Below are 576716 nucleotides of genomic sequence, written 5' to 3'. Positions count from 1 at the left end.
TATGTATTTGTATATAAAAAATGTTTTTGACTGTAGTTTTACTATTTGGTCACAAGATAGCCACAGTAAATTTTTGTGAATGGTCCTGTAAGCGTAGTAAGTACGCTTACAGGAAGTGTAGTGTGGATGGGAAACGTTTTTTCTTACACAATGATCGCGCAGCTTCTCCTGGAAGCAGCCCATCATTGCTGCAGGGACTTAGATCAAGAACGGGTGTGTTCCCGTTCATTGATCTCCGGGCAAGCAACTCTATGTGCCAACATTTTTATTGATCTGACATGATTTGACAATCTCTGGCTAACAGCAGTGTGGTGCGGGGACTACAGTTAGTAGCGCTCGGCTATAGTTTAGCTGAGCCCCATTTGGGTATAGTGGTGGGGGATCGGCTGTGTATTGGCTATGTATGCTTCACTGTATGCATCGCATCACATATGTAACACACATGGGGTTGATGCATTAACTGCCAGCAATATTCCCTTGCACAGGCAGCTTTCGGCAATATTACAGTCACTATTGCCAGCAGTGTACTGTGTGTTACGCTATTAGCACGACCCATGGTACATGGTTAATGAGAGCGTTACTATGGTAATGCACATTACGCAAATAGAATAATACACAATACTGTAGCAATGCTTGCATTAATCATGAACCATGGGTCGTGCTAATAGCGTAACATGTGGTACACTGCCTGCGCACGGCAATATTACCGATGGTTAGTGCATGGACCCCCTAGTGCTTTCCCTCTTCATTGCATTGCAAACCTGTTTTTACAAGGTAAGGAATGCCCCAATGTGAGGATAGCCAAAGGGCCGGTTCACAAGAGCTTCTCTCGGAGTGTCAGTCAAATGCTTTTCTGCAAGCAGCTTTCGTGGCTTGCAGCATTTTCACCCCCACAGGGGGACAAAGAGACGACACACAATCGACACTGGAAGTGGCATGTTGCTTTCAGGGTCATCTGAAATGATGGTAAAAACTGGGATTGCAACTCGGTGTTCGCGCAAATGTTGATAAACGATGGTACAGACTGCTGCAAACTGACTTGAATAGGCAGCACTTTAACAGTGAGTGCCGCGGGTGGTGGTACACATTACGCAATCGCTGTGTGAACTGGCCCTTATAAAAAATGTAGCTCCTCCTGCCATTCAGTACCTATTCTCATGTAAAATACAAAACACTATATACATTTACAAATATTTATGGAACATGCACATTCCTAGGATTGCACACACAAACTATGTACCTGATTTTGACTACATTGTATTGCATTGTATTTAAGAATCTGTGTATGAGCATACTGTCAACCATACAATTAATAGAAGACGTATTGGAAAACCCAGAGCCATTGTAACATACAATTTTGTGAAATAACCATTTACAAAGATGTTTTTTGTGGTATTTAACTCTTTGATTATAATCAAACCAGATCATTTAGCACTAATCTTAATTAACACAGCTGCTATGCCAAATGCCACATTATAAATAATATTGTATGTAATTGGGTTACATACTACTGTACTGTGCTGTACTTTTCGTTATGAACTGAGATTGAAGTTGGTACTTTTAGTGTATTATAGTTTATATGTAGTACACACCTTATAAATGTGTTGTTGGTTCAGAAGCACATATTCATATTATATAGTATTGAGAGGTCATAATCCCCTCCTGGTGGTTTTATTTAGATATATACATGGATGCATGCTAGATGGAGGGGCTTCTATGTTGTTCAATCATAGTCTTAGCCATGCATGTGCCAACATTAGTGTTCAAGTCATTCAGAGGAGGTTTACCTTAAAGCCATTTCATGCCACTCAAAGGCCCAATAATGTGCAAGGGCTACACTTCTTTAAAGCAGCTGCAGGCTAGTGTTGGGCGAACACCTAGATGTTCGGGTTCGCGAACGTTCGCCGAACATCGCCGCGATGTTCGGGTGTTCGACCCGAACTCCGAACATAATGGAAGTCAATGGGAACCCAAACTTTCGTGCTTTGTAAAGCTTCCTTACATGCTACATACCCCAAATTTGCAGGGTATGTGCACCTTGGGAGTGGGTACAAGAGGAAAAAATTTTTTAGCAAAAAGAGCTTATAGTTTTTGAGAAAATCGATTTTAAAGTTTCAAAGGCAAAACTGTCTTTTAAATGCGGGAAATGTCTGTTTTCTTTGCACAGGTAACATGCTTTTTGTCGGCATGCAGTCATAAATGTAATACATATAAGAGGTTCCAGGAAAAGGGACCAGTAACGCTAACCCAGCAGCAGCACACGTGATGGAACAGGAGGAGGGTGGCGCAGGAGGAGAAGGCCACGCTTTGAGACACAACAACCCAGGCCTTGCATGAGGACAAGAAGCATGCGGATAGCAATTTGTGTTTTGTCGCCATGCAGTCATAAATTTAATACATATGAGAGGTTCAATAAACAGGGACCGGAAACGCTAACCCATCACAGATGTTCATTGTTCATGTTACTTGGTTGGGGTCCGGGAGTGTTGCGTAGTCGTTTCCAATCCAGGATTGATTCATTTTAATTTGAGTCAGACGGTCTGCATTTTCTGTGGAGAGGCGGATACGCCGATCTGTGACGATGCCTCCGGCAGCACTAAAACAGCGTTCCGACATAACGCTGGGTGCCGGGCAAGCCAGCACCTCTATTGCGTACATTGCCAGTTTGTGCCAGGTGTCTAGCTTCGATACCCAATAGTTGAAGGGTGCAGATGGATTGTTCAACACAGCTATGCCATCTGACATGTAGTCCTTGACCATCTTCTCCAGGCGATCGGTGTTGGAGGTGGATCTGCACGCTTGCTGTTCTGTGTGCTGCTGCATGGGTGTCAGGAAATGTTCCCACTCCAAGGACACTGCCGATACCATTCCCTTTTGGGCACTAGCTGCGGCTTGTGTTGTTTGCTGCCATCCTGGTCGTCCTGGGTTTGCGGAAGTCAGTCTGTCGGCGTACAACTGGCTAGAGGAGGGGGAGGATGTCAATCTCCTCTTTAAAGTCTCCACAAGGGCCTGCTGGTATTCTTCCATTTTGACCTGTCGGACTCTTTCTTCAAGCAGTTTTGGAACATTGTGTTTGTACCGTGGATCCAGAAGGGTATAAACCCAGTAATTGGTGTTGTCCAGAATGCGCACAATGCGTGGGTCGCGTTCAATGCAGTCCTAGGCCGAAGAGGTCATAGCCTAGGGTCACAAAAACCTGTTTATTTGGGCTATTTCAATGGTAGTGATGGTGACGAACATAAATCTCAGCCATGGCCGTTAGCAACGTCTGAATTTCACGAAATGTCTCATGCAGGTAGAAGACATATTGTTAGACTTGGATTCCAAAGATGGGGTCCCTACATCTCTGCAAACCAGAGTTACAGGGGTCCAAAATTGGTAAAATCCCCCATAGACTTTCATTGCCTCCCTATTTCACTTTCCAAAATCTCACATCTTTTCAAAGGGCAATGGCTCAGCAGTACCAAATTTTCTAGCATTGTAGGGACCCTTAGGGGGAACATGACTGGTGAGTTTCGGGCCCCTAGGCCAAAGAGGTCATAGCCTAGGGTCACAAAAACCTGTTTATTTGGGCTATTTCAATGGTAGTGATGGTGACGTACATAAATCTCAGCTATGGCCGTTAGCAACGTCTGAATTTCACGAAATGTCTCATGCAGGTAGAAGACATATTGTTAGACTTGGATTCCAAAGATGGGGTCCCTACATCTCTGCAAACCAGAGTTACAGGGGTCCAAAATTGGTAAAATCCCCCATAGACTTTCATTGCCTCCCTATTTCACTTTCCAAAATCTCACATCTTTTCAAAGGGCAATGGCTCAGCAGTACCACATTTTCTAGCATTGTAGGGACCCTTAGGGGGAACATGACTGGTGAGTTTCGGGCCCCTAGGCCAAAGAGGTCATAGCCTAGGGTCACAAAAACCTGTTTATTTGGGCTATTTCAATGGTAGTGATGGTGACGTACATAAATCTCAGCTATGGCCGTTAGCAACGTCTGAATTTCACGAAATGTCTCATGCAGGTAGAAGACATATTGTTAGACTTGGATTCCAAAGATGGGGTCCCTACATCTCTGCAAACCAGAGTTACAGGGGTCCAAAATTGGTAAAATCCCCCATAGGCTTTCATTGGGTCTACTATTTACCGTTCCAAAATCTCACACCATTTCAAAGGGCAATGGCTCAGCAGTGGCAAAACTCATCAGTCATGATCCCCCTAAGGGTCCCTACAATGCTAGAAAATTTGGTACTGCTGAGCCATTGCCCTTTGAAAAGATGTGAGATTTTGGAAAGTGAAATAGGGAGGCAATGAAAGTCTATGGGGGATTTTACCAATTTTGGACCCCTGTAACTCTGGTTTGCAGAGATGTAGGGACCCCATCTTTGGAATCCAAGTCTAACAATATGTCTTCTACCTGCATGAGACATTTCGTGAAATTCAGACGTTGCTAACGGCCATAGCTGAGATTTATGTACGTCACCATCACTACCATTGAAATAGCCCAAATAAACAGGTTTTTGTGACCCTAGGCTATGACCTCTTTGGCCTAGGGGCCCGAAACTCACCAGTCATGTTCCCCCTAAGGGTCCCTACAATGCTAGAAAATTTGGTACTGCTGAGCCATTGCCCTTTGAAAAGATGTGAGATTTTGGAAAGTGAAATAGGGAGGCAATGAAAGTCTATGGGGGATTTTACCAATTTTGGACCCCTGTAACTCTGGTTTGCAGAGATGTAGGGACCCCATCTTTGGAATCCAAGTCTAACAATATGTCTTCTACCTGCATGAGACATTTCGTGAAATTCAGACGTTGCTAACGGCCATGGCTGAGATTTATGTACGTCACCATCACTACCATTGAAATAGCCCAAATAAACAGGTTTTTGTGACCCTAGGCTATGACCTCTTTGGCCTAGGGGCCCGAAACTCACCAGTCATGTTCCCCCTAAGGGTCCCTACAATGCTAGAAAATGTGGTACTGCTGAGCCATTGCCCTTTGAAAAGATGTGAGATTTTGGAAAGTGAAATAGGGAGGCAATGAAAGTCTATGGGGGATTTTACCAATTTTGGACCCCTGTAACTCTGGTTTGCAGAGATGTAGGGACCCCATCTTTGGAATCCAAGTCTAACAATATGTCTTCTACCTGCATGAGACATTTCGTGAAATTCAGACGTTGCTAACGGCCATGGCTGAGATTTATGTACGTCACCATCACTACCATTGAAATAGCCCAAATAAACAGGTTTTTGTGACCCTAGGCAATGACCTCTTTGGCCTAGGGGCCCGAAACTCACCAGTCATGTTCCCCCTAAGGGTCCCTACAATGCTAGAAAATTTGGTACTGCTGAGCCATTGCCCTTTGAAAAGATGTGAGATTTTGGAAAGTGAAATAGGGAGGCAATGAAAGTCTATGAGGGATTTTACCAATTTTGGACCCCTGTAACTCTGGTTTGCAGAGATGTAGGGACCCCATCTTTGGAATCCAAGTCTAACAATATGTCTTCTACCTGCATGAGACATTTCGTGAAATTCAGACGTTGCTAACGGCCATGGCTGAGATTTATGTACGTCACCATCACTACCATTGAAATAGCCCAAATAAACAGGTTTTTGTGACCCTAGGCTATGACCTCTTTGGCCTAGGGGCCCGAAACTCACCAGTCATGTTCCCCCTAAGGGTCCCTACAATGCTAGAAAATTTGGTACTGCTGAGCCATTGCCCTTTGAAAAGATGTGAGATTTTGGAAAGTGAAATAGGGAGGCAATGAAAGTCTATGAGGGATTTTACCAATTTTGGACCCCTGTAACTCTGGTTTGCAGAGATGTAGGGACCCCATCTTTGGAATCCAAGTCTAACAATATGTCTTCTACCTGCATGAGACATTTCGTGAAATTCAGACGTTGCTAACGGCCATGGCTGAGATTTATGTACGTCACCATCACTACCATTGAAATAGCCCAAATAAACAGGTTTTTGTGACCCCAGGCTATGACCTCTTCGGCCTAGGACTGCATTGAACGCGACCCACGCATTGTGCGCATTCTGGACAACACCAATTACTGGGTTTATACCCTTCTGGATCCACGGTACAAACACAATGTTCCAAAACTGCTTGAAGAAAGAGTCCGACAGGTCAAAATGAAAGAATACCAGCAGGCCCTTGTGGAGACTTTAAAGAAGAGATTGACATCCTCCCCCTCCTCTAGCCAGTTGTACGCCGACAGACTGACTTCCGCAAACCCAGGACGACCAGGAGGGCAGCAAACAACACAAGCCGCAGCTAGTGCCCAAAAGGGAATGGTATCGGCAGTGTCCTTGGAGTGGGAAAATTTTCTGACACCCATGCAGCAGCACACAGAACAGCAAGCGTGCAGATCCACCTCCAACACCGATCGCCTGGAGAAGATGGTCAAGGACTACATGTCAGATGGCATAGCTGTGTTGAACAATCCATCTGCACCCTTCAACTATTGGGTATCGAAGCTAGACACCTGGCACAAACTGGCAATGTACGCAATAGAGGTGCTGGCTTGCCCGGCAGCCAGCGTTATGTCGGAACGCTGTTTCAGTGCTGCCGGAGGCATCGTCACAGATCGGCGTATCCGCCTCTCCACAGAAAATGCAGACCGTCTGACTCAAATTAAAATGAATCAATCCTGGATTGGAAACGACTACGCAACACTCCCGGACCCCAACCAAGTAACATGAACAATGAACATCTGTGATGGGTTAGCGTTTCCGGTCCTTGTTTATTGAACCTCTCATCTGTATTACATTTATGACTGCATGGCGACAAAACGCAAATTGCTATCCGCACGCTTCTTGTCCTCATGCAAGGCCTGGGTTGTTGTGTCTCAAAGCGTGGCCTTCTCCTCCTGCGCCACCCTCCTCCTGTTCCATCACGTGTGCTGCTGCTGGGTTAGCGTTACCGGTCCCTTTTCCTGGAACCTCTTATATGTATTACATTTATGACTGCATGCCGACAAAAAGCATGTTACCTGTGCAAAGAAAACAGACATTTCCCGCATCTAAAAGACAGTTTTCCCTTTGAAACTTTAAAATCGATTTTCTCAAAAACTATAAGCACTTTTTGCTAAATTTTTTTTCCTCTTGTACCCACTCCCAAGGTGCACATACCCTGTAAATTTGGGGTATGTAGCATATAAGGAGGCTTTACAAAGCACGAAAGTTCGGGTCCCCATTGACTTCCATTATGTTCGGAGTTCGGCTCGAACACCCGAACATCGCGGCCATGTTCGGCCCGAACCCGAACATCTAGATGTTCGCCCAACACTACACGTGACCCGTTCGGCCAATCACAGCGCTAGCCGAACGTTCGGGTAACGTTCGGCCATGCGCTCTTAGTTCGGCCATATGGCCGAACAGTTTGGCCGAACACCATCAGGTGTTCGGCCGAACTCGAACATCCCCCGAACAGGGTGATGTTCTGCAGAACCCGAACAGTGGCGAACACTGTTCGCACAACACTACTGCAGGCCTTATATACATTTTATAATGTCTTATATGCAAGGCAGTGAGGCAAATTGCTATTCCATAGTTCTGTTTCTCAAATGATCAGAAAACTGACAAAATTTATTTTAAAAATATTTAGGGAGATCTGCAAATCATAATTTTGAATGTATCACCTTTCTATATCTTCTGTATCTTCTGATCTGCTTGAGTCTCTGCTAACTGGGGATTGGTTTAATCTCCACTATTGTGCAATATAACAATCACACCATTATATCACATATAGTAAGCATCTAAGAGCAACTGAATACGCATACTCTGAACCACCTCTGATAAAAGTTTGTTTTGCTGGCATTAACATGACTGTGAGCTTTACAATAAATCAGCTGTGTGATGGTAAACTAAATTGACACATAGGACCACAAGGGACAGTGTTTCAGATCATCTGACCTTAAGCAAATGTCTTGCCGAGCAAAATCTGACATGTTGCAAAAAGCATTTTACCAACTCTGTGTCTTGCAAAGATCTTTTCAATTTTCCTTCAAAGCTACCCTAGAGCAAGAGCTGGAGAATAGAGCTACCTCCCTATCTGCAGTGCGTCCCGAGGCTTCTGGATTCAAATTCAAAACAAGAAAACTCTTCCTAGACAAAAGACAATGACACAATAGATGGTTCTTATTGGCTTTATATACCAAGGTGATTCATTATCGTTGTACCTTTTCCATAGTAGATGACTAAATTAACATTATTTTTAAGTGGTGTTATAGGAGAAGTAGAATCATAGTATAAAGTTACCAAATTACATCTAAATATCTCCAGTTCCAATGCAACTTCCCTAAGTGAGAAATCCCAGGATGAATATTGTACACATCTCTGTTATCTGCCTTAACTCAGGATTTATATATCTATTTAATTAAGGGACGCTTAAGTGACATGTGACATGATGAGATAGACATGTGTATATACGGTGCCAAGCATACAAATACATATGCTGTGGTGCTTTTATTCTTTCTCTGCCTAAAAGAGTAAGGGCCCGTTCAGACTGCACGCGTTTCCAGCCGCGTTTTGGAAACGCGTGCAGGAGGCCGACACGCACGACATCAGACAGTGCATAGAGTGCACTGTCTGATGTTCAGACTGCATGCGTTCCGGACCAGTGCGGTCCGGGAACGCATGCTGCACGCAGATTTAGCAAAAACGTGCGGCTGTCCCATTCACTTTTCAGTGATGGGATCAGCCACGCAACGCATACAAACGCGGATGGTGTGCGTTCGTACGCGTTGCGTTCCGCATGCGTGGCCATCCGCGTTTGTAATGTGAACCGGCCCTTAATCGTCAGCTATGCAACTGACAGTTTTTTCTCCAGTTGGGATCCAGTCAAACTACTGATAAGTAATTACAGCCATAAAATACTTTTCTCTAGGAAGCCCAATTCTCTGCCAGGAGAGGATAGATAAAACAGTTCATATATTTGAGCACACTGACACCCAGAAAGACTGTTACATTCAGCTGAGACAAAACAATAAATCTGCTTTTTTTAAAGTTTTAAAAAAACAAAACATACAACTGTGGGGTATTTAAAAGTCATTTTTAGGAGTAGGTGTATAGACACAATTGTTTATCTCTTCACTTTGTTTTGATTTAAGTTACACTTTAACATGTCTTTTGAGTTTTCATCCAGGATATCAGGTTACATTTACAAAATACCTTTAGCATCTAAAAATTTAAAAAGTAGGTACAAAAGCAATTTTAAACATATTTGGAGTATTTCCTTGCTTGATGTGAGTTTAAAGGGTATTTTACTGTGTGAAATCATTTACTGTAAATTAATATAAGAAAAATGTAATTGATGAGGAGACAATTAACATGGCCTGAACTGGAATTTGAAGTGGATTAGGCTAATTCAAAGCAAATAGATTTTTACTTTGGATCCCTGATCCATCTTTGGGGGAAATTATTTTCTCAACGAACTGATCAGAATTTTGTCATTTTGTCATTTCTTTAATGGCAAAAGGTATTTTGATTGGACTTGTCTAGCAAAAATGATATGTTGGCAGACATCCACTAGATAAGGTAGGCATCCCTTTGCCCAGGTCCCCTGGATTCTTCATTTATGTTGAAAAATGCTAAATGTTATAAACCTAGCCCTAGCATGGCTACCAGGGACCGGGAGATCCCAGTCAGCCATCTAGATAATGTTACTGTCCATATATGGGCATAGGCTGCTGACATCCTGCCTGTAAAGGAAAATTACGGCATTTAGTGTCAGGAGTGCAAAAGGTGCAGGCACTTGTCTGAGGGCTTTAATCAGGGTGGAAATGATACTTGTGTGGAATCATTAATTAAAGGTAAGTATTTATTGTTAATTAAGATTATTAAATTACTTTTTCCTACATTCTGGCTTTAAACCTTTGTGGAAATGAGTACCCATATACCCATTTCATCTGGGGGCGGACATCTGGGCCCCCTTGATCTTAAAACGTTTTCTACCCGATTCCACCTGAAGCCTACATCCACAAGCATGGGGTACCTACCTGAGCATGAAGGGGGGAGAGGGGAAGGCTTTGCCACTCCTCTCTTACAGTCCACCATATTAAGTACCATGTGGGCTGCTGGTATAGCTCAGGACAACATGGTCCGGACTACGAGTTCTGGCATTACCAGTTTGCATAGGGGAATAGGGGTTAAGGAGGCCTTAGAAGGGGGACCCCAAACTATCCGTTTTATTTAAACATAATAAAATCAAATGTATACAACACCTGGCACATGGACTACTACTGTACTACAGCAAAATGTATGAGGATCTATTCTGGGCATTTGGCAGCTATGCAAATGCTGCTGGTAAAGGGAAGGTTTTATAAGTTCACTTATCCTTCAAAAAATACAGTGACAGCATCCACCGCCACACAGTGCAAAAAGTCTGAATCAAGACAGCTATTCCAAGAGGCGGGAGCACATTAACTGCATGTCGTATAATTTCCGCATGAGTATGAAAAACAATACCACAAAGTGAAAAGTAAAATCTGCTCCATATATTTTACCGTGGTTGTGGCAGTTGAGGTTGTGCTGCTACGTGAACCCCACATCTGTTGGAACTGCACTCGGATTTCAGCAAAAGTCTCAATAATCACAGCAATGAAGACATTCTGCAAAACATCATTTGTCAGCGTTAAGGTGAGCTTTTACTTAAGGCTAATTTTAAAAGATGGGCACATTCCAGACACTATAATATTCAGTACCTTCACAAGCCAAGCAAGGAAGAAAATGAGAGTAATAAAATAGAAATAAGAGCGCCATCTGGGGAAACTGTCAATTGCTCTGTACATAAGGAAAACCCATCCTTCCTGAGATGCAGCTTCATATACAGTAAATATGCTTGTTCCTGTAAAAAGAGAGAGAGAGAGAGAGAGAGAGACCTTCAGATTTCTAGATGTGGTATCTAGGATACAATGTACTAATGCATTTTCCTTTCAAAGAATCATGCATTATGAGTCAGAAGCAAGATAAGTAATTCAATGCACTGTTTCATAAACATATGGTGGAGAACCACAGAGTTTTAACTTTACTTCTGAAGGATCAAGAAAAGATACCTTAAAATCCTGATGTTAAAAGACTGCAGAAAGAAAATCACCATATAGTAAGAAATGTTTTCTGAAATGTGCCTCTACTCTATTAACGCCTTCCAAAACCCTTTTTATTTCAACTATTTTAAAGCAGACCTGAACTCAGAATTTACTCTCAGCTTTAAAAGATACACAACAGCATAATAACCCGTTAAAGAAAAACATCTTTATTAAAGCTGATATAAATCCTGCAATAAATCTGCAGTGTATCTACGTCCTGCTTTCATGGAAGCAGACATATTGTTAACATCCTGTGTTTACAAATTAGCTGCTCTGCTATGGCAGAGAATATTGCTGAGCCGACACAACTGAAAAATCAACTTACAGTTCACAGATGAGGGGGAATTAGAAAGGCTAAACTCTCTAAATACATACAGGGTGCATTTCTCTCTGATTTCCTTCTGTCCTGTGCAAGAGTTCAGGTCCACTTTAACCACTTAGGTCAATCTGGACGTATATATCCGTCCAGATAGTGTGCCCTGCTGCTGCTGCACCGGGCGCATGATCACGTGTGCTCCCACTGCCTTCCATTAGCCCCGAGATCAATGAATGGGAACATTGATCTAAGTCCCTGGCAGAAAAAACGACAGCCTCTTAGCAGAGGCCATGGTCTTTCTGCACAAAAAAAAATCCCGTCCTCTTTATGGTTCCTGGAAGCAAGAGCGTTCACTTCCAGGACAACATTTTTTTTTTACTGTGGCCATCTTGTGGCCAAATAGTAAAACTACATCCACATACATTTGTTTTAGTAAATAAACACATATTATTACATTTAAAATTAACTGTTTACCTCCCACACCAAAACTTACTCAAATAAAATTTGTAATAATAAAAAAAAAATTACAATACAAAAAAAACAACATAAATAGTTACCTAAGGGTCTGAACTTTTTTAATATGCATGTCAAGAGAGTATATTACTATAATTGTTTTAATTATAAGCTTGTAAATAGTGATGGACGCAAATTGAAAAATGCACCTTAATTTCCAAATAAAATATTGGTGCCATACATTGTGATAGGGACATAATTTAAATGGTGTAATAACCGGGACAAATGGGCAAATAAAATACATGGGTTTTAATTACGGTAGCATGTATTCATTTCAAACTATAATGGCCAAAAACTGAGAAATAATTACTTTTTTAAATTTCTTTCTTAATCTTTCTGTTAAAATGGATTTAGAATAAAATAATTCTTAGCAAAATGTACCACCCAAAGAAAGCCTAAATGGTGGCGAAAAAAACAAGATATAGATCATTTCAGAGTGATAAGTAGTGGTGAAGTTATTGAATTATGAATGGGAGGTGAAAGTTGCTCGGATGCATAAGGTGAACAACATTGTAGGCTGAAGTGGTTAAAGAGGCACAACAATGACACATAGAAGATTGTACTAAATTATTCAGGATATTCAGGGTTTAACATTAATTATCCAGGTTTCTGCATCAGAAACTTTTCCGTTCTCTATATATTGCTGTATATTGGTACAGTATGTAATACTGCCCTTCTAGTGATGATTAGCCTAGGCTATAATGTCACAAATCCTCTTTCTCCCAGTGCACTCTGGGAGGCCAGGTATTGTTTCTACTAACTTTAGAATACACAACAAACAAACATTCTGTAGTGTTGCACCTAGTCAGCAGTATGATGTCACCACTGGTGCTAAATTTAGGAATGTAAATCACGGTAAGGAAAAATTTTACAGTGGGCAATCACTGATTAAATAATGTCTAAAGTAATATTGTAAAAAATAAGCAATTCTATTAATTAAGTTATATTCAGTAAAGTTTCTCGAAAGTGAACCCGAGGTGAGAGGTATATGGAGGCTGTCATATTTATTTACTTTGAAACAATACCAGTTGCCTGGCTATCCTGCTGATCCTCTGCCTCTAACACTTTCAGCCATAAACCCTGAACAAGCATATGTAGATCAGGTGTTTCTGACAATATTGTCAGAACTGACAAGATTAGCTGCATGCTTGTTTCTAGTAAAGCGTTCCCCATACACCTATCGACTTGGTGGCCGATTCACCATCTGATTTAATAATTATTATAGAATCGGATGAAAATCGCTGCTGCCAAGTGCATGCCCGATCGACAATGCAATTTCAGCATGAAATTGATCGGGAAGCGACCTGCAGTGTACGGACAGCCGACAGGTCTCTCTAATCGTATTCCATTAAATAGAGAGATTTGCCACTTGGTTGAATATGCCCATCATCACTAGATGTATGGCTACCTTAATTCAGACACTACTGTGGCTAAATAGATCAACAGGGTTGCCAGGCAACTGGTATTGTTTAAAAGGAAATAAATATGGCAACCTCCATATACCTCTCATCTCAGGTTCACTTTAAATTCAACTATATATGAAAACTAAGGTCACTGAGTCATATGCATTACGCAAGTTAAACAATATAAAAATTGTAATACAAAAAAAATAGCCTGCAAATAGTATGGGAGGCACAAACATATTGGCGGCCATCTGTGTTGAGATTCTGGTTTCTATGATTTAAAGGGAACCTAAACAGAGGGATATGGATGCTTCCTTTTAAAGAGGTACAGACTAACCAGCAAGCTCATGGTGAACCAGAACTCATTGGAGTGTGTGAGGGGCTACAATGGTCCTAAAAGCCCCCTTACTAAAATACTAAGGAAAACAAGAGGTTGCTTTCTTAAAACAGAAAGAATTTGCAATAATTCAGGTTGGAGTGAGTTCTGCTTGTTAATTTGTACAGAGCCATAATAGTCCAACATGCATACAGACTGTTTCAGATTGTTTGATCCTCATCAGTGCATGGCATGGATTAATTTGGCTCTATGGAATAGGGCTTGTAACACCGAGAGGTACAGACTAACCAGTAAGCTCATGGTGAACCAGAATTCATTGGAGTGTGTGAGGGGCTACAATGGTTCTAAAAGCCCCCTTACTAAAATACTAAGGGAAACAAGAGTTTGCTTTCTAGATTTTTTAGAAAGCAAACTCTTGTTTTCCTTTTAAAGAGAATCTGAAGTGATTCTAAAGTGTCTTTTATAACCTGTATTCATGTTAAGACCCATAAGCCCAGCTAAACTGCCACTATCCCGCTGCAAATCTAGGTGTTAATACCCCCAAATCCCCTCCGAGGTGCCCGGGGAGCACTTCCTGATTGAGGCAGAGCTACAGCCATAAGCTCTGCCTCAAGTGCGTCAATCCCCGTTGATCGCCGCCTCTCCCCCGCCCCTCTCAGTCTTCCTTCACAGAGAGGAGCGGGGAGAGGCGGAGATCCGTGCGGTGATTGACGCGCATGGAGGCAGAGCTGCAGCTCATAGCTCTGCCTCCATTAGCAGCAAAATCCACGACCAAGAAAGTCGTGGATTTTGCAGAAGGGATTTGGGGGGTGTTAACCCCTCATTTTGCCGCGGGATAGCAGCGGTTTAGCTGGGCTTATGGGGCTTAACATGAATACAGGTTAAAAAAGACAATTTAGACTCGCTTCAGAGTCTCTTTAAACAATACTAGTTGCCTGGCAGTCCTGCTGAACGCTTTGGCTGCGGAAGTGGCTGAATCACACACCTGAAAAAAGCATGCAGCTACAGCATTAGCAGGAGAGTCAGGCAACTGGTATTATTTTAAAAGGAAAAATATATATTCTTCTCACTTTAGGTTCCCTTTAAATATGTCAGGAATGTTCTGCTTGTGTGGTGATATGCGAAGTACTTGGATACAAAAATAGTGGTTTAGGCACAACCATGGCATATGATCTATGACTGTATAGATTGTAACATGCAATTGACATTTAACTGAATTTGCCATCTGTCCTTACTGAGATTTGATCAGTGCTGATTACATGCTGATTAATAATGATAGTCCTTTCACAATTTGTGGCAGGTTTAGATTATTATAATTGGACTTCAAGTTGCAGAATAATTAGACATTATTATAGATGCAATATTTATTTTTTACGGTGTGAGAATAATTTTAAATTTATTAAGATAATAAATTTGTACATCTATACTAATGAATGAATAATGAAAATTGACTAAATTGCTCAAAAACTATTATAAGCAAGTATGCAGTTATTTTACGCACAGTAGTTTAATCCCGAATATTGGTATCCGCCAATTGAATATTTGGCAATTATTCAGCCTTTTACCACCTTGGAAAAAATTATAATACATTTTCGTTGTCTTATTAAACAGAACTAGATTGTACATGAGTGGTACTGTATTTAGCAACAGAAAGGTACAAGGGTTCCATGCTCATCCTGTTTTGTCAGCAATACACAAATGTAAGAATTATGATTTTCACTAAATATTTAGCATTTTGCTGAATGCTGCTGTGAAACCAAATGAATTATTGCGTACTGTTGATATGTTGACATTACAGCAGTTTTGAACTGGTACAAAGGTGGGGAAATCCATACATGGCCAGGTTCTTTGAACCCTGAATTCTCTGCACCGTGTATTTTCAGAGCTGAAGTGTCAGTAAAAAGCTGAAGCTGCTAATTACAGGGCAGCACTGCGCCGATGATTTGGGTGCTGGCGCTGCCTGACTACATTGGGCACTAGAAGTTTCAGCAGGGTGCTGTGCAAATTAGCAAAAAAAGGTACCGGTAATTTTCCCGCTGCCAATAGCCAGTGCTCAGATTACGTGTCCCTTCAAATTGCTACAACTCGCATTACCAATACTCGCAACACCATTACACTCCACAAACCTCAGACAAGAAGAAGGTAACTCCTAGGAAGCTCCCCAGGGGAGCTCAGCTATATCTAATTAAATTTCACAAATCATAAAAAAGAAAACACTGGTTTGCAGGTGATCTAAAAGATGTTATGATGTATAGTTACTGCTGTGCTCTCCAGACCTGCAACACATATAAGCTCCACATAGGGTAATAACGTTCATGCAAGCTAATGCAGTCCCAACTTTTACTGTCACAAGTGCCACGTGCTCCCAGGTGACAATCACTTCAAATGCCCTAGTCCCCTATGTCTAGATGCTCACCAGATCTGAGCCACCTCAGCTCTCAGGTGGGTCTTAGGCAATGTTAATGATCCACTCGCTTGAATCTGCAAAAAAATGAACTCCACATAGGGAAATATTGTTCAGGTGTCACAAACTCTATGCTTGAAATCACCGTGCCATCTACAGTATCACCATGTGAATAGGCCACTTCACACTCTGCATGCCACACTTCTCACCAGACATGGCCCACCTCTAGCTGCAGGTGGATAATGCGTTTTATGATGATAACCAAACAAAGGCCACAACTCTTCTCTTGTTAAAAATACCTCTCTCAAGGTTTCTCCTTTTTTAATCCAGTAAAATATCTCAAAAGACACATAAAAATGGCAACATAGCATAATACTGTTACATAATAACCTCTGTGCGCTAAGGGAATTGCACTTACGCCTCCAGAGTTTGATTGAGCATATCACAAGTCTCGAGTACCAGTGCCCATCCGCTGGATGCCGCTCGGGTGTCCTGCAGTACGTACGACGTCAGACGCTAAGCTCCGCGGGGTTCGTGTCCGTGCGGAGCTTAGCGTCTGATGTCGTACGCACTGCAGGAAGCGAATTGACTGGCCGGTCGAGACTAGGAGCGTGCACAGACGCGAACCCCGCGGAGCTTAGAGTCTGACGTCGTACGCACTGCAGGAAGTGAATTGAACTGCCGGTCGAGACTCTGAGTGCGAGCGGACACGAACCCTGCGGAGCTTAGCGTCTGACGTCGTACGCACTGCAGGAAGCGAATTGACCAGCCGGTCGAGACTAGGAGTGCGCACGGACACGAACCCCGCAGAGCTTAGCGTTTGACGTCGTACGCACTGCAGGAAGCGAATTGACCGGCCGGTCGAGACTAGGAGTGCGCACGGACACGAACCCCGCGGCTGAAGGTGGAAGTGCTTAGGCAATGTTAATGAACCCCGCGACTGAGCTACTACGGACACCCGAGCGGCATCCAGCGGATGGGCACTGGTACTCGAGACTTATGATATGCTCAATCAAACTCTGGAGGCGTAAGTGCAATTCCCTTAGCGCACAGAGGTTATTATGTAACAGTATTATGCTATGTTGACATTTTTATGTTTCTTTTGAGATATTTTACTGGATTAAAAAGGAGAAACCTTGAGAGAGGTATTTTTAATAAGAGAAGACTTGTGGCCTTTGATTGGTTATCATCATAAAACGCATTATCCACCTGCAGCTAGAGGTGGGCCATGTCTGGTGAGAAGGCCCTGAGGAAGCGTCTGATGACGCGAAATGCATCGGCAGGTGGGGCCATCTACTTCCGTGCAGAACTGCACGTGACCCGCTAGGCCGTCCGAGACCTCCATGCTGGATAGAGTGAAGCTGAGCCACACATACCAGCAAAGAAGCCTGGAAGCCCACAAACCAGTGATGGACAACCTTGAGCATCCTCCTCCACCTCTTGAGAAAGAAAGCTGTGGCCTGCTCATTAGGAGAATGGAGTAAAGCGTCTACCTGTATGCAGAGGATTGCAAGTATAACACTGACACAGTAACTGTCTGTTTGTGGCTTGGCTTGCTGGCCTGCTTCATGCTTTATGCTATTTGCTCTGCTGCTAATCCATCTAAGCCTGCAAACAAGTCAACATTGGCTAAGAGGAGAGATTGGTCTTTTGATATGCTAGCAAAAATCCATATTTCTGCATATAACAAATGGACTTAATCCCTGCTAGCAGGGAGGCAGCTGCTGTTTGAGTGTACCAGCATGTGTGTATGATTGTGACACTAGGAGGTGGATGCTTGACTACAGGGACGTTTTGAATCTGGATGATCGCCGTCCCTGTAAGCAAGTATAGCCTAAACCGGAGATTGATGGCCCCATGTGGTTTTTATTGCTTTCTGCGCAGAAAATTATTTCAATATATGTACTGTGGCTGGCTCTGCTTAGAGAGTAACTTTGAGAATTATATATGTGCAATAAAACTTTTTCACTCTTTATTACCAAAACGAGAAGTGCATAGACCAAATTTGTTGTAGTGTGTTATGAAGTTGAAAGTACGGTTGTACTAAAAGAGTAATATTGAGAGTTACATATACCAAAAGAGCACTATCTATATGGATGGTGACCGTGTGACTGCTAAAGTGTCTTTTTCTGAGAAGTGTGGCATGCAGAGTGTGAAGTGGCCTATTCACATGGTGATACTGTAGATGGCACGGTGATTTCAAGCATAGAGTTTGTGACACCTGAACAATATTACCCTATGTGGAGTTCATTTTTTTGCAGATTCAAGCGAGTGGATCATTAACATTGTCTAAGACCCACCTGAGAGCTGAGGTGGCTTAGATCTGGTGAGCATCTAGACATAGGGGACTAGGGCATTTGAAGTGATTGTCACCTGTGGAGCACGTGGCACTTGTGACAGTAAAAGTTGAGACTGCATTAGCTTGCATGAACGTTATTACCTTATGTGGAGCTTATATGTGTTGCAGGTCTGGAGAGCGCAGTAGTCAGGGGCAAACCCAGGATTTTCAAGGGGGGGGGGGGGGATTCCTGAAAGCTCTCCATCAGCCATTCACAATACAATATAATAATATGGTACATCATGCTGGGTACACATAATGCAATTTCGCGTCCCACTGACAGGATCTGAAAATTATTTCCTAAATGTCCGATCTGCTTCCGATCGACAACGGGATCGATCAGGAGCAGTTTGGAAACAGATAATAATGAGGACAGCTGACATTGCTAATGAAGGGGAAAGTGAAGAATTCACACAGCAGGGCACAGGGCTCGGCTCATACCTGGCTCTGTTACGTTTCCCAGAGCTGCTCCATGCTCTGTACACATGCTGCTGCTCCATCTAAAGTCAACTGTAGCCAGGAAAGAAAGGGGGCGGCACATAGTGTAGGCAGCAGCACGGTGCTGTGAGCTAAAGTATGCCTGCAGATATTCTGGTGTCTCAACATGTGCCTGTCCCCAGACACTGCACCGGCCCTGGTCTGAGGGGGGATTCTGGGCAGCTGTAATCCCCCCTGCGTTTGCCTATGGCAGTAACTATACATCATATCATCCTTAAATTGGACTTTCTGGTGCGATCCCAGGAACTGGTGAAAGAAATTTTGTTTATCACTCATTGTGGACTGTGGCGCAGTGTTTTATATTGATCTAAAAGATGTGTACCACATCTATCAAGAAACAAAAGAGATCAAAAAGACAGAACTCACTTTGTGCATCAAAGAGCATCAAATAAGGCAGCGTGACAGCTCACCTTGTGCATCGTTTGATATGGTCGTATGACTGTATCAGCATTCAAGTGTTAGAATTGTTGAGCTTGAATAGCACTTAAAGGGATACTGTACGGGGTGTCGGGGGAAAATGAGTTGAACTTACCCGGGGCTTCTAATGGTCCCCCACAGACATCCTGTGTTGGCGCAGCCACTCCCCAATGCTCCGGCCCCGCCTCCGGTTCACTTCTGGAATTTCAGACTTTAAAGTCTTAAAACCACTGCGCCTGCGTTGCCGTGTCCTCGATCCCGCTGATGTCATCAAGAACGCACAGCGCAGGCCCAGTATGGTCTGTGTCTGCGCAGTAAACTCCCGGTGACATCAGCGGGAGCGAGGACACGGGCGTGCAGGCGCAGTGGTTTTGTGACTTTAAAGTCAGAAATTCCAGAAGTAAACTGGAGGCGGGGCCGGAGCATCGGTGAGTGGCTGCGCCAACACAGGATGTCTGCGGGGGACCATTAGAAGCCCCGGGTAAGTTCAGCTCATTTTCCCCCGACCCCTTACAGTATCCCTTTAAGGTCTGGTCTGGATGGACAGATCGATCAGTCTTGGCAGTGCTCCCTCCAGAGCCAGCAGTTTGACATGGGGCTGTCTGATAGTACCCCAGATTCTGCTTAATTAAAGGCAGAACTGCTGCTAAAATCTTAAAATTTAAAACACATACAAATAAGAAGTACATTTCTTCCAGAGTAAAATGAGCCATAAATTACTTTTCTCCTATGTTCCTGTCACTTACAATAAGAAGTAGAAATCTGACATTACCGACAGATTTTGGACAAGCCCATATTCTCATAGGGGGTTCTCAGGGTTTTCTTTATTTTTAAAAGCACTAAGTGAATGGCAGTTGCTCCGTCCAACTGCCAAAATAGTGTGCAGCGAGCAGGGAGCCTGGCCAGCATCTTTGTATAAATCTTTTTCAGGGAATGTCTTTATATATAATGAAGGCCATGCTGAGACTCCCCTATGGAGAGATGGACTAGCCCAAAACCTGTCGGTAATGTCAGATTTCTACTACCTACTGTGAGTGACAGCAACATAGAAGAAAAGTAATGTATGACTCATTTTACTCTGGGAGGAATGTACTTCTTATTTGTATGTGTTTTAAATTTTAAGATTTTCGCAACAGTTCCTCTTTAAGAAGCACAAACTGAAGATGACGTTTTTGAAAATGGTGTCATTCCAAATACATTTCTAAAACTTTATCTCCAGTAAATAATTGGGTAGTATTTTTGCCAATGCACATTAAGCCTCTCAACCAAATAGTATTCACCTTGGTAAACAGTTTAATCAAGATGTTCTGAGTTAATAACACTACTGTATCTTTATTTAAAACAGTACTTGTTGGTTCTCAAGTTTTATTCTGGTCCAGCTTACTTTCCAGTCTAGGTATTGTCATAAAATAAAAATACATTTATCAAAAATGTCCAGAAATATCTGTTTCTAACGATTGCTCGTTACTTACCTTGCCTTGCAGCCTGCGCCAGCTCCTGTTAGGACAGTGGAGGGTAACGCGCCTCTCCTCCTTATGTGCAGTACTGCCCTCTGCCTAATTGAGAGCAAGGGTATTTAAACCCTGTGCTCTCACAGATGGATATTTCTGTTGCATCCATGGTCGCCGTTCCACCCTTCCCTTCTTGACTTGGTTCCCTCTCCAGGAACCCTTTGGCATTCCCTAGCTGTCATTTCCTGTTGGCTTCCCTATTGCTGCTATCTAGCTTGCCTGAGCCTGTTACACTGCATTGCCTGCCTATAACCAGGATCCCTGCCTGTCAGTCCTAGCCTGCCAGCCAGCCTGCATTGCCTACCCTTGATCCCTGCCTGTCTGATCCCTTCTTGGGATTTCTCCCCACAGTCACTGCCCTGTCAGTCATCTGCCTCCAGCCACTTCTCTGCCAGTCTCCCTGCAGTCACTTCCCTGGCCTGCCAGTCACCCTGCAGTCATCTCTCTTGTCAGTAACCCGCTAGTTATTACCCTCCCGGGAATTTCCCCAGCCTGCCAGACCCCTTTCTGGGAACTCCTCCTGTCATCCGCAGCTTCCCGGGGATACTTCCAGCTGTCCGCTTCCTTCCTGGGAGCCTCTACAGTCAGCTCCCCTCCCGAAGATTCCTTCTGCTGCCCACTTCCCTTCTGTTAGCCTCTACAGCCAGCTCCCTTCCCTGGGATTCCTATAGTCTGTCTGTTCCCCTCCTGGGATACCCGCAGTCTGCTCCCTTCCCGGGATTACCTTGCCTGTCTGTTCCCCTCCTGGGAACTCCTCCTGTCAGTACCCTTCCTGGGATTCCTATAGGTAAGGCCTTCCTGCCCACCAAGCCTGTCCTGGCCTGGTAGCTCTACAGCCTGCTCTGCTCGAAATCCCGTCAGGTACCCTCTGTTCTCCCCATCACTGGTGCGGTAGTCCTGGGGTTTGTGACCTGGCAAGCGGCAGGCAGAAATGTAATCCAACACCCACCAGTGGTGGTGACCCATCATCCCTTGCAAGGTGCACTGGTGAAGACCCGTGCTTAATTAGAGCCCGCACCCTGGGGCTGCTCGCCCGTTGATACCAGTGACAGTATCAACAGAACCCCGATGATTCACAAGAACCCTGACACTATTTCCTGCCTAGCAGAATAGTTATATAGACCATGTAATAAGACAATGAATAGAGACAACAAAAGCAGAGTATAAAGCTTCAAATGTTCGAAGTATTTTTGCTGATAATTGACTGTCTTGCATTTACTTGGGGAGGTAAGTGCACCACTTCCTCTTTGCTTAAATGGATTTTAAGCTTTTTACTCTGCTTTTGGTGCCTCTGTTCATTGTCGTATCACATGGTCTAGTCCACCCTTGGTGGAGGGGTGTTATGCCATTTTTCCTGTCTACAGAGTGTGACTTTTAAACCCGAGTGGGATCAAGTCAATCTCCCCGCCTGCTGTTTCAGTGGTTGCTTTAGTGGTAACCTGCTTTTGTGAGTACCCATCTTTACTTTACATTTTGTTGTACCTAAGATACGACACTATTAAGGGCTCTCAATTATCTTTGTTTTTGTTTTACAAATTATATAGACCATGCTGCTTTCTTTTCCAAATGGATTGACAAGTTCACCTTTGCTCTCTCCATAAAGCTTGCCATCCAATCCATGCCTTCACCAACACACATTACATCTTTGCCATGGACTGTGCTAGGGTTAAGTATCAGCTTGGCCATTCTCCCCTCCTGCATACTGATGGAGAAGGATAGTAAGAAAACAACTGCATTCTTACCTTATTTCACTACTTGGAGGGGAGAACAAGACAAGAGTTTTACATTTCACTCATGTGACTAGAACATATCTAAGATCAAATACTTCATCCAGTTAGAAGACAAGGTATCTGGCTTCAATTGTAGCTCTGAAGGCTGGTATGCCCATGTATTTCCATGAAACAAGAGTAATTTATTCCTATTCCTTTTCATCCCAATTCCTCTTTTTATGCAGCCCAACATTTTCACCCATCTAATGATGATGTTTTGGTCATACATAATGCTGTTGCTATAGGTAACTGGCATTGCTGCTACTCTGTTTACTGTACTGATACTGTTACAGTATTCAATTCAATACAATCTGCACTTCTCTAGAATATCTACGTTGACATATTCAAAAACACATTGAAACATAAAAAAAAAACTTATCCTGAAAGACAATATGATATAGGCTCCAAAACTGGAACAACAGACCATGACAATTGATTTCCAGTCTTCACATAACATTTCACATGTATATATGTATTTGAAAACATGTTTTAACAAAGATTCTGATAGGGAGTGTAGTGGCTGTGTTGCTGGAAATCAACAGTCTGTTACAGTCAGACTGGCAAGACTTTCCATAAAGCAATCGGGCTTGAAAGGATTCAAAATGAAAGCACTAAAAAATGTTTTTGCCACCTTTGATAAAAGAGTACATAGTGCAAGTATTTTTTTTTATACACTAACGACTTATTAAGGTTTACAAATGTGTTCCCATTTCACTACCATTTAGACGGATCATCTCTTTAAAACTAACATACGAGTAAAAAGAAAGAACAAGTAGACCAGTTCAAGTTTGTCTATCTACAATGATTAGCAGAGCTTGACTTAATACTTTAAAATCCATCAAATCATATAATTTAAAGCTTATAAACAACTCCTGTGGTTTGAAAAGGAATAATACAGACAGATTGCTTAGGGACTGCAATTATCTATATTCCTTGGCACACGAACACAACATATGCAAAGCAAAAAAATAAAAAATGAAATGATAGATTAAACTGAAGAAAATGCATGTAATATTTTATGGGTAGTTACACAAGGCTGCATTGAAAGAGCAAAAGATTGCTCTCGAAGTACTTTATTATTTAATTCTTACATAAACTAGAAAAGGTGAAACATTTTGAATGTGTAATAAAATGAAATAACACTTTTGTAAAAAAGGAAAAATTGCTATGACATACAGTACATCAACACTACACATATAATGTTGCACCTGATAATTTGGGTGCTGACATAGGCCACTGTGAAAATTGCAGTTATGGTGGTGCTGACAAGGTTATTTGGGTGCTGGAGTTCAGCGATAGTATAGCTAAACTTCAGCTACTACAGTTAGCGGCAATAGCAGCATGATTTAGCAGTGGGAGTGGTGGATATTTGCTCCAGAGTTCAGCTACTATGTAGCTAAACTCTGGTTCACAGCGGTAGCTTGCGTTAGAGTTAGCTTGGGAGTCAAGATAGCAGCAATGGATAGTAGCTAGGACTAGGGGGTAGATTAGTGTTAGGTATAGGTGGGGGTGGTTAGTGTGGTGTAGGTGGGGGTGGAGGTATTGTTTGGCATTGGTAGGGAAGGGGTAATGTAAGAATTAGGTCAAGGAAACCGATAGCAGAATATCCACATTATTGATATTCTACTAACAGAACAGGAGGTAGTAGAATATTAGTTACTTTACTAATACTCTACTGTCAGGTAGAACTAAACCCATTTTAACATACTTAAAAGGACACATGAGCTCACACAGTAAGCATCAATACATCAATCAAAAAAATCAATACATTTTGGTGCACTCTTTAAAGGAACACTATCGATTAACATGTTTTTTTAACCTGGAATTTAGAGAGTTCCTGAAGTGTTGATAAATAATGGTGTATACATTTCATTTGCTTATCTGTTTTGTTTACTGTAACAAATTCCTTTCCCTCTGAACTGATGGCAAGTCTGCTCTAATCTGACGGCAGAGTGAGCCATGAGGGGAGGGGGAATTCCCACACAGTGCATCTGTTAACCCTGTGTATGAGAGAAAGTCCTGTGTCTCTGGCTGAAGTGTCTGAAGAGAGCAGATGAAATGTAACTTGTTATAAACATTTGTGATGGTCTGTGATACCACAGCTTTTTTATAAGTTTTTGCTTTCAGAGAAAAATACTCTGTAGTCTGATATGCAAAAAAACAACACTGTGGCTGTGCATTGAAGCAGACACTCCTTTTGAGAATGATTTGTCCCAATAGAGCTAAATTCTACACACAATGAATTAAAGCTTTTGGCTCTGATATTTAACATGAAAAGTAGGAAAATGTTTACACAGCTACTTAGACATTATTTGTACATTGTCATTTTAGAACACTTGGTTTGATAGTGTTCTTTTAATTTACAGCCTGCCCAATAACACCCGAGTAACTCCCCTCTTTAGCTGCACTGAGCTTTTATCAGCATTGTGAGATTGAGGAAAGTGAGGAGAATGAAATACACTGTGACTCTAATGGAAGAAAATGGTTTTGTTATTCTCAACCTCAGTTGGTGAATTATCTTACCAATGTATAAGAATGAACATGGGTGTTAAATCACATATACCACACACCAGAAAACTAAAATTACAAGTTACCAAACCCCTCAAAGTTCTGGTTCCAGATCCTAATTAGTGTTGTTTGACGAGCTCTGTGTTTCAATTCCCTGGCCATTTGATCAAACTGGCAGAGATTTTCAGGTTGATCAAATGACCAAATTCAAATTGCATTGAAGTCAGAGGGGCTGACAATGGTTATTAGGTAAGCCCCCAAACATGCTAGAATCACAAATGTTATATATTGATATAAACAATTGTATCTATTCTCCTTCCCCTAGAAAATAACTATTTTTTTAGATATCCCATAGATTTTTTTTTTATTTCTGAATTACTTTTTACTGTTCCATTGTCTTTGCTCAATGACACATACAATACAATACAATACAATAACATTTGTAAAGCGCTTTTCTCCCATAGGACTCAAAGCGCATAGTTGTGTCTCAGATTAATACAGGGTTGCAGGCTGGGTTGTGTTGCAGAGGAGATAGTCAGCTGTTCATGAATGCCAGACTGAAGAGGTAGGTTTTCAGTTTAGACTTAAATGCTTCCAGGGATGGAGCTGTCCTGATTGAGTGTGGCAGGGAGTTCCAAAGTGTAGGGGCAGCATGACAAAAGGCTCTGTCTCCAAAGGTTTTGAGGTGGACTCTGGGGGTGACCAAGGTGTTACGTCCTTTTGATCTAAGATTGTGGGGGGTGTGATGCAGTTGCAACAAATCCTTCAGGTATCCAGGGCCCAGATTGCGCAAGGATTTGAATGTCAGTAAGCCAATCTTAAACAGAATTCTCCATTTTATCGGTAGCCAGTGGAGTGAGCACAGGGTTGGTGTTATGTGGCAATGACGGGGTTGGCTCGTCAACAGCCTTGCGGCGGCATTCTGTACTAATTGCAGGTGGCCTAAGTCTTTCTTATGCAGGCCTGTGTAGAGGACGTTGCAGTAGTCTAACCTTGATGTGACGAAGGCATGAACTAGGGTTGGAAGATCCTCTGAAGGAATTAGATATTTAATCCCTGCAGTATTCCTTAGATGAAAGAAGGAATGTTTCACAACAGCTGAGATTTGATTCCTGAAGCTTAATTTCCCATCAATCAGCACTCCCAGGCTGCGCACACAGTCTGAGTTGTTCAGGTCTGAGCTCCCTATCCTTAGCGGTGTTGGTTAAGACTGGGGCTGCTTTGCTGTTGAGCCCTGGCCCTCGATAACAAGAACCTCAGTTTTGTCAGCATTAAGTTTTAGACAATTATTATTCATCCACTCCTGAAGCTCAGCTAAGCATGCGTTTATTTGTGGAGTAGGGTCTGTGACGTCAGGTTTGAATGACAAGTGCATTTGAATGAAAAGTGCATTGAAGAAAGCCAGAACTAAAATCTACAAACTATTGACCCTTTTTATCATGCTCTCTGAACATTTTTCTGCCATGAAACTGTTTTATGGCTGTAATTCCTTTTCAGCAAAGGTTATGCTATATTCCCACCCGGTCCTGACTGGACAGAACCTGCCACTTGCATCCCCATAGTTACATAGTTACATAGTTATTTTGGTTGAAAAAAGACATACGTCCATCGAGTTCAACCAGTACAAAGTACAACTCCAGCCTGCTCCCTCACATATCCCTGTTGATCCAGAGGAAGGCGAAAAAACCCTTACAAGGCATGGTCCAATTAGCCCCAAAAGGGAAAAATTCCTTCCCGACTCCAGATGGCAATCAGATAAAATCCCTGGATCAACATCATTCTGCCTTACCTAGTAATTGTAGCCATGGATGTCATTCAACTCAAGGAAAGCATCTAAGCCCCCTTTAAATGCAGGTATAGAGTTTGCCATAACGACTTCCTGTGGCAATGCATTCCACATCTTAATCACTCTTACTGTAAAGAACCCTTTCCTAAATAAATGGCTAAAACGTTTTTCCTCCATGCGCAGATCATGTCCTCTAGTCCTTTGAGAAGGCCTAGGGACAAAAAGCTCATCCGTCAAGCTATTATATTGCCCTCTGATGTATTTATACATGTTAATTAGATCTCCTCTAAGGCGTCTTTTCTCTAGACTAAATAAACCCAGTTTATCTAACCTTTCTTGGTAAGTGAGACCTTCCATCCCACGTATCAATTTTGTTGCTCGTCTCTGCACCTGCTCTAAAACTGCAATATCATTTTTTGTAATGTGGTGCCCAGAACTGAATTCCATATTCCAGATGTGGCCTTACTAGAGAGTTAAACAGGGGCAATATTATGCTCGCATCTCGAGTTTTTATTTCCCTTTTAATGCATCCCAAAATTTTGTTAGCTTTAGCTGCAGCGGCTTGGCATTGAGTACGATTATTTAACTTGTTGTCGATGAGTACTCCTAAGTCCTTCTCCAAGTTTGATGTCCCCAACTGTCTCCCATTTATTTTGTATGGAGCTAGACCATTGGTACGACCAAAATGCATGACTTTACATTTTTCAACATTGAATTTCATCTGCCATTTATGTGCCCATATAGCCATCCTATCCAGATCCTGTTGCAATATGACACTATCTTCCTGAGAGTTGATGATTCTGCACAATTTTGTATCATCTGCAAAAATGGCAACATTGCTCACTACTGCATCCACTAGGTCATTAATAAATAAATTGAAGAGCACTGGACCCAGTACAGACCCCTGTGGTACCCCACTGCTAACAGTCTCCCATTTTGAGTATGATCCATTGACCACAACTCTTTGTTTTCTGTCCATTAGCCAGTTCCCTATCCAAGCACACAGACTCTTCCCCAGTCCTTGCATCCCCAACTTTTGCACCAGACTTTTGTGGGGAACAGTGTCGAAGGCCTTAGCAAAGTCCAAGTATATCACATCTACAGCATTCCCAATATCCATATTAGCATTCACTACCTCATAAAAGCTGAGCATGTTAGTCAAACAGGACCTGTCTTTAGTAAACCCATGTTGATGAGAAATAAGATTATTTTCTACTATGAAGTCATGTATAGTATCTCTTAGTAACCCCTCAAATAGTTTGCATACAACTGATGTTAAGCTTACAGGTCTATAATTTCCTGGATCTGATTTTTTGCCCTTCTTAAATAATGGGAAAACGTGGGCTGTACGCCAATCCACTGGGACTCTGCCAGTTGAAAGAGAGTCACAATGTAAGGCTTGGTGGTGTATTCTCCACAGTCAGCATGCAACGCATGAGCTGACGGGGAGGAGGTACACACACTAGCACAAGGAAACAGGCTATCCCTAGTATAGTGGAGGGGAGGACTGACTCCAATAGGAGATTGTGGCGCACAGAGCCGGTGCAGATCTGACAGCCACAAACAATGCTTTCGTTATAACGTCTCAGCGCAAAGTAGCGCTGAGCGCATAAACCAGAACTGAGGAGATCAGGACAGGTAAACAGAATGAACGCTTGCTTAACTAGCCACTACTTAGTGACAGCAAGCGTCCACAATAACACAGACTGGAATGAGGCAGCCAATGCGTTGCGGCGATGGCGTGCCTCACAAAGACAGGACAGGATAGTCAGGAAATAGCAGGATCAAGATAGATGAACGTAACACAGACAAATATACAATAAGTATGTTTTCCTAGCGTATTACAATTACAGCTATCAATGAAACTATTTGTAACGTCTGACTAACATATGTATATATCGGCAATGAACCGATATATGACATAAGCAGGAACGCTGACTAGGACTGGAGTAATACAGGGAACAGGACTCAGAAGGATTCGCTATCTCTTCGCAGAGATGAACGCAATCCACAAACGGTAACAGAACAGGATTCAGAAGGATTCGTTATCTCTTCGCAGAGATGAACGCAATCCACAAACAGTAACAGAACAGGATTCAGAAGGATTCGTTATCTCTTCGCAGAGATGAACGCAATCCACAAACGGTAACAGAACAGGATTCAGAAGGATTCGTTATCTCTTCGCAGAGATGAACGCAATCCACAAACAGAACCAGGAGCAGGGTAACTACCTCAGCACGGGTGGTCACGGTACGCGCAACCTACCAAAACGTGCTGGAAAGCTGACTAACTGCACACAGGATATAAACAGTTCGTGTACGTATACATCAGCGACACTGATGTATCAACGTAACACAAATACAAGGAAAATAATAAACGTGCTGGTATGCATATATATTGGCAATGAACCAATATATGATGCAAAGACCAGCAATGTATCTTTAGAACAAGAAACACGATCGAGGGCTGAAGCGACAGCAAGACAGGCTTAAACTGAAGCTATGAAAACCCAAGGAAACCCTGCAGGAAGCAGATCTTTATACTGAGGTCATCCAATGGGAGCAGACATGCAGATTCCCACACAGGTGAATGGTAATCAGTCACAAGCTGACAGCAGGGAAAGGCAGACAAAGCTATGCAGCTTGCATGGAAAGAGATCAGAACTGCCTGAGCTGCAGCACTACTACTTCCAGCAATATCTGCTGCAGCAGCGATCATTACAGTACCCCCGCCCTTAAAAGCGGATTCCAGACGCTTTTCAAAACTGAAATTCCCAACAAAACAGTCTGACTGATAATTCATGATGACCGGGACCGCCTGGCAAGACCAAATTCCAGAATCAGTCCCCACAAGACTGGACCCATCAGAACCAGAACCTACAGAACCATGCCCATCAGTACTACAAGCCCCAGTGTGACACCCATCAGAACCATGATTTCCAGAAGAAAGCCCTCCGAAACTCCCTGAGCGATACCCACCGCCTTCCAGGAACCGTTCAAAAACGCCAAAGCCTTTGCAATGCCCACCGGGACTGTCTTTACCAACACAAAACCCACTGTTGAACCAGTCCAAGGCACCAGGACAAGTTTTCTCAGAGACCTCCCAGAACACCTTGAAGCTCCAAAGAGATCCCCATAGGTCAGAACGCCCCTTAGGCTCACATGGAGAACTATCAAGAACCCCTATGGAACCTAGGGCAATTCCCGAGTCAGGGCCACAAGGACAAACATCAAGTTCAGGGCTTTCAGGGACCAGAACCATCTCTGGGCATGCAGGCAGACTGGCAACATCAGAACATGTTCCCACTAAGGAAGCATCAGAGCACGCTAACACCTTAGACACACTTGGGCATTCTGGCACACAAAGAACATCTGGGCACACTGGCACAAGAGAAACCTCTGGGCATGTCAAGGAACTGTGAGCCTCAGGGTCAGCCAAGACAGGACCAAAACCAGGACTGGCCAAAAAAAAATCATCATGACTAGACTTCGCAACTACTGGACTTTTACACGAGAATGCAGGATCAGACTTAGATGTCGCTGATTCCAGCAAAGTCAGTAACAAATCAGATTCAGGGGCACTAACAAGACAGGACAAATCTTCTGATGTATGCACTGAACCAGATAGGGACTCCACAACTACCTCTGGACTGGACAGAGACTCATCTAATACACTGGATTGGAGCTCATGAGGCGCTGCAGAACAAGTCAGTATTGCAGCAGCCCCCACTGGACTAGGCAAAACTGAGGAGTTCCCTGGACAGGAAGGGGACTCTGGAACCTCTGCCACAGCGGCCAGAGAACCAGAATCTTTCAGGATACAGGGCTGGGTTTCAGGAACACTCATCAGACCGGACTGAAATTCTGAGATTTCTATTATTTTGACCAGAGAATCAGAATTATCCATGTTACAGGGCAAGACTTCTGAAACATTCAGAGGACAGGGCTGGAGTTCCTCGGCTGTTACAACACTGGAGAGGGACTCAACAACATTGGTTAAATCAGACTGTATACAGGGCAAGGTATCTAACACACTTGCTGACGAGGACAGTATTTCAATGGCTTCTGCTTTGCTGGGCAGAAATTCATCAAGTTTTATTAGAGCAGACTGTAATTCCAAAACAGCTGCTAGACAAGTGAATATTACTGCAACACCAACTGAGGTAAGCAGTGCCTCAGACTCCTCTGCTAGAGGGTTTGAAGTATCCAAAGTACTGGGTGAAGCATAAGACTCTGCGACCACAGCTTCACTGGACAGGATCACTGAACAGTCCATATTGCAGGGCAAAACCATGGAAGCACCTGCTGGACAGCATAATGATTCTGTGACCTGAGTTTCATTTGAGAGATCTACTGCACAATTCATGGTACAGGGCAAATTTACTGGAACATTTTCTGAACAAGGTAATCATTCTGCGATTTCAGGTTCACATAGCAGATGCTCTGAGCTATTCACGAAACTAGAGCGAGGTGTAGAAACAGGAAGATCAAGACACAATGTTTGCGCATCTGAATCACCATTCATTTGTAAAATTGGAAAATTCAGATGCTGGGGTTCTGAGGTTTCTAGACAGGATTGCTGGGACTCGGAAACTGATGTAGTGCATCTATTGGCATCTGCTGGATCAGACAGGAGTTGAACTTTATTAACACAGGTAATTTCTGCAGAAGTGTTTGCAGAGGCAGGCAAGATTTTTCTGGTGTCTGTTTCACTGAACAAAGAGTCATGGGTACTGGCTAGGCTGGACTCGGAAGTCAGCAGGACCTCTGGATTCTCTGCTGAGAAATTTGCGCAGGGCAAGGTTAAGAATGTATCAGTGGCTTCTGTTTTACTGGTAAGTAACACTGAGTTATCCATGGTACAGGGTGGAATTGCAGAAACTTCAATTTCACACAAAAAGAGCTCCGAATCACCTGCTGAATCAGCCAAAGGTGCTGAAGCAGGCGGGTCAGAACGCCAAATTTGCGAATTCGGAGTCACATAAAAATCATCCAAAATCAGTTCCCACACATCAATCAATGGAGCCACAAAGTCATACCCACACACACCAGTTTTTATTAGGTTATAGGCAGACTTAATGCATGCATTCAATACTAATTCACTTTTTGCACTGTAAAATTGACAAAATGAACTTGAATCATTCTTCCATTCATTGACCAGAGCTTCCATCTCTCCTTTCTCAAATGGAGGATTCCAAGCATACTTAACAGGCAGATCATGGTTTGCAGATATGATTGTAGCAGGGACATATATTGGGTTAATTAGCAGGTGATTGGCAGATCCCTTATTCCTAAGAATCTCCAATACCTGTAGCAAGTGCTGAACTGTAGTGTATGCAAACTTTCCTTGCTTCACAAATAAGTTGATTTGTTCAATACTCTGTAATATCTCCTCATAATCATACTCAGATAATTCTTTTAAACAAAAATCTTTATTTTCCCTAGCCAGGGAGGAAAGTTCATTAGTAGTTTCATAAGTCCATTTAACTCCCCTGAAAGATAATTGCATTTCATTATCTGTTAATGGCAGAATCTCATTATAGGTCTCAGTCGCTAAGGATAACGACTCTGCAGATCGGACACGTTTCTTAGAACGTTTGCGTTTTGCCTTAGACCCTGCTGTTTTTGGTGATTTATTCAAGGCTGCAGGAAAATTATCAGTAACACTTTCTGCTTGCTGAACATTTTTGCAAGCAATTGAAGGAGTAGCTGATTGGCCTTCTGCCAGGAGTTCATTAAGAGGAAAAGGCAATGGATCTATGCGCAACCAGTTATGGATCACAAACGCTAGAAATTCCAGCGGTCTCTCTTTCAAATCGGAATGATTGAGAACATCAAATGCCCACTGGAATAATTCCCCTTTAAACAAAATATAACTTAGTTGGAGTGCCCAGGTTGAAACAGGAGTCGCTTGGAGATCAGGATTGGCCAGGAACCTGGCACATTCAGAGAAAAACTCATTTTCTGTTTCAGAGCTAAGTTCTTCAAATTTCTTAAAGGAACAGGAACCATAATTAACAGTGTCATACTTTCTGGGAATCCCCCCCACAATGGGGATTGGTAATGGGGTTTTCATAATGTAAGGCTTGGTGGTGTATTCTCCACAGTCAGCATTCAACGCATGAGCTGACGTGGAGGAGGTACACACACTAGCACAAGGAAACAGCCTATCCCTAGTAGGGCTGCACGATTTTAGGGGAAAATCGAAATTGCGATTTTTCTCTCAGAAATCGCAATTTCGATTTTCCCCCGATTTTTTCAAATCCTGCTTTTTGCACTTCAGGGGGGGGGGTTGTTCACGGTCCGCAATGCCTGCCCGGTCCGCTGTCTAACTTGCTTCTGGCCCCGCTGTGCGCTGATTGGCCAGAAGCAGTGAATATGCATAAGTGTTAATGAGCGGGCGGGGGGGGGGGCGGATCCACTCGAGCGAGCGGCGGGCACATGCAGCATTACTAATCACTGGCTAGCGATGGAATGACGGCAGCGGTAGGCGGAGCTGTATGCTCTGTACAGCTCCGCCTACCGCTGCCATCGTTCCATCGCTAGCCAGTGATTAATGAAATGCTGTATGTGCCCGGCCGCTCTCTCGAGTGGATCCGCCCCCCGCTCATTAACACTTATGCATATTCACTGCTTCTGGCCAATCCGCGCACAGCGGGGCCAGAAGCCGTGATCCTCAACACTAGCGGCTTAACTAACAACATTAAGCTCGACTGAGATTTTCAGCTTGTGCTGCAAGGAGGGCACGTCTGAGTCAAGCGCAGATAGTACCAGACTGGTACTAGCGCTTGACTCAGACGTGCCCTCCTTGCAGCACAAGCTGAAAATCTCAGTCGAGCTTAATGTTGTTAGTTAAGCCGCTAGTGTTGAGGATCACGGCTTCTGGCCCCGCTGTGCGCGGATTGGCCAGAAGCAGTGAATATGCAGAAGTGTTAATGAGCGGGGGGCGGATCCACTCGAGAGAGCGGCCGGGCACATACAGCATTTCATTAATCACTGGCTAGCGATGGAACGATGGCAGCGGTAGACGGAGCTGTACAGAGCATACAGCTCCGCCTACCGCTGCCGTCATTCCATCGCTAGTCAGTGATTAGTAATGCTGCATGTGCCCGCCGCTCGCTCGAGTGGATCCGCCCCCCCCCGCCCGCTCATTAACACTTATGCATATTCACTGCTTCTGGCCAATCAGCGCACAGCGGGGCCAGAAGCAAGTTAGACAGCGGACCGAAAAACCGAAGGCACTGACGATCAGCAGATCGTCTTGCCTCGAACCGCGGTTTCGGTTTTGAACCGAAAAACCGTGCAGCCCTAATCCCTAGTATAGTGGAGGGGAGGACTGACTCCAATAGGAGATTGTGGCGCACAGAGCCGGTGCAGATCTGACAGCCACAAACAATGCTTTCGTTATAACGTCTCAGCGCAAAGTAGCGCTGAGCGCATAAACCAGAACTGAGGAGATCAGGACAGGTAAACAGAATGAACGCTTGCTTAACTAGCCACTACTTAGTGACAGCAAGCGTCCACAATAACACAGACTGGAATGAGGCAGCCAATGCGTTGCGGCGATGGCATGCCTCACAAAGACAGGACAGGATAGTCAGGAAATAGCAGGATCAAGATAGATGAACGTAACACAGACAAATACACAATAAGTATGTTTTCCTAGCGTATTACAATTACAGCAATCAATTAAACTATTTGTAACGTCTGACTAACATATGTATATATCGGCAATGAACCGATATATGACATAAGCAGGAACGCTGACTAGGACTGGAGTAATATAGGGAACAGGACTCAGAAGGATTCGCTATCTCTTCGCAGAGATGAACGCAATCCACAAACGGTAACAGAACAGGATTCAGAAGGATTCGTTATCTCTTCGCAGAGATGAACGCAATCCACAAACAGTAACAGAACAGGATTCAGAAGGATTCGTTATCTCTTCGCAGAGATGAACGCAATCCACAAACGGTAACAGGACAGGATTCAGAAGGATTCGTTATCTCCTCGCAGAGATGAACGCAATCCACAAACGGTAACAGAACAGGATTCAGAAGGATTCGTTATCTCTTCGCAGAGATGAACGCAATCCACAAACAGAACCAGGAGCAGGGTAACTACCTCAGCACGGGTGGTCACGGTACGCGCAACCTACCAAAACGTGCTGGAAAGCTGACTAACTGCACACAGGATATAAACAGTTCGTGTACGTATACATCAGCGACACTGATGTATCAACGTAACACAAATACAAGGAAAATAATAAACGTGCTGGTATGCATATATATTGGCAATGAACCAATATATGATGCAAAGACCAGCAAAGTATCTTTAGAACAAGAAACACGATCGAGGGCTGAAGCGACAGCAAGACAGGCTTAAACTGAAGCTATGAAAACCCAAGGAAACCCTGCAGGAAGCAGATCTTTATACTGAGGTCATCCAATGGGAGCAGACATGCAGATTCCCACACAGGTGAATGGTAATCAGTCACAAGCTGACAGCAGGGAAAGGCAGACAAAGCTATGCAGCTTGCATGGAAAGAGATCAGAACTGCCTGAGCTGCAGCACTACTACTTCCAGCAATATCTGCTGCAGCAGCGATCATTACACACAAAAGATAAGATAAAGGGGTTTATCTATAACTGAACTTAATTCCCTTAGGACCCGAGGATGCATGCCATCCGGGCCAGGTGCCCTGTCTATTTTTAATTTATTTAGTCTTGCCTTCACTTCTTCCTGCGTTAAGTATTTAATATTACAGTTAGAAGATTGAGACTCTTCTGCCTCTGTAATTTGCAACAGTGCTGTTTCCTTTGTGAAGACAGAAGCAAAAAAAGCATTTAATAACTCTGCCTTACCTTGGTCATCCACCATTGAGTTCCCACCCTCATCCTTTAGGAGTCCTATACAGTCAACCTTTCTTTTTTTAGAGTTGATGTACTTGTAAAACTTTTTTGGGTTAGATTTGATATCCCTAGCGATTTGATTTTCAGCTTCGATCTTTGCCAGCCTAATTTCTTTTTTACAATTTTTATTGCACTCCTTATAATTGCTGAGTGCAGCCTCGGTCCCCTCCTGTTTTAGGACCTTATAGGCATTCTTTTTCCTCTTCATTTTATCTCTAACCTTTCTATTCATCCATAGAGGCCTTTTTTATTCCTAGACATTTTGTTTCCATATGGGATATACATACTACAATATTGATTGAGAATACGTTTAAAAGCTTGCCATTTCTCTTCAGTGTCCTCCCCTTGTAGTACATTATCCCAGTTCACCAAACTTAGTGCCTGCCTAATTTGATTGAACTTTGCTTTTCTAAAATTCATAGTTTTAGTGGTCCCGCTGCCCCGTGGCCTATCAGTCACCAGATCAAACGTTATCATGTTGTGATCACTATTTCCCAAATGTTCTTGAACCTGCACATTTGATACATTATCTGGTCTATTAGAAATGATCAGATCCAGTAACGCATTCCCCCTAGTTGGTTCCGTTACCATTTGAGTCAAGTAATTGTCCTGTAGTGCTGCCAGAAATCTGCTGCTTTTACCAGAATGGGAAGCCTCAATACCCCAGTCAATGTCTGGAAAGTTGAAGTCGCCCATAACTATGACCCAGTTTTTAACTCTTTCAGGCAGAGAAAGAAAAAAAAGGAACATTGCATAGCTACTTGTATACTTGGCACTGGGCATACATATGTCTATCTCATCATGTCAAATGTCACCTCATGTATCCTTTAAGGAGAATAGTGGGGGCAAAAGGCTTTTTTTTTTTTAAAATAATTGTAAAGAAGGTATATTTCTTCCCTTCCCTATTAAAACAAAAATAGAAATCTGAAGCCAGCCAAGCCCCATAACAAGGCAGCCACTCATTTAACTACACATCATATTTCAGCCTTGTGGGCCACTTATAACAGATATTGCCACCGTGAAGCCCTGCCTCCATAACAACCTACAACCCCCCAACCTTAACAAATGGGGTCACCATGACACCTCTCTTCTCCTCTCCATATTAATGACCACTACCCTCCCCACCATGAACCCCCCCCCCTTCCCATAACAACTACAGCCACCATGAATTCCTCCCTCCCCCACTTCCCATAACAACTGCAGGCACCATGAAACCCTTCTCCACCTCTTCCCATAACAAGTGCAATCACCATTAAACAATTCCTTCCTACTTCTCATAACAAGCACAGTCACCATGAAACCCTTCCTCTACTCTTTCCTAAACTGGTGCACCCTTGATGAGCCCTCTTCCCCCATGCACAGTAATGCAGTGATGCTTGAAGTACATTACTTCCTTGAGCATTAAGTTCTTCTCTGCAGCCTCCTGCTGTCATTTACTTCTGTTCTGGCCCAAGTGTTCTCACTTGTCATGCAATGTAACTAAGCATGTAAGAAGACTAGGAATGGCATGGAGGTGAGTAGCAATGGAAGGCTGTACTAAAAAGATCCATCTGATGTGGGAAGAGATAATGTACATCCACTAATGCTGTGCAACCAGTGGCTACCAGTAGAGTACAGGGTGTGCATTGTTTCTGAGAAAAGTAGGATATAAATACTCCCCTTCATGGCTTCAAGCCACCCAGTAGTCATGCTGCTGTAAATAGTATACTTGCGTTCTCATATAGAGAAGATGGAGGCAAGAGGATTTCTACTGTATTTTTTCAGATTTCCGTGTAAGTCAGAACATAAGTGTTACAGAGTTCCTTGAAATTCAGTAACTATCTGTCACGAACAAAAACACTATTAATAACCATAAAACAAAAAGCTAGTACATTTTTCTGTACAGTGCAGTTGCTAAGACATTAATTTCCTGTGTCACATTGTTCATTCAAACAAGCTGAATAGTGTTAAGGTAACAAATTGTTTACTGCTTAAAGAAAATCACCAGAATGATTTGCCTGTGATTTGGTTCTACAGTAATGGCTCCAATCAGCTAACAGTACTGCACAGCATATAATTCCTGTACTTGTAAAGAGCTCAGCATGAGAAAAAAACCAAGCAATCATGAACACTTGAATGTACTGTAAAAATCCCATAGTGTAATTGTGTAACATGTCTGCGATCACCTTTTAAAATGAACTTGCAATTAGATAATTTTAACCGTATAGGAAACCAGATGTATCCAATTTTCTAGGTACTCAGAGAAATTAAGGCTTACATTTAATATCAACTGCATCATTACATAAAGCCACTAGCGCTCTGGTTCCCAATTCTGCTAGCTGCCTGCTCTGATCTCTGCCTGCTTCTTATTACTATGGTCTTCCACCTGGCTCAACCCTCTGCCTAAAATGTAACCCGGGTACCTTGCTGCCATGCCTCACTTGTGGCATGTTTTAACTACTCTGATTCTTGTTGACTGCCCTCACTTTTTGGTGACCATCCTAATTGTTCTCAGAGTAGGGACACCAAGAGCCAAATAAAGTGTAATATGTACTGTTAGTTGAACTGAAGTATGATAGAGCAATAAGCTATACTCAAAAGCAAGGTTACCTCAAAAGCAACCACTGTATAGGAAGGTGGGGAGATTAGACCTAACCCCACTCAGGATTAAGAAGTCGCTCTCCGTAGATGAGGAAAAAGGGGGTAACACCCCTCCACCAGGGGTGGACTTGCTCGATTTGCCAATCGTCCCCTTCAAGCCACCTCACAGACCTGGCATAGGAAGCCAGTAACGCCGCCCGCGTTGCTAGCAACGGCTCTCTAATCCCGACCGGATGAGATCTGATACAAGTGCCATCATAGTTTGCAGGGGTGTGTCCAGGCTGGAAACTTTGCTCCCTACCAGGCGCTGGCAATGATGCAGGTATGCACTCGGGGCCATGCAACAGTCAGTCCGCATACCTAAACATATATGACTTGCATATAAGCCGAGAGGGGGACTTTTGAAAACATTTTTTGTACTCAAAAATTTGACTTATATGCAAGTATATACAGTATATGAAGCTAAATATCTTGATCTAAACTGGAGCTTAACCTATAAGGTTCTGATTTCACAGTACCCTGTACCATGTGCTCTGCTGAAAATATTAGTGGCAAAAGGTTTATTACACCTCTGGAAAGCAGAATCTCAGAGAGACTTTACACACCCAACCAGCAATTTCTATATTCTGCTGTGGCCATGCACCACTCACCTCTTCACTAGCCCCAGTCAGGACTTGCCTGGTGAACACCAAGCTCTTCTTAACTTCTTAACCCTATCTGGACAAGTATTCTCATCCAGATAGGTGCCGCTTAAGTCTATCTGGATGCATATCCATGTCCAGTGTTTAAGGGGTGATACCCCAGCATTTTTCTGTTTCAGCAGTTGAGGAAGGGAAACTGCAAACCAATCGCAGTGCCTGTAATGAATGGACATGACCCTGATCAAGGGCCATGTCCATTAATAAGTCAGAACTTAAATGAACATAAAAAAAAGACAAAACACTTCCTGTTAAACCAGGGTGTGTCTAGAGCACCATCTAGTGGTGGAAAATTAAATTATGTGTGAAGAGTAGTGATAAAGTTATTGGCGAATGAATGGGAGGAGTGCTGACAGGGGAAAATTGCTTTGGTTCGAAAGGTGAAAACACCTGTAGGCTGAAGTGGGTAAAGTGTAGCTGAGCCGAAGCGTTGGTATAAAATATGATACTTACCTAAAGAGAGGGAAGCCTCATGATCCTATTGAGGCTTCCCTCGCTGCTCTGATGTTCCTCGTCAATGAGCGCTCGTGCCACGCGCATGCGCAGTAAGCGGGAGCCGAAGGCTGCGTGCTACTGTGCATGCATGGGCAGGCTTGCGTGTCTACTGTGCAGCCATGAATCAGGAAGAGGCGCTAGGTAGCCCTGATGTGGAGGAGGGCCGGACTCATCAACAGGGGTACTGTGGATCACCAAGGGAAGCCTCAATAGGATCCTGAGGCTTCCCTCTCTTCAGGGTAATGGCCTTTTTTGAACCCGAGCTTTGGCTCGGAATGACTTTAATGCTGTAAAAGCTCTTTAGTGTTGTAAGCCACTGCATTAGCTCTTTGATCTCAGCTACATATCCTCGAGTGGCTGCTCCAGGCATGCATACATTACATGAGGCGAACATTTACCTGCTTTGTTCAGCATAGCACCCACAATTTTATATAAATAGGAATGGCATAGAAAGCTGCAGTTAAGTAATATGTGGATGTAAAGATGCTAGTTACAACCACACTGCATCTTTTGCTGTTCTGCCTATCGTCTGTGTTCTAATGTTTATGTGTAATGCATTTACCCAATATATTTTGACTCACTTAAAGAGATAACCATAATGTGAGAAAGATCAGAGCTTAGGTGTTTCAGATTCATTTAAATCATCAGTTAAAGATAACCTCTTTTGGGTAGATATCAGACGTTCCTGGACACCTTTATTGGGATGCTGGCCATCATCAGGCCAATTTAATAACGGGAGCTAGGTTTACAGTGACTTGTGCCACTCTCAGGTGTGCATGCCCACTCCCCAGCTTTGCGCGTGAGTATGCCCGACCACACGTGTGTGCACGCCAGGTCCCTGCAATGCACGTGTACGCCCATGGCAATGCGGCCTTGTGCTCTGTGTCTGCGGAGTTGGGTCATGGCACACACGGATGCAGGTGGACACAGACACCTGGTGTTTTATTAGGTAGGATTGTTACACACTTCAAACAGAATGTACCAAACATATTGTGTGTACCCCACATGAAAAGGTAATGTCCATTCCTTCATAGAACATTATGGTCCAAACAAATGAGTTCAGAGATAATATACAAAATAATAAAATCCCATCTCCATACATTGCTCTACAGAAATGGAGCTGTGCATGTCACAATGTACAGAAACATGAAGAGACATTTTTCACCCCCAACTGAATTCTACTAGTGTCCTTTTTGTTACAAAAATGGAACCAGCATACTGTCACACAGGTCTGCCCTCTTGGGCAGTTTCAAGTCCATTGTACTGTTAAACTACAGCCCAGTTTATTCCATTAATACATTGTCGCTGTTTCTGTCGCTTTCTACATCACTGCACCAATGTGATTGGCTCACAGTGATCACAGAGTCAGGAGATAATGAAATCAGTTCCTGACTGACCCCCGGAGCTCTGCTGTCATAGCGATGGCAGAACGGGTGGGTTGCAGTGGCTGAAGAGCAGCACGATAGGCGTGTCTGTGCAGTGTGGTAATTAAAATCTACCCCCTTGCAGGGATAACAGGTCCCAAACAGGGCATATTAGACTGGTCCAGAAGCAGTTAAGAAAATGAACATTAAGTTGTATTTTAGTCTTGCTGAAGCTAAATAAACAAGAACAGCACACTGTCTGAGCTTACAAATGTTTCTAGGCAATTATTTGAAACTGTGCACATGGTCCCAGAATATTAAAGTAGCAGATGGCTTCAGTTTATTAGAAGCAGGAAGGAAGCTGCACATGTCAAGATCTTACATTTGAATTTTCACCTTGGGGAGTTGAAGAGTTAAATATGCTGATATGAATAATTTACCAGGCAATAAAAATTCTAAAAATGTCAGCCTTTGAAACTAAAGACTAGCACATTTTCAGAAGTTAGGGGATAGTGGCACTGGAGAGTCGTTTGTAAACAATAGTCAACAAGGGCCTTCTAAAGGTACGTACACACATTCTGATTTTCCGCCCAACTTGTTGTCCGACTTGTCATTTGAACGACAAGTTGGACGTGTGTACGCGCAGTCAAGCGACTCATAACAGCTGGTTTGCCCGATCCGCTTGGCGGATCAGTTGGACCAACTGTCGTTCAAACGAATGTCAGGTCCGTACGTGTGTACAAATGACTTCTAGTCATTAGTCCAACTAATAGACGTTCAAACATATAGTCGTTTGATCAGTCTTTTAATCTAGTCCATTGTTCTATCCAGTCCATTGCCCATTATCAAGTTGGTTAAACGACATGTAAATTAGGATATCAGCCACTTTAAAGGACACCCGGGGCAAAAAATAAACGAATTAAATAAACGATTGTCTCTATCTTCCTTCTCCTAAAAATGACCTTTTAAGATATTCCACAGTTTTATTTTATGTTTAAATCTACTTTTTCAGTTTTAACTGTTTTATTGTTTTTGCTCAATGACAAATTCATTGAAGTATGCCAGAGCTAAAATCTATGAACTATTGACACTTTTTATCTCTTGCTCCTGCTCTCAGAAGCCATTTTCTGCTAGGAAAGTGTTTTATAGTTGGAATTTCTTATCAGTGATGGTCACACTGTAGTCACTTCCTGTTTGAGTCAGAACTGAGTCAGCCACTTACATACCTGATATTTAACTCTTTCAGGCAGAGAAAGAAAAAAAAGGAACACATCATAGTTATTTGTGTGCTAGGCACTCTACATACCCATGTCTATCTCATCATGTCACATGTCACCTCGGGTATCCTTTAATGGTCAGTGTGTACAGGATGTTTTAACGACTTGTAGTTTGCACTTCAAGTCGTTCAAACAACCAGTTTCAATGACAATCAGGCGTAAAATTGGACGTGTGTACACAACTTTAGATCTAGAGATGAGGGAAATAATTGATAGCGTCCTGATATTGATCAATTACCAGCTTGTAATCTGATTTAGTATCCCTCTCGCTCTCTCCCTGCAGCAGCCACAAGCTTTGTACTGCTCACTGCAGTGCAAAAGCTATGTAGACTTGCTCTTACCTCACTCCTGCCTGTGGGTTTACTTCCCCCATTCCCTTTGGGCTTCTGCTCATTAGAGTTGGGCCGAACCTCCGATTTTAGGTCCGCGAACCTGGTTCGCGAACTTCCGCGGAAGGTTCGGTTCGCGTTAAAGTTCGCGAACCGCAATAGACTTCAATGGGGATGCGAACTTTGGAAAAAAAAATTATTATGCTGGCCACAAAAGTGATGGAAAAGATGTTTCAAGGGGTCTAACACCTGGAGGGGGGCATGGCGGAGTGGGATACATGCCAAAAGTCCCCGGGAAAAATCTGGATTTGACGCAAAGCAGCGTTTTAAGGGCAGAAATCACATTGAATGCTAAATGACAGGCCTAAAGTGCTTTAAAACATCTTGCATGTGTATACATCAATCAGGTAGTGTAATTAAGGTACTGCTTCACACTGACACACCAAACTCACCGTGTAACGCACCGCAAACAGCTGTTTGTGTAGTGACGGCCGTGCTGGACTGGTGCGCACCATGGCGAGAGTGCAGGTTTTGGTGGCTTTACAGCCCATATGGTCGCCTGGCTGATGTAGCTGAATGACAGAACAGTGACTGTCCAGCTGATCAAATTTGGTCTGACCACAATGAAGCAACGACCTTATTATCTTTTGTGTGCCCCCCGAGACACTCATCTAGGCGCCGGTCATTGCTTCATTGTGATACGCAAGCCCCTTCACCACGGCAAGGTAATGATCACGAAGGGGAATGGGCGCATGTACATGCCTTTTGTTGTTGCAGCTGCCCGCAGTGCAGCCAGAAAAATTAGGCAGTCATGTACACGCACCAGAAAAATTATTACAGCGGCCGCTGCTAGCAGCGGCCTAAAAAATTCAGCAATCCGCCTGGAGTCCCGGACCCTGTTGGTGGTGGCGGAGAAGGTAGTCAAGCGGCCTGCAGGCGAACATGCTGTGTGGAGGGACTGGGAGCGACTTAGTCTTCTTGGGGCAGGCCAGGCAGCCAGTCACACGGCGTGCAGGCAGAGATGCTGTGTGTGCGGGGACTGACTTAGTCTTGGGGCGGGCAGCAGCCCTCCGGGATCCAAGCCTCATTCATTTTGATAAAGGTGAGGTACTTAACACTTTTGTGACTTAGGCGACTTCTCTTCTCTGTGACAATGCCTCCAGCTGCGCTGAAGGTCCTTTCTGACAGGACGCTTGCGGCAGGGCAGGAGAGAAGTTGGATGGCAAATTGGGACAGCTCTGGCCACAGGTCAAGCCTGCGCACCCAGTAGTTCAAGGGTTCCTCATCGCTGTTCACAGCAGTGTCTACATCCACACTTAAGGCCAGGTAGTCGGCTACCTGCCGTTCCAGGCGTTGGTGGAGGGTGGATCCGGAAGGGCTACGGCGAGGCGTTGGACTAAAGAACGTCCGCATGTCCGACATCACCATGAGATCGCTGGAGCGTCCTGTCTTTGACTGCGTGGACACGGGAGGAGGATTAGTGGCAGTGGTACCTTGCTGGCGTTGTGCTGTCACATCACCCTTAAAGGCATTGTAAAGCATAGTTGACAGCTGGTTCTGCATGTGCTGCATCCTTTCCACCTTCCGGTGAGTTGGTAACAGGTCCGCCACTTTGTGCCTGTACCGAGGGTCTAGTAGTGTGGCCACCCAGTACAGCTCATTCCCCTTGAGGTTTTTTATACGGGGGTCCCTCAACAGGCAGGACAGCATAAAAGACGACATCTGCACAAAGTCGGATCCAGTACCCTCCATCTCCTCTTGCTCTTCCTCAGTGACGTCAGGTAAGTCAACCTCCTCCCCCCAGCCGCGAACAATACCACGGGAAGGTTGAGCAGCACAAGCCCCTTGCGACGCCTGCTGCGGTTGTTCTCCTGCCGCTGTCCCCTCCTCCTCCTCCCCCAAAGAAACACCTTGCTCATCATCCTCTGAGTCTGACTCATCTTCTGCACACGACTTCTCTTCTTCCTCCTCCTCCCCCCTCTGTGCTGCCGCAGGTGTTGAGGAAACAGCTGGGTCTGATAAAAATTGGTCCCATGCCTGTTCCTGCCGTAACGGTTCCTGGTCACGCTCATTCACAGCTTCATCCGCCACTCTACGCACAGCACGCTCCAAGAAGTAAGCGTAGGGAATTAAGTCGCTGATGGTGCCCTCACTGCGGCTCACCAGGTTGGTCACCTCCTCAAACGGCCGCATGAGCCTGCATGCATTTTTCATCAGTGTCCAGTTGTCGGGCCAGAACATCCCCATCTTCCCAGACTGTTTCATTCTACTGTAGTTGTAGAGGTAGTGGGTCACGGCTTTCTTCTGTTCTAGCAGGCGGGAGAACATGAGCAGGGTCGAGTTCCAGCGAGTCGGGCTATCGCAAATGAGGCGTCTCACCGGCATGTTGTTTTTGTGCTGAATTTCCGCAAAGCGTGCCATGGCTGTGTAAGACCGCCTCAAATGCCCACAGAACTTCCTGGCCTGCTTCAGGACATTCGCTAAGCCAGGGTACTTTGCCACAAATCTTTGAACCACTAGATTCATGACATGTGCCATGCAGGGTATGTGTGTCAGCTTCCCCATATGCAAAGCGGCAAGCAGATTGCTGCCGTTGTTGCACACCACGTTGCCTATCTCCAGGTGGTGCGGGGTCAGCCACTCATCCACCTGTTTCTTAAGAGCAGCCAGGAGAGCTGCTCCAGTGTGACTCTCCGCTTTGAGACAAGACATGTCTAAGATGGCGTGACACCGTCTTACCTGGCATGCAGCATAGGCCCTGCGGAGCTGGGGCTGTGTAGCTGGAGAGGAGAACTGCCACTCAGCCAAGGAGGAGGAGGACAGCGAAGAGCATGTAGCAGGAGGAGAGGAGGTGGCAGGAGGCCTGCCTGCAAGCCGTGGAGGTGTCACAATTTGGTCCGCTGCGCCCTGCTTGCCATCGTTCACCACCAGGTTCACCCAATGGGCTGTGTACGTAATGTAGCGGCCCTGCCCGTGCTTGGCAGACCAGACATCCGTGGTCAGGTGTACCCTTGACCCAACGCTCTTCGCAAGAGATGACACCACTTGCCTCTCAACTTCACGGTGCAGTTGGGGTATGGCCTTTCTCGAAAAATAAGTGCGGCCTGGCATCTTCCACTGCGGTGTTCCGATGGCCACAAATTTACGGAAGGCCTCAGAGTCCACCAGCCGGTATGGTAACAGCTGCCGAGCTAACAGTTCCGCCACGCCAGCTGTCAGACGCCGGGCAAGGGGGTGACTGGCCGAAATTGGCTTCTTCCGCTCAAACATTTCCTTCACGGACACCTGACTGCTGCTGTGGGCAGAGGAGCAGGAACCGCTCAAGGGCAGAGGCGGAGTGGAGGAGGGTGCCTGTGAAGGTGGAAGGGAGAAAGCGGCAGAAGCAGATAATGCACCTGATGGAGGAGGAAGAGGAGAAGGAGGGTGGCTTTGCTTTTGTGTGCTGCTGCTGCTTTTGCTCAGGTGGCCATCCCATTGCTGTTTGTGCCTTTTCTCCAGGTGCCTTCGTAAGGCACTTGTCCCTACGTGAGTGTTGGCCTTTCCACGGCTCAATTTTTGTTGGCAGAGCGAACAGATGGCTTTGGTCCGATCTGAGGCACACACATTAAAAAATGTCCACACCGCTGAGCCACCCTGGGATGTGGGCACTATGGGGACCTCAGCAGCTGATGCTGAAGGGCAAGTTGGCTGGCTGTACATAGGTGGCGATACATGGTGCCGGACTCTGCCACCAGCTGTTTCTGACGAAGAGCTGCCCCAGCTTCTTTCAGCAACTTCTCTCCTCCTACTACTCTCTGACTCCCCCTCTGAACTGTCCCCCTCTTCATCTCCTCTATTGGGAACATACAGAGGATCCCTATCATCGTCATCATCGTAGTCATCCTACCCAGCTTCGCTTGACTCAGAAAAATCCAAACATGCACCATCAGTAGGTCCTTCATCCTCCTTACACGTTACATCCATAGTGTTGCCGCGTAACGCAGACATATGAGCTGGTGAAAATTCATCTGGCTGTAACAACAATGGCTGTGCATCAGTGATTTCACCACTAAATAATTCTTGCGAAGTGTCAAATGCAGCGGAAGTGGTGCTAGTAGTAGCGCTGGTGGCTGAGCAAGATGAGGTGTTCTGTGTCGCTAAATACTCAACCACGTCCTGACAATCTTGGGACGTGATGGGACGTGCCTTCTTCCGAGCACTGTACTGTGGGCCAGGTCCACACGAAATTACATTTACACGACCTCGCGCAGACCTGCCGGGTGGCCTTCCTTTGGCTCTGGCACTACCTCTTCCTCTACCTGTTTTGTCCATATCGGGTATGCACGGAGTGGTATATCACACTGCGTGCACTCACGTAGGTAGGTGGGTTCACTTAACTGCACAGGTATGCGCACTGATGCGGTGGGTTCACTGAACAGAACAGGTATACAGTGGCGGGTCCACTGAACAGAACAGGTATGCAGTGTCGGGTTCACTGAACACAACAGGTATGCAGTGGCGGGTTCACAGAACAGGTATGCAGTGGCAGGTTCACTGAACACAACAGGTATGCAGTGGTGGGTTCACTAAACAGTACAGGTATACAGTGGCGGGTTCACTGAACAGAACAGGTATGCAGTGGCGGGTTCACTAAACAGTACAGGTATACAGTGGCGGGTTCACTGAACACAACAGGTATGCAGTGGCGGGTTCACTGAACAGGTATACAGTGGCGGGTTCACTGAACAGAACAGGTATGCAGTGGCGGGGTCACTAAACAGGTATACAGTGGCGGGTCCACTGAACAGAACAGGTATGCAGTGGCGGGTTCACTGAACACAACAGGTAAGCAGTGGTGGGTTCACTGAACAGGTATGCAGTGGTGGGTTCACAGAACAGGTATGCAGTGGTGGGTTCACAGCACAGGTATGCAGTGGTGGGTTCACTGAACAGGTATACAGTGGCGGATCCACTGAACAGAACAGGTATGCAGTGGCGGGTTCACTGAACAGAACAGGTATACAGTGGCGGGTTCACAGAACAGGTATGCAGTGGCAGGTTCACTGAACACAACAGGTATGCAGTGGCGGGGTCACTAAACAGGTATACAGTGGTGGGTCCACTGAACAGAACAGGTATGCATTGGCGGGTTCACTGAACACAACAGGTATGCAGTGGCGGGTTCACAGAACAGGTATGCAGTGGTGGGTTCACAGAACAGGTATGCAGTGGTGGGTTCACAGCACAGGTATGCAGTGGTGGGTTCACTGAACAGGTATGCAGTGGTGGGTTCACAGCACAGGTATGCAGTGGTGGGTTCACAGCACAGGTATGCAGTGGTGGGTTCACTGAACAGGTATGCAGTGGTGGGTTCACAGAACAGGTATGCAGTGGCAGGTTCACTGAACAGGTATGCAGTGGTGGGTTCACTGAACAGGTATGCAGTGGTGGGTTCACTGAACAGGTATGCAGTGGTGGGTTCACAGAACAGGTATGCAGTGGCAGGTTCACTGAACAGGTATGCAGTGGTGGGTTCACAGCACAGGTATGCAGTGGTGGGTTCACTGAACAGGTATGCAGTGGTGGGTTCACAGCACAGGTATGCAGTGGTGGGTTCACAGAACAGGTATGCAGTGGTGGGTTCACAGCACAGGTATGCAGTGGTGGGTTCACAGCACAGGTATGCAGTGGTGGGTTCACAGCACAGGTATGCAGTGGTGGGTTCACAGCACAGGTATGCAGTGGTGGGTTCACAGAACAGGTATGCAGCCAGACAGGAACAAGTTAAGCCTAACTAATCTTTCCCTGAGAGACAGTCTGCAGCAGCTCGCCCTACTCTCACTAACGCAGGCAGCACACGAGTGACCGTAATGGCCGCCGATGCCTGCCTTATATAAGGGGGGGTGGGGCTCCAGGGGCTAGTGTAGCCTAATTGGCTACACTGGGCCTGCTGACTGTGATGTAGAGGGTCAAAGTTGACCCTCCATGTGCATTATGGGGCGAACCGAACTTCCGCAAAGGTTCGCCTGCGGGACGCGAACGCGAACCACTGAAGTTCGCATGGAACCGTTCGCAGGCGAACCGTTCGGCCCAACTCTACTGCTCATTCAGTGCCCTAAACAACAGCCTTTCATGATCAATGCTGAATCGACAATGTTTTGATGTACATGAAAGGAGCCTTCTCTTTTAAAAGACTTTCATTACATTTGATGTTCATATCAAATCTAAGGTCTAATCTATTCAAGAGGTACTGAAGTGGAATTAAGTAAATTATTCAGGATACCCAAGTTTATGGTAATTTTCCTGGGTTCTGCATCAGAAACACTTCCTATGTTTATATATAGCTGTATACTGGTATGTAGCCCTGCCATCCCAGTGATGCTTAGCCTAGGCTGTTTAGCTATGCTAAATTATCTTTCCAAAGCATTGTGGGAGAGCAGGCATTATTTTCATTGGCTCCAGAATTCTTAGAAACAAACATACAGCAAAGCTGCACCTGACAGGACTAAAACTGTTGCCACCTGTGATACATTTCAGAATATAAATCAGGGAGAGGAAAGGTTTTATAATAGGCAAACACTGACTAAATAATTTATGAAGGATATTGTATAAAAAAAATAAAAAAATAATTATGGTATTTTCACTGCAGTTCCTCTTTAAAAACATCTTTTAATGTGTGCCTAGCTTAAAACTTCCCTTTCCGCACAATTTTCTATATAAACATTATTAGAGGATTTAAATGCTTCTACACTGTATATTTTTTAATTATAACAATATATGGAAAAGGATACAGATTTGTAAAATGAATAAAGAAAGTAAACTCTGAATATTTTAAAAGAGTGGTCAAATAAAATATTTTGATAGAAGATTTAAATAAGCAAATCAGTAACATTACAACATTCCTTTTTTGTCTTCATGTCATTTTTCATCAGATCACTAATAATGACCTTGGTAATTTATATGAGAAAATAAGCAGCATGGTAGCATTTTTCTTGGACGATAACCACCGGTCAACATTAGTCGCTGGTAATTTAGAATTTCAGCGAGTAGTTTATCAAAAAGAGAAATGTGTCAAAGAAGACAACCTGTGGGACCCCCACTCCATATGCCTCTCATAAATGAACAGATAATGTGACCTAAAGGGAAATACAGGCCTTCACACCAGGATGTGATACAGGATTGTGCTAGCCCCTTTACATCTTGATGTCATGTAGCATAATGTGCAGATAAAAACACATCTGTCAAAAGCCTTCATAATAGATGATAGATCTTAAAACTCATCGCACATTACATGGAGTATAAGAAGGGATTTAAAAGAATATGCATGTTTTTCTGGGAACAAAACGATACATATCACTTTTTGCTAGCAGCGTATAAAATGTATTTTTGATCCACTAGTCACAAAAAAGTTAAAGTATTGCCACCAACATTTTTCCATACTTTTCTTCTCCTGAATTTACAAAAGGCAAATTTTAAGTGATTCATCCCTCACTCCCCCACCACCCAATGCACACACAAAATAACACCCAAAGTAGGACTGCAGCTCCTTACCCTGTTGGTGCCATTGTTGTAGATGTGTGCATCCATTGTAAACAACGGCCATATTGGTTTACCTTAAAATGAACCTGTTTAGGTCTCACCACAGTGGCCACTATGCAGACTTATCATGACCTCTGTTCTATGGAGGAGTGAGGAAGAACATATGAGACATCTTGCTGTGGAAATTACAGTAGATTTATAATAGCTTTCATTACAGTGGAGTGCAACATGGGGGGGGGGGGGGTCACTAACATCGTTATGAACAATGTTATGGAACATATTGTATGTACTCACACTAGATTTTAACTCTATGTAATCAGGAATAAATGTCTTAAGCAACAATAGGGTTGTATGTGTATATAGCTTAAACAATTGCTTAAAAAGTGTTGTTTTAAAGGGAGTCAGAGATGAACGATTCACACAAAATAAACATATCAGTCGATAGCTTGTAAAGAAGAAATGCTCTACCTGATAATTTTGCCACTATGGTGTGCCTTCTTGAGTGTTTTTTTATCCATTATTGCTCCAGGAAAAATCCAATATGGCCGCCAGCTCATATCCCTTCTGCTTCCAGGTTATGAGCTGTTCTGGATGTGCTGTCTCTATGAGACTATAAACAAACAGGGCTGCTGCTGCTGCATTCATTATCTGGTATGCTGTGCAGCTGCCTGTAGGAAGTGTCTCTCACATCATAAAAATGAAATTGCATGATGACTGCACAGTCAGTGCATACAGATCACACAGCCACACTTGTCTGTTGTTTGAGAGCTTCTTTCTCCGGAGCAGCAGCTTCTCCCAGTCATCAGATGTCTGAGTATGCAAATCAGGAAAGCTGAGCCAAGAGGGGGCAGGCTTGGGCTTGAAAAGACTTCACAGAAGACTGACTCAGCTATAATGATTCCAGGTCAAACCTAGACTGAATGCTCAGTCGGGGATTCTTATCACAGTTGATAACAGACAGATTAAGCAGAGAAGAATGAAACTAAAAGCAGGGTAGGTGTTTACTGTCATGTTCCCACTGATAAATGTAATAAAATACATGAGGGTGCTTGGTCTCTGGTTCTCTTTAAATCTTGGCCAAAATAGCAATACTCTTCCAACTAACAAATGCTCTCTTGGGAGTTCATACAGCACTCTCATTCAGAATGCAATTAACTAAATACCTAATCCTCCTCCTTCACAAATGCAAATGCACAAATAGTGAAAGAGTGACCAAAAAAGAAATGAGTTAGTGGCACTAGTACAATGAGAAAAAAGTGGGCACATAAATAATATGATAAGTGGCATAGACAGGAGACAACTATAGATGGCACAAATATTTAAGGGGCATGTACAGAACATGCAGTACTGACAGCAAGTATTGCTGTGTGGGTAAGAGTAAAATTCTCTCCAAATATTGTTCAGTTTTTAGTTATTCTGTGAGTCTATCAACTACATTATTTAATAAAGTATTGAAATTACTACACTGTTGTGGCCCCTTTCTCTGCCTAATGTATTCAGCAGAACTACAAGCTGTGGAGGGACATCTAGTGGCACTTGCAGGATGCTGGAAAAGAGAGAGAGAAAGAGGAAAACTGGCTGAGAGAGTCTGAAAGATTCTCCTTCTAAACACTGATGTTTTTTTTGAGACACCTTATCTTTATGTTGCTTTGTTTGCTTAGTTTGGAATGGCAAAATTGATCAGTATTTTGTGTGATTTTCTGTGGTGCAAATTTTTTGGGGGGGAGGGGATCCAAAAATACGCAAAACTCTGAGGGAGATTTGATTATAATCTGCGTTTTTGTATTATGTGTAACCAGGTCCTGTGTGTAGGTGAACATTTTGCTGTTCAACATCATCAGCATTGCTTTATGCTTTGGGGCTTATTTTACTACATTTTAAACGGTGACACATTAGGCAAGACATTGAGTAACAATGCTGCTTGTCTGCACACTATAGCCAAAAATTGCTTTGTTTTGTGGGGTTTATTCTACAATATTTGCAACTGCAGCATATTAGACCAGGGACTGAACAGCAATGATGCTTGCCAGCTTACCGTCTTTCCCCGAAAATAAGACAGTGTCTTATATTAATTTTTGCTCTAAAAGAGGTGGCTAGGGCTTATTTTCAGGGGATGTCTTATATTTCTATTAGGAAGTGTCTCTCAGCAGAACATTTCCTGTTCCTGTGTAGAGATGTGGCAAACGGTTCCCGAACCGTTCGCCGGCGAACATCTCCAAATCCCTGGGGCTCTTACTACTTCCGGGTTCACACTGACCCGGAGTAGTACGCCTGCGCTGCCCGGCGGAGCGCATCCCAGATCGCGCTCCTGTTGCCGGGCACTTCCTGCGCGTGTGCGTGACGTCATGAAGGACATCACGCTCATGCGCAGAGAGTGCTCGGCTACAGGAACGCGATCGAGGACGCGCTCCGCCGGGCAGCGCAGGCGTACTACTCCGGGTCAGTGCGACCCGGAAGTAGTATGAGCTCCAGAGATGTTCGCCGGGCGAACAGTTCGCCGCATCTCTATTCCTGTGTACTGTGATGTTCATGGATTTGAAAGTATGCTACTTTACTGATCAGGCACCTGTCATGTCATCCCTTCACACAGCTGATAACCTTGCTGTGTGCTGGGATGACAGGATCAGTGCCGGATTGGCACTGCACCACTGTGTCCCCACTTACTGGCTGCCTCTTCCTCCTCTTTAACTTCCGCTAGGGCTTATTTTTGGAATAGGGCTTATATTTCAAGCATGCTCAAAATTCCAGCTAGGGCTTATTTTCAGGGTAGGACTTATTTTCAGGGAAAGAGGGTAGTATAACTGTGAACTACTTTTACTGTTCATCATTGCATTCACACTCACAGCATAATAGTGTTGCTTGTAAACAACTCTCACAGTTCCTCATTGTTGTTTTGCTCTGTGGAGTTTGTGCTTCATTTGCAACTCCAGCCTATTAGACATTGAGTACTAGTGCTGTTTGTTTGCAAAATATAGCTATAAACTATCTTTATTGTTTATCATCCTTACTTTGAGCTCTAGGGTTTAGAAGTTAGAAATTACTGGCTGCAGTCGGAAATGAGGCATTTGAGCAAAATAGCGTTAGTGGATTTCCACTGCAGGGACAATGGACGGCGTGTGCAACGAGCAGTTATATAGCTTCTTGCTGAGATTAGTAGTGCACCACTCTTTGGCTACACTGTAGCTAAACTCCAGGATTTTTTGGTCAACACATTGGCCGTGGGATGGTTAATTTCTGGGCTTAGTGTTAGAAGTAGGTGGGGGGATGTTAGTGTTAGGCAAAGATAGGGAAGGGTTAGTGTGGAAATTAAGAGTATACAACTTGATAGAATATAGGTTTAATATCCAATATTTCACTATAGGGGATAGTAAAATGGTAATTATTCTGATATTCTATGATCGGTGCAACATGGTGCCGATTTTTTCTCATGCCTTTATTGAATGTACAGCAGTGGGCAGTGGAGCTTCTGGGCAGTGGAGTTCTAAGCTAATGACTCCTGCATAGACATTGACTCTATTTAATCTCTATCCAACCTGGACCTTTAAAGCCACAGTGAGAAACTTGGCCCAAGAAAGCACTTATCCCTGGGTTCCATCAATTAATATAATAAATAGGTAGATAAGAAAAACAAAATTGCATCAATTAATTAATGCAACTATAGATAAAATAATATTTTCTTAATTATAATGAACATTTTCAAACTACATTTATTTATTTTTTGATACCACTTTAGGAGTCACCTTCAATTGGAACCTTATTTTAAAGAAGACCCACCCAAAAAACCTTCTCAGATCCATACTGCACGATCAAAATAGTTGTTTGGACCCTAATCAGATGGAAGACAAAATGCAACATTACAGGGTTTGTAAGATGCTTGTCCAAACCCTTTCCACCATCACCAACAGTAAGTTTGTAACACAGGAATTGCAAACTTCCTTTAATAATAATAATTATAATAATAATTCTAACATTTGTATAGCGCTTTTCTCCTGTCGGACTGAAAGTGCTTGAGAGCTGCAGCTACTAAGGGCCTGCTCAGTGGGTCATCCTGCAGGGAGTCTTTTTAAGAATGAACCAAGCTTGGATCTTTAACAACCGCCTGAAGTATTAATCCGATCATCATCATCTTTGATTGAGATGGAGCACAAACATGTAGCTTTGTTTGTTATAAAGCACATAATTCCAAAACAGCACACACTGTTCCTAATACATGGTGATGCTACTGGCGACCCCACTACACCTTATCTGAAATAATTTAAATTCATAAATGAATGGTGCAGGCCACCATGCCCAGGACCAATCTAGCCATTTACAGGTTTATGATTCCAACTCACTGCAATTTTCTCCTATGAAACAAACTTATTAAATATTTAAATAGATAAAAATTACAGTGAAATTAATTAAAAAAAACCTGACTTTATATATTTTTCCACTTTTCTTATGGAAGACACTTTCACGGTAAAGTTGGATCTTAGATCGCAATTTTAATTGTGGCTACAGAAGCACCCAGTGCATAATTTGGGTGCCAAAAGCGCAGGAGTTGGCTATTATATTGTCAAACTCTGGCTAATATTAAAGGAAGCAGCGTACCAGAGCATGGATTCCGACTTCATTGTAGCCAAACTCCAGATAGTGGCAGAGGGACTTGTAAAGCAGTACCCAGAATTTGGCAGGAGTAATTGATATGGTCCCTGAGGTTCGGCTATTATGTGGTCAGATCCCACATTAGCACTGATAGTGTTTTGGCATGTTTTGCATGTTTGATATTATTCAATAGTAGAATATAGGTAACATGCCTTTTAAAGAGAAACTCCAACCTAGAATTGAACTTTATCCCAATCAGTAGCTAATACCCCCTTTTACATGAGAAATATAATGATTTTCACAAACAGACCATCAAGGGGCGCTGTATGACTGATTTTGTGCTGAAACCCCTCCCACAAGAAGCTCTGAGTACCACGGTACTCTGGGCAAACTGCCACAATGTAACAATGTTCACAGACAGGAATTAGCTGTTTACAGCTGTCTCTAACAGCCAAAACAGCTAGGAGCAGCTACATAACCTGCCCACAGTAACAATGTCACCATGTAATACATGTCAGAATGTGAATCTGGGAGAGGAAAGATTTTACAATGAGCAAACACTGACTAAATCATTTATACATAATTATGGTAAAAATGAAGCACTTTTTTTACTACATTATTTTAACTGGAGTTCCTCTTTAAGGGCCTTCTTTTTCCATCTTTGAAGATTGACTTTGCTTTTTGCTTACCCGGTTTGCAATAATTAAGAAATTTAAAACATAAATAAATTCCTCACAGCCAATTTTGAAAATAAAAGGGAACATGAACTGAGTAAAATTATTTAAAATAAAGACATGATGTAGCTGCAAATGAATATTACATACTTACCTCACCATCAGTTCATCTCAGAAGCTCACCATTTTCTTATTTTAGTGATCCCTTCCAGTTCTGACAATATTTTGTCAGAACTGAAATATACCAGTTGCAGTCAGTTATATATCAGCAGCTGTCAGTTACAACTGAATGTGCAAGGTAATGCCCATGTTTCCCTATGGCTCAAGTGGGCAATATTACAGTTTAACAGTGTGCTGACCAGGAAGTTTTTATGGGGTAATGGCCATTTTCAAAATGGAGGACAGAGAATTCCATTGATCACTGTGGACAAACAGGACGTAGTGTTGGGCGAACAGTGTTCGCCACTGTTCGGGTTCTGCAGAACATCACCCTGTTCGGGTGATGTTCGAGTTCGACCGAACACCTGATGGTGTTCGGCCAAACCGTTCGGCCATATGGCCGAACTAAGAGCGCATGGCCGAACGTTCGGCTAGCGCTGTGATTGGCCGAACGGGTCACGTGGTTCGGACCCAAACGCGCTCTGATTGGCCGAACGGGTCACGTGGTTCGGGTAAATAAATACCCGATCCACGTCATTTCTCCACCATTTGTCTGTGGGTTTAGCTTTGGGTAGGCAGGCAGGGTAGTTCTCTCTCCAGCCAGGCTAGCCAGGGTCCCCCCAGTCATTGTGTCGCTGCTGGGAACAGTAGTACACCGCTCACCCACACTATATAGCATTGTGTTTACTGCCACTCTGTGTACACCGCTCACCCACCACTGTATAGCATTGTGTTTACTGCCACTCTGTGTCTCTGCTGGGAACAGTAGTACACCGCTCACCCGCCACTGTATAGCATTGTGCTCTGTGCCGCTGCTGGGAATAGTAGTACACCGCTCACCCACCACTGTATAGCATTGTGCTCTGTGTCGCTGCTGGGAACAGTAGTACACCGCTCACCCACCACTGTATAGCATTGTGCTCTGTGTCGCTGCTGGGAATAGTAGTACACCGCTCACCCACCACTGTACAATCAATTTTCTCAAAAACTATAAGCTCTTTTTCAAATATTTTTTTTCCTCTTGTACCCACTCCCAAGGTGCACATGCCCTGCAAATTTGGGGTATTTCGCATGTAAGGAAGCTTTACAAAGCACGAAAGTTCGGGTCCCCATTGACTTCCATTATGTTCGGAGTTCGGCGCGAACACCCGAACATCGCGGCCATGTTCGGTGAACGTTCGCGAACCCGAACATCCAGGTGTTCGCCCAACACTAACAGGACGTAGGAAAGGTGAAAGAGATTGATGAGCACACTACATGGGAGGTAAGTATGACCTGTGTATGTTTATTTTCACTTTTTATTTTCAGTTCAGGTTCTCTTTAAGGAGGGTTTTGAGGGGCAGACCAAGACACATCTAATACTGTATGCTAAACTGACAACAGTAAAGGTTCATACTAAAAATAGCACTTAAATAGCAATATGCTCCTTTAACCATGTTGTTACATCTGGCTTCTGTAGTTGCCCCTCTCTGACACTCACTCACGGCTACCAAAATTGAACTCCAGAGTATGTGGAGCGGGGAAGACGGGAGGGCAGCAGGTGCCAGGTCAGGTAAATCAGCCTTCAACTAAAGGAGTAATGGACACAACTCACCACTTGAACAGAAACCATACCTCACCATCATCACCTGCTTGGACTGGTCTAGTCGCTATGCATCTTCCGGGATCTCCACACTTGGCTGAGCTAGGCTGTGCTGGCGTATTTAGCGTTGATAACCCTGCAAACAGCACCGGGAATCGCTGGCAGAAAAAGCGTGCACACTAATAAAAAAAACTCCTTGGAGTGCAGGGACCAATCAGACTGCTCGATGACGTCACAGGGTATGGCCCCGCCTATCTACACATTGCGCCCGCCCATTGCGAGCTTCAACAGTCTCTACTCTAGATAAGTTCTCAAATACTGTTGGCCACAGGTACAAGCCTACTCTGCCTGGTAGGGTCACAATACCGTGAGCTGTACTGGTGTAGAAATTGTTCTGGCTAACTTTAAGAACTATGTAGGGTAAGAACTTAAAAGTACTGCATCTAGGTGCAATATTGTTATGGTAAATATACAAGTGTAGAGTACAAATAAAAAAGTATACTCTGATATAGCAATAGATGACAAAGAATAAACATTTATTATTCATAAGCAGTGAATTAACTCAAATAAATTGGGTCTAATGGACATACTCAGATTTACAGGTTTGCTGACAGTCCTGAACTCAACAGTTAAAAAAAATGAAAACACATTTTATGCACTTAATAAATATGTAGACAGAAGTGACTTTCTGAAAATAGATGTATGATGTTCTCTGAACTAACGCCTCCTGGGGCCATGTCTCCTTCAAATGCAAATAACTGTGTTGTTTACTACTCCTTCGCTCAATCTGCTTAATTTATATTGCCCAAAGGAGATCATGCTACACCAGTCTCAGTTTACCTCTTGGCCATTTGTCCCTACTCTTTCGGCAATTCTGGCAAGCACCAGTTACTTCTGTTGCATCATATCGTGCTTTCTTAAGCATTGCTGCTAGTGGATAAAATATAAAAGTAACTAACGTTGAAGCTGCCAAATGGGGATCTGCCAATAAAGTCTGAGGTAGCGAATCTGAATTACTAGGCTGAAGGATCACTCTCTTCACATCAGAAACTGTTGCCTTTTTTAAGTATGGTATTTATTCCAGTTTTTACTGTGATTTTTGTTCTTTTCAATGTGCAGAAATGGGTAAGGGTATAAATGAATTCTGTACACATTTCCTGAGAGTGGTGAACATCTGTCTCCCAGGAGCTACTCCACCTCCTTTTAAACACTTTTGTGTTTATTTTGAATGTTAAAGGAAACCCGATTTGAGAGTGATATGGAGGCTACCATATTTATTTCCTTTTTAAAAATACCAGCTGCCTGACTGTGCTCCTGAACCTGTGTCTCTAATACTTTTAGCCATGGACCCTGAACAAGCATGCAGCAGATCAGGTACCGACTCAGCTGAGAATAAACTGGAAAACCTTGCAAAGTTATCCAGTTTATTCTCTTTCAAATTCAGGTGTGTGTAATTTACTTAGCTGACTCCAGTTTTACTGGAGTAGCCATATGCTTGTTCCAGGGTTTTGACTCAAACGCTACGTATACCAGAAAATCATCAGGACTGCCAGGCTACTGGCATTGCTTACAAGGAAATCAATATGGCATCCTCTATTCACTCTCACCTCGGGTATCCTTTAAACAATGCCGCGCAAATTAAAATCTGAACTGAGTTAGTTAATAAAATTGTCAGGTCTTTAAAATTGCCACAATTAGCAGCAGGCAAGTTGTTTTTACTCAGACATGTAGAATAATATTCACTCATCACTATATTTCCTAATTACATCAGGCAATTTTTTTCCTTAATATTTGGCTTCTGCAGCAACTGATAGCACGTTATGCTAGTGAAGTTGGAATAGAATCAGGCCCCAAGGTGGGAAGGCTCACATAAGGAATAGTTCCCATATTTTACAGCATGAAAAATATATGAAACAACATTTAAAAAACAATTCTCTCCCATGGGACTTAAAGCTCATATATAAATCTCAAATCAAAATCTCCTTGCTTGAGAAGAACAGTATACCGGTACTTTTCTTTTAAAATGTTGGTCTAAACATCTCATGGCATTTCATCATGAATTGTGTTGAACCTGAGTCCTGGTTGTAGGTAGGTAGCCTGGGGACGGTTTAGGAAGATATTTGAGACTTCTTTATGTTATGTTGTTCTTAGCATCCATTGTATGTTTCCTTTACACCACGTGACACCCTGAATCTCTGCTCTGTAGACATGTAGCCTTCTAAAGCTTTGCTGCTGCCATACATGACAATTGATTGTAATACATAATATTCTAATGTAAAACATAATCTAGCAACTGTGTGAACTGTTTGCGACAGATCCTGCAGGCAGGGATGACAGTTCAAATACTCTCTCCGCATGTATGCAAGGGTGTACCTTTCTGCAACAGCTGCAACACAGTGGGGAAATGGAGCCAAGCTTAGTGGGGAAATGCAAGGCAGTTTGTCACTGACACTCCTGCACATTATTAGAAATTTGGTGGACATTTGACTTGTGCTTAGGAGAGAAAGGAGAGAAGCTCCACTACAAGCTAAGCAAAACAAATATTCGGGATACAGAATTTTACTTTAATTATCCTGGTTTCAGCATCAGAAATGCTTCTTATTCTATAGATTTCTATATATTGGTATCTACCCCCCACTTTCACAGTGATGTTTAGCCTAGGCTATGATGTAATGCAGCCTTCTCCCCCAGAGCACTCTGAGAGATCATGTGATGTTCCTGCTTTTTTTCACACAGGGGCAAAAAAACATTCCACAGTGATTTACCTTGCCAGCAGGAAAGATACTGGTATCTCTGTTCAATTTAAGAATGAAGATTAGGGTTATGTAAGATTTTACAATGGGCAAACAGATCATTTCTAAATGAACATAGTACAAATAAGCAATTTTATTCATTAAACTACAGTGGTGTGAAAAACTATTTGCCCCCTTCCTGATTTCTTATTCTTTTGCATGTTTGTCACACTTAAATGTTTCTGCTCATCAAAAACCGTTAACTATTAGTCAAAGATAACATAATTGAACACAAAATGCAGTTTTAAATGATGGTTTTTATTATTTAGTAAGAAAAAAAACTCAAAACCTACATGGCCCTGTGTGCAAAAGAAATTGCCCCCTGAACCTGATAACTGTTTGGGCCACCCTTAGCAGCAATAACTGCAATCAAGCGTTTGCGATAACTTGCAACGAGTCTTTTACAGCGCTCTGGAGGAATTTTGGCCCACTCATCTTTGCAGAATTGTTGTAATTCAGCTTTATTTGAGGGTTTTCTAGCATGAACCACCTTTTTAAGGTCATGCCACAACATCTCAATAGGATTCAGGTCAGGACTTTGACTAGGCCACTCCAAAGTCTTCATTTTGTTTTTCTTCAGCCATTCAGAGGTGGATTTGCTGGTGTGTTTTGGGTCATTGTCCTGCTGCAGCACCCAAGATCGCTTCAGCTTGAGTTGACGAACAGATGGCCGGACATACTCCTTCAGGATTTTTTGGTAGACAGTAGAATTCATGGTTCCATCTATCACAGCAAGCCTTCCAGGTCCTGAAGCAGCAAAACAACCCCAGACCATCACACTACCGCCACCATATTTTACTGTTGGTATGATGTTCTTTTGCTGAAATGCTGTGTTACTTCTACGTCAGATGTAACAGGACACGCACCTTCCAAAAAGTTAAACTTTTGTCTCGTCGGTCCATAAGGTATTTTCCCAAAAGTCTTGGCAATCATTGAGATGTTTTTTAGCAAAATTAAGACGAGCCTTAATGTTCTTTTTGCTTAAAAGTGGTTTGCGCCTTGGATATCTGCCATGCAGGCTGTTTTTGCCCAGTCTCTTTCTTATGGTGGAGTCGTGAACACTGACCTTAATTGAGGCAAGTGAGGCCTGCAGTTCTTTAGATGTTGTCCTGGGGTCTTTTGTGGCCTCTCAGATGAGTTTTCTCTGTGCTCTTGGGGTAATATTGGTCGGCTGGTCACTCCTGGGAAGGTTCATCACTGTTCCATGTTTTTGCCATTTGTGGATAATGGCTCTCACTGTGGTTCGCTGGAGTCCCAAAGCTTTAGAAATGGCTTTATAACCTTTTCCAGACTGATAGATCTCAATTACAGTACTTTTGTTCTCATTTTTTCCTGAATTTCTTTGGATCTTGGCATGATGTCTAGCTTTTGAGGTGCTTTTGGTCTACTTCTCAGTGTCAGATAGCTCCTATTTAAGTGATTTCTTGATTGAAACAGGTGTGGCAGTAATCAGGCCTGGGGGTGACTACAGAAATTGAACTCGGGTGTGATAAACCACAGTTAAGTTATTTTTTAACAAGGAGGGCAATAACTTTTTCACACAGGGCCATGTAGATTTGGAGTTTTTTCCCTCACAAAATAATAAAAACCATCATTTAAAACTGCATTTTGTGTTCAGTTATGTTATCTTTGACTAATAGTTAACGGTTTTTGATGAGCAGAAACATTTAAGTGTGACAAACATGCAAAAGAATAAGAAATCAGGAAGGGGGCAAATAGTTTTTCACACCACTGTATGTATAGTAATTTCAGTTTGAAGAGGATTTCAGAGATTATTCAGTTTTCAGCCATTCAGAACCTCTTCTTTTAGCACATACGACTAGCAATAGTGCTGTGTTTAAAAAAATACTTTATGTACTGAATTTCAGTTACAAAGTTAGTTTGGTTAAAAAAGGCATTTGTCCATCAGGTTCAAACGCAAAAATAAAAAAAATATGACTGCCCAACCCATATCCCAGTTAATCCAGAGGAAGGGAAAAAAAACCTTACAAGGCTTGGAACAATTAGCCTGAAAAATCCTTCCTAATTCCAGACGGGAGTGAGAAAAAATACTTGGATCAAAACCACTGGGAATTACCTAGGAATTACAGCCAGGAAAGCATCCAAGCCGAGAATTTGCCTGAACTGCTTCCTGTGGTAAGATATTCCACTTTTGAACCACGCTTACTGTAAATAGCCTGATTTTAAATACTGCTATTTCTTAGTGCTACTCTTCTGGAGAACTGGATGGACAAGCCAGGTCCAGCAATCCCATACTCTAGATGATGTGCTCTCACATCAGGTACTATCGGAGATGGGCCACTAGTGGTACACGTCTCCTACACTGTCGAGAGGAGAAGAACCAGTGGCACTAAAATCAAGTGACTGCTGAATACAACTTAAAGGGAACCTAAACTGAGAGGGATATGGATGTTTCCTTTTAAACAATACCGATTGCCTGGTAGTCCTGCTGATCTCTTTGCTGCAATAGTGGCTGGATCACACACCTGAAACAAGCATGCAGCTAATCCAGTCTGACTTCAGTCAGAGCACCTGATCTGCATGCTTGTTCAGGGGCTGTGGCTGAAAGTATTAGAGACACAGGATCAGCAGGACAGTCAGGTAACTGGTATTATTTTAAAAGGAAAAATACATGTCCTTCTCAGTTTAGGTTCCCTTTAAGGAAAAATGTATTAATAGCATTTTTAAAACAAAGCACCATGGGCGTAGCAATCACTCCTGCGACCCGTGCCATCGCAGGGGGGCCCAGAGGCTTTGGGGGCCACTCCTCCTCCCTCTCCCCAACCGCAAATGCAGCCAATTAGCAGAAAAACCTCCCTGTTCGCTCACAAAAAACATGTGTAGGAGCATGCGTCATTTTTTTTCTGCTTCCAGATGCTGCTTCACAGCAGAACACTCTCTGCTGCCTTACGCCGATCATGTTACCCGCATGAGGTTCGGGGACCAAGGAGGCACTATGCTATCATTTTGCAGGAGGACCCTATTAAGTCTAGCTATGTCCCTGCATAGCACTATTTTTAATTAAGGTAAGAGAAGGATGTGAGGGGGATACCGGAAAGCTGTAGGGGTTGATTCACTAAGACAAATAGCATGCCTTATCAGTTAACATGCTTTATCGGAGTTGACATGTCTTATCAGAGTTAACGCGCCTTATCAGAGTTAACGCGCCTTATCAGGGTAGCATAGCGAGCGCTACAAACGTATGCCTGCTAACTGGCAATGATGAGAGCTTCACTTGTCCTGCCCTGACCCCCTGCGGGTCCATTAACTTTAAAGGACATTATCTCCGCACTTCAATTGGCACAATAGGCTGCCTGTCAAGTTTCCTGTCAAGTGACAGGCAGCCTATTGATCAGGAGTGTTAACTCTGATAAGGCGTGCTAACTCTGATAAGGCGTGCTGTTTGTCTTAGTGAATCAAGCCCGTAGAATCTCAAAAAACTGACTTTAAATTGAAAACGTCAAATTACCTGACATAACTGGATGTAAATGGACTATGAAAGACTTTTATGGTCTGTGGCTAGTTCTACCTCAGTTCCAATTCTTATCCAACAGGTATTCCTACAGCCCTCACTCTTTTCAACTGGATTTCAGTTTTGTTTCCTTATGTTCCTAATCACTTAGAGTATTTTCCTATTCACTTCATTAGGGAGTGGGAACTATCTACTATGTACTACTAATCAATTAATTAATCAATCTACTGATTAATATAGAAAATGCACCAGGAGCCTCCTCTCAGCCACTGTTTAATGCTGGGAATACACGGTTCGTTTTTGCCTTCGTTTAAACCTTCGTTTCGATTGTGCCTTTTGTCCTTTTCGATCCCGAAATAATCGGTCATACGGTTAATATCACCACCCACGGTTTCGGGTTTTTTTTCGATTCTGATGGTTTCGTTTTTCCAATGATCGAAGGCTGCAAAGAAACGAAACGAAAATCCCTTTTTACAGGGACGGACTAGCATAAACGAATATATAATCGATCTGAACAGCCATCAAGCCTACCAATGGCTCGATTAGATGGATAAAGAGAGATAATTTCAAACATGTTCGATCACTAGTCGTTCGTTTTTGGGGTCTATTAATCGAAACTATAATGAGATTATGACTATTTTCACATACGTTTTCAACACTCGATTCGTTTACCGAACGAATCGAAGGTTTAAACGAAGGCAAAAACGAACCGTGTATTCCCAGCATAACACTATTTATTAGCCAGTTTTTTGCCAGCATTTTTGGCTGCACTTAACAGACCTAAAACTTGGCAAAACTCCCTAAAATCATTTTCTGAAAACCGAGGATCTATAAAATGTAAATATAGCATTGTAAAGGGTGTGTGTGTCATTACATTTGCCCAAATATTTATGTTAATAATGTTTTTACATACAGTAAACTTATTATTAGCACACACTTACACAAAGTTTAATATTTAAGATAAGGCTAGGTAAAGAAGAAAATAGCTAATGAATATGTTTAGATTTACCATAATGTTTTTTTTACAATTTCAAACATTGGCAATGTACAAAATGGCAAATAAAGCACTGCACTACATAAAAGCCTAACTATTTTGCTTACTTAGATTTATAATGAAATACTTTTTTTTATTACTGTCACTATGGACAGAAATAACAGTGTATGTAAAAAAAAAAAAAAAAAAAGATCTCAACTGAGACATCAGAAGCCTCATTAGATCTGTGTTGCATCCAGTGTAGGGCACAGACACTCTGGTATAGGATTATGATGAGCTTTTGTTGCCTAGCATCAAAGTCTGCTGCCATGACTCCATCGACTAGAAATGATCAGGCGTAATCATGTCCTGGTTATGTTTCTAGCTGACAAGGCATAGTGTATTACAAGAGTTCAGCTCATGTTCAGAATTCAGAATCTCAGAAGGTTTTAGGATGGATGAGAAGTCATAAAGGGGTGGCAACAGGTGGAAAGTGGTGTGTGTGTGTGGGAGGCGTTTTTATTCTGGAGTATGCTATAGTTTGGATTTCAGCAGTAAATGTAGCTAATACTGTATGCTTTTGGTTGATATTGCAGATGCAAGTCTGCTTTAAATGGAACACTGTCATGATAAATGTATTAGTGTGCAGTGATCATTACAAACAACTGCCTAATATTGTGCTGCTAAATAAGCTCTGACCCATCTGAACCTCTGAAAGAGTCCTGTGGTATGTGCAACTAAGATGTTCAGAAGAAAAGTCCTTTAAGTAGTGAGATGGGCTTCCATGAAGAATTATGTCGCCTATTCATGGTTTAGGCTGACAGCAGGACACTGCTGTATAGTCTGCAGCTTATGCCTGCACTTACCATTTGGCAGTTCTTGTTCTGTTGCTTTTCTGTTGTATTTCAACTTGTTAAATGATCTTCCTTGCTCTCAGCCTGCTCAAACCTTTGAGTTTTGCTTGTGATCAGAACTATGATTGACTTTACCTGCCAAACTTCAGCTACTTTGACTACCCTTCTCTCAAAAGAAGCCTCCAACTACCCACCAGCTCATAACCTATGACTATGCAACCTTTTTTCTGTCACCTGTGGAAAAAACCCAGGGGCCATGACCTGGTGGCTATATACAGCGAAGTAATCCGATAGCCACTTACACTCCACATGTTGTGGAATGCTTTGCTTACCACTTACTATCCTTTCATGACCCATAAAGATAAATGTGGGTTAGGTGTTCAGCCATGATGGTGCAGATTCCTGTCACTTCATGCAGGGGCATACCAACAAATAATGGGACCCCCAAGCTAAACTTTGGTGCCCCCTACATAGTAAACCCTCTAGCTCTGGGCCCATCTGCCAAGGGTCATAAAACAAGTAAGGCCGCAGTGATCCCTTCCCATAATGATGCAAGCATCATGACTCCCTCCACTCATATCAAGTATGACCATACCAACACCTGTTATGGATAGTGGTCCCTGTATCAGAGGAAGAGTGAGAAGTCCCCCCCCCCTACCCCCCCCCCACACACACAGCCTTGGGATCCCCTGCAGCTCTAGGGGCTGCCCCTCTATTTTTTAAGTTCAACTTCAGAAAAAAAAATATTTTAGTTTTGGATAGTGAGAAAACTTCTTTTTAGTCTTTCTTGCTTTCTGTATCAACATCTGGAGGAATCCCATGCGCTTCCTGCTTCCTGTACTGACAGGAAATGGGTACATTGCAACAGCATTAACAGTAATGAAGAGTAAGAAGGTCTTTCAAATTATTATTGCAAAGCTTAATTTCAAGTTCTTGTTTCAGTCTCATTAAAACTATTTCAATGGAGGTTCCAGTAGCAGGAAATGAAGTAAAATCTCAGTGGGGACACAGACAATAGTTAATAAATAAATGAGGCTCTAACTTTTTCCAAAAGCTAAAATATTCTTTTTCTGGAATTAAGCGTTCTGACAAGTTGCATTTATGTGCTTAGCAATGCTAAAACCATTTGTTTGTTTTATTTGCAAAAACAATCATTACAAATGATGCTCTGAACATATTCAGTATTTTGTGCACACTATTGATAAGAAAGAAGAATATTTAATAGCATCTTATTTACAGCATATGTCTTCCTCTGGGAATACACTGTTGAGACCGCTTTTTATTAAGCAATCTAGCCTTTCTAGAGTCTTGGTGCAAACAGTAAAATCCTCTTATGAGTATTAAGCTGCTCAGATCAAGGCTTGCTGTCTAGAGACCGAAGGGTTGGGCTCAGAAACAACTTACACATATGCTTATTCAACCTATCATTTCAACTGGGCAAAATAATGGATGCAAATTGAAATTAATGATTCAATTGTAGGTAATGCCAAAAGGTAATGTGGCAACTGCAAACAGTATTCAGAGCTGTGTTACACTGTGATGTTAGAATACAAAGTATTTAACCCTACTCTTGCAGTTGTTGGTTTCTGGTGCAGTTATTTTGGTCCTTGGGCATTTTTATCGCCCAAATTTCCAGCTGTAGCTGCTATGAGTTGTTTTTTTTTTTAATATGGCACATTTTAAGTTTTAGGTATAGGTAGGGAAGGGTTAGTATTAGGAGTATGTGTTTGTGTGTAGGTGTGTGTGAGTGGGGGGGTGGGTTAGTTTTAGGCATAGATTGGTGAGGGTTAGTGTTAGGAGTAAGGACTACTGATAAAATTGCCATTCACTATTTTACCAGTACAAGTGACGTAGCACACACTGTGCAGATAGCGCTACCAGTGTTATGCACACAACCATTAGTGCAATGCATGTTATAGAAGCAATGCACACATTTGTGTACATAACTGAGGTTATGGTATTTGCACAGCATGCTATGTCACTTCCGTAAGTACATGCAATTCCTGAATATGCCCAACAGCTCCTTCAGGGCTTCTTTGCATACAGGTCCTGGCTCTTTCTTTATATTTAACTTTTCTCATTACAAACACGTTATACACTAGTTGTTTAAAGGTTTGTATAGACCTAGGTCTGTCATTAGCAGTCATTTATTTATTTATTTTGTAAATGGAGACACCATGGGATAAGGGTACAAGTGTTTCTTACCAGTATATAATAGCCTAAGCACATACTGTATTCATGAAACAACAGATTGTGGCTATTATGGCTGCTATTCCTGTGTTAAAGCATTCAACCATTGGCTAAATACAGGGATATTCTAATAAGCAAATTTCATGAAGAATGAAGTTGGGATGAAACTCTCCATAACTGTAAGCAGCTGAACAGTGCCTTAAAGAGAAACTCCAACCAAGAATTGAACTTTTTCCCAATCAGTAGCTGATACCCCATTTTACATGAGAAAGACAATGATTTTCACAAACAGACCATCAGGGGGCGCTGTGTGACTGATTTTGTGCTGAAACCCCTCCCACAAGAGGCTCTGAATACCGCGGTACTGCTGGCAAACTGCCACAATGTAACAATGTTCAGAGACAGGAAATAGCTGTTATTAGCTGTCTGTAACAGACAGAGCAGCTAGAAACAGCTAAATAACCTGCCCACAGTAACAATGTCACCATGTAATAAATGTCAGAATGTTAATCTGGGAGAGGAAAGATTTTACAATGAGCAAACACTGACTAAATCATTTACACATAATTATGGTAAAAAATGAAGCACTTTTTTTACTACATTATTTTCACTGGAGTTCCTCTTTAAAGAGACTCTGAAGTCTCAATGTTTACACGTTTTTATAATTTAATCCTTTTCATCATTATAGCCTAAGTTAAACCACTGCAATATCACAAAATGAGGTTTATTCATAGAGAAAAAGCCCTGAAAAGCTCCCAGGCTCACAGGGCCTTACTTCCTTGAAGAAGCAGAGCTTTAAGATGTAGCAGAGGTGGAGATCTGTGGATATTGATTGAGGAGAGGCAGAGCTACAGCTCAAAGCTCTGCCTCTCCAGGGCAGCACAATCTGCGACCTGCAAAGTCCTGGAACTTTACAGGTCGTTTTCTCTATAAATAAACCCTCGTTTTGTGGCGGGATTGCAGCGGTTTAACTTAGGCTATAATGCTGAAGAGGATTAAATTATAAAAGTGTGTAAAGATTGAGACTTCAGAGTCTCTTTAAGGCTTATACACACCTACCAACAATCTGTCCAACTATCTTTCAAACTTGTCTGTTGGAAAATAAGTTGGGTGTGTGTACAGCTGACAAACAACCAGATGACCAACTGAAAACAAGTTGTTTGCCAGATCCAACTAGTGGATCAATCTGACCAATTATCAGGCAGGCTGGAATGTGTGTACAAGTCTTTTCAATAACTTTAATGTTTTTGAATGCAGACATGTTGTAAAGTTTGTCATTTAGCTTGCACGCATAGTATTTAAATGAGTTGGTTGGCGTGTGTGTACGTACTTATCAGGTAAACAACTTGTTGTGTGGTTGGCCATGTTGTGCTTTTTTTGTGCATTACATTGGACATGTGTATGAGCCTTTCATTTGTCAGAATTTTACTGCTGACACGCAGGGCCGGCGCTACCATTAAGGCAAAGGAGGCAGCTGCCCCAGGGCCCCAGAGCTTGTAGGGGCCCCCAGTGGCTACAAGAGGAAAAAAAATTTTTCAAATCGGCCTTATAGTTTTTGAGAAAATCGATTTTGAAGTTTCAAAGGAAAAAAAACACATTTAAAAACCGCCCGACTTTAATGGTTAATAGCAAATCCACCTTAAATGCTAGAAACCCTAAATTTGCAGGATATTTTAAGGAGATCATTAGGAATAAGAGGAAAAAACAATTTTTCAAAAAGACCTTATAGTTTTTGAGAAAATCGATTTTAAAGTTTAGAAGGAAAAAAGTAGTTTTAAATGTGGTAAATGTAACTTAGTAGTAGCTACTCAGTAGCAAACCTAACGGTAGTGTAATTTTAAATGCATCAAACAAAAACGCAATAAATTTCCTGACGGGGTTTCCAGGGGGTCTATACACAGCCGCAGTGCTTTGGCCAGGGATCGCTATACAGCCGCAATATGGCTGTATGAAGATCCCTGGCATTTTTTCCTATTTTCCCAATTTTTTTTTGTTTAGAGTGTGGGAATTTTTTTTTTTTTAAATTATGTGCGGTCCCCCCTCCTGAAACTTTTTAACCCCTTGTCCCCCATGCAGGCTGGGATAGCCAGAATGTGGAGCTCTGACCGATTGGGACTTCACACCCTGACTATACCAGCTGCAAAATAGGTCCCTAATGCCGATTTTTGTTCCGGGGTATATGTTGGGGGGGCCCCCCAGGTTTATTTTGCCCTGGGGCCCCATTGTTGCTTAAACCGGCCCTGCTGACACGCAAAGGGAAAATAACTGTTTCATCATGGTATAAATGCTGTACAGCTAGCTGTTTCCTTGACAAAATTAACTCATCAGGAAGTCCCTGAATATAGTCCCCCCCCCCCCCCACACCCCCTGATTATATAGGATAGAGGTAAGTGTCTGCCCTATTTAATAGAGTAGAAGAGTTCCATCTGAGTTTTGATCCCAATACCAAAAGCGTATCAGGATGTATCTGCTTCTGATCAGTAACTAAGTGGTTTGACAATGCAAATGCAGCTATGCTAAAAAGGATTTGTTGGGTCGCTAATCTAATTTTATTTTACTATGTGTTGGTAACTAATAGGCGTACATTTACTATGTATATATTTTCTTCGATAGATAAACAAATGGTTTATGGGGTTCAGTTGTTGTAGTATTAGAGACTTGATTCACATGGTAGTAAACTAAGGCCTCAATTCACGGAGCTTTATCAAACACTTTATCAAACGTTTGATAATTTACCTCATGGATAAAATCTAATTTTGAATTCACTAAGGTGTTATATATTAATTGAATGTTTTACCGATAAAACGTTCAATAAATCTATAACACCTTAGTGAATTCAAAATTAGATTTTACCCATGAGGTAAATTATGAAACGTTTGATAAAATGTTTGATAAAGCTCCGTGAATTGAGGCCTAAGAAACTTTTCTACTTAAAAAATTGCCATCACATTAGCCGGTCAAGTGCAACATTGTTTTGTAAAATATCCTATTTTTTCTTATTAAAAAAAATTATAAAATGTAATCTTAGGACTAAAATAATAAATGAATAAGTATACATGATATCCATTTCCTTTATGGTATACCTGCTACAAACTGAGCAAGTTATGAAAACACATATTCTTACTAAAGAGATAAATCTATTGTCTGATTTGTTGAAATAGCTTATTAAAATGTTTACAAAAATTCGCCATCAGTGAACTAACATTATTATATTTAGGCCATTGTCTGCTGAGCTGCCTGCAGGAGTTTCAGATACAAATGCCTTACTGATTTATTCATAATGTATGTGGAGATTTTCATCAAGATTGTAAATAAGGCAGTTTCCTAAAACATGTAGGTATGTGTCCAAAAACACGCATTAATTGACCAACAGGGATGCTGCATCAAACACAAAAGCAGCACTAACATCATTCTCTTGCCAATTACAGAGGATTATTGTTATAGACTAAAGGCTTACATCAGCTTTGTTATCATCAGAAAACACAAGGCCACTGTCTCTGCCCATACTGCCTTGTATGACCAGACTTTCTGCTACCTGCTCAAAGCTTTCTTCCTAATTCAGTCAGCTGTGTAATACACCACATGCACCAGCACCGTGACATGCTCACACGTTTCTCTAAAGAAACGTGGTGGAAAATCTCTGTAACAAGTGTTTCCAAAGCAAGAATTTGTTGCTGACCTTTAGTTAACCTTGGTTATCAGTTCCTTGGTTTCAAAGTTTCCTGATCATCTCTATTTTTTAAGGAATTAGAGCTGTTAAGTTTTAGTCGTATAATATTTTTATTTGTTTTTCATTATTTTATATAAAACCATTAAATGTGCTATTTCACAGACCTGTGCCTACAAAGATGCAATTGTAAATGTAATGGAAACATTTAGTTTCCCAGCCAAATAACACTGAATTATATACTGTATGTTTTGAGATGCTGCAGTACTTACCAATGCCTGTTCACTGGTTAACAACCCCAACTAAGTGCAAACTCACAGCAGCAGCTCTGGAGTACCAAGCATACAGAACAGGGGTGTAACTAGAAATCACTGGGCCCCCCCTTTGAAACTTTGGAGCCAGGGCAGTGGTCAAGGAGACCCGTGGCTCACCTATAGGTTAGAGCCACACTGTTATGTAGTGAGGAGGAGATCCACACGGTCCTTTCTTCTATTGATGTCGGTCTGACGTCTTTTGGTGCTGGACGCCTTTGCGTCCCGTTGCCATGGTGACACGCCTGCCTTTTCTCCACCTCCTTCCCTACGTCAGACAGCTTTCCTCCCGTGATTAGCTTGATGAGGGAGGGCTATAGGTGGAGGAATCCACAAATCTCTGATTGGACCAACCACCCCCTCTGTCACTCCCTGCTTGAGGAGGAAATGCCCTGATACAGGAAGGATCTGCATTGGCATTACGTCCTACACTATAATCATGCAGGTGGGGAGTGTTATACTATTTACATGTGTGTATATAAAGTTATATGATTTAATGTACATTCATTCTACTGCCTCAGAAGAAGCGACAGGTTAGCAGCTGTCAGGCTTCCCTTTAAACCCCCCCCCCCCCCCCCCCCCGCTGTCTTTTGTATCTACCCAAGCCGCAATATAAGGTTTTTAAGGAATGATGCCTTCACTCTTTTTCTTTGTTTTGCATTGCAATTGTTAACTGAAGAGCACGCATGATGCGACCCTAGCGGCTTCTGCTATCTCCTCCCATCTGCATTTGGTGCCAGTCTGCTGCCTTTCTCTGCTTATTAGCCAGGTCTATAGGAGCCCCCAGTATAGGTTAGCCAGGCATAGGTACCCTCAGTATTGGTAGCAAGCTATAGGTGCCCCCAGTATAAGTAGCCAGGCACAGGTGCCCCCAGGATAGCTAGCCAGGTGTAGGTGCCCTCAGCATAGGTTAGCCAGCTATAGGTGCCCCAGTATAGATTAGCAAGGTGTAAGGATCCCTCCTGTAGCATATTCTGTCTGTTGCAGTGGAGCTGCAAACGGACAGTTCTGGCTTATCTGCTTGCATTTGGTTGTGCATTTGCAATGGGTCTCATTGTCATTTGCAATCATTCTGCAGTTCTGGGCAGCTCAGGATGCTGTCATCATTCCACCAATTGCTTGTTGCAGCTGAGCTGCGGCCAGATAGCCCTGGATTTCCTGCATGTATGTTGTTACATAATTCTGCATGTATTTCTTATGGGGGTCCTTTGCATTCACAGCCAGCTAGCAAATGGCAATCAAGCCAGCTCAGGATCGAGTGATTACCATCCAGCTGTATGGAGATTTGCATACCTGCATCCACTGGCTGATGCCAGCATAAAAGTCTGCCTCCCATTTCATACCCTGCCCGTCATAGTGGTCAGTACACTGATCTACTGGACACCTTGTTACTCTGTATAATTCTGTTGTTGTAGTTCTATGCAACCTTATTACTTGTGCTTTAGCTAGTTCTTGATAAATATATATACAGACTTGCTAATATATATGTATCCGTTAGTTGAGCTGTTTGTTATTTTTCGTATCATTGTGTATTGCCTAGTTCCATGCTTGATTGACGTTCGCTATATCCACGGTGCATCAGTGAATTCCATTATCCAGATAGCTTGGATTCTGCCATCACCACGTTGGTGACTGGTAGTATTCCTGCTACTCTAGTTTCTGGAAACGTAACTATAGGCTGCAGTTGCTATTAGTTACGTTCTATCCTGTAGTCTTGCCTGGGTGGATGCTTGCTGGTGACTGTTGTTACCCAGCTTGCTCTGCTTCTGCGGACGTGCCTGTGAGCTGCGGTTGCTACTAGTTACGCTCCAATCTATAGTCCTGTCTTGTACCTGTCTGAATACTTGCTATCGCTAAGGCAGTACAGTGCAAACTAAGGCAGCGCAACATCGCACTATGATGCCATTGTGTCTTATTTGTAGCGATATCGGATGCCCAGAGCTGCCGTTGCTCTGGGCAGCCTGTGTAACCTCTTCCATTATCCAGCTCTTAGCCTTGTTATGCTGGGTGGTCAGAAAGTATGACCCCCCAGCATTACACAAGGTCTAAATGTGTCCCCAGTATAGGTTAGCCAGGTCTATAGGTGCTCCCAGTATAGGTAGCCTGGAGGTGGAAACAACAGGCACACAGTGGTGGAGTGGGACCTTCCCACCAACTTGGGCCCTCACTTTAACGCTTCCTACTCACCCTTCCAGAAATGAGTGCAGTGGCAGTGAACTCACCTCTTCCTGGTACCTAGCAGTGATGGAGCTCTGTGTGCCTCCGTCTTCTATGTCTCCAATGCTGCTGACTCTACTTCCTGATTAGCGGCGTTGGAGACATAGAAGACGGAGGCATGTAGAGCTCAATAAGGTCAAAGTAGAAATCAGCACACAGGCTTTGTCAGGAACAGAGTAACATTTATTGTACTATCACACACATACAATCATCTGACCATACACCAATGCTCATTTGGGGGCCGATCTGGTCCCCTTTGTTAAGGCTAGGACAGACAACATGTCTGTCCTAGCCTTGACAGAGGGGACCTGATTGGCTCTGAAACAATCGTCAGTGTACAATCAGATGACTGTAAGTGTGTGATGGGACAACAAATAATGCATTGTCCCTGACAAAGACTGTGCACAGATCTCTACTTTGATGTTGATTACACATTGCGTTGGGATCCTGCACCAGCATTCGCTAGACAAAGGTATGCGATACTTCTCTACTGCACACAGAGCTCCATCGCTGCCTGTAAAAAGAGAGAGGTGAGTTCTCCGCCCGCTGCTATCATTTTTGGAGGGGGGAGCCGGGAGTGCTGAAAGGGGGTACGAGGTGAGGGAGGGGGGAGTAGCACCCCCTCCCTGCCGCTGTGCGCACATTGCCCCCATCCTGCGCTGTGTCCTCTTCAGCTGCTGAAACCTCTCTTGACACCCCCTCCTGCCACCCCAATCAAGCTTCATCCCTTGTAGGGGCTATTGTTATGCCCCTGATTCCGAATGTGATTACAGCTACTATAGGCCAGGTAGGTAATTTAGTTACATAGTTATTTTGGTTCAAAAAAAGACATACGTCCATCGAGTTCAAACAGTATAAAGTACAACACCAGCCTGCTCCCTCACATATCCCTGTTGATCCAGAGGAAGGCGAAAAAACCCTTACAAGGCATGGTCCAATTAGCCCCTAAAGGGAAAAATTCCTTCCCGACTCCAGATGGCAATCAGATAAAATCCCTGGATCAACATCATTAGGCATTACCTAGTAATTGTAGCCATGGATGTCTTTCAACGCAAGGAAAGCATCTAAGCCCCCTTTAAATGCAGGTATAGAGTTTGCCATAACGACTTCCTGTGGCAATGCATTCCACATCTTAATCACTCTTACTGTAAAGAACCCTTTCCTAAATAAATGGTTAAAACGTTTTTCCTCCATGCGCAGATCATGTCCTCTAGTCCTTTGAGAAGGCCTAGGGACAAAAAGCTCATCCGCCAAGGTATTATATTGCCCTCTGATGTATTTATACATGTTAATTAGATCCCCTCTAAGGCGTCTTTTCTCTAGACTAAATAAACCCAGTTTATCTAACCTTTCTCGATAAGTGAGACCTTCCATCCCACGCATCAATTTTGTTGCTCGTCTCTGCACCTGCTCTAAAACTGCAATATCTTTTTTGTAATGTGGTGCCCAGAACTGAATTCCATATTCCAGATGTGGCCTTACTAGAGAGTTAAACAGGGGCAATATTATGCTAGCATCTCGAGTTTTTATTTCCCTTTTAATGCATCCCAAAATTTTGTTAGCTTTAGCTGCAGCTGCTTGGCATTGAGTACGATTATTTAACTTGTTGTCAATGAGTACTCCTAAGTCCTTCTCCAAGTTTGATGTCCCCAACTGTATCCCATTTATTTTGTATGGTGCTAGACCATTAGTACATCCAAAATGCATGACCTTACATTTGTCAACATTGAATTTCATCTGCCATGTATGTGCCCATATAGCCATCCTATCCAGATCCTGTTGCAATATGACACTATCTTCCTGAGAGTTGATGATTCTGCACAATTTTGTATCATCTGCAAAAATAGCAACATTGCTCACTACTGCATCTACTAGGTCATTAATAAATAAATTGAAGAGCACTGGACCCAGAACAGACCCCTGTGGGACCCCACTGCTAACAGTCTCCCATTTTGAGTACGATCCATTGACCACAACTCTTTGTTTTCTGTCCATTAGCCAGTTCCCTATCCATGAACACAGACTCTTCCCCAGTCCTTGCATCCTCAACTTTTGCACCAGACTTTTGTGGGGAACAGTGTCGAAGGCCTTTGCAAAGTCCAAGTATATCACATCTACAGCATTCCCAATATCCATATTAGCATTCACTACCTCATAAAAGCTGAGCATGTTAGTCAAACAGGACCTGTCTTTAGTAAACCCATGTTGATGCAGAGAAATAAGATTATTTTCTACTATGAAGTCATGTATAGTATCTCTTAGTAACCCCTCAAATAGTTTGCATACAACTGATGTTAAACTTACAGGTCTATAATTTCCTGGATCAGATTTTTTGCCCTTCTTAAATAATGGGAAAACGTGGGCTGTACGCCAATCCACTGGGACTCTGCCAGTTGCAAGAGAGTCACAAAAGATAAGATAAAGGGGTTTATCTATAACTGAACTTAATTCCCTTAGGACCCGAGGATGCATGCCATCCGGGCCAGGTGCCTTGTCTATTTTTAATTTATTTAGTCTTGCCTTCACTTCTTCCTGCGTTAAGTATTTAATATTACAGTTAGAAGATTGAGACTCTTCTGCCTCTGTAGTTTGCAACAGTGCTGTTTTTTTTGTGAAGACAGAAGCAAAGAAAGCATTTAATAACTCTGCCTTACCTTGGTCATCCACCATTGAGTTCCCATCCTCATCCTTTAGGAGTCCTATACAGTCAACCTTTCTTTTTTTAGAGTTAATGTACTTGTAAAACTTTTTTGGGTTAGATTTGATATCCTTAGCGATTTGTTTTTCAGCTTCAATCTTTGCCTGCCTAATTTCTTTTTTACAATTTTTATTGCACTCCTTATAATTGCTTAGTGCAGCCTCGGTCCCCTCCTGTTTTAAGACCTTATAGGCATTCTTTTTCCTCTTCATTTTATCTTTAACCTTTCTATTCATCCATAAAGGCCTTTTTTTTTTCCTAGACATTTTGTTTCCATATGGGATATACATACTACAGTATTGATTGAGTATAAGTTTAAAAGCTTGCCATTTCCCTTCAGTGTCTTCCCCTTGTAGTACATTATCCCAGTTCACCAAACTTAGTGCCTGCCTAATTTGAGTGAACTTTGCTTTTCTAAAATTCATAGTTTTAGTGGTCCCGCTGCCCCGTGGCCTATCAGTCACCAGATCAAACGTTATCATGTTGTGATCACTATTTCCCAAATGTTCTTGAACCTGCACATTTGATACATTATCTGGTCTATTAGAAATGATCAGATCCAGTAACGCATGCCCCCTAGTTGGTTCAGTTACCATTTGAGTCAAGTAATTGTCCTGTAGTGCTGCCAGAAATCTGCTGCTTTTACCAGAATGGGTAGCCTCAATACTCCAGTCAATGTCTGGAAAGTTGAAGTCGCCCATAATTATGACCTCATTTTTACCTGCAGCTTTTTCAATCTGCTGTAGTAATCACAGTTCTGCAGCTTCATTAATAAGAGGTGGCCTGTAGCATACCCCAATAAGCAATTGGCAACTTTTATTTCCACCATGAATATTTACCCAAACGGACTCCACATCTTCGCAATCTTCCTCCATCTCATCGTTGAGGACAGCTGTAAGAGAATTCTTAACAAAGAGACAAACCCCTCCACCTTTTTTCCCTGTTCTATTCCTCCTAAACACATTGTATCCTTTTAAATTAGCTATCCAGTCATGGCTTTCATCCATCCATGTCTCGGTTATTCCCACAATGTCATAGCCTTTGTCATTCAGAATGAACTCTAGTTCGTCTATTTTATTTGCAAGGCTCCGAGCATTGGTTACCATGCACTTTATATTTTTACCACCACATTTACCAATTTTGTTTACATGAAATTGGCTACTTGAATTTTTACCAACCTCCTTAATCTTTACACTGTCCCCACCCCCCTCTCCACCCTCCATAATGATAGGTTCCCACTGTCTTTTTACCTCATCTTGTCTACGTATTGAGACTTTATCCTCCCGCCTCCCCCCAGATCCTAGTTTAAAATCTCCTCCAACTGTTTAGCCATCTTCTCCCCCAATGCAGCTGCACCCTCCCCATTAAGGTGCAGCCCATCCCTGCTGTAGAACCTGTAGCCGACTGCAAAGTCTGCCCAGTTCTCCAGGAACCCAAACCCTTCCTTCCTACACCAATTTCTCAGCCACTTATTTAACTCCCTAAGCTCCCTCTGTCTCTCAGATGTAGCACGTGGCACTGGCAGTATTTCAGAAAACACCACCTTGGAGGTCCTTGCTTTAAGTTTATCTCCAAGTACCTGAAAATCCTTTTTGAGGACCTTCCATCTCCCACTAACTTTGTCATTGGTGCCAATGTGTACCATGACAGCCGGGTCTTCCCCAGCCCCACCCAGTAATCTGTCAATTCTTTCCGCTACATGCCGAACCCGAGCACCCGGGAGGCAACAGACTGTACGGCATTCGCGGTTTCTTCGACAGATTACCCTATCTGTGCGCCTAATAATTGAATCCCCTACCACCAGTACCTGTCTAGCCTTAGCTGCACTCCTATTCCCTTTCTCGTTACAGCAGTCTGCCCCTTGGTTGCTAAGGAGCACATCCTGCTGCAGCATTGCTACTCCTGAATCATCCTCCCCAATATTACGCAAACAAGCATACTTATTAGTGAGGGACAACTCGGGACTAGCCTCCCTGCCACTTTTTCCCCTACCCCTTCTAACTGTGACCCAACTAGCGGCTGCCTCTGCTTCTTGGTCCGGCTGTACTCCACCCTCCTCATCTTCAACGGTTCCATCCAGTGTCTGGATCGTGAGATCCAAGCTCTTCTCCATGTTGTGTATGCTTCTCAGTGTTGCGAGATGCTTATTTAGCTCTGCGACTTCCGCCTCTAACTGAGCAACACGCATACACCCAGGGCAACAGTAAACACCCTCAATCCGCTGATCAAGGCATGCATACATGTTGCAGGATGTACACTGCACAGCATCGTCCAACATGATGACTTTTGTGTGGGGGAAAATTATTTAAAGTAAACTGTGGCGGTAAAAGATGAAACGGGAGATTGAGTGTAGCTGGGGAGGAGGAGAGGGAGAGTAAGTAAAGTTGGGGAGTGTGGGGAGTGAGGGGAGGAGAAGGGGGGGAGGGGGGAGGAGGGAGGAAGAGGGGCGGGAGGGGTGGAGGAGTGGAGGTGGAGTGAGTGAAGTTGGGGTGGAGTCCTCAAAATTTAAAGACTACACCACAGCGTGCCTAGCACATTCTAACCAATGCAAAAAACCGCAATATTGATTGAAGGTTTTTTTTTTTGTTTTTTTTTTTTTAGTCCTTACCTACTTCCTCTCACCACTCTCTTTGTGCCTGTGTTGTAACGCCTGTTTTTAACGCCTATGCCACTTGTGTCGCAGCCACTTAGTGAGCAAGCCACAGACTGAGCAAGCTCAGTACTGAGTCCTGAAGCTGACCAAATACCTCCTGTTGCAGCTAGTCCCTCCCCCTAGCCAATTGCCTGCTGCAAAACAAACTAGAGGGAAAAGAAAAAAAAATTGTACTTTTAAAAGCTGACACTTGCTGCTTAATATCAGATGAACCACAACAGACAATCCACCAGATATTGCAGCAGCAAAAAACAATATACAAACAGCAATGTAATATAATTAGTGCTCACAATTCCCAGCAGTGAAGTGAAGCAGCCCTTCACCAAGATTAGAGGTTTGGCCTACACTTCCTGTTTAATTTAACACCTGTGTTGCAGCTAGACCCTCCCCCTAGCCAATTGCCTGCTGCAAAACAAACTAGAGGGAAAAGAAAAAAAAAATTGTACTTTTAAAAGCTGACACTTGCTGCTTAATATCAGATGAACCACAACAGACAATCCACCAGATATTGCAGCAGCAAAAAACAATATACAAACAGCAATGTAATATAATTAGTGCTCACAATTCCCAAAGAAAAGAGAAGAAAAAAGAGGTGCTTAGGCAGACATGGCTACTTACAGGAGACTTGGCTCTAGACTAAAGGGCTAAGTCTCCTATGTGTGCCAGTGTAGCTGCATAGGATGGCTGAAGTGTAGGCAGCAGCTGGCCTGCCTGATCTCTCACAGATGAACTGCTTTAAAAATGGCTGACTTTTCAGCCAGCTGTTATGTACCTAAAGTCCCACCACTGGATATTCACATACAACCCAAAGGATCAAAAAGTTATACATTGCAATACAATGTTCTGCAGGTAGTATTTTAGGGCTATTTAGATTAAATTCAAACTCCAGGCAAAACATTATTTACCTACTAGGCAGAGTCTTGGGGTTTGTTTTTTTTCAACAAAAGATTTTATTGAACAAAATAGAAAGATACAGAAATGCCATACAACTGTATACAAGTCAATGAACATTTTAAGCTGTGTGCAAGAAAATGATAATTCAGACACCAGCCAGAGTTAGTTTTTATCTGTGTTTAATCTCCTTAATAAACTAATGTGAAATAGATTACTTTGAATTAGGTGGTCAGGATCCCTCCAATAGCTACTTACTACACCCCAGACTTCTGCACAAAACTTAACATGATGTCTGTTTTAAATGTGAGGAATCAATGTGGGTGTCTCAAAGGAGAACTTAGAACAAGAGAAAGCCTTAATGTAATATACTTTTTTAGTACGTATCCTTAATGCGCTTGAATTCACTAAAGCGTGATGACTGCTATCATAGCAGTTATCATGCGCTCTGCTGCTCGCAAAAGTTTACACGCGAACAGCATTAGTTCAAGTGATAAACAAAGGTTATCGTGAGATCACGTGCGCTTTTTACGTGAAACTCCCACATGATCGTGCACAAACTTTCGTTTATCGGGCTTGATTCACTAAACCGTGATAAGACAAATATCACACCTTATCAAAGTTATCACACGCTATCAAAAGTTATCACACGTTATCAAAGTTACCATGCCTTATCAGAGTAGCATAGTGAGCGCTACGAACCAACTGGGGCTCATGGCAGGACGAGTGCCATTGCCAATTAGCAGGCATACTTCGTAGCACTCGCTATGCTACTCTTATAAGGCATGTTAACTTTGATAAAGGGCTTGATTCACTAAACCATGATAACTCATATCACGGCCGCCCTAGCGTTTTCCCGCACGTTTTTGCGTGATCGCAAATTTTCTCGCGCAATCGTGGAAAGTGCGAGTGCAAAAATGCGTACGGCAGTGATATGAGTTATCACGCTTTAGTAAATCAAGCCCAACGTGTGATAACTTTGGTAACATGTGATATCCTTGATAATGATATTTGTCCTATCACAGTTTAGTGAATCAAGCCCATCATGTGAAGTGATGCTTTTCATGTGAAAACGTTGTGATAGCAGTTATCACGTGATAACTGCTGTGATAGCAGTTATTACACTTTAGTGACTCAAGCCCATCTCATGATAACTGCTGTAATAGTAGTTATCACGTGATAACTGCTGTTATCACGCTTTAGTGAATCAAGCCCATCACGTGATAACTGCTGTGATAGCAGTTATCACGCTTTAGTGAATCAAGCCCAATGTGTGCAATCAATGTCTCTTTTTTGTGCAAGAGATAGGTACTGTATATATTGAATTTGGCATTCCTGCCATGGTTATGCTGTAATACTTTCTCACAGTCTCTGTCTTTAAATTCCTGACTGGCCAAGTCTTTAGCCATACACGAGCATGGTAATAGTTGGAATATTTGGTTTGAGCGCCTGTTATTTCTGAGCTTTGTACACATGCATGATTAAACTCGGCTGAGGTGGCCAATAACAACTACCTCAGCTGATAATCTGACAAGTGTACAGTGGTCCCAATTAGCAATAATGGCTCTGCCAGCAATCCACCAGGTTGATCAACTCAACTGAGTGACAACCCATTGCTTTTTCCTCATGCTCACCCAAGCCACTGCATAACATCACATCTGCCTACTTGCATTGAAACAGATAGTGTAGTTAGCCTACAGGCTGACTATGCGTCTGTACAGCCTCGGTCCAGTGATTTCGCCTGAGAGATTGGGTTCCTGTTCCCCGATCAGTGTGTATGGGCCTTAAGTCTGTTTACCACAGACTTGCACAATGCATATTTCAAGTTTCTATCAAAGGGCTGTCTGTGCTCCGCCCCTTTGCAGTCCCAGAAGCACGATGATTAGGGATGGTCACCGAGATGCAAATATTTAGTTGAGCTGATGCAGGATTATTGATGCAAATCTGTAATGCAAATTCATATAGCCTGAAAAGAGACCAGTTGAATAAAACTGGGTTTGGATTCAATTTATCCACTTGCAAACTGCATAAATATGCATTACAAATTAAAACAGAAATATTTTAAAAATAAAAATTAAAGATGCCCTAGTCATTGTACAAAACTAGCTTTGCTAGTCAGAAAGCATTAATTACATTTCCAGTTTAACCTTGAGACTGAGCCCTAGTATGCTACAGATCTACAGAGAGGAAACAAATCAAAACCATATTACCAGGCCCAACAAATAATAATTTGATAAGTCCAAGTTGTCCATTTTATCCTTGTCTGCTGTCACTGCTTTAATTACATTTTCCTATCAAAGGCAGCAGCAGATCGTGAATTGACAGCTGGTACCCTGTGTAATTTTGAACAGATTTTTTTTCTCAAGTAATAAAACAAGTAATAAATATGAATTGGTGACTTTTTCTGGTCTATAAATAGCGAGTGTTTACCATGGAAAGCCTCACACTGCCACCCGAAAGTGAAATTTCCCCTTGAGACATAGACCTGTTGGCACAACTGCATACTATTCCTTAGCTGTGCCAAATCAATAATGTGTGAAAACATAATTTTCTTTCTATAAGGGCTGCACCACCGCCTTGTTGATAAGAAATAAACAATTTACTTTTATTGAGGATGACAAAAATGTGTTCTGATGAATGCCAGAATTGTGTTTCTTCAGGTTATCCCTGGTTCTAGTTAAACAATCCAATACCAATCTGGTGGGATGTGGATCTGCCTTTTCAGGAATATCAGAAATATGGATATATAGAAAATTCAGTGAAGGTTTTGAGGTCCGTAGATAATTTTCAAATATTATAAAACATAACTTTTCATTACAATCTTAGTAGATGAACAGATAAGAATTTCATGTTGGGGTTTCCTGGTGGTGGTACACAATGCGTAATGACCACCTGGAAACATTGTGGAACTGGCAATCCTTTGACCAAGGATCGCTGTACAGCCGCAATATTGCTGTATAAGGATACTTGGCAAATATACCTATTGTTAGCCCTATTAAAAGTAATAAAAAAAATGATGTGGAGTCCCTCCTAAAGCCTCTTTCACCCCTTGTCACCCATGCAGGCTGGTATTGCCAGAATGCAGAGGCCGGACCGTGTGGGGCTCTGCAGCCTGAGCTATACCTGACCGCATGGTTCATAGTATGGGAGGCTCTGGAAGAGAGGGGTGGCGATCTTCCCCCGAGCTGTTGTCCAATTCATGGACAAGGGGCTCATCCCCACCTCCAGTGCCCAAGAGCAGAGTGGAGTAACTACTTCCAAGCCTGTGGGTGTAGGCCCTGGGGAGGTTCCTGAAGGCAGCTGGGGGGCATAGGTTTATGTTGCTGCCGGTGAGTTGAGTGCAGGGTGAGCCGAATGATGTTGTAGCAATTTGGAAGGAGTAGTAATTTGGGGTTTTGGCGTTTCGTGCTGTTATACCAGTGCTCAATTCAGGTGCTACGCAGCCAGCACATGTTACTGAAACCATTTGCTTCGATCTGGCGGTCCCCTTTAACAAGGGAACCCCCAGATGCCCTCCCCCTCCCAAGGTGAAATAAGTATAGGGATACTGATGTACCTTTTACCCATTTCCACAAAGAGGATTAGTGGAAATGTAGTATGCCATCCTGATGTCATCCTCTGGCTTCTGCATGCATGCAGGACTGTCAAAGCCTTTGATACCCTTGATGAATGAGGTAGTGTTGTTCGGTTGAGTTTTATGCAGCCTTACAACTTGTTTCATATTTTTAAGGTGAGATCTAAATTTTTTTTTTTTACAACATTGCATCAATATAACTGTTTTATAAAACAACATCAGAATCCGGATAATAATGTCTATTTTTTCAGTTGTCAAGTTTTTCTGTCCTAGTTTAAACACTGGAAGCAGCACTCCAGCAGGCACTAATTGTGACTGTATAAAGACTTCACTGGCACTTATGCCTAAATGGAATTTTACTAATGCTAGCTCGCATCTGACATTATGGCAAGTCGCTTCAGCAAGTCCAATGTTATTGTACTCTGCTGAACTAGAAAAAGCAAGAGCAAAATATGTAAATTGTACATTATTATAAAAGATCAAGTAAAGGAAATCACATCAAAAGATCTATGCATTTACATTCATTCTTCATATTCTTCAAGGCATGTGAAATGTTCAAGCTGTTTTCTGTTTTTAGCAATAATGCATTTGCATAATAAGAAAATCTACATAATTCACACAGAGTCACCAGGAGGATTTTATGTTGTATTCTTGTATCCTGGTTTTCATGATTAGTTTTTCAGAGTACCATAACTGTTATTTGTGGTCAGCAGTTTGCTAGTCTATGCAGGTGACTCCCTGCAGCACTGTGGGAAAGTGGAAATGTGGAGGGAGGGACCTAAAAACATCCATCCTAGTATATTACAGCATACAAAAAATCATACGTGTTCCATAATCATCAGAATCAGAAATTGTTTTATCCACCAAGTACGACAGGACGTACCCGGAATTCATTTTAGCACATACAAGATTTAAAGTAGGAAGTGAAGATAATAATCAACAACAGCAAGTAGCAGAAAAGCAATAAATCAATAACAAGAAATAGTACATAAATAACAACATGCAAATAAAAACAAAAACAAAGAAACAACCTCACCTAATCTATCACTAGTCACTAATTTTATACGAAAACTTAATTTTAATTATCTGATCAAATCAAATCAAATCAAACTTATAGACACAACACAACATTTAAAATGAACACCTAACATTGCTCAAAGTCAAATTACGTTAAAAATGTGTTAAAACAGAAGCATGTATAGACATAATGGGGCTGGTTTACCAAGCTAAAGGATTGTAATTCACAATTCTACTGTACGTGGTGATGCAGCCATGATGTGCAGAAACTGCAGACTCTCACGGCTTTCTACGCATCAAGAGCTGAGACAGTTTTTTCCTTATTCATTGTTGATCATTACAATGCTTGGCTGTCAGGCCACACACTATGCATTTTTATCTTGGATGAGGGTACTTAGCTTATTAGGAGAATGTATGTTCATCACTATGGTATATCAAGCAGAGAAAGTTCAGGGTGCCATAGTGTCCTTTCACAATCTACAGACTTTTAAAAATAACTGGCCTTGATTTTATAGTCTAGAATCAATTTTGGGGAGCCAATAATGCTTCTAACCCAAAATATTTTTATAGGAGAATAAAAACTGGAGCACCTGGGGAAATCCATACAGACACAGGAAGTATGTCCAAATTCAATGCAGAGAGCATCCCAACTGGGGACAGAACCCAGTACATTGCAGCTGCTAACCCAAAGTGCTAACCATTTAAACTACAGAGCTCATATGCATGTTCAAGCAATTTTTGCTATGAAAGCTTACTTCCGTTATTAAAATCCATGTTACTGAAAATTTGTATCAGAGTCAATAAAAAACACCAATAGGCTAGTCATGTTCTTTTTCACATGAAGGCAAAACCAAGGTGTGTTTTAATTTCTTGTCTGTAACTATTCTCATATGCCAAACCAAAACTGTAATTTTTATATATTGAAGTAACTATTTAAGTGTGTAAAATGATGGGTATATAAGCTTTCTGTAGGAAGCCAAGATTGTGACAAGTGTGTGCCAATTCTCTGACTGGATTCACACTTGTCTATCATGTCAACATTGTGTCTAAAGTCTGAAACCAGCCTGAGGCACCAAGAAAGTTAATGGCACTATAATTATAAACATAATAATAAAAGGCTTGCATGAATAGATGTGGAAGGATTATAGTATAAACCAGTAAAAAAGTAGTGAGTATATATATATATATATATATATATATATATATATATATATATATATATATATATTGTAATTGTACATACCAATTTCATTAAAGCCGCTATATCCAAGCTCCTGTCTGGTCAGACCAAGGGTTTCCAAGTCCATACACTTAAAGCCTCGAGGACACTGGTAACCTTCTCCATCTGGTGAACAATGTGTATCAGGAATGGCAAGATTATTCCAAGTCACATTCCTGGAGTAATCACAAGAAAGTAAAGAATGCATTAGAGCTGAAACATAGTTCATGTGGTCTGTTGCATCTGGTGTCCTTGCCATACATTTTAAAAAGCAAAATTGATGCAGATGGTCAGAGTTACATAATAAAACATAAATGTTCAATATTAATATTTAGATTTATTTCAGGTCAATTTTTGAAAAGAAGCCTGTTTATTTACCCGCATGATATCTCCAAGGATGCCAAGTGGACGCCAGCTGCATTAAGATTTCAGTGCTTACAGTTAGCATGTTAATCAGACTGGGACAAGTTTTAACTTGAGAAATTGAGGAAAAAAGGGAAGCCTTCTCGATCTCCAGATTAAATCTTTGTGGTTCACTTGGATTTAATGCTCAAAGTATATGAAAATGTAAAAAAAATGTGCTAAATACATGTTTCTATTTAAATTACTTAATTGATTTTTAAAGTGGTACAAAAGTTTGCCAGCAAGGCAGCACTGCAGATACCACTTCATACCATTTGGAAATACATTGGGACCAATCCAATTCACTTTTCCTCCTACGTGATATTTTTAACTTGTCAATAAATAATTATGCCACCAGCAAGTAAGAAAATACTCAGAATAATTGTAAAGTGCTGGAAAGTTATTTTTTTTTATACACAGAACATGAAAAATTATCTCCTAGGAGAAAACTTAAGAGAAAAAGTGAAATGCATTGGGTCCTGTAAGGAAACGCGAAAGAGCCGCCGCCATGAGTCGGCGGGAGGCGGCTCTTTCCGCACACAGCATGGTGGAGCGCGGAGAGGCAGCCGCCTCCACTCAGTGTGTCTCCATACGGGGCATGGCGGAGCGCGGAGAAACCGCTGCGTTGGACGCGGCGGTTAGCGCGCATGGCCCCATTGCTGAGGCACCACAGAGCGGTGCTGGTGTGGCTGGGACACGCAGTCCCTCTGGGCTTAGAGTGACGCGCGCGCGCTCACTGAGGCAGGGATTATATGACAGCCAGAAGTGAGTCAGCTGACCAGGCTGGTCAGCTGACACTGGCTCCACATCTCATTGGTCCAGCACTTAGGGAGGTGCTGGAGAGATGCCTGTGTATATATACTGCTGGCTGTTCAGTTGCTGGTTGTCTGGCGTTGCGATCACAATGTGGGAGCACTCAGACCTGAGTCAGATCCGAAAGTGTGCCGGGACCAGCTGGAGCTGTAATCCTACACTTAGCTAGATTCTATTGATAGTCTAAAGTACTAGTTTGATTGTGATTATTTGTTATGACCCTTTGCTTGCCTGACTTCTCTTCTGAACTCTGATCCTGTACCTTGCCATTCTGATACTCTGTTGCTGAACCTCGGCTCGTCCTTAGATCCTGCATCTGCCTCCTGATTTTGTACCTCGATATTTATGATACCCTGTTGCCGAACCCTGCCTGTACTTTAGACTCCGCCTTTGCCTCCTGAATCTGTACTTTGTCTGTCCGTGTGTGTATGACCTGGCTTGTCCGACCTCGAGAACCGACCTTACTGTTAGAGGCGGTTCCCAGTCCTGGTAGTGACACTCCCTCTTGAGTGTCACTCTCGTTCTGTCGTTCCTTCTCTCAGCCTGACTCCTCCTCCCGGGAGAGTCCAGAAGGAATCAGGCAGTACTCTTTATTGTTTTGAGGCCTAGTCCTCTATATATTACTGTTTGCACCAAACCCTCTTACTTTACTCAGGTTTCCAGAGGTTAGCTAGTATATCGGATTATCGGTGATACTGCAGATCATCTATAATCTTGTATATATCTGTACTCCCAGTGATACTGCAGATCACCGGTAATCGGGTCCTCTCTGTGTTACACCGATTGTTACAGGTCCACTGGGTTCTAGCTGTAGTGAAGGATATTTTTGCAATTTATTTGTGATGCCTAAAGCTGGGCTTATAGTCTTGCTTGCTTTCATTTAGAAGATACCCAAAAGGTGCATAGAAATGCAGATGCAGCCATTTTTGGCTGCCTTGGCTGAGAATTGAGTGTGTGTACAGATGTCCTCCAAGATTAATTAATATTTCAGAATGCAGAATCAATGACAGTAATCCCAATGACAGTAATCTTTCAATGACAGTAATCCCCAAGCACATTTTTCTCCTCCCTACCCTTCCCGGCAGAAGCTGTTTCATCATGCGCCATGCATCATCTCCTCCCCACTATATAGCAACAGATGCGCTGCTCTGCTATGACAGAGTGAGGCATCTGTACAGTGCTTGGTTCCCAAACTGTCACACAGGGTTCCTGATCCCTTCAAGTGACAACAGTGTGTACACATATCACTTCTATGCATGATACTTCAGTCTACTAAGTAATGCTAAGGCAATATTAGCTGGTTTGGATAAGCATCTGCTGCACAAAAGATCTTCCTTTATCAGAATAAAGCATATTTTATAATTTGACTGAATGGACTCCATTCAGCCATACATCACACTGCTGGCCAAAGTTTATTTTATGTTAAAAGAAAAGCTCTGCAGTATCTGGGGATCAGTCTACAGAAGGTACGATAGCTGTAGGAGCTATTCATGCCACAATCTACTAAAGTTTCAAGTATGTAACATGTTGGTGCTTTATAAATACAAGAAATAAATATGTGTCCACCTTTTGGCTGCGCTTGGGCTGCAGAGAGTGTAAAGAAGGGTAAAGCATTGTCTGTTGAATCAGACATTGCCCCGCAGACATTTCCTGGATGTCAGACATCTGCAGCAAATTTGATATTTTGCATGGTGATACAGTGGATAGGACTCTCATATTAAAGTTCAATGGCCCCAAGTTTAAATTTTCTGTTATGTATATATGGTCAAGGTATATGTTAATCCAGTGCATGCTTTGGTCTCCATTGGGCACTATGTAATCCACCTACGTATAAAAAGCACAATAGTGGAAGGTTAACTGGCTTTACTCCACATTGGCTGAGGGAGGTAACTGTCTATACCCTGACAAATGCTCAAATCCCTTGGGAAAGTGATGCAAATGTTAGGTAGCTGTAAACAGAGTAGTTGATTATGGAAATGCATGGAAATGTGTTACTCTTAATGTATACCTTACCTTACCTGAGGCAAAGTAGAGGTATGTTCAAACTGGATCCACTTACTGTATCTCTGTGTGTTGTCCGTGTCTCTCCTAATTCTCCCAGGTCCCCTTAGGCAGGAAACACACTTGGCTTTCAGTTTTTCCGCGCGCGTTTTTCTGCATACTTTTTCTGCACACTAAGTGTGTTTCCATACAGGAAAACGTGCACGTTTTTTCACAGCAGCTGATGTAATTGATACAGAAAACTGCCAAAATGTGCAGAATCAGGATGCAGAATGTCAGTTTTTTTTCTGCACGTGAACAACACAGTAAGTGTGTACTAGCACATTGATTAACATGCGTTCTCAGTTTTTCTGTGCAGAAAACGCGCACGAAAACAGCCAAGTGTGTTCCCTGCCTCAGCCTTTGAAAAATCTGACTTGGCTAAAGTCAAATTTTCAGACAGGAAGAGGCAAACTTGTGACAATGTTTCCGCCTATCACCCTCCCATTTCCCCTCTTCCACTTGCCTTTTACAAATTTTCATACTTGCACAAGAAATGAAAGCGGCTGTTGAACTACTGGGTTTTCAAAAATGCATTAGCTGATGTGAAATGGCTATTAGGTCCATAAGCACCATTTGCACATCTGTTATGTAAACATCCCCCTCAGTCAGTCCAATTATTCTCTTTCTGGCTATTCATGAGCTGAAACATAAAGAGAACATAAAATAAAAGTGAAGTGAACTGGAAAGTCCATGTACACTATCCCTCAACAATGTTTTTTTTGTGCAAACCTCACACTTGGGCTGCTGTAGATCAGCTGTGCAGTAATTCTAATATGAATAGGTGTAATCACATGTTCATGACCATACCAGGATGCTGAATCAAAAACACGTTAGAAATTCTATCACTTATATATACAACTCTATTTCTGGCCAATGGCTTTAGTTCTCATCACCTGCTAGTACTGTATCTGTGCAGACTTCCACTACATTACCTGCATTAAATAAACAAGTCTTGACAAAAATGCTCAATTTAACTACCTAAGGCCCTTAAGGACCAAATCAATTACAATTCTAACCATGTGATCACTATAATGTACTGACAGTATTCACAGTCATGTCAGAAGCCAATGAAACTGGCTCCTGATCCTTACATAAAACCCACCCAGGGCCAGTTCTCTCATGAAGCAAGGTAAAACATTTGCACCATGCGCAGAGAATACAGGGGCAGCATGTTTTTTCTGGGTTAACACTTACAGCATGCAGTCAGAGTAGGAGGAGAAGCCAGAGGAGAGCAAGGTGTATATCATAAAAATGCAAGCCAAGCCATGTTACAATGATATGGAAATAGATAAAAGACAAAGACACCATTTTACACGTGTGTGTGTGTGTGTGTGGTGTGTGTGTGTGTGTGTGTGTGTGTGTGTGTGTGTGTGGTGTGTGTGTGTGTGTGTGTATGTGTGGGGTGTGTGTGTGTGTGTGTGTGTGTGTGTGTGTGTGTGTGTGTGTGTGTGTGTGTGTGTGTGTGTGTGTGTGTGTGTGCGTGTTTGTGTTCAGGGTGTCATATTATGCCACTAGCATAAAACTGTGGAGCCCAGCTGAGCTTAGTTAACATCTGTCATCTACAAATAAGTTATTAAGTCAATCACATAATCAGGCCTAGGGCTTTATATTTAAAACTATATTTAACAGAGGCTCAGTTGGAAACAAGAGTAGTATTTAAATAAATGTATAATATATTCAAGTCAAAAACTATCACTCTCCTCTCATATTATGGCAGCATGTTCAAATCAATCTCTACTGCTCTTTGAACGACTATTGCAATAAAAATGACAAAATCAGCTGGGAGGCATTGACCTTTTTCTGTCTAGAAATAGCACATGGTTTTGCTACTCTTTTTCCACGCACAAAGTTCAGTAGAAACCAGCCACTGACATTTTACAACGCCTTTAAAATTTGCCAATTTGCTATAAAATACCAGGTAGTGTAATCCTTTGCTATAGTATTTCACAGCATTTTATAAGTCGTTTCACAGTAATTGGTTTCCATAGTTCATATATATATATATATATATATATTTGTTTTGTTGTTTTTTGTTGTTTTTTTTTAGGTTTATTTACTAACAAAATGAGCAATCAGCAAACTTCTAATTACAATTAAGGAATTAAACTGCATGGATAAGACATCAGTATTTCAAGTTCAACTCCAGGTAGCTTTCTAATATAACCAACATCCTACTTTTATGAGATGAATGCACTGCACAAGTGTTACTGTTTGGGTATTAAATGAGGGTTCTGCAGTAAATAATCCTGTATTAAAAATCTGACCTAAAGCTCACCATTTGAAGGAGTAAACATCAGGTTCTCTGGGCTGGTCGTCATCATCATGCTACTTAAACTATGCTTAAGATACTGCTATTTAACCACTTGAGGACCGTGGGCTTTACCCCCCTTAAAGAGACTCCGTAACAAAAATTGCGTCCTGTTTTTTATCATCCTACAAGTTCCAAAAGCTATTCTAATGTGTTCTGGCTTACTGCAGTACGTTCTACTATCACCATCTCTGTAATAAATCAACTTATCTCTCTCTTGTCAGACTTGTCAGACTGTGTCTGAAAGGCTGCCAAGTTCTTCAGTGTTGTGGTTCTGTGATGCATCTCCCCCCTCCAGGCCCCTTTCTGCACACTGCCTGTGTTATTTAGATTAGGGCAGCTTCTCTCTGCTCTATTATCTTTTACAAGCTGGATAAATCGTCCTTTGAGCTGGCTGGGCTTTCACATACTGATGAATTACATACAGGCAGAGCTGTCTGCACTCTGCAGTAAGAAACAGCCTGACACTTCAGTGGAAGATAGCTGCAGGGGGAAAGAAACACACAAATGATCTCTTGAGATTCAAAAGGAAGGGTGTATACAGCCTGATTGTGTATGGATGTATTTTCTATGTGTGGACATACTGTACATCAACCTACTTCCTGTTTTGGTGGCCATTTTGTTTGTTTATAAACAAACTTTTAAAAACTGTTTTTAACCACTTTTAATGCGGCGGGGAGCGGCGAAATTGTGACAGAGTGTAATAGGAGATGTCCCCTAACACACTGGTACATTTACTTTTGTGCGATTTTAACAATACAGATTCTCTTTAAGGACCGGCCACTTTTTTTCCATTCAGACCACTGCAGCTTTCACGGTTTATTGCTCGCTCATACAACCTACCACCTAAATGAATTTTGGCTCCTTTTCTTGTCACTAATAAAGCTTTCTTTTGGTGCTATTTGATTGCTCCTGCGATTTTTACTTTTTATTATATTCATCAAAAAAGACATGAATTTTGGCAAAAAAATGATTTTTTTAACTTTCTGTGCTGACATTTTTCAAATAAAGTAAAATTTCTGTATACATGCAGCGCGAAAAATGTGGACAAACATGTTTTTGATTTAAAAAAACCCCATTCAGCCTATATTTATTGGTTTGGGTAAAAGTTATAGCGTTTACAAACTATGGTGCAAAGAGTGAATTTTCCCATTTTCAAGCATCTATGACTTTTCTGACCACCTGACATGTTTCATGAGGGGCTAGAATTCCAGGATAGTATAAATACCCCCCAAATGACCCCATTTTGGAAAGAAGACATCCCAAAGTATTCACTGAGAGGCATAGTGAGTTCATAGAAGCTATTAATTTTTGTCACAAGTAAGCGGAAAATGACACTTTGTGACAAAAAAAAAAAAAGTTTCCATTTCTTCTAACTTGCGACAAAAAAAAAATGAAATCTGCCACGGACTCACCATGCCCCTCTCTGAATACCTTGAAGTGTCTACTTTCTAAAATGGGGTCATTTGTGGGGTGTGTTTACTGTCCTCGCATTTTGGGGGGTGCTAATTTGTAAGCACCCCTGTAAAGCCTAAAGGTGCTCATTGGACTTTGGGCCCCTTAGCGCAGTTAGGCTGCAAAAAAGTGCCACACATGTGGTATTGCCGTACTCAGGAGAAGTAGTATAATGTGTTTTGGGGTGTATTTTTACACATACCGATGCTGGGTGGGAGAAATATCTCTGTAAATTATCTCTGTAAATTACACACAATTGTCCATTTACAGAGATCTTTCTCCCACTCAGCATGGGTATGTGTAAAAATACACCCCAAAACAAATTATACTACTTCTCCTGAGTACGGCGATACCACATGTGTGGCACTTTTTTGCACCCTAACTGCGCTAAGGGGCCCAAAGTCCAATGAGTACCTTTAGGATTTCACAGGTCATTTTGAGAAATTTCGTTTCAAGACTACTCCTCACGGTTTAGGGCCCCTAAAATGCCAGGACAGTATAGGAACCCCACAAATGACCCCATTTTAGAAAGAAGACACCCCAAGGTAGTCCGTTAGTAGTACGGTGAGTTCATAGAAGATTTTATTTTTTGTCACAAGTTAGCGGAAAATGACACTGTGAAAAAAACCAATAAAAATCAATTTCCGCTAACTTGTGACAAAAAATAAAATCTTCTATGAACTCACCGTACTACTAACAGAATACCTTGGGGTGTCTTCTTTCTAAAATGGAGTCATTTGTGGGGTTCCTATACTGTCCTGGCATTTTAGGGGCCCTAAACCGTGAGGAGTAGTCTTGAAACAAAATTTCTCAAAATGACCTGTGAAATCCTAAAGGTACTCATTGGACTTTGGGCCCCTTAGCGCAGTTAGGGTGCAAAAAAGTGCCACACATGTGGTATTGCCGTACTCAGGAGAAGGAGTACAATGTGTTTTGGGGTGTATATTTACACATACCCATGCTGGGTGGGAGAAATAACTCTGTAAATGGACAATTGTGTGTAAACAAATCAAAAGATTGTCATTTACAGAGGTATTTCTCCCACCCAGCATGGGTATGTGTAAAAATACACCCCAAAACACATTATACTACTTCTCCCGGGTACGGCGATACCACATGATTGGCACTTTTTTGCAGCCTAACTGCGCTAAGGGGCCCAAAGTCCAATGAGTACCTTTAGGATTTCACAGGTCATTTTTGTTTCAAGACTACTCCTCACGGTTTAGGGCCCCTAAAATGCCAGGGCAGTATAGGAACCCTACTAATGACCCCATTTTAGAAAGAAGACACCCCAAGGTATTCCGTTAGGAGTATGGTGAGTTCATAGAAGTTTTTATTTTTTTGTCACAAGTTAGCAGAAATTGATTTTAATTGTTTTTTTTTTCACAAAGTGTCATTTTCCGCTAACTTGTGACAAAAAATAAAATCTTCTATGAACTCACCATACTCCTAACGGAATACCTTTGGGTGTCTTCTTTCTAGAATGGGGTCATTTGTGGGGCTCCTATACTGCCCTGGCATTTTAGGGGCCCTAAACCGTGAGGAGTAGTCTTGAAACCAACAATGTCGCAAAATGACCTGTGAAATCCTAAAGGTACTCATTGGACTTTGGGCCCCTTAGCGTACTTAGGGTGTAAAAAAGTGCCACATATGTGGTACCGCCGTACTCAGGAGAAGTAGTATAATGTGTTTTGGGGTGTATTTTTACACATACCCATGCTGGGTGGGAGAAATATCTCTGTAAATGACAATTGTTTGATTTTTTTTACACACAATTGTCCATTTACAGAGAGGTTTCTCCCACCCAGCATGGGTATGTGTAAAAATACACCCCAAAACACATTATACTGCTTCTCGGCGATACCACATGTGTGACATGTGTGACACTTTTTTGCAGCCTAGGTGCGCTAAGGGGCCCAACGTCCTAATCACAGGTCATTTTGAGGCATTTGTTTTCTAGACTACTTCTCACGGTTTAGGGCCCCTAAAATGCCAGGGCAGTATAGGAACCCCACAAGTGACCCCATTTTAGAAAGAAGACACCCCAAGGTATTCCGTTAGGTGTATGGCGTGTTCATAGAAGATTTTATTTTGTGTCACAAGTTAGTGAAAAATGACACTGGGAAAAAAAAAAATCAATTTCCGCTAACTTTTGACAAAAAATAAAATCTTCTATGAACTCGTCATACACCTAACAGAATACATTGGGGTGTCTTTTTTCTAAAATGGGGTCAGTTTGTGGGGTTCCTATACCGCCCTGGCATTTTACGGGCCCAAAACCGTGAGTAGTCTGGAAACCAAATGTCTCAAAATGACTGTTCAGGGGTATAAGCATCTGCAAATTTTGATGACAGGTGGTCTATGAGGGGGCGAATTTTGTGGAACCGATTATAAGCAGCGTGGCCTTTTAGATGACAGGTTGTATTGGGCCTGATCTGATGGATAGGAGTGCTAGGGGGTGACAGGAGGTGATTGATGGGTGTCTCAGGGGGTGGTTAGAGGGGAAAATAGATGCAATCAATGCACTGGGGAGGTGATCGGAAGGGGGTCTGAGGGGGATCTGAGGGTTTGGCCGAGTGATCAGGAGCCCACACGGGGCAAATTAGGGCCTTATCTGATGGGTAGGTGTGCTAGGGGGTGACAGGAGGTGATTGATGGGTGTCTCAAGGTGTGATTAGAGGGGGGAATAGATGCAAGCAATGCACTGGTGAGGTGATCAGGGCTGGGGCCTGAGGGCATTCTGAGGGTGTGGGCGGGTGATTGAGTGCCCTAGGGGCAGATAGGGGTCTAATCTGATAGGTAGCAGTGACAGGGGGTGATTGATGGGTAATTAGTGGGTGTTTAGGGTAGAGAACAGATATAAACACTGCACTTGGGAGGTGATCTGACGTCGGATCTGCGGTCGATCTATTGGTGTGGGTGGGTGATCAGATTGCCCGCAAGGGGCAGGTTAGGGGCTGATTGATGGGTGGCAGTGACAGGGGGTGATTGATGGGTGGCAGTGACAGGGGGTGATTGATGGGTGATTGACAGGTGATTGACAGGTGATCAGTGGGTTATTACAGGGAAGCACAGATGTAAATATTGCACTGGCGAATTGATAAGGGAGGGTCTGAGGGCAATCTGAGCGTGTAGGCGGGTGATTGGGTTCCCGCAAGGGGCAGATTAGGGTCTGATCTGATGGGTAACAGTGACAGGTGGTGAAAGGGGGTGATTGATGGGTGATTGATGGGTAATTAGTGGGTGTTTAGAGGAGAGAATCGATGTAAACACTGCGCTTGGGTGGTGATCTGATGTCGGATCTGCGGGCAATCTATTGGTGTGGGTGGGTGATCAGATTGCCCGCAAGGGGCAGGTTAGGGGCTGATTGATGGGTGGCAGTGACAGGGGGTGATTGATGGGTGGCAGTGACAGGGGGTGATTGATGGGTGATTGACAGGTGATCAGTGGGTTATTACAGGGAAGGACAGATGTAAATAATGGGTGATTGACAGGTGATCAGGGGGGATAGATGCATACAGTACACAGGGGGGGGGGGTCTGGGGAGAATCTGAGGGGTGGGGGGTTGATCAGGAGAGGGCAGGGGGCAGGGGGGGGGGGTAAAAAAAAATAGAGTTGACAGATAGTGACAGGGAGTGATTGATGGGTGATTAGGGGGGTGATTGGGTGCAAATAGGGGTCTGGGGGGTGGGCAGGAGGGGGGGTATGAGGGGTGCTGTGGGCGATCTGGGGCAGGGGGGGAGAAATCAGTGTGCTTGGGTGCGACATAGGGTGGCTGCAGCCTGCCCTGGTGGTCCCTCGGACACTGGGACCACCAGGGCAGGAGGCAGCCTGTATAATACATTTTGTAAACATTACAAAGTGTATTATACACTTTGTATGCGGCGATCGTCGGGTTAACATCCCGCCGGCGCTTCCGTATGGCCGGCGGGATGTTGCGGCGGGTATGCGGAGACAGGCGCCGGCGGAGGATCGCGTCACGGATGACGCGATCGCTCCGCCCATGCCCCTACAAGGACCGCCGCCATTTGTCTATACGGCGGTCCTTGCGGGGTCCACTTCCCGGCCGCCAATTGTCAATACGGCGGTCGGGAAGTGGTTAAGCAGAGTGTAGCCTTGGTAGCTGGTGCAGAGTCTCTCAAATCATATACCTTGAATGTGATGTTTAAGGTGCTTTTATGCACATTAAAGCATGCTCCTGTGTAATTTATTTAACAAAGATAAAGCCAAAGGTGAGTTTGGTACTCTGATTCTGTTGTGATGTGAACATTGCAAAAGATTTAATAACTAGAGTTTTCTGGCAATACACCCATTGCAATGCATGGTACCACCACCACCAGTCATTTGTAAGTAGTGTACAGTTCAGCTAGCATTTTTACGATGAAATCCAATGCACTGCAAAGCCAACACGAGGATATGAAAGGCCCACTGTGGGACCATTGCAGCATGTTGTTGAGAGATATAATAGTGTACAGTATAACACACTACGAGGCTCACAGTCCCAAGGGATGAAGCCACGTGCGATAAACTAAGTCCACCTCATGATTCAATTATTGGTACAACCACCTTTAACAGCAAAATCTTAATGGAACTGTACAGAATTACAGAATATAGAGTATTAAGTGTTGGAAATACAAAAAAAGGAAAAATTTAAAATTAAAAAAAGAAAGTAGCACCAGTTGTATATAAAAAAAAATGTATTCATTAAAAACGATGAGCAGAAAATTCTCAGTAAACACACACTCACTGAGAGTCCCCTTCATATAAAGTCTGGATCCACAAGAAAATGTTAGAGAAAACTCCAGATATAACTATAGAGCAAAAAATATTTTTTCCTTCAGACTGTTGCTGTTTGTGTCAAAAGGTTATAAGGATTTCCCCCAGTGTTAGGAGCAAGTCATTCCCCTCTGACCATTAGGGCTCTTTCACATTAGGGCAGATTTTCTGCGTTTCAATGCAAAGGGTAAAGTTTGCGTTACCCAAGGTGAAATAAATGTCCATAGACTTTCATTTTAGCTTTCACATATAACGCAGCCTTTTTGTGCGTTGCGTTACACTGCACCCAGGCGCAGTTTTTCGGCCGACGCTAGCTTTATGCGTTACAATGTTAGTCAATGTAAAACGCACACTATGCTCATTTTTAATCCGTTAACGCAGGCAATCAGTCCCAGAATGCAACAGAGGAACAATGTAGAAAGTTGAAAACTAAAAGGAAAAAAAATTACCTGCGTTTTTCTATGTGCTGTAACGCATTGAAAACGGATTAAAAACGCACACTCACTGCAGTGCAACGCATATCAAAACGCATTAAAACGCATACAACAAAACATATGCTTTGAGCGTTCTCCAACGCAAGCTCTGATGTGAAAGAGCTCTTAGAGCTTACCTATTGTTCATTTGATACAATAGGAATCTTCACTGTATTCCCAGGAAGTGCAGGAGGTGAACTCACATTGCCACTTCCCTTATTAAGTCTATTCCAATCTCTGTAGTTACTGACATTTTAGTCATGCAGTATTCTCTTAATTATGTAGCTTTTCATTACATAGTCGTCTCTATTACCTGAGTTGGCTTCAAAATGACTAGGATGTTAAAAATGTGGTTTACATGTAGCAGGGGAAATGGCTTTATAAAACTTTATTGGCTTTACTTTGAAGATTGTCAAGGCAGCTAGCATCTCAGGCTAACACTTATCTTCCACTTGATAGGTGCTCAGTTATGATATATCGCTATATCTTTTTTAGACAGCGCTGGATGTGACTAATATTTACCTTGGATTTTGAACTGTCAGCAGGGTAGGAGAGGTTTTTTCATTATATCTGAAATGATGAACTATATTTGTGGTGAAAATGAGACTGTATTAGTGTGATTTTCTGCTATGTATATGTGTACGGTATCCTTTATAGTGCTCTTCTTGCAGTATGCCAGGGCTTATAGAAATCCTCATCAGCTTTGTCTCCCTGACACCCATCTAGCTGACTTGTGTTCACCCACGTTTTGAACAAAGTACGGATAAATGCTGATCTGAAACATTTTCTTTCCCTATTTATCTGCCTCTGTCAAATCAGCAAGTGAATCACCCTTATCTGGCTGATTAGACGAAAAGGCTCTATGGACATGGTGAAAGGAATATGTAAGTCCATTAATTTTACTAAGCAATTCAGTATGGTTAAATCCATACAAAACGGCTACTGTCTCCAGCCAGCCCAATTTGCCTTTATATGTTTTGTCAATGTAATAAATGAATATTGTGAATTATACAGAATCTAACACAGTATTTCTTCAGCTTATTTGTCATAGTTTGTTATACTATTTTGGCAAAGAAAAAAATTTCCATTAAAAAAAATAAGGTAGTTTTTTTAATGTGACAAATGTCTCAGTCTATAATTCAAGATCCCATACCAATATCTTCTTGAAAGGTCCCACTTCAATATCTTCTCATCACTCCATGCTGCTGGAAATCGCTATATATAGCAAGCCCAAGCAAAGCATCTTTAAATGTTCCTCCGGGACTCTACATTGGTCCTTTACCAGGTCAATGGTAATCTTCTCAATTCGCAAAAGTGCTTCAGCGAAAATTCATGGTACTTCCCACAGTTTGTGGAAATTCTTGTGAGACAGGTGTTCTCACTCATCCCTACTTCCAACTACTGAGGTAAGTATCTAACTTTATTTCTGTCTTCAGGAAATCAGGATAGCAACTTTAGGCAATAAAATGAATAATGCAACAATGGTTTACCACAACCTTCCTCCTTTTGAAACTGTTTTTAACATTTTTTATATATACTTTTTAGATGCTTCCTATGTAACAGTAGTTTGTGTAACCACCCATGGTGGTGGTGTGGGGTCAAGTAATGTCTCTCCACCTACTCTGTGTCTGGTAGCCTCTCAGGTAACCTGTGCCTTGTGAGTACCCTCTTCTCACGCTATATATTTAATTGATCTCTGATTTATACAGAAAGCAGGCTCCTGGATTTGTTTTTTGTTTGTTTTTTTGTCTTTGCTTTTTCCAATGCATTGAAGAATGACTATGCCACACATAAGTTAGGTTCTAAGTGAGAATACAGACCAAATCACTTACCCTGTTTGTGTATCATTTGTAACACAGTGATAAGTAAAAGTTCCAAACATCTGAACTCCAAGAATTCCATAGAGAAGCAGAAAAAACAGTAAAAATATTGAAACACTCCAAATCTGTTCTCCTGAACGCCTGTAAAGAAATAAATATATATCTTCTCAGATCAACATATCAGTAGAAAATAGGTTTGTTGCCAAGGCAGCATACATTTGACCAGAGAAGTGCGAGATAAGATTGGTAAGAAATAATTAGGCTTTATTTGAATACATTATATAAACTGCAAATTATTATGGGTTAGTAAACTCTGAGCATCAATGCTTTTTGAAATGCAAAAGATGTGTTCTTCTAATTCTGACACACACATGACAAGACAAATAACATTTATATTTTCTCCTGTTGGGCTCAACGCGCCAGAGCTGCAGTCACTAGAGTGCACTGTATAGACAGTAGGAGTGTTAGGTAGTCTTGCTTAAGGTCTCCTACCGAATAGGTGCTGGCTTACTTAACAGGAGGAGCCAAGATATGAACCCAGGTCTCCTGTGTCAGACTTGGACCATTGTGGGATAGCTGAAAGGTTAGAAAATTAGACATTTGTTTGATTGCAATTTCATGTACCTGTACAAAGTAAAAGGTTTTTCTTTCACACACCTTTCAGCAACCCTCGCTACAATATGACAGGATCAAAGAGAGGGTGAAAAAATCATACTGTATAGCAACTAGCAACTGTTGAATTCTGCATTTGTTGGACAAAAGAGGCAATATATGCACTTTAGCTGTATAAATTACATGGATTAGGATATGATATCTTATCAGTGCCTCAAACAGGGAGGTAGGGGTATCAATAAGTGCTGCCAGTCTATTGACAATAAGAAACATTGACTCCTGCTTTGTATAGGTAATTATTCATACTGCAAGGAAAACCTGTCTTCCAAACCGAGTACTGTTGCCATGGTTGCAATGAAGAGCAACTTGAACTTACTGACAGCTAAGAGAATTACTAGCTAACTATAAATTTTAATGAAAGATGGATTTTAATAACATTAAAGAGATTTATTCAACACCTGTCATCACTTATGGCAGCAAAAGGACATGTTCCTTTAGCTACATCCTCAGTTTTTATTGTTTTTGTTATTTGAATCATACATTCCCTGAATGTACCTAGGGTGCACGGTTGCATTTTCCTGACCTGGTTTTGCACAAGAATAGTATCTAGCTTATATGGCTTTGCCTGACAGCTACCACCATATTTATTTATACTAAACCAGTAATGTCTTACTTTAGAAATAATTCTCAATAAATAAAAGTAAAGATCTACAGTGAACAGATACATTTGAAATTCCAGTTCTATAAGTGCTTCCTATTGTTGTATGTTTTGCATGTTGTACGGCACCATGGAATATGTTGGTGCTCTATAAATAAAAATAATAATAATATAACATTTCTAATTTGATAATTATCTTAAAGAAATGAATTGTGTAATTAACAAACAATCTATCGATGGTTGTATCAACACTGAGGATACAATCTTATATGGTAATTAGCTTGGGTGTATCTCAAGGCACATTTTTAATCAAAATTACATTTTAATTAGCTGAATGCAAATCAGGAAATTAAGTTTCAGACCTTTAAGTAATTTTAGGGAATTTTAATAAGCAAGCTGACAAGTGACAGGTTTACATTCGAGGAAACAAAATCTAATGAAAAAGTAATTCTTCAACATGCTATTTGCAGATCTTCTCGAGAGGTGGATATATGACAAAACGTACACATTCAAATTGTATTTTTTTTTTTGTTATACTTTTTTTTATTGATTTCCATCTTATCAATAAAAGTGTCATACAAGCTTTTAACATGGGTAGAAAAGTAATAAAACATGTTTCCAACAAATGTCATGATAACAACATATATAACATTATAGTAAGAGTGACAGTGATGCTTTGTAGTATCAACGAAAAGGGATCAGATCAAGCTTGAAATAGTTTGTTTAGATGATCTCAGGAAGGAAACACCCATCAAACAGATAGCAAAAAAGGTCCAGTATGATTGGGAATGTATCCTTGGTGTCGGTGAGTTTTAAATGCTGTTCCCAACCTGGATACTGTTAGCAGGTACTAAATCTGATGTCTATAAAACACTTAACCTGTTGAAAAGGAACCATATTTTATTCTACTTTATCGAAGATTATATCAGTCCCTATAAGAGGGAAGTAAGCTATTACAGCTAAGAGAGAAATTGTAGGAGGAAGCACATGAGGGATGTGAAGGGAAACCAGATGGGGTAGAGAAAACATGGCAGTGCTTCTTGCGGCCAGGGTCATAGAAGAGAGGAAAAGATAGAAAAAAGAAGGAAGAAAGAAAAGAAGGGTTGTCCAGTGCCTTTGGTTTAGGATTAGGGCCCAATGTTGTTCTATGGTATGATTAGATAAGATAATACCTCTCTGGTGTCATGAGATCTCTTTGGATCCAAAAATAGACCTGCAACTGTAACTTTAAGGGGGTTGATAGATTGGGGATGCGTAAGGCCATGAGTCCCAGATTTTATGAAAATTATTTTCTGTATCTCTCAGGGAAGCTGTCAATTGTTCCATTGATCTAGTCCAATTGACTTTAAGGATTACCTCAGAGATGTCCGGTGGGGCTATTTTCTTCCAGGAGGAGGCTATGGCCAACCTAGTTGCTGTTGTTATATGGGTAATTAGGCGATTTGTGTGTTTGTTTGTCTTTGGAATAGGTTTGCCTAGAAGCATATGAAGAGGCTCCAGAGGTATCATGACACCAGTAGTGCTATGAATCAGGTCTTGTATCTTGGTCCAAAGAGGGGTGAGAAGAGGGCAAAACCAGAAAATGTGTTCTAGAGTGCCTTTGTTATTGCATCCTCTCCAACATAAATCAGATGAGCCAGGATAGGCTTTTGATAAAATTTCCGGTGTAAGATACCAACGGAATAAAATTTTGTATATATTTTCCCTAATTTGGATACACATTGAGGAGTGCTTAGCATTATCCCATATGTCAGACCAGTCATCTAGAGATATAGGTGTGGAGATTGCAGACGACCATTTTGCCATATAAGAATGGTCTGGAGACCAGGATCCAGATTTAGTCAGTAACAGAATATAGATTTGGGAAATCAGGCCTTTCTGATGTCCTGCACTATCACATAATCGCTCAAAAGGAGAAAAATGTAGCGTAATTTCAGGTGTATGGATAATTGAATTGATAAAGTGGGTAATTTGGTTATGCTCCATTATCCGTTGAGGAGTGAAGGAAATTTTGTTTTCAAGTTGAGTTCTAGTATATGGTTTACTTGTGAGGGGATGTATCCAATCCTTAAGGTTGAAGTAACCCCATTTATACCAAGTGCTCATGAAGGACTCAGAAAGGCCTGGTTTAAAGGAAGGGTTGCCCAGTATTGGTAATAATGGTGAAGGGGAGGACCTCAACCCGGCCATAGAAGCGGTAATACGCCAGATATGTAATGTGAATTTAATTGTGGGGAGTATAGGTTGCTGTTGTTGTATTTTAGGTACAGATTTTGCCCAAATTAAGGAGGCTAATGAAACCGGGAGCATACTTGTTGCTTCTATAAGGCCCCATTTTGTATATACTTTTAATTCGGACCATTCAGATAACTGACGTAGATGAGCAGCATAGTAGTAGTAGCGTATATGTGGTAGCCCCAAACCTCCTTGTTCTCTAGGAGAGAGGAGGATGTTTTTGTGGACTCTTGGCCTTCTATGATTCCAGACAAATTTGTGGAAGGCCGTTTGTAGGGCTGTCAATTGGGAGGATGGGATCAATACTGGGAGGGTTTCAAAAAGATATAGAAGACGGGGCAGAATGTTCATTTTTAAGGCGTATATTCGTCCTAGCCAGGAAATCTTGTAGGCAGTCCATTTGTGTAGATCTTGCATGATTCGCTGTATAAGAGATGGGAAGTTACACTTATATATAGTACTATAGGTAGGTGTGAGGTGGATTCCTAGATATTTTAAGGAGTGGGTTTGCCATTTATAGGGAAAGCTACTTTGTAAGGAAGTAAGGAGATCTGGGGGAATTTTTATGGGTAAGGCCTCAGTTTTATCCTGATTCAATTTGAAACCCGATAAGGATTCAAATAAAGATAAGGTGTTATGCAGGGCTGGCAATGAGGTAAGTGGGTTTACAATAGTCAATAGAATGTCGTCTGCGAATAAGGAGATCTTATACTCGTGTCTACCATGGTTAACTCCCTTTATGTTGACATTTTGTCTAATTGCTTCTGCGAGAGGCTCAATGCTAAGGGCAAATAAGAGTGGGGAGAGGGGGCAGCCCTGTCTCGTGCCATTGAAAATTTGAAAGGGGTTAGAGGGGGCAAATGGTAGTTTGATTGAGGCTATTGGGCTCGAATATAGAAACTTAATCAGGTGCATGAAAGGACCTGTAAAGCCTTGGTGCTCCAGTACTTTGAAAAGGAATGACCAATTCAGTCGGTCAAAGGCCTTCTCTGCATCCAAACTTAGGAGCAGAGAGGGCCTGCTGGTTCTACTCATTATGGATATTAAGTTTATGGCTCTACGTGTATTATCGCCCGCTTGGCGGCCTTGGATGAAACCCACCTGATCATTATTTATGAGTCTAATTAATATGGGATTAAGGCGATTGGCTATAGTTTTAGTAATGATTTTTAAATCCGAGTTTAGAAGGGAAATAGGTCTATAGCTTTGAGGGAGTTGGGGGTCTTTTCCATCCTTAGGGATAACTGTGATAAGTGAGTTAAGAATTGTAGAGGGTGGGAGTTCGCCTTTCATAATTTTATTGGCCATATCAGTTAAGTGTGGTATGAGAACTGATTGAAAGTGCTTGTAATATGAGTAGGGAAGGCCATCTGGACCTGGGGATTTAGAAGAGGGCAGTTTTTTAAGGACGTCTAGTATCTCGGTTGTAGTGATAGGGGTGTTTAGGGTGGTACAGTCTTGATCTGTTAGTTTGGGGAGGTGGAGCTGCTCCAAGAAACTTGATATTTTTACAGAGAAGTGTGGGTTGGTGGATGGGTCCGGTAAGTTATAGAGTTGTTTGTAGAAAGAGGAAAATATACTTGCAATCTTAGTTGGGTCATAGTGGGTGGTGCCCTGGGAATCTTTCATTGCATAGATTGTATGTTGGGAATTTTGCGGGTTAAGCTTTCGGGCTAAAATAGTGTGTGGTTTATTACCTCTCTCAAAAAACAGCTGTCTAGTCCATTTGAGGCTTTTCTCAAGTTGAGAAGATTGAAGAGTGCGAATATCTAGTTTAAGTTGCTGAATAGCAGAGTAGTTCTCTTGCGTAGGTTGTTGTTTGTATGTATTAAGTGCTTTTGCAAGGGAGTTATTTAATTCTTTGAGTTTGTTTGAGGTAAAGTGTTTTTTTCTAGAGCCCTGTGCGATAAAAAAGCCCCTAATGAAAGCTTTATGAGATTCCCAAATTAAGCCTAGGGATGAAACCGAGCCGATATTTGTATCAAAAAATGCTTGTAACTCCTCTAGGCATTCTGAGGTGACCCTTTTGTCTTTTAATAGGGATTCGTTTAACCTCCAATGCATTGGCTTGTGTGGGTTGGACCCCCAATCTATATCCAGTAGCACTGCTTGGTGATCAGACCAGGCGGTAGGAATTATGGAAGCGTCAGCTAAAATGGGAAGGAGTTGGGCTTTGGCAAAAAAGTAGTCAATCCGTGAGTGTGAAGCATGGGGGGGAGAGAAGAATGTGAAGTCGGTCGTAGTTGGGTTGACTATTCTCCATAGGTCTAGTAAGCCAAACTTTCTGAGAAGAATACGGAATTTACGGGAGTTTCGGTCATGTGAAGCGAATGAGGATGAGGAGATATTTTTGCTTCTATCTTTGATGGAGGAAAAGGCCAGGTTAAAGTCCCCTCCTAGAATAATTGTACCCTTAGCATTTTTTTGCAGTTTGTTGAGGAAAGAGGACAAAAAGGGAATTTGTTGTGTGTTTGGAACATATACATTTGCTAATGTAACTGGTTTGCCTGCAAGGGAACCCAGTAAAATCAAGAAGTGTCCTTTATCATCACGTATTATTTTTTCTACCTGTAGGGGAAGTCCTTTCTTGCAGATTAATGCTACCCCAGCTCTTACATTCAAATTGTATTTTAATGAGCAACCATTTTATTCTAACATCCTTTTTTATTTGCTTTAGTAGACCTGACAAACTTTGCAGGTTTGTAATGATCTGTGCCTGTGTCATCCTGCTGGTGGCAGCACTAAGGAACTTGAGGTGGACTTCTGCTGTCTACCAGCAGATGGCTCTCATATTGCTGGGAGCAGTGCAATTCCTCGGCTCACCAGCAGATGGAACTGTGAAAGATTCTGGTCAGTCACCTGAGCAATGTGCTGCCTATTTAAGGCCGGACTTCCTAGCAGCACATTGCTAGGTCATTTTGCTTGATTCCTTGCAGGGTTGTGACTCTGGCCAACCTTCCTGTGCTCCTGAACTCTGTTCTTATATTCTGAACTCCTGGTTTTGATCCTTGCTAGTCTGACGATTCTTCTGTTTGCTGATTGTGCTGAGACATGTCTGTATATATTGTATTATTGTATTTATTCTCATATTGTGTGTGTTGCTGTATATATTTGTATAGATAGATAGATAGATAGTCAGGGTTCTGGTATTTGTGGTGCACCACGCGTTGTTTGATTGTACGATTGCATGTGTATGGTGTTCTGCATTTGTACACTTGCATTATTGTAATAAACACATTTATTATTCTGCTCTGTTGTGCAGACGGCAGTATTTCAATTGTGATCTTCTGGTTTTGTTTAAACCAAAACGATTGCCATGCAGAGATCGTGGATCTGCCAGTCTGGTTCCAGTCACGACCACGGTCTGTATGGCCAATCGTTACAAGGTTATATTTAACCACTAAAACTTGTAAATATTTGTTTTTTAATATGCCATTGGTTTATGGTTATAAAAATAAGTACACATATATTTTAAACATGTTGTTTGCATGGCATTGATTATTCTGTATTCTGAGAACTCTTAAGTGGAAAAGTGGCCTAATAAGGACATAATTGCTTTGGTTTCCACCAGTGAATCATTAAAATAACTGCCACATGTTCTCAATAAAACCCCCACAGTTAAGGGATCATTATGCAGATTTAGAATGTGAGGGACGGCTGTGAAAATCAACACTAAGAGGGTATTAAAGAATTCAGACACAATAAATATTAATGCATCACTTACAAAAAGATATACAAAACCTAAATCAGAGACTTCTGAGTGAATCCAGAGGAAGCTTAACTATCACTTCAAGAAGTTGCAGAATTCAGTAAACTGGTATAAAGAACCAGCACTTAACCACCATATCAAGTGATCCACATAACACCTTACTGTATTGGGGGGGGGGGGGGGGAGGAACCATTTATATCTCTTATACAGCTTGCCAAAAAATTGTGAGAAACAATTTACTTTCTGGTAGAGGTTTCAAAAGTTCAAACGATAATGTTTTGGCCAAAAGAAAGCTTTAATTGATATTCATCCCTAACACGATTCATATTACTAGGATCCCCTGAAATGTTTGTTAAATCTATAAAGTCATGGTAAATATGTAGTACTGTACTAATATCCATGGATGGCATTGATTTACATAGCATAGTATTATCTCGGGTAAGCTCTGTAGCTGAGAGTTTAGATAGCTGATGGGCACATTATGGCATTACGCTCACAATTTTTTTTTTGATGCAGCTGTTCCAGAGATATTCCCTTTGGAAGAGACAGAACCAGAGATCCCTTACAAGACTTTCAGCTGCTAGGAGAGTGGTTGTTCCCCAGTGAGTAAACACGGCTCTCATGACTATGCTGATCTGTAGCTGTGAGACAAAGCTCAGCAGTGGGAGCATCAGGTGATCATCTCCGTGGTGCCTCCTCCCATTACTGCTTTGAAAATGTATATTCTTCAGTTTCAGGTTTCATGCAAACAGTGTTTTTAAATATATATACTGTATATATTTTACGCAGAATATGCCAAACAAAAAACTTACTTTAAAATGTTCGTTATTCTACTCCTTGGTAGTTCAAAACGGAAATAGATGCGGAAAGCTCGAATCATTATCAAAGGACGAGGAATCCTCAACATTCCCCATGGAGACATCTGATCTACTATTTCTGCTATTTCAAAAACCTGGATTGTGTAAATGAAACCACAAAAACTCAATCAATGACTATGTAGCTTTCACAAAAAGTAAAATGACCAAATGCATAGCATTTCCAGCATTACATTCCTGGGAAGCGTGATTATAAAAAATATGTGAGCCATGGCTTAAAGCAGGGGGTGGCTAGATATCATAGGGCCCCTTAGAAAAATTTTGATTAGCCCCCCCCCCCCTCTTTTATACCCCAGGTCACCCCCAGTATAGGGAAATTGCCCAGGGACCCAAATATATTAGGGGTCCCACAAGTCTGGGATTGTAAATGTCTTAAGTTTGTTGACAGTACAGCATGACAATACAAGAGGTGGGTCAAGTGACCTTGATGGGAAAAATGCGCACAAAGAAAATCAGGAGCTCAATATAGTGTAGTATGTCAGAATACGTGTAGTGATGGGTAGAAAAACGAGGTACTCATAAACCAGGGTTGCTAGATATCAACCACCTTCAGTGCATGTTGGGAACACCCATACTGCACTCGGGTTAGTGGATGGCTTCTCGATGGGTAGGTCACTCTCTTCAAAAAGGTGAAAAGGATGTCTCTGGCCTCCAAGTAGGATAACACAATTGTACTTCGAGAGGCAAGAGGTGCACAATAGTATAAAATGATTAAAATCAATAAAATAAGGTGAGAAACTGCTTACCTAAAGACCAATGTTTAACCTTGCATGCCCAAAATAGTTCTTTATTGTGCAATAAACATTCTTTTTGAGCATACAAGCTTAGACATTCATATTTAGGTAAGCAGTTTCTTACCTTATTTTATTGATTTTAATAATTTCATATTAATGGGCGCCTCTTACCTCCCTAACTACGGTATGAAAACGTAAAGGAACCCACATTCATATTTGCCCAAGGCTCCATTATACCTTAAAACTATCCCTGAGAAGGACTGAAGAGTTAAAACTTTTAGATTAAACAGTACATAGCCCTGTATACATTTTAAATTGCCACATACAGTATCTGTACAGTAAACCATCAGTATACATTTTCAATCGCACTTATGTTTGGAACATTATTTTCCATAACCCGTCTTTGTCTCCCGTGTTTTGCCTGTTTTGACAAATGCCAAATTTGCCCTTCATTTTACTCCTCCAGAGAATTATACACTATCTATTGACAGACAAATATTGATACATATGAGAAAGTATCTAGTATCTGTGTATATAAAAGAACATAGCTATAATATGAAAGCAAGTTTTTTCTGACCTTTCACTGTCTGAACAGTTAGAGTTATTTTGGGAACACTTTTCCTGCTGTTATTTTTAACAGAGAATGATATAGGTTTAGACGATTGTTAAGAATTAAGCAGTGTGTCAGACTGAACAAATGTGTTTGTTATAGTAACATTTTTATGTATCTATGTGACCTCAGATTGACATTACCCCACCTGTGCCTTAAAGGCCAACTTCAATCACACATTGCCATGTGTAGGCACTCAGGAACCCGGGGAAGATCTTGTTTTCATCTGTGAAACTCCTTGACTAGCTGATGGCAAATAACTCATTTTAAAGCCCATCTGAGGTCAACGTAAAAAAAAAAACCCCTCAGAATCACCACACTTATTAATTCACACAGCACTTGATTTCATAGGTAGTTATGGGTGAGGTTTTATCTTCCCCACAATAATGACTTTCAGTTCCAGTTTAAAAAATGCATAGCTGGTTCACTTTTGCTGGTTCTCCATATACTAAAGGTGGACATACAGAATTCAACCAAAGTGTTTGATTTTTCCAATTTATTTGATAAAAACTATCAATTGTATATGAAAAGCAAATTTAATTAATTATCTATCAGTCATGGTTGACTGTATGGTGGATTGGCTTGATTTTTTAAAGTAAAACAGTCAATCAAGAATACAGTGGGTTGCAAAAGTATTCAGCCCCCTTGAAGTTTTCCACATTTTGTCATATTACTGCCACATTAGAAAGGAGAGAAAAAAGCACCCAATATAAGCAGCACCAGACCACTCAATAGTATTCCAAAATATTGCAAACTTTATTGGTAAACAGTAACCAGATTAAAAATTTATAAAAATCACCTGGTGAGGTGATAGCAGCTGTGTACAGGATAATAATACAATAATATAATAATCACAGAAGTAACAAAATCTCACAGAACCTCAGTACAAAGCCAAGTAGAGACCAGACCTAAATACACAATTAATAATGAGGTAATTCCCACTTCCAACACATATATCATATATTTAATAATTTATCCCCAAAGCTGTGAAAAATAAAAATGACAACAAAGCCTAACAAGGGGCAGAAATAAATTGCACAAATCCCAAATATAAAGATTACACAGTAAGCACCAAGGTGCCTGAGAGGAGAGACTGCACCAAATAGTCTTACAATTAGAAAAGGTAGCAAAGTATCAGTGTGTCAAACAGTGAATGGCCACAGAACGTGTGGAAAATAGATAAGTATTAGGTAGGGTACTGGAAACTTACATGGCAAGGTAGGAGAGATGTACAGGTAACAGCCGCTCGCCTTAATGCAATGCGCAGGCTCAACCCGCTTCAGAAGGAGGCCAAATTACTGCCACAAACATGAAACAATTTTATTGGAATTCCACATGAAAGACCAACACAAAGTGGTGTACACATGAGAAGTGGAACGAAAATCATACATGATTCCAAACATTTTTTTTTTACAAATAAATAACTGCAAAGTGGTGTGTGCATAATTATTCGGCCCCCTTTGATCTGAGTGCAGTCAGTTGCCTATATACATTGCCTGACGAGTGCTAATGACTAAATAGAGTGCACCTGTGTGTAATCTAATGTCAGTACAAATACAGCTGCTCTGTGAGGGCCTCAGAGGTTGTCTAAGAGAATATTGGGAGCAACAACACCGTGAAGTCCAAAGAACACACCAGACAGGTCAGGGATACAGTTATTGAGAAATTTAAAGCAGGCTTAGGCTACAAAAAGATTTCCAAAGCCTTGAACATCCCACGGAGCACTGTTCAAGCAATCATTCAGAAATGGAAGGAGTATGGCACAACTGTAAACCTACCAAGACAAGGCCATCCACCTAAACTCACAGGCCGAACAAGGAGAGCACTGATCACAAATGCAGTCAAGAGGCCCATGGTGACTCTGGACGAGCTGCAGCGATCTACAGCCCAGGTGGGAGACTCTGTCCATAGGACAACTATTAGTCATGCACTGTACAAAGTTGGCCCTTATGGAAGAGTGGCAAGAAGAAAGGCATTGTTAACAGAAAGCATAAGAAGTCCCGTTTGCAGTTTGCCACAAGCTTTGTGGGGGACACAGCAACCATGTGGAAGAAAGTGCTCTGGTCAGATGAGACCAAAATGGCACTTCTTAGCCAAAATGCAAAACGCTATGTGTGGCGGAAAACTAACTCTGCACATCACTCTGAACACACCATCCCCACTGTCAAATATGGTGGTGGCAGCATCATGCTCGGGGGGTGCATCTCTTCAGCAGGGACAGGGAAGCTGGTCAGAGTTGATGGGAAGATGGAAGGAGCCAAATACAGGGCAATCTTGGAAGAAAACCTCTTGGAGTCTGCAAAAGACTTGAGACTGGGGCGGAGGTTCACCTTCCAGCAGGACAACGCCCCTAAACATAAAGCCAGGGCAACAATGGAATGGTTTAAAACAAAACATATCTATGTGTTAGAATGGCCCAGTCAAAGTCCAGATCTAAATCCAATCGAGAATCTGTGGCAAGATCTGAAAACTGCTGTTCAAAACGCTGTTCATCTAATCTGACTGAGCTGGAGCAGTTTTGCAAAGAAGAATGGACAAGGATTTCAGTCTCTAGATGTGCAAAGCTGGTAGAGACATACCCTAAAAGACTGGCAGCTGTAATTGCAGAAAAAGGTGGTTCTACAAAGTATTGACTCAGGGGGCCGAATAATTACGCACACACCACTTTGCAGTTATTTATTTGTAAAAAATGTTTGGAATGATGTATGATCCACTTCTCACATGTACACCACTTTGTGTTGTTCTTTCACGTGGAATTCCAATAAAATTGATGCATGTTTGTGGCAGTAATGTGACAAAATGTGGAAAATTTCAAGGGGGCCGAATACTTTTGCAAGCCACCATATTGACTACATTTACATTATCTAAAAAAGAGTAAAAAAAAAAACCTGAATGGTGAATGGCCACTTTTTAAGTAATTTGCACACACAGGCTAATGTGCAACCGAGTTTTAGTCTGTGGGGAGCAAGGACCACAGCTGTGTGGATCTCAGCTCTAAAGATGAAAGCTGCTACTAATAAGAATATAAGGCTTGCACTACTAAGACAAAAAAGTGCTAGCCATTGCTATTTCATTGGTGTGTGTGTGTGTGTGTGTGGGGGGGGGGGTCACATGTAAAATGACAAAACTGGTTGGGAGGAGCCTCTGGTGGCATCACAGAAGTTCATGTTACATGTGGGGAGAAGGCGAGGAGAGTCAGGGGGATGCCAGCATGAGCAGTCAGACCAGGAGACAGTGTAAGGGAGAGCCCTCTAGCACAATCTAGGTTATCTAGGATATGTAAGTGTATTTTATGGATAAAAGTGTTGATTTTAACAAACATATTGCGCTATGAACCCAATTATTATTTTGAAGCAGAACAGTCTATTACATCTATTGCTGTTGGAATTGGAGTTATAGTAAGGCAGGGATAGCCCATTTATTGCCCCACAAGCGTTTATCCATCAAAACTGTTTATCCATGTCCATCAAAACTGTAATTTATGGCAGTAGGAAAAGCCAGTCAAATGTGGTCAACACTCGATGATAAGTATACTCAAAACTGTGCTCAGGGTAAGGGTCATCTTTCATTCGTAATGCCACCTTCACAAATTTTTAACGTATGACTAAATAAAACAAGAAACATGTATTGTTACATCAGCACAAAAAAGGCATTTTTTTTGTTCCTTTGATTTAAACAGGGTAGTTGTGAATAAAAGATTACCTGAAGCACTAAGGAAACCCATAGACAAAACACCATGAAACCATCAAAAACACACCATCGGTCCTTCACATAAGACGTATCTCCCTGAAAAAGAACACAAACATTTCAAAAAAATCCTTTATGTACAATAGCTCACACGCCATCATTTTCCTGAGAGATTACAGAATGAAGTACAGGTACATGGAAACTTGTAACTTTGCCATTAATTAATTATAAATATTTAGATAAGTATTGATTACAAAACAGATGTCTATAGCTTCTGTAAGGCCTGGCAGATCTCTCGTCTTCCTTCAGCCTCTATACCCCAATCTAACACAGTCTTCAACTTGTGTAGCGCGTTCCCGCTTGTACAGGAGACAGAGCAACATCTACTTGACTTCGGTTACACCCAGGCCTTCATGTGCAAGCTATAGAGACTGATGCAGTGAAGACAAGAGTAATACCAGAACCCACTGCACAAGCTAAACGTTCAATGGATGATATGAGGAAATAGTGCATGATGCACTGTGGACAACATAGATCACAACAGGAATAGGAGACTAAAGAGAAAGAGGAAGGCTGCTCAAAGCGACTGCAGCTCTGAACTTCCGATAACCGCCAAAATAATCCACAATGGTTGGAGCTCTGAGCTACTGGTGTCCGCCACAATGGATAAGACAAGGACAAACAGACAGTAATGTTTGCCAATCTAATCACTACCACAGCAATGGCAAACATCCACACAGGCACAAATAAGACATAACAGATAGGAGCGTAACTAATAGCAACCCCTGCTATAGTCACGTCCACAGAAGCAGGACTAGCAGGACCGCTTGCTAGTCACTATCACAGTGATGACTGAGTCCAGATTAGCTGGACTAGAAGGGACTTTGCTGTTTGCCCATGCAAGAACAGCAACCGCTGAACTGCAGAGTGACTGCAGATAGAAATAACACTCATTGCAAATGCTAGCAAAACTAAGCAACTGTATGCATGCAGAGAAATCAGAACTGCCTGGGTGCAGTGCAGCTGCAACCAATAAGACATGCTATGGATGAGATCATGATAGCTTCCCAATATTTGTTCATAAAATAATTGAGAAACATATAGTATAGGTTCCAAAGTAGCTAACTAGAATATAAGTATAAGGCCCGGTTCACATTAGCGGTTGTTTGCCAAACGGACCGGATGACCTGACCGGATCCGGACCGGATCCGGATCGGAACCGTACGGTTCTGATCCGGATCCGATCCGGATCCGGTCAGGTTGCATCAGGTGTCCATCAGGATGCGATCCGGATCCGTTTGGCAAAAGTAACGTTAAAAACAAAAAAAATGTTGGGGTCTGGGAGGTCAGCAGAAGGGGGACCTGTGGAATCAGGCCCTCTGCTGTTTAGCACTCACCTCCACCTCCGACATGCTGCCAACATCTCCGGATCCGGATCCAGCTGTGCTGCTCCACTCCAAAATGCTTGCCCATGTGTCCCCATCCAATATCGCCGCAACAATCCCCATAGGAAGTGGGGTAGAACATCCGGATTTCTCAGCCAGTGTGTTGTGCGCTCTCCGGTTCCCATTGGTTTGTATTGGCCGGATGGTGCAGTCCGGCTCCGCCCCGGATACGGCTGCCGGAGGAGCCGGATGAAAAAATAGCGCATGTTGGAACGGAGGCCGGAGTCCGGATCCGGCCCGGATCCGGTCCGGCTCCGGTTCGGCAGAACGGACGCATGTGAACGGACGCATAGGCTTTCATTGCTATGCCGTGCGTCCGTTCCGTCCGTTCTGCAAGCGGTGCGGCTCCGGCACGGCGATTCCGGAGGGCCACCGCAAGTGTGAACCGGGCCTTACATTTCACTTATCCTGATACATCTTGCTTGTTCATGTGAAAAAAAAAGAAGATAGCCTTATCATGTCCTCCGACCGATACTCTGTCATTGGGCCCTACTGTTGCTGGTGTTTTTCATTTTGGTAAAAATGTCTAGATGTTCTGACCACAAGAGGGCATTTTGAATATAGGTAGGCTACCTCTCCATTACAGTAAAGCAAGAATGAGCCTTCTATAGAAGAATGATAGAAGAAGGAGTCTTCTATTCTGAGCTTGTGGTAACTATTTTCTCTTTCTTTTTTTCTCTTTCTTTCTTGGTCAGTATTGCTGTTTTCTTTTTTGTAACAGGTACACAGGCCAATTAAGTAAAGTTATGTATGCTACATTCAGGAAAATTGTCTGAATTATTAACATTTTGTATCTTCAAGTTGAACTCTAGGCAAATGACCAGTTACCATTTAATCAAGGTATGTACTCAGTAAAGCATGGTTACACACATGCACTTGTATGATTTCATTGTTCATATAAATCATCTTATCCCATTTAACGACATTCAGCTAGAAGATAAGAAAGCTAGTCAGGCGCTACTGCATTGCCCTGTGTTGTCACCACAGTTTACCACTGTTGGTTACTATGCAGGCTCCGAGAAATCCTGTTGCTTTATCTTGCATAAGGTAACTGCCACTTTAGAGAAAGCTGAATATAGGCTTAACAGATTTAAAAATCTTTTGATGGGTGAAACAGGTCAAATTAATGATACTTTGTCTGTGTATTTAATGGCTTATCGGAAGTTTAGCTTAAAAAAATATGTTTAAACGTGTGTTTGGGAGGTCAGAAAAACATATGAATTAAATTCCACATTTCAAGCAGCACATTATCTGTATATTTTTTTTCTTTAGCGCAAATGGGTCCTGTTGAAAAGCTGTACCTTTTTAATTTTTGACCTTTGAACAAAAAGGACAGTAAAAGCTATGTCGAACTAGAAAAGGATGTAGTATAAGTGCAGCTGTGCTAACTTAATAGGGTAGTACAAAACTTCAATGATGATGTACAAATACAGACGCTATAAAAGAAGATTCACCCCTTTCAAAATATTCACATTTTGTTGCTTAGTAGCTTTAAAGTGTAATAGTCAGGCATAAAATCAAAAATCCATTTTTTATTTGTATCTGGTAAACCAGTAATAAGGGTGCTAACCAGGCAATCCAAAAGTTAAAAATCACTCTTTTCTTCTCCATAAAACATTATTCCCCAGTTTCCCTGGCTCTCATTTGATACATCTGCCGCACAAAGGAAGTTGCAGGGCATGCTGGGTTTTCTTTTTTTCTTCTTTACTTTTCCCTCAGACATAGCTAATGCAGCTTATTGGCTAAAGCCTCTTTCCCTCTCATTTCCCCTCCCACACCTCTGTTCCTCTCTGATTGGCCAATATTTCTCATGCTGAGACAATGCACTTTCTACTGCAGAGGTGGGAGTGTCTGAAAATAGGGAGGAGGGCGGGCAATGGTACACAGACAGAGTAAGGGAGGAAATTATGTCAGGATTGGCTTCAAGATAGACACAGTCAAAATGGAAAATCCTAAAAAGGATTTTCCCTTTTTTTTACTTTAGAAAATTCCCTAATCTCAAAATGTGGACAGTGCAATTCATATGTTATGTAAGTAGAGAAAGTATTTACCTACTTATATATGTGATTTATATATATGTGAGTAAGGCTGACAGCTCCTCTTTAAATGAAGGCAAGCAAAAAAAATGTAATTTGCCAGCTGCATTAACGGTACTCAATGATATATATTAAAAAAAAAAAAAAAAAAGTAAGGTGAAAGATATAATAACAACGGTTCAGAGAAAAAAAAATCTGAGATGGACATGGGACCACCTTACTCCTAAAAATACTTGTACACTCCATGAGTCACAACTAATCATCAAGCTAAAACCTTCAACCTGTGGTCAACCTTAGTCAAACAACAATCAGAGTCAACCCACAGAGTCAACCTTTAGTGTGGTCTAAATGATGTGTGAGAGCCAGGCACCTGGAACATTTTGAAAGAGAATACATCCAATCCAAGGTTTATTCAGAGAAAAGTTGGAAAAGCCGCTCACTCTACTCCAGGACAGTGCCAGGACCAGGACAGCTAATCCAATTTGCAGACAGGTACAGAAAATAGCCCGCACGATGTCCGTAAAATCAAGTTCCTCTATTGTGGACGTACCCAAAAGTCATCACACATCACCAACTGACATGTTTGGGACCGATGGTCCTTAATCATAGCTGTGTTTATTCTTAATCATAGCAAGGTTTATTCACCTGATTGCATTCTGGCATTGACTGGGGCTAGGAAGCAAGGTAAAGGCTGCTGAGTTAAATATACATTGTTGTGCCATAATGTTTTCTTTCTTAGCTAGTAATCTTGAGACATCTAGATTTAACAGGACTTTAGCAGGGTAATGCTTAGTGTGGACTTGTTATATTCTTGATTAGCTTAAATGATGGTAAAATGCTTTATTATGTATATCATAATTGCAAGAAATAATGCAGTATGCAGAAAGTGATCACCTATTGCTAAACAGATTAGAAAACTGTATCCAGCATCCATGGATCATACTACCGTATATGATTGTACTTGAAACTATTCCACTCCATACTTATAGGGTCCTTTTACACTATATAAGTTGGACTCTGTACCGTTAGGGTCCTTTTACACTACATCAGTTGCTGTCAGTTGTAACTGAAAGGACACCTGATGTGCAGTCCAGTGTCCATGTTTCCCTATGCCCTCTTTCACACTATACGCTGAAAAACTGAAGCTTTTTCAGAATGCACTGCTATGGAGAAGAAAAAACACATGCATAGCAACGCATTAAAACGCATTAAAGCGGAATATAACCCTGCATTTCAACTTTGCTCTAAAACATTATTTACAGTATATTATATGCAACCAGCATTTTTTTTTTACTAGACCAGCATTGGAAGGGTTACACAGGGCTTTAAAGTTCCTTTAGATTTCTGCAGACGCATCCGAAGCTGAAATAGATACATTTTGTTTACATAATGTATCTAAGTGTTGAATGTGACTCATCTCTCTCACTAAGAAGGAGCTTGGATGACAGCCAAAGAGTGTGTAACTGTTTATCAATAGATACATGTAACTAAATAGAATGTATCTATCTGAACTTCTGCATATCTCTCCAGGACCTTTAAACCTCTGTGTTTAACCCTTCCAATGCTGGTCTAGTAAAAAAAAAATGCTTTTTGCATATAATATGCTGTAAATAATATTTTAGAGCAACGTTGAAATGCAGGGTTATATTCCGCTTTAAGTGTAAAAGAGCCCCTAACCTTCTATACTCTAAAAATAATTGTCTGCATAAAAAAAATGAAATTGTGTCACGTCACTCTTAATTTTTCACACTTCATGTAGCTTAAAAAATGGACACTCAAGTCTGTTATTTACTTGGAAAATAAATAATTCAAAAGACCAGCTGTTATATTCATTGTTAAACAAAAACACTAAATGAAGTTTGATATAAATATGAATTAAGTTGATTGCCAAGTATTTCTACAGTGATAATGGTAAAATGTGTATTTAGAGATATTTTCTTTGCTTTAAGTAAGTAAAAGAAATCGTTTTTACTTCTAGTGGTGTAACATAGCCATCAGCGTCAGTGGAAAATACACATAGCTAGTGACATTAAACTGATTCTTTCATCTGTACCTTTCTTTAACCTATTTTGGTTCCTGGACGTAGTCTCTACGTCCAGGAACCATGCGCGCTACCGCGCGCTCCCGCGGCCGATCGCGCGCGTGCATGCGCACTCCCGGCCGCGGATTCGGTAGCCAGGGAATCAATGTATCGGGCTATGGTGCCCGATCATTGATTCCTCTCCCCCGCTGAAAAAGCGACAGCTTCTCTCGGAAGCTGCGCCTTTTCTGGCCGTTCCCTTCCCGATGCTTCACTGTAAGCGTATGTTACGCTTAGAGTGACGTCATGAAAACAAACTCATGGCCGCCATCTTGTGGCCAAAAAGTAATACTACACCTGTAAAAAAAAAAAAAATTAAAATTAACACACATTTACATTATAAATCTATTGTTTACCTCCCACCCTCCCAAAACTACCCAAATAAAATGTTTACTATAAAAAAAAAAAAACCATTACAATAAAAAAAACAAAAAACATGTAAATATTTACCTAAGGGTCTAAACTTTTTAAATATCAATGTAAAGATGAAATATTTCTATATTTTTTTTATTTTAAACTTGTAAATAGTGATAGATGCAAAATGGAAAAAATGCACCTTTATTTCCAAATAAAATATTGTCGCCATACATTGTGTTAGGGACATAATTTTAACGGTGTAATAACCGGGACATATGGGCAAATACAATACGTGAGTTTTAATTATGGAGGCATGTATTATTTTAAAACTATAATGGCTGAAAACTGAAAAATAATGAATTTTTTCTTATTCTTGCTGTTAAAATGCATTTACAGTAAAGTGGCTCTTAGCAAAATGTACCCCCCAAAGAAAGCCTAATTGGTGGCGGAAAAAACAAGATATAGATCAGTGCATTGTGATAAGTAGTGATAAAAGTTATAGGCTAATGAATAGGAGGTGAACATTTCTCACGTGAAAACGACGGAACCTGAATGGGTTAATGTTGTAATAGAGACCTCATATCTTCTGCCTTTTTTGCTAGTCTTTAATATTTTTTTCTATATATAACCCCTTTGTTGAAATTTGCAAGCTGTGTGTGTTGCATTTTCTTCAACTGATGCCTGGATATTCAGTGAAAAGACAAGGTCTGTTGGCTATGGACATAAATACTGTCCTTTGCTGACATCAATTACCAAATGCTGATCAACTGATTGCTAAATCTTCTAGTGGTGTAACATAGCCATTAGCGTCAGTGCAAAATTAACACTGGACTCTCTTCAATCCAGAACACCAAAATATGCCTTCCTTTTATGTGTGTAAGAGAGGTATAAGCTAGGTGTGTTGGGCCAGTATGATAATGGGATAAGTAGGTATTGAAGTATGCAATTGTCCATCATGACTTTGTGATGATATTAATCTTTCACTAGGTTCAAAGAGAAGGAAGGGAGAAGAAATACAGTAAATGTACTAAAATACATAATCATCCAGTAGGCTGATCATCCCTAAAATATATTTATTTTTCATTCAAAACCACACTTCGTAATCCTGTGAGAAGCATTCAAATCTTCATAATCTTAAGGCACAGAAACCTTAGTGCACTAAATCCTACCTATTAGAATAAACCATACTTTAGTCATGCAACTTTATTGTTCGTTTAAAATAAAACACACAAACAAAATTATGCTGAAAATGTACTAACTGTAAAAAGATGAACTGCAAAAATTAATATGAAACAATACAGATACGTGAAACTAAAAAATTCTGCTTAGAGTAGGTGTTTTGTTTATCAGCTGGCTTCATATTTGTTGACCTGGGGATCTTTTATTGGCTGATATTTAAAAAAAGAATGTAAAACCTCCCTTCCAGGTGTCATACAGCTACTTAGCAGGTAAAATCCCAATTTACTAAATTATATAAAGGTGCGATCACCAAAACCTAGTGCACTTTGTGGCCTGGCTGTTGGTGATGGCAGAAGCCCTAAATGGAGGGTAAGGCTGCTGTGTATATATACTTACTATATGGTATACATTTTTACCAACATTTTTGTCAGTAAAAAGTTGTTCACTTATTTTTAAAAAAAATGTATATAAAAAAATCAAAAAACATGCTTCCTCACCCCAAACTTTTTTTTACCCTTGTAGCCAATGTAGACCAGTATTCCCAGAAATGAGAATGTCAAAACGTTTTTATGTATGTACAGAAAACATTATAATACTGTCATTGCTGCTGATAAGGCGGGAATTCATCAGGTAGCAAATGTAGAGAAATCATGTGGGATGGTTCTAACAATCAAGGATGGATATTTTTAGGCCCAAACCTATTATTATTATTATTAATTTATATAGCGCCAGCATCTTCCGTGGTGCTGTACAATAGCATACAGGGTATAACAATACAAAGTATACAATACAACAGTTGATACAGAACAAGAGGGTATAACAGCTAAAGCAGTGAACAAATTAACTACATATTTTACACAGGGGTGAGAGGTATGTGCACCCAGCACCCAGTACACAGCATTGTGAGACAAAAGGGGAAGAAAGCCCTGGCCAAAAGGCCTTACTGTCTAAACGTTAAAAGTATAGGACAGTAGGTAAAGGGAAGCTGTGTGTGAAGTGGTAGAAATGGTGGTTAGTGGGCAGTGTCCTAGGTAGGAGAGTGTGCTTGCCTGAAGAGGTGAGTTTTCAGATTGCGCCTAAAATAGTAAGTGGATGAGTGACGGATGTGTTGAGCGAGAGTGTTCCAGAGGAGGGGAGAGGTCTTGTAAGTGGGAGTGGGAAGAGGTGATCAGGGAAGATGACAGAAGGATATCGTTAGCAGAGTTGAAATTGCATGCAGGGTGGTATCTGGAAATAAGTTGATTAAGATAGGAAGGAGCTATGCTGTGGAGAGCTTTGGTGGCGAGAGTAAGGATAGTGAAGGCACTGACAGAGGGGGATCGGGCTGGAGAAGCGGGAGAAGAAGTGGATGAGTCGTGCAGCAGAGTTTATGATAGACTGTAGCGGGGCTAAACAGTTGGCAGGGAGGCCGCAGAGCAGAGGGTTGCAAAAGTCTAGTCAGGAAATAATCCAGGCATGCACCAGAAGTTTGGTAGTGTCCTGTGTTAGAAAAGGGCAGATGCGGGAGATGTTTTTAGGTGTAGGTGACAAGAGGAGGATGGTTTGTCAATGTGTGGTTTGAATGAGAGATTTGAGTCCAAAATTAGACAGCGAGCCTGGGGTCAGGTGTTATGGAAGTGCCATCAACAGAAATAGTGATGTCTGGCAGGGGCATTGAGTTGTACGGTGGGAAAACTACTATTTCAGTCTTGTCCATACTGAGTTTTAGAAAACGGGAGGACATGAAGGAGGCGATTGCATTTAAACAGTGCAGGACATCAGCTTTTAAGGTATCCAAGTCAGGTGCTGAAATGTAGATCTGGGTATCGTCAGTGTATAGGTTATATTGGAAACCAAAGGAGCTGATGAGCTGACCAAGACCATATGTGCAGATAGAGAAAAGGAGAGGTCCGAGGACTGAGCCTTGGGGAACTCCAACAGTGAGGGGACGTGGAGAGGAGGTGGTGCCGGAGTAGGCAACTCTGAAAGTCCCATCTGAGAGGTAGGAGGAAAGCCAGGAGAGAGCAAGACCCTGAATGCCCATGGATGAGAGGATTTGGAGAAGTAGGGGGTGGTCCACTGTGTCAAAAGCAGAAGAGAGGTCTAGGAGGATAAGAATAGAGTAGAGGCCTTTAGATTTAGCAGTTGCTAGGTCGTTGGTTAATATAAGTAGGGCAGTTTCGGTTGGGTGGCTGGGGTGGAATCCAGATTGGAGGTCATCAAACAGAGAATTGGCAGTGAGGTGATGGACTAAGTCAGTATAGACGTGGCGCTTAAGTAGTTTTGAAGAGAAGGGGAGGAGAGAAATAGGTTGGTAGTTGGGCAGGGAAGAGGGGTCAAGAGAAGGTTTTTCAGTATAGGTGTTATAAGGGCTTGTTTGAAGGACGATGGAACTATGCCTCTGGTGAGAGAAAAGTCGAAGAGGGATGTTAAGGCAGGTGAAATGGTAGAGGATAAGTGAGTAATGAGGTGAGGGGGCATGGGGTCAAGGGGACATGTAGTGGGACGTGATTTAGAGATGAGAGAGGAGACAGTGAGTTCTGTTAGTGGTGAGAAGGTTGTCAGGGAAGATGTAAGGTTTGGGTTATGTATGGAAGTAGGAGGCTGCTGTTGGATGTGTCAAAGAGTAGTTTAGGGTTGTGGGAGTGTGAGGAGATTAGTGAGGAGAAGTATGAATGTATGACTGCTGTGAGGGCCTGTCTGAGTGTGTGCAAAGCCTCTTACCACAGCACAAAAGAACAAGAAAACCCATACCACAGCACAAAAGAACAAAAAAACAAAAACAAATCACAGGTAAAAAATGATCTACCCTACACTAATGAAAAACCTCTTGGAGTCTGCAAAAGACTTGAGCCTGTGGCGGAGGTTCACCTTCCAGCAGGACAACGACCCTCAACATAAAACCAGGGCAACAATGGAATGGATTAAAACAAAACATATCCAAGTGTTAGAATGGCCCAGTCAAAGTCCAGATCTAAATCCAATCGAGAATCTGTGACAAGATCTGAAAACTGCTGTTCACAAACACTGTCCATCTAATCTGACTGAGCTGGAGCCATTTTGCAGAGAAGAATGCTCAAGGATTTCAGTCTCTAGATGTACAAAGCTTGGTAGAGACATGCCCTAAAAGACTGGCAGCTGTAATCGCAGCAAAAGGTGGTTCTACAAAGTATTGACTCAGGGGGCTGAATAATTATGCACACCCCACTTTGCAGTTATTTATTTGTAAAAAAAATGTTTGGAATCATGTATGATTTTCGTACCACTTCTCATGTGCACACCACTTTGTATTGGTCTTTCATGTGGAATTCCATTAAAATTGATTCATGTTTGTGGCAGCAATATGACAAAATGTGGAAACCTTCAAGGGGGCTGAATACTTTTGCAAGCCCCTATATATAGCTTATTGCTTATTCTTATTTTTTCTCTCCCAATTTCTGCAAGCAACCTGTCCACTGCTATTTCATAGGGTGATATGCTAAAACATTTTAAATGATAGGAGGGAACTAGGACTATAATATGATTTGGACATGCACAGGAGTTTGGATAAACTCCTGATTCACTATGCATTCTATTTCTGTTTGTTTGAAGCATCAGCACAATTACTAGTGTTGAGATAGTTACATTAACTGGAATTAAAAGCCAAGCACATTGCAAGGGAGGATAAAACCTTTTCTCTAAAATTTAAATTTTCACAAATTGATCTGCTAAAACTTGTCATTCCTTTGTACGACCTGCCAACTATTTAACACAGATATTTTAATAGCTGGTGACATTAAACTGATTCTTTCATCTGTACCTTTCTTTAATGTTGTAATAGAGACCTCATATCTTCTGCCTTTTTTGCTAGTCTTTTATATTTTTGTCTATATATAACCCCTTTGTTGAAATTTGCAAGCTGTGTGTATTGCATTTTCTTCAACTGATGCCTGGATATTCGGTGAAAAGACAAGGTCTGTTGGCTATGGACATAAATACTGTCCTTTGCTGACATCAATTACCATATGCTGATCAACTGATTGCTAGATCTTGAAAGAGAGCTTGTTCTGGGATGCCCTAGATACAAACGTCTCTGGCTAGTGATAAATATTCTGCATTTTAACACCTATTTAGCAATCAAATAGCCAGAATTTGATATTTCTGAATGAAAACTATTTTTAATGTATTTGTTAAATGAACAAAAATGCTTATACAGTATATGTTAATGGTCACTGATTCTTGATTACATTCTTGTTATGTCTTTACGGCTATAAGTTTTATGGATAATGTCTTAGACTGCAATATAAATAACTGTATCAGTGTAAGTACAGGTAGCATGAAACCAAAAAGATACAGAGACTGGGCACCGTCCTGTTGCTGCATTTATTCACTGTCCGCAGCCAAATGACATATAGTATTTGAATATAAGCATCAAACCTGTCAGCAGTCTTGCATCAGGCCCGGATACGCACGTGAGCAAGCGCTACAAAGCGCGAAACGGCTGTTGTGCACATCCATCACCCCCTGGTCACCACACCTTCCCACAGGCCTCACTGGATGTATCGATGATTTTTTGATGCAAGACTGCTGACAGGTTTGATGCTTATATTCAAATACTATATGTCATTTGGCTGCGGACAGTGAATAAATGCAGCAACAGGACGGTGCCCAGTCTCTGTATCTTTTTGGTTTCATGTAACATTGGGAACTTTCTTCCTTTCTCTCCACTGGTAGCACGTCACTGTGCATGTCATGTTGCGGCCATAGAAGTGAGGACCTGCATATGCTACACTGGAGCAGGCGTTGCTCACCCTCATTACTGCCGGGTGCCCAGCTCCCACCCCTCGTTTTTCCCTGTAAGTACAGGTAGGCAATGTGGAAATGCTCCTGATATTGAGTTGAGGCTGAAATGAGAATTGGAGTTTGTGTGGTACAGTAGCTTAATAATCTAATTTTTCACTGACAGCTACAGGTCTATTTATCAAGATCATCTAAAGGCACTACCTTTAGGGGCAAACCCAGGCTTTTCAAGGGGGAGATTCCTGAAAGGTCTCTCTCAGCCATGCACAATATACTAATTGAGTATGCCTATGGCAGGATTAAACTGTGATCTCCTCTGAGGACAGCCAGTGACTTGCGTATGTACTCTGTAAAGCACTGCAGAAGATCTCAATGCTATATAAATACATAATAATAATACAAAGGTAAGACATTAGACTATGACTACGGTAGAGATTATATAGTAAGCCCCTCTGAGGACAGTCAGTGACATGACTATGTACTCTGTAAAGTGCTGCAGAATATGTCAGTGGCAGTGCTATAATAGTAGATAGAATGAGTCAATGTTGATCAAATTTAATTTTTTTTTTTGGGGGGGGGGGGTGATGTTAAGACAGGAGATAGGGAAAAAGAGATAAACGAGAGTGGGGGAAAGTTAGAGAGAGGAAAGTGAAGGACAGGAAAGGGGGAAGAGACATGAGTGTCAGCATGTGTGTGGAGAAGAAGAGAGTGGAGAAAGAAAGAGAGGAGAGTGGAACAGTGAACAGGACAGGACAATGTCAGTGACAGGAATGGGGAAGACAGAGAGACAAACGTTGAATGGATTGTTGAATAGAAACGTGTGTTCCCAAAGCCAATCAAAGTCCCGAATGAATGATCATTCATTACAACTTCTGCCAGTAGCAGTGCACATTCATTGTAAACACAACAAACTATCACTTCCTGCTAACTCAGAATAGTGTAATTCAGCATTCAAAGTATACCGGATGAAGTGTGTGGGGAAATCTAGTAAATACAAAATAATTCCATTAAAAACACATCCCATACCTTTTGCTCCCATCCCTGCCCACATAGTTACCAAAATAAATCACTTGTAAAAAACAAAAAAGAGCCAAAGCAGTGGCATTTAAAAACGAATACATAATAGTAACCTTAGGGACTAAGCTTTTTAGATATGTATGTCATGAGGGTAAATTACTGTTAGGCCAGATAGCACCAAAACCCACCATTCAGTTACACCCACCTCCTTGGATCACACAGATGTAGGTAAAAGCTTCCTACATTTAACACCGGACAAGGGTGCTTTGCTTAGCTGCCCCCTTGTAAATTGCGTTCCCAAAGTTGAATGTCATGTGTGTTGATACTGATCAAAAGGTTCTGCTCCATGTTCTCTGGCTCTACTCTTTTGGCCACGATGAGTGCCAGGTTAATAATGGGTAAAGAAGCTTTGGGGGAAGGGGAGGACTACACTGTGCTTTGCTTTTTTTAGTAAAAAAAAATGAATGCAAAATGTATTTAATCAAAGATGTATGATTAAGATTGTTGCTATCAAAGGGCTTGATTCACTAAGACAAATAGCATGCCTTATCAAAGTTAACACACCTTGTCAAAGTTAACATGCCTTATCAGAGTAGGATAGCAAGTGCTACAAACTTATGCCTGCTAATTGGCAATGATGAGAGCTCCACTCGTCCTGCCCTGAGCCCCTGTGGGTTCGTATGCTACTCTGATAAGGTGTATTAACTTTGATAAGGCATTCTATTTGTCTTTAGTGAATCAAGCCCAAAATGTTTAAAAGCAGTATCACCAACCTTTAGCTGGCAATCGCTACATCCATTACCTGAAATATAAAGCTGTGTAGCAATGGCCAAGGATCACTTTCTTTCTGAATGTCTGAGGTGCCGTCATGGGTAGCTTGGATTTCTATGCACAGAACTTGTTTTTCTTTTATAAATCTGTGATCAGGATTTTTCCCTAACTTCAGGGCATAGCCATAGCATTTGTAAAGCCGCCAACTATTTTCCTCATTTCTGTCATGTTCCATAGCAATAAATGAGCTTGTTATACATATAAGATAACACTAATATCATTAAAATGCAATTAGACTGTTCATAAATTGTGATTTAACACAACAGGCCTACTTTTTCTCTTAAGTCTTCTCCTAAGAAATAATTTCACACCTTCTGTTTAACTTTTTAGTACTCTGTAATTGAAAAAGTAACAAAAAGTAGGTGAGCAAGTACTGTCAAAATTATGCTTGTTGGTGGCTTAAAAAGAATTTTATTGACAAAGTGTAAAAATATCACCTAGGAGAAAACTCAGGAGAAAAAGGTACTGTATTTTTGGACTATAAGACTCACCTTTTCTCCTCCAAAAGTGGGTAAAAAAAGTCACTGCGTCTTATAGTCCAAATACAGGGAGTTCCTGACTTGTGAATGCCTGCCAATACAAACCACAGAAACGGACGTAGAGGAGGACAGAAGGGGGACACAAAGAGGCATTGAGAGGACGGAAGCGGGACAGAGGAGGACACATGGAGACACAAGAGGTACAAGGGAGCATGGGGTGCAAAGGGGCCGTAATCCACACAATGCCCCATACGCCATGGATGCATCAGGTTTAGTATATTTTTTTTCCTATGGTTTTTGTCCTCTAAACCTAGGTGCGTGTTATGGTCAGGAGCGTCTTATAGTCCGAAAAATACGGTAATTGCATATGGGCCACAATATTTTTGGTACATAAGCCACTGTGAAAGTTAATGTGTTTACACACAACTTTACCACTTTAATTATTACAGTAATATGCTATGTGTTTCTCTTCTTTGCACCCATGGCGACAATATAATGTTTGGCGTTGAGAATGCTCCCAAATCTCTTTCTTCCTGCATTTGTAATTAGCAGCATAGAGAATGAAGTAAAATATCCCAGTTATTATCTTTAGGTTTAATGTGGTATGCTATGCTAGTTACCGTACTGGATTAGCCACGTGCTTATTTCAGGTATGGCTGCAGCCAAATAGATCCGCAGGACTGACAGACAACTGGTATAATTTAAAATTAAAGAAATATGGCAGCGTTCATATTCCTCTCAGTTCAGGTGTCCTTTAACATACTGTATACCCAGATGCCTAGTCTCTACTTACAAAACTAAAATTAATCAAGTGGTTACAGTAAACTGTTAGGAACTCTGTGTCATATCATCTCTCATGCACAACAAAAAAGACTTTAAATATGCGATTCTATTTGCTAGAATCTGGCTACTGATATACAGAAATTTCCCTTAACATGCAAATATCGTCTGATGTAGAAAGAAAAAGAAATAAGCCAATCAAGCCAGGAGCTGCTGATTACAGAGGACTTAAACTCACATTATACATTTTTATCTAAGGATCCATTTGACTGCCAACTAGGTAATATTATTTTCAGAGTGTTCATTTTCTTACCCGAAACACAATTACTCTATCTAATCCAGGCACTCCCATGACTACAATCAAGTGTACAGCACGTTTAGCTAAGATTTGCTGAAAAGAGAGCCAGTTTGTTCCGTCCCAGAGCTACAGAGAAGCAAATAGTAGCAGAAGCAAATAGTAGCAAAATTACAGAATTAAAATCAATTAACAATTAGTGCTGCTGCTTGCTACTGTTCTGTGCAATGTTTACTTCTTGTGTTCACGCCCATATCAATTAGCTAGCAGTTTAACTTAATTTCCTCCCGGGGTCAGTTTTTTTTTCTCCCGGGGGTGGGGTGGGGTAAATCCCCTTCAATAGACTATTGACTATAGACATGTGCATGTCTTTGGGTAAACTGGTGTCTGTTTGACATGAACCTACTTGGCATTTGGTTAAACAACAACAACAACAACAACAAATAACATTTGTAAAGCGCTTTTCTCCCGTGGGACTCAAAGCGCATAAGCATGGCTCCGACCATCGTGGTACAGAGGAAGAATTTTATAAATCTGGAAATGCCAGGCTAAACAGGTGGCTTTTCAGTCTGGATTTGAATAGCTCCAGGGATGGTGCTGTCTTTACTGGGTGTGGTAGGGAGTTCCAAAGAGTAGGGGCAGCATGACAGAAGGCTCTGTCTCCAGATTTTTTGAGGTGCACTCTGGGAGTGACCAAGTTTATAGAACTTGCTGATCTGAGGTTGTGAGAGGTGTGGTGCAGCTTCAGCAAGTCCTTCATGTATCCAGGGCCCAGATTGTGCAGGGATTTGAATGTCAGCAGTCCAATCTTGAAGAGTATTCTCCATTCTACTGGTAGCCAGTGCAGTGAGCGAAGGATCGGTGTAATGTGACAGTGGCGAGGCTGGTTTGTTAGCAATCTGGCAGCAGCATTCTGCACTAATTGCAGGCGACGCAGGTCCTTTTTGGGGAGGCCAGCATAAAGGGCATTGCAGTAGTCCAGCCGTGATGTGATGAAGGCGTGGACTAGGGTTTGAAGATCCTCTGGGGGAATCAGATGTTTAATCTTTGCAATGTTCTTCAGATGAAAGAAGGAAGATTTAACTACAGATGAAATTTGGTTTCTGAAACTCAATTCCCCATTGATTAGTACGCCAAGGCTGCGCACAAGGTTGGAGCTGTTTATGTCTGAATTCCCAATCCTGATTGGTGTTGCTTTAGGATAGAGCTGTTTTGATGGCGGGCACTGGCTTTGGACAAACAGGACCTCAGTTTTGTCAGCATTCAGTTTCAACCAGTTATCATTCATCCATGCCTGAAGCTCAGCTAAGCAAGAGTTTATTTTTGGGGTAGGGTCTGTTCCACCAGGTTTGAAGGACAGGTATAGCTGTGTGTCATCGGCGTAGCAGTGGTACGTCAGGCCATGTCGTTGGATAAGTGTACCGAGTGGCAACATGTAGATTGCAAACAGCAGAGGGGATAGGATTGATCCTTGTGGCACTCCGAATTGTAGAGGTGCAGGTTTGGACATTATAGGTCCTAGGCATACTCTCTGTGTTCTGTCAGTCAGGAATGATCTGAACCACTGGAGGACTGATCCACTGATGCCACAGTACTCCTGCAGTCTGTTAAGCAGGATTTCATGGTCAACTGTATCAAAAGCAAAAAGAAATGGTCCGCACTTGTCAATGAAGGTTTCCTTTATTGTTGGACATATCCAAAACATCTGAGGCAAACATCAGATAGCTGACATGTTTCGGACTAACTGTCCTTAATCATAGCTAACAGAGTAATGACCATCTGGACATATAAATAGTGTCTGCACAAGGTTACCGCCCCCAGGTCCCACCCGCATGGGCGGAGTCACCTGAGCAGGTGCAGAATAAAAACACATATGCAAATATACAAAAATAAAATTACATGAAATGTAAAGTGAAAACTATTTATAAAACAAGGAACAGCGTTCTCAGATTTAAGACAAACAAATAATAAGGGGTATACATGCAGAGAGCAAGGAGAGAGAAAAAAAAAAAAAAAAATCATGTAATAGTGGTGAGGTCCCATCTGGCATTTAAGCCATGTGGGATTCTAGTATTTAGTTCAAATATCCACTCGGCTTCTCTCCGTAATAATTTTTTGCGCAGGTCGCCGCCTCTTGTGGACGGCATGACTCTCTCTATACCACAATATGAAAAATTAGTCATATCCCCCCTGTGGACTTCCCGAAAATGTTTCGCCACATTACTGATGTGAGAGGTATGCCAACCTGCACCCAAGTAATGTTCCGCTATCCTCTCCCTCAAGGGCCGGGTGGTGCACCCCACATACTGCAGGGAACAAACCCCACAGGTAATGAGGTACACCACATATCTAGTACCACAGTTAATGAACTGTTTGATGTTGTAACTTCGGCCCGTTGAGAGAGAGACGGCGACTTTGGCACTGCCATGTACACGACAATATCTGCAGGTCGGCACACCACATCTGAAGGAGCCGACAGTTGACAACCACGTTCTACAGGTGGACCCAGAGTTAAATAGACTAGGGGACAACATCTGTCCCAAAGTTGGCGCTCTTCTACTAGAAAACCTGACTCCGTTTTGTAAAACTGGTGTGAGGCCACTGTCCGCCTGTAAGACCGGAAGGTATCTAGCAACTATATCAACAACTTTCTTGTATTCAGATGAATACATTGTGACAAAGGTGGGTCTGGAGGGTTCTAATTGATGGGGATCTGGAGTATTAACTAAGTCGATTCTAGATCTCCTGTCCACTCTGGATCTACCCCGTTTAATGCACCATCCTGGATACCTCCTTTCCTTAAGGCGAGCTTCCACCACATTCAATTCGTGTTCTAAATTGCAAGAGTCGGAACAATTCCGCTTCGCTCTTACAAATTCGCCCACAGGTATGCCACGTATGGTGTGGGCAGGATGGCAACTGTCTGCCCTCAAAACAGTGTTACCACTACATGGCTTTCTGTAGGTAGTAGTCACAATTACGCCCTGAATGGGGTCACCTCTAAGAGTCAAATCAAGATAGCTAATGGAATCCTCACCCACGGAGTAAGTAAACTGTAAGTTCTGGTTGTTGCTACCAAAATATTCAACCAGAGACCTGACCTCCGCACTATTGCCATTCCATATGATTAACAGGTCGTCGATGTACCTCCCGTACCACACAACACTTTCCAGCAGACGACAGGCTCCCCCAAACAAATAGCGCTCCTCCCACCATCCCATGTAAAGATTAGCAAGGGACGGTGAGAATTTGGCGCCCATGGAGGCGCCTTGCCTCTGGAGGAAGAACCTGCCGTCAAACATGAAGTAATTGTGGGCCAGGAGGTACTCGACGGCCATCAAAATGCATGTGCAGAGGTCAGCTGGATAATCTGCATAACGGGTAAGATGGAACTCCAGGGATTGAAGTGCCAGGTCATGTGGGATACAAGAATACAAGGACTTTACATCAATGGTTACCCACGAGTAATTGTCCTGCCATTGGAAATCTTCCAAGCTGGCTAGTAAATGTTTTGTATCCTTCACATAACCCGGCAATCGCCTAACAAGGGGCTGTAGCAGAGAGTCGACCCAACAACCCAGGCGCTCGCCCAGAGAGCCAATGCCCGCCACTATGGGTCTCCCCTCTGGAGGATAGCCCGGCTTGTGGATCTTTGGCAAGTGGTGAAAGATGGGCACAACAGGAGATTTAACCCCCAAATATTCCGACATTTTATGATCAAATATTCCCATACTTTCACCACAAGATAGGAGGCTGAATAGCTTCTGCTGGAAATCAACAGTGGGGTTGGTCTTCAAGACCATATATGTGTCACTGTCCTCCAATTGCCTTAAAGCCTCATTTCTATACATATCACTGTCGAGAACGACCACCGATCCCCCCTTGTCTGCGTTTCTGATGACAATTTTGTCATTCTTCTGCAGACTCCTGAGGGCTAGTCGCTCCGCAACAGTGATATTAGATGGACCTGCACCAGTCAAGTTGCCAGCCAAATCAAGGAGATCTTTCTCCACCAAATCTTGGAAATTCTCCACATGCAAAGACCTCTCTGAAATCGGATAAAAATCCGGGTTTCTTATGCCGACTGGTTTGACATCATTCAGAGTCACCATACCCGCGCTATCAGACGACAAAGCGTCTAATGTCCACCTAGCGCGGGTATTGCTGAAGTCCCCGATTTGGGGGATGTCAAAAGTCCGCAGAGAGGGCTGAGCCTGTGAGGAGTCATCCCCCTGATCAAAATGCTTCCTGAGTAACAATGATCTAACAAATTTATTGACATCCAAAAGAGTTTCGAAAACATTCAAGTGGCAAGTAGGTGCAAAAGACAAGCCCTTGGAAAGGATCTTTATTTCAATATCACTTAATACATGTTTAGATAAATTCACCACATTATTGGATTGATCTCCATCATGAGAAGAGGTGGGTAATTTACCACGATTTCTCATACCTGCTCTCCGCGTTTTCCTCCTCTGCCCCCTCCCCTCTTCCTGTGAAACTTGTGCCTCCTGTAATAGGATGGCTGACCCTGCAAGTTTTTTGACCCTGACAGTTGCTCCACATGCTGGCTCCCTGACTGCGGCTGCACCCCTGACTGGGGGTCACCAGCAGGAGCCGCTGGTGCCTCCTGAACAACTGTTGCCTCAGGGGAACTAAAACTGACCTTGCGTTTATTGTGTTTATCACGGGATCGTGATCTCGGTCGATGTGACCCAGGCGATCTTGGGGTACCCTCCCAGCGTCCCCACTCATAAACTACATTTTTAGCGTAGTCCCTAGTATCTCTCATGTATTTTGTGCGTTTTAAATCTGTAATCATGATTTCTAATTTCGCTATGTTATCTAGCATTTTCTTATTCAGAACATTATACATTCCCATATCGTGTGGTTTACTAATGGTACTCTTAATATCATCTACTTTCAATTTTAAATCCATAAGTTTGTTTTCTTCATAAGATATAATAAGGCGCATTAATTTTAACGAACAGTCAGTCAGTATTTCATTCCATTCAATAACAAATTGATCTGAGTACACAGTAGTCGGGACTTTTTTAATTCGGAGTCCTCGAGGGATTATCCCCTCTGCCACATACTGTTTCAAACTAGATAAGTCCCACCATACTTTGGTCTCCTTTGCCAGAGTGTCCTCTAGTTTCAGAAAGGCAGTCCGCAAATGTAAATCAGGATCCAAAACTGACAAATTAGTGTTCCTAGAAAACACTGTAGCAAATTTGTGGCAGCGATCTTGATCGTAGGCAAGACTTCCCAGGGGAATGATATGTTCCTCCCTATTGTTGCTGTTAACCTGGGTGTTACTGCAACTAATGCCAGGCAAGGGTTTCCCAGTGTGTGGGCTGCTAGCTATGGCAAGAGATTGTTCTGGGTAAGCTGGGGAAAAAGACCCATCGTTGATTGTCAGGTCTGTTGTAGGGGGTACATGGGAGGGGGGGACACAGGCAGAGCCACCAAGATCCAAGTTCTCCAGGCAAGGAGCAGTGGTCGCTGCAGCAGAACAGAGTAGAAGATCCCTTACCATCTCTCTGCAGTGCGGCTGGAGTAGTCCATGGATTTCCCCAGACGCCATCGGCATGCTGTGTAGCTGGGGGCAGCGATCCGGTGGGCGTGTCCCAGAATCTGACGTCACTTCCCCCCATGCTGAGTGACCGGCCCAGGAGCCAATGGAGTGTCGGCGGGCGGCCTCTGCTCCGGCGCCGCTGTGTTGCGTTCCCCTCTCCCCCTGCAGCTGTGACCATGCCCTCAAGACAACAGAGGGCCCGGTGCGCGTCTGAGTGGGCTCAGTCGGCGTTCCTCCGCCGCTACGTTCCTCAGCCAGATAATGCAGTTGAGGAGATGGAGAGACGCTGGGGTTCACTTTAGGTCTGTCCGTGGCCGCAGAGGCCTGTTGTGCCACCTGTGTGGAGGTGACCTGGACGACATCAGCACCCACAACTGTCAGATCTTTGGTGGTTTTCGGAGGTCCCTTATGAGAGGCATGAGGTAAGGCAGATGCAGGAGTGTTGCTCCTGAGGGAACGCTGTTCCTTGGTAGCCATAAGAACATACAGATGTTGCGCCCCAATATGATGTAGGAAGTCCTCTCGGAACGTGAGAGAGCAGGTGTGAAGCTTGATACAGGAACTATATGTAGAGTGAACACCGCTACATCTCACCACACTCCACGACAGTGCACGACCTGGTCAGCAAGTCCAATAATTATGAGCAAAAAGAAATGGTCCGCACTTGTCAATGAAGGTTTCCTTTATTGTTGGACATATCCAAAACATCTGAGGCAAACATCAGATAGCTGACATGTTTCGGACTAACTGTCCTTAATCATAGCTAACAGAGTAATGACCATCTGGACATATAAATAGTGTCTGCACAAGGTTACCGCCCCCAGGTCCCACCCGCACGGGCGGAGTCACCTGAGCAGGTGCAGAATAAAAACACATATGCAAATATACAAAAATAAAATTACATGAAATGTAAAGTGAAAACTATTTATAAAACAAGGAACAGCGTTCTCAGATTTAAGACAAACAAATAATAAGGGGTATACATGCAGAGAGCAAGGAGAGAGAAAAAAAAAAAAAAAAATCATGTAATAGTGGTGAGGTCCCATCTGGCATTTAAGCCATGTGGGATTCTAGTATTTAGTTCAAATATCCACTCGGCTTCTCTCCGTAATAATTTTTTGCGCAGGTCGCCGCCTCTTGTGGACGGCATGACTCTCTCTATACCACAATATGAAAAATTAGTCATATCCCCCCTGTGGACTTCCCGAAAATGTTTCGCCACATTACTGATGTGAGAGGTATGCCAACCTGCACCCAAGTAATGTTCCGCTATCCTCTCCCTCAAGGGCCGGGTGGTGCACCCCACATACTGCAGGGAACAAACCCCACAGGTAATGAGGTACACCACATATCTAGTACCACAGTTAATGAACTGTTTGATGTTGTAACTTCGGCCCGTTGAGAGAGAGACGGCGACTTTGGCACTGCCATGTACACGACAATATCTGCAGGTCGGCACACCACATCTGAAGGAGCCGACAGTTGACAACCACGTTCTACAGGTGGACCCAGAGTTAAATAGACTAGGGGACAACATCTGTCCCAAAGTTGGCGCTCTTCTACTAGAAAACCTGACTCCGTTTTGTAAAACTGGTGTGAGGCCACTGTCCGCCTGTAAGACCGGAAGGTATCTAGCAACTATATCAACAACTTTCTTGTATTCAGATGAATACATTGTGACAAAGGTGGGTCTGGAGGGTTCTAATTGATGGGGATCTGGAGTATTAACTAAGTCGATTCTAGATCTCCTGTCCACTCTGGATCTACCCCGTTTAATGCACCATCCTGGATACCTCCTTTCCTTAAGGCGAGCTTCCACCACATTCAATTCGTGTTCTAAATTGCAAGAGTCGGAACAATTCCGCTTCGCTCTTACAAATTCGCCCACAGGTATGCCACGTATGGTGTGGGCAGGATGGCAACTGTCTGCCCTCAAAACAGTGTTACCACTACATGGCTTTCTGTAGGTAGTAGTCACAATTACGCCCTGAATGGGGTCACCTCTAAGAGTCAAATCAAGATAGCTAATGGAATCCTCACCCACGGAGTAAGTAAACTGTAAGTTCTGGTTGTTGCTACCAAAATATTCAACCAGAGACCTGACCTCCGCACTATTGCCATTCCATATGATTAACAGGTCGTCGATGTACCTCCCGTACCACACAACACTTTCCAGCAGACGACAGGCTCCCCCAAACAAATAGCGCTCCTCCCACCATCCCATGTAAAGATTAGCAAGGGACGGTGAGAATTTGGCGCCCATGGAGGCGCCTTGCCTCTGGAGGAAGAACCTGCCGTCAAACATGAAGTAATTGTGGGCCAGGAGGTACTCGACGGCCATCAAAATGAATGTGCAGAGGTCGGCTGGATAATCTGCATAACGGGTAAGATGGAACTCCAGGGATTGAAGTGCCAGGTCATGTGGGATACAAGAATACAAGGACTTTACATCAATGGTTACCCACGAGTAATTGTCCTGCCATTGGAAATCTTCCAAGCTGGCTAGTAAATGTTTTGTATCCTTCACATAACCCGGCAATCGCCTAACAAGGGGCTGTAGCAGAGAGTCGACCCAACAACCCAGGCGCTCGCCCAGAGAGCCAATGCCCGCCACTATGGGTCTCCCCTCTGGAGGATAGCCCGGCTTGTGGATCTTTGGCAAGTGGTGAAAGATGGGCACAACAGGAGATTTAACCCCCAAATATTCCGACATTTTATGATCAAATATTCCCATACTTTCACCACAAGATAGGAGGCTGAATAGCTTCTGCTGGAAATCAACAGTGGGGTTGGTCTTCAAGACCATATATGTGTCACTGTCCTCCAATTGCCTTAAAGCCTCATTTCTATACATATCACTGTCGAGAACGACCACCGATCCCCCCTTGTCTGCGTTTCTGATGACAATTTTGTCATTCTTCTGCAGACTCCTGAGGGCTAGTCGCTCCGCAGCAGTGATATTGACTCTTAGAGGTGACCCCATTCAGGGCGTAATTGTGACTACTACCTACAGAAAGCCATGTAGTGGTAACACTGTTTTGAGGGCAGACAGTTGCCATCCTGCCCACACCATACGTGGCATACCTGTGGGCGAATTTGTAAGAGCGAAGCGGAATTGTTCCGACTCTTGCAATTTAGAACACGAATTGAATGTGGTGGAAGCTCGCCTTAAGGAAAGGAGGTATCCAGGATGGTGCATTAAACGGGGTAGATCCAGAGTGGACAGGAGATCTAGAATCGACTTAGTTAATACTCCAGATCCCCATCAATTAGAACCCTCCAGACCCACCTTTGTCACAATGTATTCATCTGAATACAAGAAAGTTGTTGATATAGTTGCTAGATACCTTCCGGTCTTACAGGCGGACAGTGGCCTCACACCAGTTTTACAAAACGGAGTCAGGTTTTCTAGTAGAAGAGCGCCAACTTTGGGACAGATGTTGTCCCCTAGTCTATTTAACTCTGGGTCCACCTGTAGAACGTGGTTGTCAACTGTCGGCTCCTTCAGATGTGGTGTGCCGACCTGCAGATATTGTCGTGTACATGGCAGTGCCAAAGTCGCCGTCTCTCTCTCAACGGGCCGAAGTTACAACATCAAACAGTTCATTAACTGTGGTACTAGATATGTGGTGTACCTCATTACCTGTGGGGTTTGTTCCCTGCAGTATGTGGGGTGCACCACCCGGCCCTTGAGGGAGAGGATAGCGGAACATTACTTGGGTGCAGGTTGGCATACCTCTCACATCAGTAATGTGGCGAAACATTTTCGGGAAGTCCACAGGGGGGATATGACTAATTTTTCATATTGTGGTATAGAGAGAGTCATGCCGTCCACAAGAGGCGGCGACCTGCGCAAAAAATTATTACGGAGAGAAGCCGAGTGGATATTTGAACTAAATACTAGAATCCCACATGGCTTAAATGCCAGATGGGACCTCACCACTATTACATGATTTTTTTTTTTTTTTTTCTCTCCTTGCTCTCTGCATGTATACCCCTTATTATTTGTTTGTCTTAAATCTGAGAACGCTGTTCCTTGTTTTATAAATAGTTTTCACTTTACATTTCATGTAATTTTATTTTTGTATATTTGCATATGTGTTTTTATTCTGCACCTGCTCAGGTGACTCCGCCCGTGCGGGTGGGACCTGGGGGCGGTAACCTTGTGCAGACACTATTTATATGTCCAGATGGTCATTACTCTGTTAGCTATGATTAAGGACAGTTAGTCCGAAACATGTCAGCTATCTGATGTTTGCCTCAGATGTTTTGGATATGTCCAACAATAAAGGAAACCTTCATTGACAAGTGCGGACCATTTCTTTTTGCTCATAATTATTGGACTTGCTGACCAGGTCGTGCACTGTCGTGGAGTGTGGTGAGATGTAGCGGTGTTCACTCTACATATAGTTCCTGTATCAAGCTTCACACCTGCTCTCTCACGTTCCGAGAGGACTTCCTACATCATATTGGGGCGCAACATCTGTATGTTCTTATGGCTACCAAGGAACAGCGTTCCCTCAGGAGCAACACTCCTGCATCTGCCTTACCTCATGCCTCTCATAAGGGACCTCCGAAAACCACCAAAGATCTGACAGTTGTGGGTGCTGATGTCGTCCAGGTCACCTCCACACAGGTGGCACAACAGGCCTCTGCGGCCACGGACAGACCTAAAGTGAACCCCAGCGTCTCTCCATCTCCTCAACTGCATTATCTGGCTGAGGAACGTAGCGGCGGAGGAACGCCGACTGAGCCCACTCAGACGCGCACCGGGCCCTCTGTTGTCTTGAGGGCATGGTCACAGCTGCAGGGGGAGAGGGGAACGCAACACAGCGGCGCCGGAGCAGAGGCCGCCCGCCGACACTCCATTGGCTCCTGGGCCGGTCACTCAGCATGGGGGGAAGTGACGTCAGATTCTGGGACACGCCCACCGGATCGCTGCCCCCAGCTACACAGCATGCCGATGGCGTCTGGGGAAATCCATGGACTACTCCAGCCGCACTGCAGAGAGATGGTAAGGGATCTTCTACTCTGTTCTGCTGCAGCGACCACTGCTCCTTGCCTGGAGAACTTGGATCTTGGTGGCTCTGCCTGTGTCCCCCCCTCCCATGTACCCCCTACAACAGACCTGACAATCAACGATGGGTCTTTTTCCCCAGCTTACCCAGAACAATCTCTTGCCATAGCTAGCAGCCCACACACTGGGAAACCCTTGCCTGGCATTAGTTGCAGTAACACCCAGGTTAACAGCAACAATAGGGAGGAACATATCATTCCCCTGGGAAGTCTTGCCTACGATCAAGATCGCTGCCACAAATTTGCTACAGTGTTTTCTAGGAACACTAATTTGTCAGTTTTGGATCCTGATTTACATTTGCGGACTGCCTTTCTGAAACTAGAGGACACTCTGGCAAAGGAGACCAAAGTATGGTGGGACTTATCTAGTTTGAAACAGTATGTGGCAGAGGGGATAATCCCTCGAGGACTCCGAATTAAAAAAGTCCCGACTACTGTGTACTCAGATCAATTTGTTATTGAATGGAATGAAATACTGACTGACTGTTCGTTAAAATTAATGCGCCTTATTATATCTTATGAAGAAAACAAACTTATGGATTTAAAATTGAAAGTAGATGATATTAAGAGTACCATTAGTAAACCACACGATATGGGAATGTATAATGTTCTGAATAAGAAAATGCTGGATAACATAGCGAAATTAGAAATCATGATTACAGATTTAAAACGCACAAAATACATGAGAGATACTAGGGACTACGCTAAAAATGTAGTTTATGAGTGGGGACGCTGGGAGGGTACCCCAAGATCGCCTGGGTCACATCGACCGAGATCACGATCCCGTGATAAACACAATAAACGCAAGGTCAGTTTTAGTTCCCCTGAGGCAACAGTTGTTCAGGAGGCACCAGCGGCTCCTGCTGGTGACCCCCAGTCAGGGGTGCAGCCGCAGTCAGGGAGCCAGCATGTGGAGCAACTGTCAGGGTCAAAAAACTTGCAGGGTCAGCCATCCTAATACAGGAGGCACAAGTTTCACAGGAAGAGGGGAGGGGGCAGAGGAGGAAAACGCGGAGAGCAGGTATGAGAAATCGTGGTAAATTACCCACCTCTTCTCATGATGGAGATCAATCCAATAATGTGGTGAATTTATCTAAACATGTATTAAGTGATATTGAAATAAAGATCCTTTCCAAGGGCTTGTCTTTTGCACCTACTTGCCACTTGAATGTTTTCGAAACTCTTTTGGATGTCAATAAATTTGTTAGATCATTGTTACTCAGGAAGCATTTTGATCAGGGGGATGACTCCTCACAGGCTCAGCCCTCTCTGCGGACTTTTGACATCCCCCAAATCGGGGACTTCAGCAATACCCGCGCTAGGTGGACATTAGACGCTTTGTCGTCTGATAGCGCGGGTATGGTGACTCTGAATGATGTCAAACCAGTCGGCATAAGAAACCCGGATTTTTATCCGATTTCAGAGAGGTCTTTGCATGTGGAGAATTTCCAAGATTTGGTGGAGAAAGATCTCCTTGATTTGGCTGGCAACTTGACTGGTGCAGGTCCATCTAATATCACTGCTGCGGAGCGACTAGCCCTCAGGAGTCTGCAGAAGAATGACAAAATTGTCATCAGAAACGCAGACAAGGGGGGATCGGTGGTCGTTCTCGACAGTGATATGTATAGAAATGAGGCTTTAAGGCAATTGGAGGACAGTGACACATATATGGTCTTGAAGACCAACCCCACTGTTGATTTCCAGCAGAAGCTATTCAGCCTCCTATCTTGTGGTGAAAGTATGGGAATATTTGATCATAAAATGTCGGAATATTTGGGGGTTAAATCTCCTGTTGTGCCCATCTTTCACCACTTGCCAAAGATCCACAAGCCGGGCTATCCTCCAGAGGGGAGACCCATAGTGGCGGGCATTGGCTCTCTGGGCGAGCGCCTGGGTTGTTGGGTCGACTCTCTGCTACAGCCCCTTGTTAGGCGATTGCCGGGTTATGTGAAGGATACAAAACATTTACTAGCCAGCTTGGAAGATTTCCAATGGCAGGACAATTACTCGTGGGTAACCATTGATGTAAAGTCCTTGTATTCTTGTATCCCACATGACCTGGCACTTCAATCCCTGGAGTTCCATCTTACCCGTTATGCAGATTATCCAGCCGACCTCTGCACATTCATTTTGATGGCCGTCGAGTACCTCCTGGCCCACAATTACTTCATGTTTGACGGCAGGTTCTTCCTCCAGAGGCAAGGCGCCTCCATGGGCGCCAAATTCTCACCGTCCCTTGCTAATCTTTACATGGGATGGTGGGAGGAGCGCTATTTGTTTGGGGGAGCCTGTCGTCTGCTGGAAAGTGTTGTGTGGTACGGGAGGTACATCGACGACCTGTTAATCATATGGAATGGCAATAGTGCGGAGGTCAGGTCTCTGGTTGAATATTTTGGTAGCAACAACCAGAACTTACAGTTTACTTACTCCGTGGGTGAGGATTCCATTAGCTATCTTGATTTGACTCTTAGAGGTGACCCCATTCAGGGCGTAATTGTGACTACTACCTACAGAAAGCCATGTAGTGGTAACACTGTTTTGAGGGCAGACAGTTGCCATCCTGCCCACACCATACGTGGCATACCTGTGGGCGAATTTGTAAGAGCGAAGCGGAATTGTTCCGACTCTTGCAATTTAGAACACGAATTGAATGTGGTGGAAGCTCGCCTTAAGGAAAGGAGGTATCCAGGATGGTGCATTAAACGGGGTAGATCCAGAGTGGACAGGAGATCTAGAATCGACTTAGTTAATACTCCAGATCCCCATCAATTAGAACCCTCCAGACCCACCTTTGTCACAATGTATTCATCTGAATACAAGAAAGTTGTTGATATAGTTGCTAGATACCTTCCGGTCTTACAGGCGGACAGTGGCCTCACACCAGTTTTACAAAACGGAGTCAGGTTTTCTAGTAGAAGAGCGCCAACTTTGGGACAGATGTTGTCCCCTAGTCTATTTAACTCTGGGTCCACCTGTAGAACGTGGTTGTCAACTGTCGGCTCCTTCAGATGTGGTGTGCCGACCTGCAGATATTGTCGTGTACATGGCAGTGCCAAAGTCGCCGTCTCTCTCTCAACGGGCCGAAGTTACAACATCAAACAGTTCATTAACTGTGGTACTAGATATGTGGTGTACCTCATTACCTGTGGGGTTTGTTCCCTGCAGTATGTGGGGTGCACCACCCGGCCCTTGAGGGAGAGGATAGCGGAACATTACTTGGGTGCAGGTTGGCATACCTCTCACATCAGTAATGTGGCGAAACATTTTCGGGAAGTCCACAGGGGGGATATGACTAATTTTTCATATTGTGGTATAGAGAGAGTCATGCCGTCCACAAGAGGCGGCGACCTGCGCAAAAAATTATTACGGAGAGAAGCCGAGTGGATATTTGAACTAAATACTAGAATCCCACATGGCTTAAATGCCAGATGGGACCTCACCACTATTACATGATTTTTTTTTTTTTTTTTCTCTCCTTGCTCTCTGCATGTATACCCCTTATTATTTGTTTGTCTTAAATCTGAGAACGCTGTTCCTTGTTTTATAAATAGTTTTCACTTTACATTTCATGTAATTTTATTTTTGTATATTTGCATATGTGTTTTTATTCTGCACCTGCTCAGGTGACTCCGCCCGTGCGGGTGGGACCTGGGGGCGGTAACCTTGTGCAGACACTATTTATATGTCCAGATGGTCATTACTCTGTTAGCTATGATTAAGGACAGTTAGTCCGAAACATGTCAGCTATCTGATGTTTGCCTCAGATGTTTTGGATATGTCCAACAATAAAGGAAACCTTCATTGACAAGTGCGGACCATTTCTTTTTGCTCATAATTATTGGACTTGCTGACCAGGTCGTGCACTGTCGTGGAGTGTGGTGAGATGTAGCGGTGTTCACTCTACATATAGTTCCTGTATCAAAAGCAGCTGAGAGATCCAACAGGATTAGGATGGAGCATTCCCCTCTGTCCCTTGCCATGAGCAGATCGTTGCAGACTTGGATGAGGGCTGTTTCACAGCTGTGGTGTTTCTTAAAGCCAGATTGTAGAGGGTCCAGGATGTTGTTTACTGACAGCCTGGTTTCAAGTTGCAGATAGACAGCCTTTTCAATAACTTTACCTAAGAAGGGGAGGTTGGAGACAGGTCTGTAGCTGCTCATAGCATCTGGATCCATGGAAGGTTTTTTAAGAAGGGGCTTGATGATTCCTTCTTTTAGAGAGGTAGGAAACCTCCCTGCTTGCAGAGAGCAATTTACTATTTTGTGAAATGCTGGACCAAGCAGGTCAGGACATTTCAGCATATGTTTAGTTGGTCCAGGGTCCAGGTCGCAGGTTGTCTGGCGGAGGCGACGGAGGATGTCTGAGATCTCTTCCTCACTAATACTTTTGAAGTCAGTCCAGGGTGTTAGGCTCTTTTTGCAGCTATTTCCATTAGTTGCATGAGTCTTGGGTGCTGTGGACTGAATGAGAGACCGAATAGAAGATACTTTGTCAGCAAAGTAGCAAGCAAATTTCTCGCATAGCTCCTTTGAGGGAGTTATAGTAGGTTTTAGACAGGATGGATTACATAGTCTATCAACTGTGCGGAATAGTTGGGCTGGTCTGTTGGCGGCCTTTGCGATCTCCTGTGATAGGTAGGAGGATTTTTTCTTGGTGATCGCATTTTGGTAGCTTTCCAGGTGAGAGACAAGGGTGTGTTTATCTTTTGAATTCTAAGATTTTCGCCACTTCCTTTCTAGTCTGCGCACTTCTTTCTTTAGGTCCTTTAGTGAGCTGTCAAACCACCGTGCATGGTGAAGTGGTGTAGACCGTTTGATGCGAACTGGAGCGAGGGCGTCATAGGCAGATGACACTGCATGGTTGTATATCAGGACCATGGAGTCTGGGTCTGCGCAATGATTGGTTAATGCGTCGAAGTTGAGGATATTCTGAACGTGCTGGGGTGAGACATCTTTCAGTGAACGGTATCTTATGAGTTCTTTCCCTCTGTGTTTTATCGCTGGTGCTGTCAGAGAGAAGTGGATGGTGTGGTGGTCTGACCATACCACTGGGTTTATATCCATGTGTGATATTAAAAGTCCGGAATGAAATATAAGATCCAGGGTGTGCCCTTTCGTGTGGGTGGGGAGGTTGACAGCCTGAGAGAGACCCAGTTCACTCATTATGAGAAGTAGTTCAAACTGTTATATTTGAATAAAATTGTCATTGCATTACAAAAGGACAATTTGGAGAAGGTGAGAAACATTTTCTTTCAGCTGAGGATGTAATCAGGCTCACCCAGGCGTATATTCCATTTACCTCCGCAAAGATAAGTTATGATGAACTTCACTACTATTCAGTTTTAAAAGGTATCTAAACGGACATTTGACATGATGAAATATACATGTGTATGCACAGTGCCATTTCTGCTTATAACTAGGCTGTGTTAATTTTTTTCTTTTCTCACTGAAAGAGTTAATCATTAAGGTATGCAAATGACAGTTTATCTCTGGGCCTACCTGGACTATAGTGTAACCCTCATTGATAACGTATTACAACCATAAAACTCTTGCCTGGCAGAAAACAGCTTCTGAGTGTAGGGAATAGATAAAACAGGTCAATAGTTCATAAATTGTAGCTCTTGGACACTAAAAGATTGTATCATTCAGCTGAGACAGTAACCCATTAAATCTATTTTTTTAGCTTTCAAACAGAGAATAAAATATGGGATTCTAAAACAATTGTCATTTTAATAGTAGGAGGATAGATATAATCAATCAAAGTTTATCTATCATCAGTTTATTTTTACTTCAGGTTTGCTTTAAGTAATGGTAACATAATATTCTACACCCATGCTGTGTTTTTCTAAAGCTACACATTTGCTTTCATTTTAAATTATAAATGTTACCTTATGTGTTTATTTCTCAAGCCAGTACATTGCACACTTGCACTCACTATTTAAAGTTATTTTATTTCAAATTAGTGGATTTGTAGTGGAAAAAAATAAAATTAAAAACTCTCCTGCTTCTCACAGGCATAAAATACATACCATTATTTATTTCTAGACCTGCAGCCATCCAGTAAGTAATGTGTTCTGTGCTTGTGACATAAATATGAATAATAAATCTGCTGAGATGATATGAAAGGGTTTCCCCATTTTTTTATCACAGCGGGAAAGCTCTGTCTATTCATATCTCATTCCCTGGGGTCATTTCATTTCCATCTCAGCCATCTGCTTGCAGATTCATTTTTGTGGGAATCCCTTTATGCAGAGATTTTTTATCTCTGGCTTACATGGCATATGATATTCTACTCTTGCAAGTTTAATTTTTCAATTAGAAGATGTATGCTGGAAAATATAATTGCAATATATCAAACACAGTACATGCACTCTATCTTTATTAAGCAGGCTCAAACTTTCTTTTTAACACGTTTTTTATTTTTCCATCAAATTAAAATGAAACTCCACTTTTACTTAAATGAGCAGTGTATCGTGTATTTTTGTAATTTAGTATTATTAGTATTACTTTATTTTCTTTGTAAAGTCCCCAAACAAGCTTACAATCTAGCTGAAGAGGACATAGTATACAGCAGGTAAAAGAAATAATACAACGGCTACCATCTGTATTTGCGTACAAATGGAGAGTTTTGGACCAAAATATGGTCCGATAGACAGTATGTCAAATACATCAAATCTAGGTTTATATTCGAGCCAATGCCTAGTTTGCAGAGAATGGGATCCTGTAGCCTATTTTTGACCTATTGCTGTCTCCCAATTCACAGCATCTGGCCCATCTATCCCTCCCTTACTTCTGCCAGTCTCTCTATACAGTCACTCACACTCTCTACCTATTTTGCAAAGTATATGCAATGGAGCGTTCAGGAGAAAGGTTATTGTAACTATTTATCCTGCAATTCCAGCCACTGGCACCTTTCTTCAGCCTCCAACTCCTACTTTCTGCTATTTTCTCCAGGACCACCAAGCTGCAGTTTTTCTGGGTCCCCACTCTGTAATCAAATCCTTCCAGTCTGCATACTAGGTAAAAGAAATAAACATTTGCATAGAAGGTTTGGCAGAGGATGAACAGATGGGGTAGACTTCCCTTTTGCCCTCTGTGTACATGATGCATTAGGAGACATGAGTAGCTGCAGATAAGAGACAGGACACTTCAATGTGCACACTCCACATTTTCTTTCTGCTGGTTAACACTGGTAGCTGAGTGCCAGAGTGTCAGTATGAGCATTGAGCAATGGTAGTGCACTCTGCAGTGGAGAGGGCAAAACAGGACCTATAGCACTGACTATGCACTGGACTGGCAGGGACCGGGATGGCAGACTATGGACTGGACAATCAGGAACAAGGATGACAAACTGCAGACTGTGTTAGGCAGCCAGATGATCAACAATGGAAACTATGATGACTGACTGTGCACAGGACAGTCAGTGTGGACAGTTGGCAGAGCAGCATGCTGCAGCCGTAAAGAGAAACATGACTGAATGCTGTTTAACCAGGGTTTAAATGAATAACTCTGGCTTATGTGACAATGATGTGCCCCCATTCCCTACCGGACCCCACTGAAACATCAAACATCACCCTGCTCGTCCACGAACCTACAATTCCTGGCTCTGCTCAAGGGAAGAAATATATCAGCTGAGATGAATGGTAGCAGCAGATCATTGTAGTGTTTACAAAATGAAACACTGCAGGTGGTCTCCACCTGCCCTGCCGCTTCCTGTTTCTAGAGAAGCATGCATGATATTACAGTGTCCATTCATTTGAAAGATCCATAATACCTGGAATATACTTTGCAAACTTGTCTGTATGGTATATCAGTACACTGATTCAATTTCACATGCAGAGCACATTTACCAAAAAGTGACAGAAAGAGTTCAAAAAGGACAGGCCTGCTTTCAGAATATTCATAAGAACCTGAAATTCCACTCAGACATATTATTACTAAAATCAATTCAGGTGGCTCCATGCTTTTCGTTGTTGCGGTTGCGACCACATTCATTTATAATGGACGGAATTGTACCACAAATGTACAGGAATGCATGCAAACTTGCAACCATGTGTTGCGAATACATAGTGAATCATAATGCATAGATGGGGATATCAGACAGTGCAGTCTAAGCACTTCTGATGCCCCTGCAGATCACCTCACTGTGCGTTGCTGAAAACACAATCAGCAATGCACAAGTGGAAACTAGGCCTTACTTTCCAAGCACCCTTGTCTTGTTGGGGCCCATGCTACATATCAAAGAGGAAAGATATATAGGGGCAGAAACCTACAGGAAATCTATACAGATCAGTACCTCTATGTTCTCTCCCACCACACACTGAAACACAACTTCAGTGTTATTACAAACCTACACTGCTGGGTAGACATTAAAATTGGCAGCTCAGAGAATAAACAACACAAACAGCTCAGGCTGGACCTTCATAAAAACAGCATAAACTTGTATTGGACCTTCATTGTAAACATAAAACCCACACTATCAGCACAGGCAGTGGATTGTTATAACAGAGTAGTAAAAAAAAAAATGTCTAAAAACTGACCCCTTGTGCCAAAAATCCAGGTTTTGTTGGTTAGCCACAGCTCAAACTCAAATGTTTACTGCATTTATGGACAGTATTTCCATTAAAAAAAAGAATAGTTAATAATGTTACATAAAATGGTCTGCATGATCATTGTAAAAGATGCGTTTTGCAATTCTAATAACATAAAATATGAAAAGATATAAATATAAATGGAATAAATAGAAGTTGATTTCAGCATTCTAATCAACTTTATACACTGGCAACTGTAAACACTTCTGTGAACCTACATTGCACATACTGACCATGGGTTTGCAACACAGACAAAGAGTGAAGCAGGAAAGGGACAAAAAAAATGGCATGCTATAACATTATAAAATGTTTGTCTCACCTTGACAATCCCTCTTATGTGCATTTTTGCAATCATCTCTGCAGTGTAAAGAAACATCAATAGTGTATCAAGGGCAATTGTCACATACTGAAGAGGAGGATAATGCTCAAAGGTCTTTGGGGTGTTCATACAAACGGAAATGACACTGATAATTGCACAGATGCGGAGTAATGAGTGCACCCACTGAAAGAGAAGAGAACATTTTATTATATACTTTCTTTCCGCAAGCAGCTGAGGCTATATGACAAGCATAATTACACTACACAGGCAAGCCTATGTGCACAAATCTTCCAAAAATTATGAATCTTTTCAGCATTAGCATGGTTGTTTCAAACTGTGCACTGTTTTTCCATTATTAACATGTAACTGCGGTAACTCTTATATCAAGGATGACTTAAAGATCCATACCTATGCTAGATTTTTATCACTGGAGCATCATTATAGACATAATTTGTCACCATTTCATGCAAAAATTCAGCATCCGTGCAGCTGATCCACATTGTTTAACCACTTATTTAATTAGTGGCTTGTTAGTTCTCCAGGCCAATCTATTGTGAGTAACAGCAACTCAGCCACACATTTTCAGAGTACAGCAAAATAATTAAGGTGGAAAAGGTAGAGACGTAGCTGTGTAGCATGCGGACGCGCTTTACGGCTCTTTACGACGAGGAATGCGGAAGAAGAGGACGCTTTGCCCGAGGGCGACTGGCAGTCGTCCGAAAACGAAACTTAGCGGCGGAGGGAGACCGGAGGGCACCGAAGGACCGGCGCGGGCACAGGACGGCTGCAGGAGGCTTGGGAAAGCCCCCGGGTAAGTGAATTTATTTTTCCCCGCCAGTTAAGGTTCCCTTTAAGGACGTATCCCAAATAAAAGCAAAGCAATTCACCAGTGTTACTGGGAGGGGGGGGGGGAGGTATATCAAAATATCAATAAATGAAAGAATAAATCATCACACAGTGCCAATGAGGATGGATATACACATCAAGGCAAATCACATACAAACATCATGTGACCAACTATAAACAACAACACCTCCTGAGTAAAGCCATCACAAAACATATGAATAACGCGGCTGTTGATAGTGAAAATCAAACATCAGCTAATATCCTCACCGTTCCAATGCACTGCCCCTCTCAGCATCCGCCGGCGAATGAGACTTCACATGTATCGCACCTCCTACGGTGCTTCTTCGGAGAACATTCTCCAACTCCCAATCACATCATGTAATGTGATCAGGATCCAGAAGATCCCAGGAGGAAGGGGAGACCCGATGCAGCAACCAGATCAAGTAAATATCCAAGTACTCCCTACACTTCTCTGCATGGGAGGGCAGGATGAGTAAAGGCATCTGCAGCTCTGCTGAGTTATCTTAAATACAACATTCATGGCAGTCAAAAGGTTAATGATCCATCTGGGTAGGAACCATTCAGTGGCTAAACCACAACCAATGAAGGGTGCTGTTGTATTGTTCTTCCTGCTATGGGGCACTGCTCATTTATCTTATGCTTGTCATCCCTTTACGCTCTTCAGAAATTTCCAGCTATGGCGGTGCTGCTGTGGTAATTTGGGCAAGGGTTATAAGCGGCTACGGTAGGTGCTGGAGTTTCGCTATACTATGGCAGAACTCCGGCTTTGAAGGTTTAGTGACAGTAGTGGAACTTCGGGTTAGTCTTAAGCACAGGTGGGAGTTGGGTTAGATGTAGGCAGAGCTGGCAGTTAGGTGTACATAGGGGAGGTCTCATGTGAGAGTGAGGTTAGGGTTAAATCAAAGTACAATATCAGTAAATGTACCAATATTTTACTATAAGTAAAATAAGACAGTAGAATATTGGTAAATGTATTGATATTTGACTAACTGCCAACAAAATGTATGATAATTTAGAGAGAAGGTTAGGTTTAAAAAGACACATAAAAACCATAGAAAAAAATAAGACGACAAAGAAGAACAAGAAAGAATACAATAAAAAAACAAAAAAAAAACAATGAAGAAAACAAATAAAAGAGAAAAAGGAAGAAGAAAGCAAAGAAAAAACAAGTGGAACTTACTGGCTTATTGATCCAGAGAATGTCTGCATTATCGGACAGCGATTCATCAGGGCCAAAATCTGTCACTGGTTGGGCCTCTACTCTGGAACTTTGCTTTCGCTTTAACATACTGTTGTCACTTTTGGTTTTCTAATATTGAAAAGAAAAAGAATTAAACAGCTATGACATTTTATTGCATTGTTTACAGTATTATAGGCATCAGATCAATTAACATAGTTATGTTGAACAATGCTGTTCTGTTCAGAAACTGATTTCTAATGTAAGTAAGTGTAACTAGCAAAGCAACAGGCAGAGCTGAGTGGAGCCAAAACTGAAGTGTTGCTACAAAATGAAAAAGTGGCAAATTAGACGAAAAACTGAATTACTAACCTCTGCTAATACATGGCTACTATTACCTCCACTGACCACAAACCATGTAGTGGGGGGAAAAGGACTCTGTATCACTTATTCAAACGGGGACAGGATACTGGCAAAACAATTAGTACCGATTCCCGAGAACTGATGAGGGGAGTGAGACGCCCATATGCTAATGCAATGAGTTTTTGTTAGTGTAATGGGAAAAAAGTATCGTATATAGTATGCAATCTTTTTTTAAGCTAAACTATTGACATCTTTACAACAATATTTCTTCAAATGATGTGCTGTAGTTTCTGCTTTCCTGTTGATTTTTTAGTTTAGAAGCTTATTAACATAATGAGGTAGTGTTTCTAGCTGGATTTTCTAACCCATTCCTTTATAGCATGTTAAGTTAACGATATGCTGTGGATAATCTACCACCGAATCATCACAAAGCTGCTTTTTATTATGACCCAGAAAAAAAATTAACTCTATAAAAATATGCACTGCCATCATTTGAATCTGAAAATGATGTTTTTGGAAGAATACTTTTTGCTTAAACAAACTCATAGTAATTTACACAGTTTACCCTAAAACTACTCTTCTTTATAGGATTAAATACTGCCCTCATTTTGCAGTTGGGATCTTTCAGCATGCATGAGCTCCTTGTTACGGTTTATACACAGTTTATACAATGCTGACAGATGTGCCTGCTGATCATACAAGCAGCCATTTTTTGGGGCCTTAAAAGTACTGATATCATAAATGGATCACATTACAAAAATACTTCTTCTATATCTTTTTTTATTTTAAATCTATACTTCTGATGATCTGAATTCAGTTTCACAAACTCATCGTGTTGCATAATTATTGGAATTATTATTAAGATGAATAACTTAATTGTACATGCATGGTAATAGTTAGGCACTGTTTTATGGGCAACTCAGCACCCTTATTGGGCTCTGATGCCCTCTAAACAGTAATTGGTCACGCATTACTAAAAATGTATCGGATTCCATAACTATCGGTCTATTATCAGTTTTGCTTTCACGTCCACAAGATATTTGTATACTTTGTACTTTATATATATAAATATATATATATATATATATATATATATATATATATATATATATATATATATATATATATATATATACTTTATATACTTTATATATACACACACACATATATATATATATATATACTCTATATATACACACACATATATATATGTATATATATTTATATATATATATATATATATATATATATATATATATACATACACTCTCTCTCTCTCTCTCTCTCTCTCTCTCTCTCTCTCTCTCTCTCTCTCTCTCTCTCTCTCTCTCTATATATATATATATATATATATATAAATATACATTTTTATAATTTGTTTTTTGTTGTTTGATAACTAGTTCTGCTACTGACTTTGGGTTCAGTTTCCATTTTTCTTAGATTTAAACTGGACATAGTCAACTTGAAAACACAAAGGGCTTCATCGTAAACAGATAGGATCTGTTGTGCAGGGAACTGATAAAAATTAGGTTTACTATTCTGGAAAAATCAGTGTTGCAGTAAATGTTAAGGCAATTTCACTAATGGACATGTTTAGTCGTTTAGCCAGGTAGTTTTTATATTCCCCAACTGACTCCAACATTGATTTTATAGTTGTTGTTTTTTAACATTAAAAGTCTATATGTTTGTATTTCTGCTGACTTTTCTATGCTATTTAGACATAATATATTTATTTATTGTTTTTTACTGAGCATAGAAAAATAAAGTAAGACAAGAATAAAAACTTTCCATGGAAAATTGGTGCCTTTTATAGTTTTAAACCAGAAGAATGTTATAGTAAAGCAAGTAAATCAATCCATTTCAAAAACGTAAAAAAAATGGATGAATGGAAAGACTGTGCTAGGACACTGTATATAATTTGACAAAATATAGAATTCAAGAAAAAAATCTGTTATCACCTTACTGTATGCAAATTAAGCTTACGCATAATACAAGCCCATAGCCAAGGTAATATATAAACTCACAAAGTACAAATGTTCATCTCACTACACCTCATTAGCCCATATGCAATTAACTTTTTTCTTCTGAATTAAATGCCTTTTAAACCACAAGCAAACAAGAAAATACTCAAAATAATTTCTAAAGGACCTTTTTTTTTTTACATACTTTCTGGTGCTTTTTCGATTACAGAGTGGTGACAAATCATTTTAAAGAGAAGATGAAAAAGTATCTAGGAGATACTTTTTCATCTTCTCTTTAAAATAATTTGGACCTAGAAGAAAACTGCATATGGGCCCTTGTATCATAAACATGAGCTGTGTGAAAATCACATGCTTATTGGACTGGATATATTTGGATTGGATATATTTGATCAAACCAACAACTATTGACCATTCCGTGTCAGGTCTTTCATAGTCACAAAGATACATGTAACTAGTATAGCCTGTTTACTATTCTGGAGTGTATTTATAAAGATTATATCAGAGTTCACCACTCAATGGCAATTACATTCATGAAATTCTGCAATGCAAAATAAATATAAGGAGAATTAAGAATGGTAAAACATTTATTTAAATGTGGGAAACATTTTTATGAAAGGAGCCCCCAAATACCACCATAAACCGCCCCCCACCCTCTTACCGCACTCAAGGGGTTGTTACCCCCAACTTCTACTGGGCATCGAGACATCAAGACAGTTAATTTGGGGGTTGTGTCTCGATTGAGAAATTATGCAACACTATGGACCGCAATGTAAATTTTGGCTATGGCACACCTGGTGAAGAAACTGGGCGTGGTTATACAGCCAAACTCTGCCTATCATGCGGTATGGTGATGAATCAGAGCTGGTGTTTGGCTATTATATAACTGAAGTCCCGCTATCATGCACCAAGACGACAATCAGAGTCGGGGTGCGGCTATTATTATAAATATATATATATATATATACTGTATGGATTCAGAAAAGAATGGCTCATTAGCACCACTTGTTGTATAAATATATAACAATATTAGGTCAACAAAATCAAACATATATAAAATCATGTAAAATGACGATAAACCGTATCCTCCTGATATATAATTGGTATAACTTAATAGAAAGTAAATACCTCTATATATTTATGTACTTTGGATAAGGCAGAGGAACAGGGGGTAAAAAAGGGGAGGAACAGGGGGGTGAAAAAAAACCCTATGTCAGGCTCCACATGCATTGGTAATTACAGTGACAAATGTAACATGGTAAATAAAATGTACAACAAATGAATAACAAGCTATACTGGTTAGTGTTAGGCATGGATATGGGGGAGTTGAGTATTAGGCATAGGTGGGGGTTAGTGCTAGGCTTAGGTATGGGGGAAAGTTGTTGTTGAGTGCAGTTGTTGGGTTAAATGTGCAGTATAGGTAATGGAAGCTGGTAGTAGAATTACAGCATCCTTAACATGGAGAAGGGACTTAGGGGAGAGGGGCTGGTTTTGATACAGCACCAAAGGTCTGCTGCCCCCCCCCCCCTCCACCCAAAAATATCATTGACCCTCAGCTGGGTTGAAAACTTCTGAGCAAGTGCAGGTGCAGCGTGTGCCTCTTGTGAGTTCTGCACTTATGCAGTTGAACGGTGCAAGCGCAGAATGCTCCAAGCAATGGAAGTGCGATCATGAGACACACGCACCATGCATGCACAGAAGCTCACAGCGCAACCAGGGTCGGCGAACATATGGAGGGGACAGCAGCAGCCGGGAGGACAGCTGAACTTCAGGTAGATTTCTAGCGTCTGGAAGAAGCCCCAGGTAAGTAAAGCTTACCTTTTCTTCATTCATATATCCTTTAAGTGACAGGAGTAGAAATGTTGATTTCTCCCTGAAAGTTGGCTAGGATTCATGATGATTATGCTGCCTTTGTAAAAGGTTAAAAGCCCAACATGTGATTCCAATAAGGTTCAATTATGATTTATCATATCACATATCACATCTTGCCGCTCATGCAATTTACTTTTTCTTTTGCGTTTTCTCCTAGGTGATATTTTTTACACCTTGTGATAAAATGCCTTTTAAGCAACCAGCAAGCAAAATCATTTTGACAATACTTTTTTATCAACTTTGAAGTAATTTTCCAATTGTAAAATGATTAAAAGTTATTTTAAAGAAAAGATGAAAATTATCTCATTGGAGATAACTCAAGAGAAAAAAGTTATTTGCCCATATGCAATAAATGAGTTATCTCCTTATGTATTGCTCTACCTTCTCCCTATTCCTTTACATTGTAATGATTTTCTCCATTTTGTGTCTTGAAAGTTGCTGTAGGTTTTGTTAATCCCAATATTGTAGTTACTGTAACAATTATGTTGTTTACCAAAACTGTATTATGTGCCAATGTCTGTTCTTTTACGTAAAAATATTTGTTTCTTACAGCGTGGACAATGTTGTCACTATACAAATTATTGATAGCAATAATAAAGACATACGTGGATTTTGAAAAGTAATTACACATAAATTAATTCAGGTTCTGGTTTACAAATCTGACTTGAAAACAGAACCTTTCAGAAATACAGAATCCTCTATTTGGAATGCTCCTACTTTCTTTTGTATATTGCAGAAAAGGACTCTCACAATGGACAGGGAGATAATGAAGCAACAATGTGCACTGGTAGTGATACAAATAGAAAATAGAGGTAGGGGTCTGTCTCTTGCTAGTCTGTAGCAATTTATTTTTAATGCTTTTATTATTTTACTTGTGTGAGCATCAAATTCATAGTTATTTAAAAGAAAAGAAAAGCTGGGCAATAAGAAAAAAATGAAACGCCCCTCAGTGCAGTTCTGTTATGCCTAAAAACTTTGAATATATTTTAAATTGTGTTGATGTTGTCTTTACAAACGTCTAAAATGTGTAGCTGCAATCTTTCTAAATGTGTTTGTTGCTTCTAAGCAAATACCTATAATCTCAAATCAGAGGTGTGGGACCATAACTACTTTAGATGAATTTTATAATACCATAAATCATAAAAGGGGTACGCTCAAAGTGGCAGGGATCTCCGGCCTGTGCTTCCAGTTTCTTTATATTTTATCAAATGGACATGTACCAGTATTGGTGATGTTTTCAAACACATCAATTGTCTGTATTTGTACTAGTGTCACTGGACGTCCTGATTGTACAGTGCGTTGAACTGTGCATGGTACGTGCACAGTTCAACGCACTGTACAATCAGGACGCCCAGTCCAATAATGCTCATTATTGTATGTTTTGTATTATGTACATTGCTATGGAAAATGTTGGTGATGTATAAATACAAAATAAGTTCAGTCCAAGTACTCCCTGGGTAAACACATTTTTCAGAACAATGGGGCTAATTCTACAGGTCAGAACAGCAGTCTTTCTACAGTTCATGCAGAAATTACATTCCTTGATAGTGAGATGGGAATTTGGACAGAGACAAAAATCAGTAGTGTGAAAAAGGCTATTTATGTCAAACTGGAACAACCATCTTAAGGCTGGGATGAAATCTTCAACATCACTCATCAATAACATAAAGTTGTATTAGAAAATCCTTACCCACGCATTTACCAACACACACGCCTTCTTTCATGTAACTTAAACAATTAACAACTGAATAATCAATTTGGAGGTCATGTTTAGTGATTTCCTATTGAATCCAATCTAAAGGTGGCGCACCACCATACAATGTTTTATTTCTCTCGATTAGAGAATTACGATAAATTTTTCCAATTAATTGTTATTTTTTAACCATTTGCCGACCGCGCACTCATACCGCGCGTCGGCAAAATGGCAGCTGCAGGACCAGCGACGCAGATCTGCGTCGCCGCCTGCAGGCTAATTAATCAGGAAGCAGCCGCTCGCGCGAGCGGCTGCTTCCTGTCAATTCACGGCGGGGGGCTCCGTGAATAGCCTGCGGGCCTCTCTCTCTAAAACTGAGATACATCTCTTTTGACTCTTTAGCAAAAGTTTCATCTGAGCCACAATTCCTCCTTAAACGCTGGAATTCACCAATGGGAATGGACCCAATTTGACACTGGGGATGACAACTAGTCGCATGTAGGACAGTATTACCAGCTGTTGGTTTTCTATAGCTGGAGGAGACCAGTCTGTCCTCAATTAAATTTATTCTAAGATCCCAAAAATTTAATCCCACATCACTCACATCAAAGGTGAGCTTGATGTTAAAGGGATTCACATTTAGATCCCCGAGAAAAGACTGGAGTTCTCTCAAGCTACCTGTCCAGACCATCATGATGTCGTCAATATATCTTATCCACAGGGGGGCGTGCTCCTGCCAAAGCGGATGTTGGTACACCACCCTACGCTCCCAATAGCCCAGGTGTAGATTCGCATAGGCAGGAGCACATGCCGCCCCCATATCTGTTGGTAAAATTGCCCATCAAACAAAAAGCAATTAAATCCAAGAATGAATTCCAGCATTTCCGCCACAAACTCATTGTGACAACGGTACCCGGGATATGCATCTCGAAGGAAGAAGCGGGTGGCCCCGACCCCCTCTCATGCGGGATCAAAGTGTACAAAGATTCCACATCGATCCCCACGAGAAGGGAGCCGGGGGGCACCACGACCCCCTCAATCACTCCAAGGACCTCCGTTGTATCCCGTACATAGGAGGGCAAGTGAATCACAAGATCCTTTAACTTCTGATCGACAAATTTGCCAACTCTCTCCAAAAGGCCATTAACTGCTGAGATTATGGGGCGGCCAGGGGGGCTGACCGGATTTTTGTGTACTTTTGGTAATATATAGATAGTGGGAATGGTGTATTCAGTGATCACCATATATTCCCACTCCTCTTTGGTCAGAACCCCCTGGTCGTATCCCGAATCCAACAGTGAGTTAAGATTGTTCTTAATAAGTTCAAAAGGATTGTGTTTAAGTTTCCTATATGTCTCGGAATCCGAGAGCTGTCGTTTAATTTCCCCCAGATAGTCATCCTCTTTCAAGAGGACTACATTGCCCCCCAGCACATCACCCCCCTAGTGGGGAAAAAAGGGAGGCGATCTGGTCGCTCTGCCTGGTGTTTGATCTGTGCTGGGGGCTGTAGAGCCCACCCAGCACAGATCAGCAAATACAGCGCTGGTCCTTAAGGGGGGGTAAAGGCTGGGTCATCAGGTGGTTAAGCATGTATCACGCATGTGTTAGATTTTTCCCTAACTATAAAAAAATAAAAAATAAAAACTCTGAAAAAAATTGATTCAGTGTATTAACCATTTCCGCCGCCCGGACGTGAAGGTCACGTCCGGGTGGCAGCTCTGCAGCGCCTCCACGCTTGGGCGCGCTCCCGCCCGCGTTCGCGCTCCCGTGTCCCAGTTGTGTCCCCCGGTAGCCCTGGGATCAGTGAAAGGGAACATGGTTCCCGATCACCGATCCCTTTCCCCCGCAGAAAAACCGAAGCGCTCACCTGTGAGGCTTCAGTTCTTCTGCCCGGACAGATTTCCGCATCCCCCTTTAACTTCCACTTAGCGAGAAGTACAAGGAGTTTAAACAAAAATGAAGGTGGCCATCTTGTGGCCAAATAGTAAAACTACATCTACAATTTTTTACATTACAATTTACACATAAAGCAACATTAAAAATGTACTGTTTATGTCTCACACCAAAATATTACCCAAATAAAATTTTTAATAGAAAAAAAAATTACAATAAAAAAAAAGAATAAAATACATAAATAGTTACCTAAGGGTCTGAACTTTTTAGTTTCAAAAAGTTTTTATTGAACAGTATGCTCATTAGTACAGAACAGGCTTTTCATGCAATCCCCCAACATGGGGTAAGGGCATAACGTTATAACTTGGTAGAATACAAAACATATCTTGTTTTAGTTCCACAAAAATATAAAATAATAGAACATCATTGGGTACACAGGGGATGCACAGTAAACATTCTCTTGGATTCTCTTATTTATTGTTGATCCATCTTATTCGCCTAGAGGTTAGGGAGTCAAAACCAAGGTGCGGAATCCGGGGTTATCTATGTATTCCAGCCAAGGCTGCCAAGTTTTAGTGAATACACGCAGTGTATCGTTCACTGTGGCAATTAATCTTTCCGAAGTGAGAATATCATTAATTATAGTGATAGTCATTTCGACAGAGAGTGTAGGCTTTTGCCACATTCTAGCTATATGAAGCTTGGCTGCCTTAGCTAGATGTTGTGCCAACCTATGCATTTATTTCCAACCCCTGGGTTTGTCACCCAACAGGAGCATAAACGGATCAGGTGCAAGGTCTCTTTCAAGTATAGAGCTTATCAGGGAAGTAATTGATGCCCAATAGGCTTTAGCCTTAGGGCAGTACCACCAGATATGTGAATCGTTACCCTCTCGGCCACAGTTCCTAAAACATGTTTTGGGCCTGCTGCTATCAATTCCGTGAATTATATGTGGAGTGATGTGAGTTCTGTGTAGAACTTTTAGACTTGTTTCTATATGAGAGTAATAGCTACGTCCCTTGTTTATCGACAGACAGCATTTTGACCATTGGGAGATAGTCCTAGTGGTGTTGAAATCGGCTTCCCATTGAAGCATTGGCTTCATCTTATATGGTTCTAGGGGTTGGGATAGCACGGAGTATAAATGTGATATGAGGCCCCCTGTCAGGGGGGAATGCTCACACCATCTTTCAAAATGGGTGACAGCAGCAGGCCCCTTAGCAACTCCCGGGATGGACCTGAGAAAGTGGTATATCTGAAGGGCCCTAAAGAATTCGATTGGAGGAAATTTAATAGCATTATTGAATTGCTCCCAGCTAGGGAAATTATCTTTTAGTAGATAATGCCGGAGCATTGTATGATTATTGTTTTTCCACCATTGGAAAGATTGCGGGTCCATCCCTGGAGGGAATGCTGGGTTGTTGAATACCTGCATAAGTGGAGAGAGTTTGGATTGAAGTCTCTTGATGTACCTTGGTCTATACCACAAAGAGAGAGAGTGATAAGCGACTGGGGAGACAGTTTTAAGGGTTGCAATTTTTGTATTAGTTGACCATATGAGGGAGGGCAGGCTGACAGGGGTCAAAAGGTCATTTTCAATCTGGACCCACAATGGAGGGTTACATTTTGCAAAAACTGGAGCAAGTTGGGCTATCCTTGCAGCGCGGCAATGATTGAATAGGTCAGGGAGGCCAAGCCCTCCTCTGTCCCTATTCCAAAACATTATTTTTTTTTAGAAATTCTACTGCGCTTGTTAGCCCAAACAAATCTAAAAATTAGCCTCTGGAGTTCGGATAGTGATTTTTGGGTAACTGGTATTGGGAGTGACCTAAAAAGATATAGCATCTTGGGTAGCAATGTCATGCGAACAGCATGTATCCTGCCTGTCCAGGATGAACTTTTTAAATATGCATTTGAAGGGGGTATACTACGAACATTTTTTAAATTATAAGCTTGTAAATAGTGATGGACGCAAAATGGAAACAATGCACCTTTATTTCCAAATAAAATATTGGCGCCATACATTGTGATAGGGACAAAATTTAAATGGTATAATAACCGAGACATACGGGCAAATAAAATACATAGGTTTTAATTATGGTAGCATGGATTATTTTAAAGCTATAATGGCCGAAAACTGTGAAATAATGATTTTTTCCATTTTTTTCTTATTAATCCTGTTAAAATGCATTTACGGTAAAGTGGCTCTTAGCAAAATGTACCACCCACAGAAAGCCTAATTAGTGGCGGAAAAAACAAGATATAGATCAATAAATTGTGATAAGTAGTGATAAAGTTATTAGCGAATGAATGGGAGGTGAAAATTGCTCCGATGCATTAAGTGAAAAATCCCCGCGGGCTGAAATGGTTAATCAAAAATTGACAATCTATCCTACACCATTAACTACACCATTACATTTCCTCAACAAAATTATCAGACATTTCTACCACTCCTGATCGATGTGCATGGAAAAAAAAAGCTGGAAATTTGATAACAGCACTGGGCAAGGAATGGGGTAGCTACAGGAAGCCCCACATGGTATTTTGGAGGGTCAAGAACAGCACAACAAGGAGAGTAAGGGGTACTACTATGCCCCATCACTGTCCAAAGACCAGTACTACAGATTAGCCCTGTAGGTTAATGTCAGACGTTGAAAAGACTGCCAGAGATAAATCACGGCTACTAATTGCTTATGTCCAATAATCTTCTGTTGCAAATGCTTTTCTAGTCTGCTACATATCTATAAAAAGAAAAGTGAAGCTGAATTGCTTGGTATCTATCACTATCAATCAGCAGCATAAAAGCTCAGGTGTTCTGTTGCTCAATGACACTGGCATTTGTCATCTATAATTATTTTTTTCCTAGTAGTTTACATTTAAACCAGAAGAGATCCAGAAATATATAAATTGGCAGTTATTCAAACTGATGTTCTATCTGTGTAGGTAAGACATGACCGTTGCTAAAGCTTATAAAGGTAGAAGACACTAAAAGGTGCCTATCAATGATACAATCTTGTGTACAAGATACAGAGGCGCCAAAAGAATAAAAGGTAATTAAATGAACTTAAAAAACCAACTGGTTAAACAGAGGAGGCAGCGGTGGTCTTACCCCCTCCAAACAGACACAGGCAAGGACTGCGATTCAGACAGTCAACAATTTATTCGGAACTCCAAAAAACAATGCAACGCGTTTCACGGGCCATACATCCCGCTTCCTCAGGCAAAATACAGTAGGAGTCACAGCATCTGTATTATATCAGCGAGCTCGGCGCCGAGCTCGCTGATATAATACAGATGCTGTGACTCCTACTGTATTTTGCCTGAGGAAGCGGGATGTATGGCCCGTGAAACGCGTTGCATTGTTTTTTGGAGTTCCGAATAAATTGTTGACTGTCTGAATCGCAGTCCTTGCCTGTGTCTGTTTGGAGGGGGTAAGACCACCGCTGCCTCCTCTGTTTAACCAGTTGGTTTTTTAAGTTCATTTAATTACCTTTTATTCTTTTGGCGCCTCTGTATCTTGTACACTACATTGAGTCCACCCTGGGTGGAGGGTTGTTACCCTATTTTCCTGTCTACAGAGAGCGACTTTTTATTCCTGAGTGGGGTCAGGATTGTCCTCCCCACCTGCCTATACAGTGGTTGCCTATTGGTAACCCTGGTTTGTGAGTATAATTTTAACTTCTCATTTATTTTGTTGTCCCCAAGATGAATTACACTATTGGGGCTCTTGGTGTCCCTCTGCTTTAATGATACAATCTTGATTGCATAATCTTACCAGATCAATATAATATAATGGTAAACTTACGCTGTGTACTCATCGCCCAACGGCTCCTGCGAGGTCCCCTTGACAACAGTCATCAGCGACGCCTCTTCCTGTTGGCAGGTTAAGTGCAAGGTCATGCGACGTACATGGCGGCGCAAGCGAGCGAGACTTTCAGCGACCACGGTACTTTGCGCGGTGTCAGGGATCTTAAAGATCCGATCTGCCATGTCAGTCTATAGTCATCGGCGCGACGCTAAGTGACATTCGCATCGTGGTTCTGTACCCACCTGGTGACGTCATGTAGAAATCGCGGGTCATCGTAAAAATTGTCGGGAAAATTACCAGGTGGGTTCACAGCTTAAAGGGATACTTAAGTAAAAATAAAATGATTTTTACTCACCTGGGGCATCCCTCAGCCCCCTGAAGCTGTTTGGTGCCATCGCAGCCTCGCTCCGATCCTCCTGTCCCCGCCGGCGGCTACTTCCGGGTTCGGCGACAGCCGGCGACAGGCTGGGAACGCGAGTGATTCTCCGCGTTCCCAGCCGCTATATCACCCTCTATGCTGCTATAGCGTATATGTTATACGCTATAGACGCTATAGCAGCATAGAGGGTGATATAGCAGCTGGCAACGCGGAGAATCACTCGTGTTCCCAGCCTGTCGGAACAGTATCCCTTTAAGTGAATGTACTTTAAATGGATACTTTACTTAATCCCTCATATCACAAGGAAGGGGTAAGAGTGAAACAGAGGTAAGGCGGTAAGGAGATGAAAATTATTATTTCAAGGCATAATTTAAAGCTCCCTGATCTAAGAACAAAGGTATGTTCATGCTAGGTCCACATACCTCTGTGTGTTGTCCATTCCATCTTCATTCCCCCAGTCTCTGTAATCCCTCCTTGAAAAATGTGACTTTCAGCTAAAATCAAATTTTCAGACAGGACAAGGCAGGCTTGCTGTAATGTTCTCTCCTATCACCCTCACATTCCCTTCTCATCCCTGCCTCATTTACTTCGCTTAAAAGGAACCAGAGACGAACGCATTTTACAAATGAAGAAATATGTTATACATACCTGGGGCTTCCTCCAGCCCCATAAGCTTGGATCGCTCCTAAGCCGCCGTCCTCCGCTCCCTCTATCGCCCGTACCAGGTCCCGTCACTTCCGCCAGATGCAGCCAATCTTCCGCATGCCCAGGGGCTCCCTCCGGCTCTGTACGCATGCACCTGCGCAGTACGGAGGGAGCGCACTGCTCTTGCGTCGACTGGCTGGACTGGCCAAAATGACGGGACCTGGTACCGGCGGACAGAGGCAGCAGAGAAAGGTGGCGTGGGAGAGATCCAGGCTGATGGGGCTGGAGGAAGCCCCAGGTATGTATAAATATGTTATTTTATTGTCTCTGGTTCTCTTTAAGGAGAGGGAACAAATGGGAGGATAATAGAAGAGAACTTTGGAGCATGCTTGCCTCTTCCTGTTTGACAATTTGACAAATTCTTCAAATAGTGATTATGGGGACTGAGAAAGGAAGGGGGGGGGGGGGATGAGGAGAGGAATGGGCAATGCTCAGAGGTATGTGGTTCCAGCATAAACTTACCTTTGGTATCTTTGCCGCGGGTCAAGTATCCTTTAACCACTTCAGCCTTCAGTCGTTTTCACTTTATGCATCCGAGCAATGTTCACTTCCCATTCATTAGCCTATAACTTTATTACTACTTATCACAATGAACTGATCTATATCTTGTTTTTTACGCCACCAATTAGGCTTTCTTTGGGCTGCTAAGAGCTACTTTACTGTAAATGCATTTTAACAGGAAGTATAAGAAAAAAACAGAAACAATTCATTATTTCTCAGTTCTCGGCCATTATAGTTATAAAATAATACATGCCTCCATAAATAAAACCCACGTATTGTATTTGCCTAATAGTCCCGGGTATTACACCATTTAAATTATGTCCCTATCACAATCTATGGTGACAATATTTTATTTGGAAATAAAAGTGCATTTTTTTCCGTTTTGCATCCATCACTATTTGCAAGCTTACAATAAAAAAATTGAAATATTTCATCTTTACATGCATATTTAAAAAGTTTAGACCCTTAGATAAATATTTACTTTTTTTTATTGTAATTTTTTTTTTAATTAAACATTTTATTTGGGTATTTTTGGGAGGGTGGGATGTAAATTGCAATTTTCTTATGTAAATATGTGTATTTTTTTTTTTTTACATGTCGTTGTAGTTTTAATATTTGGCCACAAGATGGCAGCCGTGAGTTTGTTTACAATTATGTCACTCTAAGCATAACATGTGTACGCTTAGAGGGACGTAGGGGGACTTAAGAGGCAGAAAAAGCGAGGCTTCCGAGAGAAGCCGTCGCTTTTTCTGCAGGGGAAAGGGATCACTGATCAGGCACTTTGGCCCGATTCATTGATCCCTCAGCTATCGAACCTTGGGCCGGGAGTGCGTGTGCATGCGTGCAATCGGCCGTGGGAGCACGGGGAGAACACATGGGCTTCTGGAAATAGCCTCTACGAAGGCTTAATGGTTAAACACAAAGCCCATATTAAATATTTAATATTAAAATGTGGATTTTAAAACTTGGTGACTTTCACTATAGTGGTTTCCTTACAAGTAGTTTCCAGTTCTATACTAAGACAGGCCCTATAAAGCAGCACCCACAAATTCAAATATTATGCACCCTTTCATTGCGTGGAACAGTCCCCAACTTTCTTGTATCAATGGGGATGGGTTGGGCTGTGGTGGTGGTCTGTGGTGAATTGGAATTATGTCAGGGTAATAGACTGGGGAAGGGGAGTGTGGGGTCTGTGGTTTGGAGAAAAGTTCAGGAAGGAACAGAGAAAAACCACAAGGGCCCTCTAACCACAAACAGACACATTTTAAATGGAGCATTGTCTCCTCAACCAGCCCCAAAATCTCCCCCCAGAAAAATATGTCCAGTTATGCAGATAAATCATGTCTCCAAGGAGTGACAAACTGTACTACTCACGCCATTAGATAACTGGGCCGTGTTACAGAAAGCTACAGCCTGCAGTCAGACCATAAAGGCTGCTAAATCATACATATCGCCATGATCATCCTGCTAGGTATAGGGTTTTAAGGGAAAGGCAGTAACAGAAGGGGGTGGCCAATTTACAAACAATCATTAAGCAATCAACTCGTTTTGGAAGCTAATATCCTTTTGCAACAGAATAAAACTTTGCAGCCTAGGTGTTTTTATTGCTACTAGAGTTCCAGCTTGCTGAGAGTGTGAATTGAGTGTAGATGGTTATTTATTGTTTGTATGTAAATTGAGCTGCAGACTAGAAACGTGTCTGTATGGCGTCGACCAAAAACTTTTGCCCGAGGAATTGAGTCACAAGCAGAAGGTGATAGTAGAAGAATGTTGAAGACGACCTTAAAAGATAAACCGTAAGAAGCTAGGAAAGACAGTTGTTGGGGAAATGCCAGAAAAATTGAGAATCAGGCCAAAATCTAGTGCACACATTTTCTTCTTGCCTGTCAATATCTAGACTCATTCAAATAGATGAGTCAGCCAGTTGGCTAGAGAGGGTAGTTAATAAGGTAAATATTTTTTAGTTAAGACGTCAAGGAGTTCTCCCTTTACCAGGTGTTTTTAGAATGTGTGTTTTTCGAATACGCACTGTTTGGCATTTCCACTAATGCATTGTGATATTGATACCACACAGCATGATGCATTTCTATCTGACATAGGATTGTTTTAAATCATCAGCACCACCCCACATGTGCAAACCAAGCTACAGCAATGATAAACAAAAGAGAAAGAAACAGTAAGCTGAAAAAGGCTGTACAGTGTACATCATAAGGTATATAATGCATCCTTATTTCAGAGCAGAAAACTAGATTTACAAAAAATAAGGGCCATACCCCTATAAATCTATAATAAGTACAAGTATCAATCAAGTTAAGAAGCAAAGCTCACTTCCAACAAGCTATTGTAATGAATATATTCCCAGACATAAATATTTAGTCTAATAAATCTGAAAAGTCTGCAACCCCCCCCCCCCCCCCCCCCTTTTGTGTGTTAAAAAAATGCTTGTGTTAAATCTGAAAATATTGCACCAATCCAAAAAGGTGAATGAAACATGCCTAGTGCTTTAAAGTTTTCTTATCTTAGCAACCTATAGTTGCTAAAGTACAAAACAAACACAGAGCACTGTGCTCTGTGTTTATTTAGCTAGATCAAAGGATCCAATTAACTCATATCAGCAGCTGTGAATCAGAGCACCATGGTTCTCTGCCTGTACAGGAGACTCCAGAGTTGATGCACAATATCACAGTAATAATGCTGTGTTCAAACATCACACAGCAGTATTAAGGCGCGTACACACGCCATACTGTAGTAAACAACGGGTCCGTCAGACTCTCCCGCTGGGCGGACTTTCTGCCAACAGTAGCATGTGTGTACACACTGTTGCCATACTGATAAGGGATCTGTCAGAAACAGTCTTATCAGTCTGCCGACAGCGTGCACACACACGTGCTACTGTCGACAGAAAGTCTGCCCAGCAGGAGGGTCTGACAGACCCGTCATTCACTACAGTATGGCGTGTGTACGTGTCTTAACCCTTATTTCTGGCAGCAAGTACTGCGAGTTACGCTATAAGCGAGACTGGCAGTACTCGATTAGTGCAACCGTTGATATGGTAACACACATTTCTAGCATATATGACAGTATTACTGCGGTGTTGTGCATCAACCACATTGAGGCTTAACCCTTTCAGTGCTCCCAGGAAAGTTATACCAAGTTAAAACTTCAGGTTTTTTTTTTTAGGATTTCCATAAATTGCAATTAATATTTTTCCCCTAAAGGTTATCATGCTGTTTTTAATCTTTTAGAGCAGAGAGGAAGTTCTGAGTTTAGATTCACTTCAGGTTATTTGAGTAAATTAATATATACCGGTACATAGATAATGCTATACACAAAGAGAGGCCAGTTATTATAAATGATATCTCCCCAGCTAATCTAGGGAGCAGTGCTCACTACATCACAAGAGAAATATTGTTTATAAGCCTCTCAGTGTTTCTGGTCATGAACTTTATATGTACCCGTACATTCTCCTCACTAGTGCACTAGGCACTTTTCTTTTGAACTGGTGCAATACACACAGGTTTTTTGCCCAAGACATTCGTGTGTAATTTTCTATGTATTTTAACCAGAAACACCTGGAAGCTCCTGAGAAGTAACACACTTCTGAGGAAAAAATAAATGGGAAAAATGGGTTCACACTGAGGACCTAATTGTACAGGTCTGAGGCACATTTCTTTAAAAATTTGTATTTATTCAAAGCTTCTTCCAGTAACTAACAAGTCACAATGCAGTGTATTTTACATGTTTTAGAATAAATCATAAACTATAACAAACATGTGGCATAAAATGTCATCACAAATATAGCATCAGGAAAATTGTCGAGTCAGCTAGAGAAGTAATTAAATGCTTACTCGGTTTTTGGGCCTTCAATTGATAGCCTGCAGCATAATTAATTCCCTTCAACAGTCTTCCCATACTATTTGCCAACCCAATTACCATTGTATCCCCCTCCCACCATCTCCCTCCTCCTCCAAATGGAACTTCCAGCACTCCCAAATATTCTATTGTAATTCATAGGCTCTCTTGGCAGCCTCTCCGGTGGCTCCGTTAAGTAGCAATTCCCTCCGTTATAATGGACGGCTGCGCTCTCCTGCACATGTGTGGCTCGGCCCCACGTGCACCCTCCGTCGCGCTCCCAGGGACAGTAGTGTGGCAGGGGAGCACACATTACCGAGCCGCTTGTGTGCTGAAGGGGCACATCTGTCCAGAATACCGGAGGGGATTGGTACTGAACGGAGCCACCGGAGAGGACGCAGAGAGAGCCCAAGGACCTCATGGGGCTGGAAGAAGCCCCAGGCAAGTATAAATACTAGAATATAGCCTGTCTTAGGTACACTTAAAGGTAACATACAATCTCCACTAATGGTGTCATTGTTTGTATTATTTGGTCCCTTGAGAATGTTTTCTCTATAAACTGTCTCCATACCTTAAAACCTTTTTTTTTTTTACCAGAATTCTCATTATGCTTCTCCAAATGTAGTCTTTCAATGTGTAAAAGGTAACCTAATAGTTACTTAACCAGAATTATAGATGGCGGCTTGTCATCCAGCCGGTGTTTCAATAGTGCTGGACTATTGAAAAGACAAAATAGAAGTTCCTTATTTCTAGACCTTTGCTGAATTGTGTTCAGAAACTCAATGACCTTGTCCCAAAATTCCTAGATTTAAAGACACTGACACAACATGTGGTTCAGGTCTGGGGATGAGTCTTGACACTTAGGAAAGGTATGCAACAGTTTAGAAGGATCATGTCTGTAAGGACCTTTTATAGGGATATAGCCCCTATAAACAATTTTTAATTGCATCTCTGTCCATCCTCACATGGAATGCTTTTTCTGACTGCCATCCATCCCTATCTGGCTGATACTTTAAATTCTTCCACTGTAATACCTGCTAGGGTGGCCCAATTCTGATTTTTGTTTTATGTTGTACGATGCAAACCAGCTTCTCAGGTAAATGAATATAACCACAATAAAGATTATTTCCCTTTAGGATCTACCAGGAGATCATGAAACTGAGGGTTACATTACCAGAATGCCACTCGCATAGCTATGTAGTTGTCTATAAAAGTTGAGGTGTCCATTTGGGATGCCTTTCTTAGTATTGGCTCTTGAAAGGACATAAGCTTGCCATGTTCATCCAGATCCCCCAAGGTTGTGATCCCCAAGTTAGACCATACTGGAAATGCCTTGTTGGATAAGCATTTTTGCAGACAGAAGACCTGGCAAAACAACACTTTTCCCAGGTTTCCCTCCATGTAACAATAGTATCCCAGAGCATGATATTATGCCTAATGGAAACAGGTAGGGATTGCAGGATCATTATATTTTATTGTATATCTCAAGCCACAGATCACAGTTACTTTTACTAGTGATCCACACTTTCATTTTTACCTCAGAGGAATCCAAGGCACATTTATCTAGACTGAAATTCCAAAATCTCACGCTGTGTACTTCAACTGCCTTTGTATTATATGAAGTACAGCATCCTTCCCTCTCTGGCACCTGTTGGTTGGGTCAAGCTAGTTGAGCCTCTAAAAATAGGTTGGGTGTAAACTGGTAGTTGCCAGAGTTGGTATGAAGAAATACATTGCAGTACATTATAAAAAAGGATACTGGGCAGTACTGAAAGTGTCAACACTAGCCCCATTATGCTAGGTTTGATAGGAGGGCTAATCTGTGCATTGGCATGGCTGTTAGTAAGGGAATGCAGCTGGCCAAGACACATTATGATCTCAAACCAACTTGTCTGAAAAATACTGGAGTCACTGCATCTGTCATAGGACTCCATGTCTACATACAAGAATTAATAGTCAGGCAGACACAGAACATTTATATCACATTTTTCGCCTGGTGGACTCAAAGTGCCAGAGCTGCAGCTCCACTAGGACATGCTCTGTAGGCAGTAGCAGTGTTGCCCAAGGTCTCCTACTGAATAGGTGTTGGCTTACTGAACATGAAAAGCCAAGATACAACCCCTGGTCTCGTGTGTCAGAGGCAGAGCCCTTAACCATTACACCACATCCATTGTCAAAAGAATATGGAACATTAAATGTTTTTAACTGAAAATTGGCCTCCATTAAGTGTATGGCTCATCATTTGCCCCCACAGAATTGGGAAAGTTGTGGTTTGCCCAGAATTGATGGCTGATCTCTTTCCATTTTGCCCTCACTGGGAAAGGCAAAAATTGTGGCTGTAATTTTTTCCAAACAACAATCCTTCCAGATCCAAAATTCATAGAGTAGGGAAGCAAAGGTGTATGTAGTTGCTAGGAGTCTCTGTGGAGAGAAAAAAATGTAATGAAAGAGTGATTTTTTTGTTTTTTGCTTTCACAATGTAAGATCTAACAACTAGATAGAGATAAAGACACAAGCAAGGGAAGCTGTGCTCATCCTATGGAGGGCCCAGAGTTTCCAGTTTGAGAGCGTGAAATGTTAGTTTGCTTGACTTCACTGATCAGTTTGGGTAGCATAGGGCCCTTTCAACCTGGACGGACCTCATTGGAGTGAAAGGGTCGAGTATGAAATAATTTTGCATGCAAACTATTTTGGAATCAAACATCCTCTATTAGCGCAACTGAATGCCAATTTTACTGTATGCAAGTTATTTTTATCATTACTAGTGTTCCTGCTTAATAGGAATTCATGAGTGCAGAGAGTTAATCAATGTTTGTATGTAAACTGACCACTCCCCTTAGCACCTCCTTTCCCATTTAAATTCTGGACCCTCCATAGGAAGAGAACAAGACAAGACAAGACAAATAACATTTATATTGCGCTTTTCTCCTGGCGGACTCAAAGCGCCAGAGCAGAGCAGCAGCCACTAGGGCGCGCTCTATAGGCAGTAGCAGTGTTAGGGAGACTTACCTAAGGTCTCCTACTGAATAGGTGCTGGCTTACTGAACAGGCAGAGCCGAGATTCGAACCCTGGTCTCCTGCGTCAGAGGCAGAGCCCTTAACCATTACACCATCCAGCCACCAAGCTTTGCTTGCTTGTGTGTACATTACAGCAACCAATGTGGTCTGGCTGCATGCTGCAGCTCTCCTGCTCCTTTGCCAGTGCAGCCCATTTACAAATTATTATTGAACGCTGCTGAAAGTTATCACACATTTTTACTGTTTTTTAAGACTATATGCACTTCAGCTAACCAGATTAATTGTATTTGCAGCTGTTAGTACTTTAACCTTGGTGGTTAAAAAAAGTACTCAAAGTAAACATGATGTGAGGTTCAAAGTATTAAACTAAGGAAGGCTCCAATCAGTAGAGTGTCTATATTTGCATTCCCCCTTATGCTTTTCTTTTTTAGTATAACCGAGCTATCCCAATGAAGCAATCCAATAAACAGACAGCACACAACGGGTATAGCAACCTTGCTGTATTAGAGTACATCTAGAAAGTGCACAACTAGTTTCGGGTGGAGCTTTCATTAGTGACTTAACTTCACTTAAGGTTTACTTTAAGTTGAATGATATGATTACTGTATTTATGACCTACTAATGTTCTATATTATCTATATTACATAGTTTACAATTTGTGTATAAAGGCACTCAGCAGCCCCTAACATCCTCCACCAGTATGTGGCCATAGTGTATGGAACATGCTACTGAACATTTGCATGCCATTGTTTGCATGTCCCTTACACTGTGGAGCACACATTGTAAACTGTATGATATGCATAGTAAATATTATAAGGTTTCCCCGCAACCTGCTATTTTATATATGTGGGCCGCATATAACATTTTATATGAAGGTACTCCATGTGAAAATAAAATCTTCAACCTAAGTAATACGCTTGAAGTGTGATTATCGTGATCATAGGTTGCAAAAATCTCTCAATGTTCCTGCAGAGGTTGAAAAACCCCTGATCTTACCTCAGCATGATCAGCAGCCATTCCATACTCTTTTTGAATAGGGTATTTTGTTTCCTCATCCCACTCTGCAGTCGGCCAAGCGGAATATCACAACTGCAAAACAACAAAATATAATATTAAGAAAAAACAGCATTTTTTTACTTTGAGGTTTGCAATATAAAAAAGGTTTCAATAATAGTTTTGAAGGTAATGCAAGCACTTTCACAGTGTGGTAAAAAATATGGGTTATGGAGATGCTGCCAAGTAGGCAATTTTTTGCTAATTTTTTCCAAACCTCTGTGCATTCCATCTGCATGTACACATAGATGTCACTACCTTCCCAAAAATCTGAAAATTGTACACTGACCTGACTGTAATTTTATTTTCCCAATGTATATACAGTATGTCAACACACACTCTACCACGTAGGGCCTAGTAATGCATACATTTAGGTTAAGGGACTACCCCTCCCAGTCGAAGAAGAAGAGAGAGAAATCCCTGCGATGTATGTACACGTCGCAGATAACTTGGGCGTTGAGAGAACCAAATGATGGCTCTCCCTGCTGCCGCAAAACTCCCCGGCGGCGTTAAATACTATTCTTCCTGTGAGTTGTCGCAAGTTGGAGGGAGATGTAATTTAAGGTCTAGCAAAGGTCCCCAAAGTACCCTTACGTGCCCTGCACAGCATAACATTGCTGCTATGGGGCGCCTTGTTTCAGCGCCCGACGGTGAGCTCTGTGCGCCGAAACCACCTGTTTCAAAATCCTTGTGCTGACGTATGCATCAGGAAAGGAAAATTACCATTAGGTAAGTATACAATTTTCTGTTTTTCCAATTCATCAATATCAGCACATATGGAATTTAGGGCCGGTTCACACGGACGCTTGGCGGCGTCTACCGTCAAGCGTTCGGGACCCATCGGCTAAACTCTCCCATTCAAGTGAATGGGAGCGTTTAGCATTGTGCGGTTACCGTCGATTACTGTCGATTGCATAAACACGGCGTTCTGATCCCGATTTAACGCATCGTTTCAGCCGTCCCTAGAAGCCGCATGCAACGTCCAGGGACGGCTAGCCGGCGCGGCTTCATGTCCCCCTGTGGGGATGAGAAACACCGATCGCGACGATCTCCATACTGCCGCCATCGAACGAGACGTCACAGGACGAAGCAACTTCCTGGCCGCCCCAACGCTGCCTGCCGCCCGTGTAAACCGGCCCTTAATTAGAAATTATAAGAACTGAGGGAGGGAGATAAAGTGCTTGTGCAATAGCATTATTTAATTCTGATTACAGCGAACGTGCAGAAAGTACTGTACTGCTAAAGTCAATAGTGAAATTAGCTGCAGAATACACTCTACAGTGTCATATGAAAGTATGGATTGATGACCAGTTGGCCACCTAGCAATTTTTTTTGTAGACACCCTGTATAAAGCTGCCCAGAAAGTAGCCACACTGCGTGTAGATTGTGCCTAATCTTTAATATGTCCTTGATAAAATAGTTTCCCCAAAGGATGGAGTGCCCATTTTTTACCCGATAAAGCAAACAGAGCTGAAATCTGCACCTTTATGGTGTGGTAGGCAAGCCCCTTGTCTAGGCCAGTCTGAACAAAAGCCAACATTTGTTGGGGTTCTGGAGAAAGAGGATCAAAGTTTCCTGTTTTTGCTATTTAATAGTATGACTTTCCTTCAGATTCTATGCTACCATTTGTGGTTGTGGTTGTATGGTTACATATGTGGTTGGTTTTCTTGTTTGAAGAATGGTTTTGATTAACCACTTAAGGACCAGCTAACGCCCATAGGCGTCAGCAGGTCTTAAGTGGGTTACCATGGTTTTCCATGTCAGTTCACGGAGGGTGTCTCCGTGAACAGCCGGAGAGCCGCCGATCGCGGCTCGCTGGCAAAATGTAAACACGCGGGGTTTACATCATACGGCGCTGCTGCGCCTCTGATTGGCCGGGGATCGCCGTCATTTGATAGGCTGAAGCCTATCCTTCAATGCGCAGGACGGATATCCGTCCTGCGCTGCTCACAGGTGGAGGGAGAGGGAGGGAGAGAGCGCCAAAAACGCTGCGGACGGGGGCTTTGAAGAGCCATCCCCGCAATGCGCAGCAAGCCGGCGGCGATCAGACCCCCCCAGGAGGACATCCCCCTAGTGGGGAAAAAAGGGGGTAAGTCTGATCACCCTGGCTATTTCCTGATCGGTGCTGCGGGCTGGAGAGTCCACGCAGCACCGATCAGAAGAAAATCCCCTGGTCCTTCTCCAAGTACTTTAACAAGTGAAGTGTGGTCCGGTGTTAGTTGAGGATTACTTCACCACAAGTACAATAACCTTAGTTTTTGCCCCTCAACAGGCCAACAATTTCAGAAGAGGTTTGGAATTTAGTTCTCTACAGGATAGGAAACCAGGGATGACTCAGAATGATATAATTGCTATTAGCACAACCGACTCCTGGCTGGATAATGTACTGGTTTAGGGCAACGCCTTTGGCGTGGGAGACCAGAGTCCAAATCCTGGCTAGCTATTCAGTAAGGAGTTCAAAGCAAGACTCCTTAACACTGCAGGGTGGCCTCTTGAACGCGTCCCAGTGGCTCTTCAGCGCTTTGAGAAAAAGACTAGTACTATACAAATGTTCAGATTATAATAACCTGTGAAACAGTGTTTGAAGGATTGCATACCCTAGTCAGAAATTCCACTCTGCCGTGACAGCATCTTCTGCTACAGCTTTTGGGCAGTAAAATATGGTGGTAAATTTCCTGTACTTTGCGTGAGGGGGGGTCACCACCAGTGATGTACTTCCTGCCCAGCAGGGAGTACATCACCAGCTGGGGGGCGGCACTATGCATGTGACCCTGTCGACACAAGGTGGCAGGCACATCACACCACACCTGCACACCCTAAGTGCAAAACCAGCCTAAAGGTTACCAAATTTTCTTGAGGGTGAAACATGTCTGGAGGCTGACATATTTATTTCCTTTTAAACAATGCACATTTCATGGCTGTTCTGCTGATTTACTGCCTCTAATAGTTTTAGCCATAGGCCAAGCAATGCTTGTTTCAGGTGTGTGATTCAGTCACTAGTGACCAGAAAGATTAGCCGACTGCCAGTGTTTAAGAGGAAATAAATATGGCAGCCTCCATATGTCTCTCAGTTCAGGTTTCTTTAAACCTGTGAGCACGAAAGCTGATATGGGAAACAGCTTGTGAGTATCGTGGGGAAAAAATGGCAGCACTCCTGATCAGGCTGCATCTGAAATGACTACCAACAGAGTCATACAAAGAGCTCTAGAGGCAAATGCACACCTTGGGCTTGATTCCCAAAAGAGTGCTAACTCTTAGCACGGCCGTTTTCGCGCGAATTTTCTCATTGCGCGCAATCACGAATTTTCACGCGAAACGATAACGTTTTTGTGCGCAAACGCGAATTTCCGCACGAAAGCAATATTGTTTTTGAGCAAAAATTCGCGTTTGCGCGTGAAAACGTTATTGTTTTGCGCAAAAAATCGCAATGCGAAAATTCGCGCGAAAATGGCCGTGCTAAGAGTTAGCACTCTTTTGTGAATCAAGCCCCTTGTATTCAAAACAGATGCAAACTGTACCATAAACTCTAAACTCAGATTAAAATGGAATGCAAACTTGAAGTAACAAATGGGTGCAGCTAGCCATGAGCCAAGCTGTTTGTGTAGTGACGGCCGTGCTGGACTGGTGTGCACCATAGCCAGAGTGCAGGCCGTGGCGGTTTTCAAGCCCATATGGTCGCCGGGCTGTGGTAGCTCAATGATAGAATAACAGTGACTGTCAGGTAGGTATATGCAGTAAAGGGTATTATAATGTGCACCTGTCACACACAGACAGGTGCCGAACAGGCACAGTGACACTGCATGCGCTCACGTAGGTAGGTGGGTGCACTGAAGTGAACAACAGGTAGTAGGTATATGCAGTGATGGGTATTGCAATGTGCACCTGTCACACAAAGACAGGTACCGGACAGGCACAGTGACACTGCGTGCGCTCACGTAGGTAGGTGGGTGCACTGACTAAAGTGAACAGGTAGGTATATGCAGTGATGGGTTTTACAATGTGCACCTGTCACACACACATGTAGTCACTGAATGTGCTGGGCCTGACAGTGGCACACACAGTAGGAATTACCAAGGCTGTCTATGCAACACAAGTGTCAGTGGGACACACACACATAAAAAAAATAGATCAGAAGAACAAGATTAGCTCTCAAAAGAGCTGTTAAGGGGTGCTTTTTCTAGCAATAAGAATCAGCAAGGAGTAAGCTAAGAAGCCTACAAGAGCCTAACTTAGCTTTCCCTATGAGAGTCTGCAGCAGCTTTCCCTTATCTAATTAATGCAGGCACACGAGTGAGTCCATTGCCTGACACTGCCTGCCTTTTATAAGTGGGGGGGGGGGTCCAGGTGGGAGTGTAGACTGATTGGCTACAATGTGCCTGCTGACTGTGATGTTGAGGGTCACAGCTGGCCCTCATGATGCACAATGGGGGCGAACCGAACTTCCGGAAAAGTTTGCATACGCTGGCGAATGAGTACCACCGAAGTTCGCCAGGACCGTTCGCTGGCGAACCGTTCGGGCCATCTCTAGTCCTCGCTTTGTTCGCACAACTTTTTATTCTAATTGTAGTAGGCACAGCTGGCAGAAAGGTGGGTAACCTGAGTTTCCAACCCGAAGCCCAGCAAGTAAAGCGAGCAGGTGAGGGTCCTGGTGTGCAATCTCCACAGTCCAAAAGAACAGTTAGAATAAAAAGTTGCCTAGGGTCAACCCTGCAGCCCAGCGAGCGAAACAAGCAGGCAAGGGAACAATGATTCCAGTGAAGTGGGTACGTTTATTAAATGTCGTTTATTATCAGGGGGCGGCCTCATTAGTCCATCTAGTGGACTGGTACCGGCATTCCAGAGAAAAGATGGGTTCAGGTGGAAAAGGGCCTTATTGGCACTAACTTTTCTGCTTTTCACTGGTCCTCTCTGTTAATGCCTCACTGAAGGCCTTCTCTAAATGTTGTCATCTCCAGGAGATTTCCCCTTGGCCAGTACCTTGGTCAATTTCATGTCGATCACTCCTTCCAGTTACTGGACCAATGGAGTTATATGCAATTCAGACACTTTTACACACAGTGGGTACTAAGGATCCATCATCGTGGCTTCTCATTCAGTTTGAAACCTTTTGCATGGGCACAACACCTACCTTGATTTACCAAATGCTTGTGTCAGATAATGCTTGGTCAGAAGACCTTAACTATAAATGGGAGTCTGATCTTAACTATCCGTTTTCTGAGGAAAGGTGGCAGAAGAGTCTCATACTGAATAAAAAAGCCTCTGTTCCCTAAAGAATAGAGTCAAAATTTTAAATTCTGAATAAGTAGTATCTTACTCCCAGGTTACACAGAATGTTTCCCAACATTAGGCCCTTGTGCTGGGGATGTGGCACAGGAATTGGAACTTTGCTGCAACTTTTTTTGGAACTGTCCCATTGTTAGGCTGGCTTGAGGTTCAGAAGTTCATAAAGATTCTCACTGATGGGGAGCCTGCAAGTGATCCTTTTCTTTTTTTTTTTTTTGCTTCATAGCACTGACAAAACCCTAAAGAAATTCAAATGATTGCTGACAAATCACTTATTGAAGTAACTTATTTTACTAAATCTATGTAGTATAAGGGTAAACTGAGTGAATACTGTATATAGAATGGATAATTTAGGCAGTTCCCTTATATTACATAGAAATGGTTAGAGTTGGGCCGAACCTCCGATTTTCGGTTCGCGAACCGGGTTCGCGAACTTTCGCGAAAGGTTCGGTTCGCGTTAAAGTTCGCGAACCGCAATAGACTTCAATGGGGATGCGAACTTTGAAAAAAAAAAAAAATTATGCTGGCCACAAAAGTGATGGAAAAGATGTTTCAAGGGGTCTAACACCTGGAGGGGGGGATGGCGGAGTGGGATACATGCCAAAAGTCCCCGGGAAAAATCTGGATTTGACGCAAAGCAGCGTTTTAAGGGCAGAAATCACATTGAATGCTAAATGACAGGCCTAAAGTGCTTTCAAACATCTTGCATGTGTATACATCAATCAGGTAGTGTAATTAAGGTACTGCTTCACACTGACACACCAAACTCATCGTGTAACGCACCGCAAACAGCTGTTTGTGTAGTGACGGCCGTGCTTTACTGGTGCGCACCATGGCGAGAGTGCAGGGACGGATCAAGACCAAGTTGCGCCTGGGGCAAGGTCAGGTTTTGGCGCCTAAAGGTCAGGTTTTGGCGCCTAAACTGCCTTTTATTTTGCTGCCTTTTTAAGAATTCAACAAACTGCGCCAGGGGCAAGATACCCGCTTGCCCCCCCCTAGATCCGTCCCTGCGAGAGCGCAGGTTTTGGTGGCTTTACAGCCCATATGGTCACCTGGCTGATGTAGCTGAATGACAGAACAGTGACTGTCCAGCTGATCAAATTTGGTCTGACCACAATGAGGCAACGACCTTATTATCGTGGGTGTGCCCCCCGAGACACTCATCTAGGCGCCGGTCATTGCTCCATTGTGATACGCAAGCCCCTTCACCACGGCAAGGTAATGATCATGAAGGGGAATGGGCGCATGTACATGCCTTTTCTTTTGTTGTTGCAGCTGCCCGCAGTGCAGCCAGAAATATTAGGCAGTCATGTACACGCACCCGAAAAATTATTACAGCGGCCGCTGCTAGCAGCGGCCTAAAAAATTCAGCAATCCGCCTGGAGTCCCGGACCCTGTTGGTGGTGGCGGAGAAGGTAGTCAAGCGGCCTGCAGGCAGACATGCTGTGTGGAGGGACTGGGAGCGACTTAGTCTTCTTGGGGCAGGCCAGGCAGCCAGTCACACGGCGTGCAGGCAGAGATGCTGTATGTGCGGGGACTGACTTAGTCTTGGGGCGGGCAGCAGCCCTCCGGGATCCATGCCTCATTCATTTTGATAAAGGTGAGGTACTTAACACTTTTGTGACTTAGGCGACTTCTCTTCTCTGTGACAATGCCTCCAGCTGCGCTGAAGGTCCTTTCTGAGAGGACGCTTGCGGCAGGGCAGGAGAGAAGTTGGATGGCAAATTGGGACAGCTCTGGCCACAGGTCAAGCCTGCGCACCCAGTAGTTCAAGGGTTCCTCATCGCTGTTCACAGCAGTGTCTACATCCACACTTAAGGCCAGGTAGTCGGCTACCTGCCGTTCCAGGCGTTGGTGGAGGGTGGATCCGGAAGGGCTACGGCGAGGCGTTGGACTAAAGAACGTCCGCATGTCCGACATCACCATGAGATCGCTGGAGCGTCCTGTCTTTGACTGCGTGGACACGGGAGGAGGATTAGTGGCAGTGGTACCTTGCTGGCGTTGTGCCGTCACATCACCCTTAAAGGCATTGTAAAGCATAGTTGACAGCTGGTTCTGCATGTGCTGCATCCTTTCCACCTTCCGGTGAGTTGGTAACAGGTCCGCCACTTTGTGCCTGTACCGAGGGTCTAGTAGTGTGGCCACCCAGTACAGCTCATTCCCCTTGAGGTTTTTTATACGGGGGTCCCTCAACAGGCAGGACAGCATAAAAGACGACATCTGCACAAAGTCGGATCCAGTACCCTCCATCTCCTCTTGCTCTTCCTCAGTGACGTCAGGTAAGTCAACCTCCTCCCCCCAGCCGCGAACAATACCACGGGAAGGTTGAGCAGCACAAGCCCCTTGCGATGCCTGCTGAGGTTGTTCTCCTGCCGCTGTCCCCTCCTCCTCCTCCTCCTCCTCCCCCAAAGAAACACCTTGCTCATCATCCTCTGAGTCTGATTCGTCTTCTGCACACGACTTCTCTTCTTCCTCCTCCTCCCCCCTCTGTGCTGCCGCAGGTGTTGAGGAAACAGCTGGGTCTGATGAAAATTGGTCCCATGCCTGTTCCTGCCGTAACGGTTCCTGGTCACGCTCATTCACAGCTTCATCCGCCACTCTACGCACAGCACGCTCCAAGAAGTAAGCGTAGGGAATTAAGTCGCTGATGGTGCCCTCACTGCGGCTCACCAGGTTGGTCACCTCCTCAAACGGCCGCATGAGCCTGCATGCATTCTCCATCAGTGTCCAGTTGTCGGGCCAGAACATCCCCATCTTCCCAGACTGTTTCATTCTACTGTAGTTGTAGAGGTAGTGGGTCACGGCTTTCTTCTGTTCTAGCAGGCGGGAGAACATGAGCAGGGTCGAGTTCCAGCGAGTCGGGCTATCGCAAATGAGGCGTCTCACCGGCATGTTGTTTTTGCGCTGAATTTCCGCAAAGCGTGCCATGGCTGTGTAAGACCGCCTCAAATGCCCACAGAACTTCCTGGCCTGCTTCAGGACATTCGCTAAGCCAGGGTACTTTGCCACAAATCTTTGAACCACTAGATTCATGACATGTGCCATGCAGGGTATGTGTGTCAGCTTCCCCATATGCAAAGCGGCAAGCAGATTGCTGCCGTTGTCGCACACCACGTTGCCTATCTCCAGGTGGTGCGGGGTCAGCCACTCATCCACCTGTTTCTTAAGAGCAGCCAGGAGAGCTGCTCCAGTGTGACTCTCCGCTTTGAGACAAGCCATGTCTAAGATGGCGTGACACCGTCGTACCTGGCATGCAGCATAGGCCCTGCGGAGCTGGGGCTGTGTAGCTGGAGAGGAGAACTGCCACTCAGCCAAGGAGGAGGAGGACAGCGAAGAGCATGTAGCAGGAGGAGAGGAGGTGGCAGGAGGCCTGCCTGCAAGCCGTGGAGGTGTCACAATTTGGTCCGCTGCGCCCTGCTTGCCATCGTTCACCACCAGGTTCACCCAATGGGCTGTGTAGGTAATGTAGCGGCCCTGCCCGTGCTTGGCAGACCAGGCATCCGTGGTCAGGTGTACCCTTGACCCAACGCTCTTCGCAAGAGATGACACCACTTGCCTCTCAACTTCACGGTGCAGTTGGGGTATGGCCTTTCTCGAAAAATAAGTGCGGCCTGGCATCTTCCACTGCGGTGTTCCGATGGCCACAAATTTACGGAAGGCCTCAGAGTCCACCAGCCGGTATGGTAACAGCTGCCGAGCTAACAGTTCCGCCACGCCAGCTGTCAGACGCCGGGCAAGGGGGTGACTGGCCGAAATTGGCTTCTTCCGCTCAAACATTTCCTTCACGGACACCTGACTGCTGCTGTGGGCAGAGGAGCAGGAACCGCTCAAGGGCAGAGGCGGAGTGGAGGAGGGCGCCTGTGAAGGTGGAAGGGAGAAAGCGGCAGAAGCAGATAATGCACCTGATGGAGGAGGAAGAGGAGAAGGAGGGTGGCTTTGCTTTTGTGTGCTGCTGCTGCTTTTGCTCAGGTGGCCATCCCATTGCTGTTTGTGCCTTTTCTCCAGGTGCCTTCGTAAGGCACTTGTCCCTACGTGAGTGTTGGCCTTTCCACGGCTCAATTTTTGTTGGCAGAGCGAACAGATGACTTTGGTCCGATCTGAGGCACACACATTAAAAAATTTCCACACCGCTGAGCCACCCTGGGATGTGGGCACTATGGGGACCTCAGCAGCTGATGCTGAAGGGCAAGTTGGCTGGCTGTACATAGGTGGCAATACATGGTGCCGGACACTGCCACCAGCTGTTTCTGACGAAGAGCTGCCCCAGCTTCTTTCAGCAACTTCTCTCCTCCTCCTACTCTCTGACTCCCCCTCTGAACTGTCCCCCTCTTCATCTCCTCTGTTGGGTACATACAGAGGATCCCTATCATCGTCATCATCGTAATCATCCTGCCCAGCTTCGCTTGCCTCAGACAAATCCAAACATGCACCAACATCAGTAGGTCCTTCATCCTCCTTACACGTTACATCCATAATGTTGCCGCGTAACTCAGACATATGAGCTGGTGAAAATTCATCTGGCTGTAACAACAATGGCTGTGCATCAGTGATTTCACCACTAAATAATTCTTGCGAAGTGTCAAATGCAGCGGAAGTGGTGCTAGTAGTAGCACTGGTGGCTGAGCAAGATGAGGTGTTCTGTGTCGCTAAATACTCAACCACGTCCTGACAATCTTGGGAGGTGATGGGACGTGCCTTCTTCCGAGCACTGTACTGTGGGCCAGGTCCACACGAAATTACATTTTCACGACCTCGCGCAGACCTGCCGGGTGGCCTTCCTCTGGCTCTGCCACTACCTGTTTTGTCCATATCGGGTATGCACGGAGTGGTATATCACACTGCGTGCACTCACGTAGGTAAGTGGGTTCACTTAACTGCACAGGTATGCGCACTGATGCGGTGGGTTCACTGAACAGAACAGGTATGCAGTGGCGGGTTCACTAAACAGAACAGGTATACAGTGGCGGTTCACTAAACAGAACAGGTATGCAGTGGCGGGTCCACTGAACAGAACAGGTATGCAGTGGCGGGTTCACTAAACAGAACAGGTATGCAGTGGCGGGTCCACTGAACAGAACAGGTATGCAGTGGCGGGTTCACTAAACAGAACAGGTATGCAGTGGCGGGTCCACTGAACAGAACAGGTATGCAGTGGCGGGTTCACTTAACTGCACAGGTATGCGCACTGATGCGGTGGGTTCACTGAACAGAACAGGTATACAGTGGCGGGTTCACAGCACAGGTATGCAGTGGCGGGTCCACTGAACAGAACAGGTATGCAGTGGCGGGTTCACTAAACAGAACAGGTATACAGTGGCGGTTCACTAAACAGAACAGGTATGCAGTGGCGGGTCCACTGAACAGAACAGGTATGCAGTGGCGGGTTCACTTAACTGCACAGGTATGCGCACTGATGCGGTGGGTTCACTGAACAGAACAGGTATACAGTGGCGGGTTCACAGAACAGGTATGCAGTGGCGGGTCCACTGAACAGAACAGGTATGCAGTGGCGGGTTCACTAAACAGAACAGGTATACAGTGGCGGTTCACTAAACAGAACAGGTATGCAGTGGCGGGTCCACTGAACAGAACAGGTATGCAGTGGCGGGTCCACTGAACAGAACAGGTATGCAGTGGCGGGTTCACTAAACAGAACAGGTATGCAGTGGCTGGTCCACTGAACAGAACAGGTATGCAGTGGCGGGTTCACTAAACAGAACAGGTATACAGTGGCGGTTCACTAAACAGAACAGGTATGCAGTGGCGGGTCCACTGAACAGAACAGGTATGCAGTGGCGGGTTCACTAAACAGAACAGGTATGCAGTGGCGGGTCCACTGAACAGAACAGGTATGCAGTGGCGGGTTCACTTAACTGCACAGGTATGCGCACTGATGCGGTGGGTTCACTGAACAGAACAGGTATACAGTGGCGGGTTCACAGCACAGGTATGCAGTGGCGGGTCCACTGAACAGAACAGGTATGCAGTGGCGGGTTCACTAAACAGAACAGGTATACAGTGGCGGTTCACTAAACAGAACAGGTATGCAGTGGCGGGTCCACTGAACAGAACAGGTATGCAGTGGCGGGTTCACTAAACAGAACAGGTATGCAGTGGCGGGTCCACTGAACAGAACAGGTATGCAGTGGCGGGTTCACTAAACAGAACAGGTATACAGTGGCGGTTCACTAAACAGAACAGGTATGCAGTGGCGGGTCCACTGAACAGAACAGGTATGCAGTGGCGGGTTCACTAAACAGAACAGGTATGCAGTGGCGGGTCCACTTAACAGAACAGGTATGCAGTGGCGGGTTCACTAAACAGAACAGGTATACAGTGGCGGTTCACTAAACAGAACAGGTATGCAGTGGCGGGTCCACTGAACAGAACAGGTATGCAGTGGCGGGTTCACTTAACTGCACAGGTATGCGCACTGATGCGGTGGGTTCACTGAACAGAACAGGTATGCAGTGGCGGGTTCACTAAACAGAACAGGTATACAGTGGCAGTTCACTAAACAGAACAGGTATGCAGTGGCGGGTCCACTGAACAGAACAGGTATGCAGTGGCGGGTTCACTTAACTGCACAGGTATGCGCACTGATGCGGTGGGTTCACTGAACAGAACAGGTATACAGTGGCGGGTTCACAGAACAGGTATGCAGTGGCGGGTCCACTGAACAGAACAGGTATGCAGTGGCGGGTTCACTAAACAGAACAGGTATACAGTGGCGGTTCACTAAACAGAATAGGTATGCAGTGGCGGGTCCACTGAACAGAACAGGTATACAGTGGCGGTTCACTAAACAGAACAGGTATGCAGTGGCGGGTCCACTGAACAGAACAGGTATGCAGTGGCGGGTTCACTTAACTGCACAGGTATGCGCACTGATGCGGTGGGTTCACTGAACAGAACAGGTATACAGTGGCGGTTCACTAAACAGAACAGGTATGCAGTGGCGGGTCCACTGAACAGAACAGGTATGCAGTGGCGGGTTCACTTAACTGCACAGGTATGCGCACTGATGCGGTGGGTTCACTGAACAGAACAGGTATACAGTGGTGGGTTCACAGAACAGGTATGCAGTGGCGGGTCCACTGAACAGAACAGGTATGCAGTGGCGGGTTCACTAAACAGAACAGGTATACAGTGGCGGTTCACTAAACAGAACAGGTATGCAGTGGCGGGTCCACTGAACAGAACAGGTATGCAGTGGCGGGTTCACTAAACAGAACAGGTATGCAGTGGCGGGTCCACTGAACAGAACAGGTATGCAGTGGCGGGTTCACTAAACAGAACAGGTATACAGTGGCGGTTCACTAAACAGAACAAGTATGCAGTGGCGGGTCCACTGAACAGAACAGGTATGCAGTGGTGGGTTCACAGCACAGGTATGCAGTGGTGGGTTCACAGCACAGGTATGCAGTGGTGGGTTCACAGAACAGGTATGCAGCCAGACAGGAACAAGCTAAGCCTAACTAATCTTTCCCTGAGAGACAGTCTGCAGCAGCTCGCCCTACTCTGACTAATGCAGGCACACGAGTGGCCGTAATGGCCGCCGCTGCCTGCCTTATATAAGGGGGGGTGGGGCTCCAGGGGCTAGTGTAGCCTAATTGGCTACACTGGGCCTGCTGACTGTGATGTAGAGGGTCAAAGTTGACCCTCCATGTGCATTATGGGGCGAACCGAACTTCCGCAAAGGTTCGCCTGCGGGACGCGAACGCGAACCACTGAAGTTCGCATGGAACCGTTCGCAGGCGAACCGTTCGGCCCAACTCTAGAAATGGTAAGATTGAATGAAATGAATTGGAACATTGGTGGCCACCAATAAGCGTATTAGTCACAGGGATGTACCTGCTGCCTTCCAATTCTTTTCCCTTGTTATCCTCAAAACATTACATGTCAGAAGTGGGGCGGTTTGGGTGATCACGAGATACATGATCTTTTCTTACCACTTCAGTTCTCACATATTCTACTTTCCTTGGGTTCTCCGGGGTTCCCAGAAAGGTCTGCCACTCTTTCTGCTCTCTTTTCCTAAAGGCATTTAATGGAACATATACTTAGCCGCTGCTTACAGTAGTTGAGTGATCTGGATGTGGGATGTATTTTATGCTTGTCCCTCTTTGATCATGCACTTCAATTATAAGCATTTGCTTGAGTAATTTGTGTGCAAATGTAAATTTATTCAATTTAATGGCTCTTACTTGAATAAATGTGTTGTTTTGTGCAGTTTGCTGCGCTAGTCTACAGGAATTCCCGCTGGCTCCCCTAAGCTATACTAGCGCCAAAAAGTCTAGCCCTGGATGAAGATTGAAAAGCAGCAGTATCATTTTTTTGAAGAGGAGGAGAAATTCATAATAATGGTGCAAAAGAGGGGACAGCATTCACAAAGAAAAAAAAATGAAATTAACTTACTTTTTGAATATAAATCCAGGTGTATGTGAAGAATCTGTCCGGAAATTCTCACAGATTCTTACAAAGGGTTTTAAACTTCGTTTTTCTCTTCTCTTCTCTGTTGTGGTTGATGTACCAGAATCTCCAGGTGTAGGATCTGCTGTATCTCAGTGCTGCTAGCAGCAAGAGTAACACAGCAAACAAGTCTCCAAAATACGAAAAATCACATCGTAAAAATAACTGAAAAAAATGCAGCAGGACATGCTGCATTTTCACATGAGCATTTGCATTTTATGCCTGGAATGGGCCATATTGTTGAGACCCATATTGTGGGCAGCGTAGTCACATAATCCTGTTCTGAAATTAATTGGCACTTGAATCTCAGGACTTACACTACACTACCGGGTATACTTACTACAAATTGTGTGCTGTTAGGTGACTAAAGTTTGCAATTCTAACTTGGGTCAAAATGTACAATAAATGACTGTTACTGAAAAGGTAGTGTATACTTATTTGTGCAATTGCACTCACAATTTATAACTGTGCAAAAAAAATTACTTTTATGCATGCTTAAAGAGAATCTGTAACGTCAAAACGTCCCCTGGGGGGGGGGTACTCACCTCGGGTGGGGGAAGCCTCAGGATCCTAATGAGGCTTCCCACACCGTCCTCCGTCCCTCAGGGGTCTCGCTGCAGCCCTCCGTACAGCGGTGACATCAATATTTACCTTCCCGGCTCCTGCGCAGGCGCTCTGACGGCTGTCGGCTCCGAAGTAGGCGGAAATACCCGATCGCTGTCGAGTCTGCTCTATTGCGCAGGCGCAAGTCTCTGGCGCCTGCGCAGTAGAGCGGACCCGACTGAGATCGGATATTTCCGTCTACTTCGGAGCCGAAAGCAGCCACAGCGCCCCCGCTGGAGCCAGCAAAGGTAAATATTGAATTGACAGTCGGGTCTGTCGCCGGCTGTCCGGAGGGCTGCAGTGAGACCCCCGTGGGACAGAGGACCAGGTGCGAAGCCTCATTAGGATCCCGAGGATTCCCCCACCCGAGGTGAGTACCCCCCAGGGGATATTTTTGATGTTACAGTGTCTCTTTAAATTTTACCACATTGGCGCAACTGCTCAGTGTTCTCCCCAGGCTCTTTTAGCCGGGTGCTCCACCCGGCTAGATTTGGTGACCACCCGGCTGTCATCGGCTCACCTCCTCACATCCTCCTATGCTGTAAGCAGAGTTGCCCTGCATTTCCATCTCAACCCACCCGGCTACTTTTTCATGCCACCCGGCTACTTTTTCATGCCACCCAGCTGGAAAAAAATTCTGGGGAGAACACTGCTGCTAATTTACTATCCTTTCAGCAACCCTTCATAATATATGGTACAAAACTTGAGCATTAGTTGCAAATGTATACCACCTGACAACAGGCATTATGTTTAACCTTAAGACAGTTCTTGGTCCTGGAGGATCAATGTAGGGCTTTTAGCGATGTGGTCATTCCAATGGATCACCATAGGGCACTGTATTAAGAGAATATGGAGCTCAGAGGCACATAAATGCTGAGCTAATACAACAGAACCAGAATAGTTAATTATATATCATTGGTGTAAGGTGGGCATAGATATGTTAATTATAATTTTATAAGGACAGGAAGCTTTCTTTATGCTGTAACATTTGCTGATGTGATGAGTCTTTATTAGAGATTAATGTATTTATTCAGTGTGGACATGATACACAGATAGTACACAGTAGCTGGCCCTTAGGGCTTGAATGGAGAAAACTATGCTCAGTTAGGAAGTCAGTGTTGTTGTAATATCTATGAGGGGTTTACCAGAGAAAACGTAGAGGATTATGGAGATCAGATGCGTTCTATAAAATCTTCCCTACCAGGCATATTTCACTCGTCTGTCAATCAACCCCAAAAGATTAGCTGAACAATGCATATTGGCAAGGTTTATCAGCCTTCAAAGTGAAACTAATCTTGCTTTGTGAGGTGCATAGTTTAAAATAACCCAATATACCAGACCAGCCATGTTATTTGCATTTTATGAATCATTAAGAATATAATGTGTTATGGGATTGGGCTGAGGAGTTGGGGAGAAGCAATGATACACAAGGCAAGAAGGTCTTGCATCTCATGTAAGACTCCCTGACGCATGGTGCACTGCATACATCTGAGCAGGAGTCTGTCTCTGCTATATGAAGAGTGCTGGCAATGAAAGCTAAATCAGGGTAGGCAAGTTATAATATAATTATAGACATTTTCACTGCAGTGTGAATTTGTTTAAATTATGCAAAACCTAAATTACAACTATGTTTTTAGCATCCAAATGGAATCTGAGAAGTCCCTGTACAGAATATGTGCAGGTTCCTTCCTTACACCATATAAGATGTTAAAGAGGTCATATCCGGTGACCCAGTGTTTTTTTTTTTGTGTGTGTGTGCAGATTAATTACTCTAATCCAGAAGGATATTATATACACACACAAAAATCAGATTTCACTATTCTACTTATTCAGAGATATGAACTGGAAAGGTGTAAACTGATAAAGGAGTAATTTTATTTTTAGGATTTAATTTTATTTCCATTTTTTATGTAAAACAAGATCTTTACAATATGCAGAACAACGCTATATACTTTTGAAAAATATCGCAAAGTAAAAAATGGACATCTAGTAATCATTATTTAAAAAAGAGGCTATGCTGAGAAGAATTTTTTTTAATCACTCATAAATCTTTATTAGTTCAGGAATTAATTAATATTTTGAAAGACTTCAGAATGCTGAATTATGACTGTGTCTAGTTATTAAAAAAAGGCTAGCAGGTAAGGGATTTTTTTTTTAAATGAATGAGAAGAGCCATATTTTTGAAAGCCAAGCAGTAACAATCTTTTTTTTTTTTTCCAAGTAGCTGAATCTTAATAGAATGACGCAGCTATATTTTCTCAAAATAATATATCTCACCACCAAACTGTCAGGTTGAATACGCTTGAGGCCGGTTTCACACCAGTAACCACTATTGTAGTTGTTCTAAGTGAGGCTTTTTAGCGCTCACTTCCTGTGGCAAAAATACACATTGCAAGCAAGTGTACTGGAAAAAGTTGTTACCGCACATTAAAATATCTGCGGGGCCATTGACTTACATGACTTCCGATCAACGCACATTGCCGCGGATGTGGGCCCATAATGCACTGCTTTCGCATCGGATTCGATACTTCCCGCACATCCCATTGCACAGGTATACTGTATGTCCCATAATCTTTCATTGCTTTAGCATTACTGTGCAGTAAAAAGGTGTGTAAGGAGCCTCAAATGAACTTCATTTATTAGGCAAAGGAAAAATTCAGTTTTGTATCTCTGCTTAAAGGTGAACAATAACTGAGCTACAGAATTTGGACTAATGACCTCTCTATTATAAACACAGTTTGACTATACTGTCACTAATGTCACTGTACGGAGGAAAATAATCACAGAAAATTCCTGAAAAATAATCACAGAAAAATCCTTATCGCAGATATGCTATACAGAACATTAACAAGAAGGAAGGCATGTGACCAGCCATATCACTTTAAGGGTTCACCAGTGATTCTGAGCCACCACTGAGGAGGAGTTTTATGCTCCAGGAGGTGGTTGCTATGACTAGCTGGTGTTGTCTGGGAAAAAAGTTCACTGAACATCCCTACAATTGTAAATAGATAGATGTATTAATATTTGAACATGATTTTTAAACCTACTCATGCTATTACCTCATCTTATTTTTAAAACTTACAAAGGCAGAGAAGAGACCCTTGTCCTTAACATTAGGACATGGGTACTCTGCAAGAGAAGTACAGTAGATGTTCTTCTTCCCCCCACCCTAAAGGTGCTCTTCCAATGATAAAAGATAGTTGCACAGGTACTGATTACTTCAATGGCCTCAGTAAGCATTACCGCAATAGGTAATGCTAAAAACAGCTGATTTTACAAATCACATTCCCAATTCACTAAACCTATTTCTGTACAGAAAATTAAAATTACAGACTAGTGAGGTCAATTACTGACTTTTGCAGTAAATGCCTCAGGAAATGGCAAAAAAAATGCAATTCAGAATGATTTATGCATTCGGTAAATCGTGCAAAAGTGTTCAATATCTTTCTCTAGCTCATAGCAGCCGATAACTCACTTTTTCCATGCTCTCTCTGTGCAGTAACTTTGACAGACAGCCTTTAGGGAGAGCCACACAGCCCTGCTTCTCACCCTGATTTGATGCGACAGGGTATCAACCGAGTCTCTCACAGAGCAGAGGAAGGTGACATTTTTTTAGGCTTTTCTGCATCCCTTTAGATGTGAACATTTGTATTATGGCATACAGAAAAGCTATCCTTTGTGGCTGCAGCACATCTGAAGAGATGTCAGAGATGCACTGGACTGAAAACCCCAAGTCATACACACAGCTCCCTGCCTCACCGCTGACCTGTTACATGGCTGGTAAGTGAGACCTACCTAGCAGGGCTTAGTGAATTGAGGCATGTTTGTTCAGTAATTTACCAAACGTCTGCCTCATGTGGAAGATCTTTAGTGAATTTGGGAAAAAAGTATAAAATACCGAATGCGGTGTTTTACCAACCTAAATGATTTTACCAAACTGCCCTTAGTGAATTGAGGCCACTGTCTTTGCCTCCCTGTCCACTCATCCTGTCCCACTTTTCACACACTGTACATGGGCACATGAATGTGTGCACAGTCTTTTGAAAATTAAAGGGGCACTATGGCGAAAAATTGTAAAATGTAAAATATGTGCAAACATATACAAATAAGAAGTATGTTTTTTCCAGAGTAAAATGAGCCATAAATTACTTTTCTTCTATGTTGCTGTCATTTACAGTAGGTTGTAGAAATCTGACAGAAGCGACAGGTTTTGGACTAGTCCATCTCTTCATGGGGGTATTCTCAGGGATTTATATATTATCAAAAGTACTTAGTGAATGGCAGTTGCTCTGTCCAACTTCCAAAAAACTGTGTAGCGAGCAGAAAAGCTGGCCAGCATCATTGTTTAAATCCTGTTTAGTGAGTATCTTAATAAAAAATAAAAGCATTGCTGAGAATCCCGTATGAAGAGATGGACTAGTCCAAAAACCTGTCGCTTCTGTCAGATTTCTACTGCCTACTGTAAGTGACAGCAACATAGGAGAAAAGTAATTTATGGTTCATTTTACTCTGGAAAAAAACGTACTTCTTATTTGTCTGTTTGCACATATTGTAAATTTTACAATTTTTCACATAGGGCCCCTTTAAATTCAGCAGATGTTAGAGTGTATTCAGCACAGTCCCCATCAGAATTTGCTAGCAGTTAGCAATGCAGAAAATAAAAGGAGCTATTAGAAAACATGTAAAATAAAATGAAAAAAAAAACAACAGGAAAAGATAATACTGGTAAAAGGAAAATAGCTTTGGGACTTTGCTGGATGCACATTAACAAGAAGCGAGCAGTATATTAATGAATAATTGAGAAAAGGGAATGAATACCCGTTTTCTTCTGTTAGATATCTATTAACATTTAAAGTATGAAGAACTCAAATTGATCAGTAAGCTTTCCAATTAGCATTTTTGAAACAATGTAAAACACTACAGGTGTGTAGGCGGGAGGAAGCTACTGTTTCCTATTAAACTGTTGAATCCTTTATTTTTTCTTTTAGCCTGAAAAAAAAACAACTAATGTTTGGTGGAGGACTGGGACTGATCAAATTGTGCTCATACTACGGGTTGATTGACATATCTCTTTACTAAGATGTATTTCTCCTTATCTACATAAAATCTTTTAAGTGTAGTAAAATAAGGCAAGAAACGCTGGCATTCAGTTAATCAGGATTTTTTTTTTCTGTTAAAAAAGCTTATTTTAAAAGTAATGTAGGAAACGGGGAAGGGGGACAATATTTGTGGAATTTCAATCCTCTTAATGTAGTGCAGTCTTATCACCACTGCCCTGGCTCCTCATTCATTCACATGCTTCCATCCACAACTAGAATAAAAATTCTGGCCAGCCACATTTTGACACACTGGAAAGATGAACCTCATTCACGCACACTAAATGGGCCGCTGTAAGCGCCGGTCTTGTCAACCTTGGTATACTAAGCTCTTCTCTATGTTTGAATTGCAGTGTGTAAGTGGGGCAAAATCTTTCATCCACAAACAGGAGAAAGGGTGCAGATTCACAGCAGATTCTCTTGCATATGTGGTTCACGCCCCTGTGGGCTTATGTATATTGGAAAGATTATTAGGGCTGTGCACCAGCCCATACAAGGGCAAAACAGTAGCATTTCCAAATTGGCTGAGGGCGAATGAGTACAGAATTCAACTGTTGCCCATAATTTTAAGAACTCTGCTCATAATGTTTTGCAACTTAGGTGGTGTGCCCTGGACTGGGTCCCCCCATTAAACAGGGGAGAAGCAGGCAAGGTGGATCATTAAAATAGGGACCCTACCCAGCTGGAATTAATTAATGCATTACTTTGATTTTTTATTTTTTTTGTAAGCTTGGGTAAGCGCTGTGCTCAGTTGATTTTATTCTCTTCATACAGGTCCGTTTTTGGATAGACATAATCTGGAGTGCCCTATTTGCAACAAGATATTTTCTATTTTTGTATGCACTGTGGTCACATTGAGTGACACATTAATATGGATATTAAAGGATTAACCTTGAAATCATGTGATCTTGTTTGTAGAGTGTCGATTGTTTTGTCTTTATCCAACCCCTGGCAAAAAAATATGTAAGGTAATCATTACTCTTGGAGGATGTTCAGTCGGTTGTTTTACTTTGTAGTCAAAAAGCCAAATCTCAGATGCGACACAAAACTATTTTATCTAACAAATGAACATTCTGAAATTGCTAAACATATTTCAAGTAGAGGGGAAAAAATTAAAAACAAATTGCAATAAGTACTTTGCTGTACCTTCTCTGGCTACTATGACAACTTAAACTCTTTAAAGAATGGACTTGACGGATGAAAAACAATATTGTTCATCAATCAGGCACCAACATTCTCGTATGGCAGTTGACACATCAGCTTTTCGGGATGGAGCCTGTCATGCACCATTTTTTTAAATTTCCATCATAAATTTGCAATTGGATTGAGATTGTTTGCTGGTTGTGTCATTGAGTTGATATACCTTTCCTGAAGAACAGTTTAAAGGCTCTTTGCTCGTGGCAAGATTATTATCCTGAAAAATGACCATCATTACAAAACTCGCTTTCAATTGATAGTATGAAAAAAGTGTCTAACATTTAATGCCCACCTGTGGATTTAGTGCAAAGGTAATAACTGCCCTCTTCCACAGTCTTTACCTGACAAGCAGCACCCAAATGATCAATGATTGTGGATATTTGCCTGTTTATTTCAGACAGGTGTCTTTTTATGTTTCATTAAGAAATGTTCCAGCATCATCTTCTTGGTCAATGCATATTCAGGATTTATCACTGAATACCACTTTCATTACATCATCCCCCGTCCATGGCTGCTTTTCTTGACCCTCTATAACCTTACTTTCTTCTGTTAAGTTGTTAATGAAGGCTTTTTTTCCTGTCCCTAAATCTCATGCTGCACACTTACAGTACAAAAAGAGGAGAAAGCCAGGTACAGGTACATAAAAGCCCTTTATTGTGGCTGGGTAGACACAGTGGTAGACAGCTGGGGGGAAGAAAGGCCTGACAGCTGTTTCGCAAGGATTAACCTTACTTCATCATTGGCAGTAGCATGATCTCTTACAATTTAGTAACAAATATTGGCTCCTGTTTCTGCCCATTGGTCTTTCTTTTCTTTTGTTGTGCGCTTTCTATTTTCAGGCACATTTCTTTAAGTTTTCAGTCCTGACGCTTTGAAGAATTCCTTATTCTGCCTGTATGTATCCCTTTTGCAACCTTCCATTTTGTTTGTAGTCATTCCAAATTTTAGACAAAGCGGAATGGAAACAGCCAACATTTTTTTGCCCCATACTATGTTGATTTACCTTCTTGCAAAAATGTTAATATCTTTTCCATTGTTTCAACTGACAGCTCTCTTCTTGGGGCCATGTTTCCTGTCAATCAGTCAGGAGCAACAGCTCATTAAAGCGGGATTAATCTCTGTTCTTCTCATACTAACAAATGAATTGTGCATTAATTAAAATGTATATAAATCATTCCGCCCCCAATAAATAATTATTAGACACCTGATTGAACCTATAGTCCCTTATTTCCAAAGCTGAGAAAGAAGAAGTCGTTTTTTCAGCGATTGATTTGGGGAGCGATTGCAATTTTGGAAGCCTTTTTGGGAGTGATTGCGATTTTTGGAACAATTTTTAGAGCAATTACGAAGACCTTGCGTTTTTTTTATATGTAGAAGTGAGCTCAAGATGAATGTTGTCCCAGGATGAATATAAACAACAGAAAAGTATTTACTATAGTGCTAGGCTTTGGACACAGGAAAAGGTGTAACAGGTACAGCACATTTATTCTGAGGGTGCCAAATAATGTTTTGGGGTTTTGTGTATTCACAGTGTATAGATTTTAATCCCATTTTAAGGTCTACAAGTGCTCTCTTTTAACTGCAAACTAATTTGCCTAATTAGACTTGTCATAGCTGCAATTTCTTTCAATTACTACAAAAGTAAACTAACCTCCAAAACAACAAAGCCTGAACATCATCCAAAGGTAGTGATTCCATATCATTTGCCAGTGGTGGTACTTATGTAGTGTTGTCTAGTGCATATTACTCCTGATGAACGCTCAATAGGTCTGTAACATGTAGTGTGCAGTTCTACTGCCATTATAAGCAATTCTTTGCAGCCAGTGGTTTGTTAACTCTTACTACTGGAGACAGGAGTTCTCCATGTGCCTTGTTGGATGATTATCTACCTACGCAACCTAATTTAGTGAGTACTGTGCACCTACTCTTGCTCCATTTTCAGTACACACTACACTATACAGGCTTGTTTCTATGTATATTTTTTAAGGTACAGCCTCAAGTTGATCTTGTAGCAATGCTTTATTGACCAGTTTTGAAGCTTAAGTGTCCATAGCAGATGTTCACTGGTTCAACATGTCTTTAGCTAGACAATCACTTACACAGTACGGGGTCATGTGCTGTGTATTCTGAGACCTTCCTCTCATGGTTAGGATTAGGTCTTTCAGCCATCTGTCATATTAGCACTTCTGTGGGATTGGACCATTTAGCTAGGCCATACACACTTCAATCAGACTAAGGCACAAAGGATCCTATCATCAGTTCACTGGTTTTTCTTTATTTGGGCACTTTTGGTAGGTATGTCACTAATCACTAGGTCTGCCATTCTGAAGGTGCTATGCTCCAGCTGCGTTGCCATAACTAATAGGCCCTTGTCAATGTCTCTAAGATCCTCGTGCATGTTCACTTTTTACTTGCAACAAAATAACATCACAAACTTACTATTCAGTTGCAGCCTAATGTACCCCACGCACAAGCTATACTACATTGCCAGCCAAAACTTACTATTAAATATTGATAATGTTCAATTTTTTTAAAGTTGCATATGCAGACCTGACCGTTCTATACAAAAAAAGTAAAAAGGCAGCTTTGAAAAGAATGGGTTACTGTGAAATCAACAGGTTGGCATTTCCCTGTCAAAGGGTATGCACTATCCTTTGAAGGTTACAGAAAAGCATGAAATAAATAAAAGCAAGATAAAACAGCAATTTAAATCAGTCAGTATTAAACAGCAATATTGTTAATAAAAACTAAAATAAATGTTCAACACATGGCAGAATCAGCCAAAAGCTTAAAACCTTCAGCCCTATGAAACATGTGTACAAATATTGAAATGGAAGGCACATATCAGTGCCCCGGCACATACCATGCTTCCTTGTTTCTGACGCTCTTCTCTAGGTTTTCCTCTTATAGAACGCAGGTCCGTCTGGCTTTGCCTGGTTTCTTCCTGTGATGGCTTGCAGGGGTCGTAAGATTACAGAAGCAGCAGCCAGCCCAGTTCCATGCTCTGTAGCTGACATGAAGGTAGGGAGTGGGCATTGTTCACAGGTGCTGCTGACCTCCCATAACCACTTAGCCTCCCACCCCAGTTAGCACAATAAGCAAGTACACAACAATAACAACCACAACCCCAATTACTTTCCCAACACATATATATGATGAAATGGCAAACATCTAAGATTTCCACAGGCAAAACAAGTGACAGTACAAGCTTTACAATGATTCAAATGTTTAATCGGTTGCTACAGTAACATTACACATGAACTGTTATGGTCGATGAGTACTACTATCCACACAAAGCTTACCATTTGAAAACCTAGACATTAGACTGGCCCTACACAGGTAGGTAAAGATAAGGTGATTAACAAGATTCCTGTACTACAAAATCTTTTCTCCTGACTCACTCAAGTATTCTTATCCCCTAAGCTGCAATCAAAACTTGTGTGTATGTTCAGTCTACTGGGAAATATCAGGCCAAATTTGACAGCTTTTTTCTGTATCCAAAACATGTACTACACAAGGATTGTACAGAACAGTCCCTCAATTTTGTGCTGTAATACAGCCTAAGCGAAAGAGGAGCAGCAGCAGGCAGACATGCGATCAACCCTACTACTGCCATGTAGGGCTTCAGTGATATAATTAGGGATACAGTTGTGTGCACAAGACCCTATACATTGCTGGCCATCACAACACTACAATGGCAAACTACCTGCACATGTATCAAATAAATGTAAGACAGGTTGGGCAGTACAATGCCCGGTGCTGCTACTTTTCAAAGCACTATGCACGTTTGTGACTGATCATGTGTGATGTTTCAAACATGAGACTTTTCTTTTTTTTAAGAATTATACTTAAAGAGGAACTCCAGTGAAAATAATTTAATAAAAAAAAAGTGCTTCATTTTCACAATAATTATGTATACCGTATATACTCGCAAGCAAGCCGACCCGCATATAAGCCGACCCCCCAACTTCTTCCTGAAAAACCAGGAAAAAATGATTGACCCTCATATAAGCCGGGGGTAGGAAATGCTGGCCGTGTGATCCCCCCAGTGTGTCCCAGTATAGTTAGTATAGTGCCCAGTATGGGTAGGTAGTGCCCAGTATAGCTAATATAGTGCCCAGTATAGCTAGTATAGTGCTCAGTATAGCCAGTATAGTGCCCCTGTATAGCTAGTATAGTGCCCAGTATAGCTAGTATAGTGCCCCAGTATAGCTAGTATAGTGCCCCAGTATAGCTAGTATAGTGCCCCAGTATAGCTAGTATAGTGCTCATTATAGCTAGTATAGTGCCCCAGTATAGCTAGTATATTGCCCAGTATAGCTAGTATAGTGCTCAGTATAGCTAGTATAGTGCTCAGTATAGCTAGTATAGTGCTCAGTATAGCTAGTATAGTGCCCCAGTATAGCTAGTATATTGCCCAGTATAGTTAGTATAGTGCCCAGTATAGCTAGTATAGTGCCCCCATAGCTAGTATAGTGCCCCATTATAGCTAGTTTAGTGCCCCCCATAGCTAGTATAGTGCCCAGTATAGTGCCCCCCTATAGCTAGTATAGTGCCCCATTATAGCGAGTTTAGTGCCCCCATAGCTAGTATAGTGCCCCCCATAGTTAGTATAGTGCCCAGTATAGCTAGTATAGTTTCCCCCATAGCTAGTATAGTGCCCAGTATAGCTAGTATATTGCCCTCCATAGCTAGTATAGTGCCCAGTATAGCTAGTATAGTGCCCCCCATGGCTAGTATAGTGCCCCCCATAGCTAGTATAGAGCCCCCATAGTATAGTCCCCCCGCCTCAAGCAACCCCTATCCCCCGCGGCCGCCACTGCTATTAGCTTACCCTGCGGCTGCCGGCTTCCAATAGTCCCCTCTCCGTCTCCCGGGCATGTAAATAGATCACAGCAGCTCACTCCACGGCGGCTGCTGTGTGATGACAGGAAGCTGTAGGGAGAGCGGCTTCCTGTAACGGCGATGTGTATCGCCGTTGCTATGGAAACCGCTCTCCCTACAGCTTCCTGTCATCACACAGCAGCCGCCGTGGAGCGAGCTGCTGTGATCTATTTACATGCCCGGGAGACGGAGAGCGGACTATTGGAAGCCGGCAGCCGCAGGGTAAGCTAATAGCAGCGGCTGCCGCGGGGAGGGGGGTGGGCGGGGGAGCGCACTACGACCACCGACCAACGTGACTCGCAAGCAAGCCGACCCCCCAACTTTTGGCCCACTTTTGGGGGGTCAAAAATTCGGCTTGCTTGCGAGTATATACGGTAAATGATTTAGTCAGTGTTTGCTCATTGTAAAATCTTTCCTCTCCCAGATTCACATTCTGACATGTATTACATGGTGACATTGTTACTGTGGGCAAGTTATGTAGCTGTTTCTAGCTGCTCTGGCTGTTACAGACAGCTTTAAACAGCCATTTCCTGTCTGTGAACATTGTTACATTGTGGCAGTTTGCCCAGAGTACCGCGGTATTCAGAGCCTCTTGTGGGAGGGGTTTCAGCACAAAATTAGTCACACAGCGCCCCCTGATGGTCTGTTTGTGAAAATCATTCTATTTCTCATGTAAAAGGGTGTATCAGCTACTGATTGGGATAAAGTTCAATTCTTGGTTGGAGTTTCTCTTTAAAAAAACAACATGGCTCTTCTCTCAAGCATCCTTTAGCCCCTGCTTAATGTACACTGGTATAGCCCAGGAAATACAGAACCTGTAAAACTAGGCATCCAGGATGGTCCATAAGACTGGAAAGCAATCTGCAAAAGAGGAAAGGGTATGCAAGCAATCCAACTCTCCTTTCAAATTGCTCTTGGTCGAAATTATGTACAAGGGCTCATTTCATGGTAAGGGAGGTGTGGGTAACTGCTCCACATATGTGTGGGTAGGCCATGAAGGGCTTATTGCATAGTCTGAAATTCCCTTTTAATAAAAAAGGGGACCTCCAGATGTCTTCTCCACCCAGGTATATAAGTAAAGTGGGTCATTTTTGTCTCCCTAACTATTCGTTAGAAAGTAATGTAAAACATTTTTTTTACTGAAATAAAGAAATAAATATGTATTAAAACTAATATACTTGAGTATAAGCCTAATTCTTGGGCCCAAAAAAGTGGCCGAAAAGTGGGGGTCTTGGCTTATACTCGAGTCACTACTCTTTGAGTAACCCCTACAGTGCCCCCACTATATGCACAGTGGTGCATCAACTGAGAGAGACCACACGTTTGACAGGTCCCAGCTAACCTCATCTTGAGTTGTAGCTAGTGTTGGGCGAACAGTGTTCGCCACTGTTCGGGTTCTGCAGAACATCACCCTGTTCGGGTGATGTTCGAGTTCGGCCGAACACCTGACGGTGCTCGGCCAAACCGTTCGGCCGCATGGCCGAACTAAGAGCGCATGGCCGAACGTTCCCCGAACGTTCGGCTAGCGCTGTGATTGGCCGAACGGGTCACGTGGTTCGGGCCCGAACGCGCTCTGATTGGCCGAACGGTCACGTGGTTCGGGTAAATAAATACCCGAACCACGTCATATCTCCGCCATTTGTCTGTGGGTTTAGCTTTGGGTAGGCAGGCAGGGTAGTTCGCTCTCCAGCCACGCTAGCCAGGGTCCCCCCCAGTCATTGTGTGTCGCTGCTGGGAACAGTAGTACACCGCTCGCTCAGCCACACTATATATAGCATTGTTTACTGCCACTGTGTACCTCGCTCAGCCACGCTATATATATAGCATTGTGTTTTCTGACACTCTGTGTACACGGCTTAGCCTGACTAATATAGCATTGTGTGTACTGCCACTGTGCACCTCGCTCAGCCACGCTATATATATAGCATTGTGTGTACTGCCACTGTGCACCTCGCTCAGCCACGCTATATATAGCATTGTGTGTACTGCCACTGTGCACCTCGCTCAGCCACGCTATATATATAGCATTGTGTTTTCTGACACTCTGTGTACACGGCTTAGCCTGACTAATATAGCATTGTGTGTACTGCCACTGTGCACCTCGCTCAGCCACGCTATATATAGCATTGTGTGTACTGCCACTGTGCACCTCGCTCAGCCACGCTATATATAGCATTGTGTTTTCTGACACTCTGTGTACACGGCTTAGCCTGACTAATATAGCATTGTGTGTACTGCCACTGTGCACCTCGCTCAGCCACGCTATATATAGCATTGTGTTTTCTGACACTCTGTGTACACGGCTTAGCCTGGCTATATATCATTGTGTGTACTGCCACTGTGCACCTCGCTCAGACACGCTATATATAGCATTGTGTTTACTGCCACTCTGTGTACACCGCTCAGCCAGACTATATACCGTTGTTTACTGACACTCTGTGTACACCGCTCAGCCAGACTATATACCATTGTTTACTGACACTCTGTGTACACGGCTCAGCCTGACTATAAAGCATTGTGTGTACTGCCACTGTGCACCTCGCTCAGCCACGCTATATATAGCATTGTGTTTTCTGACACTCTGTGTACACGGCTTAGCCTGACTATATAGCATTGTGTGTACTGCCACTGTGCACCTCGCTCAGCCACGCTATATATAGCATTGTGTTTTCTGACACTCTGTGTACACGGCTTAGCCTGACTATATAGCATTGTGTGTACTGCCACTGTGCACCTCGCTCAGCCACGCTATATATAGCATTGTGTTTTCTGACACTCTGTGTACACGGCTTAGCCTGACTATATAGCATTGTGTGTACTGCCACTGTGCACCTCGCTCAGCCACGCTATATATAGCATTGTGTTTTCTGACACTCTGTGTACACGGCTTAGCCAGACTATATAGCATTGTGTGTACTGCCACTCTGTGTACACCGCTCAGCCAGACTATATAGCATTGTGTTTACTTCCACTCTGTGTCTGCTGGGCCTGGGAACAGTAGTACACCGCTCACCCGCCACTGTATAGCATTGTGCTCTGTGTCGCTGCTGGGAATAGTGGTACACCGCTCACCCGCCACTGTATAGCATTGTGCTCTGTGTCGCTGCTGGGAATAGTGGTACTGTATAGCATTTCTGTACTGCCACTGTACTGCTGCCAGTCAGCGTGTACTGTAAGGATAAGTGAAATGAGGAAGAAATCCGGTGAAAGAGGAAGGGGCAAGGGAAGAGGTGTTTCCCCTGACGGTTCACGTACAGGCCACAGGGGAGCACCCAAGAAAACCCACTCAATACCGCCCATGTTGTCCAGGACAACAACCCTCACAAATCCAAAAGAACAGGACCAGATAATTACTTGGATGACCTCTCAAGCGTCCAGCAGTGGGTTAAGCAGCACCAGCACATCACGCACGAGGTCCGAGTCCTCAGCCAGTTACAAGGAGCCAGTGGGCACAAAGCTGACACAACCGGCAGCGACACCACGCACACAACTGCCAGATAACCAGTCCTATGAATTACCTCAGGACACAATGGGGTATTCGCAGGAGCTATTCCCAGCCCAACAAACTTCCACCTATGAAAGGTCAATGGAGGAACAGCCAGAAATGTTGTGCCCGGATTCACAACCATTAACTGTGGGAAATGCACCGCGCACTGAAATACAAGGCGAGTCCGAGGAGGACTCGGAAACCCAAATCCCAGAGCAAGTTGGGCAGGAGGGGTTGCAATTGCAGGAGGTCGGCCGACAAGATCTGGAAGACGACGTTGGAGTGAGCTGCGCAGAGCTTGTTCTGGGGAGCTCTACTCCACGGCGGCGGCCCCCCACAATGACATATGACGAGTTTGAGGAGATGGAAGAGGAGGGTATGGACAATGTGGACAGAGACCCAGATTTTATTTGTGAACGAGAACATCGCCGTCGTAGCAGCAGCACAGATGAGTCTGTTGAAGAACCCACTGCTGCACGAGTTCGCCTTGTGCCACAAGGTAGGCGGCGCGCAATTTCAGGCACCACAAGCGTGGAAGTTCAAGTGAGAGGCAAAAGAGGAGGAAACAGAAATCGCCAGCAAGGAGGCAGGTGCTCCAAAGTCTGGGCTTTCTTTGAAGACTGCACTGAGGATGTTACCATGGCGATTTGCAAGGTGTGCAAGACTCGCCTGAGCAGGGGGAAAAGTATTAACAACCTCTCCACCACCAGCATGAGCCGCCACATGCTATCCAAACATCCCACTCTGTGGGCAAACGCGGCAGGACAGGGTACCAGCAACACTGCCTCCCTTGGGTTCACCAGACTCACCACCAGACCCGCCTCAGCAGCAGCAGTAGCCCAGCCATTGCGTGGTTCACAACATTCACAAACATCAGACGATGCTGACACTGTCACTTTCCGGAGTAGTGCTCTTGAGGTCTCCCAGTGTTCTTTAAACACAACAACCAACAGCCCTTCCGTGTGCAGCGCTACGGTTCAGTTGTCTGTGTCGGAGATGTTTGAGCGCAAGAGGAAATTGCCAGCAAATGACCCCCGGGCCGTGGCAGTAACAGCCAGCATAGCCAAGCTTCTGGCCTGCGAAATGCTGCCATATCGAGTGGTGGAGACAAACAGCTTCAAGGGCATGATGTCAGTGGCCATCCCACGTTACGTGGTTCCCAGCCGCTACCACTTTGCGCGCTCTGCAGTGCCTGAGTTGCATGAGCACGTGGTCAGCAAAATAACCCGAAGCTTGAAGAATGCCGTTGCCTGCAAGGTTCACCTCACCACTGACACTTGGACGAGTGCGTTCGGCCAGGGTCGATACATCTCCCTTACCGCGCACTGGGTGAACCTTGTGGAGCCTGGCAGCGATTCCTCACCTGCTACGGCGCGGGTGTTGCCCACGCCGCAAACAGCTGCACCGCCGTCCCTCCCACTGGATAACAACAGCAGCACCTACCTCTCTGACTCCTTCTCCTCCAACGCATCTCAAAGCTGTACCTCATCCGGAAACGCTAACCCAGCAGCAGTAGGATCGTGGAAGCAGTGCAGCACAGCTGTTGGCATGCGTCAGCAAGCGTTGCTGAAGCTGATCTGCCTTGGGGATAAGCAGCACACAGGGGAGGAAATTTGGAAGGGAATAAAGGAACAGACGGATTTGTGGCTGGCACCGCTGGACTTGAAACCGGGCATGGTTGTGTGTGATAATGGGAGTAATCTCATTCGCGCTTTAAGGTTGGCTAAGCTGACACACATCCCTTGCCTGGCGCACGTGATGAACCTAGTAGTTCAGCGGTTCCTGAGGACATACCCAGGCATGGCCGATCTTCTGTTGAAGGTGCGTCGAGTGGCCAAACATTGTAGAAATTCCAGTACTGCTTCGGGGGCACTCGCCAAGATGCAGGAGCGCTTCAATCTCCCCCACCATCGCTTGTTGTGTGATGTCCCTACGCGCTGGAATTCTACGCTGCACATGCTAGCACGCTTTTGTGAGCAGAAGAGTGCAGTGGTCCAGTACATGACGGCGCAGTACCGAGGCGCATCCGGACAGCTGCCAAGCTTCTGTGGATCCGATTGGGCCAACATGTTGGACCTCTGCCAAGTACTCCAAAATTTTGAGCAATCCACGTTGCTTGTGAGCAGTGACAACTCTTCAGTCAGCATTACCATACCACTGCTGTGTTTACTGAAGAGGTCAATGTTGAAAATCAAGGAAACAGCTGTCATGATGCAACTGGGGGAATCTGAAGGAGAAAACGATCAGCGTGATGGTACCAACATCAGGCCATCCGCCTCAGGGAACGCTGGCCCCAGCAGCTATGACGAAGAAGAGGAGGAGGAACAGCTGGAGTTGGAGCAGGAATTTCATGCCACCACTGACGAGGGCCAGAGCGGTGCACGTTGGACTTCCACAATTCAACGCGAATGGTCAGCAGAAGCAGACCAGGAGGAAGGTGACGACTATGATGCATCACAACAACTATCACAACGCTCACAAGAGGATGATGAGGATTCTGGTAGGACTCTGGCACACATGGCTCAATTCATGCTAGACTGCATTGAATGTGACCCACGCATTGTGCGCATTCTGGACAACACCAATTACTGGGTTTATACCCTTCTGGATCCACGGTACAAACACAATGTTCCAAAACTGCTTGAAGAAAGAGTCAGACAGGTCAAAATGGAAGAATACCAGCAGGCCCTTGTGGAGACTTTAGAGAGGAGATTGACATCCTCCCCCTCCTCTAGCCAGTTGTACGCAGACAGACTGACTTCCGCAAACCCAGGACGACCAGGAGGGCAGCAAACAACGCAAGCCGCAGCTAGTGCCCAAAAGGGAATGGTATCGGCAGTGTCCTTGGAGTGGGAAAATTTTCTGACACCCATGCAGCAGCAGCCCACTGAACAGCAAGCGTGCAGATCCACCTCCAACACCGATCGCCTGGAGAAGATGGTCAAGGACTACATGTCAGATGACGTAGCTGTGTCGAACAATCCATCTGCACCCTTCAACTATTGGGTATCGAAGCTAGACACCTGGCACGAACTGGCAATGTACGCAATAGAGGTGCTGGCTTGCCCGGCAGCCAGCGTTATGTCGGAACGTTGTTTCAGTGCTGCCGGAGGCATCGTCACAGATCGGCGTATCCGCCTCTCCACAGAAAATGCAGACCGTCTGACTCAAATTAAAATGAATCAATCCTGGATTGGAAATGACTACGCAACACTCCAGGACCCCAACCAAGTAACATGACCAATGAACATCTGGGATGGTGTAGCATTTCCGGTCCCTGTTTATTGAACCTCTCATCTGTATTACATTTATGACTGCATGGCGGCAAAAAGCATTGCTGCTATATCCGCACGCTTTTTGTCCTCATGCAAGGCCTAGGTTGTTGTGTCTCAAAAACCGTGGCCTTCTCCTCCTGCGCCTGCTCCTGTTCCATCACGTCTGCTGCTGCTGGGTTAGCGTTGCCGCGTGGTCCCTGTTTATTGAACCACTTATCTTTATTACATTTATGACTGCATGGCGGTACAAAGCATGCTATCCGCACGCTTCTTGCCCTCATGCAAGGCCTGGGTTGTTGTGTCTCACAAAGCGTGGCCTTCTCCTCCTGCGCCTCCTCCTGTTCCATCACGTGTGCTGCTGCTGGGTTAGCGTTACCGGTCCCTTTTCCTGGAACCTCTTATATGTATTACATTTATGACTGCAAAAAACATGTTACCTGTGCAAAGAAAACAGACATTTCCCGCATTTAAAAGACAGTTTTCCCTTTGAAACTTTAAAATCGATTTTCTCAAAAACTATAAGCTCTTTTTGCTAATTTTTTTTCCTCTTGTACCCACTCCCAAGGTGCACATACCCTGTAAATTTGGGGTATGTAGCATGTAAGGAGGCTTTACAAACCACAAAAGTTCGGGTCCCCATTGACTTCCATTATGTTCGGAGTTCGGGTCGAACACCCGAACATCGCGGCCATGTTCGGCCTGTTCGGCCCGAACCCGAACATCTAGATGTTCGCCCAACACTAGTTGTAGCCTTGGAAGGCATACAAGGACAGTGTCTACTGAGTGGTGAGAATCCTTGCATTCCTATATCAAGTTTTAGATACATGACTATGTGGCTCTGCATTCCTTACTTTATCTTTATGCCAACTAAAACTTTGCAACAGGAGTTCTTTGCATGTCCATCTCCATTGTAGGCCTATGTTCTGGCTTATTATTGCAATCTCCTGAATTTATGCTGCTTTTCTAATATATGGTAGTGCCCGGTCATGGCTGTGAGTGGTGTTGTGGTTGTGGCTTTTGCCACCCCTACCTTATACTTGGGTCAACCATTTTTCCAGTTGTTATAGGGTAAAGGTTGAGGATGTCGGCTTATACTCAGGTTGGCTCATAGTCGATTATATACAGTACTTTTATTTCTCCTTTATCAGTATAATTGTATTTTCTCTCTATTTCTATCATTTTTTTCTGTATTCTTCTTTCTTCTACTGTATACTTACCTGTCTTATGTATAGTCTTCTTCTAGCATTTTACTTTAGAAAATTGCTTTCTTCTTCTTTGATTTTGCATTTTTGTTAAAGTGATACTGTAGGGGGGTCAGGGGAAAATGAGTTGAACTTACCCGGAGCTTCTAACGGTCCCCCGCAGACATCCTGTGTTGGCGCAGCCACTCACCGATGCTCCGGCTCCGCCACCAGTTCACTTCTGGAATTTCAGACTTTAAAGTCTGAAAACCACTGCGCCTGCATTGCCGTGTCCTCGATCCCGCTGATGTCACCAAGAGTGCACAGCGCAGGCCCAGTATGGTCTGTGTCTGCGCAGTACACTCCTGGTGACATCAGCGGGAGTGAGGACATGGCAACGCAGGCGCAGTGGTTTTCTGACTTTAAAGTCAGAAATTCCAGAAGTGAACTGGAGGCGGGGCCGGAGCATCGGTGAGTGGTTGCGCCAACACAGGATGTCTGCGGGGGACCATTAGAAGCCCCGGGTAAGTTCAACTCATTTTCCCCCGACCCCCCTACAGTATCCCTTTAAGTCTTTTGTCCTGCTATTCTAGCAGTTTTGTTTTTTCTTCTCTCTTCTTTTTTTTCAGCAAGATTGCAAGCACTACATGTTAACCATCATTCTTGTCACTACCTATCGCTTCAATGATCAGAAGCCTGTCAACAGGAATTTACTATAGACCAATAGGAAGCTAGATTTTAAGTCAGTGAGTAAATTCAAATAAGCCCCACATCTGGAATTTAATATTTCAATTAGCTACTGGGGATTCTTATTGGTCCATATATTTGACAATTTGCCAAGGGCGAGGCTTCACTTACCCCACCCCTATTGCAGACTGGTCCCCAGTCTTATGGACTTTGTGGGTTTGTGTAGCTTAAGGGCACCAGTAGTTACAGTGGATGGAAGCAAGGGTCACGCTCCCTTTTTAATAATATTTTCATAAAAAAAAAAACTATTTCATTTTTAGAAACTGTAGCTAGACAAAGTAATTAATCATTGAAGGGAAATGTCTAAACCACATCCCAGCATACTGTAAATGCATCAGTGCAGCAGCTTTGCCTGCTATTGAGCAGGTGAGGGCTTAACCACTGCAGCTGCCTAGGAATCAAATTACAGACTTCCCATACAGAAAGGTATAATTAAATACATATATGCCAGTTGGTGTCATATACACTTGTAAGCTGCAGGTCACGTTCCCACCATAGGCAGTGTAAAGTGATACTCGCTACTTCACAACCCCTTATATCTGCTGCTACTTGGGTTCTGGCAGTGGCGTAATAATAGGGGTGCAGAGGTTGCAACTGCATTGGGGCCCATGGCCGCAGTATTAGCTCTATATTTGTCCTGTGCTGGTAATAATCCCTTCTATATTAGCTTTGAATAGTAGTAATCATTAACAGTTTCCCATCCCTTTCTTGCACATTGACACTGTGGATGTCTTTGGCAAGTTTTGGTGCGCCCTACCAATCGTTATGTAGAAAGTGCTTGGGGGGGGGCCCAATGTACCACTTGCACTGGGGCCCATAGCTACACCACTGGGTTCTGCTTTAATTACAGTGGTGTAGTTCACAACAATTACAGTGGGATACAAAACAGTATAGAAAATGTGTCCTGGCACATTATCAAGTGGTGGAAATTGGCAGCTTCATTCCCTTTTATTGAATGGGTCTGGAGCACTCCATACTCCACCACGGGAGCCTTCCTGAGGTCTGTTCACTGCTCAGTACTGCTGCCTCTATGGACTGGCCATTATGGTGCTACAGTTAATTACCCTCAATCAGACTATCATTCAAAATACTTGGGCCCTTGGTATTGCTAGACATAAGTAGCTATGATCCGGCTGATCACATGATCATTTCTTACAGCTTCACAGTGTAAGTGCCAAGTAATAAAACAGCCTGAGTAAAGGAATAATTTAACAGAAATCTATTTTGCCTGTTACAGCTGTTCTACTTACACACACAACACAATGGTATAAATTAAACTTTTCTTTCATTGTACCTGAATCAATTGACAGCTGCTTAAAGACTATATTAGTCTTCCCATGATGTCCACCAATCAATAGTTCGTTGATTGTGCCATTTATGTTGTCACCACTACCCTGGTGCTATTTACATCCACAGCTGTTTATCAAGCTGTTAAGCAGTATAAAACTGTATTCTTTGGGTTAGTGTGTTGTTATTGGTAAAAATATGCAATTAACATTGAAAGCTCTCCACTAATGCTCCGAAAGTAGCAATTACAGTGTCACTTGGCAAATGCACAAATCAAATTTCCATGGCTTAGATAATATGTGTGATTAGCAAAGGTTTGGAAAGTCTGGTCCAATGCATGCTGCAACTTTTAGCTCAACTTTTATGAATAAAAAATGTCAGTATTTTTTTCGCCTTATTTTAACTTCGTCACATCACCCCACATAAAATATTCACAGATACAGAATAGACTAAAACATGACTGCACACAGCCAGATAGTTAGTCATGAAATTTTATTTTTGGAAAACATTACTCCGTACTTAAAGAACACCCAACCTCAAACCTTTTTTTGTGTTTGGATAAAACAAGGAAGTTGTGAAACCTCTGTTAGGTATTCAGAAGAATTTCACTCACTTACTGATGCTCTCAATTGAACTCGATTACCCATATGGAAAACCGAGGTAACGTAATTGCCCTGGGCAGATGTGTCAGTGAAGAGTGGAGAAGTGGATAACCCTTACATTTTTCTCCACACTGCATTGCGAGCACCGCTGACTTCCTATGACTTGAGGTTCAAACTGAGGGGCACCTCTGGCTACCTAATACAAGGGGCACCTCTGGCTATCTAATATTGGGCAGCACGGTGGTGTAGTGGTTAGCACTCTTATCTTGCAGCCCTATGTCCCTGGTTCAAATCCTAGCCAGGGCACTATCTGCACAGAGCTTGTATGTTCTTCCCATGTCTGTGTGGATTTCTTACGGGCACTCCGGTTTACTCCCACATCCCAAAAATAAGCAGATAAGTTATTTAGCTTCCCCCTAAAATTGGCCCTAGACTACAATATAGGGTTTTTTCTTTGGTGATTCTTGTAGGGGCCAAGAATACCGAGGTGAGAAGTAGGGAGAGACCGGGAGCCCAATGGTGCAGTATCATCAGGTATAGGGAGGATACATTTATATAGATATATACTCACAAAAGTGGGTTGCAGTTCCTGCAAGCACCGCATAAGCCTACAGGGAATGAACTGTCCCTGCTCAATCCTCCAGGTCCTGCTGGATACTGGATGGCTACTCTCCTGTATGATAGACTTTCCAGAAAAACTGCAAAGCTATTACCTCCAAAGGAGGTCTGACTGGTAATGGGTAGGATGAAGGCACCCAATGTGTGTTCTATTTTAGTATTTTAAAGAGGAACTCCAGTGAAAATTATGTAATAAAAAAGTGCTTCATTTTTACAATAATGATGTATAAATGATTTAGTCAGTGTTTGCCCATTGTAAAAGCTTTCCTCTCCCTGATTTACATTCTGACATTTATCTCATGGTGACAATTTTACTGCTGGGAGGTGATATAGCTGCTGCTTGCTTTTTTGGCAGTTGGAAACAGCTCTAAACAGCTATTTCCCACAATCCAACGAGGTTCACAGAGAGGAAACTGCCAGGAAAATGGTCCTCACAGTCTCCTGTGGGAGGGGTTCACCACAATATCAGTCATACAAAGGCCCCTAATGATCCATTTGTGAAAAGGAATAGATTTCTCATGTAAAATGGGGTATCAGCTACTGGTTGGGATGAAGTTCAATTCTTGGTCATGGTTTCTTTTTAAAATATATATTAAAAAATATTATAAAAAGAGAGGTAATCGCTTACCTCTCCAGAAGACACCAGTTCAACTGGAAAAAAAAGTTTATTATTCAAAAAGCAATCTGACAAGGCATTTCACGGATCATGACCTGCTTCCTAAGGTCAAAACAAACTGCCTTGATAGCATACGGGATAGAGTGTAGGTGCCTCTAATACCTCTACTACTTTAGTATTAGAGGCGCCTACACTCTATCCCCTATGCTATCAAGGCATTTTGTATTGACATGAGGAAGCGGGCCAAGCCAAGTGAAATGTGTTGTCAACAGAGATGGGCTCTTGAGCAATTCAAATGCTAATGACACACTGATTAACTGCTTGCCGACCGCGTCACGCCAATGGGCATGGCCGCGGCGGCAGCCCTAGGACCGCCTAACGCCGACCGGCGTAAAGTCCTTGGGGCTCGCAGTGCAGGAGATCGCACGCAGGCTGCGCGCACATCTCCTGTTCGGGGGGCGGAGCTCCGCCCCTCCTTCAGTCCTCCTGTACAGCGTTGTGATCCGCAGCAGCGCTGTACTGGGGACAGCTATGTGACATGGCTGTCCCCCGGGACACTGGAGCACGATTGGCTCTCATAGGCAGAAGCCTATGACAGCCGATCGCCATGATTGGCTGGCTGTGGGGAGGGAGCGAGGGAAAATATTTAAAGAAACACTCTTTTTTATAAAAAATAAAAAAAATATGTGTATAAACAAAAATAAACATGGGGGAGCGATCAGACCCCACCAACAGAGAGCTCTGTTGGTGGGGAGAAAAGGGGGGGAATCACTTGTGTGCTGTGTTGTGCGTACCTGCAGCTTGGCCTTAAAGATGCAGTGGCCTATTTTACTGAAAATGGCCTGGTCACTAGCGGGGTTTAGCACTGCGGTCCTCAAGAGGTTAAACAGGTGTGACCACATGATATGGGGGGTTACCTAGAAGTCTTTGAGATCCTCTGCGCTGCATTCCGCATAAATAGGCGAACTGTTGGCCGCATTCCATGACTCACTACCGTGCTTCCTCCTTCAAGCCAGAAGGAGGACACGCGATAGTGAGTCGTGGAACGCAGCAACCAGTTCTGCTATGATGTGGAATGGAGCGCAGACGATCTTGAAGACTTCTAGGTAAGTTAACCGCCATATCCTGTGGTCACACCTGTTTAATCAGTGGAAATCTGCAAAAATCTATTAACCCTTCGCTCTCTCGCATGCAAATGTTCAAACAAATGCATTCACAGATTCACTCATCTAGGCACCACTGTTATCCCCACAGCTAAGTTAAAAGCCGGGGTCTTCATTCACAGTAGAATGCATTCTTATGCTTAGTCACCTACACTGCGCAGAAGTACCCAGGTAAATGTAGGTGTCCTAACTCTGGCCCTGTAACATGCAAACATTCATTGCATCAAACCTATCTTGTTTTTTTATTGTTTAATCAGTGGGTCATTAGCATTTCAATTCCGAGTAGCTTGCTACTCGGAATTGCTCAAAAGCCCATCTCTGGTTGTCAGATTGCTTTTTGAATAAAACATTTTTTTCCAGTTGAATTGGTGTCTATATCTTCTGGAGATGTAAGCGATTGCCTCTGTTTTTATTATATTTCTTTTATTTATATTTTAAAATACTAAAATAGAACACACATTGGGCATCTCCATCATACCCATTACTAGACTACGATACATACACTACATAATGCATACATAGACATATGACTATGGTAGGGATTGGATTGTGAGCCTCTTTGAGTGCCTACCTAATACTGGGGGCACGTCTGGCTACCTAATATAATTGTGAGGCAACATATGTCTACCTAATATTATTTTGGGGTATATATCACTACTTAATACTATTTTGGGAGCATATCTGGCTACCTAATACCAAATCACATCATTTTGGTGCCCGCTCAGGTGCCACACTACGTCGGATTTGGGCACCGCCATAGGCCGTAATGTTAATCATGGCTATTGCAGCACAGCCCATATTGAGTAGTATGTTCCGTAATTTAGGTGCTAACGATAGCTGGACCCTGAATTACGCAGCCGGAAGAAAAAAATTGGTAATCAGTGGCGGAATATTTTTTTATATTCCTTCGAGATTACCTGGTGCAGGGAGAGCTGCCTTTCAGCTTCTTCCTGTGCCCAAATTACAAGCGGCCAGAACATACGTACATATGTAGTTTCTAATACTGCTAATTGGCAGGACTTACAAAAATACATAATGCTGCTAATGGCAGGACACAATTTTGAAAACTAGGGTCACATCTGGCTACCTAATACTACTACCTGAGGGGGGGGGGGTCATACATGGCTTCCTAATACTGCTATCTGGGGGACTAACAGGGCTAAATAAAACTACAAACTGGCTGGGGGCACTTCTAGCTTCCCAATACCGATATCTAGGGGCACATGGCTACTTAATTATTTTATCTGGCGCTATATGGCTACTTAATTACTGTATATGAGGGAAGCCTGGCTACTTAATTCTTTAATTTTGAGGCACCTACCTACTTAATTATTGGATCTGGAAGCCTGTTATTACTTCTTTCATCATGAGGCAAGAGACTGCTTAATTATTTTATCTGAAGGCTTGTGACAATTAAATTCTGGTGTCTGGGGAACCCAGCTGCCTAGGTATGGTATCTGTTGCTGGCTGGTAGTGGTAGTAACCACTTTCAAACAATTAAGAGTCGGGCTTTGGGAAATGTATCGCTCTAGAGTGAGGATGGGCTAAGACCTGTTAGTTTTTTGTTTTTTTTCAGCCTGTGACCCTATTGAGGGAATTTCCACTATTTCCTTTCCCATTTAAGAGAGTCATACAAAAATGGAAAATAGAGAACATGTCCTCTATTTGTGATACAGACAGCGATAACACACTGAAGTGATAAACCCTTCTCAACTATCCAAAACAGACTTTTGTTTAGTTTTACTAGGACTAGGATAAGACCTATCAAATAATGTGACTGGAGTCTTTTGGGTTGTATAAGTACATGCAGCCATGCAGAACATGGTATCGATGTACATAACAGAGATTTACCTCTGCCAAGTAACTAGCGTAATGGGATCTGCAAAAATTTGGTTATACCAATTCAAAATAATGTATATATGTATTTGACATGAAATGCGGCTACAATGAGCACATTTAAATATTGGTTAAATTACCAGGTGCCTAAATACGGTTATATCAGTTAATTTGTTTAAATCAGTTCAAAATAACATATATGTTTGACATGAAATGCGGCAAAGATTAGGCACCACCATGGGGAATTAAGGTTTGCCACCACCAAGGGGGGTTAGACTTAGGCACCACTAAGGGGGTTCTTAGGGTTAGGCACCACCAGGGAGGGACTTAGGCTTAGGGCCTATCAGTGAGTCTAAGGGTTAGGCACCACCAGGGGGGGTCTTTGGGTTAGGCAATCACAAGGAGGGTCTTAGGGTTAGGCACCACCAGGGGGGTCTAAGGGTTAGGCACCACCAGCTGAGTCTTAGGGTAAGGCACCACCAGGGGGGGCTTAGGGTTAGGCACCCCCCAGGGAGTCTTAGGGTTAGGCACTAAAGGGGGGGTCTTAGGGTTAGGCACCACCAGGGGGGGGGGGGTCTTCAGGTTAGGCACCACCAGGGGGGTCTTAGGGTTAAGCACTACCAGGGGAGGGTTCTGTGTGAGAGTAGGGAGAAGTTAAATCATAGTAATCACTTAAATCATACCACAGAGAGATCTGTGGCAACTCTGCACTTCACTCACCTCCCCTGGATCCAGCACTGCAATTCTCCCTCCATCCACTGGGTGACGCTCTACCCCTATAGTGAGATCGCTGTTGTCATGATGACAGGTGGTAATATTACCCAAGGGACAAACAGCTACTACTATTCAAACTTCCTGCCGGGACAGGAAGATGTGAAGCCTGCCGGACTTGGAGCCCAGCACGGAGAAGAAGCAGCTGTGACAGCGGGGACTCGCGCCGGCCGGATCGGGTAATGTATTGCCGCTAACATCGGTCGTCGGGCATTCGAACGCCGCTATCGATGCACTCCCGACCCGCCGGCGATCGAGCGAAATCTTTCGCATGGACAGGAACGACGGGAATTGACGGTAACAATCGATTTCAGACGGAAGTCGATTGTTCGGTCAGCGTTTGTGCAACAATTTTATATCAGGGGGAAAATCGGTAAGTGTATGGGCCCCTTTAGACCCAAAACATCTCACTGTAGGTTGAAAGCTGCCATTGTGCACCCGTGTGTACGCAACCAGTCCCGCGATGATCAGATGCGACCACCCATGAATGTCATCCTAGAGATCACATCCGATCACTACAGATGCACATTATTTTATATGGGAAGAGCCAAATAATATATTTTGAGGTGTTTTATAACTGTGGGACTTGTCTTGTGAAAATTACAAAGGGTGAAAAATAAGAAGGGCTGGATTGTCCTGTTTTTTTTTTTTTTTTTTCAGGACAATCCAGCCTTTCTCTGGATTGTCCAGAGAAAGGCTGGTTTGTCCTGAAAAAAATATATATATCACTTATATTAACTAATTAAAAAGGTTTTGCTGTATAGACAGCGACAATTAAAATGCTTCTGAAAGCGGGGGGGGGGGGGGGGGGGGGGGCTGGAAGCGTGTTTGAATGAAACCCATGGTATGCTAGATTATATCCTAGTTAGTCTCCTGGTGCTGTTCGTTGTCATCTTTGGGAGCCCTCCCATTCCCCGTCCCCAGTCCTCTAAGTATTCAACTGGATGCCCCCATGAATTGCTTTTTTGGAAGTTCCCCCAAGCAGCACGGAGCAATTTAGAACTGCGCAGGTGCGAGTTCCAAACTATGCAACTGAGGAACTTCCAGTAGGCTGGGAAGAGAAGAAGACTGGGCACAGGGAATGGAATAGACCCCGAGGACAATTCAGGAGGAGGTAATCTAGCCCGACATTAAGTATGTTCTTTTTAGACTCAGGGGTACTTTCAGCGGTAAATGGAATGTGAACAGGTTAAAAAAAAAAAAACCTTGGGGCGCCATCTGTCACTGCCAGCTTCCATCCACACAGGTACTGGTTATGAGCAGGGAAGGTCATGTGTCACAGACATAACCCTATCACATATACAAATACATGCACAGCTGGCAGATCAGGTGGACATCACTGCTCAAAGTTAGAAGATCATGGCCTATATGCAATTCAATTTTTCTCCTGACATCTCCTAGGAGATCCTTTTTAACCACTTTACCCCCGGCGGTACGAATTTCTCCGTCCCTTTTTCCATTCTTTCACCCCCAGGGACGGAGAAAAAATCCGTACCTTCCGCGCTACCGCCGCTGTCCGCGCTACCGCCGCTCATGCACGCTGTCGCCCGCTCGCCCGGAGATCAATGAACGGGAAAATCCATTCCCGTTCGTTGATCTAAGCCCCCGCAATGATACGCTGCTTCTATTAGAAACAGCACGATCATTGTGATTCTCCCAGCCTCCTACTGCTTCCTGTAAGCGTCCTTCCGGACGCTTACAGGTCGCATGTAAACAGACTCACTGTGGCCATCTTGTGGCCAAATAGTAAACTACACCCTAAAGCATTTTACACATACAATTACATTGGATTACACAATAAATTAACTCATTACCTCCCACACTCCCCAATTATTTTTTTTTGTAATTTAAAAAAAACAAAACAAAAATACAATAAAAAAAACCATAAATAGTTACCTTAGGGACTGAACTTTTTAAATATTTATGTCAAGAGGGTATAACACTGTTACTTTATAAACTATGGGCTTGTAATTAGGGATGGACGCAAAACTGAAAAATGCACCTTTATTTCCAAATAAAATATTGGCGCCAAACATTGTGATAGGGACATAATTTAAACGGTTTTATAACCAGGACAAATGGGCAAATACATTTCATGGGTTTTAATTACAGTAGCATGCATTATGTAAAAACTATAATGGCCGAAAACTGAAAAATAATATTTTTTTCCCACATGTTTTCTTATTTTCCCATTAAAACACATTTAGAATAAAATAATTCTTGGCATAATGTCCCACCTAAAGAAAGCCTAATTGGTGGCGAAAAAAACAAGATATAGTTCATTTAATTGCGATAAGTAATAATAAAGTTATAGACGAATGAATGGATGGAGCGCTGAAAGGTGAAAATTGCTCTAGTGTTCAAGGGGTAAAACCTCTTAGTGGTGAAGTGGTTAATCTTCTCTGTTCAGCATTCTGCAATTGAAAAAAGTACTAAAAGTTAGGTAAAAAGGTACTGTTAAAATTATTTTGAGTGTTTTCTTGCTTGCTGGTGGCTTAAAAGGCATTTTATTGAAACTTACTTCCTCCCCGTCCCGCTGGCGGCGGCTGTTGTCCGCATTTTACCGGGAGTGTCCTTCTGTTCTGTGTCTTTAAGGGCCCTCGCTTGATGAGGTCATCAAGAGAGGACCCTTTCAATACAGGAGAATGCCAACGGTAAAGTGCAGATGAAAGCCGCTGCCAGCGAATTGGGGAGGAAGTAAGGTTTGCTGTCCCCGCATCTTACATGTTACATCTGAGGAAGGGATGGAGACCAGCAGAGCAGAACACTTCTGTATAGAACGGGGCCCTGGCATGCAATCTAGTAGACAGTAGTGATCCGAGCCGAGAGGGGGTCATTCTTGGGACACCTGGCTGCAATGGAAGGGGGGAGGAGAAGGGCAGGGGACATGTGTGTTGCAGGGTGAGTGAAAGCCACTGCCTGAAAGGCTATACCCGAAGAGAGAACAGGGAGTGTGATGCTGCAACTCACAGCTGGGGAGCACGGACATGACAAGGCTGTGGTGAAGATTTTTTTTCCCTTACAACTTGCTGCCTGAGTGTGTGTGTGTGTGTTTATGTGTATATAGTGTGTGTGTGTTTATGTGTATATAGTGTGTGTTTGTGTGTGTTTATGTGTATATAGTGTGTGTGTGTGTGTGTGTGTGTGTGTGTGTGTGTGTGTGTGTGTGTGTGTGTGTGTGTGTGTGTGTGTGTTTATGTGTATATAGTGTGTGTGTGTGTGTGTTTATGTGTATATAGTGTGTGTGTGTGTGTGTGTGTGTGTGTGTGTGTGTGTGTGTGTGTGTGTGTGTGTGTGTGTGTGTGTGTGTGTGTTTTTATGTGTATATATAGTGTGTGTGTGTGTGTGTGTGTGTTTATGTGTATATAGTGTGTGTGTGTTTATGTGTATATAGTGTGCGTGTGTGTTTATGTGTATATAGTGTGTCTTTGTGTGTGTGTGTGTCTTTGTTTATGTGTATAGTGTGTGTATGTGTAGCATGTGTCTTTGTGTGGGGTGTGTGTCGGTGTGTCTTTATATATATATATATATGTGTGTGTGTGTGTATGTATACTGTGTGTAAACAGTGCGTGTGTGAATGTACAGTGTGTGTGTGAATGTACAGTGTATGTGTTTTAGGGCCCATTTCCACTGAGGTGCATAATCTGTCTCCAAATCATACACAGCACCCGTGCTGCTGCAAAGCCGCTGCTGATTCACTTAGCCATGCAACGGCTATAGGGATTCAGATGTATGCTGCAGGAAATTTCAGCATGCAGCCCAGAACCGCATCGGCATGCAATTCGGACGGCATGCCCATTGATCAAATAGGCAGCTTTCCTACCGAATCGAATGTGGGGAAACACTGTAAATCCGGAATAGATTCAGCCCTACTGGAAACGAGCCCTTGTTAAAAAGGCATGCTGTATGTGGTGAGCGGGGTGGGTGTGGAATGGTTATTGCCCAGGCTGCAGTCTGCCTGGGGGAGGGTTTTATCTAGGCGAGGGGCAGCTTGGGAGAAGTAAGGGGGGGCCTACACACCTTTAATGGATATAACTTGTCATGGATCAGGACCTGATCCTCTAGGGCGACATCGCTGGGCTGGGGTCTGTGTAGAAGGTGTGACTGAGGGACGACGAGTGGTGAGTGTTTGACATCACACAGTGGGCGGGGTAGTGGCTGATCAATGGGATCAGCGGGGAATTGGCGTGATTGGGGGTGAGTAGATCTGCTAGGAGGATTACTACAGGTTGGGGGTCGGGTGCTGCGACACACACGTCTAATTATTGGCTGAAGTGGTCGTTATTGGCCACCTCAGCCAACTTAAGTCAGGTGTGTATGGGCCTCTAGGGCAGGTTTACAGTGCAGGCGCTGGTCCCCCATGCACCTCTTGCTCAATCCTTGCTGCGCGTGCCATCTCCAGTTTTATTAAAGTCTGTGTTACTTGTATTTTTTGCTGTATGTGTAAGTGAAGGCAATACAGGCTTTAAGAGAGGATACACAGCAGGGATAGAGCAAGAGGCACATGAGGACAGTCCAGCCAGCATTTGCCTGTATACTTGCATTCCTGACAGGCAGCTGGGCCAGTCTTTCGTGCACCACCCTGTACTTCATAAAGGCAGGGCAGTGGGTTGATGTCTAGGCCACAGTCAGGCATTATAAGGGGCAGAGTTCATCTAGGCCACAGGCAGGCAAAGGTGTAACGATAGCCTCCCAGTACTGCAGTGACTGCAGAAGGGCCTGGGGACTTAAGGGAGCACATCTCTCTTCCACCATCTGAATAGCGGAGCAGAAATACCAACTCTGGCTCTGTGTCTTCCTGTCTCTTCTGCACTCCTGCCTTTTAGCATGCAGCAGTGTTCTGAATGCATATCATGCTACATTGGAAGCCTCTGTAAGAACATTGCTGCATGCTGAATGTTTGCAGTGCAGAGGAGACCAAAGAACCTGGATTTCTAATAGGTATTTGTGCTCCGCTGCTCTGCTGTTCAGATGGTGGGAAGAGGCCACACTCGCATGAAAAGTGCGTGTAATTTGGGGGCGTGGCCTGAACGGAGGGGCGGAGTTTAGGGCGCCATAACTTCCGTGCCTATAGGCTCCTGAGCTGTAAATCCGGCCCTGACTATGGAAGAAGACTTTCAATCAAGATTATTATTATTATTATTAAGTATTTATATAGCGCCGACATATTACGCAGCGCTGTGCAGTGTATATATATATATATTGTCTTGTCACTAACTAAGATGAAAAGATTCTCCAATCAAGATGGTGTTTATAAACAAAAACTCTAAAGATTCTGATCAACATAAAGAAGAATACAATAATAGAACATTTGTTGTCGGTGTGTGTATTACACTGATATACACTACAAACCAGATGGTTAGAAATGTGGTAGAAAACCTCTGTGCATATTGGCCAAGGCAGGTGTTCTTATTTGATTGCTTCTTTATTGTAACAATCAGAAAGCACAATAGCCCCTTGCCCTTTCATTATGAGACATCCTTACTGAGTAAAGTGCTGCTGCTATCTTCCCATCCAGCTGCCACCCCATGCATTCTGCATCAGCGCAAATGGGATTGTGGCTGCAAGTGGAGACTTCTTCAGCTCTTTATAATGAATCACAGAGGTGGAAAGCTTGCACCTGTCAGCAGGGGAAGACCTCACTGAATGAAGTTGTAAGGAACCTGCTGGGACTACCACAGTGGAGGAAAAGGAAGACATTTCCTTTGAAACCAAGGGTTTCTGATTATTTTTTTCCCCAAGAGTTACAATTTTAGTCTGTTGCACGTATTTCAGTTAGATACATATAATTGCAGTTTTGCAAAAGCTTGAGGGAACACACTTGACTTTCAGTTTTCCGCACACGTTTTTCTGCATACTTTTTCTGCACACCAAGTGTGTTTCCATGCAGGAAAACGTGTGTGTTTTTTCACAGCAGCTGATATAATTGATAGAGAAAACTGCCAAAATGTGCAGAATCAGGAGGCAGAATGTCAGTTTTTTTTTCTGCGTGCGAACAACACAGTAAGTGTGTACTAGCCCATTGATTAACATGAGCTCTCAGTTTTTCTGTGCAGAAAATGCACACAAAAACAGTCAAGTGTGTTCACTGACTGACAAATGTTCCAAATAACTCCCTCTCTCATTAACGATAAAATGAGCATGTGACTTAAAGTGAACCTTAAGCCAGGATCGTTTTTCAAAATGGAGATATTACCTAAATCTTCCTTCCCAGCCCTGCAATTTCGCTTGTGTAGCGCCGCTCTGGAGCCTTTAGTTACATTGTTACTGGCAGGGTGATTGATTATAATTTATTCAAAATGGAGCTGCTGGCCGGAACTATTTCCGGGTCAGCCAGCGCTTGTTAGCTTCCTGCGTCTCCTGCCTCCTAGCTACGCTCGCTCATGCACTGCTTCTAGGCAATGCAAATCGCGCCGTGCACGCGCGCCCCCGCGCCGTGCACGCGCGCGCACGCTTCTAATGTTCAGGCACTCGCACAGCTCATTACAGGCAGCGGCGCCGGCGGCAGAAGGACCCAGCGAGGAAGGAATGATTGACGTGTTTACTATCCTGGGTCATTCGCCGTCAGGCGCCGACAGGGCTGGCTGTCAGGGCGGATTTATGGGAAACAGAGGACCAGATAAGAAAACAAACACTGCGGTAAGACTCTTATCTGGCTCCTCTACTGTGCACACTGTCAGGTTTAAAAAAAAAGGTTGGCTTAAGTGCCTCTTTAACTGAACTTTATTACATACTTCGCCATCAGATGAAAAGTGGCTGTTTGTTCCAATGTAAGAAGTACTCCTAGTCGGTAGCCGTAATAATGACGCCTATTAAAAAGGGCACCTCGTTCACATCAATACAAATATTTTCTCTATTGGCGCCATGTGTAAAAAAAGGGTGCCGTGTTAATATAAAACAATTATATTGTTTGTAAAAGGGAACTGCGAAAATATAAAACAATATATGCCTTGTTATTTTTTACTTTAATTATATACCAAATGTATTGATTACAATAACCTATTATTTAACAATTAATCGTTTCTAAAACTGTATAATTGTTTCCAAAACGGTTCCCTAGGCTTTCTCAGAAAAAAATTGTTTCCATTTCACCGCACCACAACGAGCAGCTTCCGCTATTGTCACCTATGTTACAAATTATCGTTTTTCAACGAACTTACTTAAACTTATATATAACTTTAAGAAATGTTTATTTTTAAATTTTGACACCTCAATTATTTTTTTTTTATTCTATATTACATAAAACCATAAACAATAATATCAGCAGCACTGAAAAGGCTTGGTGTTTCTTTAATAGTTTCACAGCATCAGAGCTTTGTTTTTCTTAACCAAGCCTCATTTTTAGCTGCACAGAAGAAATCTGCCTGGGCATTTTTCCCCTGATGCTGTGCAAAGCATGATGGGATTTCTGATGTTGATGTTTTCCTTCTGCTGGTTTGGAGCACATTTTTCTTTTTTAAATTTTGAATTTGAGATTTGAAGCCTAGCGCGCGCAGCTGGGAGGGGTGATCAGGACACAGGACAGTTGGAACTGTCTCATGCTCACTGTCACCTCCTTTCAACCAAAAATATGGCTGCCCCCATGAAAAAGATGGCTGCCTCCATGAAGTCACAAACATTTGCCTGTTCTTTTAAAAAAGGGTGGGTAAGAGATTATATTATCTATCTATTTTAATTACCATAACTAATGTAACGAAATGACAATATGTTTGTGAAGTTCTGAAGTTCCCCTTTAAGCACCTCCAGGGGGTCTTAGGGTTAGGCACCATTGGGGGGGGGTCTTAGGGTTAGGTACCACCAAGGGTGTCTTGGGGTTAGGCCCCACCAGGGGGATCTTAGGGTTAGGCACCACCAGAGGGGTCTTATGATTAGGCACCACCGAGGGGGGGGGGAGGGGTAGGGCTGAACGATTTTCGGTTTTAAACCAAAAATCGTGATCAAGGGTAAGACGATCTTGAGATCATCAGAGCTGCGGTTTCTTGCGGTTTTCTCTGCCGCTGGTACATTGCTCTGCTCCCTCTCAGTTGCGTGTGTAAACATAACAAACATTCCCCCATAGGTGCTGGAGAGGAGGACCATGCCCCCTCCCCTCTCAGGATGACACTCAGCCAGACTGGTGAATGGGAAGACGGGGGAAGGACGGCTGGTTCCGCCCCTACCCCGGAAGATGAAAAGAGCCGAAGACGCGGCGCTGCCCAGGGAGCCATTAACACAGTAATTAACTAAACTTCTGTCCGCTCTCTACCTGGCGGGGGACAGTCTGTCACAACTACTATTACTGCGGTCCCCTCTCTGCCTTTCCTGTGTGTGTGAGCTGCTGCCTGGCTGGGGAGTGACAGTGACTAACACTGAAAAAACATCACCTCCCTGCTGCTGGCTGGACAGCTTCTACTAATCACCCAACCACTGGCTAATTCACACAACTATTACACTCATCATCTCTCCTGAGCACTGATAGGTTACATGGGGAGTCACTGCTGTCATGTCAGACAGTACTGAGCTGTGTATAGATAGGAAGGCAGCTAGATAAATTATGTATAGTTAGGGGAATATATATATTCATATTCCCCTACCTCTACATATATCTAGCTGACTCCCTACTGCTACTACTGACTTCCTATCTGTACACTGCTCAGTACTGTCTGACATGACAGCAGTGACTCCCCATGTAACCTATCAGTGCTCAGGAGAGATGATGAGTGTAATAGTTGTGTGAAAAAGCCAGTGGTTGGGTGATTAGTAGAAGGTGTCCAGCAAGCAGCAGGGAGGTGATGTTTTTCAGTGTTAATCACTGTCACTCCCCAACCAGCAGCACACACAGGAAAGGCAGAGAGGGGACTGCAGTAATAGTAGTTGTCGCAGACTGTCCCCTGCCAGGTAGAGAGCGACTGGATGGTTTGAGCGATCTGATCCATTCGAAATCGCAATATCTGTCAAAAATCGTGCAATTCAATCTTTTCCTAAAATCGTTCAGGACTAGGGAGGGGGGAGGGGGTCTTAGGGTTAGGCATCACCAGGGGAGGGTTCTGTGTGGGTGGGGAGAGGTTAAGTCATAGTAAAATATTGGTAAGTATTAACCTCCTTGCCGGTTATCCTCGGGGTAACCTGCGCAGGAGGATTTTCTCAGGCCCTGCTGAGCCGATTTGCATAATTTTTTTTGTTACAAGCAGCTAGCACTTTGCTAGCTGCTTGTAACTTCTGATCGTCGCCGATCCGCCGCGCCGAGCCGCCTCCCCCCCCCCCCCCCCAGACCCCTGCGCAGCCTGGCCAATCAGGACCAGGCAGCGCTGAGGGGTGGATCGGGAAGCCAAGCAGGAAATCTCGTTCTGAACGGGATTTCCTGCTTACTCCGATTGCCAGAAGCGATCGGAGCGGCTATCATGTAGCGAGCCCTGGGCTCGCTACATGATTTAAAAAAAAAAAAAAATTAAAAAAAAGTGCTGTGCTGCCTCCTTGCTGGGGGAATTAGACCGGCAAGGAGGTTAAAGATAGTTTACTATCCTAATGAAGTAGTACAGTATCAGCAGTTTAAACAATATTTTATCACTTTTACTGGTCCTCATTTTAGTAAATGTAAAAATAGAGGTTACAGCAGGGAATATTAGAATATCAGTATAGTAAACAATATTTTACATCTTATCCTGGCGCCTTTTTACGAAACGATAACTTCAATATCGATTATATCCGGCGCCCTTTGTAACCGGAGCCTTTAATATTTGCACGCCTCCTAGTTACTGATGTAAGGTCTACGCTGTGAGAATTCTACAAAACAGGATTACTACAGGTTACGGATGATCAGCATGAGTTTCAACTTTTTAAATAATATTTAATTACATTTTTGCTGATGCTCTGCATTAACCACCCTGGCGTTCTATTAAGATCGCCAGGGTGGCTGCGGGAGGGTTTTTTTTAAATAAAAAAAAACCTATTTCATGCAGCCAACTGAAAGCTGGCTGCATGAAAGCCCACTAGAGGGCGCTCCGGAGGCGTTCTTCTAATCGCCTCCGGCGGCCAAAAGTAACACGGAAGGCCGCAATGAGCGGCCTTCTGTGTTTTGTTTACTTCGTCGCCATGGCGACGAGCGGAGTGACGTCATGGACGTCAGCAGACGTCCTGACGTCAGCCGCCTCCGATCCAGCCCTTAGCGCTGACCGGAACTATTTGTTCCGGCTGCGCAGGGCTCAGGCGGCTGGGGGGACCCTCTTTCGCCGCTGCTCGCGTCGGATCGCCGCAGAGCGGCGGCGATCAGGCAGCACACGCGGCTGGCAAAGTGCCGGCTGCGTGTGCTGCACTTTATTTCATTAAAATCGGCCCAGCAGGGCCTGAGCGGCACCCTCTGGCGGTAATGGACGAGCTGAGCTCGTCCATACCGCTAAAGTGGTTAAACACCATTTAAGTTTAGCTTTGGAGAGTAAGGAAATTGAGTGGAAGCCTGACTTTCTATGCTGTCTTTATACGTGCTGGAACTCCTAGTAGCTTTTTGGTTAGTAAGTAAGAAAGGTTTTGTGTGTACTCATTGGTTTCTCTTCACTTCTAACAGATGTTCTCTCACAAAGTAATGGAAACTTCCACCAATGAAAGCTGTCACTGGAACATGCATTCTGTTTAGATATTTTCACTAAATCCAATTAGAAAGACATCAGTACAATTTTGGCATTCATTTTTGTTTCTGCCCCAGTTTGAAATATCCAGTTAACATCCTCATTACAAATTCTAATCAGCCTTAGTAGACTAAAAGACAAGGGCTTACTCACACTTTGTGTGTTGTTGTCAGTTATGAGGCACTGCACATTGTGTGCGACCCTCATAGTAACATGAAAGTTCCTTGACTTTAACGTTACCACTCACAGTACAAGAGTGTTCCTGCATATTGCTATGTAACGCATCTCAGGACATTTTATCCCACAGTGCTCTTGATTGCTCATCAGTTGTACAGTATTGCAGCCATTGGGGTCCGTGTCATAGTGTATGTTGCCACGCATGCCGTGCATCGGAAAAAGCATGCGCAAAATTACATTTTTTTGCATAGGTTTTCTAGTGTTAATAAGCCCTAAGGGCTGAGAAAAAGACATGTTTCTACAGCCAGACCCTTCATACACGAGACCTAAGGCATGAGGGTAAGCTTTTTAAAGGACCTCTAGCGCTAAAATCATAACATTTAAAATACATGTAAGCACACACAAATAAGAAATAAGTTTCTTCCAGAGTAAAATGAGCCATAAATTACTTTTCTCCTGTGTTGCTGTCACTTACAGTAGGTTGTATAAATCTGACATTACTGACAGGTTTTGGCCTAGTCCAGCTCTTCATGGGGGATTCTCAGCAAGGCTTTTATTTTTTATAAAGACACTCCCTGAAAAGGATTTATACAATGATGCTGGTCAGCCTCCCTGCTCACTGCACACTTTTTTGACAGTTGAACAGAGCAAATGCCATTCACGAAGTGCTTTTGAAGATGAACAAAAAACACAAGAGGAGATGGGCTAGTCCAAAACCTGTGGGTTCTGTCAGATTTCTATTACCTCCTGTAAGTGACCTAAGTGACCTAAACATAGAAGAAAAGTAATTTATGGATCATTTTACTCCGCCAGAAATGTACTTATTTGTCTATGTTTACATGTATTTTACATTTTACAATTTTCGCGATAGTGATCCTTTAATGTGGAAACAGACATCAAAATTATAACAGACGTTCAAACCCTTTATTGTATTAACTAAAACTAAATTGCTACATCTTCCCTCCAGTGATGCATGGCAGAGGGAGGATTGTATCCAGTAATGGAGAAAAACACAGTCTCCAATTTCTTTGGTTATATCACAGACTAGCACAAATGCTCTCTGAATGAACAAATGTACCGGTAAGTGGTTCAAAGAAGCCATTTTTCTCTTCATTTGACTGAAATGATTTTTGTTCTTTACATTTTGTGAAAAAAATATAGGGAAAATAAATAATTAAGCTAGTTTATCTGCGCCTATCTGACCTGGAGGTTTGGATCAATCCTGTAGATCAAATTGACATCTAGTGGAGAAAATATTAACGGATTTGATCATCTCCGCTCCTACATTAACCTAGTTCTTGTCAGGCTGCTCCATATTCATGCTGTTATGATGACTACTGTAACAGCATTACATAAGGTATGTGCTTTTGAAAGAAAGTCAGCTATTATTTACAATATTTCTAATTAAAATCAGAATATCTAAGACTGAAATGCATGTTATGCCTCAACCTAAGTCCACGAACTACCATGAGTCATTCATTATTATTTATTTGTACAGCGCTGACACATTTTGTACAGCACAATTCCCACCACTTACTGAACCACAGTATAGCTCACCATGTAATGCCGCTATAACTTTCCAGGGCTAATTTGGAAGTAAATTATTTAACTTACCAGTACCTGAAGGAAAGCCACAAAAACATGGGGAGAACTTGAAGGCAATGTATTAGGCAGGATTTAAAGAGACTCCGACCAGTACTGCAAAGTTCTTAAAGGTGCATACCTTGCGCTCTCCTCTTTCATTTGATGCCTGAATCGCCATTCTACACCAAATAGTTTTCGTTCAATTTCAATTTAAAAGCCGTGACTGCCATCTTGTCTATGTTATAACTTCCGGGTCACCCCTGTTTTCTCTGTTAGAGAAGTGCATCACTGAATGAAGCAGGAAAAGGAAGTGACACACATGGCGATTGCAAGAGGCTCCTCCAGAGAGGTCATAGCACGATTTTGTTGGAAGTCGTCTGGCTTAAAGGCATACCCATGAGGGGGTGCTCGGAGTCCCTTTAATTCTGGTGCTTACTGCTTAGCTAACATGACAACACAAAAACCAAGAATGCGCATCTTCAGGAAAAAATATCCATCTGTAAACTCACTCTGTTTCAGATATGAACATACAGTATTTCATATTTTGTATGTTTATTTATGGATCAAAAACAGGAAAGGGGAGAAAAAGGCAGCCTGGCATTTGCTAAATATAATGTGAAGGGGGGTAGACATGTGACCATTAACACTTATTGCTGCAGAGGGGGAGATGTGAAGTACTTGCAGCCAAAATACAAAGTCTGGTCTAAAGCCATACTCAGGTCTGGTCTAAAGCCATACTCAGGTCTGGTCTAAAGCCATACTCAGGTCTGGTCTAAAGCCATACTCAGGTCTGGTCTAAAGCCATACTCAGGTCTGGTCTAAAGCCATACTCAGGTCTGGTCTAAAGCCATACTCAGGTCTGGTCTAAAGCCATACTCAGGTCTGGTCTAAAGCCAAACTCGGCTGAAACACACCAATGCATCTGACAATCATCCATTTAAATGTATTGGCAGATGCAAAGAAACAGGATTTGTCTCCTACATTGTCAACAATATAATAGGGACATGGGTCAATGTGATCTGCAGTCAAATGACTGCTTACATGGGTTCAGATTCAAAATTATAAATGCGTCATAAAAGGTCTCAGGTAAAGTGTTAGTGGCCACGGCATTCTTTAATGCCAAGAAGCTCCATCAGCAATGCATATTACCAACAGCTGTACTGTAAGCTTCTAGCTGAATGTCATATCCAGGGCTAGGATCTTCTTTGCCAGGGCTGCTCCACCCCCTGCAGCTCCCTGCATGCCCCCATAAAGGCATCAAAGTGCCCAGTATGGCAGCACTACAGCACCACAGCCTTTGAGGCAACACAGCTGACTCTGCCTGGGAACATCTGGGGGAACCTGAGAATAGATCAGGGGCACGTGACACTGATCTTTGGGGCTAGCAATACAATATACAATACAATAACATTTCTATAGCGCTTTTCTCCCATAGGACTCAAAGCGCTTAGGCTCTCTCAGATTCAGTAATTAGTAGGATGAAGTATTCACACAACAAAAGTTATATTTCTGCAAATGCCAAACTGAACAGGTGGGTTTTCAGTCTGGATTTAAACACGTCCAGGGATAGAGCTGTCCTGATCTGTTGAGGTAAGGAGTTCCAAAACGTAGGGGCAGCATGACAGAAGGCTCTGGGACCAAAAGTTTCCAAGTGGACTCTGGGTATGACTAGATTATTAGAACCTGTTGATCTGAGCAACGCCCCTGTCACTTAAATCACTACTCCAGCCTTGACTTCTTTTATTTATACAATGAGGGGGCCAAATACCTGTCAATACGGGTGTCCTATAGGGTTTGTGGCATCCACACATCAAGAGGTAAACAACAACAATTATTAAACTGTTTGAGTGGTTTCGCTGTATATGTGCATAATGGAGGTGTACGTACCACATCTATTAACTCCACATATAAAGTTTCCTACCAATCCCCCAGCAAATGTTCTATCATGTTTTCTAACTCCAATGTTGCTAGGACCAATCTGTTATTGTATGGATCTGGCATTCTTATAAATAATATATGGATGATTAGGAAGGAGCTGTTTTAGGATTGGGTCAGAAAGGAGTATACCCCAATTACGGCTCAGGATACTGTTAATAGCCCTAGCCTTGCTGCAATATGTAGTTTTACATTTTGGTCCTTGATGTTCAGTGTTTGGAATAACATGGGCCTCTTATGGGGGTTTCCTATATAATTCACATTGTGCTGAGGCGCCAGTACTAAGCTGGAATTGTAACCTTTTTCAGAGAATTTTGCAACTAAGCCATGACTCTGCTGCTCATAATCCTCACCTTTTGTACAGTTTTGTCTAAGCTGATGTAGAAACACATCGTCATTATGACTCAGCACACAGAGCTTGCATGGACTCCAGACCTACTACGTACCCTTGTTGATGTCCCCTGCTGGTCATGATTGCTGTCCGAGAAGTGGAACATTGGCCATGTGAGATATACTTGCACATTTTTGAGATCTTGTACGTATATTTATTTTGCAATTTGCAAACGGAATTAAAGGTATTGCACCATAGAAGTACTCTCTTCTCTCTTCTTTATCTTATACTTTCTATCTGGCAGTTGTAAAATCAACCAAAATGAAAAGCAACATGCTTTATTTATTTTCCATTTAAATATTACCTATGAAAAACTAATTACTGTACATGTAAATCACTTGTGAAGAATTTGAATAAAAGTGATTAGCTATGCCCACCTTCGTAGTATACTTCAAGCATCACACATATTAAATGATTAAGATAGGTAATTAATATCATAGCAGGAGTGAATTTAATGCAACTACACTTTTGACAATTTGCTAAAGGACTTTATACTCATGAAATTGGAATAATAGACTTGCTTGCAAGTGATTAAAAACCCAACTCCTAAACAAACATGCATAATTTTCTGTATGTGGTCAATTATGAAATCTAGTCTTCACCCCTACTGCACAGACAGCACATTCAAGTGAAAGAAGAAGGGAATGAAGAAATACTGCTGCTATCGCTCTCTGAATGCAGCGATCAAGCAGCTGCTGGCATTATGCCGCTAAAGAGGGGCAACTAATAGAATAGGGCATCCCTGACCCTGCCAGAAGCAACATATTTTCTGTGACTGTGAGGCAGAGATAAGGAGGTGGAAGTGGTGCTAAGGCTCAGACACAAGCCCCAACAATCTGCCCAATTATCTTTCAAACGTGGTCTGTTAGAAAATAGTTGGGCGTGTAAACGGCAACATTGGATCTGGCAAACAACCAGACGATCAACTGATAACAGGCTATTTGCCAGATCCAAGCGGTGAAACTACCCAACTATCATGCAGGTTGGAAAATGTGTACAAGTCTTATGAACAACTTTGTTGTTTTTGAATGCAGACATGTTGTGCAGTTTGTCATTTAGCTTGTGCACATAGTACTGTATTTAAGTGAGTTGGTTGTTTAGTTGGTTGTCGCGTGTGTACATACTTGTTGTGTAAACAACTTGTTGTATGGTTGGTCATGTTGTGCGGTTGGTTGCGCATTAAATTGGACGTGTGTATGAGCCTCTATGCAGTAGAGTGGCCAGCATTATTCTAGAACATGCTGCATGAAATTTCATACAGATTTTAGCTGGGCCCTGATATTTAGAGTTGAATTACTCATGGTAGAGGAGTACTTATTGTACCTCTTTAATGGCAGCCCTGGACAAGGTCTTGGGGTCTCTTAGGGGTAGGCTAAGATTGCTGGTTGGGGTTAGAGAAATTTGTTAGGTACATTTAAGGCTAGAGAGGGTGGATGTATTAAAAGAATTGGACTTTAACATGGAGCTATTGCCAAACACTTCTGTGAAGTTTATCCATGTAATGGTTTATCCAAAGTAAAATAAAGTGGCTTCAACTGCACAACTTTTTGCTCTAGAAGATGTTACGTCACTTATGTATAGTAACTTGCATGGCAATCCATCCCAAAACAGGGTAAAAGGCTTATAAGCATACATACAAAAACAGTTCCGGGAAATTTGGGAGCAGGGTAAAAAACTTCTCAGCCTGCCCCTGCAAAAGTCCCGGTGGTATTAATTACTATTCCCTCTCCAGGCCGCCATGGACTCAGGAGGAAAGACATAATTCAGTCTTTTGAAAGTAAGTAAGTGTGAGTTAGTGTTTTTAAAGCAGACCTGAACTCAGAATGTCCTCTCTGCTCTAAAAGATATGCAACAGCATAACATTTAAATAAAAACATTAAAAACATTTCTTTGTTACCGCTGATACAAATCTTTAAATAAATCTGCAGTGTTTCTACTTCCTGCTTTCATGGAAGCAGATATATTGTTAACATCCAGTGCTTTCAAATGAGCTTATTTGACACAGGGGAGAGATCAAATTACAACTTGTGATTAGACACAAATGAGGGGGAATTAGACAAGCTAAGCTCTCTAAATACATACAGGGTGCATTTCTCTATGTTTTCCTTTTGTCCTGTGGAAGAGTTCAGGTCCACTTTACAGTAATTTGGGCTCCGTCTTTTGTCGGTGCCCAAATTACAGTGCACCTACATTTCCTGGCACTGTTCTGCTCTGTTTCAGGCTTATGACACCATATCATCAACATACAATCCTATTTTATCATCACTTAGACATTTTATTGTACGACCCCTTAGGCAGTCACTTAAAGGAAACCAGAGCCGAGCTGTAATAAAACTCCTTAAAGGCCTTAATCACCCTAAAATCCCTGGTCAAAAATCTACGACTTTCCAGCTCTGCTTACAGTCGCATCAATCTCCGCGGATCTCCGCCTCCTCCCGCCCCTCTCAGTAAAAGAAGACTGAGAGGGGCGGGAGGAGGCGGAGATCCGTGGGTATTGATGCGAGTAGAGGCAGAGCTACTGCACAAAGCTCTGCTTCTTCCAGGAAGGAGCCCCGAAGTTTGCCCCGGGGATTTTGGGGTGATTAAGGCCTCGTTTTGCAGCAGGAATGCAGTGTTTCACCTATGTCATTAATGCTGAAGAGGTCTGCCTATTAAAAACAGGTAATTTTTTAGGCTTCAGACTCTCTTTAAAACTGTTAATTATAAAATTTACCAGGGGCTTCTTCCCGCACCTTGTCTTGGCATCCTCTGCATCCATTATGGTTCTCCCACTAGCAGCTTTGTAAGATCTACAACTGCAGTCACGCATACTGCGCATGTGCCTCACACCCTTCTTGATCGTACTTCCTTTGCCGGGAGCATTCTGTACATGCATGGTTCATTTTCATGAGAACTGTGCATGCACAGATTGGAGCTACAGGGGAGTGATCGGGAAGAGCATGAGGAAGAAACTATACGTGCACAGTTCTAGTCTCAGATGATATGGAGCTGCCAGTGGGAGAACAGAGGAGACCCAAAGGACGTCAAGGGACCTGACACACTATGGGGGCTGGAATCAGCCCCAGGTAAGTTGAAATTGACAATTTTGAATCCATTTCAGGTGTGCTTTAAACATTTAGCATCTAAATAATAAGAGCCAGTTATTTCGTCATTAAATTGAAGAGGTGATTCTGTGATATACTACCAAGCAACAGAGCAACCTATGCAAAATCATCCACCACGCCTCCCTTGAGAAAGCTGGCCGCCTGCAATACTGGGTAATGTAAGCCCCCCCCCCCCCCCCCCTTCCCCCACTTCCCTGTCAATCCTCTACAAAACTACTAAAATCTGGAGCTGTCAACAGTAGTCACTTCATATTTGCCATCTGTTCATCAGTTTAAATATTCTCCCGATGGGTGTGGGGCCTCAGTTGCTTGATTTCATCATGGTATGTAGCTGAATAACCATAATACGTAGTATTAGGCTGTGGCTGGGCATGTCATGTGTGACAGTAAAACCGTGCTGAATTTCAGTTAAAATGCCTTATTTGATTGGCAAACCACACTGTTCATAAAGAAGGCGTAATGAAAAAATTATACACCTGTGACAGTTATGGTTTAGTTGGGGTTCCCTATTTATGTTTCCTTGAAAGAATATCTGACAGGATAGAAATACAGTAGCTGCAAATTAACTGAAATGAATAGTTCTAATTGGCACATGCTATGGAGGTTCAAAAGGACCAAAGGCCTTTGAACACGGCTTCAGGTAGGAGAGACTGACTAGAGAAACAATATTAAATAGGAGTGAGAAGACGCTATTGAGCATTAACTGTAAGGCTTGGGCACATTCTATAGCTGACACAAGGCATTCATTTGCATGTTAGCAAACTGTATTGCTCATTACCAGCAGTTTATTTATGAAGATGTGTAATGAGTACACTTTGCCTAAACCAACAGTTACAGTATATTATACACCATCTACTATATCCTAGCAGTAACCAGTAGGTTTGCGTTATAGTGTACATTTCCCTCTGCTGTTCCCATAATTTTTATTTTTCCCCGGGTCACGTGTGTGTGCAAAACGCAATAGAAAATGCATTCGAACACAAGAAAAACGCATGCGTTTTTCAACTTGCGTTTCTTTTAATTTATACGCGTTCTACAAACGCTGACAGTCTGAACAGGGCCGTAAGGCTGTGAGACAGCTGAACAAAGAAAAATACAGAGATATCCTCTTAAAATCCTGCTCCAGAGCACTTCAGAACACAGAGTCAAAAGTTCCCCTTTCAAAAGAAATTTATTCAAATGGCCATTTCCAGACTGGACTTGAATCCAATCAGACACCTTTGGAGAGACATCTGAAAATAACTGTCCACCCATGGTCTCCATCCAGCCTGGTAGAGCTTGTAAAGATCTGCAGAAAAGAGCAGCAGAAACTCACCAAATCCAGGTTTGTCGTTAGCAGTTGGCCATGTTATACCCAAGAAAACTCAATACTGCAATCACTGCCAAAAGTGTTTAAACTAGGCAATGAGTAAAACATAACAATTATTTTGTCAATGTGATGTGTTAGTTTTCGAATCCCTTTTAAATAGCAAAAATAGCTAATACATTGTTGGCTTAATGATGGTTAAATAAATTTACATGACTTCAACAATGAGGTCACAACAACACGCCAAAAACGAAATCTCAAGACTTTCTGAATACACCATATGCAGCTACAGTAATTGGTATATGGAGAAGCTTACTGAATAAGTGACCTGCCAAATCTTACAAATAATTGCCAAATGATTGGTTAGAATCACGATACATATGAACCATTAGCCTAAAGGCAGATCAATAACATAAGGGCAACTCCAACAGCAATCTTCAACTAAAATAATAATAGTTTTAGCCCGCTGACATACTAAAATATGTTGTTACAAGGTGTTCTACAAACATCACATGTTTATTGATCATTTAAAAGGAAAATCAACATACAGTGGAAAAGGCCATAAGAAGTACTTATGGAAACTACAATCACCCATTGATTTCCAATTAGAGCAGTGTACTCAGAACAGATATCTATAGTTATCACTGGAGGACTGTGGGTCAGGGAGAGTGTCTTATGTGTTCTGTACTTAAAAACACTTCCTCAGAAGACTAAGGGTGCCCTATTAATGGTATCATTTTAAAGGCGCGCACACACACTGTACTTTTGCAAACAACGGGTCCGTCAATCCCTCCCGCGGGGCGGTCGTTCTGCCAATAGTTGCATGTGAGTACAAGCTGTCGTGTACTCACGTGCAACTGTCGGCAGAACGACCGCCCCGCGGGAGGGTCTGACGGACCCGTCATTTGCAAATGTACGCCGTTATTGATTGTTTCCTTAAATCGTTTCCTTAAAAGACTGGATGATCGGCGTGTCAGATTTCTTTAACAGATACAATCGGCTGGCTTTGAATTTGGTAAAAGTATGGATTCTTTAAAGATGTAGATCTGTTAAATAGAATAGGTTCTTACAATTTGAATGATCTAAATGAAAATATGATCATTTGGTTAAAAGAAAAAGCAGTAGGATTAGCCATACTATGCCAGGGGAAAAACACATATATAAGTAGATAAATACATGATCTACTTACATAACACATGTATTGTACTGTCCACGTTTTGATTTCAGTGAATATTATATAGTAATTGAAGAGAATCCTGTTCCTGGTGGGTACCATATATTTTGCCCACAGTTTAGGCTAAATCCTGATGTCATTTCTGCCCTTTACTTTTTTTCTTTTCTCCTCCAATCGCTGAGTCACCTCAGCCTTGCTTGTAAACACAAGTGAGCAGGGGATCGTGTTTCAGATTGGCAGATAGGCAGGGAAGTAAATGGAAGCGGAGGAATATATTATAAACAAAAAGAACCCCCAGCATGCAACTGTTTGGCACTGACTACTAAAAGGCCAGTGCTCCTTAAGCATGTGATAACTCCAAATTATAACAGCAGAAAAAGTTTTGAAAGTTTTGAATGCAGGATTAGCATCTTTATCACTTAATACATTCAGACCAGTTGCTGTTGAAATTTGATTTTTATGGTGACAATCTCGCTTTAATGGACACTTTAAAGAGACACTGTAACATCAAAACGTTCCCCTGGGGGCACTCACCTCGGGAGGGGGAAGCCTCAGCATCCCAATGAGGCTTCCCACGCCGTCCTCTGTCCCACGGGGGTCTCGCTGAAGCCCTCCGAACAGCGGCCCGACAGATCTGACAGCTTGTTCAATATTTACCTTTCCAGGCTCCAGCGGGGGCGCTGTTGCGGCCTTCGGCTCCGAAGTAGACGGAAATACCCGATCTCAGTCGGGTCCGCTCTACTGCGCAGGCGTCGGAGACTTGCGCCTGCGCAGTAGAGCAGACCCGACGGCGATTGGGTATTTCCGCCTATTTCGGAGCCGAGAGCCGCCACAGCGCCTGCGCAGGAGCCGGGAAGGTAAATATTTACATCACTGCTGTTCGGAGGGCTGCAGCGAGACCCCTGAGGGACGGAAGACAACGTGGGAAGCCTCATTGGGACCCTGAGGCTTCCCCCTCCCGAGGTGAGTACCCCCCAGGGGAACTTTTTGATGTTGCAGGTTTTCTTTAAAAAGAACCCGAGGTGGTGCTGGGGGGGGGGGGGGGCAGATGGGACACAGAGACATGTTCCCTGCCTCATGACATACCTCTGTCATCCCTCCACGCCGCTCTCTGCCCCCTCACCGCCACATTATAGCCCCCGAAATTAGCGACAATGATTATCACTATTTTGGAGGGTAAAGGGAGGAGAAAGGTTTTGCCTGCTCAAAAGCCTACTTGGGGCGTTCCTGCAGACTTTCCGCCAGGTGCTATTGGGAAGCTCTCTCTCCCTGGCCACGTCCCCTGCTGATCCCCCACCTCCCTGCATGCTGGGAGAGAATCTCTCTCTCCTTTCAGCGGCGTGATCCCAGAGGTCACAAAAATAAAAGCCAGCCATAGCAGGCCAACAGAGTGGCAGAGAGCGGCGTAGATGGTGGCTACCTGATCCATCCAGCCCTCCATATCAGGTAGCATAGTTTTTTTTTATAATTATATGTACCCCCCTCAGACTCTCTTTAACAGCCTGTGCAGCCTGTGATGTTGCTGAGCAGATTTCAGCAATATGTATCAGTGTGAAATGCACATGTATGCGCTGCACAGTTCTTATGCGTTGTACAGTAGCGCATTTAGACAATGCACTGCTGCATGCAATTTGTGCACAATGCAGATTTATCCTATCCAGTGTAGTAGTTGAATGTGGTCAGCTCTACAACAGTTTTGTAAAACCAGTGTTGAAGCGCAACATGAGTCATGATAGTGTACCCAAGCCCTTACAGACTGAGAAAAAGTGGGCCAAACATAAAAGAAGCAGCCAACAGCTTATCGATATGAATTATTAATGATCAAGAAATTCAAGAAGTAAACATTTATAGTAAACCTCAGTATGATATAGGACCAATCAACATAAATTAATAGAGGGCATTCATCCCATTCAAGTGAGAAGTACAGCATGTCTAGCAGGGTAACTGCAAATTCAGTATGTGATGAAGTGGAGTGGTCTGCTTTTTGCTGGAGCAACACAACATATAATCTGGAAGTCAAATAGACTGATTTAACATTATCATCTTCAGGCACAGGTCTACATATACCACCTGATGAACATGAGTCCTAAATGTTAGTTTCTCTCACTTTTCAAAGCCTGCAGCTGAACTTAAAAAGTAGTCATTTTAGTTGAATAAGGTCTTTCAAGTGAATAAGGACAGGTTCACATGGGCATTTAACATGCGGTCGCAGCAGCGTTTGTCGCTCAAGCGCAGTCCATTCGAAAGAATGGCTTTTTAAACATCACAACTGTCATTTCCTGTTGTCTGCACAAACCCTGTGCTTAAACCCATCATCTCATCTCTGCGGGGGCCAAATGCAACGCAACAACTAAAACCATGTCAAGCACCCCAAAGGTTGCCAAATGCTTTTCTGCTCGCTAGCAGAAATGCATTTGACAGCATCTAAACGAGACGCCGCCACTGAATTAAGAGAGATATAGAGTCTGCCATATTTATTATGTTTTAAACAATATTAGTTGCCTGGCAGTCTATCTTTCATGCATTAGTATTATCTGAAACACACACCTGGAACAAGCTTGTGGTTAATGTACACAAACTACAGCCTGCATGCTTGTTCAGGAGCTATGGCTAAAAGTATTAAAGGCAGAGGATCAGCAGAAAAGCCCAGGAATTTGCATTGTTTAAGCGAAAATAAATATGGCAGCCTTCATTATATACATACAGTACCTCTCACTTCAGGGGTATTTAACCCTGTAATAATTAGCCCCACTATGTGTAAACTTAGAATTGAACCAATATACATTACTTATTACATTCTGAAAACAGAGACATACCATTTACAACTGTATTTTTCTCTGGCTGGTAAAATGTTAAGTGCTTGATTTCTCTTACATTTTATAGAGTACAATTATTGCATGCAAAGCCATACAAAAAGAGGGTTGAATACAAAGGAGTCACTACGCCAGTATAGCTACAGTATGATTGCATGATATAAGCAGGACCTGAGCTACAAACTAAGAAGAAAAAATATTGCTAGCGAATGGATGGTGAAAATAGTTTCCTTATAGGTATCTGACGTTGCAGTGAACAGGCTGCCAGATCATAAGGAAGAATGAATATATATATATATATATATATATATACACAGTATATATACATATACATATATACACACATTATATATGTATATATATATATATATATATATATATATATATATATATATATATATATATATATATATATAATGTACATTTCTATCAGTCATTATGTACACGTATAGTAATATCAACATGTTTCCTCAGAATAACTGCACTGCCATTTCAGTTCCTAAATTGCTGTATTTAATTGCTATCCACTCTAAATAAGCAGAGAATGCCCTCCCATGGCGTTTGCTAGCTTTTACTGTGTACATGTGAACCTTGGACTCCCTTTTGCCTGCCTTTCCTCTCGTCCTCATTCATAGGGAGGATGCTGATCGCAGCTCCATCACCATGGCAACCCTCAGTCATTTGGGGGAGGGGACCAGCGCACTGTACGCTGCGCCTGTATACGTTGTGCTCACACATATTATCTTAACCAAAGAGATGGAGATATATATATACGCCACACAAAATGGACACACGAGCTAAATGCTGATGTGGGTTAATGTGCATGTTGATGTGCTTCACCGAGACGGGCTGGAATCTACTGCATATAATGTAGACGTAAAGCATCACAAAGACCACACAAATGTAACACAGGGCCTGCCTGGCTGCTTCGTTGCTACCCCGACTTCACGACTGACCCCACGCAATGAAGCAGCAGCCACTGTGTAGCAGATGCCCAGCAGCAGCAAATGGGGAGACGTAGCAAGAGTGTGCATAGAAAACAGATGACGAGCAATACAACAACACCGAGGAGTGAGCAGATCACAACCTACCTATTGCACTGCCTTTGCCTCCTTTTGCATGGAAGTTTAGCCTGCACCTCTAGCTTTTATTCTTTCTCAGGGGTGACTGTGGTGAGTGCGGAGAGGATGGAGATGAGTATTTGTGCTGCTCCTTCCTCCTAGAGGTGGCAGATGAGGAAGACACAGCGGCAGGCACACACACAGGAAGAGCAGCACACACTCAGGGAAACAGGCAGCTGGCTCTGTGATGGAGAAGCCTGCGATGCTGCTAGTACTGCTGCTATAGGCTCCTTCCTGCTTCCCTGTCATCATCAGCAGCACAACAGTGCTGTGTTATGGAGGGACGTTAGGGACATAATTCTCTTCTCTTTGCAAAGCACCATCACCACGCTATACAAGACAAGGCAAGCATAATCCAGGAATCAGGATCCAGACTTTTATAGGTGATGACCTTGTCAACATAAGCATGACATTTGTTTGTCAAAAGCTTGTAGATGGCTAACGCATGTGCAGTAGCATGGACCAGATCGGGCTCAGCTTTTTCTACCAAAGCGGGTCCATGCCACTGCGCAGGCACAGTGCGGCAAGCTTCGGGAGGACACATCACTGGAATAACGAGGTGGGAGGGAGATGGGAAGCTTCTGAAGGATCCAGAGGCTTTCCTTTTATGAGATAAGTATATAAAGCCTGGTACACACTTTCAATTTTAATTGGCCAATTACTGACCAGTTTTATCACTTCCATGTAGTATGTGAGCTTACCTACACAATCTGCTCATAGTATTTACAATCTTTTGGTCCTACTTCATAAAGCACTTCTGCACTGGGCATGCAGGAATATGGTCTGAGCATGCAGTGCAGTTTCTAGGCTAAATTGCACCCAGGTCACCCCCCGTGGAGCTGGGTATAGGTGCCCGCTGTATAGGTTAGCCAGGTCTAGTTGCACCGAGTATAGGTAGCCAGCTATAGGTTCCCCCAGTAAAGGTAGCCAGTATAATTGCCCCGGTATAGGTTAGCCAGGTAGGTTCCTTCAGTATAGGTAGCCAGTATAGTTGCCCCCAGTATAGGTTAGATAGGAAGGTGTGCCTGGTATAGCCCCCAGTAAAGGTTTGCTAGGTGGGAGCCTCCAATATAGGAAGCCAATATAGTTTCCCCCAGTATAGGTTAGATAGGTAGGTGCCCCCAGTGTAGGTTAGCTAGGTAGGTGCCTCCGATATAGATAGCCAGTTTAGTTGCCACCAGTACAGGTTAGATAGGTAGGTGCCACCACTATAGGCTAGATAGGTAGGAGCACCCAGTATAGGTTAGCTAGGTAAGTGCCCGCAGTATAGGTTAGATAAGTAAGTACCCCCAATATAGGTTAGATAGGTAGATACCCCCAGTATAGGTTAGATAGGTAGGAGCCCCCAGTATAGGTTAGATAGGTCGGAGCCCCCAGTATAGGTTAGATAGGTCCCCCAGTATAGGTTAGATAGGTAGAAGCCCCCAGTATAGGTTAGACAGGTAGGTGCCCTGAGAATAGGTAGGTAGGAGCACCCAGTATAGGTTAGCTAGTTAAGTGCCTGCAGTTTAGGTTAGATAGGTAGACACTCCCCTAGAAACAGGGCTGTAAGCATGACCAGTAGGACAAAACCACTCCTGTATGGAGGACAAAGCGATGCACGAGTGGCTTTGTTCTACTGGGCATGTGTGGGACCATACTTGTGTAAGTGCAGTACGGATGGGCTCGTACAGGGATGGAAACGCATCTACAAAGAAGAGGTGAAGCAGGTGGTTTTGGGCGTAGTGCCGAGCACCAAAGCTGGGCGCCGCTATAGCAGTAATGCTATGGTGTAAGGGGGTAGTTTGGTGACTTGGAAGAGAAATAGTATTTAATGCCATCAGGAATTTATGTGGCAGCAGGGTGAACAGTTATTTGGCTCACCCTGCGCCCAGCTCACCGGCGGCATACCTATGTGTATGCGGAAAAGGATCCTGGCCAGCACCAGTGAGCGTCAGGAGGATCTGGGAGGCCTCTGGACCATCCCAGTAGTAACATATGGCTGTAAAAGTTGGTCTATAAATAAGGTCATGTGTAGAAAAATTTATGCTTTTAAATTGTGGGCTTGGCGAAAGCTACTGAGATTTCCCTGGACTGCCAGAAGATCAAACCAGTCAATACTTAAAGAGTAACTGTCAGGCTGCAGAAGCTAATTTAAACCTCTATTCTCCTGTGTTAAACAGTTTAGAAGGAAGCTCAAAAGCCATTAGTGAAGATAAACATTTCAGTTACCTTTGATGTGTGCTTATCTTAGTCTGTTATAGACCCATAAAGAAGCAAGCCGCAGCTAAACTGCAAAGCATTCTGGGGCCCTCCCCTCGGCTGCTAATGAGACGGTACAGCAGCTTGTGTAATCAGTCCAGAGCGTAGCACTGATAAATCTCCGGGCAGACTACACTGCAGGAGTCAGCTATTGTTCCTAGCCACATGGCTCATTAATATTCACTGCACACCGTGTTGTTCAAGAACGAGCTTATCTGTGACCAGAAGCAGGCAGGACATGACGACACATTTGGCTTCACAAACATGGAGCCTGCCATGAGCTGTCAGGAGCATCTATCTCTGCATATACTATATACAAATTCTGTGAAATCCAAACGTGGACAGTGAAATGCATATGTAATGTAAGTACAGCCAATCTTTAGCTACTGATATATGTGTTTATTTTCTCTGAGACCCTATACCTAACAGCTCCTCTTTAAAGGAAACCAGAGACCATAGAATATAAAAGTTTTATAAATACCTGGGGCTTCCTCCAGCCTCATGCACACGGATCGCTCCCACGCCGCCGTCCTCAGCCTTCTCCAGCTCCGGTACCAGGTCCTGTAACTTCAGCCAGTCGCGGCCAGTCTATGTATTTCTCTGGAGATATATAGTTTAGTTGACCCTTGGGCTTTTGGCATGGTTCCCACTAGAACGCTGATCAAAACTGGCATTTTTGCATGGTTAGAGTAGGACTCACCAGATTGGGGACACTTTGGCGCAGTTGGTGAGCTTAAACATGTTAAAAGCGTAACCAAAAGCTCCTGTCCTGTTGTGTGCTGCAGCCCCTATATATATATATATATATATATAGATATATATATAGATATATAGATATATAGATATATATATATATATATATATATATATATATATATATATAGATCTGGGTCCAGATGGAGGATCAAACAGGCTAAACTCTCTATATTCGTACAGGGTGCATTGTTTTCCTTCTGCCCTGTGCATAAGCTCGGGTCCACTTTAATTTTTTTACCAGCCCCCGATGACGACACCACCGCTCGACCCGTCCTGATTGGCCGTCGGGATCCCTGGAAAGAGATGGAAGAAAAGGGAATCTCAGTGCCGGGGGGAGAAGTCAGGAAAACAATGCTCGCTGAGGTTTTCAGCTCGGGCTTACCGCTCTTAGCATATTTATCTCAGCCCAAGCTCAGCTCAGGATTACTGCCAGGGGGGTTAAGCATCCACCTTATATGCCACATGGTTCATATACTTAAGTGTGTGCATATGTGTTTTTTGGATGCTTGCCACACAAATTTTTGCCTGGAGTAACAAAAAGGGTAGAAACGGCCGTGCTCGCTGTAGTTCCATTTTCCCCCAGGGTCCAACTATCAGGCCCATAATGACAGGCTGCCGAGTCAGTGGCTTTTGCACATGCGCAGGTGCCTCTCGCAATCACGCTCCCATGGCTAGGAACATTCTGTGCATGCTTAATGGCACTGCGCATGAGCAGACTGCTCCTGGTCATGGGAGTGAGATTGCACGCATGCGCAGAAGCTACCAACCCAGCCGCCAATCATTACAGGCCTGAAAGCATGACCCAGGAGGAAGACGGAACTGCAGCGAGGGACCAGAGAGACTTCAAGTTGCTGGAACAATCTCCAAGTAAGTAAAGTTCAATGGCGTCAATTCATCAAAGGCTGAAAGATTAAAAAAAAAAAAACAAGTAGGGAAAAAAACGCAAACGGTATTTTAGACTTTTTTTTTGCTAATTCGTCAATATTTTTACAGGTGCGGTAGAAGTTCGGTAAGTTACTAAAATACTGTGCTTTAATTCACAAAAACCTGTTCGGTAACAGCAGAAGAGGATCTATCTCTGTGTTTTTACAAGCTGCTCTGTGCATTGAGGGCATTACAATAGTAGGAGGCATCCCCATATCCCTTTAGAATGTACATGTCTGCTATACTGCCTCTGCTCTCTCAATCTGTCTATTAGTTTTTCTTAACATTTAATTTAATTGCCAGAGCTTAGATGAACTCCAAGTGACAGTACACATGCCATGCTTACGTGATTTCCCCACTAACTCCTCTGCATCTTGAAACAGGAACCTAAGGGGTTACACGGCCGCAGGGGAAGCCTCTTTTGTTCCAATCACTCTGCTCGCTTCCTGAGGGGTAGAAAAACTGGACCCTCGGGAGAAGGCATTGAGTCCTATCACAGGAGACAGGCTGTTCCTATTGGCACTCTGCTCCTGTCAATCATGGGGATATCCACACGGAAGGCATCAAAGCTGGTTTTCGACAGATAAGAGATGCCAGTAATTAGCAAACATGTTCCTGGGCTTTACTGCATGCTCTGATCTTCATGAATTGACATTTGCTGACAGTTGGAGGTGTTTACCGCACAAGTCGGTAATTTACCTCACTGCTTGGTTATTTCAGCTTTTTATGCAGTAACAGCCTTGATGAATTGACATTTTACTAAATGCTCGTAAACTCAGCTATTTCCAGCATTACCGAATGCAGTAATGCTTGATGAATTGACGCCTATGTGTTTTAAATACTTTAATGATTAAGTTGTACAGAGAACAGTTCTGAAACGGAACAAAAGTCTGAAACTCCAAAACTAGGTTCGGGCGCACCAAGGGGACCTTGGCTTCTTGTGGGGGCCTAATCTTCATTGCTGCTTTACACAATTTGCATGCCCTTCCTATTTGTCAAACATCTACTGTAAATTTTAATGGAATCGCATTTTCTCTGCATTTTTATGCGTTTTGCAATTTTTCTGTGTTTTAAAAAATTTGATACATTTTAATGTAAATTAACTTCACTGATATGCATAGTAAAATCAACATCAGTGCACAAGCACTGCGAATACAAGGGAAATCCAAAATGTTCACATTACCATTGACTTGCATTGCTTCCGGCTCTGCACAGAGTGCTGGACAAAGCACTACAGCCTCTGCATCAGCCAGACCACTTCCGGTGCATCGCAAGAACTGTAACATTTTCCATTGACTGTAGTGGCCATTGCGGCAAGATGCGGTAGGAGGAGGTGACGCAACACCACGCAATGTGGTTAGTGTAAGAAGGAGTTTAAACATAGTCCACCAACTCTCTCTCTTCTGCATGATATCAGAATTAGGATGTTCCCAAGAATGCATGTATCCATTTTTATAGTAAATACATTTTGGGGCCCACTACCAAAATGCATTTATTTTGTACTAGCTGATGGCCCAGCGTTGCCCGGGTATGTATTTGGCTGGTGTTGGCTCCGTCCACTTTTTCTAACCCTAATACAATTACTCAATGACTTAGTTTGTGAGCTTTGCGGTCTTTGGCATCAATAATGAAACAAATCTGAATGGCTGTGACTCCATCCCCTTTTTTTGAAAAGTATCCCCCTTGAAAATCAATAGGTGAATTTTGATTGGCTTTTGTAGGCTCCACCCACTTTTCAGAATATTAATCCCAGTCAACCAGTGACCAACTGTGCAGAACTCTACCGTAAACAGTGTAAGAATGGCTGAAGTTTACATTTTCCCAGCAAAATTTGTATTTTTCTCCGCCCACTGATGACCCGGCATTGCCTGGGTATGTATTTGGCTGGTGTTGGCTGCACCCCCTTTTTCTAACCCTAACACACAATTATTCAATGACCAAGTTTGTGAGCATTGTGGTCTTTTGTATCAATAATTTGCATTGAAATTAAACAAATCTGATTGGCTGTTTGTGGCTCCACCCCTTCTCTGAATTTGAATCCCAGTTACCTAATGACCAACTGTACCAGGTTTGAGGCTTGTGACATTTAAGGGAACCTTAGCTGAGAGGGATATGGATGTTTCCTGTTAAACAATAACAGTTGCTTGGCAGTCCTGCTGATCTCTTTGGCTGTAGCAGTGGCTGAATCACACACCTGAAACAAGCATGCAGCTAATCCAGTCTGACTTCAGTCAGTGCACCTGATCTACATGCTTGTTGAGGCGCTGTGGATAAAAGTATTAGAGACACAGGATCAGCAGGAGAGTCAGGCAACTGGTATTAATTTAAAAGGAAAAATCCATATCCTCCTTGGTTTAGGGTCCCTTTAACAATGCAAGAATGGCCGCAATTTAATATTCCCCTTGAAAATCACTAGGTGAATTTTGATTGGCTTTTGTAGGCTCCACCCACTTTTCTGAATATTAATCCCAGTCACCAATTGTGCAAAGTTTTAGAATCCTACCATTAACAGTGTAAGAATGGCTGCAGTTTCCATTTTCCTAGTGAAATGTGTATTTGTCTCCGCCCACTTTTTAGTTATGGTGATAAAAAGTACCCTATATGTTATTCCTGGTAATGTACTATGTGTGTGCAAAATGTCATTCAAATCCGTTGAATCCGCAGCCATTGTTGCATGATTGAGTAATAAACTTCCAAACTTTCGCATTTATAATATTAGTGAGATATGATTTTAACCTACTATATTTTATTTATTTATTTTTCCAAAAAATGTTAACACTTTTTGAAATGAAAATGTTCCTTGTTTTTATATATTCATGTTTCCACTTTTATTTAGATATGCAGTACACATTTTATTTTTATATACTGGTACTTTATTTATTCTTTAACTTTCAGAACTGAATTATCTAATATTGATCAGACAGCTTCAGGTGCTAGCTTTGTACTATAGTGCAAAGCTATGAGACATGTCGATTGCCCGCTCTCTCCCACATACACACACACACTGTTGGATCTTTAATCCGTCATTATATCTATCAAAATACTGATTACAAATGTCCTAGTTTCAATAGATCTTTGTTAGATTTTATGATTTATTTTTAAATCTAACATCAAACCTGGTAAAAAAAAAATTGCACAGTGTACTGCCAGCCTAATGTAGGCCCTTCAGTCCAAAGCTTTCTTTCTAACCTTCTTACCACCCACCCGTTCATGAGACCAAGTACAGATAACACACACATGCAAACTTGGATGTGAGCTCTGTGTCCTAGCCTTGGGTGCCTTAATGACCAAAGTGTTAATCTATTCCATATTAAACATTTAAAAGGCTTTAAAATTTGAAAATAAATAACATCTGTACTGAGGCAAGTCTTATAGCTGTGGCAATAAAAATAAATTACTTGATTTATATTAAATAATACATCATTGCTTTTATTTTTTTATGGGTTAAGTCTCCCTTTGTTTGACTTTTGACTTACGAATTATGATAACTATCTGTCAAAAATAGCTCTAAAGCATACAATATGTAAATACAGTATATACATAAAAATAATGAATAAAAAATAAATGCAATACATTTTACATATACAAATGTTTTATTAAACTCCACGAGAGAGGTGATGCTGCAGTGTGGCCAAAATAAATCTATGGCCCATATGCTACAGTCATCCACATAAAGTGCAACCCATAACTTGCAATATAAATAACTAAAGTAAATACAGTGAGGAAAATCTCAATGTGAATATCTGTTGATGGGTGCCACCTGCAACAAGAGCTCTAGCTGTTTTGCTCATAACAGGACTGTCATGAAAACTGTCTAATATTGATTGGCAATCAGATGCAAATAATTCAAGTGGATGTAAATCTGTAAGCTACACACATTTATACAGCTTGAAAGTGGATTATTAAATGCCTCAACAACAACATTTGATTTGTCTGTTTTCAAGATGCATCCATTTCACCCACATGATATTAGCATACATACAGTATTTGCAATAGCTCAGAATTATTTGCATTTCATTGACTATCGCTACCTACTGACTAATAATCATAATATTGGAAATAAAACTCTGTGGTTTCCTGATTGGCAAATAACTCTGGTGATTGGTCAACAGCTTTGTTTACTTCACAGTGGCAAACCGTTGTTTGTTTTCAGACTCACTACTTTATTAGGCCTGCTCAGGTGAGACAACAAGGATGGGACTGATGCACACGTACGATGTACTGCAGCGCCTAGTGTGCCTAGGATTCATTACGTATTAGTTGGGGTCTACACTGTGTGTTTTGCATAACGTATGCATTATAATGTGTGTCTACTGCAATGGACACTGCGTTCATTATAACACACACTTTATTTCAAAGTGTGGTCAATGTCTATGCCAGGGGTGCCCAATAGGTCGATCTCGATCTACTGGTAGATCGCGACCGCCTATTTGGTAGATCGCGGCCGCGTCATGTAAAATTTTGCGGCCGGTGTTCCGACGAGATAACCTACACGTCGAATTAGCCTACATCCACTATCAAACGTATACCAGGAGGGTTAGGGTTAGAGTTGGGGGAGGGGAGGGGATAGTAAAATTCTATGGGATGTAGGTTAGTTCGACAGTGTAGGTTAGATTGTTGGAGCACCGGCAGCTGTCAGAATCTGCTGCCAGCCGCTGGCCAATCGGAAGAGGCGGAGAGGAGAGGGGCGGTACAGCGGGATAGGAGGACGCCGCCGCGATGTCATAGCTGGGGAGTGGCGCTGGGCCTGTGCACAATGCGTCAATGCACGCTGCCCGCCGCCCCCTTCGCTTGCCGAACTCCGGAGCCTTCATTAGAGTGCCCATCTGCACTCGCAGTGCGGCTGAAGGAGGGGAGACCAGGAGGAGCCCCAGACACAGCCGCTAGAATGGGAGGGAGGTGAGTGGCACCTACGCCTACCTACACTATACCTGGCTAACTATCCTGAAGGCACCACACCTACCTACACTATACCTGGCTAACTATACTGAAGGCCCCTACACCTAACTACACTATACCTGGCTAACTATACTGAAGCCACCTACACCTAACTACACTATACCTGGCTAACTATCCTGAAGCCACCTACACCTAACTACAGTATACCTGGCTAACTATACTGAAGCCACCCACGCCTAACTACACTATACCTGGGTAACTATCCTGAAGCCACCTACACCTATCTACACTATACCTGGCTAACTATGCTGAAGGCACCTACACCTAACTACACTATACCTGGCTAACTATACTGAAGCCACCCACACCTAACTACACTATACCTGGCTAACTATCCTGAAGCCACCTACACCTAACTACACTATACCTGGCTATCCTGAAGGCACCTACACCTAACTACACTATACCTGGCTAACTATCCTGAAGCCACCCACACCTAACTACACTATACCTGGCTATCTATTCTGAAGCCACCCACACCTAACTACACTATACCTGGCTAACTATCCTGAAGCCACCCACACCTAACTACACTATACCTGGCTAACTATCCTGAAGGCACCACACCTAACTACACTATACCTGGCTAACTATACTGAAGCCACCTGCACCTAACTACACTATACCTGGCTAACTATCCTGAGGCCACCCACACCTAACTACACTAAACCTGGATAACTATCCTGAAGCCACCCACACCTAACTACACTATACCTGGCTAACTATCCTGAAGCCACCTACACCTAACTACACTATACCTGGCTAACTATCCTGAAGGCACCACACCTAACTACACTATACCTGGCTAACTATACTGAAGCCACCCACACCTAGCTTCTGTCAGAATCTGCTGCCAGCCGCTGGCTAATCAGAAGAGGTGGAGAGGAGAGGGGCGGTACAGCGGGAGAGGAGGACGCCGCCTCGACGTCATAGCTGGGGGCGGCGCTGGGCCTGGGAATAATGCGTCAATGCACGCTGCCCGCCGCCCCCTTCGCTTGCCGAACTCCGGAGCCTTCATTAGAGTGCCCATCTGCATTTGAACTACACTATACCTGGCTAGCTATACTGAAGCCACCTACACCTAACTACACTATACCTAGCTAACTATGCTAAAGCCACCCACACCTAACTACACTATACCTTGCTAACTATCCTGAAGCCACCTACACCTAACTACACTATACCTGGCTAACTATCCTGAAGGCACTAAATCTAACTACACTATACCTGGCTAACTATACTGAAGCCACCCACACCTAACTACACTATACCTGGCTAACTATACTGAAGCCATCTACACCTAACTACACTATACCTGGCTAACTATCCTGAAGCCACCTACACCTAACTACACTATACCTGGCTAACTATACTGAAGCCACCCACACCTAACTACACTATACCTGGCTAACTATCCTGAAGGCACCTACACCTAACTACACTATACCTGGCTAACTATACTGAAGCCACCCACACCTAACTACACTATACCTGGCTAACTATACTGAAGGCATCTACACCTAACTACACTATACCTGGCTAACTGGCTAACTATTCTGAAGCCACCTACACCTAACTACACTGTACCTGGCTAACTATCCTGAAGCAACCTACACCTAACTACACTATACCTGGCTAACTATACTGAAGCCACCCACACCTAACCACACTATGCCTGGCTAACTATCCTGAAGCCACCTACACCTAACTACATTATACCTGGCTAACTATCCTGAAGACACCTACACCTAACTACACTATACCTGGCTAGCTATACTGAAGCCACCCACACCTAACTACACTATACCTGGCTAACTATACTGAAGGCATCTACACCTAACTACACTATACCTGGCTAACTATTCTGAAGCCACCTACACCTAACTACACTGTACCTGGCTAACTATCCTGAAGCAACCTACACCTAACTACACTATACCTGGCTAACTATACTGAAGCCACCCACACCTAACCACACTATGCCTGGCTAACTATCCCGAAGCCACCTACACCTAACTACATTATACCTGGCTAACTATCCTGAAGGCACCTACACCTAACTACACTATACCTGGTTAGCTATACTGAAGCCACCCACACCTAACTACACTATACCTGGCTAACTATCCTGAAGCCACCTACACCTAACTACACTATACCTGGCTAACTATCCTGAAGGGACCTACACCTAACTACACTATACCTGGCTAACTATCCTGAAGGCACCACACATAACTACACTATACCTGGCTAACTATACTGAAGCCACCCACACCTAACTACACTATACCTGGCTAACTATCCTGAAGGCACCACACCTAACTACATTATACCTGGCTAACTGTACTGAAGCCACCCACACCTAACTACACTATAGCTGGCTAACTATCCTGAAGCCATCTACACCTAACTACACTATACCTGGCTAACTATACTGAAGCCACCCACACCTAACCACACTATACCTGGCTAACTATACTGAAGCCACCTACACCTAAATACACTATACCTGGCTACCTATGATGAAGGCCCCTATACCTATCTACCTATACTGAAGACACGTATACCTGCTACCTAAATGTTGGTAGATCTCCTTGACTCGGCAAATTTTAAAGTAGCTTGCGAGCTGAAAAAGTGTGGGTACCCCTGGTCTATGCAGTTTGCACATATTTACAAGTTATCCAGAAAAATATTGCATACAGCGAGGTAGGATAACACGATCCGTTACATCACAGAAGTGTGAACGTGCCCATACATTTTTATGTGCAGTGAGTTCACATGCAGGATTATTGCACAATGCAACATATTGTGAAGTCACCCTAACTGTGGGATTGCATACGCTTTATAGGTAAGGCAATTATAAAATACTTTTTCTTTTGTAATTAGCTTTCATGTGCTTTTAAAGAAAATCTGTAACAAAAAAAAACCTCCCCTGGGGGGTTACTCACCTCAGGTGGGAGAAGCCTCCGGATCCTATTGAGGCTTCCCCCGTCCTCCTCGGTCCCACGGTGGCGGCGAAAATCCTCCCGGAGTGACAGCAATGTAAATATTTACCTTTTGGATCCAGCGCAGGTGCAGTATCCGCTCCTTCCCACTGAGATAGGCGTAAATAGCCGATCTCCGTCGGGCTGCTCTACTGCGCAGGCGCAAGTCTCCTGCGCCTGCGCAGTAGAGTGGACCCGTTGGAGATCGGCTATTTCCGCCTATCTCCTTCAGAAGAGCTGCAACAGCGCCCCCGCTGGAGCCTGGAAAGGTAAATATTGAACAGGCTGTCGGGTCTGTCGTGCCGCTGTTCGGAGGGCTGCAGCGAGACCCCCGTGGAACAGAGGAGGATGGGGGAAGCCTCATTAGGATCCGGAGGCTTCCCCCTCCCGAGGTGAGTACCCCCCAGGGGACGTTTTTATTGTTACAGTGTCTCTTTAAAGGGACACCAGAAAGGAAATGGTCTCTCTGGAGAGAGTTCTCTATTTCCTGATTGGACAGCTATGGAAATTCTGATAGATGTGGATGCAGAACGGCAATAAAAATTCAAAATAGGTTCTAGCCCCTTATCATCTTTTCCAAAACTAAAATATAAATGTTTCCTACAACTGGTCTTAAAGGGATACTAAAGCCTTGCATAAAAAAATCCGTTTTACTCACCTGGAGCTTCTACCAGCCCCCTGCAGCCGTCCCGTGCCCTTGCAGTCACTCGTGGATCCTCCTGTCCCCTGCCGCCAGCTAGTTTAGTTTTCGGCCGACAGGCTCACTGCACCTGCGCAGGCCTAGTCACGCTTCTCCTTCTTCGCAATCCCGTCCGCAATAGCATCCTTGCAAAGAAGGCTATGGGCTTGATTCACTAAAGGGTCCTAACAGCTCAGTGAAAAGCCCCTTAGCGTGTGCAAAGTGACTTTGCACGCGCTAATATGCGCACAAAAGTTTGCGTGCGCAAAGTTTAGCGGTGCGCCCGAAACATTGCACCTTCCACATGCAAAATAGCCTGAAAAGCTATTTTGCACGCGGATGGTGCGACATTTCACGTGCACGGGTGCAACGTTTCGCACGCACTGGTGCGACGTTTCGGGCACACCGCATCACACGATCAGTAACAGCTTTGCCCGTGCAAACTACTTAGCACCCTAGTTTGAACGTGCAAAGCTTTTAGCTCTTTTAGCACACTTTAGTGAATCAAGCTCTATGTGTGGCCAGGCCTGTCGGGCCTGTCGGCGAAACAAAACTAGCTGGCAGCGGGGGACCCATGGATCCACGAGTGACTGCAAGGGCACGGGATGGCTGCAGGGGGCTGGTAGAAGCCCCAGGTGAGTAAAACAGATTTTTATGCCAGGCTTAAGTATCCCTTTAAGACTCTATCTGGTATTTCCTGAAATGTCATGTTTAATCCTCATGTGAACTTCAATGCATTTTGTTTTTGTAAAGAGCCAAGATGTTTATTGGCAAAAGCTTTTTTTTTTTTTCCCACAAAAGCAATATCGAGACGAGAGACACCAATTTCATGTCTAGCTGTTATGTGGAAAAAAACAAAATGAAAAGATACAGATTTGAGATATAAAGTATGTCAAGAGCTTGTACTTCAGCATAAGGAAACATGGTGAATAATAAATAACCCCAAAAAGGGCCAGGACAAGGTCCTCCTTTGCCCAAGGCAGCGATGCTAATACAGTATGTGCCTGAACCCCTCTCAGACCTTGATTACTTGGCCATAGATCGCCTCCCTCCCCCCACCTCAACTACTTGCTCATATTGATATCAGACTTTGCATGCAGCTTGCTGGTTTACACAGTCAAGCTGAGAGAAGTGCTCCCCATTTAACTCCCCACGCCCACAGTAAATGGTAAAGGTACTTTTTTCCCCTTGAGACACTAGAAAAATAGTTTGACTCGAGTATAGACCTAGGGTAAAAACCCAGGCCACAACTTTTAACATCCCCATATCACATACAGTGTTACTGGTAACTAGTGGACCCCCTATTTCCCCCATAGATTGTTCCCTGGTAGTCTTGTGGCCCCTCTCCTTCCTTGTATACTCTAATAGTACCTGATCCAGGATCGGACGACTCTGCACCTGGACTTGCCGAGTCTTCTATTGCGTTGGCCTTTAGCCTCTGAACTTTCTCTCTGCATACCAGAAGAGAGAGTTGCAGGGGCCAAATGGAATGGAAGACACCAATAAAATGTTAAGAGACCTCGGCTTAAAACTCAAAGATAGCCAGCGGCTAACTCAACATCCCAAAATAAACAAGATTGTTGTTGCCACATATCTAACAGGCATGTGGGTTAAGCCCTTCTGCCGGCGTCAAGGCCAATCTCCTAGAGGGGTCCCTATGCTAACGGTAGATGCATCCACATTCAACACATACAATGAGCATATCCATCAATTAGATATATGTCTGATATAGGATAAAAAGCCTGAGAACAAATTTACCTGAGGCTGCCCACAGGGCGATGAGCCGTCACATGCTTGTAGGGTGCAGTCTAACATCAGGGAGGGACCACCAGCAGATTCCCCCTGTGCTTTTGCACACACCAAACAGTACACTGCATAAGACACGGTAGTTGCTTAACCACTTTGGTACCAGCAGCCTCTGCCCCCTTAAGGACCAGAGGCTGCTGGTACACTAAAACGCCGCTTCCCGGCGAATTGCCGCAAAAATCCGCCGGTCACGTCTCTATGACGGCAGAGCGCTGTGCGCCGGTCAGGGGCCGCTTTCATTGGCTCCTGACCATGTCAATCAATGTAGGCCAATGGGATTGGCTTACAGTGATGACAGGGCCAGGAGCCAATGAAAACGGCTCCTGACCTGCACACAGTGCTCTGCCATCATAGAGACGGCAGGACGAGCGAATTGCGGCGGGATCAAAACGGCGAGATAAGCGGGGATGCACGGTTAATGGGACGTTGAACCTATGTCCAGTCAGGGCCTCAGTGCCACCTGCTGGAGGTAGATTCAACCTACGTCGGTCCGGATCTGGTTAATCATGCTAATAACCATTAGCAAGGCTAAACAGAGCAAAATTTAAAGAGACCTGAGTTTAAAACTCACAACTAGCCAGCGGCTAACACAACTACCCATAATAAACTAGAGTACCTGTGAAGGGAGAGGGGCCACAAGTCACCAGCTAATTCTATATGGGGGAGGGAGGAAAGATGTTGGGCCCTCTGTTCCCTGCTTTGCTCCAAGTATAAACCGAGATTTTGTTTTGGGGCATTGTAGGAGTGAAAAATCTCAGTTTATATATAGAATACTTTTATGCATTCGTTGTTCCATAAATAATACACAAGGGCCTGCGCATGCGCAGAAGAGCCTGACTGGCGTTGCTGAGCCAGTTACCGGGACCAAAAGCCTGGGAAAACGGAGGCACTCGTGAGGACGGCAAGGGACTCAGTGGTGCTTATGGGGCTGGAGGAAGCCCCGGGTAGGTATAAAATCTTTCTTTCTTCTCAGGTTCACTTTAACATAGGAAATCATCTATGATACACTCCACTGAGGAAGCTTTGTATGATGAGATGGCAGACATTGATTTTACTGTAATATCCATTGTTTGGGCAAGACTGTTTCTTTGCTGGAGAAGTCTGATTGTTTCATACCCTACATTATAAATATGTTGTTCTAGGACACAGCCTTGTCACTGACTGCACTCATTGGAGCCCACAATCTAATCCCTATTATAGTCATTGTCTAATGTCTTACAATGGGCGGAGCTAGGACGCACGCTGCTCGTTACTGAAACTGGATGAGATGGTCTTGCTGCCGGGGATGCGGATACACACTGGAGTGTGTCAGTGGCAGTAAGAGATACCATTACATGCTATTCAACAAGTGTATATTGTGTACATAGCTTTTTAGCAGGGTTTTACTCTTTTAATAAACAGTTTTATACTATGAAAGTCTTTGTATTGATCCCAGGATACCTGTTATTGAAGGCAATGGCTGCCTATGTATGCGGTAACTAAAACATCCTGCAGGTAAGCAGGCACTCTGAGGGGGGTGACTGGCTCCTATTAACTATCCTTGGTGATGGCACCTCATTAGGCTGTGTGATGTGGCACTAAGGGTGTGTGTTGTGCATACGTTACACCCTATGTTCTGCATTTTTCAGTTTTTTTCCCCCTTATATGTCATCCTGGATCTCCTCTTATCTCTCTGGACGCTCTTACACTGTGTCCTTCTCTAACACCAATTCCTCCCCACGCCCATTGTCTGTTGGTGTTCCTCAAGGCTCTGTTCTTGGGCCACTTCTTTTCTCAGTCTACACTCGTGGCCTGGGACAACTAATTAACTCTTTTGGCTTCCAGTATCTCCTCTATGCGGATGACACCCAAATCTATCTCTCAGCTCCTGATCTGTCATACTACTATCTAGAGTCCCCGACTGTCTACGTGCTGTTTCTGCATTTATGTCCTCCCGCTTCCTCAAACTCAACATCAGTAAAACGGAAATTGTGATTTTTCCACCATCGCTATTTACACCTCCACCAATTGCAACCATAATGATAGACAACACCCCAATAACCTCAACCACTAAGGCCCGATGCTTGGGGGTTATACTTGACTCAGCGCTCTCCTTTAAAACTCACATTGCCTCATTAACCACCACCTGCTATTTCCAGCTCAAAAATATATTCCGTATCCATACCTTCCTCACACAAGAGGCCACCAAAATGCTTGTACATGCCTTAATCATCTCCCGCCTAGACTACTGCAACACCCTGCTCTGTGGCCTACCAAAAAACAGGCTAGCACCTCTCCAATCCCTTCTAAATTCAGCAGCCCGCCTCATTCACCTCTCCACACGCTCTTCCGATACAGCCCCACTGTGCCGCTCTCTCCACTGGTCACCCATTACCCAGAGGATCCAGTTCAAACTCCTGACTCTAACATACAAAGACCTCCATGAGTTGTGCCCTCCATACATCTCCTCACTAATCTCAAGATATTGTCCCTCCCGAAACCTCCGCTCTTCCCAAGAAATTCTCCTGGCCTCTAAGCTGATCACCTCCTCTCATGCTCGCATCCAAGAGTTTACACGAGCATCATCCCTTATCTGGAACTCTCTTCCACAGCCTGTATGTCATGCTCCAAACCTGGAAATCTTCAAACGTACTCTTAAAACACACCTTTTCAGACAAGCTTATAACATTCTATAGCCCTTATTTACTTATCTGTCACAATGTAATCAGAGGCAAAGAATCACTGCCTCATCCATCCTCCACCCCCTTACCTAATGTGTCCCCCACTACCCATTAGATTGTAAGCTCGCAAGGGCAGGGTCCTCCTCCTAATGTTTACTGTTTTTGTCACAATATTTGTGCTGCTTAGAACTCTGTTGTACATTTTGTTAGTGTATCTATGTTCCCCTTGTCGTCTTCTTGTGCTTTGTAAAGTGCTGCAGAATATGTTGGCGCTATATAAATAAAAAATAATAATAATAATAATCCTGGACCTTTGAATGTGAGGAGCCAAGTGAAAGATTGACTGCATTGAACTGTGTGGAGCACAGCAGGATATATTAAAAGTAATGTCTTGCACTGCAATACTATTATTATGTATTGATACAGTATAGCACTGCCGTCTTCTGCAGCACTTTACAGAGTACATCGTCGTGTGAATGTATTATTAAATAACACAAGAAAAAGAGCAAACTGCCCCCGACTAGGATAAGTGCCATGGACATGTTGCTAACTAACACAAGAAGAAGTATCCATCTAGGCAAAAGGTAATTCAAAGTCAAATAACTGCCTCAAAAGCAATATGCAGTGTGAGAAAACGCAGAAAAGCCGCCACGAGTACTCAGAGTAAGGCGGCTGATTCCGCGTTCAACATGGCAGCTTGCGCGCATGGACCTGCATCCACTAGCCTGCCGGAGCTCGGAGAAACCGCCGCATGCCCAGTGAACAAGGCGGCGGATTCCGCGTCCGACGCGGCAGTTTGCACGCATGGGCTTACCACTAGCAGTATGGCTGAACGCGGGGAAACCGCCGCATGCTCTGACAGCGGTGCGGGTGGCCCCGCGTTCAAGCCAACAGATGCATTACAACACATGTCTGGTGTGGCTGGGACTGATAGTCCACACAGGTTCAGAAGGACGCGCGCGCGCGCTGAGAGGCAGAGCCTTTATGGCAGTCAGAATGGTGTCAGCTGATCCAGCCGATCAGCTGACAATTCTATCAGGTTTCATTGGTCCAGCACTTAGGGGAGGCGCTGGAGAGCGCTTGTGTATATATACTGGGTGCTGGTCATTTCTCTGGTGTCTGGCGTTGCGATCACTACGTGGTAGCACTCAGACCTTGTCAGTATCTGTGATATTATCTGTGTTATTATCTAGACCAGTTCCAGGGTGTTGATGATCAAGGACCTCACACCTCAGTCTAGGGAAAACTGTATATTATCTGTGTTAATATTTAGACCAGTGCCTAGGTGTTGATGACCAGGGACCTCACACCTCAGACTAGGAATTAGCTTTACCATCTAGTTATACTCAGACCAGTTCCAGGGTGTTGATGATTAAGGAGCTCACACCCAAGACTAGGCATTGTTGATTATTTGTTATGACCTTCTGCTTTCCTGACTACTCTTCTGATCTCTGATTAGGTACTTCGCTATATCTGATACTCTGTTGCTGAACTCTGTTTGTCTTAGGATTCCGCATCTGTCTCTTGTCTCTGTCCCTGATCTGTCTGTCTGTTGCCGACCCGGCTTGCCCGACCTCAAGAGCAATCTCCTCAGTTTAGAGATAGCTCACAGTCCTGGGAGTGACACCCTTCCTTGGTGTCACTCACACTCTGTCCTTCCTACTCCTAGCCTGACCCCTCCCTCGGGAGAGTCTCTGGCTTGCAGAAGGAACGTGTTACTGTACAGTACTCCTTACTGCTGTGCACCTGCTCCTCAGGTGCAGTCCTCAAAGTATTCCTGTTGCACCAAACACTCTTATTACCCAGGTATCCAGAGGTTAGAGATATATCTGATTATCGGTGATACAGCAGATCATCAATAATCGGGTATATATCTGTATTCTCGGTGATACTTCAGATCACCGGTAATCAGACCCTCTCTGTGGTACACCGATCGTTACATGCAGTAGTCAAATTTTATTGAGGAACATATTCAAACAAAGCATAAATAAAACCCCTTGGGTGGGCGAGCACTTTCTAATAGACAAGAAGAATTTTGGCATACAGTATTACATATCAAAAAGCATCAAAAAGTACACATTAACCACTTCCCGACCGCCGTATAGACAAATGGCGGCCGGGAAGTGGACGCCGCAAGGACCGCCGTATTGACAAAATGCGGCGGTCCTTGTATGGGCATGGGCGGAGCGATCGCGTCATCCGTGACGCGATCCTCCGCCGGGAGTCGGAAGCCCGGCATTTTGCCTCCGCTCGCCGGCCACTTAGCAGAGCCGGCGAGCGGAGGAATCCGCATAATCAGCCAATCCCTGAGTATAAGGCACTTTGTTAGGTAAACAAAGTGCCTTATACGTGCTTCCTCCTCGCCTCGTGGTCTCATTGTTGCAGAGACCACCAGCGAGGAGGAAGCCTTTTGTGAGTACTACAGCACACGTGTTTTTTTGACCTACAGCCCCCCTGATCTCCCACCCCAGGCCTCATACCCCCCCTGATCACCCCAGCAGACCCCTGCCCAGCACCCTTGCACCCCTGTAAAACCCCCAACCCCCCCACCTATCACTAACTTTAAACGCTATCCCCTGCGTTAGGTCCCTAACTGCCTCCTAGTCACCCCTGATCCCCCCCCCTACCTTTAGATCACCCCCAGACCCCATCCCAGACTACCCCCCTGTATACTGTATACATCTGTATACAGCTACCTTACCCCCTGATCCCCCTCTGATCACCTGTCTATCACCTGTCCATCACCCCTCAGCACCCCCACCCATCAGAGCAGACCCTAACTGCCCCGCGGGGGTAACAGATCACCTGCCCAGGCCCTCGATTGCCCTCATACCCCCCTTCTGATTACATCCCCTGCTCTTTGTTTACATCTGTCCTCCCCAGCAATCACTAACTGATCTGCGATCAGTAACCCCCTGTGTCTGCCTCTCATCAGATCAGGACTCAGTCTGCCCCGTGCAGGCTCCTGATCAACCCCCCACCCCCTCAAATCGCCCTCAGACCCCCCCCCCTAATCACCGTCCAAGTGCATTGTATTTGACTGTGCTGCGCTTGTATTCGATTGTGCTGCGCTTGTATTTGATTGTGCTGCGATTGTATTTGATTGTCCCGTGATCTGCTTCGATTGTCCCGTGATTGTTTGATTGCCTGAGACCCCACTTCCCACCACACCCAACCCCACCCTCCCCCCCCACCACACCCAACCCCACCCTCCCCCCCACCACCTCCAAAGACCACCTTCCGAGTGCATCAGATTTGCTTGTGCTGTGATTGGAGTCGATTGTGCTGTAATTGTATTTGATTGTCCCGTGATCGACTTCGATTGTCCCGTGATTGTTTGATTGCCCGAGACCCCACTTCCCGCCACACCCAATCCCACCCTCCCCCCATCACCTTCCAAGTGCATCAGATTTGATTGGGCTGTGATTGGATTCGATTGTGCTGTAATTGTATTTGATTGTCCCGTGATCGGCTTCGATTGCCCCGTGATTGTTTGATTGCCTGAGACCCCACTTCCTGCCACACCCAATCCCACCCTCCCCCCATCACCTTCCGAGTGCATCAGATTTGATTGGGCTGTGATTGGAGTCAATTGTGCTGTAATTGTATTTGATTGTCCCGTGATTGTTTGATTGCCTCTGAGACCCCACTTCCAACCAACCCCAATACCTCTCAAATACTCCCTTTTTGCTAGGTAGGTTCTCTTTTTTTCTGGGTAGTCTCGGAGGAAAACCCCATAAATTTAGCAATCCAAAATGGCAAGAAGGGGGCTTTCCGATGACGAGGTATACAGGTACATGGACCAGTCGGATGAGTTCTTTTGGGAAGAATCATCCGTCGAATCTTCCGGGTCCGAATTTGAACCTGTAGAAAGCAGTGGTTCCCTGACCGAAAGTGATGACGAGGCTATGGTCCCGGCTAGAGCCAGGCGTACCAGACCCTAAGTCGTTAGACCGCAGGTGGCGCAGGATCCTCCTCAAGGGCAGCAGGGTGGTGCTAGCGCTGTTGATAGTTTTCTTGGTGAGGCAGGCACCAGCAGCGCAGCATCTCCTGGACTTGGTACCAGTACTTCTGTAGACCCTGGCGAAGTGGTGAGCGTCAGCATGGAAGTCGAAACTGGTACGGTGGCAAGTGCAGTAGTACCCCTGTCGCAGCCACCAAGAAGAAGACGGGCCCGTAGTACCCATAGACTCCCAGAGGTGCTGGCACAACCAGATTGGCAATCCCCTGATTTTGCCGCACCCGTAGTGCCCCCTTTCACCGCCCAGTCTGGAGTCCAGGTGGCGACAGCTCATCTAGGAACGGCCCTAGACTTTTTGCAGCTGTTCATCACCCAGGTTCTCTTGGACTTAATTGTGGTTGAGACCAACCGTAAAGCCACACAATTCATCACCGAGCACCCGGAGAGCATGTATGCCCAGCCTTTCGGGTGGAAACCAGTCCAAGTTTCCGACATTAAAATCTTTTTGGCCCTTATCCTTCACTTGGGACTGATGAAACAGAATGTATTGCGGTCGTATTGGTCTACGAACCCAGTACATCATGTTCCCTTGTACCCTGCTGCCATGTCCAGGACACGATTTGAGTCCATCCTGCGCTTCCTGCACTTCAACGACGACGAAACCTGTCATGAAAGGGGAGACCCTGCTTATGACCGGCTCCACAAAATTCGGCCCCTCATAGACCACCTGTCCTCAACATTTGCAGATGCTTATATCCCTGAACAGAACATCTGCGTAGACGAGTCCCTCTTACGCTTTACCGGGCGCCTTGGCATCAAACAGTACATCCCAAGCAAGCGCGCCCGGTATGGGGTGAAACTGTATAAGCTCTGTGAAAGGGCCACAGGCTATACATGTCGTTTTAGGGTCTATGAGGGAAAAGACTCAAAATTGGAGCCGGTCGGATGCCCTGACTACCTGGGGAGCAGTGGAAAGGTTGTGTGGGACTTGGTGTCACCCTTGTTCCAGAAGGGGTACCATCTTTTTGTGGACAATTATTACACAAGTGTGGCCCTCTTTCAGCACTTAAAGTTAGAAGGAATCCGATGCTGTGGCACTGCGCGGCCTAGTCGCCAGGGCTTCCCCCAACGGCTCATTACCACCAAACTTGAACGGGGGCAGAGGGACGCCTTGCGTACTGAAGACCTGCTCGCGGTGAAATGGAGGGACAAGAGGGACGTTTACTTTCTGTCCACCATTCACACAGACACAACAGTCCAAATTCAACGGGCAACTAAGGTCATTGTAAAGCCCCTTGTCGTCCACGAATATAATGTCAACATGGGAGGGGTGGACTTCAATGACCAGAGGTTAGCGCCCTATTTAATTACCCGGAAAACAAGACGCTGGTATAAGAAAGTGTCTTTTTATCTGATTCAATTGGCAGTTTACAACAGCTTTGTTCTCTACAGTAAGGCTGGGAGAACTGGATCTTTCCTCCAATTTCAGGAACAGATCATTCTGGACATCCTGTATCCAGGAGGTGCCAGGCCCCCCCCCCCCCAGATGCAACTAGCCGACTGCATGGTAGGCATTACGCCTATCAGATTCCGTGTGCCCCAGGTCAACGCATCAGAAGAAAACGTTGTCGTGTCTGCAGCAGGACTGGAAGAAGGAATGACACCAGTTTTTATTGTCCCCGCTGTCCTGATCAGCCTGGCCTATGCGTAGGGCCGTGTTTTGAGAGGTACCATGAGCAGGTACACTATTAGAACCTAGGGAACTCCAGACACAGGAGTAGGCACACACTCAGTGGTCTTTTGCACATTGTCGCAGGGAGAGGAGAGGTAAGCTTGAAAACCAAACGGGTAAGCATAAAAGTGGCAAGAAGGATCGGTTTCCATGCTTGATATTGCTGATCTGTCCTGGGTTGGCGATATAAGACGGCATGTTTGAATTTCCCTTGAGTGTGGACACCCCCGGTTTATATGTGATTTTGGGCCTATGATGATGCTTTAATGCCACACAGAGTCATCTCTATTGGCAGGCATATTGCTGTATCCTACAGGCATAATGCTGTATACTAAAGTTCTGAGGCCCAGTCACATAAGTTGGTGGCTCACCCTGAGTGCAGGGTGGCACGGGGTGTCTCTCTCCTGAGGTTATCACTGCCATTGATGTGGAGGAAGATCTGCCATTGATGTGGAGCAAGGTATGTTTGCCGTTCATTTTTCCTTTCAGCTCAGAGTGCATTACTTGTATACCCAATATAAGGAGTATAGCAGAAACTCCTAATACTGGCCATATATGTAATGATTGCAGCGACCCTAAAATGCCAGGACAGACACCACAAATGACCCCATTTTGGAAAGAGGACACCCTAAAGTATTATGTGAGGTGCACGGTGAGTTCATAAAAGATTTTAGTTTTTGTCACAAGTTAGCAGAATTTTTTTTTTTTTTTTTTAACAAAGTGTCATTTTCCGTTTACTTGTGACAAAAAATACAATTTTCAATGACCTCACCATTACCCTCATGGAATACCTTGTTGTGTATTCTTTCCAAAATGGGGTCATTTGTGGGGTTTGTTAACTGTCCTGGCAAGTGGGCGGGGTGCTAAATTGTGAGCACCCCTGTAAAGCCTAAAGGTACTCATTGGACTCTGGGCCCCTTAGCGCAGTTAGGGTGCAAAAAAGTGCCACACATGTGGTATCGCCGTACTCGGGAGAAGTAGTATAATGTGTTTTGGGGTGTATTTTTACACATACCCATGCTGGGTGGGAGAAATACCTCTGTAAATGACAATCTTTTGATTTTTTTTACACACAATTGTCCATTTACAGAGTTATTTCTCCCACCCAGCATGGGTATGTGTAAAAATACACCCCAAAACACATTGTACTACTTCTCCCGAGTACGGCGATACCACATGTGTGGCACTTTTTTGCACCCTAACTGCGCTAAAGGGCCTAAAGTCCAATGAGTACCTTTAGGATTTCACAGGTCATTTTGCGTAATTTGATTTCCAGACTACTCCTCACGGTTTAGGGCCCCTAAAATGCCAGGGCAGTATAGGAACCCCACAAATGACCCCATTTTAGAAAGAAGACACCCCAAGATATTCCGTTAGGAGTATGGTGAGTTCATAGAAGATTTTATTTTTTGTCACAAGTTAGTGGAAAATGACACTTTGTGAAAAAAACAATAAAAATCAATTTTCCGCTAACTTTTGACAAAAAAAAAAATCTTCTATGAACTTACCATACTCCTAACAGAATACCTTGGGGTGTCTTCTTTCTAAAATGGGGTCATTTGTGGGGTTCCTATACTGCCCTGGCATTTTAGGGGCCCTAAACCGTGAGGAGTAGTCTGGAAATCAAATTCCGCAAAATGACCTGTGAAATCCTAAAGGTACTCATTGGACTTTGGGCCCTTTAGCGCAGTTAGGGTGCAAAAAAATGCCACACATGTGGTATTGCCGTACTCGGGAGAAGTAGTACAATGTGTTTTGGGGTGTATTTTTACACATACCCATGCTGGGTGGGAGAAATAACTCTGTAAATGGACAATTGTGTGTAAAAAAATCAAAAGATTGTCCATTTACAGAGGTATTTCTCCCACCCAGCATGGGTATGTGTAAAAATACACCCCAAAACACATTGTACTACTTCTCCCGAGTACGGCAATACCACATGTGTGGCACTTTTTTGCACCCTAACTGCGCTAAAGGGCCCAAAGTCCAATGAGTACCTTTAGGATTTCACAGGTCATTTTGCGGAATTTGATTTCCAGACTACTCCTCACGGTTTAGGGCCCCTAAAATGCCAGGGCAGTATAGGAACCCCACAAATGACCCCATTTTAGAAAGAAGACACCCCAAGGTATTCTGTTAGGAGTATGGTAAGTTCATAGAAGATTTTATTTTTTGTCACAAGTTAGTGGAAAATGACACTTTGTGAAAAAAACAATAAAAATCAATTTTCCGCTAACTTTTGTCAAAAAAAAAAATCTTCTATGAACTCACCATACTCCTAACGGAATACCTTGGGGTGTCTTCTTTCTAAAATGGGGTCATTTGTGGGGTTCCTATACTGCCCTGGCATTTTAGGGGCCCTAAACCGTGAGGAGTAGTCTGGAAATCAAATTCCGCAAAATGACCTGTGAAATCCTAAAGGTACTCATTGGACTTTGGGCCCTTTAGCGCAGTTAGGGTGCAAAAAAGTGCCACACATGTGGTATCGCCGTACTCGGGAGAAGTAGTACAATGTGTTTTGGGGTGTATTTTTACACATACCCATGCTGGGTGGGAGAAATACCTCTGTAAATGACAATCTTTTGATTTTTTTACACACAATTGTCCATTTACAGAGTTATTTCTCCCACCCAGCATGGGTATGTGTAAAAATACACCCCAAAACACATTGTACTACTTCTCCCGAGTACGGCGATACCACATGTGTGGCACTTTTTTGCACCCTAACTGCGCTAAAGGGCCCAAAGTCCAATGAGTACCTTTAGGATTTCACAGGTCATTTTGCGGAATTTGATTTCCAGACTACTCCTCACGGTTTAGGGCCCCTAAAATGCCAGGGCAGTATAGGAACCCCACAAATGACCCCATTTTAGAAAGAAGACACCCCAAGGTATTCTGTTAGGAGTATGGTGAGTTCATAGAAGATTTTATTTTTTGTCACAAGTTAGTGGAAAATGACACTTTGTGAAAAAAACAATAAAAATCAATTTTCCGCTAATTTTTGTCAAAAAATAAAATCTTCTATGAACTCACCATACTCCTAACGGAATACCTTGGGGTGTCTTCTTTCTAAAATAGGGTCATTTGTGGGGTTCCTATACTGCCCTGGCATTTTAGGGGCCCTAAACCGTGAGGAGTAGTCTGGAAATCAAATTCCGCAAAATGACCTGTGAAATCCTAAAGGTACTCATTGGACTTTGGGCCCCTTAGCGTACTTGGGGTGTAAAAAAGTGCCACACATGTGGTACCGCCATACTCGGGAGAAGTAGTATAATGTGTTTTGGGGTGTATTTTTACACATACCCATGCTGGGTGGGAGAAATAACTCTGTAAATGGACAATTGTGTGTAAAAAAAAATTAAACAATTATCATTTATAGAGATATTTCTCCCACCCAGCATGGGTATGTGTAAAAATACACCCCAAAACACATTATACTACTTCTCCTGAGTACGGCAATACCACATGTGTGGCACTTTTTTTGCAGCCTAACTGCGCTAAGGGGTCCAAAGTCCAATGAGCACCTTTAGGCTTTACAGGGGTGCTTACAATTTAGCACCCCCCAAAATGTCAGGACAGTAAACACACCCCACAAATGACCCCATTTTGGAAAGTAGACCCTTCAAGGTATTCAGAGAGGGGCATGGTGAGTCCGTGGCAGATTTCATTTTTTTTTGTTGCAAGTTAGAAGAAATGGAAACTTTTTTTTTTTTTTTTTTTTTTTTCACAAAGTGTCATTTTCCGCTTATTTGTGACAAAAAATAATATCTTCTATGAACTCACTATGCCTCTCAGTGAATACTTTGGGATGTCTTCTTTCCAAAATGGGGTCATTTGGGGGGTATTTATACTATCCTGGAATTCTAGCCCCTCATGAAACATGACAGGGGGTCAGAAAAGTCATAGATGCTTGAAAATGGGAAAATTCACTTTTTGCACCATAGTTTGTAAACGCTATAACTTTTACCCAAACCAATAAATATGCGCTGAATGGGTTTTTTTTAATCAAAAACATGTTTGTCCACATTTTTCGCGCTGCATGTATACAGAAATTTTACTTTATTTGAAAACTGTCAGCACAGAAAGTTAAAAAAATCATTTTTTTGCCAAAATTCATGTCTTTTTTGATGAATATAATAAAAAGTAAAAATCGCAGGAGCAATCAAATAGCACCAAAAGAAAGCTTTATTAGTGACAAGAAAAGGAGCCAAAATTCATTTAGGTGGTAGGTTGTATGAGCGAGCAATAAACCGTGAAAGCTGCAGTGGTCTGAATGGAAAAAAAGTGGCCGGTCCTTAAGGGGTAGAAAGCCCTAGGTCCTCAAGTGGTTAATCCAGGAGAGAAGATGGTTGACAATCCATAAACATCGCTAGCAGCCAGATGGGGAATTACCTCTGTATAGTGTACAATATAGTCTAACACTGCAATGTTGGAGATAAACTGCAATCAAAACATTTTTTAAAATCAATGTATTTCAAAATAAAGGAAAGCATTTTACCTAATCTTGCAATCACCTATACAGGAAGCGCTGCCCCTCTATGCCCTTTCACGCGTTCCGTTCCATCCACTGCGTAAATCTAAACCGCCCAATGGAGATATATATAAGACGGAACGAGTCCCACTCACATTGCCTTCTGGAGAAGAGAAGTGACCTGGTGTCACGGAACGCGTGAAAGGGCATAGAGGGGCAGCGCTTCCTGTATAGGTGATTGCAAGATTAAGTAAAATGCTTTCCTTTATTTTGAAATACATTGATTTTAAAAAATGTTTTGATTGCAGTTTATTTCCAACATTGCAGTGTTAGACTATATTGTACACTATACAGAGGTAATCTTTTAATAGCCACTGATACTTAGCAGAGTTTGTGATAGGAAAGATTTAAAGAGACCATCTGGTGAGCAGGGAAGAGAGGGGGGGCAGGGGCGTGTCATCTCCCTTTATTTATGGTGGAAGTTATCTCACACAGTGTGTGATATGCACAAGGGTGTACTGTTGGTGTACTCGCCATGATAGGGTCCCTCTCTGTCTCTATTGTTTGTAGGGTAATGGAGCAGTGGATTGGTGGACTGACCTTTTGCACGACTATTGTATTGTAATATATATCTCGCCCCTTGTCTAATTAAGTTCACAATCCGTTTATTTTTAACTTATTTGAGCCAAATGAATCCAAGAACTGAGTGGAACATTCAACCAGCTCACAGACTGGGCAGTGGCTACAGAACATTCCTTTTAGTTTCTGAAGCTCTCCCAACTAATGTTTTGCCAAGCTTCTTCCACCCAACACTAAAATGTGGAGGCACGTTTTTCAATGGAGGTGGTGGAGGTGGTTGGTGACTAAATAAATATTTTTTATTCAGAAAGTATTAAAATGTAATTAAGTGAACTTTATAACAGCAAACCACCATAAGATAAGATAGGAGATAGGAGATAAGAGATCTTATTAAATTAGAAAACAGGAAATACATTATTCTCATTCTATGGCATGGCTTTGCTGTCATAAAATCTTTTTTTTTTTTAAACTGACAGCAATGCATAATGACTCAATTCTGTCACAGTTATGTACATGTTTGGCCCATGCAGCTGCAACAAACAAGCTTCCATGCAGATTACAGAAGCATAATTTCATCATTTTTTATTAAGTGTTATCATCTACCATGGCACTTTACCAAGCGCAGTATAGACAACAGTGGGAGCCATAAATATGTACATACACATATTCACACACAGAGCAATCAGAACATCTACCAACAACACACAGTTCATGCGTGGTATGAAACTATCCAACAATGTAGGTACATCTTCATTTGACAGAATAAAAAAAATACACCGATGAGAGACAAAAGGGTTAAGATTTAGTTAGTTATATGTTTACTAAAATTGTATTTACAATTTAAAGGACAACTGTTGGAAAAATGTAAAGTCTAGTCTAAAAAATATGTTTGTGGAAGATCTTGAACAGTCTTTGATTTTGGACAATGCTCAATTTGGCAGGCATGTGCAATGTTTTTGTGGTTTTATCGATGACTATTTCTTTCCTGAAGCAGAATTATGTGGTTTTGATTGAATAGCAACACAAGCGTATTAAATTCACAACTGATTATAACAGCAAATGTCCTCACTTTTTAGGTGTAGAAATAAACATTGGAATATGGTAGAATCATGACAGATGTGTATAGGAAACCAACAGATAAAAACAGATCTTTGCTTGCTAGTAGCTGTCAACCTCAACAAATGATACAGTAAGAGGTCTGCCAATAATCTGATATATTCATGCAACACACATTACTTTTAGTTGTTAACTGTACAGGAAAGAAGATGAGTGCATGTGATTTTGTGCACAAGGGCTTATTCAAGAAAAAAACTGAATCTGTGAGCCAATTCAGGTGCAGCTCAAAGAGTATACGTTTTTACGGCAGGATAATTGGGAAAGCTGTTGCTGAAACATTGGAAGTTAATTGAAAGGGCCCTATCGTTATCAAAGATTTTTCAGTGTAGCCCTTTTTTGCTTATAGAAACAGTAAATCTATTTGAAACCTTTTTTTTTTGGTATGGGCATGGTCATTCTAAAAATAGGACTTTTCCATGTTTCAGTTGTTAAATTTGTTCTGCTGTGATAAAAGGGGAGTCCATACACCCTCAAATTCAGGGATCCGGGGGGCTGGGTGGATCAGGTAGCCGCCAAAACCACAGCTCCCATGGCCCGCACTACCTTACTTTGGTTTTCGTGACCTCTGGGTCACGACGCTTGAAGGAGAGAGATCTCTCTTAAAGCAGTGTGCAGGGAGGCGGGGGAGCGGCAGGGGGTGTGGCCAGGGAGAGCAGCCCAATATTTGCATATAAAATGCATAGAAAATAAAGTAATTACTGAAAACAAGTATCGCCCACAAAAGCTTAATTTGTGGCAAAAAAAGATACAGATCATTTACGTGTGATGAGTAGTGATAAAGTTATTCGCAAATGAATGTTTTTCAAGACATACTAGGCATTCATTGGGGGGTATTTGGTCCCAAGAAAAATGTTTTTTCTATGCTTTTTATCTTTAAAATGCATTATTTCTCAATTTTTAACAATTCATGTTTAAAAATAAAAACTGCTACTGTGATAAAAACCATGCCACCAGTTTTATGTCCCCCAGTGTAGATAGCGAGATGTGTCCCCAGTATAAACCCCGCCCCCAGTATAGCCAGGTGTGTCCCCAATATCAGCCCAGATGTGTCCCCTGTGTTTGACACCCAGTATAGATAGACAGATGCGCCGCCTCTATAGCCAGATGTATCCCTGGGATCAACGTTCCCCCATTATAACCAGATGTGCCCCAAGGATTAGCGCCATACCCGCCATTATAGCCAGATGCGCCCCCAGTATAAGGTTATCCCCCAGGTTCACAGATCTGCCACATAATGAACCCCCTCCCCCACCAGTTACTCAGATTTCCCTAGTGTGATCAACACCACCCCCTTTAAATATCCTCCACACCCCCCCCCCCTCGAATCAATAGCCAGATGCCTCCCCCCAATCAGGCAGCCCTCTCCATGCACAGATCGTTGAAAAACCATCAGCAAGCAGCCTCTCTCACCTTACCTCGTTACTGCGATCAGCCTGTAGCTCGAGCCTCCGATCCCTGCTGTGCACTCAGCCGTGTAATGCCGACTATCAAGTCCCAGATATTCAGTATCATGCGGCTGAGTGCATAGTGGGAATCGGAGGCTCGAGCTGCAGGCTGATCGCAGTAATGAGGTAAGGTTAGAGAGGCTGCTTGCTGATGTTTTCTTTTTATGATTTGTGCACGGAGGGGGACAGATGAAGGATCGCTGCATCGTTCATCGGGGGGGGGGGGGGGAGAGAATAATTGGCTATAAGGGACATGTTCCCTTTCGCCAGTTAGTACTGCAGCTGACAGTGCCGGGGGTGCGCTCAGGAGCGCGCCTGATCAGGCACAGCTCTGAAATTTACCATTGTATATCTACGTCCTCGTGGCTTTGATGAAGTCACAGAGGACGTAGATATACTGTACTTGTGGAATAAGTGGTTAAATGAACATCACAGCTCCATCTACACATTCCATCCTAAACGGTTTATTGGTCACATATTATCTCTTGTTTTGATATTATATATTTGCAAATTTCAAATCAAATGTATTAAACAAAAAAGAAGGGAAGGCAACAAGATGTAATTAGTTGCAGAGAATCTTGCATCAATGATAGTCGTTATGGTTTGATAAATTGATCAGGTCCGGATTTACCATAAGGCACTGTAGGCACATGTCTACAGGCGCCTGATGATGGAAAGGCAGCTCCTCAAGGGCCTCCTCCCTCTTTCCCTATGCAGAGTCCCGAGCAGAGCGTAAATGAGAGATTACTCACCCTGCTCTCGGCATTCCACTGATGAGATCTCCCTTTGGTTGGGGCACTTTTAGCTACTTAATATTGAGGATACTTCTGGTTACCTAATACTAAGGGGTACTCAGCTACCTATGACGGGCAAGGGAAGTAAGGGAGAAGTGACAGCTGGGACAGCCAACACACTTGCTATGCGGTTCGGTGGGCTTTGTATGTTAATGGAGGAAGGAGTCTAGGGTGCCAGGACATCTGTGCCTATAAGCTCCTGTGATGTAAGTCTGGGCCTGAAATTGATCATGACAAATGCAGTCTAATATATTATTGTATGCTTGTATTGTGGTCTGGAGCACCTGCTTTAGTGATAGTTGAAGTATATAAGTTTAAGATTGTGCCCACACCTTTTTGCGTGTGTTGAACTTGCTCATGATTGATGTACCGTATGTATAGCTGTGCATCTCACTACTTGTAAGAACTTGATAAAGGGCTGATTGCCTGAAACATTGTGTCTGCGTTGGAATCAAATGCTCACTGTTTAATAAAGGATATGTCCTTTAAGTATGAGTTTCAGTCAAAGAGTTTCTTCATGTTGCTAGAGGAATGGCCCTGCCCTTGAGAGCTTACAATCTAGAAGTGGATGGAGACAATATGTAAGGCGATGATTGTCTCTAGTATCAAACAAACAATAGAGATGAACATAAAAAATTAGATATTTACATTTCCATATTAAAAATTTGTAGCTGTACAAATTGGACTCACTGTAGCCCAATTTCTGAAAAAAAAAAAAAAAAAATATATATGTATATATATATATATATATATATATATATATATATATATATATATATATATATATATATATATACATATAACACTGCATAACGTTGTGACAATTTCAGCAACATATTTGAGCTCATCAGAGGCAGTTTTGAAAGGTGGTGCAAAATTATTTTTGATCAATAGAGGGGGTGATCTGCAAAAGAAGCTGAAACTAAATTTGACAAAACTGCATATTCCCTTTGTTTTTTATGAGTTCTGTCTTCAACATTATTGTTAAATAGTCACGTTGTATGCTTCCCTTAGTGTGCCTCTGCAGTCCTCTGGAGTCATAGCTACTGTCAATAAATCTCAAACAAGCAATTCATAACTGAGCAGGGCTGCTGTCTGATTGTGTCATGCTAATGGTTCTTATGACCAGATTGTCTTCCCAGGAGCCTCTCAGTACATTTGATTCAAAGATGATCAAAAAATCTTTATCATCGACCATTCTAACTTCATTAGCTTTGTTGGAGGACTCATAGACACCCATGCTAGTAGAACATACAACCTCATCAAATCCACAGCATCCAACTGCATGATCAATATATTCATCATTTTTTTCCAGTGGTTTATCTTGGGTCTAATGCTACAGATCGTCTTTAGTGCTGAGTCAATATTTGACACTGGTGTCCAGCTGAGCACTAATTGAAGGCAGGCTAAAAACAAGGCTGGCAGTAAGAGCAAACTCTAAGTGCAAGAATAATAAATAATCTTGCAGTATTATTTATTTGCAAATTACTTTACCTGTTGTTTTGATTTTTTTCTCACCAATGAACATCTGAGTGATTTGATGCAATATTAGTTTCCACGTACACTGTCATCAGCAGAGGTCTTCTATGCATATCTATCCATGATATAATAAACAGCTGAGTAACAATTTGATGCTTTTTATTCAGACAGCGCAAACTGATGGTCGGTTGGTAGGTTTAAAAGATAGCACTCACAAAACTGGCCTTGGTTTGACCCATGTCTATTATTCTTGTCACAGTCCATTAGAATGTTCATGTTTCTTTCTGTTACATAAGATAAGTTTGCAGAGGTTTGTTTATGCTTCTTGTATCTACCATTTGGAAACTCCAGGTGGGGCAAGACTTCTTTCACAGAGTGCAAGGTGAGCATGCAACAAAGCATATTTTTGTTTGCTAGGGAAGAGCTGTTGTTATTTTACATGAGTCAATGTCATATTTGCTAAGGTAATGATATGCAAAGTGAATGGCCACAGCTCACACTGTGAAGTCTAAGAATAAATACATTCATAATTTTGCTTTCAATTCAAACTTTTTCTTCTTTTTTTGTAACAGACATAATTTGGCTAAAATGCTTTTATTTCAGAACAATTAATGTTATGTTGAATTGCACTTAGGATAGCAGCCACAAGAGCAAACAACTTAAAAAAACAAGCATATTCTTTTGCAGCCCCTAAACTTGTATGTTACATACATGGATGAGCAGAAAAAAAATATTTTAATATAAAAATATCCACACAATCAGTGGCTTTTCTTTGGACCACAGAAAAATGGAAACCAGGGCCAGGCCAAGGTAGAGGCAAGAGAGGCTTCAGCCTCAGGGCGCAGTGTAGGAGGGGGTGCACAACTCCCAGAGCTATCATTCCCCTATTATGTTTGAAACTGAGATAAATAAGAAAAGGGGATACATGGCAATGACTGCAAGCCAGATTACTAGAAAGGTGTCGGGGGGGGAGGGGGTTGGGGTTTCTCTGCGCCTCTTAGGCTAATAGCAATAAGTGTGTGGGGTGGAAGGGATAAAGGGGTGCACTTTGGTGTCTCAGCCTTGGGTGCTGGAGAACCTTGTCCCGGCTCTTATAGAAACTATGTAGAAATTATACAAGTAAACTCTGTCTGGCTCTTGAAGCTTGAATAAAGGCAAAAACAAACAGTTCTGTATAGCGCTGCATGTCATCACCCTCACCCCAATCTCTGCAGGGTTTGGACCATGGTTCTGTTTCTCCTTTCAATGGTTTTAACTTCCACTCACTATTTCTAGACAGTGTTTGCACATTTGTGCCACCACCTGGTGTTACTCTATGCAAAGCTAGGACTGGCAGGATTAGGAGTAAAGACACATTCCTAGCCAACATATCAGAATCAGAATCAGAATCATTTTTATTCGCCAAGTACAACAGGAGCCATACTCAGAATTATTTGTGGTACACATGGCATAGCCAAACTACATAAGACTGGCAAACAGATCCGCAAGACAGACATTTACAGGTGTGCTGTGGTACATATAACAATTACATTTCCAGGAGGTCATTGTGGCCTACAAAAACCGAAATTTAAGGACAATTCAGATTCCGACCAAGGTGGTAGTGGCTGGGAGATTATGCTCAGCTAATGGGAGTCCCCCACTAGTTTAGATGAAGAACTGCTTGTGGGAAGAAGGAGTTTCTGCGCCTGGTAGTTTTGGATGGGATAGTTCTATAGCGGCGACCCGACAGGAGAAGCTCGAAGTACCTGCTGCCAGGGAGGGAGGGGTCGCGAGAGATCCTAGTGGCCCTCGACTTCATCCTAGCAGAGTGAAGGAGATCAAGAAGTGGCAGTGGAGATCCGATGATCTTCTCTGCGTCGTTTATGACCCTCTGCAGTTTATACCTGTCGCTGGTCGTCGCACCAGCATACCAGACAATGACTGAGGAGCAGAGGATTGATTCAATGGTTGCGGTGTAGAAGCTGGTCAGCAGCTCCCGCGGCATGCCAAATTTTTTGAGTTGGCGCAGGAAGAACAGTCTCTGCTGCGATTTCTTCTGAATTTTGGTGGTGTTCTGCCCCCATTTCAGGTCATTTGTGAGGGTCGTACCAAGGAACCGAACAGATGGTACTCTAGAGACCTCGGAATCGCCTATGAGGACTGGTGGGAGAGGAGGGGGGTGCCTCCTGAAGTCTACAATCAGTTCAACTGTCTTTGCAGCGTTAAGTACTAGGTTGTTATCCTTGCACCAGTTGCAGATTCTCTCCACTTCGCTGTGGTACTCTTGCTCTCCATTGCTGCCGATTAGACCTATGATGGTAGTGTCATCTGCAAATTTGATGACTTTCACAGAGCCCGCAGTTGAGGTGCAGTTGTTGGTGTATAAGGAGAACAGGAGTGGGGACAGTACACATCCGTGTGGGGCTCCGGTGTTGGTGGTTCTCTCGCTGAAGGAGCAGTTGCCCAGCTTGACCTGTTGCGTTCTTTCCGACAGGAAGTCCTTGACCCACCCACTGAGAGTGGGTTCGACTCCGAGCTGCGGCAGGTTGCCAAGCAGGATGTCGGGGCAGATCGTGTTGAATGCTGAGCTAAAATCCAAGAACAGGATCCTAGCCTAGGAGCCGGGACTGTCCAGGTGCTCTGTGATGTATGCCAGGATATGGATGAGCACCTGGAAGAAGTGGAGAAGGCCTCATTTATACTTTGCCATACAAAGTTGCACTGGTGGGCAGTAAGACAGACAGATAACTGAAATTGTCAACACTAGCCCTTTTTTATCTTATCAGGAGCATAACCTCTGTTATTGCTCACTTCTGCACAGCCTGCATGATAACTTCACTGATACATGCATGCTGCATCTAACATAGGAGTGGGGAAATTATAGGGTTCACAAAAAAAAAACATGTTTACATTTCTTCTGCTTATTTCTCATGATTCTGTTCAAACATAAGGTCTTCCAGGATAGAAGGTGAAAAGAATAATAATATGGAGTCTCAAATTCACGTGGCATTAGTTCTTGCAAGTTACAAGCAAGATTAAGATCCTAGGAAGGGACTAAATAATTATTCAGTGGGTTGATGTTTTAAAATATTACTATGTTCCAAAATAGTAAAAGATGTATCCTTCAGATAATGATCACCCACCAGGGACCCCCACGCCACATGCAACACCAAAAGAGCAGCACAGGTGGATGATTGTGTGCGACTGAGCTCTCTCTCCTGTTTATGGCCGTCCAGCTTAGCTCTTGCTAGATTTGGTTTTTTTAGACACAGGTTCAAGTAATTGCATTTTTTATTGGTTGACAAGACTGTCTGCAGACCAATTTAAATGGCAATTTGCTGTGTGGGAGAGAGCAATCGCTTTTTTTGTGTTTGGCCTTCAATTCAGTGGCAGTTGTGGGTGGTCCCCCTGGTGGTTGGAGCACTGGGGTCCACTTGTGCTGCTCTTTTGGTGTCGCATGTGGAGTGGGGGTCCCAGGTGGTGGCAGAGCCCGGGGTCTCCACCTCTCATGTGCCCCAGTGTTCTTGTTATTTTGGATCTGCAGGCCCCTTGCACCCCTTCACCATCAAGTCCCACCAATCTTGCTGGATTTTTAAGGATTTCCACATTTATTATTATTATTATTGATTTATAAAGTGCCAACATATTCTGTGGCGCTGATAATAAACATTGCTAAGGCTATTAATGGCCCCACTGGGTACATATTATTAGATAATTGCTAAAACATTTACTGTTAGAGGAACTTGAGGGCAGTTTCAGGAAACTCTGCTCTGCTAATTAGGAGGAAGGTAACTGATGGAATTAGCTTCACATCTTTGCCTTAAGACATATAATATCTGGCTGTCTCAGCTGCAGTCATTCTTATTGTCAGGAGGCTTATGAGAAAGGTATGTGGTGTTCTCGGGCTAACTCCTTGTTAGAATACAGCAAGCTGCCATGGTCCTTCCAGCTATGCTTCTGCATGTACCCGATACAATTGCACTGCATCAAACCTCAACAGACCTAAACAATGATCTCGCTAATAAGGAAGAAAGGATCTCCATAAACTTTACAGACTGTTTTTATTACTGACCATCCTACACCTGATCTTTAGAGACAGACATAATTTGTGAACCGCAACAAATGGAACTATAAGCAACTCTTGTCACCTGCCATCCTTCCCTATGACATTATAAGTAGAGATGGCCCGAACCTCCAATTTTTGGTTTGCGAACCAGGTTCGAGAAGCTCCTGCAAAAGTTTTGCGAACTTTCGCGAACCGCAATAGACGTCAATGGGGAGGCGAACTTGGAAAACTAGAAAAATATATGCTGGCCACAAAAGTGATGGAAAATATGTTTCAAGGGGTCTAACACCTGGAGGGGGACATGGTGGAGTGGGATTTGACGCAAAGCAGCATTTTAAAGGCCAAAATCACATTGAATGCTAAATTGCAGGCCTAAAGTGCTTTAAAACATCTTGCATGTGTATACATCAAACAGGGAGTGTAATTAAAGTACTGCTTCACACTGACACACCAAACTCACTGTGTAACACACCACAAACAGCTGTTTGTGTAGTGACGGCCGTGCTGGACTGGTGCGCACCATGGCCAGAGTGCATGCCGTGGCGGTTTTCAAGCTCATATGGTCGCCGAATGACAGAACAGTGACTGTCCAGCTGATCAAATTTGGTCTGTCCACAATGAAGCAACGACCTTATTATCTTGGGTGTGCCCCCCCCCCCCCCCGAGACACTCATATAGCTGGCGGTCATTGCTTTATTGTGATACCCAAGTCCCCTCACCGCGGCAAGGTAATGATCACGAAGGGGAATTGGCACATGTACATTCCTTTTGTTTTGTTGTTGCAGCCGCAGTGCAGCCAGAAAAATTAGGCAGGCATGTACATGAACCAGAAAAATTATTATAGCGGCCGCTGCTAGCAGCGGCCTTAAAAATTCAGGAATCCGCCAGGAGTCCTGGAACCTGTTGGTGGTGGCAGAGAAGGCAGTCAAGCGGCCTGCAGTCAGAGATGCTGTGTGGGGAGCTACTTAGTCTTGGGGCAGGCAGTCACATGGCGTACAGGCAGAGATGCTGTGTGTGGGGACTGACTTAGTCTTTGGGCAGGCCATGCCTTGCAGACCACGTGGTCAGATGGTCCCTTGACCCAACGCTGTGTGCCAGAGATGACACCACTTGCCTTTCAACATCATGGTACAGTTTGGGTATTGCCTTTTATAGGTAATAATTGCATATCTTCCACTGCGGTGTGTGGATTTGCTTTTGTGTGCTGTTTTCCCTCAGGTGGTCATCCCATTGCAGTTTGTGCTTTGTAATCATGTGCCTTCGTAAGGTAGTTGTCCCTACGCGGGTCTTGGTCTTTCCACAGCTCAATTTTTGGTGACAGAGAGTACAGATGGCATTGCTCTCATCTGAGGCAGACACACAAAAAAATGTCCACACTGCTGAGCCCAGGGGTGATGGCACTTTGGTGGTGGCGGCCGACTGAGTGTTAAGTGGGGTGCCAGAATCAGAGCAGGAGGAGGAAGATATGTCATGCTTCCGTGCTGAAAAAAAAATCTTATTTCTCAATTTTCAGCCATTATAGTTTTAAAATAACGGGCTTGATTCACAAAAGAGTGCTAACTGTTAGCACGGCTGTTTTCGCATTTTCGCATTGCGTGCGATTGTGAATTTTTGTGCGAAACGATAATGGATTTCACGCGCAAACGTGAATATTCACGCAAAATCTATATCGTTTTCACGCAAAAATTCGCGGTTCGAAACCACTATCGTTTGCGCGCAATCTGTAAATTCGCGTGAAAACGGCCGTTCTAACAGTTAGCACTCTTTTGTGAATCAAGCCCAAAATGTGCTATGATAGATAAAAGTAACACATTTTATTTGCCCGTTTGTCCCAGTTATTACAACTTTTTAATTCTATCCCTAGTACAATGCATGGCGATAATATTTTATATGGAAATAAAGGTGTATTTTTTCCGTTTAGTGTTTTTTGTATCAATAATTACAAGCCTTTATTTACAAAAATAATGGTAATATACCCTTATGACACACATATTAAAAAGTCACTACGTTAAACTATTTATGTTTTTTTATTTTTTAAATGATGTCATTTTTTGTACAGGTGTTTTATTTTAGTAACCATGGGGTAGGGGTGAAAGGGGTTAAAAATTAATAAAAATGTATTTATTTTATATATATAATAGTGTATGCAAGTGTATTTTTATTTTTTAATGTATACAATAGAAAAATAGAACCGGCACTGCAGCTGCTTAAAAAACGTGCATAAAGACAGGTATTAGCTGTTAGAGGATTAGTATCGGGTAAAGCTGTAATTTGCGTGCTCAGACTTGAAGGAACAGCAGATCATAATGTAGCAATAGGTAGAAGGATAGTCGGCACATGCAAGCTAAGCAGCATTAAAAAAGCTTTATTCTTTGGGCTTCATGCAAGTTGCAAAGCAAAACAGTGTATGATAAAATTGATCCTACCCGATACTTCAAGTGGCTGTGGGGTGAGGTGGGAGCAGTGGGGGCTGCCTTACGACTGTTTCGCTTTCCTGAGCGTCTTCAGAGGCAATGCGCACTGCCTCTGAAGACGCTCAGGAGAGCGAAACGGTCGTAAGGCGGCCCCCACTTAGCTTGCATGTGCCGACTATCCTTCTACCTATTGCTGAATTTTTATTTTTTAGCCACAAGATGTGGACACACTTAATACCTGTGTACTGTGAACAGTACACAGGAAGTGTTTTGTGTATCTGCTTTTCTCTCCCTTTGTGAATTAATACCTGTGTCTCATTTACACAGGCTTTCATTCATCACAAGCACTGCGATCTGCTTTGGGAACAGCTGTTCCCATTAACTGATCACGGAATGGGGAGACGACAAGGGAAATGAATGGGAGCAGTGCAGTGATCACGAGCAGTGAGATAAATACACATGTACGCGTATCTACGCCCCTGGCAAGCAAGTAAAGTTTTAAGGGCATAGATATGCCTACCAGAGGTGGAGAAGGTGTTAAAGTCAGATCTGTGCCCCAGAAATATGGGGAAACAAAAACACCTATAGATGTCTGCAGAAGGCAGAAGTAGTTTTGTCCTAAAACACTTTTTTAGACGTCTGTGGTGTATGGCTGTGGAAATACAAAAATGCCTATAAATGTCTGTGGCATTTTAAAGGTTAAATAATCAACAAGAGTTTATAGAATACTTTAACATGTAATAGCAAAAACAGTGCAGTATATTTTACATATCTTCACAAGGACAATTTTGTTTGTACATATGAGAAGTTTGTAACTGGGGGGTTTGTAAGAAGGGGAGTATCTGCAATTTTTTTTTATTTATTCAGTAGACAAAACATAACTATGTAAATAGAACAGCTGAGCAGCAAGACATTCTTCAAATATCTTGCAAAAGCTAATACCTACTTTATGAGCAATGTTTCTGCCTTATTGATGACAATTTGTTATAGAACTAGTAGATTGGTGCCCGTTGGGCTCAGGCAAGTGTGATCATAGATCTCCTAGCAGAGAATGTCATAGAATAACAGCACAAGAAAATCCCAGCAACAGCAGCTGTGAATGATAAAGGCTAAATAGCTGCCAGTCCTGCTATTAGTCTTCACTTGGACTGACAGGGTTAACTTCCTTCCAGCACTGGTCACCAGATGATTTCTGAGAACACATGGCTTCCTTACACAGAGCAGTTCTGAGATGTAGAATTGCTCTTCTCATCCACCCAGAATTCATTCCATAAAGTTTTTCTCCTCCCAAATACAGCCCACATGAGTTTGTTTCTGAACTGTGATAGTTTAACAAGACACTGCATACTTTAATATCTCACGTTTTAGTGTAATAAGCCTCTGCAGGTATTTCAAGCATGAACATGTCTGCACAAGGGGAAAAAGACATCTGAACAGGGAACTTTGTGTGTCAGAAGAATCAAACATCTGGATTTACAACTGTTTCTAATTACTTGACTGACTAGACTGTAAACTTAGCATTTGGCATTAGAGTCCCTCCTAGAGAGCTGCCCAAATCCTTGCAGGCAGCTAATCAAAGGCACTGTACAGGAGGATAGCTTGTGAGCCGGTTTTGGCCAGCTTTGATTTGCTGGAGCTCCAGTGTGTGCTGCTGTGCTTTAGGAAAAAAGAAGAAGTGCAAGTGCTGCCTGGAGTCTATAGCAAACTCTTCTCGCTTGATCAAGTATGCATGCTGGCGCTCTGGTCAACTTTGTGTGGGCTTCTTTCTTCTTCTGTGTTGTAGCCGCTGTGCCACAGAGTCTAAAGTAAGTGCTTGATCTCCATGAGGTTAACTGATTGCATATTAAGCATAGTTAGTACTGTATGTGGTTTGGAGCCTTGCTGTGCAAGCCAGACCTCTGAATCACAGTCTGATCTTTCAAGTTGTGTGTGTGTTTTTGTTGACAGAAGTCCACATCTGTCTGGATGGTTCTGTAAAGTAACAGCAGGCCCTGTGATCTGTTTACTTTTGATGTGTATACAATATGTGATCGTTAGTGCTCACAACTTTCTTACTGATCACAAGACTGGGTGGGTTTTTGCATCCAATTGGACCTGCATTTCTGGTAGAATTGCCAATCCTTAAGATTAAGAACGCTACACTATTTGCACCAAGTGTTTACTAAGCTATAGGCAGTGAGATGATAGGTAACTTGGTATAATAATAGTAAGATGTATTGATACACAATAAGGTTATATTAAAAAAATGTAGATATGCAGACATCAAGCAAACAAATGTTGATTCAGGTAATACCTTTAATGACTAAATGTGCATTTTTTATTGCAAGCTTTCGAAACGTAAAATTTCTCATTCAGGCATTATACAGAACTAGATCAGAACTGTACAAAGGTGAGTGTAACAAGAGACTTAGGTGTACATGATTCACAGTCAAAAATGTAATAATATATGGAATAGTGCATGATACTATGAATGTCTTTGTTGATTTATTTGAAATTAAAATTGAAAGCTAAACTCCAGGCACATAATGAAAGAGCTAATTCATGTAGGTAAGTATACAGCTGGTATGCAATATATAAAAAATGCTTGACCTGCTAAAAGCGTTACCACATTCTGTCAAGCCATCCTTGTGATTGAGATACCTACAGGCATGTAGTGGGGCCAGAGACCTAATCTCATTTTTTTTTCTCTATTGCTCTAGCACAAGCCATCAGGTCAGATACATTTTGTATAAAGTGCTGTGTTTTGGCATTCTGGTCAGAGCACCATGTAATTTTGTCAGCAGTCCATTTCCCCTATCCTTCCTTAGGAGATGTGAGAGTCTGATTGGACTTTGTAGAGCAGAAGCTTACCAATGAGCCAACAGGGTGCTTTCTCCTTCTGTATGATACCTCACTAATGTTAGACTGCAATTAGTGTGATGTGTGATGTTTGTTTTTCTACATCCTTAGAGAAGAGACAAGAGTGTCTGCTAAGCATTTAGCAGGTGTATTGAGGATGCTACAGAAATTCATTGAGATTTGATACTCTGCAGATACTTACTACATAGATCTGACTTTTGTTTTATAACTGCTCTGAGAGTTTGTGTTACAGGTTTACTCAGTACAAACTTATTTGCAATGTCATCTGTATTAGCAGACACATCTCAGTTGGCATAAATGTCATAAGTTATTTGCATGTGGAGTGTAAAACGTTTTCAATGATGTATTGTAATTTATAAGAGCAATCATGGGCTGGCCTAAAATAAAAAATAAAAATCTCTTTATGTTTCGGTAGCAAAGGGTGTGTCCACAGTAGCTGAATTAACATAAGGTTATCTTGAAACAAACAGAAGCTGATGCTGCCAGATTTAATTATGTCCAAATAGTATAGTCCTGGGAGTGAAGATAAAGATTTAGGAATGGAGGGGGCTTCAATATATAGTTCAAGGAATATGTAAATTCAACTGGAAGATTACCACTAGAGACAAATGAAACAAGACTCCTCTATGATCTTTTACTTGTATTTACATATACTTTAAAGCATCTCTCATCTTATTGGGTACTAGTAGACCCAAGCCCGTTTAAAAAGGGCTCTAGGTCTTTTTTTTGCCGCCACCAGTGCGCATGCGCGCGCCCGCACCCGTCGCGCACACGCCTACCTCACTGGCCTGCCTCGTTCCCTGGTCCCGTCCAGCTGGCCGTCTCTGATACTGCGCACATGCGCAGTAGCAAATAACAGGGACACAGGGACAAACGCTGGACGCAGCGACACAGGGGTTTTATAGTATAGGATGCTGTGTACTACAAAAATATATCCCTAATATATGAATGATTACAATTCAGGTTTATGTCCCAGATCTCTTTTGGCGGCATTTGCTCCTGAAGATGTAAGCAATACTGTTGTAAGGTTCACGAAACACATTAAGTCTGTATAACTTGGACTTGGATGATCTATTATATCTGATACTTGATTTAATTTCTCCAGAGTTAGGGGTACTGTTATTAGTAGAAAATAGTACCCTCTTCCCTCCTCCCTTTAATGTCGGGGGCTGGGAAAGTGTATCTTATATATATGATACTTGTACACAATAAATTATTTTTCTGTCAAAATGTACATTCATTTTGCTGTTTTAACATGCCAGTTGTCCTTGTGGATTTATGTATTATGTAATAAACTGATTTTTTTTTTACTTTGAAATGAATGATCCATGTCATGCACTCCTAAATATTATTTTGCATATACTACACCAGTGAGAAATACATATAGGGGTTGATTCACTAACAATAGCTCTGCCAAACAGCATAAGTATATTACAGTTTTGAGCACTAATATAGCAGCTCTGCTTACTTTTTACTCTGAGCACGCTATGCACGGTAGTGGCAGCGTAGCATGCATAATGAAGTGAATTGAATTGAATTGAATAATTAAGCACAGTCAGAGGAGCGACACTTTGCTGTGGTAGTGGAGCAAAGCGTACGCTGGTAACTTACGCCCGCTCCCTGCCAATAACGGGTGCTCCACTCATCTCGCCCTGAGCTCCATGCACTTTCAAGGACGTGATCCCCACACTTTGATTGGCCCAATAGGCTGCCTATCAAGCAGCCTATTGGACCAATCAAAGTATGTATATTAAAATTATACAACAAGAACATTTAATTAGATCTGTTTTTAGATTTAGTATGTGCAGTGAGGGCTGGAACCCACAGGAGCGCTTTTGGCAGCGTTTTGGCAGCACTGCGATACGCTAGCAGTTTGCCAAAACGCTGGGCTAATGTTAATGGATGGGGCAACTTCCACAGGAGCGTTTGCGTTTCCCAGAAACGCAAACGCAGGACCTGCAGCATTTTGGGAGCGTTAGCGCTTCAATGTAAAGTATTGAAACGCTAGCAGAAACGCTCAGCAAAACCTAAACTGAGCGGTTTTGCTAGCGTTTTGCGGTTCAGCACACTGTAACAAAATGAAAAATAATTCACAGGACCAATCAGGATAAAAACGCAAAACGCAAAACGCTAGGCACCCGCTGGGGAAAAAAATACAATGTTGCAAAACACGACCAAAAACGCCCATGAATCCGCTTGCAAACCGCTCAGACAAAACGCTAGCGGTTGCGTTTTGCGTTTGCGGTTTTCAGTGGGTTCCAGGCCTTAAGGAGTAAAGAGTTTAGGCTGTAAGCAGTCAGCAGTAACCAAGTCTGCACCACCAACAGCCTATAGATCCCTCGCACTCCTTCCCTCTCCTACTGTACCCAGCGGAAGTCTGTGCAGCCAATGGATAGGTTCTGATACACTAGGGAGGCAATTCTGCAATAGGGAATGTCATCAGAATTGCATCTTTGTGAAGTAAGCTTTAAAGCTATATCACCTTCCTCTAGATCAGGCATGGGCAAACTTGGCCCTCCAGCTGTTAAGGAACTACAAGTCCCACAATGCATTGCAGGAGTCTGACAGCCACAGTCATGACTCATAAAGGCAAATGCATTGTGGGACTTGTAGTTCCGTAACAGCTGGAGGGCCGAGTTTGCCCATGCCTGCTCTAGATCAACTGGCATTTTTGATTATGGGGGATTTTTATTTACCTTTTTTTTAAATTTTGATTGAATCTGATGAATGCTTCTTTTTTTATTTTGCACCACATTATAATACTTTGCAAAATTAAAAAAACAGCTAATTAAAAAGATCTTAACAATTCACTCTCCTCCGTTGTTCTGAAGAGGAACATCATAGTCCAGCCCTTGCTTGATTAATGTACATAATGCTTAAACAGGGAATTAGGAGCTTCATTTTCAGAAACTGTGAAGTGTTTTACTTTTTTTTTTTAATCCTCCTACATTGATGAAACTGTTTTTGATTTTACAGAAGTTCATCCTCATCCTCAACTTGTAGATTATCACCTTCAGCATCAGAAAGCCGTTGTCGAACTCCAGATGGTTTAATATGCAGTGGAAGGGGAAAATGTGACTGTGGGGTATGCATTTGTGAAGTGAAAGAACCTGAAAAATACTATGGACCTTTATGTGAATGCCATGAGTGGGTCTGTCACACTTATGATGGACAAGTTTGTGGGGGTAAGTTTATAAATCAAAATAGCTTGAAACTGAACTAGTAACATCAAGGTCTTTAACCAGATTGTTTCATGCTCCTTATCATCCACTATCCAAAACATTTTTGTCAAGGAAAATAATATAGCATGGAGAGAAATCAGTAAATGTTACAGACTTTTACCACAAATGTCTCTCCTCCCCATCATTGCCTCTGGAAGCCTCCTTAAGATTAGTCTTGTCATGATCTACATCAAATATTACAAGGACACTTATTAGACCCTGAGTCCAAGTGACTACCCTTTCAGAATATCCATAGTAAATTAAGATTTCCTGCTTTGTTGTTTTTGGACTATGCCCACCTTAGAGGATTTTTATGAGCAACAATTGGGACCAGTCGTCTTGTAATATTAACCTGCACTCTAAAGAAGAACTCTTGTTTCTCATTGACTTAAAAAAAAGTCTCTGTTCAAATTGAGTTGTAAAATATACTCTGCCAAAAATCATACTAACTTAGAATACAGAGATATGGGGCTTGATTCACAAAAGAGTGCTAACTGTTAGCACGGCCGTTTTCGCGCGAATTTTTGCATTGCACGCGATCGCGAATTTTCGCGCGAAACGATAACGTTTTCGCGCGCAAACGCGAATTTTCGCGCGCAAACGATATCGATTTCGCGGTAAAATTCGCATTTGCGCGCGAAAACGTTATCGTTTCGCGTGAAAATTCGCGATCGTGCGCAATGCGAAAATTCGCGCGAAAACGGCCGTGCTAACAGTTAGCACTCTTTTGTGAATCAAGCCCATGGTCTTTCACAACTGATTTCTACGGAGCAACAATAGTAATCTGTCCCCTGAGATTTCTATCCCTAGCTTAATGTTACTATGGGCAGCAAAGTAGCTGAGAAACAAAGCCATGTTGGCCTTCTAGTCTAGTCCTCCTTTCCTTAATGACTGAGAAACCCTCCGCCCTTTTTATTTTCATTAAGGTTCCTCTTCCTGCTATTGGCAACAGTCACTTTACTATCATACTAATGCCTCTAACTTTCATGGCATTACACACTATATGCTTTGATTTCCCATGCTAATCCATGCTAATCCATGAATATTTTACAGTGGCATTCTATAAATAAAGCTACATGGCACTAGTACAAACAGATAATCTGATATCACGTATATGATTTTAGATTTTTTTAATCTCCTTGTTGTTGTCTTTGAATCTGTGTTTGACTTGGTAAAATTGTACTTGGTGCTCAATGGAAAATACTTTTTGGTTTTTGAAGTATATTATAATAGTACCAATAGCAGTTATGACATGAGCAACAAATACTTCTAACAATCACCTTTTTATAGTCCCAAAAAGGGAAAGGAATCCATCAAAGCTGTCAGCAATTGATTAGCTGGCATTTCATTGGCTAAATTTTCTCTCTATGTCAGAGGGGATTTGCATGTTAGGGGATTGTTTTGCTTATTGCTAATCTCAGGCAGCAAATGTAAGATTTTATCTTCAGCAGCCCATCATCATCTTGGAGAATGTTTAGCGCAATTGCACTTTTCTGTTTCAAGACAGGCTTTTACTTTCTTTCTTTCTTTCTTTCTTTCTTTCTTTCTTTCTTTCTTTCTTTCTTTCTTTCTTTCTTTCTTTCTTTCTTTCTTTCTTTCTTTCTTTCTTTCTTTCTTTCTTTCTTTCTTTCTTTCTTTCTTTTTCCCACTCTCCCTCTCTTCCTCTCTCTCTCTTTCTTTCTTTTTTTGTCACTTGTGTTCCTGGGAAATAGAGTCCTGATCATTTCTAATAAGTGACCAGCATCTAAACAAGCAGAATTCAATGACAGGACAAACTTTTCACCTCACACCCTCAGAAAGAGTTCAGAGTTGTAGACATGTTATTAATACATCAAGAGTAGTTATTTTAGCATTTCTAGAGGGTGGGTTATCATAGTGTGTGGAAAGATTTCATGTTTTTTTCCTCAGAACAAGTTCCTTTATTCATTGGGTGCGGGGGAAGGGAGCCCTAGGCATGTGGATGGAAAACTTCTGACGAGCCTCTCACCAACGTGTCAGTTTCAAAAGCCAAAAAACACAATTAGATCAGCTTGAGTGTAAGAGGAATTCTGTTAGGAAAGAAATAGCTGCTATACATTCCATTCCAGGGACTGGCATAACTCAGTATGAGAAATGTTGCAGAGTGGATGAAAACGCAGACATTTGTTTTGTTGTTGTGTGTGTGGCATTTATGTGTCGATATTCAATGAATTAAAGTAAACTTGAGATGAAAGAAGCATTTGAACACTTGACCCTACTAACATGCTTGAATGGAATTCCTCTTCCTCTAACCCTAAGGCAAAGCTCAGACTATGTGGGCAGAACGCACAATCTGCCCTTTACAAAATGCATGTTATTTTTCAGAGCATATAGAATTACTATGAAGTGTGCACTCTATCACACATGCTAGCTAGAATCGCACTGTAGGAGGTGTGAACATGCCCATACAATGGTAGATAATTAATGAAAGTAACAGAGGTGCCAATCAGAATAAAATATGTTAAAAACTGTTTTAAAAGGGAGGTAGTGGTGGACTTACCTCCAGGTAATTGGACATTGGACATCAGTGTCGATTTTCAAGGTATATCTTTATTCAATAGAAACAGGTACAACATAAAACTCCTATGCAACGCGTTTCGTGGGCATACCTGCCTCCTCAGGCACAAATGATTAGAGCATCTGTTAATCCAAGCAAAATGCCAGGCATACAATTGTCCACCCTTGGTGGAGGGGTGTATCCCAGAAATGCTTCCAGCTACAGAGAGCAACTTTTTAACCTGTGTGGGGACAGGGTTATGATCTCCTCTTGTCCGGTCAGTTTTTGCCTTTGGGGTAACCCACACTTGTGAGTATTATTCTTACTTGAATAATTTATAATCCTTTCCTACCATCACATACTGCACTGGACTGGGCTGTTGGTCTCTTTTCCCCCTGATTATGCCCATACAAATGTATAGGAATAGCCTTTACAGCAACACAGTGCACAACAGTTCCTGATCCCTAACCTTAACCTCCCTCCTTAATGAAAACCCTTTTTACTTCCAGAAGCTCCCTTGCTAAGCCTTACATCAATCCTCCTCACCTAATTTAACACGCCTTCCTGATGCATAACTTTAACCTTACAACCATAGCTAATACATCTACTTTATTCATTCACTAACCTTAGTTCTCGGTTTACGAAAGAAAAAAAAAAGCTACACTTTTTTGTATAACAGGTGTACACATACAGCTTCCTTAAATCTGATGAATTCAGACACTGAACCCTGGTAATCTCTATGCTGCTGGCACAACAACTACCTTCTTTACCTGAAATTGAGACATCCCCTGAAAGTAAGGCCTAGCAGGAATTTTGAGCATACTCGAAATATGAGCCCTACCCCGAAAGTAAGCCCTAGCTGCAGTAAGAGGAAAAAGTATGGCAACTCAGCTAGTGCAGTGCCCAATAACAGAGACATGGTTCCGCCTACGACATCATTGGCTCCTGCAGAAACACAAGTTGCCATACTTCTTCCCCATAGGTTGAGAGGATCGGAGGGGGGGGGGGGGCATCGCAGGACACGGGAACAGCACAACATAGAGCTAGGGGCAAGAGGAGGAGGCAGGGGAACATCGGAGGACACAGGGTTGCATGGGACAAAGGAGTATAGGGGAAAGGAGGAGGACACGGGTACAGAGGGGGACACCAGGAGGACACTAAAGGTACAGGGGGAACACAGGGGCACACAAGAGGTGATCCAGCAGAGGAAGAGGTGGCACAGTAGGGAAGTCAGGAGGACACACAGCACATGAACTTGTGTGTTCATAGAAATATAAGACCTCCACTGAAAAATAAGCCCTAGCACAACATTTGAAGAAAAAAAGTATATAAGACACTGATTTATTTTCGGGTAGTAGTAGTTGGGTGTTTTTTTTCCTTATTAACCCCTTATCCTGCATGCAAGCAGGTATCAGGGATGAAGAGGGGAACAGGAAGCTTGGGGTTCCACCTCCTGGCTAATACCAGTTCACAGGATTCTTAACACTGTGGGCAGCTGCATTTACCTCTTGAAAGTAATAAAAGAGGGAGCCAGATATCTGCCTTCACTCATGCAAATTGGTCAGAGGGGCCATGTATGACCCCCCTACCTATTTACAAAAGAGGTCTGTAAAGTAAAACACCTTATTATGATATTTTTTTAATGAATTTTAAATAAATTAAAAACTTTATTTATTATATATTCTTGAATATAAACAAATCTGAGTAGAAGCAGAGGTATTTAATTTTCCTTTTAGACACCAGAAAAAATAGTTTGACTCAAGTATATACCTAGGGTATAAAATCAGGCCACTAATTTTAACAACCCCATCCCCATATCACTTCTCTTTGTGGTCTAGTAGCTCCCACTTAAAGTCCAAACAGCCCATTGGCTGCCAATGTAATAGAGTGGCCAATTGGCAACTCAATTATCACTAATTAGACTGAGGGAATAAGACAGGTGCCTGGTTGCAACTTGCATGAGGACATCCACCAATGAGGAAGTTAGCTGTTTTGGTTGGGTCCCAGAAGATCCAGACATGTAGTAATGGGAATGTCCATAGGAGTGAATGGAAGCATTAAGATAACTGCTTGCCAAATCTGTGTGAGACATTTTTAAGTGCCTTTTAGGCTTGTTCAAAACCAAACATTACAAAATTATTAGGCCTGGAACCCACTAGCAGCGCTTTTCTGAGCGCTTTGTGATTTGAAAAGCTCTTGCTAATGTAATGCTATGGATGTGATTCCACTTGAGCGATGTGATTTTATAAAAAAAAAACAACCCATAGCATTGCATTATCAAGAGCTTTTTCAAATCACTAGCGCTTCTAGTGGGTTTGAGTCCTAACACAGTTTTGGCAAGAATTTTAAGGCACTTTGAAATATTTTTCAATGTTCTGAAGAAAATTTATAAGAAAATTTTCCAAAGGATTTCTCAGATTTTTGGGCGTTTTTTTTTTTGTAATGCCTTATGTATGAGTGAACATTGTATGTGCAGAAGACAGCTTTAGATTACAGTTCCTGCATAGCTTGCTTGTGTAATACATGTTACACAAATATTGTACCATGGGCCATATGCAATTCGAGGAGATAAGAAGCTGAAAACATGCGAGCTTCTTATCTCCTCACATCACTCAGTATTTACCGGCAAATTCAATTGCCAGTTTCACCTAAGTGATGTCCTTGTGTAAAGGAGCATAACTCAGGCCAATACTAGGTATTCGCTGAGCGATGCTCCTGTGTGGCGAGCGATAGGGAGCGAGGCATTTGTGCCATGGAGCTGTCCTTCAGCACCACAACACTGCTGCCTCGCTCCCCGGAAGATGCGCGCGCATCGTCGCAAGAGCCAGCGCATCGTCGCAAGGCTTTCACCCGCCGCCCGTCGCCTCCTGACGCTCGTCGCTACCGCGGGACCTTCGGAAGATACATACCTGCATCGTTCCATCTTGCCGCATGTCCCACGCCGCTCCTCCGCTCATCTCTGTGACTGTCAGTGTTCTTGGAGCCCGGCAAAGCATCTTTGAGTCTCCCGCCGGGGCTCCCCATTCCTCCACTAGGTGGCCCAATGAGAATCATCCTGATTCTAATTGAACCAATGAGAATCAGGATGATTCTCATTGGGCCACCTAGTGGACGAATGGGGAGCCCCGGCGGGAGACTCAAAGATGCTTTGCTGGGCTCCAAGAACACTGACAGTCACAGAGATGAGCGGAGGAGCGGCGTGGGACATGCGGCGAGACGGGAATGATGGAGGTATGTTTTTTTGTTACATTTTAAATAGGTAAGGAGTCAAAACAGCATTTTAAGGGCAGAAATCACATTGAATGCTAAATTGCAGGCCTAAAGTGCTGTAAAACATCTTGCATGTGTATACATCAATCAGGGAGTGTAATTAGAGTACTGCTTCACACTGACACACCAAACTCACTATGTAACACACCGCAAACAGCTGTTTGTGTAGTGACGGCTATGCTGGACTGGTGCGCACCATGGCGAGAGTGCAAGCTGTGGCGGTTTTCAAGCCCATATGGTCGCCGGGCTGTGGTAGCTCAATGATAGAACAACAGTGACTGTCCAGCTGATCAAATTTGGTCTGTCCACAATGAAGCAACAACCTTATTATCTTGGGTGTGCCCAACCCGACCCTGAGACACTCATGTAGCCGTCAGTCAGTAAAAATTCAGGAATCCACCAGGAGTCCTGGGCCCTGTTTGTGGTGGTGGAGAAGGCAGTCAAGCGGCCTGCGGGCAGAGGTGCTGTGTGGGGAGCGACTTAGTCTTGGGGCAGGCAGTCACACGCGTGCAGGCAGAGATGCTGTGTGTGGGGACTGACTTAGTCTTGGGGCGGGCAGTAGCCCTCCGGAATCCATGCCTCATTCATTTTGATAAAGGTGAGGTACTGAACACTTTTGTGACTTAGGCGACTTCTCTTCTCAGTGACAATGCCTGCTGAAGGTCCTTTCTGACAGGACGCTTGAGGCAGGGCAAGACACAAGTTGGATGGCAAATAGGGACAGCTCTGGCCACAGGTCAAGCCTGTGCACCCAGTAGTCCAATGAACCATTGCTGCTCACAGTGTCTACATCCACACTTAAGGCCAGGTAGTTGGCTACCTGCCGGTCCAGGCGTTGGTGGAGGGTGGATCCGGAAGGGCTAAGGCGAGGCATTTGACTAAAGAATGTCCGCATGTCCGACATCACCATGAGATCGCTGGAGCGTCCTGTCCTTGCCTGCGTGGACATGGGAGGAGGAGGATTACTGGCAGTGGTACCTTTATTGCGTTGTGCTGTGACTTCACCCTTAAACGCTTTGTAAAGCATAGTTGCCAGCTTGTTCTGCAAGTGCTGCATCTTTCTGTCTTTAAGTGAGTTGGTAACATGTTCACCACTTTGTGCCTATACCGAGGGTCTAGTAGCGTGGCCACCCAGTACAGCTCATTCCCCTTGAGTTTTTTTTTATACGGGGATCCCTCAACAGGCTGGACAGCATGAAAGATGCCATCTGCACAAAGTTGGATCCAGACGTACTATCCATCACCTCTTGCTCTTCCTCAGTGAAGTCAGGCAAGTCCTCCTCCTCCCCCCAGCCATGAACAATACCACGGGAACATTGAGCAGCACAAGCCCCCTGCGACACCTGCTGCGGTTGCTCTTCTGCCGCCGCCTCCTCCTCCAAAGCAACACCTTCCTCATCATCCGAGTCTGACTCCTCTTCTCCACACGACTCTTCCTCCTCCCCCTCTGTGCTGCCGCAGGTGTTGAGGAAACATCTGGTTCTGATGAGAATTTATCCCACAACGTTTCCTACCATAACTGTTCCTGTTCACGCTCCTCCAGAGCTTGATCCACCACTTTACGCACGGCACGCTCCAGGAAGTAAGGGTACGGGATCAAGTCACTGATGGTGCCTTCACTGTGACTCACCAGGTTGGTCACCTCTTCAAACGGCCGCATGAGCCTGCATGTATTTCGCATGAGTTTCCAGTTGTTGGGCCAGAACATCCCCATCTCCCCAAACTGTGTCCTTCTACTGTAGTTGTAGAGGTACTGGGTGACGTCTTTCTCCTGTTCTAGCAGGCGAGAGAACATAAGGAGGGTCGAATTTCAGCGAGTCGGGCTATCGCAAATGAGGCCTCTCACCGGCAACTTGTTTCTCTGCTGAATGTCCGCAAAGCGTGCCATGGCCGTGTAAGACCGGCTGAAATGCCCACACAACTTCCTGGCCTGCTTCAGGACGTCCTCTAAGCCTGGGTACTTTAACACAAATCTTTGAATGACTAGATTCAGCACATGTGCCATGCAGGGTACATGTGTCAGCTTTCCCAAATTCAAAACGGAAATGAGATTGCTGCCGTTGTCACACACCACGTTGCCGATCTCCAGCTGGTGTGGGGTCAGCCACTGATCCACCTGTTTGTTAAGAGCAGCCAGGAGAGCTGGTCCAGTGTGAGGCAAGACATGTCTAAGATGGCATGACACCTGGCATGCAGCATAGGCCCTGGGGAGCTGGGGCTGTGTAGCTAGAGAGGAGATCGCAGCACCAGTAGAGTTGAAGTGCCACTCAGCCAAGGAGGAGGAGGATGACGACAGTGAAGAGGATGTAGAAGGTGGAGAGGAGGTGGCAGGAGGCCTGCCTGCAAGAAGTGGAGGTGTCACAAGTTGTGTCACCAGGTTTTTAGAGAAATAATTGCGGCCTGGCATCTTCCACTGCGGTGTCCCAATGGCCACAAATGTATGGAAGGCCTTAGAGTCCATCAACTGGTATGGTAACAGCTGGCGATCTAACAGTTCCACCAAGCCAGCTGTCAGACGCCGGGCAAGGGAGTGACTGGCAGAAATTGGCTTCTTCCGCTCAAAGATTTTTTCCTTCACAGACACCTGCCTGCTGTGGGCAGAGGAGCAGGAACCGCTCAAGGTCAGAGGCGGTGTGGAGGAGGGTGGCTGTAAAGTTTCAAGGGAGAAAGCGGCTGAAGATGCTGCACCTGAAGGAGGAAGAGGAGAAGGAGGGTGGCTTTTCTTTTGTGTGATGCTTTTCCTCTGGTGCTCTTCCCATTGCATTTGTGCCTTTTCGCCAGGTGCCTTCGTAAGGCAGTTGTCCCTACGTGGGTGTTGGCCTTTCCGCGGCTCAATTTTTGGAGGCAGAGAGAACAGATGGCATTGCTCTGATCTACGGCAGAAACATTGAAAAAATTCCAAACCGCTGAGCCCCCCTGGGGTGATGGCACTATGGTAGCATCAGCAGCTGACGTTGAAGGGCATGTTGGCTGGCTGTCCATAGGTGGCGATACATGGTGCCGGACACTGCCACCAGCTGTTTCTGACGACGAGCTCCCCCTGCTTCTTTCAGGAATTCGTCTCCTCCTACTCCTCTCTGACTCCCCCTCTGAACTGTCCGGGACAGTTCAGAGGGGGAGTCTGTCCCCCTGTTCATCTCCTCTATTGGGAACATACGTGGCATCCGTATCATCGTCATCATCATAATCATCCTCCAAAGCTTCGCTTGCCTCAGACACCTCCAAAACTGCACCAACAGCAGGTACTTCATCATCCTCCTCCTCACACGTTACGTCCATAGTGTCGCCTAACTCAGACATATGAGGTGGTGTAACTTGCTTAGCGCCTTCATCTGGTTGTAGCAATAATGGCTGTGCATCAGTGATTTCCCCACCAAATAACTCCTGCGAACTGTCAAATGTAGTGGATGTGGAACAGATGAGGTGTTCTGTGTTAAATAGTCAACCACGTCCTGACAATATTGGGAGTTGATGGGACGTGCCTTCTTCTGAGCACTGTATTTTGGTCCAGGGCCGCACGAAATCACATCAGCACGACCTCGCACAGACCTGCCGGGTGGCCTTCCTCTGGGTCTGCCACTACCTCTGCCTCTACCTGTTTTGTCTGTTTTGTCCATATTGGGGGGGATGAAGTGAAAGGTATGTTCTGACTTGACTAATACAATGTGCAGTCACACAGGTGCAGCAGGTATGCACAGAGTGGTATATCACACTGCATGCACTCACGTAGGTAGGTGGGTGCACTTGACACAACAGGTAGGTATATGCAGTGATGGGTATTACAAATGTGCACCTGTCACACACACACAGGTACCGAGCAGGTACAGTGACACTGCGTGCGCTCACGTAGGTAGGTGGGTGCACCGAACACAACAGGTAGGTATATGCAGTGATGGGTATTACAATGTGTACCTGTCACACACAGACAGGTACCGGACAGGCACAGTGACACTGCGTGCGCTCACATAGGTAGGTGGGTGCACTGAAGTGAACAACAGGTAGTAGGTATATGCAGTGATGGGTATTACAATGTGCACCTGTCACACACAGGAAGGTACCGGACAGGCACAGTGACACTGCATGCGCTCACGACGTAGGTAGGTGGGTGCACTGAAGTGAACAACAGGTAGAAGGTATATGCAGTGATGGCTATTACAATGTGCACCTGTCACACACAGACAGGTACCGGACAGGCACAGTGACACTGCGTGCGCTCACGTATGTAGGTGGGTGCACTGTGAACAACAGGTAGGTATATGCAGTGATGGGTATTACAATGTGCACCTGTCACACACACACAGGTACCGGACAGGCACAGTGACACTGCGTGCGCTCACGTATGTAGGTGGGTGCACTGTGAACAACAGGTAGGTATATGCAGTGATGGGTATTACAATGTGCACCTGTCACACACACACAGGTACCGGACAGGCACAGTGACACTGCGTGCGCTCACGTAGGTATGTGGGTGCACTGAACACAACAGGTAGGTATATGCAGTGATGGGTATTACAATGTGCACCTGTTACACACAGACAAGTCCCGGACAGGTACAGTGACACTGCGTGTGCTCACGTAGGTAGATGGGTGCACTGAAGTGAACAACAGGTAGTAGGTATATGCAGTGATGGGTATTACAATGTGCACCTGTCACACACAAACACAGGTACCGGACAGGCACAGTGACACTGCGTGCGCTCACGTAGGTAGTTGGGTGCACTGAAGTGAACAACAGGTAGTAGGTAAGGTATATGCAGTGATGGGTATTATAATGTGCACCTGGCACAGCAGTAATCATAGCACTAAGGGGACAAAGGCCAGCTGCGACTGACTGACAGGGCTGTATATAATGCAAGTGGGCCACACACACACACACACACACACACACACACACACACACACACACACACACACACACACACACACACACACACACACACAAAAAAATAGATCACAACAACAAGATTAGCTCTCAAAAGAGCTGTTTAGGGGTGCTTTTTTAGCAATAAGAATCAGCAAGGAGCAAGCTAACAAGCCTAAAAGAGCCTAACTAAGCTTTCCCTATAGGTCTTTGCACAGCAGCTCTCCCTTCTCTAATTAATGCAGGCACACGAGTGAGTGAAAAGCCTGATGCTGCCTGCCTTTTATAAGGGGAGGGTGAGGCTCCAGGAGGGAGTGTAGCCCTATTGGTTACAATGTGCCTGCTGACTGTGATGTAGAGGGTCAAAGTTGACCCTCATGATGCACTATGGGGGCGAACCGAACTTTTGGAAAAGTTCACGGTTCTCTGCGATCGCGAACCCCGGAAGTTCGCTGGGAACCGTTCGCCGGCGAACCGTTCGGGCCATCTCTACCATTCGTTCCCTGTCCTCTTTGTTTTCGACTAGAACTCTTTGGTGAATATCCTCCCAGAAGGTACCCCCAGTGGTGACAAGTAATTCAGAGCTGCGCGTGCGCCAGTTCCAAAACACATGTGCATAACCAAAGGTAGCAGTCATGCACAAGTGCTTTCTTGCATTGCAAATGTGCAGATGGAGGGAGACCCAGCAGGCAGTGTGCACAGATTTTCAATAATTTTCACACTGAAATCTATTGGTCACATTGACCAGTGTAAGGGCAACTTTAGTCTGAGCTACTTACTGTAGGTGAATACTTAGGAATTTAAAGCAAGTAAGCTCAAGTATTATAACAATCTTATACTCAAGAGATCTGTGATGTGTGAGAATATGTGAATTTTGCTTATGAGTTTTGAAAATGCTATGGTGGTGAAGAAAATCATAGGTGTAATGATAGTTATTTCATTTCATATCTCATGCTTTCTCTATAGACCTGTTCACCTCGTTGTGTTACTTTGCTATCTGAAGTGTCACCAGATCACTGGGGAGGCTTCTGATTTCAAAGTGAGAGCATGAAAAGATTTTTATTTTTTTAAATTTGTTTTACTTTAATGTCCTCTGCAGTGTTTCTTTATTAACTGTTGTCACAAGCTTTTGTGTTCACTGATGAAGTGAGGATAAACATTGCTTTCCTTATTAGTGGTTGAAGATGTTACATCTCCCAAGAGGAACACCAGAGTTTCTTTCTAAGAGTACTTCATTTGCTTTAATAGAATGATAGTTCAAATCAAAGAGAATGTATTTTGCCCTGTACAGTACTTCTAACAACTTTGGCCTTTACATCTATTTAACCAAATAAATGCATTCCATACCTGGTTCTTAGATCCTCTGTGGGCAGGCCTGGGCCACCCATTACGCCAGATGATGCCTCTTCCTCAGGTGGCATTACATTTCAGGGCGGCATCCCGCCCCCTGCCTCTCCTAGGGTCCGCCTCCGGTGCTCTCCTTCCCCTCCATGCAGAAGAACAACAGCGGCAGCACAAAGGCACTTACATCCAGCTGCCCAAGTCTCCCCTATGATCTGCCCTCTGTAGCCGCGGCTCAACTACTTTCTGTTTCTGCTGCAGATCACAGGGGAGACCCAGTGGCTGGACAGCACATCACAGGGGAGACCCAGCGGGTGGACGTAAGTGCCTTTACGCTGCCACTGCTGTTCTTCTGCATGGAGGGGGAGGAGAGCACTGGAGGTGGACCCTAGGAGAGGGAGGGAGGAGATAAATTAGGTCCCTCTCTTGCGAACAGCTGCCCTCCTTCCTCTAGCAAGAGCTATTAGGTCACTCCAAATGAAGGGGGGGAACACATCATTACAAGTTTGCCTCAGGCAGCAAAAAGTCTACAACCGGCCCTGTCTGTGGCTTATTGATGATATGACGGTGGAAATGTACCGGACAATTCACTGAAGCCCAGACTTATGAAACTTGTACTGACATATAAAGAGGCTTGCTCATCTTCAGTGTCACAGCACTGCTATTTAGCTTGCTATTTATCTTGTAAAGTAGTTAAATGGAATGATCTTGTGCCTGATCTTTAGCAGGAGCTGAAACCACAACGCTAGCCACTTTACCTGTGGCTACTAAAGGTGCCTATCAATGATACAATCTTGATGGCACAATCTTACCAAATCTATGTAGTAGAAGGGTAAATTGAGTAAATATATTTTGAATGCCTACTTAAAGTGTACCTGAGGTGAACCTTGGTCAAGAACCAAGTACTTACCTAAGAAGAGGGAAGACTGTGGGTCCTGTAGAGGCTTTCCACACTGTTCTAAGGTCCACCATTGCCAAGCATGGGTCCAACTCCAAAGGAATCCAATAAAAGCTTGTCAGGGTAAAGCTTGCACACGAGTGCGGCAGTACTGCACCTGTGCGAGCATGACCATGTACATAAGTGAACCTCTCCTTCTGGGAATGCCCTCTGCAAAGCCACTATCAAGCAGTCATTCAGTTCTAATAGCAACAAAATATGCAGCTCCATAGGATTGAATGAGAGAGCTGAGGTGAGGAAATTTCATGATGGTTTCTGTTTATAATATAGATGTTTTAATACTGATGTATTCATACATATTTTGTTTATAGATTATACAATAAGAATTTCATCTGTAAACATTAGAATAGTAGATAGTGTAAGTACTTCTAACTACATATTTGCATTTTGAACAAAAGGAAGAGGGGGGGGGGCAGAGGGACTAAGAATGTAAATGAGGAATGAGGTCTCTGATAGGTTGTGGCCACCCATGGAAAAGACCTTATGCTGGGAATACACTATTAGATATTTTGGCAGATAGATGGTTCAATAGATAATTTCCGACATGTCCGATCCTATTTTTGATCGTTTTTCTGATCAATTTCTCAAAAAAGTGAATGGAAATTGATAAGAAAAGATAAGAAAATCGATCAGAAAATCGATTGGAAAATCAATCGGATAGTAAATCGGCTGAAAAATCTTGTGTATTCCCAGCATTATACATTCTATTAACAAAGTTTACCTTATTTGGGGGCTGAAAGGGACCGGACATTCAGATTTCCAGCAAGATTGAGGACAAACAGCTCCCATATGCTTCAAAAAATAAATAACTCCTGTGCGCTGTCCTTTTTAGTTTAAACACTCCAATTATTTATATTAACAAATGATTCATATTAACATTACATTCAAAAGGCACCATATCATAATTTTTGGATGCATGGAAAGAATAGATGCCCATGCAGGGGCGTAATAAAAGACCCTGCAAGGTATGCAGCTGCAGGGGGGCCCAGAAGCAGCAGGGGGCCTTGTTCTGAGAGACTGACAACTAAATGCAAGGAGAGAAAAACATGTTCTGCTCTCTGCACAATAGTTCTAATTAATGCATCTGCTCAGCCACTGATAAGGAATTGTACAAAGTTTTTTTGCAGACAAAGATTTGTAGACAGTATCTATTCAGTGTGCAGTAGGCTCTTGTGTACAATACCCAGTCCCCAACCCTTCTACCTCTCCCCAAGTGTTCTGTACTGTAGTGATGCTGCAGGAGTCTGCAGAGCCAGTTCTGCTCCATCAGAGATGGACAGAGTAAGTGTAATAAGCTGAAGTTGGGAGAACACTTGTCTGTCGGTTTTACATAGATGCAGGAGGGGAGCGCAGAGGGGAGAGCCCGAGGTGAGGGAGTGGGGACTGTCCCGCCTCCCTACTGATGTGCAAAGCTCTCCCCTCATGCTGTGACCCCTCCTGCCCCCCCAAAACAGCCATGAGCGGGCCCCAGGCCGTGGGGGCAGGGGCTGCTTCCCCTATTGTTACGCCAGTGCCCTTGTCAAATACGTTCAGAGGGTCCTAGCACTGGAACAGTGAGCTTGATGGGGATCGGGGAAGCCTCTGGATTATCCAAAATCTTCCCTCTACTGAGGTAAGTATCTATTTATCCAATTATCACTTTAGGTACCCTTTGAATTTTTGTGGAGTAACTTCACATGAACTGCAGTGTCAACGTCTTATAATCACTTTGAAAATGGATGTATGCATACCTAATATTCTGCTCACTTTTATATAGTAGGGATGGTCAATGAGATGCTAATAACGCTGAATTGATGTAATTTTCATCCTAATTTAATGCAAATGTATAATTAAGCTTGGAAATGGACTAGTCAAATGCAGTAGCCAATTATTTGGATTTCAAGCTGTATTTATTTGTATAAAATTTGCATCAACTCTGGATTATTAGCATTATTTTGTCCAAGGCAGGTAATTTGGTCACAAGTGGTGCTTTGGTAAAATGAGCACTGCATAGGTTGCAGTGTTATTTGCAGCTATAGCAACATCAAGGGGGCATTTGGTAGTGGGCAGCAAAAATATCAAATTTTTAGTGGTGAAGGCAGTGCTGATATTGGCAGAGATTGCGGCGGGGCAGAGGATTGGGTTAGTGTTAGGCACCAGTAGAGGGAGGGTTAGTGTGACAATAGGGTTAGGCGATAGCAATATATCAGTAAAAATTACTGATGTCCTACTATCGGAATTAGCCACTGATTAATAGTTGAATATTGGTCATTTAAAGATATTCTATTAGCGGCTATCCCCGGGACGCAAATGACTCCTTTTTTACATGTACGCTGCTTTGACAACCTTTATTGCACAAAATGACCTAACACAAATGTCAAAGTACCGTACTTATTCCAAGTTATAACTATTTATATAGCAAGGTTTGAATTTTATGCTAGGGAATTTGAGATGGAATGATTGAGAAGGCTTTTTACATATACTACTATATTGCTAAATGAAGCTCTATATTTCGATGAGAAGCAGGAGGGCACATTAGCACATTACCTCGTACCAATATTACAAGCTACAAAGCTAAATGTGGGAGTAGCCATAAATATGTCAATAAGTTTAGGCATTCACAGGCTTTAAATTATCTCTTACTTGAAATTAAAAAAAAAAAAATCTGAGTACCAAAAGTCGTATTACTAATATTTTTAGCAGTAGTTGTAGCAGCCACAGGGGCAGTGGTAATAGTACTACTACTACTACTACTACTACTAATAGTAATACTTCTACAATTGCTGCTACTACTAGTTGTACTTGTTAAAGATGAACTCCAGTGAAAATAATGTAATAAAAAAAGTACTTAATTTTTACAATAATTATGTATAAATGATTTAGTCAATGTTTGCTCATTGTAAAATCTTTCCTCTCCCTGATTTATATTATGACATTTATCACATGGTGACATTTTTACTGCTGGCAACTGGCAAGTGATGTCACTGGAAGGAGATGCTGCTTGTTTTTTTTGGCAGTTGAAAACAGCTGTTATTTCCCACAATGCAATAAGGCTCCCACAGTGTGATGTCAGTACCTCAGTGCTGTGAGGCGCTGACATCATTTGTGGGAGGGATTTCACCACAAAATGAGCCATACAGAGCCCCCTGATGATCAGTTTGAGAAAAGGAATAGATTTCTAATGGGAAAGAGGGTATCAGCTACTGATTGGGATAAAGTTCAATTCTTGGTTATGGTTTCTCTTTAAACTAGTAGTAGTATTAGAAGTAGTAACAACAGTTGTCTCTCTGCTTCCATTTAGTTTTCAAATAGTTTTCTGTTAAAGGTCAACCAAGAAAGCTACAATCTTATTAAATATTAAACAATCCATCAAACTATCCAGGGCTGCACTGTTATTTCTTACTGAACAGTGAATGAGAAGTTTATAAACAGGTGGGCTGGACACTTGAGCAAGTATGAAAAGGATAGCAATTTAGAGAACACACTTTCTTCACGTAAAGCCAATGGAACTTAATAGTATGTGGTCTTTATTACAGCTTTCAACAGTACAGACAGAGTACACTTAATTCTTTTTTATACCTCTGAGTGTTTCCAGGGCAAAAACAAACAGTACAGTAATGGAGAAAAGAAACACAAAGGGAAATAATTAACAGCTTTTCAGTATGAAAACTGCACAGGCAGATAAAGCCAGGACAAAAAACAGCATGTAACATACACCCAATTCCTTTAGATAGCAGAACAATGTGGCCAAAATTAGTGTTGTGGTTCACATTCCAGTAAAAGGGAACTTCTTCACAAATATTGGTATTTAAATTTGGGAACAATCAAATCCAGCAACAGTGACATTCACTAAAATATTTGGTGAGCTATCCTAACATTTTCTGGCATCCACAGTCAGCAACCAGTCAATGTCTGGGAAAAGCAGTGCGCTTGGAATTTTATGTAGTCATAGATGAAGGTGTCCTACAAGAAGCCTGTAATCACCTGGTATATGGCTCAATACCAGACCATCAAATACCAGCCATTTTGTAACCAACATTTTTTTCGTGCGGGTCTAGTTTATTAGAGCAGAGCTATGCTGCGGAGATCATTAGGATGTTTTTGGGGCAGCAAGTAACTGATTTTTACTGCCATATGGGGTTTATTGTACACATTGCTAATATATTACAATATAGCACAGTCAGGGTAATTTTAATCAGAGGCAGAAGACCATAGAGTGCCCCAGACAAAGCAGTGAATATATGCAGAGCCTCTGTTTGGGTTCAAGGTGCGTTTGCAGTTCCTGGGGGGGCTCAGCGCATCTCTGACCTGAGGCCATTCAGAGGCGGCCTGGTGATGCGCTGATCCCACTTTTTCTGCGCAATTCTTAATTTTACTGGTAGCGCGCCCAGGCTATGCATATGCATAGGTAGGTTCTAGTTAGTGTTAGGTCCCCTCCCATGGAGGAAAGACTTCTTCGACAGTGGGAGGGACGAGTACCTAACAAATTGCATTGCAAGCTGTTAGTGGAAACTAACATCCTCCAAGTGGTAGACAGGTTGTATGTGTGCTCATTGTGTATTTGTATCCCATGAGTGGGGTCTGCACTTTTTTGCAGGTAAGCATTCATCTGTTTTTAAGTAGCGCTGTTCATTTCTTTGCTATGTTTGATTTAATTCTGGTCAGCTGCTCCCACTTGTTAGTTTTTCTTTGGTGTATATGCAGAGCCTCTGTTTGGGTTCAAGGTGCGTTTGCAGTTCCTGGGGGGGCTCAGCGCATCTCTGAGCTGAGGCCATTCAGAGGCGGCCTGGTGATGCGCTGATCCCACTTTTTCTGCGCAAAGCAGTGAATTTGCCTCTCCCTCACCTCCCTCTTTATGAGTTGAAGGGTGCTCAGGCAACTTGGAGGCAACAGGCAATGTGAGACCACAATTCATTATACTGCTTCAGTGGCAGTCTAGCTTTTATCTGCAAGCTACACTAATGCAGTTAGAAAGCTGTATGGCCACAGATACCAGAATAAAGCAACTGGGTTGCCCAGATACTTAAATGAAGTATTCATGCTCCCCCTAGATACAAGAATTAAGTAGCCATGTGCCTAAAGATTAAACAATTAAATAGTTACATGTTTCTAGATAAAAACATTATAAAACATTAAATAGGCACATGCCTACAGATAGGCATTCAGATAAAAGACTCAAGGAGTTTCATGCCCCCCAAAAAAAAAATATTAAGCATTCACAAGCATCCAGATAAACTTAATTGAGCAGTCACATATCTGTAGACAAATTCATGAAGTAGCCAGGTGCCTTAAGATAAATGAATGAAATAGCGAGGCACCTAAAAATAAAACAATAAATAGTCAGAGGCGCCTATATTCAACAATTAAGTCGTATTATTAGGTAGGCAGACATGCCCCCCAGTATTAGTTAGCCGGTGGTATCTCCTGGTATAGGTAGCCAGAGATGCTCCAAGTATTAGGTAGCCAGAGGGGTCCCCAGTAATAGGTAGCCTGAGGTGTCCCTCCAGTATAGGTCGCCAGAAGTTTCTCACTAATATAGATAACCTGAGCTGATCCCCCAGCCAGGTGTGCTCCCCAGCAACAGGTGCTCCCATTATTAGATATGCTGAGGTGCCCTCACAATATAGGCAGCCTGAGGTCCCCCCCCCCCAAGAATCAAGATGTCCGATGCCACCAGATAAAAATATTATGTCATCACAAGCTTCCAGATAAACTTAATTAAGTAGTTACATTTCTTAACATAAATTAATGAAGTAGCCAGGTGCCTCAAGATAGACAAATTAAATGGCCAGGCACCTAAAAATAGAATTGAATAGCCAGAGGCCCCTATAAAAAAAAAAAAACCTGCACACACACACGCACGCATGCACGCATGCACGCACGCACGCACGCACACACACACACACACACACACACACACACACTCACACACTATAGGTAGCTTGCAGTGTCAAAACAACAATCAAGATCACCGTGTCTCATTGCAAGCACCAGTGAAATTGAAAAAAGAAAATGTTGGTTTACTCAATAAAGGTCATAGCCTGCGTGTGAGAAAGTCGCAGGACAACACATGATATAGGAAGTGTTCTCATATTTCTTAGTATTAGACTTCCCAGAACAAGTTGGTGTTACAGTTTGAATAAAAATACTTAACTTTGGATATTTTACATCTGCCCGGCTGTTGTAGCTGTTTTTTGGGTAGCAGTTAGCACACATTTTCCCTGTATAGTATATGCCCTGAGGTTTCAGGATTTCCAGGCTGCTTTCCTAAGACAACATTGGAAGCGCACATTAGCAGCTTTAGATGCTTACACCTTAAAACCTAAATAAAGCATATTGTTTATTTCTTATGTTACCTCTCAATAATAAAAAAAAAAATACAGTGAAACCATATTGTTATTGCTTGAGTGAGCATACCTGGGAATTTAAGTGCAGGGATCTTATTGCCTGTGTCTGAAATGCTAGCCACATTTGATATGATTCAGTAAGCCAATTTATTGTGTTTTTAGTCTTAAATGATTATTTTGGCAGGAACTCTAATGTTATTTTTCCCCTGCAGATAACAAACTATAGATTTCTCTGTAAAATGTATTATTCTGAAGATCCATCAACTTGGGCATTTTTATAAGGTGGAATCTAAGAAAAGATCATATTACATATTAGCAAACAATCAAATTTCAACAACTGCAAAATCATTTATTGGATCACTCTGAAAACATACAGTATATGGTCAGCATAAAGCTAGCCCTGCACCATACAATCTTTATTGTACAATTGTGCCCAGTCTTATTACTTTGATGGTGTATAAGGCCTCGTTCACACAATATGCATCGCCATGTGTATTTCATCAACACAAATGGGCACTCCATATTCATAGACAAAATGCACATGGCAACACGTATCGTGTGAACGAGGCCTTATATCCGTAAGAACATCAGAAGCGCATAGACTGCACTGTCTGATGTTCAGATTACATGCGCTGCACATCAGTGCAATGCACTATCGCACTGCTCCACACATTTTTTGACAAAGCGCAATGCTGACCCATTCACTGTAGTGAATGGGATAAGCAGCACATCGCACGGCAGTGCAGATGGCCGTGCAATTGTGCGTGTTGCGTTCCGATCACACAGGCATCTGCGTTTGGCTGTGTGAACGAGGCCTAGGGGTGAAAAGATTGAGAAATACTTTGAGGCCTGGGACCCACTAGCAGCGCTTTTGTAAGCGTTTGTGATTTGAAAAGCACTTGCTAATGTAATTCTATGTGTGTGATCTCGTCTTTTCAAACCATACCGCGCTGTCCTCCTTAATACCCACTGGCTGTCGGTCTGCCAATAGCTGCTAATGTCACCAAAATCCACTCTGGTCAACAGGTATTTGCAATATTATCCTCAGCGCTGAATATCCAAACATCAAATGGTGATAGCTGCAGTCACCCCGTGCTCCAATAGACAGACAGGGGACCGTCACCACATGAGCACATCAATTCACTGTTAGTGCGTACTAAAATGCATTCAAATTTATTACAAATCCAAATAAAAACCACAAAAGCTACTCACATTAACGGCGCTTATTACAATGGTCCCATCACTATAAAACAGCATATAATGCACACCCAGTGCTTATATCGATCAGATCAGTTATAGAGTGTTGCCTAGTCTCCACAGCTCTACCGCTTTCGGCGTTGCTCAGTTCTCAGGAGCAGATCGTGTGTGATCTCACTTGAGGGATGTGAGTTTTAAAAATCCCCCATAGCATTACATTAGCAGGAGCTTTTCAAGCACTTAGAAAAGCACTGGTAGTGGGTCTCAGGCCTTTATGAACACACAGGAATAGAGTCTGAAGAAAGCGTATTAGCCGAAAGCTTACTCTCTTTCTTTTATGTTAGCCAGTAAATGGAATCATCCTGATTCAAAACTTCCTAAGTGATTTAGGTAAGCTCTCATAATGCATAGATGTTAAGAATGGACAAGATAAGAGTGGTAAAATTGAATTGTGCTTGGCCAGCTTAAAGTAAACCTGAGATGTAAAGATCACAAGGATTTATACTTACCTGGGTCTTCCCCCAGCTCCCTGATGTCCGTGAGCTCCAACTCCACCCTCCCGGGCCGCTCTCTACTACCGCAGTCAGCCCTGGCAGTCCTATGACTACTGTGCATGTGAGCCTCTGGCCACGCACCTCTTGGTTGCACTTTCATGGCTTGGAGCTTTTTGCAACTGCACAGTTAGTTACATAGTTCCATAGTTATTTTGGTTGAAAAAAGACATACGTCCATCAAGCCATAGTTAAGGCTTGTAACTGCGTAGGAGCAGAACGCTGTTGGCAATGGAGCATGAGAATGACTGAGGAGGCGCGCGGCCAGACCTGGGCAAGCCCAGTAGTACCCATGCTAGTGGCAGAATGGAGGGGCTAAATGAACACTGAAGAAGCCCAGGGACTGCAGGAGGCTGGAGGAAGCGCTAGGTACAGTACATATAAATGCTTGTGGTCTTTACATCTCATGTACACTTAGAAGTTGCCCACTAATAATACAATCTTGATTGTAAAATCTTACCACATCTATGTGAAGTGAGGGACAACCTAAAGTATCTATTCAAAGAATTTTCACACAGCTTACCGTTCTATTACAAAGAATTAGTAAGATTTCACTAAAAAAAAGCTTGTATTGTTGATGGGCATCATTATAGACACAATAAAAACTAGAGATGGGACGATGAATCCGGCGAATCCACGAATCCCTCGAATATTGGGAAATATTCGAGATTCGTGGATTCGAATCCCGACGCCATTTCCCCCTTAACGAATCCGCCGAATCCCCGCGCGCAACCGCCGATCCCCCGCTCGTCCTCTTCCGACCCCTCCGCGCCTCCTCCGCTTGCCCCTTGCATAGATGTGAGCATTGGCTCACCTAACACCTGGCCGGGATTCCCTACCTGCCGCCAGCGCAGAGCCGCAGACCCGCAGACCTCTTGCTTCCTCCTCTGTTCCCTCTAGTAACCGCCCGGCGCTTCAGTGATGACGCGTATGCAAATGCCGATCACTAGAGGGAACAGAGGAGGAAGCAAGAGGTCTGCGGCTCTGCGCTGGCGGCAGGTAGGGAATCCCGGCCAGGTGTTAGGTGAGCCAATGCTCACTTCTATGCAAGGGGGAGGCACGGGGGACGGAGGAGGCCGTGGGGGTGAGCGGAGGAGGCACGGGGGGGAGCGACACCTACCTACCTACCACTATACCTACCTACTTACAGGCCCCTATACCTACCTAAAGGCCCCCTATACGTACCTACCTACCGGCCACTATACCTACCTACCTACAGGCCCCTATACCTACCTAAAGGCCCCCTATACGTACCTACCTACCGGCCACTATACCTACCTACCTACAGGCCCCTATACCTACCTAAAGGCCCCCTATACCTACCTACCGGCCACTATACCTACCTACCTACAGGCCCCTATACCTACCTAAAGGCCCCCTATATGTACCTACCTACCTACCGGCCACTATACCTACCTACCTACAGGCCCCTATACCTACCTAAAGGCCCCCTATATGTACCTACCTACCTACCTACCTACCTAAAGGCCCCTATACCTACCTACAGGCATCTATACCTACCTACCTACCTAAAGGCCCCCTATACATGCCTACCTACCTAAAGGCCCCTATACCTACCTACCTAAAGGCCCCTATACCTACCTACCTACATACCTACCTATACTTAAGGCCCTATACCCTGCTACCTATACTGAAGGTCCCTTTAACTACCTACCTACCTACAGGACACTATACCTACCTACCTACCGGCCACTATACCTACCTACCTACCTTCAGGCCACTATACCTACCTAAAGGCCCCCTATACGTACCTACCTACCTACCTACCTAAAGGCCCCTATACCTACCTACCTAAAGGCCCCTATACCTACCTACCTACATACCTACCTATACTTAAGGCCCTATACCCTGCTACCTATACTGAAGGTCCCTTTAACTACCTACCTACCTACCTACAGGACACTATACCTACCTACCGGCCACTATACCTACCTACCTACCTTCAGGCCACTATACCTACCTAAAGGCCCCCTATATGTACCTACCTACCTACCTACCTACCTAAAGGCCCCTATACCTACCTACATACCTACCTATACTTAAGGCCCTATACCCTGCTACCTATACTGAAGGTCCCTTTACCTACCTAAAGGCCCCTATACCTACCTACATACCTACCTATACTTAAGGCCTCTATATACCCTGTTACCTATACTGAAGGCCCATATACCCTGCTACCTATACTGAAGGCCCATATACCCTGCTACCTATACTGAAGGCCCATATACCCTGCTACCTATACTGAAGGCCCATATACCTTGCTACCTATACTGAAAGCTACCAATATTGAAGGCACCCATACCTAGCTAGCTATACTGAAGGCACCTTTACCTCGCTGCCTATGCCTGGCTACCTATACTGCGGGCAACTATACCACGGATCGCACAATTCGTATGTGCAGGATTCGTTAGATTCGGGATTCGAAAGGTTCGAGATATTCGAGAACCTTTTTAGATTCGGATCCGGATTCGGATTCGAAGAAATTGTGGATTCGTCCCATCCCTAATAAAAACTGTTAGATACAAGGGGGGAGGGATGGGAGGTGAAAATGTTAGCGGTGGTTTGGGGTGTTAAGCGTGCTGTGCCACTCAGGGCCGTTTTAACCTACACGGGGCCCTGGTGCAAAAATAACTTGGGGCCCCCCTTATCCCCCTCCCCGAACCGACTGCTGCCCCTCATGGTCTCGCATAGACTTCTCCCATGACCTCCGCACATTGTGTAGCTCAGCTGCCTTGTAATAACTCACCTGTATCAGCTGCTCCATCCTGTGCTTTGTCTTCAGCCCTGCTGCCTGTGTCTCCTCCATCCGGCACATGTTACGTGTAAATAACATGCACAGGGTCATAGAGGCAGGCAGCGTGGCTGAAGAGGGAGCTGCTGCAGGGACAGGTGAGTTATTACAAGGCAGCTGGGTAGGGGTGTAACTACATCAGGCCCCTCTGCAGGGATTTGTTGGTGGACACCCCCCTTGGACCAGAACAGAGACATACCAGCAGAATCATTCAGTAAAGAAATTAAGAGTGTTGCCCAAGAATGTCCCACAAAGCTACGTATGCCATGTTCCAACAAGCTATTCAGTCAACTATTCAGACATTTAAAAAAACCACCAGGATTGCACTTTTGTTTAGCTTTCCTGTATAAGAAGAAGACACAGCCAGCCAGCCAGCACTAGGGGAAGAGGGAAACAAAGGTGAATGAGGGAGAGCTGGTGCCAACCAAGAGGGCTTCTGAGCGTTTTTCAAATCGACAGTGATTTGAAAAGCGCTTGGCTAATGTTACCCTATGAGGGTGTTCTCACAGCAGCGTGCACTAGCCCAGAGAGAGGAGGAGTGGAGAGAAATTGAGAATATCCTGAGATGGAGCAGAGCACTCATCTGTATTGCAGTCTCGCATCACACAGAGGCTACTTGCCTGTAATAGGACTCCTGTCCCTGCCAGTCTCTCACACAAGTCAGAAAGCAGCCCTCCTGGAGTCTAGGGCCTGTCAAAAACTTTTCAACTTGTTTAACACCTTATCTACATGCAGTCATTATAACAATGGGGAGAGACCAGACAGATTTTTGCCTACAGACCCTCCAGGCAAGCTCTGCATCATGCTGTTTATATTTACCAGCTTGCCTGCCCTCTAATTGCACCTTTATCAGCTAGCCTAGTGTTTCACATTGCCTTACAACAACAAACCTGAAATAGACCAGACACCAGACCATCCCTAAATCACTAAATGACAGGTGGCCTGGGGGGAGATTTCCCCCTTGGCCAGTGTGGGCCTGCCTCCAACTGCAGCTGAACTGAACATACAGGCATATGGGAACATGTAGAAAGACCACCTGGGGGGCCCAGCAGAGGTCAGAGGCCCTGGGGCAAATGCCCCCTTTGCCTCTATGGTAGCGCCGGCTCTGGTGCCACTCACATAATTCTTGTCTTGTATTCTAATAATACTGATGTGCCCTTGTGGACACAGTTGTATGAAAAACGTTTGAAAACAAAACAAAACATAAAAACAACAACCCAAAACACTGTTAGATTGTATAACGGGTATAGGTTGTGGTTTGTTTCATTTACCTGTTAGTACAGAAATACTTCTGCTTTTTTTCCATAGACTGCCTCAAACACAACCCCTCCAGGGCAGTCCTCCTCTCCCATAGCCTTGCTTTTCTTTTTCACTAGCTACTTGTTTTCCTTCACTACCTGCACTGTTCTACTGCTGCTCATCTGTCCTTTTTAACCGTTCACTCACCCACTTTAATAATAATAATAATCCGAACATTTGTATAGCGCTTTTCTCCTGTCGGACTCAAAGCGTTCAAGAGCTGCAGCCACTGGGACGCACTCAGGAGGCCACCTGGCAGTGTTAGGGAGTCTTGCCTTGAACTCCTTACTGAATAGGTACTTGACGTAGCCAGGATTCAAACCCTGGTCTCCCATGTCAAAGGCAGAGCCCTTAACCAGTACACTATCCAGCCACCACTGACTTTACTGTCCTGTCTTCTCCTATTTCAATTTTCAACATTCACCACAAAGCAAGAGCAAATATTAGGTGGGGCAGAAGGACAACACAGTTAAGGAATTAAATGACCCCATCACCACATCATAATGGCCACAATTCACTTAGCTTATCTCCTGTCTTTAATAACGATAATATGTGAGTTGTTTTTACTGTTATCACCATGGTGATAAATCATTTAGTATTCACTAAGCAACGTACCTCAGGCAAACCTTAAAATAAAGATTCTGACCTTAAGTTAAGGAATGATAGTTTACAACTGAATCCTTAAATTAACAACTTTAATTCCTAAACATAAAGGACCTGTGTCGCGAAAATCTTAAAATTTAAAATACATGTAAACATATACAAATAAGAAGTGTGTTTCTTCCAGAGTAAAATGAGCCATAAATTACTTTTTCTATCTCCTATGTTACTGTCACTTACAGTAAGTAGGAGAAATCTGACATTACCGACAGATTTTGGACCATCTTCTCATGGAATGTTCTCAGGTTTTTCTTTATTTTTAAAAGCACTTAGTGAATGGCAGTTGCTCCGTCCAACTGCCAAAGAAGTGTATGGTGAGCAGGGAGGTTGGCCAGCATCATTGTATAAATCTTTTTTAGGGAATGTCTTTATAATGTATAAAGGCCATGTTGAGAATCCCACATGAAGAGATGGACTAACCCGCCAAAACCTGTCGGTAATGTCAGATTTCTACTACCTACTGTAAGTGACAGCAACATAGGAAAAAAATAACATGGCTCATTTTACTCTGGAAGAAATGTACTTCTTATTTGTATGTGTTTTACATTTTATGATTTTCGTGACAGTTCCTCTTTAACCACTTCCCGACCGCCGTATAGACAATTGGCGGGCCGGGAAGTGGACCCCGCCAGGACCGCCGTATTGACAAATGGCGGAGGTCCTTTTATGTGCATGGGTGGCGCAATCGCGTCATTCGTGATGCGATCGGCCGCCGGGGACTGGCTCCGCCCACCTCGCGCTGTAACCCGCCGGCCGTTCGGAAGCGCCGGCGGGTTACTAGCACCCGGATCGCCGCATACAAAGTGTATAATACACTTTGTAATGTTTACAAAGTGTATTATACAGGCTGCCTCCTGCCCTGGTGGTCCCAATGTCCGAGGGACCACCAGGGCAGGCTGCAGCCACCCTATGTCGCACCCAAGCACACTGATTTCCCCCCCCTGCTCCAGATCGCCCACAGCACCCCTCAGACCCCCCCCCCCCCCTGCCCACCCCCCAGACCCCTGTTTGCACCCAATCACCCCCCTAATCACCCATCAATCACTTCCTGTCACTATCTGTCAACGCTATTTTTTTTATCCCCCCCTGCCCCCTCCTGGTCACCCCCCCACTCCTCAGATTCTCTCCAGACCCCCCCCCCAGACACCTCCCCCCCTGTGTACTGTATGCATCTATCCCCCTGATCACCTGTCAATCACTTGTCAATCACCTGTCAATCACCCATCAATCACCCATCAATCACCCCCTGTCACTGCCACCCATCAATCAGCCCCTAACCTGCCCCTTGCGGGCAATCTGATCACCCACCCACACCAATAGATCGCCCGCAGATCCGACGTCAGATCACCTCCCAAGTGCAGTATTTACATCTGTTCTCTACCCTAAACACCCACTCATTACCCATCAATCACCCCCTATCACCACCTGTCACTGTTACCCATCAGATCAGACCCTAATCTGCCCCTTGCGGGCACCCAATCACCCGCCTACACGCTCAGATTGCCCTCAGACCCCCCCCCCTTATCAATTCGCCAGTGCAATATTTACATCTGTTCTTCCCTGTAATAACCCACTGATCACCTGTCAATCACCTGTCAATCACACATCAATCACCCCCTGTCACTGCCACCCATCAATCACCGCCTGTCACTGCCACCCATCAATCAGCCCCTAACCTGCCTCTTGCGGGCAATCTGATCACCCACCCACACCAATAGATCGCCCGCAGATCCGACGTCAGATCACCTCCCAAGTGCAGTGTTTACATCTGTTCTCTACCCTAAACACCCACTAATTACCCATCAATCACCCCCTATCACCACCTGTCACTGTTACCCATCAGATCAGACCCTAATCTGCCCGTTGCGGGCACCCAATCACCTGCCTACACGCTCAGATTGTCCTCAGACCCCCCCCCTTATCAATTCGCCAGTGCAATATTTACATCTGTTCTTCCCTGTAATAACCCACTGATCACCTGTCAATCACCCATCAATCACCCCCTGTCACTGCCACCCATCAATCACCCCCTGTCACTGCCACCCATCAATCAGCCCCTAACCTGCCCCTTGCAGGCAATCTGATCACCCACCCATACCAATAGATCGCCCGCAGATCCGACATCAGATCACCTCCCAAGTGCAGTGTTTACATCTGTTCTCTACCCTAAACACCCACTAATTACCCATCAATCACCCCCTGTCATTGCTCCCTATCAGATTAGACCCCTATCTGCCCCTAGGGCACTCAATCACCCGCCCACACCCTCAGAACGCCCTCAGACCCCAGCCCTGATCATCTCGCCGGTGCATTGCTTGCATCTATTCCCCCCTCTAATCACACCTTGAGACACCCATCAATCACCTCCTGTCACCCCCTAGCACTCCTATTCATCAGATCAGGCCCAATACAACCTGTCATCTAAAAGGCCACCCTGCTTATGCCTGGATCCACAAAATTCGCCCCCTCATAGACCACCTGTCATCAAAATTTGCAGATGCTTATACCCCTGAACAGTCATTTTGAGACATTTGGTTTCCAGACTACTCACGGTTTTGGGCCCGTAAAATGCCAGGGCGGTATAGGAACCCCATTTTAGAAAAAAGACACCCCAATGTATTCTGTTAGGTGTATGACGAGTTCATAGAAGATTTTATTTTTTGTCAAAAGTTAGCGGAAATTGATTTTTATTGTTTTTTTTCACAAAGTGTCATTTTTCACTAACTTGTGACAAAAAATAAAATCCTCTATGAACTCGCCATACACCTAACGGAATACCTTGGGGTGTATTCTTTCTAAAATGGGGTCACTTGTGGGGTTCCTATACTGCCCTGGCATTTTAGGGGCCCTAAACCGTGAGGAGTAGTGTAGAAAACAAATGCCTCAAAATGACCTGTGAATAGGACGTTGGGCCCCTTAGCGCACCTAGGCTGCAAAAAAGTGTCACACATGTGGTACCGCCGTACTCAGGAAAAGTAGTATAATGTGTTTTGGGGTGTATTTGTACACATACCCATGCTGGGTGGGAGAAATCTCTCTGCAAATGGACAATTGTGTGTAAAAAAAATCAAACAATTGTCATTTACAGAGATATTTCTCCCACCCAGCATGGGTATGTGTAAAAATACACCCCAAAACACATTATACTACTTCTCCTGAGTATGGCGGTACCACATGTGTGGCACTTTTTTACACCCTAAGTACGCTAAGGGGCCCAAAGTCCAATGAGTACCTTTAGGATTTCACAGGTCATTTTGCGACATTTGGTTTCAAGACTACTCCTCACAGTTTAGGGCCCCTAAAATGCCAGGGCAGTATAGGAACCCCACAAATGACCCCATTATAGAAAGAACACACCCAAAGGTATTCCGTTAGGAGTATGGTGAGTTCATAGAAGATTTTATTTTTTGTCACAAGTTAGCGGAAAATGACACTTTGTGAAAAAAAACAATTAAAATCAATTTCCACTAACTTGTGACAAAAAAATAAAATCTTCTATGAACTCACCATACTCCTAACGGAATACCTTGGGGTGTCTTCTTTCTAAAATGGGGTAATTAGTGGGGTTCCTATACTGCCCAGGCATTTTAGGGGCCCTAAACCGCGAGGAGTAGTCTTGAAACAAAAATGACCTGTGAAATCCTAAAGGTACTCATTGGACTTTGGGCCCCTTAGCGCAGTTAGGGTGCAAAAAAGTGCCACACATGTGGTATCGCCGTACTCAGGAGAAGTAGTATAATGTGTTTTGGGGTGTATTTTTACACATACCCATGCTGAGTGGGAGAAATATCTCTGTAAATGGACAATTGTGTGTAAAAAAAAATCAAACAATTGTCATTTACAGAGATATTTCTCCCACCCAGCATGGGTATGTGTAAAAATACACCCCAAAACACATTATACTACTTCTCCTGAATACGGCAATACCACATGTGTGGCACTTTTTTGCAGCCTAACTGCGCTAAGGGGCCCAAAGTCCAATGAGCACCTTTAGGCTTTACAGGGGTGCTTACAATTTAGCACCCCCCAAAATATCAGGATAGTAAACACACACCACAAATGACCCCATTTTGGAAAGTAGACACTTCAAGGTATTCAGAGAGGGGCATGGTGAGTCAGTGGCAGATTTCATTTTTTTTGTCGCAAGTTAGAAGAAATGGAAACTTTTTTTTTTGTTGTCACAAAGTGTCATTTTCCGCTTACTTGTGACAAAAAATAATATCTTCTATGAACTCACTATGCCTCTCAGTGAATACTTTGGGATGTCTTCTTTCCAAAATGGGGTCATTTGGGGGGTATTTATGCTATCCTGGAATTCTAGCCCCTCATGAAACATGTCAGGGGGTCAGAAAAGTCAGAGATGCTGGAAAATGGGAAAATTCACTTTTTGCGCCATAGTTTGTAAACGCTATAACTTTTACCCAAACCAATAAATATAGGCTGAATGGGTTTTTTTTAAATCAAAAACACGTTTGTCCACATTTTTCGTGCTGCATGTATACAGAAATTTTACTTTATTTGAAAAATGTCAGCACAGAAAGTTAAAAAAATCATTTTTTTGACAAAATTCATGTCTTTTTTGATGAATATAATAAAAAGTAAAAATTGCAGCAGCAATCAAATAGCACCAAAAGAAAGCTTTATTAGTGACAAGAAAAGGAGCCAAAATTCATTTAGGTGGTAGGTTGTATGAGCGAGCAATAAACCGTGAAAGCTGCAGTGGTCTGAATGGAAAAAAAGTGCCTGGTCCTTAAAGGGGAACTGAAGAGAGAGGTATATGGAGGCTGCCATGTTTATTTCCTTTTAAGCAATACCAGTTGCCTGGCAGCCCTGCTGATCCTCTGCCTCTAATACTATTAGCGATAGCCCCTGAACAAGCATGCAGCAGATCAGGTGTTTCAGACTTTAAAGTCAGATCTGACAAGACTAGCTGCATGCTTGTTTCTGGTGTTATTCAGATACTACTGCAGAGAAATAGACCAGCAGGGCTGCCAGGCAACTGGTATTGATTAAAAGGAGATAAATATGGCAGCCTCCGTATACCTCTTACTTCAGTTCCCCTTTAAGGGGGGTAAAGCCCACAGTCCTCAAGTGGTTAAAGACAGGATGTTAATTCACAGAGGGTAGAGCAAGTGATAACAACTGTTAAGTGTGTGAGGAATTATCACCCGGCCTGATCTGTTGTTAAGTGGATTGTTACTAGAGACAGCAATATAAGCTGCAGGATTATAAGCTGTCTGCTTCATTTTTGGTATTTTATACAGAAGGGGACTTTGTATAGAGAGATATACAGAGCAGGCACACAGGAAAGGAGGAAGAAAGAGACATCAAGCTTTTTATACAGACACACACACACACCACAGCCTCTCTCTCTCCCTATCCTCCCCTGGCATGCACAAGCTCTGGGCTGGCTGTAATCATGCTGGCAGAGGAGACAGCAGGAGGGGCGGAGCTACATCCTGCCTGTGTTTGCTCCTACCCTCCCTATTTACTGCATGTAAGAATAACTACAGAGGTGATGACTTAAAGTACCCCTGACCTGGTTCCCTCTCCACCTCCTACTTTAATATTGTTTAATTACTGGTGCTGTGACTAGCACACAGCACCACCCTTCCCCCTCCTGTGTCCTCTGTAGTCCCCGTTCTGCTCAGTCATAATCTTTGACTGAGGCAGAACGTCGATTATGTGCAGGGAGGAAGTGACAGTTCTTCCTCCCCTCTGCTCGTCTATAATTCACCCCCCTCCACCTGCCGCTATAGATCCCCTTATGATTTACTGCACATAGCGCTCAGGGGTCGGATATCCTTCTGACCTCAAATACCACACGATCGCACACAGCACATCTCCCCTGAGCACTGTGTGCAGTAAATCATAAGGAGAACTATACCGGCAGGTGGAGGGGGATGAATTATAGACGAGCACAGAGGGGAGGAAGAACTGTCACTTCCTCCCCGTACATATTTTATGTCTGAATGGGAGCGCAGGGGGCACTGGAAGGGGGAGGATGGTGCTGTGTCCTAAGTCACACAGCACCAGTAATAATAAAACATTTTAAAAGTATCGAGGACCAAGTACCAGGTCAGGGGTACTTTAAAGACTTGAGTGATAACAGTTTGAAAAAACAGGTGGGCCAATCAAATTTTAGTCACTGACTTTAATGAGAAAACATATACTGCTGCCATTACCACATTTGAAATGGAGGGGAGGGGGGGGGGGGGGAGGGGGGGGTAAAATTTTGAAACCGTCTGCAGGACCAGCAGCATTTTAAATGATCCCACTGAGTAGAAATTCAAAGCTATGAGAGTGACAGCAGTTTGAAAATTCAAACTGTGAAATTCACCTGTCGTCAAGCAGTTTAGCTCCTGTTGATGTCAGATGGATGAGACGGTCCAGAGGTTAATGTTACCGCTTGCAAGGTTATTGGTTCAAGTTCCACCCATGACATAGGGAGGCAAGCATATATCTCTGAGCCGCAGGGAGGTTTAGTCAACCCCCTAATAGGGAGCAGAGTGCTCCACAGTACACCACAGTATTTTTATTTTTCTGTCCCTGTAGTTTGTAGACAAAACTTCATCTTATGGACAAGCATGGTTATGGACATCTGGAGACCATTTATACGATGAAAAAATTCTCCAAATGCATTCTAATGCGCATTTGTGCAGAAAGCACACAGACATACGTACTAATGCAGCCAAATATGCACAATGATGGGTGTCAACTTGTCTAATGCAAGGCAATAATAAATGCTTGAAAAGTGGCTGGATGAACACATACTGTGCTGTATGTGCAATTCAAGGCATTTTTGGAAGGCGTTTTTTGGACGTATGTCTTTTTTCAACCCAAATAACTATGTACAGTGGGATGCAAAAGTTTGGGCAACGTTGTTAATAGGAGACACACACAGTGATATTTGAGAAGTGAAATTAAGTTTATTAGATTTACAGAAAGTGCGCAATAATTGTTGAAATAAAATTAGGCAGGTGCATAAATTTGGCCACTCTTGTCATTTTATTGATTCCAAAACCTTTAGAACTAATAATTGTAACTCAAATTGGCTTGGTGAGCTCAGAGACCCCTGACCTACATACACAGATGAATCCTGTTTCCACAGTTAGGAACATATTGAGGAAATGGAAGCCCACAGGCTCAATTCAAGTTAAGGCTCGAAGTGGCAGACCAAGAAGAATCTTGGATAAACAGAAGCGACAAATAGTGAGAACAGTCAGAGTCAACCCACAGACCAGCATCAAAGACCTACAACATAATCTTGCTGCAGATGGATTCACTGTGCATTGTTCAACCATTCTGCGCACTTTACACAAGGAGCTGCTGGATGCGAGAGTGATGCAGCACACTCCACCCACAGCACAAACAGAGCTGCTTGAGGTATGCTAAAGCACATTTGGACAAGTCAGCTTCATTTTGGAATAAGGTGCTGTGGACTGATGAAACTAAAATTTATTTGGGCATAACAAGGGGCGTTATGCATGGAGGAAGAAGAACACAGCATTCCAAGAAAACACCTGCTACCTACAGTAAAATATGGTGGTGGTTCCATCATGCTGTGGGGCTGTATGGCCAATGCAGTGACTGGAAATCTTGTCAAAGTTGAGAAGCGCATGGATTCCACTCAGTAACAGCAGATTCTGGAGACCAATGTCCAGGAATCAGTGACAAAGCTGAAGCTGCGCCAGGGCTGGATCTTTCAATAAGACAATGACCCTAAATTCTGCTCAAAATCTACTAAGGCATTCATGCAGAGGAACAAGTACAACGTTCTGGAATGGCCATCTCAGTCCCCAGACATGAGTATAATTGTAAATCTGTGGTGTGAGTTAAAGAGAGCTGTCCATGTTCGAAAGCCATCAAACCTAAATGAACTAGATATGTTTTGTAAAGAGGAATGGTCCAAAATACCTTCAACCAGAATCCACACTCTCATTGAAACCTACAGGAAGCGTTTTGAGGCTGTAATTTCTGCAAAAGGAGGATCTACTAAATATTGATTTCATTTCTTTTTTGTGGTGCCCAAATTTATGCACCTGCCTAATGTTGTTTAAACAATTATTGCACACTTTCTGTAAATCCAATAAACTTAATTTCACTTCTCAAATATCACTGTGTGTGTCTCCTATGTGATATATTTAACTGACATTTTTTATCGTAACAACTAACGATTTAAACAGGAAAATAATGACTATTAACAAGGTTTCCCAAACTTTCGCATCCCACTGTAACTGTGTAGACAATGTGTAATGGCTCTTCCAGAATGTACATTGTTTTCATTTATTTGTTTATTTGTTTAGGGGTGCAAGTGTTTTGCAACATCTTTAGATTTTTTTTAGATTAAATGAGTCAACCAACCAATGTATAATAACATCACTGTGAAAATACTGCATGTTGTAATCAAAAAATTTGTTTTCTATGAAATGAGTATTTTCTGTGAACTACTGTCTACCATTGTCTTCTTCAAAATAATCTCCGGACAGTGCTCTGATGCCCTTAGAGAATAGAACTATTTTCTACCTTTGTGTGGTGGGTGAGGAGACATTGCTGATATAGAAAGCTCTGTTGAGCTAACATTGGCTTTTGCAGCTCATATGAAGAATCTACCTGTTTCAAGAAAATTGCAGCATACATGCTTATTTGGCTTCAATTTATCTGTGTACATTCAGATGCTGAAGGGCCATTAGATCAGGTTTTGCTTTAGATAAAACATAAATAGGGAATTGCTGCATCTGACATCAAGAGATGGCAAGGTGAAAGGATTTGGAAAAATGTTTAATTTTAATTGTCATTTTCCTTTAAGCAGCACATTAATTTACATGAATTGTATGCCAGAATTCATTATGTGTCTATGATGCGGTGCCACTTAAATGTATGTCTATGAGAATAACAGCATGAAGTGGCTGATTAATTCAATTATGCCACCCACACGCAATCATTGTTTTTCTAAGGTTGTTAAAAGGATACACAGTGCTACAGAGAAAAATAAAACAATCTTATTTGGGAATCCACCTTATTTGGGAATTTCCTTGGGCAGACATTTAGTTTGCTGTTTGTCTAGAGTCAAATAAAAATAAATAATGCTTTTGCTTTCTTAAAATGCAAACGTGTTTTGAATTGGCAGGATCCGTATTCCATTTCCAGTAGCATTGTAGATGTGAGGCGATCGCCTTATCGCCTCGCATCCCCCTGCAGATACTTCCGGTTGTTGTCCATACAACCGGATGCGGCGTCATTCGCGTCAATAGAAACTACTCTGCTGACGTGAATTGGTTGCAATTTCTTTGGGTTGTAATGCGGTGCGGTTTCCACATAGCAATGCATGTAGTGGAAACGGGCTCTTAACCTTTTGGGGACCGATGTAGGTTGAATCTACATCCAGGTGGTGCTGCCGCCTTGACTGGACGTTTATTCAACGTCCGCGCTAACGAACCGTTCCGACGCATTCGTGCACACTGGAGAGGGGAGATGTCAGCTGTCATATGACAGCTGACATCTCCCCTCAGTGATCAGCAGCCATCGCGTATATGGTTTATGATCACATGATCACTACAATCACTGGCGGATTGTAGTGATCAATTTGACAGCTGCGGCGGTAGGGGGGAAAGAAGAGGATCCACTCACCTCCCTGTCGTTCCCGCGATGATCGGCACTCCCCACCACTGTTGCCGGCATCTCTGCTCATTCTGACGTGAGCGCCGGGTCCCCGCTTGATGACATCATCATGCCGCGACCCGGAACTGAGAGGCAGTAGGAGTAGAGAGGGGTCCGCTGCGGCTTGTCGCTGGAGCCTGGAAGGTGAGCGAAGGGGTCTGCATGAAGGGGAGACACCTGGCCACCATGGGAGGACAATACCCAGCAAGACCCTGCAGGGATCCGGCTGCCCTAACCCCCCAAACGTGCCCCCCCTTTTTAGCAAAAACGCCTGGTCCTTAAGGGGGGTTAGGTGGCCGGTCCCGAAAGGGTTAAAGTAGACCCGAACTCTTGCACAGAACAGAAGGAAAACATAGAGAAATGTATGTACCCTGTATGTATTTAGAGATTTTCGGCTGTCTAATTCCCCCTCACCTGTGACTAATCACAAGTTTTCATTTGATCTCTGTGTCAGCTGGATGCCTCAGCAGAGCGAGCAGCTAATTTGTAAGCACAGAATGTTAACCCTATGTCTGCATCCATTAAAGCAGGAGGAAGACACACTGCAGATTTATTGCAGTATGTGTATCAGCTGTAACAAAAAATGTTTTTTTAAAGGTTATTATGCTGTTGCTTATCTTATAGAGCAGAGAGTAAGTTCTAAGTTCAGGTCGGCTTTTGTCGATATGGTTATTTGATGATACACAGGCGCGGACTGGCTATGGGGTAGGGGGGGGGGGGGGGGGAATTCTCCCGGGCTGCCTCTCCTGCTCAATTCCGGGCTGGAGCTATAGCTTGTCAGCCTATTCACAGCTGCCTGCAGCCACTCGATTCTAAGCCCAGTTCCCAGGCTGCATTAAAGTGGTCTGAAACTCTGACATAACATTCAATAAAAATGTGTTTTCCTACTTTTTATTACTCATAGTTATCATATTTGCTTTTGTGCACAAGTAATATTGTCTGTCTGCAAAAATTACAAGTTTCCAAAGTGTAGTTTATCTTGCCCTGAAAGCTGGCATTGTATTTTATTATTTTTCTATTATAACTGCTTTTTATTTTATATTAAAATCTTCTAATGAGCTATTCTTAACAGTGTGACTGCCTGAAGCAGAGACAGTTTCTCAGAGAGTGTTTGTTTACATTCCAGTGTTGATACATTTGTGTTTAACAAGTAAAAAAGATACTGTTATCTCCAGTTTGGATGCTGATTTGAAGCTGAATAGCAGGACAAAGTGCTTTGTTTAACCATTTCAGTGATGTTCTGCTAGATTTTTTTTTTCTGGGATTGTCGTAGTTTTAAAGCTGTAAGGAATCTTTTAGAGCTAAGTAGAAATGCTGACTTTCAGACCAATACACTCAGCTCTGGCTGCCACCGCGGTCCACACTGAGCACAAGCGCCGCCCTCCGATTAGGAGCTTTCTATGTGGTGCGTACACTGCATCCGATACAGAGAGACCACATGGAACTTGAGGGTAGAGGAGGCTGGAGGAAATTGTTACTGAGAGCCTGGCTCAGCCTGCCTGGGAGCCAGGATGGACGGAGGGTAGAGTGTCAATGGAGGGTGAGAACTGCTTTACTCTGGTGATTTGTGAAAAATTCTCTTCTCTGCCTGCCGCCTGCTAGTGTGTGTATGTGATTGATATTGGTGTTTGCAGGTAGAGATGGCCCGAATGGTTCACCGGTGAACGGTTCCCGGCGAACTTCCGGGGTTCGCGATCGCGGAGAACCGCAAACTTTTCCGGAAGTTCGGTTCACCCCCATAGTGCATCATGAGGGTCAACTTTGACATCACAGTCAGCAGGTACATTGTAGCCAATTAGGCTACACTCCCTCCTGGAGCCCCATCTTCCCTTATAAAAGGCAGACAGCGTCAGGCTTTTCACTCACTCGTGTGCCTGCAGTAATTAGTGAAGGGAGAACTGCTGCAGACTCTCATAGGGAAAGCTTAGTTAGGCTCTTGTAGGCTTGTTAGCTTGCTCTTTGCTGATACTTATTGCTAAAATAGCACCCCACAACAGCTCTTTTGAGAGCTAATCTTGTTCTTGTGATCTATTTTTTTTTCTGTGTGTCCCACTGAAACTTGTGTTGCCTAGACAGCCTTGCTAATTCCTACTGTGTGTGCCACTGCCAGGCCCAGCACATTCAGTGACTACTACCTGTGTGTGTGACAGGTGCACATTGTAATACCCACTGCATATACCTACCTGTTGTTCACTGTGCACCCACCCACCTACGTGAGCGCAAGCAGTGTCACTGTGCCTGTCCGGTACCTGTCTGTGTGTGAAAGGTGCCCATTGTAAAACCCATCACTGCATATACCTACTACCTATTGTTCACTTCAGTGCACCCACCTACCACAGCCCGGCGACCATATGGGCTTGAAAACCGCCACGGCCTGCACTCTGGCCATGGTGTGCACCAGTCCAGCACAACCATCACTACACAAACAGTTGTTTGTGGTGCGTTACACAGTGAGTTTGGTGTGTCAGTGTGAAGCAGTACTCTAATTACACTCCCTGATTGATGTATACACATGCAAGATGTTTTAAAGCACTGTGCTTGAAAACCGCCATGACCTGCACTCTGGCCATGGTGCGCGCCAGTCCAGCACGGCCGTCACTACACAATCAGCTGTTTGTGGTGCGTTACACAGTGAGTTTGGTGTGTCAGTGTGAAGCAGTACTCTACACTCCCTGATTGATGTATACACATGCAAGATGTTTTAAAGCACTTTAGGCCTGCAATTTAGCATGCAATGTGATTTCTGCCCTTAAAACGCTGCTTTGCGTCAAATCCAGATTTTTCCCCAGGACTTTCGGTGTCTATCCCACTCCACCATGCCCCCTCCAGGTTTTAGACCCCTTAAAACATCGTTTCCATCACTTTTTGGCCAGCATAAATGTTTCTAGTTTTCAAAGTTCGCCTCCCTATTGAAGTCTATTGAGGTTCGCGAAAGTTTGCGCGAACTGAACTTTCGAGGAAGTTCGCAAACCTGGTTCGCGAACCGGAAATTAGGAGGTTCGGGCCATCTCTATTTGCAGGCTGGCAGGCAGTGCAGAGAGAGTGATGGGGGGGGGGGGGCTCTTGGTGACCAGACACCACCTTTTTTCACTTTCAATTAAAGTGCCCATTCAGTGGCCTGGCCGTGAGAATCCCCGCCCACTACTCGCAGGAAGCCCCGCCCACCTCCAGGAAGCTGCGCCCCCGGGTTGTTTGGTTGTGGGACTTCTTCAGCACTCATAAGACCTCACCTTGCCCTTCCCCAACAGCACCTCTACAGTAGTGATGGCACAAACTGCTCGGCTGCAAACAATTCTCCATCTATTCTAGCTACTTCTAGGCGGGCGAGTTGCGGCAGTGGTGCGCAGGCGTTGGCTCGGCGGCACACCTCCTTGATCGTATGGCCAGAAGCGCTTTGCGCATTTGCTCTACGTAGTCATGACTATGTAGTGCGCATGTACAGAGTGCCCCCAGCCAGAGGCGTCTGAGCCATTAGGCAGCTATAAATTCTTGCATAGGGCGACAGGAGGAGGGAAGGGCGACAGGAGGAGGGAAGGGCGCTGCTGAACTGAGTAGTGAGAGGAGAAATGCCTCTCAACTCACTCAGTTATCAGGTTACACAGCAGCAGCAGCAGCAGCAGCAGCGCCTGACTCATGACTGATTTACTGACTGATTCATTCATTTCCTTCCACTCAATGATTCAAAGAACCACAGTAATGAATGAGTCAGTGAGAGAAAGCACTCATCCTAGTCAGGGGATCCGAGTACAGCATCAGCTCCTGAGATTCATTCAGTCCCTCTCTCTGCTACTGGTAACTGCGTAGATGTAGAGACTGTGTAGCAGCCAGGCATTGACTACCCCCCAGGCCGCCTTTCATTCAGTGATTTAGGGTTGGTCCTGTGTCTGCTGTATTCAGGTTTGTTGTTGTAAGGCATTGTAAAACACTAGGCTAGCTGATAAAAGTGCAATTAGAGGGCAGGCAAGCTGGTAAATATACACAGCATGATGCAGAGGAAGGTCCATGGGAAAAAATCTGTCTGGTCTCTCCCCATTGTTAAAATGACTGCATGTGCAGATAAGGTGTTAAACAGGTTGAAAAGTTTGGACAGTCTCTAGACTCCAGGAGGTCTGCTTTCTGACTTGTGTGGGAGACTGGCAGGGATAGCAGTCCTATTATCAGCAACTAGTCTCTGTGTAATGTGGGACTGCAATACAGATTAGCTCTCTGCTCCATCTCCTGCTATTCTCAGTCTCACTCCACTCCTCCTATCTCTGGGCTAGTGCACGACAAAATCGCAATCGCTAGCAATTCTTGAATGCGACTTTGTGAAGCGATTTTTGAAAGAATCGCTCCAATAAATGCTACTTGCAGCATGTTTGCGATCACAACACTGCTGTGGGAACACCCTCATAGGGTAACATTAGCCCAGCGCTTTTCAAATTGCTGTAAATTTGAAAAGCGCTCTGAAGCACTCTTAGTGTGCACCAGCCTTCTTCATTCACCTTTGTTTCCCTCTTTCCCTAGTGCTGGGTGTCTGTGTCTTCTTGTCATACAGGAAAGCTAAATAAAAGTGCAATCCTGGTGAGGCAAATATCTTCTTCCCTCTCTTTCAGCTTTTCTCTCCTCATTATTTCTCTGCATAAGGGATCAGACACACTATAAGGTAGTGAAAACCGGGATTAGTATAATAGTATAGTGTATGTCTACTGTGTGCTATGTCTACTGTGTGCTGTGTATAGTGTGCTCTGTGTGTGTGTGTGTATAGTGTGTGTGTATAGTGTAGTGTGTGTGTGTGTAGTGTGTGTGCGTGTGTACTGTGTATAGTGTGTATGTTGTGTGCGGTGTATGTGTGTGTACTGTGTGCATGTGTATAGTGTGTGTGTACTGTGTGCGTGTGTGTGTATAGTGTGTGTGTGTGTGTGTGTGTGTGTGTGTGTGTGTGTGTGTGTGTGTATACTGTGTGTTGTGTTTGAGTGCATGCCGCAATAAGTATATTTTATGGTGAAACGCTCTGCTGCGTTACAACTATTTTCTGGTGAACCCATGCCGCAATAAGTGTATTTTCTGGTGAAACGCTGCTGCATTATGATTTTCGGGGGTGGAGTTCACCACAGGAGTGTGTGTGTGTGTGTGGGGGGGGGGGGGGTATGGGGCTGGGGGCAATCATGGGGGGGGGGCACAGGATTTCTCGCCTGGAGTGACAAAATGGCTAGAGACGCCCCTGCCCCCAGCCATGGGCACGCAATCAAGGATGCGTGCGGCTGGGCCAGTGCCTTCATACTACTGCCACAACTTGCCCATCCGGAAGTAGCTAGTTTGTAAACATCTTCGCACTACTGCCGCATATCGCCCGCCCAGAAGTAGGTAGATGGTGAACTGTTCACTGGCGTACAGTTCATGTCTTCACTACTCTCCTGTCTCCAGCAGTACCTGTAGTGACCTCACCCAGAATCAACACCTAGCACCGACATGACATCTGCACCCACATTTGTACGTGCACTCAACACCCATATGACACCCAACACCCACCCATAGCCAGTATCCACATGGCACCTTCCACCCAGAACCCACATGGCACTGCGCATCTGCACTCAACACTAGGCATTCAGATTCAAAATTCCAATTAAAGCTTACAGACCACAGCAGGGGGGCAGTTTAATCACACTTGTTGCCGCCTATAGCCGATGAGCTCCACTTCGAATTCCATTGTGTTCTGTCTCTCCAATGCTATCTCCTTCAAACCCGGAAGGTAAAAGTAGCATAGAGACATGGAATGAGACGTAGATCGCAGGTCAGTGACAAGAGTAAGTTCACTGCCGTGGCCCGCAAGTTTTACTTTGAATTTGGAATCTGAACACCGGAGCTCTGCGGAGTTCTTCCTCACACAGCACTAACATGACAAACAATACCCCCCTAGCCAGCACCCTTCACCCACATGGCACCCTGTACTCACTCCCAATACCCACTTGGCAGTGTTGGCACCCAATCCTAGCACCATCTTGGTGATGATCAAGAGAGAAAGAAGTTGCAGTCATGATAGGTGAGGCTGCACCTACATCTGGCTCCACAAAGTCTGCCTGATACTGCTATCAAGAAAAGGTGGAGGGGACCACCTAATTCTGATTTCTGCAGACAGGGAACTACGCAGGTTCTGGAAGTCATATAGGAAAGTGATATACTTAGGGGGGAGGGCTGTGCAGGTGCAGGGAGGTGCCATTTAGTGAAGTGAAATGTTTATGGAATGCAGGCTGGTGTCATAGTGAAATATAGGTGGTAGAGACAGGGGGCAGTGGTTGCCCTATGAGGGGCTACGGGTACTTGCTGCATGTCCATGTGAGCAGACCAGATATTGAGATGTCTCTGTGTGTATACTGGGGGTTATTGTGTACACAGCAGATGCAGTGGACCAGATAAAGGCCAAAGGTTCTTATTGATACTTCCACCCTTTTCAGTTGATTGATCCAGTCCAGAATGTCTGCTGTATTCCCTGAGGTGATAGAGCTTTAATAACAATATGCGTGTATGTTTGTTGTAGGTGGTAGTTTTTCAACACATTTAAGTAAACCTGCAACTAGGGGGTAAAAAAAGAAAAAGTCAGACGCTACAGTAGAGGGAAGCATCTGTATGCTTCAGAGGCTTCCCTGATTCATCTTGACCCCTCCCCCTCCTAGCCGCAACCCTCTTTGTCTTCACGGCCACTCTCCCCATGGTGTACGAGAGTGGCTGCACTGAGCAGGTGCTATTGAATTTGTACATGCGCAGTAGCACAGAGCCGATTGTGCACAGAGCAAAAAGCCATGCACAAGCGGCTCTGTGCTATTGTGGAGTCTGTACTTTGTGCCTGCACTCATGCAATGAAGGGAGCATGGCCTGCAGCAATATTCATCATTAAAGTTGGGTCCCAACTCAGGAATGGAAGGGCGTAGCGAGACCAGACAAGCCTCTGGCCCAGAGGCTTTCCCCTACTGACCAAAATATCAAACTTATTTTTTTTTTAAATCCTGGTTACAGGACCATTTTAATAAACATTTAATATAATAACGCACTTTTAATAGGTCCATTATACCGCTTTTTGTTTGTTAGTGAGGGTACTTGCTGCATAGGAACCAGTTTTTAGATCCACTTGGCTTGACAAGGGGCAGTCTTTACACTGTATATTAAGGACACAACTGTCCCCAAGTGTTTTGTGAGGCTAGGTCCTAACTGCATCAGATTTTTGCCATGCCCATTACAGTGGATGTGTTGTCAACAAGAACAGCATAGAAACCTTGTTCACAGAGGACTGTTGTGTCCGGTACATCAGACATGCATTACAAAGCATGCATTGTATGACATGTCTGCTGTACGGAATTTTCATGTACCGCACACCTGTGCAATCTGCTTAGTAGACTTGAATGAATTTATGAATGACTATGCTTGGCATAGCATCAGTTAACATGTCCACTGCCTTCCTTTCTGATAAATACTCTGTTTTCTGTGCCAATTTGTACCTGCTGAATTTCATATGTCAGGAAATGCTTGCTGCATTTCATATGTGAGGAATGTGAAGTATGCTATGTGTGATATATGCTATGTTTGTATTTCAGCTGGTCATACACATAGGTATCCACACATTGGGGTGTAGGCAATATACTGTAATAAAGTGTACCAGAGATGGTACACTAGCACTTATTTATACTTACCTTGGGCTTTTTCCAGCCTCATGAGCACTGTGGCTTCCCTCACTATCCTCTCCAGTCCCTCCGTTCTGGTGCTATAACTCCTGGTAATCCAGTCAGATGCCGCCAGTCGAGGTCTTCTGTGCATTGCCTCCATCTTCCCGCATCCTCTGCGCATCGCCCACATCGTGTTCCCTTCCCCTGGAGTGTTCTGCGCCCTCAACGAAGAGTGCACACATGGCCGAGCCACTCATGCACAGAAGGCCTCGACTTCCTGGATTACCGGGAGTCATAGCGTCTTAATGGAGAGGCCAAGGAGGACGCCAAGGAAGGCCACAATGCTCATGGGGCTGGAGAATGCCCCAGGTAAGTATGAATAAGTGCTAGTGAACAATCTCAGGTTCACTTTAAGCACAATCGTGTGCCTAAAAGTCCTATTACACAATAATTACAGCATAATGCATTGCATGTATTGTATTACATTCTGCTCTACTCATCATGCAGTAAGATATAACGCAAGTAATTCTGTTTAACCCAGTTTATAGCATATACCATAATGTGCCAAAATGATAAATTCCTCTCTGAATGTCCCCTCTGAGTTGATTCAAAATAGAATTGATTGCTACTACAAACAGCAGATTCATTTTCAAAAGATTCTACAAGGGAATCTATGGAAAACGATCTAACCAAAGAGTGAGTAGGTCAATCCAGTGCATTGCTATGGGCGGTCACTGTGCCGCCAGTTCTAGCGGCAATTTATTGATATATTTGCACTCACGATAGATATGTGTTTGGGCTGGCACTACCGTCAAAGGGCCGCTAGGTTGTGTTTTCCCCCCCGGCCAAAAGATCCTAGTCCTCCCCTGATGATACACTAACATATAACATAGCATATCTTCATATGAGTACAAAATAACCAACAGTTATTGTTATTAATGATTTATATATTGTGATCAGAGAGGGATCTATCTGCTTGAATCCCACCACACACTACACGAAAGAAGTAGAATAGCCAGCAATGAAGCTAAAGCTTTAGTGCTGGTCATCGTAATTCTTTTGAAGACTGAAGTCTGTTAACCCACACAGACTGGACCGTGCATGAAGGACTGAGTGCAAGATAGTTGTACCATTCAAGAAACATTTGTTCCACACACTACACACAGATTTTCAATTGATTTCAGTATGAAATCTTTGAAAATGTATTATTATTATTATTGTATTTATAAAGCGCCAACATATTACACAGCGCTGCACAATAGATAAACGGGTTAACATACAAGGTAGGACATAGAGAAAACTCACAACAAAACAAGATCATGCAAATGATTTGATAACAGTACAGTGTCGTAGGTCAAAATAGAGACTGTTCTAGTCATGTATGCCTGCTGGGTCTCCCAGTCCCCCCGGGCAGTGAAGTTTATCCCACCTGTCCAATACAAGGTCTCTTCTCTCCCCGCTGGCTGTACCGGGGGACATGTGGGACATAATGCAGAGGTCATGCACTAGGGGCAGTGTGGCACATATCTTATAGGACCAATAGAGGCCTCTAGAATTTGGCCTCTATTATTTTGGACGCCCCAAGATGCGGAAGTAAAGAGAGGAAGAAACAGCCAGCAGGGAAAAAAGAGACCAGATCCGTGCCATGGACATATGAGAGTAGCTTCATCAGCAGTTGAATCGAATGCTGCTAGCGACACACTCCTGAATGGCAGCTCACCCTGCTGTCACTGAAATTACTTGCGGCGTAAAATAATATTCCCTGGTGATTGCCGGAACCCCAAATTACCCATGCGCGAGGCGCATTATTGCTATAGTGGCACCAAGCTCAGGTGCCACGTGGCTCGCTGCTGAGGGCCGAAATAACCTGCTTCATGCTTTATTACCCAAGGATTGGACAGTTGTGCGACATAGTGCTGTTAGCCTGGAAGAGTGTTATGAAGTGGCAGGGTAGAGTAGGTAAAGCATCTAATAGTTGTATACAGCGGGACAGAGGGATTTTTTGTACATTAACAAAGTCAGAGAACTACGATGTCAAGCAAAATAGAGCAAATATTGAAGACCAAAGTTGTTTGTTTAGATTGCCCATGGTTCCCATTTGCATTGGACGCTTGCATGTAATCTGTACATATGGAAAGCATTCTTTTCAGCATCATGATTTTACAAACTCTACAAACCTGCCAGGTTAATATTGAGAGTGGAAATCCTCCAATGTAATTAGTGAAGTTTTAAATGGTTAGCTTAGGACCATTATTGGTGGAAAGTGATTTGAATCGATTGGCTGCTGCTAACCATGTATAGCCGCGCGCCGAAATCAGCTGATTTGGAAAAAAGTAATTTTACTCTGGAAGAAACATACTCCTTATTTGTATATGTTTACATGTATTTAAAATGTTTAGATTTTTGTGACAGGGGTCCTTTAGTTACTTAGTAGTGAAAAGTTGTTTAACTACCTGCCGACTGCCCCATGCCATGGCCGCGGCGGCAGCCCCAGGACCGCCTAATGCCAATTGGCGTCAGGTCCTGGGGCCAGCTACTGCAGGAGATCGCGCACAGGCTGCACGAGCATCTCCTGCTTGAGATGCGCAGCTCCGCTCAGGAGACTGTTAGACGTGTAATCGCCGTCTATTTACACAGTACAGCGCTGCAATCAGCAGCAGCACTGTACTGGGGACAGCCGTGTGACAAGTCTGTCCCCCTAGGGCACTAGAGAGCGATCGGCTCTCATAGGCAAAAGCCTATGACAGCAGATTGCCAGGATTGGCCAGCTCGGGGAGGGAGAAATAGTAAAAAATAATCAAAAAAGCATAACATAAATATTTATTTAAAAAAAAAACACACAAGGGGGGTGATCAGACCCCACCAACAGAGAGCTCTGTTGGTGGGGAGTAAAGGGGGGGGGGGAGGGGATCACTAGTGTGCTGTGTTGTGTGGCCCTGCAGCTTGGCCTTAAAGCTGCAGTGGCCAATTACACAAAACACAGCCTGGTCTTTAGGGAGTTTAGCACTGTTGTCCTCAGGAGGTTAAAAGCAAACTTTTTTTGTGAGACAAGATGTGATCCATCCATCAGGCTTGCTCCTTCCTGTCTTTCTAAGCATTTATTGGTTTTCTCTAGGTCAAGTGATCTTTACCCAAGCCATTTCCACTTTCCAACACTGGGAAGCTATGTAAACATCCTTCTTTCTTGTTGGCACACAATTGGGCACCAGAATTATGTGAAAATTTGATTTCTTTGTGTTTGCAAAGGCAGTATATCATTAATTCACATCTCCCTATCTCAGCTGTGTTGATGGATGAAGTTAATTTATCATTGTCTTCTTGAGATACTCTTGAATTCCATTTTAACAGCATGAGGTTTTTTTTTTTTTTTTGCACAGTGTAAAAAGCTAAAGTCAAATAAATTGCCTATTTTAGACTAGTTCCATGTATTTCTCATGCATTGCATGTTAATACTTTTTATCTATCTGTTGGATTGGATATTATCTTTCTAAAAATGATTGCTGTTTTCCACTTTTTTTGAGAACAAAATTGTGGGATTCTGCCCCGATGTAGTCTTTATTCTTCAAATAAGTTTTTTTTTTCACTTTTTTAAGCTTTATTTACAAGTCAAGAAAACGTGAACAATAGTATATGACAAGGCATTGTTACAAGCGAACAGAAGAATAACATCAGTGATCAGATATAAATGAATTATTATCTCAGTGTAGAAAAAACATTGAGATAAAAGGCATGAGGGTTGGTAGCCACATGAGGCAAAAAGGCTGCCATATTCCAAAAACATTATATAAGCTCTTAATCTCTACAATAGCAGAACCAATATAGGATAATAACACTATAACATTTCCCAGCCCTTAAACTAGGGCGACTTTTTTAATCTTAACCAAACCTCAGGTCAAGCCTCCAGAGCTTGCCCAAGGTGGTATCAGCAGAAATAAGGAGCAAGAAGGAAGAGAGGTAGAAAAGGGTAAAAAAAAGACACGAGAAGAAGGAAAGAAATTGAACAGGGTTGCCAACAGCAGACAGATCATCCTGTTCTTATAATCCCAAACATGATTTTTTTCATCCACTCCACTCAGCTCTTCCTAAATATGCAATAAAAATGTTGTTATTATTATTTTCTTTGTTTATTATGCATCACTATACAATAAATAAAGGAGACATTACAACATTATACAATGGTACGGAGACAGGTCAAATATAACACGATAAGGTCAGTATACAAGTAAGATAGCATATGTGCAATGTACAAAAGGAGCAGAGCATGAAGAGTCCATTTGGCAGCAAAGTAGTATGGCACCAAGAGGTCAAGTGCGGGTAGTAAACATGTGGGAAAAGAACCCTGGTAAAAAGGCTCACAATCTAAGAGGAAGGGAATAAGGACGCACTAAATGGAGGGCAGAGAAGTCTAGGACAAAGAAGATGGAGGGTAGGCGAGGATGAACAGGAGGGTCTTTAGGGCCTGCTTGAATGAGTGGAAGGTGGGAGAAAACCTGATGGGGGGAAATGAGTGTAGGGGCTGCTCTGGAGAAGTGCTGGAGCCTTGCATGTGAGCAGATAATGTGTGGGATGTTCATCTGTAAAGTGTTGGAAGAGAAAAAAGAGAGATGTATGAGGCGGAGAATTGGCAGATACATTTATATGCCAGGCAGAACAGTTAATTCTGAAGAGGACAGTCAAAGAAGGGACTTACAGAGTGAAGCAGCAGATGTAAGATTTCCATGTGTGGTCATGTATTGGCTTGAAGATAGGCACGATGCCCAAAAGCAGTGTCTGTCGCCATGTTTTGAGACACATTAATTCTGGATCTGTGGACTATGGACGCTAGTCATTCGATGACTTTCTGGACAAGTTTGCTGGTAGGCATTTGATAGACTGTGGGTGTCTCTGACACCTATCTATTGTAAGTAGCTGGTACCTGTCAAACATGAATTTCACTTTATGGATATCTTTTGCAATAAAAGTGCAATAAGATTTGCATTATAAAATTTGAGTGTGCTGATCTTTGTGGATTGCAAACTGCAGGTGCTCTGGTGGTTTGATCGGTATTTGCACCTCATTTACAGGAGGGGGAGTGCGGCCGGGTATCCCCACTCTGTTAACCTCTAGCCGTCCGCGTCACGCCGGTGGGTGTGGCCGCGGCGGCAGCCCCAGGACCGCCTAACGCCGATCGGCGTAAAGTCCTGCGGCTCTGTTTTGCAGGAGATTGCGCGCAGGGTGCGTACGCATCTCCTGCTTAGTGGGCGGAGTGGAGCTCCACCTTCAGTCTCCGAGCGGCGGTTGCCGCTCGGAAGACTGTTAGGCGGCGTAATCGCCGATCTGCAGCAGTGCTGTACTAGGGATGGCCTTATGACACGACTGTCCCCTCCTGAGACACAGAGGTGATCGGCTGTCATAGGCTGAAGCCTATGACAGCTGATCACGGGAATTGGCTGGCAGGGGGAGGGAGGGGGGTTACAGTTAAAAAAAAAACAAAAAACACATATTTTTATTAAAAAAATACACATACAAACAAATAAACAAACAAACAAACATGGGGTGGGGGGGTGATCAGACCCCACCAACAGAGAGCTCTGTTAGTGGGGAGAAAAGGGGGGGATCATTTGTGTGTTGTGTGGAGTGGCCCTGCATCTTGACCTTAAAGACAATTTAATGCAAAATGGCCTGGTCTTTAAGGGGGTTTAACACTGAGGTCCTCAAGAGGTTAAACTGCATTCCCATGTATTAATCTAAGTCCCCGTGCCTATGATTGCCGGCATTAATGAGATGCCAGGGTCATTGTAACTTCTGAAGTAACATGTCCACGCATTGCTTCTTGTTCACGTATTATTAGCGCACTAATAGGAAATAATGCACAAGAACATCTTGTGGTCAAATAGTAAAATTACACCTACATACATTTATTTTAATAAAAAGACCCACACTTCCATTTAAAAATTAACTCATTCCCTCCCTCACTCTCCTATAGTACCCAAATAAACTTTTTTACATAAATAAATAAATACATAAATAGTTACCTTAGGGACTGAACTTTATAATATGTATGGCAAGAGGGTAAATTATTGCTATTTTTAAAATTATGGGCTGTTAAATAGTGATGGATGCAAAACTGAAAGGGAATGTCCAGGCAAGTAAAAAAAAAATCTACTTACCTGGGGCTTCTCCAGCCCTTGCAGCCAACATGTCCCATGCCACAGCTCCGCTTTCAGCCGCTTGCTCCTGGTCCGGCCGGTGCAGACGCGGACCTTGCGAGGTTGCCCTCTACTGCGCCTGCACGAGCGCCGCTGTCAATCAAGTCCACATTGTCCCTAGTGTACTCTGTACCGCAGGGACCCCGGGCCAGCAGCAGAGAGCGGAGCTGTGGCATGGGATATGTTGGCTGCAAGGGGCTGGAGGAAGCACCGGGTTAGTAGATTTTTTTTTTTTTGCTTGCCTAGACAATCCCTTGAAAAAATGCACCTTTATTTCCAAATAAAATATTGTCGCCATACAATGTACTAGGGAAATATTTTGAATGTTGCAATAACCAAGACAAATAGGCAAATACAATGCGTGGCTTTAATCCACAGTACAACGTTTTATTTTAAAACTATAATGGTCAAAAACGGAGAAACAGTGAATGTCAAGATTAATCAGAGTATGTTGTGCTTACTGGTGGCTTTAAATACATTTTATTTATTTTGTGAAAATATCACCTTTGCAGAAAAAGTGTAGAAAAAGTGAATTGGATCAGGCCCATTGTGTTGCTGTTAATTTTCTCACAAATGAAATGTAATTATCATTGCATTTCAATATTAATGACTGGAGAATATTAGAGGTGGCCAGAGAAGATACAGGTAGTCCCCGGTTAACGAACGAGATAGGGACTGTAGGTTTGTTCTTAACCTGAATCTGTTCTTAAGTCGGAACACTGTGCCATGCCCATCTCTGTCCCCTGTACCTCCTCTGTGCCCCCCTGTGCCTCCAGTGTCCCCCTCTGTCTCACCTCTGCCCTCTGTACCTGCTTATACAAGTTTAAAAGCCATTTTTTCTTTGAATATTTAAAAATTGATTTTCTCAAAAACTACAAGTCCAATTTGAATTTTTTTTGACTTGTTCCTGTACAAACATAGAATCCATGTCGCTCGTATCGGCGGGTTGTTCGTAAGTCCAGCGTTCGTAAGTCGGGGGACTACCTGTATTTCATAAAGTTCTGCTGTCTTTTCTTACATTATAATAAATACATCTATCTTCTGTATGGCCTGTAGATAGTTTCTTGACATTTGTATTAGCTGAATGTTATTTAGAGCCATTATTAGTATGAATTCTATGAAAATTTACATTTTCAGTTAATAATTTCTAGCAAAGATAAATAGATCTGTCCTGGAAAAAGTTTGATGTGTAATGTTTTCCTTAAGAGAAATTCAGTATTTTCATTCCTTAAGGATGTGGTAGTAAAATGACTGTGTGGGAACTGACCAACTATAAATTATTGAGTGATACTTGCCTTCTTCATAGTTCTGGAACATGGATATCTGTTTAACTTGGCAAGCCAAAATGATATGATGTACCATCATGCAATGCAATAATGAAATATGCTGTACTTCTGTATGTTAATTTTTAGCTTATATAAAAAAAGTATTTGGCATGCGTGTTTGAGGTATGAGCCATGTACACAGCTGAATTTAACCAATAAGTTTTGGCACTGATTTATTGTGCTTTAATGTATACTTAATGCAGAAATTACTATATCAAAGTGACTTATCCTGACCCTAGACCACACTGTAATGCTAAATCTCTATCCCTAATGCTGAACTTCATATTAATCCCAAATGAAATACTCCATTTCCCATCCTTGACCTTATAGGGTTTTTTACATAAAAAAGTAAACTCAGATTTGTGAAGCAGAGCATTTTACCTGTGCTTGTCAATGCTAGGGATGAGCAAGAACAATGTAGCGAAAATCAAAATTGTACTGGAGTAGGCAGGGGAGGAGGGGATTTGGACAGTGTACGGAAGGGTTAACTCCCCTGGGCCACTGATTCCCTTTGTTGAATTCCATGCTGCTCTCCAGCTTCTTACACTTCAGTCTTCTGAACTGAAACTTTTACTTTGAAAGAAGAAGTGTAAGAAGCTGGAGAACAGACTGGAATGCATGGGAAAGGAGGCAGCAGCCAAGGTTAGCTAACCCTTCCATACACAGCTGGAACCCCAGCTCACTCCAGAATGCTTTGCTTCTCGCTCATCCCTAGTTGGCACTTCTCACATTAAAGCAACATGCCATTGCTAAGGTATGAATTTGTAGAGGTAAACTGGCCCAGAGAATGAAAGAATAAGAGAAAGATTTCCATGCTTATTTTCAGCTGAATTACTTATTTATACAGCCAGCAGTTTCATTTGTCTTGCCTTATCAGACCTGAGAAGGTGCGACACAGAGAATGTCTGTTGGCTTGAGGATAAACCTTGTACCTGGGAAGGTGCACACTAGTGTATGCAGGGAAGGTACAGGCAGCCCAATGAAATATGCCTTGTTTTACAAATCTAACTACCTTTATTAATCAATCAAAGAGTCACATCAAAGAGGTTTTATGGTCACAGGGTAAGTAATTATGCTATACATCCAGTTTTACTTAAAGGGAACCTAAACTGAGAGGGCTGTGGATGTTTCCTTTTAAACAATACCAGTTGCCTGGCAGTCCTGCTGATCTCTATGGCTGCAGTAGTGGCTGGATCACACACCTGAAACAAGCATGCAGCTAATCCAGTCTGACTTTAGTCAGAGCACCTGATCTGCATGCTTGTTCAGGGGCTGTGGCTAAAAGTATTAGAGACACAGGATCAGCAGGAGAGTCAGGAAACTATTTTTAAAAGGAAAAATCCATATCCTTCTCAGTTTAGGTTCCCTTTAAACCTGATTTACAAAGAATGCATGAGGCGGCTATGCATCAAGATCAGTAAAAATCCCAGTTTTAGATTTAAACAAAATAACTAATGGTGTGGATAGTAGAAACCAAAAAGTGTACCAGGTATTGCACTGCACAGAGACCGGTAAGATACATAACAAAGGCCACCTACAACTGAGGCAGTACACTTATTATTATTATTATTATTTATTGAATTTATAAAGCGCCAACATATTACGCAGCGCTGGACAATAAATATATACAATGATACAAGGATGACAGACATAAGGTTAAACAACATAGAACAAAGTTAATCATGCAAATTGTTCAAAATACATGATCGTGTGATATGGGCCGGTTAGGTAGGCCCAGTAATACAAGTACAGGCTGTCATAGGACAGGAGCACACAATCGTGTAGATTACACTAGGGAGTGGAGGACCCTGCCAGAGGCTTACAATCTAAAGGGAGGGGTGGAAAACTAGGTGGGGCTGTTAAATACTCATTAGAGAGTTACTGTGCGGTAGGAGGTGGGTAGGCCATCCTAAAGAGGTGGGTTTTGAGGGCTTGCTTGAATGTGTTGAAAGAGGGAGCAAGTCTGATGGGTGGTGGAAGGGCATTCCAGAGGGTGGGGGCAGCCCTTGAGAAATCCTGCAGGCGGGCATGGGAGTGTGAAATGCGTGGGGTGGTGAGGCGAAGGTCGTTGGAGGATCGGATGGGGCGACCTGGTGTATACCTGTGAACAAGCTCCGAGATGTAGGTAGTGCAGGTTTTGTGCACAGATTTATACGCCAGGCATAGAATCTTGAAACTTATCCTGAAACGGATAGGGAGCCAGTGCAGGGATTCACAAAGGGGAGATGAGAATGCGGAGCGGTGCGGAGAATGGATGAGTCTTGCAGCTGCGTTCATCACTGATTGAAGGGGGGCAGTGCGTTTCAGGGGGAGGCCAGAAAGGAGGGAGTTACAGTAATCAAGGCGGGAGATGATTAGGGCATGGATGAGCAGTTTGGTCATGTCTGGGGTTAAGAAGGGGCGGATCTTGGAGATATTACGGAGGTGGAAATTGCAGGCTCTGGTGATGTTTTGGATGTGTGGGATGAAGGAGAGGTCAGAGTCCAAGGTGACACTCAGACAGGGGGCCTGGGAGGTAGGGTGAATGGTTGTGTTGTCGATTGTGAGGTGGAAATCTGGGAGGGGTGCAGCAGCATGGGGTGGAAAGATCAGGAGCTCAGTTTTGTCTAGGTTAAGCTTCAGGAACCTAGCTGACATCCAGGAGGAAATTGCTGAGAGACACGAGGAGACCTTGTTTATGGTGGTGGATGAGAGATCGGGGGTATGGAGGTAAATCTGAGTGTCATCTGCATAAAGGTGGTAGTTGAAGCCCAGGGATGAGATAAGCTTGCCAATGGAGGAAGTGTATATGGAGAAAAGAAGGGGGCCTAGAACAGAGCCCTGGGGGACCCCAACTGCGAGGGGGGCAGGGGTTCTTACACTTACATAGTTATTCAAGTTGAAAAAAGACGTACATCCATTGAGTTCAACCAGAATGTTTTCCCTGTTCATTTCAGTAGAGCCAATCACAACATCTGTGCACAGTGCTGAGGGAGTTCGCGATTCTCTGCACTCAATGGCTGTATTGCCACCCAGGTAAATGGCAGGTAGGTGTGGTCAAAATTAAGTCAGAACACCTGATCTGCATACTTGTTCCAGGCATGTGGCTTGAAGTATTGGAGGCTAAGGCCCCGTTCACACTTGCGGTTTTGCGAAAACCGCACCGGATGTCCGGACCGCACCGGAGCCGGATCGGACCTGAACCGTACGGTTCCTGTCCGGATCCGGTCCGGATACGGTCCGGTTGCATACGGTTTCCGTGCGGTATGAACACGGTTGCGGTCCGGATCCGGATTCTTAAAGAGATAACAACCTGTATAAATACCTGGGGTTCTGGGAGGTCAGCAGAAGCTCTGGGGTCATTGTTGCAGACAGCTGGACGTGTGGAGACCATCCTTGGATACAGAGACAGCAGTTGGGACCATGGATCCAGTCATTTTTTACGCTTATTACCTGGGAATTCTCTCCTTCCTGTTGTTTACCTACTACTATGTGGGGAGAAGGCGTGCTCCTCGCAGGAGATGGTGGGTGCACCCTCTACTAGCCAGGAGGCAGAGGAAGGGAGAGTTCCAGGCCCTCTACCGGGACCTCAGACGACACCCACAGAAGTTCTACAGCTACACTCGGATGTCTATTCCCCTGTAAGTATATAGGCCTAAATACACCTACCCCCACCATTCCTAAACACCACACCCTCACCCCCACAACACCTCATCCCTGTATACCTAGCTAAACACACCACCCTGACCCCCACACCCCTGTATACCTAGCTATTCACTACACCCCCACCCTCCACAACACTCCCAAACCTCTGTAAACACACCTCCCCCATCCTCCACCCAACACCTTGTCCCACAACATACTTTACAGCTTCTTCCTTTACATCTCCTGACAGGTTTGATACCCTTTTGGAGATGGTGAAGGATGACCTTAGGAAGAAGGATACCACGTTCAGGAGAGCAGTCACACCACAAGAACAACTACTCATCACACTGAGGTATGTAAAAACAAATTTTTTTATTGCAAAAACAACCACTTTCCAACATGGAAACATTCTTCCAACATGGAAGACAAAAAAATAACATATCTATGGTATAGCCCGGTCAGTTTTAAGGAACACCAACCACCAACTTTGTGCTGGCAGAGTTTCAGGGCATAGCTGCCCAAGTGTCTTTCGGGGACACCAGGCCCTAATAAATTAAAGTGCTTCAAAAACCTAACCACTGGCACATGACCCTCTGAGCCATGGATGAAGGAAACAGGTCAGTGAAAAGGCTAGGCCTCTCACCGACCAGTGTAGGTGTCCTTCATCCATGGCTCCAAGGGTCTTGTGCAAGTGATTAGGAACAAGAACAAAGTGAGGAGCAAGAGGAACCGATGGCAGAGGAGCAGGACTACAGGTAGTGTCTTTTGGGGACAAAAGGCCCTAAATTATTAGTGCTTCAAAAACCTAACCACTGGCACAGGACCCTCTGAGCCATGGATGAAGGACACAGGTCAGTGAAAAGGCTAGGCCTCTCACCGACCAGTCAAGGTGTCCTTCATCCATGGCTCCAAGGGTCTTGTGCAAGTGATTAGGAACAAGAACAAAGTGAGGAGCAAGAGGAACCGATGGCAGAGGAGCAGGACTACAGGTAGTGTCTTTCGGGGACACCAGGCCCTAAAATTGAAGTGCTTTAAAAACCTAACCACTGGCACAGGACCCTCTGAGCCATGGATGAAGGACACAGGTCAGTGAAAAGGCTAGGCCTCTCACCGACCAGTCAAGGTGTCCTTCATCCATGGCTCCAAGGGTCTTGTGCAAGTGATTAGGAACAAGAACAAAGTGAGGAGCAAGAGGAACCGATGGCAGAGGAGCAGGACTACAGGTAGTGTCTTTTGGGGACAAAAGGCCCTAAATTATTAGTGCTTCAAAAACCTAACCACTGGCACAGGACCCTCTGAGCCATGGATGAAGGACACAGGTCAGTGAAAAGGCTAGGCCTCTCACCGACCAGTCAAGGTGTCCTTTATCCATGGTTCAAAGGGTCTTGTGCAAGTGGTTAGGAACAAGAACAAAGTGAGGAGCAAGAGGAACCGATGGCAGAGGAGCAGGACTACAGGTGCAGTGCAACAGGCACAAGGTTGTGACCCAGGTAGTGTCTTTTGGGGACAAAAGGCCCTAAATTATTAGTGCTTCAAAAACCTAACCACTGGCACAGGACCCTCTGAGCCATGGATGAAGGACACAGGTCAGTGAAAAGGCTAGGCCTCTCACCGACCAGTCAAGGTGTCCTTCACCCATGGCTCCAAGGGTCTTGTGCAAGTGGTTAGGAACAAGAACAAAGTGAGGAGCAAGAGGAACCGATGGCAGAGGTGCATGACTACAGGTGCAGTGCAACAGGCACAAGGTTGTGACCCAGGTAGTGTCTTTCGGGGACACCAGGCCCTAAATTATTAGTGCTTCTAAAACCTAACCACTGGCACATGACCCTCTGAGCCATGGATGAAGGACACAGGTCAGTGAAAAGGCTAGGCCTCTCACCGACCAGTCAAGGTGTCCTTCACCCATGGCTCCAAGGGTCTTGTGCAAGTGGTTAGGAACAAGAACAAAGTGAGGAGCAAGAGGAACCGATGGCAGAGGTGCATGACTACAGGTGCAGTGCAACAGGCACAAGGTTGTGACCCAGGTAGTGTCTTTCGGGGACACCAGGCCCTAAATTATTAGTGCTTCTAAAACCTAACCATTGGCACATGACCCTCTGAGCCATGGATGAAGGACACAGGTCAGTGAAAAGGCTAGGCCTCTCACCGACCAGTCAAGGTGTCCTTCACCCATGGCTCCAAGGGTCTTGTGCAAGTGGTTAGGAACAAGAACAAAGTGAGGAGCAAGAGGAACCGATGGCAGAGGTGCATGACTACAGGTGCAGTGCAACAGGCACAAGGTTGTGACCCAGGTAGTGTCTTTCGGGGACACCAGGCCCTAAATTATTAGTGCTTCTAAAACCTAACCACTGGCACATGACCCTCTGAGCCATGGATGAAGGACACAGGTCAGTGAAAAGGCTAGGCCTCTCACCGACCAGTCAAGGTGTCCTTCACCCATGGCTCCAAGGGTCTTGTGCAAGTGGTTAGGAACAAGAACAAAGTGAGGAGCAAGAGGAACCGATGGCAGAGGTGCATGACTACAGGTGCAGTGCAACAGGCACAAGGTTGTGACCCAGGTAGTGTCTTTCGGGGACACCAGGCCCTAAATTATTAGTGCTTCTAAAACCTAACCACTGGCACATGACCCTCTGAGCCATGGATGAAGGAAACAGGTCAGTGAAAAGGCTAGGCCTCTCACCGACCAGTCAAGGTGTCCTTCACCCATGGCTCCAAGGGTCTTGTGCAAGTGATTAGGAACAACAAAGTAAGGAACAAGAGGAATCAAAGGCACAGGTGCAGGACTACAGGTGCAGTGCAACAGGCACAAGGTTGTGACCCAGGTAGTGTCTTTCGGGGACACCAGGCCCTAAAGTTCAAGTCCAGCAAAACCAAAAGTTCCCTGACATGGTCATCTGAACACCTCTGAACCTTGGTTGAAGGAGATGGGGCAGGGAAAAGGTTGGGCTAAAAAGCCCTGTGATGGTATCCTTCCTCCGAGGATCGGAGGTATTCAGAGGAGCATGTCCAGGAACAATTTGACTTTTTTTTTCAAATTGTATCGGCACCACTACTAGAAAAGGTGGGAGTTGCTGCCTGTAAATCTGGACTCTCTTGGGTGCTGGTCGTGGATGAGCTGGACCCTGACAGCGGTGGCCCATATTGACTGCCTCTGTAGCCGGTGTACATCTGTGATGATTGCCAGGTGGGCACCGCTGTTGGTTGTGGGGGTCTAAAAATTGGTGGTTGCAATAATGGCGTGTCCATGTGCTGTTTGATCACCTCCAGCAAAGTGGAATGGCACGCCATCAAGTTTTGGGAAGGCACCTTTTCCAAATATGGTATTAGAGACATCACAGTGTGAAAACACGGGTGTGCCTGCAATTTCAGTAGTTCCTTGCTTTGTTGATGCATTTGCTGCATCATGTTCTGCAGCTGGCCCACCGACTGATGATGCTGCGCACGCAGTTGGTCGATTTCTCCTCTGTGCATCTCATGCCTCATTTTAAGCTCGTCCCTGTAGTGCCCATGTACAGCGTCGAGCTCACATTGCAGTGAAGTGATGTGGGACTTGTACTGCTCCATGATATGGCCCCTGTCCTCATCTTGCAACTGCCGGGTTATGAGAGTTTGGTGGCTCTGAAGAATCCCGAGAAGTCCGGAGACAGCCCCGGACATCTCGGACTCTGTCTCTCTCCTTGTTGGGGGGAGGGTACCTCGACGCCTCACTGGTGTGGTGGTCCTCACTGGTGGTGTGGCAGCATCTTCCCGTCCTCTGGCCTGTGTCGGGGTTGCCCTGCGCGCTGGTTGTGCTGCAGTCTCTCGGTGCTCCTCACTTTGTTCTTGTTCCCCGGGAGCTTCCATAGCGGTCGATTGTGGAGGTGCAGCTTCATCCACACTCGGTCCTGCAACCTCAACATCCAAGCTCTCTTCTCCCAAGTCAACATCAAAGGAGAGAGCTGGGAAGGACTCCCTCCTCCTACTCCTCTCCTCGGGGACATAGGTTACATCGGCGACGTCATCATCCACCAAGCTCTCCTCACTGCTGAACCGTGCCTCCTGGGTCGGTTCCTCTTGCTCCAAATTGTCTTCAGTCCTGCAGATAAAAACAATATTTATTGGTGTGCCAAACAGCATGTGGCGTCAATTCACAGAGCTAGCAAACACTAGCAAACACTTTATCAACCGTGTCTACCAAACATTTGATAAAGCTTGTGAGAAAAGTTCGCTAGCCATGGGAATTGAGGCCAGTTTATAGCAATACATGGCCGAAGTCATGGTAGTTGTCTGCTAAAATGAGCTCTCAGTTCCTGCCCACAGTAGTGGTACTTACAGTCTAGGTTCCAGGCTTGCATTGATGAAAGACAATTGCTTGGCAAATTGGTAGTCTTTTTGTCGCTTTCCCCCGCCACTGCCACTTCGTTCGGCAAGTTTTTTCTTCCGTAGCCATTTCACGTATGCATCACGTATATTGCGCCACCTTGTCTTGAACCTTTCTCCTGTAACGACATGAAAAATTGATTTCGATTATTTCTCTTGTAGGTACATCGCAACTGGACAAACATATACATCGCTACATGTCACATTTCGTATTGGGAAGAGCACGGTGGCAGGCATCGTCGTGAGGACTTCGAGGATCCTTTGGACGCGACTGAGGGCCAGATACATGCCTGTGCCGGACACCACGAAATGGGAGGAGATCGCCCAGGGCTTCTGGACCGAGTGCAAGTTTCCTAATTGTGTTGGCGCACTGGATGGGAAACACATCCGGATTCAGAAACCCGTGGGGAGTGGCAGCCATTATTTCAACTATAAAAAATACTTCAGCATTGTTCTAATGGCAGTGGCAGATGCGGACTACAAGTTTGTGTACGTGGACGTGGGGTCATACGGTAGTTCCAATGACTCTGGAATTTTCCAGCGTACGACCCTTTGCCGGCTGATGGAGGAAGGCAGACTGCGTCTCCCCCGTGACAGACCCTGGCCTGGGACAAGGGCACCGGCCTACCCCTATGTGTTTGTGGGGGACGAGGCCTTCGCCCTGTCCGACTATGTAATGCGTCCGTACCCAGACAGGGGACTTGATGCCAGCCAGCTACACTTCAATGCTCGGTTGAGCCGTGCAAGGAGAATGGTGGAGTGCACATTTGGGATCCTGGTGTCAAAGTGGAGGGTGTTCCACACGCCCATGCTGCTGAAACCGGGCAACGCAGTTGTCGTGGTGAAGGCAGCATGCATCCTCCACAACTTTGTGCGGCAGGAGGAAAGAGAGACTCCGGAACCCCCGAATGTGCTTCCACTAATGCCCCTGCGGAGGTATGCAACCAGGCCAAGGGTAGTGTCACTGCGGAATAGGGACCAACTGAGACTTTATTTTACCACACCACCAGGACGAGGGTAAATGTTTGGTTTTTAATATGTTTTGTTGAAATGTGTTTATTTTGGAGTTTCAAGTTTTTAAGTGATTTTAAATGTCTTAATTTTTTACAATAAATTGATGTTTAATAATTGGTCATTGTGTATGTTTTATGTGCACAGGTGGGGTACATCGCAGGTGGGTGGGAGACATCACAGGTGGGTGGGATACATCAAAGGTGGGTGGGATACAGCACAGGTGGGGTACATCACAGGTGGGGTACAGGTGGGTGGGATACATCACAGGTGGGTGGGAGACATCACAGGTGGGTGGGATACATCACAGGTGGGTGGGATACATCACAGGTGGGGTACAGGTGGGTGGGATACATCACAGGTGGGGTACAGGTGGGTGGGATACATCACAGGTGAGGTACAGGTGGGTGGGATACATCACAGGTGGGGTACAGGTGGGTGGGATACATCACAGGTGGGTGGGAGACATCACAGGTGGGTGGGAGACATCACAGGTGGGTGGGATACATCACAGGTGGGGTACAGGTGGGTGGGATACAGCACAGGTGGGGTACAGGTGGGTGGGATACATCACAGGTGGGGTACAGGTGGGTGGGATACATCACAGGTGGGGTACAGGTGGGTGGGATACATCACAGGTGGGTGGGATACATCACAGGTGGGTGGGATACACCACAGGTGGGTGGGATACATCACAGGTGGGGTACAGGTGGGTGGGATACATCACAGGTGGGTGGGATACATCACAGGTGGGTGGGATACATCACAGGTGGGGTACAGGTGGGTGGGATACATCACAGGTGGGGTACAGGTGGGTGGGATACATCACAGGTGGGTGGGATACATCACAGGTGGGGTACAGGTGGGTGGGGAACAGGTGGGTGGGCCACGGGTGGGTGGGCAACACGTGGGTGACACAAATCCATAGCAAAAGTGGAATACATCACAAGCCCCCCCCAAAACTTCTAGTCAACATACCCTCTGTGCCTTGCTGTCTCTTGCTCAAGTGCTCAAAGTCCTCCACATACAGCTTGGCAATTTTTTTCCACAGGCCTCTGCATTTTTTGATGTTGCTGTGGTCCGCATCCCCCTTGTCCCACAGGGCTGGTACCTGCTGCACCTGTAGGATGAGGTCTTCTGATGTGTAGGGCCTCACCCCCTCGCTATCAGACAGATCCTGCTCCATATTGCTGCCAAAGAGCTCCAGCATGAAGTCACTGCTGCTCCACTCTGTGAACGCTGGTGCCATGTGGTCCCCATCCAAAATGGCCACCATACCATAGAGTCTGCATAGGAAGTGTGGTATAACATCCGGTTTTTATAGCCAGTGTGTTGTGTGCTCTCCGGTTCTCATTGGTTTCCATTGGCCGGATGCAACATTCCGGCTCCGGTCCGGATACGTCAGCCGGACCAGCCGGACCAAAAAATAGCGCATGTTGGAACGGACGCCGGAGTCCGGATCCGGTCCGGCTCCGGTCCGGACGAAACGGACGCATGTGAACGGTCGCATAGACTTTCATTGCTATGCCGTGCGTCCGTTTCGTCCGGTCCGCATGCGGTCCGGCTCCGGCACGGCTCCGGCACGGCGATTCCGGATAGCAACCGCTAATGTGAACCGGGCCTAAGAATCAGCAGGATTAGCTAGGCGATCAGCATTGTTTGAAGGGAAATGCACATGGCAGCAACCACATATTTCTTACAACAGAGTCACTGTGATGCAACTCTGAATTTAGATAGAAATCTAGCATCCTATCCAACTGCTGTCCTTCCACCCATCCTATTGATCACTGCCTGGCTTCTGCACTGGTACAGAGGCCAGTCTATAATTTAGTCAGGAGATGGGGAGAGACATGGGAGTAGAGCTCCATAAGTGGAGCACTGCGAAGATTTCATCTGTAGTGATCCAGCCACTGACCACTGGCCTGTTAGTGGCACACAACAGCATGCAGCCTTTGCAATAACATGATAATATTGATGGGAGGACCTACAGTATGAAGCACTTTCAAAGCAATCTTGCCAGCAATCCCTGCATGTAGTCATATACAAGGCACAAGCCAAGAATGCCCTTGTTGTCTGAGCATTGACCTGCACATGCAGCCTGCTGGCACTGACAAATCTAGAGCTTACACTGAATTGACTGTATGGTGCAGGTTGTAGCACCACTTGCTAGGATTGTAGGTACAGATGATCTTGAATTCAGACTTTCCATGCACATTTACGCTGTCTGCAAATCGAGCCAATCAAGCCCAGTAGCTGATGAATATCTAGATAGCAGTTTATTAACCAGCAGCTACTGGACTTAATTTGCTCCATTTCAAGTCAGTGGAAATTTGCATGGCAAGTGAGAATACAAACTCATCTCATTTGTGAGCAAAACTGTGAACTTGTGAGAAGTACGATGTTGTTCGCAGTGTCTGTAGCTAGTCTTTTGTGGTTTTACTTTAGGCTGAGAACTACACACTCTCATTAATGTTCTTCTCATGTTAGCGTCCATTCACACAGGCTGCAGTACAGGGTGCTGCACATGACACAAAACCATTGCTGCTTATGGTGATGTGAGGTGCAGTACAATCAATACAGTGGAATCAGTTCACACCACTCTTCTGCTTGAACCAACGTCAATACATACCTTCTGTCACTCCACACCGCAGGTGGAGCGAATGGTACCTGAACAGTGGAGGAGAAGAAGCAGTGTGTGAGTGTTGAATACCTCCTTTGGTGTGAAAGGACCCAAACTTACTTTGCCCTGCTGTTTATGGGTATTACCTTATCTCTGCTATTTTTGCTCTCATGGTGGCTTGAACGTTATTGTATCAGACAAACTGATATTGCTTACTGTACGTCATTTTGTTGCATGCTTAATGTGTATGCATATTCACTTTGCCAATTTTTAAGTAAAAGCTATTAAACAGAAAGGGCCCAGACATAGGGCTTGATTCACAAAGTGGTGCTAACTGTTAGCACGTCTGTGAAAACCTCCTTAGCACGTCTAAAAGAGCTTTTCGCGCGTAAAACTTTACGCGCACATTGCACAGAGCGCAGGGCGCTCCACGCGAAGTGCCCATTAAAGCCTATGGGACTTAGCACGCGCATAGGACTTTGCGCGCGCAAAACTTTGCGCACAAAACTTTGTGCGCGATCTGTTTGAGAAATCTGGTGCTAACCTACTTAGCACCCTGGTTAGCACGTCTAAAGACTTTAGACGTGCTAAGTAGGTTAGCACCGCTTTGTGAATCAAGCCCTTAGTGTTTCTCTAGTATTATCTAAAGTCTCAGCAGTGGTTTTGAGGTAACTTTATATGTATACAGGTGGACTCAGTGTCTGAGCAATGTAACATAACGATTTGTATGCATTGCCAAAAACTATTCAGGGTTGTTAGATTTTCAGTACAGATTTAGGAAATATGTTTATAATCTGTACATACACAAAATGCTATAAATGAATGCTTGAAACCATGATATTAAAGGATACCTGACCTGAGGCAAAGCTACTTGAGGTAAGCACAGAGGTATGCTAATGCTAGATCCACATACTTCTGGCAGGAAGAGCCAGGCTTGCTGTTATTTTCCCTACTATCACCCTCCTAATTATTTCTCTTAAAGGGAACCTGAACTCAGAACATTCTCTCTGCTCTAAAAAGTACACAACAGCATAATAACCTTTAAACAAAAAAACATTTCTTTGTTAGAGCTGATACAAATCCTAAAATAAATCTGCACTGTTTCTACTTCCTGATTCAGGGAAGTAGATATATTGTTAACCTCCTTTGCTTTCAAATGAGCTTATCTACCATCCCTGCAGTGGCAGTCATGTGACACAGGGGAGAGATCAAATTACAACTTGTGATTAGACTCAAATAAGGGGGAATTGGACAGGCTAAGCTATCTAAATACTGTACATACAGGCAGACGTGTATATGTAAGGGTGCAGGCATGGCATGTGCCCCAGGCACCCTCCCTCTTCAAACAACAGGGGGGTGCAGTGCTGCTGACAGCATTCCTGAGTCTTAGGGAGTAACAATCATCCAGCAGCCTGGCCGTCTCAGTCTTTGTCATATATCTACATTAGAAGCTATTGAGAGGTGGGCTCTGAACTTTTACCTCTTTCCCTGTCTTTGCAGCCCTCCTCTTGTGCTCCCCCTACCACAGATCATGTCTCAGTCCCCTGAGATAGCAGCAGATGCTTTTGGTCTGGAGGTTACAGGATCTCCCATTCATTCTCCTCTCTGTCATTCACACATTCCTCAGCCTTATCTCAATGTGCTGTTTACTTACTTTTATTTATGACACCAGTGGCGTAGCTAAGGAGCTTTGGGCCCAGATGCAAGTTTTACATTGGGGCCCCCCAGGCACTCTATACATAACAATTGATACGGCACACCAAAACCTGCCAATGGCAACTATGGTGTCAGAGGTGCAAGAAGGGGATGGGGAGCAGTTGGTTAATGATTACCACTGTTCAAAGTATCTCTTGAAGTGAATATTATGAGCATAGGACTAATAGATAGCTAATACTGTGGTTGAGGGAGGGCCCTTTGGGGCCCCTCTGGCCCAAGGGCCCTGATGTGGTCGCAACCTCTGCATCTCCTATTGATACGCCCCTGTATTACACACTCTGCACTTAAACCATTATCCTGCTGGCATCTCTGTGGCCAGTTTTAACAACTTCTCTCTTGTACAGTCTACGTAACGTCAATTGTACGCTATAGAAAGAGTGAACCACTCGGCACTCATATTCAGTTCCTGGGGGCAGGGGCTTTATCCAGTGTTTGCAACTAATTCAATAAAGTCTTCACCTCTCAAAACACTCATATAGTGGCACATGGGTTAAGCTAGGAGACGTGCAGCCGGTTTAGATTCTGTAGAAAACAACTGATGAATGCATAGTACATGGAGGCAGACCGGGCACTTGTAGCTGCCATATTTTTTTCCTTGTAAACAATACCAGTTGCATGGAAATCCTGCTGATCTTTCTGGTCACTAGGGTCTAAATCACACACCTGAAACAAGCGTGCAACTAATCTTGTCAGATATGTCATAGACATTTGATCTGCCTGCTTGTTCAGGGTCTATGACTTAGGCAGGGATCACACTTGTCTTTCAGTTTTCAACTCGCCTTTTTTTGCGAACATTTTTTTGCACACCAAGTGTGTTTCTATGCAGAAAAAAGCTGTGTTTTTTCACAACAGCTAATGTAATTGATACTGAAAACTAACAAAATGTGCAGAATTATCATGCAGAATGTCAGTTTTCTTTCTGCGCAAGAAAAACATATTAAGGGCTTGATCCACTAAAGCGTGATAACTCAATTATCACGTGTAAAGGCTTTGCACGTGTAAACAAGCGCGCAAAGCATTATGCATGTTAAGTTTTATCGCGTGAATGGCATTACGCTTCCCACGCTAAGTGCGGAATGCCATTGAAAGCTATGGCGCTTCACGCAATCAAAAGATACAGTTTGGCAATGAAATGAATGGTGCTCATATTAACATGTGAGTTAATGTAATACGGCGTGTGCAAAGTTTACCACGCATCGCTTAATCTACTGTATACATTAATAATTCATTATCTACATACCGTTCGCGTGATCTGCAGTGACTTCACGTGATAATGATACTTAGCACGTGAAAACAATACTTTGCGTGCAAAGCGTAACGCCGTTTGTCATACCTTTACGCGCGCAAACCTTTGGGCGCATGATACTACGTGCAAAGTGTTAGCACGCTTTAGTGAATCAAGCCCTAAGTGTGAGCTAGCCCTTTTATTAACATGAGTTCACAGTTTTTCTGTGCAGAAAACGTGTATGAAAACAGTCAAGTATGTTCCCTGCCTTAAAGTATTAGAGGCAGAGGATCAGAAAAATAGCCTCATTTATTTCATAGTGACTGTTACATTCTGGTATTTGTGTGTGTTCTGAATACATGAACGGGTTACCCTGTCCAAAAAGCTTAGACAGGATGCTGCTGATTGTAGGTGTGTGTGTGTGTGTGTGGAGGGGGGGGGGGGGGGGGATTTTAGTATTTACTATGGGCGCTGTCTTACCTAGATACGCCACTGCATACAGGGTGCATTTCTCTATGTTTTACTTCTGTCCTGTGCAAGAGCTCAGATCCACTTTAAAGAGACTCTGTAACAAAAATGTCAGCCTTATTTCTTCTATCCTATAAGTTCCTATACCTGTTCTAACGTGGTCTGTCTTACTGCAGCCTTTCCTAGTTGCACAGTGGCTGTATTATCTCTTTTATATTATCTAATCTTCTTTCCTTTGTCATCTTTGTCAGCTGAGGCAGGCATGTGCTGCTCTGCTGTGATAGGATAGAAGGTATGCACACCCTCTCCATGCCCCCTCCAGGCTCTGTATGAGTCAGACTGAGCTTCTCTCAGCCTATCACATGCTGGTTAACAGCCATGTTTTTTGTTTGTAAACACTGCCTAAAACTGGCAATTACAAGCCAGGATTGCAGCAGGGAGTGGCAGAAAAAGCACAGAGGGGCCCAGGAGAACATAATGAATAGAATGGTATGCTTTTTATTGTAAGAATTTTAGAGTACAGATTCTCTTTAAGGAGAGTGAATCGGGTGGGAAGATTAGGAAATGGTGGCTGATAGGAGGGAATATCACAGCAAACCTGCCTCTTCCTGTCTGAAAGTTTGACTTCAGTCAAAAGTCACATTTTTTCAAGGAGTGATTACAGAGACCAGGGGGAACGGGATGAGGAACAAACAATGCGCAAGGTACGTTGACCCAGCATGATCATACTGTACCTATGTGCTTACCTTAGGTAGCTTTGGCTCACTCCAGATGTGCTTTAAAGAGGAACTGTAGTGAAAATAACATAATGAATAAAAGTGCTTATTCTTTACAATGTTCATTTATAGATTATTTAGTCAGTGTTTATCCACTGTAAAATCTTTCCTCTCCCTGATTTACATTCTGAAATTTATCACTGGTGGTGACATCTTTAGTTCTGCCAGGTGATCTGTATGAAATGTTTGTTAAGGGGCCCATACACCTAACGATTTTCCTGCCGATATATGGCCGATTCGATCACAGTGATCGAATCGGCTGTGAAATCGCCGCACACACCGCTGAATGAATGATCAATTTCCGTCCGAAATCGATTGCTCCCAACGATTTTCCGTCCGTGCGGAAGATTTTTCTCGATCGCCGGCGGGTCGGGAGTGCGTCGATAGCGGCGTTCGAATGCCCGACGACCGACACAATACAGCGGGTATACATTACCTGTTCCGGCCGGCGCAAGTCCCCTCTGTCTTCTTTCCGCGCTGGGTTCCGAACCGGCTGCAGCTACACAGAACTTCCTGTCCTGGCAGGAAGTTTAAACAGCAGAGCGCCCTCTACTGTTTAAACTTCCCCTGGACAGGAAGTTCAGTAGCTGCAGGAACGGAGCCCGGAGCAGAGAAGAAGACAGCGGGGACTCGCGCCGGCCGGAACAAGTAATGTATGCAGGGTGCAGGGGGGGAGGGGGGGGGGTGGCAGCAGCGGCAGCTCCACAGATTGTGATCGGTTTCAGGCTGAAATCGATTCACAATCTGTTTTCAGTAAAAGTGGCCATACGATCCCTCTCTGATCAGATTCAATCAGAGAGGGATCTATCTGTTGGTCGAATCTGATGGCAAATCGACCAGTGTATGGCCACCTTTACTGAGAGTTCTATGCACAGAGGAAGATACTGCTTGCTTGGCAGTTGGAAAAAACATTATTTCCCACAATGCAATGAGGTTCACAGACAGCAAACTGTCAGGACCATGGTCATGACATCACACTGTGGGAGGGGTTTCACTACAATATCAGCAATACAGACCTCCCTGATGATCTATTTGAGATAAGGTAAATATTTCTATTGAAAAAGGGGGTATTAGCTACTGTTTGGAAGGAAGTTTAATGCTTGGTTAAAGTTCCTCTTTAAAAACTCTTAAATGATTGGCTTGGTATGAATGGATGGATTTAAATCAAATGTGATACATGTATTTAAAAACACTCTGAAACCCCCTATTGTGTACTACCCACAAGTGCAGGATCCAGTTTTCCAGGCAGAGCATAGTAGGAAGAAGGGAGAGACCTGCAGACTCCGGATAAGTAAAAAAATGTTCATTTTATTTGTACAAAAGGACAGACACAGGATTTTTTCCTGTGTCTGTCCTTTTGTACAAATAAAATTACCGGTTTTTCTTTAATTCATACAGAGCCTGCGGAACTCTCCCTTCTTCGTACATGGTGAGGTGTTGTCACTCCATCCACAGTCCATAAATTCTCATGAATGTAAAGATTGCAGTAGTTGTGAAACACTGACAAATGAACCAGTAACTACTGTATAAGTGTTTAAAGAAAACCTCAACTGAAAATTAAAAGTCAAAATAAGTATACACAAGTCATACTTACCTCCCATGTAGTCTACTCCTCAGTGTCTTTCTCCTGTTCTGCGTCCTGTTTGTTCACTGTGATCAAGGGAATTTTCCGTCCTCCATTTTGAAAATGGCCATTACCCATAACAGCTTTCTGGTCAGCACACAGTTAAACTGTAACATCGCCCACTTGAGCCATAGGGAAACATGGACATTTACCTGGTACATCAGTTTTCCTCTCAGCTATAACTGACAGCAACTGATATTTTACTGACAGCAACTGATATATTTCAGATCTGACAAAATATTGTCAGAACTGGAAGGGATTATAGTCAGAAGAAAATGGTGAGCTTCTGAGAGGAACTGATGGCAAGGTAACTATGTAATGTTCATTTGAAGTTACCTCATGTGTTTATTTTAAGTATTTTTACTCAGTACAGGTTCTCTTTAAAACAGTTTAAAACAGTTTCCTAGAAGGATTAGTGGTAGACTTATTTTCAATAATGGAAAAACAACCACAATTGTTTAATGTTTTTACTGACACGACAATACAGTATATTTCACAGGTAATAAACCCACGTCTTCAGGTTAAATAAAGGGCCTGTGCAAGTGTCTAGACACAGTAAAGTGCCTCCAACTCTGTAAAAGGCACCCAGACACTTGCACAGTCACTTATTAATGACATTATTCCCAGAAGGCGCTTTTACTAATGGAGAGTACACTGTAAAATAGTAGAATATCTGTAAAATACCAACTATCGGCTATTCCCAGAAGCCCAAATTTCCTGGTGTCTCTATTTCATGCACACAGTCAATCAACCTCTTAGTCTCCTTTTAAACTGTTTTTAATTATTTTATGCACATATTGGTTCCTCCTAGCATTCTTTTATGTATACTATCTACCCTTAGTGGGGAATTGAGCATAGTGCTTTTAAACATTTCTCACTTATTTGTTTTGGAGATTAACTATCTTTGGGACATTCCACAGACCTGAGCAAGGAAAGGATTGTTTTATTAATCTACTCAGATGTCTTTTAGCACCCATCTTATTATATATTTATTGTCTTTCCTCAATGTTTATACTATACTAGATAGGTTCTTGGGTCTCCTTTTTTTGTTTTTTGTTTTGTTTTGAGAAATTCCTTCAAGAACACCTCCTGCACAAAGTCTTGAATTATGTATGGTAGATTTCTTCCTGTCTCCCTGAGTAGACTTTTGTCTGCTTTTCCTCATCTGACATTGTAATGATTGGATGCTCTGTGCTCTTCTTTGAAGCTTCTTTCCATCTGTCCATATTTTCTAGGTAATCTAATTCGGATTCCAGAATCGGCTATGTGTTATTGTTAATACTCAAATCTCCATCTTAATTGCTTTAATTCACAAGAATAAATCAGAGGTTGTCATTTTATTCTCAGTAAATATGTCATTTTTTTTTAAATTAAAAATAGCCCCCTCTGTACGAGAGCAAATATTCTGTACACCTCCTGGCTAGTGTTGGGCGAACATCTAGATGTTCGGGTTCGGGCCGAACAGGCCGAACATGGCCGCGATGTTCGGGTGTTCGACCCGAACTCCGAACATAATGGAAGTCAATGGGGACCCGAACTTTCGTGCTTTGTAAAGCCTCCTTACATGCTACATACCCCAAATTTACAGGGTATGTGCACCTTGGGAGTGGGTACAAGAGGAAAAAAAATTTAGCAAAAAGAGCTTATAGTTTTTGAGAAAATCGATTTTAAAGTTTCAAAGGGAAAACTGTCTTTTAAATGCGGGAAATGTCTGTTTTCTTTGCACAGGTAACATGCTTTTTGTCGGCATGCAGTCATAAATGTAATACATATAAGAGGTTCCAGGAAAAGGGACCGGTAACGCTAACCCAGCAGCAGCACACGTGATGGAACAGGAGGAGGGTGGCGCAGGAGGAGAAGGCCACGCTTTGAGACACAACAACCCAGGCCTTGCATGAGGACAAGAAGCGTGCGGATAGCAATTTGCATTTTGTCGCCATGCAGTCATAAATGTAATACAGATGAGAGGTTCAATAAACAGGGACCGGAAACGCTAACCCATCACAGATGTTCATTGTTCATGTTACTTGGTTGGGGTCCGGGAGTGTTGCGTAGTCGTTTCCAATCCAGGATTGATTCATCTTAATTTGAGTCAGACGGTCTGCATTTTCTGTGGAGAGGCGGATACGCCGCCGATCTGTGACGATGCCTCCGTCAGCACTGAAACAGCGTTCCGACATAACGCTGGCTGCCGGGCAAGCCAGCACCTCTATTGCGTACATTGCCAGTTTGTGCCAGGTGTCTAGCTTCGATACCCAATAGTTGAAGGGTGCAGATGGATTGTTCAACACAGCTACGCCATCTGACATGTAGTCCTTGACCATCTTCTCCAGGCGATCGGTGTTGGAGGTGGATCTGCACGCTTGCTGTTCTGTGTGCTGCTGCATGGGTGTCAGAAAATTTTCCCACTCCAAGGACACTGCCGATACCATTCCCTTTTGGGCACTAGCTGCGGCTTGTGTTGTTTGCTGCCCTCCTGGTCGTCCTGGGTTTGCGGAAGTCAGTCTGTCGGCGTACAACTGGCTAGAGGAGGGGGAGGATGTCAATCTCCTCTCTAAAGCCTCCACAAGGGCCTGCTGGTATTCTTCCATTTTGACCTGTCTGGCTCTTTCTTCAAGCAGTTTTGGAACATTGTGTTTGTACCGTGGATCCAGAAGGGTATAAACCCAGTAATTGGTGTTGTCCAGAATGCGCACAATGCGTGGGTCGCGTTAAATGCAGTCCTAGGCCGAAGAGGTCATAGCCTAGGGTCACAAAACCTGTTTATTTGGGCAATTTCAATGGTGGCGAGTCTGACGTACATAAATCGCAGCAATGGCCGTTAGCAACGTCTGAATCTCACGAAATGTCTCATGCAGGTAGAAGACATACTGTTAGACTTGGGCTCCAAAGATGGGTTCCCTACATCTCTGCAAACCAGAGTTACAGGGCTCCAAATTTGGTAAAATCACCCATAGGCTTTCATTGGGCCTCCTATTTACAGTTCCAAAATCTCACATCTTTTCAAAGGGCAATTACTCAGCAGTGGCAAATTTTCTGGCATTGTAGGGACCCTTAGGGGGAACATGACTGGTGAGTTTCGGGCCCCTAGGCCGAAGAGGTCATAGCCTAGGGTCACAAAAACCTGTTTATTTGGGCTATTTCAATGGTAGTGATGGTGACGTACATAAATCGCAGCAATGGCCGTTAGCAAAGTCTGAATCTCACGAAATGTCTCATGCAGGTAGAAGACATATTGTTAGACTTGGATTCCAAAGATGGGGTCCCTACATCTCTGCAAACCAGAGTTACAGGGGTCCAAAATTGGTAAAATCCCCCATAGGATTGCATTGCCTCCCTATTTCACTTTCCAAAATCTCACATCTTTTCAAAGGGCAATGGCTCAGCAGTACCAAATTTTCTAGCATTGTATGGACCCTTAGGGGGAACATGACTGGTGAGTTTCGGGCCCCTAGGCCGAAGAGGTCATAGCCTAGGGTCACAAAAACCTGTTTATTTGGGCTATTTCAATGGTAGTGATGGTGACGTACATAAATCGCAGCAATGGCCGTTAGCAAAGTCTGAATCTCACGAAATGTCTCATGCAGGTAGAAGACATATTGTTAGACTTGGATTCCAAAGATGGGGTCCCTACATCTCTGCAAACCAGAGTTACAGGGGTCCAAAATTGGTAAAATCCCCCATAGGATTGCATTGCCTCCCTATTTCACTTTCCAAAATCTCACATCTTTTCAAAGGGCAATGGCTCAGCAGTACCAAATTTTCTAGCATTGTAGGGACCCTTAGGGGGAACATGACTGGTGAGTTTCGGGCCCCTAGGCCGAAGAGGTCATAGCCTAGGGTCACAAAAACCTGTTTATTTGGGCTATTTCAATGGTAGTGATGGTGACGTACATAAATCGCAGCAATGGCCGTTAGCAAAGTCTGAATCTCACGAAATGTCTCATGCAGGTAGAAGACATATTGTTAGACTTGGATTCCAAAGATGGGGTCCCTACATCTCTGCAAACCAGAGTTACAGGGGTCCAAAATTGGTAAAATCCCCCATAGGATTTCATTGCCTCCCTATTTCACTTTCCAAAATCTCACATCTTTTCAAAGGGCAATGGCTCAGCAGTACCAAATTTTCTAGCATTGTAGGGACCCTTAGGGGGATCATGACTGGTGAGTTTTGCCACTGCTGAGCCATTGCCCTTTGAAATGGTGTGAGATTTTGGAACGGTAAATAGGAGGCCCAATGAAAGCCTATGGGGGATTTTACCAATTTTGGACCCCTGTAACTCTGGTTTGCAGAGATGTAGGGACCCCATCTTTGGAATCCAAGTCTAACAATATGTCTTCTACCTGCATGAGACATTTCGTGAGATTCAGACGTTGCTAACGGCCATGGCTGAGATTTATGTACGCCACCATCACTACCATTGAAATAGCCCAAATAAACAGGTTTTTGTGACCCTAGGCTATGACCTCTTCGGCCTAGGGGCCCGAAACTCAACAGTCATGTTCCCCCTAAGGGTCCCTACAATGCTAGAAAATTTGGTACTGCTGAGCCATTGCCCTTTGAAAAGATGTGAGATTTTGGAAAGTGAAATAGGGAGGCAATGAAATCCTATGGGGGATTTTACCAATTTTGGACCCCTGTAACTCTGGTTTGCAGAGATGTAGGGACCCCATCTTTGGAATCCAAGTCTAACGATATGTCTTCTACCTGCATGAGACATTTCGTGAGATTCAGACGTTGCTAACGGCCATGGCTGAGATTTATGTACGCCACCATCACTACCATTGAAATAGCCCAAATAAACAGGTTTTTGTGACCCTAGGCTATGACCTCTTCGGCCTAGGGGCCCGAAACTCACCAGTCATGTTCCCCCTAAGGGTCCCTACAATGCTAGAAAATTTGGTACTGCTGAGCCATTGCCCTTTGAAAAGATGTGAGATTTTGGAAAGTGAAATAGGGAGGCAATGAAATCCTATGGGGGATTTTACCAATTTTGGACCCCTGTAACTCTGGTTTGCAGAGATGTAGGGACCCCATCTTTGGAATCCAAGTCTAACAATATGTCTTCTACCTGCATGAGACATTTCGTGAGATTCAGACTTTGCTAACGGCCATTGCTGCGATTTATGTACGTCACCATCACTACCATTGAAATAGCCCAAATAAACAGGTTTTTGTGACCCTAGGCTATGACCTCTTCGGCCTAGGGGCCCGAAACTCACCAGTCATGTTCCCCCTAAGGGTCCCTACAATGCTAGAAAATTTGGTACTGCTGAGCCATTGCCCTTTGAAAAGATGTGAGATTTTGGAAAGTGAAATAGGGAGGCAATGCAATCCTATGGGGGATTTTACCAATTTTGGACCCCTGTAACTCTGGTTTGCAGAGATGTAGGGACCCCATTTTTGGAATCCAAGTCTAACAATATGTCTTCTACCTGCATGAGACATTTCGTGAGATTCAGACGTTGCTAACGGCCATTGCTGCGATTTATGTACGTCAGACTCGCCACCATTGAAATTGCCCAAATAAACAGGTTTTGTGACCCTAGGCTATGACCTCTTCGGCCTAGGACTGCATTTAACGCGACCCACGCATTGTGCGCATTCTGGACAACACCAATTACTGGGTTTATACCCTTCTGGATCCACGGTACAAACACAATGTTCCAAAACTGCTTGAAGAAAGAGCCAGACAGGTCAAAATGGAAGAATACCAGCAGGCCCTTGTGGAGACTTTAGAGAGGAGATTGACATCCTCCCCCTCCTCTAGCCAGTTGTACGCCGACAGACTGACTTCCGCAAACCCAGGACGACCAGGAGGGCAGCAAACAACACAAGCCGCAGCTAGTGCCCAAAAGGGAATGGTATCGGCAGTGTCCTTGGAGTGGGAAAATTTTCTGACACCCATGCAGCAGCACACAGAACAGCAAGCGTGCAGATCCACCTCCAACACCGATCGCCTGGAGAAGATGGTCAAGGACTACATGTCAGATGGCGTAGCTGTGTTGAACAATCCATCTGCACCCTTCAACTATTGGGTATCGATGCTAGACACCTGGCACAAACTGGCAATGTACGCAATAGAGGTGCTGGCTTGCCCGGCAGCCAGCGTTATGTCGGAACGCTGTTTCAGTGCTGACGGAGGCATCGTCACAGATCGGCGGCGTATCCGCCTCTCCACAGAAAATGCAGACCGTCTGACTCAAATTAAAATGAATCAATCCTGGATTGGAAACGACTACGCAACACTCCCGGACCCCAACCAAGTAACATGAACAATGAACATCTGTGATGGGTTAGCGTTTCCGGTCCCTGTTTATTGAACCTCTCATCTGTATTACATTTATGACTGCATGGCGACAAAATGCAAATTGCTATCCGCACGCTTCTTGTCCTCATGCAAGGCCTGGGTTGTTGTGTCTCAAAGCGTGGCCTTCTCCTCCTGCGCCACCCTCCTCCTGTTCCATCACGTGTGCTGCTGCTGGGTTAGCGTTACCGGTCCCTTTTCCTGGAACCTCTTATATGTATTACATTTATGACTGCATGCCGACAAAAAGCATGTTACCTGTGCAAAGAAAACAGACATTTCCCGCATTTAAAAGACAGTTTTCCCTTTGAAACTTTAAAATCGATTTTCTCAAAAACTATAAGCTCTTTTTGCTAAATTTTTTTTCCTCTTGTACCCACTCCCAAGGTGCACATACCCTGTAAATTTGGGGTATGTAGCATATAAGGAGGCTTTACAAAGCACGAAAGTTCGGGTCCCCATTGACTTCCATTATGTTCGGAGTTCGGCCATGTTCGGCCCGAACCCGAACATCTAGATGTTCGCCCAACACTACACGTGACCCGTTCGGCCAATCACAGCGCTAGCCGAACGTTCGGGTAACGTTCGGCCATGCGCTCTTAGTTCGGCCATATGGCCGAACAGTTTGGCCGAACACCATCAGGTGTTCGGCCGAACCCGAACATCACCCGAACAGGGTAATGTTCTGCAGAACCCGAACAGTGGCGAACACTGTTCGCCCAACACTACTCCTGGCAGGTTGCCCCTTGTGATGATTAAAGTAAATATTGAGTAAAGATCTGTTACATGAAATGTATGCCTTTAACCTATGAAGTCCTTCCAAAACTGGCACATTATTCTCACTCTCCATGGATATCCAGTTGTTCTACTCTGCATCTGAATTCTCTGGCCACTATGTCCCCCTTACGTCTCTACATCTATTCAATAAAGAAGTTATAAATACAGAAATGGTGATACAATAAGTAGGTGTGATCCCTTACAACCCTGATGTCTGACATACGTACATGTCATTTTTTGTTTGCATTTAGAGGGTGCTTGCACTGACATGTGACATGTGGAGAAAAACAAAGGTCTATATTGTACTAGCCCTACTAAGAAATTGTCTGATATCCCTTTCTATTTTATTGTAAAGTATGCGTTAAAAAACGAGTCCTCCTGTTATCTATGCTAATAAGGCAGTCAAAAAGAAAGATAAATGTAGCCTGAAAGGTAAATGGAAGGCAAACACTTTTATCTAGTTAAGGAAACAAGACAAATTACATTTATATTGTGTTTTTCTCCTGGCTGACTCAAAGCACCAGAGCTGCAGCCACTAGGGCATGCTCTATAGGCAGTAGCAGTGTTAGGGAGTCATGCCCAATGTCTCCTACTGAATAGGTGCTGGCTTACTGACCAGTAAGAGTTTAGATTCAAACCCTGGTCTCCTGTGTCAGAGGCAAAGCCCTTAACCAATAAACTATCTAGACATTAACAGTGTTAATAAAGTTTGACTTGCAGAAAAATGAAGCTAATTTATACATCAAGGATATGATGAGAGGATCAAAACGCTCATAACCCCCTACCAAATCAACCAATTGGTGCAGGATCTGGGAAGCCAAGCCAATATAGGAATTTGCACAAAAGGATCCGCAAACCATCAGTGGTAGAAGAAATGCTGGTTGTTCTTTATTCAGATTATCTGAATAAAGAACAACCAGCATTTCTTCTACCACTGATGGTTTGCGGATCCTTTTGTGCTAATTTATACATCAGACTGTCATGGCTGGTGTTTAGAATGCAGTCTTAAAAATTCAGAAAATTCAGATCTTAAACAATATAAAGTATGACACTGTTCTATGTTACTAATTGTAACGATCGGTGTAACACAGAGAGGGTCTGATTACCAGTGAACTGCAGTATCACCGAGAATACAGAATATACCCGATTATTGGTGATCTGCAGTATCACCGATAATCAGATATATCTACTAACCTCTGGACACCTGAGATAACAAGTGAGTGATTGGGTGTAACAGTAACACAGAGGACTGTACCTAAGGAGTAGGTACAGTGGCAGTAAGGAGTACTGCACGGAAGAGCTCCTTCCGTAAGCCTAGACTCTCCCGGGGGAGGAGCTAAGCAGAATGAGGGAAGGACAGAGCGTGAGTGACACCAATGAGCGGGTGTCACTAACAGATCTGGGAACTGCCTCTAACAGTAAGGCTAGTTCTCGAGGTCGGGCAAGCCAGGTCGTCAACACACAGACAGATAAAGTACAGAATCAGAAGGCAGATGCGGAATCCAATAACAGGCAGGGTCAGGCAACGGAGAATCAGAATAACGAGGTACAGAATCAGGAGGCAGGTACAGAGTCCAGGAACAAGCAGTGATTGGCAACAGGATATCAGAAATAGCAAGGTACAAGATCAGAGTACAGAGGAATAGTCAGGCAGGCAGAAGGTCATAACAAATAATACAATTCAATATTCCTAATGCTAAGGTGTGAACTCCTTGATGTCAACACCTTTGGAAACTATGCTAGAACACAGAAACAGACAAGGCCTGAGTGCTACCACGTAGTGATCACAATGACAGACAACCAGAGAATGACCAGCACCCAGTATATATACTATAGAGCGCTCTCCGGTGCCACCCTAAGTGCTGGACCAATGAAAAGTGGTGGAAATGTCAGCTGACCAGCTTGGTCAGCTGACCTTCTTCTGGCTGTCATATAAACTCTGCCTCTCAGCGCGCGCGCGTCATTCTGAACCTGTGTGGACTATCAGTCCCAGCCACACCAGCCACATTTTGCAATGTCTCTGCTAGCCTGCACGCGGGGTGAGATGCACCGCAATCTGCACATGCGGTGGTCTCCCCACACCTGGTCAGACCGTCAGTAGCAGGCCTGTGCGCGCAAACCGCCGCGTCAGACGTGGCGGTTTTTCCGCGTTCCGCTATGCCAACCGCGGAAACAGCCGCCTCATCCTGCATACATGCGGCGGCTTTTCCGCTTTTCTTTACACATAGGCCTCGTTCACATCTGCTGCGCTGAAAAACGTGTTAAAGCGCATGGTAAAAAACGCATGCGCTTGTGCGCGCTTTAGTCCGCGTTTCTGTGCGTTGCGCTGCGCTTCTTTAAAGCACGTTTTGCTTACTGTAGCAGCAGCAGTTGTCAATAAAACTTTGTTTTTGTATGTAAATGTATTTTTTTCTCCAATTAGGGGTAAAAAACGCATGCGCTTCTATGCGCTTGTACGCGCTTCTATGCGCTAAAAAAGCGGACCCATTCACTTGCATTGCTGTGCGCTTTCCAGCTCAACGCACAGAAATGCCTGCAACACTACGTTTCTGTAACGCTGCTCAGCGCAGCGCATAGATGTGAACCAGCTACATTTAGTTACATGGAAAAATCAATACCTTGCTGAACGCAGAGGGAGTGCGCTGTGGAAAGCGCACAGAAACGGCCCTGATGTGAACGAGGCCTAATGGTCTATTTACCATTAGCAGTAGAAATGCAATTAATTATCTAGTAAGTTTATTTTCAGTCCAGTTTACATTAAAGCCAGATGATCCATATTCAAATATGAATGCCATCTATATTATATAATGTTACCCATGACCAAGTGCAATCTGAAATGTTGTAACCATTTGTCAGCAGGGGTCCAATTGCTGTGGAGACTGGTCTTTCTTTTGGGCTGTTAAATTCGTCAAGACAAGGCTCAAATTGTGTGTTTTTCCTTGAGGAGCATAGAGTGTGATGGTATCATGTGATGTTCATTTTTTCAGAACATATGAGACAGTGGAGGTGAATTTGAACACATTCTTCTTTTTGTAAACTTGTACATGTTTGCCCTTGTGATGTCTCTCTAGGGTGAAAAGTAAAAACAAATATTCTGGAAGTGGAGCACAAAGAGACAGGGGTAACCTTTTAGTGTCTGCAGCATCTGCCAGACTTCACTCAGAATTCAGTTCTGCTCGTAGTTTGTAGACTTTTCAAAAAGCAAGGTGGCCTCTCTCGAAATAGAAAACTGGAGTGCTATTGTAACACAAAAATTGCAACATAATGTATATTCAGATCATAGTCAAAAGCATGCAGACACGTGAATGATACATTACATCCATATGTTCCTGTGGAACAGTTAATTTAAATGAATATGGAGTTGGTGCTAATCCCATTTATTGCCACAGCAAGCTTCCATACTTCACCAGCCCATGCGGCCATAGGTCATTTAGCCACCCTGGGTGAATTCTATGCACAGTTCAACAGTTGGACATCCCATTCTATGAGCTTGTGTGGCTTACTTATCATTTTATGGTGAAGCCGGTGTTGTTTCTTCCTCTTAACAAAAGCAGGACTAACACAGGTAAAGCCCATAAGAAATCTTGGATATAAGAGTATAACGATGTCACCAGGGTGGAGGATGAACAATTTTTTTTTGAGTAGGGCTAAGATGGAGGTTTGGGGGATATCAGAAAATTAAAGGACAACTGTAACCAGAGGAATATGAAGGCTACCATATTAATTTCCCTTTTTTATTTTTCAACAAAAGGTTTATTAAGCAAGATTAGAAAAATACAAACAATGCAAAATTGTTAAGTTGCAAAAAGTGAAGTAGACAACAAGTAATAGGCACACAGGATTTATACAGACAACGTACCAGAAAGACAGGTCCATAATGTGGATGCATAAAGACTGAAAACTACAGAATTAATTTCCTTTTAAACAATACCAGTTGCCTGGCTATCCTGCTAATCCTCTGCCTCTAATACTTTTAGCCATAGACCCTGAACAAGGTTATGCAGATCAGGCATTTCTGACATTATTGAGAGATCTGACAAGATTAGCTTCAATCTTGTTTCTGGTCTTATTCAGACACCACTGCAGTCAAATAAATCAGCAGGGCTGCCAGGCAACTGGTATTGTTTAAAAGGAAATAAATGTGGGGGGAGGAGGGCCTTTGCATCTGGCTACCTAATACTGGAAGCTTCTGTGGCTACCTATATTCGGGGCTGTATCTGGCTACTGCATGGCAACAGTGTACTCGAGTATAGGGGGGGGGGGGGATTGGGGGGGGGCACAACTTTTACAGCCTCGCCTTGGGAGCTACGTAGCCTAGAAACTGCCCTGTTTGGGCATTATACAGGACTGTATCAGAACTGTACAAAAGTGAATGTAAGTTAACATTCAGAGACTTATATATAATTCTGTAGGCTCAATCTGACATGACAGTTTTGCCTCCTTTGAAATGTACAAAGGACATAATTAACTTCATGTAGCAGAGGTTAATTACTGTATAAAGAGTAAAAGTATTTTATGCAATCTGCAAGGCTAGGATGTTTTTTTTCTGGTTGCTTGAGACTTCTGGTTAACTGAGTTCTGTATAACAGGGGTTTTACTGTATAAGGCTGGGTTCACATTTGCGTTAGCAGTCAGGATTTTCCGGACCGGATCCGAAACGTATACTGTACAAACGGAACGGACGTTTGGCAATCCAATGATAGTCTATGGATGCGTACATACTCGTCCGTTCCCGGATTCGGACCGAATACGGACTCCGGACACTTTTCCAACTTGCACTATTTTTCACGGACTTCGGATCCGGCTGCTGCACCCCGACCGGATCCGGACTGCACCATCCGCACAGCTGAACCAATGAGAAACGGAAAGGAGGCAACACACTGGCTATAAAAAATCTGGACGTTCTTCCCACTTCCTATGTGTTTTCATGGGCCCAGCGTTTGAGGAGTGGAGCAGCAGTGACTTGTGGCTGGAGATATTTGGCAGCATGTCAGACGAAGAGGTGAGGCCCTACACACCTGAGCAGGGCGGGGCCTTTGACCTGAGCGACCTGTGCGATCGCTCAGGGCGCCGGCTTCCAGGGGGCGCTCCTGTCCCCTGGCCGCATGTTTTGATATGGAGGACCCGGCTGGGTCCTCTCGCTCCGCCCCCTGGTGCCGCTGCTGGAGGCAAACATGTCCGTGATGGAGGGAGGAGCCGCAGCGTGGGGAGGGCAGCCCGACCTCTCCCTCCCTTCCTCTCCGAGCCACACTCCGTGCTCCCCCCTCCGATCCGATGCAGACAGCTGCAGAGATAACTCACCTTCCTGGTTCTGATCGCCGGTGCCTCTCACTTGCCGCTGGTCTCTTCTACATACATAGTCACTGATACACTAAACTTCCTGCTTAACAGGAAGTTTAGTGTGTATCAGTGACTATGTATGTAGAAGAGAGTAGACCAGCGGCAAATCGGAACCAGGGAGGTGAGTTGTTATCTCTGCAGCAGTCTGCGTCGGATCGGAGGGGGGAGCACGGAGGGTGGCCCGGAGAGGGAGGGAGAGGTCAGGCTGCCCTCCCCGCGGCTCACCCTACACTATGAGGGGAGAGGGGTGGGTACCTACCTACCTAATACTGGGACAGCTACCTATCTAACCTATACTGGGGGGCAGCTACCTACCTACCTAATACTGGGACAGCTACCTATCTAACCTATACTGGGGGGCAGCTACCTATCTAACCTATACTGGGGGCACCTACCTACCTACTCTATACTGGGGGCACCTACCTATCTAACCTATACTGGGGGGCAGCTACCTATCTAACCTATACTGGGGGCGGCTACCTATCTAGCCAATACTGGGGGCACCTACCTATACTGGGGGGCAGCTACCTATCTAATCTATACTGGGGGCAGCTACCTATCTAACCTATACTGGGGGCACCTACCTAATGTATACTGGGGGCAGCTACCTATCTAACCTATACTGGGGGCAGCTACCTATCTAACCTATAGTGGGGGGCAGCTACCTATCTAATCTACACTGGGGGAAGTTACCTAGCCAATCTATACTGGGGGCAGCTACCTATCTAATCTATACCGGGGGCAGCTACCTATCTAATCTATACTGGGGGCACCTACCTATCTAATCTATACTGGGGGGCACCTACCTATCTAATCTATACTGGGGGGCACCTACCTATCTAATCTATACTGGGGGCAGCTACCTATCTAATCTATACTGGGGGCACCTACCTATCTAATCTTTACTGGGGGGCACCTACCTATCTAATCTATACTGGGGGCAGCTACCTATCTAATCTATACTGGGGGGCACCTACCTATCTAACCTATACTGGGGGGCACCTACCTATCTAACCTATACTGGGGGCAGCTACCTATCTAACCTATACTGGGGGAAGCTACCTATGTAACTTATACTGGGGGCAGCTACCTATCTAATCTATACTGGGGCAGCTACCTATCTAACCTATATTGCAGGTACCTACCTATCTAACCTGTACTGGGGGCACCAACCTATCTAACCTATGGCTGGGACAAATGCCTACCTAACCTATACTGGGGCAAGTATACTGGCTACCTATACTGGAGGCACCTACCTGGCTAACCTATACTGGGGGGGGGGGGGAATCTATAGCTGGCTACCTTTACTGGGTCACCTATGCTTGGCTACCTATACTGGGGGGGACTTATAGCTATATGTCAGGAATCAGGATGGACGGAGGCACGCTGAGCCAAGCTGGCCACTAACGGTCCAATTTCTAGCAAAAAATAGTTTGAGCGATGAGAAATTCTGATCGGATTGGTTGTAAATAATCTCCATTGGTGGACACAATAGATTATGAACGAGTGAAAAAAATGTCGCCCGAATGAATTTTCGTCGAACGAAAATTTGGATTTTCTTGGTGGTCGTTATAGATAGGAAGCAAAGATTGGTTAGTTGATGGTGTAGTGAACGATTTTTCGTCCGATCAGTATTTCTGATCGCTCAAACGATTTTTCGCTAGAAATTGGACAGTTAGTGGCCACCTTCAGGCTGCTGCAGAGAAACGCGCAGCACGTGTGCCACTCAGTCCTGTGACAATATCCTGAGTGACGACGAGTCCTTCTCTCCTGCTCCCAGAATCCTGGCACCTACACTGGCACTAAGGTCCCCCCCATTAGTGTATGCGCGTGCGCGAAGAGGATGAATGTGGGGGGGGGGCACCAAAATCTGGTTACGCTCAGGGCGCTGTGAAACCTAAGGCCGGCCCTACACCTGAGGACCTGATTCTACAGGTGCAGCAGCTACCTGCCTGGTGCACCCACCATCTCCTGCGAGGAGCACGCCTTCTTCCCACATAGTATAGGTAAAAATCAAAAAGGAGACCATTCCCAGGTAAAATGAGTACAAAAACACTGGATCCATGGTCCAAACTGCAGTCTCTATATCCAAGGATGGTCTCCACACGTCAGGCTGTCTCCAACAATGACCCCAGGGCTTCTGCAGACCTCCCAGACCCCAAGAATTTATATAGTCTGTATCTCTTTAAAAACGGATCCGGATATCAACCTGATCACCTACTGATGAAAAACCAGATGCAAACGGATCCGGACCGGATCCTGAGTGCAACCGTACGCATCCGGCACGGATGCGCACGGAACGGATCCGTACATCCGTTCCGTTTTTTGCAAAAACGCAAGTGTGAACGGGGCCTAAGTCTCTGTATGTTACATTCACTTTTGTTCGGTTCACTTCTGATCCAGTTCCATATAATGCTTGAAGAAGAAACTTAACATTTTGAAAGCTTAGAATAAACCAAGTACAGTTAGTCATTAAAGGTATAACCTGAATCAACATTTTTTGGTATGATGTCTACATTTTTGCTCCACGACAAACACTGGACCAAACTTCACTCGTGCTACAATGTAGATGAACTCCAGGATTTTTAATTACTAGCCTGGCTTGGCCGGTTCATTACTGGGTTTAGTGTTGAAAGTAGTTGGGGGGGGGGGGGATAGGTAGTTAGTGTTAGGCAATGATTGGGAGGGTTAGTGTGAGAGTTACTGTACAGAGGGTTAGTAGAATATTGGTAAAATCACTGATAGTCTAATATTGGAATTACCTTTTTTCCTTGTACGCAAGGATGTGAGCTGGATACAGGGGTGTCCGAAAAAGATTATGGTAAAAATACGATAATGTTTTTTTGTCACTTGCGCATATATAAAGTGGGGTGCAGGATGTTTTTCTTTTTATTGTGTTACACAAAATGACAGAATTCTGCAAGTTGAAAGAGTAACACATGTTTTATGCTAAATTCTAAAATGACTTGCAGAATAGGGAAAGTAGATATGCAATGTTACTAGCTAAACCAGTTATGCTTTATTAGATTCAAATATGTTTCAACATTTGATAGCTTACGACTCTTTACTAGCAATGCTTCTTAAAGGCTGAGTACTCGGAATCTAATATAATTAAAACAGATATCAAACAGATCATGCAACACCTCACTTGTCAATATCCAACATGCAAAATCCGCAGGATCTTTAGACAGATGGTTTATGTCAAAACTGGGCTCCTCTTTCTAATAGAACAGTATTGCGGGTTGGAGCTGTAAGTATCTGTGTCATTCCCATATGTTGCACTATTCATGAGATAGTAGTCCTGCAACTGTCATATCCTGTCTAGTAAATGTGAAGTATATTTCTATTATTAGCAGTATAATTCTATGCCATGAGGTGCTTGCCCAGCTCCTTCAGGGAACCATGTGCTCTCTTAAATTCTGTTTCAACTGTTATAGGCAGTATCCTTTAAATGTCAAGATTTACATTTAATTGTAATATATTATCATTTGCTTTCCATAAGGTTTTTTTTTCATTTATTGTAAACTATGTTGTATAACATAAAAGGAAAACCTTGCTTGACATATCATATAAGCTTTGAAGCAAATCAGAGACTAAAAATATTTAAGAGGCCCCACACCAATATATAGAAGAATGTAATACATTATTCAGGATATGCAATTTTACATTCATTATCCTGGTTTTAGTATCATAAACACTTCTTATTTCTATATATTGCTGTATTTAGGTAGGCAACCTTGCCCTCCTAGTGATGTTTAGCCTAGGCTATTTAGTTATACCTCATCCTCCTACCAGAGCACTCTGTGAGACCCGATGCTGTTTCTGCTCACTTCAGAACACACCAAACAAACATTCCACAGTGATGCTACTTACCAGCAGTAAAGATGTCGCTATCTGTGATACATTAAGGCTGGTTTCACAGTGGGACATTACAGGCGCACGTTAGAGCAGCCTGTAACGCACCCCACCGCACAGCAATGAAAAATCAATGGGCTGTTCACAGTGCCCACGTTGCGTTACAGTGTAACGCTGCGCCATAATATAACGTACTGCATGCAGTACTTTGTAAGCGGCAGAGCCGCGTTAGACTGCTTGCACATGCTCAGTAACGTTGGGGAGGAGCGGAGAGCGGCCAGGCACATGGCTAATTAATATTCACTGCACTCAGTGACGTGCAGTGTTTACTTCCTGGAGCGGCCGCTCTGTGCGGCGATTGGCTGGCGGGACCACGTGATGCCGCATGCGGCCAAGAGTGCGCATCACGGCATCACAGACGCCAGAGTGAGCTGCACAACGCGGCTCACTCTGATGTCCAAAGCAGGGAGCACCAGGCCTTGCGTTAGGGGCACGTTATGCGACCATAATGTCCCCTAAAACGCAACGTCCTGGTGTGAAACCAGCCTTAAGAATATAAATAAGAGTAACAAAAGATTTTACAATGGGCAAACACTGACTAAATCATTTATAAAGTAATATTGTAAAAAAATAAGCAATTTTATTCATTAAGTTATAAAGTTTCTCTTTAAATCATGTTTTATGAACTGTTCACTTATCTAAAATTAACAATGAAATGGTTAATTGTAGATAAGTGAAGTGTAAAAGAGGCCTCAATGATAAGTTATTAGCCGTCTATAAATGCATAGAAAAATGTGCGTGAACTGGGACTTTGACGACTATTTTTATCCCCCCCCCCCCCCCCCCCAAGGAAAAAAAATCCTTATCCAATACACTCTACATACTTTTTCACTAACTTTGTTAAAATACATACACTTCTGCTATCATTGTCACCCCAAAATGATTTGCAAAGCATTGTGCTCTGTGCTATTGAGTGGGGTGGGGAAGGATGAGGGCTGTGCCTTGAAAGATCTCCTTGGGAACAACAATATTAAGGGGCCTTCCTTACTTGGTCTGTTTCCATGGACAATATCATCGCATTGTGATGCAAATGCAATAATAGTCATATGGGGTTATCACATTGATCGCGATGCGGTGGGTTCCATGGGTATATCAGTGGATGCATTGTGTTTACTGTATAACTTGCACGTTTGTACTGTATGCCTCACTGTAAGGTTGCGCTTCACCATTAACGTGTGATGCAACTTTTCTAAAATGTTGTGGTGTGATTAAAAAATAATCGCATAACAACGTAGTTTAGATGGTGTGAAAGGAGCCTAACCAAGCAGGGTCGGACTGGGACACTGGGGGCCCACCAAAGAAATTTCAACCTGGGGCCCACACATCCTATGATTGCGGTGAAAAAAGGGCGTGACCATGCACTGGAAGGTGGGCGTGGTCATGATGTATTATGGACAGGGCCAAATGTACATGATCTTAGCAGCATTGTAATTCAGAGACACTGCTGCCCAGCAAAACTTTGCATAGAGTCCCCTCCTTCAATATAAAGTAATGTCCTACTTTGCAGAGGTTGCGACCGCAGAGGTTGCGACCGCATCTGGGCCCATGGGCCAAAGGGGCCCCGAAGGGCCCTCCCTCAACTACAGTATTACCTCTCTATTGGTCCTTTGCTCATAATAATCACTTCTATAGATACTTTGAACAGTGGTAATCATTAACAAGCTATTTCCCATCCCCTTCTTGCACCTCTGACACTGTAGTTGCCATTGGCAGATTTTGGTGCGTCGTATCAATTGTTATGTATAGAGTGCTTGGGGGGCCCCATTGTAAAATTTACATCGAGGCCTACAGCTCCTTAGCTACACCACTGCTCTCAGCATGAGTGATTACAGCACTGAGTAGATAATTTTTGTGCTGCAAACAGAAATTGGAGCTCTGTCAGACAAGGAGGGGGGGGGGGGGGCACCAGAGACCTGGAGGGGGGGGGCCCACCTAGGGAAAAAACTGTACTACTGTGGCCCAGTCCAACCCTGTAACCAAGGGTGATCCATCTGGATCACTAGAACAGCCAGGGCCGGTTTAAGCAACAATGGGGCCCCAGGGCAAAATAAACCTGCCCCTCCCCCCCCCCCAACAGTTACCCCGGAACAAAAATCGGCATTAAGGGACCTTTTTTTGTAGCTGGTATAGTCAGGGTGTGAAGCCCCAATCGGTCGGAGCTCCACATTCTGGCTACCCCAGCCTGCATTGGGAACAAGGGGTTAAAAAGTTTCAGGAGGGGGGACCCCACATAATTTTTTTTTTTTTAATTTCCACACTCTAAACATAAAAAAAAAATTGGGAAAATAGGAAAAAATGCCAGGGATCTTCATACAGCCATATTGCAGCTGTGTAGCGATCCCTGGCCAAAGCGATGCGGCTGCGTATGGACCCCCTGGAAACCCCGTCAGGAAATGTATTGCTCTTTCTTTTGATGCATGTAAAATTACACTACCGTTAGGTTTGTAGTAGTGACATTTACCGCATTTAAAAGTATACTTTTTTCCTTCGAAACTTTAAAATCGATTTTCTCAAAAACTATAAGGTCTTTTTGAAAAATTGTTTTTTTCCTCTTATTTCCAATGATCTCCTTAACATATTGTAATGATCCGCTCAGCTGCCTGCGTAGGCATGCAGCTTTTTGACCACTGTTCAGGTCTGCATTCTGCAGGTCTCTGGAAGAGAGACCTTTTGTCAGTTTTGCAGCTTGCTGCTGCTGGGGAATTTGCATACGTTGGTCATGCAAATTTCCTAGCCACATCCTCTGGAGGTTTGTACTATAAATACCATGTGATATCACAGACCTGCGCTGGTCATAAGGGTTAGTCCTGTGAAACACTCCTGGAGTGTCAGCCTTGCTCATTGTTTAAAGATTAGCTTAGAGTAATTCCTTGGACTGCACTAGGCAGATTCCCTAGTGCAGTTAGGATTGCATATCTGTTTTGTTTGTCTGTTGCGATTGTTCTGTCCCAGCGGTGGTCGTCAGGAAGTCGTTCTGATCTTTGTTCTTGGAGTATTGCTGGAGCAGCGGTGGCTACCAGCTATCTCATCTAATCTGTCTTGCCTGGATCGCACTCGCCTTGCGCTAGTGCTGTGGATCCGTCTCTCTCACTTATTCCTGTTTTTGTGTATCTGTCTTGTCTGCTACGAACGCTCGCTGGAAGCTCGGTGAGGTAACCGTTAAGCAAGAGCTCGCGTCCTGTGTTTCATGTTTGTCTGTCGGTGGTTAGTTAGGCGTGCTTGTCTCTGTTGTGCTTAACACGCGGAGACCGCGCATAAACGCGTGCACTGTTGCGAATGAGTGCGGTGTTCGCGTTTAGTTAGCGTTTGTTATTTTCCTTATCTTCTAATTGTATATTTGCTGTGCCTTTGCTACTCTCGTGCTCTACCTTGCTGTAGCCTTGTGTCACCTCTGGCAATCGCCTCTCTCGCGATTGCGTTCCTACTTCATATCTGCTGTTGTGTATGCACCGTCGCGGGTTGGCGACTAGTTTGGTGCACACACATACAATCTGTCCCTTTGCTCAATCTCATTCGCAATCGCTTCTCAGGCGATTGCGTTCTCACTCGGTTTCCTTTGTTGTGTGTCCGCCGTCGCAGGTGGGCGGCTAGATTGGTGGACATACATACATTCCTCATGTGTGCTTATTCGGTCTTGTGTCGCTGTTAGCAACCGCCATCTCCGGCGATTGCCTTCTCACTTTATCTTCCTGGTTGTGTGTTCATCGTCGCAGGGTGGCGACTAGATTGGGGAACACACATACCCTTTGTCGCTTTGATCTCTCTCTTTCAGGGCTATCTTGCCCTGCGTTCCTTCCCTTCGTGCAATTCCTGTCTTGCGTCTGTGGCAGGGCAGAGGAGCTGTTCCTCTGCACTCCACAGCTCCACCTGCCGACAGGAATTTCCCTCTACAGGTGCATTGCACCTTTTGCTGGGTTCCCTCAAATTACACGCTTGTGGAGGATTTCCGCAGTGTCAGCGCACGTCTTGTGCGCTGATCACGGAGAGAATTCCACAATCGTAACACATATCCTGCAAATTTAGCGTTTCTAGCATTTAAGGTGGATTTGCTATTAACCATTAAAGTCGGCGAGTTTTTAAATGTGTATTTTTTTTCCTTTGAAACTTTAAAATCGATTTTCTCAAAAACTATAAGGTCGATTTCAAAAATGTTTTTTTCCTCTTGTAGCCACTGGGGGCCCCTACAGGCTCTGGGGCCCTGGGGCAATTGCCCCCTTTGCCTCTATGGTAGCGCTGGCCCTGAGAACAGGGACTGGTAATAGTGGGGGACACCTGTAGATACTTCAACAATCAAGAATGGTCATTTTGGCCAAGGAAAACGGAGTGTTTAGCTTAGCACTGACATATCAGTAATGATTCTGTGCAGATCCTCTGCATGTGTTGTGAAAATTTTCTTGCACATCGCCTCAAGTTTGGACATTTAAATGCCTGGATTTATGTGTTTTTTGTTCTCATAACTTTACCTTCTGGCCAGGGTTTAATCCAGTACACACCCTCCTTCCCCTGTCTGTGACCATTGCCAGTATGCGCATGAATAGATTTTACCTCCCTTGTGGGATTAGTTTGATGCACTATCTGTCCCAGGAGAGGATGGCAGGATATTTGCTCCTAATCTTTAGATAGGTTTGATGCAATGAATATTTGCATGACTGCACTATGCATATTACAGGGCCAAAGTTAGGACACCTACAAATACTGAGGCACCTCTGCACAGTGTAGGTGACTATGCAAGAGAATTTGTTCTTTTGTACCAAGGCCCCAGCTGTTAAAGAGGAAGTGTAGTGAAAATAACAGAATGAATGAAATTGCTTATTGCTTACAATATTCATTTATAGATTACTTAGTCAATGTTTGCCAATTGTAAAATCTTTCCTCTCTCTGTTTTACATTCTGACATTTATCACTGTGGTGGTGACATCTTTAGTTCTGCCAGGTGATCTGTGTGGAATATTTGTTACTGAGAGTTCTATGCACAGAGTGAGATACTGGTTGCGTGACAGTTGGAAACAGCCATTATTTCCCACAATGCAAGAGGTTCACAGACAAGAAACTGTCAGGACCATAATGACTATGGTCCTGACAGTTTCTTGCCTGTGACATCACACTGTGGGAGGGGTTTCACCACAATATCAGCCATACAGACCTCCCCCTGATGATATATTTGAGAAATGATAAATATTTCTTGTGTGAAAGGGGGTATCAGCTACTGATTGGGATGAAGTTTAATCCTGGGTTAGAGTTCCTCTTTAACTTAGCTGTAGGGATAGCAGTGATTTCTGTGAATGCATTTGTAAGAACATTTGCACGTGAGTGTGCGAAGGGTTAACTGTTGCTATTTTATCAGAAATTCTGAATAAATGCAGTAATGCATCTTTGACGTTGTTTTTGTGTACCCACCAGGGCACGGGACCTGTGACTGTGGAAAGTGCCAGTGTGAGATGGGATGGTCTGGTGAAGCCTGTCAATACCCAGCTACATGTTCTCTGAATCGAAGGCAAAGCAACGAGATGTGCAAGAATTCTCAAGGAGTCATTTGTTCAAATGCAGGTCTGCATCCTCTTTGTACATTAAAAAAAACACAAAAATTGCTTTTAAATGTAACTTTTAGGTCACTGCAAACTTTTATGCGTGTCATTATCATTAAAAGGTTTTTCGAGACTAGTGCACAATGTACTTTTCAAAAAACGCCAAGCTGCTACTACACGGGTTATTCTAGTGCATATTATCCTGAAAGGGAACTCAGATACTGTAATTTAATAAGAAATGTAACCGCGCTGAGCATTCTCTGGAACTGACATAAACTCCAGCTGTGCATAATTTTTTTTCTTTCAAAGGATGCAGTAAGTACCTTTTTTTGAATGCATTATTCAAATAATCAGAGAATATGCTTACAAGTTCCACAAGCATATTTTAAAAAAATGAATTTGTTATCTTTTGATCGTTCAAATTTATACCACCACACGTTATAGCCACACATACTGCACATTGGATGTAAAACGCACACTGATTCTGTGTTATATCATGTGCAGCTGAGCCTGGTATGCTCAAAAAAGATCAGGTGTGATCTATTAGTATGCCTCCCCTCAGGGGTGCCTCTAGCCATTTTGTCACTCCAGGCAAGAAAGCCTGTGGCACCTCCCCCCCCACGTGGTGGACACTATGCCCCCTCTACCCCCGTGGCGACCCCGCCATGTAAAAAATAATTGGAATGCACCAGCGTTTCACTCGAAAATAATCGTAATGCAGAAGCATTTCACCAGAAAATAATCATATTGCAGCAGCATTTCACCAGAAAATAATCATAATGCGGCAGCGTTTCACCAGAAATTACACTTACTGCGGCAGTGTTTCACCAAAAAATACACATAGGCAGGGCTCCACTTTCATTAGGCACAAAGGAAGAAAGAAGGAAGCACAAAGGGGGACAGAAGGACGCAGAGGGGTACTGAATAATGCACACAGGGTGACATAGGGAGGCACAGGGGGACAGAAGGATGCATGAGGGTCAGAAGAAGTCACAAAGGAGAACAGAAGGAGGCACACTGGGGGACAGAAGGAGGCACAATGGGCGACAAAAGGAGGCACAATGGGGAACAGAATGAGACACAAAGGAGGACAGAAGGAGGCACAGGAGGACAGAAGGAGGCACACAGAGGGAAAGCAGGAGGTACAGGGGGACAGAAGAAGGCATGAGGGCCAGAATGAGGCACAAAAAAGGACAGAAGGAGGCACAGGGGGACAGAAGGAGGCACACAGGAGGACAGAAGGAGGCACAAACAGGGGCATAAGGAGACACAAAGGGGGACAGATTGAGACACAAAGGTGGACAAAAGGAGGCACAGGAGGAAAGAAGAGGGAACGGGGACTGAAGGAGGCACACAGAGGACAGAAGGAGACACAAAGGGGTCAGAAGGAGGAATTATGGGGGACAGAAAAAAAGCACAAAGGGGGCAGAAGAAGGCAGAAAGGGGAACAGAAGGATGCACAAATGGAGACAGAAGGAGGCACAAAAGGGTGACAGAAGAAGGAAGAGGGGGTGTAAGGAGGCACAGGGAGACATAAGGAGGCAGAGGAGGACAGACAGAGCCACATGGAGACAGAAGAAGGCACAAAGGGGCACAGAAGGAGGCACAGGGGGACAGAATAAGGCACAAAGGGGCACAGAAGGAGGCACATGGGGACTGAAGAGGCACATAGAGACAGAATTAGACACAAAGGGAGACAGGAGGCAAATGAGGACATAAGGAGGCAGAGTAGGGCTGAAGGAGGAACAGGGGGCAGAGGCAGCACAGGGGGGCAAAGAAAGGCACAAGGGGACATATGGAGGCACAGGGGGACAGAAGGAGCCAGAGGTGGCACAGGGGGACTGAAGGAGGCACATGGAAACAGGAGGCACAAAGGGAGACAGAAGGACAAACAGGGAGTCAGACATGGCACAAGGGACTGAAGGAGGCACAAGGAGACAGAAGGAGGCACAAAAGGGACAGAAGGAGGTACAAAGGGGGGGGGAAGGGATGTACAAGGCACAGAGGAACACAGTGGCAGCTGCCTGCAACTTACGCTAAGCAGATGCAGCAGAAGCAAGTAATAAAACACCCGTGGGGGTGGGGCTTAGTCAGGGTGTGTGGCTTTGTCCAGGGGGGGTGGTTTAATCCAGCAACATGGCGCCCCAGGACCAATGGCACTCCAGGTAATGGCCTGTACTGCCTATGCCTAGAGGCGCCCCTGCCTCCCCTGGTAATTGCATTCACTTGTGCACATAGCAATCACACTTAGCTTCGAGATGTGCAGAGATCCTCAGCTGCAGTGTGCAGGGATCCTTCACTTAGGCCCAGTGCACACCGAGCAGATCCGCCAGCCGCATCTGCCTAAAAATCTGCTTGGCTAATGTATTTGAATAGGCTGGTGCACACCGGCGGTTTGAGGTTTTTAGCAAACCGCAAACGTGCCTCCTGCTAAAAACCTCAAACCGCCGGTGTGCACCAGCCCATTCAGGCGGATGCGGCCGGCGGATCGCAATCCAAATCCGCTCGGTGTGCACTGGGCCAAATCTTGTACTCCGCACCAAAAACCGCTAGCGTTTTGTGGATCTGCTAGCGGTTTTGGTTTGCACTGGGCCTTACATTGCATTGACTGAGGACGCTTTCACGCAGGCAACTGACAGGTGGCAAATTCAGCGCTTGTCAGCTACTCTCCTTCACCAGCGGGGCGCTTAGTGCTCGGTACCAGGACAGGAGTCAAATCTGAGCGCCTACGCAGGCGTGCTCAGACTCAACATGCCGCGGTCTTCTGCCGCCTTGTAAAACCACCGCGTGTCAGCGCTTCACATGTGTGGTATTACTACCGCTGCAATATGGCTGCATTTAAATTGCACCCGAATTGTACTGGCGGCAGACTGGAGACTGAACTGCTCAGCAAGCTCACAGTTCAGCCTCCCGTCTGGAAGAGGCCTAAAAGAGTTGATTCCCACTATCTATTTTTTAAGAGCCTGTAGGGATTTTTTGTATGGATTATTTTTTATTGTAGTGTTATTATTATTATAAAAGGTTAAAGGACAACTGTAATGAAAGGTATATGACGGCTGCCATTTTTTATTTCCTTTTAAGCAATACCAGTTGCCTGGCAGCCCTACTGGTCTATATGGCTGCAATAGTGTCTGAATCACACCTGAAACAAGCATGCAGCTAATCTTGTCAGGTCTGACAAAAATGTCAGAAACACCTGTTCTGCTTCATGCTTGTTCAGGGTTTATAGCTAAAAGTATTAGAGGCAGAGGATTAGCAGGATAGCCAGGTAACTAGTATTGCTTAAAAGGAAATAAATATGGCAGCCTCCATATACCTCTTACTACAGTTGTCCCTTAGGCCGCATTCACAGTGGGATGTTATAGTCCTGCGTTATAAAGTAATTATAACGCAGGATAACATACTGTAATGTTAAGCCTATGCAACATTCACAGTGTGATGTTAACGTCGTGTTGTAAATGTTGTTATGGTAACACACTGCTTGCAGTGCGTTACCTCTAAACGCAGATGATAACAGATGCAGAGAGGCATACTTTTCATTGACTGCATGCTCCACTGTATCTACTGTATGCCTTGGTAACGCAGCGTTAATGTGTGCTACCACCTTTTTTTTGCGTTGCGTTGTAATGCCGCATTGCGACTTCAACGTCACATTCATGGAGGGCGAAGTCTAGAGTGCATGGGCGTAGCAATCACCCCTGGGACCCCTGCCATCGCAGGGGGCCCCTCCTCCTCCCTTTCCCCAACCGTAAGTGCAGCCCATTAGTAAAAAAAGACTCTGTGTTCGCTCACAAAAAACATCCCTGCCACCTCCTCCCTCCATGCAGAGTAGCAAGTAGTGGGAGTGTCATTTTTTCCTGCTTCCAGACACTGCTTCATAGCAGGACACTCCCTGCTGCCATTCGCTGGCTCTCAATCACATGACCCTCGTGGGCTTCTGGGACCAAGGGGGCCCCATGCTATCATTTTTACAGGGGGGTCCCAATTAAAGGACTTCCGAGGCCAAATTTACAAAAAAAATAAAAAAGTTAGATACCTGCATCACTTTGGAAGACACGGAGGACGCCATCCGCGCCCTCCGTGCCGTTCCGCCGGGTCCCCGCCGCTCAATAGCCCCCCGAAAGGCGCGAGTGTGGCTGCGCAGCTCTAGGGCCAACTCCCCGATCCACACTACAGGCTGTTTCCTGTAGCGTGGATTGGGGGGTTGGCCCTAGAGCTGCGCAGCTGCACTCGTGGCTATGCGGACTGCGCAGCCACGCCCAGCTCCGGCGACCATCTTTGTGCAGGCAGGAGAGCCTGACCCGAGCCGTGCGGTCGGGAGCCTTTCGGGGGGCTGTTGAGCGGTGGGGACCTGGCGGAATGACACGGAGGGCACTGACGGCGTCCTCCGTGTCTTCCAAAGTGATGCAGGTATCTAACTTTTTTATTTTTAGTAAATTTGGCCTCGGAAGTCCTTTAAGTCTAGCTACACCTCTGTTAGGGTGCCAGGACAAATGCGCCTTTAGGCTCATGTGATGTAAATCTGAGCCTGCATACAATGCATTACTAAGCAGAATTGCTTGCTATTTGCTGTTGAAGATTTGCTGTTTGGAACATTTGCAATGTACAATAGGCACATGCACATCATTTTTTTCAGTTAATGTGCTATCATTTTTGTGTCTTTAGTAAATCAGGTCCCACATGTAGTTTCCTTTCATGCCATACAACTGTCCCTCTTTTGGAGAGACCCAGACCCTCTGTCTGTCTTCCTCATTTGTCCCTCTTTCAGAACTCATGTACAGATCTATGTAAATATGTGTAATTTTCTACAGAAAAAAATGTTTTTAACTGACTTGAAATTTTATTCCCATCCTTTAAATTGGTATATTTCTTATTTTCAAATGTTAATATGAAGGAAGATGGGAAACAGTAAAAAAGGGCGCAGGAGGCTAGTGGACAAATCGGGCGCCGCCATTCACTCCCATAATAAATATCGTTTACTAGGCGCCGAACAGGAAAAAAGGGCGCCCGAGAATAATAACGTTTTCCAACGGCGCCCGAAGATTTTTAATGTTTTATAACTGCTTGTGATGATTTACGTTTCCTATTTCAATAAAACATTATTTTAAATGTTATCTCTTACTGTTTGTAAAACATTATTATTCACAAAATAAAGCGATCAGTACGTAACGTAAATTGTAATATATTTTATCCCTTACTGCTTCTAAATTCTACACACAATACAGTGATCACTAAGGAGGGTCTTAGGTTTAGGCACCACCAGGGGGGTCTTAGGTTTAGGCACCACCAGGGGGGTCTTAGGTTTAGGCACCACCAGGGGGGTCTTAGGTTTAGGCACCACCAGGGGGGTCTTAGGTTTAGGCACCACCAGGGGGGTCTTAGGTTTAGGCACCACCAGGGGAGTCTTAGGTTTAGGCACCATCAGGGGAGTCTTAGGTTTAGGCACCACCAGGGGGGTCATAGGTTTAGGCACCAATACGGGGGTCTAGGGGTTAGGGGTAGGTACAGGGAGGGTTACTTACTAATTTTTTTTAAACGTAATTATACATTTCACTTTTTAAACGGAACATTAACGTTTTCACAATTGCCGATTTCATGCACATTATTTAATGATTTATAACTTTATAAAACATTATTTTTAAACGAAATATAGTACATTATATTCTTAAATGTTATCCAGGTTTATCGTTTAAAACCCCGCGCCCTTTTTTCCCAGCGCCCCTTTTTAACGTACGCGGAAAATGAACCAGGATAGAAAGGACCATATTTTTCTTAAAAAATCTTTATAGTATGCATGACTAGGGGTGTGTCGGGGTGTGGTTAGAGATGTGACAGACAACATATTCTGTGACGCTGTACAAAGTAAGTAGTAGCAGTAGGGTATTGCACCGTGTTAGCCATCAGTAAAAGCAAGAAGTTTTATATCAGGATGATACCATTTATTGGGTAACTAAAAATGAATAAAAATAAGCAAGCTTTCGGCCTTGCAGCCTTCGTCTGGCTTATAACAGGATATAAGCCAGACGAAGGCTGCAAGGCCGAAAGCTTGCTTATTTTTATTCATTTTTAGTTAGCCAATAAATGGTATCATCCTGATATAAAACTTCTTGCTTGTACAAAGTAAGAAACAAACATGGGGTACATCATCATACAGACAGACAATGCGTTACACCAAATACACTGGTACAAAATACAGAATTGGTACCGGTAATTACAGTGACAAGTGTTACATGATGAATAAAATGTATAATAGATTGCAAGACACAAAATGAATAACAAATTCCAAGACGTAAAAGGATGAGAGATGATGAGAAAGGATGGGAGCTTACAATCCAAAGGATCAGAAGTAAACGTCTCCTACCTATGTCTATAAAAGTACTTTTACATTTTGCAGGTACCTGTCAATGCGGAAGATGTAAATGTGAAAACTTTGAAAATAATGGACTAATCTATGGAAAATTTTGTGAGTGTGATGACAGGGAGTGCATTGATGATGAAACTGGAGAAATATGTGGAGGTAGGTTTACTGATATTTCTTGCTTTCATTCACAAAACTTTGTCCTAGCAATAAAACTATACAATAGCAGCTTGAGCTGTCCCAAATGCAATAGAGAGCTGAGAGCAGGTACACAGGTCTATGTAGACAGCTGAAACATAAGGGCAAGGCTCTCACTTTTCAGAATTCCAGGCATTTTCCAGTACTGCAAAAACACACAGGAAAACACACATAATGCCTTCTAATGCAGAATCGCAGGACAGTGGGAGTAATGTGTGTTTTCATGCTGCGGGGTGGGGGTAGGAATACAGGGAGTGTTGCTTTTTCTCGCAGAACACATGCGATTCTCTATTGCTACAGCTGCTGTCGGCCAAAACTAAGCAGACCCTGCAGATTCAGCCATAGAAAAATGCTGCCATATACGACTGACTCAGTTGTGGCCCCTGCCTATGGCTTCTTTCACATTTGGCTTTTTTTTTAGCAATTCACAATGTTTTGTGCTTTGGACATTTGTACTTAATATATTAAAATAAAACAGACTATTGTCCTGTATTTCCATTTCCTTTTGCGGTTGAGACAGCAGTTAGATTTTACTGGGCAAAAAGCCTTATCCCATCATCACCCAGATAAAGTAGTCAGGCAGGATCATATGTCAATCTTTCCTTACCAGCACAGATCACCTGACACCTCACAATTTCTTCCACTGCTGGCAAGAGATTCTTTGTGGCCAGCTCTGCAGCCACAACAGGGTGTCATGGTGAGATATTTATGCTTTGTAGAACTACTGCTAAAGCAAATGATAAGAATCTACTATAGCTGCAGTGTTTGCAGACAGATATTGGCTTCAATTCATCAAGCATTACCGCATTCGGTAATGCTGAAAACAGCTGACTTAACGGAGCACTTAAGAAAATGTTAATTCATCAAAGCTGTTACCGAATGAGAAGCTGAAATCACAGAGCAATGAGATAAATTACCGACTTTTGCTCAACACATGTCAGCAAATGTCAGTAAATGTTAATTCATCAAGGTTCCCACATTCGCTAACACATTCGGTGATTATCTCCAGCTCTCCCCTGTCGTTACAGGCTTCCAAAGCCTTCTGTGTGAATGTTTTCATGATTAACAGGAGCAGGCAGCCAATAGAAACAGCCCCTGTTCTCCTGCAAGTGCCGCTGATAGGTGCTGATAGGTCACAGGCTTCTCCACACAAGCTTCCAGACCGCCCAGGCAGTGAGCAGAGAGAACGGTGGTGTAACCCTTTGAGTCCCTGTTTGAATATGCAAAGATGCAAGTGGTGAAATCACCAAGCATGGCATTTGTAATGTCTCCAGGAAGTTTATCTACGTTGTGGCAAATAAGTAAAATGTTAAGAAACACTGATGGACAGATTCAGAGCAGCAGAGGCAGTATAAGTAACAGTAAATATAACACGTTTACATGTAAAGGGATGTCTGGATGCCTTCTATTGTTATCAGCTTGTAACAACACAGAGACATTCCAAGCTGCTCTGCACCACTCTGCTGTTATCTAACAGCCTTTGATGAACTTAAGCCGTAGTACTTCGGTAACTTAACGAACCTCTACCACACATGGGAAAATATTGATGAATTAGCACAGTGAAGTGTAAAATACCGAATGCGGTATTTTAAGGACTGGGATTTTGTTATCGAACACCCTTTGATGAATTGAAGCCTATGTCTTAACCACATATAGAGAAGGTAGGTGGGGTGGCTGGGTGCTCATCAGTAAGAGCCACTCCTATTGAACACACACTGTTACAAGCCTGAATGGAGGAACTGGGATTTGCCACTGTTTGCAGCAACACTGCAAACAGTGGCAAATTCTGAGGCAGTGAAAAACTGTGCAAAAGTGTTTATTGAAAAATTATGCATATAACAATATAATGCAAATTAAATGCAATCACATGCATACACACCATAAACACAGAGCAATGTGCAAAATCCCCAAACCCTTTATATCTAAGTAAATATATACATTGCAGATTTCCTTCTGTTTTAGAAAGGGAAATACACCAAGCTTTGCTTTTTTTAGTAGGAGGGCTTTTTGGTCCCTTTTATCCCCCTATACATTCCTAGTAGTTTGGGTCACCCTGAGCTGCTTGGTTACTCTGTTGTACTGGTCCACGCCCTATCTCATACAGTCTTATCAATCCCTGCCATGTACTGATGAGGACCAAAAGTCCGAAACAGGCTGTCTACATGTGGGTTTGATATGGCTGTGTAAAATTTAAAGCTATAGGCTTGCTATACACCAGCGGTTCTGGATGCTTGCTTGGCTTACCAAGGGCGAAAAGGTATACTTTGCATATTCAGCAGTAGTGCATTGTGGGTAACCACAAATGTTTACTTATAGCTGAAACGTTGCAGATTTCCTTCTGTTTTAAGAAGGCAAATACACTAAATATATACAGGATATATACTCAGGATAAATATATATAACTAATCGCAGTACAAGGTGGCAGGCAGAAATCACGGTCAGGCAGAATATAGTTTCAGCAACAGAATAGCAGATAAAGGAATACAGGATTTCCAAAGAACCAGGATTGTCCAGATACTCAGGCCTGTGAGCACAAAGTTCTGGCACAGGTTGCTCCTTACAGGGCTCTTATATAAGGAGGACACACCTGCTGCATGATTGAAATGCAAAGTCCATACAGAACAACCCTTGCAGTGGCAGAGCTGTTTCCAGACAGCATAGAGCCACCTAATGATGGAGCAGTGAAAGTTCAGGAGAAGCAAAGTCCCCAGAGCCACCTGCTGGTGGAATAATGGAAGTCCATGAAAGTTCAAGTCAATGCTGCAACCAGCAGGCAGAAAGTGGCATGACCTGATTCCTAACACTTTTCTTGCAGTTTTGTGAACGTGTATCATAGAACTCTTAATCATGCAAAGACAGTAGCCTGCACTTCGTTAATATGATGTTTTAGGGACACACAGGACCTCTCTATTAAGGATAGCAATATGTTTCAAGCCATAGGCCTCTGCTGGGACCTCCAGTACTCACTACTTGAATACGAGTGCAGGCTACTATCTTTGCATAATTATAATTGAATGATGATGTCCTTTATCTTGTAGTCCCATGCACCCACCTATAATGGGCTGCTGGGCTGCGCATGTGCAGTGTAATGCCACCTGGCCAGTTTATTGGAGTGGAGAACAGGACAACAGAGCAACTGAGGAGAGTGGCCAGAGAGCTCTCGGCCTGCATGGAACCAGAGGAAGTCCCAGGTAAGTATAAGTGATGCACTACTTAATGTCTTAGGTTTCCTTTGATAAAATATCTGGGTGGATGAACTAAGGCTTTGAATTATGGGTACTTTTAATCTGGCGCTTCATAGAATTCAGCTTTAAGCAATTTGTGATTTTTATATATTCCTGTTTATGCCGTGCAAGGAACAGGCACACTTTTCTTAGCACTGTCTAAGCCATATACAATTAATTCAATCAAATTAACTGGAAAAGCCTGTGATGCTATTTCTTGATTCAGAGACATAACCACCTAGGGTGCAAAGCAGGTGTGGAAAAAAAAAGGTTTGGGAGATTATGTTAATCAAGATGTGGAAAATGAGTGTGCTGAAGGACAATTATTTGATGATAATAATACAGGTGGGAAAGAAAATCTTATTTATATTAGCCTTTAAAGCTACATAGATTTTCAAAAGTCTGCAAATTTGTAGAAAGCATGTTCTGTGATCAGAAGCAAATACTTAAAGGGACTCCGAGCAGTGCAGAAACTATGGAAAGTTGCATACCATTTTGAAGCTCTCTTTCTCCTCTTTCCAACGATATATAAACCGCCGCCCTCCGCATTTTAGTTTTCGCAAATTTTGAGATCGAAGTCGCGGCAAACGTGATTTCGATCGCGAAAATAACGAAAACTAAAAGGCGTAGGGCGGTGGTTTAGGTGTCAGCAGCTGAATGGAGCTGCTGACACTGGGGAAAGTGTCGTCCTGTGTAATACAAGTAACTATGGAAAGATGCATACCATTTTGAAGCTCTCTTTCTCCTATTTCCAACGACACCTAAACCACTGCCCTTTTAGTTTTCGTTATTTTCACGATCAAAATCGCATTTGCCGCGGACTTCGATCGCGAAAATAGCGAAAACTAAAAGGCGTAGGGTAGCGGTTTGTATATCGTTGAAAAGAGGAGAAAGAGAGCTTCAAAATGAAATGCATCTTTCCATAGTTTCTGCACTGCTCGGAGTCCCTTTAAACATGCAAAAGTACATGATACAGGTTTATGTGGTGGTTCTTTATGGTTACTTTCACACTGGGGTGTCGCATCAGATGATATAATTGCACGTTGGTGTGTTAGCACGTGCAATGAAATCCGTGGTACTGGACAACATGCATGTTTTTCATGTACTGTATGCTTCACCGCATGCATCACATTATGCATGTAATGCACAATGCAACCTTTACCTCTGTTGTTCCTGATTTTACATGATATGCAATGCCAATGTCCCAGTGTGAAACTAGCATGTCTTAAGATCTGGCACTGCATTTATTTAAATAAAGTGCCAAAGACCGCAGCACTAAAACATTGAAGAAGTGAACAGTGCCGAGCTTCCCCAATTGTTGAAGCATCAGGTGCCAAGATCATGCTGCAAACAGCGTAACCTCGGTTCCATGCTTTTTAGCATTTGGTGGTTTTGGTGCCACAGCTGATTCCTGTTGCCACTGGAGGAATCTGATTCTGACTGGCTGCCTATAAAATAAAGAGGGCTTCCAGGGCAAAGCAGAACATGCCAACGTAACACAGAGGCACAAATTACCCTATGAACTAAGCCACCCACAGTGGTCACTATCTAATATGCAGGACCCTAATATCCCTCCGTTCACAGCCAGAAGTGGTATACTTGTAAATACAGACAAAATGCAGCCAATTAACTTTTTTAGTCTGTTAATTCCAGAAAGTTTCCGTTAATATATTTGCAAACAGACCAATATTTACTCTCACTAGTGTTTAGTTGCCAATTCCACCTCCCAATCCCTACAACTGAGCCAAAGATCTTTTTTGGGTTTGGCCTTTAACATGGGCCTTTGTACAAAACCAGAGCAACACCAGTACTGGTTGAAATATCCAATACATTGTATGCCAATTTATTCAGCCACCATATCCAGATTCTGCCAAGTGCCAAGCCAGTAAAAAATCATATCATTTGGTGAAACATTTAAATTCAAGAAAATGCCTTAAAATCAATCAATAATTCAAAATTGTATGTAAAGAATCACACATTTAATGAAAATCTCGCAAAAAAAAAATAATTCTCCTTATTTTCCCTTTTTGACAATATTGTCAAATATTGCCTATAACTAAGATTTAATGTCTTAAAATAAGCATTAGTTTATCTGTTTTAGAGACATATGATAACATTCCAGCATTCTTGTTTCAGGGTCTGAGTTTGCCAAATTCCAGTCTGGACATTGCTGAAATCACCTGAATATGCAATCATGACCAAATTTGCTATGGGGGTCAAGTTCTCCTGAGGGAACAAGTCACAAAAATGTATTGCCTTTTTGTGAAAATCCATTTTATAGTTTTGGTGGAAAAAAAATACTTTTAAACCTGGTGGGAGTCAGATTGCAGCAGTTCTGGTCTCATTAGCATCCCTATGCTACACTCAACAGGAGTTTTTTCCAAGCCGTTTGGTTAAACCTTTAAAATTTAACGTAACAGTACATATTTAAATACATGTTTGAAAAAAACAGGCAGGATGGCATCTCCCTTCCAAGCACTTTTAACCCCTGCACCATGCAGTTGGAGGCTGCAAGCCTGTGATGATGTCAATGCCCAAGTAAGTGATTGCTATAGCCAATAAACGTCATGTTATGGAATTGGCATAGTTTGCCCAGTATGTTTTTGTTCATTTTCTTTTTATATTTAACCTATTGTGGATTAGTAAGAGGTCTGAAAAAGACTCCATTATTTATCCACTTTGGAAAGGGTGGCTACCTTGTCAACCCATTTTAAAGGTGTGGCCAGAAAGCACATCAACCCCCATTGTATCTACAGCCGCTTCTGTATATGGGAAGGTGGGGAAAAGCCTGGTGCCCATCAGCATTGGGTACAGTTCTTTGCCAGGGGAGATAGGGCATGTCCTTCTATCCATTTAGTTGATAGGATAGAAGTCTATTGTCTGTCTTTCAAAGGATCACCAACACATTTGACCCATACGTTTGTCAACTAGAATATTGTCTCTTCAGTTAAGTGGAGCTACTGATGACCTTCACTCATGTGCTTTTACATAGACTTTAATATAGGAGTGTTCACATTTGCTATCAGCCAATAGAATACTCCAATAGTGAAAAATTATTTGTGAACTAACACCAATATACAGTAGGAAGTTTCTGAGCTGTTTTTACTCCTAAAGAAAGTATAGCTTCCAAGACTGCAAAGTGAGACAAGTGTACAATTTCAGATTCAGTTCTGGAAATGTTTATCAATTTTCTGTGAAAGTGGACTTTTACTTTAACACCAACTTTACTTGGCTACAAGATGTGAATGGCCACTTTCTGAGCATCATTTCTGATAATGACCTTGTATTTCCTCTATGCTTTGTTTAGTGGCACACAACACTGACAACATCTAATGTTAGATGGGATAAATAAACTAATCATCACATTATAAATATGATCAGTCTTGTCATTTCTAGAGCACCCTAGCCCAAGAGAAGATAACTAACTAGCACAAGAAAGAAAGGTGGAGGCTATCAAAAGCTGCTTTCTCTAGCTGCAGCTATTTTGAACAATGATGCCTCTTGCTTTGCCGCTGTTGGCAGCCTGTCAGCTTCAGGCAACTCATTTAAAAGATTCAGGATTAGAAGTCAGCATCACAGACTTTATATAACTTCAGCTACACTGCTGGCTGAGAGATCATGGCACATTAAGTAGAAGCACAATCTCCCAGGAGAAAAGCTACTAAAGGGTAAAGATGATGCATTCATTGTACAAGTGATGCTTTTGGACTCAAACTGAGTTGAAGGTCTAGTCTCTGAGGCTTTTTTACTTCCCTTAATTTACCACAAGCTCCTCTCCCTCTGTACAACTGCTAGCTAGGGAACTCTGCTGCCTTTTCTTACTTTTACTTCTCTCTAAAATATATTATGTATTACTGTTGCATAGAATGGCAGTCTCTGTAAAATGCAATAATAATCAGCTTACATTGAGCAGAATGTACCAGCACAAATCATCTTCTGTAATGAAAATATAATACAGTATTATGTGTGAAGGCTGTGTCTGTCATTAAAAACAGAAATTCAGTTTTTTTTTCTCACTGTATAAAATTTGTTTTGGGTGCAGGCCACGGGAAGTGTTACTGTGGAAACTGTTATTGCGAGGCTGGTTGGCATGGCGATAAATGTGAATTCCAGTGTGACATCAGCCCATGGGAGATTAAGAAAAGATGTACATCTCCAGATGGCAAAATCTGCAGCAACAGAGGTGTGTCATTATTAATGAACTTCACATCTGTATGTCTTTCAATTAGTCTTGCACAATGATTGCATCTGGCTTTCCTTCATTCAGGCTATAAATAAACCTTACAGCGATTTCAACAGGCTGAAAAGATAATGATACAATCAGGGGTATAACTGTATGTTAAGAAGCACCATCAAAAACAAGTGATGATCACTACTAACCAACATTAGTTCACCTTTTTGATCATTCACTTGTCCTTTACAGTTTAAGTATCGTTTATCTACCCTGTCGCACAGGACATGCAACCATACCCCCAAGATGGTATTAAATTATCTGGAGACACTCACCAACAACATTCTATAACTATCCATAGACCTTAAAGAATCTTCTTAGATAACTTTGGACTACCAGGTTACTTTCATTTTACTTTCAGGAGGCACTTCTACAGGTAGTTGGCTAAGGCCCCTGTGGAAGCGCCCTCAATACAATCCGATAAACATTTGTAATCTTCTAGTCCTCAATCCAAGAATTTCCGCCTCCTTTAGCCTCGCTGGGAGCTTTTACCCTTCCTTACTTAGTCCAACCCCAACATATTACTTGCTGTTGGAAGTTACTTCACAGTAGTAATAATCTGTATCCCTCCCCTTACTCAGTTATCATATCCAAATTCTCCCTCCTTCTAACATGCAACAACTTTGGGGTATGTTTGCAATTATTTGCAAACGGTTAAAACTTTCCACAGGGGTATATAGCCCCCAATTCTGTCAAATGTTGAATGTACGAACTCATTCAATTGTTTATCTTTGTTATACTCTGTTAAAATCTTTTCAATAAAAAATGTAATTATTAAAAAAAAAATCAACAAGTGGGCCCTAGACTTTATATCTCCATCACGTGTTCTTTAAATAAATACATTCATTCTCATTACATTTTTTTCCCAAAGAATATAGCCGACTTGCCTCCAAAGTTTCATCAATCCTATTCCATCAGCCCTGAAAATTAAGTAGTTGAAGGGAGGAGCCAGTAAGCATGCGGCCACACCCCTGTTGCCATTGCTAATCCACACATGGCTTTAAACATTGGAGGGGTACTTGAAAGATGGTGGTAAGCCCTTTCCCAACAAGACACTTTTGTCCCAGTGCTGAATAGAGATGTTGCGAACTGTTCGCTCGGCGAACATCTCTGGGGCTTTTACTACTTCCGGGTCGCTCTGACCCAGAGTAGTACGCCTGCGCTGCACGGCGAAGCGCGTCCTAGATCGCGCTCCTGTTGCCGGGCACTCTCTGCACATGTGCGTGACGTCGTTCATGACGTCACGCACATGCGCAGAGAGTGCCCGGCAACAGGAGCGCGATCTAGGACGCGCTTCGCCGGGCAGCGCAGGCGTACTACTCCGGGTCAGAGCGACCCGGAAGTAGTAAAAGCCCCATGTATTTAGAGATGTTCGCCGGCGAACGGTTCGGGAACCGTTCGCTACATCTCTAGTGCTGAAGAGCAATGGGGTCTACACAAACTGTCTACACAGTCTACACTACTGTATATGTCTTCTAAAAGGTTTTTTAATCAAAGTAAATTAACTTCCTGTCTGGGCTTTTTTTGAGTTTGCTGATGATGCTCTCCAATGATCCATTTGTCTGGACTAACGGGAAGTATCAATGGGAAATTCAAATATTCTGATGCCTTGTTTTCAAGTAAGTTTGTGTTTAGAAAGAAATGGATGAGGACAGTGAGATGGCATCCAGTATTTGGAAAACAGACAAAGATTACAACACTGGATCTTAATAAATGTCATTCAAATTCAGGTGTTTGTGTGTTATATTCAGTGTATTTTTTTTTTATTCTTTTGAACACCTATTCTTTTGTGATGAATAAATAAGGCATTATAAACAAGCCCTTTAATCTATTTATTTGGGTGGAGTGGATGCTTGTTTGGCCTCTCCTGAAAGATACCCACCCCAAATAACCTCAGGCGACATGGACATGGGAATGAGTGCTTCAACTCTCAAAAATTAGAAAAGGGTGTTTTGTGGAAGGGTATTAGGGAACTTGCCGTCAAGACAGATCCTTAACGATCCCCGATACCTAAACATGATCAATAATTGGCTGCTGTACACACAGAACGATTGTCACCTGACACGGTCATTAGTAGCTGCTTTGGCTGACAATTATTGCATGTGTGTACACTTCTTTAGAGGAAGCTGTGCCAAATGCCCTTTTAGACTTCTGGAATAAATAGCACGTATATTGGGTGTGATGATGTTTCAGACAGGGGTGAATGGCATTCCATTGCAGCCAAGCTGAATAATGTGAGATGTGCTGCCAGTCTTACCAACTTTTCAGTGCATTCGCTTGAATATCAAAGGCGTGTAAGTGAAAGTTGTGTGAGTGGGATGAGGTATATACCTCATACTTCTCTAATTGCAGATTGTTAGGAGTGATTTAAAATAACAGTTACAATCAAAGGTTATCTTGGGTGACTCCAGAATATAGTTTGCTATTAGAAGCTGGTTGCCACTGGTGACGTGAAGCATATTGTGAACAAAACTCAGAGACAACTGGAGCCCCGATGGTGCAGTGTGTTCAAGCAATGGAGAAACTGAGTAGAAGAAGGGAATACTTGCAAAATGAGGTTGCTATAATGGACAACCAACCAGTTAGGGACTTTGCTGTACTTAGGTCGCTCTCTTTTTAAACATAGTACAACAGATTCCACAGTATCCAGCACCATTGGGGATCACATGCCGGATACATGTGCTTTCTGATTGCTTGAGCAACTGACCAGAAAATCCCAAACTCTCCCCCCCCCCCCAATACTTACTGATCCTCCAGTGATGTCTGGCATCCTTACTATACCTCCTAGCAGCTTTCTCGCTTATCCGTGCATGCAAGTTGGCTTGCCACCTGACCCACATCGGGTCAGGTGACACGGCAGCTTCTGTACCCGGAAGCCGGAAGGCACTAGGAGCATATTAGGAGGTACAGGAAAGCTCCCAGACGTCGCTGGAGGCTCGGTAAGTATTTCACAGCATGCCAAAACCCCAAAAAGCCCCCCCAAAAAGGTCCTGTTATCCCCTCAGGCATGCCAGTTAGTTGAGACTTCTGGTTGCTTGAGTTCTGAATAACAGGGACTTTGCTGTAACATAGAAACATAGTAATATAGTTACTTGGGTTGAAAAAAAGGCATCCACCCATCAACCAGAAAGGAAAAAAAACACCATCCTAAACCAGCATATATCCCAGTTCCAGGGGAAAGTGAAAAAGCTTAAAAGGCCTGGGCCAATTTGTCTTAACCACTTCCCCTCCCCCAGGACGAATATCTACGTCCCTGCTTTACCTTGCAGGGACATAGATACTCCTCCCTTGCCGCCATGCTTTCCCGCTCGCTCCCACACTCGCTCCTGCGCTTGTTACTGCTGCCAATCAGTAGAGGGGGATGAATGAAAGGGAACGCAGTTCCCATTCATTAATCCAAGTCCCCATGTGAATGAGCGCTGGCGATCAATGAGATGTTGCGTTAGTCACAGAAAGGGAAAAGATTGTGGCCATGCATTGCTTACTGTTTTGCGTGCTAATAGTACACAACAGAAAGTAATGCATGAGGACATCTTATGGCCAAATGGTAAAATTACATCTACATACAATTGTTTTTTGTTTTTTTTTATAAAAAGTACCACATTTACATTTAAAATTAAATCTTTCCCTCCCACACACTCCCATAGTACCCAGTTGTTGTTTTTTTTTGTATTAAAAAAACAAATTAACATAAAAAAACATAAATAGTTACCTTAGGTACTGAACTTTTTAAATGTGTATGACAAGAGGGTATATTACTGTTATTTTTTAAATAATGGGCTTGTAAATAGTGATGGATGCAAAATTGAACAAATGCACATTTATTTCCAAGTAAAATATTGGCGCCATACATTTTAAACGTTGCAATAACTGGAACAAATGGGCAATTAAAATGTATGGGTTTTAATTACGGTAGCATGTATTATTTTAAAACTATAATGGCTGAAACAGAGAAATAATGATTTTTTTCCAGGTTTTTCTTATTAGTCCCATTAAAATGCAGTTAGAATAAAATAATTCTTAGCAAAAAGTACCACCCAAAGGAATCCTAATTGGTGGCGAAAAAAAAACAAGTTATAGATTGTTTCGTTGTTATTAGTAGTAATAAAGCTATAGGCAAATGAATGAAAGATCGCTATTTCTCTGGTGTTTAAGGGGAAAACCCCCTTGGAGGTGAAGTCATTAAAGGGGAAAAAAATCCTTTCCAACTCCAGATGGCAGTCAGATAAATTCCTGGATCAACTCTCCTAGGAATTCCATAGTAAATATAGCTGTGGGTGCCCTTTAATATAGGGAAAACATCCAAGCCCTCTTTTAATGAAGATATAGAGTTTGTCATAACTACCTCCTGAGGTAAGACTATCTCTGTGAAGGGCCCCTTTCTAAATAGATGGTAAAAATGTTTTTTCCTCCATATGCAGTTCATGTCCCCTTGTCCATCTTACATCCCTGGGGAAAAAAGCTAATCTGCCAAGTTTTTATATTGCCCTCTGATGTATTTGTACCTGTTAATCAGGCCACCTCTGAGTCATTTTTTTTCCAAAATAAGCCCAGTTTGTCCAACCTTTCTTGGTGAGATCTTCCATCCATCTGATTAATGTAGTTGCCCGTCTTTGTACCCGTTCTAGAAGGTCAATGTCCTTTCTATAGTGTGGTGCCCAAAACTGTATTCCATACTCCATATTAGTGTTGGGCGAACAGTGTTCGCCACTGTTCGGGTTCTGCAGAACATCACCCTGTTCGGGTGATGTTCGAGTTCGGCCACATGGCCGAACTAAGAGCGCATGGCCGAACGTTCCCCGAACGTTCGGCTAGCGCTGTGATTGGCCGAACGGGTCACGTGGTTCGGGCCCAAACGCGCTCTGATTGGCCGAACGGTCACGTGGTTCGGGTAAATAAATACCCGAACCACGTCATATCTCCGCCATTTCTCTGTGGGTTTAGCTTTGGGTAGGCAGGTAGGGTAGTTCGCTCTCCAGCCACGCTAGCCAGGGTCCCCCCCAGTCATTGTGTGTCGCTGCTGGGAACAGTAGTACACCGCTCGCTCAGCCACACTATATATATAGCATTGTTTACTGCCACTGTGTACCTCGCTCAGCCACGCTATATATAGCATTGTGTTTTCTGACACTCTGTGTACACGGCTTAGCCTGGCTATATAGCATTGTGTGTACTGCCACTGTGCACCTCGCTCAGCCACGCTATATATAGCATTGTGTTTTCTGACACTCTGTGTACACGGCTTAGCCTGACTATATAGCATTGTGTGTACTGCCACTGTGCACCTCGCTCAGCCACGCTATATATAGCATTGTGTTTTCTGACACTCTGTGTACACGGCTTAGCCTGACTATATAGCATTGTGTGTACTGCCACTGTGCACCTCGCTCAGCCACGCTATATATAGCATTGTGTTTACTGCCACTCTGTGTACACCGCTCAGCCAGACTATATACCATTGTTTACTGACACTCTGTGTACACCGCTCAGCCAGACTATATACAATTGTTTACTGACACTCTGTGTACACGGCTCAGCCTGACTATATAGCATTGTGTGTACTGCCACTGTGCACCTCGCTCAGCCACGCTATATATAGCATTGTGTTTTCTGACACTCTGTGTACACGGCTTAGCCTGACTATATAGCATTGTGTGTACTGCCACTGTGCACCTCGCTCAGCCACGCTATATATAGCATTGTGTTTACTGCCACTCTGTGTACACCGCTCAGCCAGACTATATACCATTGTTTACTGACACTCTGTGTACACCGCTCAGCCAGACTATATACCATTGTTTACTGACACTCTGTGTACACGGCTCAGCCTGACTATATAGCATTGTGTGTACTGCCACTGTGCACCTCGCTCAGCCACGCTATATATAGCATTGTGTTTACTGCCACTCTGTGTACACCGCTCAGCCAGACTATATACCATTGTTTACTGACACTCTGTGTACACCGCTCAGCCAGACTATATACCATTGTTTACTGACACTCTGTGTACACGGCTCAGCCTGACTATATAGCATTGTGTGTACTGCCACTGTGCACCTCGCTCAGCCACGCTATAAATAGCATTGTGTTTTCTGACACTCTGTGTACACGGCTTAGCCTGACTATATAGCATTGTGTGTACTGCCACTGTGCACCTCGCTCAGCCACGCTATATATAGCATTGTGTTTACTGCCACTCTGTGTACACCGCTCAGCCAGACTATATACCATTGTTTACTGACACTCTGTGTACACCGCTCAGCCAGACTATATACCATTGTTTACTGACACTCTGTGTACACGGCTCAGCCTGACTATATAGCATTGTGTGTACTGCCACTGTGTACCTCGCTCAGCCACGCTATATATAGCATTGTTTACTGACACTCTGTGTACACGGGTCAGCCAGACTATATAGCATTGTGTGTACTGCCACTCTGTGTACACGGCTCAGCCAGACTATATATCATTGTGTGTACTACCACTCTGTGTACACCACTCAGCCAGACTATATAGCATTGTGTGTACTGCCACTCTGTGTACACCGCTCAGCCAGACTATATAGCATTGTGTGTACTGCCACTCTGTGTACACCGCTCAGCCAGACTATATAGCATTGTGTGTACGGCCACTCTGTGTACACCGCTCAGCCACGCTATATAGCATTGTGTGTACTGCCACTCTGTGTACACCGCTCAGCCAGACTATATACCATTGTTTACTGACACTCTGTGTACACCGCTCAGCCAGACTATATACCATTGTTTACTGACACTGTGTGTACACCGCTCAGCCAGACTATATAGCATTGTGTGTACTGCCACTGTGTACCTCGCTCAGCCACGCTATATATAGCATTGTTTACTGACACTCTGTGTACACGGCTCAGCCAGACTATATAGCATTGTGTGTACTGCCACTCTGTGTACACCGCTCAGCCAGACTATATAGCATTGTGTGTACTGCCACTCTGTGTACACCGCTCAGCCAGACTATATAGCATTGTGTTTACTTCCACTCTGTGTCTGCTGGGCCTGGGAACAGTAGTACACCGCTCACCTGCCACTGTATAGCATTGTGCTCTGTGTCGCTGCTGGGAATAGTGGTACACCGCTCACCCGCCACTGTATAGCATTGTGCTCTGTGTCGCTGCTGGGAATAGTGGTACTGTATAGCATTTCTGTACTGCCACTGTACTGCTGCCAGTCAGCGTGTACTGTAAGGATAAGTGAAATGAGGAAGAAATCCGGTGAAAGAGGAAGGGGCAAGGGAAGAGGTGTTTCCCCTGACGGTTCACGTACAGGCCACAGGGGAGCACCCAAGAAAACCCACTCAATACCGCCCATGTTGTCCAGGACAACAACCCTCACAGATCCAAAAGAACAGGACCAGATAATTACTTGGATGACCTCTCAAGCGTCCAGCAGTGGGTTAAGCAGCACCAGCACATCACGCACGAGGTCCGAGTCCTCAGCCAGTTACAAGGAGCCAGTGGGCACAAAGCTGACACAACCGGCAGCGACACCACGCACACAACTGCCAGATAACCAGTCCGATGAATTACCTCAGGACACAATGGGGTATTCGCAGGAGCTATTCCCAGCCCAACAAACTTCCACCTTTCAAAGGTCAATGGAGGAACAGCCAGAAATGTTGTGCCCGGATTCACAACCATTAACTGTGGGAAATGCACCGCGCACTGAAATACAAGGCGAGTCCGAGGAGGACTCGAAAAACCCAAATCCCAGAGCAAGTTGGGCAGGAGGGGTTGCAATTGCAGGAGGTCGGCCGACAAGATCTGGAAGACGACGTTGGAGTGAGCTGCGCAGAGGTTGTTCTGGGGAGCTCTACTCCACGGCGGCGGCCCCCCACAATGACATATGACGAGTATGAGGAGATGGAAGAGGAGGGTATGGACAATGTGGACATAGACCCAGATTTTGTTTCTGAACGAGAACATCGCCGTCGTAGCAGCAGCACAGATGAGTCTGTTGAAGAACCCACTGCTGCACGAGTTCGCCTTGTGCCACAAGGTAGGCGGCGCGCAATTTCAGGCACCACAAGCGTGGAAGTTCAAGTGAGAGGCAAAAGAGGAGCAAACAGAAATCGCCAGCAAGAAGGCAGGTGCTCCAAAGTCTGGGCTTTCTTTGAAGACTGCACTGAGGATGTTACCATGGCGATTTGCAAGGTGTGCAAGACCCGCCTGAGCAGGGGGAAAAGTATTAACAACCTCTCCACCACCAGCATGAGCCGCCACATGCTATCCAAACATCCCACTCTGTGGGCAAACGTGGCAGGACAGGGTACCAGCAACACTGCCTCCCTTGGGTTCACCAGACTCACCACCAGACCCGCCTCAGCAGCAGCAGTAGCCCAGCCATTGCGTGGTTCACAACATTCACAAACATCAGACGACGCTGACACTGTCACTTTCCGGAGTAGTGCTCTTGAGGTCTCCCAGTGTTCATCAAACACAACAACCAACAGCCCTTCCGTGTGCAGCGCTACGGTTCAGTTGTCTGTGTCGGAGATGTTTGAGCGCAAGAGGAAATTGCCAGCAAATGACCCCCGGGCCGTAGCAGTAACAGCCAGCATAGCCAAGCTTCTGGCCTGCGAAATGCTGCCATATCGAGTGGTGGAGACAAACAGCTTCAAGGGCATGATGTCAGTGGCCATCCCACGTTACGTGGTTCCCAGCCGCTATTTGCGCGCTCTGCAGTGCCTGAGTTGCATGAGCACGTGGTCAGCAAAATAACCCGAAGCTTGAAGAATGCCGTTGCCTGCAAGGTTCACCTCACCACTGACACTTGGACGAGTGCATTCGGACAGGGTCGATACATCTCCCTTACCGCGCACTGGGTGAACCTTGTGGAGCCTGGCAGCGATTCCTCACCTGCTACGGCGCGGGTGTTGCCCACGCCGCAAACAGCTGCACCGCCGTCCCTCCCACTGGATAACAACAGCAGCACCTACCTCTCTGACTCCTTCTCCTCCAACGCATCTCAAAGCTGTACCTCATCCGGAAACGCTAACCCAGCAGCAGTAGGATCGTGGAAGCAGTGCAGCACAGCTGTTGGCATGCGTCAGCAAGCGTTGCTGAAGCTGATCTGCCTTGGGGATAAGCAGCACACAGGGGAGGAAATTTGGAAGGGAATAAAGGAACAGACGGATTTGTGGCTGGCACCGCTGGACCTGAAACCGGGCATGGTTGTGTGTGATAATGGGAGTAATCTCATTCGCGCTTTAAGGTTGGCTAAGCTGACACACATCCCTTGCCTGGCGCACGTGATGAACCTAGTAGTTCAGCGGTTCCTGAGGACATACCCAGGCGTGGCCGATCTTCTGTTGAAGGTGCTTCGAGTGGCCAAACATTGTAGAAATTCCAGTACTGCTTCAGGGGCACTCGCCAAGATGCAGGAGCGCTTCAATCTCCCCCACCATCGCTTGCTGTGTGATGTCCCTACGCGCTGGAATTCTACGCTGCACATGCTAGCACGCTTTTGTGAGCAGAAGAGTGCAGTGGTCCAGTACATGACGGCGCAGTACCGAGGCGCATCCGGACAGCTGCCAAGCTTCTGTGGATCCGATTGGGCCAACATGTTGGACCTCTGCCAAGTCCTCCAAAATTTTGAGCAATCCACGTTGCTTGTGAGCAGTGACAACTCTTCAGTCAGCATTACCATACCACTGCTGTGTTTACTGAAGAGGTCAATGTTGAAAATCAAGGAAACAGCTGTCATGATGCAACTGGGGGAATCTGAAGGAGAAAACGATCAGCGTGATGGTACCAACATCAGGCCATCCGCCTCAGGGAACGCTGGCCCCAGCAGCTATGACGAAGAAGAGGAGGAGGAACAGCTGGAGTTGGAGCAGGAATTTCATGCCACCACTGACGAGGGCCAGAGCGGTGCACGTTGGACTTCCACAATTCAGCGCGAATGGTCAGCAGAAGCAGACCAGGAGGAAGGTGACGACTATGATGCATCACAACAACTATCACAATGCTCACAAGAGGATGATGAGGATTCTGGTAGGACTCTGGCACACATGGCTCAATTCATGCTAGACTGCATTGAACGCGACCCACGCATTGTGCGCATTCTGGACAACACCAATTACTGGGTTTATACCCTTCTGGATCCACGGTACAAACACAATGTTCCAAAACTGCTTGAAGAAAGAGTCAGACAGGTCAAAATGGAAGAATACCAGCAGGCCCTTGTGGAGACTTTAGAGAGGAGATTGACATCCTCCCCCTCCTCTAGCCAGTTGTACGCCGACAGACTGACTTCCGCAAACCCAGGACGACCAGGAGGGCAGCAAACAACGCAAGCCGCAGCTAGTGCCCAAAAGGGAATGGTATCGGCAGTGTCCTTGGAGTGGGAAAATTTTCTGACACCCATGCAGCAGCAGCCCACTGAACAGCAAGCGTGCAGATCCACCTCCAACACCGATCGCCTGGAGAAGATGGTCAAGGACTACATGTCAGATGACGTAGCTGTGTCGAACAATCCATCTGCACCCTTCAACTATTGGGTATCGAAGCTAGACACCTGGCACGAACTGGCAATGTACGCAATAGAGGTGCTGGCTTGCCCGGCAGCCAGCGTTATGTCGGAACGCTGTTTCAGTGCTGCCGGAGGCATCGTCACAGATCGGCGTATCCGCCTCTCCACAGAAAATGCAGACCGTCTGACTCAAATTAAAATGAATCAATCCTGGATTGGAAATGACTACGCAACACTCCAGGACCCCAACCAAGTAACATGACCAATGAACATCTGGGATGGTGTAGCGTTTCCGGTCCCTGTTTATTGAACCTCTCATCTGTATTACATTTATGACTGCATGGCGGCAAAAAGCATTGCTGCTATATCCGCACGCTTTTTGTCCTCATGCAAGGCCTGGGTTGTTGTGTCTCAAAAAGCATGGCCTTCTCCTCCTGCGCCTGCTCCTGTTCCATCACGTGTGCTGCTGCTGCTGCTGGGTTAGCGTTGCCGGTCCCTGTTTATGGAACCTCTTATCTTTATTACATTTATGACTGCATGGCGGTACAAAGCATGCTATCCGCACGCTTCTTGTCCTCATGCAAGGCCTGGGTTGTTGTGTCTCACAAAGCGTGGCCTTCTCCTCCTGCGCCTCCTCCTGTTCCATCACGTCTGCTGCTGCTGGGTTAGCGTTGCCGCGTGGTCCCTGTTTATTGAACCACTTATCTTTATTACATTTATGACTGCATGGCGGTACAAAGCATGCTATCCGCACGCTTCTTGTCCTCATGCAAGGCCTGGGTTGTTGTGTCTCACAAAGCGTGGCCTTCTCCTCCTGCGCCTCCTCCTGTTCCATCACGTCTGCTGCTGCTGGGTTAGCGTTGCCGCGTGGTCCCTGTTTATTGAACCACTTATCTTTATTACATTTATGACTGCATGGCGGTACCTCATGCAAGGCCTGGGTTGTTGTGTCTCACAAAGCGTGGCCTTCTCCTCCTGCGCCTCCTCCTGTTCCATCACGTCTGCTGCTGCTGGGTTAGCGTTGCCGCGTGGTCCCTGTTTATTGAACCACTTATCTTTATTACATTTATGACTGCATGGCGGTACCTCATGCAAGGCCTGGGTTGTTGTGTCTCACAAAGCGTGGCCTTCTCCTCCTGCGCCTCCTCCTGTTCCATCACGTCTGCTGCTGCTGGGTTAGCGTTGCCGCGTGGTCCCTGTTTATTGAACCACTTATCTTTATTACATTTATGACTGCATGGCGGTACCTCATGCAAGGCCTGGGTTGTTGTGTCTCACAAAGCGTGGCCTTCTCCTCCTGCGCCTCCTCCTGTTCCATCACGTCTGCTGCTGCTGGGTTAGCGTTGCCGCGTGGTCCCTGTTTATTGAACCACTTATCTTTATTACATTTATGACTGCATGGCGGTACAAAGCATGCTATCCGCACGCTTCTTGTCCTCATGCAAGGCCTGGGTTGTTGTGTCTCACAAAGCGTGGCCTTCTCCTCCTGCGCCTCCTCCTGTTCCATCACGTCTGCTGCTGCTGGGTTAGCGTTGCCGCGTGGTCCCTGTTTATTGAACCACTTATCTTTATTACATTTATGACTGCATGGCGGTACCTCATGCAAGGCCTGGGTTGTTGTGTCTCACAAAGCGTGGCCTTCTCCTCCTGCGCCTCCTCCTGTTCCATCACGTCTGCTGCTGCTGGGTTAGCGTTGCCGCGTGGTCCCTGTTTATTGAACCACTTATCTTTATTACATTTATGACTGCATGGCGGTACCTCATGCAAGGCCTGGGTTGTTGTGTCTCACAAAGCGTGGCCTTCTCCTCCTGCGCCTCCTCCTGTTCCATCACGTCTGCTGCTGCTGGGTTAGCGTTGCCGCGTGGTCCCTGTTTATTGAACCACTTATCTTTATTACATTTATGACTGCATGGCGGTACCTCATGCAAGGCCTGGGTTGTTGTGTCTCACAAAGCGTGGCCTTCTCCTCCTGCGCCTCCTCCTGTTCCATCACGTCTGCTGCTGCTGGGTTAGCGTTGCCGCGTGGTCCCTGTTTATTGAACCACTTATCTTTATTACATTTATGACTGCATGGCGGTACAAAGCATGCTATCCGCACGCTTCTTGTCCTCATGCAAGGCCTGGGTTGTTGTGTCTCACAAAGCGTGGCCTTCTCCTCCTGCGCCTCCTCCTGTTCCATCACGTCTGCTGCTGCTGGGTTAGCGTTGCCGCGTGGTCCCTGTTTATTGAACCACTTATCTTTATTACATTTATGACTGCATGGCGGTACAAAGCATGCTATCCGCACGCTTCTTGTCCTCATGCAAGGCCTGGGTTGTTGTGTCTCACAAAGTGTGGCCTTCTCCTCCTGCGCCACCCTCCTCCTGTTCCATCACGTGTGCTGCTGCTGGGTTAGCGTTACCGGTCCCTTTTCCTGGAACCTCTTATATGTATTACATTTATGACTGCATGCCGACAAAAAGCATGTTACCTGTGCAAAGAAAACAGACATTTCCCGCATTTAAAAGACAGTTTTCCCTTTGAAACTTTAAAATCGATTTTCTCAAAAACTATAAGCTCTTTTTGCTAATTTTTTTCCCCTCTTGTACCCACTCCCAAGGTGCACATACCCTGTAAATTTGGGGTATGTAGCATGTAAGGAGGCTTTACAAAGCACAAAAGTTCGGGTCCCCATTGACTTCCATTATGTTCGGAGTTCGGCTCGAACACCCGAACATCGCGGCCATGTTCGGCCTGTTCGGCCCGAACCCGAACATCTAGATGTTCGCCCAACACTACTCCAGATGTGGCCTCACAAGTGATTTATTTAGAGGGAGTGGTATACTAGCATTTCAAGATTTTATTTCCTGTTTTATGCATCCCAGAATGTTATTTTCTTTTACCTACCACTGCTTGGCATTGTATATGATGACTTAACTTGTTATCAACCAGTATTCCCAAGTCCTTTGCCAAGTCTGATGTTCCCATGGCAGCTACGCTCTCGCCTCTTCACTCTGCAGCGCGACAGTGTGTACCCGCATTCCTGCATAAGGAAGTATAGGAGAGAGTGATGCGTAATTATGTGTATGCTAAGGGGGAGAGTGATGGGCCCTGGACTCCCCCCCCCCCCCCCCACACACACACACACACACTCCACAGTCCCGGGGGCTATTGCTATGCCCATGGATAGGGATCTATTCAAGTTGTTTGTATACGAATAAATTGAATATTGGATATGAGACACTTATGGCAAATTTTTGTATGTATAATATAAAACCAGCCAAACATTATGTATTTGCTAGATGAGTTAATATTCCCTAAGTACTTTGAAGTAGCTTTGTGATTTTATCAGTTTTGAATGCAATGTTAATTATAAAATGCAACACATATTGAGCATTTAAAGACTCTCTTTTCTTTTTGTTTTATTTTCCCATACATGATTTGTTTTTCAATGTAATTTAAAAAGCACAATACACAAAGAAACAATCTGTAAAACAAACAGTTAGGCTGCACATGTCTTTCCTTTGGCTGCTATCCCAAGCTACATTACTGTATAGCAAAGAAAAAAAATCTAAAAAAACAGAGAGCCCCAAAACACCCACTTTTAAATGCATCTTCACCGACAATGACTGCTATGGAATGAGCATTTAATTATCCAGAGAGCATTAAAAGCTCTCTCCCATAATTATAGGAAGAGCTTGGCTTCTACATGGATTTAGTAGAACTATATTTAATATCAGGCTGTACCAGGAGATGTTTCAAAACTACTGGAAGCTAAAAATAAAATTATTATCCATTAAATTGGATGGTAATTATTTTAATAGTTTCTATTTGGCACATTGGCATTAATGTTATGTTGCTTTCAAGTGCATGAGTCAGTTAGTGCGACTACATGGCTTACAACGATGCTATAAACCTGTATGGGGTCTATTTTTATGGATGTCAGTCAGAAGATTGCCAGAAAAATGCTGTTATTTCTGCAGAAAATCCCTATCAGCTTCCCTTTTAGGCCCTGTTCACAGTGATCAGTTACGTTGCAGAATAATTCTGCATGTCAACTCACTGCCCATACAATTCTATAGGGCTATTCACAGTACTGCGTTGTAACTGATAGCGTTATTCTAACTCGCTGCATGCAGGCTTTGTATTAAAGTTTATGTCCATTGCAGTTCATGCATGTTGTGACGCGTGCATTAACTGATCACTGTGAATCCAGCCTTAGAACTAATGACTACTTTCAATGTACTCCAAATATCTGCATTTTTTTCAGCGTTTGCCTTCTTTATAAAGTGGCAATCAGACTGATCTCAACTTTATGGATCTACAAGTGTCATTCTCCACTTACTTTCATAGCGTCCAAACTGAGGTGGTTAATAATTTTGAGTTGATGCAAATTCTACGTAAATAATATTGAAATCAATTGCTGTATATGTTTGTATAAAAGTAACAATAAATTTGCACCAGTGCAAAACTACTACCGGTAGCATTTGATCGGCCATCTTTAGAGACAAATGTCTCTGGCTTCAATGGAGAATTGAGTTTATCATTATATTATTATTTAATTATCTACTATTATCTATTTTTTTTTTTATTAGTGATATGATAAGAGAATGCAGAGCCTGTGATCTTTTGAATCTGCTCCCTAAGCAATGGCAATCAATATAATCCATAACATTTGGATGTCTCACAAAGGAGAACCGCATATCCATTCTCCCTCTGTAAGAAACCCTTGTCCAGTATTAAGAAAAATGGCTCTTCCTGAAAGTGGGTGGAAGGAGTAGTCACTCACCTCTCCGAGATCCACATGCTGCATATTTTTTTTCTCCTTCCGTCTGTTCCGTTGCATTGGTATTTGGTAACAGCGACCCCCGTGGTGACATGCTCTTATGCCTTGACAAGGGGTGCTGTTACCAATGCAACTGAATGGACTGAAGGAAGAAGAAGACATTCAGCATGTGGATCAGGTAGAGGTAAGTTACTACCACAGAGTAGTGTAGCAGGAGGGAGGGGGGACTTCTCTGGCTGGCTGTGGGGAGGGGTGGGGGCTCCCTGGCTACCTATACAGAGGGGAGGGGGGAGCTCACTGGCTACCTATATGGGGGTGGATGGCTACCTATACAGAAGGGGGGAGTTATTGGCTATGTATATACATTAGGCTCTGCACACCCATAAATAATAGCCTGCAGCTTCACAAAGACTCACACTAGTATCTGGGTGCAATGTTAGACTAACAACACAATTCAAATACAAAGAACATGCACAACAGCCAAAATTGATTTCAATTACACTTATTATTATTCATCAGAAAGTGAACAAGGTATATACATTAGCCCCAATACAAAAAACAGGATACAGTTATATACAGCGCAACAATGCACAATAACATATACAGCACAAGCAACATGGGGAACACGACAGTATCCTGAATGAACGGGCAAAGAAAGTCCAAAGCAGAATAGCGAACAGGCAGCAAATGCAGAGATGCAAGGACGCCGCCTTGCATCTCTGCATTTGTTGCCTGTTCGCTCTTCTGCTTTCTTTGCTCATGATCAAGAGGCATAGCTGCCTCGAAACAGCACTGCTGTTGGGTAACCAGACTTTCCTCCATCTCTGTTCAGTCAGGATATGTCTAACTGAATCCTGTTTTTTTGTATTGGGGCTAATGTATATACCTTGTTCACTTTATGATAAATAATAATAAGTTCAATTGAAATCAATTTTGGATGGTGTGCATGTACTTTGTATTTGAATAAGGGAGTTACTGGCTACCCATACTGTCAGAGGGGCGGACTTCCTTGCCTAGCTACCTATACAGAAGGGAGGCTCACTGGCTACCTTTACAGAGGGGAGGGGGGCTCACTGGCTACCTATAGGAAGGAGGGCGGCTCTCTGGCTATCTATACTGTGGGAGGGGGTTTTTCTGGCTGCCTATATAAATGGGAGGGGGGCTCTCTGACCGCCTATACTGGAAGAGGGGGGGGGGGCTCTCTGGCTACCTATGCTGATGGTGGTGGTGGTGGGGGGGGGGGGGCGTTTGCAACTGGCTACCTAATACCGGTGGCTTCTGTGACTACCTATACTGGGGAGCTGTATCTGGCTACCACATCACAACAGTGTACTTGAGTGTATGGAGGGGGGGAGCAATCTTCAGGGATCTTCCTTGCATCCTGCCAACCGAATACCCAATACCCCTCTCCTCTGCTGCACACTGCTCCAACATTGAACTGAGTCCCAGAAAAGCATCTTTAATGCCCCACATTATTTCATCTGGAGAAATGAGAAGCCTTTTCTGTCCTGGTGGAGAAAGGGGGAGAGGGCAGGACATTTGGATGCTGGAAGCAATTTGGGCACAGCCATAGGTGCCCATATTAATATGGGCACATATGGTGGCACCACATTTTTTTTCATTTTTTTGTGGTGGGTTTGTGGTGGGGGCAGTGCCAGAAGAAAAGGTGCAAGGACAGGTTGGCAGAATGCTCCAAGATCTAGGATGGTAAGTGCAAGGTGGGAAGAGGTGTTCTGTAGGCAAACCCAGGAACCAAAGTTTGAGTCGGATTTTGGGGTGACATGAACCTCCGACCCTGCAAAAATTAGCTTGTGGGTTTGCTGGTCAGTTTACCCCCTATCAGGTTTCGTCCTCCAAACTGCACCACCCCAAGTTTGCCTTATTGTTGCAAACATGTTTAATAATCTGCATGCTTGTTCAGGGTCTGTAGTTACAGTAACAAGAAAAAGTATGTGAACTCTTTGGAATTATATAATTTCTGCACAAATTGGTCATAAAATGTGATCTGATGTTCATCTAAGTCGCAACAATAGACAATCACAGTCTGCTTAAACTAATACCACACAAATAATTCATTGTTTCCATGTTTTTATTGAACACACCATGTAAACATTCACAGTGCAGGTGGAAAAAGTATGTGAACCCCTAATGACATCTCCAAGAGCTAATTGGAGTGAGATGTTAGCCATCTTGAGACCTATCGATGAGATGATATTGGAGGTGTTGGTTACATACAGCTGCCCTGCCCTATAAAAAACACACACCAGTTTTGGGTTTGCTTTTCGCATGAAGCATTGCATCATGTGAATGATGCCTCGCACTAAAGAGCTCTCAGAAGACCTATGATTAAGAATTGTTGATAAAGCTGGAAAGGTTTATAAAAGTCTCTCCAAAAGCCTTGCAGTTCACCAGTCCATGCTAAGACAAATTGTCTATAAATGGAGAAAGTTCAGCACTGCTGCTACTCTCCTTAGGAGTGGCCATCCAGTAAAGAAAACGGCAAGAGCATAGCACACAATGCTTAGTGAGGTGAAGAAGAATCCTAGAGTGTCAGCTAAAGACTTATAAAAGTCTCTGGCATATGCTAACATCCATGTTAGCAAATCTAAAATGATAAACAAGAATAGAGTTCATGGGGGGATACCACAGAGGAAGCCACTGTTGTCCCCCCAAAAATTACTGCACATTTAAAGTTTGCAAAAGAGCACCCAGATGTTCCACAGCAGTACTGGCAAAATATTCTGTGACAGATGAAACCAAGTTGACTTGTTTGGAAGAAACACACAACACTATGGCCCATATGCAATTATTTTTTACACCTGAGTTATCTCTTAGGAGAAAGCTTTTATTTTCTCTTTAAAATACATTTTCTGCATTTTACAGTTGAAAAAGTACCCAAAAGTTTGTGAAAAAGTACTATTAAATTTATTTTGAGTATTTTTTTCCTTGCTGGTGGTTTAAAAGACATTTTATGACAAGTTGTCAAAATAACACCTTGGAGAAAAGTCGGTAGTAAAAGGGAATTGCATATGGGCCAGTGTGTGAAAAAAAAGAGGCCCAGCCGTCAACATCAAAACCTCACCCCAACTGTGAAGAATGGTGATGGGGGCATCATGATTTGGGGCTGCTTTGCTACATCAGGGCCTGGACAGATTGCTATCATCGAAGGAAAAATAATTTCCAAAATGTATCAAGAGATTTATCAGGAGAAATTAAAAGGCATTATCAGGGAAAAAACTAAAAATGAGCTTTACTCACTTGGGGCTTTTTCCAGCCCCTTGCAGCCGACTGTCCCACGCTGTCACCACTGCCCCCCACCACTGTCCCGCTCTTGCAGCTAGGAATTCAGGCCAACCACGGGGTCGGCCTCACTGCGGCTGCGCGAAGCGCCGCTGTCAATCATGGCCACGTGGACTGCAGCAAACTGAGCAGGCGTAGAACTACTGCACCTGCGCATTTCGTCGCGGCACACGTGGCCATAATTGACAGTGGCGCTTCACGCAGCTGCAACACCGAGCGGCGAGAGCGGGACAGCGACGGGGAGCGGAGGTGACAGTGTGGGACAGTCAGCTGCAAGGGGCTGGAGAAAGCCCCAGGTGACCAAAGCTCATTTTTAGTTTTTTCCCTGATAACTCTTTTAAGGCCATCTCTCCACTAGCTGAAGCTCAGCAGAAGATGGATGTTGCAACAGGACAACGACCAAAAGCATAGAAGTAAATAAACAACTGAATGGCTTAAACAAAAGAAAATATGTCTTCTGGAGTGGCCCAGTCAGTGTCCTGACTTCAACCCGATTGAAATGCGGTGGCATGACCTCACAAAAGCAATTTACACCAGACATCCCAAACATATTGCTGAACTGAAAAAGTTCTGTAGAAAGGAGTGACAAGAATTACTCCTGACCATTGTGCATGTCTGATCTGCAACTACAGAAAACATTTGGTTGAAGTTATTGCTGCCAAAAGAGGTTCAACCAGTTATTAAATCCAAAAGGTACACATACGTTTTCCACCTGCACTGTGAATGTTTACATGGTGTGTTCAATAAAAACATTAAATTATTTGTGTGGTATTAGTTTAAGCAAACTATGATTGTTTATTATTCTGAATTAGATGAAGATAAGATCACATTTTATGACCAATTTGTGCAGAAATCCATATAATTCCAAAGGGGTCACATACTTTTTCTTGCTACTGTATTAGTATTAGAGGCAATGTATCAGCAGGACAGCCAGGCAATTTGCATTGTTTAAAAGGAAATAAATATGTCAGCCTCTGTATTCCTCTCATTTCAGGTGTATTTTAATGGACTTCACATCTCTACAATCTACCGTAATAGTGAAGCAACCTCCTTATATAAAATTAATTTGATTAAATGTTGACAAATAAATGTTTTATCCAATATACTTATGGTTTGAAAGGTTTTGAGGCTGAAGTATTACACTATTTTTGGAATAATTTAATAAACAATACACCATCAGCACCTCAATAACGTCATCTAATCAACCATAATAAAACTCTAAACAGACAGCTACAATCAATCATGAATCATGATCTTCCTTACACAGCTGTTCTCTTCTCAAACAATTAGCAAACCAGATGTCAGAGTCATCTCCCTTCTATGTGAGCAGCTAAGGTCTGTACCTTACACAGAACGCTGCTTTATAAGATTAATTGTTGAATACATTGTTTACAACATAACAGCCCAAAAGTTTAGCTAAAGTTTATGTGTAAGTGATTTAATTTATACAAATCATAACAGAAAATGTAAAAAGTTTTCAATCCAGTGCAAGGTTTTATAGTAACCATAGGAGTAAAGAATTTTTTTTATAACTTTGCTAGGTATAATATTGCTCTCTTAAGATGGCTTTCACTTCCATGCGTCCAAAGAGCAAAACCACAGTGTATGACTAGGGCAGTAAATGAAGCCATGCAAATAATTAGTAATCAATAATAATTGGTTTACAATACATACCTAGTTTTTGATTTTAGAGAGCTTTAGCCTCTAATTGGGATGGTCGAAATGCCAATTTCCAATTCTGACAAAATTCCGATTTCCTCAAATGCAGATTACTGATACCGCAACATTCTGATGGATTTCCAATATCCGGAAAAGTTTGGGGTTTTTTTTATGCCATTTTTGTTAGTAAACTTAAGTAATTTTTTAAAAAAAAGTTTGTTTTTTACAGAATCCGTAATATTTTGGGGATGTTCATAATAATAGCGGACAAATGTTACGGATTTCGTGAAAGAACCCTTTTACAGTATACTTCTGAATACTCTTATTGGCCAAATACATCTGACGTATTAGACCATTAGTATTTCCGTGGTTGTACGATTTTTTGCGGTAAAGTTTTGCATACTCTTAGACTAAATACTAGACGCTATAACTATTATGCAATCTGGAAAATCACCGGGACCGGACGGGTATCTGGTTGAATATTACAAACATTATTCTGACATTCTAGCACCTCAGTTGCTAACTACTACTAATGACACATTTAAAAATAATTATCCTCCCCAATCATGGGATGAGGCCCTTATTACCTATATTGCCTATATCCTTAATTAATGCAGATGCAAAAATACTTGCAAAAGCCCTTGTCAGGCATCTTAATAAATGCATCCTAACATTGATTCATCCAGATCAATCTAGATTTATGCCTGGCAAGGACACAGATATTAATATAAGCAGATTGCATACACATGTATCTGCTGATCATGACAATAAGGGAGCTAGAATAGTGCTTTCATTGGATAGTGAGAAAGGAAGTACTACTCTGCTTTAGTGTCGGTGAGAAATGTTTTGGAATGATTAAACTTTTGTATCACTCTCCGGGTTGCTAGACTATGGATTAATTCTAAGATCTCAGATTTGTTCCACCTCATCCGAGGCACCAGACAGGGGTGCCTCCTCTCCCTGTGTCTCATTGCTCTTGCAATCGAATCACTAGAAATCCTTATATGACAAGACCCGCAAATACTAGGCCTGAGACTGGGAGGTCTAGAGGAGAAAGTGTCTTTATATGCAGACGACCTTTTGCTATACAGTATATAGATGATCCTGGTATCTCCCTACATAGAACTTTAGAAGTTATTACTACATTTGGCAAATGGTCTGGACTAAAAATTATTGGGCTAAATCATTTATATTCCCCCTAGATGATATCCTACGCTCACCATCACTGACGACTCCTCTAATTTGGGCTGACAGATTTACCTATCTTGAGATTGTGATAGAGCGTGATCTCCGTAAATTCATACTAAATAATCTCACCCCCAATTATACACAAAACTAAAGATAAATGTATCACTTGGAATACCTTGCCTCTTACCATGGTGGGTCACATCAGCCCAGTTAAGATGATCCTTCTCCCTAAATTTAACTATGTATTCAGAAACTCTCCAGTACTGATTGCCCTGAAAATGTTCTGGGGTATAGATAAAGTGCTTTTACCATTTCTATGATCGCATAAAACACCTTGTATATCATTAAAAGCCCTCCAGATTCCAACATCTGATGGTGGTTTAGCCATGCCAAGCCTGTTATTTTATTATATTGACGAACTTATGTTCACCATCAGATGGTGGTTCTCAAGAGATGAAACAAACCTGGCAGTTGTGTTGGAGGCTGCTATTCTTGGGTTGTTTGAAGCTCTGCTCAATCTTCCGCTTAGGGGACATGATCCTCAAATACAAGTAACTATGGCCATAAATACCACAGTTAAAGCCTGGAAGTATGCCCAGTCCAAACTTCAAAATCCTAACTCTTGGTCGCCATACCTACTTCTATGGGGACAACAAATCCCTACCTCTTTATCTTACAATTCCAGATCCAGTAGTGTAGGTGGACCACAAAGGGGGTCAATGTTAAAACACATTGGACCAGAGGGAAAATTTCTTAAATTTATTGAACTTAAAGCTACCTACTCATTGCCCAAAATGCTGTTTCGATTCCTACAACTGTGCCACGCTTCACAGTCCCAATTTGGTAGTGGTAATATCCAACTAGTCTCTACCCCTTTGGAATCATTACTAATGACTGAAAGATTAGAAAACCTCTCTCATCGATATATACATGCTTATTAGAGAACTTAGACAGTGACCTCAATTCACTAAGCTTATCTCCTGTCTTTAATAACTCTTCTAGAGTTGTTACCATGGTGATAAGGCATGTAGTATTCAGGAAACATTTTACCTCAGGCAAGCCTAAAGTTAACTCTTCTGTCTTTAAGTTAACTCTCCAATCCTTAAAATAACTCCAGAGTTTAAGACAGGCTGTTTATTAACTGCGTGTGAAAATAACTACAGAGGAGGTAAATTAACTACAGAGGAGGTAAATTAACTACAGAAGAGGTAACTTAAGGTATGGAGAGATAAGATAACACTCTCACTGTGTGGAGGTAAGTTTTCTCTTGCCTTATTATCTCCAGCATGATCTTAGTGAATTGAGGCCAATGAGGGCTGAGAAGACATACCAATGGGGGGATTGGAATTACTTATCTCACCTAGAGATGGACTAATACATCTAAAGTTTTTGCATAGAGTATATTTTACTCCCTATCGCCTCCACAGAATGGATGATACATGCCCTGACCTATTTCCAAGATGTGCCCAGGCCATTGCAACATTTTTACATATGTTTTGGTCCTGTCCTAATCTAGCTAATTTCTGAGGACGGATTAGTGAGCTAGCTTCTCAGATGCTGGATCATACATACCTCCTAGATGCAAAGGCTGCTCTACTTGGCCACTTTGGGGAGGATAAACTCAATAGGTACAAAATAACTATGGTGATTAACATTTGTCACTCTGCTAAAATGTTGTCCTGAGTCTCCTGACTCATTGGAACCAAGTTACTGTGCTGAAGAAAAAAGAAGTAATAAGCATGGGGAATAGATCTCTTTCTCTGATTAACATGACCTACGCAAGTAGAAATCGTGCTTCCAAATTTGACAAAATATGGAATAAATGGTGTGAATTGATCTTAGGTACCACTGACCTAGGCTAATCTTGATAGCATTCCCCTTTATATGTTTGATCCTCTCTCTGGTTAATAGACAATGATCAGCTTATTGGCTATCAGCTGATTATCTGCATGGTGCTGGGTGATTAAATAGGCACATCTGTCATATCTGTATGTATCGGATTAGAATTATTACAATTAACTGAGCTATAGTTATATGAACATGTAAAAATGCACCTATGAACATGTAAAAATGCACTGCCTTCTCCCCCCCCTCCCCTTTCCCCTTGCTACTTGCTCTGTTACTGATGGATGTATTCATTGTTGTCGCTGTTTCTATATGCAAAATTCAATAAAAACTTACCTGTTAATAAAAAAAAAGTTTTGCATTCTTTGATTGGTCCAAAACTACAGAGTATTTTTGAATTCTGAGTCTGACTCTGAAATACTTGGTAGTATTTAACCAATCAGAAAAAGCAAAACTTTACCACAGAAATCGGAAAAAAATTGAAATTTTCAAACGTTCACAAGACTTCGGAATAACCCGGTAGTATGCAAGTCTTTTTATTGGTCTAAAATTACAGCAGAAATGCATTTACCACCGAAGTATTCTCCAATTGGTCCAATGCTTCCGAGTTCTGTGATTGGTCTAAGATTTCTGAGTTTGTGAGAAAACGTGGAAGCACCCGCATGCTCCTCTAGCAGGGCGGCAGGTTCCGCGTCCAGCGCGGCAGCTGATGCAACTGCTCACTTGTCTTTGTGTCTGCCTGAACGCGGAGGGACCGCCGCATGCGCTGGTGGCATGGCGGCGGATTCCGCGTGCAGTGCAGCGGGCATTTCACAACAAAGTTCTGGTATGGCTGGGAGCTGTAGTCCACATAGGTTTAGGTGGACGCGCGCGCTGGGAGGAAGAGCTTTATGTCGGTCAGTGGGGGATCAGCTGACCAGGCTGGTCAGCTGACGCCAGAAACGGTTGCCATTGATCCAGCACTTGGGGGAGGCGCTGGAGAGCGCTGAACTATATATACTGGTGGCTGGGCATTTGCTGGTTGTCTGCCGTTGCGATCACTATGTGGTAGCACTCAGACCTTTTGTCAGTATCTGTGTTATTTGCTAGACCAGTTTCCAAGGTGTTGATGACCAAGGAGCTCACACCTTAGTCTAGGAATCCTGTTATTAACTGTGTTACTATCTAAGTTATTTGTTAGACCAGTTTCCAAGGTGTTGATGACCAAGGAGCTCACACCTTAGTCTAGGAATCCTGTTAACATCTGTGTTATATTCTAGACCAGTTCAGGGGTGTTGATGATCTAGAAGCTCACACCCAAGTCTAGGCATTGTCGATTATTTGTTATGACCTTCTGCTTTCCTGACAACTCTTCTGATCTCTGATTAGGTACTTCGCTATATCTGATACTCTGTTGCCAAACTCTGCTAGTCTTAGGATTCCGCATCTGTCTCCTGTTTCTGTACTTTATCTGTCTGTGTGTTAACGACCTGGCCTGTCCGACCTCGAGAACTATGTTCCCTGTTGGGAGATAGTTTCCAGTCCTGTCAGTGACACTTCACCTTTGGTGTCACTCACTCTCTGATCCTTCCCACTCTCAGTCTGGCTCCGCCCCTTGGGGAGCATCAGGCCAGTGGAAGGAACCTGTTCCCTAAACAGTATCTCGTACTGCCTAGCACCCTCTACTCGGGTGCTCTCTTCAAAGTATACAGTTGCACCAAACACTCATATTACTCAGGTGTCCAGAGGTTAGAGATATATCTGGTTATCGGTGATACTGCAGATCATCAATAATCGGGTATATATCTGCATTCTCGGTGATACTGCAGTTCACTGGTAATCAGATCCTCTCTGTGTTACACCGATCCTTACAGAACGGCAGACCAAACTCATATGGACGCACTCACGGCCCGTCTGGGCACCCTCACCACTGCGTGGAAGATATCAACCGAGTGCTGGGCAGTCACCTGACGCAACTTAACGCATTGTCTGGCTCTGTTCAGGCCGTACAGACGGCTGTGAATGATGTGCGATCTCCTCTTAGCACGGACATACGCATGCCCGTACCTGAAAAATTGGCCATGCAGGAGTACATTCGTGAGAACCTAGCCAAGGGGTTCATTCGGCCCTCTCGGTCACCTGCTGGAGCAGGGTTCTTTTTTGTTAAGAAAAAAGATGGAGGTCTTAGGCCGTGCATTGATTATAGAGCCTGAATAAAATTACGGTGAAAAATCGTTATCCGTTGCCTCTGATTGACGATTTATTTACGCAGGTCACTAATGCTAAGATTTTTTCTAAATTGTATTTACGAGGGGCATACAACCTGGTACGGATCAGAGAGGGCGATGAATGGAAGACGGCCTTCAACACACCCGACGGACATTACGAGTACCTGGTGATGCCCTTCGGGTTGTGTAACGCCTCGGCCGTCTTTCAGGAACTTATTAACGAGGTGTTTAGAGAGATCTTGGGGAAGTTTGTCTTAGTGTATCTTGACGATATACTAATTTTCTCGACCAATCTCTCGGAACATAGAGTTCACGTCCGGCTGGTTTTGCAGAAACTGAGACAAAACATGTTATATGCCAAACTGGAGAAGTGCATTTTCGAGGTGACTTCAGTCGCTTTTCTGGGGAACATAATTTCTACATCGGGACTTTCTATGGACCCTACCAAGGTCTCGGCTGTTCTGGAGTGGCCCCAGCCAGTGGGGTTGAAGGCTCTCCATAGGTTTTTAGGGTTTGCGAACTACTATAGAAGGTTCATAAAGGGGTACTTCACGGTCATCTTGCCCCTCACCTCTCTCACTAAGAAGGGGGCAGATACTAACCACTGGTCCCTGGAAGCACAGACTGCATTCTCCACTCTGAAAAAGTTGTTTTGTACCGCACCCATTTTGAGACACGTGGACATCACCTATCCCTTTGTGGTGGAGGTAGATGCCTCAGAGGTTGGGGTAGGGGCTGTGCTGTCTCAACGCTCGGGGTTACAGGGCAGATTACACCTGTGTGCCTATTTTTCAAGTAGGTTTTCACCCGCAGAAAAAAACTACGATATAGGCAATAGAGAGCTCCTTGCCATCAAGTTAGCCTTTGAGGAGTGGCGTCATTGGTTGGAAGGAGCAGAACATACTATTACAGTCTACACTGATCACAAAAACCTGGAGTATATCGAGGGAGCTAAGAGATTGAGCCCCCGACAGGCTCGGTGGTCACTTTTTTTTTCAAGATTTAGATTTGCAATTACGTATACCCCGGGTAGTAAAAACATCAAGGCGGATGCCTTGTCACGATGTTTTGAGCCAGAGACAGCACAGCCCTCAGACCCAGAAACTATCCTCCCACGAAGAGTGGTTTTGGCAGCCACAGAGACTTGGGGGGACTGGACAGAGACCTTGAGCCCCTTTCAGCAGGACGTTCCTGAAGGAAAGCCTGAGGGGGTCATGTTTGTGCCACTGCCATATCGTCTGCAGATTTTGCAGATGTTCCACTCTCACAAGAATTCTGGTCATCCCGGCGCCACCAGAACACAGGATCTCGTCGCTAGATGTGCATGGTGGCCTTCCTTGGCATCCGACTGTAAGGAGTATGTGAGAGAGTGTGCAGTGTGTGCTAGGAGTAAGCCCTCCCGTCTGGCACCTGTGGGAACGTTGCAGCCTTTGCCCACCCCGAGTGAGCCATGGACCCATTTGTCCATTGATTTTGTGGGGGAACTCCCGAGATCTGAGGGCATGTCGGTCATTTGGGTGGTAGTAGATTTAGCAAGATGGCCCATTTCGTGCCCCTGAAAGGACTCCCCTCGACTCAGGAGTTGGCCGAGCTTTTTATCAGGCACATCTTTCGGCTGCATTGCATTCCGGAAGATATAGTGTCTGATCGGGGAGTCCAGTTCGTTTCCAAGTTTTGGAGGGCATTTTTTCAACATTTGGGCATGAAGCTGTCATTTTCCTCAGGCTACCACCCACAGACCAAGGGGCAATCTGATAAGAGACGCTCCATTGAGTGGAGATTCCAGCCAGGGGACTTGGTATGGGTGTCCACACGTCACTTGGCCCTGAAGCAACTCTCTCCCAAGTTGGGACCGAGATATGTGGGTCCTTTTCTGGTCATCAGGAAGATCAACAACGTTACTTATGCCCTTGATCTTCCTGCCAGCATACGTGGCATAAGATCGTTCCATGTGTCCCTCCTCAAACTGGCTGTGCACACTGATTCCACTCCTCCTCCACCAGTGATGGTGGACGACCAACCTGAGTATGAAGTGGAAAAAATATTAGACTCCCATATTGTACAGAACTCAGTGCAATACTTGGTGCACTGGAAGGGTTATGGCGTTGAGAAAAGATCATGGGTACCTGATGGTCGCATGCATGCAAACGAGTTGAAAAGGGAATTTCCTGCCCTGCACCCTGAGAAGCCGGGTAGGAGCTGTCCGTAGTCCACTCCTCGGGGGATGGGTACTGTGAGAAAACGCGGAAGCACCGCCGCATGCACCTCTAGCAGGGCGGCGGGTTCCGTGTCCAGCGCGGCAGTTAATGCAACTGCTCACTCGTCTTTGTGTCTGCCTGAACGGGGAGGGACCGCCGCATGCGCTGGTGGCATGGCGGCGGATTCCGCGTGCAGCGCAGCGGGCATTTCACAACAAAGTTCTGGTATGGCTGGGAGCTTTAGTCCACATAGGTTTAGATGGAAGCGTGCGCGTGCTGGGGGAAAGAGCTTTATGTCGGTCAGTGGGGGATCAGCTGACCAGGCTGGTCAGCTGACGCCAGAAACGGTTGCCATTGGTCCAGCACTTGGGGGAGGCGCTGGAGAGCGCTAAACTATATATACTGGTGGCTGGGCATTTGCTGGTTGTCTGCCGTTGCGATCACTACGTGGTAGCACTCAGACCTTTTGTCAGTATCTGTGTTATTTGCTAGACCAGTTTCCAAGGTGTTGATGACCATGGAGCTCACACCTTAGTCTAGGAATCCTGTTAACATCTGTGTTATATTCTAGACCAGTTCCGGGGTGTTGATGATCTAGGAGCTCACACCCAAGTCTAGGCATTGTCGATTATTTGTTATGACCTTCTGCTTTCCTGACCACTCTTCTGATCTCTGATTAGGTACTTCGCTATATCTGATACTCTGTTGCCAAACTCTGCTAGTCTTAGGATTCCGCATCTGTCTCCTGTTTCTGTACTTTATCTGTCTGTGTATTAACGACCTGGCCTGTCCGACCTCGAGAACTATGTTCCCTGTTGGGAGATAGTTTCCAGTCCTGTCAATGACACTTCACCTTTGGTGTCACTCACTCTCTGATCCTTCCCACTCTCAGCCTGGCTCCGCCCCTTGGGGAGCATCAGACCAGTGGAAGGAACCTGTTCTCTAAACAGTATCTCGTACTGCCTAGCACCCTCTACTCAGGTGCTCTCTTCAAAGTATACGGTTGCACCAAACACTCATATTACTCAGGTGTCCATAGGTTAGAGATATATCTGATTATCGGTGATACTGCAGATCATCAATAATCGGGTATATATCTGTATTCTCGGTGATACTGCAGATCACCGGTAATCAGATCCTCTCTGTGTTACACCGATTGTTACAGAGTTGCAGTAAGGTGGTATTCCAAAGGTTTTCCGATTTCCGAGTGACAATTTATGATTACCGCTGTGGAAAGCCAATTTCCGATCAGAAACTCAGAAATGGGCATTCCACCAGAATTTTCCTACCATCTCTAGTCTCTAAAGCAGTGTTCCCCAACCCTGTCCTCAAGGCCAACCAACAGTGCATGTTTTGTGGAAATCCACAGCTCTGCTGAGACACCTATTACCTCACCTGTAATTTTGTGTGGTTTCCTGCAAAACATGTACTGATGGTGGGCCTTGAGGACAGGGTTGGGGAACTATGCTCTAAAGAACAACCTTCTCTAGTGTAGGGCCCATATGGAATTAGATTTTTCTCCTGAGTTTTCTCTTAGGAAATGTTTCATCTTTCATCTATTAAGAATACCTTTTCAGCACTTTGCAATTAAAAATGTACCCCAAAGTTGGTAAAAACAAACAAACTACTATCAAAATTAATATTTTTTTGCTTGCTGGTGGTTTAAATAATTTTATGACAAGGTGTGAAAATATCACCATGGATGAAACTAAGGAGAAAAAGTAAATTGCACATGGGCCTATGTGACATATATTACCTGTTGTATTCATTAACACTTAAACTCCAGAAGACCTCAGAAGGTGCTGTGTGATATCTGTCATCTGTGATATCTGTATGTTGATAGAATGAGCCTCTATGGATAAAGCTTATTTTAGCAGCACACTCCACAAATGCTCGGACTTGGAACGGGAGAATTTGGAGGTTAAATTGATTAATCAAACCAGGTCACGCTTCTCTACATTGCTCCATAGTGCAGTTGACCCTTATGTACCTCTTATAGGTACTTTTGGCAAAGTACAAGTGTCAGATTAGGCAGTATGGCTTGTCTGCAGCACCATAGCCCAGTACGCAGAAATATTTGATATACTGACACCTTTCTTTTAGCCTGTCTCAGATTTTCCATATGTTTGTGCTACAGATTGAGCTTGCAAGGCTTCTTTCAGATGGAAGGTGAACTGCGTGCTTGTAGAGCAGTTCAGTGTCCAGTCTGTTCATCACAGGGTTCCTGCCCCCAGTGTCAAATCAAGACCTTTCAAAAATATACAGAATTGGATGTAGACAGGAAGACAATCACAAAGCAGAGTCCTTAGAGTGAGTAGACAAGTAGAGATGGCTCGAACCTCCGATTTTCAGTTCGTGAACCTCCGCAAAAAGTTCGGTTCGCGCAAACCGCAATAGACTTCAAAGGGGAGGCAAACTTTGAAAACTAGAAACGTTTATGCTGGACACAAAAGTGATGAAAAAGATGTTTCAAGGGGTCTAACATCTGAGTTTTTGCATGGTGGTGTGGGATACACGCCAAAAGTCCCCGGGAAAAATCTGGATTTGACGCACAGCAGCGTTTTAAGGGCAGGAATCACATTGCATTCTAAATTGGAGGCCTAAAGTGCTTTAAAACATCTTGCATGTGTATACATCAATCAGGTAGTGTAATTAGTGTACGGCTTCACACTGACACACCAAACTCACTGTGTAACGCACTGCAAACAGCTGTTTGTGTAGTGATGGCCGTGCTGGACTGGTGCGCACCATGGACAGAGGGCAGGCGATAGCGGTTTTCAAGCCCATATGGTCACCGGGCTGAGGTAGCTCAATGACAGAACAACAGTGACTGTCCAGCTGATCGATTGAATTTGATCTGTCCACAATGAAGCGACGACCTTATTATCTTGGGTGTGCCCCCCCCCCCCGAGACACTCATATAGCTGTCGGTCATTGCTTCATTGTGGTACGCAAGCCCCTTCACCGCGGCAAGGTAACGATTGTGAAGGGGGATTGACACCTGTACATGCCTTTTGTTTGGTTGTTGTAGCTGCAGTGCAGCCAGAAAAGTTAGGCAGGCATGTACACGCACCAGAAAAATTATTATAGCGGCCTCAAAAGTTCAGGAATCCACCTGGAGTCCTGGACCCTGTTGGTGGTGGCGGAAAAGGCAGTCAAGTGGCCTGCAGGAAGAGATGCTGTGTGGGGACCGACTTAGTCATGGGACAGGCAGTCACACGGCGTGCAGGCAGAGATGCTGTGTGTGGGGATTGACTTAGTCTTGCCAGCTTGTTCTGCATGTGTTGCATCCTTTCTGCCTTCAGGTGAGTTGGTAACATGTCCGCCACTTTGTGCCTATACCAAGGGTCTAGTAGCGTGGCCACCCAGTACAGCTCATTCCCCTTGAGTTTTTTTATAAGGGGGTCCCTCAACAGTCTGGACAGCATGAAAGATGCCATCTGCACAAATTTGGATGCAGATGTACTATCCATCTCCTCTTGCTCTTCCTCAGTAATGTGAGGTAAGTTCTCCTCCTCCCCCCAGCCACAAACAATACCATGGGAAAGTTGAGCAGCACAAGCCCCCTGCGACACCTGCTGCGGTTGTTCTTCCGCCTCCTCCTCCTTCAAAAAAAAAACCCCACCTTCCTCATCATCTGACTCCTCTTCCCCACACGACTCCTCCTCCTTCCTCACTCTGTGCTGCCGCAGGTGTTGCGGGATCATCTGCTTCTGCTGAGAATTGATCCCACAACTCTGCTTCCTGTTCCTGTTCCTGTTCACGGTCCTCTACAGCTTGATCCACCACTCTACGCACGGCACGCTCCAGGAAGAAAGCATATGGGATCAAGTCGCTGATGGCAGCTTTACTGCGACTCACCAGGTTTGTCACCTCCTCAAACGGCTGCATGAGCCTGCAGGCATTTCGCATGAGTGTCCAGTACTTTGGCCAGAACATACCCATCTCCCCAGAGCATGTCATTTGACTGTAGTCGTAGAGATACTGTTGGACGGCTTTCTCCTGTTGTAGCAGGCAGTTGAACATCAGGAGCATTGAATTCCAGCGAGTCGGGCAATCGCAAATCAAACTTCTCACTGGCAAGTTGTTTCTCCATTGAATATCGACAAAGCGTGCCATGGCCGTGTAAGACCACCTGAAATGCCCACACACCTTCCTGGACTGCTTCAGGACATCCTGTAAGCCTGGGTACATGGACACAAATCTCTGAATTATTAGATTCAGCACATGTGCCATGCAGGGTACATGTGTCAATTTTCCCAAATTCAAATCCGAAATGAGATTGCTGCCGTCACACACCACGTTGCCGATCTCCAGTTGGTGCGGGGTCAGCCACTTGTCCACCAGTTTGTTCAGACCAGCCAGGAGAGCTGCTCCAATGTGACTCTCCACTTTGAGGCAAGACATGTCTATGATGGTGTGACACCATCATACCTGGCATGCAGCATAGGCCCTGGGGAGCTGGGGCTGTGTAGCTGGAGAGGAGATCGCAGCACCAGTAGAGTTGAACTGCCACTCAGTCAAGGAGGAGGACGACAGTGAAGAGGATGTAGCAGGAGGAGAGGAGGTGGCAGCAGGCCTGCCTGCAAGTTGTGGAGGTGTCACAACTAGGTCCGCTGCACAGCCACATATCCCCTGCTAGCCAGCGGTCACCAGGTTGACCCAATGGGCTGTGTAAGTAATGTACCTGCACTGACCGTGCTTGGCAGATCAGGCAACCGTAGTCAGATGGACCCTTGACCCAACGCTGTGTGCCAGAAATGACACCACTTGCCTTTCAACTTCACGGTACAGTTTGGGTATCGCCTTTTTTGAGAAATAATTGCGGCCTGGTATCTTCCACTGCTGTGTCCCAATGGCCACAAATTTTCGGAAGGCCTCAGAGTCCACCAGCTTGTATGGTAACAGCTGGTGAGCTAACAGTTCCGCCAAGCCACCTGTCAGATGCCGGGCAAGGGAGTGACTGGCAGACATTGGCTTCTTCCGCTCAAAGATTTCCCTCACAGACTCCTGGCTGCTGCTGTGTGCAGAGGAGCAGGAACCGCTCAAGTTGAGAGGCAGAGTGGAGGAGGGTGGCTGTGATTGTGAAGGTGCAAGGGAGAAAGCGGCTGAAGATGATGCACTTGAAGGAGGAGGAGGAGAAGGAGCTTTTGTGTGCTGCTTTTCCTCAGGTGGTCTGTTGCAGTTTGTGCCTTTTCTCGATGTGCCTTCGTAAGGCAGTTGTCCCTGCATGGATTTTGGCCTTTCCATGGCTCAATTTTTGGCAGCAGAGAGAACAGATGGCATTGCTCTGGTCTGAGGCAGACACACAAAAAAATTTCCACACCGCTGAGCCCAGGGGTGTGGGCACTATGGTAGCATCAGCAGCTGACGTTAAAGGGCATGTTGGCTGGCTGTCCATAGGTGGCGATATATGGTGCCGGACATTGCCACCAGCTGTTTCTGATGACGAGCTCCCCCTGCTTCTTTCAGCAACTCGTCTCCTCCTACTCCTCTCTGACTCCCCCTCTGAACTGTCCCCTTGGTAATCTTGTCTATTAGGATCCCATGTGGCATCCGTATCATCATAATCATCATAATCATCCTCCCCAGCTTCGCTTGCCTCAGACACCTAATAAACTGCACCAACAGCAGGTATTTCATCATCCTCCTCCTCACACCTTACGTCCATAGTGTCGCCTATGCAACAAGTAAGTTTTGTAACCCGCGCTTAGGAAACTTTTTTAAAATTTAAAACTAACAACAGTCGGTTCACACCTGAGGTCTTGGTATAAAGGTTATTAGGTGGTGCGCTACAGTATCACAACCTCCTCTGGTTAAAGTTCAATGAATATCCCATATACTGGCGCTCTCTGTCCAAAAGTCACAGCGTGTCCAACAACACAATGCCAATCTTCAAGACGTTTCTACACCTTTAACCACTTGCCGACCAGTGGCTTTCTGGATGATCTGTGCTGCGTAGGCTCTCCAGCCCACAGCACAGATCAGGTTTTAGCCAGGGCGATCAGACTTACCCCCTTTTTTCCCCACTAGGGGGATGTCCTGCTGGGGGGGTCTGATCGCCGCCGCCTCTCTGCGCTTTGTGGGGAGGGGGGCTCTTCAAAGCCCCCCTCCGCAGCGTTTTCAGCGCTCCGTCCCTCTCCCTCCCTCTGCCTTCCCCTCTGAGCTGCGCAGGACGGATATCCGTCCTGCGCATTGTAGGATAGGCTTCAGCCTATCAAATGACGGCGATCCCCGGCCAATCAGAGGCCGGGGATCGCCGATCTGCCTTACGGCGCTGGTGCGCAGCAGCGCCGTATGATGTAAACAGCGGGGATTTCTTCCCCGCGTGTTTACATTTTGCCGGCAAGCCGCGTTCGGCGGCTCTCCGGCTGTTCACGGAGACAGCCTCCGTGAACGGACATGGAAAGGCCGCTCGAACGAGCGGCCATTTCCATAGAAACTTGCAGACGACCAGTTTACGTCAATCGGCGTTAGCTGGTCGTCAAGAGGTTAAATATAAGCAACACAAAGGACATATCATAGTGCAGGGGTTTCTATATTGCTTGACACCTATGTGCTCCCTTACACCACACACTTGTTGCACCACCAGTGCCAGCAACGGATGAATGTATATAGTTGTAAAGATTTTGCACTAGTAAAATAAGTAGCACTATGGAAGGGGTATATAAAAAGTTGTAATAAATAAGTATATATGTTATAGGGGGCCTTGGTTGTGCTATCATAATGATAGGTGATGTGTGTTATGATATATTACTATGAGGTGTATATAATAATGTTGGGGATGACATACAAATTCAATTAATATTAGACACATGCACAATTAGAATAATGCCTATATGCTAAAGGTAGTAACAGGAAAAAATGAAATCACGATGCAAAAACATACAGGTAAGGGGTCTAAAATGTAGACCCATGATGGAAATATATTGGACGAGGGATGATGTTGAAATATGCGGAGGATGTGTGAAATAGACACACAATAGTAGTTGAGCATAAGGATACAATGCTCAGTATACAGAGGGTAATAAAGGTTGGATGGTAAGGAAACCATTAATAGAGATAATACGGTACTATGACGGATACTAACGCACAAGCAGTAGCGACCGGACGAAAGAGCGCCGCGCGGCGATGACCAATGTATGTTTTTGCAAAGAAACGGAAAATAGGTACAATTCCTTTATAAGAAGATGTCTCATACTTGGCGGGGGTATAGAAATATAAGATTAGGATATGTAAACTCAAGGAAAAGATCCGGACTTGGCTATAATGAATAGAAGTGGCTTTAGCCAATAGGGGGGAGGTGGGAGGGGTGAGCTGGACGGATTTCAGCCATATAACACAAGACTTCAGCGCATGCTCCCTAGCCCCTGATGAGTCATTACGGATGACGAAACCGGTAGGGCGGAGCCTAGAGAGACGCGCTGAATGAGGAAGTAAGAGCACACGCAGCCTGAGACCGGAACAATTCCTGGAGGCAACGGTGACTATGTTATGGGCTTAATTTCAAGAGGATTTTAATGTACGCATATATATGTTTTAAGCGAGAAGCTTCTTATTAAATGGTTTTACACATGATAAGGTTTTTCTTTATGAGGTCTATATGATAGAAGATACGTCGTGGAGAGATACGCAGATTTAAAGAGACCATCTGGTGAGCGGGGACCCAAGGGGGGGGTGTGAATACCCTACTCCTGGGTGATAGCGGTTGCTGGCACTGGTGGTGCAACAAGTGTGCGGTGTATGGGAGCACATAGGTGTCAAGCAATATAGAAACCCCTGCACTATAAAATGTCCTTTGTGGTGCTTATATTTAAAGGTGTAGAAACGTCTTGAAGATTGGCATTGTGTTGTTGGACACGCTGTGACTTTTGGACAGAGAGCGCCAGTATATGGGATATTCATAGTGTCGCCTAACTCAGACATATGAGATGGTGTAACTTGCTTAGCACCTTCATCTTGTTGTAACAATAATGGCTGTGAATCAGTGAATTCCCCACCAAATAACTCCTGCGAAGTGTCAAATACAGTAGATGTGGTGCTTGTAGTAGCACTGGTGGCTGCGGAAAATGAGGTGTTCTGTGTAAATAGTCAACTACGTCCTGACAATTTTGGGGGTTGATGGGACATGCCTTCTTCAGAGCACTATACGTTGGGCCAGGGCCGCACAAAATCACGTCAGCACGACCTCGAACAGACCTGCCGGGTGGCCTGCCTCTGGCTCTGCCTGTTGTTGTGTCCATATCAAGGGGGGAGGGGTGAAGTAAAAGGTATGCACTGACTTGACTAATACAATGTGCAGTCACACAGGTGCAGTAAAAGATATGCAGTGACTGGTATTACAATACAATGTGCATGTGAGAATCCGCTCAGCTGCCTGCGCAGGCAGGCAGCCTTTTGACCATTGTTTAGGTTTGCATGCTGCAGGACTCTGGAACAGAGACCTGTCTTTCCATTGCAAGTTCTGGTCTGTTCTCTTGCTGGGGAATTTGCATACATTCGTTATGCAAATCCCCTACCTGCCTTCTTTGATGACTGGCACTATAAGAGCTTTATGTTTCCCAGAAGGCTTTGCTGGTCATTTCCCTTCCATGGTCTGTTCCTGATGGACACTGCTGGAGTGTCAGCCATTGCTATCTAGTATAGCTAATTCCTGGGGGTTGCTTTAGGCTCCCCTTCTAGCCCAGTCAGGTTGTATAATCTGTATTGCCTGTTCTGTCTTGTCTTGCCTGTTGCCATTGTCCTGTCCCAACGGTGGTCGACAGGAAATGGTTCTGATCTCTGTTCTTGGAGTATAGCTGGTGCAGCGGTTGCTACCAGCTATCTCTTCTGTTCTGTCACCTGGGATCGCGCTAGCTAGTACTTTTTGCTAGCGCTGGGGATCCTTCTGTTCTGTCTTCTGGGATCGCGCTAGCTACTTTTCGCTGGCGCTGGGGATCCTTCTGTTCTGTCTTCTGGGATCGCGCTAGCCACTTTTCGCTAGCGCTGGGGATCCTTCTGTTCTGCTACTCTGTACCTGGATCGCGCTAGCCACTTTTCGCTAGTGCTGTGGATCCTATCTCTCGCTTGTCCCTGTTTTCGTGTGTCTGTCTTGTCCGCTACGCTTGCTGGAGGCTCGGTGAGGTAACCGTTAAGCAAGCGCTCGCGTCCTCTGTTTCATGTTTGTCTGTTAATGGTTAGTTAGGCGTGCTTGTCTCTATTGTGCTTATCACGTGGAGATCGCGCATAACCGCGTGCACTGTTGCGAATGAGTGCGGTGTTCGCGGTTATCTAGCGTTTGTTATTTTCCGTATCTCCTTATTGTATTATTTGCTGTGCCTTTGCTACCCTCGTATTCTATTCTGATCTGCCTTGTGTCACGTCTGGCGATCGCACCTCTCGCGATCGCGTTCCTATTTCATATCTGCTGTTGTGTGTGCGCGGTCGCGGGGTGGCGACTGGGTTGGCGCACACACATACAACCTGTCCCTTTGCTCGTTCTCATTCGCAATCGCCTCTCTTGCGATTGCGTTCTGCGCTTCGTACAATTCCTGTCTGGCATTTGTGGAGGTACAGAGGATTGGTTCCTCTGCACTCCTCAGTGCCATCTGCCGACAGGAATTTCCCTCTACAGGTGCGTAGCACTTTTTGCTGGGTGCCTGCAAATATACGCTTGTGGAGGATTTCCGCCGTGTCAGCGCATGCGTTGTGCGCTGATCACGGAGAAAGTTCCACAATCGTTACAGAATGACCAGCCTAACCCAAAACCCCAGTGTAGACGGAATTTCTGATTTGTACGATTTTGTCGAGTTTGGATCCTGTGTCTTTAAGAGCTTTAAAAGGCTAAATTCAGAGACCAAGGCGGAATTTCTTTCTGAATGTGTGAGGTTTTGTCTGAATCCCACCTTTCAGATTTCTGATCCGTCCTTGTCGGCTCTTCTTTTTGCCTATGTGCTCTTAAAAGACGATTTGTTCACCTGGGCATATGATCTGTTAAAAATCAATTCTTGGAATGGTAATCTGTATCAGTTGCTTGCAGTGATATTCTCTCACTGGTTTAAACTGCCTGGCTTACCACCTGCTCTGATTGAGTGTGTAGCTGCTGATAAGTCAGCTGATCTTTCCCTTCCATGCAAAACTTTTCAGTATGACAATCAGTTCAATGTGTCTGTTGCCACATTCAGGTTTTAAACAGCAGACATGCAAAGTGGCTAAAAAGAGAAAAACTAAAAAACGCAAGCATCGGAATAAAACACTCCCTATTGATGTTTGTAATGATGTTGTTCAATCTCCAGGTTTTTTGCCCCAATCCAAAGCTTATGTGGATCCTGCTGTAGGTAGGATCGCACACTATATTAAGGCAGTTAAAAAATCTGTTCTTGTTCCTGAACTCCACCCCTATGGAGATTATCTGGATACTGGCCTGTTTGAACCCCCATTTGCTTCCTGGGATATTGGGGCCTTGCTGGAAGAATTCGATTTTGATTGGAAAGCCTTTTGCGATTTTTACATCGCAAAAAGCGAAAATGTCTTGAATGCTTGTCTCGATTCAATGTACCTTCTGATTGATTCCGATGAATGTGACAAGGATGATGTGGATCTGGTGATCTATGTATGGCAAACGATTTTGGATGAGTTGCACACACACCAACCAATTGATTCCAATAAAGAGACATCGTTGTCGGATGATTGTTCCTGCCTTTCTGGGGTAAAGCATGAGAGTCTTGACTTTGTGCAATCTAAAATGAATGAGTGTGCCGCTGTGGTTGATTCCTGTGCGAATCCTGAAGGATTCTCTCCTGACAGTTGACAGTTTGAATCTGTGCGATCTGATGCCTGTTTCTCGGATGTTTCTGCAGATTGTGATCGGCATGAGTCTGCCGGTTTCCTCAAGGAAGTGTGGGATCCTTTGTCATTTAGTAACAGATCTTTGAGATCTTCCGTCTGTGACCCTGCTATGGGGAAAAGTTCTCGACTATGCAGCGTCAAAAGTAAAATTAATATGCCTAATAAAGTTTGTCCTGTTGATGTCACTATTTCTTCTGCAGATGAGTCTCTGTCTCACCCTGTTCACACCTGTAAGGGCCCGTTGCCTGGGGACAGTTGCTCCAGTGTTTCGGTCCTAGATGCCTTGCAGTCTGCTCCGCAGATCGCGGAGGTTTGCGCTATAGAAGCGTCAGTTTCACAACCTAAAGTGAATTTTGATTCGAAGGTTTTGCGTTCTGATTCCTCGGATTCGACATTGTTAGCTGAATCTACGAGTGAGACAGCGCTTCGGTTTTGCGAATCTGATGCTGAACCCTCTTTGCCTTATTCAGAGACGCTTTCTCTGAACCTGCCCTGTACCATGAATAAAAACATGTTTTCCTTTCTTACTGACGTTTGAGAGTCCCTTTCTTGCTCTGAGGAAAGTTCTGACTCTCCACCCTGTACTCTGGATGAGTCAATATTGCCTTGTACAATATCTCCTGCCCTGCCCCTAGAGGCTCGTCTAGGTATTGCTGATATTTTTACCTGTTTTTCTGCAGTTTTGGAGTTGCAAGCTAGTTTGACTGCTACGCAGAATTCCGGTTGCAGTGAGATTGAAGTTAGGGAGTCAGTGTGTGTTCCAATAAATATACCTGTACATTCCCCTCATGATGATGAGATCCAGTCTCAGTTTGTGGTGGAATCTTCCCTGGGACATCTGCCCTGTTCACAAAATAATGTTCCAGTTTTGCCCTGTAACATGGATAGTACAGAATCCTTCTTAGAAAACTTGAAAAATGATGTTCTGGAGGTCTCCGAGTTCCTCCCAAAGGGTGCAGAACTTGTAGGAGATGTCTCCTGCCCCCCAAGTCCTTCTGAGGTGTTGCCCTCTTCCGTAGGCATTGCTGCCTTGCTGGCTACCTTTTCAGCTCTGGTGGAGCTTCAGTCATGTGTAATCAATGATGATATTGCAGTTACAGAAAATTCTGAATTTGAGTCCGAGTCTTCTTTTGAAAGACCAGTACCTGTGACCTTTACTCGTGATGATTTTCTGCCCGGTACTGGTTTTGGTCTTGTCGTGTCGGACTCTGAGGTTGGCAGTTCCCCGACATGTCCTGAGGTTTCTCCTGTACTAGTGTACCCCGATGTGCTCTGTGAACCAGAAAGCCCAAGTGTGCCTCGGTTACCAGCGTACTCAGATGCTTCCTCAGTGGAGACATGTTCCGATATGGCCTGCCTGCTTGAATGCCCAGAAGTGGTCCCTGAAAGTCCTGATCTTGATGGGTGTCCTGCTAATTTTCAGTCTGGAATGATCATGAGGGGTTCTTGGTGGTTCTCCATGTGAGCCTGGTGAGCGTTCTGGCTTCTTGGGATCTCTGCGGAGCTTCAAGGCGTTCTGGGAGATTCCGGGAAAGTTTTTGCTTGGTGCCCTGAATACGATCAGCAATGGCTTTGGTGTTGTAAGGGACACTTCGAACAGGTATTGCGGCAGGTTTGGTATTCTTGGACGCTCCTTGGAAGGTGGTGGGTATTGTCTGGAGGGTGTCGATGGCTTCTTCTCTGGTGTCCACAGTCCTGATGGGTGTTACGCTGAGACTTGTAGTGCTGATGGGCATGTTTCGGTGGCTTCTGCTTCCGATGAGGTCGGTTTTGGATGGACTGACTCTGGAATTGGGCCTTGTCGGGCTGCCCCGTCCTTCATGAGTCTTCAGTTAGAGTTTTGTGATGATACCAGTTTTGAGGGATGTCTGGAATCCATCCCTAGAGGGGGGGGGGGGGGGGTGCTGTGAGAATCCGCTCAGCTGCCTGCGCAGGCAGGCAGCCTTTTGACCATTGTTTAGGTTTGCATGCTGCAGGACTCTGGAACAGAGACCTGTCTTTCCATTGCAAGTTCTGGTCTGTTCTCTTGCTGGGGAATTTGCATACATTCGTTATGCAAATCCCCTACCTGCCTTCTTTGATGACTGGCACTATAAGAGCTTTATGTTTCCCAGAAGGCTTTGCTGGTCATTTCCCTTCCATGGTCTGTTCCTGATGGACACTGCTGGAGTGTCAGCCATTGCTATCTAGTATAGCTAATTCCTGGGGGTTGCTTTAGGCTCCCCTTCTAGCCCAGTCAGGTTGTATAATCTGTATTGCCTGTTCTGTCTTGTCTTGCCTGTTGCCATTGTCCTGTCCCAACGGTGGTCGACAGGAAATGGTTCTGATCTCTGTTCTTGGAGTATAGCTGGTGCAGCGGTTGCTACCAGCTATCTCTTCTGTTCTGTCTCCTGGGATCGCGCTAGCTACTTTTTGCTAGTGCTGGGGATCCTTCTGTTCTGTCTTCTGGGATCGCGCTAGCTACTTTTCGCTGGCGCTGGGGATCCTTCTGTTCTGTCTTCTGGGATCGCGCTAGCCACTTTTCGCTAGCGCTGGGGATCCTTCTGTTCTGCTACTCTGTACCTGGATCGCGCTAGCCACTTTTCGCTAGTGCTGTGGATCCTATCTCTCGCTTGTCCCTGTTTTCGTGTGTCTGTCTTGTCCACTACGCTTGCTGGAGGCTCGGTGAGGTAACCGTTAAGCAAGCGCTCGCGTCCTCTGTTTCATGTTTGTCTGTTAATGGTTAGTTAGGTGTGCTTGTCTCTATTGTGCTTATCACGTGGAGATCGCGCATAACCGCGTGCACTGTTGCGAATGAGTGCGGTGTTCGCGGTTATCTAGCGTTTGTTATTTTCCGTATCTCCTTATTGTATTATTTGCTGTGCCTTTGCTACCCTCGTATTCTATTCTGATCTGCCTTGTGTCACGTCTGGCGATCGCACCTCTCGCGATCGCGTTCCTATTTCATATCTGCTGTTGTGTGTGCGCGGTCGCGGGGTGGCGACTGGGTTGGCGCACACACATACAACCTGTCCCTTTGCTCTTTCTCATTCGCAATCGCCTCTCTTGCGATTGCGTTCTGCGCTTCGTACAATTCCTGTCTGGCATTTGTGGAGGTACAGAGAGGATTGGTTCCTCTGCACCCATCAGCGCCATCTGCCGACAGGAATTTCCCTCTACAGGTGCGTAGCACCTTTTGCTGGGTGCCTGCAAATATACGCTTGTGGAGGATTTCCGCCGTGTCAGCGCACGCGTTGTGCGCTGATCACGGAGAAAGTTCCACAATCGTTACAGTGCAGCTGTCACACAGGTGCAGTTAACAGGTATGCACAAACTGGTATATTACACAGCGTGCGGTCACACAGGTACTGTGAACAATTATGCAATGACTAGTATTACAAATTTGCAGCTGTCACACACACAGGTACCGTGAACAGGTGCACTGACTGGTGTTATATAACACTGCGTGTGCTCAAGTAGGTAGGTAGGTGCATTGAACAGGTGGGTATGCAGTGATTGGTATTACAAATGGGCAGCTGTCACACACACAGGTACCGTGAACAGGTGCAGTGACTGGTGGTATATAACACTGCGTGCGCTCATGTAGGTAGGTAGGTAGGTAGGTGCACTGAACAGGTGGGTATGCAGTGATTGGTATTACAAATGGGAAGCTTTCACACACACAGGTACCGTGAACAGGTGCACTGACTGGTGGTATATAACACTGCGTGCGCTCACATAGGTAGGTAGGTGCACTGAACAGGTGGGTATGCAGTGATTGGTATTACAAATGTGCAATTGTCAGACACACAGGTACCGTGAACAGGTGCAGTGACTAGTGGTAAATAACACTGCGTGTGCTCATGTAGGTAGGTAGGTGCACTAAACAGGTGGGTATGCAGTGATTGGTATTACAAATGTGCAGCTGTCACACACACAGGTACCGTGAACAGTTGCAGTGACTGGTGGTATATAACACTGTGTGCTCATGTAGGTAGGTAGGTGCACTGAACAGGTGGGTATGCAATGATTGGTATTACAAATGTGCAGCTGTTACACACAGGTAGTCACTGAATGTGCTGGGCCTGCCAGTGGCACAGTAGGAATTACCAAGGGGACAAGGTCCAGCAGCTGCGACTGACTGACAGGGCTGTATATACAACACAAGTGTCTGTGGGACACACACACAAAAAAAAATAGATCACAAGAACAACATTAGCTCTCAAAAGAGCTGTTGAGGATGAGGAGTATCAGCAAGAAGGAGCAACCTAACAAGCCTAACACAAGAGCCTAACTAAGCTTTCCCTATGTCAGCAGGTTATCTCCCTTTTCTAATTACTGCAGCCACACGAGTGAGTGAAAAGGCTGATGCTGCCTACGTTTTATAAGTGGGGGGGGGGCTCCAGGAGGGAGTGTAGCCTGATTGGCTACCCTGTGTATGCTGACTGTGATGTAGAGGGTCAAAGTTGACCCTAATGATGTAGTATAGGGAGCGGGTCGAACTCGATTATAGTTCACGGTTCACAGCGAACCACTGAAGTTTGCGCGAATAAGGTCGCTGGCGAACCGTTCGGGCCATCTCTATAGACAAGGCCATGGAGACACATAACGGTGTTTAACCATTCCTAAATCAAAACTTTGGTGGAGTTCCGCATTAAACAGTGATAATGGCATTTCATTACAAAATGAGTCAGCTTTGTCTTGTAATTTCCACTGATATTAATATTTAGCGATGTCTCTGCATGCCTATCTGTGTCATCTCAGTAAATTCTAAGAGACAGGAAAACACATAATGCTATTTTGAGAAAGGAATTTTGTGCTTACTGGCAGAGATTAAATAAAATCAGTGTTTAAAAATGTATCATGATATCTGGTCTTACGCATATTTACAGACAGCAGAAAGTTTAAAAGAGTTCAGACAAAGTTTAATGATGAAAACCCAAGCAACACCTGCAACTGTTGAGCCAAAGAGGTCCCCCACAGGATCACACAGGTTATGCTGGGACTTGTCATTGTTCAGTAACTGCAGGAGTGCACCTTTCTTGTGTGATTTCAAGTGGAACTTGGTTGACAAATTTAAAAATAGTATTTATTCCACCAATATGCACAGTATTGAATGATTTCTGTAAAAGCATTTTGCACACAGCCAGTACCACATACTGAGTTGGTACCATCTACATGCAATTCTTGCACAGCTGCACTTAGACTAGAAGCAGGCTACCCCGGAAACCTTAAAGACTGCTGCATTGCAAGTAATGTCAGCCTAGCAGTAGAGTTGGCCCAAATGGTTTGCCAGCAAACGTTTCCCGGCCAACTTCCGGGGGTTCGGAATCGTGAAGAACCACGAACTTCACCGGACGTTCGGTTCATCCCCATAATGCACCATTAGGGTCAACTTTGACCCTCTACATCACAGTCAGCAGGCACATTGTAGCCAATCAGGCTACACACCCTCCTGGAGCCACTCCCCCCTTATAAAAGGCAAGCCGCGCCGGCCATTTTACTCACTCGTGTGCCTGCAGTAAACAGAGAAAAGACAGCTGCTGCAGACTCTCATAGGGAAATATTAGTTAGGCTCTTGTAGGCCTGTTAGCTTGCTCCTTGCTGATTCTTATTGCTAAAATAGCACAGCTCTTTTGAGAGCTAATCTTGTTCTTGTGATCAATTTTTTTTCTGTGTGTCCCACTGACACTTGTGTTGCATAGACAGCCTTGATAATTCATACTGTGTGTGTGCCACTGCCAGGCCCAGCACATTCAGTGACTACCTGTGTGTGTGACAGGTGCACATTGTAATACCCTGTACTGCATATACCTACCTACCTGTTGTTCACAGTGCACCCACCTACCTACGTGAGCTGAGCGCATGCAGTGTCACTGTGCCTGTCCGCTACCTGTCTGTGTGTGACAGGTGCACAGTGTAATACCCATCACTGCATATACCTACCTACCTGTTGTTCACAGTGCATCCACCTACCTACGTGAGTTGAGCGCACGCAGAGTCACTGTGCCTGTCCACTACCTGTCTGTGTGTGACAGGTGCACATTGTAATATCCATCACTGCAAATACCTACCTGTTGTGTTCAGTGCACTCACCTCATCACTGCATATACCTACCTGCTGTGTTCAGTGCACCCACCTACCTACGTGAGTGCGCGGAGTGTGATATATCACTCTTTGCATACCTGTTAACTGCACCTGTGTGACTGCACATTGTATTAGTCAAGTCAGTGCATGCCTTTCACTTCATTCTCCCCGATATGGACACAACGGACAAAACAGGTAAAGGCAGAGGTAGGGGCAGACCCAGAGGAAGGCCAACCGGCACGTCGTGTTGATGTAAGGTCGTGTTGATGCGATTTTGTGTGGCCCTGGCCCAAAGTACAGTGCTCAGAAGAAGGCACATCCCATCAACTCCCAAGATTGTCAGGACGAGGCTGACTATTTAACACAGAACACCTCATCTTCCGCAGCCACCAGCGCTACTACAAGCACCACATCCGCTGCATTTGACACTTCGCAGGAGTTAATTGGTGGGGAATTAACTGATTCACAGCCATTATTGTCAGAACCAGATGAAGGTGCTAAGCAAGTTACACCACCTCATATGTCTGAGTTAGGCGGCGACACTATGGACGTAAGGTGTGAGGAGGAGGACGATGAAGTACCTGCTGTTGGTGCAGTTTTGGAGGTGTCTAAGGCAAGTGAAGCTGGGAAAGATGATTATGATGATACGGATCCCACATGGGTTCCTAAGAGACAAGATGACCAAGGGGCAGTTCAGAGGGGGAGTCAGAGAGGAGTAGGAGGAGACGAGTTCCTGAAAGAAGCAGGGGGAGCTCGTCGTCAGAAACAGCTGGTGGCAGTGTCCAGCGCCATGTTTTGCCAAATATGTATAGCCAGCCAACATGCCCTTCAATGTCAGCTGCTGATGCCACCATAGCGCCATCACCCCAGGGAGGCTCAGCGGTTTGGAAATTTTTTAATGTGTCTGCCTCAGATCGGAGCAATGCCATCTCTCTGCCTCCAAAAATTGAACCGTGGAAAGACCAACACTCGTAGCGGTAAGTGCCTTACGAAGACACATGGAGAAAAGGCACAAACTGCAATGGGAAGAGCACCTGAGCAAAAGCAGCACACAGAAGAAAAGCCACCCTCCTTCTCCTCTTCTTCCTTAAGGTGCATCATTTTCAGCCGCTTTCTCCCTTGCACCTTCACAGCCACCCTTCTCCACTCTGCCTCTGCCCTTGAGCAGTTCCTGCTCCTCTGCACACAGCAGCCAGGTGTCCGTGAAGGAAATCTTTGAGCAGAAGAAGCCAATTTCTGCCAGTCACCCCCTTGCCCGGCGTCTGACAGCTGGCGTGGCGGAACTGTTAGCTCGCCAGCTGTTACCATACAAGCTGGTGGACTCAGAGGCCTTCCGTAAATTTGTGGCCATTGGGATACCGCAGTGGAAGATACCAGGCCACAATTATTTCTCTAAAAAGGCAATACCCAAACTGTACCGTGAAGTTGAGAGGCAAGTGGTGTCATCTCTGGCACACAGCATTGGGTCAAGGGTCCACCTGACCACGGATGCCTGGTCTGCCAAGCACGGTCAGGGCAGGTACATAACTTACACAGCCAATTGGGTCAACCTGGTGACCAATGGCAAGCAGGGAGTACGTGGCTGTGCAGCGGCCCAACTTGTGACACCTCCACGGCTTGCAGGCAGGCCTCCTGCCACCTCCTCTCCTCCTGCTACATCCTCTTTGTCGTCCTCCTCCTCCTTGGCTTAGTGGTAGTTCAACTCTACTGGTGCTGCGATCTCCTCTCCAGCTACACAGCCCCATCTCCTCAGGGCCTATGCTGCATGCCAGGCCATCTTAGACATGTCTTGCCTCAAAGCGGAGAGTCAGCTCTCCTGGCTACTCTTAACAAACAGGTGGATCAGTGGCTGACCCCACACCAGCTGGAGATCGGCAACGTGGTGTGTGACAACGGCAACAATCTCCTTTCCGCTTTGAATTAGGGAAAGCTGACACATGTACCCTGCATGACACATGTGCTGAATCTAGTCATTCAAAGATTTGTGTAAAAGTACCCAGGCTTAGAGGACATCCTGAAGCATGCCAGGAAGTTGTTTGGGCATTTCAGGCGGTCTTACACGGCTATGGCATGCTTTGCGGACATTCAGCAGAGGAACAACTTGCCAGTAAGACGCTTGATATGTGATAGTCCGACTCACTGGAATTCGACCCTGGTCATGTTCTCTCGCCTGCTAGAACAGGAGAAAGCTGTCACCCAGTACCTGTACAATTACAGTAAAAGGACACAATCTGGGGAGATGGGGATGTTCTGGCCCAACAACTGGACACTGATGCAAAATGCATGTAGGCTCATGCGGATGTTTGAGGAGGTGACCAACCTGATGAGTCGCAGTGAAGGCACCATCAGCGACTTGATCCAGTACGCTTACTTCCTGGAATGTGCCGTGCGTAGAGTGGTGGATCAAGCTGTGGAGGAGCGTGAACAGGAACAGTTATGGGAGGAACAGTTGTGGAAGCAATTTTCATCAGAATCAGATGTTTCCTCAGCACCTGCGGCAGCACAGAGGGGGGAGGAGAGGGAAGAGTCATGTGGGGAAGAGGAGTCAGATTCGGATGATGAAGAAGGTGTTTCTTTTGAGGAGAAGAACAACCGCAGAAGGCGTCGCAGGGGGCTTGTGCTGCTCGACGTTCCTGTGGTATTGTTTGTGGCTGGGGGGAGGAGGAAGACTTACCTGACATCACTGAGGAAGAGCAAGGGGGGTGGATAGTACGTCTGGATCCAACTTTGTGCAGATGGCATCTTTCATGCTGTCCAGCCTGTTGAGGGACCCCCGTATAAAAAAAACTCAAGGGGAATGAGCTGTACTGGGTGGCCACGCTACTAGACCCTTAGTATAGGCACAAAGTTGCGGACATGTTACCAACTCACCCGAAGGCAGAAAGGATGCAGCACATGCAGAAGATGCTGGCAACTATGCTTTACAATGCGTTTAAGGGTGATGTCACAGCACAATGCAATAAAGGTACCACTGCCAGTAATCCTTCTCCCATGTCCACGCAGGCAAGGACAGGACGCTCCAGTGATCTCATGGTGATGTCGGAAATGCTGACATTCTTTAGTCTAACGTCTCGCCTTAGCCCTTCCGGATCCACCCTCCACCAACGCCTGGACCAGCAGGTAGCCGACTACCTGGCCTTAAGTGTAGATGTAGACACTGTGAGCAGCGATGAACACCTGGACTACTGGGTGCGCAGGCTTGACCTGTGGCCAAAGCTGTCACAATTATCCAACTTCTGTCTTGCCCTGCCTCAAGCTTCCTGCCAGAAAGGACCTTCAGCGCAGCTGGAGGCATTGTCACTGAGAAGAGAAGTTGCCTAGGTCACAAAAGTGTTCAGTATCTTACCTTTATCAAAATGAATGAGGCATGGATCCCGGAGGGCTACTGCCCGCCCGAAGACTACATCAGTCCCCTCACACAGCATCTCTGCCTGCACGCCGTGTGACTGCCTGCCCCATGACTAAGTCGCTCCCCACACAGCATCTTTGCCTGCAGGCCCGCTTGACTGCCCTCTCCACCACCACCAACAGGGTCCAGGACTCCAGGCGGATTCCTGAATTTTTAAGGCCGCTGCTAGCAGCGGCCGCTATAATAATTTTTCTGGTGCGTGTACATGCCAGCCTAATTTTTCTGGCTGCAGTGCAGCTGCAACAACAAAACAAAAGGCATGAACATGTGCACATTCCCCTTCGTGATCATTACCTTGTCGCGGTGAAGGGCTTGAGTATCACAATGAAGCAATGACCGCTGGCTATATGAGTGTCTCGGGGGGTGGCACACCAAAGATAATAAGGTAGTTGCTTTATTGTGGACAGACCAAATTTGATCAGCTGGACAGTCACTGTTGTTTTATCATTGAGCCACCACAGCCCGGCGACCTTATGGGCTTGAAAACTGCCATGGCCTGCACTCTGGCCATGGTGCGCACCAGTCCAGCACGGCCGTCACTACACAAACAGCTGTTTGCAGTGCGTTACACAGTGAGCTTGGTGTGTCAGTGTGAAGCAGTACTCTAATTACACTCCCTGATTGATGTATACACATGCAAGATGTTTTAAAGCACTTTAGGCCTGCAATTTAGCATTCAATGTGATTTCTGCCCTTAAAACGCTGCTTTGCGTCAAATCCAGATTTTTCCCCAGGACGTTTGCCGTGTATCCCACTCCGCCAGGCCCCCCTCCAGGTGGTAGACCCTTTGAAACATGTTTCCATCACTTTTGTGGCCAGCATAAATTTTTCTAGTTTTTAAAGTTCGCCTCCCCATTGAAGTCTATTGTGGTTTGCGAAATTTCGCGCAAACCGAACTTTCACGAAAGTTCGCAAACCCGGTTCGCGAACCGAAAATCGGAGGTTCGGGCCATCTCTACCTAGCAGTGCATGTGAGAGCATATAGATAAGCAGGTCTATAAGGATGTCAACCATTGACTTGCATTATCTAGACAACAAGCTAAGTGAATGGGTTTTACTTATAGTATTGCGCAGTCCTGAAAAAAGGTGTAGGCTTAGAACTGCTTAAAGCGAACCTAAACAAAGGACTTCCTCTCTGCTCTAAAAGATAAACAGCACAATATCCTTAAAATGAAACAGAGACGAAGCACCCTCATGTATTTTACCATATATATCAGTGGGAACATTAGAGAAAACACCTACCCCGCTCTCTGCTTCATTCATCACTGTTCAGCTTGCTTGTTATCACCCCTGATAAAATCCCCAACTGAGCATTCAGTCTGGCTTTGCTATAATGACTCCTGAGCAAAGCCAGAAGGGGACAGGCTTGGGCTTGAAAAGACATCAGAGAACACAGACTCAGCTATAATGATCCCTGAGCAAAGCCAGACTGAATGCTCAGTCGGGGATTTTATCAGGGCTGATAAGAAGCAAGCTGAACGGTGATGAATGAAGCAGAGAGCGGGATAGGTGTTTTCTCTAATGTTCCCACTGATATATATGGTAAAATACACGAGGGTGCTTTGTCTCTGGTTCACTTTAAGGCCTGCTTCACACTATAAATTGGTGTTATCGTTGCGGTGCGGTGCACTCACCGCACCACAAAAAGAAGGCCTTCAGTCGAAAAATGGGCGTGACCAAAACATGATGTGGGAGGAGCCAAATACTAGCAGTTTCTAGGCTAAATTGCACCCTGGGCGAGGGCGTAAAATGTGCTCCCCCACGTGGAACCAGGTATAGGTGCCCCCAGTATAGGTAGCTCGTATAGTTGCCCCCAGTATAGGTTAGATAGCTAAAGTTCCCACAGTATAGGTGAGATAGATAGGTGCCCGCAGTATAGGCTAGATAGGTAAGTACCCACAGTATAGGTTAGATAGGTAGATGCCCCCAGTATAGGTTAAATAGGTAGGTGCCGGCATTATAGGCTAGATAGGTAGGTGCCCCCAGTATAGGTTAGGTAGGTAGGTGCCCACATTATAGGCTAGATAGGAAAGTGCCCACAGTATAGGTTAGATAGGTAGGTACCCGCTGTATAGTCTAGATAGGTAAGTGCCCACAGTATAGGTTAGATGGGTAGATGGCTGCCCCCAGTATAGGTTAGATAGGTAGATGCCCCCAGTATAGGTTAGATAGGTAGGTGCATGCAGTATAGGTTAGATAGGTAAGTACCCCTCAGTATAGGTTAGATAGGTAAGTACCCCTCAGTATAGGTTAGATAGGTAGGTGCCCCCAGTATAGGTTAGATAGGTAGGTGCACGCAGTTTCGGTTAGATAGCTAGATACCCCCAGTATAGGTTAGATAGGTAGGTGCCCCAGTATAGTTTAGATAGGTAGGTACCCCTCAGTATAGGTTAGATAGGTAGGTATCTCCAGCAATAAGGGTGGGGAGTGCAGGCAGAGAGAAGTTTCAACTCACCTGCCTTGATCCTGCATGCAGCCTCTATATTCTTCCTGTCCTGGCATGCAGTTATGTCATCACAGGGGGCGCTGTTACCATAGTGACAGATGCCACATGCCGGGACAGGATGAAGATAGAGGCTGTGTGCACGATCGAGGCAGGTGAGTTAAAACCTTGCTTTGCCTGCTTCACCCACCGCTGTGCACACCCTCCTGCCGCTCCGCCGCCAGCTGCCAGCAGCAGAGCGAGGCCCCCCCTTTGTGTGAGGCCCCAAGTGGGGGTGTGGCTCACCTGTATGCTGCCGGCGCCCCGAGCCTTAAAGTCTATTTTCCAGTCAATTTATAACAACTATAAATTGTTTAAACAGAAGGATAACAGTATTTTAATGAAAGATCAGCACAATGCACACAATCACACATATTACAAGGAAAATGCAAACACAATTGAACTACATACCTTGCAAATTGTAAGCGCGATTAGGCAAGGCCTTCTCTCCTACTGTTTCCAGTATTGCTCTCTGTATATTGTTATTCCACCCCTAATTACAATGTATGTGCTACATAGTGCTTGGATGTTATGCCAGCACCAGATATAAGAATCATCCCAGTGAAAATACTTGCTTCCCTTTGCACAGTAAATGATCGTGGCTTTCCATGAGGCTGTATCACACCACTATAGTTTGGTTCTTCTTTTCTATTTTGTATGATAAATATTTGAAAAATACTGTAAAAATATAAAGCAATTTGTTCAAAAATCTGACTTTTTAAATAACCTAGAAAACCTAATTCTGGTCCTGACTCTGATTTTCCAAACCAGAGCAGTGATGTGTAAATCAACCATAACACATGCAATGCTAATGATTTGTTATCCTTGATTTTTCCACAAGGCACCTGTGTATGTGGCGAATGTACCTGCCATGATGTAGACCCAACAGGTGACTGGGGAGACATTCATGGTGACACCTGTGAGTGTGATGAAAGGAACTGCAAGTCCGTGTATGATAGATACTCTGATGACTTCTGCTCAGGTAAGAGACATTCTGAAACATGGTCAATCATTTTGTGATAATTACAATTAAGTAGATTGATTAAACATGGCTTAGATTGACAGCAACGTAAAATATTTAGGTGTTTTCCAAGCCCATTAAAGAATTGTATATGTTTACATCTTCTTGAATATCATCCATAAGCTTTAAAACAACTCATAGCTTTAGAAATCAAATTAGAAACAATGCAGCTTCCTGTAAGGTTAATTGAACAGCACTGCAGGTACCTTACCTGTTAGCCATAATATGCCCCCTCCCCCTCAAAAAAATAAAATTACATATGTAAGTAGATAAACACTTGCTCTACTTACATAACAGATGTAAGTGTTTTTCAATGTTTTTTTTCAATGTTAACACCAGATTATCCTCCCCCTGGCAGTGGCCATCTTGTGTCCTCCAGGTTAAAGAATCCCCCCTGCATCCCCCTCCTCCCCGCACTGATTCTGAGCACAGTGGGGGGAATAAATGCAGCAGGCACAGACTCACCTACTAATGGATCCAAGCGCTGTCGTTCCAATCTATTCTCTGCACTACCGCTGGCGGTAGTGCAGAGAGTATAGAAGGGAACTGCAGCACCTGGAACCATTATTAGCCGAGTCTGTGTGCGCCACCTTTATTCTTCCCCAATGTTCAGCGCATGTGGAGAGGGGGCAGACATGTGACTGGGGGAGGGGGCCCAGGTCAGTGACAGGAGATAGCCTCTGGCCCCCTCCCTGCGCCCTAACAGCGGCTGCGACAGCCGACCACCACAGTGAAGGGGAGATCAGGCGGCCAATCAGAGAGGAGAGGTGAGTGACAGAGGCTTCACCTCTCCATACTCTCCATACTGTGCATGTGCGCGAGAATGCGTGCTCACGCATGCACAGTACTGGGCAGCCCATCTTAGTGAGCACTCGAGCTCCCAAAGATTTCTGAACCCTCCCACAGTGGCAGAAGAAAGCCGGTCGGATACTGCTAATAGATAATCTAGCGCTGGAACACGGGCACAACATGGGGGAACGGGAAGGCTGTATAGGACTCAGAGCCTTCCATCTCCTTAGGAGAGTATCTGTTTTTTGTTGTTGTTGTTTTTTTTTTTAAATTGTCTTCAGACTTACTTTAAAGAGAATCTCTAAAAACCTGTAAAAAAAAAAAAAAGTCCCTGAAGCCTCATTACCTCGGAAGAGCCTAATGAGGCTTCCTTGTCCTCCTCCTTCCCTCCCCTTCCAGCACTGTCAGCTGCCGAAAATCCGCTAGGTCTCCAGGAACATAACAATCCTGTGTGAGCCTGTAACAGGTGCAGTAGCAAGTTTTGTTTGGGCTCAGGCGGAAATGGGCAAGCCTGATTAAAGGTTAGAAAATAGTATTTTTTTATGGGAATTAGCCTTATATCATCTTTGGATACAATGGGCCAGTCTCCTTGAGCAATTGCTCCAAATATAGAAGAGGCTTTGTGTCCCTGAAGCTCCGAATGTCAGGCAAGCCCAAAACCTCCAATTCAGACCCTTTCTTCTCCATAAGCTGTGCCTCCAATAAATGTTTCTAAGTAAAGTGGATCTGACAAACCAGTTAACACCTCTTAAACTACTGAATATGTCAAAAAGATTAGTAGGAACATAGGAGAGTCCCTTAGATAACAAATTAATGTCATCAACACTGAGAAAGACAGCTGACAGATTGACCACTGGATTGCCATCACCCTTCTTCTGAGTATACGGTGAGAATCGCCTATGCTTCACACCTTCAAGTCTGGTGCACCTTTTCCTGTTTTCTGTCTGTATTTCCTTAAAATTAATTTGGTGTCACCCCTTGAGATGGAAGCCCCCCCCCCCCCCCTTACACCCTACAGCTCCCTGGAGGTTAACACCTGAGCCATCCAATTATTCTAATTGAAAGTTGGTAGTCTTGGGTGAGCTGAAGGGGACCTTCTTGGCTAGCCTAACTTTAGGGTGGTGGGTCATCCTAGGGGTGCTTTCCTAATGCCCCCATTCATAGACAACAACTTTATTATAGTCATAAACATTGCGTGAAAGTTTAATTAGTTTAGTATTCATGATGGAGTCAGTGGTGCTCATCTGAGCTAGGATATCCGAGGTACTCGCATATCCTAGCTCTTTTTTCACTATTTGAGCTCGAATACCGATCTCGAATAGTATTAACTATCCGGGTTGTGCTATCCGAGCGCACTCGGATAGCAAGCAGATATCCGGAGATATCTTAGCTATCCGAGCTCGGATAGCGTCACGAGCTCGGATAGCGTCACGAGCTCGGATAGCGTCACGACAGACGTCACCTCGAGTCCTCACAAGCGAATCAGAGGGCTCCCAGCCCTCTGACTGCAGCCAATCACAGAGGGGGAGCCTGGCCAAGCCCCCCTCTATAAATAGCGGACGCCATCTTGCCTCACTCGTCCTGCTTGCGACTTACTGACTGATAGTACTGAGAGACTGCTCCAGTGCTTTTTGTCTGTGTGCAAGTGCATTTCTATTGTTCTAAACCAAGCGTTTTTACACTCCAACACTTGATATTCAACTGTATTGCTTTGTATTGTAGATAGATTGTATTTTAGGCAGTTTAGTTTGTGTGATTACTAGGGACTAGGGAGGGAGACAGTCTGTCACTGGTGCTGCTGCAGGCCTGCAGCCAGCAGCTAGGCCCTGTGCCTAGGCAAGGCAGCCTGCCCTGCTCTGTGCTCTAGTCTCTAGTTACCTTACCTGTGCTCTCACCTGTCCTACTCTACTCCTGTACTACTACTACTTCTGTGTTAGATAGATTTGTACTATTTTGTAGTTAGCAAGGCCCAGCTTTACTGCTATACCTGTCCTGCTGTATCTGCTCTCTGTAATCTAGTCACACCTGTTCTATTATTTAGCTAGATTCTTCTATTGTTTAGTTAATAGTACTGTATAGTGTACTGTACTCTAGTCTGTGTATAGGGACCGTCCGTCACCGCGTTACCTAAGGTCTTTGTGTGCGCAGTGCACATCTGCGCTGTCCGCACCCTCTCGTTAGTGCTACACCCGTCCTATTGTTTATATATTACTTCTATTGTGTATTCGCTGCATTGTACTGTAGTCTGTGTATAGGGACACCGTCAGTCAGCGTCAGCTAGGGTCTTTGTGTGCGCAGTGCGCACTCTCTCGTTAGCGCTACATCGATCTCTGCTGTAGAGTACACCTGTCCGTCACCTCACACACCCACCACTACCAGTCCCACCCCATTAAAGTACCCCACTTGTCCCACCCGCCTTTACATCCATACGTTTGTTTTTTTCATTTGTATAACATTAAAAATATACGATGTCTCGCACTGGCAGCCGCGGTTTGGGCAGGGGCAGCAAGGGCATCGCCAAGAGAGGAGGTCGTGGGTGTGGCAGCCGCGCCACCACCACCATGAGCAGTTCTGCGTCTGCACCAGTGGCTATTCCGCCATTAGCCACTGGCCGTGGACGCCTTGGCCGCCCAACAGCTGGGAGTCACGCTGCAGAGACACAGCAGCAGTGTGTGGCGCAGATGTTCCTCCCACAGCCAGGTCGTAGCCGTCCTATTGAGGAGAAGGACGCAGACGCTGTGGTGGAACTGATGGTGGATGAGCAGGCCACCATTAGCTCTGGAACCGAGTCCTCCACCCCCGCCACCACTCCTGTTCGCAAGAGCAGCAGCAGTCGCCCAGCACTGCCTGGGGGGGAGGAGGAGGAGTGCAGTTCTCCAGCCCCAGTGGGCAACACCAGCACCCTGTCACTCAGCAGCACCTTCATGTTATCCCCAAGCACAGCGGGGCTATGGAGTGCTGTTGCGGCAGAATTGGAGGAGGAAGGAATGCTGATGGGCACTTTGGGGGATGATGCTTTGGACAGTCAGACAGTGGTGACTGTCCATCTGCCCATGCATGCAGAAGGGGAGTTTGGGGGATCCCAGCAGGACATGTTTTCGGAGGGGGAGGATGATGATGACAGGGTGAAGGACAAAGACTGGGTGCCAGGTCCTGGGAGTGGGGATGTCATCAGCTCTGAGGAGGAGGATGCATCTGTGGGCCTTGCTAGAAGGATCAGCATCGCAGGCATAGGCAGGATCACAAGTGGGCGTGGTATGCAGGCCACACAGCGTGCTGATCAGGAGACGAGTTCTGCCAGTGCCACCACCAGCCGCACCAAGAACCCCCCCCCCCAACCACCACAGGGAGACCAGCAGCAGCAGCACCTTCCAGCCAAAGGGGCAACTTCACCTCCCCAATATGGAATTTTTTCACCTTGCCATATTTGGAGTGCAAGTATGCCACCTGCAACCAGTGCCGCAAGCAGCTCAGCAGAGGGAAAGAGCCCTCTGCATTTGGCACCACCTCTCTGGTCAACCATCTTGCAGGGAAACACTTTCACGAGCATGAGGAGTTCGTGAAGTTGAAGGAAGCTGGCAGTGGCAGTGGCAGACCCGCCACCACTGCGAAGCCGTCGGCAGCAGCCACCCGCCCTCCTCCACCTCCTCCAGCAGCACCAGCAGGAGTGCGTCAGCAACGCACTGCTCCTCCTCCCTCTGCAACTCCTGCCGCCGACACTGAGGCCTGTTCTGGCAGCCAGTCCTCAGTGGCCTCCTCTGCTCCCTCCACTGATTCCCGTGCCAGCAAAAGGCGTCGCCAGACCCTGCTCAGCGACACCTTCCAGGGGGTGGTCAGGGCTCTGCCTCCCAGCAGCCATCGCGTGCGTCAGCTGAACGGCTTGCTGGCATGGGCCATGTGCTCCCAACTCCTGCCTTATTCCCTTGTGCAGGAGGGGAGCGACATGCGTGCACTCCTGATGTGTGCAGCCCCAGATTGGCCAATCCCCAGCCGACATTTTTTCGCACGCACGGCCATCCCTGCACTTCACCGCTCTGTGATGGCCAATGTCGGGAGAGGGCTGGATCACGTGGTGGGTCAACGGGTCCATGTCACCATGGACTCATGGAGCAGCCGGTTTGGGACAGGCCGCTATCTGTCCTTCACCGCGCATTGGGTCAGCTTGGTGGAAGGGGGTGAGGAGGGGGGAGCAGCATCGGGCACTGTCAGAGCAGCAGCACCAACAACGCAGTGGGTGGTGCCACCATGCAGGGTCAGCGGAACAGCAGCAGGTTCCTCTGATCCGCTTCCATCCTCCAGCACACCAGCCCAAACCCCTCGCTTCAGCAGCAGCGTGAAGCCCTGCCACTGCCAAGCGCTGCTGGAATTGATCAGCCTGGGGAAGACCAAACTGACGGCGAACCACGTCCTGGCCAAACTCCGAGAGCGGGAGAGGAATTGGCTGACCCCCAGAGGCCTCAGAGTCAGAGAGGTGGTGTCCAACAATGGGGCAAACCTGGTTGCTGCCATCAGCAGGGGAGACCTGACCCCCATCCCTTGCCTGGTGCACGTCCTGAACCTGGTAGTCCAAAAGTTCCTGCGGACCTACCAGGGGATGGACCGACTCCTTGAGGCAGCAAGGAAGGTTGTGCGTCATTTCCGGCACTCGCCTGCAGCCGTGGCGAGCCTGGAAGAGGTGCAGAAGGAGCTGCACCTGCCACAGCACCGGCTCATGCTCGATGTTCCAACTCGCTGGAACTCCACCCTGGTGATGTTGGAGCGTCTGGTTGAACAGAGGCAGGCTGTCAGCCAGTATGTTGCACGAGCAACAGTTGCCTCCCTCACTGCAACTGGGCGTGCCGCCACCAACCTCCCGTCCATCATCTCCACGGAGGACTGGGGGCACATGCAGCAGGTGTGCTCAGTCCTGGCACCCTTCCTGCAGGCCACCAACATGGTGAGCAGGGACCATGCAATGGTGTGCGAATGGGTCCCCTTGGTGTGTGTGCTGGACAGGGCCCTGTATGCACTGCTGGAAGAGGGAGCGGCAGCCTTGGACCAGCAGGAGCTGCAGGCAGCTTCACAGACCACCTCTGAGGAGGAGGGCTTGGAGTTGGTGGAGGTCCCTGACCTTGCTGCTGATGAGGGGGAGCAGCAGAGCGCAGCTGGACTGATGCGGGGGTGGAGAGAGGATGAGGTGGAGGGGGCAGAGGAAGAGGAGGACAGCACTCTTGGCTCTGGGGCTGCCGATGATGTGCCAGCAGACGTGGCCAGACTCTTCCCAATGGCAGCGCACATGCTGAGGTGCCTGCGCAAGGACCCAAGGGTCATCCAGATGAAGAAGAGGGAGGACATCTGGATCTGCATGATGCTGGACCCACGTCTGAAGGAAAAGCTCAGCCAGTTCCTGCCTGCAGGAGGAGACCATGCGCAACAAATAAGGGATTTGCAGCTGTCCCTTGTTAAGCGCTTCCAGGAAGCCTTCCCTGAGCCATCCACCCCCACTGTCCAGCCAGCACAGAGGCGGCAGCAGCAGGTGCCTGCATCCACCAGCAGCAAGCGCACACGCATCACAGACCTGCTGTCTCTGACCAACGAGCTCTACATGAGTGTAGAGCTACCAGGGACTAGAGAGGAGGTGCCTGCAGCAGCATCCTTCTCCTCCAGTCACAGACAGTGCTTGACCCGCATGGTGGCTGACTACATGGGGTCCTTCAGCGGGCTTGACAGCGTGGCCCCTGTTGATCCCATGGAGTATTGGGTCAAGCACCTGCCGATCTGGAGCGAGCTTGCGCAGTACGCCCTGGAAGTGCTCTCCTGCCCCCCTTCCAGCGTACTGTCAGAGCGTTGCTTCAGTGCAGCCGGTGGAGTCGTCACTGAGAAGCGATCTAATCTGTCTCACAAGTCTGTGGACAGACTGACGTTTCTCAAAATGAACCAGGCTTCAGTGGAAGGCGAATTCCTGGCCCCTGTTGTCGGCGAGAGGGGGACATGAAGTGGTGCACACACACATTACACCTGCTGCTGCTGTATTTCTTCCTGCTGTCTGTGTGTCTCCACTGCCAGGGAGCACATTACAAGGTGCTGCTGCCCATGCACCACCAGCTATTACGCTCAACAATAGCTGCATTAATTTGAAAAAAAAAATGTAATTATTTTAGAGGTGTCCGGGTTGAAAACTGTGCTGTCCCAATTGTGTATTGGACACAATGTGGGCTTCACGACTGCTGTCTGGAACCTCATGCTGTTTATTTACGGCCCTGGAACCACCGCTAGGACCCAGGGCCTACTATGTCTCGCTGCCTGCCCTCCTGCCTGCAGCCAAATGCCAGTCTGCCACACACACTCATCCTCCTCACGCTGCCTGCTGCTGTATTGCCTCCTGCTGTCTGTGTGTTTCCACTGCCAGGGAACACATTACAAGGTGCTGCTGCCCATGCGCCACCAGCTATTACGCTCAACAATAGCTGCATTAATTTGAAAAAAAAATTGTAATTATTTTAGAGGTGTCCGGGTTGAAAACTGTGCTGTACCAATTGTGTATTGGACACAATGTGGGCTTCACGACCGCTGTCTGGAACCTCATGCTGTTTATTTACGGCCCTGGAACCACCGCTAGGACCCAGGGCCTACTATGTCCCGCTGCCTGCCCTCCTGCCTGCTGCCAAATGCTAGTCTGCCACACACTTATCCTCCTTACGCTGCCTGCTGTTATATTTCCTCCTGCTGTCTGTGTCTCCTCTCCACTGCCAGGGAACACATTACAAGGTGCTGCTGCCCATGCACCACCAGCTATTACGCTCAACAATAGCTGCATTATTTTGAAAAAAAAAATTGTAATTGATTTAGAGGTGTCCGGGTTGAAAACTGTGCTGTCCCAATTGTGTATTGGACACAATGTGGGCTTCACGACCGCTGTCTGGAACCTCATGCTGTTCAATGCTGCCCTGGAACCACTGCTAGGACCCAGGGCATACTATGTCTCGCTGCCTGCCCTCCTGCTTGCTGCCAAATGCCAGTCTGCCACACACACTCATCCTCCTCACGCTGCTGCTGCTGTATTGCCTCCTGCTGTCTGTGTTTCCACTGCCAGGGAACAATTACAAGGTGCTGCTGCCCATGCGCCACCAGCTATTACGCTCAACAATAGCTGCATTATTTTGAAAAAAAAAATTGTAATTAATTTAGAGGTGTCCAGGTTGAAAACTGTGCTGTCCCAATTGTGTATTGGACACAATGTGGGCTTCACGACCGCTGTCTGGAACCTCATGCTTTTTATTTACGGCCCTGGAACCACCGCTAGGACCCAAGGCCTACTATGTCTCGCTGCCTGCCCTCCTGCCTGCTGCCAAATGCCAGTCTTCCACACACACTCATCCTCCTCACACTGCCTGCTGCTGTATTGCCTCCTGCTGTCTGTGTTTTTCCACTGCCAGGGAACACATTACAAGGTGCTGCTGCCCATGCACCACCAGCTATTACGCTCAACAATAGCTGCATTATTTTGAAAAAAAAATGTAATTAATTTAGAGGTATCGGGGTTGAAAACTGTGCTGTCCCAATTGTGTATTGGACACAATGTGGGCTTCACGACCGCTGTCTGGAACCTCATGCTGTTCATTTACGGCCCTGGAACCACCGCTAGGACCCAGGGCCTACTATGTCTCGCTGCCTGCCCTCCTGCCTGCTGCCAAATGCCAGTCTGCCACACACACTCATCCTCCTCACGCTGCCTGCTTCTGTATTGCCTCCTGCTGTCTGTGTGTTTCCACTGCCAGGGAACACATTACAAGGTGCTGCTGCCCATGCACTACCAGCTATTACGCTCAAAAATAGCTGCCTCCTGCCTGCATCAATTTAAAAAAAAAAATTGTAATTAATTTAGAGGTGTCCGAGACACATAATATAATGATAGAGAAGAAGATGATATAGAAGAAGAAGATATAGAAGAAGAAGAAGAAGACTTCCAACAACCATTTTGGACACACCATCTCATGCCAACACTTTTCATGAAGTTAATTTACTATTTTTGATACCTTTTTTTAACTACTACATCACCACATAATCACTTGATGTTTTTCTTCATAAAAAAAGGTGGTTTCATGCATCATTGACCTCCAATACAAGTTTTACAAGCTATTTAAGGCCAGCTCGAATATTTTACTAGAATACAGACTTGGATAGTGACGTTGGATATCCGAGGTCGAATCGGATATTCGATTAACTCGAATATCAAACTTCGAGTGAATTCAGATAGTTTACTATCTGAATTCGACCAAACTCGAATAGGATAATGAGGTATCCGAGCAACACTAGATGGAGTACTCAGTTTAGCAATATTGTCCTTAAGTTTCATATTGAGTTCATCATAATGTTGTAAGTCTTTTTAGCATCAGAAACCTGTAAACGTAAGTCTACCGAATGCATGAGTATAATATAAAGTGGACCTAGTAACCCCCTACGTGCAGAGATCCTGCATGTCTTGTAAGTCCTCCAGCAAACCTTTAAAGAGACTCCGTAACAAAAATTGCATCCTGTTTTTTATCATCCTACAAGTTCCAAAAGCTATTCTAATGTGTTCTGGCTTACTGCAGCACGTTCTACTATCACAGTCTCTGTAATAAATCAATGTATCTTTCCCTTGTCAGACTTGTCAGCCTGTGTCTGGAAGGCTGCCAAGTTCTTCAGTGTTGTGGTTCTGCTATGAACTCCCCCCTCAGGGTGGAAAGAAACACACAAATGATCTCTTGAGATTCAAAAGGAAGGCTGTATACAGCCTGCTTGTGTACGGATGTATTTTCTATGTGTGGACATACTGTACATCAATCTACTTCCTGTTTTGGTGGCCATTTTGTTTGTTTATAAACAAACTTTTTAAAACTGTTTTTAACCACTTTTAATGCGGCGAGGAGCGGGGAAATTGTGACAGAGGGTAATAGGAGATGTCCCCTAACGCACTGGTATGTTTACTTTTGTGCGATTTTAACAATACAGACTCTCTTTAACTAGCTGCTTACAATGCGGACAAAAGTCCACTTATGCCTGCAGTGTCCTGGAAGGTGAGCCCAGTACTTCACAATGGTCAAACTTCTCTGAGCCTTGTACAGGCAAGGAAAGGCAGCAATGACCAGAAAAATCCACAGGCGTCAAATGACTGGCTAAGGCCTTTCGGCCGAGCACCCAGAGCTGTCTTGAACTACAGTATACTGGGAACCAGAAGGCTGCTGGGGACTAAAGACATACCACCAAAGCCATGTTCGTGAAGAAGAGGCTGGATTCCCACGGGCACAACCACACCGGACAAACCTGGAAGTAGAGCTGATGCAGGAGGGCCAACCGACATAGAGGAAAAACCACATGTGATCGGAAGACTTGAATCAAGCAGCCGAACAGGAGGGCGAAAATCCAAAGATGTAGGCAAACAAGAACAAATCACAGTGGGCATACATGCGGCAAGAGGATCTCCAAACAGGAATGGCAGTTCTGTTGGTATAATCTATGGGGAAATGCACACCTCCTAGGGCACTGGCGGAGCAAACAACCATGCCAGAGCTCACCACTGGTAAAGCAATGGGTTGCTCTGCAGTGTTAGAATGAATTACTTCTCTGTCCTTAGCCGCAGCAGAGTTTTCTTCCTACTTACTTCAGGTGTCAAGCCCCGACCAGTGGCTCTGCATGTAGATAAGGGGCTCTCTTAGACGCTCCGGCTGGCTCTCTAGGATACCGCAATCACTTCCGGATGTGGCGGCTTCCTGACAAGTGACGTCAATTCCTGCGTGTACATCTGTGGCTCTTCCATGTGTTTCAAGTGATAATCTTGGCTGCAATTCAAACAGTTGGCACTTTGAATTTCACTAGGCATCCCTGCTGGGTTTAGATCAACATGTTTTAGCTTTCTGCGGCTGTCTTCCTCAGGATTGATGGGTCCTTGTGTTGCCCTGAATCCCAACCCCATTTAAGCTAATCTTATTACACGATGCAGTTAATTAGCAGTAATAAATGCATGGTTGCATGAAGGTATAATTTGCATGGTTCCACCTGTGGTCTAATTGAGGACCAAAGTCATTTGTATTTATGATGGTGATGCCCTACAATAGTTTGTGCTTAATGAAGGTAAATTTGTGGGTCTCAGAAATGCACCATTCATAGTGATCATTGCATAACTGCTTAATGCTAAATATTTTAATACATGTAATCTTTCGGGATTTTTTCTTCAGTAGTCTTAAGCTGCTTTCTTTTGTCACGCATACAAATGTGTATCAGCTGGTAGAGGGCTAGGACAGAAAAGACCAAAATGGATGGAAATTAATGTCAAGACATTGATAACAGGGTGGTAATTACTTTGCGTTATGCTGCTGACGTCACAGGACAGCAAGACCAAGACTAGAGCTGTCACATCACATCAGCAGAACTATGGAAAGCAATTATAAGAGCCCATTATCAAAGGGCTATCATTTATTGCACTTTTTAATGGGTATTCAAAATCACTTTAAATGTAGTTTAATATCTTGTGAGCAGGAAATACCCTAGAAATAATGCATGAATACATGTACACACAGAACATGCCCATAATTTGAGTTGAGTAATGTGTCATTAATATTGAGTAAATGCTTCATGCACATGATTAATTTATTCTTCATGCAGCATTCTGTAATGACAACACTGGAGAATTTTTATCAGGAGACGCAAAACAAGGTGAAAGCCTAGAATGGCTAAACTTTGTTGTGCTTTGGTGTTTTTTTCCCCAATAAGGCTGTATGCAGTAACATACAGGGCCTGATTTACTAAGGTTCTCTAAAGCTACAGAATGCTGGAATACTGCACAATCCATTACGTTCCTTGCTGCCTGCTGGGAGCACATCTAGCTATGGAGAAGGGAGATGCCTACTGGGAGCACATCTGGTTATGGGGAGGGGCTGCTTACTGGGAGCACATCTGGCTATGGGGGAGGGACTGCTTACTGGGAGCACATCTGGCTATGGCTGGGCTGCCAACTGGAGGCACATCTCGCTATGGGGAGGGGGATGCCTACTAAGAGCACAGATGGCTATGGTGATGGGGCTGTCCACAGGAGGAATATCTGGCTATGGGGAGGGGGGTGCCTAATACTAAAGTCTTCCAATATTTAGGAATCAAGCTTTTTTTGGCACTATTTAACATAAATGGAAGCTTGAATTAATGGTTTATGACCCATTAGCAATGGCACTGGGCTCAAGTCTGTGTTTATTTTTGGATTAGATCAATATAAAGCACTCATTGAAATAAACAAAAAAGAAAGCAGCATTGTTTTTTGCAAATGCCATTCGCCCAGTAGTATAAAAGAGCCAGTGGGATTTAGCAGTAGTGCATATGCATTAGCAAAACAATTGCACGCCTAAATAAGGAAATTAAAGCAATGTACAATCTAAAAGAGTCATTATGTGTTGTTTACACAGGCGTTTCCAAAAAACACCTAGAATTGCGCATACAGTGCAGTATGTGTTCACCCAGATGTTTTTCAAGCATTTAATGTCTTGTACGTATTTGGCGACACTGGCACATGTGTCCATGTTCTTTCTGCGTAAATGCGCGTTAGACCGTATTTCGGAGTATTTTTCATTACATAAATTATCCTTGATCATTTGAAAGAAAGTAACTCTTGCAAACGGGCATCTAACAAAATCAGAATCCTGACATTTAAAGGTTTTACCATGGCAAAGCGTTACCAAGCAACACACCTTGCACATCATCAAAAGTGAATGTGTTTGTGTTTACACAAATGCCGATGCTGTTGAATTCATGGTTTTTGACCTGCTAGCACGGCACTGGGCTCATGTTTGTATTTATTCTTGATTTATATTTCAATGTAAAGCACTCATTTGTTAAAACCAATGCTGCATTCATTTTGTATTTTTATTTAAATGCCAATGCAGCACAAGAGCCATTTGTCCTGTAGTTTAAAGGGTCTGTGGACTTCAACAGTAGTGCGTGTTTATATTAGCTAAACACTTGCACCCCTAAAAAACAAACAGGTATGGAAATATTGTGTTGTAGGGATGCTTTGCTGCAGCAGGTGCTGGTGCACGTACAACATAGATGGAGTCATTAGGAAGGAAAATTATATAGATTTACTACAACATCTCACTCAAGAGCTCAGGAGGAAAGTTGAAATAAGTCTTTCAAATTGACAAAGATCCCAACGTTGTGGCAAAGTAGTTTAACCACTTGCCGACCGCACGCTTATACCGTGCGTCGGCAAAGTGGCAGCTGCAGGACCAGCGACGCAGTATTGCGTCGCCAGCTGCAGGCTGATTAATCAGGAAGCAGCCGCTCGCGCGAGCGGCTGCTTCCGGTCAATTCACGGCGGGGGGCTCCGTGAATAGCCTGCGGGCCGCAGATGGCGGCTCGCAGGCTAAATGTAAACACAAGCGGAAATAATCCGCTTTGTTTACATTGTACGGCGCTGCTGCACAGCAGCGCCGTAAGGCAGATCGGCGATCCCCGGCCAATCAGCGTGCGGGGATCGCCGCCATGTGACAGGGGACATCCTGTCACTGGCTGCACAGGACGGATAGCGTCCTGTGCAGCCTGGTTCACCAGGGGGGGGCCAGGTAGGAGAGGGAGGGGGGGATTTTGCCGCGGAGGGGGGCTTTGAGGTGCCCCCCCCCCGCAACACCCGGCAGGCAAGAGCGATCAGACCCCCCAGCACATCATCCCCCTAGTGGGGAAAAAAGGGGGGCGATCTGGTCGCTCTGCCTGCACCCTGATCTGTGCTGGGGGCTGCAGAGCCCACCCAGCACAGATCAGCTAAAACAGCGCTGGTCCTTAAGGGGGGTAAAGGGTGGGTCCTCAAGTGGTTAAGGACAAAAAGGTCAAGTTATTGACGTGCCATCACTAGGCCCTGAACTGAACCTGAAGAAAAATTTTGTAATCAGTGTGGAAAAATCAAAGTAGCCTATAAAAATGCTCCAGTTTTGTCTGGAGAAATGATCCAAAATAACAGCAACTTATTGTAAGAACCCTGTGGAAGGCTACCCAATGTTTCACTCAAGTTAAACAATTTAACAATTTAAAAGCAATGATACTAAATAAAAGTGTCTGCAAACTTGGCAAATGAATAGCTTGTTAGTATGAAATTTTGTGGAGCAGTATGGAATTGAGTTTTAAAGAATAACCCACTCAGTTTAAGTGTGCTTTAAGCTGTGTGTGATGCCCATTGTGGGTGGTTACTACCTGTCTCTATAAATGAGTATTACCTTTGATCACATTGTATTCTAGATATGACTAAGGAGCTATACCTGCTCCAATACGCATGAGCTATCACGTTCTGTAATCCATTTGTTGTATTGATTAAATACAGGCACCCTGCTTTCTCTGCTACCGTTCTGCGCTTGTTCTTTCACTACAGTGCTTTAAGCTGATGTTCTAAGAAAAGAGATACCGTACTGTGCTTGAGCTGGAGCTTTGGTCATATGACTTTTGAAACTGTGCATACCCTTACCTAGAAGTAAAGTAAAACATTCCAAAAGATTATTTAAAAAGTTCTAGGTGCAGGTGTACACATAGCTACAATCACACAACTGCACGACTGCTAATTCCTTAACTTTTCAGGAATCCTAATGGTCTGAAAAGATCTGGTTGAGGGTTGTGCAAATCAGATAATTTCAGCTCAGGGCAGCCAAAGCCCTTAGGTTTATTGCTAGTCACAGTGCTAATAAATATGGGTGATGGGTTGGGTGTGGTTTAGAGGCAGGTTAGTGGTGTGCTGGTTTTCTTTGTTTAGAGGAAAACATCAGATGAGAATAGGATTAATTTTAAACTGGCAGAAAAGTAAAGCTACACTCATACAACCACTCAGGCGGGACTCTAGTGTGAGTACAGAAGCCACCCAGAAGTTGCCAAAAGATTTGGCATGTTGGAACTTTATTGACATCTGGTTAGTTTTAAGACTTGTACATGCTTTCAACTTACAGTGAATGTAATGTGAGGGAGATGTGGAGGCTGACATTTATTTTCTTTTAAACTATGCATATTATTGGGCTGTCCCTTGCTGATCATCAGCCTCTAACATGTTTAGCCATACACCCTGAACAAGCATGCACATCAAATATTTGACTGGATTATCCACGTACTTGTTTCATGTGTGCAATGTGTGACATTATAGACATTACTGATGCCAGAAAGATCACCAGGACAAATGGGCAGCTTTAATTCAAAACAATTGCTTGTGATAAATCATTTCCAGGTATCCCCCTATGCCTGCTGACTTCTGTTTAGTGACTGGGCATGTTAGAAAAAAAGCTTGACCATCATTTTGTTATCTTCTTTGGAAGCTGACTCCTGCTCATCTATCTTCCCCTCTTCCATAGATCAGAAAATGCTGCTCTACACACAACCAAGCATTGTACTTGTACGAAATCCAATTCTATAAAAAATGATCATTTGTGACATTGCTGAGAGTGGGTACTTAGATTTAAGCACAGGACAGTGTAAAGCCTTGTAGACACTAGACCGTTCTTGGCCGAGGCAGCCCGTCAGAGCCAACTTGAACAAGAGTCTAGCATGTGGTATGAATCTAGGACAGTCATCCCCTGAGGTGTGCCAACATTGCTAAATAATTTGGCATGTCAGATCTTTAAGGGACAATCAGCAGCCAAAGCAATGGTTCCCCTATTTACCCTGCCCCTGGAATCCATTCTGTTTTTTTACTGCGCTGTCATCCCTCCTCCTAACTTCATAGAAACAGAACACATTGCTCAACTGTTGCCTAGCTGTGCATGTGTACAGGATTGGGGCTCTGCATTTTCACCTGCAGGTTGGACTTCTATTCTGTCAGGTGACACAAATTGAGGGGAAATTGTGCGTGTGTATGTGCCTTAAAGGACACCCGAGGTGAAAATAGACATTTTTTTAAGATATCACGCAAACTTATCTTATATTTAAATCTAGTTGTTAAGTTTTTACCGGTTCATTGTTTCTACTCAATGACACCTTCATTAAAGTATGCCAGAGCTCAAATCTATGAATTATTGACCCTTTTTATCTCTTTTTTTGCTCTCAGAAGCCATTTACTCACAGGAAAGTGTTTTATGGCTGTTATTACTTATCAGTGAGGGTTATGTTATAGTCTGACCCGGTCCGACCCAGACAGAAACTGTCACTTGCATACCTGATATTTAACTCTTTCAGGCAGAGAAAGAAAAACAGGAACACAGCCTAGTTCTTTGTGTGCTTGGCACTGTACATACACCTGTCCATCTCATCATGTCACATGTCACCTTGGTTGTCCCTTAAGAAATTAGGGTTACATTAGATAGATGGTTTTACTCCTCATACGCCAGGTATTAGGTTCCCAAATGACATGAAGACAAATGTGTAAGCTCTTTTCAGCTTTTAATTAATCTAGGCCTGTTTTGCAGGATTACTTATGATATCCAGTGTTCTGTAACAATCCAATGCTTCAGTAAAAGAGACACAGGGTTAGAACAATATTAATCAAATTATGACTTGGAATATTATCAGTTATAGCTATTGACAGTAAAGGAGGTAAAAGGCAGAAGCTGCACACACAACTCATATACACAAGCACAAACATTGCATAATACACTCCACAGTGTAAAAAAAAACATACAAACACTGTTTTCTCTGCTGTTCACGCTAAAGCAAAATGTTTGTTTCATCTTGAATCAGCCAAACTGAAAGACCTGGCTTGGAAAGTGTGCGTGGAACTTTTCAGAGATTTCTTTTGGAGATTTTACACTGAGATGCGACTTTATGAATCAGCACGAAACGGCTTTATATATCAGTGTGACATTTCAAACATCTTTGTCTTTGTTTGCTCAGAGTAGGCTTTGACTGAAGTGTTGTGATTATTGGTGCAGGTCATGGGCAGTGTAACTGTGGCCGATGTGATTGTAAAGAAGGCTGGACTGGAAGGAAATGTGAACACCCACGGTCCTGCGCTCTGTCACTAGATGAAAGCAAGAAAAAATGCCAAGGAGGTGCCTCTCAGCCTTGTTCTGGACGGGGTGAGTGGCTGTTCAGGATATTATATATATGTGTTAATTTTGTATTATTAAATGACTGTTTTTATTCTCAAGCTGAAATGTACTATATTAACATATTAACTGGGCTACTTAGAGCCCCACGGAAGGCAAAATGTGAAAGCAGTGACATTGTAGATTGTTATTACTATTATTATTATTATTATAAGTATTACCTAGAGAACTAACCTTTTCAAATTTAAAAACTGGGTCGGCTTTATTACTGCTGTGGAATATTCTGCAATAGTAAAAAAAAACATGAACAAAGCAGTCTGCGCAGACTACAATAGCAGATAGGGAATTGGCTAGGTAAGTCCCTGCTTACAGTGATCACCAGCTACTAACAGGCCAGGCTGATGGTTCTGTATATAAAGAATAGGCAGAAATCTGTTCATCAGGTTTGTGAAACATCTCTGTGCATGCAAAAAAAATATTTTATTAATTTCTTAAAAATATAAGCAAAAAGCATACCCCAATTTTCAATCAAGCCTTTTTAAAACATTTTCCACCCTACAGGTTGGGTGGCCAGGAAGGCGAGGCACATGAGCATAGTTTCTCAACCCCCCCCCCCCCTAAAAAAAAGAAGAAAAGACAAATAACATTTATATTGCGCTTTACTCCTGGCAGACTCAAAGTGCTGGAGCTGCAGCCACTAGGGCATGCTCAGCAGGCAGTAGCAGTGTTAGGGAGTCTAACCCAAGGACTCCTTACTGAATATGTGCTGGCTTTCTGAACAGGTGGAACCAAGATTTGAACCCAGGTCATCTGTGTCAGAGGCAGAGTCCTTAACCAGTACATTATCCATCCAAACCTCCCTTGTCTTAATGTCAAAGGCAAGACAGGACTCATGGATAAGAGTACTTATTTTCTTGGCTAGGGGCAGATATCCATCCTTACTATGAAGGCATCTTGTATAAGCCCCTTCCCCTTAACTCTTAACCCCACCTTCTTCTTTTGGCACACGGAGGTGTGGAACAACCCCTTGTCCTTCATATTGGGACAAGGTTGCCTTACAAAAGGACGGGGAAGGATTTTCACTCCCCCAACTGGAAGGTATCTCTGAATCTTAAAAGTCATGTTGTATGATATTAGTCAGGGGGCAATCCTTCTGGGTTCTACCTTCTTGACCACCCAACCTGTACGATGGATTAGGGGTTAATAAGATTTGGAGAAGAATCACTTTTTTAACCAAATTAACAAACATCACTGATCATTGTAATGATCATCGTGAATTCATAGGTAAATGAATAAAAATTGCAACCAAATTGGCTCTTGGATGCATGAGAATATTAAACTTCAATACATTTTCCATAAATATGAGTATAATTACATAGAAATAACAATACGAATAACAACACAGAGTAAAAACGCTGTGTGGTTATTCGTATTGTTATTTGTATGTCATTGTACTAATATTTATGGTAATTAATTAACGTCTGATAGTCTCATGCACACAAGAGCCAATTTTGTTGCTATATTTATTCATTTTCAGGTTGTTGGCATAGTGCATGGGAATATATTTTCATATGACATTTTTTCATATAATATACAGTATATATTTTTCTATATCTGAATTTCCTATTAGCTTATTGCTTCCTTCACACTTTTGTCTTTTTCAAATTCATAGGTAAAGTCTTAACACCTTTTCTCCAAGTTGATTTTTCACATCATAAAATAAAATGCCTTTAAGCCACCAGCAAGCAAAAAAATACTGAATAATAATTTTGACGGTGCTTTTTCACATACTTTTTGGTACTTTTTTAGTTGCAGAGTGCTGAAAAGTTAGTTTAAACAGAAGATGAAAAATGATCTCCTTGGAGAAAAAGTGAATTAGATTGGGCCCAATGTGTGTTGCTGTCCATCATGATGCACTGCACATAGAGTGCGATCTGCATGGTAACATGATTATCAAAGTAAACATTTAGCTACAGACAGTTCATTGAACTGTACCAGACCTGCTCACGTAATCACAAAAGATGTAACCGGTACCACAGAGGTGTCAAAGGAAGATGCTTACTTTTGCTCATCTTAATGCTAAAATGACATATACAGTATTTCATATTACCAATGATTTTTACAGAAGTAAAAATTGTTGTGAAAAAGGTTATGCTGTTTTATAAACAACTTTCTGTATAGGTGTAGGCTCCTGACATTTGTAATATTGCACAAAATAACAGAGACAGGGCACCAATCTGACCAGACTGGCTTCGCTTGTCCTGAAGTCACTCTCTCTTCTTGCGTGTGTTCAAACTTGTGGAGAGGGTCAGGGGCATAACTAGAATTACCTCCCCAGCAAAATGTTAGATGGTGCCCTTGCTCACAAGTGTTAGATAGCTTTTGTGCCCAAAAACACACACATACACCATTATTAGGTAGCCTTCGTGCCTCCAACAGATAGAAGTAGAAGGTAGCATTTGTGTCCCTCCCCAGTCAACAGTTTCAGGTAGCCTTCATGCTTCTCTGCCTTTCTGCCTTTCACCCGACCAGATAGCAGTATTAGGTAACCTTTACATATTTACATAGCAGCATGATGCTAGTCTATACTCCCCCCACCCTCCCCCCGAGCAGCTGTTTAAAACTGCTTTTTTGATCCTCCACACTCAAATGGTAATATTAAGCAGCTTCTGTGCCCCCCCCTCCCCATTACCACCAACAAACACTGGATGGAAGTATTGAATCTATCAGGACACTTAAAAACAAGAAGTTATTTTATGCATAGCAGATGACTGGGCTAACCTTGCATTTTACCGGAGGCTGACAAAGGCTACTAGAACTTGTGGTTTCCGTTGATCTGGTAGAACAAAATTACCTATACTTAAGCACATCTTTTTATATTGATAAAAAGGATGGGTAATCCCTTTAATGAAGTTAAGCCTGTTTATGGTATATAAATTGTTAACACATGATATCTATACTGTTCTCACTGAGACTGCCTACTCATCTGCTTTAATTGTCAGTAATCCTTTTCCAGCACCTGAGGCTACATTTATTAGCTTTTCTTTATGGCAAATCATCACGTTGCAATTAATGTCCCTGTTAATATTTTAATGTATGGGAATTATAACAAATGAGAATCTTTGTTTTGCTTCGGTTATTTTATAATCAAATGATAACATTGATGATAAAAACATACTGTATTTTTTGGACCATAAGATGCTCCATACCATAAGCTGCACCTAGGTTTAGAGGACAAAAATCAAGGAAAAAAATATAGACTAAACCTTGGCAGGGGTCTTTTCCACATGGCATGATCCAAAGGACTCTGTGGTCTCTGAACTTCAAGCGCGGCTGTTTCCTGACCTAGGATTCCCAGAGACCATCGGATAACCCCCTCTCCCAGAGCAGTGCAAGATGCTGATGTCCGTGGGCTCCCAGAAATATCGCTGCAGCGGCAAGAGATTGAGTGCCGCCTGTCCCCCGCACACTCCGTGTGTCACTCCAGGTCCTCTTCTGCTCTGTGGTTTCCTGCATTGGCCCCCCAGCAAACATCGCTCATGCTGCAAGAGATCGAGTGTTGCCTTTCCCCCGCTCACTCCAGACGCCGCTCCAAGCCATCTCCTGGTCTGTCATAGCCGGAAATTCCCCCACGCTGCAATACGAATCCTCCTGGAGCGACACCCGGAGTGTGCGGGGACAGGCAGCACTCAATCTCTTGCCGCTGCAGCGATATTTCTGGGAGCCTACGGACATCAGCTCCGGGAGAAGGGGTTATCCGCTGGTCTCTGGGATTCTCAGGTCAGGAAATAGCGCATCTGTAGGGGTAATGGCTTCTGCAGTTTATCGGCGGAGGGAAAGTGGGTAATTGGGGCATACATTCGGACCATAAGACGCACTGATTTTTTCCCCCCACTTTTGGAGGAGAAAAAGTGTGTCTTATGGTCCAAAAAATACGGTATATCTAAAGGGATAATCCATTCTCAGATCAGCATAGAGAGGTTGGTTCTAAACCTCAGCAGAAAATATGTTTGTATGCAAAATAACAAAGCAAAGATATGTTTCTATGCAGTCGCGTCAAGGTCAAACATAAAAAATGTGTATTTTGTGAATACACTCCAGGCCTCCAGCACTAAAGCCTCTTTCAGAGGGGAGGCTGAAGTGCACACTTGTTGGCAATTCAGTGTCCCATCTGCCCCCATGAGCGACATTTGGGTGAAATTTAAATGCTGGCAGATGGCAGCGGTTGTAACAACATACCCGTCAGTGCTTGACATGCAGTGGCGTTATTGGGCTGCAGAGAACCGCGGAATGCTCAGATGTGACTCCATGGGGTGGCTGTCTGTCTACCGCTGGTACGAAATGCTAACAAGCACCTGGCCAGTGTAAGAGCACAGCTGACCCACCTTCAGCTGCTCTATGGAAGAACCCTAAGATACTAACCAAGTTCTTGCTGTGGGTGTCCACATGAGACTACAGGATAACAACTTTTGGTACTCACATTTCAGTAGCTCTCACTTCCAATATCACCATTATAAGCCATTTTAAAATCCAGTCCAGGTTTGCTGCAATGCTTATGCTTGAATTTTACACATCATGGTCTCTTCATATGGTATTAAGTGAATGTCAGGATTCCAGCTAGTTCTACCAGTTTATTGAATGTTTTGTTGTCTTCCATCCCATGCATATTAGCAGTTAATAAAGTTTGCCAGACAGCGGCAGTATGACTCCAGTAGAGCATGTGTTTCATTCAGTCAACACAATAATAACCATCAACAGGGATATAAGGTGATACTTCCTGCACTTCACATCCATGCATATTGCAGTGTAATGTAAGTTCTTTTAAACCTTGCTCATTTTAGTCACATAGACCATACATACAATAATTACAGCACAAATAGCATAAACATAGAACAATGTCCGACACTCAGTGACTGACTAATTCATTTCAAAATCACATTCGATTTTTTTTTCACAAAACATATTTTTTCTGTGTTGGCATTGACTTGCATTAAATGTGAATTGCACAAGAAAAAAATTCCTGCCACGTGATTTTAAAATGCAGAAAAATCACAAAACAGAAAAATCTAGAAAGAAATGCAATCCTATTGAAAAACAGCTTCATAAAAACACACAATGCATGTATTGTACTCTATTCTGCTGATGATAATGCACCTAACATGACCACAAAATGTAATTTCTTGCAACTAAATATTACAGCAGCCACATTATTCCACCCCATGTATTTAGGGTGTGTAGTTCAGTTTTCCATGTATTATTATGTGGTGTCTTGTTGTTTTGGTCTACAAATGACACTGTTGATTTCACTGCCCACTTATGTTTTGCTAAGATGCCACTTCCTGTAACTCCACATGTAGAACTTGCTTTTCCCATGCCTTTATCCCTTTTCATTGCTGCCATCCATGTTTCCAAGATTGTATGTTCAAAAATACTGTGACCTTATCATTTTAATGGAAAAGCTACTCCAGACAGTTTTCCCCCATGCCGTCAGCTTTTGTTAAGACTGAGAATGGATTAAATTTTTAGACTTTGCAGAGCCATTTTACACTCCCTGCACTTGTCTAAATTGCTTTAAGTACAGCTGAGGTTTCATTTAACCTTCTAAAGCTATTGCTGCATGGGGTTTACTATGGCAGCTAATGTTATCCTTAAGAGGAGATTTATAAAGGCAGTTAATTTATTGTTTACACTACAGGAGATTGTTTTGTAGCATTTCATTTGTAGTATTACTCTTGGTTATTTTTATTATTTTTATTGTGGGCTAGATAAAAGATAATAAAAATAACTGTTACAATAATTATAATTGATAATTACTGCCTGTAATGGGCAGTCTAATTCGCTTGTAACTCCTTTGGGGTAGAAGTTCATTACTTAGCTATGCAAATGATCATAAAATCCTATTTACTATACCAAGCAGCAAGCACTGAACCATCTATTAACATGCAGGGTGTAAATGGGGCTAAGCTGAAAGAAGAATTCTACCAGTGTAGATCTTTGGAATATTTCTTATGGCATCCACAGCAGGTGGTGGCAATCTATTTGCGTTGTTCATACTCACTGTTTGTTTTAAATGACCACTATTTCCAATTCATCATATTTTGTAAGCCCAATAGTGAGTCATGCAACAATCATGTAAAATACTAAAATACTCTATGTGGAGTTATTGATTCAAAGACTCTGATCTACCACTGTGTTTACATTTCCCTGTAGTGTTGCTTTCTCCACAGTTTAATATTTAGCCTTCGTTTATTCAGCATGACTAACTATGTATTTAGTGTAGACTACTGCCAGACTCAAACTGAAAGGGAACCTGAAGTGAAAGGGATATGCAGGCTGCCATGTTTCTTTCCTTTTAAACAATACAAGTTGCCTGCATCCTAATGATCCTCTTCCTCTAATATTTTAGCTATTGACCCTGAAGCATAAATATCAGATGTTTCTATGTTTCTGACAAGATTAGCCACATGCTTGTTCCAGGTGTGTTATTCAGACACTACTGCAGCTAAAGAGATCAGCAGGACTGCCAGGTAACTGGTATTGTTTAAAAGAAAATAAATATGGCAGCCTCCATATACCTCTCACTTCAGGTTCCCTTTAAATCTGCATTAAAGGGACAGATAACTTGCCACTACTAGGGATGGTCAATGAGATGCAAATCATTTTGAGTTATTATGTGAATTTTGTATGCGAATGTATGCAACTTGAAAATTAACCAATCAAATCCTGCTGAGGTAAAATTTGATTGATCAATTTTCAAGCCACATAAATGTGCATACACAATTTGCATAATCCTGCATCAACTCAAGATTATTTGCATCTCGTTGACCATTCCTAACCATTACAACACAGCAGTGGTGCTGCTACGAACCCAGACGACCTGCACCTATATAAGGAAAATGCAGCAGCAATAAACAGGACAGGATCACAACTAGTTGTGGTTGGGACCATTTAATAAGCATCATTTAAAAGAATGTGAATCAAGGTTACATACTGTTCCCACTGATGTGATGGGCCAAACTTACAGTTTCTATACATTATGTCTCATGTATTACTGGGCCCCAATGATCTCAGGCTCCAGTGTAACAAAGGAAAGCAATGTTTGACATAACTTAATACTATACTAAATGTATTAAGCATCAAACACAACAATTTTCCCACAATAACTTTATGAGGTTTAGAATATTAAAATATATTGCTCATATAATCACTCCTATAACATAAAAATCTATCATGATTTTGCTATAGAATGCGCAGCTATTATGTCCTCCCTCTCATAAGAATGTAGGCGACAGGTGGCAGACTCCAGGTCCCAGGTCCCGCCTAGCCATGTTATGTGACATTTGGGAGTTTCATTGCGCAGGATTGTAAACAGTGCCAGATTTAGGGCCATGGCCTAGGGCGCCACAGGAGCAAGGGCACCAAAGCAGCAGGCTAAACTGGTGCAGCATTTGCAAGCTTGCAAATGTTGCAATGCAGGGAGATGAGGCAAGCGCCTGACAGTGGTACTCTGCTGCTAGCTGCCTGTGCAGCAGCCACCCTGCTCTTTGTGCACATTTGCATTGCGGTCACGGTGGCTATGGCCTTCGGCAGCATTGGAGACAGAAAGGAACAGTTGTGAGCTGCAGTGTGAAGGTGAGCTGGCTACCTATACTGAAGGGGGGTGGGAAAAAGAGGGATAAAGGGGGCCACCTGGCTACCTATACTGGAGGGAAGCGGGAGGGGTCATCTTGTTACCTATACTGAAGGGGGGTGGCTGGTGACAGTGGCCTTGGGCGGTAAAGATTACAAATTCGGCCCTAATTGTAAGCAGTAAAAGGATGACAGCACACTGGTTTCATTACCGAGCATGCTAGGTCTGCCAGTCTCTGCAGGGGGAGGGGTAAATGGTGTTCCAATTAAAAGTACTACTGTAATGTTGTTTGTGTGAATGACTCCTGCAGCTGAGCAGATTCAGGTCACATGACCAAATATTTTACCTGTAGGAACCTTATTTGAATCATAAAAGTAAAATAATTTGGCACTTTGCCTACTAAGGCCCCTTCCCCCACTGGGAAACACAAGTGCCTTTGCAAAGTATGTGAAAATCGCAGGACCACAGGTTTATATAGCCCCCCCCCCCCCTCCAGTGACCAGGCATTTTTTTTACAATTCAGCACTTCGCTTCTTTAACTATTTATTGCTCGGCCATACAATTTACCACCCAAATGAATTTTACCCCTTTTTTTGCCATTAATAGAGCATTTTTGGGTGGTCTCTAATTGCTTTTTTTTTAAATTAATTTATAAAGATAATTTTTTTATAAAAAAAAATGTACTTTTTTGTTTCCCTCCCTCCCCTCTAAATTGGCCCTGACTGCGATTCATACACTATACTACCCATACATGGACATCAGCCTATTTATGGGATTGCATTGTGAATTGTTGGGGAGGTACAGTTGAGTGACAGGGCTGTCACTTGTAAAGTACTGCGCTAGATGGCAGCGCTGTATTCATAAATATTGATTTGTTTTATCTTTATTACAGCCTGCTAGCTCCAATCGTGGCTGGCAGACTGTTTGTTAACCAAGCCCCTGCTTATCCTGCCCACCGCACTTTGATGCCAATTGGCATTAGGCGGTCCCTCAGCAGCCACGCTCCCACCGCCCATCGGCTTTGGCGGTCCTCCAGCAGCCGCGCTCCCGCCGCCCATCGGCGTTAGGCGGTCGGGAGCGTGTTAAGCAAGTGAAAGAAGTGTTTTCAGTGCTAGGTACACTTAAAAGAAGACACCTTGTTTTGTATATTTTATATTTAATTAGACATACTTAAAGAGAACCCGAGGTGTGTTTGAAGAATGTGATCTGAATACAGAGGCTGGATTTGCCTATACAGCCCAGCCTCTGTTGGTATTGCAAACTCCCCTAATGTCCCCCTGCACTCTGCAATCAGACATAGATCACAGTCGCGTGTTTACATCTGTACTGTCAGTCTCGGCTGCTCCCCCGCCTCCTGCAGAGCTCCAGTCCCTGCCCCCGTCCCTTCCCTCTAATCAGTGGGGAGGGAAGGGAGGCAGGCGGGGACCGGAGTTCTGCAAGAGGCGGGGAGAGCAGCAGACTGACACTATAGAGAAAAACACAGCCCGCTGTGACATGCTGTGTGTCGACAGCACGGCTGGGATTTATGAAGGATTCCAGAGTGCAGGGGGACCTTAGGGGGGTTTGGGATACCAACAGAGGCTGGGCTGTATAGGCGGATCCAGCCTCTGTATGCAGGGCCGGCCCTAGACTTTTTGCCGCCTGAGGCAAATTTTTAAAAAATTGTCACCGCCGCCCCTCCCCCCCTCCTCTCGGGGGGGGGGGGGGCGCTCTGGGGGGCCGCCGAGCTGGAGGGGTAGCTGGCAGGACGGGGGTATTGGGCCAGCGGCGGGGAGGGGGGTCGGACCCTCCCTTCCCTCGCCTGGGTCCCCCGTCCTCCGCTACCCTCCAGCCTAAATAGAAGCAGCCGTATGTGTAAGAGGCACGGGCGGGGAGGACACTCACCTCTTCCCAGCGTGCGCTCCACTGACGTCACTTCCTGCAGCGTCCTGCAGGAAGTGATGTCAGTGGAACGCACGCTGGAGCGAGGAGGAGGTGAGTGTCTCCCCGCCCGTGCCTCTTACACATACGGCTGCTTGTATTTAGGCTGGAGGGGAGCGGAGGACGGGGACCCAGGCGAGGGAGGGGGGGGTCCGACCCCCCTCCCCGCCGCTGGCCCAATACCCCCGTCCTGCCAGCTACCCATCCAGCTCGGCGGGCCGGCTCCCCGCACCCACGGACGGGCGGGTGCCGCCCCTGGAAATTTGCCGCCTGAGGCAAAAGTTTCACCCCGCCTCATGAGCGGGCCGGCCCTGTCTGTATGCAGATCACATTCTTCAAACCCACCTCGTGTTCTCTTTAATGTTAAGACCCACAGACACTTCATGAGATTGTCAGAACTGAAGCAAACTTTTAAGTTAAAATAAGTTCTGTATGTCAAAGAGGATTGTAATATGTATAAGGCTGTGGGATAAAGCTTTAGCTGGAGATCAGAGTCATTGGTTAGTGATATTCAGGTCACAGCAGTTTGTAACTTTTCAAAGTAGGTCTAAATTATGGTAAAACCTTTAGCATAAGTTTGCATTCAGTATTTGATGTTTAAATCCTCTAAAATAAAGTAGTGATTAAATATATAGAAAAACAGCTGTTATCTGTACTCATTTTCATGAAGGTTACACCATAAATTAGTAATAGCGAGAGCCAGAAATATGAAGCAGTTATTGGTTTGTGCCCTCTGATTACTGAAAAACAGAACACCTGAGACAGTATAACACATAACTAATTAATTTTCTGTATTCCAGCCTAGATATACATAATCTAATGCCTCCAGAGGATTAAGAAGTTCACAGTTCTAAATTTATCTCACTTTTTTGCAAAGTTCTTTACCATGTTGGATAACTTTATTTTGGATGTACTTTTGGAAGTTTGCTTTAAATATAATGCATATTTAGTGGATTTCCTGCGATTTATGTTCAACACAGCTTTCCACATTGCCAGGTTCACGCCATGATCAGTGCAAAAACAATTCCATGTCACTGCCAACTTCAAACCAACAAACCTTGATCCAGGAATGACAGTATCTTTAATGATGAACTGTATATAGTTTATTGCATGCTTTCAGGAACAGAACCATACAAAAGCCTTGTACACATGTTGGATAAAAGTCATTTGAAAGGTCCAGTGAATCACAGATATAACCATATCGGACAACAATTGTTATAAACAATTTAGCCAAACAATGTTAAATGACAATGATGGGTGACCATATTCTGCCCAATCCAACTGGCAGATAAATTCAGACAACTACTGGGCAGATATCATGCAGTTGGCTGGTGTGTACAATGTCATTGAAATGACATTGATCCGGAGCTCGCTTGGAATATCAGTGTGTGTGAACAACATAGTTTAAACTGCTTTTGGTTTTCTTTTGCCAGGTAATGTCGGATGAGTGGCGTTGCTCATTTGTGTGCAACCACTCCAGTGTTTAGCTGTAAGACTTATTTAGCAATCTGACACCATGTCCCACAGTGTAACACTGAATACTTACCCGACGACGTAGGAATATGGATCCCAGCAATGTCCCCCGACGACAAGCATTCACCAAACCATCTTCCTGCCAGCAGGTACACGCGATGGCACACGACGGGCATGATTGGGAAATCAAACAATTGCGGTACTTTGCATGGAGTCGTCAAGGATCTTAAAGATCCGATCCATCAAGACAGTTGTTATCACTGTGTGTCACCAATCATTGTTTGACTAATCGCGCCTCTGTACCCATGTTGTGAGAACACAGAAATGATTGCTGGTCGTTCAAAAAAATGCCAGAGGTTGAAAAAATCATCATAGAAATTGCGTAGTGGGTACAGGCCTTTACCTTTGAAATATAAAAGATCTCATCACTGCTAAGATCTATTGAACCCTGAATGCATTTAGTTTGATGTTGGCATATCTGATCCATGACTAACACCGGACCATACTTCTCTTGTTTTTCATGTCACTGTATACTAGTCTAGCAGTCCTCCCATGATTCTTCAGTTGCATATATTCACAATCTACGTTTATTTCTCAAATTATTGTTTGTCAACATTTTGACTGAACAAAAATAGACTGAGGGTAGAAGTGTCACCCAATTTCATAAACCTCCTCTTCAGCAATTCAGCGACTTTCAAAATCTCTGGCACGCTGTTATATTTCCCCAAAACATCTGCGCCAGGATGTGTCCTGCTTGCCCATTCGCTTTTCCCCCAATGTCTATATTGCATTGGACAGAATCTGATGCTTGGCAGTGAAGAATCAGCACATGTATACAGTGATTGTAAGTAAGCTGGGATTAGTTTGACATTTGGGTTAACAATAATGCACAGTCTGTATGTTTAAAGGGAACCTGAACTGAGTAAAATTATTTAAAATAAACACATGACGTACCTGCAAATGAATATTATATACTAACCTCATCGCCCATTCCTCTCAGAAGCTCACCATTTTTTTCTTACAGTGATCCCTTCCAGTTCTGACAAGATTTTGTCAGTTCTGACAAGATTTTGTCAGAACTGAAATATACCAGTTGCTGTCAGTTATATATCAGCTGCTGTCAGTTTCAACTGAATGTGCAAGGTAATGTTCATGTTTCCCTATGGCTCAAGTGGGTGTTATTAGAGTTTAACAGTGTACTGACTAGGAAGCTGTTATAGGATAATGATCATTTTCAAAATGGAGGATAGAGAGTTCCATTGATCACAGTGGACAAATGCGACGCGGGAGAGGAGAAAAAGATCGATGAGTAGACTACACTGAAGGTAAGTATGATCTGTGTATGTTTATTTTGACTTTTAATTTTCAGTTCAGGTTCTCTTTAAAGGTGGCCACACACATTACAATTTCCTTCATTTTTATTTTTTTTCGATTTGATGAAACTGATCCAATTTTCAGTTGATTGAAAGAGACTGAGGAAGTTGTTCAGGTCCCAAACACCTGTGTTTGAGATTGCCGCGATTGCGGAAAAATAAATAAATAATGAAAAAAGATTGTATGTGGAGAAAAAGTTGGCTGGATTGAAAAACATTTTACTAAATAATCGACGTTTGATTTTTAATATGAATACCTTTTTATAACATGGATTTTTCAAATTTGTACATCTATCAATATATCATGCCATCATCATTCTCTGTTTAGCATTACAATTACCACTGAACACAATTTTACTACTTAATGGACACTTTAACACATTTTTTTTCTGCAACCACTCATTGATTTCTGTTTATTATGTCAAATAAATCGAGTACAGTACAATTACATCTTATTATTCTAATTAACACTTTTCCATATATATTATTTTCACATTACATACAGTGCTAGTTCTGTCGATAGATAGATAGATAGATACCGTATTTCGCGCCGTATAAGACGCTCCGGAATATAAGACGCACCTAGGTTTAGAGGGCAAAAACCAGGGGAAAAAAATATACATACTAAACCTGATGCGTCCATGTTCCAGGAGCGTCTTGTACATGTTCTAGCCCAAATGGTGTCCTCGTGTCTCCCCATGTGTCCTGATGTGTGCTCCTGTGTTCCCCCATGTGTCCTCCTGTGTCACCCATGTTTGCCCCATATGTCCAATATGTCTCCCCATGTGCCTAGTGTGCCTCCCCATGTGCCCAGTTGGCCTCCCCATGTCCCCAGTGTGCCTCCATGTCCCCAGTGTGCCTCCATGTCCCCAGTGTGCCTCCATGTCCCCAGTGTGCCTCCATGTCCCCACTGTGCCGCCTCCATGTACCCAGTGTGCCTCCCCATGTACCCAGTGTGCCTCCCCATGTACCCAGTGTGCCTCCATGTCCCCAGTGTGCCTCCCCATGTCCCCAGTGTGCCTCCATGTCCCCAGTGTGCCTCCATGTCCCCAGTGTGCCTCCATGTGCCCATTGTGCCTCCATGTCCCCATTGTGCCTCCATGTCCCCATTGTGCCTCCATGTCCCCATTGTGCCTCCATGTCCCCAGTGTGCCTCCATGTCCCCAGTGTGCCTCCATGTCCCTAGTGTGCCTCCATGTCCCTAGTGTGCCTCCATGTCCCAAGTGTGCCTCCATGTCCCCAGTGTGCCTCCCATACATTCCCCCTATCTCCTTCATGTGTCCCCTTCTGCCCGGCATGTTTTCTCTCCCACCCCTTGTGTCTCCTGGTCCCTGTGCTGCAGTGCGTAGATAGCCGCAACTTACCTAATCAATGCTCCCGCGGCGATGTCCGACCTCTGCGCCCCCCCCCGCTAGCCTCCTCTCCCTCCCCCTCGTCTCTCCTGGCCCCCCCTGTGCTGTAATGTATGGCGGCAGCTTACCTTCCAAGCGCCCGCGGTGAATGCAGACATCGGTCTCCAACGCTACTTCTCACTCTTGTGTCCGGCTTGTACTGACGTCATCAGTACAAGCCGGACACAAGAGCGAGAAGTAGCGTTGGAGACCGATGTCTGCATTCACCGCGGGCGCTCTGAAGGTAAGCTGCCGCCATACATTACAGCACAGGGGGGGCCAGGAGAGACGAGGGGGAGGGAGAGGAGGCTAGCGGGGGGGAGCGCAGAGGTCGGACATCGCCGCAGGAGCATTGACTAGGTAAGTTGCGGCCATGTACTGCAGCACGGGTACCAGGAGACGCAAGGGGGAAGTGGACACAAAGGCAGGGAATCCCCAACATGGCGGCGGGTCGGCGGTTCATAGCGGCGGGCGTTCGGAAGTTGGGGATTCCCTGCCTTTGCCGTATAAGACGCAGGGACTTTTTCTCCCCATTTTGGGGGAAGAAAAAGTGCGTCTTATACGGCGGAAAATACGGTAGATAGATAGATAGATAGATAGATAGACATACATTCTTTCTTAATTCTATCCTTTTTGTTGTTTATACAAACAATAAATACATTTTGCTATGTACTGAATAGTTTCATACAATTTATCCAGGTTGAATACAATTTGACAATCTATTACACACCTTACAATTCTTGGTAAAGTTGGTCTGAATTTTTCAACAAACTTAAAAAAATCGAAAAAAAATGGGAAGTCCAATCATATTTGTTGGTTGAATAAATTAAAAAAACCCTGGCTTTTTTTGCTTTTGAAATTTTTGTTTGGCAGGTGTGAATCAAAATGACCAAATAGCATAACACATATTACACAAGCAACATTAACCACTTTGTCCTTTGATACAGTATATCTACGTCAGCTGTGGCTCTCTCCAAGCCACAGCGACGTAGATATACTGACCTGCTTGCAGCCCTGTTGTGCAGGAACAGGTGCGCTTCAGAGCGCACCTCCCGGCACTAACAGCTGCAATACTAATTGGTGAAAGGGAAAATGTTCCCTTGTAGCCAATTAGTAACCCCCCGCGGATGAACGATCACCGCTGTAGCACGCAGCCCTGTGATGCTGAATAGCCGAGTCCCGGCTTGATGACGTCATCAAGCCGGGACCCGGTAACCAGCATCACAGGGCTGCGTGCAGAGCGGCGATCGGAGGCTCGGGCTGCAGGCTGATCGCTGGAACAGGAAAAGGTGAGTCAGGCTGCTTTCTAATCCTTTTTTTTTACAGATCTGGCTACCGAGGGGGCTGCCTGGGTGGGGGGTGGGACATCTGGCTGGCCCTTATGGGGGTTGTTGAACCCCTGGTGGGGGGTAAAATGTGCAGCTGGGGGGGGGGGGAGGATAAAGTAAGAGGGGATACAATTTTAATTATGTGCATAATTTTATACTGGGGGCGGATCTGGCTATAATGGTGGGGGGCCCTAATCCAGGGTGCACCCGCTAATCCTGAGGGCGCATCTGGCTATAATGGGGGACCACTATTCCTGGGGACACATTTAGTTATAATGAGGGGCAGTAATCCTGGGGATACATCTGTCTATCTATACTGGGAGGTGCCAAACAGAGGACACATCGGGCTATACTGGGGGTGACTGATATTGGGGACACATCTGGCTATAGGGGGGGGGGTCTGATACTCGGGACACATTTTGCTATCTATACTGGGGGACAGAATACTGGTGACATGTTTTTATCTTCTGTGGCACTTTTTATTTTTAAACTGGAATTGATAAAAACTGAGCAAAAATTATTTTTTTTCATTTTTCCCCTCTTTTTCCCATTAAAATGCATAGAAAACTTTTTTGGTCTAGGGACAAAATACCCGCCAATGAAAGTCTAGTTTGTCCTGAAAAAAAACTATACCTAGATCATTTAGGTGTCGTGAGTAGGGATAAAGTTATGGCTGATTAAAAAGGGACATAGCTAAAACGTCAAAATTGCTCTGGTCAATAAGGGGAAAACAAGGTCTGGATGCGAAGTGGTTAATATTCTGTATATCATGTGAGTTGAGCTATTTGCGCAATGCCTATAACATAGCTTGCGTAAAAGCCGGTAAACGTTATATGCACTGTGCTTGCTCATATAGATCAAAAATGTAATGTGTGTACAGGTGTCCCCCAACATTGTTGTCTTCCTGTTCAGCTATCCAGTGGCTAGATCACTGTCCCCCGACCAATATTGTTCCTGTAAGAACTTGTATGTGATATGTGTTACTTGTGCATTTGTAAAAACGCACAATGGTAAATATAGGCTTCGGGGATAGCCGCTAGCAGAATATCAGTTAATTACCGATATTGATCAGTGGCTAATTCCGGTAGTAGAATAGTAGAGTAATCTTTACAGATATTTACTATCACTAAACATAACCTTACTCTCACTTGAACCCTTCTTCTATTGATGCCTAATCCTAACTGATCCCCCATGCTACAATATCCACCAATATTTATCACCTAACCTTACCATATTCTCATACTAAACCTCCCTCTAACAATGTCTAACCCTAACTGACCCCCATGTAGCAGTATCCACCAATATTTATCGCCACAATCTCTAGCAATATCTGCACCGCTAAGAAACTCCCTGTGCTGATATTTTCCCCACCTAATTATATTTATAGGATGATATATTTTGTGCATTGTGAACCTGAGATACTGCATAGAAAGCAATGTCTAAATGTACCATTACTGTATATGGGTTGTTGAGCAGTGCGTTTTCAAACCTGCTGCTTCATAACTTCTGGCAAATTATGCGTTTCCCCGTTCAGTGTAATTGAATGGGGTATATGCTAAATGGAGAGAAACACGGTGACTGTGTGTTGCTGTACATTGCAGTATTAATGCAAAGCCACCTGTGGTTTATATGGTGAATTAGCACAAAGTGGCAGTCTGAGGGAAGAATATGTAAAAGTTTACTATAGTTAAGTATACATGACTGGAGAGTAAGTTCTTATAGATTTCAGCAGCAAGCTGATCAAGATCTGTAGTTGTTGTGTAGTACTTTGATACAAAAAGGAGGTCTGTTACTTAGTAACTTTGTCAGATGAAGAGATCTATAAATGCAAAGTGGGGATCAGTCATGCTGGGGATCTTGTACCCACTATGTTATTTATAGCCCAGGAGCTTAATCTGTCGCGGAGGACCTGAGAACCATGAAATCTCCTCTTACTGAAGGGATATTCCAAAAGAGTGCCATCTGTAGTTGGTGTTAGTGTCTTGGGAAATGGGAGGGTGCTGTTAGGGCTAGGCTGATATTAAAGGTCCGCTGACACTGTCACCTTAGGTTAAAGTTAACAATAGTTTAACCAATATGATGGAGTTGGTCATACACTTATAGATTGCCCCCCAATGTGGCTTAATGATCAATTTCTCCATGAAAGGAATTGATTTCTACCATTGATCGAACTATAGCATTGCTCTGTATGATGCAGTGTAAAAATATGGGCTGTTAATCTACCACTGCTCCTGCCCCACCTCCAATAGACCCAGATCTTTCGTCCTGTCTGAGCAATATTTTTGATGGGGCATTTTGGGGGAATCAATTCCCTGTAAATTGATCAAATCTGCAGGGAATCCAAAAGGAAAATCGATGAGTGTATTGGCACCTGTAGGCCTTTTTTTGATGGGTGGCTTAATTGCTGGCTTTTCAGGCCCTTCAACCTCCCGAGTGCCTTCCAAATTCACCTTTTTGGCTACAATTACATACAGCCAAATGGTAACATTTGGTAACACAGTGCAGTCAGTGTTCACCCATTGTAAAATATTTTTTTCTCCCAGATTTACATTATTAAATTTATCACAGAAGACAACATCTTTACTGCTGGCAAGGTGCATCACTGTGGAATGTTTGTTAGTATGTCCCGAAGTGAGCATAAACAACACAGGGTCTCCCAGGATACTCTGGGGCAGAACATCACTGGGAGGGCAGGGTTACATACAATATACAGCAATATATAGCTATAACAAATATTTTTCATTCTGAAACCAGAACCTGGACAATTAACCTAAAACTGGTTATCTACTATATGTCACATTCTGCTATATGTCATCGGGGTGCCTCTTTAAACATTTGCACTTCAAAATGTGTGCTTTCAGAATATAGCATCTTCAACTTTAGCATTAGTTGGGCTTTAAAGAGAACCAGAAATGAAAGTTTCACACAAAATAAAAATATCAGTCGATAGCTTGTAAAGAATAAACGCTCTACCTGATAATTTTGCTAGGAAAAATCCAATATGGCCGTCGGCTCATACCCATTCTGCTTCCAGGTTATGAGCTGTTCTGGATGTGATGTCTAGGCTCTATGAGACTATAGACAAGCATTGCTGCTGCTGCTGCAGCCTTTCATCTGTGTGCTTTCATTATTCTGGTATGCTGTGCAGCTGCCTATAGGAAGTGTCTCTCATATAAATGAAACTGCATAGATGATAATTATAATGACTGATCACACAGCAGTCACACTTGTCTATTTTCAGAGCTTCTTTCCCAGCAGAGCAGCCCCTCCCATGTCATCAGAGCTCTGAGTATGCAAAGCAGGAAAGCTGAGCCAGGAGGGGGCAGGCTTGGGCTTGAAAAGACATCACAGAAGACTGACTCAGCTATAATGATTCCAGGTCAAACCTAGACTGAATGCTCAGTCAGGGATTCTTATCACAGCTGATAACAGGCAGATTTAGCACAGAATAATGAAACTAAAAGCAGGGTAAGTGTTTACTGTCATGTTCCCACTGATAAATGTAATAAAATACATGAGGGTGCTTTGTCTCTGGTTCTCTTTAAGCCTACTGTATGCTTACAGTGCTGCGCAATATGTTCGCACCTTTATTAATGCAGGTATCGATAGCAGCTTATAGTACTTGAAGCCTGGACTTTGAATATGCCAGAGGGCATTGTGGACTGTCTAAAGCACCATTTTGTCTTTTTTAGAACTGCAGGTAATTATATGTGATCACTTTCCCTTTTCCAAAATGACATACCTCTGAGTAGATTGTAGGCTTTTCAGCAATAAAATTGTCACTCATTTTAAATCACACGTAATCCTATCTGTTCTAGGAGCCAGTTCCAGCCTCTGCTTAAAAATACAGAGGATATGACATTGCTGCACTCTCTATAACCAGCTGCTGTCCTACAATACTCGATAGTTCCAAGCCCAGAGTCTGTGAGAGGTGACAAAGTATATTGATTTCTCTCTGACAGGAATCGATTCCTACCACGCACTGCACATTGATTTTCAATAGATACCAGCATGGAATCTATTGAAAATCGATTGAGCTGCAGCATTGCTCTGTATGATGCAGTGCAGCACTATCTCCGTCAATCTACCACCACTCCTGCCCTGCGCCTATTGACCGAGGGCTTCTCTCCTGTCTGACCAATACATTTGAGCGTTTGGTAACACCATGCTTGTTATGTTTGACATGTGGTAGCGTTACCCAGCAGCCAAAAACTGCCCCATGTCACATCTGAGGCTGGTAACGGCTGAATTTTATGATTTGTCATATGGAAAATGTTTTTAAAACATCCCTGCAACCTTTTTACAAAACATGCCTCCAACCCTAAAGTGGACCTGAACTCTTGCACAAGACAGAAGCAAATCATAAAGAAATGCACCCAGTATGTGTTTAGAGAATTTAGCATGTCTAATTACTCCCCATTGGTGACTAATTTGATCTCTCAGCCGTGTCAGCTCAGGAATCTTGGCAGTACTCAGCAGAGCAGCTAATTTGCAAACACAGGATGTTAACCCTATGTCTTCTTCCATGAAAGCAGGAAGTAGATACACTGCAGATCAGACTTATTGCAGGATTTGTATCACCTGTAAAAAAAAAGTATTTATCTTTAAAGGTTATTATGCTGTTGCTTATGTTTTAGAACAGAGAGGAAGTTCTGAGTTCAGGTCTGCTTTAAATAAATATAATACTACTATTACCGAGGTATATTATTTTTTATCAAAAAACACTGCATTAGGGCCTATTTCCACTACACGTGGGATTCTGGATGCAGATAATTGACTCCAGTGAATGCTATTGCATAGCACCCAAGTCTTACTGACCATGCAGATAGTGACGGCATCCATTTCCCAGTGACTGCATGCTTTTGTGGTGGACAAGACAAGGCATCACAGTTTGCTTAGTAAATCAGGGCCAGTATATTATTGTATATTATTGTACTTGCATCTGCTTTAGATTGACACCATTTTTTAGCACATCATAAAAAGCCAGGTACAAGCACTGTGGAACACATCGCTCAGTTGAAAGTCTACATTGCACCGCTGTGTGCACTTTCTCCTTACAACTGACTTTTTTTGACACTAGCTATTTAATGTTCAACTAAAGTAAACATCTGAGGTAATTGCATGTACTACAACTTAAACTGCCCATGACATTGAATTAGCGTTTTCAAGTGGTGAGCCAAATTGCACAAACGAGGTTTCTGAAAAGGGTACATTCAGATGGAATGGTGTTGCTTATTCAGAGTGCTAACACTTACAGGGGTACTAAAATAAAGCTTCTGTAGTGTTCTCCACACTAAAATGTTCAATATTAACAAAGCCTGGATGTACACCATTTATTTTATAGTTTATATGTTTATTTTTATGTGATACAAGCAGTACAGTAAACAGACAGAGATTGCCATGCCTTTGTCTTTTTATTGGTATTTTTTGCCTGAATTTATTCTCTGCAGCATATTATTGGTTTTTAATGTCTAATTATCGTGGTGGCGTTTATTTCTATGATAGACTTTGGCTATTTATGAACAAATAAAATCCCTATCCTCTTATTCTAGTTAAACGTTTCTGTATGTCAGACTCATTATGAATGAAGAATTATGCTTATGCAATTAGCATATATTCTTTTTTTGGTCAACGCTTTTTTAATGTATTGAGAATTTATGATAACAAAGGCCAAAAATAAAAATATATTACATTTTCTCATTCTCAATAGGAAGCTTTTTCCTTTAGTGTTTTTTTTTCGAGAGTCCCACCAGGTGTGAACTGCTAAGGAAAGAAATGACAGCAGTTCTATAAAAAGCTGATTTCCAGATCATTTACCTGTCATGAAAAAATACAGTTTCTGTGCAACATTATCTGTGATTAAGATGAATTCAAAGGAAGAAAATGACCAAGACGTTAGTGAGACATTATATTCTATGTGTGGTATTTTTGCTACAAATGTAATTTCTTGGGATTGTAAATTTGTATGGCTTGATCCAGTAAACCATACTGATTTTGTGATTTGGAGTTCTGAAGAGTTTTGTAGAAGTTCTCAAGATACTTTTTGTTATTATTTTATAAACTTTTTTTAACTATTTATTTTATACTGGTTAAATTCCTGTCTTTATATGGCGGATGACTTTGTAAGTCTATCCCATACAATTTACCCTAGACATTCAGTGATGTGTAACTACTTACACTATGCATTAATGCACTGCTCATACAACTCATTGAGAACGTTCAGGTCTCTGCATTGCAATGGACTGCATTATGCTAACATGGTGGCGTAGTGGTTAGCGCTCTTGACATGCAGTGCTGGGTCCCCGGTTTGAATCCCAGCCAGGTCAACATCTGCAAGGAGTTTGTATGTTCTCCCCGTGTCTGTGTGGGTTTCCTCTGGGCACTCTGGTTTCCTCCCACATTCCAAAAACATACAGGTAAGTTAATTGGCTTCCCCCTAAATTGGCCCTAGACATTGATACATACACTACATGTTGCATACATAGACATAAGACTATGGTAGGGATTAGATTGTGAGCCCCGCTGAGGTACAGTTAAGTGACAAGAGAATATATACTCTGTACAGCACTGTGTAAGATGTTGGCGCTATATAAGTACTAAAAATAATAATAATAATGTGTTGTCTGCTGTGCTTTTCTGTTTAATGCATTCAGAAATGTACTCTTACCACAGAAACAAACCAAGCTATGCAATAAGAACATTTTAAAGCACACTAAATTGTTGCATCCCATGAACATTATAATGCATGTGTTACACAATGCACATAGTGTGAACAAGTCTTAATTCTCAATAACGTCTTATATTGTCAAAAAGTCCAAAGAATTCCCCAACCTTTCCTATTAACATGCCTTATATAGCTTATTCTTTATCATGTGATGTTAACTTCATAATCTTTACATTACACAGTTCTTAGAATATACTGTATGTCACGCCATTGCGATAGTTTCATTATCCTGTCTCTAAATAGAATCTGAAGTAACATAAAAAATATGATCTGATTGGGACATTAAAGGGATACTGTAGGGGGGTCGGGGGAAAATGAGCTGAACTTACCCGGGGATTCTAATGGTCCCCCACAGACATCCTGTGCCCACGCAGCCACTCACCGATGCTCCGGCCCCGCCTCCAGTTCACTTCTGGAATTCCTGACTTTAAAGTCAGAAAACTACTGCGTCTGCGTTGCCATGTCCTCGATCCCGCTGATGTCACCAGGAGTGTACCTCGCAGACACAGACCATACTAGGCCTGCGCTGTGCGCTCTTGATGACATCAGTGGGATCGAGGACACGGCAACGCAGGCGCAGTGGTTTTCAGACTTTAAAGTCTGAAATTCCAGAAGTGAACGGGAGGCGGGGCCGGAGCATCGGTGAGTGGCTGCGCAGGCACAGGACGTCTGCGGGGGACCGTTAGAAGCCCCGGGTAAGTTCAACTCATTTTCCCCTGACCCCCCTACAGTATCCCTTTAACTTACCTAATTCAAGGACCAAAATAGATAGAACGAGAGAGAAGGGGAGAAACAGATAAAACTTCCAACTACAGGGAAAGGTAACAGCCACAATCCTGGAAAGAGGCCATAAGGGCTCATGTGGGCTTCATTTCATTCAAGTTTTCTCCTAGGAGATAGTTTTTCCTCTTCTGTTTAAAATACCTTTTCAACACTGCAATTAAAAAAGTAGTTAAAAGGTACTGTCAAAATTATTCTAAGTATTTTCTTGCTTGCTGGTGGCTTAAAGTAAACCAGAGACTAAGAAATAGAACAAATCGATACTTACCCGGTTCTTCCTCCAGCCCCATAAGCATGTGTGAGTCCCTTGCCATCCTCCCGCGGTCTGCCATTTAGCCGCGATCAGCCCTGTTAACTGGCTCAGTCGCATCTGTCTGGGTCTACTGCGCATGAACGGGAGGTCCACACATGCGCAGAAGACCCAGACTTGACCCAACTGAGCCTTTTACCGAGGCTGATCATGGCTGCACGGCAGACCGCGGGAGGACAGCAAGGGACTCACACATGCTTATGGGGCTGGAGGAAGCCCCGGGTAAGTATCGATTTGTTCTATTTCTTAATCCCTGGTACACTTGCATTTTATAATTATAATGCATTTTATTCTCAAGGTGTGAAAATATCACCTAGGAGAAAATGATTACCATTTTAATGTCCACACTATATACAGAGCTGCTGTGCAATGTGCTATCCCACAGCTGTAAGGATATTGCTGTGCAACACAGCACCACCCCATTCAATGAAAATAAGTGAGATCAGTACTGCTTTGCATGGTGATACAGGGACCATGCAATCTGCTGTAATACACATTAACCGGGCAACCCTAGTGTGAATGTGAAAACTGAAAGATGAGCTATAGGGGGAGTTGTGTGTGTCACCATTTGAGACTGAGAAGAATCCTACCTCTCCATTGTTGCATTTTCTAATCACTGACATCTATGCCCAGGTCACCTCCACCAGCATTGGCAGCCTCTGTATATGGTTTAGTAATCACAGTCACAAACTACTCGCTGTGTTTCAGTGGCTGGCTACAGGCAGAACAACTTCACGGTCATTTGAGTGGATAAACATGTTTCCGTGATTAAATGCAGGAACTCTTCCTGAGGATATAAAATTGCATCACAGTCACATAAAACGATGGATCACTTTGCTTGGTTAAACATAGAGACACTTTGCAAGAACATTTAACTGGAGCTTAATAGTAAATGGCACTCTTCTGATGCTCCTGGTGAGTTTGTGTTTAGAATGCACTGCCACATTTACAACTGTTGGGAACATACTTTATGGATAGGCTGAGCAAATGTAAGTTAAGCATGAGCAGGGGTGTCATACTCACGTGTCCTTGCTCCTTCTCTGGAGTCCTCCTCTGTCTGTGCATGCGCACGCTGGCTGGGAGCGGATGCACATCTGTGCGGGATGGCATTTAGCTTTGCATGAAGTTTGGCATATGTTTGTGTGCAGGCGCACCGTATGATTTTTCGCATCAAAGTGTGTGTTGGACACTATAAAAGCCCAGCCATCCCTTATCTCCAGTGCTGTTCATTCTGACAACTAGTGTGTGGTTTGCCTGCTAGCCTTGTATTTCTGGCCAGCTCTTTCCATTGCTGGGTGCTTCCATTGTTACCCAGTCTGTCTGACTTTTTTTGATCTGCTTCTCCTGGTTTGACCTCTTGCCTGTGACCCCGACTACGTTGGCTGCACCTGCCCTGATTTCTGCGTGAATACCGTTTACGCCTGATACTCACTTGCCCTGACATCAGCCTGTTCCTTGCTCATGCCTGCTTGCAGCCTGCCCTGACTCTGGCCTGTTCCATGTGTATGCCTGATAGCCACCTACCCTGATCTCTGCCTGAATATTGGATTCCATTGCCTGCTATCTGCCTTTGACCCTGTTTGTACTATGGTAACTCTTCTATTCTCTTCTTGGTCGTCTTTATCATTCAATAATTACACATACAGTGCTGGGGGTGTGTGTGAAAAATGTGTACTAGGGCCATTGACTCTATAGCTACAGCACTGTATCCTGGCTCTCCAGTGCAGGTTACATCATCGCAATATGATTTATTTTCCATTTCATTACAATCTATGGAATAGGCAAGAGCACATATTAATTGAGTAAGCATTACTATTGTAAAAGAGCAAGGGCAAACTTATTCTGTCACCAATGGTCTTCCATTTACCAGCCTAAATAGAATGAGAGCAAAAAACAGACTGGCTAATGCAATTAAGGCAGATACCTTTTTGTCAGGTACCCCTACTAGATGAGACCCATTAAGTGAAATATGACACATCCAAAATAAATAAAATTATTTTATAATTATAATATAAAGACAGTGAAAAGGAAGGAATTTGACTAATATGATAATTAGCCCTATCTCAGAAGGAGACAGAATTAGGGTGTAACCACCATCTGTTCAATTGTTCAATGATTTTGTAGCTCCACCCCCAACTTTTCCCTCCTAAATGAAGCTAACTACAGTAATTTGTTAGGAAAACTTAACCCCTTACCCCAACAGGTAATATTAAAATGCCTATTTTCTTCTAGAGCTCCAAATTACAAAAGTAAAACATATCTAATAAACTGCTTGTTATTCATCATTTGTGCATTCCATCATCTGCAATATTTGATAATAATATTGACTGAGACGCATGGCTGTAGATGACAAATGCAGTATTCTACAATTGGATATTAAAGGTATGCATGCTTTACTGAACTGTTTAAACCGCTGGCACTTTCCATGTATTGCCATTACAATCAAAGCAATTCAAGTTAAATACATGTATGTATGGATGTAGAGCAGAAGATCACAATTCCTTATGTTTCTTGGTACATGTTCAGCTGAACAGCAGAATATTTAGCAATGGGAGTCCCTGAGCTCTTAAAACAGCATCACTGTCTGCTATTATTTAATGAGTAATAATAAGTGTGTTCCCTAGTGGCATTCATTCTCTTTTCATATCAAATTCCTTTGGGGGGACACCACACAAGGATAGTAATTTATTCCGATAGGGAAAATAGCTTGGAAGCTGTTGTGTTGCCCCATGGGTCTCAAGATAGCGAGCCAAATGCTCATGCTCAGTAGAATAAGCCATTTATAGAATCTAGCCTCTCTAAAGGTGGCCACACACGATACAATAAAATGATCCGATTTTATGGTAAGCTTTTTTTTTCAATCGACTGAAAAATGCGATCGGATTTCCCGTTTTCTTCGATTTTAATCGATCCGGACTGCCAGATATTTTTCTTCAGTCTTTCTAAAGATTGTATGGTGTGTGTTGGATTGTCAATTTATTAATATACACCCCCTAGCAATTTTTTCAGAGTTTCCAATCATTTTTATGATAATTGGGTGAAAAATTGAACATACGTGTGTGGTACATTGGTCATATTTTTGAAATGTTGCAATCAGTCAGAAAAATTGATTGCAATTCTTAAATTGAACAGATATTTAAAAAATTGTATGGTGTGTGGCCACCTTAAGGCAATTTTCGGTGGTCCTGAAGATTTATTTTTCCTTTGGTACTTCAATGGTTTCAAATAGAGTGTATTTCTATTGATTAGTAGTACTGGATCTTTGTAATAAAAAGATCCTTTCCAACAATTAAGATCATTCAGTGACAGTGACAGATCAAAGAGGACATCTAGCAAAGTGATCATTCATTCAGCCCATTACTTTTAGTTTCAGGTGTAGTGGGAAGGGGCTATGGTCTTTGTCAAATACTATTATTGTTATATTGTAGCCACACTGGGGCATTATCCCTTTTTATAGTGTGTGATATAGGCTGGATGCAGGACAAACAACGCACTGAAATATATATATGTAAGTGATAGTAGTATTGTGCATGCTTCTTTTATTTCATGTCTGAGCCAAAAACTTCAGTTTAGAAGGTAACTTTTGTCACCACTCATGAAAATGTTGCTGCCTTGCATTGTTGAAATAATCTCTGGAAGCAGCTTGTGTCTGGCAAAGTGTGAAAAGCTAAACTTTGGGTGCTGAGTTTTGTAATTCTGAGGAGCTGGCAGCATCCCCAGTCTACTCCACGTGAAGTGTGCACATGCATTAGAAATAATCTAAATTTGCTGATTATTATTTCCATATAGCAATAGGGCTATCTACAAATCACAAATAACATATAGCTGAAATGTCTGTAACAGAGATATTTTTGACATGCCAAAACTAATCAGGGGCCTGTCAGCTGTGTGCGTCTCATTTGAAGTTGCAGGGCCACTATCTCTATGCTGGAGATTGCTCATGTTTCTGGCTTTGTGCTGAATAGTGCCTTTGGTGTATTAATTGCGTTCCATAGAGCCATTAAACTGCCAATTACTAAAGGACCAGAATAAATACAAAATTAAAGGATATGAGTCATACCCCTATTCACATTATTTGATTGAAGGTTCAATAAATTACCAAGTATTTTAATGACTCTGAAACTAAAATACTATTTTCATCCGTTCAGCTGTGTTTTAAATCAAGCATTGGGGATAGATTGTGCTGTCATGGGAAGAATCACTTGACAGCTTATAATCTCTCCTTCTTCACATATCCATCAGAGACAAAAATAATGCATGCAAACTGTAATGGTATACATTAATTATTGAGAGATCTACCTAGATACAAACTATGCCAAGGACAGCTAACTGACAACCTTTGCATTGCTAAGAATATCAGGTGAATTGCTAAAGTACTTGTGCGAAAAATACATATGTACTGTATACACAATCTTTTTTTCCCATAAAGAAGCAAAAAGATGCATATTTTCATATTTTTCTTTATTACTATTACTTGCATGTCAGTTTTTGGGTTTTTCAGGCTAGGCATATACTGGGAAGTACTGTATACCACAGAGCCTTGCCTCGCACAGTGTTTGTGGAACACTTATAAAATGTTTATATATAGCTTGAGTTTCTTTATCTTGCTGCCATCTACTGCTGAATACTGTCCCAAAGTTACAGGGCTTAGTCAACAAAGAATATATTTTAAATCTGAAACAATGAAGAGCTTCATAATTACACAAGTAGCACCTGTTACGCTGTTGTTATGCTACCGAGCACAACCATTGTTATTTTAAAGTGAACCTGTGTTTAACTGTTTATGGAGTGAGACACAGGCCTTAGTGGTAAACTGTGCCCATGTTTTCTTGCCTCTCTGAGATGCTCCCATTGGTCATTTCACTGTCTCTGTTCATGAGATATTAAAGAAAGAATTATGAGATACCAGTCTAGTGACAATTGTTTAGAAAGGGAAGAAGAGGCGTGCAAAATGTATGACTCTGCCTCACTTATTTAATAACTGGTTCAACACAGGTTTCCATTAAAGAAGGTGCTAATTTAGTACTGTAGTTTCAACGTGAAGTGAAATACAGTACTTTAGCACTAGGCTAATACTGACTAGTACATGAAAACCTCTGGTGTGGTGAAGATAAATTGAGGTACACATGAATAAATATTTACTCACGATCAATAAAAATCTAATAAAAATATTGTACTGGCCGCTGATCGAAAGTGAATCCTTTTGTCACAAGGGCAACTGCCTTGGTTGTGATCAGATGTAATGATGAATATTAAGGGGTCTTACTACCTTGTCATTTTTTTAAAGAGACCCTGATTTCCACTTCAGGCATTTACAGCTGTCAACCCACTCCCTGACAGTCCAAAGCACTCTTTTAGTCATATAGAGATGTAGGGGTTGGGGAAGGTGATTGCTTTGTGAGCTAAAACCATTCCTCCCTACTGGTGGTTTCAAATTGCCGGAGGATGGGTGGGTTTCAAACTGCCTGGGGCTGATCAGGCTTCTGTGAGGTTCCTGAGGAGGAGCACTGAATAGTGAGGAGCTAAAATATATAAAATAAATATTCCAGTAAACCCAGAATGTGAATAAAATGAAGACAACCAAAGATTCTTGCTGCTGGTAAAATGACTAAATGCCAGCTAATTGACTGGCTTTTGCTAACTTTAAATGGCTTATTTTATTTCCCTTCTTGTGCATTGTAAATTTGTATGTTAGGACAGTTTTTTTCTGAATTTATAAAGTGTTTTCTTTTTTTATTCAATCAATGAGTATTTGAATGTAATTTTACTGGATGTACTTTATAGATCAACAAAAAGATAAAGTGGTATTATATTCCTTCCTAAAGCAAAACTGAAACTCCTACAGAAATAAATTTAGCCTTAGAAAGAAGAAATCTCCGACTTTAAGGGAATGTAGCTACATAAAATAGGAGACAGATGACAGGAAACAAGAATTTCTGATCAAACCACAGGAAACAAGAAAAAAATAACTCAACTAGACAGCAATGACTAATCTGCTTCCAAAGCATTTTCAGCTTATACCAGAGTTTTACTTAAAATGGTGAAATTAACTAACTAAATATGTATAAAAAGAACCATTCATTACGTTCAAGCAGCTTAAATATATGAAGGGTGCATGCTGAACTCTGTTTATGAAATGTAATGTAACTTCAGCTTTAACATCTGCTTTGCTACTGACCTCTCATTATTTAGACTTGGAGCCCTCAGGAATTCTTCTGGCATCAGCAATGTAAATAACACATAGAGGTGTGATTAGAAGATGTTTCTCAATGTCCCACTGTCTAGTTGTGTTTACTCTGATGGCCTCATTTAATCTCTCTGGAATACAGGGCAAATACTCCAAGTGTTTACTTATAGCAACATCTATTAAACTTTTCTTCCTTCGCTGGCTTATAATAACTTAGATTTAAGCATTTTACTAGGCAGTGGTTTTAAGCTCCGTTGAGTGTGCTTATTAAAAGGTGTTTCAGCTCAGTTCAAATTAGGGTGTTCACGTCTTTACATAGATTAGGATAAATATCCCCTTAACTACTTGAAACTCAATATTAGTTTTGTGTATCCCTTCGAAAATAACAAGCAGAAGAGTGCCACTAGTATACAGAAATAGCGAACTTATGCGGCGTACCTGGAGCTATGCCCAGATGCAGCTGTAGACTGGTATTCCTTGGTTACTCAGGAGCCCACAAGTCTCAGGCTCGAAGCCTTGAGCAACACCAACCTACAAGGTTCATAACATTAGGGGGTAATCTGCAAAAGGGGATGGCAAAGCCTCTACACTTGTCTAATACAGTACACATGGGCTCTTCCCACTTCCATTGCCAATAAAGACATAGCGGTGACAGTAAGTGCGTGACTTATAGGGGAATTTGGAAGGTATTGTATGTTAAATAAGGGCACCATTTATATAGACCCACAGGAATGATTGTCAGAAAATTTAAAAATAATATTTCCCACAATGGGAAGTATAATTTTATCAATAATGATTCAATTTTGTGGGCCAATAAGAAGCTCCAGAATGAAATTCATATGCATCACAGAAGGAGCTCATGGTCAGCATAAAAGATCAAAAAAGTAGAACAAATAATAAAGCAGAAGTCAGAAGAATTGCAAGAGACTTACACAAGTTTTAAAGAAGAAAGTATTGATAAAAAAGATGAAAGAATTCAGAAGAAGCATATATGTAAGGCCTGGCTTATCTCCTGCCTTCTTTTTAGTCATTGGCCCATGGACTATTAACTTTTTCTCCTGAGTTTTTTCCTAGGTGATATGATGGCATGGTGTCAATAAAATGCCCTTTCAACCACCAGCATGCAATAAAATACTCAAACTATTTGGGTAGTACTTTCTCTCACTTTCTCTTTCTCACCTACTTTTGGTACTTTTTTAATTGCAAAGTGCTAAAAAGAGAAGATGAAAAATTATCCTAGGAGAAAGCTCAGGAGAAAAAGTAAATTGCATATGGGCCCTTGTGCTCAAATCTCCATCACAGTTTTCACCCTATTACAGGCATCACTGCTCAGCCTCAGGAAAGTGTGAAAGGTAAAGGGACTGAAAGAGTGAAGGCAGAAGAATCTCCAGAACTCTACTAGGCTAAATACAGGCAAGAGGGATAGCCAGGCAGTTCAGCATGGAACAGGAAATCTTGGAGGGATGCTGAAAACGAATCCATCATGCAAGAATATCCCAACAGGCCATGGTCATACATAGGTAAACTGTGTCCAAAGGGGTAGACATGAGCAGGTCAAGGTACACAATCAAGGTGCAGGTGGCAATCAAACACAAGGTCGGGGAAAGTTTTTACACACTCAGCAGAGTAGCATGCAAGTAACTAAATGCTATCAAAGGCAGCAATACATTCGACTGGGCAGAGCTTTATTCAAGCAGTGACCAGTTATTTGGGATTATAAGTCCCAGCAGCTCATGGGCTGCAGTAGTAACATATATATAACACACACACACACACACACACATATATATATATATATATATATATATATACATATACATATATATATATATATATATATATATATATATATATATATATATATATATTAGACTGTTAGGGTCTGAGAAGCATGGCTAGTAGTGGAGACATTAGATTGTGACTGTGAAGCCTAAGGCTCCCTGCACACTGCAACTCCGTTTTGCAATTTCGATTCCGTTTACGATTTCGATTTGCAATTCCGATTTTCCCTGAATACAATCAACAGAAAAACGGAGGAAAAAATGCAGCATGCAGTAAAGATTAAAAATCGGAATCGGATGTAAAAAACGATTAAAAATTGGAATCGGAATTGCATGCAGTGTGCAGGGAGCCTTATGAATGACAGTTTGTGGTAGGGACACTCAATTATTAGGACCTGTGAAGTACAATTCAATTAGTCATAGGGACATTCGATTATCAATGGACAACTATCATAAACAATATTAAAATGTACAGATAAATGTAATTTCTCCCAGAGTAAAATGCATTCTCAGTTATTTATTTATTTAAAAAAAAATTGTTGGCTGCAGTTGTTTCAGTCCAGCTGTCCAAAATGATGTAAAGCCAAGTGGGAAAGCTGGTTGACATTGTTGTATAGATCTTTACCAGTGAATGATTTTGTAAAGAATAGAAGAAATACTGGGACTCCCCATGAGGAGATAGACTAGTTCAAAATCTGTCAGATCGGTTAGCTTTTTACTACCTACTGTAAGTGACAACACAGGAAAAAATAATTTATGGCGCATTTTACTGTGGGAGAAATGTACATTTCATATGCATGCATTTTAAATGTTACAATGTATCACAACAGGGTTCTTTAAGACCTGTGAAGGACAATTACTGGTAGGTACATTACATTATTAGGACTTGTGAAGAACAGTTAATAATAGCGACATTGGATTGTGAGGACTTATGTAGGATAGCTCATGGTGAGGGCATTATATTGTGTAGACCTGAGAAGGACCGTTAGTGATATGACTTTTTGCAATATCTTGGATTGTTCATGTTCTCTGTAAAATGCTGCAGATAAAGTGTCACTGTAGGTATAACTATTTTTAATTGCAGTTAAAGGACAACCGGGGTGACGTGACATAACGAGATAGACAAGTGTATGTGCAGTGCCAAGCAAGCAAGGAAGGCCGCAATAGCAGTATAGGGGGTGCTATTGTGGCTGGGAACGCGTGTTCCCAGCCTGTCGGCCTGTGACGACGAAACCGGAAGTAGCCGCCGGTGGGTCCAGGAGCATCGGAGCGGGGCTGCGAGGGCACCGATCATCTGCAGGGGGCTGAGGGAAGCCCCAGGTGAGTTAAACTCATTTTGTTCCCTGACCTAAGGTTCACTTTAAGTGTCACACTTGATAAATTAATTCCATGATTTGTCCTTTTAAATGAATCTGAAACAATATGCTGTAATTTACTAATGATATCAATTCATTATATGCATGAATGAGTTAATATATACTTTCTATACAAATCCGTATCAAACTCAATATGTAAGGTATGACACAATATGCTAGACATACTGTATTAGCGGGAGTCACCAAACCCCTAAATCAGCCATATTTACAAGACATTTATTTAACTACTGTATACTGCTTTGAAAAGTTAAGTCGTAGTTTGCTTGAAGGGATTGTAGATTTATTTTTAAAGCGGTTGTATGTTTCAGGTTGGTTGATTCCTGCGAAGTTCAAGGTTTACTGGGAAATCAGGATTAAGCGAAAGGTGTTAATCCGGGGCTGTTTCTAACAGAGATGGTGTAGAATCCTAATGATGAAACCTGCCAGGCCAGATAGAAGGATTAGTAGAAGCATCAGAATGATGCAGAGAGGTTCAGGAAAATCATGTGAGCAGTTGTTTTTAAGGATTATCTGTGTGTCGAAGATGTTTTTCAGTGTAGCTTCTGTTCAATTCCCAGGTGATTCATCTTGTTTTATTTGTCGCCTTGTGTTGTCAGCGGGGGAAGCCTGTGAGTGCAAAGGCAAATTTTACTTCATAAACCTTTAAATATAACCTACTTTAATATGCTGCTTGGGGCTTAACATTCTGCTTTCCTTGTTGATTAATACTGTATTCATCTAATGAATGTATTCATAGTTTTTTTTTCAGTACTGCTTTAAATAGACTACAACATTTAGGTTGACCAAAAAGAATACAATCCAATGTGTTTGGCTTTGGCATCAAACTATAAGTGAAGTGAAAAATCAATCTTTAGCCACAAAGACATCACAATGACATCAACTGTTCCCATGGAGTCCACCAAGGACTTATCTCAAAGAGGTTTTTGTGTGGTTGCTATGCATCATCACTCCTAAGCATTGCTTTCAGTTATGCATGAAATGATTCTATTTATCGCTAAGACATGAAAGCAAAGGAAGATTAGCTTATTCTACCTATTCTGGAGCAGAGCTGCTCAACTGTATTAATACTGTTTAGCACATCTTTGAGAGGTATTTGTTTCTTAGCTCCCTGGCGTGTTCTATTCAGAAATGTGAAACTGAAATATATAGAGTTTATTAATTGAGATGTTTGCATTGACTGTCCACATTATTAGGTAATCTTTGCTAGTACCAGGTTAGAACCCCCTTTGCCTTCAAAACTGCATTCATTCTTCGTAGCATAGTTTTAACAAGGTGTTGAAACATTTCTCAAAGATGTTGGTCCATATTGACACAATGGCATTGCACAGTTGCTGCAGAGTTTTTCCATGGTGCGAATCTCCCATCCCACCACATTCCAAAGGTGCTCTATTGGATTGCAATCTGGTGTCATGTTCAAGAAACCAGATGTGAAGCTTGAGACATGTTGAATTATCCTGCTGAAAGTAGCCCCCAGGAGACGGGTACACTTTGGCCATTATGGGATTGGCATTATTATCAGCAGCATTACTCAGATAGGTTATGGCATTTAACCTCCTGAGCGGTATGGACGAGCTCAGCTCGTCCATCACCGCCGGAGGCTGCCGCTCAGGCCCTGCTGGGCCGATTTTCTTCAAATAAAGTGCAGCACACGCAGCCGGCACTTTGCCAGCCGCGTGTGCTGCTTGATCGCCGCCGCTCTGCGGCGATCCGCCGCGAGCAGCGGCGAAAGAGGGTCCCCCCAGCCGCCTGAGCCCAGCGTAGCCGGAACAAAAAGTTCCGGCCAGCGCTAAGGGCTGGATCGGAGGCGGCTGACGTCAGGACGTCGGCTGACGTCCATGACGTCACTCCGCTCGTCGCTATGGCGACGATCTAAGCAAAACAAGGAAGGCCGCTCATTGCGGCCTTCCTTGTTTATTCTGGGCGCCGGAGGCGATCGGAAGAACGCCTCCGGAGCGCCCTCTAGTGGGCTTTCATGCAGCCAACTTTCAGTTGGCTGCATGAAATAGTTTTTTTTTTATTAAAAAAAAAAACCTCCCGCAGCCTCCCTGGCGACCTCAATAGAACGCCGGGGAGGTTAAAGAATATTTAGTTGGTAGTAAGAGGATCAAAGTGAGCCAAAAAATGTTCCTCCCACCATTTCATCACCTTCAATGAGTGTTAGAAAATGTTGACTCAAGGCAGGATGTAGTCAAGCTTTAATGCTATTTATGCAAATACTGGTTACCATCTGAATATTGCAACTGAAATAAAGATTCAAATTCATCAGTCAACATTCTTGCAATCTTGTTTTGTTCAATTTTGGTGAGCATGTGCAATTATATGTTTAGTTTCCTGCTTCTAACTGACAGGTGTGGTATCTGGTGTGGTCTTCTGCTGCTGTAGCCTATACTACTTTACTACTACTTCTACTTTAAGTTTGAACATGTTGTGTGTTATTCTATATACCTTGTTGCAATGTAATGAGTGAGTAGTTGACCTAATGTCGTTTTTCTCAATCTTTTCAAGCCAGTCTGCTCTTTCTCCTCTAGCCTCTGTCACCAACAAGGCATTTTAATCTACACAGGTGCACCTTACTGGATAGTTTCAGTTTTTAGGACCATGCTCTGTAAAGTCTAGAGGTGGATGTGCATGAAAATCCCAGCAGATCAGAAGTTTATGAAATACTCAGACCAATTCTCCTGGCATTAACAACCATGATAAATTGTAAAGTCTCTTAAATCCTCTTTCTCCCAAATTCTGATGCTCTGTTTGAGATTTACCATCTTGTCTTCCCCATGTTTAGATACCTAAATGTATTACGTTTCTGCTATGGGGGGGCACCTATCCCTGGCTACCAATTTTGGAGGCACCTCTGCCTGGCTATTTATACTGGGGGCACCTATGCCTGGCTACCTATACGGAGAACCTATACCTGGCTACCTATACTGGGGACACCTATGTCTTGCTGCCTATATGTGGGGTACCTATACCTGGCTACCCATACTGGGAGCACCTATGCCTCGCTTCCTAAACCAGGGGCACCTGTGCCTGGCTACCTATACGTGGGGCACCTATGCCTGGTTACTTATACTGGGGGCACCTATGCCTGGCTACCTATTCTGTGGGCACCTATGCCAGGCTACCTATACTGGGGGCACCAGTATAGAGCTTAATTGTCAGAGCGCATGCTGCTGCCAAAGCTGTGCCTGGGGGGGGGGGGGGGCAAAGAGGGGGGCAGATGTGAGGGAGATTAAATAATTAAAACGCCGGGAGATTTGGGTGCAGGGTGAAGCTGAAAAATGACTTATCCTGCTCCTGCAAAAGTCCCTGCAGCGTTTAATACTATTCCCCTTGCAGGCCGCCATGGACTCAGGGGCCAAGATGTAAATCGTCTGCCAGTTACAGCTACACTGTTTTTAAAGTAATATGGGCTCCGTGTTTTTTACAGCGCCCAAATCCCTGTCTGAGCGCTGCTTTAGCGCTGCCAAAATCTCTGGTGCTGTTTTTATTTGCATTGAAGGAGGGAGACTTCAGCCCCCTCCCCGCAGCTGTATCACACTGTGCCCATTGTTCCCCTCTCTGCCTCCTCCTACACTGCGCCCTCTTCCTATACTGCCCACCCCTCGCCCCCCCTAAAAACTGGTTATATAGCTGCAACACATCTCCTAGTTTGTTTCAAAGCACAGGGGAGCATAGGAAAGAGTCGCTAATGTCAAAGCTTTTATAAATTGTGATTGAGTTTACCAATTATAAGAAAACAACCTGATGTCATTTAGACTACAACTAGCAAGATATTGCATGCTTGTACAATGGATAAAATAATTCCAAATAATATCTGTTTGGAAAGTTCTTCCTAAAAAAAAGTAACTCCAGTGGTAATAAACATTTACAGCAATTTAGAAAGTACAGAGAAGAATCTACATCAGCTCTACTCCCGGGAGAATCATACAGCTAAGGCAACAAAATAAACTTTTATTAAAACCAGTTGTTTCTGCCTTCCATAAATAGCATCTGTTGTGTGGCTTTGTGATGTAAATAAGGCAGAGATTAGTATTAAGTAGTGTTTTTTTAGTATTTTATAAAAAGTATCTATATGTTTCTAACATCAGAATATCCAAAGACACTAGCACCCTTGTTCTAATCTACCATCACATTCCAAAAATGTAAACATAGGATTTGGTGGTTTTAAGCTTGACTTTAGGTTAGTCCAAGAGAAGGGATATTCTCACTGCTTGAGTAATGTTAGAGTTTGACTTTTTGTTGCTTTTCGCATTTAACCAGACGTTTGGTCACACTGCGTTCCACACAGCATGACCAAGCGTCAGGTTAGACGTGATATGGCCATCGCTTGCCCACAATAGTGCCCGTCACCCTCACCTCCGAGCTCCAGTCCTGACCCAGACACCAGCACCACTGGACTATTCTGGCACACGATCCAGACAGATGTAAGGTTGGATATTGATGGCACAATAAATGTCATTTTGTCCATGGACGGATGGTGCACGCATTCCTCTCTTCTTTACAAAGTACATCGATTGGTCTATTGCTGTTTCCTCATCAAGCAGAGCACACACCCGGATATCCACACAAAGGATTGGACACAGGAGTGGGTTAGCTTTTTGCTTCTTTACCTCTCACACTAGTTTATATTTGAAGAGCAGGAAGTGCTGCACTTTATTTATCTACTTCATTAACATATGACATTTGGATTTAGCTGTAAGAAGATCATTGGCAACTTTAGTAAGAGCTTTTTCTGTGGAGTGGTTAGAGCGAAAGCCAGGCTTGAACTGATCAAGCAGGTAGTTAGCAGACAAATAATGGCTTACTTCAGCGTGTATATGGCGTTTAAGTAATTTGGATGCTAGTGGGAGAAGTGACACTGGGCGGTAGTTGGTGAGTGTGGTAAAATCCAGAGATGTTTTTTTAAGTAGTGGTGTCACAACCACCTTGTTGAGTGGGGGTGGAAAAATGCCAGTGGAGAGGGACAGGTTAAATAGTGATGTTAGTGCAGGCATGAGAGATGAGGATAGCTGTGGAATGAGATGGGAATAGGGAATAGGTGAATAGATGCGCTTTGGATAATACAGAGGAGAGAGAATGTTCAGAGAGTGGAGAGAAGGCAGTTAGAGAGCAGTCAATGAGAGGTGGGATTTGGGGGCTGCATGGAGAATTCCCTTTGAATTTTGTCAATTTTATCAGTGAAGATGGAGGAGGAGGGGGTGGACGGAGAACGGAGTTGAAGGTGCTGAGCAAGTGCTTTTGATTGTGGAAATGCAAGCTGATAGTTTGCATTCGTCCTATGATGAATGTCACACATCCACTCTGAAATTGAAGAAGACCCTGCAATGGACCGCAGAGCAGTGGCATGCAATATGGATACCATACCACTCTAGCTGGGGCCGGCATATTGTGAGCTGAGCCTCAACCCCAATCACATTCCCGTTTTTACCTTCAGAAGTTGTTTTTTGATACCAAAATAGAATGAAAGTGTAAGTTTTTAAAATATGTTCATTTCAGAATTACCAAACCAACTGTGATAATTTTTCTGTGATCGGGATAATAAATCACTTGATACAACTTTTCTCCTATGCAGTCAGTCATCTATGTTAACGTTTGAATTCTCCAGGGAAAGAAGAGGCAAGAGAGCTAAGCAGTAAAGGCACAGTATAGATGAGCTGGAAATTGAAAATGTCACTGCTGTTTATTTTTAAGCAATGCACAAGTCTTTTTTAAAGAGTTCAACTGTTCCTGAGATGCGCTGCATGATCCGTGTGATTTTAGCAATTAGGCAACTATGTTCTAGCCTCTAGAGAACTCTGCACAAACTCGAACTCCGTCTTGGTCTCTCTTTTTGTTGGTGGTGAATAGTGTTGGATTTGGAAGTTTTTTCATGGCATATATCTGCTGCCAACTTCATATAATATAAATACACAACAAATATGATATCACTACTTTTATATCATCCAAGCACCAGAAATAGTTTATCGTTATAGTCATTTCAGCAAAGCACAGTTTTGCTGTTCGTTTTTCTCATTTTTAGCCACTCTTAGCATTTTCTTTAACAGAATTTTGAATGCTTGCTATTCTTGTTTCTGTTCACAGAACTGTTACACTAAAAGAGGATGAGTGGACTAGAATGATATAGTTCCTTCTGAAAGCAGTGCACTCTAGTAACCATGCAAAAATAAAAACATAGAAAATGGAATGTAAAAGAAATGAAAAGTCAAATCTTAAATTCAGTTTGGTCTTTGACTACCAAATATTCTATATATTACCATTTTTAAACTTCTCTTTTTTCTTTGGGCAGCTTAGCCAAGGTCTCTTTCTGGAAAATAATGCTTGAAATGAGGACAGTTATTGATTCATTCATGCAGTAATATAATTCCCCTTTGGTGAGAATAGATGCAGTTGAGTTGACAGTATGATCTGCTTTTTATCTGTAGTATGAAAAAGCAATGTCATGTTTAAATCCTCTGGGATATAAATTGCCACAAATAGACAGCTACCGTTTGTCAAAGAACAAAAATATTTCTCTCTTTTAGTATTTTCTTGTAGAAAAAAATGTCTTCAGTATTTTGAGGATTTGTTTTCTGTAACTTGCAAATTATTTCCAATACTGTATAACAGGGACATTTCATTCTTCCAATGTGTAGACTATTTGCCTGCCTGTTTTCTCATTTGCAAGACATGTATTGCGTAATGCGTACCGATACATTGGAACTACAAATGTCCTCATTGCAAATAATTTGCCATTATTGTTTTTTTCTGGTTTTGCCTATGGCAATTTCATTAACAAATCAGGGATTCTTGCTTTTTAGCCAAAACAGTTGGCACTACTTTCCAATGATTTGTCCTACGTTGGCAAATGTCATTTCTGGCTTGTTGGACCACCTTTTTTTATTTTCTGCAGGTGATACATTTACTGCAGGAAAAGAACAAATAATTTTAGCTTAAAATGTGCAAAGTAGTATTTGTTGCTTTTCCACCTAGCAAACAGAACAATGTTGCAATGATTTCAAAGAAGAGTGATTTGAATAATTTTGTTTGTGCGGAAAATCATAGTTGGCTGCACGTTGACTGTAAAAATAATTTTAATAACATTACACTATTGAGTTACTTGTGTATTAATGGCGATGTGGTTGAAATTACACTCTAAACTGGCCAAGATGTGTGCCGACTCACTATGCGGGGTAAAAAAGATAAATCCTTTTGTGAGATTTAGAGACATGGTTAAGAGTTTATGGACATTATGGAATCGCTGGGACTGCTAACCCATTGCATAACCTTGCTTTGGCTTATTGCTTATTACTAGAGATGGCCCGAACGGTTCGCCGGCGAACGGTTCCCGGTGAACTTCCGGGGTTCGCGGTCACGGAGAACCGGAAACTTTTCTGGAAGTTCGGTTTGCCCCCAACTCTTAAAGGCGAACCCTGGCACACGTGACTGCAAGATCTCCAGTGAGTGTCTTGTTTTCGTAACTACTTACAGCAGAGTATAGGGACATCTATAGTTAAAGATTTTTTACCTATACTACGTATGGGCCCTCAGATAGATGAGGTTATGGGGAGAGGTATTACATTTTCGAGTAGATGGGCACCAACTTTGGGAGGCCTCCTCTCCCCTAGCCTCTTCTCTACTGATTCACATCAGCCCTGCTGGTTGAATACAGTGGGTTCTTATAAGTGTGGCATGCGTTCGTGCAACTATTGTGCGGTACACACAGTTACAAAGACAGTGACTTCTCTCTCAACTGGTAAAACTTACTATTTACGCCAATATGTCAATTGCCATACCACATTTGTCGTGTATGTCGTGTCGTGCTCTGCATGTCATCTTCAGTATGTGGGGTGCACGACACGACCCCTGAGAGAACGTATTGCTGAGCACTATAGAGGTGCAGAGTGGTTAACCACGGTGGTTTCCAATGTGGCTAGACACTTCCTTCAGGTACACCAGGGCAATATGTCATCCTTTGCTTTTCAGGGAGTCGAACAGGTGAGAAAACCACTTAGAGGGGGTGATTTGAACAAAACCTTCTGACACGTGAGGCATTTTGGATCTTTGAATTAGATACAAGTATGCCAATGGGACCTCAATTGCATTACATAAACAACTTAGTTCAATTACCCACTGTTTTTTACACTGCTTTCTGTTCTGTCCGATTGTAAATATTATGAGGTCGACTGCCTGTAATCTTAAACAAATAACATCACCTTAATTGTTAGGTATTGCTCTTTACATTGCGCTTAACATATACTATGTCCCCCTTAATATATAGGGGACCACACTCTTTTTTCCATGGGTGTTTCCTCCTATTTTGTGGAGGTGTGGTTTTGTGTATATATATATATATATATATATATATATATATATATATATATATATACTCACTTTTTAATGTGGATTCATACTATGATTAAGGACCAGTGTGCGTCCGAAACATGTCAGTGAACATGTAGTGCTGTGTGTTTTACTATATTCGTTGTTCAATAAAGGCTACAATTCCATGAGGAACATTGAGCGGAACTCCACTTCTTCTAACAACGCGACTTTAAAGTCGCACTATGAATGTCGCATAAGGTTAACATTGCAGTGTGGTAACATGCATTATAACACTTTATTAACGCAGGAAAATAATGTCCCACTGTGAATGGAGCGTGATTGCTGAACACAAAGTCCCCTAAGAACCAAATCTCATTAGATCCAATGGCACCAACTCATCAATTTCTGTAGTTAATTGCAAAGCCATCATTCATGCCAGCATCAAATAAAATGTGCTGGGTATGTTGAGGAGAATAGTGCAAACAAAAAGTTTTTGAAATAAAAAATTATGATAGGAAAAATAGTTTTCAAATGTAGTTAAGTGAAAGATTGATGTCTTATATTTAATAATAATGCGTTTCACACATTTTATCAAATTTCAACAAAACAGCCAGTATGGGGTCCTCTTGTCTAAGCCTCCTTAACCTCTTATTACCCATGCAGGCTTTTATACCCAGGATTCAGAGACCGGACAGTGTCGGGCTCTGCACCCTTAGCTATACCACCTCGAATGGTTAATGATATGGGACTTCTGGAAGAAAGGGGCAAATCTTGACAATCTCCCCAAAGCCCTTCTATTTGAGTCTTTTTTAGTTGTGTGCATGAAAAAGAGGGGTTTGGAAATTTGGCCACCCAATTTCCACAAGTAGAATATCGGTAAAATTATCAATATTCTACATTTTTAAATTGCTAATTACAATAATAAAATATCTGTAAATAATATCAATATTTGACTACAATTAAACCTAACCCCATTCTCACACAGAACTCTCCCTCTACCTATACCTAACTTTAATCAACCCCTGGCCGATGCCTAACCCTAATGCCCCCCCTCCCCCATACCTAACCTCAATTACCTTGAGCTGTGCAAAAAATGTGGAAAATCATACAAGAGGGAATAGCCATAGCAAGTTCTATATGTGAATTTAAAAGGGGCTTGGTTGCTTTTCTTACTTTGAAGGGCATCCACAGCTAAGATTTCTAGGTGCGGGGAGGCAATACTTTGATTCAATCAGGGAGGTAATCACTGTGGCCATTATTTCCTTGGGACTGAAATGCAGTGATATTTTAAGTGTACCTGAGATGGTAAAAAATAATATATATATATATACCTCGTACATAAGCCAACCCGTGTATAAGCTGAGGCCCCCACTTTTCCCTAAGAAAACAGGAAAAAATTACTCGCGTATAAGCCCCCTCCCCAATATAGCCCCTTCCACAGAAACCAGATATGCCCCCAGTAGAAGTCAGCTCCCCTCTCCATAGCCAGATGTGCCCCAAGGATGATACAGCTGTGTCTCAACATCTGTGTGACACCACACAGGAAAAATTCCGGATCATTGCATGGCTGTAAGGTTGCTGGTATGCTCTGCTCCACATGCCGGGGGATACAGGTAGTCTTGAGCACTGCACTCTGCACACCATGTTGCAGAGGATGGGGCACGGAAACAGCAGAGAGCCAGCTGGCAAGAGCAGGATCACTTGTGCATAATTCTTACCCTCCTCTGCCAGTAACAAAACCTGCTCCACCATCCGTTCTGCTCCACTGACTCGCATATAAGCCAAGGAGGTAACTTTTCAGCACATTTTTTGTGCTGAAAAATTAGGCTTATATATACAGTATACCTGGGGCTTCCTCCAGCCCTCTCCAGGCTGGTTGCTCCCTCGCCTTCCTCCTCCTCCACCTGGATCATCCACAATTGCCCCCAAAAATGCTCTAGTCAGGGCTAGTCAGCGCAGGCTCAAACAGCGACACGCGCTCCCCCATTGCACTCCCATCTCCTGCCCCATCTCTAGTTTACTTTAAAAGGTTGAACTTAATAGGCGCTTATATTTTTTCAATCTTAATATCTATGTAACTAAATGTTATCCTCATGCACTGCCAAATCCAATTACATTCCATGGCTATTCCACCTTAACACATCCATGATCTTGATGAATCAATTACAAGCTAATCCATGAGAAAAATTCCACTACTTTCACTATTCCACTACTCCATAGTCCAGGTTTAAAGCTCATGTGCCTGCCCATTGAAACAACTTTTTTTTTTTGCAATTTGTTTTGCAGTAGCTATGGGATGTGACCAGAATGGCTAGCCTTTACTCCACACACTTATCAAGCCATGAGGTCCCATCACCATATTTTCAGTTTACCAGTTATCCTAGCTTGGACCACTGGGTATTAACCAGGCATGCTCCGAATACCCCTCTAGACCTGCTCTTTTGGCAACGTTCTGACCCAGTCATCATAATTTAGCCTCACACTTTCCCATTTCTCTTGCTTCTAACAAATCATTTTCAAGAACTGACTGTTCACTTCCTGCTTAGTATACCAAAGCCGCTGATGGGATCATTTTAGTTTACTAATTTTGGATTGATATGATAGTGCTGACATCTTCTGTGGTGCTTTACGTAGTACAGTATATAGTCCTGTTACTAACTGTCCCTCAAAATATTGTTGCTGATCAGTGTGAACCAAACAATTCTGCCTTATAAATGAATAATAATACAAAAAATAGTGTTGAAACTGGTATGTTATTTCAAGGATGCATAAATGAAACATTAAGAGGTGAGAACCTTATTTAGGCAGTTGGAATTGCCCAAGTAGCCCCCTTAGTAAATCCATGGTTAGTGTATAGCAAAAAATGTTAGCTGAATTGTACTGTGACTGTTACTCATGCAAAAACCATATTTTCAGTAAATGGGCAATGCTTTGTACACCGATAAAAAGGACGTACTCAGGATTAAGATCTGGGCAATGACAAACTCATGTACAATAGCCTCCAATTGCGTTGGTGCTCTGGAGGAACTTTATGACAGCACATTAATTACAGCAACTGTATCAGGGAAACCTCTGCAAACAATAATGTTAAGGTGTCTGGAGGGGACACAACAAGGACATTTCCCGTATCTTCAGTGCTGTTTGCTCGTTTCCTAACAAAGCAAAATTCTGGCCAACATTTTTTACTGAGTGATGGAGTGTAAAGGCGATCATTTGATCGAATCTCCTAGAAATCAATGCAGCAAATTCCCAATTTCCAATTGAATTTTGGCTGAAATTGATCAATTCTGTAGCTTGCTCCAGATGGAAGATTTCACTCAATTGGAGTGGGTCAGGAGCACATCACTAGCGGCATTCAATATTGGGAGAACAGACACAGCAGCGGAGTTTACACTCACCTGTCCACCACTTGTCTTCTCTCTTCAACACCAGTCTCTTTCCTTTCTCTTCTCTCCCGGACACCTGTGTCACATCACTTATTCTAGATGCCAATCAGTAGAGGCCTCCAGTGGTCACATAAAGTACGTGTCACGGTGCCTCTAGTGTTTGGCTTCTAGTGTTTATCACACAGACAGGAAGTAGAGCCCGTCTGTGGATAGAAAACATGCGGCAGACCAGTGAGAGCTGACTATTCTGCATGGCCTGGGGGAGTAAATACTGAAATCTGTGTGTAATGTATGGAGGGATTTGATCAGATAAATCCTTCCCTGATCAGATAATGATCTGAGAGACATCTCATTGACCACATTGACCAGTGTATGGCCAGCTTTAAAGTCTCTTCTAGGTTGCATAGAATGGGGGAGGTGGGGTGGAGTAAGGATTTTTGCAAGGTCTGTCAGCTCAGTTTTGTTTTCTGTGTTGGTAGGGTTACTTCTTATTTCTCCTCCAGAGAGGAGTTGTTGAAAACTATCTGAAACATGCAAAGGGAAATACAAATTATTTGAGGTTATACATGAAAAGTGGCTATTGCAGTTTTCTTCACCTCTGTAGAGATACCCCCTTCTTTCAGGCTAAAAACCTTTAGATAATAATAACACAGTCTCTAACCCATGGTATCCAAAACTTTCCAACAATAGTTTTGCTTGGATTGCCAGCTACTTTAAAGCATGTTGTAAGTAAAGAGCATGCCTTATGTTCCAAGTAAGCAGACATACCTAACCTAATGTAGTGTCCATACCTACCATTGACCCAATTCCTATTGAAAGCATTCCAAAGTTCTATCCTTTACAGGATAAGCAAACAAAATCTAGGGTTCACCACTCATTTAGTGGAATCTGCAACTGTGGGAAAGCAACAAGCATGAATTACAATTGTCTGATTCAATGACTTGCTGTCACTTGCTGTCAAAGCTGAGTTAGTGGCAGTATGTGTTAGCCAGTGTAGTTAAATCTGTGGCGTGTCAGGATTAAATATCAGTGAATATGGCATACATTTAACTGTGCTCAGTCCCGAGCTGGTTAATCCTAGATCAATAGTTTTGTACCTTTGTGCACATTTTGTTTCCCACATGATTCCCTCAGTGATTTGGAGTCACTCATAAGTACAGTAATCTGAAGGTCAGTCACTCAAGTTGTGTCCCTGGCAACAAAATGCACTGCTGCAAGAACATCAGTTTGATTATAGTTAATTGTACATGTTCATTCACTGAAGCAGAGTTTGCCCTTTGCCCTCACATAAGGTCCTGTAGGGCATTTTGCACATCATCAGGTATACCAGTTTAGTTGATTCACAGGAAAAGGTGCTTAGTACTCTGTCTCCTGCACCGAGCCTTGAATTGATATATTGTAAGTGGAATAAATGTGTGTGCAGGAGGAAACCTTCTATTCAGGCAGGAGAATGGACTCTAGTCTAGTTTAGGGGACCCAGCAAAAAACCTCATAAGGAACTGTTTTTAAATCACAGCATTCTCTTACAGCACAAAGAATTGTGCTTGGATGAAGAGTGTGGGCATAGTTTACTACAACCTATCTGAAACCTAGCAGTTCGAGAGGGTGCCGTCCACCCAATAACGTTAGTGGAATTTCCCTATGAGTTTTCCTGCTGGGCTCCCTAAAGTAGACTGTTGATTTCTGTTGGTGTGGCTGTCAGTATTCCAAGAGCTCCCCTCTGGTGTTCAGGAAAGATCTTTATCGTTCTTTTATTGTTATGCAAGACAAGTTTACTTTTTTTTATTAAACAAGGATGCAGCCCAGTAATGGCTGATGCCCAATCAGGAAAGCAAGTATCATCCCCAGAACTGGTATCCTGCAATATATGTATCTGAATAACCTCAGGGGAGAAACATCCAGAGAAGTAATGAACGAAGAGTAGAGTTTATTGGTGCTACTCATCAAATTGGATGGAAGGGAAGAAAAGAAGGCAAAAAGAGCACACACTAAACACATGTAGAAAGCAAATGATAAGCTCTGTGTAATAACATCTTTTCACACAAGACTTATCCGTAGCTCTCTACATTTTTCCCTCCTGCATTGTGAGCAGAACCAGGACGAGGACCAGGTCCTACTGGTTGTAACCTACAACCCATGTCTGGAGATCATAAGAATTATAAATTGGGAGATATCTTTATTAAACTTCTTGTTTTTATACTATTAAATTTTAGTCAATTCCATTAGTGCCCCTTTCATTATAGTGCCCCCTGCATGCTAGTAATGGCACTTGATAGCGTGACAACCGACGTACCCGACAGACCCCCTGCCAGTGTCCCCTCAAGTGTTAAAGTTTCCCTTTGTGCCTGTGTGCAGGAGGGTCCAGAAACTAGTTGGTTACATGAGGGGGACAGGAGCTAGTTACGTGCAAACTCCCAAGGAAGTGGAGGAGACAAATATCGCACAAGGAGCAGGTATGTCTAATGCTCCGCTGCACTGCCGCTCTGCATTAGATAGGTACAGAACCGGGCTTCCCTAGCTGAAAGCTATCAGAAATAGGTCTGCAGTGTATTGGCAAGCAACAGATCCCTCGCTGATCAGATTCGATTACCGGATCTATCTCATGGTCGATCTGCCCATACATCAAGTGATGTATGGCTACCTTTACATGGAGGTATCTAAGAGATGAATAGCTTAGATTGAGTCAAATGGGCTATTTGGGTATGCCTATAGTACATCTAGCTACATGCTGTAAGTAGGAATCTTTTGATATTATTTATTAATATTGATTTATAAAGCGCCAACATATTCCATGGCACTGTACAAAGTAAGATACAAACATGGGATACAAAATAATGCAGACAATGCTATACACCAGTACACAAAATACAATACAGAATCTCGGTACAAAGTACAGAATTGGAAATAACAGTGGCATAATTAATACGAATAAATTTGTAACAAAATTCAAAACACAAAAGGGTGAGAGAGCCCTGCCCATGTGAGCTTACAGTGTAAGGGAAACAAAATGTGGAGTAGTATATAATCATACCTAGAAGCAGTGTGTTTTAGGTTATCTGGTAGGAAGTACAACTTGGCCAGAGGTCAACAGGTGAACTGATAGAGCATATGCTTGACGGAAAAAGTGAATTTTGAGGGCACGTTTAATGATATCAAAGGTTGGGGAGTGAGGGATGTGTTGTGGCAAAGGATTCCAGAGGAGGGGTGAAGCACTTGCAAAATCTTGTATACGTGAATGTCAGGAGGTGATTCTAGAGGAGGATAATAGAAGGTCATGTGCAGATCTGAGATTGCGGTTGGGTTGTATCTGGAAACTAGTGAGGAGATGTACACAGGAGAGAGAGATTGTGGAGAGCTTTGTAAGTTAGAGTTAAGAGTTTGAACTGGATCCTATGGTTAATTTGTAGCCAATGAAGAACTTGACAGAGAGGAGCAGCAGAGGAAAAGCGGGAAAGAAAGATGAATGAGATAAGCAGCAGAGTTCAGTACAGATTGGAGCGGTGTAAGTCTGTTAGCTAATAGTGCACAAAGTAGTAGGTTACAATAGTCCAGACGATATATTATAAGAGCATGTATTAACGGTAGTGTCCTGAGTGAGAGAAGGTTGGATGTGAGATATGTTTTTGAGGTGGAGATGACAGGAGCTGGTTAGGGAGTGAATGTGAGGAATAAAGGAAAGAGAGGAGTCAAATATTACCCCTAAGCACCGTGCTTTGGGAACTGAAGTTATAGGGGTGTTATTATATTAACATTTATTGTTATATCAGAGATGGTGGAAAAATAATTAGTTCTGTTTGCGTGGCCACACTGAAGCAGGAAGAGCTGTGAGCCTAATCTTCTGGGGGGGGGGGGGGGGGGGGGCACGCTCAGCAACAGGGGACAACACTGCAGGGAGGGAAGCCTCAATAGGATTCTGCGGCTTCCCTCTCTTTAGGTAAGTATCTGATGTTGTCTACCTGATCTTTGTTTCAGATACTCTTTAAGTTTTAAAAGACAAACACTTAAAGACAAACACTTATATAGCGCTTTTCTCCTGGCGGACTCAAAGCGCCAGAGCTGCAGCCACTAGGACATGCTCTATAGGCAGTAGCAGTGTTAGGGAGACTTGCCTAAGGTCTCCTGCTGAATAGGTGCTGGCTTACTGAACAGGCAGAGCCGGGATTCGAACCCTGTTCTCCCATGTCAGAGGCAGAGCCCTTAACCATTACACTATCCAGCCACCAGAAGTGAGAGGTCATGAAAGAAGATATAGGAGACGAGCAGTCAGGAACACATGTGAGGCGGGAGTTAAGGTCTGGGGCAGATATACTGTGGGCCATATGTAATTCAATTTTTCACCTGAGTTTTCTTCTGGGAGATAATTTTTCATCTTAAAAAAAGTTTTCCAGCACTTTTCACCAAAAAAGTACCAAAAAGTAGGTGAAAAAGTTAGATAAAAATTATTTTGAGTATTTTCTTGCTTTCTGGTGGCTTAAAAAGCATTTTATTGACAAGTTTGAAATATCACCTAGGAGAGAACTCAGGTTAAAAAAGTGAATTGCATATGGGCCCATATGTCTAGAATATCATAGCTAGCTGCAGAAAGAAATGGAAAGATATTTTTAATAGTATCTTACAAAACAGCTTGTCTATCAATGATAATATTATATTACAACAGTTTTAACAATAGTTTAGTTTTTTCTTTGACACAGCAATACATGACCAGGGAAAAAAGCTTGTGGTAAAACTACCCACTCCTGTCAATGATATATGTAATATTACTGCTTTGTCTTTCTTTGATTAGCTTCATTTCTAGTTATCAATGTATTTTTCATTTTCATTTGCCTTGGGGAGCAGTTTTGCTTTATATGATCTTTGCAAAGTATCCTTTTGTATCCTGTGTGAGTTGCGCTTATGTAAACTAATATCTAACTTATCTAAGATAATCTCATTATAGCCCAGGTTCGAGATTCTGTCTTTTTTATACGTTTTGTTTGGAATATATAATAGTTTGCAGTGCAGAAAGTTTTCATTATTTCACACACAACATTTTTGTACTATTGGGATTTTTTCGGGGGGAGGGGAGCGCCCAAGGGCAGGTGTCATCAACTGCTCCCCCCCAACACTATTCTGTCCAAAAACTTTACTAGTGATCGCTGGTTTGAATAGGCTTCTTTCCATTGTGCTGCTCTGCCCTCCATTCAGCAAAGAAGTACATGCTCTGTCCAACCGCGCTCCCTGTAATTCCATGCTTCTGCCTAAATGTGCACAGCAACAAATACTGTTCTGGGCATGTATACTTCAGAAATGATGCTCGTGTATGAGCAGTACTTGTCAAGTAAGCATACCCATAACACTCTCTGCCTCGGCTGCTTTGCAAGTCCAGACAGACAGGAGCGCAAAATTACAAGGAGCGCGAGTGGACAGAGTATGCTCTGCTTCTTTGTCCTCTGTGTGATTGGCTGCAGTCAGAGCCACAAACAAGTGACAGGGCAGTGCAATGGAAAGAAGCCCATGCAAAACAGAGAACAGGTAAGTAGCCAACAGCAGCATCTTGTCAGTATACAGGAAGAAGAAGGCTTAGTAGCAGAAAGCTTTTTCTTTTAAGTTAGCCATAATAACCAATAAATGATATAATCCTGATTAAAAACTTTCTGCTTTCACTGATGGCTAACACTGTACAATATTCTACTGCTACACATGTAATTAGAATGATCCTAAACTACATACTATGGCATAGAAGTAGGCGTCCTTTGAACAGTGATAATTTAGTTCTTAAAATAACAGAAAGACAGATCTTAAAGAGTTAACTGAAGTGGAGATCACTACTGCCATAAACATCCCTGGCTAGCAAGAAAAGAAAACAGTAATAAATTTAGGTTTAGATAAGAGAACGCCATTAACAGTAGTCATTCTGACAGCTGTAGGAAAGAGGGAGATGTAACAAGCAGAGTTGAAATTCCTATGTAGCCGTAGAGTATTGTATGGTGTATCATCCTGATTCAAAACTTCTTGAAATTCCTCTCTGAATGTGTGCATTAAAACTGAATGCAGTTCTTTCTGCTTTACTGTAAACTGGCACTTCTCACACAACAGCATGTATGTCCATCAAACAGAGGATAGGATCATCATCAGATATGCAGATATGCTGGAATTTAGACATCAATGCAGAGCAGGGCGTTGCGCTGCGGACCAAAAGAGATGATTTACTTTAAAGTGTTCTGAAAGTTAGAATTTCTACTTTGCTCTAAAATATTCCTCACAGCTTGAAAGCTACTATCCCAGAACTTTTTTTTTAGCAGAACATCACTGAAATGGTTAAACAAAGCACTTTGTCCTGCTATTCAGCTTTAAATCCGCATCCAAACGGGAGATAACTGTATCTTTGTTTGCATCCCAATGTTTATACATGTGTGTATACACAGTGTAATAAGTGAAAAGGAGCTGGCTGCTTCAAGCACACAAACAGCTCAGAACAGAAGAAGATGTTAATAGATAATAAAAAGCAGTTTGAATAAAATGCAATGCCAGCTTTCAGGGTACGATAAACTACACCTTGGAAACTTGTAATTTGTAAACAGACAATATTACTAATGCATAAAAGCAAATATGATAACTGTATGAGTAATAAAAAATAGGAAAACACATTTTTATTGAATGTTAAGTCAGAGTTTCAGACCACTTTCACATATGACCTTTCCTCTCTCCAAGTCCTGCTGCCCTTCTGATTTTATCTGATTTCATTGCCCTAGGCCATGGCCTTTGTGGCCCTGGGAGGGGGGGGAGCTGTATGACGGCCTTCCTGTGCTCAGATGCTGATTGCCTGAGAGAACAGCAAGGCTGTGAGTCTTCCAAACATCTCCCCATATTTAGGGAGGAGCTAGGAGGGGGCACCAGTTTTTCCCTCTGAGCACAAAGAGCTGATCTTGATCGTGTACATATTATAAATGCTCTGGTTAAAAAGGGTGGTATTGAAATTATCTTTAGTAAAATGGGTGCCAGAATTTGCTGTATAATATCCTTTATAATACTGATATTCTACTATTCCACACTGTAATCTCTATTTTTACATTTAGTAAAATGAGCACCAGTAAAAGTTATAAAATATTGTTTAATTTACCAGTATTGTACTACTTCATTCATATCGTAAAATATCTTTACTATAACCTAACCTCTCCATACTCTCACATAGAACCCTCCCCTGTTGGTGCCTAACCTTAACTCCCCCTGGTGTTGCCTAACCCTAAGCCCCCCTCCTGGTGGTACCTAATCTTAACCCCCTCCCCCGGTGGTGTCTAACCTTAACCCCTCCCACTGGTGTTGCCTGACCTTAATCCCCCCTTGTGTTTGCTTAATATAAATTAGTATATGATTGTTTATGATTTCATTGAAGATAGGATAAAAAATGATAAAGGAGGAGTCATATGTAAAAATAAACTTTTTTTATGTAACGTTTAAGTTTAATTAAGTTTATTAAAAAATGATAATTTGTATACAGTTTTAGAAAGTATTATTTGTTAAGTAATGGGTTATTGTAATCAATAAATTTGGTATGGGAAATTAAGTTAAAGGGAACCAGAGATGAACAATTCACACAAAATAAACATATCAGTTGATAGCTTGTAAAGAATAAATGCTCTACCCGATAATTTCGCCACTCTGGTGTGCCTTTTTTAGTGTTTTTTATCCATTATTCCTCCAGGAAATATCCAATATGGCCGCCGGCTCATATTCCTTCTGTTCCAGGTTATGAGGTGTTCTGGATGTGCTGTATAGGCTATATGAGACTATAGACAAGAAGGGCTGCTGTAGGCTTTCATCTGTGTGCTTTCAACTTTATTATTCTGGTATGCTTTGTGGCTGCCTGTAGGAAGTGTCTCTCATAGTAATGAAACTGCATACAGTAGATAATAATGCCAGGCTGCACACACAGAGCACACAGATCACACAGCCACACTTGTCTGTTAGACAGAGATTTTTCCTGCAGCATCAGCCCCTCCCATATCATCACAGCTCTCAGTATGTAAAGCATGAAATTTGAGCCAGGAGGGGGAAGGCTTGGGCTTGAAAAGACTTCACAGAAGAGTGACTCAGCTATAATGATTCCAGGTCAAACCTCGACTGAATAGTCGGTGGATTCTTATCACAGTTGATAACAGATAGATTAGACTGAGAAGAATAAAACTAAAAGCAGGGTAGGTGTTTGCTGTCATGTTCCCACTGATAAATGTAATAAAATACATGAGGGTGCTTCGTCTCTGGTTCTCTTTAACCACTTGCTGACCGCCTGATGCCATATGGTGGCGGCAGAGTGGCTCTGTTGTACCTCCGTGCTGCCATATGGCGTTATATCACGAGGAGCAAGATTTGATGGGAGCTCTCACTTACACAAGCGCGAGCCCCTGTCAGTAAACATAGTGGGCCCCAGCGATCAGCCTGCCAGCCTGCGATCAAAGCTGGCAGACTGTTATTTTTAGTATATAACAATTATTTATTTATATAGCGCTGACATCTTCTGCAGCACTGCATAGAGTCTAGTCTCGTCACTTAACTGTCCCTCAGAGTGGCTTACAATCAAATCCCTGGCATAGCCATATGTATACGTATGTGTAGTGTCGTTTTTATTAATTAAAAAAACATTGCTGCAGCAATCAAATTGCACCAAAAGAAAGCTCTATTTGGCGAGAAGAAACGGAGGTAAAATTCATTTGGGTGCTAAGTATGACCGAGCATGGTTACTAGGGGGTATAAACCTGTGGTCCTCAAGTGGTAAAAAATAGCAAGCAAGTGAGTAGTGGGTGTGTAGTTAGGTGAAAGCTCTGGATTAGGGGAACATCTCTCAGTGTGCTGGCAGCTCCATACTTTCTTGGTCATGTGAGTGATCCTTCCAGGAAAATCTCCCCTGTTCACCCTTACTAACGATGAAAACCCGAGAGGGTGAACTGGGGCTTGAAGGAGGTCCTCCCTTGTATTGCTGTGTTATGTTTTATATTTTGTCTTCAGCTGGTCAAAGTCACTTTGCATAGTATACTGCAAATATTAACTTCACATCAAATCATATCAGGGGACTCACAATAGCAGTAGCTTTGGAGTGAGTTTGTGCTAAACCTATTTATTAACTTGTGCTTATGTCTCCCTGATGCCTTGAACATGTGAGCACCAGACACTTACATTTAAATGATGCAAAGGAATGGAGATGATTAGGGCCAGATTAATGGAAAAGCCACAAAGGCCCGGGCCTTGGGCAGTTGCAGCCCAAGGGGGCGCCTGAACATGAAAGAGAGGTTGCTACATATGAAAGGAGACGGTAAAGATGGGGAGCAACACGTGAAAAAAGGAAACTGATGCTCAAGGAAGCTGTTAGTGAAAGAGAGGAGCTACTTTACACGGATGATACACATGGAAGAGGGGGTTGCACATAGAATGGGTGGGGGGCTGCTGAACATGGAGGGTGAGCCACAAATTACTTCCCCTAGTGGCACAAAAAGTATAAATCTGGCCTTGGAGATGATCTCTTCAAAGGGAAACTTTTCTTGGGAAAACAAATTGCTTTCAGTTTAGTGCTAAACATTGCTAGGATTCATTAAAACATTATTTCCATTTGCTTACTTATTTTTGTGGGCATATACAGCACAGTCATGTCACAAGGTCTCTAGTGCTGGCAGATAAGAATGAGTTTGCACCAGTCATAAGTGTTGAACATTAGTAACAATGCTTTTATAGTGGTCTTGTTCACATATTAGACTGTAAATATTAGTCACATCATGGGAGTTGTAAGCTATTTTTTGTGCGGATAGTGCACATAAATGTTAGCACAAGTTATTCTGATAGCATAAAATCATTATGCAAACATCATGCCCTTAAAGCAGTAGGATTAGCCATACTATGCCCGGGGAAAAAACACATATACAGTATAAGTAGATAAATACTTGATCTACTTACATAACACATGTATTGTACTGTCCACGTTTTGATTTCAGTGAATTTTATATAGTAAATGAAGAGAATTCTGTTCCTGGTGGGAGCCATGCTTTTTGCCCACAGTTTAGGCTAAATCCTGATGTCATTTCTGCCCTTTACTTTTTTTCTTTTCTCCTAAAATCGCTCAGTCACCTCAGCCTTGCTTGTAAACACAAGTGAGCAGGGGATCAGGTTTCAGATAATCAGACAGGCAGGGAAATAATTGGAAGAGGAGGAATATATTATAGATAAAAAGAACCCCCAGCATGCAACTGTTTGGCACTGACTACTAAAGGGCCAGTGCTCCTTAAGTATGTGATAACTCCAAATCATAACAGCAGAAAAAGTTTTTAAAATTTTGAATGCAGGATTAGCATCTTTATCACTTAATAGACCCGTTACTGTTGAAATTAGATTTTTATGGTGACACTCCCACTTTAAAGTCCAGTTTTACTGAAAATTGCTACAAACATATATCAGTGCTTTGCAAGGCATTTTGTAGTGTAATGTTGATAAAAATACTTTGTATTTAACCTTATAGCAGACTTTGAATTTCCAGAAGTGACTGAAGCTGAAACTACATTTCGGTGTAAGTCTGGAGTCTGTGCTCTCTTTTTGGAGTAGGGACAGGTTAGAAAGTTAGAAACTTCCCATCTTGTTGCATAAGGCTCATTTGTCCAACCAAAGCCTCCCACCTGAATGCTACATAATTTATGCAATTCCTGCTAGATTTGGTATGGCAAGCAAAGGGTGTAAGACAGTACACCTGATTGGCTGACTGGCGCCTGCTGACCAAATAAAGGTAGGAAATTGCTTTAGCTGGGAATGAGCAAATTGTGTGTTTTTTAAGGCTTATTTCAGACAGACAACTGAACTGCATTCTTGCCAAGCGGTTGAGGGTCTCGTCTGCCGCCCAGGAGTGCAATTCAGATGCAATTCAAATGCAGCCAAATGTTTGGGGTCACTTGTTAGACCACACGTGTCAGTGCTTGACATGGTGTTAACCTATGGCAAATATGTCGCTTGTGACTCTTTGAGGGCCATCTGAGCAGTGCAAGTACCGAACGTTAGCAAGCCTTTCACTTATAAGAGGATTCACATGCACTTTGTGTATTTGCAAATTTGCGTTTGCCGCACATCTAATGCAAGTCAATGGCATTGCATTTGTCTTGCATCGTTGTGGAAATTTTCAGCATGATAAAATCGGCCGGCATTTATGCTTTTTTCGCAACAGACAAGGAATTTGCATAAAATGCTGGCCAATTGGAATTGCAAGTTTTCCCAATCCAAAAATTCACATGCACATGTAAAGTTCAATACATACAATTTCATGTAAATTTACTTCATTGATAGGCCCAAAAAAACAGAAATTTTGCATACACAGCGTGAACAAAAAACGAAAATCTGAAACCTAAAAAGCGCAAAATGCAAAATCACAGAAGAATGCATCTAGAAATCACAGGGTTAAGTGTGAAGGCTGCCTTAAACATACCATTTTAATATACTGTTTTTACGTAACATGCATTTGCTTGTACATGCAGTACGACTGATACTCTACTCCTTCCGTCTTCTTGAGATTCCAATATTTATAAATAAATGATTTTCATTCAGCAAAATAAAGTCAGTCCTGAGATAATTTTATGAAGAGATCTCCACAACCTCCATATAGTCCCCAAGTGACGTCAGGCCTTGCTATGACTGTTGCAATGCCAGTGGCACTACCAGGATCCCCCGGTACAGTTTCCAAGCATGATCACATGCTGCTCTCCTAGTGTGTCAAGGACATAACCTCACTTTAAAGCTGTAACAGAAATGTCCTACAGTGCCAGTGGCAATGGATCAGAGCAAGCACCGTATTCTGTGGCGGTTACCTGGGAATACACAGGCTATATTTAAGTTTTGACCTGGTTTTTAAACGTGATTAGTGATACATTTAATTTACGAATATTATGATTTAAGATATATTAATCAGATCATAAACTTTCTATATAACAGCATTAGATGAGAGCTTTTTGGGCTTACAGTATTTACAGAAAAACAGACCTTACAGCCTCATGAGGTATTTTTGCATTTTTGAGTACAGAATTTCTGAACGATGACACACACACACACACACACACACACACACACACACACACACACACACACACACACACACACACACACACACACACGGTAGACACAGACAGACAGGCACAAACACACATACACACCGACCCATCCATGTGACCACGAAGGTGGACCTTGTTCATTTCCATACTGAAATCAGCAATGTAAAGTATTTTCACTTAAGTAAAGCTATGCATTTGAAATCACGCCTCTGTCCACTGGCTTTCGGCACGTAGACCCTCCCCCTAGCATAAAAGTGTCTTGGCGTTTTCTCTACTCGAGATAAAAAACTTGCTGAGGCTGTTTTCTGCAAGGGGAATATGTGTCAATGGGCATGGGCAGGGACGGACCTAGGAGGGGGCAGGCGGGTATCTTGCCCCAGGCGCAGTTTGTTGAATTCTTAAAAAGGCGGCAAAATTTGAATGGGGAAATAAACACTTGGCAGTTGGCAGCATTAATAGGCGGGCAGGGAGTGTGACGCGTCGGCGCATCTGGCTTATGTGTCGCTGGTAATGACGAGTGAGGCGTATAGCAATCCTCCCCCCCCCTTCTTCCTCTCCGAGGGTGGCGATTTACTGACCTCCCCCTTTGTTGCAATCCCCCCCTTTTTCCCCTCCAAGGGTGGCAATTTACTGACCCCCCGATTGTTGCAATCCCCCCTTTCATCCACCTCCGAGGCTGGTGATTTACTAAACTCCCGCATGTGGCGACCCCCTCCCCCCTGCAGCCATCCACTGTTTGGTGTAATAATACATACCGAGCCGTCGATCCTGCGGTGGAAAAAACTTGCTGAGGCTGTTTTCTGCAAGGGGAATATGTGTCAATGGGCATGGGCAGGGACTTAAAAAGGGCTATGTGAAGTTGGCCCCCCTACAATCAGCACAAATAAAAGTTCTAGCATGTTTGGTTAGTGCTACGTTTGTGCCCGTTTGTGCCGCAAAAATAAACATTTGTGCTGCTTTTGTTTTAAAGATAATAGCAATTATCTTTTTCCAAACGATGACATCACCCAGCCCCCCTACAAAGGCGCACGGACACAAAAGTAGGGTTGTTGGTTAGTGCTGGGTTTGTGCTCATTTGTGCTGCAAAAATCACCATTCTATCTGTTATCGTTTTTGAGATATTAAAGGTTTTTTATAAAGGTCAAAAGTTCACCCAGCCCCCCTACAACAGCATACAGACACGAAAGTGGTGTCGTTGGTTAGTGCTGGGTTTGTGCTCATTTGTGCTGCAAAAATCACCGTTCTATCTGTTATCGTTTTTGAGATATTAAAGGTTTTTTATATTGGTCGAAAGTGCAAGCAGCCCCCCTACAACAACGTACAGACACGAAAGTGGTGTCGTTGGTTAGTGCTGGGTTTGTGCTCATTTGTGCTGCAAAAATCACTGTTCTATCTGTTATCGTTATTGCGATATTAGGGCCCTTTTCCACTAGCAGTCGCTAGCGTTCACGCTGAACGCTAGCGATTGCTGAATCGCAAAGCCGGCGATTTCCCGACGTTTGCGGCCGCGATTTTGCTATGCTATGCACTGCATAGCAAAATCGCGGCAAATATCGCTCTGCCGCGCGTTCGCGTTCCCGTAAAAAACGAATCGCCGTAGTGGAAATGACCTACCACGATTCCTATGTTAAAAAGCAAACCGTAGCGATTGTAAAATCGCTAGCGGTTTGCGACTTTACGATTCAGCCAGCGCAACCGCGCTGGTGGAAAACGGCCCTTAAAGGTCTTTTATAAAGGTCAAAAGTTCATCTAGCTTTATTCACTTCACTATTGAGATGTTTCTGGTTTATTTAATGTACAGATAGTCCCCGGTTAACGAACAAGATAGGGACTGTAGGTTCATTCTTCTACGTCCCCACCTCTGTTTGGCATACAATGAAAAATTGCGGCGGCTAAATAATGGCGCCATTTTACCGTGCGATATTTAGCGTACGATATTATAAAACGTTATTTATCTTTTAGCTCTTAAACGTTATTTTATAAAACACTATTTAACGTTTTAGTTGTTATACTTTATTTTTCCAATACTACATACATGCATACATACTGTACATACATACAAGCATAGGTACATACATACATGCATGCATATATACATATACATATACATACATACAAGCATACATACATACATACATACATACATACATGCATACATACATGAATGCATACATACATGAATACATACATGTATGCATGTATGTATGTATGCATGTATATATGTATTTATGTATGTATGTATGTATGTATGCATGTATATATGTATGTATGTATGCATGTATATATGTATGTATGTATGTATGTATGCATGTATATATGTATGTATGTATGTATGCATGTATATATGTATGTATGTATGTATGTATGTATGTATGTATGTATGTATATATGTATGTATGTATGTATGTATGCATGTATTCATGTATGTATGCTTGTATTCATGTATGCCTGTATGTATATGTATGCATGTATGTAGTAATGGAAAAATAACACCTAAAACGTTAATTAACATTTTATAAAATAACGTTTAAGAGCTAAAACGATAAATAACGGAAATAAATCCATTCAAAACGATAATTAACTGTTTTATGGGCATCTTAAAATGATAATTAATGTTTTGGAATTCGGCGCCATTTTTTTACAGTTCTTATCATTAAAATGCTAAATATCGTTTTATAATGGAATTCCAGTGGCACCATTTTTATATAAACTGAGCTTGGCGCCATTTTTCACTGCTCCCTCTGTTTGTACCTCCTCTGTGTGCCTCTGCTTGTACCCCCCCCCCCTCCTGTGCTCTGTAACCCCCCTCTGTCTCTGTTTGTACCCCTGAGCCTCTGTACCTACTCTGTGCCTTTGGTTTTACACCCTGTGCCTCTGTCTGTACTCCAAATGCCTCTGCTTGTATCCCTCTGTGCCTCAGTTTGTACCCATGTGCTTCTGTTTGTACCCCTCCCTGTGCCTCTATTTGTACCCCCTGTGCCTCCGTTTGTAAACCCCTGTGCCTCTTTTTGTAATCCTCACCAAAGTTTGTACCCCCTGTAACTCAGTGTGTACCCCTTGTGCCTCTGTACCTCAGTGTGTGCCCCTTGTGCCTCTGTACCTCAGTGGGTACCTGCTATGCCACTTTTTGTACCCCGTGTCTCTGTTTGTACCTCCTGCACCCCCCCTGTGCCTCTGTACTTCTGTTTGTACCCACTATGCAGTGGCGTACCTAGGGCATTTGGCACCCGGTACTGGGTATTAAAAGACACACACCCCCCTAAAAAAATGGGCGTGGCCAGAACCTGCGGCGTGCTTAGAGCGCCGCGGCGAAAAACGGGTGTGGTCATGACCAGATGAGGGCGGAGCTAACTAATTTAAAGTATTAGCTAGTATAGTTGCCCCAGTATAGCTAGTACAGTTGCCCCCAGTGAAACTAGTTACCCGCAATGAAGTTAGTATAGTTGCCCCCAGTATAGCTAGTATAGTTGCCCCCAGTATAGCTAGTATAGTTGCCCCCAGTATAGCTAGTATAGTTGCCCCCAGTATAGCTAGCTAGTTTAATTGCCCCCAGTATAGTTGCCCCCAGTATACCTGGTATAGTTGCCCCCAGTATAGCTAGTATAAAAGCCCCCAGAATAGCTAGTATAGTTGCCCCCAGAATAGCTAGTATAGTTGCCCCCAGAATAGCTAGTATAGTTGCCCCCAGAATAGCTAGTATAGTTGCCCCCAGAATAGCTAGTTTAGTTGCCCCCAGTATAGCTAGTTTAGTTGCCCCCAGTATAGCTACTTTACTTGCCCCCAGTATAGCTAGTTTAGTTGCCCCCAGTATAGCTAGTTTAGTTGCCCCCAGTATAGCTGGTATAGTTGCCCCCAGAATAGCTAGTATAGTTGCCCCCACTCCCCAGTATAGTTTCCCCAGTAGTATAGTTGCCCCCAGTAAGGGGGAAGCTTCTGGCACTTCCCCCCTCCTAATTAGCAGCAGCTTTAGATATGCGGGCAGGAGCGGGCGGAGAGGACTTACTCACCTGCTTCCTGCGTTCCAGGCGATGGCGCACAGCGTCATCTGTCACGTGACGCTGGTCTCCGACTTCTCTGTCACTCACTGCGCTTCCGCTAATCAGGAAGCACAGTGGGCGGTGGAGAGGGCGGAGAGCAGCGTCACGTGACGGTGACGCTGTGCGCCATCGCCTGGAATGCAGGAAGCAGGTGAGTAAGTCCTCTCTGCCCGCTCCTGCCCTCATATCTAAAGCTGCTGCTAATTAGGAGGGGGGAAGCGCCAGAAACAGGGGACCCAGGTGAGGGAGGTGGGGGGTCCGTCCCCCCTCCCCGCCGCTTTCCCCACCACCCCTCCATTCTGTGTTGCTTCCCCCTCCTGCACAGGCCTCTGTGGGAGGCCTTAGTGACACCCCCTGGGGCACCCAACACCCAGAGCGGGGAGCCCCCTGCCGCCCCATGGTAGGAACGCCACTGCCACTATGCCTTTTTTTGTACCCCCTGTGCCTTTGTTTGTACCTCCTGTGTCTCTGTACCCCCTCTGTGCCTCCGTTTGTACCCTCTGTGCCTCCAGGTGCCTCTGTCCTGCCCTCTGCCTCTATTTGTACCCCCCAGCCCCCCCCCCCCCCCCCGTGGTGGACTTAGTTCCTCAAGTGGACTCAAACTTCCTCCATGCAGAAATGACGTCATCGCAATGGGATTGGGCCATTCCTAAGTCGTGGACTATCTGTCCATTTTCTATAGCTCTCAAATTAAATAGAACGCTGCAATAACTTTAAAGTTCCCCTTGCTTCAGATCAATGAACGTTTGTTGCACAGATGCCTCGGCCACAATCTATAAAGTTCAAAATCAAACACAAGTCCATAGGCAGAAAATCAACATTAGCACTACTGCTCAATAATTACTCATCTCAAATCAGGACTGCTTGGGCTGTGGCACAGAGGGTCAACTTCTCTTACCACTCCATCTCAGAATTGTGTTCCATGCTGTGCTCCATATTTCTCACTTTTGGCTATGAACCCAGAAGTCTCTGATGTATTGAGCGTGGTGTGGAACATTTAGATGAGAAGCAGAGACACAGCAAAGTTAAAGGCCCATACACATGGGCTACAATTGTAGCTGTCGCCAGCGCACAGGGGACGTGCTGACGACAGCTAGACAACAGCTCTGCAGCAGCGACAGCTGTCTACACGTCTCTGCTACAGGGCATAGATGTGGCGGAAGCTATCGCCGAAGGGAGCATCCCCCGGCCGGATGCTCCCTTCACTTCACAGTGTTGCCTGTCGCTAGTCCGCATAGACAAGCTGAGACACGTGCCGGACTAGCGACAGTTGCCGAGAGACAAGTTGCAGTAAAGGTTGGAAATTTTATTTTGCTAAATTATACAGAGTGTAACAAAATAATTCCATTTAACCAGATTTAAGGCACAAACAAGCCAACTGTTGACTGTGAACAGGTAAAACAACATTAGCTACTTCTGGTCAATGTAGTGCATGAAGAATAGCAAGTATGGACAAGATATAAATGTGGATACAAGGTATCTTCTAGTTGTGGCTATCCACTCCCTAGTATTATTCTAACGTAAATGGGAGCTAAAGCTAGAGGTATGTGGAGGCTGCCATATTTACTTCATTTTAAGCAATACCAGTTGCCTGGCTGTCCTACTGATCCTCTGCCTCTAATACTTTAAGCCATAGCCCCTGGGGGTACAAGTAGAGACACAGGGAGTACAAAAAGAGGCATAGCGGGTACACACAGAGGTACAGAGGCACAGGGGGGCACCAGAGGTACAAACAGAGACGGATTACAAAGCACGGGGGGGGGGGGGGGGGTACAAGCAGAGGCACACAGAGGGGGTACAAACAGAGGTGGGGACATAGAAGAATGAACCTACAGTCCCTATCTTGTTCGTTAACCGGGGGATTAGGGTGCAGGAAAAAAGGGTGCATGCGGCAAGTGGACAAATTGGACAAAGAGGCACCGGGGTGTAAAAACAAAGGCACAGGGAGTACAAAAAGAGGCATAGTGGGTACAAACAGAGGTACAGAGGCATAGGGGGGCACCAGAGGTACAAACAGAGACACGGGGTACAAAAAGAGGCATAGCGGGTACACACTGAGGTACAGAGGCACAAGGGGTACACACTGAGGTACAGGAGGTACAAATAGAAGCACAGGGAGCACAAAAAGAGGCAAGTGGGTACAAACAGAAGCACAGGGGTACAAATAGAGGCACAGGGGGGTACAGACAGAGGCACAGGGTGTAAAAACCAAAGGCACAGAGTAGGTACAGAGGCACAGGGGTACAAACAGAGACAGAGAGGAGTTACAGAGCACAGGAGGGGAGAGGGTCCACAAGCAGAGGCACACAGAGGGGATACAAACAGAGGTGGGGACATAGAAGAATGAACCTACAGTCCCTATCTTGTTAACCGGGCATTATCTGTACATTAAATAAACCAGAAACATCTCAATAGTGAAGTGAATGAAGCTAGATGAACTTTTGACTGTTATAAAAAACCTTTAATATCTCAAAAGATAACAGATAGAACAGTGATTTTTGCAGCACAAATGAGCACAAACCCAGCACTAACCAACGACACCACTTTCGTGTCTGTATGCTGTTGTAGGGGGGCTGGGTGAACTTTTGACCTTTATAAAAAACCTTTAATATCTCAAAAACGATAACAGATAGAATGGTGATTTTTGCAGCACAAATGAGCACAAACCCAGCACTAACCAACAACATCACTTTCGTGTCTGTACGCTGTTGTAGGGGGGCTGGGTGAACTTTTGACCTTTATAAAAAACCTTTAATATTTCAAAAACGATAACAGATAGAACGGTGATTTTTGCAGCACAAATGAGCACAAACCCAGCACTAACCAACGACACCACTTTTGTGTCCGTGCGCCTTTGTAGGGGGGCTGGGTGATGTCATCGTTTGGAAAAAGATAATTGCTATTATCTTTAAAACAAAAGCAGCACAAATGTTTATTTTTGTGGCACAAACGGGCACAAACGTAGCACTAACCAAACATGCTAGAACTTTTATTTGTGCTGATTGTAGGGGGGCCAACTTCACATAGCCCTTAAAAAGGCGGCAAAATTTGGATGGGGAAATAAACACTTGGCAGTTGGCAGCATTGATAGGCGGGCACGGGAGTGTGACGCGGAGCCTGCACTGTGGCTCTGTCTTCCCTGCTGAGGACACAGACACTCTGCTTGGTGATGTCACTAACCCACGTGTCTGTGTCCCGACAGAGAAGAAGGAGCTGCAGAGCTTGTGTGACACCTGCAGGATCAAAGGCTCGGTGTGTATAGTTACATCGGGCAGGGGATGGCTGCAGGTGGGGGGGGGAGGGTCACCACATGGGGGAGTTCAGTAAATCGCCATCCTCGAACAGTAGGGATAAGAGCATAGTTGCCAAAACCTGACCTTGCCCCAGGCGCAACTTGGTCTAGATCCGTCCCTGGGCATGGGGCTTGGAAGGGATTTGAAAGAAAAACTTTATATTAGAAGAGGATTGATTGATTGTAAATTTACTCTTTAACAACTCTCCTCCTCCTCATTCGTTCAGTTGACTCCGACTCTTCGAGACCATATGTACATCTGCACGCCAGATGTCTCTGCTTCTTTAAGCTTTTGCATAGGCATATTTATAGCTTCACAAATGCTGTCTATCCATTTTAGCCTCTTTTTGTACTCCTCTTCTTTTGCCCTCAGTTTTCCCAAAACATCAAGGATTTCTCCAAAGAATCTTTAACAATAGCTTTCTTAAAATTACCTCACAACAGTTTAATTTGGCCTCCAGCTGCATGCTTGTTTTAGGTGGGTGACTGAGACACTAATGCACCAATCCATCAGCATGACCATCAGGCAGTTAGTAATAAATATGGCACCCTCCATGTTCCTCCTATATTTCTTAACAGAATAAGTGCTGCTAATAATTTGTTGTTGCTAACAATTTGTTGTTGACTTGCCTAATAATTTTCATAAATATTAATGAATGCAGGACTGATCTGGTGCTTTACAGAAGATGATTGTATTGATGTGTACATATCCTTTTGCAGGAAAATGTGAGTGTGGCCAGTGTACTTGCTTCCCTCCTGGAGACAGCAGAGTCTATGGGAAGCATTGTGAGTGTGATGATCGTCAGTGTGAAGACTTAGAAGGCAAGATCTGTGGAGGTAAGTCTACGCTCACTATGCCCTGCATTGCATGTACAATGACCTGTAAATGTCACATACAGTGGTTTCTATAGGAAACAGGACATAACTGTAATGGAGGCATTACAATAGAGGGAGTTGTATAAGTACAGTATAATGGGGGGGGGGGGGGGATAACAGAAGGAGCTCTATAACTTGGGACTCTTTCAGATGGTAGGCTGAGCTGTGCACTTGTCGGGCAGTTTAGCCCCATTTGGGTGCAATTACAATATTAACATGCACACTCATCCTTTTACAAAACGTAGCATTTACAACCCTCAAGAAATAGCTGAAGCTTTTAAGGACTTTTATAGCTCGTTATATAACCTCAAGTCTGACCCAATGACGCCCCAACCCACAACTTTTTCCTCTATTTTAACCCCAAGACTAACCAAGCATTTAATAACTTCATGGATTCTGGCCACATACCTGCAGCATTTTCACAAGCATTAATAACGGTCATACCTAAACAAGGCAAAGATGCCACCATACCCTCCAACTTCCATCCTATCTTTCTGCTGAACGGTGACTTGAAAATGTATTCCAAAATATTAGCAAATCGTTTATACCATATTTTTCCTGATCTAATCAATCCAGATCAAGTTGGATTTACTAAAGGCCGCCTGGCCTCAGACGGCACGAGAAGTGTCATTAACACTGTCCACTACCTGGACTCCTGTCGGACGCCTTCGGTGCTTCTAGCTTTGGATGCGGAGAAGGCGTTTGACAGGGTCCACTGGGGGTTTCTTCAAGCTGTATTGTCCAAATTTGGTATAAAAGATAATATATTGAATGCTATTATGTCTTTATATAAATCACCATCAGCCCGGGTTAACGTATCAGGTTTTCTCTCTCTCAACAACTTCTCATTACCAATGCCCTTTATACCCCTTAATTTTCATCATGGTGATAGAGACGCTGGCTGAATCAATCAGAAGCAATCCACTTATAACAGGCTCTGGCATCATCAATAATCCCCCACAAAAAAATCAGCTTATTTGCTGATGACGTCCTATTATCTCTAACAAACCCGATGTCATCCCTAATGCACACATGGGAAACCTTACAAGCTTTCTCAGCAGCGTCATTATATAAGATCAATGAGACTAAATCACTACTCTTAGGGATTCATATCTCTGACAACTTGAAACACTAAATCTCAGCCAGTCTCCCCATCCCATGGGCTCCTGATTATATTCCTTACATTGAACAAACTGTGAGATAGAATAAAGGAGGGGTATGACCTGATTGAGTACAAACAAACCTTATTCAAAAAAATATACAAAACTTTATTTGGCACTTACTAATTATCAAAATATTAAAACATGAAAGATAAAATTCCACCATGGTAACCCATCCCCCACATCAACCAGGCCCGTTCCCTGAACCCCAAAACCTCCCACTCCTAACCACTAAATACTCTTTTAGGTCATGTGCACATGAACAGGTCCTATGGCTGCGCAGCCTCTAGTTATAAAACAAAACAATGAGACAGCAAAAACCGTCCCAATAGTTTCAAAAAATGTGATGTGATGAACAGTTTCGTTGGTCTTGGAATGACCCTGAAAGAGTTGCCAAAGGGAATTTTTTGTTACTCTGTAAGAGTTCCACTTAAATCATTGCCCACAGGTGTGCTCCTCAATATCAAAATGGATGATTTCTCCACATCACATAGGGTCCTGCATTCAGCACAGCCCATGCACACAAGCCAGCCCGGCAGAGCAAACTAGATTCTTCATGTCTCCATAAGCTCAGGAACCACCACAGCAGGGTGTATCAATGTAGCATAGCATAGCCTGTTGTAGCGAGCATAGTATATGCAGTCCAGCCAGTCAAACAAAATAGCAAGGCACATGAAGCAAAAGTTCAGCGTGTATCAATGCAGCATGGCATATCTTGTTGTAGCAAGCATAGCATATGCAGATCAGTCAGTCATGTGGAGTGACAGGACACTTGAAGCAGAGGTTCATGTATGGACAACATTAGTAACATCTCTGTACAGCCAAGCAGTTGCAGCTGAATTGATTAGCAAAGCCTGTGCCCAGTGGGCTCTTACTGTGTCCTCCGATGAGAGGCTCCAGCAGCTTGTGGTGAAGTGTGACCAGAGGGAGGCTCCATTCAGGTTCGGCCGAGCAAGGAGGAGTGGTTGTGTGGAGAAGGGAGCCGGGGGCCTGAGTCAGATGGCATGGGAGAGCGGAGGTGGCACCATCATGGTGGAGGACGGCGTCCTCGATCGATTTCGCCGGCTCTGCCGGCTTCTTCAGGAGGCGTGCCCTTCTGTAAATGACGTTGCAGCTAAGTGCAGACCGCCGTCCAATCCGACCACAGGACACGGCGCCCCCACCCCAGGGCCACCGCGAGCAGGGGGGGGGGGGCAGGCAGACACGACGGGCGCACCCACCAATAGCCTGCTTGCGTAAGGATATTCCTTACCTTGGTATCAAAATCACACCCCATACAAAAGACCTTTACACAATTAACTTTATCCCCTTACTAAAAACCATAAACGAGGAGCTTAAACACTTAGGACAGTTTGAATTCTCAATACCAGGAAAAATTGTAGCTTTCAAAATGGCCACCTTTCCAAAAATGTTATATTTCTTCAGAACACTACAAATCCACATTCCTGCTAAATTTTTCACAGATTTAAGAGCCATGATACTTCACTATATCTGGAAAAAGAGGAAAAGAACATTTTCCTTTATCACTCTAACTTCCCCAAAACCCCTACCAATATTATCAATATTATCTATCCTCTATTCTTGACATGTCTAAACAATGGTGGAATACTCCATCCTCAAAGACATGGGTTAACTTAGAAAGTAAACTATCCCCAATTCCCCTTCACCACATTATTATTCTAATCTTGTTTAAATCCCTAAACCAACCCATCAATCACCCTACTATCTCGACTACCATTACAGCTTGGAAAGAAATTCTTAAACTCAAACCCTCAGCCTCAGAGATGACTAAACCCTTATACCTTTATCTGTAGTCTCATATATAATTCCCCATATTGACTTGCAACCTTGGATTTCTTTAGGCATCACTTACGTACTACAAGACAGTAAACTAATTTTGTTTACCTCTCTCCAACAGAAATTTGGTTTAAAACACAACTGCCTCTATACTTATTTATGCATAGCCCATTTACACAGAATCTCTCCCCTAGTAGCCAAAAAAAAATACCCCTGGCATTATGGAATAACTCCAAATCCCATATTTTCCTAAAAGCTGGTATATCAATGTGGTACGAACAATTCTCCCTGTCCATACCCACGGCCGGCCTTTGACCTGAGCGACCGGAGTGGTCACTCAGGGCGCCGGCTTCCAAGGGCGCATATGCAGGGCTTTCTATTCCCCTCACTCGTGGCTCCCTCCGATCTCCGACACATACTGTCAGCTCTGTTATTTCAGCTGTGGGCGACCTGGCAGCAGTGATGACAGAGGGAGCCCAGTGGTGGAGCTGTGTACCTCAAATACAGGAAGTACTAATTTCCTGAATGAGCACTTCCTGTATTTGAAGTATACAGCGGCTTCACTCACTCCGTCATCAATGCTGCTGGGCCACCCACCGCTGAACTACAGGGCTGGCAGTCTAAGTGCCGGGGATGGAGGGAGCCACGAGTGAGGGAAACTTGTTTTGATGCAGCCCACAGGTCTGTGTATGCAGGAGCACATCGCCCCAGCTCCCCCAGAGTGCCCAGTCTCTCTCTCCCGCCTCCATCCATCATCCATCCCTATCTGTGTCCTTCTCTCTCTCTCTCTCCATCCATCCATCCATCCCTATCTGTGTCCTTCTCTCTCTCCATCCATCCATCCATCCACCCCTATCTGTGTCCTTCTCTCTCCATCCATCCATCCATCCCTATCTGTGTCCCTCTCTCTGTACATCCATCCATCCCTATCTGTGTCCTTCTCTCTCTCTATCCATCCATCCCTCTCTCTCTCTCCATCCATCCATCCATCCCGATCTGTGTCCTTCTCTCTCTCTCCATCCATCCATCCCTATCTGTGTCCTTCTCTCTCTCCATCCATCCATCCATCCCTATCTGTGTCCTTCTCTCACCATCCATCCATCCATCCCTATCTGTGTCCTTCTCTCTCTCTCCATCCATCCATCCCTATCTGTGTCCTTCTCTCTTTCTATCCATCCATTCATCCCTCTCTCTCCATCCATCCATCCATCCATCCATCCATCCATCCATCCAGGGCCGGGCCGAGGCAAAGGCGAGAGGGGCTCCAGCCTCAGGGTGCAGTGTAGGAGGGGGCCCACAACTCACTCAGCTGTCATTCCCCTATTGTGTTTGAAGCAGGGAGAAATAAGAGAAGGAGATACATGGCAGTAACTGCAAGTCAAATAACTAGAGATTAAGGTTTTGGGGGGGTTGGGGGCCCTGGGCGCCTCTTAGTTTAATAGCAATCAGTGTGTGATGGCTGGGGTGGGAGGGATGGAGGGGTGCCCTTTGGTGTCTCAGCCTTGAGTGCTGGAGGACCTTGTTCTGTCTCTGCATCCATCCATCCCTATCTGTGTCCTTCTCTCTCTCTATCCATCCATCCCTATCTGTGTCTTTCTCTCTGTCTCCATCCATTCATCCATCCCTATCTGTGTCCTCATCTCTGTCTCTCTCCATCCATCCATCCATCCATCCATCCATCCATCCATCCATCCATCCCTATCTGTGTCTTTCTGTCTCTCTCTATATATATATATACCTGTCTGTCTGTCCATCCCTTTCTCCCTATTCATCCATCCCTATATTATCTATTTATCCCTATGTCTAACCATCCATTCCTATATCTGTCTCTGTCTTTCTCTCTCTCTCGTGTGTGTGTGTGTGTGTGTGTATGATCCACCCCTATATTACTATAATCTTTTATTATTATCTGGCTATGTATACTGGGCTCATTTGGCTACCTACACTGGGCAACCCAGCTGCTCTTGCAAAAATTATAAGGTGTGTGCTCATGCTAGTGTGTGTCTTGGTTGGGATACTTCTTTTTCAGGGCGGCTGGTAATAGTGGGCCTTGGGCGGCAAAAAGTACAAATCAGGCCCTGTGTGTCACGGCGATCTGAACATTTGGCGTGATGTGTCAAATTTCGAAAAGGTTGGGAAAGACTTTCTCAGGAGAAAAGGTGAAGTGTGTGTGTGTGTGTTAATGCTTGTGTATGCGAAGAGGATGAAGGGGGGCACCAAAATCAGGCTTCGCTCAGGGCGCTGTAAAACCTAAGGCCGGCCCTGTCCATACCATCTCCCTTGGATAAATGTATTCAAGTTTGGGCCACAGATTTAAACTACCCCCATTGCTTAAAAAAATTAAGAAAACTTTTAACGACACTAATAAAAATTCCAGATGTATCAATCATTTAGAAACATCACAAAAAATCCTATGTAAATGGTACATAACACCGAGAATAATGTCCACCATCTCCAAAGATAATTAACCTTTCTGTTGGAGAAATTGCAAGAACCATGGCACCCTTCTACACATTTTGTGGGAATGCCCAATTATACAACCTTTTTGGCTGTTAAGCGAAAAAATCTTAATTCATATTGCACAATCATCCTTCACCCTAACTCCTCAAATCGCCCTACTCTTAAGAGACATGGACAAATTCCCTCCCAGATACAGAATCATAATCAATCATATAATATGTGCCACTCGCCAACTAATACTATCTAACTGGAATTCTATTGAAATCCCCTCCCTCCCTACCTCAGCTAATTCACCTAACCAACTACAACCTCAAAATGGAGAAATATCTACGTAGAGTAAACAACACTCCCCCCCAATAATTATGCCTTTGACATTGACATAAATTGGCAGGATATATTGCCTCAACTTTACCACCAATAAAAATTTCCTGGACCTTAAAGACACTGTTACTCATCTAAACAACTTGACCCTTACTCATAACTCCTACCTAACAAACAAACATACCCCGTCCTCTCCCCCCCTCCTCTCCTCTGATAAGCTAGGATCATACAGTGATAAGTGTGTCTGGACAAGGTCAAGTTTGCAGACACACTTTCACTCTCTAAGGGAAGATAGTTGACATTTTTCTGTTCCTATTGGTTCACATGTTTGTATCTGTTTACATTTGTTAGTACCCTACTAGATTGTCATCTTCTTACAATCTGATATTGGGTGAAGTTTACTAATCATTCATCCGCTTCTTAACTGTATAACTCCCTTCCTGTTGAAATTTTGATAATGAGTTAACAACTTTCCAACTCATTGAAATGTTAAAAAAAAACACAACTCAAACTGCTTATTATTCTGTATAAGATTCTTACTTCAATAAAAACTATTGAAAAATAAAATATGAAAATGCAGCCAAATGGCAGCATTTTCAGCACAAGGCAATGATTGGCATGAGGTGGCGTTACCTGAATTCACCGCCTTTCAGTGCCCATATGAAAGTGCCCTAAAGGTACTAAAATAGAGGGGGGTCTATTTTAGAGGAGAGCAGTACATTAAAGTGTACTATAATGGCCTCCATAACTAGGCAATCTAACTGAGGGGGTATTGCAACAGATTTTAACATATCAAAACTATAGAGCAATTTCAAAGCTACACTTTATTACAATTTTGTGTTTTAATCTGCTTTTTAGGATGTCATTTTGAGCGAAATTGTATATGTAATTTAAAGCACTGAATACATAGCATTCATTTTACCAAACAAAGCATACTTAGTAAGGTACTATGTCTTTTGAGTGTTTTTTTTAAGTTATCTTGATTCATTCATTCGAACTGTTATGCTATATCCATTGTTAACCCCCCCCCCCCACCCATAATCTCATGTGACCTTGCCTACTTGCCCAAAAGCAAAGCGAAGTTGTGCTTATCTTTGGAGAGACTCTAAACAGACAAAGGTAGGTGCTAGGGGAAGTGGCCAAATCAATAATAATTCCAACATTTGTATAGTGCTTTTCTCCTGTCTGACTCAAAGCACTTGAGAATTAATGCAGCCATTAGGGGCGCACTCTGTTGGCAGTAGCAGTGTTAGGGAGTCTTGCCCAAGGACCCCTTATTGAATAGGTGCTGGCTTTCTGAATAGGAAGAGCCAAGATTCAAACTATGGTCTCCTAGAGAGTCTCCCAGAGTCCTTAACCAGTTCAATAACATGAATATAGTAATCTGTACCACAGACAGTGATAAAAATATGTTTTTAATGGAGAACATCAGGTAGCAAAACACTGCAGAATCTTCTATTAAGCCAGTTCACCAATGACAGGGTTTCCTCTTTAGATTTTTGCCCCCATTGTAACCAACGCCATACAGCATGCGGCATCAAACCTAGAATTTGGGGGGTTTACCTGAAGTTCTGTACCTTACATTTAAGGTAACATACATTTCATAAAATCTTGTAGAAGAGACTAGAGATGGCCCAAATGGTGTGCCGGCGAACGGGAACCGGCGAACATCCGTGGTTCGCGATCGTGGAGAACCGCAAACTTTTCCAGAAGTTCGATTCACCCCCATAGTGCATCATCAGGGTCAACTTTGACCCTCTACATCACAGTCAGCAGGCACATTGTAGCCAATTAGGCTACACTCCCTCCTGGAGCCTCACCCCCCCCCCTTATAAAAGGCAGGCAACGTCAGGCATTGGACTCACTCGTGTACCTGCAGTAATTAGAGAAGGGATAGCTGCCGCAGACTCTCATAGGGAAAGCTTAGTTAGGCTCTTGTAGGCTTGTTAGCTTGCTCCTGGCTGATTGTTATTGCTAAAAAAGCACCCCTCAACAGCTCTTTTGAGAGCTAATCTTAATACCTGTTGTTCACTTCAGTGCACCCACCTACCTACGTGAGCGCACGCAGTGTCACTGTGCCTGTTCGGTACCTGTCAGTTGTTTGTGGTGCATTACACAGTGAGTTTGGTGTGTCAGTGTGAAGCAGTACTCTAATTACACTCCCTGATTCATTTATACACATGCAAGATGTTTTAAAGCATTGGGCTTGAAAACTGCCACGGCCTGCACTCTCGCCATGGTGCACACCAGTCCAGCACGGCCATCACTACACAAACAGCTGTTTGCGGTATGTTACACAGTGAGTTTGGTGTGTCAGTGTGAAGCAGTACTCTAATTACACTCCCTGATTGATGTATACACATGCAAGATGTTTTAAAGCACTTTAGGCCTGCAATTTAGCATTCAATGTGATTTCTGCCCTTAAAACGCTGCTTTGCGTCAAATCCAGATTTTTCCCCAGGACTTTTGGCGTCTATCCTACTCCGCCATGCCCCCCTCCAGGTGTTAGACCCCTTGAAGCATCTTTTCCATCACTTTTCTGGCCAGCATAAGTGTTTCTAGTTTTCAAAGTTCGCCTCCCCATTGAAGTCTATTGCGGTTTGCGAAAGTTCGCAAACCGAAAATCGGAGGTTCGAGCCATCTCTAGAAGAGACAAAAAAACACTGGGACGCCGGGAGCCTAATCGTGAGTAGTATGTCAAAAGATGTTGGAATGAAGATTACGTTTATAAGGTACTCACAAGTCTAGGTTTCTATTCCAGTGGCCACCGTATAAGCATGTGTAGAAGTACTGTCTCCACTCGGCCTTTCAGGATTATATGGGTCGCAGCTCCCAAAGGTTGGGTTTATGATATGGTCATGGTCATAAACTGGATCCCAGATCAAGGATGAGGAAAGGATGCAAAGCAAGAGTAGGAGACGCCCAATGGACAATCACTGATAATAATATAACTACAAAGGTGGGCATCAGCGGGTTACCCACCTTTATAGTTATATAAATGTCCGTTGGGTGCCTTCTACTCCTGCTGAACATACATTTCGTGCATCTACCACATAAATGACGTTTTGTGAATCAATACGATTGTTTCATATATTCCCTATGGATACTATCAGTCATTGCTGCACCAAAGATAACACTCAGCATTCTTACACATTCTCTACTCATCCCCAAAACATACAAATAAGTAACAACTCACCTCCGACACCCCCCCCCCCCCCATACACACACACACACACACTGCAAAACACACTAAATAGTCATATTACAAAGTTACTGTTAATGCATTCCACATTATCAAGAGTATGGGGAATAACATCTCCAACCCCTTGGCTCTTCATAGGCATCAATAGCTCTGCTGGGCTGGGGGCTCATTAGTGATGAGCACAAACTTCCCATAGACGTAATTTCGCATTGAAATGTGCAATTACAGTGTGGAATCGTAATGCGAAATATCAGGAAAAAAATTGCAATTCATTTTGTCTGTAGTTGTAATCATTCATAATTTTGCATAATATTTTCGTAATTTTGTGCCGACTTTAGTGGTAAATAGCAAAGCCCTCATACAGGCCACTGCCACCATAACTGCAACACAGGTTAAAGAGAATAGTGGGTACAAGTTAAAAAAAAAATTCAAAAAGATCTCGTCGTTTTTGAGAAAATCGATTTTAAACTGTTATTTTTCTGAGTTTAAAAACCATTTTCCTTTGCATTTTTTCCTTTGCTATTCACTGCTAAATTATGCAAAAATTAAGCAAAATTATGGATGATTAGATGAAATCAATTGAATGTATAAATTGTTATTATATATGAGCCTAAATTGAGTAACTGTATTTAACTGAATACACTCATCACTAGTGTTCATTGGTGGCCTGATCTGGAAATAAAAAGCCTTGAAGTCATTTAGTTCTATCCTACACGCACATACAACTTATCTCTTATGTGTATTGCTGGCTTTTAATGGTAACCTGTTGTTCTGTTATTGTTTTGGTCTTCTCAGAACATGGTACCTGCTCCTGTGGTCGATGCATCTGTGAGGCTGGCTGGTTTGGAAAATTGTGTCAACATGCAAGAAAATGTAATATGACAGAAGAAGAGAGCAAGAGCCAGTGTGAATCATCCGATGGCATACTGTGTTCTGGGAAAGGTAAGTGGTTCCTTTGCTGCAAAAATCCATTGGTAATTATGTTGTCAGTCAAATGTTCCTTTGCAAAACAAGATCGGAAGCAACTCTTTTTTTCCCCCCTGCATTTATGCTCTGCACCACTTGTACCTTTTAGCAGCGGTGGAGACAAGGAGTACAGAGCCCACACAATAGTACCTTGCTCTGATTCATACCAGTAAAGAGGGAAGAAAGCTTTCAATAATATATATTTCATTTAGATGTTATCATCAGGACAAAGAAGCAGCAGAATGGCAGCTGGACACAATACAGATGAGAAGATGGTAAACAATGTACTGAAAACTTCTCGTCAAATCTTTTCATCTCTGTCACCTTCCTGTCACTGCTCAGTACAAATGATGTCCTTCAGTGTATGTAGGCACAGAATTCTAGATATCCGGCCTCTAATTTTCAGTGTATTCTTTTCATAGAGAATCTGCACTGCTGCCACTGGGGTCTCATTCCATAAACATCACAATATATATATTGTGCACAAAGTCATGCTTGCTATGTCTCCTGTCTGTATATATAAATCAACAATCTATGGGGAAAAGACACAGAGCTGAATCAGAAAATGCTCTAGCTTTTGTATATTAATATAGTGTACGTTATTATTTCATATTTTTGCTAGCACACTCTTGGTATTCAGTGTAATTACACCTCAAGGCATTGTAAAGGTGTGAAATATATTCTCATAGAAAACTACATTCATGTTATTTTTAATTATCAAAGTGTTCAAAGCCTTTTCAAAAAACTTATACCACCTTATGGAACTACAAAATATACAGAAGAAAATGACTTTAAACTGAGCCTAGATAGAAAATGTAAAAAATAAAAAAAAATAACCACAAATGCTGTAATGACATTTTGGAGAGCTGACCAATACTGGAGGCTCCTAACGCCATGGTCAGTCACTCTTCCATATTTCTGGATGTACAAGAGATTTCTGTCCTGCCGGAAGTTATGTTGAATGGTATTTACAACTAATATATTAAGTGTTAAGCTAATATATTACCCTCTTGAGGACCACAGGTTTATACCCCCTAGTGACCAGGCCATGTTTTAAAATTCCGCGCTTCACAGCTTTAATAGTTTATTGCTCGGTCATACAATTTAGCAACCAAATGATTTTTTTCCCCACTGATGGAGCTTTCTTTTGGAGGTATCTGATTGCTGCTGCAAATTTTTTTTATTAACCTCTTTAGCGGTATGCCCGACACTGTGTCGGGCATACCACTCTGTGGCCCCAGGAGTCCCCCTTAATACATTTTTTGTCCCTATAAATCCTCTAGCTAGCACTAGGCTAGCTAGTGGAAGTGTCGGGCACCCTTTGATCACCACCAATCCCCCGCGATCCCCCCGTTTATACGTTACCCCCCTGGATCCAGCGATCATGCAGCCTCCCGGCGCAGCTCCGGTCTCTCTATGGGGAGGATCAGGTTTGCGCATGACGTCGGCGACGTCCTCCCCATAGTGAAGATCGGAGCTGTCCCGGGAGGCTGCACCGATTGCTGGATCCAGGCTGGGTAAAGTATAAACGGGGGAGCGGTGGCGATCAAAGGGTGCCGGACACTTCTTCTAGCTAGCCTAGTGCTAGCTGGAGGATTTACAGCAATTAGGGACAATTATTAAAAAATCGGCCACAAAGTAACAACACCTCCTGAGCGGCATAGCGCTCAGAAGGTTAATTAAAAATGATCATTTAAAAAAACAAAACAAAAAACACCCCTATTTCTTTTAATTAACCCTTCCCCACTAAATTAGCCCTACATCGTGTTGGATACACTACATGATACATACATAGGCATCAGTCTATGATAAGGATTAGATTGTGAGCCGTTGAGAGGGACAGTTAAGTGACAGGGCTTTCCTCTGTACAGCGCTGCTCTAGATCGCAGTGCTGTACATGTTTATTTGCTTTATTTTTCTGAATGCAGCCTGCCAGCTCTGATCATGGCTGACAGGCTGATTGCGGCGGCCGGCTTTGTTTACTACATGGAACGTGCACTTGTTCCTTGCAAATCTTGCTCCTTGTGAGATCACAGAAAACTAGGAAAAGACCCCTGTTGTGGGCTCTTGCCACCATGCTCGAACAATCTCAAATTGGTTTGAGGAACATCAATCACAGTTTAATCTGCTTCCATGGCCAGCTCAGTCTCCTGATCTCAATCCAATTGAGCCTTTGTGGGACGAAGTCAAAAGAAAACTTCAAAGCTTGGAAACACCACCATACAATCTGACCCAACTTAGAGCTGCCATTATGTCAGCATGGACCAACATTCCTCAGCAACGGTATCAGCATCTTGTTGAATCCATGCCAAGAAGAAAATCGGCTGTGATCAGAGCTAAAGGTGGACCAATTTGTTATTAGAGGGTGTCTGTCATTTTTGGCCACTCAGTGTAGGTGCATACATTTAATAAAAGTGCCTGTTGAAAAGGGCGCGGGAAATGGCCGACAGTAGAATATCCGTAAAAGTACCAATATTCTACTACTTATTTCATACAGTAAAATATACTATGACCTAACCTAACCTAACCCTATTCTCACACAGATCCTTCCCTCTACTGATGCCTAACTCTAAGACCCCCTGTTGGAGCCTAATCCTAATAACCCTCTCTTCTGTTGGTGCCTAACCTTAAGTGGTGCCTAACTTTGGGAATGCACGGTTCATTTCTGCCACAGATAGATGGCTCAATAGATCATTTCCGACATGTCCGATCTCGCCGCTCAATTTCTGATAGAAGTGGATGGAAAAAGATAAGAAAGACGAGCTGGAAGATAAGAGAATCGACTTCAAAATCGAGCGGCAATAACGATCGAATGCAGAATCGAGCGGCAGAAACGCATTGTGTATTCCCAGCACTAGACCCCCCGTGGTGCCTTAACTTAACCCCCCTTCCTTGTGGTGCCTTACCCTAACCCCCCCCTCCCCTCGGTGGTGACTAACTTTAACCCCCCCATCGATGCTTACCTTATCATGCCCCGCCGGTATCTTGTTGAAAAGGGCGCCCACAGTTTTCAACTGGACAGATCTTGCTTGCACCCGTTTTTTTCAACTGTTCCCTTATAGGAAGCAAATGAGAACTGCTCAAAACAATTTATAGTATGTGCCTATGGCTAGAAAATATGACTGGGGAACATCCACAATTCTGTGCTTTTTAGTAAATATGAATTATTATTATTTGTTATTTACATTGTATCATCTTCCATTGCGTGAAACCGCATACAAAACAGACCGTAGTGGGGACCACAGATACATACATGCTGTAGATCAATGCACAGTACATTAAAAAATAAGATGTGCTGAGAGATTGGGTGATCTTTATATTCATTATTTATAAATGCATTCTGTCATACTAATATCAACAGGCCTTCATCCATTGTCCTTATGGTAATCAAAAGGTTTGGAAGTTTAAGTGTCTATAATGAAAATAAATGTACTAGCATTCATAAAAATGTGTAATGTTCAAAGGGCATATCATTTTAAATAAACCACTAAATTAAAGTCAAATGCCAAACTTTTTATGTCTCATAGCTGGTTTCACAGAGCATAACTCATTAACTAATGATTCAGTAATTAGTTTTCAGTAAAAGGTTCCAGATCAGATACCATCACAGCAGACAAATGATTAGAGGGATCTGGGGACACTTTAGGAAGTAAATCAATTACAATTTATGGCTGTTACATTCTGGTCAACACATGTCAGTATTATGATAACATAGAGGAGAAGCATTATGTTAGTGTAAATGATTTGAAATGAGGGTAACAAATAAGTATTGGCTCAAATATTTTGTTAATATAATAAAAAAAAAGTTTTAGACTGTCATAATAGAAGTGGCACCACAGAGTTTTTAAAAAATTGTACTTAAACCTGACAGCAGACTGTGTTCTAAAAGCTAAACGGATAGCCTCTAGGTAGAAAGTTCCAAAGGAGAGCTGACACTCATGAGAAGCGAAAGTGAACGGAGGTGACCAAGCTGGATAACAAGAGGGTCTCTTGAGAGAAGTAAAGATTCCAGGATGGATGATATCTGAAGATTAATAAGGAAATGTATGGAGAGGAAAGTCTATGTAAAGCTTTTTATTATAGTGTTAGAAGTTTAACCTGGATCCTTTGGGTGATTGGTAGCCAATGGAGGGATTGGGAGATTGGGGCAGCATTGGAGAAGAGGTGGATGAGAGGAGCAGCAGAGTTTCGTAGGGACTGGAGAGGGCGTACGTACGAAAAGGGCGTCGGGAAAAAAGGGCGCGTGGTATAAACGTTAAATGGAAATATCATTTATAGAAATATTGTGTAGAATTTCGTTTAGAAATAGTGTTTTAAGAATTTATAAATCACTAAATAATGTGTATGAGATCCGCAATTCTTAAAACGTTAATCTTCCCTGTTTGTAAAGTGAAACTTATATTTACGTTTATTAAAAACCCTCCCTGTACCTATTCCTAACCCCTAGACCCCCTGTTGGTGCCTAAACCTAAGACCCCCCTGTTGGTGCCTAAACCTAAGACCCCCCTGTTGGTGCCTAAACCTAAGACCCCCCAGTTGGTGCCTAAACCTAAGACCCCCCAGTTGGTGCCTAAACTTAAGACCCCCGTGTTGGTGCCTAAACCTAAGACCCCCCTGTTGGTGCCTAAACCTAAGACCCCCCCTGGTGGTGCCTAAACCTAAGACCCCCTATGGATAATAATGTTTTACAGACATTAAGAAATAAAAAATGTAAATAAAAAAATGTAAATTATTTTTTTGGGTGGATAATAATGTTTTAGAAATGTTTTAGAAATAGTGATTTAGTATCTTCATAAACGTTATTCGTCACGGGCTCATTTTGTAAAGTTAAATCATCACAAACATAGTTTTAAATCCTTAAAAATCTCCGGGCGCCGTTTGTTAAAACGTTAATAATCTCCGGCGCCTTTTTTTCCCTGTTCGGCGCCCATTAAACGATATTTATAATGGAAGTGAATGGGGCGCCCTTTTTGTCCACTTGTCTCATGCGCCCAAATCTACTGCTTCCCTGGAGAGGTGCCAGTCTGTTTCTTGGTAGGCCACAGAATAGGGTATCACAGTAATCAAGATGAGTCATGATTAGAGCATGTACAAGCATTTTAGTAGCCTCTTGTTTAAGGAAGGGACACATTTTGGAGTTATCTTTGAGATGGAAGTAGCAGGAGGTTGTTAATCTGTTAATATGTGGTTGAAAGGAGAGCTCTGAGTCCAGAGTTACCCTCACACAACGAGCTTTAGGAGTTGAGGTTATCGGTGTATTTTCTACATTTAATGCAAATGGTGGGGGAGCAGACACTCCAATAAAAGAGAACACATTATATTAGTATGTAATAAGTAATATAATAAGTATATACTGTACACCCTTTAACTAAGAAAAAAAACCTTTTTCTTTTTTTCTGGAAAGTTTATTGAAGTTCACACAGATAAAAACAAAAATGTATGGTTTAAAAAGATATGAAACTACATGACGTGTCACATGTAACAGTGGTGCATTGTGCAGAGGACGCTTATTGATTCAAATACATATGACATAAGATAATGTGTCCAAGAAGAAAGCAGCGTGAATTCCATTGCAAGTTAGAGAATGTGGAGCACCAGGGGTGGGATGAAGGTGGCTCTGGCTCAAGTAACCACAGGGAGTAACATGAACAGGGTGGGTGACTTGGACTGATTTGGAAATGAGATGATAGCTGGTATATAGACTGTTTGGCATTTATTCATATTTTATTAAATCTGCCTTCTTTGCCCCTGTGAGCATAGACAAATTTTTCCTTAGGCATAAGGCCCAAAAAGCATATTTTGGTATAGTAAGATATAGGACAACCCATTCTATCATTCATGGCTATGACTTACCTCCAATAATCTACTTGGGTCAAGACCAAGCTAAATATATAAAAGAGGGATCAGAGTTGTTGCACCTTGGACAATTAGGAGAATGTATAGTTGAGAATTTAGCTAATCTGGCTGGTACACCGGATGTGGAAAGTATAATTGAGTTAGCCTATCCTGAATACACAGAGAGGAAAGTTTGACCGACTCCATGGCATCTACCCACTCCTCTTCATTCAGGGAAATACAAAACAATTCTGAAAAAAGAAAGCCTGTGAGATTTCATGCAGGAACGTCTTTGAGAAGCTCCAAGATCAGGGGGGTGGAAACTTTTATCGTAATGAGTGATGATTGTGCCAGAAGAGTGTGTTTTAGAGTGTAGTATTGTAGACGGTATTCGTCTTAAGATTTCATTTGTTCAAAGAAAAGGATGGAATCTGTGTCAATAATTTGCCCCAGAAATATAATTCCTTTGTTTTTCTCTGACCTTGTAAATGTCTAGTTTATAAAATTGTGGGAGGTTTGGGTTTTCCATACAGGCGTGTAGTCTTCATTTCAATGTACTTTTGTATTGAAGTGGTTTTGGGGGACCTTGCCTGTTCTCTTGCTGATAATTTAACATGAGTGGTGCATTAGTGCTGGGATATATGAACCAACAAGAAAGTTGCTAAAGCTGGGTAAATAGTATTTTTGGAAAGGTACTGTGATTCCACCCACATCAGTCAGACTCTGAAGAGTTATATACTTCATGTTGGCCCTAGGTTTATTCCATATTATGCTAATTATGCTAAGGATAAGGGAGTTACTGCAGTGGGAAATAAGGGAAGGGGGTGTCTGTAGGTGGGGGTGGTGCATTATGTATACTAAGAAAAACTAATAATAGTTTTTACATCAGGCACCAGAATACCTTGCTCAAACTAAGTGAAATGAGATATCTCCTTATACAAGTGAATGTTATTCCTGTGTGCTATAATAATAATTGAATCCCCTTAGAGACTCATTATGCAAATGTCAGTTGTTCAAGGTGTTAAGGTGTGTTTTGTTGTTACAATGTCTTGGTAAAATATAATTGCATGCTGAAGATCAGTGGTGTCATCTTATAGCTGATAAGATGGTTGCTTTAGATTGAGCTGTAGGTAGACCACAGAGACCTCGCCTGTATGGCAAGTCTCTCTGTGCAAAATCATGGGCACAAACAGGGGTCTTCATTACACTTTTATGACTAATTCTAAAAAAAATTATGTTTTACAGCAAAGCTTACTTTCCAGATCATAAAACATCAAAGGCAAGGAATTCTTAATAAAAAAAAAAGCAAAAATGAAGAAAAACTTTACGGCAGAAGATTTCCTCACAAGAGACTTGTTGTTAAGGGTCACAGGAAGTTAAATAATAATAGTAACTGCTCAGAGATATCAGATGGGGGCAGTTGGAAGCCAGAGATATAATTGATTCTTATTTGATGTCCCTCAGTAAGAGCCTATAGACCTACCCCACTAGAGAGTTAGAGAGCAATGTAAAGAGCAGGAGAGAGAGGGAGAGAAGCGAAAGCAGAGGACATGACTGTGAGCCCCATGCACGCCAATTGTTTTATGGACAAATCATCTCAATTTAAACATTGGGACTAAATATTTTTGTTGTTGTGACTTTTCCACTGAATATTTTGGGCTATCTATAGCTGACTTCACTTCTTTTTTAAAATGAAGCTATTTAACCATAGTGCTTTCAAAATGCAGCCAGTTTTCCAGCGTACGTTAAAAAGGGGCGCTGGGAAAAAAGGGCGCCGGGTTTTTAACGATAAGCATGGATAACGTTGAAAAAAATATTGTACTGTTTTTCGTTTAAAATTAATGGTTTTTAAAGTTATAAATCATTAAATAATGTGCATTAAATCGGCAATTGTAAAAACGTTAATCTTTCGTTTAAATAGTGAAACGTATAATAACGTTTAAAAAAAAAATACTAAGTAACCCTCCCTGTACCTACCCCTAACCCCTAGACCCCCCTGTTGATGCCTAAACCTAAGACCCCCCCTGTTGGTGCCTAAGTAACCCTCCCTGTACCTACCCCTAACCCCTAGACCCCCCTGTTAGTGCCTAAACCTAAGACCCCCCTGTTGGTGCCTAAACCTAAGACCCCCCTGTTAGTGCCTAAACCTAAGACCCCCCTGTTGGTGCCTAAACCTAAGACCCCCCTGTTGGTGCCTAAACCTAAGACCCCCTGTTGGTGCCTAAACCTAAGACCCCCCTGTTGGTGCCTAAACCTAAGACCCCCCTTTTGGTGCCTAAACCTAAGACCCCCTGTTGGTGCCTAAACCTAAGACCCCCCTGTTGGTGCCTAAACCTAAGACCCCCCTGTTGGTTTTTTCGTTTAAAAATAATGTTAAAAAAAAAAAAAAAAAGTACTGTTTTTCGTTTAAAAATAATGTTTGAAAAAAAATATTGTACTGTTTTTCGTTTAAAAATAAAATTTAAAAATGTATAAATCATTAAATAATGTGTAATCATGAGAAACAGTAATAAAACATTAAGTCTCCGGGCGCCGCTTTTAAAACGTTATTTTTCTCCGGCGCCCTTTTTTCCTATCGGGCGCCCATTAAACGATATTTATTATAGGAGTGAATGGCGGCGCCCGATTTGTCCACTAGCCTCAGGCGCCCGAATTTACTGTTTCCAGTTTTCCATGCCTAAAAGGCTGCATGCATCTGTACTACTTCTCAATGCATTGACTGTATACCTTGGGAGAGTCTGGTTCTACGGGTCAGCTGTATGCAAGAAAGCCTTGACTTTTCTAGCGAGGTCAATACCTTACCCCTCCAGCAATGATTCTCACTTTCAGCTGTGCCAGAGCCTAAATAACAAGTAGGGAATAAGGCATACATTGCAGGGCTTAGCATCAAGGTTAGATAGTCCAAGTTAGATGGCTGCCTATTGTAAGACAGAAGGGCAAATGCATGTAAATTAGGCAGATACTTTTATACTTAATGGGTGCATTCCTGATATCCTGACTTCCAGACCTTACCACTAACGTTCTTTACCCAAACCTTACCCTTCATCTAATTTACACTGTTCAAATGATGCTGAGCTTTACATGTTCTCTCACCGACCCTTAGCTGACCTGCTAACATCCCCGACTGTAACCAATAAAGCTTGTTTTATGCAAGCATAGGGGCTAACACTAAGGGCCCGTTTCCACTGTTGCGACGCGATTTCGCCGGCATCCCGACGCTTGTAAAAACGCATGCGGATGCGTTTCCGCATGCGTTTTTACCCGCGATTTCGCATGGCAGGGTGCCATGTGAAATTAACCATGACACTGCCAGGGCAAAATAACATTGAAAAAGGTGCGAAATCGCACGCGAAATCGCGGGTAAAAACGCATGTAACAAACGCATGCGTTTTTACTATTAAATACATTAGCGGCGATTTGCACGGATTCCCGACGCAGGCGAATTCGGTGGGTCCCGTCGTAAAGATTTGGCCCGCCGCCAAATCGCTCCCGCATGCCGCACATGTGGAAACAGCCCCGGCCACTTCAGTGTAACAAGCGAATCCGCATCTCGTCGCCGCATGCGGATTCGCTATGGTGGAAACGAGCCTTAAACCTAACTTTCCATAATTTCCTCCACCTAACAAATTAGTAATACCTATATATCAGCAAATACAGTCCTAATAATTTACAAAGGTGGAATCTGCTGCTTTGAAAAATGTATTATGTTTTGTATCGAAGTTCCTAGTCTTGCTGCATCTATGGTCTCATAAGAGACAGCGATTGCTTGTTCAGTAGTGATGAGCGATTATGGCCATCTTCGTTTCACCAGAATTATTGCAAAAAGGTCACATTTTTCACAAAAATGCATAGGCGTAAGAAAACACATTTTTGCCAAATGCAGTGATGTTAATGAACATGAGAACGCATTTTCAAAAAAGTTCATTTTTTCACAAAAATATGTAATGTGTTAAAATCTCAATATAATTTAGTGAAATTTTTGAGTAAAATGAAAATGCAAATTTCGATGCAAAAATGACTGGCAAAGATATGCTCAAATCTCTATTGCTCAGTCAGCACGGAATTTATAGATTGGCCTCTTGAGCATAATCTAAAACAGAAGAGGTACTTACGTATATCTCTTTTATTATCTGCATCCAATATATAAATACGAAGCTGACAGCGAAGAGGTAGACATGTAGCACGCATGCCCCAGAGTTCTCTGCAGAAGTGCAGTCTCTATTACAATTGTTAATGTATTACTCTACTTTCATCCTATGTCACATACCTGGGAGCGTGAATCCACTGTGTGGCCGGATAGGCGCACCCCTGGAGACCAGATGGGTGCACCCGAAGGTGACTGCTGGGTGCAACTGGATAATCCTAAGCGAGGTACAAGTACAACAGACAGTAGACATAGTCAGGGATAAGCCAGGAGTTTGTTAACAGGAATCAGTCTAAATCAGGTGAGGTACAGGAATGTAGGACAAACAGGTATTCAAGGTATTGCCAAGGATCAAAGCCAGGATATCAGTTCATAAAGGGATAAGTCTTTCAGGACACAAGGAACACAATGAACCTGATGCTCAGGCAACCAGCCTGAAACAAGGAAGTCTTTTCGAAACATAGTTCAGGAAGTGAGCTCACATGCTCACACGCAAACAGGGATGCATAGCACATTCCAGCCACTAGATGACGCAGGGACGTTTGAAGGTCCTAGCAGGGAAAACAGTTCTGTAGTCAAAATCCCGAGCTGGTGGGTTGCCATGGGCAACCACTTGCTGAGGCGTGCCATCCTAAATACTGTATTTACCTCCAAGTCAACCTTATGTATTTCAGAGAATATTCAAAATAAGTTTACCTCCTTTAAGGCTGGTTTACACTGACTCAGTTCCTGTCGGCTATAATGGACAATTGATGCCCAGGCCATATGAAGGAATTTTTCCTATGGGTCAGTTTACATCTGTGCGTTATAACTGAAAGCTTTTTAACAATGCACTGCCTGTAGCATTTTTTTTACGTTGTGGACCCAGTGAATAGAAAAGTGGAGATGAAAACGCACAGTAACTGATGAACAACTGAATTAGTTTAACCACTTGGCAACCTCTGCCACGCTTATCTACGCCCCTTTAAAATTCACCTGAGTCACAGGGGCGTAGATAAACAACTTCTGTTTATTTTCCTGCTGTGCGCAATCGCGTCCGCGATCGCGTGCACGCGGATGCGCGTACGCGTCGGGCACCCGCTGCTCAGTGATTGGCTGATGTGCACACGTGTTCACAAAGCCAATCAAAGTGCTTGCAAGTTTGAATGAGCACTGCCAAAGCCAATGACAGTGCTCATTCATTCAGAATGTGTGTAAACATTGAATGAGTCACTATACTGTTACAGTTACTGAGATCACTCGTGAGAGGATCTCAGATAACTAATACAGCATTAGTGAGTGATCAGCATCAGTTAGGTTTTTTTTTTTAATAAATTATACCCCCCATTAAGCCCATTAACCCTTGCCTCCATGAAATGTGAAAATTGCTGTGGTTTTTAGGTGAAAACCCCTGTGGTTGAGAAGTGGTTAAACATATCAGTTGCCATTGTAAACACAGCCTTAGGCCTTGTTCACATTCACACTAGGACCGGATCCAAACGGAGGTGAACGGATCCTATGTTAATCAATAGGATCTGTTCACATTGCTCCATTAGAACAGATCTGTTGGGCAAGTTCTGCCAAACGGACCACAAGTTTGGGAAGACTGCGATAATTCCGGAGCGAAGGACGCGTCGCATTGACGGAACAGATCATGCCCAATAAAAACTGATCAGTTTTTGATCTGTCCAGTGTGAACTGGTCCTTACTGTCTGGCTTTGGCTTTCTGCACACAGTTAAATGAGCAGACATTTGGCTTTGTAAATTCCCTTCAGATGTCACTACCCCTAGCTACATGAATGATACACTTAACGCAGAGAGAAATCAGAATACAAAAATGAAAATGTGGAGTGGATAGGTCCAAAATAGTGGGTTATCGCCACAACAGCTAGAGCGCTTACTTTTAGAAATAATTGTAGACTGACCTGATAAGTTGAATTACCTAACAATATATTACAAAATTGACATCTGCAGTTATTTGTTAACAAAATAAAGGTTACAATTAATGTATGACTATTATTAAAATTAAATAAACTAGTAACGGGAGTTGCTTCCCCAGCACAGAGCACATCTCCTGACCCCCTCCTTAGCCTTCTCCCTCTGCTGAAAGAGATTAACGCTTTGTGTTGAGCACTGCAGCTCAGCATTCTTGTCTTCTTGCTCATTGCCCCCCTGTTTAGTATGTAATAAAGCATTTAACCCTTTCCACACCCTCTTCAGTGTGCTTATAAACGTCACGTGTACCTCTCATCGGCCTTAGATACAGGTAATGCCTCTTCACTATACAGGGATAAATGTAAGAATGGCGCCGACAAATTTGGGCGCTGGATGAAGCCGATAAATGGCTTACTGTGGTCCTGAACAAGTCCCGGCAGTGTTAATTACTATTCCCACTCCAGACCGTCATGGATATTGGGAGGAAGACAATTTTCAAGCAATTTGAGCTCGTCTTTCGCCGGCACCCAAATAAGCTTCTGAGCTCTGCTATAGCCGTAATTCACATTACGGTCTATGGTGCGCCCAATTTGCCGGGGTCCAATTGTTCTGCTGCACTATACAGTGCCATCTTAATAGATATAGGTAATGCCTCATCGGTAGATATATAGAATACCTCTTAGAGCCCCCTACAGTGCCCCTGACCCTTACATAGGTAAAGCCCTCCTCAGTATATAGTGACCTCTGATAAGCATGGGTGCTCTTTATTGCTCTCCAGTTGATCATGCCAAACCTGGTGCCCCTAACTGGCTTGCTCTGCCACCACTCCTTTTCAACAATAGTACATTACCACTCTGGCATTTTCTCAAGAGGCAGGTCTCTCTGTCAGCAGCAGCTTTTCAGACAGTGGGTCTCCCTCTGACAGCAGCTTGTTAGGAAGTAAGTTTCTCTATGTCAGCAGCTTGTCAAACAGTGGGTCTCTCTCTCTGTCAGCAGCTTGTCAGGCAGTGAGTGTCCCTTTGTCAGCATCTTGCTAGGCAGTGTCTCTCTCTCTCTCTGTCAGCAGCAGCAGCAGTTTGTCAGGCTGTTTGCCTCTCTCTGTCAACAGCAGCAGCAGTTTGTCAGGCAGTGGGTCTCTCTCTGTCAGCAGCAGCAGTTTGTCATACACTGGTTATCTCATAGACAATAGCAGCAGCTTGTCAGACAGTGGATCTCTCTCTGTCAGCAGAAGTTTGTCAGGCAGAGGTTAACTCTCTGTCAGTAGCAGCAGTTAGTCAGGCAGCGGGTCTCTCTCTGTCAGCAGCCTGTCAGGTGGTGGGCCTCTCCCTGTCAGCAGCTTGTGAGGCAGTGGGCCCCTCTCTGTCAGCATCTTGTCTGGCGGCGGGCCCCTCTCTGTCAGCAGCATGTCAGACGGCGGGCCCCTCTCTGTCAGCAGCATGTCAGGCGGAGGGCCCCTCTCTGTCAGCAGCATGTCAGGCGGAGGGCCCCTCTCTGTCAGCAGCTTGTCAGGCGGTGGGCCCCTCTCTGTTAGCAGCAGCTTGTCAGGTGGTGGGCCCCTCTCTGTCAGCAGCTTGTCAGGCAGCAGGCTGCTCTCCGACAGCAGCTTGTCAGGGGGCTGTTCTCTCTCTAGCAGCAGAATCAGCAGCTTTTAATGTGGTGGGTCTCTCTATGTCGTCAGCAGCAGCAGCTTGTCAGATGGTGGGTCTCTGTCAGCAGCAGCTGTTTGTCAGGCAGTGGATCTCTCTCTGTCTGTCACCAGCTTGTCAGGCGGTGGGATTCTCTTAGGCAGTAGCGACAGCTTTTCAGGTGGCGTGTCTCTCTCAAGCAGCAGCAGCTTGTGAAGTGGCAGGTTGTCTATCATTCTCTCGCATTCACTAGGTTTCTCTCCAGCTTGTCAGGCAGCAGCAGCATCACAGATCAGAGGTCAACAGTCATAACCTTTGAAACCGGAAGATTCATAAGATTCATAGGAGGATAGTGTAGTCCATGTTTGCATTAAAAACAGAACAGATATTATGATTTTTCCAGAGGAAAGGTATGTTAAGTGAATTATTAGGTGCCACTGTTTCATGTCTTCATATGTGATTCAAGATCATAATTCAAGCCCTGATGTTTTATTTTCCATTCTTGGAACTACACAGTTACTGCTATTGTTACAATAATAAGATATTTACTTTAATTGTCTAAATCTGTCAATGCACGAGTACTGGACTGCTGCATATTCCTTTGACAAGTCACCCATGTAGAAATCTGTCTAGAGGTTCCTTAGAACGTGAAGCTCCCAAACACTGAGGACTGGAAAGTCAGCTTTCACTGCTAATAAAAAGGCTTTCAAAGGGTTGTAGTAGGACGATGACACAGTATTTAATGGTAGCATTCCCAGTCTTCAGTATTCATTTATTTAGCAGACATTTGAAAGCTGCAGTGCGATACACTAAAAGCCTTGTAATCAAAACGTCTTTTCATAGAGTGTCCCAGGCCTTCTAAACACTTCTATGCCATTTTGCTGTAGTCTGTAACAGCTTAGTGGATGCTAATGTCAGTTCTCCAAGAGACTCAGCTGTGCCACTGAACAGTCATAGGTGCTGCATGAATGTGTTCTATGTACTTTAAACACTCAGGTCCTTTTCCATGGTGAGGAAAAGACATGTTGTACTGGAGAATATTTATACAACGGGAAAATCTTAGCACTTTCTACGTATCTTGCCATACTGAGTATATATTTCTGAAATGCGTGTTCGCTATAATGTATAAAATACAGCTTTTTAAGGTAAAATGGATACAATATCTAGATCTGTATTATTATTTGTTTGTGGAAAAAAATTGTCCTGATTCAGAGGTTTTCAGAAATATAAAGATTAGGGGTTTAGCATTAAAATACTACTATGAGGACAAAGAAAATTAGGTAAATGAGGAGGTTGGGGACATCTGGACAGCAAGAGAGTGAAGTGGCATAGAGAGAACAAAGAGTACAGGGTGGTAGGACAGGTTTAGGACCTTGTCAGTGTAAGAATTATATAAAAATTCATGTTAGATCTGTTCGGGTGGTTGTGGTTAGTGAAGGGTTACACAGGAAGTGTGTGGAAGAGAGAAAATGAAGTGTACGTCTTCATTTATATTCTGGGCACTGTGATACACATGCATTATAACATATAAACGCATCTTAACCACTTCCGTACCAGCAGTCTCTGCCCCCTTAAGGACCAAAGAACTGCACCTCCCGATGAATCGCCACACATACCCGCCGGTCATGCCGCTCCTCCATCGCTGCAAGCAGAGCTGGGTGAGCCAGTCCGGAGCCGCTTTCATTGGCTCCTGACGCTGTCCATCAATATATGTCCATGGGATTGGCTTACAGTGATGATAGGGTCAGGAGCCAATGAAATTACACAGCTCTGCCGTCATATAGTCAGCAGGGAGAGTGATCTGCAGCGGGAAGAGAATGACGCGATCGGCAGAAAGCGGGGGAGCGTGCGGCAGGATGATTTAAATCTACAACCTGGCGACCTGGCAGGTAAAAAAAGATCAAAACAGGGCATAGATTTCAATCATCAATGTCCGGAAGTGGTTAAGATGTCAAAAGTCTGTTACCACACAAGTGTAATTTTATACTTCAGATGCTTACTATAGGCACCTGAATTATTGTTTGTTATCCAAAAATGCTCAATAGACAGTGTATTAGAATACCGGAACTGGGGTAAAATAAGAAACTCAAAATATGCTGGTTTACAGTTAATGTTGCTTGCAGTCACCTCAAGAGGCTACAAAATTTGGAAGGGATGCATGTAAAAGCTCATGAAAGAGGTGGAGTGCAGTGGTGCTCATCACAAACTTGTGATCACGAGTAATACTGACATTGGGGGTATCTGAGCACCTCTGGTGGGGTGCTAATATATATATATATATATATATATATATATATGTATATATATATATATACTGTATACATAGATATATATAATTCTAAGTATATAGATTATTTCAGTGGACGCAGCGCTGAAATGTGAAAATTGCTGTGGTGTTTAAGGGGAAAAACCCCTTAGTGGTGAAGGGCTACATTGTTTTGCAACGCTTGAGAGTAATCAGCTCATGATTGCAAGTCCATCCAACCTCTGAATCGTGTACTGTGTTTTATGAAGATAGATGCATACAGTATACGATAGCAACGTCAAAAGAATGAAAATATATAATACAGATTAAACAGTCAGATATGGCTGGTAGGGATATGTGTGTGTGTATATATATGCGTTTTAAAGTGAATAAAAGAATAGTAAGAAAAAAAATTCTCGTTTTCAGCTAATTTAGTTTTAAAATCAACATCCCACTGTAATGGAAACCCACACATTTTATTTGCCCATTTGTCTCGGCTATTACACCATTTAAATGATGTCCCTAGTACAATGTATGGCGACAATATTGGAAATAAAGGTGTATTTTTCATTATGTGATTTTGGGTACTCTAACAATAATGTAAGCCCTTATTTGCAAAAAATAACAGTAATACACCCACATGCAAATTTTAAAAGCTAAATCCCTAACGTAACAATTTATGTATTGTCTTTTAAATTCCGTTACTTAAATTTTTTTTTAATAATTGTGTTATATGGGGCAGGGAGGGAGCATAATTAATGAATGGACTTGTTATAGGGATGCCTATAGGATGCCTGGGAAAGCCTCCTCAGTAACAGTTGAGGCATTTAATTACATTTATGTTTGCTAAAGAATGTTTCTCCTCTGTATGTCAGTGTATATAAGCTGTGTTTTTCAGTATTTGTCAGGAACCAGTCCGACGAAGGCTTTTTATAAGCCGAAAGCTTACTGTTTATCCATCTCTAAGTTAGCTAATAAATGGTATCATCCTGATTCAAAACTCCTTGTTATAGGGATAGGAAAGGTATATTTAATTTTTTTTTTTTTTTGTTTGTTTATTAGGAAATTACATGACTGTCATTTTTACAATGGGATGATTACTGTTGCTCGTTGCAACAGCAATCATTTAAATTTAAACACTTTGATTGGGTTTAGGAATGTACCTAATTACCAGTCTGTGGTCTACCGCGGGGGCCACGTGCGCGACAGCTGCACACAGACAGGGACGAGGATCTCTACCCCTGGAAGCTCCGGTGAGATTTTCAGGGACATACATACTCGTCCTGCAGGAGGTGAAGAGGTTAATATGCATGCTTGTTTCAGAAAAGCATGCATATTTATTGTATTGGGTGGTAGAACTAAGGAGTACTTCCAGTCTCTACCTAGACAAGCAAAAGTGATTGGCTGAGAAAAGCAATAAGGATGTTCATGGTTCCCTAAAGACAGCTGGGCTAGAGGTGGAGGTATGCTGCTTGCACAGGCATCAGACTGTTACTCAGTTCCAGAGTAAGCTGGACTTTGTTGTACAGTATGTGTCATGCTGAAGTCGTATGTCCTCCCAGAGGTCACTGTATGACGCACAAGTATTCACATCTACTTTAATTCTGTCATCCACACATTATTCCCCTTTCCCTGAACCAGACAAAACAACTACTCTGTAAATTTAACTACGGGAACTGTGACTTCAGAGAGTAGCAAAGATTGATGCTAAGGGGTAAAGTTATATTTGGATTATTTGACAATGGCTGGAGGATAGACACTTGTGAGAAGATAATTTAATCTGAAACAAAGCAATGAGCATTTGTAAAGCAGCAAACTCTACCCAAAAACAATCCTACATAATGACACAAGGTTAAAATAAACTGCAATTTAAAAATGTAAGTGTGTTCTGTGCAAAGGTTCCTGTGATTTATAATAATGCAGACAAAGAGAAAAACAGAAATAGAAAGCAATGTAAAAAATAAAAGAGAATTTTCTCAGAAGTTGTGCATAAAAGCATTAGCTTAACACTTAACTATGTCGGTGAGGGATCAAGGAACCCGCCAAGTAATACTTTTTACAATGATTAATAATAAACAGTTATATAAGGATGTTGCTGTTTAAGTTTCTCTGTAAAATGTGTTCTTTGTGTAGCTAAAAATCATATATGACTATCTAATTTAATCAAAATGAATAAAATGACAACGACCCTGCACTGTTTAGGCCTCTTTCCCACCAAGACATTGCGTTTTAGGGGACGTTAAGGTCGCATAACGTGCCCCTAACGCAACGCGTGGTGGTGTTGAAGTTGGATGTCAGATTGAGCCGCATTATGCGGCTCTCAAAGCAGCCGCTCCAGGATAGTGATGGGTAGTCCAGATCTTTTTAAAGATTTGGATCATTCGAATCAGATCATTGAAAAGATCCGGATCTTTGAACCGAATCATTTGTATCATTTTACTAGGGAAGCAGACTGGGGGTGAAATGACTAGCAGGACAGGACTTTCCCTGCACTGTACATTCTGTATGTTCCTGTTTCTTCCAGACAGACATCCACTGTGAACCGAATCTTTCATTGTGATGATCCAGATGATTCGACTCACAAAAAAGATCCGGATCAAATTCTTTCATGATCCGGACAACACTACAGTCCCACCACGAGTCACCACAGTGCAGTGAATATTAATTAGCCATGTGGCTGGCCACGGAGGAGGAGGGGAGACCTCCTCCTCCAACATTACTGAGCATGTGCAAACAGTCTAATGTGGCTTACCCGAGTATAACGTACAGCATGCAGCACTTTGTTTAAACGTGCTGCGTTACTATATAACGCAACGTGTGCACTGTGAACAGCACATTGATTTTACAGTGCTGTGAGTTAGGCTGCGTTACTGGCTGCTGTAACATGGGACTTTAACGTCCCACTGTGAAACCAGCCTAAAACTCTTAGCTGATCTAACGGAGTGTGAAAACACTGGTGCACATGGCATTTGGGGGCCCCGAGCTCTGCCCCCACTCAGGACCCCCAAACCTGCATGCAACACAAAAGGGGGGGAGCGCAGGCGAGCCCCGGAGCTGCCGTCACCAGGGGCTCACCCACACTACCCCTGCAAACTGAATGCCAAACACAAGAGGAACAAATGCTCACTCCTAGACAATTTTAACACAGCTGCGCTTCTGGATAGTATTAGTCTCAGCAAACCTGCAAGCATGGTACTTTCCTAGAAAGCAAGTTAGAAATACATAGCGGGTAATCCTCTACTGCGGTACACCCTGTGCTGAAACACACACTGTGTAGGGAAAACTTCCACCGCATGCAATATGGGAATACACTCTCCCCCTTCACTCCTAGACAGCACTCTGCTATGGATATAATCTGCAGACTGCCAGTCAGCCAATAAGAAGTGCAAATAACTTGCACCTAGACTGCAATACTTAATTAAGCAGGATCTGAGCAATTCAGCCATAGACAGGAGAGAGGGTTCAGTTAGTTGTGGACTACTGGGTTAAGGATGTAAATAACCCTTAATCCAGTAACAGCTTCAAAGGAGTTGCCTTGTTTGAGGTAGTGCACTGCTTTTTACCTCAGCAGGCAGAACTCTTGCTGTGAATTCTTGGAATGCTTTGATGTCTCTCTACTAGCAGAGGATATAGCAACTGAAAGCAGAAGTCCTCTGTTATTGTCTCACTCTGTCCCCTTAGTGACAAGTGGCCATAAATACACATTACAGCAGTACTAATTAGTAGCAAGGAAACATAACAAATAATAAAAAATTAGCTAAAATAAATTTGCCTGGATCACTTGCAAGGCTCAAATTAAATTGTCTGCTAAAGGGTTAAACATCATGGACCGATTTATTGTAAAATGGGAACATTGTTTTTCCTGATCCCATGTGGCATTCTGATACAATTCATGGATCACCACTCTACAGTTAATTACTGGACGTATAGGTAGCCCAATGTGTTTGGATCTTTTAGGAAAATATGCAATATATTTGTGAGTAAATATTAGATTAACATCCTTGTAATGTTGGTACTGTCTATCTAAATCTTCTCTGTATACAAGTTGGATACTGCACACAGGCACAATGTATGTTTTGTTACTTTTTTGTTTTGTTTTTTAATATATTTTCATATATTATTATTTTTTCATATATTAAAATTGCTCCTTCTGGACCACTGTAATGTACAGTATATGTATGTGGGTTTAAAATATTACACATTTTGTAAATCATCATTGGTTCTTTGAAATAAAAAGTCTGTATTTTACATTTGTTACATGGAATTATTATCAGGCATAGTGAGTCAGTATGTGTAAATGGAATATGGAGTATAACTCATCCATTTTAATGCATTTGTAGGTGTATGTATTACCGATTCCTTCAATGACAATTCCCCCCAACAAACACAGCTTTTGTAAATTGTGTCCTTTCCCTCTCTTCAGAGTTTTAACAAATGTCCATTAAAAATATTTTAGCCTTCAAATGTCTTTTGCATTAAACAATGCATACAAGACACCCTGGAGCTTTCTGGTTTTGTATCACCTGGAAAGAATGTAGTGCTGGAACTACATAAACAGTTATACTGTCGTTCAGGAAGATGGCGCCTTAATTGGCAGCCACGGCCATATGATTCTGGCCTTTTCTTATTTTTCTTCCCCTTTCTCTACCAATTCACCTAGTTTTCCCCCGAAGGTGTGCAGTGTGGTCCGGTGTAGCCTGGTACATTGGGGTGGGTCATGAGGAGTTCGGGACCTGAAGTTTTTTCACCTTGCCTCTGTCTGGGTCCATTGTCTGTGCAGGCGCAGGCTGTGAGGAGTCCACCACTGCTACCCAGGAGGTCGGGGCCTCACTGAGGTCGGAAGACACCATGTCAATCGGGACACCTTTGGCCTCACTGGATGCCGGCTTCATCCATCCATCCCCTGCTGGCTGCTGTTGCTCCACTGCAGCAGGGGCACCTTTGGTTCAGCCCTTCTATGATGCTAGCAGCTAATCTGGAAGTAAGGGCTGCTGCGGCCAGACACTTCTGTGACAGCCAGATTATCTTGACCAGCCCTGCCAAACGCTTCCCAGGTGTCGGGACCTACCATAGAAATGAACACTACTGCGCCTCCTTTTGAACTGGAACACTTTGGCCAGCACTGCCAGATGTCAGCAATCGGGATACTCAGCAGCGTCAGCCATCACTGCCGGTTTCTTGCATGTAGAACTGGGTCATCACTGCCGAACCTTCACATCCCTCTAATCTCTCCTCCCACGTGTCTCCGTAGGGATGACAGATGATTGCCAAGTGTGACTCTTGGCACTGTAGTATGGCAGCCTCGGCTTTTGGCTTTAGAACATTTACTCCCCCTTACTCTCATCATCACCCCCCCCCCCCCCTCCAGGACCTGTGTGAGCCAAAACCAATTACGGGTACAACTCCTTTGTAATTGGCAAAATAAATTATTCTGATTCTGACTTGTCAATAGTGTTTATGTTAGCCTGAAATCCTGCTGCCTTTTGTGGGACAGACTACACATGACAGAAGTGGTTAATATTTCCCAAGGACCATCATTTATGATGACATATTATGCCATTTTTATATAGTTCACTTTATTATGAACTACCTCACAGGGTATTTTCCAGATACATGGCTGTCTAAGTTATTCAAGAGAGTTAATAGCATGTAAATATAAGATGGACTCTGACATTTTTCTCAAAGAATATTTGAAATATTTACATTCTAATAAATGTGCTAATTGCCACCTTTACTCTTAAAGAGCAAGGGAAGTCATGAGTTGACATTAAGGTTTATGAAAGACGGTGTGTTACTGAACAGAAAAGCACCAGATTTTAAAGAAGCACTGTAGTGGCATATAGTAAAATGCATTAAATTAATCAGGATACTCACATTGGCCTCAATTCACTAAACAGTTTTGACTAGTCTACTACGGATGGTTTTAGTCTACTGATGGTTTGGTGTAAACCAGTAATCAGTCACATCAAAAGGGAATTCACTAATAATTACCGAATGTGTTAGACCTGTTTTTAGACCTTGTCTAAAACATTCGGTAATTAGGTCTAATGGTCTAAAGATACGAGTAGCTATGACTGACAACCTTCTCTGACGAGCTTTTCTATTGATACAATTAACCACTTCAGCCCACAGGTGTTTTCACCTTTAGGACGGAAGCAATTTTCCCCCTGTCAGCGTTCCTCCCATTCATTCGCCAATAACTTTATTACTACTCATCATACGTAAATGATCTATATCTTGTCTTTTTGCCACAAATTAAGCTTTTTGTGAGCGATACCTGTTTTTAGTAATTACTTTATTTTCTATGCATTTTGAAGGCAAATACACACACAAAAAATAAAAAGTACACTATTTCTCAAATTCCACCCCTATAGTTTTAAAATAAGCAATGCTACTATAAATAAAACCCACCCATTTTATTTGCTCATTAGTCCCTGCTATCACAACATTTACATGGTGTCAATATAATATTTGGAAATAAAGGTATATTTTTTCTGTGTTCTTTTTTGGGTCCCATCAATTGCACGTCCTTATCTATTAAAATTAAAATAATTACATCACTTCCAAAGCCCCCTCCCCCCTCCTCCAGTTACCAAGCAAACAGTAAAAAAAACAAGCAACAAAAAAAATCCATTAATAGTTGCCTTATGGGCTTATTTTTTTTTATATGTATGTCATGAGAGTATTTACTGTATTTTTTTTTTTTACACAAAATCTGTGCAGGGTAATATCACTTTTCTCCACTAGATGGCGATAAACACTCCCTGGTTTACAAGGCAGTGTTTTAACATTAATAAAGTTTTAACATTAATAAGTTTAAAGTTAAAAAAAAGTTACATTGTTATGAATGGACATGGCCTCTGATCGGGGTCATGTACTTTCATCACAGGCACTGTGATTGGTTCAGAGAAGCTTTCTTTCTCTTCCCCAATCGCCGTCACGGAAAACCACCGGGGTGCACGGGCCACAGCCGGCGCACCCCGCCGGTAGCGCTGTTTGCAAACTGGATGGGAATTTTCATCCAGTTTGCCTTTTGCTGCGCCTATCTGGACAAATATACTCATCCAGATAGGCTTAAGTGATTAAACTCCTGCATAATTAATTCATAAAGCTCCACCCTCATGTCTAAAATACCTCACAGAAGTACTTTACTGACAGAAATCAGCTGGTCTAATCTCTGTCCAAAAAAGTGGGCGTGGTTACTCCTTGTTTGCACTTGTGAATTGTGCAATTACTGAATGTTTTAGACCAGGTCTAAAACATTCAGTAATTATTAATAATTGTTAGTGAATTCCATTTTGATGCAACTGATTTACACCAAACCATCAGTAGACTAAAACCATCGGTAGACTAGTCTAAACTGCTTAGTGAATCGAGGCCTTTTAGTGTAATTTTCCTGGTTCCAGCATCACAAACACTTCCTAAATCTATATATTGCTGTATGTTGGTAGCCCCACCCTCTCAGTGATGCTTAGCCTAGGCTGTTTAGCTATGAGGAATGCAAATAATAGAACAAAACAGAGGTGTGAGGAAGAATTAAATACACTAAAACACAGTTTAAAGATGGAAGGTAGTGGTGTGCTTGCCTCCCCATTGATGACTCGATTTGTCTGATTCAGGCAAAACACTTCATTGAATTCACCAAAATGCAATGCTACGCATTTCACAGGTACTTACAGTGGTTGCCTTAGTGGTAACCCTTCCTTGTGAGTATTATCTCACATTAATTTTGTTTATTCTTACTCTGATACTAACACACTACACTATTGTGGCTTTTCGATTTACATTAATTTTTTTTACAAGTAAACAAGACACAAAACATTTATATCATGATTTTGTAATGGTAAATTCAAAATGCCAGAGCTGCAGCCACTATGGCACGCTCAGAAGGTAGTAGCAGTGGTAGGGAGTCTTGCCCAATGTCTCCTTACTGAATAGGTGCTGGCTTACTGAGCAGGAAGAGCTGAGATTTGAACCCAGGTCTCCCGTGTCAGAAGCAGAGCCCTTAACCAGTCATAGGTAGCTATGAGGAATATTCATTCCAGGAGTCCAGGCATTATTTTCACTGGCTTTGGAATTCTCCAAAAAAAACATTCCACAGTGATGCAGCTGGTAGGACAAAAGATTTCCCTACCAGTGATACATTTCAGAATGTATACGGTATAAGGGTGAAGACATATTTTGCAATAGGCAAACACATGTGTTTATTATTCATAATTGTATTAATTATGTTATTTTCACTTCAGCTCCTCTTTAAGCAAATATCTTCACCATATTTTCATTAGCCACTGGAGTGAGTATAAGAGAGTTTATTCAAGAATGCTTGTGTCAGCAGAACTGATTAATTGTAAAGTGCATTTTGGAAAATTCACATTATAAATGCAGGTCCTGTAAGGATGTCGCAGGATCTCATATGTTAGTATTATTGCATAATCTTCATCACGATTCATGACAAAAGCTGATCATGTGTTAAGTAATATCTGTAAGAAAATTAATTGATTTGATGTTTATTGGGCTTGACAAATCCATGCACCTGGGCCATTCATGATGGCCTTGTGTCCTTCTTTGATATAGTGTAGATAAAGATCGCACTTTACACTTGAGACCATGAGGTTAGAGCACCACTGGAAGATTGTGTAACATGCTATTAAACTGTATATTTCCTTGCTAAGGGGTGGTGGATGGAATTCAGTGTCATGAATTGTTCCTTCAAGACATAATGGTTCCTAAGCATTACTATGCTGTATCCATCATGCATCTTTCATGAAGGTTTTATTTCTGTCTTCTTCCCCTATCTTATCCAGGGGGACATTTTCAATCCCTACTAATGACAGACAACCAGGGTTTCCCCCATGTGACACATCCACATGCTCCATCAGGTGTGGACCACCAACAGTTTTTTAAAGTGCTGGATTATTTTGCCAGTATACAATTTTTCTCATTGGCGAAGGATACAACAGAAAACATATCTTAGTACGTTAAAGTCTGGAAGTGGTAATATAGTAGTTGGACATACATGTCCAATCTATATCCAGTCGATATTTAAACAAAAAAATCCCCCAAAAAAATTATGATTAGAAAAATGTGAAAATGTATTTAAAATAAACCAAAACCTAATGTGCATAAAAAATACATGGGATGGCCACCCCGCCACAACATCCCGCATCCATTGCACACATACCAGCCATACCAGTCATACAATGGAGGACAGTCAGTTGTAGTTTAATCAGGGGGGAACATGGGGAAATCCACAATACAATTTGAATTCTAGGGTAACTCCAGACCCAATCAAGGCAAACATACTTTATTCATAGGGATCCAGATCACTCAGCAGACTGCATGATCAACAGAATGCACAAAGCATAAAGCAAATTAGTGTGCTGATTTAGCAAATAAAGATGCAATGGTTAGCAGCTGGATGGTAAAAAAGCCCTTTCACAGGTCCGTGGCTGTTAGAAGACGAGAGTCGGGGAGGTGTGGCGTCCCAACTCCCATCTCCTAACAGCCACGGACCTGCTTAATAGGCTGTAATTAATTCTGTGTTTGATCAGCCAATCTATAGGGTCTCTTTTCACATATGCTTTGCCTTTTATATACATACAGAAGAAACAATGATCACATTGATCATTTCCAGGTTTAACCACATCTTTTAACAAGCTATCACCCTCCCTACGGTAGAGGCTATGGACTATGTCATGTATGCTAGCCTTAGACACACTATAAGAGATCCTAGGCAGAAAGGTAATCTTGCCCCAATTTTGGATCCATATTCCACTTGCTCATTATGTGTTCAATTCTATCCGCCATGGGTGGGTATCCAACTATATTCAGAATATTCAGCTATGTGGAATTCTGTTCCCAGAACATTCTGGGAGACCAGGCATTATTTCCACTGGCTACGGCATTCTCAGAAACAAACATTAGGACTAAAGATGTCGCCACCGGTGATTCATTTCATAATGTAAATCAGGGAGAGGAAAGGTTTTACAATGGGCAAACACTGACTAAATCATTAAATGAATATGCTTTTAAAAAAAGGAATTTATAGTGCATTTTGCTCTGGAATAAGTGTATGTATTTTAAATTTTACAGTTTTCGTGATTTAGGTACCTTAAAGTAAGTTTATCCTTACTTAGCCATTTGGGGGGCAATCTTTGTATAGATATGGCAGCCAGCACCACTAGTACTATGCATGCACTCTGTATGTATTTGTTGTATCCTCTGTTGCCTGTTTTTTACTCAGTACAATGCCACAGAAAGACATTCGCTCTGTATAAATAATATAACAATACAAGACAGGAGAGACACATGCGGTTCCAGATCCGGGCTTTCAGTACTTTGTTTCACTGGAAACAGCATCTGCGTCCCTTGCACAACTTGCACAAAAATAAATAAATTTAAATTAAAACGTTCATGTGATAATAAAGTGAAAACAATGTAAACCAATTAATAATTTAATTTTACAATATTGAATCCACTATTAATTCTCTAAATTCATGATAATCAAATAACACATATTTCAACAATAACTACGTTGTTATTGTTAATAATATACGTTAACTGATCTTTTATAATAGTTTTTGATATATAGATATATTTTAATAATTGGTAAAAAGAGATTTGGTAAAAAGAGTCCTATCTGTCCTCTAACAAATACTACTGAGACTGCATATGTCAGATAATCTATGTGTTAGAGTCTTGAATTGTCAAGCTGCTAAAAGCGAAAAAAGGCACCGGTAGTTGTTAAGTTTGATATTACTTTCCTTCCCTACTTTTTTAATACTTTATCACTTGCTAGGTGCTGAAAATGTATTTTCCAGGTAAGATGAAAAAAATATCTGAGAGACGACTCAAAATTAAAGTTTATTGAATTGAGGAAAACAACATAGAGGTTTATGCAACAAACTGTGTTAAGCAGAATTACGTACATAAGACTTTAGAGCATAATAAATTGCAAGTAAATGTTTTGCAGTATGGTCTACTCATCCTGTGTAAGACATAACGCATGTAATCTTGCTTAGCACAGTTTGTTGCATATATCTCATTGTTGCAGCAAGAAGTAACCTGTGAAAGTTCTGGAGTGTACTTTTCTTGGGTCTCCACTCTCCTGGGACTCACTCCAGCAGCAATACATGGCTGCTGCATGTAGATGAAACCAGAGGCCCTGGCCAATCACCACTACATACCTTTATTGTGGATACTGGCATAATTTGGAGAGTAGTGATTTACATGAATGTTTATATCATGTTTACCAAGTGACGTTTCAATGAGTTACAGTGTCTCCTCATCACACTGCGTCTGTGGAATGTTCAAGCAAACAAGTGGTCTTATCTTTTTATCATAAATTAGCTAGCACCCCTGTGAGAGGAGCAGTTGAAAAATTGTGGCCAAAAATGGGTGCAATTGTTATTAATCAATATATATAGAAAGTCATTACGCTATTTAGCAGGCGGCTGCAATTAAAATTAAATGTATCATATTATTGATAGCAGGGATCAGGGGGTGTTAAGGTTAGGCACCACTAGGGGGGTCTTAGGGTTAGGCACCACCAGGGGAGACTTAGGGTTAGGCACCCCCAAGGGGGTCTTAGGGTAAGGCACCACCAGGGGGGACTTAGGGTTAGGCACCACCAGGGGGGGACTTAGGGTTAGGCACCACCAGGGTGGTTTTAGGGTTAGGCCCCCCAAGGGGATCTTAGGGTTAGACACCACCAAGGGGTCTTAAGGTTAGGCAACACCAAGGGGGTCTTAGGGTTATGCACCACCAGGGGGACTTAGGGTTAGGCACCACCAGGGGGGACTTAGCGTTAGGCACCACCAGGGTGGTTTTAGGGTTAGGCACCCCCAAGGGGGTCTTAGGGTTAGGCACCAACAGGGGGGTCTTAGGGTTAGGCACCACCAAGGGAGTCTTAGGGTTAGGCACCACCAGAGGGGACTTAGGGTTAGGCACCACCAGGGTGGTTTTAGGGTTAGGCACCCAAAGGGTGTCTTAGGGTTAGGCACCAACAAGGGGGCCTTAGGGTTAGGCACCACCAAGAGGGACTTAGGGTTAGGCACCACCAGGGGAGGGTTCTGTGTGAGAGTAAGGAGAGGTTAGGTTATAGTTGGGTTCAACATTATCGGTAAATTTACCGATAATGTAATACCGGAATTAAATCATTATTTGCCATTTTTTGTTATCGATTTTGTTATGTAAGGTTGCACTTAAATTGTTGTTTACCGCTATTGCTAATAAAATCATTATTTAACGTCATGCCTAAATTAGCTTGCAACTTTTTCAAATGTATGCCCTTGAGGGTGTAATTAAGGCATTCAATGACATTTATTTCAGAACAATGTATCTCCTTTTTAATGTCCAGTGTTCTAAATGTTCTCAGTATACAGGAATCAGTCTGATGAAGCGTTCATAGGCAAAATTTTACTGCTTTTCTTCTAAGTTAGCCAATAAATGGTATCATCCTGATTCAAAACTTTTATTGCTTGTGTTTATCTGGAACTTCTAAAATTTGAACTGCTGTTTAACTTTGGAACTAGCGCACACTATTATTGTTGTTTCATTTGTGCAAATGACTGTACTTGTGCCAAAGTAAATTCACTGACCTTTTAGCAACCCTATCTGTCTGTGGTACAATGTGCCCTGTGTGGGATTTGCACAATGTTCTCTCCAAATGGCATATGATTTTTTTATTAATTCCAGACCACATTTTCAGGTTATAGATGGTTGGGCCTTCTCAGTTTTGCAGTCATTTGAGTCAGAGTGGAGTTACGATTCCTGATCTGCATACTTTTACTGAGTTAGTGATTCAGGGGGTTTGCAGTTTTTATAACACAGTAACCAAGCAGCTCGGGGGGTCCACAAGGAAGGTATAGGGGACTTAAAAAGACTGAAAATACCTCCTACTAAAAAGCAATGCTAAGTGTGGTTTGCCTGTTTAAAACAGAAGGAATTTGCGATAATTCAGCTTAAAGTGAACCTTAAGTGTAAAAAATAAATTGAGTTTTACTCACCTGGGGCTTACCTCAGCCCCCTGCAGCTGATCGGTGCCCATGACGAGTCGCTCTGATGCTCCGGGTCCCGCTGGCGGCCACTTCCGGTTTCGCCGTCAGGACCCGTCAGAAAGCAAAAAAATGCTCATAAGGGGTCAGCCAGGTCAACATCTGCAAGGAGTTTGTTAATTAAAGTGAATTTGCTTCCCCCTAAATTGGCTTCCCCCTAAAGTGGACCCAAACTAAAAAGTACAAGATTTCAGAAATAAAATCTATTTTCTAAATTATAATAATAAATAGCAGCCTTTTTTCAGCTGCATGATGACAAATATAAAATATTTTACATTAAATGGAGAAACTCCTCCCTTCCTTTCGTTTTGCCGGGAAATAATCTGGCAAACTGGTGGAGTAGATGGTGTCCAGCAAAGGAGGAATTGCTAATGGCTGCCACCTGTATAACCCTAGTTATGCAAAGAGAAGGGTGAAAAGCATGCACTGAAATGATCATAGGCTTGAAGGAGTGTTTATTTATCTTTGTATGTGTCAGAGTGGTGCAACTAAATATTTTGAATTAAAAAAATGTTTGGTTTGGGTCCACTTTAATTGCATATGGCCCCTTGTTATAAAATGCCTTTTAGACCATCAGCAAGCAGGAAAATACTCAAAATAAAGTTGAATACTTTTTCACCAACTTTTGGGAACTTTTTCATTTGTAAAATGCTTTAAAGTTATTTTAAAGATAATAAGATAACTCTGGGGAAAAAGTTAATTGTATATGCCCCAAGGTGTGAAACAGGGGCGTAGCAGTAAGGGTTGCAGAGGTAGCCACCGCATCAGGGCCCTTGGGCCAGAGGAGCCCCGAAGGGCCCTCCCTCAACTACAGTATTAGCTCTCTATTGGTCCTGTGCTCATAATAATCACTTCTATAGATCCTTTGAATAGTGGTAATCATTAACAAGCTGTTCCCCATCCCCTTCTTGCACCTCAGACACTGTATTGGCCATTGGCCGGTTTTGGTGCGCCGTATCAATTGCTAGGTATAGAGTGTTTGGGGGGCCCCATCGTAAAACTTGCATCGGGGCCCACAACTTCTTAGCTACGCCACTGGTGTTAAAATATAATGTAGGAGAAAACAGGAGAAAATGTGAATTGAATAAGGGCACACGGCCCATATGCAATTAACTTTTTCTCCTGAGTTTTCTCCTAAGTGATATTTTCAAACGTATAAATAAATGAAATGCTTTTTAAATCACCAGCAAGTAAGAAAATACTTAAAATAGTTTTGATAGCAGTACTTTTCTATTTACTTTTTGGAACTGTTTCAATTGCAAAGTGCTAAAGTTATTCTAAATAGAAGATGAAAAATTATCTCCTAGGAGAAAACTCAGGAGGAAAAGTTAATTGCATATGGGCCAATGTGTCTACATGAAAAGGTAGAATATGTAGTTCACAGGTAGTATGAGGTGAGCAGTTTGTAAGACCTCAACAGCTATTAAGAGGAAAGTATCAGACAACTGATATCCTAAGCTTGTATAGATGTGTGAAAAACCGCAAGTAAGCAGACCTACACAATGATTTTTTTTTCATTTAACCAGGGGCATACAGTAGATATACATACCTGTTTATTTACCTCACCACTCACTGAATAGCTGATGCCAAAGCCAATTGCAGTGCCTGTAATGAATGAAAGCCGGCATCAGCAAGATGTCAGTATTCATTCACAAAGTGAAAGTAAAGAATACATACACAACACTTCCTGTGTACTGTTCACAGTACACAGGAATTAAGTGTGGTGACATCTTGTGGCCAACAAGTAAAAAATACACGCACATACGCTTTTATGTTTAAAATAAATAGCTTTTAATTAGTTTTTAGCCCCTTTCACCCCTAATCTATAGTTACCAAAATAAAACACTTGACATAATGACATACAGTAAATAGTTACCTTAGGGACTTTTTTTTAATATGTATGTCACGAACCCTTTATGACATGCATGCTAAAAAAAAGTCTGTAAGGTAACTGTTGTTTTTTTCAAATAAAGGCTTGCAATTATTGATATAGTATTAAAAAAAATCCACTAAACGGAAAATAATACACCTATCCAATATTATCGCCATACATTGTACTAGGAACATAACTTAGATGTTGTAATAACTGAGACAAATGGGCAAATAAAATGTGTTGTTTTTGTCTACAATAGCACATTTTATTTTAAAACTATTCTTATTATTATTCTTATTAAAATCCATACAAAATAAAATACTTCTTAGGAAAAAGTACCACCCAAAGAAAGCAGTATATAGATCATTTTGGTGTGATAAGTAAGAATAAAGTTATTGGCAAATACATGGGAGGCGCGTGATGTGAAAATGAATCTGTTTTTTAATGAGAAAAAAAACTGTGGTTGGGAAGTGATTAAAATTCTAACTTTCTAATTAGCAATAGAGAGAATTATAGCATGATTTTGTTGTAATAAAAATAAAGGGAACACTTAAACACAATGTAACTCCAAGTCTATCACACTTCTGTGAAATCAAACTGTCCACTTAGGTAGCAATACTGGTTGACAATCAATTTCACGTGCTGTTGTTCAAATGGAATTGACAGCAGGTGGAAATTATAGGCAATTAGCAAGATATTCCCAATAAAGGAATGATTCTTGCTGATGTTTTGGTCACTTTTTAATTCTGGCGGTGCTTTTACTCTAGTGGTAGCAGGAGATGGAGTCTACAACCCACACAAGTTGCTCAGGTAGTGCAGCTCATCCAGGATGGCACATCAATGCTAGCTGTGGCAAGAAGGTTTGCTGTATCAGTCAGGGTAGTGTCCCGAGCATGGAAGCACTACCAGGAAACAGGTCAGTACATCAGGGGACGTGGGGGAGGCCATAGGAGGGCAACAACTCAGCAGCAGCACCGCTACCTCTGTCTTTATGCAATGAGGAACATGCCAGCGCCCTGCAAAATGACCTCCAGCGGGCCACAAATATGCATGTGTCTGCTTAAATGGTCAGAAACAGACTCCATGAGGGTGGCATGAGGGCTCAACATACACAGGTAGGGGTTGTGCTTACAGCCCAACACCATGCAGGATGATTAGTATTTGTCATGGAACACACAGAGTGGCAAATTGACCACTGGTGCCCTGTGCTCTTCAAAGATGAAACAATTTTCACACTGAGCACATGTGACAGACATGACAGAGTCTGGAGACACCATGGAGAATGCTCTGCTGCCTGCAACATCCTCCAGCATGACCGTTTTGGTAATGGGTAGCCCTCCGTGTGCTCACCAGAGGTAGCCTGACTGCCATTAGGTACTGAGATGAGACCCTTGTGAGACCATATGCTGGTGCAGTTGGCCCTGGGTTCCTCCTAATGCAAGATAATGCTAGAAGTCATTTGGCTGGAGTATGTCAGCAGTTCCTGGAAGACGAAGGCATTGATGCTATGGACTGGCCCGCTCATTCCCCAGACCTGAATCCAGACCTCCATGGGTTGATAAATTTGATTACCATTGATAATTTTTGTGTGATTTAGTTGTCAGCACATTTAACTATGTAAAGAACGAAGTATTTAATAAGAATATTTCATTTATTCAGATCTATGATGTCTTATTTTTGTGTTCCCTTTATTTTTTGAGATATATATATATTTATTCCCCACATGATGAAGAGCATTGTATGTCTGCCCATTTGCACATCCTCTGTTGTTTTTCTCAGCACTGCTGTTTTTACAAATAACCGGTGCTTCTGTTTTCAGGTTCCTGTCACTGTGGAAAGTGCATCTGTTCACCACAGGACTGGTACATATCAGGGGAATTCTGCGAATGTGATGACAGGGACTGCGACAAACACGATGGCCTTATCTGCACAGGTAAACAGAATGTTAGATACGATCAAACTATTTCAAAGTAGAAAAATAAGACTGATCTTCCTGTTTTTGATATTGTATTTGTGTTTCTCCAGTCACACATAAATATTCTATGTGCGCAACTTTGCTTTTCTAAGAACACAACCCCTCTGCTATATTTTACATGGTTTTCTTCAAAGTGCTACACAGTCATGTTTTATTCTCTTAAAATAGATGGCATGGTTTGTATTACAGTTTGAAAGTCTCTACATTTCTGAAAGTTAAAAACCGTTTTAAAAAACTGCATATTTAATAATTACGGTTTGGAAAGCAGCCTAGCCCCATAGCCACTTGACAGTTTACATATTAATAAGCTATTGTCATTTCTCAAACAGGATGGTTAAAGCATATGAATATGTAACAAGACAGAGGGACATTAGAACTGGACCCTTCACGCAGTATCCCAAATTCTGCCAAAACCATCAGAGCTAAAGAAAAATGAGAATTCTAATTTATAATTATAGTTTCATATAACTTTAATGAAAAATATCAGCTCCATCAGCCTTCCCATATTGTATTCCTCGAGGACAACCCGATTCCAAAAGTGTTGGGACACTGGGTAAAATATAAACTGAAAACAGAATGGCATGTTTTCCAGACCAGTTGAAAATAGTAAAAATAGAATATAAAATAAAAATTAAATGAGAAATGTTGTTGTGCTATGATATATGTGGTAATTTTTTAATTCAATGCTAGCAAAACTTAAAAAAATGGCAACAGGTCAGTAATATGATTGAGTATAAAAAGAGCATACCGGAGAAGCAGAGTATCTCAACGTATGGTTAGGGAGGAGTGCACCATTCTGTTAAACATTGCATGAGCATATAGTGTAACAATTTAAAAACAGCATTCCTTAACTTGACATCTCAAGAATTTGGAAATTTCAACATGTACAGTACATATTATTATTTAAAGGAATACTGTAGGGGGTCGGGGAAAATGAGTTTAACTTACCCGGGGCTTGTAATGGTCCCCCACAGACACCCTGTACCCACGCAGCCACTCACCGATCCTCCGGTCCCGCCTCCGGTTCACTTCTGGAATTTCAGACTTTAAAGTCTGAAAACCACTGCGCCTGCGCAGCCGTGTCCTCGCTCCCGCTGATGTCACCAGGAGCACAATGCGCAGGCCCAGTATGGTCTGTGCCTGCGCAGTACGCTCCTGATGACATCATCAGGAGCGAGGACCCGGCAACACAGGTGCAGTGGTTTTCAGACTTTAAAGTCTGAAATTCCAGAAGTGAACCGGAGGTGGGGCCGGAGAATCGGTGACTGGCTGCGTTGGCACAGGATGTTTGCGGGGGACCATTAGAAGCCCCAGGTAAGTTCAACTCATTTTCCCCCGACCCCCCTACAGTATTCCTTTAAAGATTCAGAGAAATCTCTTTACATAATTATTTTGTAATCTGGATCCCTTCATAGGATCAGGAATACTTCTGAATACTGTAAACTGTGTACACACTTAGTCACTGCCTCCATCCACAAATATACGTTAAAAACTGCACCATGCAAAGAGTAAATCATATTTAAACAAGATTCAGAAACACTGCAACCTTCTCTGGCCTCAAGCTCATTTAAGATGGATTAAAAGGAAATGGAAATGTGCACTCTGGCAAGATGAATCAAAATTCTGAATTCTCTTTTTTGGAGGAAAAATCACAGACACTGTAATACTGCCATCCAGCTTGTTTCTAACATGTATTTAAAAACCCAGCATCTGTGATGGTATAACTTACAACTATACAGCAATATCCCTGCAGGTCTGCCCACTCGGAAGCCAGTGACACCTACAACCTTTGTGCTTGCTGTAACTGTACCTATTTTATCCTGGTCCTTGTCCTCGAGAATGAAAAATGAATGCCAGTGCTATAACTGCCAAGAAGCTTGACACTTATACATGAATTGCCTACAGGTTCCTCAGGCAGTATGGGTATTCTGGTAATGAGGTAATCTACACTTTTCTAAATAGGTCCCTAAGTGAAGTAGCAGTATTTGGACACAATGCAAGCCAATGGCATGTGTTCTGCTCCTTTTTATGGTGACAAGTGACAGTTATGGCTTATAATGAGATTCTCCCTTCAAGTAAATGGAGCTTCTGTTTGTTATTTTAGCTTTAGGTAGTATGAAACTCAGCATTTTCTCTTTGCTCTAAAAGATGATTTACAGCATAAAATATACTATTACAAATATAATTGTAGCAGAACAGGATTAAAACAGTTAAACATAGCACTTTGTTCTTCAGTGAAAAGCTCCTTGCTTCAGTGTGCAGCTTTTGGCCACACCCTGGGAGGTTATACTCTTTTGTTTACATTCCTTTGTCAGATACATTTAGTAAATATTATGAGCTGTCCTGATCTGATCTGAAAAGCAGAAAGAGCTGAGAAGTGATCACTAGATAGATCCTAATATCCAAAATACAGCAGCTATGCAATAAAATGCAATGGCAGCTTTCAGAGCAGATCATCTGTACGTTAATCAACTGGTTTTGTTTTGATTTTGGTGATTTGTAGACAGACAATATTACTTGTGCACAAAAGTAAATATGATAACTGTATGGGTAATAATAAAAAGTAGGAAAACATTTTTATTGAATGTTATGTCAGAGTTTTATCCAACTTTAAGGGACACCTGAAGTAAGAGTGATATATAGGTTAACATATTTATTTCCTTTTAAAAAATACTAGTTGCCTGGCAGTCCTACTGATCTTTCATGCTTCAGTAGTTTCTGAATCACCCCGTGACTAAAAGTATTAGTGGCCGTGGATCAGCAGGATAGCCAGGCTATTTGCATTGTTTAAAAAAAATTGATAGTCTCTGTAGTCCTCTCACTCAGGTATCCTTTAGTTTCAGTGTAGCAGTCAAAGCACTGAACACCACTGTAATAAAAGTAATTGCTCTTTTATAAATGTGGAATTCTGTTTTTATTGGTTTTTATGAATAGTTCTCTTTTTTTTTTTTTTTGTTCAACAAAAAAGCTTTATTGAGGTCACCAATAAATACAGAAAGTACATTGCATCCCTCAGTTAGCATACAGCAGGAAAGCAAAAAAGAACATTGTTTTGTACAGCAAAGATTCGGTATCACATGTTATTTACAGAGCTTCTAGATAATCCTATTGTAGCCAATATACGTTCTCGCACTATTTCTGGATCAACAAAGTCCGGCGCATTCAGCCATTTACACCATATTTTTTCAAATTTTTCATTAGCATTTCTGTGTGCATATATAATCTTTTCAAGTTTTAAAGAATCATTGATTTGTTTAATCCACTTTTTCAGGGACGGGGGGTTAGCTTGCTTCCAGAGTTGCAGTATCAATTTTCTAGCTATAAATAATGATCTCAACACAGCTATTCTCGTGTGTTCAGATATATTCCCGTCCTCATATGCTCCTAAAATACATACTAGTGCTGTGCGCGGGATTTTTATTTGAAATATTTGATCTATAGCATCCAATACACCTCCCCAGTACCTCCTAAGTTTGGGGCAGTTCCATAGCATGTGTAGGAGATCCCCGTGATCTCTAGCACATCTGGTGCAGGTCGGGGAAGGGAGCATACCAAAGCGATACAGACGACTAGGTGTATAGTGTGTCCTATGGATAATTTGTAGCTGCGTTAATTTTTGAGTGGCATTGATTGAGAGCAATGGAACCGCCTGCAGCGCCTCTAACCATTCCTGATCTGATAACATTGGAATATCTTTATCCCAGGCCCTTCTACATACTAGTGGGAATTTACCAAGAAAGTCATCTAGTAGCATGCCATAGCACAGGGATATTAAACCTTGTTTAGTACAGGCCTGTGCAACTATATTTAGCACAGGAGATGCCTGCAATCTAAATTGGAATGTTTCTGCCTGTTTCTTTACAGCGTGGGCAAAGCGTAAATGCTGAAAGTGAAGTATTCCCTTAGGAGTATTTGGCATTAGCTGCGATAGAGCATTTAAAGATATTAATTTATCATTAGGAAAGATTAGGCTCAACTTGTCTACCCCTGCCCCCTCCCACCTATAGCCAAAGTCTAAGTTGTTCAGTTCCGGAAGATTTGAATTCCGCCAGATTGGTGTAAATTTAGTATACCCTTCTAACTTCTGTAAGTACCGAATCTTATGCCATGTCTTATGCATAAGAGCCAAAGTAGGCATTTTTGGATCCGTGAGGTTGGCCCTACCACCCTCCAGCGCTTCGTAAATTGAGTTCGTACCCAACCAGTAATTAAGTAGATCCCTGCTGGATTCTTTTAAATCATTCTGTTCCCACCCACCCAAATGTTGTAGCTGGGAGGCTAAGAAGTATATCCATGGGTTGGGAACAGCCAACCCGCCCTCATCTTTAGGGTATTGTAACCTCTCCAGTTTAATCCGTGGTTGCTTTTTATTCCAGATTAAATCTCTAAACATCTTGTCAAATACTTTGAATAGTTTTTTGGGTAGCCAAACCGGAGAGTTATGCAGGAAGTATAGTATCTGAGGCATTAATACCATCTTTATCAAATTCGCTCTGGCCACTATTGATAGAGGAAGCTTAATCCAGGCCTTAATCTTTGCTCTAGACCTATCCAGTAGTGGAGCAATATTTAACTGTTGGAATTGTAGAGGATCTCTTGATATAATTATGCCCAAATATTTGAAGGAGTCCACCACTTTCAGGTCAAGGTGTATCGCTGATTGGGGTGTTACAAAGGGATCTAATGGCATTAAGCAGGACTTATCCCAATTTATTGATAGCCCTGAAAATCTTTCAAATTTGTTCAATAAATTTATAGCAGAATCTAGTGATGATTGTGTGTCCGCCAAATATAGTAAGGTGTCGTCCGCGTATAGCGAGACTTTTTCTTCTACACTGCCGTATTTAAAACCTGTAATGTATTGGGATTGTCTAATACTTTCAGCAAGGGGTTCTATCGCTATAGCGAACAAAAGAGGGGATAAGGGGCACCCCTGTCTTGTACCTCTCTGAAGCCTAAAAAGGGGCGATACCGAGCCGTTGGCTCTAATCACTGCTGAGGGGGAGTGGTATAACGTTTTTACCCACCCAATGAAATATGGCCCAAATCCCATAGTCCCCAAAACTGTGTACAGGTACTCCCACTCTACGCTATCGAATGCCTTAGCGATGTCTAAGGATAGAATTGCCCTATTTCCCCCATTATCCGCCTGGGCCTGTAAATTCAAGTATAACCGACGGATGTTATTAGCAGTGGCCTTCTGAGGCATAAAGCCTGTTTGATCTGGTGAGATGATTGACGGGATTACTTTAGAAAGTCGGTTAGCCAGGGCTTTAGCGATCAATTTAACGTCCGCATTCAGCAGCGAAATTGGGCGGTAAGATTCTGCTAGTAAAGGGTCCTTGCCTGCTTTGGGAATAAGCACTATAGTTGCCATATTTAGCGAGGGGGGTAGACATCCCTTTTCATGAGCACTGTTCGCCATTTTTAACAAATTAGGGAGTAATATGTCCGAGTAATGCCTATAGGTCTCGGATGGGAGCCCATCCGTGCCCGGGGCTTTATTGTTTGCCATAGAAGCCATGGCTATCTCCAATTCGTCCAGAGACAGTGGTGCCTCCAGTAATTGTACGTCTTCCTCACTCAATCTGGACAGGGGAATTGCCTCGACAAAATTAAGTCTCTCCTCATCAGTGCATAATGCCTTGGATAGATATAAATTGGCATAGAATCTTTTTAGCTCCTGCAAGACCTCATCCGGTTGACTGACTATCCTACCACCAGGGGTTTTTAGTGAAGTAATAAAGTTAGAGCTCTTTTGTGCCCGCACAATAGTAGCCAGTAGATGCCCCGTCTGGTCCCCCTGGTCGAAGAACGCCTGCTTTATGAAGAATCTCTTCTGGTTTGCCTTACTCAGCATCATTTTCTGATACTGATCCTGAGTGGCAAGCCATTCTTTTTTATGTGCATCAGTGGGATTTATAACATATTGTTTTTCAGAATTTATAACCGCTAGTTTATGAATTTTTTCCCACTCAGTAGAATTCGTTTTGACATTATTAATTGCTGTGATCAGGATCCCCCTAATGAATGCCTTAAAGGCTTCCCACGTCCACTGGGAAATAGATGGCGATTCATTTAGTTCAAAGAATTCGCGTAAATTCTTCAAAATTTCAACATGGGACGTAATTAAAGGAAACCAGAAGGCGTTCATCTTCCATGGGGGCCTACAGGCGGGGGAAGCATTACATTCTTGCATAGATAGACAAATAGGAGAATGATCGGAGAGCCCTCGTGCTTCATAGTGAATATCCCTAAGATATGGCAGCATAGCCTGATTAGTAACTGCTAAATCTATCCTAGATAGGGTCATATGGGATTTATTAAAGCAAGAATATTCTACAAGGTCTGGGTTTCTCAATCTCCAAAATTCCATAAGGCCTAATTCACTAAGGGTTCTGTATAGGTGCGTGTACCTTGGGGAGTCCCCCTTAAAATCCATTTTATCTCTTTCTAGATCGAGGCAACAATTAAAGTCTCCTATAATCAAGAGGGGCAGATTGGCTTTATCTTGGATGTATGGGAGAAACTCCTTAATTACACTAAAAGAATATGGTGGGGGAATATATATGGCTATTAGGATACACTCCCTCTTAAATAGTTTTCCATGAATTAGTACGAATCTTCCCTCTGCATCTATTATCTCATGAATGTGCTCATATTGAACCCCTACATGAATTATTATGGAGACTCCCCTAGAATATGATGAATACATGGAATGAAATGAGTGAGAAACCCAACGCTTGCTAAACCAGTTAGTCCTGTCTCTTGTCAAATGCGTCTCCTGCAGACAGTAGATCGCTGGGGAAAATTGCTTTAGGTAAGAGAACACTGCTTGTCTTTTGGTGGCGTCAGCCATCCCTCTCACGTTCCAACTAAGACATTTAAAATGCATAAGTAACAGTAGAAAAGTTGCTTTACAGCTCTCTGAAGGCCTGCAAATCTTGTTGTTTTCTTGGTGGTGACCTCAACCCTAACCTCTAAACCGCTGCTATGAACTTCAACATATAACATATGTACCGGTAATATCAATTTCCATATCCTCATTCGGATCAAAAAACAAGAGGGACTCCGGGTCCCCGGAGGTTCCCTCAGCATACCGTGAGCAGATTCCTCGGAGCCCGACAGTACTATTAGAATCACACGCACTGTCAAGACCCAAAGGGCACCCCTCACTCGAACTTCCCGAAAATGAAGCCTCCCAACGTATTAATTGAAGGATACTTAACCCCTCCCCTCAATCAAGAACAGACATCAATATACGTATCTATACCCGTATACACATATAAATGCAAATGTATACACACTTTAGTGTATTCTGCGTTTCTTCATATCAAATAACATATATATATATACTTTAAGCATTAAACTTCCCCCCCCCCCCCCCCCAATTTTTCGCATGTCGGAAATCTGTTTACACATGACTAGGGGTATAATAGTACCCCAGCCGCCCTTAACTCTATATATATTGACAAAATTATCGTGCCCTCCTATAGCACCAAAAACATACATGCTGTCATCGCCCAGCATGTAGGCAAAAACTTAGAGATCTTGAGTCAACATAACCCCAGCAGTTACCAGCATGACCAGCCACCCTAGTTTAGCTAGCATACTCAGGATTCTTCAGTGTTGGACTGGACTTTCAAATGCTGTTCATTTTTATCCAGCCATCGCATTGCGTCATCAGGGTCTTGGAAGAAATGAGTCTCATCTCTTACAATGATTCTGAGCTTTGCCGGGTAGAGCATGGCGTATTTCAAGTTCAGCTTTCGGAGCCGTTTTTTGGTGGCCAGGAACTGTGCTCGCTGTTTTTGTACTTCCGCGGAGAAGTCAGGGTATAGTGAAATATTTTGCCCATTAAAAGTTATAGATTCCATTTGGCGCGCTTTTTGCAGGATCAGTTCTCTATCTCTGTAGTGGAGGATTCTTGCAAGGATAGGACGTGCAGGGGCCCCTGGCTTTGGTTGTTTAAACGGCACGCGATGGGCCCGTTCAACTGCAAATAGTTTAGTAAGGTAATCGACATCAAATGTTTCCGCCAGCCATTTTTCAATAAAGATAGTGGGATCAGGTAGCTCACATTTCTCTGGGAAACCTATGAATCTGATATTATTTCTCCTCAGCCTGTTCTCCAGATCATCATTCTTTTCAGAGTTGGCAAATGCATGTGAAATTACTCTTTTCAAATCACGTGTAGTCGGTGCCATTTTGTCTTCTAAGTCACTTACTCTGCCCTCCAGCTCTGTGGTGCGGGCCCTGATATTTGATAGGTCCTGCCTGAGAAGCCCAATCTCCTCTTTTAAGCCCCCAGTCTGTGCAGAGAGGGCTGTAATTGCCTTATTACATGTATATATTGCAGCCAAGATATCTGCTAATGTTGGCTCTGGGCTTGCCTCCTCTATTTCAGGCTGCGCATTTAGGGAGAGCTGTGAGCCTGCATCAGATCCTGCTGCTCCTCTATGTTGGGATCCTGTGTCCCAGTCATCACCCTCCGTTTCCCCAGTATTGTCAGGTGTACCTTGGGTGATCTCCTCCGCAGTGTGGCAGGCATATTGCTGTAGTTTTGCCGCTGCCGCCTCCCTTGCTTTCTGCGCAGCCTTGCTCCCTTTAGGTCCTGGGGTAGCGCTGGCGCCATCTTGGGCCTTGTGCAGGTCTCCCTCCCCGCTGTCGTCACGGCGGTTTCGCCGCGATCTACCAGTGTCCTTTGCCTCCATAATCCCGCTGGGTGGTCTGGACGTTCTGCCGCTGCTGCTGGTCACGGATCCGGAGGGCACACGGATTAGATAGGGCTGGCTGGGCGAGAGACGTCGGGAGCTTCAGCGAGGCACGTCTCACTCCATTGCCGGCTGGCCACGCCCCCGATGAATAGTTCTCTACATGGTTCCAACTGTTTACTATGTTTGCTGTATGCTAGGATGCTTTCTGCTTTAACAGAGACAGCACTGGCAACACAGAGAATTCCAGCAACAAAGCATTTCTCTAAGCTCCTCGGTACTAGTGGGAGGCAAAATGAGGTGAACTAAGGTGAAAGCTCTAGTTTTGTGTCATACTGCCTGATCCCAAATGTAAAAATGTTGGCTTGTGTGAGATTCTGGCCAGCTGAAGGGGTTACTTTGAGTCTTCAGGTGCAGCCAGTGCACATGAGTACAGCAATGTATCCATCTAACAGACTATAATGCTTGTGAGGAAAAAAGACAGGATGATTATAGTGTGTAGCCCAGCACTTTGCTAAGAGCACTGCTGAAAAGATGCTATTAGTTGGCTGAAAGTCTCTATTTCGACTGGCTGCTAAATCAAATGCAAAGTGCTCCACACAAAAAGGGAATGTTTGAGGGACCAGTTATAGGGATTTGATTATGACCTGCTACTTTTTAATAAGACATTTGAAGTAGCACATTTTGATTGTGACAATTAAACTCCCATTCAATTTGTTTTTTAGGCAACGGGATATGTAACTGCGGAAACTGCGAATGCTGGGAAGGATGGAATGGAAATGCGTGTGAAATATGGCTCGGAAACGAAAACCCCTAAGTGCACAACATTGAAAGGATATATCTTTAAATCATTTCTATTTTACTATAGGCTGCTAGCGGTCATAAACAATAGCAGAGCGTATTTACCACCATCTGACCTGCTTTAACCGACTTGTTCCTAGTCTGTGTTTCTCATAAAATCAGCTTAATTCGGACTAACCTTGAAATTTTTGCATCTGTGCAGTCTGTGAGGAGAATAGTGAAAGAGATGGTTTTCTTGCATAATTTACATGGTTGTCAGGATATCACATCATCAGCCCATGCTAAATGAGTAGCAAAATACCAGCTGGTACAGTTCAGGAAGTGTGCACACATTTCCTCATCCCCCTCAATGTGGGTCTGGAACCCACTCAAGAGCGATGACCAATCCCTGGCCATGACAATGTAATCATCTAAACCGCTCCTTTCTGTGGTTACATTCTTGGCTTAGCTTATATGTTTCATTACATTAACACAGAACATATCAAATAAACTGCCAACTCCCATACTGAGAAAGAAACCATTATATGGATTGCTATTTTAATAAATATTATAGAAAGTGAATCTTACCTGTGTCTGTATTATTTTCTTTCAAACACATAATGTACTTGAGTTACTAAAAACATTTGCAATCCACATATGAGTCATTCCAGACTACAGGCAGGGTTACTGAAAGGGTACTGAGCAGCTCAGCAGTTAATGCTGTCAGTATGTGCTTGTAGCGGGGCACTAAAAGGAGGGCCTAGGCAGAAAAAATGGGGGCCTTAAAGTTTAATACTGTATTGATGGTAAAGTGCCTTTCCATACATACAGTGGTTTGCAAAAGTATTTGGCCCCCTTGAAGTTTTCCTCATTTTGTCACATTACTGCCACAAACATGAATCAATTTTATTGGATTTCCATGTGAAAGACCAATACAAAGTGGTGTACACATGAGAAGTGGAACGAAAATCATACATGATTCCAAACATTTTTTACAAATCAATAACTGCAAAGTGGGGTGTGCGTAATTATTCAGCCCCCTTTGGTCTGAGTGCAGTCAGTTGCCCATAGACATTGCCTGATGAGTGTTAATGACTAAATAGAGTGCACCTGTGTGCAATCTAATGTCAGCACAAATACAGCTGCTCTGTGAGGGCCTCAGAGGTTGTCTAAGAGAATATTGGGAGCAACAACACCATGAAGTCCAAAGAACACACGAGACAGGTCAGGGATAAAGTTATGGAGAAATTTAAAGCAGGCTTAGGCTACAAAAAGATTTTCAAAGCCTTGAACATCCCATGGAGCACTGTTCAAGCGATCATTCAGAAATGGAAGGAGTATGGCACAACTGTAAACCTACCAAGACAAGGCCGTCCACCTAAACTCACAGGCCGAACAAGGAGAGCACTGATCAGAAATGCAGTCAAGCAGCCCATGGTTACTCTGGACGAGCTACAGAGATCTACAGCTCAGTTGGGGGAATCTGTTCATAGGACAACTCATAGTCGGGCAATGCACAAAGTTGGCCTTTATGGAAGAGTGGCAAGAAGAAAGCCATTGTTAACGGAAAAGCATAAGAAGTCCCGTTTGCAGTTTGCCACAAGCCACGTGGGCGACACAGCAAACATGTGGAAGAAGGTGCTCTGGTCAGATGAGACCAAAATGGAACTTTTTGGCCAAAATGCAAAACGCTATGTGTGGCGGAAAACTAACACTCCACATCACTCTGAACACACCATCCCCACTGTCAAATATGGTGGTGGCAGCATCATGCTCTGGGGGTGCGTCTCTTCAGCAGGGACAGGGAAGCTGGTCAGAGTTGATGGGAAGATGGATGGAGCCAAATACAGGGCAATCTTGGAAGAAAACCTCTTGGAGCCCGCAAAAGACTCGAGACTGGGGCGGAGGTTCACCTTCCAGCAGGACAATGACCCTAAACATAAAGCCAGGGCAACAATGGAATGGTTTAAAACAAAACATATTCATGTGTTAGAATGGTCCAGTCAAAGTCCAGATCTAAATCCAATCGAGAATCTGTGGCAAGATCTGAAAACTGCTGTTCACAAACGCTGTCCATCTAATCTGACTGAGCTGGAGCTGTTTTGCAAAGAAGAATGGGCAGGGATTTCAGTCTCTAGATATGCAAAGCTGGTAGAGACATACCCTAAAAAGACTGGCAGCTGTAATTGCAGCAAAAGGTGGTTCTACAAAGTATTGACTCAGGGGGCTGAATAATTATGCACACCCCACTTTGCAGTTATTGATTTGTAAAAAATGTTTGGAATAATGTATGATGTTCGTTCCACTTCTCACGTGTACACCACTTTGTATTGGTCTTTCATGTGGAATTCCAATAAAATTGATTCATGTTTGCGGCAGTAATGTGACAAAATGTGGAAAACTTCAAGGGGGCCGAATACTTTTGCAAGCCACTGTAAATGCAAACTGAACAACAAACCTTTATGATGATAAACTAAGAGAAATTCTTAAAATGAAAATAATCCAACCATGAAAGCCATTACAAGCAATTTCACAGTATTTTCTGTGCCTTATTACTTTTACACAGCAAACCCCAGCCAGCATGTTCCCCTATAATCATTGCTGCTACAATACCCCATGTAAAATGGAGTGACAATAGGTTACAGTGTATAGAGAGTATCCTGCAGCTATAATGTTGCCATCACAAGGCAAGTCAGCAGAGAAAGATGGATGCAAGACAGAAGACTGGAGGGAACCTAATGGAGCTTAGTAAATATACCAGTTTTTCCATTTGAGATGGGGGATGCAGGAAAACCCCAGACATACCTTCCTCTGAATCAGGAGGCTTGCCCTGCTTGTGAACTATACAACTATTGACTTGAATGCTTGGGGTAAGTAGGGGAGGGTTAGGTCAGTTTACCTATATATACTTATTTTGTAGATATTGCCTCAATTCCTCCTCTGGTGACAGGGGGCTATCAAAACAGGAAGTGAGTGAGTTCCACAATTTCTGAACAGAACGACTGGGCTGGAGATCAATGTCAGCTGGGGACATTTGCCACTCTGGGCATTTGTCAATATAACATGGGGGGGGGGGGGGGGAGTGTATTTCATGTCCTGCTCTAAAGAAAAATCCAAAAGTAAAAGTCCCTAAAAAAGCAATAATTTTTCTTTCCTAATTTCAGTAATACAGAAACCTCCCAACATACGCTTTCCCTACAAACTTCCTGTGTTGCTGTTCTTTCCATTTGGCACACTCTTCCTTGGGATACAATGCTCTTTAGATTCATAAAGACAGCCCCATTCATTGTATTATTGCCCTGGGACCAGCTCCGATGTACAGTATATAACATATAAGTATATTAGTGACGTTGTGAAAGTAGATTATGCATCTTGGTTTTGGGATGTCAGAATGAAGGTTCCCTGCGTAGCAGACAGAGCTGAGCAGGGTGTTTACAATGCAAAGCTGCTCCAGGCTCAGCACTGCAGATGAGACTTCAGCTGCTCTATACTCAAATCATAAGCTCCACTGATTTGTACTTCACATGCTTTGTAAATTCACTGATAACAAAGAGCAATGGCTATTTGGGTATATTAGAATGAAGAAGGCCACACACACTGATTTACATTGTGAACACAGCAATTTCAAGTCAAACATGATGCAAATATAGGATGTAAATAGCATAAAAGATTCAGCATTACTAATGGTTGTGTGTTGGTGGACTATTTACTGTACAAGTCTGTGATTAAAATCTGTAATTAGTTGTTCTCACACATTCAGACAAGTCCTAATCATAGTGAATGTTTTGTACCGTAGGATGTGTATGTTAAGCTTTGCCTTCTCTTTGTGTTCCCCAGAAGTGCCATGGTAAAGTCACTGAGTGTGGGTGCATGAAGATACAATGCCTGCACAGCACAAGGCAGCTACCAACATAGATTCAGCAGAATACAGACACTGGCCCATATGCCATTTACTTTTTCTCCTGAGTTTTCACCTAGGGGATATTTTTAAACTTGTCAATAAAATGCCTTTTAAATTACCAACAAGCACAAAAAATACTCAAAATAATTTTGACGGTACTTTTTCAGCTACTTTTTGGTAAAGTGTTGAAAAGTTATTCTAAATCGAAGATAAAAAATGATCTCCTTGGAGAAAACTCATGAGAAAAAGTTATTTTTAAACTTGTCAATAAAATGCCTTTTAAATTACCAACAAGCACAAAAAATACTCAAAATAATTTTGACGGTACTTTTTCAGCTACTTTTTGGTAAAGTGTTGAAAAGTTATTCTAAATCGAAGATAAAAAATGATCTCCTTGGAGAAAACTCATGAGAAAAAGTGAATTGCATATGGCCCACTGGCTCTTAAGCTTGGTCTACATGGAGCGATCCGGCGGCTCGATTAGCCGCCGGATCGACTCTTCCGCATCCCTGCGCGAACCTGCCGCGTCCCCGCTTGTCCGCGCGTGCGTCGGATTCGATACTCCCTCGTCCCCGCCGGCGCCGCTTATCTTCCACTCGATTCCTCGCTATTGTTCGCTCGCGGGGAACGAGCGGGGAATCGGTCGTGGCGAGATCGGACCTGTCGGATCTTATCAATCGAGCCGCATTAGCGGCTCGATTGATAAGACACATCGTGCCGTGTAGACCCGGCTTCAGATACAGCTCACGTTTGTCTTTCCTTAGCAACCATTCACTTTCATTTCCTGGGCACTGGTTGAATTAAAGTGACATTGAAGCTAAAAAACGTATGCTATAATGAATTGTATTTGTAGTACGGATAATTAATAGAACATTAGTAGCAAAGAAAAGAGTCTCATATTTTTATTTTCAATGATATAGTTTTTTTTCTATAACATTGCATCATATTTGCAGTTTACAAATTACACTTTGTATTTTAAATGATGAAACAGAGCAGAGCTAATTACCCCTTTAACTTCCTAGCAGAAAAACCTTAAAGGACTTCCAAGGTGAACTTAAAAACCTATTTATTACTTACCTGGGGCTTCTTCCAGACCCTCGCAGCCATCTCAGTCCTTCGCCGCAACTTCGATGGTCGGCCGGCCGTAAGGATCGTGACTCGCCAGCGGGGTCGGCTCTTCTGCGCCTGCACGGGCACTCGTCCACATCATCTGGCGCATACTGTGCCTGCGTTAGATGATGTGGACAGTGCAGAAAAGCCGACTCTGCCAGTGGGTCGCCATCATTATGGGCGGCCAGCGGAGACACGGAGTACCACTGGAGCTGTGGCGAGGGACTGAGACTGCTGCGAGGGGCTGGAAGAAGCCCCAGGTGAGTACAAAATAGATTTTTAAGTTCGCTTCGGAGGTCCTTTAGCTGCCTGACAACTGCTCAACGCTGGTCAGCGTGAGCAGAGTGGCAGCCCCAGGACCACTCCACACCAATTGGCATGAAGTGCTATGGGCAGATATGGCAGGAATTTATTCAAAAATTAAACAATAAAAAAAAAAACATTGGGGGAGCAATCACAGCCCACTAACAGCTCTGTTGGTGGGCAGAAAAAGGGGTGGGAATCACTTGTGTGCTGAGTTGTACGGCCCTGCAGCGAGCCCTTAAAGCTGCAGTGGCCTATTTTGTAACAAAAATGGCCTGGTCACTAGGGGGGTTTAAGACTGCGGTCCAGAGTTTACAACAGAAACAGTGAGAGACAGGCTGAGATAAGTGCTTCAGAAAATAGCATTGCTCTCTGACTAAATTAGTCAGACAGCTCAGAGAAGCTCTTTTGCATAGATAACAACTGACATTTCTTAATTCTTTCTGTACTGGAAATAATATAAGACTCATATCTGTGCTACTAATGTTCTATTTCTAAGCAGTACTCACACATACAAATCATATCATAAGTTTATTTTCACTTCAGATTCCCTTTAATAAGAAGGGTTGTTTTGTGTGAGATGCATCTTTCTCAGCCAATGGGACTGCTTCACAAAACTGATCTCATCTTACTTATTTTTCATGTCCACTATAAGGAGAAATAATTCATGACATATACATAAGGGGCTTGATTCGCAAAAGAGTGCTAACTGTTAGCACGGCTGTTTTCGCGCGAATTTTCACATTGCGCGAGCCCGCAAATTTTATAAATGATAACGTTTTTGTGCACAAACGCGAATTTTTGCGCAAAAACAATATCGATTTTGTGGGAAAATTCACGTTTGCGCGTGAAAACATTATCATTTCGCGCGAAAATTTGCGAGCGCGTGCAATGCGAAAATTCGCGCGAAAAAGGCTGTGCTAACAGTTAGCACTCTTTTGTGAATCAAGCCCTTGGAGAGAGAATTCATGAGTAAAACAGGTGACAGATAATTTGAGAGTTAACACAGATAGGCCCAGATTGGCCAGATTCACTAACCAGTGTCAAGTGCGCACACAAAGCAGGTAAGGTTTAACGGAATTATGCAATGTTTGTAACACACATTACATGAATAGTGTTACCTCCTATAAATACGAGTCAAAGAGGAATTCCAGTGACAAATATTAAAATGTAGAAAATTATTTAGTATACTCACGTTTATGTTAATAATTACCTTGGTTTCAGCATCAGAAACACTTACTATAGCTATATATTGCTGCATATTAGTATTTAATCCTGCCCTACCAGTGATGTTTAGCCCAGGCAGTTTACTATGCAGAATTCTCCATCCAGAGCCATTCTAGGGGACCAGGTGTTATTTCTGCTCACTTGGAACAAACTGTAAACAAATATACCTTGCCAGCATTAACCACTAGGCAACCGCATCACTCCGATCATCATGAACGAGGCACCAGCCCTAGGACCGCCTAACGCCGATCGGCGTAAAGTCCTGGGACGGGGATTTGCAGGAGATTGCGCGCCGATGCACGCACATCTCCACTTGAATGATGGAGCTCTGCTCCGCCATCAGTCTCCCAGTGGTGATCCCCACTAGGAGACTGCTAGACGGCTAAACCCCTGGTCTAATAGCACTGTACAGCGCTGTGATCTAAGTCAGTGCTGTACTGGGGACAGCCCCTGATACACTCAGGAGCGATCCATTGTCATTGGCTGATTATGAGAGGGAGTCAAGGGAGAAAAATTGTAAAAAATTTAGAAGAATTTGTTTAAAAAAT

The 576716-nt window shown here is 43.5% G+C and overlaps 2 protein-coding genes across 9 annotated transcripts in view; one reads left to right on the top strand and one right to left on the bottom strand.

The window, feature by feature from the left end:
• The window catches only part of NALCN (sodium leak channel, non-selective), a 640650-nt gene extending 404275 nt beyond the window's left edge, over window positions 1–236375 (bottom strand). For 4 of the 8 annotated variants that reach the window (XM_068267987.1, XM_068267981.1, XM_068267984.1 and 1 more), the window contains exons 1-9: window positions 235557–235625; window positions 149669–149797; window positions 147622–147804; window positions 112820–112903; window positions 107711–107850; window positions 99697–99825; window positions 85619–85770; window positions 10712–10854; window positions 10514–10618 (exon numbers count right to left, since the gene is read on the bottom strand). In XM_068267987.1, coding sequence (XP_068124088.1) covers window positions 10514–10618; window positions 10712–10854; window positions 85619–85770; window positions 99697–99825; window positions 107711–107850; window positions 112820–112903; window positions 147622–147804; window positions 149669–149797; window positions 235557–235610 — 1119 coding nt within the window. In that variant the 5' untranslated portion in view covers window positions 235611–235625. Of the gene's footprint in view, window positions 1–10513; window positions 10619–10711; window positions 10855–85618; window positions 85771–99696; window positions 99826–107710; window positions 107851–112819; window positions 112904–147621; window positions 147805–149668; window positions 149798–194292; window positions 194440–235556; window positions 235626–236072 lie in introns of those variants that run through there. The other 4 variants (XM_068267982.1, XM_068267983.1, XM_068267985.1 and 1 more) reach the window with 4 other exon arrangements.
• A 40155-nt stretch (window positions 236376–276530) lies between these two features.
• ITGBL1 (integrin subunit beta like 1) lies at window positions 276531–570209 on the top strand. Its single transcript, XM_068265254.1, has 11 exons — window positions 276531–276952; window positions 280983–281191; window positions 370991–371137; window positions 377510–377632; window positions 384938–385078; window positions 436422–436562; window positions 453230–453376; window positions 517406–517522; window positions 527297–527443; window positions 559978–560091; window positions 569573–570209. The coding sequence occupies exons 1-11, from the start codon at window positions 276873–276875 to the stop codon at window positions 569662–569664; spliced, it is 1458 nt and encodes a 485-aa protein (XP_068121355.1). The 5' UTR covers window positions 276531–276872; the 3' UTR covers window positions 569665–570209.
• Window positions 570210–576716: the final 6507 nt, after the last annotated feature.

Source organism: Hyperolius riggenbachi, chromosome 2, assembly GCF_040937935.1.
Source record: "Hyperolius riggenbachi isolate aHypRig1 chromosome 2, aHypRig1.pri, whole genome shotgun sequence".
In the NCBI taxonomy this organism is placed as follows: Eukaryota; Metazoa; Chordata; class Amphibia; order Anura; family Hyperoliidae; genus Hyperolius; species Hyperolius riggenbachi.
This window is presented reverse-complemented; position numbering and strand designations above follow the sequence as displayed.

What these genes read in the sequence shown, in the direction of transcription:
- ITGBL1 (XM_068265254.1), top strand. Translation starts at nt 276,873, where the DNA reads ATGCATGCTGGCGCTCTGGTCAACTTTGTGTGGGCTTCTTTCTTCTTC. An exon ending in CTCTGATGACTTCTGCTCAG is followed by an intron (nt 436,563 to 453,229) that starts GTAAGAGACATT and finishes TTATTGGTGCAG; the next exon opens with GTCATGGGCAGTGTAACTGT. An exon ending in CGATGGCCTTATCTGCACAG is followed by an intron (nt 560,092 to 569,572) that starts GTAAACAGAATG and finishes TTTGTTTTTTAG; the next exon opens with GCAACGGGATATGTAACTGC.